The 572106-nt window shown below is 39.6% G+C and overlaps 18 protein-coding genes across 56 annotated transcripts; 10 read left to right on the top strand and 8 right to left on the bottom strand.

Moving 5' to 3' along the window:
• Nucleotides 1-10981: 10981 nt before the first annotated feature.
• klf5a (Kruppel like factor 5a) lies at nucleotides 10982-19705 on the bottom strand. Its single transcript, XM_063491454.1, has 4 exons — nucleotides 19378-19705; nucleotides 17181-18309; nucleotides 15886-15945; nucleotides 10982-13205 (listed from the first exon to the last, which is right to left on the bottom strand). The coding sequence occupies exons 1-4, from the start codon at nucleotides 19540-19542 to the stop codon at nucleotides 13027-13029; spliced, it is 1533 nt and encodes a 510-aa protein (XP_063347524.1). The 5' UTR covers nucleotides 19543-19705; the 3' UTR covers nucleotides 10982-13026.
• Nucleotides 19706-21690: 1985 nt separating this feature from the next.
• On the bottom strand, nucleotides 21691-43753 carry pibf1 (progesterone immunomodulatory binding factor 1). The gene is made up of 18 exons (XM_063491429.1): nucleotides 43294-43753; nucleotides 43032-43132; nucleotides 42137-42335; nucleotides 41922-42041; nucleotides 39113-39246; nucleotides 38420-38528; nucleotides 38197-38316; nucleotides 38045-38106; nucleotides 37671-37796; nucleotides 36874-36972; nucleotides 33327-33492; nucleotides 28941-29091; nucleotides 28528-28618; nucleotides 27909-28011; nucleotides 25393-25523; nucleotides 24022-24106; nucleotides 22159-22341; nucleotides 21691-21890 (listed from the first exon to the last, which is right to left on the bottom strand). Exons 1-18 carry the CDS (start codon nucleotides 43558-43560, stop codon nucleotides 21837-21839), a joined length of 2301 nt encoding a protein of 766 aa, XP_063347499.1. The 5' UTR covers nucleotides 43561-43753; the 3' UTR covers nucleotides 21691-21836.
• Nucleotides 43754-44061: 308 nt separating this feature from the next.
• dis3 (DIS3 exosome endoribonuclease and 3'-5' exoribonuclease) lies at nucleotides 44062-52062 on the top strand. Its single transcript, XM_063491379.1, has 21 exons — nucleotides 44062-44473; nucleotides 45325-45482; nucleotides 45689-45885; nucleotides 46008-46081; nucleotides 46264-46431; nucleotides 46590-46751; nucleotides 46935-47048; nucleotides 47201-47338; nucleotides 47517-47663; nucleotides 47800-47916; nucleotides 48004-48105; nucleotides 49377-49441; nucleotides 49538-49622; nucleotides 49757-49884; nucleotides 49983-50069; nucleotides 50205-50361; nucleotides 50634-50848; nucleotides 50995-51163; nucleotides 51240-51398; nucleotides 51496-51618; nucleotides 51760-52062. Exons 1-21 carry the CDS (start codon nucleotides 44255-44257, stop codon nucleotides 51826-51828), a joined length of 2853 nt encoding a protein of 950 aa, XP_063347449.1. The 5' UTR covers nucleotides 44062-44254; the 3' UTR covers nucleotides 51829-52062.
• A 766-nt stretch (nucleotides 52063-52828) lies between these two features.
• bora (bora aurora kinase A activator) lies at nucleotides 52829-56514 on the bottom strand. Its single transcript, XM_063492027.1, has 11 exons — nucleotides 56365-56514; nucleotides 56162-56268; nucleotides 55963-56008; nucleotides 55788-55866; nucleotides 55615-55659; nucleotides 55447-55503; nucleotides 55075-55343; nucleotides 54477-54639; nucleotides 53436-53998; nucleotides 53227-53361; nucleotides 52829-52918 (listed from the first exon to the last, which is right to left on the bottom strand). The coding sequence occupies exons 1-11, from the start codon at nucleotides 56512-56514 to the stop codon at nucleotides 52898-52900; spliced, it is 1635 nt and encodes a 544-aa protein (XP_063348097.1). The 3' UTR covers nucleotides 52829-52897.
• A 456-nt stretch (nucleotides 56515-56970) lies between these two features.
• mzt1 (mitotic spindle organizing protein 1) lies at nucleotides 56971-61870 on the top strand. Its single transcript, XM_063491436.1, has 3 exons — nucleotides 56971-57238; nucleotides 57370-57515; nucleotides 61382-61870. The coding sequence occupies exons 1-3, from the start codon at nucleotides 57187-57189 to the stop codon at nucleotides 61403-61405; spliced, it is 222 nt and encodes a 73-aa protein (XP_063347506.1). The 5' UTR covers nucleotides 56971-57186; the 3' UTR covers nucleotides 61406-61870.
• Nucleotides 61871-69023: 7153 nt separating this feature from the next.
• Nucleotides 69024-91094, top strand: dachc (dachshund c). 3 transcript variants are annotated; one of them, XM_063491538.1, is made up of 11 exons: nucleotides 69024-69764; nucleotides 76762-76871; nucleotides 79934-80044; nucleotides 83138-83316; nucleotides 83971-84091; nucleotides 84243-84377; nucleotides 87486-87682; nucleotides 88183-88330; nucleotides 89090-89218; nucleotides 89374-89484; nucleotides 90599-91094. In XM_063491538.1, the coding sequence occupies exons 1-11, from the start codon at nucleotides 69181-69183 to the stop codon at nucleotides 90634-90636; spliced, it is 1863 nt and encodes a 620-aa protein (XP_063347608.1). In that variant the 5' UTR covers nucleotides 69024-69180; the 3' UTR covers nucleotides 90637-91094. The 3 variants fall into 3 exon arrangements, with proteins under 3 accessions (XP_063347608.1, XP_063347609.1, XP_063347607.1); XM_063491539.1 differs by having other exon boundaries at nucleotides 88180-88330; nucleotides 89413-89484; XM_063491537.1 differs by having other exon boundaries at nucleotides 88180-88330.
• A 3343-nt stretch (nucleotides 91095-94437) lies between these two features.
• On the top strand, nucleotides 94438-102611 carry ubac2 (UBA domain containing 2). Its single transcript, XM_063491425.1, has 10 exons — nucleotides 94438-94590; nucleotides 94983-95107; nucleotides 96113-96232; nucleotides 96803-96909; nucleotides 97193-97316; nucleotides 97407-97454; nucleotides 99213-99321; nucleotides 100068-100210; nucleotides 100694-100840; nucleotides 100920-102611. The coding sequence occupies exons 1-10, from the start codon at nucleotides 94560-94562 to the stop codon at nucleotides 101025-101027; spliced, it is 1062 nt and encodes a 353-aa protein (XP_063347495.1). The 5' UTR covers nucleotides 94438-94559; the 3' UTR covers nucleotides 101028-102611.
• Nucleotides 102612-128449: 25838 nt separating this feature from the next.
• On the top strand, nucleotides 128450-245821 carry LOC134640385 (ankyrin-3-like). Of its 34 annotated transcripts, XM_063492146.2 has the most exons (48): nucleotides 157560-158071; nucleotides 186412-186513; nucleotides 186784-186882; nucleotides 189061-189159; nucleotides 189790-189888; nucleotides 191330-191515; nucleotides 191938-191961; nucleotides 193320-193418; nucleotides 194689-194787; nucleotides 194967-195065; nucleotides 195646-195843; nucleotides 196371-196469; nucleotides 196645-196743; nucleotides 196826-196924; nucleotides 197023-197220; nucleotides 198447-198545; nucleotides 200223-200321; nucleotides 202165-202362; nucleotides 202612-202710; nucleotides 203340-203438; nucleotides 203564-203662; nucleotides 203774-203869; nucleotides 205522-205594; nucleotides 205732-205788; nucleotides 209506-209629; nucleotides 210927-210938; nucleotides 213229-213316; nucleotides 214118-214168; nucleotides 214708-214817; nucleotides 215675-215707; nucleotides 216584-216808; nucleotides 216944-217098; nucleotides 218737-218948; nucleotides 219142-219349; nucleotides 220394-220490; nucleotides 221491-221719; nucleotides 221838-221963; nucleotides 222267-222389; nucleotides 222925-222951; nucleotides 224127-224208; nucleotides 225480-232721; nucleotides 233535-233609; nucleotides 233992-234123; nucleotides 234551-234694; nucleotides 238380-239832; nucleotides 239918-240080; nucleotides 242050-242141; nucleotides 243748-245821. In XM_063492146.2, the coding sequence occupies exons 1-47, from the start codon at nucleotides 157949-157951 to the stop codon at nucleotides 242119-242121; spliced, it is 13824 nt and encodes a 4607-aa protein (XP_063348216.1). In that variant the 5' UTR covers nucleotides 157560-157948; the 3' UTR covers nucleotides 242122-242141; nucleotides 243748-245821. The 34 variants fall into 34 exon arrangements, with proteins under 34 accessions (XP_063348219.1, XP_063348225.1, XP_063348234.1 ...); XM_063492149.1 differs by lacking the exons at nucleotides 157560-158071; nucleotides 210927-210938 and adding an exon at nucleotides 128450-128667 and having other exon boundaries at nucleotides 213214-213316; XM_063492155.1 differs by lacking the exons at nucleotides 157560-158071; nucleotides 210927-210938 and adding an exon at nucleotides 146825-146950 and having other exon boundaries at nucleotides 213214-213316.
• A 2440-nt stretch (nucleotides 245822-248261) lies between these two features.
• LOC134640284 (coiled-coil domain-containing protein 6-like) lies at nucleotides 248262-265975 on the top strand. Its single transcript, XM_063491965.1, has 9 exons — nucleotides 248262-248598; nucleotides 249705-249854; nucleotides 251739-251867; nucleotides 252441-252544; nucleotides 253686-253846; nucleotides 257070-257226; nucleotides 259398-259498; nucleotides 260823-260944; nucleotides 264310-265975. Exons 1-9 carry the CDS (start codon nucleotides 248344-248346, stop codon nucleotides 264511-264513), a joined length of 1383 nt encoding a protein of 460 aa, XP_063348035.1. The 5' UTR covers nucleotides 248262-248343; the 3' UTR covers nucleotides 264514-265975.
• Nucleotides 265976-269698: 3723 nt separating this feature from the next.
• Nucleotides 269699-276421, top strand: LOC134640228 (monocarboxylate transporter 9-like). 2 transcript variants are annotated; one of them, XM_063491875.1, is made up of 6 exons: nucleotides 269699-269947; nucleotides 270681-270932; nucleotides 272271-272414; nucleotides 273225-273320; nucleotides 273773-274651; nucleotides 274856-276421. In XM_063491875.1, exons 2-6 carry the CDS (start codon nucleotides 270740-270742, stop codon nucleotides 275038-275040), a joined length of 1497 nt encoding a protein of 498 aa, XP_063347945.1. In that variant the 5' UTR covers nucleotides 269699-269947; nucleotides 270681-270739; the 3' UTR covers nucleotides 275041-276421. The 2 variants fall into 2 exon arrangements, with proteins under 2 accessions (XP_063347945.1, XP_063347946.1); XM_063491876.1 differs by lacking the exon at nucleotides 269699-269947 and adding an exon at nucleotides 269973-270553.
• A 386-nt stretch (nucleotides 276422-276807) lies between these two features.
• LOC134639794 (protein FAM13A-like) lies at nucleotides 276808-299844 on the top strand. Its single transcript, XM_063491225.1, has 21 exons — nucleotides 276808-277009; nucleotides 277787-277988; nucleotides 278093-278302; nucleotides 279218-279398; nucleotides 286063-286237; nucleotides 286694-286812; nucleotides 291770-291991; nucleotides 292299-292413; nucleotides 292564-292649; nucleotides 293313-293364; nucleotides 294113-294193; nucleotides 295554-295746; nucleotides 296359-296608; nucleotides 296861-296993; nucleotides 297228-297309; nucleotides 297817-298022; nucleotides 298130-298213; nucleotides 298343-298444; nucleotides 298734-298948; nucleotides 299152-299253; nucleotides 299718-299844. The coding sequence occupies exons 1-21, from the start codon at nucleotides 276980-276982 to the stop codon at nucleotides 299842-299844; spliced, it is 2967 nt and encodes a 988-aa protein (XP_063347295.1). The 5' UTR covers nucleotides 276808-276979.
• Nucleotides 299845-301602: 1758 nt separating this feature from the next.
• phyhiplb (phytanoyl-CoA 2-hydroxylase interacting protein-like b) lies at nucleotides 301603-316075 on the bottom strand. Of its 2 annotated transcripts, none has more exons than XM_063491227.1 (5): nucleotides 315972-316075; nucleotides 307322-307518; nucleotides 305714-305888; nucleotides 303596-303713; nucleotides 301603-302153 (listed from the first exon to the last, which is right to left on the bottom strand). In XM_063491227.1, the coding sequence occupies exons 1-5, from the start codon at nucleotides 316033-316035 to the stop codon at nucleotides 301610-301612; spliced, it is 1098 nt and encodes a 365-aa protein (XP_063347297.1). In that variant the 5' UTR covers nucleotides 316036-316075; the 3' UTR covers nucleotides 301603-301609. The 2 variants fall into 2 exon arrangements, with proteins under 2 accessions (XP_063347297.1, XP_063347296.1); XM_063491226.1 differs by lacking the exon at nucleotides 315972-316075 and adding an exon at nucleotides 315183-315949.
• Nucleotides 316076-322087: 6012 nt separating this feature from the next.
• LOC134639862 (protein bicaudal C homolog 1-like) lies at nucleotides 322088-379678 on the bottom strand. Its single transcript, XM_063491356.1, has 21 exons — nucleotides 379196-379678; nucleotides 363723-363769; nucleotides 354103-354172; nucleotides 350499-350578; nucleotides 349273-349431; nucleotides 347952-348005; nucleotides 343238-343420; nucleotides 339599-339850; nucleotides 337887-338018; nucleotides 334185-334389; nucleotides 332391-332552; nucleotides 331995-332167; nucleotides 331750-331891; nucleotides 329786-329939; nucleotides 328379-328538; nucleotides 328216-328255; nucleotides 327866-328020; nucleotides 327514-327676; nucleotides 326993-327156; nucleotides 326555-326654; nucleotides 322088-325233 (listed from the first exon to the last, which is right to left on the bottom strand). Exons 1-21 carry the CDS (start codon nucleotides 379386-379388, stop codon nucleotides 325106-325108), a joined length of 2916 nt encoding a protein of 971 aa, XP_063347426.1. The 5' UTR covers nucleotides 379389-379678; the 3' UTR covers nucleotides 322088-325105.
• Nucleotides 379679-381166: 1488 nt separating this feature from the next.
• On the bottom strand, nucleotides 381167-386140 carry LOC134639732 (ubiquitin-conjugating enzyme E2 D4-like). Its single transcript, XM_063491107.1, has 7 exons — nucleotides 385981-386140; nucleotides 385357-385420; nucleotides 385219-385250; nucleotides 384407-384484; nucleotides 384070-384175; nucleotides 382199-382292; nucleotides 381167-382119 (listed from the first exon to the last, which is right to left on the bottom strand). Exons 1-7 carry the CDS (start codon nucleotides 386002-386004, stop codon nucleotides 382074-382076), a joined length of 444 nt encoding a protein of 147 aa, XP_063347177.1. The 5' UTR covers nucleotides 386005-386140; the 3' UTR covers nucleotides 381167-382073.
• Nucleotides 386141-389690: 3550 nt separating this feature from the next.
• On the top strand, nucleotides 389691-442635 carry rgs7a (regulator of G protein signaling 7a). Of its 2 annotated transcripts, none has more exons than XM_063491723.1 (18): nucleotides 389691-389914; nucleotides 390826-390944; nucleotides 416311-416407; nucleotides 422348-422398; nucleotides 429236-429342; nucleotides 431147-431198; nucleotides 432540-432604; nucleotides 432933-433009; nucleotides 433253-433334; nucleotides 435366-435440; nucleotides 435596-435694; nucleotides 435922-435983; nucleotides 436366-436476; nucleotides 436578-436703; nucleotides 439774-439960; nucleotides 440270-440359; nucleotides 441513-441549; nucleotides 441798-442635. In XM_063491723.1, the coding sequence occupies exons 2-17, from the start codon at nucleotides 390867-390869 to the stop codon at nucleotides 441531-441533; spliced, it is 1380 nt and encodes a 459-aa protein (XP_063347793.1). In that variant the 5' UTR covers nucleotides 389691-389914; nucleotides 390826-390866; the 3' UTR covers nucleotides 441534-441549; nucleotides 441798-442635. The 2 variants fall into 2 exon arrangements, with proteins under 2 accessions (XP_063347793.1, XP_063347792.1); XM_063491722.1 differs by having other exon boundaries at nucleotides 441793-442635.
• A 976-nt stretch (nucleotides 442636-443611) lies between these two features.
• grem2a (gremlin 2, DAN family BMP antagonist a) lies at nucleotides 443612-451275 on the top strand. Its single transcript, XM_063491235.1, has 2 exons — nucleotides 443612-443923; nucleotides 448943-451275. The coding sequence occupies exon 2, from the start codon at nucleotides 448944-448946 to the stop codon at nucleotides 449520-449522; it is 579 nt and encodes a 192-aa protein (XP_063347305.1). The 5' UTR covers nucleotides 443612-443923; nucleotide 448943; the 3' UTR covers nucleotides 449523-451275.
• fmn2a (formin 2a) lies at nucleotides 450416-490259 on the bottom strand. The gene is made up of 18 exons (XM_063491234.1): nucleotides 490213-490259; nucleotides 485872-488152; nucleotides 483674-483837; nucleotides 480253-480405; nucleotides 478304-479148; nucleotides 477640-477781; nucleotides 472061-472148; nucleotides 467156-467217; nucleotides 462368-462459; nucleotides 462146-462275; nucleotides 461900-462046; nucleotides 461212-461271; nucleotides 460409-460529; nucleotides 457094-457186; nucleotides 453826-453877; nucleotides 452741-452890; nucleotides 451657-451738; nucleotides 450416-451406 (listed from the first exon to the last, which is right to left on the bottom strand). Exons 2-18 carry the CDS (start codon nucleotides 488105-488107, stop codon nucleotides 451380-451382), a joined length of 4644 nt encoding a protein of 1547 aa, XP_063347304.1. The 5' UTR covers nucleotides 488108-488152; nucleotides 490213-490259; the 3' UTR covers nucleotides 450416-451379.
• Nucleotides 490260-492503: 2244 nt separating this feature from the next.
• On the bottom strand, nucleotides 492504-571368 carry chrm3a (cholinergic receptor, muscarinic 3a). Its single transcript, XM_063491370.1, has 3 exons — nucleotides 571083-571368; nucleotides 546308-546422; nucleotides 492504-496385 (listed from the first exon to the last, which is right to left on the bottom strand). The coding sequence occupies exon 3, from the start codon at nucleotides 496364-496366 to the stop codon at nucleotides 494423-494425; it is 1944 nt and encodes a 647-aa protein (XP_063347440.1). The 5' UTR covers nucleotides 496367-496385; nucleotides 546308-546422; nucleotides 571083-571368; the 3' UTR covers nucleotides 492504-494422.
• Nucleotides 571369-572106: the final 738 nt, after the last annotated feature.

Below are 572106 nucleotides of genomic sequence, written 5' to 3'. Positions count from 1 at the left end.
ATGACATTCTCCATCCACCCTCTTTTAATCAAGCTCTTAACCCTGCACACACTCACCCACACCTTTAATGTATGTCATTATGTTGTAATCAGTGCTCTAATGGTTATATTTATGGTTTTCAATTCATATCCTGCCTCGTGAGGTCACCTTCACGTCATGAGGCATCACCTGTCGATGGACGCACCATCGTAGTGCAGCTATTTTTGGATAGAGTAACTGCACGCAGAGACACTGTCATCAGAAAGCTTTTTGTTTTTCTTTTGGTCGGTTGGTTATATAGCTATTTGTCAAAGAAAGAAGCTGATTCTGGGTGATACACAATGATTAACCACACTCTTTTTATACTCCAGCTGCTGCCCTATTGCAACACTCTTACATGTGCCTGGAAGAGAACTGTTTGGTAAATGTCATGGTCTTATTTTGACATGAAAAATGATTTTGCACACACAGCCTTTGGGTTTCAAGGAGCCTGGGTAGATAAGGCTGCTGGTGGACTTTTGACACAGGCAGGGATGATGCGAATTAGGAGTACTTCATAATATTGTGTTCTTCTTTGCACAAAGGTGTGGAGAAACTCTCTGCAAGCTGCATGTATTCTTTTTCCAGAAGGGTGGAGGAGTGTGTGAAAGGGGATCTAACACTTATCTACCATATTTCCTTGTGGTTGCTCCTTCATGAATCACTACTCACTTCGTGAGTTAGGTTTCTACATAACTAGGTAAGATAGATAGATAGATAGATAGATAGATAGATAGATAGATAGATAGATAGATAGATAGATAGATAGATAGATAGATAGATAGATAGATAGATAGATAGATAGATAGATAGATAGATAGATAGATAGATAGATAGATAGATAGATAGATAGATAGAATTCAGACCAACTCTTTTCTCATGGAAACAATGGCTCCCAGCTGTATGTCTCCGAGCTGAGGGAGCCTCTTTTCTCCCACTCAGGTCACAGCTAAACAACAGGACAGGGTCAGGACCATACAGATTAACTGTAACCATTATAATGTTTGTAGTACTCAAGGGTGGAATCATGACCAGCAGTTATGAATACCAGTTTTCATAGAAAATAGTTTAAATGACACACAGCTGCCAAAGAAGAAAGAAGGGAGAAGGAGGGGGTTGAGAGGTAGGGGATGTGTGATTCTATGTGTGTGTGTGCCTAAGCCATGTGTTCGGTGACTGTGTGTAGGTGTTTGGGGATATTTTGGCAGCAGCAGGGGGATTCAGGCATGATAGAGGCCTTCATCGTATAATAGGATAATGTTTTATCTCATCGGAAGACAGGGGGAGGAAAGAGGGGTAATGAGAAGCAGTGGAAGGGGTTGATTATTTTCATACAGCAGATGTCATGGTTGTCCTCCTACGAAACTTTATAACCTGCCTGATGCATCCATCGCTCACGTGCACAAACACACACATTAAGAATATGTGCACGGGGCAGTATCTAGTCAGACAAGTTAGGACAAGTTATAGGAACATCTTTTCATTATGCAACATCTATTCACACAGAATTATGTGCTTATCCTTTAGATACAAGAGTCTGCATGTTTGTGTGCATGTGAGTGTACTTGCTGCCAGTTAGAGAGTTCTTCCCATAGCTTTCTTCCTTTTTAATGGAAACCAGTAAAAAATAGCTTGTTTAACTGTCTTTTTAAATCACTTAGTTGAATATCAATTACCAGTGTATATCAATACAACATCTTACTGGTTGAATGACCTCAGTGGTATACTGGACTCTGCCTCCCACTGCAAATACACCTCCAGGTCAGAGCTAAATATAAGCTAAAATTAAAAGTAGGAGGTTGGTGTGATGGGAATTTATTCGTTTCAGACCTCTTCGTCTATTCACTGGACGAACGTTTTCCTAACATTTCTGGTCACACTGGACTCCCACACTAGCTGTCAAACCAACACAAGATTACTCACAGATTTTAGTCGGTTTGTGACATGTAATATGTCAGTGCTCCATCTATCCATCCATTTTTTGCCACTTATCCAATTCAGAGTCGGGGAGGCTGGAATGGCTGCCATGGGGTGAGAAGCAGGAAACACCCTGGACAGTCTGCCAGTCTGCCGCAGGGCTAACACAAAGAGACATATAATCATTTGCACTATCATTTACACCTATGGGCAATTTAGATTTACCAGTTAATCTAACACCACCCCACCTAACACCTTACAAAAAGACAAATATGGAAAATATTTTAGTTATGAAAGAAATAACGTCACATAATGTGTCATCTTAATTTTCATCATAATTACTGAACATGTGTGGTTTCAGTAAGGTTACCAAACCTCTTTTTATACGGGTTTAAGTATTCTACATCATAGATAAATGAATGAACAAGTGATAATTATTATGAAAATGACTTCATCGGAGTATCAGTACAGTTTCATCTGCATACATGTTCAGCAGCAGGCACTATTTTCAGACAGCTTATCCCAGAGCTTATCCCAGAGCTTATTTAAGCATATAAATGACAGAACCTCCTACAGGTGATGATGTTTCTGTTTCTCATAAACATGCATTTGTTTTTACAGTGGGAGAGAATGCTTCCTGAAATTGGGAGAATGTACCCAAACCTCACATGATTTCTCAGGCTTAACATGATGTCAGCTTTTCTTTTCAATTCTGTGATTTATGCAATTGTAGTAATGCATGACTGAAAAGAGGTTAAACTTTGAATCATAGACCATAAACCAGAGTAACAAGTTAAGTAAACTGAAAAACAACTTAGGTATGTCATTTTCTGTTTAAAGCAATCAATTTTATTAGTCTGTGAGCGAATCAATCACATTACTTTTATATAGCAGCTTTCATGTCAGTTAGTGCAGTTCAAAGTGTTTCAAAGATGACTGACAAACTTAAAATAATACAAAACAAGGAGTAAACAAAAAAACAAATACATTAAAGCTACAATACGCCATTCTTTAGTTTCTTTTATATAAAAAAGATTATTGTAATCATAAATATACATTGTTTACTACATATTACACCTTTCAATAAAGTGATATATCACATAAACGTAGAATTAATTGATTAAAAATACACAGAAGCATGCGCCTGATTGTGGAAGCTGCCATGTTGCCTCACTGGGCATTACCGTTCTGTGTAATCGCATTTTATGCCTGTAGCTAGAGACTGGTCACATATGTAGTACACTAAAGGTGGAGGAGCAGGCATTCATGTGCAATGGGGGTAAATTTTAATTCATGTCTGCACCTTCAGAATCAAGATACAAAGAGTCATACCTCATCTGAAGAGTCCCCTTCACTACAGAAGCCTTAACGCAAAAGAAAGAGACAACACAACAGCATCCTATTAAACAACCATCCTCTTCCTCCTCACCTTAAGCCTCATCTCCTGAACTGAGGTCAAGGCTTTAAAAATGTTTATTTATTCCAATTAACATCGCGATTAATTATTATTAACAGATTAGACATGCAGCCCTCCCATCCTCAGATAGCTGACAACAAGCCAGTTAAACAACAACAGGTACTTAATAGCTAATGTTAGGCTCAGTGCTCTAAAAATCACACTCTTATAAACATTTTGACTTCATTCTCACATTGTATGGAAGTTTATTTTTGCCAACAATGTGCCATGAACTTCAAAGAATGTTTCACTAACACCAGGTAACAGCAGCTAACAGAGCCTAACAGCTCACAAAGGTTAATAGCAGCTAACAGAGGCCAACAACTCACAGAGCCTAACAGCTCACAGAGGTTAATAGCAGCTAACAGAGGCTAACAGCTCACAGAGGCTAACAGCAGCTAACAGAGGCCAACAACTCACAGAGCCTAACAGCTCACAGAGGCTAACAGCAGCTAACAGAGCCTAACAGCTCACAGAGGCTAACAACTCACAGAGCCTAACAGCTCACAGAGGCTAACAGCAGCTAACAGAGGCTAACAGCTCACAGAGGCTAACAACTCACAGAGCCTAACAGCTAACAGAGGCTAACACCATCTTACAGCAGGAAACAATAATGCTTACAGATGGAAAACCTCACACATCCTCAACAACTCACCTCAGTATCAGTCAGTACGTTTCAGTAATTCAGTGATTTTATTAGATGTCCTGGAGGTAAAAATGTATAAAACCACAAAATATATGCACACACATATGTGTTTGTTTATTTTCTTATTTATTGCCAAGTAAATTGAAAAATGTAAATTATCCAACTGTGTTAACAAATGTGTTAGTAGTAGAAACATAACAGCTCGCTGTGGCTGCTATGGGGTATACTCTAGAATTAGAATGTTTTGTGATTTCTCTTGTCTGACTAAAGCATGTTTGTTCCACAGCAGCCACCACACCTGGGACTTTGCATTTGAATAGGGGAATAAGAGAAAAGAATTAGGTTGACTGCAATCTGCAATCTACTGACATTTATCTATGAAATTTTACACACTGTAACTTTATAATTTGTATTCATGCTATAACTAGGATAAAAGTACACCAAATATATATATATATATATATATATATATATATATATATATATATATTTAAAAACAGACGAAATTATGTTAAACAAAAAAATTAAATTAAAAAAATAAGTTGAGGTTGAAAATACAGACAAGGTACTGTAAAAAAAAAAGAAGAAGAAGAATTAAATATGCTATTAAATATGTCATACTAATGGCTCTCAGAATTGTCATACTTTTACACTTTCTAAAAAAATACATTTATTTATGTTGTATATGAAAATGCATTGGATGATTTCAACATTTATTTTATTTTCTTCTCTTTATTTATTTATTTTTTAATCCCTCCTAGAAATTACCTTGGTTTTCTTACTTGTAGGGCTTTGCTTGTAAATAATCTCATTTGCACCCTTCCTGAGCGTATGTTTCAACTAAAACACCAGAAGATATGAATGTTAGGTTGTCTCCTGCTTCACTGGGAGGTCACATTTTGCAATGAGTTTGCCTACCAAAGATGAGTGTTTGCCATTCAAAACAAAAGACTCAACAATGGTACTTTTTTCTTTTTTTAAAGAATCCTGTTTGGGTTTTTTGTGATGACAAGACCTCAGAGTTCCCCAACTGATTCCTCTCAGACAGAATAAATCAATTCCTCAAACAGAAACAGTAACAACAAAAGCACAAAACATTCTTAAGCCACAGGTTCAAGTCATTGTCTACTGTACATTCATATGAAAGGCCACTGACCAACTGCTGCGTATCATTTCCCTCACGCCCTTCCATTTATGGATATTTGAAGCTTTACACGTGTAATTACACGTTTCTGATTAGTCACATGCGAAACTGAAGTTGGTATTGTGTTTCGCAGCCACTCGTGTCAAAAAGTTCGAGATGAGTTTGGCTTTATATCAGACTTACTAACTGGTAACACAATGCAGTGTGCACAGAAGTGGAGATTAATATGTTAAACAATGACTGTGTCCAACATTTTTTATTTATGAGGGGTAGGATTTTTTTTTTTTTTTACTCACTGTTGTGATTGGGAATAATACATTTTCAAGAAGGCATGCAAGAAAATATTGTTTTAAAATAGAAATACATCATAGCTGTTTTGTTTTGATCAGTTTCACAACAAGAAGGGACATATAAGATACTTTAAAGAATGTTGACTATGTGGTATTTTTACAAAATGTTGTAATCCAGTTATTTTAGTCTGTCTGTTGATTGTTTCCATTATAGGAAGAGCCAAAAACAACAAAGTGAAACACATTTACTTCTATTTGTGTCATATATTGCTTTTGTTTGACTGAAGAGTTCACACAAACACCTCAAAAGTGTCAAGAAAATTACATTAATTACATTTACCGAATTTCCCAGAGGAACCCACCCGAGGGATTAATAAAGTTTTATCTAATCTTTTATCTAATCTAATTTAATGAAGCGTAGAAGCATCACAGTGTAGAAAAACTGGGCATTCCAAATTACAATACAGTAAAATATTAGAATCAAGATAACGGTTAAAGTAGTAATTTTAAAAATCTATTTTATATATATTGTATTTTGTTTTATTTTTCATTCTTCATAGTAACTAGGTAAACTCAAAGTAGTAGGATCACTACATAATATTTCCTCTCAAATGTATTGGAGAAGGAGTATAATAAAGCAGCAACTGAAAATACTCAGGTAAAGTGCAGCAAAGCTATATTTAAGTACTGCACTCGTGTAACTGTCTTTAGGTACATTCCACCTCTGCAGCTGACTGACATGTTGGACTGAACCGTGAGGTTCCAGTTATACGAGTAAGACTGTACAAGTAACCAAATGGTGACCACATGTGCTCATCACCTCTAATCTGAACCTATAAAGCGATAAAGATTGCGAGAAAACGTGGAGAAACGATTAGCTGTTTGGTCAGCGAGGCCTTCAGTCCAATCCAACAGCCTATGAGTTTTCAGTAAGCAAACAGCTATGATTAAGAGCACGTATGTGGATGATATATAACCTGTGGAGTGTTTCTTTTAAAAAAAAACATGATAAGAACCACTCAGAGTCACACCTCAAATGTGAAGGGAAAAGGTTTTTGTTGTATCCCCACTTAAAGTGTGACTCTGAGTGGGCCCTGAGTGTTCAGTAGGTGGAAAGATATTTGTCTGATATGCAGGGAAACGTCACAGGTTTAAACTCTGAGCTCATTTTACATTCAATGGAAGCATGAGAATAAAGTTATCTAACCTAAGATGACTCATAGCTGTTGCAACAGATTTCTGACCATCAATTATTACTAGAAAATGCTCCTTCAACAGGAACTATGACTGTTATTTGGGTTTACAATGTCATGTTTTTCTCATTTGTCATTTGTCAAGTCGTATTGAAACTCCTTGACAACCGATTGTTTGAAACACTGCTATGTTTCAGTGAGGCAGTGACAAAAGCGTAAACTTGAAGAATGAAGTCAAAGTAAAAGACAAAATAACACAAGACTTCAACCTTCAGAACAGCGGCTAAAACTTCATAATAGTATTTTTGTGGTCCACTTATTTCATTCTCAGAACGTAAGGTCACTAAATTTCAACAACTATGTGTGTATTTCAGTCATGCTACTGTTTGCCAATCTCTTGTATCTGTTGTTTGATTGTTGAAGGGTTAGAAATTCATTGTTGATCATCAGCCATCCAACAGGATAATGAGCTCCCTCAAAATCAGTCAAAATCAGTCAATATGACTTTCACTGCATTTTCCAGTCCAAAGCTTTTTTTAATTTAAAATTTTAGGGTTGCTATTTTCTCTTAATCAATCAGTAGTTCTGGTGTCAGTCCTGGCAATGTCACCATTTGCTCTCAGTTGTGAGTAGCAGTTTGTGAATTTTTCATCCATGCTTGTCATCCAGTTGTGGCTATTATTTTTTTTTAAACTAGGGACGCAATTGTCACTCAGCATTAGAAGACACTGAATCCCTGAAACTCCCTCAAGATATGTGAAAGGTTGCAACATAGAGGTCCAGTCCTTTCTCATTTGCTATAATGTGTTTCCAGAGAGCACTGTCTGAAAAAATAACAATGAGAACATTTAGTCCAAAAATGTCTGAAGCCTCAGATAAGGTTCATATCTTCGCTGTGAATTTTGTCCTCCCCCATATTGAAAATTTCTTCACTCTTCATTGCCTTGCTGTGACTGTATGTGCTTTAAGCCCATGACTCAAACTTGAATTTCAGTGCAACTGAATGATCACTGCATTATATGCAAGATTGGGAACTGTCTTGCACCTAAGAAATCTCAAACAGCATAATCTCATTTTAATTCAAACATTAACCCATTGCCATTTTTTTTATTATATTTTTTGTTTTTAATCACAGTAGGTAGTAACCAAAGTTATCAACCAAAAGCAGTTGTAATGACTGATCAGTATGCAGTTGCATTTATTTTGAGTAAAATCAAATTTAGACACAAAGGCCCTCTCAAAATTTAGGTAAAAATATAAGAGCCACCTTTGAGGCCTTGTCCTGTTGCTATATTTCTTTTTTTTCTTTTTTCTTTTTTTTTTTGCCTGTCCCGTTTGGCTCTTTTGCCATCAGAATTATTGTCTAAAGGCGAAGAAAGATGCCCAACGGATTTACTTTACCAAATGGACCATCCCAGCCTTGCTGTAATGGTCTATTTGATTCACCTTTTATTGTTTATTTTATTTCATTTTCACTTGATAAATACGGGACAGACTTGACTGGGGAAAAGAAAGGGGAGAAAGAAAGAAGGAAAGAAAAACAGCGGGGAAGAGGGACGGGGATAAAGGGCAAAAAACAAAAACCAACAAAATAAGCAGACAAAAAATACATATATCAGTCACCTGGATCACCTGTTGAGAAAGAAAAAAGAGAAAACAAGCAGAAGAAAAAAAAGAGCAACATAATAAACAACATCACGATGATCTATGGGAATATAACAGTAAATACTAAATATTAAACATTATTGTGCAGCACGTAAGATCGACAGCGCACAGTGTGCTTTGAGGTAGGAGCCAAAAAGGGTGTAGCTTGTGTGTGTGAGCACCCGTGTGTACACCTGTGAGCATGAGCGCGCTTGTATTTAAAAGGTTCCTTCATGTAATGATCTGCTAGAGGGTGTGGGGAGCCACAGCCCAGTCCTCCAGGGCATGAAGCAGGTATGGAGGAGATCAAAACTCCAGACATCCAGAGGCCCTCAGAACACAAGAGACCAAGGAAGACCAACAGAGGGGCAGCCGCGCCACTGTCCCAGAAAGAGCTGAGAAGAGCCCCAGATGAGGGGTCACTCAGCAGCCGCAGAGCAGAAGCCAGGGGGGGTTGCAGTGACATGCCCGTGAGCTCCGCCGGCAGCCAGCTGTGCCAGAGTGACTGAGCCCCAGGCCGAGAGGCTGAGGGCACCCCACCCCCGAAGTGGCCCGAGCGAGCCACAGGCTCCAGGCCCCGACAAGCAGCCACCAAGGAGTGAGCCCATTACCTGTTGGTATATTTCAACCATAAGTGCTGTTTGCTTATCAAGATCATACAAAAACTACCAAAACCAAAAATTCAGGGGAACGGCCAGAGAAAATGCCATTTTCCCCAGTTAATAATTCCTCTTTAGTTGAGGCCAATCTTGGCTTAACTTAAATGCTAAAGCTGTAATAGTGACACAGAGATAAACACTGATTACAGAAATGTGTCACACAAAGTGTCATCTAAACTACCAGGAGCGATTTGGGTCTTGACTCAGGATGAGGAGTGTTCTGGTACTTTTGGAATTTCTTTGGCTTACAGTGCTCGGCTGCACGGCCCACGAAGTCCCCCGTGGCGGTTGTCATATAGAGAACCATCTATCAGCAGGCATGATGAGGCTCTGGTATCCGATTTCAGCCTGCTAATATTTTCTAACTGCTGAGCAGTTCACCTGAGGCAACATTTTTAAAAATGAACGTAACGTCGTGATATGAAAACCTCCTCAATTTCTGATATTATCTTTAACTTTGTGTCAGCGTGTCAGCTGTTGCGGTATCTCTTCAATCTTTGATAACAACGTGTTCTATTCTGAGAATATTGGGAAGGGTTGATTTTGGAGGGAGCTGCATGTGTGTGTGTGTGTGTGTGTGTGTGTGTGTGTGTGTGTGTGTGTGTGTGTGTGCGTAGATGTTTGTGTCTAGCTGGGCTCCCCGTGGTCATTCTATTGGTCTTCTGGGTGGGTGGTCTGTTCCAAGAGAGGAGTACTGGAAACATTATACCAGCGTACACACACGCACACTTTTACACATGCACAAAGGGAAACTGGGAATCACACCAACGCAGCACAGCAGAGGGTGGAGCCGGCAGGAGTCTTCTTCCAGATGTGTGATATTAATTTAGTTGATCCAAAACATGAACCGGTAGCTCCCACTCAGTCATCACCGTTTAGCGCGTGTGTGTGTGTGTGTGTGTGTGTGTGTGCTGCTGCTGCTGGTGTCGCAGCACTCGACTTAATTTTTTAATATTTTCAGACCCATAAAACACCTGTAAGTTTTTATTGGGATAAAGTCTATTAATTTGAACCCTAAGTAAGAGATAGAAATCAAGACTGACTCAAATTCACGAGTTTCAGGTGGAGGAAACTACAGAGCAGAGCGGGCTAAAGAGAGAAGAAGTACATGATTAAAAAAGGGGGAAAGATTAGGAGTGGAGCAGGTTATGAGAACAGCCTCCACTCTGACCTGTGGAGCAGCGCCCCTGGACTTTCATACAATACATTCCACCGGGGAGGAGAGGGGGATACGGTGCATGGAAAGACAAAGAGACAGAAAATGAAATTAAATAGGAAGAGCGGAGGAGGAGAAGGAGACAAGATGTAGGAGGACGGAAGTGGTTGATTGGGTTCCCCCAGAGATTCTTTTGTTTAGATTGTTCTGCATTTCACTTCTTTCACTCTCTCCCCTCCACCTCCCACTTTTTGACATCTGAGGTAGATTACAACAGAGACCCTGGGTCACATTTATGACTTAAACCAAGAACATATGGTGTGTATGCGTGTTTGAACATCCATTTCAGTACAGTGGGATTCCCCTACGGTCCTTGAGTGGTGGTCAGATTTATTTTCTTGTCCATTGTCTCTTGCTGGGATATCAAAGGACTATTGTTTGTTGATCAGCAAGGGTTCCTCAGGTTACTTGCAGGTCTTGGACAAAAGTGCTTTGCCTTTCTTCCACATCTTCCCTTCTTATCTCCTTCTATTTTTACTTTTTAAGTATGCTGGCCCTACCGCAGAAAAGCCAAGAAACAAAGGATCAGCACTTCCACAGAAATGTTGTTAAGATTATAAAAGATTAAGCGTGGTTATGTCTTGTTTGTCTTGTTTGGTCAGGCATGTTTATTGTCCCACAGGTACCTGACTTTCTATTTGTACTGCAACGGATTTGATTTTATACAAAGCTCACAGACAGATTACCAACTCTACCACTGCAGCATGTTGTTAGCAAGAAGAAAGAAGAAATATTCCCATTAACTTCAGCACAACAAGCACATCTGTAAAAGTGTCAGTTGACTTTATTAGCATCAGCTTCACTCAGTTGAAGAAAAACAACTTTTGTCTTTGGAACGTTTAACCATGGAAGAAAAAAAAAGGATCTATAAAATAAGTTGCTGGAAGGACAATATATAAAACAATGGCATCAAAATAGGTTTGACAAGAAAAAAACAAACAAAGAAAAAAGGCTCAAATATTTTTGGATGCGGGGCATTTTTCCTCTGTTTGCCCTGTTGTTTACAAAAAAATAACAAAAGAGGAAAACGAACAAAAAAAAAATGTATTTACAGTGCATATATTTACATTAAGGCATTTTTGCTGGGGGAAAAAAGACGGTTGATCAGATACAACCCCTGCTTCTACACAATCAAATAAATAGTCAGATTTACCATTATACATTACAGTGCTATATTATCGATATGCTACCTGCAGTGAATGAACAAATACAGTTATAAGTGCAGGCTAAATCTCCCCATCAAATGGACATTCAGGCGTACATTAAAGGATAGGTTCACACTTTTTTGTTATGCTTTTTTTGTTTTAAACAATACTCCATATCCATATGTACATTAAAAGAGTTGGTGATTGACGAGATCCCTTTGGGGGGCGATTTTAATGCAAGCAATTGGGCAAATTCAATATTCTGGGGGGGGGGGGGGGGGGGGGGGAACTAAACTTCAACTTTAGAAGCTGAACCAAAGTTTCAACAAGTTAATAATAAATTTTAAAAAACAAAAAAACAAAGTGAACCCGTCCTTTAACAAAACGTGTCCATGAGCCAGAGCATCCCAGGATGTCCGCGAAGTGGCCAGAGCTGTGCTGTTACATTACCACAAGGGTGGCTACCTTATAATTCAAGAGATTTACCTTTTCAAAGCTAAACCTAGAGATTTAACAGATTTAGATTTTCTTTTTCTTAAAAAGCACCATGTTTTTAAAACGATTGACTACACTCATCACAGCTCTGCTACTAGAGAACAAAAACACATAAATGAGAGAAAGAGGCACTTAATAAGGTGTTGACGATGTGTTGAACATGATGCTTTGGTTAAAACAATTAACAGAAGTAAAACGCTGGGTGAGACTGATCTACACTAATAGCATGCTGCATTTTGAAGACACTTCAGTGCACATTCAAGTTTGTGCATCAAATACTGTCGATTCTGTATTAACTGAATGAGTCCTAGAACACGTCTATGGGTTCTGCTTACATTTCTCTGGTTGGAAATCCATCAAAAGACGACCTGAATAATTCATCATCTAATTGCTGCTCTTTAGCATCCATCCACCTCCCTCTGTTTCTCAATCGTCTTCCAATCTCCTCTCTCTAAAATCAAAAATTTCTCCCTCTCGGTCTTTCTCTCCATCTCCATCTCCACCCCCGCACTCTCACTTTTTCCCTGCTCTCTCTTCCCTCTCTCCAGAGTATAAATGCCTTCAATTTTTAATATCTGAACAGCAATGATTTGTGTGGTGCACACAGAGATGTAGTCCAGTAGTGATAATGATCGTTCCAGTGGTGAATGAGATACTTGGGCCAAAAAGGCTGAGGCTTAGATTACCAATTCTAGTGCAAATCTAAGGATTTGGTAAAGAATAAAAACCTGGACATTCCAGTTCTAGAGAGAAACTAACAAATCAATGAGTAAACAAAGATTTGGCTTGACTAGTTTTGCAAACAAAAGCTTCTCTTTTATAAAAGAAAATTAAGCCAGTTCTATGTTACAATAAAGACAAAAAAGATGCTGTTTTAATTCATTCCAGTCACACCCCATCTCATCTTTTCATCTGCCCAAACACATCTATAATATGTGTATCTGGTGGTTAAGGGACCAGAAGATCATCTGGCCACCATCTTCCTACTTTAAAACTTCCAAATTGTTCCACTTGGCGTTAAGAGCAACATGTTTGTTAGGCTATCGAAGTGTTTTAGCCCACGACAGCAGCACCAGGAAGAGCTGTGATGTCACTGAAAGTCACTCTGCATCAGGCAGCTCGTGTAGCTGCGGGACACGGAGTGAATGCTTTATGTTTTGTCAAGATAGTGCTTGTATGTCTGAGCATGTGTGCAAAACGTTGCTAGTTCTGGTGTCTCTTCATGTGCAGGGCAAGGTGATCCGATCGGGAGAAGGAGCGTGAGCAGACGCCACACTGGAAGGGTTTGGCGCCCGTGTGTTTCCTGTAGTGACGCGTCAGCTCATCCGAACGAGCAAAACGCCAGTCGCAGCTGTCCCACGTACACCTGTACGGCTTCTCGCCTGCAGGACAGGAGAAAGAGTTTGAGTGAGTGCAAACCGCCGTGCCGTCTGGTGATCTATTCTGAGCTATCGCTTGTTTACATGATACGAACCAGAGCAGGACTGTCAATATTCAGGTACTAAGAACAACAATTATCATGACACAAGCCAATTCTCTGACTAAAGTGATTCATACAGTTGGGTGGAGGAACTGGGAAAACAGGCTTCACTGAAAACGCCAGTTGTCTAACTAGATATACAGTCATAACACTGTCACTCAAAAGCATTCATCAAGCACTCACACGCCAATGCAGCAACCAGTGCTTCACAATTTTCCCACGGTGCCTGGTCTGTATTGTCAACTTTTCCCTCCAGGTATTTTTCTTTAATGACTGCAGCACGTCTGTCTGTCTGTCAGTCATTCCAGCAAAATTCAGCTGCAGCTCCAGGCACTTTCTGAAAAACCAGTGTGCTCGTTGTCCCTCTGGGAGAGTTTTGTCTTAGGCCCACAAGTTGACCAGTGTATACTCAGGTCTACTAAATGTAAAGAGGTTGAAAAGAATATATATATCCAAGCACTTGCCAAATATTTAGTACGCAAGTATAATTCATTTTTCTGCAACTTAAATTCAACCTGACAAACCTACAGTAAGTACAGTACATGCAAAAGACCAGAACAGAAAACACTTAGAATTATAACTTGTACATGTTGACGCATCTACTGCTTCTTTGTATTTAGTGTGTGTCTGATAACAGTGGATGCTTAAGAAATATGAAAGGATTGGAAGGAACTTGATTTTTGCTTAGCTAGATTCCTCCCTTTTCCTTCTTTTTGTACCCTTTCATCCAGATTTTGAAGGTTAGGTGGAATTGCATCTCATTTCAGCAAACACATTTTTTGGCTTTTTAAGATTCATGAATATGAGCCACTGTGGTGCAAAATCAAATGGAATAAATCAAGCTGTGTGGTTGTTTTTCTTCTTCCACTCCTCGTTGCCTTTAACCTCTATTTACATATCAAAAACAGAGTCCAGAATCAGTGTCCCCATTACTCTAAATAACCCCCCCCCCCAATTCCATTGTAATGAGAAAACAGTGAAAAAATTTTGACCGTGTTCTGTGGCTTATTCAGGCCACCAAGGCTAAAGTTAATAATAATAATAATAGTGGAAAAAAAAAAAACTATTTGAGAATCATTTTTCAAAGCTCTTTGCACTATAAACATAATCCCATTAACTTCCATTAAACTGAAGTGGCAGCATAAATCACAGAGATGGCTTGTTTTATAATCTGGACAAATAAAAACAGAACTATTTCCGCATGATAAACGCCGCTGGGGACACCCAAGAATTTTTTTTCCCCTTTTGTCATTAAGGTGACCAACTCTTTAAACAAGCACATCAAGCTCTGCAGCATTGCTTTAAAAAAACAAAACAAAACGAAAAACAGAGTAAACCTGCTAGAACCACAGTGTCACCAAACTTAACGACACACACCTTAAACCGAACACAAAGAAGCGAGACCATGAGAAGGCGCTGTTTAAGGAAAAAAAATAAATAATCGGAAATGATTGCCAATACAGAAAGAGGATATTTCTCACAATACACCCACCCACACATGCACACACACACAGACACACTAACAATCAGGGTAATGGATGTTGATGGAGATTAGAGTGGGAACTCCCAGTGGGACCCAAACGCATTAGGAATCATCTCATAGAGATTACTGACAGGTGTGTGTGGAAGTGTCCGTGTGTGGGTGTGCACGTGTGTGTACGAGTACATAAGTGTGCATTCAAGCAGCTGAATAAGAGAAGGAGAACGAGTTATAGACAAAGATAGAAGTAAAGGAGGGGGGCAGGGTTGAAGATGAAAGTATGAGGACACAAAAACAGAGGAGAAGAGGATTGGATAGGAAAAAAAAGGGGGGGGGAGAAAATAACTAAGCACGGCCGACAGACGCATAAAGGACATGTAGTTGCTGCTACATAACATTTACGTGTCGAGTTCTCATCTTGCGGTCTGTAATAAGTGCAATCACCACAATCAGCCTGCAGCATGAGTGACGCCAGATATAATTGTCGCGTCATGTTCCTGATACGAAAATGCAAGGCACGCACACCCACAACGATGTTCCGAACAAGTAGTTTAGATCCATAATTAGGACACATTCTGGCTTTTGTGTGTGTATCCAGATGAGCGAGGAATGTGTAGATATCAACAGAAGCTTTGTTTTGTTAGCTGGAGTGAGGTGGGGCCCAACACCTAAGCATTTGTTTATTGACTTTGCTTGTCCAAATCCAAGCTCAAACCTAAACGTGACAGGAAGAAAGGGAATAAAATGAAATGCAAAGAGAACGGAATCAAAGTGGAAAAGTGCGTTAAAGCATTTGAACAATTCCTGAACGGGCATTGGGATTAAAAAAAAAACATGGCACCACACGTCTAGCACTGACCACATAGTCTGAGAGTCATCCCCTGGCAGAAGTGTGTCACTTCCACCTGTTTTGATGGAATAGTATATTGGGCAGAGGATGGGGAATGGGCTAGGATACATTTACACACACATGCCAAGAACACAACACTCTGCCTAGCAACATAGTGCCAGTGCAGATACTGAAACACGAGTCCTGTGGGCAGCGTCATTTTTTTGATGGGTCTCTTTTTAAAAAGCTACATTAATTAGAGGAATCTCTTACCAGTGTGAGTCCTGAGGTGTGCTTTCAAATGGGACGACTTGGTGTAGACCTTCTTGCAGCCTGACGACAGACATGGAGATAAACACAAACAGACGGCTTAATCCAAGTAATTCACACGTGGCAAATATGCATTTACCCAATAAACTGAGCTGTGGAATTCAAAAAATCCAAACTAATGAAGAACAGAAGCCGTTTTGGAATCAAATATAGTAAAGTGTGTTTTGTAGAGTCTCAACTCCTGCTCCATCTCATCTGCTGCTTTCCAAAATGAACAAAATGGGCTCTGTTAAAAGCAGCCCTCATAGCCTCATTTGGTATTAAAAGGCATTTGATTACAAGCCTCGAATCACCAACGATGCTACCTGAAAACCTCTGTTTTCTCCTTCTGCAAACGCTACAGTTTGCTTCTACAATGTCAGAAAGGTCATTAAGGATTTTGAACGATTTAGAAAGATATTTGTCAGATATCTTATGACTTTAAGTTAGGAAACGATAGAATTTCGCGTATTGCTATGATTAAACTGAGCAGCTGCAACAGTGTGACTAATATACGTACACTTGGATGAAGTGTGGCTCTGTGAATATGATGGATCTGCTTCATCTGGCTTTTTAAGAAGTAAGACGTGTGCTAACGTGCTGCGGTAGGCTCTGCTTAAGCCTATTTTACATGCTGCCACAGGCTAGCTGACATTACATGTCCTACAAGTAGCTACATATCATACAGTCTGTATGTGTGTGTGTGTGTGTGTGTGTGTGTGTGTGTGTGCGCGCGCCAGCTAAAGAAAATAAATACTTTAATCTCAGCATGCAATCTCAAGTGTAACAGTATGAAGATATGTGTGTGGGAAAAAAGATCAAATGATTCAAGGAGAACATCTTTTTAATTAACACAGCCCCTACATACACAAACGTGCACTCTCTCTCACACACACACACACACACACACACACACAAAAACAGGTTCATTCCACAATCATACCAGTGATTACTTTAAAGCCACCACACTGTTTGAGAGCTCATAGCTGAAAGTGCCACAGTCATTTGAGGTGTGCTAATATATGCAAAGCAGTGTTTGAACCAGATAGTTGACTGAAAGGTAGTAACAGTCTGGCTGTATTGCCAAAATATTCGGATGCCAGTACAGAGTGTACTCTGCCTTCATGACCCAAAGGCATAGGCAAATCATTCAAAACATGAACAGAAACATTCACTACAATGCAGTGATAAAATAAACACACAACGGTGATTATATTCACAGTGCACATTCAGTGGTGTGCGTGTGTCATTCTTCTAACCTGGGTAATCACAGTGGTGGATCCGTCGTTTCTCTAAGTCGGGGTTGTTCCTTCGGTTGTAGCGGGCAGCCACCGCGTTCTGTGCTGGATTTGGGGTTGGTGTTGTCGCGTGGGCTTGAGGAAGGACTGTGGCTGGGCCTGGGACTGGTGTGGGGCCTGTAGTGAGGGGCAGAGCTAAGCCACCTGGTCCCGGGCCAGGTCCAAGTCCGGGTGTGCTACCTGCAAGCTTGGAGGCAATGGTGGCAGCGTATGACGGAGGAGGTGACATGTTGTGGAGCAGCTCCTTCTGCCTGTCAGGGCTGCCGGGCTCTGAGTTTGGCGGAGAGGGTGGCAGGTAGGGCACCTGCTGCTGGAGGAATTGGGGATGTGCCTGAGAATGAGGATGTGTGTATACCCCACCACCTAGACAGCGGTAGGCAGGCTTGACAGTTTGCTCTTGTTGAGAAGCAGAAGTAGCTACTGGCAAATCATGAAAAGGTGTGTGCATCGTGGTAGTGTGTTGGATCGGTTGCTGCTGCTGCTGATGGTGATGATGATGCTGAGCCTCCATGCCATTGCTATGGCGATGATCCAAGCCAGAGTTTAGGAGCTGAAACAGCGAGCTGCTGTTGTCATGGTGGTGGTGGAGAGCGTGCTGCTCAAACTGTGGTGACATTTCCTGTTTGACATACACTTCTGGCAGTGAATCACCACCGCGGCTGCCTCCCAGCTGATTGAAAACACTGGTGAATTCTGGTAACCCAGTTAATGTCATGTTTGTGGCGGAGTTTTCCATGGCCATACTGCCAGGGCCGTGGCCGGATGTGCTGCAGCTACTTGTGGGCGTAGTGCCGGGGCAGTGGGGCTGCAGGTTAGAGGAAAAACACGAGGAGGGAGATTCTGTTTTAATGTGAGTGAGACTCGGGTGGTTCTGGTGTTGAGGGGACCGCACCTGCTGGCACAAGCCCATCCTCAGGTAGCCGACGTCAGGGAGATAAAGATTCATGTTGAGGGTATAGGGAGCCCCAGCGTCAGTGAAGAACTGATCCACTGCTGACGAGCTGTCTCTGAGTGACTTCTGCTGGTTGTCTGCAGGGTTTGGAAGTGGAAGAGGCTGAGGGGAGAGATACCTGTCCATCTCACACTTTGCCTGAGGATTAAAAGGGAAAACACACATTAAAAAAATTTAAGAAAAAAAAAAAAGCAGTTAACATAAAAAGAAACCTTTTGGTGAATGAAAAGTACCACAGTCTGACTTCACTAAGTTCTTCTCAGTGCTTCTATTCTGAACCACTATTATGAGAAGACAAAAGGTTTGATAGGACAGTCACTGCTAAAGCATTTATCAAGTAGTCATCAAAAGGCAGTTGCCACATTCCCTCGCCGCCTGCAAGGCTGAACTCAGAAACCTGACGGCGGTGAGGCCCACATTTGAGGATTAGACGATGTTATGTCAATAAAGAACCTGATCTAACGCCTCTTATTTGAACATGTGCAGCTATTACAAGCGTAACAGTGCAGCCAATCGCCGGTCAAACTGCCCACCACAGGTGAACGACTTGGCATAAAAAAATGCTTCATTCGTACTGCTCTTTTTGGTCCAGCTCCTGTGGCTCTGGAGGGTCTAACCGGTATAAAAGTTAAAGAAGCAGAGCACCAGAGGATGAAACAGCAACATGAAAGGGAATGGGGAAACACCCATGTCTCCCTGCAGCAGCAGCAGCAGCAGAAACAGCAGCAGCAGTAGTAGTCTGGGGATGGGCTGCTATTTGAGGGTCCTGATCCTACCAGCTGTTATAGATCTCCCTGCTATGTTGCACAAGTTTCTTTCTAACTGGGGACAGAGTTGCCGGGACGTTTCTGTCCGAAGCTGGAGTCAGTTGCTGTCAGCGTGGTATGATGGTGAGAAGGGACGCCAAGGAGAGACCAACAACTGGTGACCAACTGGCTGGCTGGCATAGAAAACATGCGGTGAATGCGTTTTGCAGGCGGAGGTGCTCGACTACGCGTCCAGCTGGTCGCTTATTACCGAAAATAGAGCTGAATAAAGTGACGGTTACGATCGCGTAGAGGGGGACGACTGAAATTTAGACTCAAATAAATAAATAAATAAACAAGCAAACAGAAAAACAAGCTGGATTTAAAGCCAGACTGCCACGCCCATTCAGTGAAATACATCACTAATGTGTAAAGTCGGTTTGATTTCCAACCGGTTTACCTGTGCATAATCATTTTGTCCAGCCTTGTCTGCTTCGGTGATCTTGCAATCCAAGCCGAACAACGCCGAGTCCTCCAAGGGGAACCCAGCGGACAGAGTCGCCTTCTGCAGCGGGTAGAAGGGATCCTCCTGCACGCCGCCGCTCATCGTGAGTGTTGCGGCCATGAAGCTCCGACGCAGCGCCGCAAAAACGATCGCTTGCCGTGTGTTATTATGCAAAGAGGAGGATGCTACAGCGTACCGAGAAAGGAGTGGAGCCGACGAGGTGTAGTGCGTGCGTTAGAGTAATTAATGTGTGCCTGTCGGCTACATCTCCTTCCACTTGTTTCATCCCTCTGCTCCGGCCCACAGACAGTTTTCTATCTGGCGTTCGCAGGGCGGAGCGGCCCCAGTGTAAATACAGACCTCGCACCGCCCACCAAACCTTTAAAAACGCTTTGATCATTCATTCACCGGCCACCGCCCTACGCTTGCCATCCATACACACCGACAACAGCGCCGTAAAAAAGTCCAGGAGACCGGTCAAACCGCATTAAAGTGGTGAAAGTTAAACTCATCGCAGCCACGTTAACCAACAGTTTTTGTAAAGTGTTTTGAGATGATAAAAACAGATAAAACGTGGAAAGGGACAGCGAAATTGGTCAAATAGTGGGTATGATTCACATGACCGCATATGACACACGCGTGTTACTTAATATAGTTACAGCAGGTACAGGTGTGGTTACAGGTGTGGACTCTTGTGTAATGCTGTGTCTATAATCTATAAACTGTTTCGATGTTGCATTAATGGTTAGTCTAGTAAGGAATCGAGGAAGCTATTGGACAGAGCAGAAGAATAAAGTGGAATTCGATGGAAATACTTGAAAGTATTTTAAAACTGTACTTGAGTAAAATGAGACCGTCTGCTACAGGAAATATTCGTGTTAGCATCAAACTATTGAAATATTGTGGGGGTTTTTTTTTTCTTTACTTCTAACTCACCAAATTAGTAAATTACCAAACACAGTCCCAATAATAGAACCTGTCAAAAAGTATTTGGACAGCAACACAACGTTTGTATTTTTGCATTTGGTTCCACCTCAGTAGATTTGAAGTTAAACAATCAAGAATCAGGTGAAGTCCAGGCTTTCATCTGTAATCCAGAGGGCTGAACGCAAAAAATATATGAGCCATCTTTATCTACCCAAGTGTAATTGGACAAATTAGAGGAATAATTATAGAGTATAATGTTCAGTTGTAGTACTTTGTTAAGAAACCTTTACCAAAACAATGACAGTCTGAAATCCATGGATTTAACCAAATGCAGTAAAGCAAATGCTTCACTGCAGCTGTCATCAATTATGGTTTGCTCTTGAGTCTTTCTGCCTTTCGCCTTCAAAAATTGATGCTCAATCAGGGTGAGATTAGAAGATTTACACGGCCACTACTGAATATCCCATTTTTTTTACTCTTTATTCAGAATCACCTGGGCCTTGTGCAACATGCTTTGGCTCCCTCAACATCTGTGCTGTGTAGCAGCTTCCAATCAACAGCTGTATTTAGCTGAATATGAGCAGAAAACCATACACTTCATGATTAATCCAGCTGTTTCTGTTGCGTTATCAATAATCACTACTACCTTAGTGCATTGAGGAGCTATGCCTACCCATGCCATCACTTGTCTCCACTGTGTTTTGAGGATAATGTTGTATTCGCCGGGTTAACATCCAATCCAAACCTTCTCCTTTCATTCTTTCCCCACCCTACCTCACACCCATCAAGGTTGATCTCAAGTTCATCTGGCTGACATTTTCTCTTCCAAAGCTGATTTTCTGATATTTTCTTTGTTGGGTGTATTGTAGCCTTTCCACTCCTGAGGTTTATGAAACCTTTTCCACAGATCTACTACTACTTCTCATGAGAAACTGTCTTAACATCACATGTAGGATAACAAAACTCCTGAAAAGGGGCAAACCAGTTTTGCATTAGCCGCCCGCCCAAATTTAATATGACACCGATAAGAACATGGTCAGAAATAATAAAGGTATGCCTACTATGTCTCTATTTAAGGAACCTCAGCTTGTGCAAATCAAAGGCTAAGGTTCCTGCTGTGTTGTTTGTAGTGAGCAGTATCTGCAAACTTGGAAAAGATGAGAAAATAATGATAGACAGACCTAATAAAACAGGCCACTGCCAAAAAAGAGGAATTTTTGGGCCTTCAGTTAGCTTGGAATGTGTACCCTGTGGAAGGTAATATCTCTGGACCAGCACACAGATAATTTATCCCATGAACAATATTTAACAAAGGATGAGAAAAACAAAACGCTTAGACAGTTCAAACTGTTTGTGCCTTTGTATTTGAAAAGCAATCAAGCAATGAAATGAACTGTAACTTACAAGTTTAACATACAAAAGTCTAGACAAAACCTAAAAGTTAAAAACAAAACAAAAGTCCTGAGCTCCAGTCATGACACAAACGTTCACTTGGATTTCTGCTTCTGCTTTTGGTACCAATCGGGAACTTCTTTATTTGTCTGTAAATGAAAATAAGAGATAGGAATAATTTGAAAAGTGAAAGAGATATGTTAAGATACTCTCATCTATTTGATTTTCTCATGACTCATGGCTACATACTACAACATATTCTCAGTTAGCCAACTTCACTGAAAAACTTCTATTTCACTAAATGATTTTTTAAAAAACTATTCATCCTTTCATTTCTATTCCTTTGTCCTAACATGTGTCTAAGCACGTTCACATGGTGTGACTCATAAAAAGGGTGGTGCTACAACAGTCACTTACAAACACAGTGGGTTTGGGTTTGTTTAGTGATTCTTCTTCTGCTGTCCTGTTGATACGTTTGGACTGCTGTTTTTTCCCCAATCCAGAAGTCCTGATACCAGTTTTATCTGTTTCCAACAGGTTTAGAGCGTCTGCCTGTCTGGACCGCATGCTGATCAGGACCTGCTTCATCATGGCTAACTCCTGGAAAACCGCACAGTTCATAAAAGAAAATAGAGGAAACAAGAGTAAAACAATAAATGAAGGAGTGTATAAGAAATTACTGGGAGTGTAGAGTCCAAAAGGCCACAGATTTCAACTATATAATCATTTGATTTAACAAAAAAAAAATGTAATTCTTCTCTTTTATCTTTATTAATGTTTTGTGAAACATTTGCTTTCAAGAATTCAGGTCGAAGAAACCAAACACAGTCCAGGGACGGATCTGCAGGGATGGCAGCAGCGGCAACAGCAGCAGGGCAGAGAGGGGGACTCTCGGCCATTTCACGGTTCTATTTATCACCTCTGAGGACATGAGCCCTGGCATCTCGCACACACGCACGAGCACACACGCACACACAAGAGCACACACACACGCTAGTGGCATCCCAAATAGCCAAGCTGAGGAACAGCTGTCTATGACAGGGCACATACTTCATACAGCAAACGGCCTGCTTGGGAACATACTCCTGCGTGTACGCGCACACGTGTTTACAATCATTAAGACGCTGCACTAAATTCTCCGGTGTGAAGATCAACATTAAATTAATCTGCAGCTATTACTTATAATTGATTAATACCGTTAACTTTCAGCCAAAAATACCAAACGTTTTGTATTTAGGTGAAAAAAATGTGTGAATCATCTGATTAAATTATAATTAGGTTTGTGTTCATTTATTTATTTATTTAAAGAAGACTTGAGCTCTAGGATATTATAAAGGAAAATTCCTAAATATTTACTAAAGACTGTTGGGGCCATAATTAAAGAGAGATATAAATCTTTATATGTGTTGTTCCACTGAAGCATGGATTAACAGGTACGGTACCCACCTGGAACAAAATACACTCAGACAATACAGTGGATGTCGCAGCTAGCACAGCTGCAAAACCTCATCACCGAAAACTAGATCTGCAATCATTAGTTATTAAATTCATGCAAACTGGGAATCATTATAACAAAAAATAAATAATCTCTTTAGTTTTTAAAATCATACATTGCCAAAAAAACAAAATAAAAAACTCTGTCATGAGTTTGTAGGAGAAAGAAAAAAAAGAAATTGTGTCTTATCCCTGCAGCTGATGATGTAATCAAATTACAGCCTGCTTTACAATCTGGTTTAGCTACAAGTAAACTCTTGTGATTTGAGCTCAGAATTGCCACATTTCTGTCTGCACTTCAGAAGAAAACAACATGCTGAGCTGGAAGAGGTGACTCCTGTTTGAGGGTTTTACTGTTTACGTCAGTTGTGTGATGAAGTTGATCCAACACTTTGAAACCAAGAAACCGACCAAACAGTGTGGTTTCTTTCTTTCTTTTTTTTCCAGGTTTCTCACTTTTCATTTTGTGACCTTACTTTCAGAGGATACTCTGGCTTTTTTATGTTTACAGTGATGTGTTATTGAAATATCACTGTAGCTTGTAATTAAGCCCCCTGGAGTCTATTTGTGTGGGGTTTGAAAAAAAAAAAAGCTCCAACAAAACCTCCATACAACCACTGATAATATAAATAGCAATGTAGCTTTTCGAATAAATGTACCACCCACTCAGTTTACGAATATTTTATATCTTGATATCATCAGAAAGCATTCAGCAAATTGATTGCTAACAATCACATAAACACTAAACAAAACACAACCAGTAACCAACACTGTCCCTTTGTGTACCTCTTGATGGTTGAGAAGTCGCTCCAGATCAGCGGCCATGTTGTTTTTCACCTGTTCCAGAGCGGTCCGCTCTTTCCTCAGAGAACTGAGGTCATATTTAAACACAAACAGAGAGACCAGATCTCTAGTTAATACAAAAAGTACACTTAATATTTATTCAGTAAGTATTCTAGTAAAATATTAACATGTCTTGAACAAAAATATTTAAAGACTGCAGAAACGGTAATATTAATGTCCTTCATGAAGCAGATTTCCACTGCGAATTAGTGCGTTTTAGTTTTTTTTATTGCTCTTTAGCGTCAGGTCAGGAGATGGGACACACAGGATCAGATGTGAAGGTGTGGTATGCATTGTAATTTGAATGTTCATTCATTTGTGTATGCAAAAATAAACAAAAAGCCTGCCATTTGGCCTAAAAAGCCAGAATGTTCTCAGCACTAAGAATACAAACAGGCTAAATAAGATTATCAATGGGCAACAAATTCAAAACAGACAAGCAATGACTTTGAAAAGTATTTCTATCTCGCTACAGTACAGTTCAAATGTTCTTTCCAGAGCCTCCGAGACATACAAGCAGAGGCTTGTAATGGAGGTGGTTTAAGGCAAATCACCATGCAAATCTTCAAATAACAGATAGCGTCCCCACTGTTCACTGAAGACTGGGGGGGAAAAAAATAAAGATTTAAACGTCTCATAAGCAGAGTTCAGCCAATTTCAGGTGGGAGAATTTGGAATATCAGCAAACTGTTAATATTACTAAAAAAAACCTGCACACATTCATACAGATAAAAGCAACAGGACTTCAGTGCATCACGTAAAATTCTCCTGAGCTGTGCATCTGCTGCCAAACAGGTTAACCTTGCAGACACAGAGAAAACGTTAATGTTTCCGACAGGGAAAGTCTGACAGCATTTTTCTTAACCTTTTTTTTTTTTTAAACCCTTCTTGTTCCTGCACCAGGTGAGCACTCCGTGGTAGCGCACAGCAAGAGAAAACCTGCAGTCTGTCAATTTGCATTTTTGCCGGGCTAAAATAGAGAGGGCACAACAGCAATTTAGGTCATTGCCAGGAACCTGTAAATGTACTCATGTGGGGACTTACATGCACGCATGCAGGTTTGCACAGACATAATGGGCTAGGTGTGAAAGGGACAAAAGATGAGACTGGGAGATAATGATAAAGAAGAGATAAACCAAGGGTGGGGAGGTATGGGCTCCCTATTGTATCAAGTGATTTACAAGATACAAAGTTTAACCAAACAAATTAGCAAAGGACGCTTTCCAAGAAGGAGAGAAGGCTGAACAACCTTCAGTTGAAAAGGTCATGAATGACTTTTTTTTTTCTTTTTAATGCAGTATGCAGCATGTGTACCTGACATCGCCCTCAAGTGAGGTGACACGCTCCTTCAGTATGCTGATCTGTGCATCCCTTTGTCTCACCGTCTCAATCAAGTAACTATAAGGTTGCTGCGTCTGCTGTAACAGCTGGTTGGCGGCCAACAACTGTGGAAAAATCAAAGTATGTGTTAACCTGAGCAGTTAGAGAGCAGTTACTTCACCTATGTAATGTTTAGTTTGACTTGTGTAAATATTACACCTGAAACCCAGGTGTAAATTGTTCATGGGTCTGTCAAACTGTTATCTCCGGCATTTTTCAAAGATTCAACTAAAGAAATGAGAAAAATGTGTTTTTCACAACACACGGCTAGTAACAAAGAGCTCAAAGATGCAATTTAAAACAGGTTCTTTGCTAAGTTGTCTGCTATGTGTAGACACAACACTACCTCATTCCTTAAGTTAGGTGCCTTTATTATGCTTGAATGATTCATAGGTCAGTGTTAAGTGGCTTAAACAAAAACATTCCCCTGGAAATGGTCAGGTACGATGACTTGACGGAAAAAGAGTGAAAAAGCAGCCAATTTCCACAAAAATGAAAAAAAAAAAACTTTAAAAGACCTTCAGAAAACTAGTAGTGAAGACCAACTTAAAAAAAAAAGAAAGATATTACAAGAACGTCTGACAGCTTAGAAGCAAAATATAAAGAAATCAGCGGTGGCTCAGTACAGTGCACAGTAACTGATAAACTAATGTCACACCAGTTAAGTAATTCTCTTTAGAAACTGGTTTTACACGCAGTTCATATTATAAAATAATATCAACTAAAATATTGGCAAATATTTCTGAATGATGCAAGATCTACAGTCATGGCATCTCTGATCTCATCAGGAGAAACTTGCATAAGTGAGTTTTTATGAAGACATATCTAAACGTCAAGCTTTTTATGAAAAAAAAAATAAAATAACATAACATATCCATCAGTTGGTATCGTTCTTAAAATCTACTGAACACTAGATAAAGTGTGGGTGTTAAACATTAAACGGCTTTTTACAACTGGCCGGTAGTGAGTAGAACTGGGTGGAGGCTAAGGACAATCGTTAGTTAGTCAGGGCATTTGTGTGGGTGGTTTAGCAGTTAACACCCTGAGCCTTTCTAGTGAAAAGGAAGTATAATTTTTTCTTCTTCTTTTCTTGTATACTCAGTGAATCATGAGTTATTCCACACGAATGCCTGTTGATCACAGCTGACAGTTGAATGGTTGGCTTATTTAAATCCTGCGCATTCTGGCTTGCACAACCTCTCCTCTCATCGTGTTTATAATAATGAGTGAGGAGAAGGAAGAAGAAAAAAGAAGAAAAGAAGGGAAAACACAAGCACATTTGGCTGACAGAGCTATCAGGCTTATAATTACAAATCTTTCTGGATAATATTTCCCATTAGTGCACGAGTGGCAGACACATGACTTTACATACACACTTGTATACAGAGAGAATTCACACACCCAAACTTTAAGCTTCAATGTTGCACACTCATACACATAGTCTGCCAAACGCAACAAAAGCTCAGTGGCTGTCATGGTTTTTGGCAATACTTTCCACTGTATCAACAGAGTTTGACAGGTATTATGATTAACTTCACATTCTTCTCATACAAAGTCTGCAATGCATGCTGTTTGTTTTTAAACAACCTGCCATTTTCGTCATTTGACTTTAAACATGGAATCTGACAGTTTCATTGTTAAATGTTGACAGAAGATTCAGAAAAAAAGCAGGGGACCATCACAATGTGTCCCTAAGTGGGTTGGATGATACTCACTACTGTGCAAAAGTTTGGCCCTGAGGATGATATGAAAAAAAATTATACCACAAATAAAGTCTTACACAACTACGCAGTAGTTAAGAAGAAAATAAAAATAAAATTCGCACTAGTGAAAATCCTCCTAAGCTCACTTGTGCATAATTTTTAAAGACACCTGGCACGCCTTCCAGGAAAACTCGCCACGCCACTTCTGAGGACTTAACCTGTGGCAGGTGCTTCTTTCTCTTTACGCAAATTCAGCACTATTGAGATCAGGATTCACCGTTACGGATATATTTGTGGTCACTGTCATGCTTACCCTAAAACTTTGGCTTAGTACAGCACACACACACACTCTGCTAAAAATCATTTTTTCCATTCTTCAAGATGTGGCCTAATGTCACGGCTCCAATGGCAGCCTTTCAGAGAGAAGTGATTATACCACAGTCATGACAATGTGAGGAGGTAAATAGAGGAGATGAGAGAGGAGCCATCAAGGTTGGGCTTTGTAATGACTTTCTTTTGTTACAAGGGGAAAAATCAGAGGGAATACGTAAATCATTGTGACTTTGACAGAAAAAGTGGAATAAATTTAATCAGAGTCGCTGTAGGAGTTTTGTCAAGGCGGGAAAACAAGTGTTTGCAGGTACTGACTTGAAATGCTTTCAAGTTTGTTTTCCTTAGAAATGAACAAGTACCACTCTCATAGTAATGATGTTCTCCAGGGAATTTGATATTGTTTCAGGTGTTTACCTCTTTGGATATCTGCCCCGTCTGCGACTTGTGACTTTCCAACTCTCTCCTCAGTGATGTATTCTGCCTCTCGAGCTGCAGCACCCTGCGGGCCAAGTGAACGCTGCACAACAGCCACATAAAGTTATGGGAATTTCAATCAACAAGACAAAAATCAACAAGATTACACTAGTGTGTATTTACACAATGCATCTTTTAGAGTCTTATTTAGCCTTTTGGCTGCACATGCTGGAGATAAAAATCAAATAAAAGACTTTAAGTGGAGACATGCCCAGATGTTCTAGCTTGGTATTTCTAAGGAATTACTGTTAAATAAGTGTTTAGTTCACAAGGCAAAAGACACCGTGTGGGCGACCGCCAAAGAAGAAAGCCACAAAGATGCACGATATGTGTCACATTTAAAGCATACACAGCAAATTGTTTACCATTATTGCAACATAAAGGGCAAAATTCAAAATCAAATACAAAGGAAAAGAATATATGACAATATAAATGATGCATTTCTTTAAACACTCAAAATATGTTTTGCAAATCTTATGCAGGATGCAAAACCTTAAAAGACCAACATTTTTGTTGCATCCTTTGCTTGAAATGCAGTCAAGTGCTTCATGTACTATACCTCTGTTTTAGTCTTCTTTTGGCCGTTGTAGGAACATTTGCCCCATAGCCATATGAGAACAAAACCCTCTCTGCCTCTTCTTCATTCTCAACTGGCAAGAGATAATAGTACAACTGGAATTAGACTATGTCTGCGGGGCTTCTAAGATAAACAGGTACAAACATGTGGTTTGTTTTGTTTCCTGCTAAGCTCAGGCATTTATCAATCAAAAGATAAAACTGTATTAAGATTTTGTTGCCATCTTTCTATGTCAATCTCCCATCTTACCCAAATAAGATTATTATGTAATTTGTATTACACACATTTCCCAATGTTAGGTTCCAGTTGAGTGCATTTGTTTGCTTTTGTCTGTCTGATCTCACAGATATGTGTTTAAAGTAGCTGTTTCCACAGAGCTAATGCTATACTCTTACTTTCGGCAGCTTGCATGGTGACCTGGTCCAGCTCTTGCTCGAGCTTTTCATACGTTTCCAGGCGAGACACCTGCTCAGCGTTCTGAGTATGCAGCTCTGCTACCCGCCTCTCTGAGGAAGTTTGTAGCCTGTAAAACTCCTGAGTGAGGAGCTTAGCAGCAGGAGGAGAGAAAGAGAGACAGACAATAATGTTCAAAACTATTGTTCTTAGTTGCACTTTAACACCTTTGTTTCCAAATTATGTCCGCAGAGTTATAGTTTGTCAAGATCAGCTTTTTCCAAAATGATAAAAGTTATCTCACTTCAGTTATGTTTTGCTGTAAAATGAGGTTGTCAAACATGCCAACACTATCAGTAAATCCTGTCATAAACCTGCCACGTATGACCTGTGCAAATGCCACAAGAGTTGACTCGAGTCCCCATGAGTCGTGCTTACTGACAGAGAGTCATTCGCACTGATAGCAACATGTGGGCATTTATGAATCAGACAGCAATTATTTGCAAACCTTTAACATTCTCTTTGAGTGTGATTGCAGTCACTCCATTTCAGTATACAACTGTTTGCAGAAAGGTTGCCAGCTAGGTGACTTGTGATCATATGTGATTGTGAGTATGCAACTCCCTCAAGCTCTGGGCAACCATTTAGTCACTCAAGTAGCAGTCAGTCACAGAATGTGAAAACATTCAATACAATTACCAGGCAGGCTGCTGTCCTATTTTATCTCCTATTTTCACTCGTGTGACTGAGACATCAGCTTGCTCTGGATTAGGAGGTAGCTTTGTCAAGCTATCCCAGTGTGGGATGGTTTTTTGATGGAGGCGATTTAATATAAATTTTAATCTCAGTATTAAAACTCATGATATGAGCCTTCTTGCTTCTAGTATTCCCAGAGTATTTAAAATAATTTAATATAATATTGATATTTGGTCTCTCTGTATAGCTACAAAAATCACCAGGCAAAATATCCCAATGATTTATTTATTTTTCCCCACCACCCCAAATTAACATAGTAGCAAAGAACTATTCGCTACATAAAGATAAAATGGTTAATAAATGTTAAGGTAACCCTGGACACACACAAGGCTTTGAAATCTTTTGATACTGCCAAGTTTATAGAGACTGAAAGAAAATGTAAAATGCTACGCCTCAGCCTCCTAGTAGAGACACCTATCGTATAAATTTGAGGCGATTTTCCAAAAGGTTGACCTCTGATCTTGACCCTGAGTTCAAGTTCATTGAGATGAGAAGTCACCTCGTTTCTAAGTTAACTTGAGTGTCTAAACCGCCCGCCGACAGGTGAGGGGTAAGAATTTCCTGAACTGGATGAGTGCTTTTTTGCTTTTGCTTATTTTGCTTCTTGCCTATGCCGTTTTACCAAACTCAGTTCGATGCTTATACTACCATAAAGTACCATTAGAGCTGTACCATGGGAGTTCACAGACAAATACAGACCAAGGAGAGCATTTGCATTATGTATGCAGCAGAGTCCAATTAACAGTCAAGTGCTGTTAATAAGTAAATTATTAAGTCAAGTGCTAATAAGTACATTTTCACCAATAATCACTATCCTAAGTGTCCTCCACGGAGTTCTAACCATTGTGTATCTTTTGAAATTTGCTGCACAATCGAGCCTATATTTTACTTCATATATGGTTTCATGTATGGCTGCAGGCAGAAATTCATAATGATGACAGGCTTGTAGGGAACAAGTATATTTACATATTTGACACACATGTTTCAGACTATGAAACAAATTTTAGTATCTGAAAAAGACAGCCAGTTTTTAAATGACAATGTCATTTGTTACAGAAAAACAGCCATCCAAACCTAACCTAATAACTGGCTGTGCCTTCCTTGGAAGCAAGAATTGTAGTAACTTGGAAATATCTTACACATTGCTGTGCAGGAATTTTGGCCCACTCTTCTTTCAGAAATTTTAATTCAGCCAAACAGGTGGGTTTTCATGCATGAATGGCCTGCTTAAGGTCATTCCAAGGCATCTCAATTGGATTTAAATGTGGGCTTTTGACTAGGTCACTCCAAAAACCTTCTTTTTGCTTTGTTTTGTAGCCATTCAGAAGTGGTAGAGAGCTTCTTGGTTCCACCAGTTGGCCATCACACTACACCACCACAACCATGTTTGACTGTTTGTATGATGTTCCTTTAATGAAATGCTGTGTTACTTGTGTTATGAGACACAAATCTTCCAGAAAGTTTTCCCTCATAAGTCCATAGAATTTTCCTAAAAGTCTTCATCAACAGATCATCAAGATGTTTTTTTTGGCAAATATGAAATGAGCCTTTGTGTTCTTTTTGGTCGACAGTAGTTTTCTCCTCGGAAGTCTCCCATGGCCATTTTTCCCAGTCTCTTTCTTACTGTTGAATCACGAACGCTGACCCTAACTAAGACACATGAGGTCCGCAGTTCTTTTGTGTCCTCCTGGATGAGTCATTGATGCACTCTTAGAGTATTTGGTAGGACGGCCACTCCTGGGAAGGTTCTCTGTGTGTAATTAATAGATCTCACCATGGTTCACTGAAGTTCCAAAGCCTTGCCTTGGAAATTGGTTTTTAATCTTTTCCAGACTGAAAGATGACAATGACATTGTTTCTCATCTCTTCTTGAGCTTTTTTAGATGGTGGCATGTGATTTCTTGACTCAAGAGGTCTGTCAGTAATCAGGCCTGGGTGTGGCTAGTGAAATTAAAATTAGCTTTCCAAAAAAACTTGTTTAATTTTCTCACAGTTAATTAACAACTTAAAATGGCAGGACAATAATTTTTTCAGATAGGGCCAGGTGGGTTTAACTCTTTTCCCCCGACTAAATAAAATCATAATTTAAAAACTACATTTTGTATTTACTTGGGTTATCTTTGTTTAAAATAAAATTTGTTTGAGGATCTGAAACATGTAACTGTGACAAAGATGCAATGTCCAATGCAAAAAGAGGAAGCTAGGAACTATTTGACGCTTGTCTTTTTAATCACAGTACACTTTTCTGGGAAGTTGTGGAGAAGTACCTAAACATTATTTATATACTGAAGCCACAGGTCAATATTGTTATCGTTCAGATTAAACATAGAGTTCCTGCATTTACATACCCCTCTGAGTGTGCCTCTCCACCATGCCTCAGTTCATGTGCAGATGCATAATGAAACACATGCTCAAATACAGCTTTTAAGATAATGACAAGATAAATAAGATAATGGCTAGATAGTAATTAACTAAAGAGAGAAGACGGCGTAATTACAGCACTGATAAATACCTTAAAGGGATAATGAAAATTTTAAACTGATTTTTCCCATTTGATTTAATCAACGGCGAACTACAAAGCGTTACACGGACTTTTAATCAGAATGAATGTTCCACCATCGTAATCAAATGATGGATAATGGAGTAATATCTTGAGACGTAGGGTATATTTTTGTTCCCATTACATACATGATTACATAAACTTTGTTTTTGGATTAACTTATTAGAAATTGTTTCCTTTTACCATTTTTCCTTTTCACCATTTACTCGAAAAATAGATCAGGAGAAAAGAAAGATCAGACAGAGACAAAAAGCAAGCCTTGCAATCACAGCATTAATTTATATATATATATATATATATATATATATATATATATATATATATATATATATATATATGTATGTATATATATGTATATATATGTATATATATATATATATATATATATATATATATATATGTATATATATATATATATATATATATATATATATATATATATATATATATATATATATATATATATATATTTATTTATTAAGCATTTTTCTCCTTTTATGAACACGTGATGTGATGAGAGGTGCATCCAGACATCAAGGACTAATTGCACTTAGTGTACTTCTTTCATAAGTACGCCTGATTCATTGGACACAAATAAAAATGAAGCCACTGGAGTGATTTATGAAGACGGATAGCCGTGTTAATTTTTAAGTACTATGGACGGACTTGATTTTAGGCTTCAGTTGTTCATATTCGGTTGCAATAATAACATCGTATGTTTGTGGGCAACATTTCTCCGGTTTTTGCCAAACAGATCATTTTTTACTGACTGATAATTAGGAGTAGACTAGAAGCGCCAACTTTGTTATCAAAGAAGTGTTCAAGGTGACAATCAGCCTAAGGTAATCTTGAATTGAATAAGAAGACTGAGAGAATTTTTAAGTTGTGTGCTACTCTCTGTAATGAATGCTCCACAGACCTCAGCAGGATGCACTGAACCTGCTTTTAAAAATTCTAGGAGAAATCTAATTACTTATACGAATAACTTTAAACAACCTGTAACATTAACTCAAGCAGAAAGTAAAACAAACACACTAGTAATCGGGTATCCCATCATTATATGTCTGAGTACCTCTAGCTTCTTCTGCTGTTTCTCACACTCCAGCTGACACTGAGCTAGGGCTTTAGCCGTCTCATCCTTGACCATATTAGCACGCTCAGCTTCAAAAGAGTGCAGCTTGGCCTGGTTGGATAGTTCTGCCACCCGGCTGTCTGTACCCAGCTGGAGCTGACGGAACCTAGAGTAAATAAAGATGGAGATAAAGTCACACACCTCACTAGATATTAAAGATAATTTTTGTATTTTTTTTTTAAATGGTAAAACATGTTTTGGTACAAAGAGACTATGTGGACTAGATAATAAAGGAGCACAGTGTGCTTCTCACACAAAAGGTAAACTCAGCTGTAGGCCGGTGGTTGAGCTCAGGCATGCCCGGTGGTTTTAAACAAATGCTGCAACTTCTTCCGTAACAGGGACTCAATTACATTTTGCGGTAAATGTCTTAAAAGCATGCTCCTTTGGAAACTGGCAAAGAAGCTGTCAGTTGGTATACTTTAATTCCCCATTGTACACTATTGTGAAATGAAGTTCAATTTGCGCCTACACCGCTACACAAAGTCATCAAGCAGGAAGTTCGCTTGTTACAGTGCACCATTTCTTCAGTTGTGCTTGCAGCAGTTTTTGATTTTGTTCCATCTACAGTGATTAAGTTGGCACCAGTAAAAGGTCTTTCCATTTAACCTAACCAATTAGACAAGAACAAAGAGACCGAAAGTGCCCTGCAGTTAATGTCGGATATAGAATATAAAGAGAGAGGTGCTTTTATTTTTATTTTGATCCAATTTTCTATGCATGTAAATGCAAAGACATAACAAACTGGTTGGTTATTTTAATCTCTCCAGTCATTTATCAGGCTGAAACAGCAAATGGATCCTGATGAATTGAGCAGCATGTGTAAGACTGTTAGATGAGTAAGAAAAATAATTTGAAAGATATCACTTCCCACTCGAGAGAAATTATAAACTCAATTTTTTCGTGACTAATTAAAAAAGGGCAACAATTTTTCTGCAGCCTTTAAAGTACAACACAAGCAGACAACAGTTTCAGGCTCACTTCTCCTCCCTAGGCAGTGTTCGAGCATGCACACACAGACCCCATCAAGTCGTGGAGGTTGGTTGGATAATATTAATAACTCTCGATTACAGCTGACCTGATAAGATTTCATCATCCATAGTGCGCAGGCCTGAGCTATGTGCTCACAGTGATAGACGTGTACACATGGTGGACATTTTATGCCTTCTTTTATTCATTGTGGCCGCAATATGGAAGCAAAGAAGTAAAAATTTCTTTGGAAAACAATGCTACCCTTCCGGAAGGCTGTTATTAGCTGCGTTTATTCTTGTGCTTTAAATGGCAAATTTATGACAGTGGCAAATAAGAGTACGTGACACTCAGGCTTCCCAAGGCAGCGTTGTTGCAGCAAAGTCTGTCAGGAAGGTGAAAACGGAAAACTGTGCTCAACACTTTGCCTTTGTTTTGGACAATCGGATCGCTAAGGTTCAAGCTGGCCCTTTAGGCTTAAATTAACTGACGCCATTTCAGGCTTCTCACCCTCATTCTTTGCCCCAAAAATAGGGGCATGCGTGGGGTTAGGGGTTAAGGGCTTGAGGCTAGCATCTGTCATTGCTGGCTTGCGATGTGATGTAGAGAGGGAATGTGATCGCTGTAGAGAGAGTCCAAGGGAGAGTGAAGTGACTTTGTGTGTGTGTGTGTGTGTGTGTATGGAAAGACTAACAGCTGGGGGTTTGGATGTAGAGAAATGCATGGCATGTAGTAGTAACCCAGGACTGGGACACTACTACTACTGCTGCTGCTGCTGCTGTTGTGTAAGTGGCTCTGCTTGTCTGTTGCAGAGACACTTAAAGTGAAAAAAATAAAGATTTATGACATGAGAAATTAGAATTCTTGATGGTGCAGAAAGAAATTTCTCCACGTAAATAATTGTTAGTTTTAAAATGTGGTTTCAAAAGGGAGTCTTGAGAAATCAGGTGCAAAGACACATACTATATGACTAATGACACAAGTATGTACGCAGCAGAAATAAGGCATAACACACTAGGATGACTGAAATGCTACCTCCAATAAAAAAGAAATCTTAGACCTTAAGTATTTATGTGCTGGTGTGTGCATCAGGGCTCACAATATTTCTATAGCATGCAATTTCCATGCAATTTTTAAAACTTCTTACAAGGCTGTGGCCCAGAGGCACCTTTCCAGGCTATACCGAGATGGCCTCTGTGGCCTGGAGCACAGATAGAGACTAGCTGGTCAGACAGTAATCACTCAGAAGGAGGGTGGAAAAGGAAAAAAATAATAGAAAAACAACTTCATTTTTAAAAAAAACCTACGAAATCTGAAAAAACCCACATAGTTTTAACATTAAAAGGCAACAAAACTTGATTACTAAACTCACTTTCTCTTAATAGCAATTTCAAAATCTCATCTTATTTCCTCAGCAAATATCGTCAGTGCCATCAAATAATCGGTGCCTCATTTTGCTTTTTACCTGTGCTGTTTCAGCTTTTACAGGCCAAGACACTGGCTGCTTAGGACCTCTTGTTATAAAGTAAACTGACTTCCGAGCAACCTTTTGATCTCTCAGCTACAGCAAAGCCTTCATGTGATCTTTAGTAAGAGATGGTAAACCACAGCCACCAAAGTCCTGCCGCGCCCACAACATTTGCTAATGACAGGCGGCCAGTGGCTCGCATGTCAGCGTCAAAGCAAGTACAAGCTCACAGCTTTAAAAGAAACAGAAGAAACACGGTGAGAACTTAATCTTTAAAAAAAAAAGCACAGCAATCAAGCTGGCTTTATTAATCAAACTAGTTTGGTTTCTTTGGCTAGTCTTCTACACACATACACACGCAAACACAAACACAAAATACAATGAATTATGCAAATGGATTCCAAACATTTCATGGTTAACAACGACAACAAAGAGTCGTTCCAGATGTCCTCAGTTACCCTCAGGTGGAGTTTCTTAAGTAGCCAACGTTGGAAGCTGTTAACTAACCACGACGCTACCTGTCACATTAACGAATCTTCCTCATGCATTTCCACAGCCGGAAACAAAAACAGATTTTAGTAGTCTAAAGTGTGACCAAACACTTTTTTCCAACTTACAATTGAAAATACCACACATGAAACTAAGAATTTGTACTCATTATATCGCTGCTTGCACGGATAAAAATGTTGATATTTATTCTAAAACTACCAGTTTTCATGTTATTTAAAACCTCCCATTTTGAACCGCATTAAAAATGTAGTTTATACAAAAAAAATAAAAGAAGTTACCCCTAACATGCATTTAACAAGGTGCATAGACAGTCCCATTTTCCCACTTACTTTTTTTTTTTTAGCACTCTCTCTTTGTTTTTTAATCAAATTAAGACTGGGAGAATTTTATTAATAATCAATAAAATAACTCTCACTTATCTTCTTCGCTAGAAATGACCTAAAGGGAGACTTCTGACTTCTGTGCATGACATGGAGTGACAGGAAAAAAAAAAACATGTCAGTGTTGCACTTTAAGCATGTGACAGATGATAAAACTCACTGCTCCAGCAGTTGGTCATATCTGGACTGGGCGTCTCTCTCAGCAGCCACTGCTCGGTCTCTCTCCAGCACCGCGCTGTCTCTGGCCTCGCGCAAGTTCCTGATCAAACACACACACACGCACACAGTTGAAAGACACTCTCATCCCTGTGGAAAGCAATGATTTTAATCATTCGAAGATATGCTGCTATTTTCTTAGTTTTTGAGGTACTGTTACATTGTAACATTGTAACAGCTCTTTCTTCTCTTAAATATCTGTGTAGGCACAAGTAAATACAGTAACAGACATATGTTATGTTATTTTACTGACCTTTTTTGAACATGTAAATATAAAGAAAAGAAAAGAAACATCAAGTTGACACGAATAAGTATATAATCACACAACTTACATGCTCAAAAAGGATCAGGGTGAAGTTAACTGCGAAATTTGCTTTACTCTACATTAGATAAGTGATGAAAAATAAAAAGACCAAGTGTAGTGGGTGAACAATTAATCTACTTTTTGCTGTTCTCTAATTCACCACAAGTAGCTCTACATATTTTAACAATGTAAATTTTTATGTTTGATGCCCTTCTTGTTTCTCCTCCTCCTCCCGGGGATCTTTTGCTTTTTAGGTGAATTTGTAAACCACAACATCATTGAGTCACCAGTCTCTTCCCTAATGCAATGCTTTAATTTGTAATTATAAACCACTCACTGACTCTTAATGAGTAATGAATAATGTTTGACTTTACTTGGTTTAAACAGCACCCCTGATATTCACAGTTTTCAGCAGTTATACTAAAAGACGCTGATACCTGTTTTCCCTCTCATACATCTCCCTGGAGGTTCTCTGCAGGTTGTCTATCTCCTGACTTGTTTTCAGCCTGATGTTCTCCAACTCCTCTCTTAATTTGCTCTCATATTCTGACTTGTAGTGGTCTCTGTAGAGAAAAGAAGATAAAAAAAAAATGTTTTTTTTAAATGAACAGAGCATTATATGCAGAAGCTTCCTTCATGCGGGTGAGGTCATAAGAACTGAGATCAGAATACAGCTGGCAGATACTACGTATCATCATCTAATTTTTATTGACTATTATGATACTTGCACAGCTTACTTCTTCCATATCAAAGCACTAGAATAGTGGCTTCTTATGAGAAGCAAAAAAGAACAAAAACAGCAAAGCCGAACCTGGATGCTACATATTTTTCATAGGCGTCTTCCCTGGCTTTTTTAGTGTCTTCTAATTGTACCTGGACAAAAAAAGAGAAAGAAAAGTGAAAGCAAATTAGATGGGGAATTCTTGTGTTACTATAAGCATTTTGCTGATGAACTGTCTGAACCTGCAATCTCTCCAGGCGGTCTTCTTCATGTGCACAGCGAACACTGAGTTCCACATTCTGCCTGTGCAGGTACTCCTTGTCCTTCTGCAGGAGTGTCACTGATTGTTGCAATGTCGCCACCTGGAGGACACGAAGAAAGAATACATAAAAAAAAAACTATTAACACAGAACCATGAAAGAAAGATTTAGAGGGTATTACGAGGAAAAAATCTGTGTGATGCACCTCTTTGCTGAGTGTGTCCCTTTCTCTGGTCACTGCAGCATGAGACAAGTCTACGGTCTCAGATCTCCTCTTTAACTCCTTCAGCTCTGCTTCAAAGTTGTCGCGCTCTCTATAAAACACAACATCAGGGGTGGACACAAATTTAAAGGTAAGTTTAAATTCATCATCTTCCATTTGTTGTTTTCTGAGGGGAAAAATGGTTTGGAGCTTGCTGTTTCCAGTTTATTAGATAATATCATAGTGAAATGCTGCTCTTTGAAACATTACATAATATTAAAGTAATTAAAATGATAGCAAACAAAAACTGACCCCGGTTTTCCTTTTTTAAATAAAACATAAGGGCTCCTGGCGTCCTACTTTTCCACCACATCTACTACAGACATGCTGTTACGCCAGACAGTCCATTAAGTGTTTCAACGCCAGTATCAAATGTTACAATGTACTGGTTTTCAAAGGGTCTGAGTCACGGTAGTCAAATTTATAATGTGTTTTTTCATTACTATTATAGAAGAAAAAGCAGCGGGCTGCTCTTAAATCTACAATACAGTTCTGCATTTTTTCCCCATGTACTGTTTAAAAATTGTGTTTCTGGGACAAGGACAGAGCCTAAAATATGTACTGTGGCCTTCATAGGAAATATAGAAAGCTCATAAGCTGACCTCTGATTAGCAAATGTCACACAAGCAAACACACCGTTTGATGTTTGGGTAGTTCTCTCTGCGGTAGTCGCCATCTTGGATCTGCTGTTTGGTGTCAGCCAGTTCTAAGGTCAATCTCTGGCTCCTCATCTCCAGCTCTGTACGCAACCGCCGCTCTTCCTCGTAGCTCTTTGAGGACACATGCACAGAAAAGACAATACTGATAATACAAGAAGCACCTTATCTACTACGACTATTATTATTATTATTATTATTATTGTTATTAGCATTATCATCATCATTATTAGCATTAGCATTATTATTATTAGATGCGATAAGACACATTCCTGCATTCAGCACGAGGTGATGCGCAATTTTACAGCCAGACGTCTCCAAATCACAAACCGAAACCTTGCCAAGAAAATAAGGCATCCGAAAAAAATACTAGGAATTCTGCTACTAGTATTCCTTGGACACTGGAAGGAATAATAATGAAAAACTGAAAGATTAGGATTTCAGGAAAAATCCAGACCAGGCACTCAATGTAGGAGCAACTGATAAAAAGGCCTTTGTTTTTAGTGTGCTAGAGGAATTAGAATATGTACACTAACATGTACTGGCTTGTGTGTTCTTCAGGGTGCGGGATGCCTACATTTAAAAAAAAAAAAAAAAAATGAAAATCACCTGTCACACAGCAATGTTTAGATGCCCTGTGGCATTTTCATCTTAAAGCATCTCTTGCCAAGAAGAGAATTAGGACAGGATATTTTCTACAGTTTTCCCATTCTCAAATATTCCAAACACAAGGAAATAGTCTGCTTTTAAGAAATCCACACTACTGTTAGTACTCTGTGTGGGTAATACAAGCATGCTGTTTGGATAGTGCACATGTGGAAGCACACATGATATCCACTCGGTAATGCTGTATAGAAATATTACCTGTGCTATTTACAATCAGTAACAAAGCAACAGCATGCCTACTTTTTACTATGGCACCGTCTGGTTAAATACCAGCATGTCTGGTCCGACTGTGTCAGACATTTGCGTTCTCACATTCACCTCCTTGGGGTGAAAACTGCTTAGCCAACATCCCTCCAGCAGCCCGAGTCTGAATTCATGACATTTTTTTTGGCATATTATAACCCTGCTGTCAGCATGACACAGCATTTTCTCATCATTGTGTCATGCATGCCTACGGGGTGTCTGGTAGTTGTATTGACTGTACTGTTTTTGTTTAACTCACACTAGGGCTGGGCCATATTATACCGTTCACGGTAATACCGGTACAATGTTAGGCAACGATAAGAAAATGAAATATCGCGATAGAAGATGGGTAATGGTGCCACTTCAGTGATGTGGAACTGGTTTGGTGTTTGTCCGTCAGATACACAAAAAGCCAGTTTTTTGTAGAACATGCAAGCCATGTGGGACTAAGGCGCTCGTAAATCTGTGAGTAATCTGGGTCCTAAACTCCGTCGCTTTCCGGTCCCAAAGTAAAACAAACACTGCAGCATCACTGAGAGTTAAATAAACTGTCTAAATTCTTTCATCTTTAATTAAACGATCAGCATTGCTGCTTTACCAGGTGTAACTATGAAGTTTAACATCCAGGCACCCATGAAAACAGAATTTATTACACTTAACGGAGTTAGAAGCTAGCAGGAAGTTAGTGGAAGTTAGCTCGCTAGTTTCGCTAGTTACCTGAGCATGATATAGCATGTTCTGACTGAGAGATTTCTGGAAAAATTCAAACGTACAGCTCTGCTATCACTTCCAACATAAATGAAGACAGGAAACTAAACAGCAGTGACGTTTGTTGGGCTAGCTGGTATTTAATGATGTGCTACGTGATCGCTAGCGACACAGCTATGTTAGCATAACATAAACAGTGAATCTGGAGGAATCAACGCTAACACTTTTCCACTCCATAAAAGTTAACGTGAGGGTTCCTGATGGTTAGAGACAAATGCAATCATGGCAGGATGCTGTAAACGGACCAAACTTCAGTCAGGAGAACAACTGAGATAATCCATCCACAATATGAGGTTAGTCAATAATATGCTGCAACAACACGGGAATAGAGCAGCTGTGATAGAATACAGCATTAATGAATCAATGGTACAGAAGTGGAAGAAGCAAGAAGTATGAGTTTAATAAAGTTGGATTTATCTGACTGCTTTGTTTCGCTTAATGTGCCTTATAATCCCGTGCATCTTATGGTCTGAAAAATACATATTTGACTTTTTTTATTTGGCACACTGTGGTTTCATGTTGTAAAGCACCTCTTTTTAACTTCAGTGGATATTATACATGGTTATGCTCGGGATATGTCAGCCCATTTCTACTGGAAATGCCTTTTGGTTAAACTTTCAGCAAGGAATTTGCATTTGCACTGTTAAATTTTTATATAGCTTTAATGCACATAAAAACAGCTGCTTGTTTAAGTGAAAATACATGAATGGGGGTTTTTTGCGCTAGTAAAGTTGTGGAGTTGTATTTTGTCTCCCGTCAATTATATCGTCAGTTATATCGTTATCGCAAATTTTCAAATATATATCGTGATAAATATTTTTGGCCATATCGCCCTGCTCTAACTCACACCAATATCATTCTCAACACTGCAGTTTTTAACACGACCACTGAAAATTCGCTAGGATTGACGCTTTTAGCACATCTTGACCATCTGCGATCTTTGTTTTTACATTTCCTAAACAAGTGACTTAAAGTCTGAGTGTTTCAAGTATGTTTCTTTAAACATAACAAAAGAAAATAAAGACAAAAAAGAACAAGTGTTTGATATGCTACGCAAACAGTTATGTGAACACTTTGCACAAGTGCTGCTAGGTTGGGTTTGTGTGTTTTACCTCAATCAGTGTCTTCATCTTGGTTCTGTGCATATCCAGCTCTTCTGTCACACTGCTGTTCTTCAGACTAAGCTCAATCAGCTGGGCCCGCAGAGGAGTCACTACCTCATAGAAACGCATCTAGGGACACAGCACAAAGAAAACCTCACCTTGTTTCTTGATTTCTTTATATGTTGTCCTTTCTAATGACCAGTAGAAGGCCACCTCATACTCACAGCTACATATTCCTGTATAGATATTTTGTCCTCAGGAAGACCACGAAGCTCCTGGTATCTGTCCTGGGAGAGGTCCAGATCCCTGAGAGACCTCCTCAGTTCTCCAGCCTTCTCACACAGCTGTCGGTTAGTCTCCTCCAGCTGCTGCTGCCTGAGCAGGATGGCCTCCATCTCCTGCTTACGCAGAGCCTGCTGCTTCCTGGTGATGACAGCCTTTTTTTAACAAAGTTGACATTTGACCTCAGCAGCTAAATGATGGGACGGAGGGTATATGTAGTTTTATTAGTTAAAAATTCCATTACAATGCACTATAGAAGCTCTGCTTATGCATGTTAAAGCACACATAATTGTGTACTTTAACATGCATAACACGCATGTCCTCTTTCACTGCATCCATCAATCTTCTCTGTGGTATTCCTGTTTTCCTCCTGCCTGGCATCTCCATAAGCCCCTGACCTCCAATCCCAGATCCAACAGGATTAGAAATGGTTCAGATTAAGCAGTTTGGATACAAAGTTAGAAAGGCAAGGTTGACATGGTTTTGACACGTGCAGTGCACGGATAACTGATATAATTGTCCGATATATCAATTATCAATCACTGGACATACTGTATCAATTATCCACGCACGGCACATGTCAAAACCATGTCAACCTTGCCTTGTTGGAAATACTGCTCAATAGCCTAAGCTGTATATGCATTTCTTGCTCCCAAACATGACACTGATGCTACGAAGGGCACAGGGCAGACACAACATCCTTGTGTGATGTAATAGAATGAGATATGGGGGCAGGGGCCACGTCTATAAGAGTGCTGCTTTATATGCACACATAAAGACTGTCTCGGAAAATATAACTAGTCATGAAACCCCTGCTCTGGTTGTGTCCTTTCTCACCTGTTCTCCTCCTGAGTAAGTTTCAGCTGGTTGTCCAGTCTTAGGACCAACACTTGTTTCTGATGCAGGGCGTCATTCAGCCTCTCCTCCAACTCCTCAATCTGAAACACCAGATATTTTATTATAGACGCTTGAATTCAATCACAAACCTATTACTGCAACAATGATGCTGCAGTAGCAGGTCGTTTTTCTCCTAACCAGGGGAAAAGTTACACCCAGATATCTACAGAAGCACTGTCCCCATTTCCCACCCCAAGTCTACCTTTGACATATGATCGGCTTTCATGTTGTCTATGATGAGATTCTTCTGAGATAGCTCGATTTTAAGCAGCTGGACGTTGTGCAGCAGCTCCTTCCTCTCGATCAGCTGGCGGGTCACCTTCTGGGAGCCGTTCCGCTGCTCGTCGGACGAGGAGACATCCTCAGTGGTGGGTACGGTCGTCTCCAAGCTGATGTCCTCAGACTCTAGGTCCAAAGAGCTGGAGACGTTGGCTGCAGTCGGCTTGAGATGCTGCTTCTTCGGAGGCATTTTGTATCGTTTTGAATCCTGATTCTGACTCCTCGGTACCTCTCTGGCTAAACCGCTAAACACTGGCAACCAGCGTTAAATAAAGAGGACATGAACTTCATGCTGAATTGCAGTGACACCCGGACTCAAAAAGGGAAGCCACAGAATTGTTTTTTGTTTTCAAGGGTCCCGCTCTGAGCTGCCTGCTAGCCGCCACCGGCTCGACTTCTATGTGGGTTCAGCTACAGCGCCCTCTGTAGTAATAACCGTGAAGTGCAATCGCCACATAGTTCTCTGTACGTGATAACGATACACCGTCGTGCAGTACCCCCTCCTAACACGAGGGTCGCTATAATAATGACAGCGACAAATAATTCAACTGCTTCCTCTAAGAATTTGTTTTCAACAAACAATTAGATGGCCAGCCAAAACTAACTTCTAACATGTATAATATTTTACACAATGCTGAAAAATACTTTTGTGTTTTTCGACATAACATGCTTTTTATTCGACATGATTTCTAAATGCAGAAGATTATAAATGGGAATATAAACGATCAAAAACGCGTAAAGTTAGACGCAGCGTTTTTCTCAAAACCTTTGGAAAGTTTTGTCGGGCCAAAGAGGTAGTTTACACATGGGGACCTGAAGGCTTACCATCAGTTGGTAGCAGAAAACAACTGAATTTTATCTGTTTTCGGTTTTTGATCGTCATTATGTTGAAGTCTAAAACCTTCGTTAAGAAGACCCGGTCGGGTGGGGTGATGAAGGTAGTGCGTGAGCATTATCTGAGGGATGATATTTGGTGCGGGAGTGAAGTTTGCACTGAATGCAAACAGGAGTCCACGGTGCTGCAGAAAGACGCGTGTATGGAGAGCAGTCTCTGCTCCTATCCACATTATCTGGTCCCTGACACCAATGTGGTGCTTCATCAGGTAGTAAAAAGTGACATCAAATTTCTTCAAACAATTGAATATGGTATTCTAAACGTGTAAGCTTTGACTTCTCTTCCCTAGGCACATAGTACAAGTTTGTGACTCAAGTACTGCGATGATGCCCTTAAAAGTACAGTATACTATACAAGAAGCACGAATCATGGCTGTGCTCGAGGTAGTAGATAGTAGAAGATGCGAGTGACCAGAATGGACAGGATTAGAAATGAGTACATCAGTAGGACAGTTCAGGTTAAGCAGTTTGCATACAAAGTTAGAGAGGCGAGGCTGAGGCTACCGAGTTGCTAGGCAGCAACAAAAGAGAATATGCCAGAGAAGTTTAATGGATTGAATTAAGGAAGACTTGCAAAGGATGTAACAGACAGTTTTAGGATAGTGTGAGATGATCTGCTTTGGGGGCCCCTAAAGGGAGTAGTCACAAGAAGAAGAAGAAGAAGACACAAAAAGCACAAACTGGGGCCATTAAACTTATGTTATTGACAAATAACACTTTTTCTGGCCAATGTCAATATTTTCCTTTTTACACACCTATATATCTTTTTCAAAAGTGACCTAACAGAGAGATCTGCAGATATAGTAACAATTACAGATTCAATACAAATATAATAAAAGTTGGGTTTTTTTGTTTTTACTGACTTGAGCTTTCAGTAGTGATCAGTAGTGACTGTTTGCCTATTATTCAGGAAAAAAGACTGACCATATTCAGAAAGAGTTTTTTGGCCAGTTCTTATTAACCAGTTGGAACAGATATCTGACATCAGTTTAGGTGAAAGAGATTCCTTTTAAGCATTGCACCTGATTCCCTAACACTTTGTGTACACTTTGTCCTGCAGATCGATATACTGGAAGATCCTGTGATTTGCAATGTGATTATCCTTCAAACTGTACTGCAGGAGGTGCGCCACCGCAGTGCACCTGTCTACAAACGCCTGAAGGACATTATACACGAGAAAGAAAAACGCTTCTACACTTTTACCAATGAACACCACAGGTAGAGAAACCCTGTTGGCATTTTTAACATCATAATGATATCCTAATTTCACAGTATTGTCAAAAATAAACACACACAAAAGTAATAAGTAGAAAGATCTTTTTCTTCTTCATGGTATCAGATCACTTTAAAAAGCCATGAAACCATATTTTACTTTGAAGCTCGATACCTTATTTTATTCATCCTTATAATTCCTGCTCTTCCAGAGATACATTCATTGAACGTGAACCTGGGGAGAGTGCCAATGACCGAAATGACCGGGCAATTCGTGTGGCAGTCAAATGGTACAGCCAGCACCTGAAGACATTTGAGTCTGACACAGACGGTCTCAAGGTGGTCCTCCTCACCAATGATCAAGGGAACAAGCAGAAAGCACAGGACAACGGCCTGCTGGTGTACAAATGTAATGTATCACATTTTCAGCAAGAAAAGACCTTCTAACTATGTTCTTTTAAATTTAATCTAATTTTAAATGACATCAGCTTAACAGTTTGTCATAAGAATACTTTTTTAATTTTTTTATAGGTGAAGAATATGTCAAGAGTCTGATAGCAAACCCTGAGCTTGTGGATCGCCTGGCCTTGACCAGTGATGACAAGGTAAGCTAAAATTGTTACATACAATGTAACAATTTTAGTATTTGTACCTCGAGGTACAAATACATTTTAGTAAAAGTACTTGTGTCTGTACCTGAACTTGAATCTGTTTCTCCTGTTTACATATCTCATTTTCTTTTTAACCCAACCTCTTTTTTTGGTATTCTTTGTCTCTCCTCCATCAGAATGAAATTACTAGCAGTAAAGTGTTATTTCCAGAGCACCTTCCCCTGTCCAGAATCCAAACAGGAATTAAAAGTGGCTCCTTCCTCCAAGGCACCTTTAGGGCCAGCAGAGACAACTATTTGGAGGCAACTGTGTTTGTCCAGGGAGAGGGAGAAGACAGCACAGAGGTGTGTGTGTTTGTGTGCATGTACATCTGTCTGTGAATATATAGTTCTGCTGATCATATCGTGCAGTCTAAGTTTGTCATTTGCTGTGCAAATAACCTAATTTTCAAAAAAGTGAAAGCATGCTGAAAGCTCTCTACGGTCCTTTTATTCGTTCACAGGTTCTCATCCAGGGTCTTCAGAACCTCAACAGAGCAATGCACCAGGATGTGGTTGCTGTGCAGCTTTTGCCACGAAGTGAGTGGGTGGCACCGTCCTCAGTTGTCCTTCAGGATGAAGGCACCGCAAAGGATGATGAGGATGCTGAAGAAGAGGAGGGGAAAGTAAGTTTTATGGAAGAAGATGGTATTAGATAAATCTGTATATTTACTTATAGTTGAGTTGTTTGCTTTTTTTATTTCTTATAATTTAGTTGGAATATAATTTAAAATAAGTATTGGTGTAGATGTTTGAATGTATAAAGGTGTCTTAGAGTGTTATTAATAATCTCCTTGTTGTTTGAGCAGTTGAAAACAGCAGCAGCCGAGGCAGCAAGGAAGCCCACTGGCAAGGTGGTGGGGATCATAAAAAGGAACTGGAGGCCATTCTGTGGCATGCTGAATGTTTCCCAAATCAAAGAGGTACGTTAAAGCTGCTCAATAATATATGGAACATTCCTCAAAATTGATATGCGCCTTTGACGTAAATTAATACAGCTTAATAGTTACAGATAGTTTTGTGCTTCCTCTTATTGTCAGCACTGACAATCCCTATTCTTTTCCTGTTCTTTCAGTCCACTCGGCATCTTTTCACCCCAGCAGACCGCCGTATCCCACGCATCCGAATTGAAACACGGCAGGCATCCACACTGTCAGGCCAGAGGATCATGGTGGCCATTGATGGCTGGCCCAAAGACTCCAGATATCCAAATGTGAGTTGGAATCTCTTCAGACTGTCAAATAATTGGAACCTGCATATCTACTTACCATTTCTATGTTAAGTTTAATATAAAAATTTAGCACAACATTTACAGGAAAATATAAAATTCAAGGAATACCAATTTGTCCATGGAGACATTCTATTTTATTATTGTTATTTTTGTTATTTAGGGTCATTTTGTACGCAGTTTGGGAGGTGCAGGGGAGAAGGACACAGAAGAGGAGGTGCTGCTACTGGAGCATGATGTCCCTCATCAGGCTTTCTCACAGGCAGTGCTCAGTTTCCTCCCTAAGATGCCGTGGGCCATCACACCAGAGGTAACATTTTTTTCCTTAAGATTAATGGAGCACAGGTATATTATTGTTTAAGTCATCAGTTGGTCCATCAGCCCATAATTTGACAGCATGCAGATATACAATTGTGTATAAATGAATGTAAATGTATGTGGTGCAGGACATGATGAAAAGGGAGGACCTGAGGCCTCTGACAGTTTGCAGTGTGGACCCTCCAGGATGCACAGATATAGACGATGCTCTGCACTGTAGAGAGCTGGAAAATGGAAACCTCGAGGTACAAATACATTTTAGTAAAAGTACTTGTGTCTGTAAAACTGTACATGCGAGTCTTTTGATGTACTATCTATGTTGTTGGCAACAGGTGGGCGTCCACATTGCTGATGTCAGCCACTTCATCAGACCTGGCAACGCTCTAGACAAAGAGGCAGCCAACCGTGGCACCACAGTGTACCTGTGTGGCAAAGTAAGAAAATCCACCTCGCATGTTTGCATCCTTCGTTGAGAAAAAGGAAAGCACTCTGCTGAAAACTATTTTAAGCAAACGGCTCAAAATTTGTATTGAGCTGGCCAGCATGACAGCTCTGTCTATACTACATAATTTTTTGGGGGGGTCTTCACATGATCTATCCTAAGTGCTTTCTGGAAAAGAGAAAGAGAACACTCAAATAGTACAGTAAACTTAAAACAAAGTCTTGAATTGTATCTTAGAAAAAAAGTGGGCTCAACTCAAAGTAGTTTAAAATCATCAAATGACACAGCCAATGGCTTTGTTGATATTTAGAGGTTTTAGTGAGTGGCTTAAGAATTTAAATAGATTCAGCCATCGGTGTATACATGTTCAGAATTGAAAAATCAAATTTCCAAATTCAATTACAATTATAATTAAATGTGGTAATTGAACCCCCCTGGACTGTACCCAGCTCCACACGTCATTCCAAAAGGCTTCTGCTGATACACAATAGAAAAGCAGGTGAGCTAGGCTGATATTAATATTTTCACAGAATACACACGTTCATGTCTAAATTAAATTTCTGCCTTATGTATTCATTAGTCAGGTAAATCCATTTAGGACTTTGAAGTTAACCTCTTTTACTTTGGGAGGAAGTGGAAGTGAAATATACTTTCTCTGTATCACCTTAACCTCTTCAATCACAATTTTTTTTGTCACAAAAGTCAGCTAATGCGATGCAGAGTTTTCTCAGGCAGAAATATTAGTGTGCTGATCTCAAAGGGACTGGGCTGGCTTTTGTCAGTATTTTATAACCTTTAGTAGTGCAATTGGAACTTCTCACAGAACATGCCATAATACATCACCTTTTTTATCCATAAAATCCAGTCCAAATCCCTGCAGACCTCCATTCATCGGTTCCATGTGCACAGATGATTTTTTACCAAGTCGAATGTTGCTCCTGCTCCCTGTCATTCTGCATTTTTGGTCTATTTTTATTGGTCACATAAATGCATGTCACACCGAATGTATGTAATACTGTGCTGATTTCAAAGTTTGATTGTGCGATTGCTCTCCGGTCTTCATGCTTGCACTGCACTGTGCTGCGTTTTCCTGAACACTGCAGGAAACTGTGTGATACAAGCTTATTAGGGCCCTTTCACTTAGAAATGGCTCTAATAGTAGAAGCAAATGAGCAAATTTCTTTTTATTTGTATTATATTGAAATTTGGGATCCTCTGAATATGTTTGATTTTTAACAGTGTGTTTAATTTTGTATCTCACAGAGAATAGACATGGTTCCTGAACTGCTCAGCTCAAATCTTTGTTCTCTGCGGTCCAATGTGGACAGGTAATGACACAAACACACTTTTCCCATTAAATGAATAAAATGAATGTACTTACATTGTTTGTCTCTAATTCTGGTTCTATTATTCGCTTTCACCAGACTCGCCTTTTCGTGTATCTGGGAAATAAACCACAAGGCTGAAATTCTAAAGACTCGATTCACAAAAAGTGTTATTAACTCCAAGGTATCGTCCCAACACACATGCATAGTTAGCATTTTGTTTTTTAAATTTGACCATTTTGTGTTACATGCAAGATTTTTTTTTCTGTATAAGGTTTATTATTACTGTTATTGATGATTTTCTTTGTTTTGGTCCAGGCGTCTTTGACCTATGCTGAGGCCCAGATGAGGATTGATGACACCAACAAGAATGATGATATAACAAAAAGCCTACGGGGTCTGAACAAACTGGCCAAAATCCTCAAGAGGCAGAGGATAGAGAAAGGGTAAAGACCAAAGTGAAAGAATAGTAAAAAACAAAGGCAAAAAGCTGGATATTTAGACTTGTTGTAATTCACATGAATCTCATTTTGATATCATTTAGGGCACTGACACTGTCCTCTTTAGAGGTCCGTTTTCACATGGACAGTGAAACCCACGACCCCATTGATCTTCAGACCAAAGAACTCATGTAGGTAACTTTAAAAAGGAGCACTCTGCAGAATCCATTTCTCTGCAGAAGCCTCTTTTTGTCTTCATATTTTTCAGCGTATGAGTCATGCTGTGTTTTTGATGAGTGTAAATAAAATCATCTCCTGTTCATTAGGGAGACAAACTCAATGGTTGAAGAGTTCATGTTGCTGGCCAATATTTCAGTTGCTCAGAAGATTTACGATGAATTCCCAGAGTGCGCTCTGCTGAGGAAACACCCAGCACCACCTCCGTCTAACTATGACATCCTAATCAAAGCTGCAAAGTCTAAGGTGAGTAAAGGAAAACGGTCATGTGAATTTTTGCTATGAAAGAAGAACATTGTGTCAGGAAAGCAGCTTTAATTCAAGATCCTGACTAAGAGCATTTTTAATTTTAAATAGTTTTGTGGGTTTCTCTCACATTGGAAAGCAACTGCATAAGTCTCTGCTTCTAGTTGGGAATCACAGCAGTACATTAAGTAGAAAAACTAGTAAATATGGTTATGTTTTTAATAGGAAAAATATTTTAAGGTGTCAACAGTTTTGTTTCCAACTCCCATCAGGAGGTCGAGGTCCACACAGATTCAGCAAAGGCACTGGCTGACTCGCTTGATGCAGCCAAAGTGGATGGATTCCCATACTTTAACACGCTGCTGCGCATCCTGGCCACTCGCTGCATGATGCAAGCCGTCTATTTTTGTTCTGGCATGGACAGCGATTTCCATCATTATGGTCTCGCCTCGCCCATTTATACGCACTTCACGTCCCCTATCAGGAGGTATAAAAACAGATGTTCTACACCTCTTGGCAAAATATGTGTACGTCAGGCTTTTCTAACAAAGAGACGTTCACAATTGATTATGGATCAGTTGTTTCTATACTCTTTTGTCATCCAGTCTAATTCTTTTTTTACTTTGTGCTCAGGTACGCTGATATCATTGTGCACCGCCTGCTGGCAGTGGCTATAGGTGCAGACACCACCTACCCAGATTTAATGGACAAGCATAAACAGTCAGCTCTCTGCAATAACCTCAACTACAGACACAAAATGTCTCAGTATGCACAGCGGGCTTCTGTGGCCTTCCACACACAGGTAAACGCATATCAGCATCTGAACTGTGTGAACTGGCTGTCTTTGCTTCATATTAAAACCCCTTTTTTTCCTGCAGTTGTTCTTCAAGAGCCGAGGAATACTTAATGAAGAAGGATTCGTTCTGTTCGTGAGGAAGAACGCAATCATCGTACTCATCCCAAAGTTTGGCTTGGAGGGAACGGTGTTCTTTGACTCAAAAGACAAGGTTTCCCCAAACATTGTGTTTGAGGAAGAGGTATAAACACCTTTCTCTTTTAAATTTAAAAGCAGTCAGCTATGTATAGAAAGTCAGTAAGGTTTAACATGGTTTTTGTTTTTTTGCACATGTGTAGGGTGCCACTCTGTCTGTAGAACAGCACAAGTTCCACATATTCGACAAGGTGAAGGTCACCATCAGCCTAGATGACTCCAATATTCAGCACCAGAAGATCCGCATGGCTTTGATTGAACCAGTGGTAAGAAAGACCAAAACTGAATTTTTAACAGTTAAAAGTATTCAGATTTGATTGAAGACTATTAAGATACAGATTTCAGTCAACCCTGATAAGAAAATGTGCTCATTTTTTCCCTAGAAATAAAAGTTTGTTTTATTTTAGATTCCTGGTGTGAGTGTTCCAGCCCCAGATACCGAAACACCAGCCAAGAAACAAAAACTGGACCGCTGACACAGGAAGGAGCTCTCCGTTTTCACCTAAACCACATGATGTTCCAGTTTGGACTATTTGATGTATTGATAAAGTTCAGTTGTTTTATTTTGCTTTAAAAAAAACAACTCTTTTCTAATGAGTAAAATTTTGCTCTTTTATATGATTTAAAACATTTGTTGGAAGAGTAAGCTATCTTACATATTAAAGGCATTTTAATGACACAGTCATTAAAATTATTTTAATTGTTTCTGATGTACAAAGCTTCTCAGAATTATTTTCAAACATGATTTGAATGGAGTCATAAGCCAAAATATTGGAAGATTTCACCATTTATTTGTTTATTTAAATATTAGAAGTTTACAGTTTTGTTTTACTTTTATTCCTTGGGTTGATTTAAATTATTAGCAAATAAACACCCTGTGCAGAGGTCCGTAAAACAACGTGTCCTGAAGCCAGTCAAAAAAACAAAACAAACTTGAACGCAACTTAATGTGACAATAATCCAGAAACTGAATTTAACTATTAGAAACAGAGCGAAGAAATGGCTCAGTCAGCTTTTAATTCATTCGTGACATTATTCAGTGCATCAGACTGTGATATAAAACAACTCAGTATCAAAACAACACGATTAAAAAAAAGTTTTATAAAACTCATAAATACAGCTCAGATCTGATGTCGCCTGAAAGTCAAGATATATCCAACACCAAATTAAAAGAAAACAAAACCCCCAAACAACAACAAAAATGGTGCTAGGATCAATACAGCTTTCAGGAAGGTTATTGTTGTGCAAGTTGAATGCAGACTTGATAGTTTTATGCTGGTTTCAAAAGTACAACTGTCTGTGGATTAGACTTCCCTTTGATAACCTGTGATTAAAGAAACTCTGCTTCCAGTCAGGTAACTTGTGAAACCCCATGGTTGTATTCATACCTCATTTAACAGTTAACACAATTCAGTCTAACCAAACATATTTACCATAAATGCTTTAGACATAGTGTAAACCTTGTTGTATTTGATTGCAAAATATTAAGCACATGCTTTCACTAGAAGAAGAATCCCTTTCCAGCCCTTTCATCTATCAGTTGGCTCAGTGGTGAGGAAAAAACACCTGAAAGAGAAGAAACTTAGTTTTAATGAAAGAAAAAGAAAGTAAGGATATACAATGTACACACTAGAGCACACTTCAGGGTTTTCTGTTACACTAACATGTGGTCATTGTTTAAAGTGTCTAATATTAAGTTTTTCTTAGTGAAGAGTTGCTTAAATTTTACTAAACAATGGATGAAAGAAGCAATATTTTTTTAAAAAGCATCATAAAACTTAATGCTGATAATAACTAATAGTTTTAGGAACAATTAGATCTAAAGGCACAAACTCATGTATCGACATTCTTGTGATTGTGTGTAAAATCAGTACCTTTACTTTAGTGTGTCGAGTGACTTGGAAGGCGTCTTCTGCCATGTTTGAACTGAAGAATTCTTTGCTGTCACAGTCTTTGTTGGTGCCATCAATAAGACTGACTGCTGAGGTAGTGTTATAACCGCTGTCCACCTGAACACGTGCAAAAAGCAGTCAGAAATATTCTGTTACTTTATCCTTGCCAGGATTAAGCTGTTTTTACGAACCTGCATGCTAGAATCGTAGCGTATGCTGCTTCCCTCTGCCAGGAGAGACACAAACATGTGAGAGTTTTCTGTTGCTGATGCATTAACCATGCGAGAGCTGGTCAGCTGCTCGGAAGGCCCCACACCTTCGTCCTCCTCATACTCGAGCCTCGGTTCAATTTCTGTCTCTTTGCCTTCCTCCATTTTCACAGGTTCCATTGGGTCCACGCTAACCCTCTCAGTGTTGGTGGGGTGAGAGTCTTGTGTCAGGGGTGATGATGAATCTAATTCCATAGAGGGGAAAGAAGAGCGAGTGGCAGAGGGGAGGTGTTCTTCAGCCACCTCATTGTCTGGGAGCTTAGGGTTGAGGATCGGTGAGATGAGGGGAGGGGAAGCCCAGCAGCGGCCTCTAGGTCTGGGCCTGGGTCGAGAAATGCGCTGGGGTTCATTGTGGCAATGGAGCTGGTGTGGGGAGCAGCTACGAATGGGAGAGCAACCCTCAACAAATGGACTCTCACTGCAGGAAGCGACTATGTCCAGGGGGGCACCACGTGGGGTCAAACAGCTCGACTGGTTCCTCTCAGCTAAAGAAAGAACACAGTAACAATTACTTGCCTTTTTACCAACATTTGGTCTTCTCAGTCACATATTCTTTATTGGATCATAACATTCCTGAAGCACAACCCCATTCAAAAAATAACGAAGACACATCTGCCTCAATTACCAGTTGTTAATTCAATGTAAAGACCAAATTATACGTGTTGTTCTTGCTGCAATGCAACTTATTCTGCATTTTATCATAATATCACCAACTAAATACATGGAGGCATCACCACCATACTCAAAGGATTATGTATTATAGAGGAAGATTTAAAACTACTAGCTGGATGAAAACTGTTGTCATAATAAAATATATATATATATATATATATATATATATATATATATATTAAATACAAAACCGTGTCAGTGTGGATGTAGCCTTAGCCAATATTTCTCCAATTTTGATTTGTTTGGATATTAAAATTTTAGTTACAAAGTGTACTAGTTACAACTGTGTACCTGAGCCAACAGGTGTGCGTTCTGCATGTGCAACAATAGGAGAAATTGTGGGGGAGATGAGGCCAGCAGGAGAGGACCTATCACGGAAGAGAGGACTGTCGATGCTGCCAAGGCTACAATCCCGGAAGCGTCCGTGCTGGATGGGACTCGAAGAGAACTGACCCTAAAATAGCAATAGCAATTTTATTTATATAGCACATTTCATTACGTGTAAACTGCTTGACAAAGAAGACAAAAACCTGTGTAGGTTTACAATCCTTTAGGGCAGCAAAAACACAAAAAACAAATCAACAGCAACTATTTAGTGTAAGCCTGGGTGAACAAAAAGGTTCTGAATGTGTGTACAGTTGTAATTGATCTGAGATCACTGGGCAGTTTGTTCCAAAGACCTGGGCTGCACTAACTGAAAGCAACTTCAGCACACTAAATCTGAACAAAAACAAAACAGTGTGTTTTGTGTAAATGTCATTTTCCTGTTATCAAAATTATTCGTTGAGCAAAATATGATCTCCAGATGCATTTTCTCTCTTGAATTTCATGCTTAAAACTAAATTGGGTAGCAGTTGTGTATATGAAATCTCTACACTCCTCTACTCACCGTAGAAGGCGTCGGAGCTGACACACCACAGGCCGAAGGGGAGGAAAAGATAGCCGATACAGCTTCTCCCTCAGAACCTTCAACGCAGTCTCCTCTCTTGAGAGATGGCTTTTCCTGACCGGCATTGCCTCTCTCTGGACTTGGAGGGCTCGAGCTGTCTGAGCCACTATAACTATTTTGGCCATCAAGGAATAGTTTTCGTCGCAAGGAGGAGCTGCTCAGACTCTCCTGCACTGGATCACACACTTCTTCATAACGGTAATATTCCCCTGTGAGGACAAAAAAACAAAAAACAGAAACAGTGACTTGACAGCAGATTGTTCGATTTTCTTTTTCTCACTATGATCCTGTTGGTGTTTAGTCAAGGTTTACCTAGAACTTTCTCCAAATCAAAAGCCAAAGGCAATGTAAGGGTTGTCTGACATCCAACTGTAGATCAAAACACACAAAGTTATATATATATATATATATAAAAAGTAGGTAAAAGAAAAAAAAAGTCAAAACAGGTAAAAAAAAAATTTTTTTAAAAAAGTAACCGACCTGAAATTTTTTCTGGCTCCTCTGCAATCATTGCAGACATTGAACCTTCAACATTAAAAATAAAAGCATTTACAAAACCAGAGTTTAACAGAAATCTATGGATAAAAACAAAATAAATACAAATACAAAACCTACAAGAATTAAGAAGTAACATAAACGATAAGATAACTTACTATTCTTAGAAATCTGAGGGACTTTACGGGTCTCTGGTGCCGCCCAGGGAGAAGGGACAATTATTCCTTTGGTGAAAAACTTTATTGGAGACAGGATAATGACATCAGTACAAAGGGAATCTATAAATTTTGGGTACACTAAATTCTGTATCATTAAAAGATGAGATTTGGTTACCTGCTCAATAGCATTCTGACGTTTTTCCTCAATGTCCGAATCCGTCCTAAAAGAAAGACCACTCACTTTGATAGAGTATTTAATAAGCTCCTCAGGTTTAATACATAGAGGAGGTATTAAAATCACAAAATAAAACAATACAGATCTTCCTCAAAGAATTTCACATTTGTCACAGTGTCAGTCTTATTACATCACTTACCTTGTATGACTGAGGTAAAAAGATTGCCGCTGAATTTCCTCTGGGTCTATGTGCACTGGTAGGAGACTGGCCATTTCATCAATAGACCAGTTAAACTTAGGTGGAGTCTGGGTAAATTAAACAAGTCTAAAATTATTAAGAGACTACATCCACTCATGAGTAAATGAGTTGAGTAGATGATATGAAGTAAATTTAAAACTTACAGCTTTACAAGGTAGGGACTTGAATACAGATGGACTTGGCACCAGCGGTTCGCGAAGATGGTGATAGTCGTTTGGACTTTCAAAGGGGTTTCTAATGGAGGGCCTGCCTGGAGTCTCTGGAGTGATCTGGATCTCAGCATGGTCCCCCATTTTAGCTGACAAGAAATATCCAAGTCGGGATGACGATAAATGACAATCCAAACACAAAAAGACACTAAAATTATTTCGTGATAAGGCGATTTTTTGTTTTGTCTTGTTCTACTCTGGTGCGTTGGCTACATTACTTCCTCTGTTTCTATAGCGTTAACAAACCTTCGAAGGAAGCAGCTTTTAAAAAGAGGATTTAGCTTCACACATTTCACTTCACCCCTAAGTTATTTATACATTTACGCAAGAACTAGATAACGTTTGCCTTACAACTGTTGGTACTTACAATTGTGAATGAGCCGGAACTCTAACAGCAATATTCATCGAAAAGCCAGCAGCAAACAATCAGCAGAGAGACCAGTTCAAACGTTTTTTAATTTCGCCCACAAGGCAGGCTAGCCAATAGAATCGTCGCAGGAAGTTCGCGTAACCAATGAAGAATTTCGTGTCGTCACTTCCTTCAGCACACTTTCGCGAGTAGCGGCAATGAGCGCTGTCAGCTAGCTAGGATCTTATATTGACCTTTACGTGACTGTGCTAGCCTGGTTTTTGCTGATTCAATCTAAATGTATAAGAAACGCCTGAAATCTGGCTGAATTTTTGCGTTGTGTCTCGAAGTCTTAATTTGTCAGCCACTTGCTAGCAAGCGTTGGCTAGCTACAGTCATCCATCACTATGGCCAGTGCAGCAAACGCAAACCTAAACGCAGTACGGGAGACGATGGACGGTAAATATGAAATTACTGCGTGTAGTATTTTGTGTATTTGTGTAATAGTTGTAAATTCATCTTAAAATATATATAGTACGTTTTAGCATGTATGTCATAGCTGTGTCTGTTTTTACCTCCTCCCCCAACAGTGTTGCTGGAGATCTCCAGGTTGCTCAACACTGGCTTGGATATGGAGTCTCTATCCATATGCGTGAGACTGTGTGAGCAGGGAATCAACCCAGAAGCCCTTTCTGCAGTCATCAAAGAACTGCGGAAAGCTTCCGAGTCCCTCAAGGTACAGACACAGCATCCCTAAAAGCTAATCGGCTCACATTGTATATACATGTAGATAATTTACTGAGCCAATAAGGAAGTTATTGTTAAAGCGGCAGAAGGATAAAAATGGTATAATCTGCAGCATTATTAAATGTACCACAGGCTTATACTTGATTTCTTATTAGGAAAGGTAGTGCAACATGAATCCAGTCTGGACCCTTTCTGTATGACGTTTTGCATATTGTCTCCAGGTACTCGCCGTTCCCCCACAGTCCAAAGACATGCATGGGGTTAGGTTAATTTTGGTTCCAATTTGAACACAGGTCTGTCTGCGTTAGTTTTGCATTCTTTATGAATGCAACTGGCATTAAAAAGAACATGTACACTATAAATCTGGAAAATCACAGGAAGAAGGTTTGATACAGAAATATCTCTACCATCTAATCTTGTTTCACCTTTTTTCACCAGTTATATAAAGGAGACTTGTAGAGTTTTATACAGAAAAGTAGGAATGCTTTCCTTTATGGACGCAGAGTCAGCCCTCTGTAGTTTGGAATGGAGTGAGTTAGGTGGGTTGTCCATAATGGTAAGCAGTTTGTTCAGTGACCTCCTGTCCCCCACTGACTTAAATGACTCCAGATTCCAGCCAATGATGGTTCCAAACTTGTGGATTAGTTTGTTGATCCTGCTGGCATCTCTGGCGCTGATGCTGCCTCCCACTGCTCACTGAATCTGAGCTTAATTAGAAAGTCCGGTCTGCTCTTATCCTTCTTGTACATAGCATCACTGTTTATCCTCCAGACCAGTCTTTCATTCAAGTGAACACTCAAGTACCTGTCCACCGTTTTAGCATCCTTACCTATGACAGCTTCGGTGCATTTTTTAAAAAAATTTCCTCTAAAAGTCAAACATCATCTCTTTTTGACATCGAGGAAGAGGTGATTTCTGCGAGACCATTTGTTTGAAATATGTTAAATATGCTTGAAACTATGTGTTTAGAAAAATACTTTACATTTAAGGTTTTTTTGTGTAACTTGAACAATTTTCACATTTTTTTTTAATATCTTAAAGATGGGATGTGCATGAAACTGTTAAAAGCACATCTAACCCTACTTCAGTGAATAAACCAGTGGTATGTCCCACAGTGGCAGTCACTTGTCTGTGGAATCGGTCCAAGTAGTTAAATTCTTTGGAATTGTTAGCCTGCCTGCCTATCAGATTTGCTTATCAGTTCTCATGGCGCTGGAGGAGGAAAATAGTGACACAGTCTACAGCATGGATATAAACAATACTTTAGTTTTAAAAGCCAGTGCGATGGTAAATTGCAAACTGTGTCCAGGACAAAAACAACTGAATTTTGCTGCTAACCTAACTACAGATCTTTACAAGCACCTGCACAGACAACATGCTAACGCTAATCTAGCCAAGAACCCAGAGTGATGTTAAAGCTGAGCGAATGCTGACCCCAGCCCAACATACTTTGTGTTCATACCTAAATACTAAAGAAAAATACTAGAGCAAAGATCATATGTGTGTCTTCAGTAGGATAGGGATTTGTTTCTGTGTGTGGGACTGTATAGGTTTATACTGTTATATAATATGAGATAAAATTCTATAAATATGAAACAATGAGTTTCAGGTCATTTTATGGAGAAAACTTTCTCCTGGGAGTAATTAAGCAAATTAATCCATTATGTTTAAGAAAAGTGTTCTGTGTAATCCCTCAAATATGTAATACCTGTTCTTTTTATCATCACATCAGCCAACCGAGTCTTTCCGGACTTATTCAGATGTTTAATTGATGTCAATACAAAAGCGAACACCAGCAGTGGCAGTGTGATAGGCTGAAAGGTGAACTGCCTGCAGCAGCTGTGTGTGTGAAAGATAGATAACATCTGAAATTTAAGAATGTTTATAAAGATGTGGCCTGGTGTAGGGTGACAGAACCGCTTTTTGCATACCAGTTTTACTGAGATATCCCAACACAAAGTAAGCAAAACACCTGATTTTTAAAGCATTATGGGCATAATATTAGATTTGCACAAATATAAGAACCAGTATCACCAAATCTTAAACACAGATTTCCAACCAAGATTATTTTACTCATATCATCCAGAAAATGAACTGTGGTCATTTAATGCATATCAGGATATGAAGTACCAGATTCACAGAAGGGGTTTATATATAAAGTTCTCTCCTAACCTGCTGCTATTGGCCCCTTTCAGATATGCTCTGCTTGCATCTATAATCTGTTTAAAAAGTCATTACTATAAGTGAGCCTTTGTAACATTTTTTTCTGTTCATATCTTTCAACAGATGTCTTACTGCATGCAGTTGCCTCGACAAATAGAAAATGCCCTAAACAGTCATAGCACATGCAAAAAGCATTTTGTCCCATTCACTCATTTTTAATTTTCGGCATTTGTTGTGTATGTTGCATTTTTTCAATTCCCCAATTCCAAAGAGAGATCTATCTGTCTCTCAAGCTGTGTATGAAAGGATACATACAGCTTTCTTAGAATTACCATCCAGTACTCAAAATCTTTCTCTCACACACACAGATCTTGTTTGGAGAACAAATATAGAAAGCATGAAGAGCAAATGTGGTCAGTGCTCAAACCCACAAGTAAACAAATCTTTGGTATTGATGATAAATATTCTACAAGTGTCCTTCAGTGTCATGAGGCCTACTATGAGTAGGAAGCTGGGAAGAACATTGATCTAAAAGCGACCTACTGTACACTTACTGGCCACTTTATTAGGTACAACTGCTCAAGTCCTCAATAAAGCAAACATCTTAACCCATCACATGTGAGCATCTTGATGTATTTAGGCAGACATGTAGAGATGGTCAAAACCACCTGCTGAAGCTGAAACCAATTATCAGAAAGGTGATTTAGTTGACTTTGAGCGCAGGATAGTTGTTGGTGCCAGACAGGCTGGTCAGAGTATTTTAGAAACTGCTGATCTACTGGGATTTTCCTGCCATGAATCCCCAGACTGCTTTGAGCTGATAGGAAGGCAACAGCAACTAAAAATAACCACTTGTTGCAACAAATGTATGTAGAAGAGCATCTTTGAACATACAATGTGCTGAACATTGAAGCAGATTGCCCACAGCAGCAGAAGACCACACTGAGTGGCATTATTGTCAGCTAAGAACAGGAAACTGAGGCTACGGTTTGCAAAGGCCCTGCCTTTTGTCAAGAATTCAGGACGCTCGTGGTGGTGTAATCGGGTTGGATGTTTTCTTGGCACTCTTTGGGCCCCTTAGTGGAAACCGGACAGTATTGTTGATGAGCTTATCCATCCCTTTAATGACCAAAGTGTGTTATCTTCATTTAACAGAGCTCAAATAATCCAAAACTGGTTATTTCACTGTATTCAGATGGCGCCCAGATTTACCAGATCCCAATCCAGTAGAGCATCACAGGTGTGCAGCTGACAAATCCACAGCAACTGTGTGATGCTGTGATGTTAGTATGGACTGAAATCTCTATCTATGCCATGAAGAGTTGTTGCGGTGCTGAAGGCAAAAGGTGGTCCATCCCGGTTCTAGCAAGGTGTGAGTGTATGTCAGAATGACAGACAGTACAGACTGAGAGGTTTAGTTCTGGTTGGTCTGTTAATTTTGTTGATTTCGCTTACAGTTTTCTGTTTGTGCTAAATTATAAAAAGAACAAAACAACTCTTTGGTTCTCATCGCAGAGACTGAAAAACCATATTAAAGGTAATGTGTGATATTAATTTTGAGGTAGCTTTTGTTTTCCTCATCTTTTCCCACCTATTCATTTTTTGTTTGGCAAAGATATCATATGCTTTTTACTGGTAAAAATATGAGTCATGATGATGACTAACTAGCTTTTTATTTATTTTCTCTTTCAGGCTTCCGAGAACTGTACAAACTGAAGATAAAAACAGATCACTTAAGTTTTTGGACCTTTTAATGGGATTGTGCCTCCTACCTGCAAGTGTACATACATGGGATCGCCAGCCAATCAGATTTGTCTCCATTTTGGCACTGTGTGTCTAATTGGTGACTAATGTGCTTCTCTTTTGTGTTTTTAATGTAGTCTTCTCCTGAAATGAGCTCATACTCAACCATTCTGTCTCAAATATAGACATACTCCATGTGTTTCCTGTTACTTCAGGCTATAATTGACTTTCTGCCTTAATTTGAGTGCAGACTCGATTTCTGATCATTAATTTGTTTTTGTTTTTTAAGATCTATAATATATTGTGAATTGTTTTAGTTTTGCATTTCTGTTTTTTCTCAACTTTTGCCATTTTTGTTTTACATGTAGCAGATGAAGTGTAAATTAAAGTGTTACAGTGAGCGGCCACCAGGTGGTGTTGTCTTTCTTATTACAGTCAGAGGTCTTTATCGCTGTTGGGAAGCTTGTACAGTTGTAATTTATTCCACCAAGTTTTTCCTACTGAATCACCATTTCTGTGATTTAATCAGGTACTTTTTAAAATCACATTTTTCACATTTTATTTCTTTATTTTTGTTTCATGTTGAGCCAGTTTTCCAAATCCATCCTGGTGAATTCATAGTTACACCCCTTCACCTTTTATTGGGAGGTTATCTTTGTGCAGGATTTTACAAAGGAAATTATTTTTCCTGTCAGACTGGGTGAAAAGGAAAAGATACTGGCGGAACATTGCACAGTGTAATACAAAAACAGACCATGCAGGACGCACTTCAAAAACGAAGACTTGAACAAGGGTCATTCTTTACAGCAGGATGCACTGTTGCTCTGAAATCTTTCCTCCTTTACGTCTGCGCTCTATTCTCAAAAATCATTGGAGAATACTGCAAACTTGCCCCTCCCCCCCAAAAAAAGAAAACATCTTTGATCAACAAGGAATAAAGCTCCTAAATCACGTACAAGCACACAGCATTGTTTTGTTTTTGTCCTGTCTTTAAAATAGATCTATTCATCTTCGAGACGAGAGAAAATGCTGAGAGCACAGAACATTCCTCCACAGGCCATATATAGGCTAGAGGAGACCTCTTATTCACACAGGCTTTTATCAGTAGCTTGTCTGTGTCCCCTTATGTGTGAGAGCTTAGGTGTTCATGCAGTGCTGTAGATGTCTACAAATGAGTAGCCCCTAAGCCATCTGACAGTAACACCTCACCGCTCACAGGCACGCCACAGAGAAAGCCAGCGATTGAGCAGGAGAGCATGTGTGTGTGTAAGCATTTCTGTCTTCTTCTGCTTTGTCTCGCCATCTTGACTGACAGCCTCCGAGTCTAAATCTCTGTACTGCTGCTTTGATCTCCTAACACAGTATCTCTCTGTTCTTCTTTACCAACACCGTGTTTAACCAAGAGTGAGAGACGTACAGACTCGATACGGTGGCTCTGCTTGATAGTCCGTAAGCCAAAACAACCCCAGGTCTCGGTGGGGGGTGAGCCGCAGGAGATGCTGATGAAGGAAGACCGAAACCTGGAATCTTTTTCTTTTACAAAAGGAAAATAGTTATGCACGGCTTGATTGGCTACTATGGGCGTGGGATTCGGGATGTATTGCCCTCTGTTTGATGTGTTTGAAGGTTTCTCCTCATCCTAGCAGCTACTTTGATCTCTGTTAAACAAAATATTCCCAAATCCCACAGTCCTAACAGAGATTAGCGTCCATATATGCATGAACATCTAAGAGGTGTTCAACTAGGGCACTGGTCAGGTCACATGACTGTATCAACTTAAGAGGCGAGCGGGTCCTCACGTCAAAACTTCTAAAGGTGTTTATATTTGTATGTCTGATAATTATCCAGGGCGAGGATTATTTTTTTCTGATAAATGAGGCCAGTCTCATTTAAAAGTGAAAGATCTATGTGCAGCAATTACAGTTCAGGTGTGTGCAGTGGATATTAGGAAAATAATTAGACTGGACTGATTAGAAGGTCCCTGAGTAAAGGGAGAGATGGTCTGTTGATGTTTTTCCAAACCTAAATTACAACAATATTGGCGTATGAAAACAACTACAGTGGAGAGACTAATTTAAAGCAGAGTTTAAACAAAAGTCAAAAATCTCTGTGTGTTCAGGTCACTAATTACCTTCAGCAATAAATAGGCTGGGGTGAGGCTTTCCCTACAGAGACGTGGCTTTGTTTGTCCATGAAGGCTAGAATTTGTGGTTTAAAAGAAAACATCATTTTTGACAAGTTATTAAGATTTTGTGGTTGTGGTAAGAATTGAATTTTTTTTGTAGAGTTATAAAAGAAGAGACAAAGTTCACTATTTGAAATATTCTGTCTATGTCTAACAAATGTTTTACCACCACTAAGATACTTGCATTTGCACAATCCACACAGTGATGGGAAGTAATAGAGAAGTATTCAAAGTACTTTTTTTCCAGTAATTTAATATGCGACTTTATACTTCTGCTACAATATTTCAAGGATTAGGTTTAAAACCCATAATATCCACATAGATTGCATTAAAATGTGTGTTACATGAACGCATAAGCAACTGTAATCCACTTAACGCACAGTAATTTTGGCCCCTTTTTTCTGTATATGAATATTTTTAGGTTTCAAGTTCACTTTGCTAGTAAGTATTATCTTTTGCTGTGCAGTGGCCACTATGGTCTCTAGTACAGGATAATGGCACTTAAATTTTTTAAAGATTCTCTCGAGACTATTGCTTTAATGGCATCAACTTGTTTTAGAGCAAGTGGCATGGGACCATAAGCAGAAAGCAACAGTACTTACTTTTCTTTTTTTTTTTTTTAACTCGGTGGTGGGTTTGGTTATTGTTTTAAAAATGTTTATCCATTCCATCTCACAGCTATCACAAACTATTGATCATAACAGTACAGATTGTGCAGTAGCAAATTAGCCTTAATAGCAGCACTCCAGTATTGTTTGAAGTAATATTTGTAGAGCAGACCCTTTACTGGTAATTGGTGTACCTACTTAAGTAAGGATAACTTAAGCAAGAAATTAAAACGGTTCTTCTACCACTGATTAAAAAAAATGTCATTACTAAGCAGTGGAGCATATCCTGGAGGTCTGTATTCTGTATTGAAATGATTGATTGATTAATATTTCTGTAACGGTCTGAGCCTGTTTGGCCCTCATCCTTTCGCAAGGTGAAGCTCCACTGACTGTATTTGCCCCAAGAGGAGTTCTGTGACCTTGTTAGTGATTTCGCCAATACTCCACCGCTGATTAAATACTGGGCACACTTTTAAACCTTAAGATTATACTATTTAGGTTCCAATTCAATTACATAGCAAGGAAATTGGATCATAAACTCTTTAAAGGATCGTTAACAATCATTAGACAAGATAATAGCATGGCAATCAAAATATGTTTTAAAAAAAAAAAAGCAAAAAACTTCCAAAGTCTTTTAGTGACTTTGTTGTTTTTGGACATTTTCCAAGATGATTAATTTGGAAATGATTGATTTACAGTTGTAATTAGCTGTGCTCTGCATAGATGCATAATAATCGTATATCTCCCTGCTTGTTTTAAAGTATTAATTGGTTTCATTAACAAAAGCAGTTAATTGAATAACAATTAACAAAGTTGATGATGGTATCGGCAGCGCATGCAAACTCCCTTGTGTTTTCCCTGTGATGATAATGAAACCACCTTTTTATCAGATTGAAATTTTGTGTGTTGGACTATGTAATGACTAATATGATATTGAGCTTATTAGTTTATTCGAGTGACTCACTGAGGCGTTAAGCTGGTACTGAACACTTTGTGTTTAACAGGTAGGCACCATATGCTGCCTTAATCAGACATTGGAATCACATTTGGTTGTTAAATTGTCTTCTAATAAAAGCAGGTAGTAAAACAACTTGTGCTAATTCAATTTCAGGAGAGTTTTTCTGGAGTGAACAGCTGTTTCTGTTTGCCGGATTGCTTTAACAATCTCCCTCTCCTCTTTCTTATTTGTAAGGTTTAACTCCAACAGCTTGTTTGTTCTTCAACTTTTCTTGTAGAAAATAGAGATGGAGGGTGGACGAGCTGTCCACTCTCCTTAAAAGAAGACAATGCCAGGCATATTGTAGTGACAGCTTGCATTGTGTGTGCGCTTGTGTGTGTGTAAGAGAGAGGGAGAGAAAGGAGTAGGGAGATGGAGAGTATGCGTGTGTGTATATTAGAAAAACAGAAAAATTTAGAGAATGTGTGCACGCGCGTGTGTGTGTGTTTGCATGTGTGTTACAGTGACAGCTTGTATTCTGCGTGATTAATGATGTGCTGTGTGACTTGATAAGTGCTTCGGAGGACCAACGCTTGTTTCAATTAGACCTTGTGAAGGTCGCGACGCCGCGCCGGCCTCTCATTATCATATCCATAATCAATCCACATTATCATAGGGGAATGTGGAATGGATGTGTGATATCTTGGTCATGCACACGCACACGCTCACAGGCACCTAATGACATACCAAAACACAATAACATACTCTCTCACTCACAAGAGCACACGCACACTCTTCACTCCAAGTTGATTTGAATCATGACAGTGGCTGTCGGAACGGATTGTCTGTTCAGATTAAGTGTATGTTTCTGAGAATTAAGCAGCATTGATGGTGGTGGCATTTCAGATCCCCACTGCAGACACAAATGCCAAAACATCATTCTGTCATTCCCCCCCTCCTTCTCTTTCACACAAGCACATATATGACCACACACACACACACTTAACTAGGACCCTGGGGCATTTTTAATAGAGGCGAAGTGATTCGTATGTTTTTACTCCTCTAATGAGAACAGATTGAGTGGTATTTACACTTCATCGGCTGATCTAACCACCTACACATTTCCCTCATGCTTCTGCTGCTCACTGGCCAAAACAGACATGTGGAAAGGACCAGAGCTTGGCTTTCAAACAGCGACACAACATGAACATTATCTTTGTCTCTTTGGCTCATGGTGGCAGCGTGGCAAGATAAATATGAACTGTTAAAAGAAGAAAACTGCAGCCAGAATTGGGATCTTAAAGGAAGCTGCGTGTATTTGATTCAGGCAATAAAACGGCAAGGAAAAAGCATCTTAAACCGGATTTAAATCTCTGGCAAGCTCATTGTTCTGGCGGGGGCAACTCACTTGGGATCTGACTGTTATTTCCTAGGAAATCTTTAATATAATCAATAAGTCCACCGAACACAACAAACATTTAAACAAACTAATAAGGATTATATAATACAATAAAAATAAAGTGAGGGAAATGTTGGAGGTTAAAACTTAAATTATAATACTACTGGTGCAATTAGAGGTCCTGAAGAAGATATTAAACATTAATTAACTCAGTAGGCTAATATTCAGTGAAGGGAGAATCTTCCCAGGCGGTCAAGATAGATAGGCTGAGGAAGAGGAACTTAAAGCACTTCAAAGACTAAGGATACCACTGATTTGGCATTTCACTGCTATGATATTGTCAGATTTACAATTAAAAAATGTGGGGATTTTTTTAAGTAGTTTCTTCCATGCATTTTATTCTAGTGAGTTTAAAAACTATGCTGCTCGCATAACCCAAAAAGATAATTACGTTGGAGAATCAGGTGTGTTGTGCTCATAATGGATAATTTAGACTTCAAAATAAATGAGGACCATGCTGTACTTCTCAAGATCTGCGAGCAAGCTTTGATTAACGTTAGAGTGAAGTATGAATTAGTTTTCCTGTGTGTGCCACACTGTGTTTTTATACTTGAGTGGCTTGAGTATTGGGCTACTTATTGTTTTCTTTTCAGGGGAGTTTAAGCACAATAGCTGCTGTATGAATTAAACCCATGACCTTCCTGTTGCGAGACAAAGTCACTTCCCACCAGTTCATCCTGCAGTGGTATTCTCTGGTAAAATGAAAAATGTAATTAAACTGTAACCTAGCGGTGCAGTTTATAGGTGCGAGGTTTTCCTCTAGGCTGGCATATTACTCATCAGGTCCTTGTTTATACCGTTGTGCAAAGTTGACTGAGTTCATCATATATCAGCAAATCTATAAGCCTATCAGATGATGGCTAAAAACGTGCAAAGCCCTGCCCTGGGAGGTTAGAACCGAACATTTTACTACCTATTAAACACTTAAAGGTGGGAATTTACAACATGAATCAGCTCTCCTCAACACTAATGGCTTTATCGGTGTATTTTCTACAGATGGAGAAAGAGAGTCGTGACATTTCTTTTTGCCAAGGAAAAGGCCATACTCAGCAGGAGTTATCAAAGGCAAAAAGTAAAAAGTTCGAGTTAGCTATCTCTCTCTCTTTCTCTCTCTCTCTCTCTCTCTCCCCCTGGAGATACTCATGTTAAGCATAATTAAGCAGATTTGATTAGCATCAAGCCTGGCTTCCTCTCTTGACTTTTAATGAATGTAAATCTACCATCTACATCCTAAAGATTAATTTCTGCCAATTAAAAAACACAAGAGGGCTTATTCGAGAGAGGTGGGGGGGTTGGGAGGGAAAGAAGTGTTAAAGTCCTTTGAGTTGGAGTACAGTCGGAGTTTTATCCTCTTCCCCCTTGTCTTATGGTGAGATGGTCTCTGGAGATCTGTGTCTCTCTCTCCCTCTCGACCGAGATCATTATCAACACAATGTTCCGTGAAAGCCACTTTGAAAGGACTGCAAGCTCCATATGTAAATGATGGAAGTGTGTGTGTGTGTGTGTGTGTGTGTGTGTGTGTGTGTGTGTGGATAAGGAATCAGTTTGGGGTAAAGGGGTCAATTTGTCAAGCCAAGGTTACTGGCCCCTGTACGAGCTCTTGTACAGCCGCTTTGCATTTATAAAAGAGAGGAGGTGCAACACAAATTACCTTTTAAAAAAGTTATGCCTTTTTTTTTATTGATTTTTAAAATATCTTATGATTTTTTTTTAATCCACCTGTGATAACACTATCAGATTCGACACTGGGGGGGGGGGGGGGGGGGGGGGGGGGGCGTGGTATTTTTTCCAAATATTTAATTTCATTGTCAGATCTACATAAATCTAAAATATGTCTTTTCTCATCAGCGCAATTTAAAAAAAATAGACTGCACATAAAAGTCAAATACTACCACATCTACATCTCTAATATTTGATATATTAGAGTGAGGCGTTCAATACTTTATTTAAAGCACTCTGCTTGTCATAATCAGATTTTTAAAAGTCTCTCTGATATCCATAAAGATTAGTATTTGGGCATAAAACAAACATTTTCTCTCAGAAAAAGAACTGCAGTCATTTACTTCTTTTCCCCCCCGAGGATAAAATAATTATACCCAAATATGTTATAGGAAGATTACCCTAATATGGAGATTTAAATGTTATAAAGCTGGAGATTGCATTGCTACAGACATCAGAGGCGTTAATATTTAGGTGTCGTTTCGTTAGGCGTTCATAAATAGGCTTATCCAAAGTTTATGTAGGCTAATCTTTGCTCTCTCTCCCTCTCCTCTCTCTGATCGCGTCTCTCACTCTCTAAGAATAAGCCCAGGCTCCTCCTCTTTATGTTAATGTGACAGTAGCATCTCCAGCTCTGAGACAAGCCTCCGCTCATTCTGATTCAAGTATGTGATCTGTTTTTCCACACACGGACCCCGTCTACTCTTCTTTCATCCCCCTCTCTCCTCCTCGGCACGCTCCATGCGCAGTTCACACTCTCCAAAGTGTACGCGTGTGTTCGGCCAAGTTACTTTCTTAAATAGTTGACTTTGAAGTTTACTTATTCTCCAGTTCTTGGTCATGACCACTATGGCAACTCCTGCGCCTCCGGCTCTGCTGCCCGCAGCTCCACTCGGGCACCACCCGGCGCCAAGTTCCGTGTCTCCGGCCACAAACTCTCCGCCACCTGCGGCCACCTCCGCCGCTTCCTCCCCGGCTCCTCCGGTGGCTCACCCGGCGCTGCTTCACCAGTTCAGGGCGGACCTCTTACTGCCGAACGGGACCCCGTTAAAGAGCGGAGGAGCTCCGGTGTCCAGCAGCGCTAAGCCCGTGTACGCCACTGCGTCGCCCGTAGAGAGCACGCCGCAGAACAACGAGTGCAAACTGGTGGAGGTGAAAGGTGCCAAACTGGCCTCGTTCACGGTGAAAGACAAGGAGCTCATCTGTTTGCCTCAGGCTTTCGACGTGTTTCTCAAACACCTGGTCGGCGGGCTACACACCGTTTACACCAAGCTGAAACGGCTGGACATTACCCCGGTGGTGTGCAACGTGGAGCAGGTCCGGGTTCTTCGGGGGCTCGGGGCCATCCAGCCCGGGGTGAACCGGTGCAAACTTATCTCCAGGCAGGACTTTGAGACGCTCTACAACGACTGTACCAATGCAAGGTGAGTCGGGGGTCCGGGGAGAGGAGAGGGAAGGGAAGGTGGGGAGGGTGGCAGTGTGATGGAGGGTTACCCAGCTCATTATTGAGGGAGGGGGAGTGCAGCAGGTGGGGTTAGCAGATAGCTACAAATATATCAAATTTGGGGGATCAAACAGTCAGCAGGTCATGAAAAGGGTCACAAAAATCTACATAATAATATAAACTCCATTATTACTAATGACCTTGTGTTATTTTATATCTAATAGGGTATCTCTACAGAGTGTGTCTGTTATGTTTCAGAACTTGCCTACAAATGATTCCACTTATTTAAAAGCAAACTCAGTTTCCTTAAAGCTGCTGCATGAGGGAAAATACATTTTCCATATGTTTATTTATTTATTTTAGCTTTTATTGGAGTTAGTGTTTGATTTGATAATAACTGACTTGGGTCCAGTTAACCCCTTCTCATTTGCCACAGCACTGCTGCTGCTGGAGCTGTTACTAATTACCATTTTTATGGATGATAAACACTGTGATGGTGATTATGGTGTTGGCGATAATGAATTTTAGTAATCCTTATGAGAAAAACACTCTTAAAAGTTTCTCATGTTATCTGGGAGTCTGATCTGTCTCGCTGACATGCACGCACGCACTACTTCCCTTTCTCTCTGACACACTCACACTTGCACACATTGAATGTGACACTGTCATTCTGAGAAATTGATTCTTCACAGAAATTAATTAATTTTCATTTGGCCCCAAGCGGCAGCTTAAATCAGAACAAGCTCACTCACTCACTCACTGATCCCTTTACTCTCTCCCTCCTTCTCTTTGCCTCCCTCGCTCCATCCCTCTCTCGCTCTCTCCCTTCTTAATAACTTGCTGTCTTATCATATCAACACTCTTTAGCCCTGAGCATCAGAACAGAGGAGATGATTAAATGAATTCTCGGTATTTATGATGCGATTATGTAAATTAGCCTGTTTTGCAGAACTCTGATGGTGACCAACTACATGGGTCATCAATCCAGTGTGCAGCAGATATGTTTGGATAAAGGGGCTAAATTGGCTGGGATTTGTGGTTTCCTGGTGCCTCAGTCTGCTGTTGTGCAGACCACATGCTCATAACAGCATGAGTTTGAATCCAGAGCAGTGTGGATTAGTCTTAGTTTGGGGAATTTATATTGTTTGATGGTTAATCCTAGCTCCTTGGAGCATGAATGATCCAATTTACACCTGCCATTAAATGGAGATGGAGAATGCATCTAGATGTGCGCTGATAAATGCCAAAATACCGATTCTGCAATGTTTAAATTACTCCCCCCCCCCCCCCCCCCCCCAGTTCTTTATATTTACTGTTTGTAGGTAAGATCATTCCAGTGTTTTGATATGCCCTCATTTTATTTCATCTTTAAGCCGTTTTTGGTTTTTAATTCAAAGTGTGGGATTTAAGACAAGCTTTGACTTGTTGAGCAAGCCCAGAAAAAAACTCCAAAAAGAAACATACTATTGTGAGAATCAGCTTCCAGCTTTACATGCGTGGATTAACACCTGCGCTTAAGCATTTGCGGCCCTCCAACCAAGACAAAATCCAGATGCATCTTCTGGCTGCTTGGGGATTTCTTCTATGTCTGGTGTTAATGGGAACAATGTTATACAACCCCCGAAAAATACACATCCTCTGCCGTCTCTAATTATCCACACAACACTCAAACAGCCTTTACTTAATGAGATCTTAAAACATCACTCGTCTGAAATCTTCAAACGACTTCTGTGATTCTTTGTCTGAAGGCTTCAAGTGTGCTGCGGTAGCCATTAGTATCAGCTCCCCCTGCATTAGAAGTTTCTAAGTAATCCCCGGCGTGGACGGATCGACATACAATAGCAGGTAAAAAGTGAAACTCAAGATGGCTGTTGTTTAAAGATTTCTGACCAACGCGAAAAGTTTCAAGAACATCTCAGAGATTTTGATGATACAGCTTTCCGACCACGTCAAGGCTGACTGAGGTTCCTGTTACTGATTAAGACAGCCATCACTTATTATTTTCCAGTTCACTACAGTGAGACAGGCTTGAGGAAAAAAAGCAGCCTTGTCTGATAGTTTAACATGACTAACAGAATGCTTTACATGGCTTTCATCCTGCTAGTTATTCTTTGGGCTGTTTGTTTATTCATTGGTTCTTTTTTTAAGATTAAAATGAAGTGGTTTTTTTGAAGCAGTGTCCTCTGTTTACCGTTGTCTTTCCTTCTCCTCTTTGTCTCACTGTTAACTCCTGCTGTGCACTCACACACACACACACTGACCACTGACTCATCAAACCATGAAGAAGGGCCGACTTCACCCTCGCTCAAAGCCTAGTTATAATTCATGCATAGGTGACACACAAACACACTCTCTGTTAACACGCACACACAGAAACTCACATGGTCACGCCTGTGTGTTTGCTGGCTTTGCTGCTAAATGACATTAGTTCCACAGTGAGAACATGGCGTGTAGGAGGCAACCTGATCCTCCATCCTTTTCTTTCTCCCTGACAAAGGAACAGTTTCATTCTCTGTTAGTAACACACATCAAATAGCTCGCTCGGGTCAAAGTGTGTGTGTGCATATAGTTTACAGATGCCCTATAAGTATTCATTATGCAGTGTCCATAAATGCCTACCCTCCTGAATGTTACATAAAAGTAGTGTAACGTGCCAAACTGATTATGTTAATAACAACACACTTGAATAGTAACACAGGATATATATTTATAAGTAATGGTATTAAAGGTTTGCAGCTTATAGTGCATTTTTATATTATTTCTATATATGCATTTTTTTTTAACTTGGCACCTGATTTGGACCATGCAGATAGGTTTGTTTGCCCTCATATTTGCATTAAGATTCTTGCCTCCAACCCAGTAAAATGAGGTAAAAGTAATTGTGCAAAGCATTGAAAAATGTCATTTAAAAAAAAAAAAACTTAATGGCAATTTTTCCAGAAAAAAGTCCATGTTACAGATAACAACTGGACAGATAGCAGTTTTCAGAGGACCTAATTTCTTCCAAAGAAATAGTCCCTATTAAAACTGCTGATAGTGTGTTATTTTTTATGAACCACAGTACCAAGGTCACATTTTCTTGGGAGATACTGCTGAAAGAGGCCCCTTTTTTTTCTAATAGCGTGAGCAAAATTCCATTTACCACAAATATATTTGGGTGGAAACAGAAATCCTTTTTTTGGGTAATTTTCAGCTCGCATTCACGCGCTTTTCTTTGCAGCTCATGCAGCAGGGGCCGTCAACAAAAGCAGAGTCAAATATATGAAGCAGGTGTTAATGTTACTCGAACTTAAATCAAACGACGAATGATGAATGGGACACAGTGGTATGTAGAGTACAACAAAAGCACCCTCTTTGTGTTTCTCGACTTGGCAGTGTCGAGCCAGTGTTGTGTGTGTGTCTGTGTGCATGGGAAGGTGGACTTCTCAGAGCTGAGCCCCACTGCCATGCCATAACTCACTGTCAAAGTCAGCAGTGTTAGGATGAAGGGGAGGAGGGCTGTGTGTATGCTCATGTGTGTTCGAGTGTCTGTGTTAGGCTGGGGCGGTTAGCTCAACTTTAACCTCATCGCTCTTTTGATGTTTTATAGAGACGAGCACGATGAGATAGAGAGGGCCTCCATGTCTTCCACTGTGACAGGTTTTAATGGAGTACACATACTTTTCAAACGCACAGACACACTCAGTCTTGACACAGCTTTGACCCTGGAATGCGGGACAGGAATGTGAAGCGGTATCAGTTTAGGAGATCAGATTTTTTGCCATGATCAAACGTCCTCAAAGTCGAGCCCCACTGTGTGTGTGTGTTGTCCTGCCTGCTTCTTTCATGACATCATCACGCAGGCTTTCCTAATAACAATGGCGCAGAAAGCTTTTTCAGCCCTCGATTTGAGAGGAAGATCACAACATCAATCTTTCCCTGCCTTCTGTAACCACCAACATAAGTCTTCCTGCGTACAGCAGCGACATTATGATTTATCAAACCGGACCGTGACGGCGAATACAAACCCATGTGATAAACACAGATTGAAAGGATGGGAGCATGGGAGCTGTAAAGCGCCTCTAATATATTCAAAACAAAATCTTGTTTGAGCAAGTTCTCTTTTTTTTTTTTCCTCGCTCTCTCCCCACACATTCATATAAACACACACACACACACACACACACACACACACACACACACACACACACACACACACACAGCTGCTACCTATCACCACCTCAGTCCCTCCAAGCTAGTAGCTGTTCCACTGTTCCACTGTTTTGACTGTAACACTTCCTCTTCTTTCATTACTTTTCTCTTTCCCCTCTGTGAGTGTGTGTGTGGGTGTGTGTGTGTGTGTTAGCAAGGATAGAGATCTGTCATCTTTGTTGTGTTTTGTTTCTGTTCCACCTGCACTAAGCTCCAGCTGCCATGTTTGGCGTTTCATGTTTCAGGTAACACACACACACTAAGCTTGGAGGGCAGAACTCAATGTACAGAGTACCTTTATTTAAAAAAAACTGTGTGTGAGTGTGTGTGAGTGTGTGCGTGTGTGGCCAGAGCGTTGGCATGAGGGAGGACGTCTGGGTGAGATTTTAATTAAAGTTTGAGACAAAGAGGTCATAAGCCATACACCCCCTCCTCTGCACATACACACACTCACACACACCTTACACACACACACACACACACACACACACACACAATGAACTGTTTTCTCTCTCCCCCCTCCTCTCTCTCATTCCATCCCCTCAGCTTGATGACTTTTCCATGAAAGGCTTTTTCATTAATCCTACCTCAGGGAACCGGTGCTCTCCAACCACACACACAAACACACACACACACACACACACACACACACACACACACCATGTACACACAAAAAAACACACTTGCATGCACAACACACACATAGACCTCCCTCCATGGGTCACTTTGATGTATCAACGCACTTGCAGACTAAACACAAAATTAGGTTTGAGTTCTTTATGCCCCCTAAAATGCAACATATACAAAGGCACACACACACACACACACAGACGTACACACATACAAAACACACCCACCCATCAACGCAGACACGCAGAGGCCATTAATTAGTGTGTGCAAATAAACAGTAGTAAGGGAAAGGGAAGCGGCTGCAGTAAAAACCAACCACGGTCTTTTGGTCTCTGTGTATTTTATTTCCCCCCACTGATGTTCACTACTGCGTTTGTGTTTGTGTGTGTGTGCATGTGTGTCTGTGTGTGTGTATTCATTTAAGGTGTTTCAACATCAGTTGCGGTGGAACTGTTACTTTACCTTCAAACCTGAGACCTAAAAATACATTTCCTGCTTTTGTTAAGCCCAGTATGCTGCTCTATAAGGACTGCAAAAGAATATTGTTTGTAATTTGAATGCACCCCCCACCTTCACAAAAACTGCACATACTCCCACACAAACACACGTGCATGCGCACATGCGCACACACACACACACACAAAACACATATTTACAACTTTATCCCACTCACACATCCCTGCTGTATGTCTTTCATGTCGTGTGCGTGGGTATGTGAATCTACCTGAGTGTGTCTGCATGCCTGTGTGCGTCTCTCACTGTCTGCGTCCCACGTGTGTGTGTGTGTGTGTGTGTGATAGTGTGAGATATCTGATGTCAGCTGTCACATCCCAGTCGGTCTGGGCCCATAATAAGAGACAATAATAACAACTCATTAAAACCGAGGGCAGGAACTGTGGAGCTCATCGGCTCATCAAATTAACCTTTGAACACTTCATACACACACGCGCGCACTCACACAAACCCATACACGACCCCGCACATGCACACACTCACATTCCGATGTGCACGCACACGCACGCCCACACACACACACTCACAATCTACCTGTTTTTCTCCCACAGTTAGTGACTACACAATCTTTCTCTCTGTCTTTTTGTCTCTCTCCGTCTCCCCCCTTCTCAGCCAGTGGGTGTGTCAACAGGGGATTGGTCCTTTCTGCTGTGTAATTGATGAATTATATGCAATATGCAAATGAGGCGCCATTAATCTCCTGACTGACAGCTTCGTTTATGGGGCCTTAATGACGGCTGGATTAGATTCTAATTAAAATCTGCTCAAAGACACCCCACGCTAGGAAGCTGCTGCTGCTAGTCTATCTCTTCCCCCCCTTTTATTTATTTTTTTACTCTTTCCCACCTTTTCTTACAATTTCAAACTCTCCCTCTTATTCACCTTTTCCTCTCGCTTTACACTCCTTGTCTTGCATCAACTTTTCAACTGTTCTCTCTGTTTCTTCAGCTCTCGGTCACTCCGTCTTCATCTCCTCTTGTTTCCCTCGCTCTGTCTCGCACTTGCCCACAGACTCATGTTATGTCAGGTTGCTATGAAAGGAGATGAGGTACGCTGGTTGTCATTAAGCCTGATGTGGCCCGTGTCATTTCCCCTGTCAGGACATTCACACCGTTTAGTCAGAGCCAAAGTGATGCCTGACAGCTTTTCACATACTTCCTCTAAGATTGATTGAGCATGCCCGGCTCAATCAAACCGCACACCCGCGCACACAAGACAAGAATCCATGTGAATCTGCTTGTAGTCAGTGTTTATTGAGGAAAAATTGTGGCACGGCGGGGAAAGAGGACTGAATGAAGGAAGGATTGAAGGAAAGAGGAGGCGAGCAAACACATTTAATAAGCAAACAAATGAATGAGTAAGCTGAACAGTAATGAGGTGCTTTATTGATGCCATAGGGAAACTCGTTTTTTGCTTGCTCGTATCCACAGGGAGGTCAGATTTGCTGTACAGCAGCCTTCCTGGAACCGGTCGGGTTTCAGTGTTTTGCTTGTTGACACTTCAGCAGGATCAGAGGTTTACAGGCTGAAGGACACTTTCTTTAACCGGGCCACCCATCTCAGTCTCGGCATGAAAAAGTGACTAAGTGGGTAAAGTATTAAACTGCCTAATTATTAATGCGTGCTTGTGTTTTCCGCCTGCAGTTCAAGGCCTGGACGACCGCCCAAGAGGCTGCAGAGTGCGACAGAGGGCGGGACTCACCACATGCTGTCTCACAGTGGTCTGATGCATGCTGGGATTATACCTCCTGCAGGTGACCACCCAGACCTACACACACACACACACACACACACACACACACACACACACACACACACACATCAAGAGCATGTTTTCTTAAGAAACAATATCACAAAAGTGCATGAACACAGTAAACTATTATGACAGTGTGTGTCTTAAATTACCAGTCTGGCATCATGTGCAGTGCAGGGCATGTTCTTAAAAGAGTGTAGGAAAGAAGCAAGTTACACAAATCCTTGACTTTGTTTGAGTTTTTACACATATCACAACAGATTTTTATTAAATTTTTACTTTCATAATGTTTAACTGGCTGTGATAGTTTAATAATCAATATTTTCAGATTCTGGTATTTTGTATTTTCTCAATACTTTTTGTCTACAGTAAGCGACTCACAAACAATCCTGATGTGTGCCCTTAGTCGGCATATTGATATAAAAAAGCTGCTGCACGTAGAAAAAAGATGATTTGTTTAAGCAGGACAATCAGAGGAGGAGTACATATGTAGTGCAGTCAAATAATCGTCAGTGAAGACGAATGAACATTTGGTCCAACCACCTGGTCTTTCAGGAACAGAAATAGAACAGAAATAGAAAGGAATGCACATTTATTAATTAAAAAAAAAGTGAAAAAAATGTAATTACTGACACTTATGAAGTTGCAGTGCAATGTTTAAATGTGGAAAAAAAATTTGAATAAATGAAAATGCACTAATCAAAATAATATTTTATTGCTTTAATGTATATATATTAATTTGATTTTAATGTAAATAATATCTATAATCAGCTTTTTTTTTAAGGTTTGTTCACTTAGTTTCATGTATTTTTAACCACAAGATTAACTATTTAATATGGTGAGAAAATTACTTTAGTATAGCTGTTACTGTTAAAGACATTAATATTTAAGTAAACAAAACTAATATTAAAGTTTAATAATGGAAACATCTGTGATTGTATTCCATATTCAAGAAGAAAGCCTGTGTAATCACCCCTTTACACAATTTTTTCTGATGTCAGGGTTCACCATACAAATCCCTCCTAGTGACACGTTGTTGCTTCAGACAAGAGTAGCGGTCAGCAAAGTTCAAAAACTGTTCTTGCTTCAGCTTTCAGAGAGTGAAAGCAGTGATCTGGCAGCCAGCTGAGTTACCCCATCAGTTTTGAAAAAAAAGAACAGGTTGCTTATGCAGAATGGGGCGGGTTTCACCGCTTTTCCAAGCAGACCCCCGTGATGGCACATTTTACCCCTCATCAATAGTATGAGGAGGTGGGGTTCGGGGAGGTGACCGCTGTGTTGATTAATAAAATTAGCATACACACTGCTGACACATGAGAAACAACTCATAACTTGCAAGCTTGGTCTTTTTTTCTTGAATTATAAGTACAGCGTTCCCTGTTAAGCCCTCTGTTGAACTGGGTTAGAATCATAATCTCTAAAAGCTCTGAAACCTCTTTGAAATTCATTTTATAATTGAAGTGAGGATGTGTTTAGCTTGGTACTGTAAACCTTTAAGTTCTTATTGTGTAAAGGAGACTTTAAATCGTTATTTGCGCTTTTCAGTATGAGTTAGAATTTATGATCATTTTGAAGTGTTTGCACATCTGGCACTTAAAATTTTACAATCTGAAGCTGCATGTTACATTTATATTCTGACTTTCTACGAACAGTCTGCTAAAGGCCATAGCGCTGCTTGTTTTAGTCACAGTTTTGTGTTTGAGTCCCTTTTGTAGTCTGAGTGTGTGTTTGTGTGTGTGTGTATGTGTTGCAAAGAGAAAGGGAGAAAAGTAATTGTTGGCACCTCACCGCTCTCAAAGTTGCCCTTGGCTTTGTGCTCTTCAGTGCAACCTGATCTTTTCATTCCCCGCCTCAAAAGAAGCCATTTTCTATTAGCCTCCGCTTCCTCTCACTGTTCAAAGGTGCTTGAGTGTGTATGTGTATTTGCGCGTGTGTGTGTGCGTTGTGTCTGCGCGAGCGTTCAAGAGCATCTTTCTCAGTGGGAAAAAAGAGTCTTTTTCCACCAAAGGAGAGGGCACGGCGGCAATGTCAGTGCTACTGATTAGAACTGGCCACATGAGAGGGGAGAAGGAGACAGAGAGAGGGAGGACATTTGAGCGTAAAAGGCAGGGGAAAATCTTTGATGTGATCCTCCTTAGTCTCTTTTTCTCGCCCTCGTGTACTCGCGCACACACACATGCAGCACAGTGGCTTATGTCCCGCTGTGATGCTGACATTTGAAAAGGTAACGTAAGGAGAGGGGATGGGAGGAGAGAAGGGGAGAGGGCAGGAGAGAGAAGGAGAGGAGATGAGAAGAAAAAGGAACAATTTTGTTGTGGCTGTCGACGTCTTCAGCTGTTCACCTCAGACACCCGCCGTCTGATGGCAGCGTAGAAAACCACTCAGCAGTTCAGTTTGTTGCAAATGTTTAGACGTATTGAAGACCAGGAAATTAAGACTTATGGTCTGTTTGTGTTTCCTCTGCCGTGTTTGCACAGTTGTGTGGTTTGTCTGAACTTTAATAATTCAACGTGTTTGACTGTATTACTACAAGACACATTTAATTTTCTATTTTACAGGGTGATCTGAGGGTCAAACTACCTTCTGGGGTTCAACACACAAATTAAAACGTGGCTCGCATTTTCTCACTCTCTATTACACATTATCCAAAAGTGCACAACCCCCATTAGAAAGTATCTTCACTTTTTGCCTTGTGCGTCTAATTCGTACCGATAAAGAAGTTCTTTCTGGATGAAAGGTGGAGCTGCTGCTGCCGCCGCTGAGTGTTATCCTGTGCTCTGTGCTGTGGGATGTGATATCCCTGTGTGGGAGAGATGAATGTCTTGGCTTGTTCCTATCACTGCTGATTCCCTGGCAGACTAAATGGCCAGTGCAGCGGTGCAGTCAGAATGAATGGCTGGCCCCTGTCCTCCTATGACAACCTCCTGCCTACCTACTGCTCTAATCCTCCACCGGGGGCCATTGATCTGGCTCTTATTGATTCTTTTTCTTTCTTTCTTTCCCTCTTTTTCTTCATCTCTGTATCTGTCTCTCTCTCTCTCTCTCTCTCTCTCTCTCTCTTAGATCTCTCTGCCCTGGCCAAAAAGATCAAACTGGAGGCCATGGCCGGTTACCACAGCAACCAACAACATGGCGGGCGAAACGGAGAAAACGGCGACCACAACCCCGGACTGGGTGAGTCTCATCCTTTTTTTTGTACGTGCATATGTGAGCGTGTGAGTGTTATGTTAATTACGACCCGCATAACACATTGCACTGTTGAACACATCTGTGATGCCAAGTCAATACAACTTGAGCAGCTGTGTTTATGAACCAGGCTGATTAAAACCAGGATGTGACATCACCTCTGCAGCCTGTATGTTTCCTTTGAGAGACAGTTAGTAGAAAAACAAACAACAGCAGCAAGATCTTGAGATGAAATTCAAAAAAGGATATCTGGGTGAGGTAATCCAAACAAATATATAAACACACACATACACATCTATATAAATCACTGCTTCTGTGGTGTTTTTTTCCCCAACTTGTAATAAATGACTATAAGGCTGAATATTTTCTCCAGCTTGGATTAGTTTGCATATTTGTGGTACTCAATAAGATTCAGGAATCATTTCCTGAAAAACGCAGTTGGTCATCTGCTCTGTGGCCTCAAAACATTGCCGGCAAGTCATTAGTACTTATTAGTCATCCCAACGAGAGAGTGTCGACTCAGACCAGCTTTGTTAGTCACACTTGTTTGCCATAAGGAGAGAAATTAAATCAGGATTTTTCTGGAAAAAGTCTTGCCTTTGAGAGTTGACAAAGGAGTGTGCTCTCATTTACAGTTTGCCCCTGGAAAGCAAAGAATCACCTTCTCATTTTTTTTGATCAAATCCCTGTTGGCTGCTCATTACATGTTCAGATATTCTCCTATTTTAGTCATATGTTAGAAAAACCCGCTCTCTTCACAGTGCCCGTCCCTGGCTTTGCAGCGAGGGAGAGCAGCCAGCAGATCTGGAGCATCGGTGCACGGTAGTAAGCACACGGGGATGATAGAGAGATGAATAAGATGAGAGGCTGAAGCCAAATCAATAGTCTTCTCTCTAATTCACTATCCTGAATGCAAACGACAAACGCTGGACAATCGATGGCGGGACGGGCACAAGCACGCGCGTGTGCGCACACACACAAACCCCCCCACCACACACACACACACTCACACACTGTTATCGACAGGTTAAAGCGACATCAGTGTGTTTAGACAGATGACTGGGCTTATGGAGGTCTGTGTGGAATATGCTATCAGCCAGACACACAAACACACACACACTTAACATGTGGAGCACAGCACAAGGCTTTAGGACAGAAATGTCCTAAAAAATGTCCTTACAGTTAAATCACTGTATGTTTAAACCCATTATTACCTTTTTTTTGCTTTGTGTGTATGGTGCTTGTGTCTGTAAACAATCCCAACATTAAGCATTGTTTACCATTGTATACACTCACTTACAACTGCCAGCATCTGTGCACAGTTAGATGGCATGGTTACCACCAGCCATTATAAACCTGTAAAGCTTAATCACTGTTAATGATAGAGTCAAGTGGAAACACACACTCTCTCTCTCTCTCACACACACACACACAAACAGCACAGGCATACATACACACATAAGCACAATGTGTTTTTTCCATACCGCCACCCACTGCCTTATGGGAAGGATAGGCCCCTACCAGAGCTTTAACCACTACAAAGGCAATCTCAGATTACACACACGCACACACTCACAAATGCTGAGTGTGACACCTTATGGGCTGGGGAAGAGCAGGGAGCAGCCATTTCTGCATTTAACAAGATCTTCTGGGAAATTTACAGTAACTGTGTGTTTACAGTAATGGTTTGTTTGGATAAACATAAGAGAGGCACTTTGACTTTTGATGTTTTTTAATGAAACATAAGAGAAAGTGATGGGAGGGCAGAGAGAGTGGAGAGGGGGGGATAAAACAGAGTTAGGATGAGGGATAGAATGAGAGCGAAAATGAAATTTATGGAGGCAGGTGGGATTGGAGTTGGGGTTGAGGGGGGTGACAAAAGTGGAGCGCTGGTTTCAAACCAAGGCTTAATATTTAGAGTTGGCTCATAGTTGATTGTTGGAGCATCTGGTTATTCAGCTCCATTCAGACAGATCTTTTGTTTGGATTGGTTTCTGCTTTGGGCAAGTGAGAGACTAATCTGCCAAATGCACAAAGCACTGCACATATGTCCAGCGAGCCCAACTCATAAAGTCAACGCCTCGCCCTTTATTTCTTAGTTTGCCTTTTCCCCTTCTTTCATTCTCTCCCTTTTTCTTTCTTCCCTTTTCTCTCTTTATTTGTTCCATTTCATCTCTCTTCTTTGGATAGCCTTTTTTTGTTTCCATGCACTCGTTCTATTATTTGTGACAATTGTGCGGAATAGAGTCCAAGATTTTTTCCTTTGTGTTTATAATTACCCAGCGTGCATTGCTGGCCCAGCACCAGGACTGCCATCAGCTTCTTTTGTTCCACTTCCTCCCTGTGTTTCTTTTGTTTTTGTTTTTCCTTTTATTAAATGATAAATATTTATGTCATTTTCTGCCCCTCCCCCCCTACAGGATTGTTTGCTTCATGAATAGAAGGACTGCAACAACCCACTAGGGTGCTTTGGAGAGGAAGGATTTTCTTTAAAGATAGTGGATGCTTGTCTTAAAGAGAAGAGCGCGAACGACAGATTGGCCGAGATAATAGGAGTTTACTTTCAACTGCTGAAAACGTGTTAATTTATGGTAAAGAACACCGGGGTGCTAACAGAAAAGTTATGTGTTTTTCCCTTGACTCCAGCAGGGCTGAATTTGTAGGTTTCTTAGCGCTCACAAAACATCTTGAGGCCATCAAAGCCTTTGAGAAACAGCCGTGTCTTCCTCTACTCTGTTGCCTTTTCTTCCTTTCGATATTTTTTTCACGCACATTTTCAAATTGTGATTTAGAAGCAGAGCAGTCATCCAGGTAATACAACAAAGAGGAATGACACTGGTTTTCAGATTTATTTCTTGTCATGAGAGATGCTGTGCATTTTCAGTTCAGTAAACGACATTGGGCCGAACAGAGGAAAGCCTTTTAAGATGTGATGGGTAAAAAAATAAAACAAACACAGCTGAAGGTAAAACGAAAGAAGCCCCACATTTATGACGAGCCAGCCTGGTCTGACTTATGAAAACCAACTGACTGACTTACTCCATCTTGTTCTCCTTCTTTTTTTATTCTTTTCTACTCCAGTTCTTGAGCAGTTGCCCTTCATGATGATGTCACATCCTCTGATCCCTGCCAGCCTGGCGCCAGCCTCCGTTTCCATGGCGATGGGCCAGATGAACCGACAGAGCATGCTGGCCAGCATGGCCAACGTGGCGCATCTCCACGCCAACCCCCCTGCCAGGGCTCCCACCTCCGTCATTAAGGTGAACTCAGAGGCCCATCAGCCCGGTGGATCTGACCATGAGCCAGTAATCGCCTGAGTCCGCGTGTTGCTCAGGGAAGAAATCAGAGTTTAAGATTTACATCGAAATGTTGTTTCAAAACAAAACATTTGCTAAAACAAATTTCTCCCAACGTTTAACATCCAAAGAAATAGTTCTTATCTCTCTATCCTTTACGTGCAAAATTAGGAATCAAGTTATGGATCGCTACCAGAATATAATTAGTTGTTTCTTGGCTTCAGGTCAATCCAATATCTATTTATGCATTTTTCAGATGTGCTGCATACCAACAGAAAATGCAATCCTCTTCGCCAAGTTGATGACTTTGCTTAAAAATAAACCGCTGTGTGTAATTAAAGAAATGGAATCTGTTAAAATAAATTAGTTTGAAGAGACACATAAAACACATCAAATTAACAAATCACTCAACACAGTTTTCCCAGTGTCTCATCTCATAATGTTATTAAGTATGGTTTTGATGATTGGTTAGGATGGCTTAAAAGACCTGAAAGTAGATTTCTAGATTCTCGTTTTTGTAAAGTTTGATTTTTGTGAGCTTTGTGTGTCTTTTTATTAGCCATAATTTCACTTGAATTGAGTTGAGTTGTGACCGTGTGCCACTTTGGTGCTTCTTAGGAGCGAATGCATGACAGCCCCTCCCCGTCTCCCTCACTGGAGGAAGCTCAGCTGTCGTCCAATCACAGCAGCAGTGTGTCAAGTTCACCATCTCACACAGAACGTACTGCAGAAACTACACGTATGTACTCACTTGTGTACGCACAGTAGGTGCAGGTTCAATCTGTTCAAAAATACATACATATATATATTATTTATATTTTATTCTCTTAGCTATAACAGGAGCTGTAAGTCCGTTAATAACCTTTTTGCGTTGTATGTTTTCTCTCCAGATCCGCTCCATGACGGCCTGTCGTCAAGTCACAGTGTGTTGGGTCATTCTCCTGGTTTGGTGCAGGGGGGCAGAGATACAGATGTGACTTCAGTGGAATACAACAAGGAGAACAAGAGGAGCCACTCTGACAGAGGTAAGACAGTCAGCGCTTGAAGTTCCAAAATCTTAAAGAGGTGTGTGTGTGTGTTGACCTCACTGCAAAGGTCAATTTATAACTGCTTTCTGAGAATATATTGTATAGTTAGTCATTAATCATTTAATAATGATTACTGATTATTTCTCAGACAGATGAATTGCCTTTGAAACAGGTCTGTCAATGCAGAACAGCAAGCATTCAGTTTCCTTGCAGTTCACCTTCATCCACAGCACATTGTTATTTAAAGGCGATTTAAACACCTCCGTCACCTATCTGAGAGTTTCTCATTAATTATTTATTTTTAAAGAAAGAGGGTTCAACAAGAAAGAAATCAGTATATCAGTAACAGGTCAATGAGCATTCACCGTCTTACCCTTTCTCTCCACTTTCTCTCCTTCTTGCTGTCAGTGGCCCCCAGGCTCCCTGCGGGGAGCAAAGACAAATAATTCTGCAAAACAGGACTCCATTAGACCAGGAAGCGGTGTTACATTAGCGAGCCATTTGCTGGGCCGCGGTCTAACGAGCCAGGCGGCCTCCCGCGCTCTCAGCTGGACCTCATCTGCATAACGACTGCCTCCCTGTCGTTAGGGCCTGCGTTGCCACGGCGCTGCAACGTCAGTTGTTTGGTTCTCTCTGTCAGGGAGGTTTGCATTAGCTTAATGAGGACTGCTCAAGGACAAACAGTCAGCAGAAATCTACTGCGAGAGAAAAAGAGAGAGAGACTGTTTGTATGTGAGTTTGTACTTGTGTGCGTGCATGTAAATGTATTCTAATACGGAATCGCATTATTCAGTAATTGAATCTAAAAATCACAAAGGCCTCCCAGGTATGGTTTCTGATGCTGTCAGGTGTCTGACAGTATTGACAAAGCAGCGAGGGCACCAACAACGTGAACGCCATGCATCACACGTTGCATTTATGTGATTGATTTTCAATTGATTTTCCTGCATGCAAATGAAACCCATGTGCATTTACTGGATTGCAAACTTTTGTGCTTGACCTAGAACATCACAGGATAGGCTTTATCGTGGATTGAGCAGAGTTTCAAAGAGCACTTCAGCGCTGTCATTCTGTCAATCCATTGTATGATAATCTGCGAGTGTGTGTATGCGAGTCCGTTTTTGGCTGTGTGTGCTGTTTTACTGGTCTTTGAACAACGTATCCATGCAGCAAAGATCAGAGGCCATCCCTGACACCTCACTCCCATTAACCAAACATCAGCAAAATTTTATTCTTTCACTGTCTCTCTCTTTCGCTCCCCCCACTCCCCCTTTTTTCCCTCTTCCGCTGACTGGCAGTCTTCACGTGGTGAAGTTCATTAGCCCTGGGGACGGGTGGGAGAAGAGTAAGAGAGACGGGGTGGGGGGGGGATGAAGTTGGGAGAAAAGAGAAAAACAGACAGTGACCTTGGTTAGAGAGATGGGTAAATGATCAAACAAGCTGGCAGCTGTGTCTGTGTGTGTATGTGTATGCCAGACCTGTGTGCGAGTGTGAGGTAAAGTAGGCGTAAAACTGTAACTCAATAAAGGATCAGTCACATCCAAGGAGCCTGGGGAGCCCACGCTGCTGACTGCGCACTTCAGCGGCTTCGAATATGTGTGTGTGTGTGTCTGTATGAGAGCCACAGGAGTGTAGTTGGATGCCCTCCGCTGAGCTCGCCAGCACCTGCTAATTACCTTTCTCTACAGAGCAATGCTTTTAGCAAGAAAGAGGGAGAAAGGGGAGGGGGGGGGGTATTGCTTCTCATCTGTGAAACACCTTGAATGTGACAGTTGCCAAGACGTGAGGCCGAGGCAGAGTGGGGAAGGTGGGTGGATTTGGAGCAGAAGATGCTGTGGTCAGCTAAGTGGAGAAAACACTGTCATTTGTCACAGACAGAGAAAACTGCCAGATATCACATCGCACGTTCACACTCGTCTCTGCTCCAATAACTGCCGAACTCCCAGGACGTCTTCGTCCTCGGCGGCTCTGAAGACAGTAGACGCATAAACTGAGCAACTGCCTGATGCAAGGGGAAAAAAAACATGCAGGAAATGGCTAATCTTCATCTCCCTCTCTGTCACGAATAGGGTACACGCAGTTCTCAGGTTTACAAACAGATGGTCATCCATAATGCAGGTTCTTAGCTGGTTTTATGGGAGATGTCAAGCTGTGGTGCATTATCAATAGGCAGACTGCCATCTAATAAAGGGTAACCACATTTTTAAAACCCCAAACCAGGACGTTTGTGCATGTGTGCACGAACTTGCACGCAGTAATTAGTGTAAACACCTATTTGCTGTTGGGCTTGATGTGTTTACAAGAAATTAAGTAAATTTATTAGTAAGCTAGAAATTTGCACTGTGCTTTGATTACATATTGTCGCAAGAATTAAGATCTTTTTTGCTGATTTTAAACAAACATTAACCAATATATACTATACTAATAGAATCGAAGCATACACTTGTTAAAAGAGATAGTTGTCAGACAAATTACTAACACAGTAAGTATTGTCAAATATGCATACCACTTTTCAAAGGTTTGCTCTTTTGGAAGTAGAATACATGTTAAAAAAACAAAACAAAACAGTGCATAGACCACAAAATACATTTGGAAGTTCAAGAAAATCAAATCGATTTTTATACGTGTACATTGTTTAAATCACTCCTTCTTTGCAGGAGGCTTTCAGCTGAAGTGTTTTGCTTTTATAATCTATATGAAATACGCTTTGTCAACTTGTATTTAAAATTATCAACTATCAAGATCCACTTTCTAGCTTTTTCCAGAGCTCTCTATTGTCTCTTAGTGGATGAAGAATATATTAGAGTAAATGATGTACCAGTTATCATGATAAATATAAATGTGTAAATTGAAAGCCTCATACACTTATTGCCTTATCTTTGTTTTCTCAAAGTGGTATTTACCACGGTCAGTAATTTACTTTTCTTGCTCTAATAATTTTGTTATTGATCCTTACTTCACATAATGAAGTGATGGCACCCCTGTGTGTGATTTCTTAAGAGTCTGTGTGAGGGTGAAAGCCATGGGCTCACTGTGGTAAACTGATTCAGTCAGATGTGCATCAGCCTTACAGACTAGACATCAAACTGTCTCTCTTGCCTCCAGATAACACCTCCTTGGCCGCTCAGACAACCAGGGAGAGCTGTGATAGACAAGTCTACCAGAAACCCCCATCAAGCAGAGAGGGCTGTGAGAGGGTTTCTTACCCGGCAGGACAGAAGCTCCCAGCAGGTCTTCACCACACTCCCTTCATCTTCCCGGAAGGCTTGTCCTCCATAGAGACGCTGCTCACGAACATCCAGGTGAGGCTCTGCCGGGGTTTTATTGTTATTATTATACCCCAAGATGAATAGGAAGAGAGATGAGCCACTCTTTGGGATTTCCTGAAATGGTAAATAGTAGACATTTAGGATATGCAGTAATTCAGATGGGCGTGTGCTGACCTGCTTCTCAGATTTTACATCTTTGTTATAGTATAGTCACAATGAAAGCCCTCTCTGGTTGGGTTTTCACAGGGAGAAAATAAATAACCGATCTGACCCTGAAGTGATGGCAGTTAAAAGACCAGCATTTTTTCCCACTCGGTAATCCTAACCAAATGTTATGACAGAGAAAAATTTGCCCCTAAAAAAGATTAATTGTGATTGTTTTACTTTTAAAATTAGGAGAGTTTTTATGTTAACATTAAATGTTCAGAAACACTGTCTTTTTCAATTTGTATTAGAACAGTTCAGCTGGTAAAGGGTTTACTTTTTTAATGTTGGTGTAACCTGTTGCTGTGTGTCTGTGTGTCTCCAAGCAGGGTCTACTGAGGGTTGCCATAGAGAATGCCAGGGCGCAGGAGAAGCAGGACCAGCTGGAGAGGACAGAGTTGAAGATGGAGCTGGTCCGAGAGCGGGAGCTCAGAGAGACCTTGGAGAGGCAGCTTAGCATGGAACAGAAAAACAGAGGTAGTCTGCTCCACATACAGATGAGTTAGAAACAAATGTCAGTGCTAACTCGAGATTTTGTCTCTGGAAATTATTCTAGTTGGCAAGTGTTGATTGGAGTGTTACATTTCGCCCTCGTGAATTTATTAACTCTGGCACGGTGTGGATTTTACCGTCGAAACACTGACAAAATCGGCCGTGCAGCTAAACAAGAGTGGTCTAATCCACTTGTAAAGCTGACAGGACGTCCATTATCGGGAAAATCAGATAAGGAAGTGAGGACACCTACTGTATATTACCCCTCAAGGCATCTGCAGAGGTGAATTAGACTAAAGTTGGCAGTCTGCTACAAACTAAATCAAGTTTGGCAAGTTTACAAAAGCTGTCGTATACGGCACGGTCAGAGAAAATTCCAATCAAGGACAGTTTGGTTGATGATGACACACCAGGTGGGGAAGCGTGCAACTTGTGGTGGAAAATGACCACAAAACACAAAAACTAAAACAGCCGCGTGATGTTGCTTACCTGTTGCAGGGGTTTTTGAGCAAATGCAGAGTTTGCTATACTTTAATAGCATGTTGACCTCACTTACTAAGGTCAAAGTGCCATCAGGGCTTTTGTTGCAAATATCCACCAAGGTCAGAAAGCATCCAACATGGCATGCAAGTCAAGCATTAAAAAAAAGCACCTAAATATTTTGATTGCAAAGTTTGAACTTTTCTGACATCCTTTCACACTCTTGGCCATCTGCTTGTTCCTTTCTTCCTCTTCTTTTTTAAGTTCTTATCCAGAAGCGCCTGAAGAAGGAAAAGAGGAGTAAAAGGAGACTACAGGAGGCCCTGGAGGAGGAGGTGAAACTCCGTGATCAGGCAGAGCACAGTCTCCTGCACACTGCCAACACACACACAGGTACAGAAACGGTTTTGACTCAGAATTTATCTTCAAGTGACTAAATCCTTCGTAATTCTTCTTTTCATATCTAATATTGCCCAAGCCTTCACTACAGTGTAGCCTTGACTGTTCATTAGCATCTAATTAAGTGTCTTTATTAATTAATGGCCAAGCTACAGGCCATCAATCATCAGCAGCACCTCCCCACACAGAGCCTGTGACCCAGGACTCGGATGGGAACAACCACGATGACAGCAGGGTGGACACTAAGGCAACAGTACAAGGTACAAGTGTCCAGATAACGAAGGCAGCTTTCTCAGTATGTAGAGGTGAAAACAGGCGTCACATTGTGATTAAAAAAACTGTGGTAAAATGCTGCACAAAAGCTGTCACTGCTTTAATGTTCTGCCACCAAAAGACAACTTAAATGTGATTAATACAGGAAATGCAAACAGTCTCTTTTGGTAGAAACGCATTAAACTTAAACGTTTAAACAAGCGGGGACTAATTGATTTAATATTAATGGCTAAAAACTGACGTAATGTTCCCAAAAAATACATATACGTAGTGGCAGGAATTTATTTATCAGCTATCGACCAAGCTGGGGAAGGAGATTTCTTTATTTCACCTACTTACTGCTTTTGATGCTTAACTGACCGGTCTACTGGAAGAGTTTTCAAAGATTTCACAGGGAGACCACTCCTGAGAAATTGAACAAAATGAAATGAAGCATGAGACAGTTTTCTGAGGTTGCCGGTTTAATGGAGACAGGCATTTAATATATTTATTTTGCCACCTTTATTGTCTTCATAGGGATAGATTAATGAGAAAATCCCACATGTAACATCTTAAACAGACAGAAAAAGAAATGGCCATGATCTCTAGCTCGGCCTCATCAAAAGAGTGCATGGTTTCAGCCCACCTCTGCTCCGCGCTGTGCTAAGACCGCCATACCAAACAGCGTGCTTGTTCAAAAGCAATTTTTAATTGAATGTCAGTGAAGCAAGAAGAGAACTGGCCACTAATTAATGGCTGTCTTAATTGTCCTCATGACGAGTTTGTTTGGACATCATTTGCATAATTAACACCCAGTAATAAATCATTTAAAGGGGAATTGTCTGTCAGACAGCAGGGCAGGATGTGCTTCCTTTGTGCCAGGAAGTTTTATCGCCAAAAATGGAGATCAGCGGCAGAAAAACACTTTCAACTGAGCCTTAATAATGTTCTTTTGTTAATGATCTTTGCTCATGGCTCTATAGGACCTTCTCGATATTGAAATGAGTGAATGAATTGGATCCAGCACCGTGCCTTTTACTGTTAGAATAATGCTTGTCTCCCCTGAAATTGACGAATGTTATTGTGCGGAAATTTTATTCATTATCGTTTTTATTGTTTCAGAGGGGAGAGTGTTTCTGCAAACCACTGGGATGTACTGAAGAGGATGGATGGATGGATGGATGGATGGATGGATGGATGGATGGATGGATGGACAGAGTAATGAAATTTCTTCATTCATGAGAAATACAATCGACAGGCATGCTCAGTCGCGCAGTGGCATCTCCACATCCCCAAGAGGACCCCTCCCTACATTTTCAAGAGTGACATTTGAACTTTCCCATTGTTCTCTTGTTTAATTTATTGCATTTATCACCAAATTCTAGTGGGAAAAGTACTGATGTTGTGTTTGACTGTGTTTCTTTCAATCAAGGTTTTTAGATCCTAGATGAAAATGACCATAGTTGTTTTTTTGTCAGTGCTGTTTATCTCGACACAAGTGATGATATAACTTGTAACAGAGTTGTGTACATATATATAGTCATCATTTTTGTTATCGCTATCAGGAAGAGAAAAAAAAACTCATAATGGCATGTTGTACAGTCAGGAAATGACTTGTATTGTGTATGTTATGCAGTAGTGCAGTTTGACAATACAAACAATACAAATCCTTTTTATTAAATTGTGTCACTGTTTCTTTCTTTATTTTACTAGTGTAGTCTCTGACGACATTTTTCATTTTGTTTGTCTTGATTTCTAACATATGGATTTATATTAAACTTTTTATGATAGTAAAATATGTAAAAAGTTGTCTGAGTGGAGGAAGAGATGGTCCATGTGTATTATGCATTGTGAGGGTATGGAGAGGGACGTGGCATTGATTCTTGCTCCATCCTTAAAACCTTCCACGCAAGTATTGATGGCAAAGAGCAGGGTCATAAGTGAGCTGCTGATTAATGACACATGTTGAAAAGACACAATAGTTCTCATTAAGAATGGATCATTTTGAGTCAACAATTAGTAGTTGACACCTTTTTTGTTAAGAACTTGACAACAACTTGTGGAAGAAAATGGTACACTTGTGGCTATTTATGGTCTTAGTATTTATGCAGGAGACAGAACCCTGCATAATCAAACTAATGAATAGGATTTTTTTTTTAATTGAACTCCTGTAAATGTCTTATAAAGTTTAGAATTTCAAAAAAAGTATGTGCCTACTTACAGGTATAAGATATATTTGAAAGACTCATAAAATGAGGTCAGAGCAGTGAAACCAAAGTGTGTGTGTGTGTGTGTGTGGTTTAAGAAGTGTTGTTTTACTGATGCAGATGTTAAAAGCATGGATATATAATATATTAAGAGGCATTACAGATCAAAAGTGCTGGCAGTTTACGGACTTTAGAAGCAGTTGCCTTGAAGACATACTCAGGAACTCGGCTCAGGAGGAATATTAAGTTTTCTAAAATCCCAAACAATACATTTCTCATTGCTCTGAAACCATTTGTTGTGCCAAAAAGAAAAGGAATCTTTGCACTCAGCCAGGCTTTGCTCGTGTAACCTTGTCTAAATGTGCAGTGTGCCATTTCCTGGACACAGGCAGATAAGCTGTGATGCAGGACGAAAACAATACCTCTGTTATAAGCAATTCTTCCTGAATACAGAATGGCTGACAAGTGAATAGCAATGATTCACATAAATGAATGTATGAATGAGTCATCAGCTTTTCAGATGACCACCTCAGAGGCTGTCTTGACTAAAAAGGTTTGTGACTTCATTCAGCAGCGCACTACTCTTTCACACTCCCTTGTATCTCTCTCTGTCTCTCTCACACACACATACACCCACACACACACATCCCTCACAATTCACCGAGTGGCATTGTCCTGCCGAGAGATGTGTAATGGAAAAGATAAATGGAGGATAAAGCTAAGGTGACAGGACCGAGCATGCATGTGTATATGTGTATTTGCATGTGCGTGCGTGCGTGTGTGTGTATGTGTGCCTGCATGTGTGCACTGCACAACAGACCAGCAAACCATCTGCTCATCTCCTCTTAATGAACAAAGCAAACAGCAGGAGTCAAGGCTGTCTCCAAATCTGGAGTCTCTTTATTGGTAAGCACACACAAACACATACATACACACATCTCCGTGCTGTTTAATCTGATTATCTTTGATTGAGAACAGGGGCAAAGCAACCTTTTTAGACCTCACTCCTACATCAGTGACAGAGAAGGTCTGAAACACAATTAGCAAGCTGTTACTGAGCTCTGCTTTGCAGTCACATCTGACCACAGGCAGCCAAATAGACCTAATGGGTGGGAACTAACCAATGGGAACTAACACAACTGCATCTGTTGATGATGGGGAAAGTGCAACACTATTAGACAGCTGTTCGCCATATCTTTTCAAATGCACTAGGCTTTGGATCGACTGGTTCTGGAGCTATCACACCCAGGCAAGAAGCTATACACACATTTTGATGTGACTAAAACTGGCAGCAATTGGACAATAAGACAAAGCAGGGCCTCTGCAAAGGAAGTCTGGACCTTGACAAGATATGACACTGTGTGCGTGACGCCAGATGACCATAAGAAAAAGTCATTAAGCTAGACTTGTGTAGTCACATCCTGCTCAAAGGCCCCAGAATAATTTACATGGGTAGCACTCTTTCAGAAAGCTGAAGTTATAAACATCTGCTGTGCTGCATAAATACTTTTTGCATACCTAACAATGGTCATAGGTGACAAGGTTAAAGATAGGACTTCAGGCCTTGATAATCCCCTTGGATTAGTTTATAAGATAACAGCAAGGGGGCACTGTGTGTAAAAATACCACCTTTCTGAGGGTCATCCAGCTGCAGCATCTGTACTGTTGAAATGCCTGATATTTCAGCATGGATACAAAAACCCAGTTGTTATTACAGTAGCTTTTAACCTGAGGATACAGACCTAATGGTTGTGTTCTCTAAGCTGGCTGATGGAGGTGACCCGGCTCTCAGAGATGGTGTGATATGGGTATATGAGTATCAATATAGTATATGAGTGCCTTAAAATAAATTTGCTCTTTTGAGCAATATGCAGCATTTTCTTATCATAGTAGATGCAAATAAAATTTCCATGTTTACTGTTTTATTTCATTTAAAACTTTTTAATCTATGAAGCACTTGAAGCAACAGAAAACAGTGAGCTGTGGCATGTCTTCAGGAACTGATGGCAAAACGAATCAGAAAATGTTCACAGAAACGAATGAGTGTGAAGCTGCACTTATAAAAAAAAAAAAGGGCATCAGCGACTGTCGTGCATGAGAAGGTTTTCTTGTTTCCAGATTGATAAAACCATGATGGTATTATTTTACTATGCTTTTACTGAATCTGTTTTATCCCTTTCCTTGGTCTCATAGTAATGGATATATATCTGTAAAGAACATAAACTCAGTTAATGAAATTGTTAAATGGTTTGACAGGCTGAACCCAGCATACACCAGATGGTTACAGCAGTTGGTTTGATTTTACTTGATGATTTGCACCGTTTGCATAGTGGGTTTCAATTTCTTCCTACTGGTTGAAGGCTTTTGGTCTCAAAGTGCACAACATCAAATTTTAAAAACAGCTTTCTTCCATCAGCTATCAGTCAGATAGACATATTGTAGCTTTCCTACACAATGCGGATTCTCTAAGCATGTGTTTATCTGTGATCTGTGTATGTATTGAAAATGCACACGTAAGGATGAATGACTCACTACAGCAGACCAAACCTGCCTATGGGTACAAATAAAGTAACCTGAAACTGAACCTGAATCTGAAGTTCATCCATAAAAATGTCTGAGCGGCGAGACTTCTCCCGGGCTCAACACAGAACAACAGCGACCCCCACAGGACGAATTTCTTTTAACATTTGGGGCTTCTGCGAGAGAAACCTTTTAGGTGTTGTCGGGCTTCCGTAGCGGAGTCCTTTGCCCTGCCTTTCCTTCCACGGTTACAGCATGGATCCTGTCTCCAACTTTATTTCGGTGTTTTAGTGTCACTTTGGCGCTATATTTGGATTGACAGCCGTCGCCTGGACACCGTAACGTACCTGGACGTCATGTTCACAACCACCGGTTCTCGTGGCCTTTGTAAGTATCCTGAATTCGCCGTTAAAACCACAGCGAGTCTCAACGGACTCCTAGCTTAGCTACCTGACGTTAGCATTGCGCTGTCATTCATTTACTCAGAACTGTATCTATCAGTTAAGGCTTCGGTTTGTTAATTAGAACCTTATGTTACACGTTTCCAAGTATCCAGTTTGTTCAGCTAAGGCCTCAAAGTTCAAATAAAGTGAATATTATGCTAACTTCGTAGTACTGAGGTGGCTTTGTGTCTATGTGTGCCCCGCCTCTGTATACAAATAAGCCCTTCCATCTTCACAACTCTTGGGCAATATTTAAAGAATATTAGATAAATCGATGAACAAAGCGACGGTGTTACTCTATTGCTGTTAATTATACTGTGTGTGTGTCTTTGACAGACAAGGCTCCTCTGTCGAAAAGCCTTCTTCTGGTTCTAAATGGGCTAACTGTGATGCTCACCCTGCTGCCACAGTACCAAGACCTGTTCGTGTACCACCTGCAGGCTATCACACAGGAGCATCAGGTACGGCCCGGCATCTACAAGTGTGTTTGGGAGTGAAACGTAGAGGGAACGTTAAAACCAGCACCTAGTGCCATCTGATAGTTTACACTAGTGAAACAATAAGGGTCCAGGACTAAAGACCCTGAACAAACACACCTTGTCTCGGAGGACAGACACCAGCTTTGTTGGTCTTTCTGAGGTTTTGCTTATAGACTGTCTGCTGAAGAAATCCATTTTACCTGTTGAACTGCAAAATAAAGCTGTGGAGTAAAATTCCTGTTCCAAGAATTTGCATGTATCCTGGCAATGCAGAAAATACATAAATGTTTTTTATGCTTGTCCTAATTTGTCACCATATTTGTTTTTACACAGCTAATAGAACACAGGTTAAAACAGATTAAGTTTGTAGGTTATTTATCACAAAGAATATTCAGTCAACAAAGTTACTTTCTTACTTTTACTTTCTTAACTGAAAGTTAACAAAGAGATATCCATGCTTCCTTCTTCAGGGGGTGGGACAGTGTTAGACCTGAATATACTGAGTAGCATGTAAGATCCCGAAGCAGAAAGCATGGGTTGACAAAGAAAGGTGATATACACTGTTGTCAAGCCTGCTTACACAAAACCTGGTTATGTTGCTCAATAGTACACCATCAACCATGCAGAAGTGTGTGGTGTGACAGGAATTATCTAATCGTCATATGTAATGACCTGTTATCACGAAACTAAAATTCCCCGTTTAGGTCACATGATTACATCTGAGTCTGAGTTTGGGGAGATGTTATTTGTGCTAAGAAAAGTTGCTAAATGGATTTTGAGTTTTTGTTTTTAATAAAACTTTTGTTGGAATTTATGGTAAAATGTACTAGTATTTGGTTCAGAAATGTGAGATAGTATGTCAAATTTGGGACATATATGTATATAATATATATACATAAAAGACATTATTATACAGGGGTTTATTTGTTCTTCATATGTTTTGGATGCAAGTGTCTGTGTATGACTCTTCTGTCCCTTCTGTTTTAGGTGTGGAGATTATTGTGTGGCAGGCTGGTGTGTCTCGATATCAAGGACTCATTCTGCAGCAGTTTGCTCATTTACAACTTTCGAATCTTTGAAAGGAGGTTTGGCACCAGGAAGTTTGCTGTAAGTATAAAAACTATTGATAGATGAAAACATTTAAGGAAGGAGTGTAACCAGAGATTTAGCTGAACCAGAGTGAAGAGTGGATGGTGCTGTATAAAGCGATTAAAAATTATTCTCCCAAATTAGAATTATTTCATAGGTGTGATCATCAGTCAGAATCAGTATGAGTTTCATCTCAGTTTTGAATTCACCTTTTAGGGAAGAAAATGCATAACTTCCTCATTTAGGTGGCTTTGTGTTTGTGCAAATGTTTGAAGACTCGTGGGCTGTATATAAAAGAATGATTTAATATCTCTGTGTGAACAGTAAAGATAAATTAGAAGTGCCTTAAACCTCTAGTCTTTGTAATGGCCACCAATAAAAAGAAGCCTGATTGTAGAAGTCTGTGGGAAAGTGAAACTTCCCAGCTGTGACTTTAGATAGAGGCCAGGTTTATGGTCTCAGTCACTTTTAACTCATCTTACGTAATACAGTGTGAAGGGTTTGTTTTTTTTACTACTTCTTTTTTTTTTTTTATAGGTATGTACTGCTCTGATAATCTTATATGGTGCTCTTTTCTCCCTTTACCAGTCCTTTCTTTTTGGTACTTGGTGTCTTTCTGCACTGATGGATTTCTTGCTGGCAAAGGCTTTCCAGTTTCTGTTTTACTATGAGGTGGAAGAACTGCCTTCAGGACTGTAAGTAGAATTTATTATAACACACGTGCAGCATCACTAAAATAAAAGTAGACTTTTTCAGTTTTATTTGATTTGATTTTATTTTCATGATCATATTTTGTTTCATGATTCATGATGTATTAGATAATTAGTTTACAATCCACCTCCACAAAAGAGGCAATGGCAGTTTTATTTACATACATGTAAACTTAACATAAAAGATCAAAATGCATAAAAATCAATATAAGTTCACAAGGGAGCCCAAACCTCAATCCTCTTGATTTTTCCCTCTCGCCTCCCACAGGCTTGCACCAGTCTTCTCTCTGTTTGTGCCTTTCTACCTGTCGATCCCCAGGATGCCAGTCACACAGGTACTGGGTCGCATCCACATCACCAACAAGTCCCTGGTCTACATAGTAGGCTTACAGGTAAATCCCTATGGACACGTGGAAGTCTGTTTCGCTTTTAAGTTTGAATTCTTACTGATCTGTTTTATCATCCTGTTCTTTGTGATACAGCTGTTGACTTCCAGTCCTTTTATGTGGCTCCTTGCACTCAGTGGATTGGTGAGTAAATAAATTCTTCTTGTCTTTTGAATGTATATCTAGCATGTGTACCAGCATTTAAAACATAATAAGCTATTCATGACCAGGAGGGATAAATAATGGTGATCATCAAGGACTCCGTGTGCAGTATGAGTCAAAGAAATCAAAATCAAATGATACCAGCATTTCAGTATTAATCAAACAGTTTGATTGATTGATTGATTGATTAAAAAATATATATAGTCATGTAAGAAAGAAAGTCTGCCTACTTTCAGTTCCAAGGTTTTAATGTAAGTCTATTATTTATAAGTAGTAACAGATGCTAATCTAAGTGTGAGCACCTCTATAAAGGCAGAAGGTTTGTCAGTGGAGCATGCAGGTGTCTGTTAATACAATGCCATGGAAGAAGGACATCAGCAATGATCTTAGAATAGAGAATATTGCTGCACATCAATATGGGAAGTCAATTGCAAAACAATTTGAAGTCCATCATTCTCTAATGAAAGATTATTCACAAGTGGAAAACATTTCATACAACAAATTCACCCAAGGTCACATGATACAATGCTCAGAAAAATGACAAAACACCCAAGAGCTAGATCTCAGGGCTTAATTACCATATTAAATGTTAAAGTTTATGACTGTACAGTTTAAAAAACTCGGAAAATATGGCTTCTTTGGAAGAGTTTGCAAGGCAAAGCTGCTTCTATTCTCTGTCTTTAAAAAAAGACATGTTAGCAGAGCTTGTGTTTGCAAAGTTGCATCTAAAACAAAGACTGCTGGAGCAATGTTCTGTGGACAGACAAGAGCAAAGTGGAGATGTTTGGCCATTATGCACAGTTCCACATTAAGCAAGTATCAAACACAGCATACACGTCTCATTCCAACTCTCAAACACAGTGGTAGAGGGGTGATGATTTGTTTTGTTGACAATCAAGTCCTCTGTATACCAAAGTATTCTAGAATCAAATGTGAAGCTATCTGTCCAACTGCTAAAACTTAGCTTAGCTAACTGTGTCATGCAACAAGAGAGTGTTCCCAAAGTACAGCAGCAAATCACCAACAAATTGGCTGAAAAAGAAAAGAATCAAGGGGTTGCAATGGTCCAGTTAAAATCAAGACCTCAACTTAATTGAAATGCTGTGGCAGGATCTTAGAGAGAGCTGTGCTAAAACGAATACCCACAAACCTCGATGGACTGAAGAACCATTTTAAAGAAGAGCGGCCCAGAAATCCTCTACAAGGAAGTGAGAGCCTGATAGTCAAACAGCTATTGAATCATGAGATGGGATTATTTTTTCAGACACTGGTTCTCCATTTTGGCTTAAGTTTTGTTAAATAAATAATGATTAGGTGTAATATGACACGTGTTGTTCATCTGAGGCTGTATTTAGAACTTAGTAAGGACCTTTTTTATTATTATGATTTTCTTTATGCCTAAATCCTTGGAATAAAAAAAAAAGGGGAGGCGACTGTCTTTTTCACATTACAGGGTTTTAAGATTTGGAAAGCTGATTAGGCCAAGCAAAGCTTTTGAAGACATGATCATAGACTTTGACATCTTATCACTAAAGCAACTGAGGAAAATAAACAAAGGATTTATTGGAGAGGAACATTTTTTTTTAATTCCAGCTTTACTTACAGCCCTATACTAGTTTATATCTGTGGAAGCACTTAATATTGTTGCCTTACTTTCTACTGTGTAATTTAATCTGTACTCAGTAAAGATTGCTAATTCTGTATTATGTCCACATGTACTTTTATAAATATGCCTTTCAGATCTCAGGTGGACTGTACCACTCCAGTGTCCTACGGTTACAGAAGATCCTGTTTGTCCCCGCCTGGGTGTCTCGTATTGGACAATATATTCTGGAGCCAGTCTTTTCAAGTGAGTCCATCCTTTCGTAATAACAAACACAAATCCTGTCTAAATCCCTTTTACAAGGACAAGAGTTGCAGAGCCTGACGTGGGGTTGTTGTTTCTTTCTGCCTGACTTAATGATAATAATAATATACATACCTTTTAGGCATTTGACTAGTGCTGTGATGCAGAGTGACTTAAAATGATAAAATGTACCGCTGTCACTGCTGGCTAATCTTTTTAACTGCTGGTTAAAAAGATTTTTACCTCTCAGCTATAAAAGGCTGATGGGATATTGTCGTCAGCTCACCAATCTATGAACTCATAGATTAAGTTTTATTAAATAATGTGTGAACAGATGGAGTTAAACTAAAAATGAGCTTTTTATGTTAATGTGCAGATTACTTTTACCTCTTAAAACATTTCCTCGATAGATTACTTACCTTTTAATGTTCTGTTTTAAGTAGCTCTTCCTCTCTAATCCCTAATGTCCCTCTCACTGATTTTTAAGCCTTTTAGAGTGCTTATCGGCCTCAAAATAGTCAGTGCTTAACAATGTCAAATTCCCTAACTGAACTATTGTTCCCTGACTGAAGTGAAACATGATAATAGTAATCTAGTTTGTTCACCACTATACAGGATATGAGGTCCTGAAACCTTGTAGAAAAACTGAATTTGTGCTAAATGATCCTTCATAGCACTTATCCACTCGTGTACAGATATGTTATGATATTTTTAAGATGAATCTGTTGTTTATATCTGTGTTTGTCAAGGCTCCCAACCTACCAGCGAGACACCTCTGGGGATGGGTGCCACTCTTGACGTTCAGAGGCAGCAGAGGATGGAGCTGCTCGACCAACAGCTGCTACTGGCCGAGTACAACGAGGCCAGGAGGAATGCCAGACATCAGCCACAGGTAGATACACACAAAGACTTAAAACTGAACCTATGCATAGACCACCCAGTTTCTCAGAAATTAATTTTGCTTCTAATGCCACATGACAGTATGCGATACAGCACTGAAAGAAAGAGGGAAGTATGCTTACAGTTACGGTTGTAGTCAGACATTTAACCATGATCATTTAAGTAGGTAGGTGCACAAATTTGAAGTTATCAAAGTTCCTGTGTAGCGTCTGTAGGGTCCAGATATCAACTCATGCTACCAGTAGTGACACTGAACTTAGCCAAATGCAGAGCTAGTGAAAAAGAGTCAGAAAACATGAGAAGAGGAACATTTTTTTAAGTCATTAAGGCTGTATGCTGTACAATCACTGAGCTATCAGAGTATCTGACAGATGTCTAAGATTGGTATTCAATTAGTTCTTGTCTAGATGGAAGTGATTAGTATTACAAGTATTACAAAGTATTACATACTGCTTTTGTCTGTGTATTTGTGCAGAGCGGGTTGCTACAGTGGACAAGGTTATTCCCTTCACTGAGACACAGAGGACAGAACCGCGTCCCAGTGCAGCCCCGTCCTCAGCCTCAAGCCCACCAATCCACACAGCCACCTTTTCTGGACAACTCCCCTGTAGCAGAAGAACAGGTAGACGTTTACTTCAGTGTTCCTGTATGTGTGTGTTTCTGTGCTTAAGTTTGAGCTGATTTTATCTTGTGTCCTACAGGTTGCACGTTTAGTGGAAATGGGCTTTTCCAGGATCGATGCCCTCGAGGCGCTCAGAGCTTCAAATAATGACATTAATATGGCAACAAACTTCCTCTTGCAACACTGAGGGAAGCAGCTCAGTGAGGGGAAAGAGGTGACAGAAAGAGAAAGCAGGAACCAAAGCAGATGAGCGAAAAGCTAAGCAGAAAGCAAATAATTCAGAGTCGAAGAGAATAAATAAAGGAAAGGAGACGACAAAGAAAATTTGTACAGATTATATGAAGGCAGTGTCACTGCTCCCCTGAAGCAGTGTTAGGCTGCCCCAACAGGAGCTGAGCCTGATAGCAGGCTGATGAATGAAGTGTGAAGCACAGAGTGGATGTCATTTGCGTCATTGCTTTCTGATGGCTGTTGTAGTGTGAAACAGACGTCATTGCTCAAGGAAGATGAGTCAGGCCTCTAACTTAACAAGATGCCCGAAAAAAACAAAAAAAAACAAAACACAAAAATCAAACAAGTCAAGAGCTTTTCTAAGAGTACATCTTAAAAATAACATTCTCCAGTCCATTGGTGGAAATAAAAAGTAGGCTACTTCTTTCAAACAGAGTTGACAAATCAGCTGCCATCTCACAGGCCAACATATACAGTAGCTATGTAAAATACAGTTTATATCCCAATGTTTTGTCCTGTGTATCCAGAGTTCTAGATGTTGATAATTGGTTAGACGTGAAAAGGGAAAAAAGTGCAAGATTTTTGTGCACTAAATGATCAGCTGTGCTGCTGTCATTTTATTTTATTTTCATGGTGGCAAAATTAAAATAAATTAGTGGGGACTCTGGAAAAAAAAACTACATGAACAATATAACCTACTAAACAATGATTTAACTACACAGGTTTTACTTTTTTACTTTGGCAGTGTTTCATGGAAGTAACAGATTGCAACCCTTTCCTGCTTGAGATGTTTTAACAAAGCAGTTAGCCTGACTGAGAGATACTTAAAGAGCCAAACTCTTGTGGGGCTGGCTGGTTTCGCCCATTTTAACTCTACAAGTACTGTACAGTGTTGTGGACAGACGGGCTGTTTGCTGGCTACATGGGCTATCTCAGGGTCCCTGAGGTGACTTTTCTGTTAATGACATAATCTCAATCACATGCGAGTGCACCTACACAGATGCACAGAAGGCCTTCAAGGAGGTCATGTTTCATGCTCTTGACCATTTTTGTTTCTTTATTTCATGCTCTTGTATGCACAAACACATTGAAAGGTTATTTATTGTGTCTTAACTGAGTCTTTTTTCTCGCTGCCAGCACATCTAATTCAAACTAAGTCTTAGAAATCGGTTCATATTTATTATGCAATATCATGGCGAGAGGTTTAAGGAGACTATGTGTTGCATAGTCACTAATTTTGTGTATATAAACATACATGCAAGAGAAGTAATACTGCATCAGCAGTGTATCGATTTCAAAGATGGATGCTAGTTTTATATTTTGTGCATAATAATATTGATAATATATGACCACTGAGAAGAGTCATTTGTGTTTGTATTTTTGGAGAGTGATTTAAAAATATATGGATGTGATGACAGAATTGTTGCATGGTCAACTTTTTGATGGACTGTAATGAATCATGTTTGGTCCGTGGAATAAATCAACTTGATGACGGAATTATTTGTTATTGTGATGAGCGTTTACCTTAAAAAATAAAACAAGCCTGTGTTTGAAACGAGTCATAAGTTGACGAAACATTAATCCTAAAATGACATTTAAGTGTTTAGTTTGGTTTGTTGGAGTCAATAAACCATTTTTAACCCATATAACCCACATTATAACAATTTAATCTATGTAACAATTATCGCACCATTCTCTGTAATCCCTAGACATGATTGTGTGGAATGATCCCAGTGGCTCAGTTGTTTCTAAAATAGAGTGAAATTGAAACTGTATGCCACATTCAAAGTCACTCTAATCACCTTTCTTCCCCATTCTGATCCTCAGTTTAAACGTCATCAGGCTTTTTTGAACATGTCTATGTCCTTAAAAGGCCGATTACATATTTCCATCAATGAGTAGCTGAACAGGTGGACAAAGTGGCCAGCAAGCATACATTATGCATTTATTGTGGGCTTAACAGTGGATTGCTATTAGGTAATAATGCTACTTTTTAACACATGATGGCAGCCTTTTGCCAAGATAATACATGGGCTCAGTTATCTGTTGGAAAAAAAAAACAACTCCATATTTATTTTCACTGTTTTGAGTTTGTAATTTCACTTCCTCTCGAGGTATCAGTTTCTTTCTTTTAATAGCACAAAAAGCAAAAGGAACAAAAGAGAATTAAGGGAGGCATGCATGTGTGGTTTGCAAAATATAAGCCATTATATATTACAAGCTAAAGCAGAAATAATGTGATTTATAAAGATCAAAATCCAGGGTTAAGATTTCTATCCTTTTGTGCATATTAGAGCAACTGTGCTGTAACTGTACATAGCTTCTTCTTTTTTTTTTAATGAAGATCAATATATATCACTTAGCTAGATGCTCAATAGGAAACCCCCGAAGTGACTGCAGCAGATATTACAGAAAAGCATTCAACTGCAATCTAACAATACGCGATTCAAAAACCTTTATTTTTTTAAAGGTGGTCATAATTGCTGTTATTGATTTTTTTGTATTTTTTTTTAATGTACCTCCCCATGATAAGCTTCATTTGATCACTAGATGGAGACATCGAGTCAGACCCGTGGTGTTGTTATTGCCAGTTAGTTCTCTGCCACACCCACCCGCTCCCATTAAGTAGACAGCTCCAGCAGACAGGCTCGCTCCAGGGTGACTGAATATCAATGCGGAGAAATTATGCACGTCTTCACACCAAAGAGTTTTAAAATCACACAGTTCATCAACTATTTCCTAAAATAAATAAATAAAAATAAAGGACAGATTATACTTTGGGCCACCTAAATTTCTCACCACACATTTATTGGACTTGAAATCCCATCAGAAATTTTGTAGAGATGCCATTTAAAAAACCATAAAACAAAACAAAAACAAAAACCTGAAAGACCTCCTGAGCTCACAGTGACACAGTTTTATTCAGCCTCAGCTGATATATAAACCAGTCAAGCGGTGCGACTTTTAATGGCTCCTGAATTGAAAAGCTGCTTAAACCTCAGTGACTGAGATCTCTTTGTGCTACTGAGGTTTAATTAAAGACAATGATTAATAAGAAACAAAACTTCACGGACAACCAGCCTCATTATGGAGATCCTTTTGTGAAATGCCCATTTAATGTGCAACATTAATCACGCATTGTTTATAATCTGGAGTTTTGGGAGACTTTTTTTTTTTTTTGCTTTGATCTCATATGTTTATATTAAAAACCATGCTTTTAGCCAGGAAGATCAGCAGCAACAGTAACAGAAAGATGACGTAGATCATAGCTACATTCAGGGGGTTTCTCCTTGTCTGGCAGGAAAACCACTACCATTTATAGTACAGCTGACTGTGACCTTGAAGCATCAGCAGTTGTGTGGGGATATTTGTCATTTCAGTTAAGCTGTCTGTGACTCTGTTAAACAATGCCTACTCTATTGTACATCATGATATATTTTAACTGTATGATAGGCTGTAATAGGAGCAGAGTCAGCTGTGTCCTTGTGTTACTGCACCTGCAGCTGCGAGTTTTAGTTGGTTATTGGTGCAGATTAGCTTTTGAGGTAAATTGCAATAAGCATTAGGATACAGACATAGATAATTAATGCATAGGTCATGCACATTTAGAGTTAAATGCATTGATTGCGTTGTTAGAGTTGGATGATAACATTGATACCACTCTTTACTCTGTTGGATTAGTAGCTAAAACAAAGAAAGACTGAAAGTGCTGCCACCTTCCCTGAGTAAATAAAAACAATGATGTTTGAAGATGACATTGTGACCTAAAATGAGAGTATGGAGCAGGTGGAAGAGACCCTGGAAATGTGGAGGTATGCTCTGGAGAGAAAAGGAATGAAAGTCTGTTGAAGCAAAACAGAATACAGTTATATGTGTGAACGAGAGGGAGAAAGGTGTATCATTGAAGCTGCAAGGGGTAGAGGTAGTGAAGTTAGATGAGTTTAAATACCTGGGGCAAACCATTTAAAGCAATGGGCAGTGTTTGAGAGAGGTGAAAGTCAGGGTGGAGTGGATGGAGATGAGTGCCAGGGGTGATTTGTGACAGAAGGATGGCAGCAAGAATTAAAGCAAAGGTTTACAAGATGGTAGTGAGACCTGCTAGGATGTATGATTTGGAGACGATGGCATTAACAAAGAAACAGGAGGCCATGCTGGAGGTGGCAGAGTTGATTTTCAGTGTGATCAACCAGAATGGACAGGATTAGAAATAAGTATAGAGGGATGGCCAGATTAACTTGTTCAAAAATGAAGTTAGTAAGATTGTTTGGTTTGCAGAGGAAGGATAGTAGATATACTGGGGAAAGGATTTTGACTATGGAGCTGCCAGACAGGAGGAAGAGGAAGACCACAGACAATATTCATGGGTGTAGTGAATGAGGAGAGAGAGGAGGACACTAGGGATAGGGAGGCAGCAGATCTGGTGTGGTGACTCCTAAAGGGAGTCATTGAAAGAAGAGTGATCCAATTTGTGTCACTGCATAGCTTTGGAAACTGTAAAAAGCAAAGATAGAGGGTATATTTTTTCTACATTTTTACATCAGAAAGCATTATGTGGTTACAAGAGATATAAATGGTTGTTCGAACTGATAATATAATTCAATTCAATTTAGGCTCTTCATGACAAAAAGACATTACCCAAAGCCTGCCATACCACACTGAAGCAGGTTGCTTCGGCAAAGCTGTGCTGATGTGTTTCTTTGATTTAGGACAGCAGCATAGTTCTGTAATGACAGACAGACTGAATGTGGAAAACTGAGACATACTTGACTATTTCTTTTTCCTCAAGACACCTCAGGCATTTTATCACGTTGTCTAAATTAATTCAGAATACACTTGTTCTCATTCACACTTGAACAATGAACAATTTGGAGCTACTTAATAATCCAGCAGTTTCACAGGTCAGCCCCACTGGAGATCAGGTTATGTTATATGTGATCCATGACCTAAAATGGGTTTGACACTAACGTAAAAGTAATGCCTAGTTTTAGACCTAATAAATCCTATTTTTGTTAAAAAAATAAAAACAACAACAAACAAACAGTGACCAGGCCTCTGCAGGAAAATAGCTAACGTCACCTTGTAGAAGTGAAAAAATGAATATAAAAAAAACCCCACACACAGTAAAGCTGTGTAGGAGAGCAACCTGACCCATTTTTTTAATTACTGGATTCGTGCAGTTCAAATTAATTTATTTATGGGGAGAAAGGGCATTGTTTACCCACTAACGTAATGTGTTAGCGTTTATGTTTCAGCGTGACTGAATTGCTTGCTGATGGCCCGCGTGTATCACTTCAAACACCCAGAGGCCATCACCAGCTCTACCGATGTCTCCGCTCTGTTGCCATGGTGAGTGCGTGCCGTTTTGTGTGGTTGCCATGGGGACCCCATATTACAGCCCGCTGCCTGCTCTCTTCATGTTTCTGCACGATCATTTGTATGCCTCCTGTAGGCTAATACTTTAACAGACATGCACAGGGAAGTGCCCTGAGGGAGCGCCTTCTGCAGAAACACGCCCAGGTATTCCTGACGTTGTTTAAGAGGAAGCTTAAAAAAAAAAAGGGGGGGGGGGAGGTTGGGGGGTTGGAAGTGTCTCACTGTGACTTTGCATGTCTCATAACTAAAATATGAAATATCAGCTATATGAGTGTAATGTTATACAGAACAATGCTGTCTCTTTTTCTTTCCCACTTGCCAGTCCATCGCTATAGAAGGCAAGAATGCCAAATGTCTCCCACTAATATGGTAATAATATTCAAGCTTGTGCGCTTTGAGATAATGACATCATTTATTTGCTTGTTTCCCTCTAACAAAAAACACTGGCCATGTCTTGTGCACTTGCTGCTTGATGTGTCTTTGCAGCAGTACTGCACGTACTCGTGTATGTCTGCCTGCATGTACGCACTTGAGTGCTCTGCGCACCACATGTGAGATTGTTCTCATCTCATTCCTAGGGCAGAGAGTGAGCGGCAAAGGCCACTGATGTTTTGCTCTAGTCTTTTTTTGGGGGGAAACTTCATAGTTAATGGGGCACAACTGTGTACCTGCCTGCAGGCTATTCAGAGGTTTGGCATTTCACTTTTATTGTGTGCTTGGTCCTGTGTGCCACTTATGGTCTGTTTAGTCTGTGCTTGCTTTGGTTACGTCAAAGAAGAGCAATCTTCTTTAATCATTAGGGCTCGGCTAGGTTCACATTGGAATCTGTGGTTTTGTTCGACCTGTTTTTCATCTTCTAGCCATGATGACAGCTTGTTGATGTGCAACTTTTTTCTTTTGCTTTGGTTTGTTGACATGGCTCAGTACAGCTGCACCTGGACCTGACCAAGCCCAATTATAAGAAAGCCACAACCCCACAAAATCCAGTAATTTGCAACCATGGGATACAAAAAACCCAGCAAAAAACACCATTTACACCATTTACTCCGTCTTCAATCACATGTGACTAGCAGCTTTCACTGAATCAAGCTTATTCTTATTCATGTCTACAAGTTTCGTCCTTCCTCTAGGGCAGATGAACAGCATTTGTGTTTTACCAAAGGCACGATCATCTCCCCTTTTTATAGTGCGACAGGGAGGAGATTTAATTTGAGGTGACACCTAGATGAACATGTGCAGGAAAATTCATATTACAACCATGCGTGTTTTTAAACTGGTGGAGAAAAATACATGCAGGCACAGGGAGAGCATGCAAACCTCGATTACACCACCATTTGGTTAAGTGGTGATTGTATATTGGCCATAGCTGTGAATATAAGTGGTTGTCTGTCTTTATGTTGGCCCTATGATAGACTGGCAGCCTATGCAAGGTGTAAACCAGCTCTCATCCAGTGATTGCTGGGATTCACTCCCCATTACAATAAATTGGATGAGTGGCTACGAGAATAAATGGATGCATCAGAATTAGCTTTTAGGTTTTTTTCCCCCCACCACCTGAAAATGCAACTGTCCTACACAGTGTCGTCTAAAAATTCGGAGCTTTTTCTGTTATTTCTTTTCACTCTATTTTACCCACAATGAATTTCTAATACACCACAGACACGCTCAATAAATCTAACATTTGCTGGATGTTGACCAGCGTGGAAACACTGTGTGGTACTCTCTTGCTTCTTTATAAACTATACCTTGCTCTTTCAGTGCCCCTGCACAGCACTGAATACACTCCCAGGAATCTCTTGGTGTCCTCTGACCTTTAGTTAGGTTCACTTCCTCTGTAATTGTACACACACAAGGTATGGCATGAAGGCATGCTTCCTGCGTGAGTGCATTTATTTTTATGCATCTGTGCATGCGTGCATGCTTGTGTGTACGTGTGCGTGTGTGTCTATAAATATGACGAACACAAAGTTCCCATTCATGCTTGTAGTTAAGGTGAAGGTGTTAAGCTGATGAAAGCTTTCTTTTCCGCTGCTTCTCTCAGTAAACTCATACACAAACACTTTAGCAGATCCATTACATCCGGTCTAAAACCAACTTCACTCAACAGTTCCAACATTGTCCTGACTATGGAAACGTTCAGCTGTCAGTTAATTTATCATGGAAGCTTAGAGCTGATCCTGGTTTCTTTCTGCACAACTAATAAACAGCAGGAAGATGTTCTCTTGACTCAATAGCAATCAGAGAGGCCATTTCAGCAAACCTCTCTCCTTCTACCCTCTCATGTGTTTTCTGCCTACTCATTACTTAAACCTACCTGTGTTTGTGCTCCATCAGTCTTTCTAAGTTGTGCTAATTGGAAATTCATGCTGCCACAATCATGCTTAAGTCAGTGCAGCCTGCAGCAGCTCTACCTTCAGGGCTTAAAAATATTGTTGACCTATGTTACAGGAAATCAGATGATAGAAGTAAATGTTTCAAGCAAAACATGGAAGAGGGTCTGAAATCTCTTGATCAAACTAATTTTAGTCAAGTAATTCACATGAAACCTTATACATCACATTTCAGGATAAAGTGCAGGTGATAACGAAAGTATGCCCTCAGGTCCTTACAAGATCTTAAAATTAGGTCATTCCAACCACAGATGGACAACAACACATGGCATAGCAGTGTGTGGAAAACTGAGTACATCCTCAATCCTTTCACAGTAATTACAAGGGTAAGTAGCAGCCAGGTGCTGCTAATCAAATCCAATTGATTAGGTGATCATCAGCAAATGTAAGCACCTCTATAAAGGTACAAGTTTTGGCAGTTTGCTGGCCTGGAGCATTTAGGTGTGTGTTGATACTGTATCAAGAAGGAAAGACATTAACAGTAATCTTACAGAAGACATTTTTGCTGCCCATCAGTCTGGGAGTTTGCAAACAATTTAAAGTCAATCATTCTAGGATGGCAAAGATTACATAGAGGTGGACCATTACAAGACAATTACCAATCTTTTCAGGAGTGGATGTCCCAGAAAATTCACTCCAAGGTCAGATCAGGTAATTCTCATAGAAACTGAAACTACCACGGAAACAACTGAAAGAGAATCAGTTTTGCATTGTCATAGTCAGTCCAGACCTCAATCAGTGCTATGGTGGGACCTTAAGAGAGCTGTGCATGAATGCCCACAAACCTCAGTGAACCGAAGCAACTGTATTTTGGCCTAGTTTTTCGTTTAATAATGTAATATGTGGTTTTTTTATTAAGTGTAGGAAGCTTAAAATTGAGAGAAGGCGTACTCTATTTTTCACACGACTGTTTGCTGAGCGTCTTGATGCTCTTGTCACAATGAACAAGCACAGTGTGCGCAAAGACTGGACTGTGCTGAACGTGTAGACTCAGACCCTACAGGTGGTGCTGGAAAAATGTGAAACTTATGAAATAGATTGACAAGTACATTACAAAACAAATCAAAACAAATAACATGAAATACACAAATATTCACATAGATGTGTAGCTGAAGTGCAATGAGTTTCATTACTAACTTCAGTTTTCGCTGCTTCAGCAACATATGAAGGGTATTTTGCATATGCATATGCAGTTTGACCAACCCACTGGATGACAATGCAGTTGCTGGAGCCATGCCGCTAGTATAACTGAAAAACAAAGTATAGACTAAATTTTCTTTAATGGGATGCCCATAGTTTTCCCACTTCTTATTACCATTGCAAATTTTAAAATCCAGTCACTGCTTTTATGAGATCTGATCTCTTTGGGCGAGTGAAATAAAGGGATTATTATTTTTAATGTAAAACTGAAATAAACCAAAATGTAAATAGTAATAATATTGTCAAGTCATGGCTGAATGAAACGTAGCTTTAAAAAATTGAAATATTTAATACACTACAAGCATGAAATCTCAAAATTAGACATTTTCTTCAGAGTATTGCTGGTCCCTTTTTCACATCTGTATGCAGGAGTACTCGGACACTTTGATCACGTCACTGTTGGGACTACGATAACACAGAGCTCACAGTGTTCTTTCAGTCATGTTTAAACACAAAGAGACCCCCTCCCCATCTTCCGTTTTTAGTCTGTGCTGATTCACAACGGTCTGGAGCCAGCCAGCTCTGGAAGCTTGTCTCCATGGAGACAAGGGTAGGAAGGAGAGTGATGATGTTGCTGGCAGAACAGCAGTACCGAATCAACCATGTGTTACAATGTGTGTTTGTGTGTGGATGTGTGGGTATACAGGAGACAAACAGATTAGATTTTTGTTTCTTTTCGAAAGAAGGGTAATTTGGTTGTCTAGCACTACGTGCCGGGGTGGCTTTTTTTTCTGTAGCATTTAGAGGATTACGACGCTTCAAATCCGAGCCAAAAGACAAGCAGCTTGTATTGATAAGCAATGCCATGCTCGGATGTGATTGACAGTACAGGTTATGACAAGCAAAGAGTGCAACCAATTTCATCTGACACAGATATTCTCACATTTTCAGATTATAGATAGCAACGCGTAAAAAAGACACACTTACAGACTGGCTCTCAAATGAAATGCCAAGAAAAGAAAAGGTTTGGCCTCATCTTTCATCTCCTTTAAATTGAATATTGGTAGACACACTGATTAAGTTGGGACAGTTAATAATAGTGTTCAGACCAGCCTATAGAAAAGGTGGCATCGAGACTTTGCATGTGGCTAAAGTAATTCCTCATTTGAACTCTAAACCACTAATTATGTAAATATCACATGCCATAAGTTCGCCATTGAACTCAGAGTTGGAGTGATGACAGTGATGATGATGTAGTTGCACAACGTAGTTGGTGAGTCAACATTAAAAGCGGCACAGGCTTTGACACTGAAAACACTGTTTTGGTGACCTACTGTGAACCCATCTAACTAAAATTAAGCTCAAAGCTTAATATGCCATGGTTATAGAGAGATGTTAATGGAAATTTTGTGTGGAGCGGAGGAGGACAGTGAGGGGAAGAGTGGTTAGTCATTGTTTGGTGCATGTTTATGGGACACAAGTGAATGGCTTTCATTTGCAAATGAAAATGGAGAAACTGGTTGATAGCACGAATATCTGTAACATAAATGTTACTTCTGCGTTCCATCGTTTTTGCATTTCACATCTTAAGTTATATATGCACGAAATGCTACATTATGGTGAAGTGCCTTCAGATTTACAGCTTTATTGTTAAAATATGTAAATCTGTTTGCTTTCTGAAAGCACAAGAGAACACTCAGAGTGTGCAACTCTCTCGGAAGGGCAAGGGCTATACAAACTTTGATGTTTTACGATGTTGTTATTACAATATGATGACATCAGTCTGTTATGGCATCATTGTGACGTTGTAACAGTGTGGTTTTCCGAAGTTTTTTTTTTAAGGACACCTAGGTAACCCCCCTGAGACCTAATATATTGTTGTGTAGTTTGAAGACAATCCATTAAAAATTGTGGGTAAGATAAAGTTTTTACAGAGTTTCACATTTGGCGTGACCTTGACCCGATTGTGTTCAGTGTAAATGTGCTTGATTTGAGTTGTTTAGCCAAATGAGCTGATATTGGTATTTGCCATCACACTAAATTTGAAAATGATATTTTGAAAACTGGGGATACTAAACTGCTAACAAACAGACAAACACAAACTGAATTACATAGATACTCAAGTATCTACACCAGTGGTTCTTAACCTTGTTGGAGGTACCAAACCCCACCAGTTTCATATGTGCATTCACTGAACCCCTCTTTAGTGAAAAATAAAATGTGATTTTTTTCAAATTCAGGACATAGATATGTCTTTTACTGGTGCACGAAATGAGCCGTGCATGTCATGGCGGAGGCTCTGCCGAACCCCTAGGGTTCAATCGAACCCAGGTTAAGAACCACTGATCTACACACACACAGTTAAGGTTTCAGAACAGTGGACAGAAGGCAAGACCGCATAAAAGTTTGGCACTGTATTTCACCAAGACATGTTGGATGTGCAGGGCAGGGGGAAAGAGGTCCACCAAAGCAAGTGAGATGGCAGGTAATCCAACTTTTTAAAAACAGGTTTCGTTATTACAATGCACCTGCTCGTCAGATGGCATGTATGTGTGTGTGTATATATGTAAGCGTGTATGTGGAAATATGTGTGTGTACGTATGTACGCATGCATGTATGTGCGTGTGTGTATGCATGCATGGGTGTATCTGTATGTATGCAGGTGTATATATAACTTGTACATATCTTTCTACATTTCTTTGTAAATGTAAATTTGTCTGTGTTATTGTGTAAATACTTATGCTATCGTGTACTTCACACACACACGGAGAGATGCCAAACTGCCTTTCATTGTTTTTGTAACAATGACAGTAAAGAGCTATTCTATTCTATTCTATTAGTGAGCATGCGCACGAGAAAGAACCAGGACTGGCAAAACCATCTGGCACTAAGTGGGAGAAATGACCAGTGTTTTACTGGCATGTCAATGAGTATCAATGAGGAATGAGCTACCGGTGTAGCTTTAGGAAAAGCTTGAGAACCTGAAAACAGCCCCGTCCCCTATGTGATTTATGATTTATTTTTTCTATCAGTGAAAATAGAAAAAGGTGGCAATTTGACAATTTTGACTTTTATTTGACAGAAGTGATGTCAAACATTGTTCAAAGAGAGGCTGAATGACACATGGGAAATTGCCAGGATGAGCTATAAGTAAGCCTTATAATAATTAGCATTAGTCAAAAGTGCAGGGTTGTTTGTGGTCACAGTGTTGGCAGATAACAGGCTAGTCCTGTGAGTGCTAGTGTTTTGTTTCCCTGTTGTTAATCTACTAAAAAACAAAAGCCTTAGTGCTGTAAATTACAGCAGTGTCTCAGTTGTAAATCTATGCTAATGCTAACTCTAGATAATTTGTATTCACTGACTACATTTTCAAAACACTTACAGATAGAATAACTGCTGCCAGCATAAAGTAAATATTAGGCATTTAACTACTACTTTAACAGACTTGAATATTGTATGTGTATGTGTGTGTGTGATTAACAAAAAAAGGGGGAGAAAAAGTTTAATTAGCTCAAAGGCATTACAATCTTTGGGCATTCAAATAGTTGCAGGCATGCAAGAGCAGCCCAGTTTCCATATATTTAGGTTTCTCAATACTAAGATGATGACTTATCTAGGTTTCTGAAATTAAGATATAATGTTTGCATGATAAATAAACCATTTCATACGTGGGATACTCATATCCCACGTATGAAATGGGATATGAAGTCACACATCATTAGTTGTGTTTACATATGTAAACACAGCTAATGATGTGTGACTGCTTAATTTACTCACCTTCAAATTTATTTTGTTCTAACTCAAAAACAATATAATTTGTCAGTTAGTTTAGGATACACACTGTGAGTACTTCTATTAATGAAGCCACTGAGATGCCAAGTTGGGCACTTTACTGAGATTCTGAAATCAACTTTCCTTTGTGAATGCTGATTTTATTAAAGCAAACAGGAATGACAGTAGCCATGAAGCAAGAGTGATGAGGTAGTAAACAGAAAATATTTGAGCCCTACTCACCCTCTCCCCTGCATGCCATGGAGTGACCAGGTAGGTAATGTGAAACCACACTCATTGTGCCCACTACTGGAGACTGATATCACCATAGTGACAAATGATCTCAAAACAATAAGAGGAAAAAAACCTAATACAATACAATCCGTATTTTGATATTGATTTAAATGGTCCTGTGTGTGATGCAAAACGTATGCAGTTGCACCAGTGTTTTTAAAACTAAAATCACGTTTAAAGATTGTTACCGGATACGTTAAGTGAGTTGTTATTACAGAAGCAGTTACTTTGACTCTGTTGAGCCTCTAACTCCCTGTTTGCCAAAGTGAGCATGTGTAGAGTTCTTAGCACAGCAACACAACTTGCCAAAGGGCCGCTGAGCGAGGGAACACAGCAGAATAAATTATGATGATACTAACCAAGAAAACAATGACTGACGTTTCCAGCTGGAGGGGTAACAGACTTCTAGTATAAACAGATTTCTGAACAGCCCAGTTCAATGTGGAACATACTGTTGTAGTGGCCTCAGGGGGAAACAGATTATATTTTAATGTACATTAAAATTCGTGTCTCATGTTTATAAGACCCAAACAGCAGTCATTAGCAAAGATATGGGTTAAAAGTTGTACTTTGGTCTTTATTTTAACCTAGGAGTGACATCTTTTTGTGCGAGGGCTAGCTCACTTTTATCCTCTCATCACCTCACTATAAGTGCTACATTTGTTTTCGCTCTCTGTGCCCTCCTTGGAAATGAGAGCACTTTCCATCCAGTTCTCCATCTCCTGGGAAGGCCATCCAGACATTAATGGACCATTTAAGCAGGTAAATGTAATTTCATGCTGATTCAAACAAAGTTACACTGTCTAAAGCTGTAATGGCATGTAATGCTGCTGCGTGCTGAGTCACAGAAATAAGCGTGCAATGCTCCGATCCTAATGTTGTTTGAGCTTTCCATGACTCAGTTGTTATTATGGTCAAGTAAAACGAACCACAGAGCAGCAGTGATTATCAGCTTTGTTTTCAACCACAACTGATCATTCATGTGACAGCAGATTAAAGCTATAAATCAGCAGATACATCCATCTAATAACAATAAATCTAATAACTATAATTAAGTTGTACCAATTTTGGCCTTGTGGGTTTCTTTTTCATTGCATAGCGATTTTCTGTGAGCTAGGGGTAATTTATTTTTGACAAGAACGTGAGAAATACAAAGAAAAATAATGTTATTAAAGATTTACTGGTGGTTTTTAGATAAATGTTTAGTCTCAGCACTGTAAATCCTCCATTTAATGAGGTGCTTGTGTAGTTTAGTCAGAACTCCAAGCACAGCTTGATCTAAACTTTTGTTTCACTACATAGACAACAAAGATGAACAGCTGAGAAACTGTGTCAAAGAAGAAAGGTCATATGGAACAATGGGAACTTGGCAAAGTAAATCCCTCATCACAACTAAGGCACCTTAATTACTTGATTATTTTTTATTTTCAAGGTACAAAGTGTTACTTTTAGTATTTTTGTGAAACTGAGTAGAGCTGACGTGGAAGATAAACACAATTACAGGCCAAAGAAGAAGAGCGATGACAGTTTGAATTATAGATACTTTCCACGCTAACCTTAATTACATGAATGCAAGACAAAAACATATCAACACTTGAAGTTTAAAGTAAACCTGACTTCTATATCAGCCTCAGTAGTTTTTCTTTTCTTCAGCATTTAACTGAGAGACATCATCAGTCATACTGGAGCGCAGACACGCTATCGCGATCACAGAGGCACTTGTTTTTTTGTCAAAGCCCTCTGGCAGTAGTTAACATTTCAGTGCTCCGTGGCTGTTTTAAGGGGATTCCTGACCTAGAGTACAAGTTTCTTCAGGTTTCATCATACGTCAGAAAGAGCAGAAATGAAAGGAATTTGATTTTTTTTCGCAGTCAAAAACAAAACACAGACAAAAATACATGTTGAACCTCACCTGTAATAATTGCACTTTTATTGCTTTGCTCTGGGAATGGCCACTTTATCACGATTATAGTTCCTGTCATGGCAGAAGAATTCTACCGTCTGCCTGTTTTTGTACTTTAAGTAACTCCCGTCTTTTGCTCTGCTCCTCCATAGCAACCTCAGCACACTGAGACTGGATTGACTGGAGAGATCGGGCAACCTCTGGACATTGCAGTGTCAGCAACAGCGAGGCAAGTGTAGACTCTCAGCATATCTACCATTCACACTGTGCTTGCTAGATATAGGCCAAGATGGATACACAATTTTCTCATAAGCCTTCTCTCTCACTGATACACATAGAGAAAGGGAAGATGAATACAGATATTTGCATTTGCATATGCGGCATATAAATCTATGCAGAGACACGGGGAAAGCCTGTCTCTGCAGCCCGGCTATAAAAGTGCAGGACACCTCAAGAGGAAAATCAAAATGCTAAGATCAATAGCTGTCTCTTTGTCATGTTTGCATTGCAGGCAGCATTAATTTTCACAGAAGGCAGCCACCTGTGATGGGAGTGTTTGGCATAAAAAACACTATAATGAAAAATACAATACAACATCATTGATGGTTTTTCCTTGAATACTGCAAGCTGAAAGCACAATGAGTTTCTGCCAATTAAAAGACGTCATATTTATTTACTCTACAATCATAGGTTTCTATGAGCTCTGCGGTGTTTGCAGACTGGATTAAATGACTATGAGAAGGCAGTTCATTTGAATACACCTCCAACAAGAGAAACTTTCCCAAAATGTTAGAAATAATTATGCTGAGTGTGAATTTCTCCTAAAAATAAATGCATATTTCCAGGTGATAAATATCACTAAAAACTAAAATAATTATAGTTATAATTCTACACTTCTTAAAGCATAAAAGGCAAAAGGTTGGAGTGGATGAATAGGTCAGACGAAAAGGTGTTTTCACTGATGTAATAAAATGGAAAATAAAATAAAACTTACTTTAAAATGTATGTTACTGTAATTTGTAACAATTTTAGGTAGGTTTTTGTCTCTTGAATTCAGAGTGAGCGACTGGCATCATTTGTCCTGCGTGTCTATTTGGGGAGCTCAATCACATAAACCAAACTGAGGATTTTTAGATAGTTTCCGATGTGGACTACTGTCTGTTGTGTGCTACATGTTAAGTAAAATCAACTCTGGACAATGTCTTGATCTGATTCCTCCCACAATGTCTGCAATTCAAGTGTGACAACAGCAAAATGCAATAAGCAAAATTGATAATGAAACAGTGTGTGACCTAAATTTGGTGAAAAAAATGACCAAATTGTTCTCCTTTCCTCTGCTCCCTTCTCATTCTCTTCTCAAATCACAATAAATCCTTATAAATTATAAATAAATAAAAGGTTCACTAAGTTGTAGCCCTGCTAAAGACAATCCAGTTGCTTGCTCTGCTCGCTTGTGTATTTACATTATTTAGTAATGCAATTCACACCACAAACATTATAACCACCAGTAAAAGAGGAGCCCTCAATCCCCACAGCTCTTTATCAGTCAGGGTGCACCTGTCTGGACCTGACCTGATTACTGAGGAAAGTAGGTCTGAATTTAACACTCATTGTTGTCAGACTACCCGAAAGGACAAAAGTAAAAATGAGCCCCTCACTCTTCCGTCTACAGTTTGGATACAGTTTCTGGCTCATATATTCTTGTCTTTGAAAGAGACGGCATGTGGACAGTTTTGTAGATAGGTTGGATATTTGCTTTGTTTAAACTGTAGAACTTGACTGGAGTTATTGTAGGGTGCTTATTCGTTGAAGTAGATGCATGTGTATGTACATCTAGGTGCCCATTAAACACTTTATCCATGTTCGTGTATGTGAGATGTGTTGATGTTAGACAAGTTTGTTATAGACCACAACTAGCTTGCTGGCATTGATTTAGATCATTTATATCTAATTGACTGACTAATTTAAAAATGTAATATCTGGGCTGCTCCTTTCTAGTTCTTAGAATGGTCCTCTGTTACTTTTTTGAGGTAGTTCCCACAAGCACCAGACAAGGAACTAGCTGCCAGAAAGGAAACATAGCCCAGATAATAACATAATAACAATATGCTTCTATGGTGATTAACTGACAAAACAGATTTAAAAATTAGCTTTTAAGGTCTTGGTATTGGTGTTGGTAAGGTCTTGAAAATGATTTTTTGTGCTGCAGGCACAGTTTGCTGCAAAAGGACAAGAGCTTAAAAGTTATCGTCATAATGTTAACCTTAATTCAAGATATTGGTTCCTCATACTGTTGAGATGATATAGACGTTTAAGTGGGGTCATAAATGAATGGATACTAAACATGACGCTATACATTGGAGGGTTGTTTCCATGGACGGAGCAGCAACCAGCAGCAAACGTGATGATTGATTTTTTGTGAAGCATTGCTTAATTTGTATGGAGCTCTTCTCTTTGTGAGCCTGGGATAGGAACCCCCTGTAGAGCTGTCTGTCAGGCCCTATCTGGCCTCTGCATACAGCACATCGATCAGTGACGTTCAATTCAAAGCATGATGGATTTGAGAAGACACTTAAATGCAGTCGCTTGCAGCGTAGTTAAATTTCAGTAGCTTACATGTCTGAATTACTGCTGTGGTCAAGATTATGCCTGAGAGATGCATGGTCAATAACAGAGCCTAAGCCATGTCAGTGGCTCAAGCAATGGTTGGGGAAATGCTGCAATGTTAGCCTGTCGTCCATTCAACCCCTCTGTTCCAACTGAAATATCCCTATAGCTTTTGGGTAGATTGCTATAAATTGTTCATAAGCATTCATGGTCCCCGGAGGATGAATTATGTTCACTGTGGTGAACACCTGACACTACTTGCCACCATTAATTTTCTGTTTTTAAATTTTTATGAAATGTCTTAAAAGCTATTTGATGGAAAGCCAATGCTTCTGGTCAATCATGATGTCTCCGGGGATCTCCATGGATTTATCGCTGTGTACTAAAATTGATGGGATTCCCAAGAGTCTCCAGTATACTTTTTGTTTAATTAAAGTGGGTAAGGGCAATATTTGCTTAGAATCCTGGTCTACTTGTCTTTTTGCAATCACACAGGAAAATTAATTGCAGTAATGTGGTGGCCAAAGAACATAGAAACCCAATAATCTTTTCTCAACTTTAAGGCAAGTGACTAAAGAAACTACCATTGACAGCTCAGGACATGACTGATTGATTGACACATGACAGCATAGTAAGTATATTCTGTTATTACCTTGGCAACTGGAGCCTGGAATTTTAGGTAACAATCAAGCATCAACACAGCTGCCGAAGCGATACGAGAGATTTGTTTTGTGTGTGGACGCAGTTTTAGTGTTTAGATTCTTAAACTTTCCCACAGGGCCACTAGCATAGCTGTAAACTCTATAGATACTAAAGGGACTTCAGACCCAGCCATACACTCAGACAAAAACTGGTTCATCCCAAAGACAAAACTCCCAAACACAAACTTAACAACTGGTTCATCCCAAAGACAAAACTCCCAAACACAAACTTAACAACGTAGTGTATGCTGTACAGTGCAGTGAGGAATGCTCAGACCTCTGCATTGGAGAGATCAAACAGCCACTTCATAAACGCATGGCACAACATAGAAGAGCCACCTCGACGGGACTCAGCAGTCCATCTGCATCTAAAGGACAATGGTCACTCTTTCGAGGATGGCAATGTTCACATTTTGGACAGAGAAGACACATTGTTTGAATGAGGAGTGAAAGAAGCCATCAATGTCCACTGTGAACGACCATCTTTGAACAGAGGCGGTGGCTTATGACACTGTCTGCCATCTATAATCCAGTTTTGAGATCCCTTCCCAGACGCTTTAACACCCACTCACATCCTGAGCCATTTGACCTCAGTAAATCACATGATAGGGTCTGCAGGTTTCTCAGTGGGTTCACCCGAAACCTTGGCTGATTGCGACCCATACCCGTTTTCACACCTTGGCTAGTGTGATCAGGTAGAGGATCAATAGGGGGTCCATGATCCTCTTGGGGACACTCCCACATGGCTTAAAATCTGGGACTCAATTGCTCTTAGATAGGGTGACCATATTTTGATTTCCAAAAAAGAGGACATTTGGCCCAGTCATGAAGAACTTTAATAATACTGATTGCTTAAAGAAAATATTTAAACGATGCCTTCTCTGTGCGGTTAATGAATGGTGAAACAAAAATGTCATATAGACTTTTACAAGTCAACAAGGGCAAAAAAATAACTTAAAAACCTCTGGAATTAAATAATGGTACAGAAATAAGGCCTCATCTGTTCAAGAAAAATTACCAGTACCAGGATGGTACGAGGGAAATTTCTTTTGCAGTTCATCTGAAAGCTGCAGTTGCGCTTTAGCTGGTTTTAAACATCACCAGGCGCACTACTGCGCGCTGTCTGTCCCGTCTGTGAGCGCAGAACAACCACTCACAAAGCCGCAGCTCGGGGATGACGTCACACATATGGGTCCTCTGTAGGAAAACCTGGACATTTTCATCAATCTCGGAAATCCTACTGACACCATTTGCTTAGGTAACCCTTTATTTATATTCTTTGCTGTCATTGGTAGCTGCTTCAGTTGCTCAATGCAAAGTTGAGAAAAGTTTAATTCAAGACCCATGCAGGTATTTTTTTTTCACCCACTGTGTCATCAAGTTCCTAAATGTTGCTGACCCTCTGTAGCAGGAATGGGCACTTCACCTACCCAAGGGGCCAAAATTAGGGTATAACTGTAACATCTGCTCTTTCCAGGAATAGTTTATTAACTGCCCATCCTTCTATGGTCTCTGGGTGCTCTGGGAATCGCTGCCTTTACACCAAGATTCAGTTCCCAAGACTATATGTATTTATATTTTCAGAACTGTTTTGTAGCTTTTGTTTCAGTATTTCTGCATTGCCATGACGTTGAAACATCCTAGTATTTCTGCATCTCTAATTTCTGATGTCTCAAAGCAATAAGAGCAAAATTAGATTTCCTGGCATCACTTCATGTGTTCACTGTATGTGTAAGATCAAAGTCACAGTAATGACAAATCTAACTGCAGCCAAAAGATCACAGTCTGTGACATTGTCTGCACTTTGCCTCAAGGACAGGACACAGATGTGATCGGTAGATTGTTAATTGCTCAGTAAATATTGTTAGAGCCATATTTTTTTTAAAAAGGCTGAAGCATATTGTCTTATAATGCATAAACAAACACTTTTTTTCTCCAAATAACTGTCACATAATCCTTGTTTATTAGTGCAGCTTATGAGATTAGTATGGAATAGTGAAATCTGCTACACCAGTCTCACAGCAAAATATGTATTATTGCTCCACAGGGAAGATATATTCGTACCAGTGTTATTTACATTTTTTTAGACTTAGTTTTGTATTCGGTGTTGCATTTACTGTTTAGGTTTTTGCAGTTGCTGTGTGATAATCGTTGCCTCTTTGTACCATTTTTACACTTCTGTTTTCTGTTTAGTAGATTTAGGCATCAAAACATCTTGTTCTGGTTTATGCATGACATATTTATGCATATATTAATGCAAGACATATATTTGGCTTAGTTTGAAATAAACTCTTTGACAGGATATATTGCAAAACTCCATTTCCCATTTGTCTGCATTGCAAGGGTGAGGATCCATACCCCAAAAATGCAAAAACTAAATTAAAAAATAAGTTTGTAAAACTGCTGAATATTATACTGCACAGTCCTCCATTCCCTAAATATTACTAGTATTATTTTCTATATACTCACTGTTTTCTTCACTTTCTAGTTGCCAGCAGCTCATTAGGGTTTTACAACAACATGGTGACTGTAAACAGTTTAATATGGATTGGTAATCAAGATGACTGTGATTGATAGCCCTAGAGATAACCTACTTACTATAGTAGAGATAATAATAATAATAATAATAATAATAATAATAATAACTTTATTTATAAAGCACCTTCAAGCAAAGTGCTGTACAACTGTTTGAAATTAAAAGGGTTTAAAAGTAATACATAGCAATACAGATAGGAGACACAGTACAAGTTAAGAACAGAAATAAAAAAGAGAAATTAAGAACAAAATAAAAAGAAGAAAACATTTAAAACCTAAAAGCCATAGAGTTAAGACATGTAGGATAAGGTAAACAAGTGTGTCTTCAGCTTAGCTTTAAAAACCTCAACAGAGCATGCCTGCCTAATATCTTGAGGGAGGTTATTCCACAAAAACGGGGCACGAAAAGAAAAAGCACGCTCTCCAATTTTCTTTTTTCTGGCTTTAGGAACTTTTAAAAGACCAGAGTCCTGAGATCGGAGAGCACGGGATGGAATATACCGGTGTAAAAGGTCAGAGAGATACGAAGGTGCTAATCCATTTAAAGCCTTGTAAGTGAGCAACAGGACTTTAAAATCAGCTCGAACTGGACAAGGTAGCCAATGAAGAGAGTATAAAACAGGGCTAATATGTTCGAATTTTCCAGTTCTTGTTAAAATACGAGCAGCTGCGTTTTGCACCATCTGTAGACCTTTAAAACTTTTCTTTGGTAGCCCTGAGAAAAGAGCATTACAGTAATCAATGCGTGAGGACACAAATGCATGAACAAGAATCTCTGCAGTATCGTTTGACAAAACTTGTCTAATTCTAGCTATGTTCCTCAAGTGATAAAAGGCGGTTTTTGTTATTTCTTTTATATGAGACTCAAAAGAGAGCACCGTGTCAAACCACACGCCCAAATTTTTTACTTTGTCTCTACAAGTTATGACCCTATCATCAATTCTCAGGGTAAAATTTTGGGAAGAGTGCTGAAATTTAGGCGGTCCAATGACCATCAACTCTGTTTTATCAGTATTTAAGCACAGGAAATTATCCGATAACCAGCCCTTAATTGCTGATAGACAAGATTCCAAATTAGAGATTTCAGCACAATTTCCAATTTTTAGAGGAACATAGAGCTGGAGGTCGTCAGCATAACAATGAAAGGTTACTTTAAAAGAACGTAAAAGAGCACCAAGAGGCGACAGATACATAGAGAACAGCAGTGGTCCAAGCACAGAGCCCTGAGGGACCCCATGCCTCACCACACAGGTCTCAGAAAGAACATTATTAAAATTAACAGTCTGAGACCTCCCTGACAGGTAAGATCTCAGCCATGATAAAACATTCCCTGTAATTCCAATAAAATGTTCGAGCCTATCCAATAAAATGCCATGATCAACAGTGTCAAATGCGGCACTTAGGTCCAGCAGTAATAAAACTGAAGTGCGATCATTGTCTGCATGTACCAGCAGGTCATTCACCACTTTTAGTAAAGCTGTTTCTGTGGAGTGATTTGGTCTAAAAGCAGACTGAAATGGTTCAAACAAATTGTTTGTTGACAAATGCTCAGTGAGCTGCTTAAAAACCACTTTTTCAAAGACTTTAGACAAGAAAGACAGATGTGAGATGGGTCTATAGTTTGCAACCATGTCAACATCTAGTCCAGGCTTTTTCAAGATTGGTACTACCACAGCTGATTTATAACATTCAGGGAAGACTCCGGTCATCAATGAAATATTTAGAAGAAACAGAATGTAGGGTCCTAATGCTGACCACAGTTCTTTTATAGCCCAGGCTGGTAAAGGATCCAATGAACAGGTTGTACTACGAGCTGCTTTTACAACCTTGGTTAATTCAGACAGAGAAATGACCTTAAAATCAGAGAACAGTTTATCAGCAGCAACAGGCAAGACATCTGAGTAGTCTGACAAACTACCTGAGGAAGGAGTAATCTGATTCCTAAGTGTGTCCGCCCTATCACTGAAAAACACAAGAAAATCATGAGCTATCAAGTTAGAACAGCAGAGAGTTGACTTGCTCTCTGTAAGTTGCGATACTGTGTTAAATAATAGTTTTGAATTATGTTTATGACTCATGATAAGATTTGAGAAGTAATTTGCTTTCGCTGTCGACATCACTGATTGGAAAGAAGTCAGGGAGTCCTTCCAAGCCCGGAGAAATACTTCTAATCTGGAAGATCTCCAGTGACGCTCTGCCTTTCTACAGTTTCTCCTTAGATTCAAGAGCTCCTCGTTTAGCCAAGGCATAGGGTTCTTTTTTTTGACATTTTAGCTTCTTCACGGGAGCAACAGAGTCCAGTAGCTCAAGAAGTGTATTATTTAAGTTCACAGTCAAAGAGTCCACACATAACCCCTGGGTAAAAATGGGGTCCAACACATCAGGTAGATGTAGTTTAACTCCAAGCAGTGCCTCAGGGCTAATAAAACGAGATGATCTGAGGGGCAATTTTCCCCTCTCAAAAGCTGGAGATTTAGGGATTACTTAGTGAGTGTCCTTACAGTGATAACCTGTGTGCGCTTTGACCGTGCACATATTCAGATACACACATCTGACTAGGAGTATATATGGAATAATTGCTCCACAAGGTAACAGAGGTGGATAAATGCAATAAGTGCATGCTAAAACAAATGGTGTTGATTAGTGAACATGGGGAGAAAAGGACAGCCTTCTGTCATCAGCTGGTTATATTACAAGCTGTATCTCTTCCTCTCTTTACTTCTCCTGCCTCTCTTTCCAGACAGTGTACTGGGGATGTTTTGAGACATTTGGGGAGGATGTGACTTATTTAGTTGATTACTGCAAGGAGAGGAATATGTCTTTTGATATGGAAATCACACATCCCCTCCAAACTCGTATAACTCCATGCCTAAAAAGCACAGCAGGAATTGTGCATGTTTAGAAGTTACATCAGCAGTTACAGGCACTAAAGAAGCTGAGCTAAGTCTGTCCTTAAATCAATTTCCAAGATTTGTCAGGCTGACATATGGCAATATATAAGCAAAAAGCTTAAAAAACAAAAATTAAAAACATTATATATATAAGATCTAGGCTTGTCATTTTACTGTGATGTTCTTATATGAATTTATTTTATTGTGAAACTGAGTATTTTTCCAGTGTGGTGTTTATATCCTGCTTTTAAGACAGAGAAAAAGATGTAAATAATTTACCATTTTTGTATGAATTTGTAGTGTTTCCCAGTGCAATTTGTGGAGCTTATAAATCGTAATAAATCCCTTGCTGATGGGGCTGCCTCCTGGCAATCAATAATAACCTCTGCTGGCAGACAGTCAGTGGAACCACACCCTGCAACACACACGCATGCACACAGATCAGCAGACAAATGCTTCTGCTGTAAGCATCCACATGTGCTCACATTCCCATCAGCTTTATTACATATACACATTAAAGTGAGGTTAGAGTGAAGAGAACATACCCGGCTACAGATTAAAGTGTGAAGCGCTGTGTAATCCTTCTCTCCTCTCACTCCGAGGACTGGAAGTTGTACATGGGGGATGCTAGAGTGATAAAAGGATGACAGAGAGGAGGAGGATGGTCTTGACTTGAGGACATCATATGTCACTGGTGAGAAAGCAAATAATCCAGTGTGAGCTCTCTCTGTGGCATTTAGGATATCTTTATTGAAAGTGACTCCTTATTCAAGATTCAGTCCAAATGTTGCAAAGTCTCCAGGAAAAAAAATTCACAGCTCTTTTTGATAAAATTTCATCTGACATTGGCTGCTTTTTCCACTATTTTTTTCACTTGTATCTGGCCACCTTCAGAGGATTTTTTTAAGACACTTGACAACTATGAATCATTCAAGCATAATAAAGGCACCTAACTTAAAGGATGAGTCAGTGTTATGTCTGCAGAAGACAGACAGCTTAGCAAATAACCTATTTTGAGGCTTTTTGCTACTAGCAGCCTGTCGTTAAAACACCTTATTTGGTCCCATTTCTTTAGTTGAATTTATGAAAATTGCCAAGGATAAGACATTTTATTTCGATAGGTATAAAATAGAATTTTGGCAGCAAAAAGGTGATTTTCAGAGAGCTTATATCAGCGTGGTGTACTGTCTGTATGCCAAAGTACGCAAGAACTGGACTGAAAATCAGTGGCATCATATCTTATGGAGTCCAAATTTGAAATTTTTGGCTAAAACCATCATCAGTATGTATGAAGGAGGTCATGAGAGCAGTACAACAGTAAGTCTCTACAGCCATCTGTAAAACATGGTGTAGGCTCTATCATAGTTTGGAGCTGAATTTGACCCAGTGGTGTTGTGGATCTTTTCAAAATTGATGAAATTACAAATGGAGAAAAGTATCATAAGATTTTGATCCATGATGGATAGAAAAGATAGCTAGAAAGAAAAGCTTTGCATGTCCTTCAAGAAGCTTGGAGAACTATTCCTGAAGACTAGTTAAAGAAACTACAAGAATGCTTACAGGTCCTAAGGTTTTCACACCTGCAGCGTTTAGTCCATTTAACTTAAACTGTGGGTCATTTTCCCACTTGGTGTGACTCACTTGGGATGCAAACCAACGCAACCACACCAGAAACCTTTGGTGGGTGATGATCTCAGTCCAGTTCCAAACAAACTCCGGAGTGGTTTGTGACATTACAAGTCTGAGCTAAACACCTTCCCTTAGCCATGTGTGCTCTCCATTCTGGGATGCAGCAGATGGGCAAAGGTCACTACAGGCTAGCAACTAGATGTGAAATGAGAGTCAATTCTCAGTGTTTTCCAATTGTCTAGAACACAGTACCTTCTTCCTGTATTTACTTTTGATGCTTCCACCCCAGACACATCTGGCAAATAAGTGAACTGAACAGTTTGTAGCTTTTTACTGAACACGTATGTTTGTACATGTTTCAGAAATTCACAATCAATATATCAAGACATTTCCACAGTACTAAGTGAGATAATTGATGAATAGCACATTCATTTTCTTTAAATTAGACTGAAATTTAAATAAACTTAAATTAGACTTAATGATATTAATGGCTTAATAATCAGCAACTCAGAGATTGCCCTCTTACTCTGTGATGTTATTATAGCCTGACCTGTATTGAAAAGAATAGCAATTAGGAACAGCTGATCTTTTTCTATGTTGTGTTTGTATATTTAAAATTCAAGATATTTGACTATATATATATATATATATATATATATGTGTGTGTGTGTTTTCAACTGAGTCATGTTTTTACATGGTTTCACTGTTGGTGAACAGCGTGATTGTGCTCATCAGGAACAGGAGAGAGAAAGAGCTGGTTAACAGCAATATACACCCCAGAATAAAGAACCTGTTGTTTAGGGGGGCAATCGTAGCAGTCCCTGCCTCTCTGTGCCTCTGTCGGCTGCTCATTTGTTTTTTCATTTGTTCTTTCATTCTTTCTATGCCTCCTTGGTTTCACTGTTCCTCTGATATCACATTGTTTTTTCACCCTCCCTACCTTAGTCTTCCTCATTTCCCACTGTCAGTTTCTCTCTCCTCTCTGTGTCTCACCCTCCACTCACCCCACCCCTCCTTCTGATCTCTCATTCTGTGACACCCAGGGCTTTTTGTTCCCATTTTCTCCCCTTCTCCGTGATTCACTTTCTCTCCCCCTGCCTCATTAGCTGGATGCTTCATTGGTGGAGTGCTATAGCTTGTTGAAGCCGAAAAAGGCGTGGTCTTCATGTCTTTTTGAAGTCTGTCTATGTCGAGTTGTTACACGGATATTTCAGTGGTTACTGGTTGAATATTCTTTGGATTATGTCAAGCTTGCGTGCATATCTGTATACTTGCTTTTCCTGTCTCGTGCACATATTTTTATGCGCACACCTTAACTCAACCAGTCAGTCTGTCAGACAGTCAGGGCTTGGTGCAGTTCTGTTCTGTTCCAGTTTCCAGTAAGCTGATCCTGTTGGCAAAGGCTAGTGGGGAGACTTCCTTTTCTGGAAGGACCTGATGCATCGTGTTAATGATCCTCTCTCTCTTCCACCCCATTTCTTTCTCCCTCTCTCTCTCTCCGTCTCTCTGCTGGCCTGTTCGAGGAGAGTCTCATTTCATATTACAACGTCTGGGCAGGGAGTGACAGCAGAGATCATCCAGCCGGCAGAGTGAAGTGGATCGCACCCCCTTTTCAACCTATTGCTCTCTCTCTCTTTCTCACACTTTTTTCACTCTCGTCTTTCTCCTACTTTATGTCTTAATCACCGTTTTTTTGTCTTTTCTTTTTCTGTCTCTCTTCCCATGTAGCATTTTCTTTCTGAAAGTGTGCCTCTAGACTCCACGCTCAGGTAGGCAGCACGACACCAAGTCAGGAATACACTCCTTCAGTCTACTTCTCTATCTATCTTTTCTTTCTTTTTGCATCACATATATCAACATCCTCCACCTCTTCATCTTCCTTCTCCATCTCTATTTCTCCACTTTCCTCCTGCCTCCACACCCTGCCTCTGAGCGCGTTGGAGAGAGTCGCCAATTGCGCACAGAGAAGGCAGCAAGTGGGAGTGGACCTCAGTGAGCGTGCTTGCAAGTGTGTGCGAGTATTTGTGAACGTGGAGAGGAAGAGGAGAGAAGAAGAAGAAGAAGGAGGAGGAGGAGGGAGTGAGCATCAGCACAGTCCTCCCAGTCTCTCCTCGCTTCACGCGCACTCCCACTTTGCATGGAACAGTCCTTCTTTCACTGCTTCTAAATGGACATTTCTGTGGCAGCGTTTAAGCAGTGAAGACAGCAGCTGCTGCCACTCTACTCCATGAGCTCCTACATGCTGGATTAAAAAAAGTGAAGAGAGGGGAAGAACAGTGGGAGATCTCTGAATATGAGTGAGGAAGCTAAGGAGAAAGCAGGCGGCGGGAAAGGAGCCCATCGCAAGAAGAAAGGCAAAAAGGTATGAGAGAGGAAGCGGTTTCTTTGTCTTGGTGTGCCTGGCTTGTCACTGGATCATTTGCTTTAGGCTTAGCTAGTGATTTTTCATGTGGAAGTAAAAGGTGGTTGGATGAGGTGAGATTATGGGTGAGGTTCATGAACCAATTGCAAAAGGAAAGTAAAGGTGTGTCTAACCACGTTGTTGAAAACGATCCTTTTTCAAGAGCAGATTTTTTCAGATGTTTAAGTCTGAATATTATGTTAATTCTCCCATGAAGTGCTCACAGATTTATTTATTTTTCCTACTGTCTACGACTCTGTCACGAGAGAGAAATGTTTGTTTAGCCTTACCTGGAATGCTTCCAAAGCCAACTGAAATGCGCCTGTCAGTCAATGGTTATTATAACCCTGACGTTGCAACTGGTCTGCCTGGTTGTTTTGCTGTGGCTGAGGGAACAGTTGTACGTAAAGTGCAGAGAGAATGTGTGTTATGGAAGAAAGGGGATGTCCTCAGGGGTTAGGGTGGGGGCAGTATAATGCACGGATTGCACAGGCATCTGTCGTACAGCCAAACTCTTTCACAGCTGTGTATGTGCGTGTCTTTGTGTTACCGTGTGAATGTGTGTTTATCTGAGAGACATCTACATAGTCATCCTGTTATGATCCTCTGAAGTAGCTATTATGGTTTTTGATTGAAGGTGTTCACCACAGAAACAGGTCGTGACTTATGAAATGTCGGTAAGTTTGTTTGCGCACATGTGTATACTTATCTTTGATTTTCCGCTTGTGGTTGACAGTTAAATATCTTCAGTGTGTCTGTTGGTGGTGGAACCATTATTAAAACACTTCTCTCTTCTTTGCTTCCCATGCTGGTGTGTTAATGTGACTAGCCTTTGATAAATATGTTCTGGCACTGAAAGCAAGTGATCAGTGCAGAATACACACGTCTGACCAAACCCACAAATTGTTTTCCAGATTGTTTGAGCTGCTTCAGAGCTAATACAAGATCTGAGGTAGCCCCCAAGATCAGGGATGTGACAGAGAAGAGCTACAGCAGATTTTAGCTATACGTTTTACACAGTGAGCGTGCCTGTTGTTGAGAAGAAATGTATTCTGTGCTTCTCAATAAATAATTTATAGCTGCTGTAATATGTACCACCCTCAGTGGTAAAGCTGTCAGTCTGGCTACTCATAAATAGCGAGAGACACAATTTTCAAATTGCAGACTTCAGTAAATACAGTAGTGTTGAATGTAGAGAAATGGCATTTATCTATAAAATTGTGTATGGTTTAATGGTTACAAATTTGAATTACATATGGTAATACATCTTCACGAGGGCTAAAATGATAATTCTATTGGTTCTTATGGAAGCAAAACGTTACGTTCTGCTGGGAAAGCTGAGGCCTAGCATTAATGCAGATGTTAATTTGACAGTATCACACGACCACCCGACTCCCCATCCCCCTGCCAATGGCAATGGCATTCCCTGACGGCAGTGGCCTGCCTCAGCAGGAGAGTCTGCCCCACCACACTGCAAAAACTGTTAAGGGTCGGCTAGAGAAACACAACAAGAGCCCAAGGCTTTGACCTGGCCTTCAAACTTCAGATTCCAATCCAATTAAGCATCCACAGGATGTGCTGGAACAAGCCATGTCTATAGAGGCCCCACCAGGACCCAAAGTACCTTCTTCCAGTGTCCTGGGGTCAGACACTACATGTTCGAACATGTTGATGTCCTAGCACATCAAAGCTGCTTTGGTGGCACAAAGAGAAGATACAAAATATTAGGCAAATAGTTAAATGTTGTGGCTCAGTAGTGTACCATAAGGTCTAAGGAAACATTAGTGATTATATTGTCAAACACCCTCCCATGACATTTTCTGGAGGGCAAGAGGATCACTATCATCTGCCATGTTGCAAATGAGGGCTTTGCTTTTAATATCACCAGATACATACAGAATACATCATATATATTATATAGAAACTGTGTCTCAGCTGAATAAGTTCAAGAATATCAGTTATTCAAATGAGCCTCACAAATACATGATGGGCTACACTCTTCTTCTTCACATGGAGAAATCGTGATTTTAAGCAAAATCTTAAATATCAGTTTGGAATATGCAAATGTAAGGAAGAGTCTCCATCTCCAACTCCATTTCACAACGGATTAAGATAAAGCGCGTTTGGTTAAATTCACCAATAGGATTATGAGCGAGGCCTTAAGTTCTCTGTTGACGTATTTTCCCCAACAAGGCTCAGTCCATTATCTCTCTCACACAAGCTCCAGACTGCAGCCATGCAGCTGAAAACTGCACACCAAAAAAAGAATGCATATTAATGCTTTTTACATATGTATGCTGTTTAGTCGTTCTGCGAGCATGTGTGCAAGTGTGTGTTCGTTGGCTGTGCGTTTCTCTGCGTGAGCATACGAACGCCAGATAAATATGCCAGATGTGTTAATGATTGTAGCCATGGCAACCAGTCTCTCTTCTAAGCAAAAGATGTCGAGGGTGAGAGCAGAGGGAGAGGAGCGAGGAGAGTGAGTGAAGAGGGGGTGGACTGGTGAACTTGGTGGCCAGAACAGAATTTATTTTTCATGAGGCAGCTGCTGTGACGGGTGAAGCTCAAGGATACAATCAAACATCTTTTGACTCAAGGTCCCCCGACTTATACTGATTATGACAGGCGTCGTGAATCAACCCCAGATTCAGTGTGGTGTTTAGGGGCTTTTTTCCCCTGATTGTTTTTACTTATCTGGGTATATGTGCGTGTGTGTTTAAGTGTAGCATGTCTGGCGTGTGCGCTGAATATTTGTCAGCATGTTTGTGTAGCACTTTGATGTTCCTCCAAGTGCTCTATGATCTCAGAGAGGCTTAATGATAAGAATTCGATGTAGTGATAGAGATAATGAGGTTTACATAACATAAGCACACACAGTATTAAAAGGAATTCAGTTGCAAACATTTCCAGCACAAGGAAGCTGCTGGGTGTATGCGCCCACGGCGGGCGTGCACATGTGCACGCACACGCTCGTAATTGGACATCTGGTTTGAAGCGTTGTGTTGAGTTACCGTGTAGTTAGTTTAGCTGCTTAAACTACACATAGAATGATTTTCTTACGCAGGAAATAAGGAAGAAAGATTTGCTGTGAGATAAAAAGACCCCAGAGGGCTTATATAGAAGTATGTCCCTTTCAGAATCCTAAAAAACTAAAACTAAACTCAATAAAATTAAAAAAGAAAGAAAGAAAATGATGAAAATACCCTTTTTAATCAGATTTTTTAAGCACTGACTTTGTACAGGTTACTTAATGAACTGGTGTGGTTCGCAGTTAAAATTCAGATGTTTTGCAGTCTATGAATTAAAGCAGGGGTGCTAAGGATATCTGTGCATTTTGCCCACAGCAGTGGCTTCTCCATATAAATCTGCTCAGAAAAGTAACCATAACATTACATAAGAAATGTTCATGCTGAACTGAAGAAGCACCACAGTTTTACTGGGGTTATACCATCCAAAAATAAACTGCCCTTAACTGCAAGATGTACTCTGTGTTTACACTTCCTGATGATTGTGTAAGGAGCCATGGTGTTTCTGTCAGAAAAAACCTAAGGAGAGCTGCTCCTGTCAAAGCTTCTGACAGTCCAACATGCTGACAAGTGGAGACAGCTGAGAAGCACGGTATCACCGAAACACTAAAAATTCTGTCACAAACAAGCCGCTGCTGTTGATCAAATTTCCCCACCGTCAGTATATTCTGCCTCCGCTCCTCGCAGTGTGTTTCATTCTCACAACGCAACCACAAGTGGCAGTAAGAGTTCATTTACTTGTTGCTATATCTTTTTAAAATGAAAGCTTTTAGGGCTGTAGCTGAAGCTTTCATTTTGATATAGAAAAAGTAATGATGACTTTAGCTCAATTTCTACCATCTTTCCACTTTTCACTGGGCTGCAAACATCCCCCTTTTGTCTTGCCTCTGTTGTCTTGTTTCTAATGAGACAGCCAGGCAGCAAAGCTTGGGCAGCTCTGTTCTTTGTCTTGCATGGAAAAACCCTGCCAGAGACAGAGAGCCCCGCGTCTGGAGGACTGGTGAAATAAGCCGTTCTGTGACAGTGCCTTCAAAGAGAAATTGCACATCACATCCCCCAGATAACAGCAGAGCACTGGTGAATGTGCTGATGGAAGATGTGAAGCGTGTGTGTGTGTGTGTGTGTGTGTGTGTGTGTGTGTGTGTGTGTGTGTGTGTGTGTGTGTGTGTGGAGACTAACAGAGAGCAAACAAAGTGCTGCTTTTGTTTTTCAGATTACACTAATGGACTTGGCACAGATAAAATCCTTAAAGAGGTGAAGGTTATGCTTCGTGGGTTTGGGAGAAAGTATGTGGTGAAAATTTAGAGGAAATACAAGTAAATACTGTATAATGCTTCTGTAAATAGAGGTGAGCTGGTTCATTTTTGGATAATGAATTAGTCACTTAAGTCATATCTAAACAAAAAGCCAATGATTCTCCTTTCCCTGCTCTGCACCTATGGGAAGATTTGCTGTTTCTGTTGTGCATAATTAGACCCTAAACTGAATATTTTTGGCTTTTGGATGGCGATGAAAAGAAAAACACTGAAAAGACGTGACACTGGAGTTCATACTAACAGAGATAATTTACTGCCTACTAGAATTTTATTAATAATTATTAGATTAATCACAAAACAGCCAATGCCAAAATGACTTGCATATCAAAAAATATAGCTAAGACTGAATGTTGAATTATATTCAGTTCTGCTGAACTATTATTTTATATTTGTTCCAAAAGGTTTTTCAGTGGCACACACACAGAAAACCCAAGAAAAATCTACTGAACCTGAATATTGATATTGGTATTGGGCCAAAAAACATGAGGTTCTTCATCACTTCACCTCCTTGGCATTCCTTGCTTTTGCCATATATTCTAGGTGCAGCATAGAAATGTGATGACTTATATATAAAACCACACACACACAAACACACGTGCTGTTGGACTGTGGAGGTGTGCGCATGTGTGGTCCCTCGGTAGCTTTATAAATGTATGCATGCATGTGTGTAGGTGGGTGTATTCCTACCATTTCTGTGTGAATGTGTGTTTGGGTAGGTAGGCGTCACAGAGCCCGGGCACAGCTGTGCGCCCTGGGGAAAGGGCAGTGGGATCAGCCTGTCAGAGTTCCATCACTTTCAGATGTGCTGTCTCTGGTCCTCTGTTTCCATTGAGGGAAGAAGAAAAGGATGTGGAGGAAAAGAGAGCAAAACCATGAAAGAGGGCAGCTATTGAGGATAGAGGAGACGGTGAAATAGAAGTGAGAGTGAGGTGTGAGCAGATGGAGTGACAGAGGAAAAGATGGAAAGGAAAGGGATAAGGAAGTACGGAGGAGGCGTGCTCCTCTGTCAGTCCATTGTTCTGGAGCACTCCCTTAATCCCCAAACTGCTTCGCCGGAGGTTTGAAAGGGTATTATGTTATATCAGGAGTAGTTGTCCGATAATCAAGCTTCACAAAGTGTCTACCACCACAGTTTTCCACTGTCTCAAGTAGCTGTGAAAAATATATTCTTAAGCATAAGGACATCAAAACAATCACGCCCACATTACAACGATGGCACAGGTGGGTGAAGGTGAGAATATGCGTTTAAATAGAGATGTTCAGGAAGACTTTTTTCATTACCCCCCTTTTTTAAATGATTTAAGTGTTTGTTGTCATCGCTCTTCCTGTTATAACTTCAGATCTGGCCTATTGGAATCTATCTTTGTCTTTAAACATGATTAACAAGCTGAACAAAGTTTAGCATAGCTTAGCCCTTATGAATCCAGCATAAATATGTGATTTGCTGTTTATTTGGTTGAGTCACTGACTGTTTAAAAGGCTGACCAGTTGTATGACTACAGTTTTAATCACATAATCATAAGTCAGCTTTCTGGACACGAACCTGAAGCAGCTGTCAGCGTCAAAGAAATGTTCAAACTGACCTAAGTACATGCAAAAAAAGCACACAGTCTACGAATACAGATGGAATGGCCTTGGCCAGGTAGCAAGGCTGCTGAACCAGACTCAATTAACAAAAAAGCGACTTACAAGGGCTTGCCACTTTTCACTTTGTGTATCCGTCCCCCACACAAACCTCTCTCATCACCCCTCCTCCATCAACAAAAGCAAGCAATTTGAAAAAATGCCCTCGTTATGTTTTTTTTACGTCTGTCAGCGAGAGTGAATCAATATCAGTGAGTGCTCAGTGCAATTTTAAAAGAGTTTCTCTTCCCACAAGAAATAGCAAGAGCCGGTGTTGTGCTGTAATCTCATATTGGAGCGCTTCTTATTAAACACATGTGAAAACCTGGCTGTAATTATTAAAAAACGACCAGCCCTTAGTCAGAAAATTAAACTTCAGATCTCTGAATATTCTTTGGGGTGTGCTTTTAATCAAAAGACAGCAAAAATAATGACTTGCAGCAAAATCTGAATGTAAAAACACCCAACATTTTGAACCTGGGCTGCTTGGTGACCCAGACTGCAGTTGCTTTCAGACGTAGACAGTGCAATAATACATGTTTTCATATCCACTCTACTGGTATTTTCCTCTGCTGGCAGTCACAGTTCCCTGAACTCCAGAGCCAATTCCGTTCCCCACAGCTCCGTCCGGAAGGCTTTTTACATCTTACTCAGTTGTGCTCCTTCCATTCCTCTTTCCCGTCTTTTCTGTCTCCTTCAAAAGGCTCCACAATACGAGTCAGTCGTGGAAAACAGCAGAGGAAAAAGATGGTTGAATGCAGAGTTTCACTGTCAGATTTAGACACCTCTTTTATCAAGTTCGGGATCCTCCTTAAGCCTCTCCTGGCCCAGTGTTGCCATGGCAACTGTTAAATGCAACAGAGCGGGATAACAAAAGCTTTTGTTCCATACCAAAAGCAATAACAGTGGTTTATGCTCACTTTATTGTCTGCCGACCCTGTAGTGACCGCTTCATTCTCCCACCTTTTTTTCTCAGTTATTTGACATCAGCAGTTTTTACTATGGCCGACTAAGCACTGCATGAAAACAGATTAAAGTCCCACGACTTTATTTTTAGTCCATATTTAAAAGAAGTGAGTCACAGATTCTCTGGTTGTTAATTGTTCTGCACAGAAAAAAAATTGTTGTATGAGTTGTTAATAGGGTTTTGGTCATGATGCAGGGAATAACGACTGACAAAGATCACACTATTCCCACACTAATTCCCACAGTGAAGCAGCAGGGAAAAGTGTCATGTGATGTAAATTCCTGTTTATTATGTTTGATGTGCAGACTGATTGTGTTTATTCGCATAGCAAGCTGTCGTGGGTGCAAACAGATTTCAGTTTCAGATTTCAGAGCGGTGGCCCCACCGTGACCTGAATGGTGCCATTGACAGTTACAGTACAGTGTTTGTAAGTGAAAGGACTTATTAAACACAATTTAATGAAAAAGGAGAAGTAGGGGTCTGCATACCTCTCCGTTCCTTTGGTTCTCAGGTGTTGTTTATTTAAATCCGATGATGTATTCTAGGATCAGGAATACATCCACAGTGGAGGCAAGCCAGATGGCTCACCCCTGCTTCCTCCGTGGGATGGAAAATGACAGCTTGCTGGTGAATAAAATAGGTAAAGGAAATGAAAAGGGAAATGTGAGCAGATAGCTGCAGACTCTCTTAAAACTGTCATGTGCCAGGACCCTTCTGCTGTCTCTCTGCTTGAAGTTGCACTTAACAGCAGGATCTGGCTTCCACTGAAATTCAAAATGTCTGACAGATAGCCACAAAACAGAGGCTGTGTTTTCAAATCTAGAGCAGATTGCCAGTTTAGCACTATTCATGCTAAGCTGTTTGGAAATCCAGGTGAGAGAGACGTCTAGAGACTTTTTTCCGTGTTATTACAGATGATTTTCATGGTGTAGTATTAGTGTTTTTAATAGCATGTTTTAGGCTATTCTGGCTTCTATAAATGTTGCTGGTTGTTTTGTTACTCTTTGATAGATATATAATTGCTGGCTGAATTATGATGCATTTTATTCTAGGAGCAAAGTGCAATGTCCTGTACCGCATCAAAGTTGAAAAGAGGCGGCTGAGAGGGATGGTGAGTGCAGAAAGTGCAACACTTTCCCTCGGGAATCCTCCTGTGCTTATGATTAGGAAGCAAACACACTTTGTTTGAGGTTAAGAAAAGATTTTGGTTTCCTTTAAAGTGAGAATGTGCCTCCACTTCATGTCACTGTTGACTTTCTGAATATTAAGGTTTCTAGGTGACGTGGTTTTTCTGTGTCTGAGAGAAGAGATTTGCTGAAATTAATCAGAATCATAGTGAGATATCATGTTGCCTTGAAAGGTTTAATTTGCTTAAAATAGTGAGCCATTGTTCTGGACTTCTTGTCAAGCACCCATCCTGCTGAGAAACAGGAATTTTCTTTTAAGCGTCAATGAAATGTTGAATAACAGTTGTCATTAAACCTCTTGTGGTAAATTTAGCATGAGCAGTGGGATTTTCATCAGCCTTCAGTGGGGATTCCATAATGCTACAATTCCCTTATTCGTAATTTTATGGTTTTCCCATGCTGTCTGGTGGGCTCTTGGATCGGCATAGGGAGGAGGTGCGGGGGTGGACTGTGGTATGCCAACTGGGGGGGCGGGGGGGGGGAGACCATGTTAAATGCGCCCATTTTTAGATTTCAGGTCAGGATTGACAGCAGCAAAATGTGAGCCCAAAGCAACACCACCTGAGCCAAACGGGTCGATAGCATTGGAAGGCAAGATTAGGCAGACAGCGACAGAGAAGGTGGAAGAATATGTAGAATGAGAGGCAGTAGAGGATCGGGAAAATGACATCTTTAAAAAAAGAGTGAGGCGTAGAGATTCACGACAGGTGAAACCAAAAGGGAATTCTGTGATGTTGAGCAAAGGAAGGAAGCTGTAGGAGAAGTGCACGGGTTTATAAATGTATGTAAGCGGATGTACACATGTACACCTAAAATAAACACCTACAGGCATGTATGAGATATACATTACCAGGGGCTTCAGTGACAGGCTTCAGCCACACAGTTTTCTCTATTACAGTATTATGTAACCCAAGAAATCATCCCCTCTCTTCTGTAGTAAAACTGTGACATTTGTCAGCTTTCAGTGCAGGAACAAAAATGTTAACCTCATCTATTCTCCAACTCTGCCTTCTGCTCTCTGTTTCTCAAACTGCTATAGAGCTGAGGGGCCAGACACATGGAATTGGCTACATATTTTTATTGATAACTCAGTTGTTGATCTGTTGAGGAACAGACCAATCTTATTTTGAGTTGCTGATGTTCTGTGCTTAAGGGATGCAGCAAATGCCTGTTTTTTTTATTAGTCTGGCTCAGCTTTTGACCATTTCTTTTTGGACTTTTCCTTTTGACTTTGGATTTTGTGATCTAATCTTTTGCCGCTGCAAACCGACATTATTAAGTCATTAATAATGAGAAAATTGTCACGCTGACAGCCTTCAGTGTATCTCTTACTGCATCCATCCATTGCATCATAAATTTCCCACATCAGTGACTTTAACGAGAAGCTGGCAATTGTTATATGCGCTTTGTCACATTCCAAAACACTCTCAAAAACACACCTCCTAAGATGTTATTGCCGTTTTTTTACAAACAGCCGTGACGCAAAGGCCCATTACATTAAAAAGCTGCATGCCATTGGGCGTGTCTCATATTTTCTTCCAAGCCATCAAGTCTGTATGACGGCTGAAGGCTATCATCGCCACATTTTTGAAATTACTGTCAGATGATTTGCATGAAACTTTAATAATGAATTGACTGAAGGCGATAATAGCCTCCTGATAACTGCCAAACAACAATTCCTGACATCAAGAACCTTGTCAGAAAGTTGGGTTCAAACTATTGCTGCTATGCACGCTGACAAGTATATCAGAATGTCTTAAAAGCTTCGCTTTCTTTCTCTATTTAATGTGAGGTGTTTTCTTCTCTGGAGGGTATGCTTTAAAGTTCAGTTTTCTCCACTGCAAGGCATCGCTTTAAAATGGATGGTTACCTGGAAGAGAGAGGAAATTATAGATTTTGAAATTGGGCATTGATTATAGCCACAGTGAAAAGTGCCTTCTAGGCACAGTTGTCATTGTTGTATACACATACAGTAGCTGAAATGTGTTTACCTGACTTGCAATAAGCTGAGGCACGAAAAGTAGCATTGCCTAAGGCTTTGATGAAGCACGTGGGAGTCGTACAGTGATAACACGTGATTTTTATACCTTTCAGTATTGCTTTGTGTGTTTGTTGTGGAATGCCCCAGTGGTTGCAGAAGGTTGATGGGTGAGTTGTTTATTGCTAACAGTGACAGGGTTTCTCCTGCCCTGTGGTCAGTGTCAGCACACACACAATGTGACAACCTCCAGCTGTGAGGGTGTGAGTCTGCTAATGAGATACCCTTTCGACCTGCCTGTGTAGATCTTTGTGTGTGTGTGCGTGCGTGAATTTATTTGTTAGTGGAATAACCAGAACAACAACCATCGACATCTTACATGAAGCGCTACAGAGATCATTTTGTCATTTGCTGCCACATCACAATAATAATGATGCACATACATTATTCCTCCTCCAAGGTGAGAGCTGAGGCTGGGGAATATGTGTCAGTGCTGTTTGTCTGCAAGCTCGATAAAACAAAACCCATAAAGATTAATCTCATGAACCTTTGTGGAGCGGTGCCATTGGAAGAATACATTTAATCCTGGTGTGGGTCTTGAGGATTTTTTGAGGTGGCCTTTGTAGAAAAGTTCTCAGTTAGGCTGTGGAAATAAGTTAGCAAAATAAGAACTGTTGTAATAACATAATACAGAAAAAGTCATAATTAAAGCTTAAGAGGAATACTTTTTTATTATTATTGCTGTTATTACAGCATGTGCAAGATATTGGTAGGAAATTTATGTTTTCTTATGAATATTTTTATCCCCAGATGGAAACCATTATTGTATTCAGTAATTAGGAAGCTATCACCAGGAGCTAGCCCTAACTGGGATGGATTTGTACAAATACAAGCAAAGCTGCAGGTGAAACTCAATGAATTTCTGGTAATGTAGAGCATTGATAACTAAATAAGCATAAAATGTCACACTTTTCCTTTAAAGTTATTTCCTACAACTCTTTCTTTCTTTTTGTTTTTCTTTTTTTTTGCAAAATCAGTTTTGAAAAAAAAATTGAACATATATATGTACATATTTTAAATCCATCAGTTTGATGTGATGATCCCTCTCCATATCCATGCACAGGGAGTGAAAATGAATTGCCCCTGTCTCTCATTGATTTAATGTGATTAATTTAAGTAGGTAGTAAATGAAGGGAGGGGAGGAGGAAAGTGGACAGTATGGTGAAGATACAGACTAAGAATGTGAGGATGATGTGAGGGAAAGAGGAAGCTGAGGAAGTAGGGAGGGGAGAGGAGGGCTCCGTCATGAATAAATCACTGCTGAGATCTCCTTGCTGTCTAGCCCAGTGTAGACCAGTATCCTTTCATAGTTATAGCTCATCCCAGATGGCCTAGTTTACCCACAGAGAATAAGCCAAGTCGTAATTTACCAGCTGGGGATTTTTTATGATTGCTTCATCCATCATCAATTACCCAGCTCAAGTGAAGTATGAAAGGAAACAGTGTGGGCATCCCCCACTGTTTAATATTACCTGCATAAACAGAAAAAAAATGTTTGAAGGACAATAGATGTAGAAATTAAAGTCTTGTTTAGAAATTACAATGGATCCATTATGTGTACCTAAATCTTAAAAATGTAGTACCTTTCTAAAAATCACTGCCTTCTTTGATGCAGTCGCAGAGGAGGGTGTTATGTAAAAGCGAGTGGGAAGACGAGATCAGGGCCCAAAAAAACTGAGTCAAAATTACTCAAATGATGAAGTCTTGTCAGCTCAGTACAGTACCGCACACCCATACACAGTAATGGAGTTGTAAGGGAAGAAAAGGAACCATTTCCTGCCTCACTGTCATTAAACAATGGAGACATCCTCCTCGCTGGCCAGGACAGTAAGGGATTGAGTGAGTCTGGAAAGACCTATGTTCCACAATGGCTGTGACTGTGGAGAATCATTATGGATTGTGTGTGTCTGTGTGTTTCTTGTTTACAGGGATGTGTGAAAGACACAACGTGCAAGATAAAATGGTTTTTTTTATTGTAGAGGAAGGAGTTTGTCACTAAAGCCTTTGTCTTTGGTAACTGACACCGTCCTTAACATACACAAATCCAAATTTAACGCAAACATGCAATCCAGGATCATTCACTTAACATTCAACACTATTTTACTTCTGCTTCAAATTCTGGGCTTTATGTAGACACAAATCTCTCTTTCAGGTTTTTTATATATTTTTCATATACTTTCTTTGCCAATGCACCTTTCTTTAAGCTAACTTAACCAGAAGTAGTACTTCACTAAAAATATAACTGGTCCAAGAAGAAACTGAGCTTCAGTGTACAGTAAATCTACTTTGTAACACGTAGGAGGAGAAAGAAGTGGGTTAGGTTTAAGATCAAATAAACAAAGGCATAATTAGGTGGGACTTTCCTTAGTGTACGAAAGCAGTGATGCTTTCATATTTGTAGAAGATGTTACTTTATTTTCTGGTAAAACTGCCCATTCAGTAATGTATATACCTTTACATATTGTACATATATTTATTACTTTTTAGATTAGCCATTTTTATATTTTGCTTGTTTTACATTATTGTATTTTGCACAACTCTGTTGCTTGTGAAGCTCGCACACAAGAATTTCACTCACATGTACTGTACCAGTGTACCTGCACATGTGATGTGACAATAAAAGTGATTTGATTTGATTTGATTTGATCAATGCCGACCATCAAAATGTAGCAGGATGCTAAAAGAGGAATCATTTTGTAGAAAAAGCTGAAATCTTTGGTGGTGGGTCATAGTGCTCTCAGTCTGTATTTTATGCACAGATGGCTGATTTGGAGACAGCCTGCCTTAGAAACCTTAAATCAAAAACCAGTCTACTTATGGCTGTTAAGGCCCAACAATCAAAATGCAGCATGGAAAAGAGAGATTACAATACAGCTAGATACAAAACCAACACTGGGCATCTTTTACATAATTTAAGTACAATAAGGCTACTTGTAATCAACTGTGCTACTAGGGCTGCCACGATTAATGAAGCTTTGTAAGATCCCAAAAGACGCAGGAATAAGTAGTAGGATTTAAGAGTGTAATAACGGACTGAAACAGAAGATGGCAGCACTGCATGTACAAGGATCCCAGCTGCCGTTAAACCCCGAAGAAGAAGAAGCAGTGTCCCAGAATTCATAGCGCGGCCCATCGCGGCCCTGCTCAGTTTCCAACAATGGCGGCAGCTAGTTAGTTTTAAGGTTACTCTTATTATTTTTTCTGGGTCACAAAATAAACATTTAACATATTTTCAGGCGAGAATGTAGCTGTATAAACTTCAAATATCTGCTCAGTTTATCAAGACACCACATATTTTCAAAAGCGCCGCGACGTTTTCGGAGATGTCTGTTACCCACCAGCTCGATAGCTAGCCGGGGTTCAAGGCTCACTAGAGCCGGTGAGAACACCGGACTCCCGGCAAATCGTTTTCAAACCCACCGCCGTCTTTCGCTACTCAGGTTAAACATGATATATAAGTCACTTAGATAACTTAAAAATGTTATTGTTTGGCTTTTTTCAGTATTTTATTTGTTCCTGAGTAAATCGGTTTGCCTGAGATTAAAGTTATAGTTTTCACACAGCTGAATAAACATCAAGCAGACAACTGATTATCAGAAGTGTGAGATGCTCGAGAATATACTCCGGCGTCCTGTTATATTTTAGATAGCAACGAGCAGACGGCTGAGTTTATTAAACTTCACCGAAATAATCTGCAAATTTCATTAAAATTTAATAAACTGTCATCTTGTCTTTATTTTTTAGTTAGCACATACCTTAACCACTTAAAGCTGTAAGCTAATGATAGTTATATAAGAGCAAATGCATGCTGGTGCAATAAGCTGTACGTTCTTCGTCCAATGGATGCATGATCTGATTAGTCGACTAATCACAAAAATAATCGTTTGAGGCAGCCCTATGTGCTACATAAATAAAATTGCCATTCCCATTTTTCATTACCCCATTTTGGGGTCTTCTTCCTCGTTTGATCATTTTGGAAATATAGAAGTATCATCACTGTGACCAAAGCTTAATTATTTTCTAAGTTTTCAAAGGTCAAAGAGATGCAAATCTATGATGTTAGTTAACACATCTCTCCTTTATATTTACATCATGCTGTGTGATTTACTATGCATTAATTGCACCATCTGGTATGTCTGACACAGACTGAAATCAAGATTTTATTCGGACTCTCCTCCACAGTGTGACATGCCATGTAGGTTGGTTGTTCTCGCACCTGCCATCTATAAGCTCTTTTGCTTGACTCATTCATCAGCTAGTCAGGAACTTGACTTACAGTGCTGGATTACATCCCTGTATGTAAAACATGAAGCTTGACGCATCCTCTTAAGCAACTGACATCTGAAGCGAGTCTCCAGGGTTCCCTGTGCGCCCTACTTCATTCGTCCAGATGGCAAAAATTTTTAAAAATGTATTACTTACCCAAAAAGTGTGGCCAAAGAGGCATTTTAAGCTGCGGATTTTAATTATCAACATATCACCCAACAGCTGATCCTCTGTATTACCGTATGCAACGAGAATACGCTGCAGGAAGTCTTTTTAAAATCCCAAAATGTCAATATCCAAATGATTAGCACCGCTGTAATTCTCCAGTATGAGACCATCTACAGAGGGTGTTCTAAAACGTCCAATACATTTCAGAGAAAATATCATTTCCTAACTGAATATGACAGCTAATTGTCTTCTTTACCAGCAGAGTCACAGTTAGAATAGTATAAAGACAGCATTAGCATTGATTCTACGTAAGCCTGTGACTGGGAAGTGCTGCAGAAATGTGGCGGCCAGTGCTGTAGACAGGACCAGATAAAGTTAACGTGACTTCTGCTCCACTTTGAAAATCAGCACTAGGAAATAAATGATAAATCACAAAAAAAAAAAGAAAAAGAAAATTTAGACCAAGACAGAGAAATGTCCTTCTTGTGGCTCTTTTGGATATATTATGGCCTTTTAGGGATGTTTTATCTAGCTTGCAGGGATTTTCTCTAATTTCATCTGGGATAAGACAGGAGAAGGTGAAGGATCTGTGTTCATCAGTGATACTTTACCTTACAATAGCGGCTAATTGGAGCTGTCAAGATGCTGATAATCTGTATTCGAGTATGCCATTCAAAAAGGAACTGCACAAACTCAACATTTCTAAGAGAGATGATTAAAGGATGAGTGTGTGTGTGTGTGTGTGTGTGTGTGTGTGTGTGTGTGTGTGTGTGTGTGTGTGTGTGTGTGTGTGTGTGTGTGTGTGTGTGTGTGTGTGTGTGTGTTAGTACAACTGGCAGAGAGAATGAAAAGAATTATGCAGCTAGCGAGTGAAAAGGGCAAACCCAGTAGTGGTTTGTCTGACAGAAAATGTAATGAAATTGATTGGTAATTCGAGAATTCTCCTGGGCTCTTTTGACTTGTCTTTGAACAGTTTGGGAAGCTTTAGTTTTTCTGCTAAAGAAAAGGCTAAGATTTTTGATTAAACCTTGCAGATCCAAGGAGCAGACTATGACATTTTATTGTGATATCTTCAAGCAGAAGAAGCTTAAGTGACCAAATTTTAACAGTAAGTTCTGTATAGCACTTTTAATCAGTTCATTTATCATCTTGCCTGCTTTAATCAATATTCATCTGCCCGTTCACCCACCCATCCATGATTTGTCATCTCTCAGATCAAAGGAGAACCTTCAACCTTGATGCATTTTCTGACTCTGACTGCTATAAAACATTATAAGCTGTCTGACCTCCTTTTCTTCTCACACTTTCAACCTCCTGTTGTACCTGTTTCCTCACTCTCCCCTCTTCAGTTTCCTCCATTTCTGTCAGTGTGCTTGTTTATTGCAGCTGGTTCATAGGGGCTGGAATGAACTGTGAAAACCGGAAGCAAGGTAGAAATTTTGACTAAGAACTCAAATAACACACAGACAGACGCACTGTCTTGGCATCTAAGCTCCTGTCACTCTCTGCCAGCTCATAAGCCACGTCTCTGGGCAGGCCAGGATAGCAAGGCAGAGGCAGAAGATGAGGTGAGAGAACATAAGGTTGGAGAAAAAATGTGAATCAGACAGATCAGTGGTAACAGGCAGACAGATAGGTCCATCACTGTGGACCTATCTGTCTGTCTGAGCTTGAAAATGGTGTCACAGAAATGTGACCACACTTTAACAAGGACCCCTGTGTGACTGTGTGTGTATACCCCAACTTAAGCATCAGCCACTCCTTGCAGGACAAGGTGCCCAAGTTGTTGATATGGTGTCCAGAGCCTGGTCTGTATAGATCCTGAACCACATCACCAAAGATTCACAGAATCAGCTGCAAATGTTCCCATGCCAGATACCACAGAGTATGCACTCATAAGTCCTGTATCCACACCACAAAGGATCACAGCTCTTCTGGAACAAAGAACGATGGTTTTAATGTATGTGCTTGTTACCGAATGTGTCTTATAGTGAAAATCCATCTCGATTTCAGTAGGCTCAAGCATGTAATACTACAGCTTCTAATGTTGCATTGCTAAACGCTAAGAAATAACATTAACAACAAGGGTGCAGTTCAGATTAAAAGGCTGGTGTTTCCTGCTGTTGCTGAGGAAAGAGCTCTTTCTGGCTCTCTGTGTCGCTGTCTCGTTCGCTCACCTCCACTGTCTGGGTCAGTCGCTGATACTTTATCATCTGCAGAGCATTCATCTCCATGTGTCCCTATAACAGCAGCATGTGGCTACATGAAAAAAAGCACAAAATGGATTCAAATTCACTAATATTTGAACTAAAATGTGTGGTTTATATATATGGCCTGTCATTTCCTTGCTTACAAAATTTTTTTTAATGAACGTCACAGTACAGCCACTGTTTGCATTTGCTTGACAGCAAGCCATTTCTCGCTTTTGTGGCTGCAAAGTTTAATAAACACTGTCTTTGTGTGTTTATAGCAGTTTACAGACGCTCTTTGTCGAAGTATAACAGTTTCTTTATGGGAGCTATAACAGTCATGAGGACAGCCTATGTGTAATTAAGGCCAAAATGTATTTAAGTGGGTTATAATGTGAAGCATCCTTCTAAAACAAATTTCTGTAGGCTTAAAACGTGATTATAATGGCAGGCGGCACAGCCCCAAAGTAGATAAATATGCCAGATGCTGTTACATCTGACATATTTTCTTATCCAGGCAAAAGCCCGAGTTCTCTATGTTTGCTTTTAAGGCATAATTACAGACAAACAGGAACAGCAGGAGGCACCAGGTGTACACTGAGATGTTCTACTCAGAATTTGTAGCGTATAAATAGCGCTTTGATTTTGGTGGGTGTGAAAATCTCTGAAATTCCAGTAGCATGCTCCAGACGCATGTTTTTCTCCTTGTGACAGTCTCTCGCAGCTCCCTTGTGTCTGAACGTTTCGGTCCTTGTTTCCATGGAGACCAAAAGAGGTGTGGAGAATCCTGAAACCCTTCTGTGGTCTCTGGCTTTGTCATACGTGCTGCCAGCCACTACCTATCACCTTTAATAGCCCTTCGTGCGCAGCTTCTTTGCAAAGGCATGATTACTAGACGATGCTTGTTAGAAAGAACGGGTGATTGTTTCGGTTAACCCCCATATTTAGTGGCCACAGTGATATTTTTTAGGATTTAAAACATCTAAACTAGCAAATATTATACTGTTAAGTCACAATTTGTCATGTTCAGACTTTAAATAGGATTCTCTGAGACAAAGATGCTGCTTGAACAATTAATCCAATGAAAATTCCCACTGCTCAGTGATCCTGCTGCACACTCGACCCTCATTTTCATCTGAATTATGACGATAACACCCACTTTCTATCCTTTCTGTTCTCTTGCACAATGGCATTGACCTGTTCTATTGTCTGTGGGCTTGTGTCCTCCTTTTCAGCACTGAGGAGCTCATTTGTTGATCTCTTAACTAGATTAGCATTTGTCTGATTAACTGCCTGTAACCCCTGCTGCCGCTTGTCGCTCAAGTGAGTTGGACAAGGCTTCGCGCTGTTACTGTCCGCTCTCTGGTCGTTTTGTAGCCTCCCATTTGCTTTCCCCTCTTTCGCACCTGGTGAACTTGCAATGTCAGGCAGAGGGATTAACTGAAGATGCACAGAGCTGGAAGGGTGAGTTTAATAACAGTCACATGGGCTTGTGTGTTTATCTACATGTCAGTAATTATCTTTATGAAGGCCGGCCTACTTACCATACAAACAAACAACAGCGTGTCTAACACCAGAGCTGACAGAGCTGTTGATTAACTAATTGAAGTACAGTGCTTACCAATTTATCCGCTAGTTGGATGACTCAGTTTGGATCTTGCCCACAGCCTAGTAAAAATGCATTGTCATAGTCTCCCTTTACTTTTATTTGTCCTTTATTTTTGTCCAGCATTATGTTGGGATTATTAGTTTGCATACTTCTGAAAGTCTAAGCTAAAACATCGCATCAGTTGGAGTGCTGTGAAGTCTCCTGTGCCAACGGGAGCTTGACATTTTCAGCTTTATTGTTGTTCTTAATTAAACAACACACAGTCGGTTTTCAGAAGTATTTATACTGAACACAGCTTCCTATTGTAGTATATTATTAACCTTTAAGATACAGATTGATAGAGGATCCATTTTCCCCTTTGACCTATCACCTTTTCATTCTGGACCCACACTGAGCTACTATGACAGGTTGGACTCTTGGAACCAGAAGGTGAGGACAAAATATAAAGGGGGTTGGGGGAAGCGAGTCACAGTGGGGGTTTTGAGACAGAAAGATACACGCATGGCCAGACAAATTTGGCTTCCAAGCCATGAAGTTGAGGTGACAGCCATCGTGTGGGGACTGGGGACAATGGGCTGAGGGAGAATTGTATCTCTGTGTATGGTTTTTGCAGCAACACTCCCCACACTGTGCAATCACTCAGACCATCTACTGAAGTGACAGTTCAGGAAATTTCCACTGATGTGGCACTGGGGCCCCAGCTGTCGTGTCGGAGCAGCGAGGACGGGTTGGGTGGGGCGAAATGAGTAGGGGAGAGAGCGGAGTTGGATGTTGCTTATCAGACTTGGCAAGATTTTGCAGCTTTATGGCTTATGGGGGAGAACGTTGATACGTTTCTGTCGTCCTTTCTTTCTCCGTCTTTGTGCATTATTGCTTTCAGTGATAGAGCGAATGATAGCCTCTCTTTTGTGTTGGCAGCATAAGACTCATCTCGCAGAATGACACTGGTTTTGTGTTCAGCTACCTAAGATGAGATAAATGATGCTTGCTTTCAGATCCACATGAATGAAACCACATTGAAACCTGGCGCTCTGGTTGATTGGTTAGAAGTTGAAGTAGTATATGGGATGGAAATGTGGAGTAATACTGCTGAACTTTGTAATATGCTTTGTGAAAGGACGTGACATTTACACTGCCTCTGTCTTGTCCCGTCCTTAGGATCCCAACCATCCAGGGAGTGCTTGCGTGTGTTTATGCATCGTGATCATTGCTAAAGTGTGAGAAAGATGAGGTGATTGGATGTAGACTTTGTTTGTGTTGTATGTACTGCTAAGTATGCTTGCACATGTAACGCGCTGAGTTTGCTGCTCGGCTTTCACTTCGCAAACACAATTAGCTGATTTACATCCAATTAAAACTTCAATAAGCTCTGTCCATAACCTTTCCATGCTGTCTAATTTCCAGATACAATATCAGACAGCGTGTCGACCTTTTGGCATCACTAATACAAGGAGTGTAGGGGAGCTATATTTCCATTACTGTCTGGATAGCAAACATCTCTGGCTTAGAGTTAGCCTCTTCTTTCCAGTGACTGAAAATGAAGCCTGCAAGTGATAAAATGCCTTAGCTGTTACTAGGCCAGAGGTTACTACTGGAAAGCCTGGGCATACTTCCAGCTTGTTCCAGTAGACTTTATTCCTCTTTTCACCCTACATGTGTATATTTTGATAAGAAACATGTCCAGAAAGTAGCTCTAATTAAATAAAACAGTGACAGTGAAAACGGTGGCTCTGTCTGATAGCCTTGAAGAGTATATACTACCTATCGAAAAGCTGCATTGATGTTGCAGTTTCATTATCACTGCAAAGCCGTCGTCGTCGTCGTCGCAAGATTCACTTGGATTCATTTCTGGTTTATTTTATTATTATGTATATAATTTATTATTGGGACACTAGTAATTTGCAGTAAATATATCAAAGGTGGAAAAATACAGTAACGTAAGGCTGTAAATATTCAAGTTGTAGTTGACCTTTCTTTTGAAAAGACAAGCAACAGGACCAGAGTGTGCAAATGTATTTGTCTGTGCTTGGCCCTGAGTGCACTCACACAGCAAGACAAGACTTTGGGGTTTGCTAGGTCCGCCAGTTCTTTCCAGGTGGTTGCTTTGTGTGTTTGTGTGTGTATGTGTGGTGATACTTTGATATGGGTTTGGCGTACTGCGTGAGAGTGAGCGAGGCTCCCCAGGCGCAGCGCTTCTCGGGACATCTCTATGATCCCATCATGACAGGGAAACTCGACACTGGGGAGGATATTCCACTGCCTAGCAGCTCGGGGAGTTACAAGGCAGCACAAACACACTCCTGCAGTTCCAGTAACAGGGTCTGGTGAGGTTACGCCTGCACAAACACGCAGGGCTTAACACACTCCTGATCTTTGCCACTTCAGCACAGAATCCTGCGTATAGAAGTATCCAAAACTGCACGTACATACCATGCAAACGATATTTAGACATGCCCTGTACATGTGTATGTGCGTGCATGTGCGTATAGGTACATTTGCAGAGTTGTGCACACACCCTCGCCCTAGGATTGCACTAATGAACACACCCATTGCTGAGCAGACAGTGAGATGATTGGCACAGAGAAGGCATTACACCAGCACTTTCAGGCATATGGCATGTAGACCCACTGATGGGCACACACATATGGTGCTGGTGGCTTCTGCCGCTTCACATGAGAGGAAGGCACTGTGCTCGCCTTTGATCAGACTCCAAATAACAGAGAACAGCACATAAAGTACAGCTCCAAAAAAAAAATCTATGTTTGGGTTGCATCATTTTACCTCGTTATTTAAAAGTATATATATAATAATGCCTTCTTCCCTTCTCCCTTTATTTTCTTTATGAGTTCACAACCCCAGGTTATATCAAGAAAATTTCAAATGTTTTCATGGTATTGTATTAAATACTGTCTTCCTGTATAATTTGTAGTTCTTTTACAAACTTGTCAAATTGCACAAAAAGCACAGATGTCTCATAGAAAAGTTAATTGTGTGTAAACCTATACACTAAAACTAAAGATGTGTTCCACATTTTGTTAATTTGTAACAATCTTTTTTAATTTTAGGGATATATTTGTTATTGTTTCACCTGATAGTGTAATATCATTGTAATACATATTTTTATCTCTTTATGTTGTTGATGAGAAGTGTGTCTGCAGTTGTAATTTTGTATTCTGGACCAAAAACATCCGATCCACATATAGCACACTGGCAGCAGCTGTAGCTCAGGGGGTATTGCTGGTTGGCTTCCATTCGAAAGGTTGATGGTTTGATCCCTGGCTCCTCCCTGCATGCCTAAGTGTCCTTAGGCAAGACCCTATATTGCTCCCTATGCATCTATCTGTATGAATGTGTGTGAATGAGGCTTGTTGTAAAAAGTATTTTCAATGCTCAGTTAGATTAGAAAAACACTTTAAGTACCAGCCTGTTTACTATTTATATCTGAGCATTACAATAACAGTCATATAAAGGCTGAAATTCAGAGTCATAATTGCACTACACAGTGAGAGAAAACAACACATCCTCTCAAAAATCTATTCTGCCTAGAATACTTTTGTATAAACCATATTTGCATTCACTACAACATTAGCTGTTACATTTTTAAAGGAAAATGTTTCATTCTTTAATATCCTCCTAGTTCTCGTCAGCAACGTCAACCTCCAGTTACCATGGCAGCTTTTGTTTTTTAGATGTTTCTTTTGTGTGTGAAGCCCCTGGAATATCCCACCACTTCGCCCACCAGAGACTTCCTGAGGATTTCTGACTATAACTGTTCAAGGACTAGAAGCTATTTCCCCTAATCTTATATGTGATCAACTGGAGAAACAAGGTCATGACCCACTGGACCATTTTCCTCTATATCCAGCCATCAAGAGGTTGCCATCGGTGGATACATTTAAAATCTCATTTAAATTAACACAGAGAATACAGCTTTGCAGCATAAATGATTAGCTGTTCTTTATCAGTACTCATTTTTTGCATTTGACCCATTCTGAAAATCAGAAGCAGTGGAGAACAATGACCCTCTTATTAAAAGGCCAGTGCTAACCACTGAGCCATCATTTTGCCTACATAAACATTTAATGTGTGTTAAAATGTTTATGCAGCCTGCGTGGTGGCGTGTGTCAAATTGCGCATAAATCTTTGGGAGTATAAAATGAAGTATCAATAAAGTTTGAAATCTTTACTCACATGTGATGCATTTTGCTTGAGTTCAACACTAAAGTGGTAAAGAACTCTAAACTCAATCCTGCTTTGATTTGCACTTGACTGGCTTCTCCTGAGTGGCAACAGCTTATGAGGCCCATGGGTGTTGTAGCATTTAAAGCTGTCTGCCATGCCAAAAGGGTCAGTCCTTTGTTGCTCCATTAAAAATAATGGCAAAAATGAAAAAAAGGGGTTTACAGAAGAAAGAAAAGCTTTCCTCTAAACCAGCAGGCCCTCTAACTTTGTAACTGTTTTCACCTGCTTCTCTTTGTCAGAGTAATTCAGGGGAAAGAAACTGTCAGCAAATAACACCTTCATTTTTGTTGCCTTTCCTTTTTTCCATTGTTCTTCCGTTATGTTCAGGATATGAAAATAAAAGCTGGACAATATATCGCTAATGCTTACAATTAAAAACCACTCAGGTTGGATTATAATGGCTGCCAACAGGAAATGGTGTTTTATTAATGCCCTAATTGAAATTTCTGCGTAACCACAAACATAATCATTCTGCCCACAACAGATTTCCAGGACAACGAAATACAGTGAGGCTTACTGTAAATATGCAATAAAGCTTTTAGAATTAATGGAATAGAAACACGTGCTGGGAAAAATGTTACTTTCTTTCTTTCTTTTTTTTTTAGAAATATCATGACTTTTAAATCAGTGCCTTGCAGAGTTTATATTACTGTCAGTGCAAAGGCAACCAGTTCAGTTCACGTTGCATACGATTAAAAAGCTGCCCGATGGCATTGTGCCTTGGTGAAATTGCATATTGTCGTACAATATGCTGATGAAAACGCTGCCTTTGAATAAGAATACACTGAACGTGATTGTGCAAGTGTATTACTCTTCCCAGCAGACCGTGAAATTGTTTATTCTTCTGCTGCCATTCCTGTGTAAAACAGAGAGGGGTTCACTTCCCCCTGCTGCACTGTCACAGTCAGACCACCACTTGTTTCAGCCAAGAAATTAACTCCCCATTGATTGACGGAAATTCCTAATCAAACAGTCAACTGTGTTTGCTCGTCTTTTTATTTACATACCCGTCTAAAAATTATTGCAATAGCCTGGAGCTTGAGAAAGAAAAACTATTGAAATGACTTATTCATTTTTCTCCCTTCTCCTCATACTGACATGTGTTTACTCCACAGCACTTCCTTCATGGTGGAATGTAGATTAAGTAGCATGGATGTGAGCCGTTTTTCCAGTATTTTCACATTGTTCTCGGGTAGCTGCTTTGGTTTTCAAATGCTTTGCTGCTCTACAGAGTCATGTGTAATCTGGAGACCTATAAGTGATGGGCTTTGAATGCACACTGCTGCCGCTGGTGTAATAGAAACATAAATGCACTCACTTTTGTTTGTGTGAAATTTCCACTTCCCCAAGTGGTTTATCCTGGGGTGACATGATGTTCCACATCACCTCCTTTCATCTTTTTTTGTGCTGGAGAAGCAAAGAGCGTGTGTAATCCAGTGGACAGCAGATACACTGCCGACCCTGCATGAATCCTCATTTTAAAAAAAAACATTTGTGTGAGGATCTACTTTTGCATTGTGAGCATAATATCAGTGTTTTTTTGTTGATTCATTTGTAATGTGACTGTAACCTGTTAACATGACTGACATTATCTGCATTTGTAAATTAATTTAGTGCACAGCTCCCTTGTTTCTTGTCTTTCTACCTGTCACTGAATATGAATCAAAAAATTCCACAGTTTGAAAGACATACCTCCCTCCTTTTAACGTAATTTAACGATTTAAGACCCCCACCTCAAAGCCTCTGTGTGTGTGCAAACACAGTGTGTGTTAGCATGCCTATCACCTCCGCTCTGAATGTCTGTCTGCCCCTCAGTGGGGAAACCATGCAAGAACATTTTGGTCTGGTTTGAAGGGGACTGCTTGGTCGTGACACACATTTAGGTAGGTTATTGGTAGCTAACTGGGTTAAAGCGCATGTCTCATGGCACATTTGCTTATCCGGAGGGGAGACATTAGAATAATTTAGATGACAGAATAGCGGAACTAGAAAGGTATTAAAGGGAGGGAGAAAAATAGATGGTATGCAAAAAAGCTTGTGCATATGTGTGTGTGTGAGTAAAACCTAGTTTTGTGTTGACATGCAAATGATGAGGGTTAAAAAAATAAAAAAATAAAACTCACCAAAACAACTACAAATCACCTTCAGCTATGGCCGTAAATACACCCACTTAAGTATGACTGCAATACCGCTGGATATAAAGTGAGACTTGAGTAATTTGTTTTGATCTTTTACGTTCTACATATCCCGAAGGAATTGATGATTTTTCCTTTGGTTGTACTTGTTTCCATCCCTGCATTTTGGTGGTTTTTCACATCTCTGTTCTTGTAGACTGTTACTTCATCCATTATTTTTCCTTTATTTCTGTTCTGTGGTTTTATGTCATGGCGTTTTAAAACACAATACCTTCTTTTCAATCCCCACCACCTCTACTCAGCACTTCCCCCCCATGTTAGCCTTCAGGCCAAGTGTAGGTGGTATTTCTCTGTGTGGGTAGATCTATTTCTCGTCAGTCTGTGCCACTTGCCATTTGACCTTGCATTCTTTTCCTCTGCCCTTTTTCTTATTCCTGGAGGCATTTCCAGACCAACAAACAATGATTTCTTCCCAGCTGGAGCACAACACAGGGAAGAGGATTTTGTACAGCTGGATGTTATGGTCTTATATGAGCTATATGATTTTATGATCTTATATGAGCTGAATAAGGTTCTGTTATTTTATATTTAAAAGCCTTAAACACAGAGGCAAAATCTTAAATCTTTAATGACTGCGGTGGATTGAGAGAACAGGTGAAATTTGTTCATGTGTTGTAAATAGTAGGCAGCTATAGTGATTTCTTTATATATCCCTGAATATGTGGGTGCTTTTCAATCTTATCAAATTTTTATGATGTCAAATTTGCATTGCCTATGTTTTCTAAACAAAAACTCATTTTTAAAATGTCCTGCACTGCCTGATGAACTGTTAATGCAGTTGACCACTAGATGGCAGCAGAGTACAATGTATGTGTGCAGTCTGACTGGTCAAAATAAGCTTATACATTTTTTTTCTTTTTTCCAAAACCTCCAAACAGATGCAGATCATACATCACGTGCGAATTGGTTTAGTCAATCTGACGAATATATATGAAAAATAGCGTGTAAAATAAGTATAAAATCACCAGCGCAAAGAAACACTTAATTTATATTTGGGTCACAAGTAATTACCTATTACACAGCCTGGTTAAAAGGGGCAGTAAAACCATTCATGTGGCTGCAGAAAGCATCACCTTCTTCCCTTTTTTATTGCGTCGGTGTAATTATCTATTCTGTAACCTCAATGTGACTTCTCCAGCTGAGATACTCTGGATCCTGTCTGGGCTTTTGCCTGTTTTTGTTTATGTGTTAGTGGGTGCACTGTTGTCACTGGAGAGATCAAAGAGGCCACTGGGAGTCACGCTGTGATTGGACAAGCTGTATTCAGCTTGGGAGCTGCATCGGTAGGATACAGAGGCTCAGGACAAGGCAGCCTACCACGGATGTAACAACCTGCTTTCAGGAATATCTGAAGAATACCGGTTACTATTGCTGCTTGTAGAGTAATACTACAATAATGCGAAGAATAATGTTAATTAAGAATGATATTTATTCCAAAGTACTCCTTCACAAAGAACTTTGTCAATCAACAGCACAGACACAAATAAATTTGCTTTATTCTGATAAAAGACTTAGATGAGCACAAAATATTAACATTTCTCTCTGAAACTGACTTAGACCATTAGCTCATTTTCAGGAATGTTTAAGTACTGTGTCTCCATTGCAGCTCTCCTAATAGCCACCAATTTAAAATTACCACCATAATAATGGACTAATTTAACGTTTATGTCCTTTGTAACATGCTTAAACATTTTGTATGCAGTGTATTCTTCATTTTGTGTGTGATTTATCACTCTAGTAGTCTTTTTTTTATTTGGCCTGGCTTTATGTTTATGGCATATTGCCTGAAGAACAGTGGAAAACGTCCAATAACCGTCCACTTCTAGAGTTCACCGGCCACCAGCCAACTCCACTCTATTGTAGTAGTTGTTATTTCCCTTTGCCTGCAAAATGCTGGTGTCTGAAATATAGGACACCTTGGCAGTGGCTTTTACTACAAGTACAACTGTGGGAGAGTACACTCTTCTCTTGGCTATTAAAGTGCGATTAGGGTATTATTGATGAATGAATTGTGGAAAAAAAGGGCTTTAGAACTGGCAGGTACTAAATGTATTTTTTTACACAGTTAATTTTTTTTAATTTTACATTTCTCTTTGGACAAAGGATTTTCTTTTCTTTCCACTTGGGTGATTTGTATATCATGTGCACATATGCCTCCATACATACACATGCACACATGTACCCACCCGCTTGCTCCCTCCCTTTCTAATCCCTCGTCTTACCTCTCCACGCTCCTTATCCATCCATCCTGTCCTCCCCTGAGCCATCCCATTGGCCCTCACCTAGCAACCGCATGATAATTTGGCATAATGTGACACCCCCTGATGCATTATGGGGGCTGTAAGTCAGCTTCAGCCCCCCTTTTTGCTGTTGGCTGGCGTTTGTGGTTGAAAAGAAAGAAAAATGAAGTGGGGAGGATGAATAGATTTCTGCGGGAAAGAAAAGGGAATTTCACGCTCATATCGTTACATGACTGGTGTCCACCAGCTAAACCCGCTGTGTCTCCCAGGAGGGTTGTTCTCCTCTTTCACTAACAGCGGCACCCTATCATCTCCTTTCCTATCCCCCACTTTTCCCCATATGGTTCCATGTTCAGTCCATACAGTTAGAGCTGTGAATGAACACAGAATTTGTTGAAAGCAGACAGGCATGTGATAAGGCAGCCTCTTGGTGTCGACAGGACCCAACCAGACTCATGAGTGCCTCTGACACGCAGGCAGGAAGGGAAAGAAATACAAAGATGGCCGCCGCGTGCTCCATCTGCTTCCACGATGCCATGTGTGACGTGAGCGTGGTGATTGTGAAGGACATTCTAAACAAGACGCTTTTTCCCCATTCTTCAGTCACCAAAATCAAACAGTCTTTTTTTTCTTTTTCTATGTAGATCTTCTTTACTGTCGCTCTGTCCTCCTATTCCTCCTCCTCCTCTCTGTTTTCAACAAAGACCCGAGAGATTTGGTGAAACAAAAGCTCCCCTGGTCCTGTTTGACCTCTCCATCATGATGTCAATGATCCCAGATGGGTTGACCACACAGAAGTTAGGGAAGCACAGGATTGAGGACTCATAAATCTTGGAAGCAGGCACTTACTTGTTAGATTTTGGATGTGTGCATTTATTAAATTATTCATTCATTCATTTACTAAATCATTTATAATTCTGTGCAGATTAGTTAATTTACTTAATGGATGACTGGATTATTATTTCATTCAATTTTGTATCAGTCAAGAACATTGTTACAGTCTTCCTTGTGCATACATGTGTATGGTTGTGTGGTTGCATGAGCGTGGGGGTTGAAGTATGTGAGCATCAGTCATTTACTCTCTCCTCCCTCCTGCATTGGCTCTACGTGTGTCCTCTGCATGTTCTACCATCCCCGTCCCATTACTTGATCACCTCCAACTGGTAATGCGTGTATATGTGTGTGATAGTAGATAAATGCTGTTTAAACACACACACACACACACACACACACACACACACACACACACACACACACACACACATACATACATACATATATATATATATATATATATATATATATATATATATATATATATATATATATATATATATATAATACACACTCACCCATTCTGCTGTTGCTTCCTGCCACCATTTCCTTTCCTCTCCTTTCCTAGCCAATGTCTTTACTTCATTCATGCACTCGTATCTGCTCACACACAGTTTATCTCTGTTGCGCACACACAGACACACACACAAGCGCCCTGTGGTGGAGCACCAGTAGAGGTACTGTACAACAGCAGGAACCAGAGCACAGAGACAAAGAAAGAAAGTGAAAGAAAAAGGGACAGAAAAAGAAAGAAAGATTTAAGAGAAACCATTGAAAAAAAGAGTGTGGTTACCATGGTAACCCCCCCCCCCACACACACACACACACACCCTCCCTCCACTTCCATTCTCTCTCTCGCTCTCTCTCTCTCCTTTCTCCTCCCTCCCTCCACCTCTGTGCTGGTGATGCTCGTGTCTCTTTTCTCTCCATCCGGTTCGTCCTCACCTCTCCTGGACGTGCTCCTCTCACACTGCCAACGGATGACACACGAGGAGGAGGAGGAAGAGGTGACGAGGAGAAGCTGCTGTCTCTTTTCTCCCAGCTTTCCATCACTTTAAAAAAAAAGAAAGAAAGAGAGACCAGACCAGAGCAACAACCAAAAGAAAGGACACACAGGATATATATACATACATACAAAAGAAAAAGAAACCCTACTCTTCTCCATTCTCCTTTTCAAGGAGGGCATTTTTCTTCCCTTTCCCCCCCTTTCCTTTTCTACCCCGATTTTTTCCTCTGAGATCCTGGTTTTGTCAAATTATAGCCCCTGAACTTCTCTGGGATTTCAGGTGAGGCACGCGTGTGTAGTGTGTGGTGCTTCTTCGTTTTTTTTTAATTACCTATCATGGCTCACGCGGCCTCCCAATTGAAGAAGAATCGGGGGGAAGTGGATGTGAATGCAATAGAGGACGAGAAGGAGAAGCGGAGGAAGAGCAGGAGAACAGCATCCCGGGAACAAAAGAGAAAGGTAAAAGAGACGAGGGCTGGCTTGGCTGGCTGGTGGCTTCATCTGCTTTGCTCCACTAGCGTCGTTGGACCGTGACTCTGTGTGTATGAGCAAGTAGATGTGGACGTTTACCTCAGCTTGACTGCTTAAATGAGCTTGGAGGTCTCACATTCATTCATTCATTCATTCACGTGTTCATATAAATCCAGATGTGGAGATTCTCTTGCTGTATCCCTTTACTCTGGTCGTGCTGTCCAATTCAAACAGCATCTGTAACTCTGTACTTTAAATGCATGTGTGATGGAGTCAGTGTTTATTGCATCTATGCATTCTAAAGTGTATCTGAGTATGTGGGCATACATGACAGCTGAAAGTCAAAGATAATTACACCTGCTTGTGATGATGATCTTAGCTACCTGCCTCTGAATGAGGTAAACTCACCATGGACTTGTGCGTTTTGTTTTCTTATCCCATTCCAACTCTTTATGAGTCATATTGTCTGTCTTTAGTAAAACTACACCACACAAGTCTTCTTTAAACAATTCCGTATCCATCCTTCCTCGTTTTAGTGAAGAACGGGCATTATGCAGAGTCAGGTTGTTGAGACTTTTTTATTTCTATCAAATGAAGTTTCAAGGAGCGTGAGGTGATGATTGCATGTTTTTAAAAGAAAAAATATGCTATTAAATGGAGCAAACCCAGGCCAAGGTGCAAGCCTCTCACATACATGCACTTGACCACAGTATTGTAAATATAAATGATTTCTTTAGTGAGTTTTTTAGGTTCTTGCATGTGCATGTCTGTGTTTGTGCTTGGATGCACAGACAGCCATGTATAATGCATACATATCTGATTTATTGATGACAAAGCTTTTCATTTGAGAGAGGAGGAACAGAAATGCACGTGGGGTCTCCCTCCTCTTCCTCCTCTCGTACATGTTAAGTTCTTTACTTTGGACAAACCAGAGAGAGACACTCATGCAAAAATAAGGAGAACATAAGGAACTTATGAGCTGCTTCTGTTGAGAAAAAACACAAAATCAACAATGAATTCGCCGTCTGTCTGACCGGAACAGAGTTTAGAGAAAGCATTTATTTTCATTCTGCGTATTAATGCCAGGAGATTTGACCGTGAGAGATCAATTCAATAACAGTGACATTTACTGTACTTTGCGCCCATGGGTGCCTGGTTTTGAATTATGCTGCTGGCAACGTTATTTGACCTTAGCATAAACAAGAAGCGAGCTATCATGGCCCAATCTTCTCTAAACAAACAACAAAACAAAGATTCTTGAGGTCAAGTGGGTTGGTGGAGTTCTTTGGAGCCAAATATGTTTTAAGCCTGTGCTCATGCCTGTTGGAGCGCTTTTTTTACTTTCTCCTGTGTTTGTGTGGCAAACTTGTGTGTGTCTGCAATGCTGATCTGTATTGGAGGTTTTATGGTCCTTATGAAGGGTCATGTTTCTTAGAAGAGAACAAGAGACAGAGATGGAGAGGAGAGAAGAGGAGAGGGTTGTATTGATTGGATTGTGCACAGCACCATCCATGAGAGTAATCAGCTTTTTCTTCTCGGCCTGCCCTGCGTCCTTCTCTCTGTCCTCACACCGATCTACTCTTCATTTCTCTGTCTGTCACTTTGTGTTCCTTTGTGGGGCTTTTTTTTTGCGTGTTTGTCTTTTGTCTTCTCCCTTTTTGGCTTGGTCTCTCTGATTCACATCGTCCTGTCCATTCACGTATGGCTCTCTGACTTTTTTATTATTTGTTGTTTGGCTCACGCTGCTAGCTTTTAATAATACTCTGTGACAAAACAAAGTCAAACACTAAAGTTAATTTGTTTGTCAGATGGTGAACTGTGGGCCGCTGCTGTCAGTCGCTCCCTCTCCCACACTTTACACAGTAGCATTTCAAAATACACACACCGGGTGCTCTTATGTTTTCATTCCTATGGCTTTACTCCATGGCTGCCCTTGCTTGTGCACTGGTTAGTCTTGTTGGTGGCCTTCCAACTCTCACTGTGTCCCATAATATAGACCAGGAGTTATCAGAGTCACAGACAGACATAACAAAAGAGTGACACATTCAGAAAAATGTGATAAAAGAGCATTACAGTTAGAGACAAAAATGAGAAAGAATAACAGAGAAGAAAATTAAAACCGTGATAACTTGCGCACAATGTATTTGAATTTTTTCCATCCCTTTAATGTTGTAATGAACTTTTTTAGAAGCCATGGAGCCCAACTCAAGAAATCTCGCATACTTTCAAAGTTAGGTTGTTATTTTCTCTTTATTATTCTGCCTGAAAACCCTTTATTTCTGTCTGCATCATATTATAGTAAACGCATATGTGCTTGCTTTGGCGCAAATTGTGCAACAGAGTGTTTTGAGTCACTCCTTCCACAGCCCTACCAATGCTATATTTAGATAGCAGAGCAAGTACAAAACACTTTTAAATGCAGAGTGGATGCTTCTCTTTTTTTGCATTAGTCACCAAGCAGGTGGATGACTGTATGTGTCATGAAATGCAGCAGAATGTTTTGAAATTCATACTTAATTTATGTTGCATCGATATTTATTAACTTTTCAAGTTGCATGCTCATACCACTTACTGTGATTGCTGGGGTTTCCTGTCTTGTTTGAAGTAATGTTGTATTATAACCCAGTGTGAAGTTCATTCAAGCATAGGCTGTGCCCTTAACCACTTCTTTGTTCATTTGATCACTACTTCCTAAATGCACCCAGTAAACTAAGCTTTTGACATGTATTAATTATTCATTTGTGTTGATTTGAGCTAAGTAATTCTCATTTCGTCACCTGCAAAATGCAACTGGATTGTTGCGGAAAGGTCATTGTTGCGTATGCCTTACCACTTAAGCCATCTTAACTTGTGTTAGTTATGTAAATCGCCAGGAAAGCATCATAGGAGGATGGAGGAGATGGAGTTTCTAGTGAGATGTTACGTGTGTGTTTGCATAAAAGCTTAATTTTCATGTGTTGTGTGACAGTTTTAGTGAAATCAGTGAAAACGTAGTCGCTGCAGTGGTCATTTTAATGGGAAACCCCCATTACGGTGTTACAGAAATGCTTCAAGCTGCTTTACTTCTAATGACATTATCTAGAGCCAGGAGCCCCCAGTGGATTCCCAGAGAGAGAGAGAAAGAGAGAGAGGGAGAGAGCTAAGCAAAGCATGGGTTTCTTACTGTCCCAGTTTTGCACACCATTCCAGTACCCAGAATATGCATTGGTATGGTACTTGTTATTCTTCTTCTAAGGTTTATTTGGGCCATTTGGTCCTGTTTCGATAATGCTTCACCTTCAGTTGAAGTGTTGTGCCTATTTGATAGTTTTGTGCCTTTGTGCTTTGACTGTGTGTCGTTGAAGTCTCGTACTGCACCATTGTGTCTGTTACATTGAGAATGCTTTTACTCTTTGATCCACTTAAGTCTGTCCTCCACATCAGAGGTAAAGTTTGTGATTCATCACTATCATCACTGTTCATTAGGAGGTATAAATCTCAATAATAAGAGTGATGAATCTAAATCAAGACTATGGGATGAGAGCCTGAGGGTAAGTTGGAGTGCTGAAATTGGATTCCAGCCCTGTGCTTCAGTGCAAGCTCATGGCAACAGTGGCAAGGCATGATTCTGTCCAGCCCTTGGAGCAAAAATAAACAACGGCGTAAAAAAATCCTCAGGGGAACGTAATATTGGTGGAAATTAAGACAAATTTATCTCTTCATTTTCTCTATTTTTTCTTTCCTACTTTATTGTATAACGTCCCTGCCATCGCTTTGGGTGAAACAAAGCCGACACGCGTATTGCTCGCCTCCTCCTTCCCCTCCTCCTCTCCCCACCATCCCCTGAAAGATGGAGGTTAATGAATTCAGCGTCCATGCATGCCTCAGCTAATTGCACTGGCATTGGGAACTCCTCCCAGTATTACAAAATGTTTTCACCATCAAGATGGCCATCGGCTGGACAATTGACAGACCTGGATTTAGGAAAGGCTGCCAAACTTCAGTAATATAATGTATTATGTGTAACTGTGTTTATCACGAAATCAGTTATTTTCCAGTTTGTAGTATAAGTACTACACTGTTTGCAGGACACATTGCATGAGTGTTTGTGCTGGTCTTAGGGAGGCAGTGGTCACCTGGTCTTAATGTCCAATATTCATATTGAACGAAACATCACGCTCTTGACTGTACACGCACATATATATATATGCACTAACACTCTGAAAGGGACAGACATAGTTCAGTGAGACTTTCACTAAAGACCTTGAAATTTTGTAAAAGCTGTGATTTTTGATATGAGATTCCTATGTTGTCTCTGCTGGCATGAAAATAAGACAAACCATAAAAGATACTTTTAAAAAACTAGAAAATCTGTTTGCTGGGACTGTATTTAGCTTTTTTAAAATATTTATTTAGTACCTCTTTGTATAGTTGATTTAGCTGGAGGTAGGTGAGTTGAATTCCTGTGCTGGTTTCTGATTGTTCACGGAAAAGTTGCACTAACGCTGTCTGATATTCACTGCAGTTTTATCAATAAGCATACCAACAATTTAGCTACTTCTACCAGCTGTCTACTTCTTTGATAAATACAGTTTGCAGTAGGGCATACTCTGGTCCGCTTAACCAGTCTGATGTCTTTCTACATCAAATCAAATTTCATTCAGATGTGAGAAGGAACAACATTTCCTGAATCTTGACTGTGTGGCTGTGTGATGTTATGCATTCACATGTAGACCCTAGTATAGTAGCATAGAGTTCCATCAGTCCACTGTAATCCTCACTCCTGCGTTTCACATGTCCGGAAACGTGATGGATTCCTCCAGCATTCAACGCGGCGTTCTTACTCTACTGTATCCTGCTATTGTTCTACATTAGCTTGAGTCTCTAAGGGAAAATGAGAGCATGTAATAAGGATTGTTCTAATTATTGATCCACCACTCTGAGGGTCCTCACTGAAAACAGCTGCTGGGGGATGGGGTGTGTGTGCGTGATTGTGTGTCCACATGTAAGAGAGAGAGTGGTGGTGAAGGGGTTTGTTAGGGAGCGCTTGTAATGGGAAACCAGTGTATGTGGGGATTTGTTTGTCCTGCCAACAGGGGAGAAAAAAATCATGTTTGCTAGTTGTGTCTGTGTATAACTCCTAACTGTCTTTTTGTTTTATGTGCAGCAGGTGATTTGGTTTTTATGGAAGATCAAAAATGATGACATGCTTGTAAAAGCCAGGTGGATGCTGACCATGGTGTGTGTGTGTGTGTGTGTGTGTGTGTGTGTGTGTGTGTGTGTGTGTGTGTGTAGAAGAAGAGTGTTTGTCTATGAAGAATCATAGAGGAAAAAGTCACCAGCAGGGGTTACAGAGGTAGAAGAAGAGTGGTAGAGATAAGGACTAATAGATCAAATGAGAGTAAGCGGGTGTGATGGAAAGGAGAGCAAGAGATAAGGAGAAATGGAGAGAATTAGAGAGGCAAGGAGTGAGAAATGATAGAGAGGGAGCGTGACCATAAGCCTAAAGGTCATTTGAAGGTGAGTGTTGTCTTTTTTGCCACTCTTCCACTCCATGTATGTGAAAATCTCATAATACGGAGGCTTGTGGGTTCCCCAAAAGAGAACTGCTTATGTTATATCGTGCAATATATGGTTTTAGAGAATAAGAAAGTGGTTAATTGTATTTAGAAATGAAAGAAATTTCTGCGTTAAGGACAATTTTTGTTGTTTTTTTTATGCATCAGTTGGTCACAATATTAAAAAAAACCTATTTAATATTGTGCAGGTCACCCTAGTGCAGTCAGAACAGTTCTGTTCTATTGGGGCACGGACTCTGCATTACAGTGGTCCCTCGCTAAAATGCGATTCACTTTTCGCGGCCTCGCTGGTTCGCGGATTTTTTTTGGAGCAATTTTTCATGCTGTTTTTTTTTTTTTTTTACAGCGCATTGTGTTCTGCATCCTGATTGGCTGTAGACCACTGTCAATCAATCTCGTGCCGTGTCTCCTATACAGTACAGAATGCGTTCAGCTTGTCAAATTTACATAAATCTTCGAAAGCTAGCAGTGTGACTCTGAAGTGCTGTACTGTATGTTTGTAAGTTTTCTCCCCGACAAACACAACAATGTCGACGAAACATTTTGCAACGTCTAAAGGGAACCACGGGAGCCTTTGGTTTCATTCTATAATACTGGACTTTTTTTTCTACTAAGTTTTTAACTTTGAGAGTGTTTAAACAAGAGAGAAGTGTGAAAATGTGCATGCCTGTCTGAGATCAGATTTGCTGGTTGGACAGGGTTGGACATGATTAGCAACAATAAACAGACAGGCTATGCTGTTTAAACGATTCTCAGTTGGTGCAAAGGGGTCCAAAGTGTGCCTTGAAACTATCCCCCACACCACCAGCTAAAAAGTATTGATACTAAGCAGGATATATCTATGCCAAATTCTGACCCTACCTTCTGGATGTCATAGAATTTGAGACTCTGATGTTAAAAAAGAGGTGCACCCAGTGTGCTTTTCTGTTGCTGTAGCCCATCTGCTTCCAGGATTGACATTCAGTTTGACATCCAGAGATGCTCGTCTGTATACTTATGCTTGTAACAGGTGATTATTTGAGTTTCTGAGTCATGTAAAACACCTTTCTTCAGCAGGTCATCTTGACCATATCTAAATGTCTAAATGCATTGAGTTGCTGCCTTGTGATTGGCTGATTAGATATTTGTTTTAACAAGCAATCGAACAGATATGCTTGACAAAGTGGCTGGCGATTGTAGTTACAGTGCTGAATGGTATGTAAAGGGAGGAGGGGTAAAGAGAAAAGAAAAGAGAGCAGAGGCTTGATAACGTAAGGACAGAGAGCGACAAAAAGAGAGGGGGAGCAGGTGTTTGTGGCGATAAAGAGAGAAAAGAGAGAAGGGGGCAACCTGAAGCTGGCTATAAGAGAAAAAAGAACAGGGATAAGTGGATGAATTAGAGTTGGTGTTTGAAAGGGAGGAGAGAACTCAAACAGTGTGCACACATAATCTGACAGTGACTGATTAGATCTCCTTGTCTTTCACCTACTGATAGTGTATTGCTTTTAAAAAGCATGATGCTACCTGCAGGCTCTAGCTCTTTTTTCATCCATTTGATGTATATGTTTGTCTCGGGGTCACTTGCAGCTTACTGTTCACTGAAGCACTATTGTGCATGAGTGTGTGTGAGTCGAAGAGGGGGAAGAGGGAAAGAAATGACGCCCCCACTCTTACAACATCACACTTATTAAACCCCTGCTGTGCGTCAGTGCCAGACCTCCTCCATCAGCTCTTAAATGCGCCAAATGGTGTGTCATGTGTACGTTTGTGCATTTATGCATGTATAGCAGGTGCTCCTCATACATTCGCTGATAAAGCTTACCCGTAGTGCTGTCTAGATTTCCTACATGTCTTGCAAACACCCACACACACACACACACACACACGCACACTCACACAAACGCTATTCACCCTTGGGACTCACGCCTGTATGGCTTGATAATTACTTTCATTTGCTCGCCCCCACCTGCACCACCATCCTGTTCCCCTGTCCTCCACTTAACCACCTGCCACTCCACCATAACATCCAGAGATAACTGGAATCATGCGACCATCACTTTTGTTGTCTGGGTTGATTTTATGAGTCAAGCCAAGCTCAGCGGAGATAATACTGAGACCCCCCCCCCCCCCCCCGCAAAAAAAGGCTACCCTAATTAATACCCTAATCTCATATCTTATCAATAGTCCTGGATGCGTCACCCAGTCTTTTTACATTTTCTACCCCTAAAAACATCTGCACCTGGCCAAGGACAGAAGCATGTGGTCCTGGCTGGAGGAAATGGGCTGTGTTAGGACAGATCGATGGTAATCACACCTCCACACAGTTAGCTCTCTCACATGGCCAGGAGTAGGGAGAGAGGGAGAAAAAGAGAAAAGGGGGTAGGGGTAAAAAGGGAAAGCAGGAGGTTAGGGGTGTATCAAGGGTCCCTTTGGGAACAGAAAAACGCCTTGATTCATGATTAGTGAAAAAATATCCACCCCACCCCTATCCCCTCCACCCATTCCAACTCCCAAACATGCATGCAGCCTACTTTCTGAACAAGCTCCAACCTCACTGATTGAATTGTTTTAGCAAGCTGATTTTGCTGTACATACCTAAGCTGCTCTGGTGGTGGTGTGCTGTATTTCTTCTTTGAAATGTGTAATATTACCCTCTGAAGAACAGTAAAACAGTCCTGCGATGTCTAACTAAGAGACTCAACTACAACACTGGCTCTTAAAACCACTTTGTCACAGTATAGACACGGCACTTGTGTACTTTTAGCCCTGAGGGAAAGACTCCATTCCACCTTAAATCAGGTAATTTAGTGTGAAAAGGTTGCAGTGTGATCTTAGCATGGGGATTCTGAATTTACACACAGTGTATGTGGTCTCGAGTGTAATGTGCAGTATAGTGAGATATAAAAGAAGCAGTTAAATGATCGCTTTTGTCATCTCTTGGTTAGTAGTGTATCTTTTTAAAACAACCTTGTGCAAATTGCTGTAATCCAGCATAATGACAGCTGATGGGAAAAGGTTCATTGTAGCTCCAAGGTGGGATTGGTATTCTTTTACTGGTTATGTGCCAGATCACTGGAAAAACAGACCTTTAGACAGGGAGCATTACACATAAACACACACAGAAGTCTTTGGCTGCATGTTTTTATTAACAGTTGTGTGGCACAGCCAGGATAGAAGCAAAGCATTCTGTCTACTTAATGTTTAATAGTGAATTATTCACAGGCAGCTTTGCCAAACATGTTTGCACTCTGTTATCAGTGAAGACTCCCAGCATATTGCAGATTGGATATGTGATTTATCATCCCCACGAAGACTATCTGCTCTGAAAGATGACTAAGGCAGCACAAATTCTAACTAATAAAAGCACTGGATTTTGCCATAGAATACCTAAACGACAGCTTTAGAACGGTCAGAGAAGGTTACACAGAATCCAAGTTGTACCCAGTTGTACTATGTCTGAAATTCAAGGATGTGGCTGGAACAGACCACAAAAAGAGTGGATTCATATCATGCCTATATTTGTGCTCGCCCTCCCCCCAAATGTCCTCAATTTCAAGCCCAGAGTCTACTGATTTTTTCCCCCTTTCTTTCATATTTTTTCTCTGTCCTCCTGTCCTCCCTTCTCGTCCTTTCCCTGGTTGTTCCTGTAGGTAACCAGAGAAGGGAATCAATGCCTGGGTGGCAGTTGTAAGCAAAAAAGTCTGGCTCTGTTATGACCTCCTATCTGAGCTAACATATTGGTCAACATTGCGGGACTATATTCTTATAAATTATGTGTTTAAGTCATTCATGAATGTTTAAAAAATTATTTTGGGCCAGACTTTCAATATTTACAACAGGATTTGCTTTGGACTTATCTTTTAAGGTGTAGTACATTATAGTTATGGAGCAGGAGGGCATATTCTAGTTTATTGCTTTTATTAAAGTGGGCTTACATTTAAGATCAACTTGAGCATCACAAAAGTCCTTTATTTAAAATTATTATATGGATTTACACATCCCTGTTTTTAAAGGCCCTTTGAAAGAATTAGTATGCTGCCTTAAATGGTGTTTTACTAGGATAGTTAAAAAATTGTTGCTCCAAGGGGGCATTGTCTGTACATGTAGATTTACTTGTGCACATAACAAGTCTCCAGGACTGATGCTGTGCTCCGTCTCTGTGTGTCTTTCAAATCCATCAGCCCTACTACAGATCTATCGCTAACACTGTAGAGCCAGGGCTAAAACACAGGAAATGAGAAGAGTAGAACATTGAAACAAGAGCAGTAATAAAGTATTAAACTATAAAAAAGAATCCATAGATTCACAAATGTCAGTATTTATGGGTGATTTAATTCCCTTTTTCTTAAACCAAATTGTGTTTAGGACAAGTGGTCCCCCATGTCTGTCATCTTATACAGTTTATCAAGTTATCAAGAAAATATTCCATAAGTGTTGTAGTAATGAAAATAACTCAGCTCCAACCTGAAAGAGATGTTAAACCTAAAGCAGTAATGAAGACTGTTATTGAACTGATGATGATGATGGAACTTCATCTCTGTTGTATCACCTTTCACCTCATGCAATCATTTCGTTACCAACACGTGAGCCGCCCTATTCCAGACATAACTGAGTCACTGCAGTGTCTCCAATTCTCCATGTTTGAAATCAGTTTGCTTTGCAATCTCTGATTGCACAGCTAGCATGTTATTTTAACTCTCACCCTCTTCTTCCTCCTCTGCTGGTGGTCCTTTCTCCTTCGTTTCACTACAGCTCCTTTCACAAACACCCTGCGTGTTGAAAATAGATCAGCCCTACAGCAACTTCTAGCAATCTCCCTTGATGATGTGTATTGCCGCGTTGACAGTCTCACATCAGATATTTTTGGTTGTGTTTCTGGTTGTTATTTCAAATGCAGCTTGAGTCACAACAACCCAAGTTCTGTAGTGTGTGTCATCTGTGAGCCCACCCAGTAGTTTCCTACCTGAAGGACAGTGAAAAGCATTACCCAGAACTGCAATGTTGCCTGTAGTTTGTCACATTGTTACTGTTTTAGAACAAATTGGACTCCTATAGATTGAATTTGGACATCTGAACATAAATTCACAGTATTCAATTTTGCATGACGTACTGGGGCATTTATATTTAGAACTTTTTGTATTTATTAGAAATATTTTGTTATATTTTATAACTTTTTAATATACTGTATTATTCAATTTCATTTAGTTAGTTACTATGACAATATAATTTCATCTGGGATTAATAAAGTACCCTTACTGTTATTCTGAAAGTACAACTTTAACAGTGAACTTTCATCATCCTGCCATCACTGTTGTGCTAAACCAGTAAGTTAAGCAGAAAGGTCAGATATTTGCTGTCAGATTGTATATGCTGTACTTTGGTGGCTCAAGCTTGTTTGTAAGGTTTCCTTTTGCTTCAGTTGGTCACATTCACATTGGACTTTTGAAGTAACTTGATTTGCAGCTGCTGCATGCCACACTTTTTTTTCTTGATTTCCACTTTCGTTTTTTTAGGTGAGGGAGATGAAGCACTAGAAGAGACTCTAGAGGGGCCTTTTCTAAATTTATTTAGGGCTCCTAGAGGAACCATTTTAAGGCGGGAGGTGTTCTGCCCCTCTGCAACACTTCTTGCAGTGGCAGTGTGAAGCTCCTTTTTGTGTTGTCTGGGCTTAAAGGCTACACCCGATGAGGTGCAATTAAAGTCATAACTTAGGTCAGCATGGAGGAGCATGATCATTCTTCTGGTGATTTATATATCAAGAATGATTGTTCAGTTCATCAAAACCTAATCAACAGATTAATCAACTATAAAAATATCCACAGGTTATTTTAAGGAATCATATATTGCAGAATTTGAAAAAAGGAAGTGCTAAATCATTGTCCTGTTTATATAATTGCAGTTTGCTATCTGACAGACTGAAGGCTTGATCTGATACACTGAGACGGAGCAGTACGCGTCAGGTTGCTGTTAGTGGTGCTGCTGACTAGGTTGCTGTCACCCTGTGCATTTGTGTGTGTGTGTGTGTGTGTGTGTGTGTGTGTTGCTGACTGGGATGCTGTCAGCTGTGTGTCAGCCATCTCGACACCTACAGTGCACTTTTAACTTTTTTTTGGGACCTTCCCTCTTGATGGCCAAATGTCCGCCTCAGCTGAAGAAGGGCACGCACACATTCACACACATTCACACACAAGTTGCTGAAGTGACCAATTATAAGAAGTGTTGGAACTAAGCAGGAATGACACAGTCTAGAGAACAACAGGAAAAAAGCTGTGCTTGTTCTTCCTCTTAAAGGGTCAGCCTGTGAAACGTGTAATTTTTAAGCCCAATGTGATTATATCCTGCAACGTGTTGATTTAAATTTGATTTAAAGCTCTTTTAGTTGTTATTGATTAGTCTGTTGACAGTAAACTAGTAAAGAGTAAAACAGCTGCCCAGAGTCTGTCATCACATTACGTTTTGGCAGAATTAAGATTAAACACTTTAATTCAATCTCACCGTGACTCTAATAATGTTATGAGTCAGGCGCAGGCCATTTTACAATTGGTGCAGCGGGAAGCTGTCCCGCAAATGGATGATTGAATTGGTGAAGAGTAGAGAAGCATGTTTATGCATCTCAGTTTTTAAAAATATGGATTTTTTTGTGTGTATTCTATTTTTTTTCCATGTGTATATGTATGTGGGTCAGTTTAGAGAATTAGCAATACCTTCTGTTTGTTTGAGAACTGCTGATTGATGTTACAAAGAGGAGACACTTCATAGTGAGCTGAGTTATGGGTGGAAACTGCTCAGTTGCATTCTCCTCATTGGAGCACATACGACACTTAACCTAGTGAACATCAATTTGTCTGCTACGACTCTAAGAATGGATTAAGGAGTCCAAACAGTCAACCAACATGTAGGAAGTTGCAAACATATCCTTAACTGGAATAACTTCAGTTACTTATGTAAACGCTCACAAATGGAAGTTTAGTATTTCAGCTTGTTTGAAACGCCTCAAATTTGTTTGTGTTTCTGTTTGTAACTCAGCCCAGATATCCAACATCCTCAGCTGCTTCTCCACTGCTGATGTTGAAACTGGTGTTTTTTTCGGTACCATTTGTAATCAAGCTGCCAGATAGGCACCTATGAGGTGTCTGTTTCTCTAACTAAAGACTTTGATGTACTTTACCTGCTGCTTAGTTTTGCACACCAACGTCTCTCTCTAGTTAGAGCCAGTTTGTGATGTTCTGTCAGGGTAGTAGTACTTGCAGTTGTGTGAAATCTTAAGGGTTTTTTTAGTTGCTTTGTTTGTTTTGTGTTGTTTCCTGACATGGAATGGTTTTGTTTTTGTAGATTAAGAACAATGTGGAAAGTTGAGCTTTTTTAAGACTTGAATCAAATCCACAGATACTGATGCTCTGGACACTTTCAGAGTTATTAAACTTTTTTTTTTCTGGACAAGAACAGGAAATCTCTGCTAGCCTGAGTTAACAGATTATAAAACAGAAACAGTACAAAAGGAGAGATAAGACAAGGGTGCTGAAAAAAATGAAGTAAAATTAAGCATAGCAGATCTGAATCCACCAGGGACGGAACGATGCTGCAGAGAGCAGGAGGACTCTCGACTCACTGTGTGTGTGTGTGTGTGTGTGTGTGTGTGTGTGTGTGTGTGTGTGTGTGTGTGTGTGTGTGTGTGTGTGTGTGTGTGTGTGTGTGTGTGTGTGTGTGTGTGTTGTAGAGAGAGTAAGAGTGAACGTGTATACTGCTCTGTTGGCTGCTACAGCAATGCTGACTGTCCCTATCAGTCAAGGTTATGTCTTATTATAGGTCATTAGTCTCTCTGCTCAGCTGTGACCTTGGCGGTACCTGCAGGAGCATGTATATGCACCATAGTAGGCAAAAAGGTGTGTGTGTGTGTCTCTAAGTGTTGTTTATGTATGTGTACCTAGGCTGCAGCCTTGATGAGCACTGAGTTCTGGCTATCCGTGTGATAGATGAGTGGACACACGGGGTCACAGAGGGTCAGCTAACACACCCATATGCAGGGAGCAGGGAATGGATGTCACTCACAGATTTAGTGCTACAGGACTAATGCTGGTCTAAAGTAAAAGTGCTGCCACCCACAATAAAAAAAATGTCTGCTGTGCAGGACAATAGCTTGTGTTCTAACTGCCAACAGCCATTTACTGGTTGCTTTTCTTTTACCCATTCTGACAGTTACACTGAGACATGCAGACCACAACTGGCTATGTCATCAAATTCTAACACAGCTATTAGACTCATTTTTGCGGATTTAAAGAAATAATTCAGGATTTTATGCACCATAAAATAGTCTGGCACATACACTCCCACAAAACCACAACACTTTTACACTTTTTTATTTATGTCGTTCTTGTGTATTTGGTATTCTAATATCTGAAAAAAATGCAAAGCTTGGCAGTACTTAGTACGTAGTATAATCCATGTGTCTAACCACATATAATGGAAATATACAACATTATATTACTCATCAGAATTACAATTTTCACACATATTTTAATCCTCTGAGGGCCCAAGATCAGTGTGGTAGTTTAGTTCAGAGCTTGTTCCAATATCGATGCTGTGCCGGTTGATTAGATATTTAATTTAGTATAATTTACCACTGTTCCACTTCTAGCTTGCTCTGACAGTGAACTGTGTTTTGGATGTTGTATAGAATCAGATTGGACATAACTGATCTAAAGCCAGTCTTATTTAATAGACTGAATAAATGTGAGTTTAGGAACTCTGAGATGCTGAAATGCATCGAAAGTCCTGTGCTAAACAGCACAGTTGTTAGAGACTCTGCTCATAAGCATAGCCAGCATTAAATAGCAGACAGCATCAGAGGGAGAGATTTTACATTTTGGGTTTTTTTGAAGGTCACATGATATGTCTTTACATGGCATTGTTTGTGTGCACTGACATCTGCTGGTGTTATTAATTTAAATCAGTTGCTCTATGCAGAGACGCTTGGATTGCTATTCCAGCGCTCAGTCCACTTGTCAAAGCCTTTACAGTCTTTTGGTTTCCAGGATTAGCCTTTACTATTATTGTGATGAGTTTTAAATAAAACTAAATATAATTTAAAGTGTGCAGATTGTTTAAAATGCTTTTTGCTGTTAAAGAAATCAAGACGTTTCTGTGTATTAGTGTGTCCTTTGAGAAATGGACCACTTCAGGGTAACAAAACACAGGTGAATTTCTCTACACAACACACTCACATTGCCTGTCTTGTTGCCATGTTCAGGGAGCACTGCTATTAAAGATTTGGGCCTTACCATTCAACAGCCTATTACTTTGTGTTGCCTGAGGGGCAGCTGGCTGTTTCAGCACCTAATAGCCTTCTGTTTGCCAGAAAGAAATGCCAGGATATTACTCCAGTGTAAGAAACAGTATGTGTTACAGCTTCTGTATTTGCAGAAAAGAGTAGATATTTAAAAGGTATAAATGAAGGATAATCAGTTGTATTGGTGAGCAGGATGATGGACAAATCCAGTGTAAATCCATGTTCACGCTCATATTTTCTCCAAGATTTTTTCACATCACTTTGTTTCTTTCCTCTTCTCCTCTGTCAGAAATCCTTGGCCTCGTGTCAAAGGGGCGATCATGGAGAATTAGATTATAGTCCCGTAATTTTGACAATTTCTACTGAGCAATTCATGCTCGTGTATGTGTTCAGTTTAAGTGCTTGTTTGCACATGTGCGACTGTCTAACTGCATGCTTGTTTGTGTGCGCACTGTGTGGAGACTGGGGGGGCTCAGAGAGGACAGATGGCTCATGGTCTGTTCTCGTCTGGTGCTCTCTGTCTGCCAAAGATCAGGCAAAAACAGGTACACCACTCTGTTTTTTTCAGCCCTGCACCGACAGGGGAAAAAGCAGGACTTTTTATTCTTCCTGTTTTATAGATAGCTTTATGAGCTCTCATAATGTTACGGTCAAAACTACAGAAATGACATTTACAGCAGATTTTGTTGTACCTCAGTGTCAGGCAATGAACGCATGCTTTTCTTCTGTGGCTCTTTGTTGTGGTAAATGTTCAGCTGGAGGACTGCAGCATACTTTTTGACTGGCACGTGTTTGTATTTCATCTTCCAGACTCTAAGACTTTAATAATTTATCAGGGGGATTTCTGAATTTGCTCTGCCGAGTTTTCTTAGTTCAAAGACATCTTGACTAAGTGTGTCCTGCATCAGATCGTACCCCCCTTTTTTACACGCTGTATTATTTGACTTTGAAATAACAGCTGTTTGCCACAGTGCAAACAAGAAAGTAAGAATGAAAAGATTTTTAAATGATAAAAGTTATGCAAAAGGTTTACCATGCAAATGAGTACACGTTAACATACCAGCTGTGCATTTTGCTCAGTGATGGACAATTCACATCTTATTGATCTTTCTCAGCCATGATAGCCATTTGTGATAATGGGGATGGGGAGTTTTTATACTTGGCTTTTCCTCTTTTCCTATTTAAAGCCTTGGAAAGACCCTCTTGGTCTTATCCACGGGCCTTGGAGACGTATAACATAAATACATCTTATACAGAGACACACCGGCTGCACACTGAATTTTTGCAAAATTCTTACACGAAAACATAAAGATGTTTTTCATATTTACCTATAGTACTTCAGTTTGTTAACAAGATCAGCTAGTTCCAATTTTTTTGAACATTATAACCCATGAAGACTGAGACAAAGAAACATTAAAGGCCTAAAGCGTTTTCTAAAAAGTCAGAAGCTTTAAACAAACAGGATGTTGGAAAGATAAATAGACAAATCATACTACCTTAAAACTTGATTACATAACTCTGAATGTCATCTTGACTTCAGTTTCACCGTGTCCTGTTAAATTTAGGACTAGATGCCAGATGGGCATTTAGTGTCTGACTCTATCCAGAGTACTTTCAATAATTGTAGCAGAGCTGTGGTGCTGGGCTAGTTGAACTAATGTGGAGTTTACAAGGTGCATATATGCTAAAGTTAACTTGCGGCTTACATACTAAGGCTAGGATTGTAAACCAAAGAAGCTCATTCCCTTTTTGACCTCAAGAATGAATTTGAGGAAGCTCAGTGAAGCAAGGGAGTAAAGATTTTCACTAATGATGCGTGCAGTTGATGAAGTGGTTTCATCATGAGCCTCTGTTCATCTTCCTTTTCCTCCAGATCATTGCTAATAGACACTCTATAGCTTAAACAGGCCTTATAAACTGACACAGAGGAAAAAAAACCAATTCTCTACTCAGACTAATCATGTCAGTTCAGGCTGCTCAATTTTATATATGCATGTTTCCCATTTACATTTTCTCCTCAGATCTTTCTTTTTGAGCGTTTTGTGAGTCATCACATTTGGGACTGTAAGCTTTTGTCTTTTTCAGGTCTTTTTAACAGCCTAGCTTCTTTCATGTGTTACCCCCACACACACTTTCAAATGTATATATTTATAAGTCACATGTACCTCTTTCTCTAGTCCATGTAGAGAGAGAGAGACACACACACACACACTATAAAACTTATTGCAGTTTCAGCTCCCACAGCTCATTACCTGCTGTTCAGCCAGGACTAGGTCTTACACTCATTACAGTCCATCTACCGGTTAGTCATTTGCATTTTTATGTCACATTTTTATGTCACAAAGAAAGGAAATTCACTCACATGAAAATGTGACTGTAGAGGACTGCCCCTTTTTAAACACAAAAGGTCTGTTAAAGTGGTTATGGGTTTATTGTTTCTTATAAATTGCTTCACTTCTCACCAAGTGCACATGATAGGTTATTGAAATTAACATGTTGATAACATGTGAGTATGCTTGGTGAAAACACGCTGAATAATTACTGGACTTTTTTTATTTGAGAATTCACAGTCCACTGTATTGTAGCTTAATATATGCTTACAACCACCTGTACAAGTAGCAGTGATGAGTCCAAAAATCATTAGTTTTTGTCAGCATCAAAATCACTCAGTGGTTAGTAGAAGCCTTACCTCACACTAAGAGGGTCTTGGGTTTAAATCTGGGCAGTGCTGCAAAGCTGAGACTTCTAATTCCTGGTTAAAAACATTTCTCAATGCCAGAGTAGTGTAGCAGTGGGGAAGCATGTTATCTAACTGAACAACACAAACAAGGAATCTAAATGAATTTACAAATGCATTTCTACATTATAACTTGTCTTTCTTCTGGATGTGTATTTTATCCACCAAAACGCTGTTGGTGTTGATGATGCTTGGCTAATTCCACAGTGAGGTTTGTGATTCTTTGCACAGTTGTCATGCAGGAGACTGCCCACCAGAGTCCAGTGTTTGACTGCTCAGCAGAGTCTTCTGCAGGTCAAACTGAGGTTAGAGATGGTGAGCTGAGGGGAAAAGAGGAGTTGTCTCTGAATTAAAGCCAGACTCTGATATGTTGTTTAATTTTCTTCGCCCTTTTAGCCCAGAGCCCTATCCTTCTCTCCCTGCTTTGTGACTTTTTATCTGCCCAAAGGTCTGTTTTCTCTTCGTGCCATTGCGCAACACCGTGTGACCATCGATCTTCTGGAGCCTGTTTTAGGATGACTTTTTGGCGCGACAGCTATCGATCGAGTATGGTGCACTTGTGTGTAGATTCAGCTATACAGGTGAAATCCAATGCGACATTATGATGTCACCCATGTCAGTGTCAGCGTTACTGGCTCTAGACAGCAGGGAGACAGGACATTTCATGTCATGTGCAACAGTAGTACTAACAGTAACATGATAATAGGTAATAGAAATTTTTTAATTACCTCCACACACCTGCAGCAGAATCAAAGGAAATACTGAAACTTGATTATAAAATTTATTAAGTCAGATATTAAATGTATTAATCAGATATTTTTAAGATAATTTACTCCGGTCTGTACTAGTTTAAAAGCTAGATTATATTGGCCACGCTGCATAGTTGTAGTTGAAGCTTGCTTATTGAGTGGTTCACCTACTTTCCATGTTCTCCTTTCCTTCTCCTACTCTCCTTTCTCCCCCTCCTTGCTGCCTTCCCAGCTTTCTCCCTCACTTCCCCTCCTAACCTCCCTCCCTAATGGTTTCATGTCCCAGGTGACACAGGGGAGCTGTGCCCTTGAGCACGCTTCACGCAGCAGGAGCATTAAATATCTGTGTATGTGTGCATGTGTGTGCTTGTGGGGGTGTGTGAGATGTAAATTTTCAAAAGATTTTTAAGCATACACCCTGGAATAATGAAAGTGTGATATTTTATAGCCTCTGTGAGGTAGCTTAGTTCTCGTAAGTGTTTGTAAACTGGAAAAGAAAGCTGGGAAACAATTTGCAAAGACATTTATTTTCTAGTACGACAAAAACCTCCAAGAACTGTTTGAGTACAGTGCGCTGAGCTGTGTATCATGCTGGTAATTTTATTTGAAAATAGTTTGTCAATTGGACTTCCAGAAAATGCACTGCCATGTTATTACTGCAGGGTGGCAGAATATTTTTCCTCCCAAAACTTTTATCTCTGAATAAAGTAACGTGTTTACGTCCGGTTTAGATTTTAAGTAAGTAAAAGAAAGGTTGAAAAATTTACAGATTAACAATACTGTGAATTTAAAATAAAATAAAGCAAATAAAATAAATTCTGTTCATCCTTTCTTTGCTGTGACGTGTGGTTCTGCACTATACAAGGAAAAACCCTGATGTCACTATGTGTGTATGTGAAGGTGAATAAATGGTGGAAGACATATACATATTGGCTCTCTGTTTCTTGCAATTCATTTATTTTATTTTTGCTAAATATAAAAGTGCTCAAAGCCTCAAAGACGATACGATTTTAAATAACACACACTAAAATACCACACAAACGCCACCAGAATATTAAAAATATAGATAGATAGAAAAATAGATAGATAGATAGATTTTTTCCAAGTAAAATACTAAACCAGGACTAAACCAGTGGCTGTGATTGCTGGCAGCCGCTACCAGTCGTGAGTGCCAGAAAAGATAATTTTCCATAAGTAGGCCCGACTCTCTTCCCCTTCTGTTGTGACCTCCCCCGTAACCATGGTAACCATGCCTTGTCCAAGGAAGGCTGCTCATTGCAGCGTTACTGTGAAGGGACCTGTGATCCACCAATCACATGTTCAGCTCGCCATTTCTGGTCCAGAGCATCTGTCACTCCCTCTGCCACTTCTCACGTGCACTAGTCTCCCTCTCTCTCTGCATTTAAATTTCTCTGACTCCCGCTGATTGTCCCTAACTCTCTTTATCTGTCGTCTGGCAGTTTATAGAGCTGGAAAATACCCAGAATGCAGTGGTGTTATTCATCCAGAATAGTAACAGAATGCACTGGCCTTTGCTGAGAGATGGAGTGCATGTGACTGACTATTCTGTCTGTATATACATCAGTGTCTGTGATACTCTCTGCTGCCAGGAGATTCCCCAGTAAGAAAATAACAAGCATTGGTGTTGCACTGATAAACTATGCTTATTATTTATTGTCAAAATATTACATGCAACGTATTAGGGATTTTCCATATGCTGGCATTTAACCACAGTATTTATTTAGATAATCTTTGGATTAGATTATCTTCCACTGAAAATAGTATTAGTAATATGTATTTTGGGGTTTTTTTATGCTCATGCTGGATTTTCTAAAAGCATAAAAATGTTATTTTGTTTTACTTTTGAGCTTCAGTTCAGATGTGTTTATTTTACTTTTATAGCATCTTTTAACAACAGCACTGATCTCAAAGCACTTTAAATTTCTATAACCATGGTCCTTTCGCCTTTCGTTTCCTGTGTAGTTAACCGGTTGTGTATCTCATTTTCCCCATGCTATGGCCCTGCATTCCCACTTTAATTTTTTTTTACTTGATGATTTTCTTTCTTTACTATGTACTTCTTTTTTTTTCTTAAATAATGGTTTTTAAATAAGAATATATACAAATCTGGTATACTATATATTTATATATATATATGTTTTCATGGATGAACTCCCTTCTTTTTCTTGTAATACACAAAAGAAGCTTCATTCTCATTAAAGGAAATACTCTATTTTATCTATATGAGGGATGACACAAGATGCCCACTCACTCACTGTGAATTTCCTGGACATTTACCTGCGTTATTCCCACATGGGTGCAGTTGGATTTTATATCAAGGAGCTGGCAGAGTGAAGTTAGTTTAATGTCCAATCTGACTGATCTAGACATTTGCATTTTCACGTACAGCTCTATCAGGTAGTGTCAGGGAGAGGTTCAGTGCTACAGTGCACAGTGTAGCACAGGAAATGGGACAAAAGGGCTAAGAAGAAAAAGAGAGAGAGAGAGAGAGAGATAAAAACCACCTAATCAATGGTGTTTTGGAGTCTTTTCATGCTGTTTGTTGACATTAAAAAGATACATGTTGATATGTAGTGTTATAATGGCTATTATCACATTGTCTTTCTGCTTTATCGACTGCAAATGTGTAGTTGGAGCGATGGACCAATCTTTTAGCTTTATAAACATGCAACTGAAAGCTTTGTGAAAGCATAACAGTAGCGGGTGGTCTTGGAAGATGAATGATCAGATTGCATGCCACCCACAGGTGCAATAATGCAGGATAAAATATACACCTCACTAGTTATGCTGGATGTTATGCTTAACTTGCTCATACAGATAGTGATCAGATCCAGCTCTTCATGTAGAGCAGTGAGTTTACTTGGTTGCTGTCTTACTGTGTGGGGGGATTATCCAGCAGAATCTGCGAGGAGAAGTGGGGCGTGCCTGCTGAGGGGTGAGAGGTGGAGAGACAGAGGGTGTCCCTAATACTGACGGAAAAGCCCCTAATCCTCTGTTAAAATATCCCCATTGACCGTTGGGGGTGCCCCTCGGATCCACCTGCCCCTAGGATAGTGTGTGGTGTTATTGTTGTTGTTGTCTGTTGTTATTGGAATTATAAACCCCATAAACCACCCCCAGTAGGCACGCAAAGTCTCACTGCTGCTAGCTCCCATGTTCTCAGATCCCCCTGGCTCATTTTACACAACTAGGTAGAGCCGCCCCAGCCGGGACATTAACTCACAACACTCAAACTGGTCTTTTGTTAGGGGAAAATAGCTGATAAGCAGGATGACAATAAAAAGCCGTGTGCTGGCAGACCCTGTGTGAGGCAGGGAGAGTGAACCAGAGAGAATGAGTGGGAGGGAAAGAGGGCAAGTGGGTGGGATAACAAGAGGGGTTGAGGGGGGGTGGCATTTTAGCGAAAGTATTTGTTTCAGCTGCTATTTTCAGTTTGGCCCCTGTCCGTCATTGCCTACCCAACCTTGGATATCAAGATAACGGTGGCAACCCCCACCTACCTACCCTGAGAGTAAATGAAGGTGAGAAAGAAAAGGAAGGAGGCAGAGAGGGAGGGAGAAGCCTCAGCTATTATGGTAAGTCAGGTTGCTCTTCCTGCACACTCCCTGATTTGAAGGTGCTTTCTGGGGCAGGGGCCAGCTTCTGTGAGGCAGCAGGGATTTACTCTTGTTGACATATTTGATAAAAAAGACACAGAGAGGGGACAGGGAGGGAGAGAGGCAGCAGAGGGGATTTGGCGTGTGTCCTTTCTGCAGCGTGAAAGACTACGAGATGTTCAGTGCTTTGTTTACTCGCTACAGCAGTGCTGTGTAGACCTCCTCTCTAGTTTTTCCTCCTGACATCAATTTCCTTTACCCTCTGCAATACTTCTTCAGCTTCCCTCCATCCCTTTGTCTGGTGTGTGGGGCATCAACCAGACAGAAGAAGGTGCTGCCTCCAATTACTCCTATGCTAGCACTTCTTAGTTTAAAAAAAAAATCCTTTGTTAACTGAACAAGTTGCACCTTGCTCTTTCCTCTGAGTGGATAGGATGGATGTTCAGGAGGCTGAGATAAGGGCAGGACTAACTAACGGACTGACTTAGCAAATGACTGCTTGGCTGGCTGGCCACTCTGAGCTCAGGTTTCACTGCTTGTCATTCTGAGGAGAGAGAGAAAGAGGGAAATAAAGTGATCATGGCGGTGGAAGAGGGTGCTGTCTTCCTAACCCAAGTGAGTAGTGCAAGAATTTCTGCCTGGATTAACTTGATTTATTTTGCAGTTTTATTTATTGACTCTCTCAGAGGTTGATTTTGTGAATTTAGAACCATTTTGTGAACCATTAGAATGGTACTGGTCACATGTCATTCATTTGGACTAGGCTGTGGCTGCGTATGAACATGGAAAGTCAGCTGATCTTATGCAGATGAACGGCGCTTGAAGTGACTGTGTGATTGTTTGATCCTGCATGGCAATACCAGAGCATGTTTTTTGACTGGACTGATATTTGCTCATGCAATAGCACATCCAAATTGTACTCTGTGCATTCATATATTCACCTATAGTTTCAGTTATTTTCACACTTTGTTTGCACACATTCAAGTTAGCTTAGAGTGAAGACAGGAAACAGCTATCCTGGCCCTAACCTGAAAATTAACTCTAAGATGCAAAAAAGCCAATTTCCACTTTCTGGATTTCATTGCCAATATTTTTACCTCTTAATACTCTGAAACATGTCGTTTTTATTAGAAAAAGTGATGGGTGTAGGTAAGTAAATATGTGAGTTCAGCTGAAGCTTTTGTTGAATTACTGTAGTGTGATAATATTCTCAGTAAAGCTGTTTCATTGTTGAATGCTCTGGATGAATGAATTTTTTCCAAAGTGATTTACTTTAGTTACTTGCTCATTCATTCATTCTTTTGCTTTCTAAGTCACACAGTGTCTCACTGCCGCTTAGCCTAAAAGCTTTATTAGAACCACTTGTCTGCTTAATATTTACAGCCATGTGCTGGTGGCTGATGGTACATGCAACTCTTACATTTAAAATCAGAGAAGATTAAAAAAAATGTCACATCTCTTCATATAGATATCATGTTATCACTTAACATCCATGTCTCTAAAAGGTTTAATTAAGATTTTCTGGTGTGAGCTTGTTGACAGTGAAATGATGGATTAATCAGCAGCAACTTTTCTGTATTTTGCATGGAGAAAAAGAAAGAAGTCAAGTTTCCATTGGGAAATAAGCAAGGCAGGGGATTTGGGAAGTTTGACTATTTAGAGCTGAGAGGAATGGATGTTGTGGTTGCTGAGATGAGGTTCTTTGGCACTCATAGAAGATGTGGCCTGTTACTCAATGCCCCTGGCTCTGTGCTTGTAGAGTTGTGGACCTCTGTGAGTTTTGTGTTGTCAGGAGAGCAGGGGATAAAATCAAACAATACAGCTGCTGCTGGTCTGGCTCTCCTCTTCTAAGCTCCCTCAGTTCACACAGCGCCTACAGTGATGACATCAACGCGTGTGTGTCTACATTGTTTTTATCTGTGGTGCAGCGGATAGTTCTGTCACCTCATGCTATGAAAGGTCCTGATTTGAAGCACAGCTTGGGGTCCTGCTTTGTGGAGTTTGCACATGCCCACTTGGGTTTGTTTCAGTTACATGCATGTTTTTTGGACTCCACAGTCCAAAAACATGCATGTTAGGCTCATTAGTGATTCTAAATTGACTTTGGATGACTGGTATTTAAAGTGTATATAACAAAGCGCTATATGAATGTGTGGTTAAATGTGGCTTGTAGTCTAAAGTGCTTTGGATGGTCAGTAAGATTAGAAAAGTGCTATATAAATGCTGTTCCACTCAGTGTGCGAGCTTCTGCTTTGTTGTGAGCTTGGTATATAGTGCCAAGCTGACATCATTGTAGTCTGGAAAGACAGGATATCAGTTCTTTATACTAAGTACCTTCTATCCAGATAGACTATCACTGCGTTGATGTCATGAAGAGAAAAGGTGCCAATTACAGATTCAGCAAAAATGAAAACAAACACCATGCAGCAGCAACGGGTCATGAAATTCACATTCAAGAAGTGAATGATGTGATTCACTTCTTGAATTGACATTTTTCTTTATTCAAAAATGTTGCTGTGAGTAGATTCTCATTTTCCAAGTTTATTGTGGGAGAGTAGCATTTGTTGACACCACATTGTTACCAGCCTACAGTATATATCATGTCAGCAAAAACAGGGATTGTTTACTAGATATTTGAAATCTGTACTATCAAAATTTCAGTTCCTGTGCTTCCCTTTTTTGAAGAGGCAGATTGAACCTTTAAGGGTTTGTTCTTCTTCAAAGAGCGTATCCACTCTATGAAACAGGTGCTGTAGTGTTATCAAACACGTGCATTTTGGTTCATCAAATGCCAGCACAAAGGCCTAGCTGCTTTTTATTCACATTTCTTTTTCTTCATTTTAAAGAGCATCTGCAGGCAGTGGCAACAGGGCTCTATTAATTTTTAACCCATATGGTTAATTCTCATTTTTATAGCATCTTACCTGAAAGTTAGCTCAATTTTTGACTCTTTAAGATGTTAATTTGGAATGATGGTATAATTTCCAGCTTTTTGCATTAGCACTTGTGTGCCAGATTTCGCTCTCGTCCTCTACTTTCTATCTAACATGAGATTAATGCTTTCCTTCAGGCTTAACCTAGTCTTTAATGGCCCCATTTTCTTTGAACCTCTGATCTGTGGAGGCTTAATGATATTTCTCTTACTAATCTCATACCCAGTCCTGTGTAATACTTCATTCACAAAGACTCCAAGATCCCTCGTGTTAGACATAGATGGGGATGGCTGTGGGGCTGGACATTTTGGTCACTGTATTAAGGGATAAACTGAAATCAGTAATAATGTAGATATGGATGTGGACTACTTAAACTGTTGCGAGAAGCAAAGAGCACCATGTGATGTTTAAAAGACTATGCAAGTTGTCATAGAAACATGTAAAAGCTCTTAATAATGTAACTTTTCTGTAATGAAGTTTATATATTTTTCTCATCTGCTGCCAACCAGTCATCCCTCATTTAATATCTGTATTAAATGACTAAAGGCTGCATTAGATATCATGTTCGACCTAGGTAATATTTGATGGTGTAAATCAAGCAGCAGTATTGGTGCATGCTGCCTTTCCACAGCAGTGTGACCTTTGCATTTCCATGTCAGGGGGTTTCAGAGCGGTCACGCATTTGGTTGCACTCAAGAGCTCATACGTGGATCAGACATTGCAGAGCATGCTTCACAGTGAGGACACATGGCAGTTAGTAGGAAACATCTTAGTTGGTGGGATGTATATCGGTGATTTGGACATGCACAGAAACACAAACATATGCTGCACAGATATTATAGTATGTGGAGAGACTTCAGTGAGTGAAGCATGAAGTCAACAAAGAGGCAATACCCATTTAAGTTTTGGCAAAGAAACATTTTATATGTTTCCTTCCCATCTTCGATATTGTTCAGAACCGCTATAGTTAAAATGAGATTATTTCCATATGCAGTAATTTCCACTTTGTGATGTGACATGCCACCCTTTAAGTGTATAGTGATAATAGACATGACGCTGATTAAGACGGAAACAGCATGAAAGGGGGAGTTGGGTTGGAAGTGAGTTGCAAAGAGCAGCTTTAAAGCATCTTAGATAGTATGAACTCTATGAGAACTGCCCATAGGAAAAGAGTGTCTGATGAGCAAGTTGATGTAATCTGGAACTGAAGTCAGATGATCTACAGGATTGTGGAATGTGCTCGACTTCAAGGCCTGCCTGAATTAATGCTGTGTTTAATTCTGCGGCGGAAAAATGTGTATGAAGTTTTTTGGAGGGGAAATGACATCATGGTGTTGCTTTTTTATTTTTACAGCCCCCCTTTAATATTTAATATCAATATTTTCTCACCATTCCTGCATAGCCAGCACTTCTCACTGTAAAGAAGGTTGAAAACAAATGAAACGTAGACCTGACAGAAGACAGAAAATAAAAATGATGACAAGAAAGAGGGTGGCTGCTGACTGTGGCTGGGCCACATGGTTATCATAAAAGACCTACTCATTGTATTATGCTGAATTTTAAGTAAAGGTTATGCTTAATTTTAAGTTAATTGCTGTGGAGATTGTTTACATTGCATCACGTTGTTTATAAAGCTATTTGGAGGTATTTCTCTGAAGAAGATCCAGAGCATAGCACTGGATGTTTAAAGGCTTTCAGTATCACAGCCCTATTTCCCGGTACAATTCAGCAGTGCTAATGCTAAGTAATGCTAAGATAATCACAGCCACACACACTGATAGAGCATCAATCTTAAGAAAGAATCTCAAGCTTTTACTATGCCTCTTTAGACCTTTGAGACATTTATAATATTACCTCTGCACATGCATTTGATAAAGTTAAGAGCTGAATTTTTTCTTTAATTGTTCTCAGTGCATGGCTCATTTTTGCTGTTTACTTATCATGCTTGTTCGGTACCACGCATGACTTTTTCTCAAGGCCACAAGAGCAGAAATATCATTAGTGATTCAGTGCTATCACACATTCCTCAGAGGGTTGGGGCTATGGAAAAAGGAAGGAGAAATCTCTAGATGTGGCTGCAGATATATAAGTTTTAGCTTAATGGTTTCTTGTAATCTTGTAATCAGGAAATGACTCGGGTTCCAGTTAACACTGCCTCATTTGCCATTAATTTGTTTGTCCATACATGTGTACAAGAGCACAAACAGAAATATTTTCCTCTCAAACTTTTATACAGACTAGTGGAACAATCTAATACTGGTGTCTTGTTCCCTCACATTTTGGCAAAGGGTCAGATCCCTCTATGCTCGTCAGAGTTATTTCTGGACAAGCACAGTGGAGAGGGAGGCAGAGAATACAACATTGGATAACCGCTTGTACCATTGCCCTGCTGCGTTTATCTACATGTCTCTGGATGCAAGCTAAATTTAGCAAGTCTGGGCTTTTGATAAATCAGGGGAATTTGGTTTTGTGCCCCTGTTATGAAGCAGCATATCACAGCATCTCTCCCTCCTGCTCTCAGCAGCACCAGTGCTGAGTTTTACAAAATGCTCTTTGCAAGGCTGCTGCGAAGAAGGGAGACAAAATGTGCAGAGTTTGCTGTGTGTCATTTTATGTCAGACCTAATGTCCTCTGAGGTAACATGAACACAGAAAAGAAACTACCTTCATCTCTTCTTTTCTCTTTATTTTTTTAGCTTTCTCCTTCTCTTTTTCTTTCTTCTCTCTTCCTCCTTTCCATCTCGCTCCCTCCCTTTCTTTTCTTCTCCACACGCACATGCTCACCACATTTGTTATGGGGCAAAAAAAAAAAAAAATGCTTGCCTCATCATTATATTTTGGTGTGCAAAGCCCTATTTCTGTAGTGAAATAAAGGACAGCTGAGCAGAACAGCGGATGCTCTGCTTCCCATAGCACAGCAACGTAGAGTCATAACTGCTTTGCTGGTGGACAGAAAACATCTCAGAGGAAAAGAGGAGGTCTCTGTGGCAGCTGTAACGACCACCCGGTCACTGAACTTCTTTCACTGGGGAATCATGGACATTTGGATTTAACAAAGCTGCAATAACATTCCGGTGGGATCTGATGGATGATGAAGGATGATGTGAATTGTCGGGAAGATATGCTTGGGCTCTCTTGGCTTTCTCATGGATTTACTTCTTGAAATGTTTGTGTTTTCTCGCTTTGAAGCACAAGTAGACTTTTTTTGTTTCCAGTGTAAAAATGGACACATTGCATCTGTGGATATTAGCTTTGTTTTTTTGCCAAGATAAGATGTTTTTGGATGTCTGAGAAATTATGACAGAGTTCTACCTGGTACAGTAATGCACGTGCTTTGTTCTACTGTGGGCTTAAAGATGTGTACTGTTTAAATCAAGACAGTGCTTAATTCATCTCTCTTTGTTCTTGCTCTCTCTCTCATCTGCCTCTCGTGCTCTCTTTCGCTCTCTTTGTTTCCTCCTCCTCTTAAGTCTGATAGCAATGCCAGTTACCTACGAGCTGCCCGGGCAGGGAACCTCGAAAAAGTCCTTGACTACCTCAAGTCTGGGGTTGAGATTAACATTTGCAATCAAGTAAGTTTTTACCTATTAAATTGTCATGTCCTTATGCGTGCTCATTGATTTTAGAATTAAAGAAGTATGTTAGGTTACACATTAAACTGCACTGCTTCCCAAGCTAAATTTAAGAGAACTACAAGATTCATGTATAACTTAATAAACACTATCTTACCATAAATAAAACATAGATGATTTTAGCCAACGTATCATGCACAATCAAACGTGATCTCATATTATCTCATCATGCATAAGACCTGCTAACTCCTATAAACATTTCCTTCCTAGAATGGTCTAAATGCTCTTCATCTGGCCTCCAAGGAGGGACATGTAGAGGTTGTTGCTGAGCTGCTGAAGCTCGGAGCCACTGTGGACGCAGCCACAAAGGTAAGACCAACTCCATCAGGTATAATGGAAGACTATATTTGGACTGAGCGCAGATCATGGCATCTCTGTAGGATTAAACAGTATGCAGAATCAGTACGACGAAGTGTGCAGCCTTTGTTAGTGTTTGATACTGGATCAATATTTAATGATGTCTATGGGGACTACTGCTGGAAGCAGACAAGGTAATTAGCCATACAAAAATAATAGAATGTGTGCTAGAATGAAGCAAAAGAGTGTGTTGCAAGAATTGTATGTATTAAACATCTAGATAAGTAAAACCAGTTGTAATGTTATTTTATGTATTGTAAAAACATGCATATATTGTAATAAGACAGGTTTTTGCTATGGACGCATCTCAATTCTGATCTAAAAGGAGTTCAGAGGAAGAGCCACTGAAAATGTTTTCCATATTTCTCCCCTGAAGCCTTTTACTGCCATTTAGTGGTCTGGCTCAGCCTCTGGGCCCCAGGCCACACGCCTAGTGCTGACATAAACATAAGACACAATAAAATATTCAAGATCAAGGAAAAAATCTTCCCAATTAAAATATTTCTGTATTGTGACCTGGAGGATGCTCGAGGATTAGTTTGATATGCCTGTGTCTGCTTGCATCCTAATGCCGATCAGTTTCCTCTTTAAGCAGCCAGAGGAGGCAACGCTATCGAGGATTCTTAGCAATACGACAGCGTCTCTGTTTGATTCTAGTTATTGTTCATTAGCCCCTCCAACAGTGCTGCTCTCACTGTGGGAGAGTTAAACAAGAAGTCCTGTGTTCATTAATAGTCAGTGATACAATAACTGATCTTTTGAGCTGTAGTGGCATCGCTGCACTGGATTACATGTGTCTTTAAAATGGTATTCATAGTGTTTGTTTAGCCAAAAATGAAGGAATTTAAGGAGTATTTTTCTAATCATTTTTTTAATAAGGCCAAGATCTTCACCTGCCTTTATCTGTGTGTTTTCAGTGCTCAAATGTAACACTGTGAAAACATTAGCACATTTTTTCAAGCACAGGAGTTGGTATTTTTGCGAAACTAAATAATGTAACTTGCCAGTTAGCTGCAAATAGTGGAGCCAGCACTTCTTTAACACTGCTGTTTAAGTGTTACCGCTCATAAAGGCTACAATAGATCTGAATGAACACGATTCCAAACAAAAGCTGAAACGTTTGGCCTCAAACATGTAGTATTGTACTAATGTTGTGTCTCGTTAGACACATTAAACTATATAAATATCTCTTCTCCCTATATATAAATATATCTCTATATATGAGGATTTGTGCAACTTTTTTGTCATTTACAATTCTGATGGATATAGCTATGACATTTCTATATCTAGTGCGTAGAAAGAAGATTTTCAATTTCTTTTACTGCATTTCTTGTGATTAATTTTGTTACTATGGCCTAATTACTTATATTTTGATGTATAGCAAGTTGAAATGCTCCAAAAAAGGCCATTACAGCATGTAAAAAAGGTAATAAAGGTATAAACATACAGTACAATTAGCCTGTCAACAATAATAAGGTGACTAAATTAATATTAAAATAAAGTGACAGCATATCAAAACACAGATATTTTATAAATCTGTCAAAAAAACTACAAATCATAGTGAAATAGAAGAAATCAGAGTTTCAACCATTAAACTAATTTTTATATTCAGCAATGCTTGTAAATAACTGTAATTTGGCATCTTTGGCAGCTTTGAGTGGTGGTTTAATAAACAAAAAGAAACTTGTCTGTTTGTTAGGAGCCATGGCTATCAGATTTCCCTGCTACTGTATACGCTATACGTGTCTGATCGCTATTGTGCAAAAGAACCTTGTGACCAACTAGCATCAGGATCATGTGGCCATGAATCAGGCTGAGGGTCGACTCTGCCCTCACAAGGAACTGCACAGGTTCATAAAAAGTCTCCACTAGTTTTATTTACCGGCAGGATAGGAAGTGACACATTGTTGGCACTGTACGCAGGGGGATGCCAGAGCTGGAATGCCAGCAGTACAAGCATGTGATCTGTGTAAGGGGATTCACGGGTGCACATAGATACTGACGTGGATGTATGAAGAGTATAGTGGCAATCAGTCACATTCACACACGCACACATACACACAAGCAAAACAGTGGGACAGGTGGGCCAGAGCTTAACACGCATTCCTTTGGTTGTTCCGTGTAATCCAGAAAGGAAACACTGCTCTGCACATAGCGTCGCTGGCTGGCCAAACAGAAGTCGTCAAAGAGCTGGTCACTAATGGAGCCAATGTCAACGCACAATCTCAGGTGGGATATACTCAAAATGCCTGCAAGTCGATGTCAAAATGACAGCAAGGTCTTGGTGGTCTGGCTTTAGGGTAGTTATAATTACACTGCTGTTGAGATGATCTATATCAGATAGTCACTGACATACAGGGAGAGATCCTCACTGACAGAAACTGGCATAATGCCAACTAGGCCTCTGCCTCTTCAGGAAACTGCTTGTCCTTGCATTTCACATTTAACTCTATTAGATCGAAGCGAGAGAAAATATTCAGCCAGCTTCTTTCTCTCTGATAATGTCCAAAATAAAAAAGCAAGCAGAGGAAAAACTCTTTACCTTCAGACCACTGGAACATGTTTTGTTAAGATATACTCAGTGTGTATATGTCACTTTAAAGGTGATCAGTTGCTATAATAGTCATCATTTATGACATGTTAGGAGATGTCACATGAAACTTGGGCGATTATTTGCAAAGCAAAGGAATATCTCTGACCTTGCTCTGATAATGAAAAACACTCAGACCAAGTTTAAAACGGCTAAATACAAGGAAACATGGAATCATTTCTTGTGTAAGCAGCAGTAAAGATTAATGTATTTGTTGTTGTGTAATGTTTGAAAAAGATTGTGTGTCTTTTGGTTCATGTTGTGTGCAGAATGGCTTCACTCCTCTGTACATGGCAGCCCAGGAGAATCACCTGGAGGTGGTGCGGTTCCTTCTGGAGAACAGCGCCAGCCAGAGTATCGCCACTGAGGTACTGTACGTGTGTGTGTGTGTGTGTGTGTGTGTGTGTGTGTGTGTGTGTGTGTGTGTGTGTGTGTGTGTGTGTCCATCTCCATCTCCTCTCCTCCTTTGTTTCCTTCCCTTCCTCCCTTTTTCCTCCAACCCCCCCCCCCCCCCCCCCCCCCCCCCCCCCCATTTTGCCTCCATCTCCATTGGTGTCTTCATCTCTTTGTTTTTTCTTTTTCACTTTCCTGTTTCTGTCTATTTCTCATCTTTTTTTTTGTCTCAAATGATCCCTCTCTTATCTTTCCCCTATTCTGCTCTGCCTGCCCCACCTCCTCTCCTCCCTCCTTATCTCTTTATGAGGGACTAGGCAGAACTTCATTGATTGGTAGTGTATGGTAGCGGAGGTAGAGTGACCTTGAGCGGGTCACTGATGAGGTCTGCTCTGCTCCCTGCCTCCTCTCTACAGCTGCTGTTACTGCTCTGATTAACGTCGCTTAGTCTGTGGAACTCGTACACACGTACACTTTCCAGTCACAGCACGTTCACACAAACACACGTGCACATACACAGATGATACAATACCCAGTGTACCCTGTCGTCTGCAAGTTTACATTTATGGGCACGCATGCACACACACACCATTCTGCACAGAAATCCAGTATCTACTCAAACATGATATATGGTAATATACAGGCTGGTGACAAATTAAAGGAAGTGCCTTAGCACTTCCCCCAGGAGGGTTCAAACCCAATTTTTCCAATTAAATAGTCCCTCATGTAGTATTTTGATGATGGCGATGGAGAGCACTGCACTGTCAGTCTATAATCTCCCATCAGTGTTCAGCTGGGCTGAGTCATCTTGAAAGAGGCTTATCAGGACAGGAAAAAAATGTATATATATGTGTGTGTGTGTGTGTGTGTGTGTGTGTGTGTGTGTGTGTGTGTGTGTGTGTGTGTGTGTGTGTGTGTGTGTGTGTGTGTGTGTGTGCACTTCTGCCCACACATACTGAGACATGCAGTATCAAAAACACAGTAAAATAAAATGGCAGAGCTTTTGGCTGAATTATGTATCATAAGGGCAATGTGAGTGGGAAATACCGAAGATGTGAGCTGTCTTCTCTACATCCTCTTATTATGTAACGTACATTTGTGTCCTACACAGAGATGTGGCTTGGAAATGTACAGTAACTTCTACATTATATGAAGTTATAATTAATTCTAAATGCTCCTCTAGGTGAGGCTGCCTCTGTTTTTTTATGAAAACACATCACTGTTATTGACATAGTTAACCTAGTTGTCACACTAAGATAATAATTGATATCTTCAAACAATGTGAGCAGCCTAGATTCATCATTGCCTGTAAAACTATTTTAAAAAATCATTTTGCTTTTTACAAGCTGCTTTTAATTTGCTCTCATCATCCACGCCATCCAGCATTGGTTACTCATTTCTTCCCGTCTTTCGCAGGATGGCTTTACCCCTCTGGCAGTGGCCCTCCAGCAGGGCCATGACCAGGTGGTCTCCCTGCTATTGGAGAACGATACAAAGGGCAAGGTGCGCCTGCCTGCCCTGCACATCGCTGCACGCAAGGACGACACCAAGGCCGCGGCCCTGCTCCTGCAGAACGACCACAACGCAGACGTCGAGTCCAAGGTGAGCAAAAACGCTGATGCAGCCCATCTTTGGTGGTGAATGATCAGTTGGTTGCTTTCTTTTTGTCTATTTGATTATTTGTTTTTAACACTGATTTCTTTGGTTTTCTTTATTCTCTTTATTGTTTGAATTTGTTGTTGATGCTCTTTCTTTCGGAAAAGAAGCAGAAGTACATTCCTGTTTGTTTTGTGGCCAGTTTTATCTCTGAAAAGATTTTAGTTTGAGAATATCCTTCTCATTCTCAAAATCAAACTTCAAGTAAGAGCGCAGTCTGCACACCGAAACTTTTCTGCCATAGATTATTTTTCACTGAGCTGCCTCTCCCTCTTCTGCTCCTCCACTTCATGTGAGTGAAGGCCCTTTTTAATTTGTTTTTTTTCTCACTAATTGCCCGTTCTCTCCTCTCTTGGCTGACTCTGTAGATGATGGTGAATAGAACAACAGAGGTACACCTCTACTCTGTACATTATGTAGTGTTCATCCTATTCATAAAAACTCTGAAAACAACAACGACAATCACTTCAGTGCCCCTGACTTGATGCAGTAGTGTTTCTGCAGCCCTCTGTCACTCCCCCTTTTCCATTTTAGCTCAGTACTGCCTTCTTCCTCTTCATTGCTTCATCAATCTAGTGGATATATCTGGTCATTGAGAAAATCAGAGCTAAAGCGCATGCTTCACAAATACTGATTTAATAAATCTGAGGCTAAAGGCTTGGGTATCAAGGTTTTCCTTGATTCTAATGGTTTCATGGTGTCCAAAGCTGAAGTGTCTTATTTTTGGAAATCCCTTGTCACTGTTTAAAATATGTTGTCTTAATGTGTCCTGACTAAGTCCCTCCATGAAACTGATTAGCATGATAACCAGTGTACGCATGAAAAATGGTTATCATTCATTTGAAACCAGCAGTTTGTCCATAACCTGCATGGCAGTCTAATTCCCTTTACACTCTAAAGAACCCCTGCATTCTAGCATTAGTCAGGCTCTCTAATTTGTTTACCGGTGTATCCTTTATCGAGCTCTAGTACGTTCAATATTTAACACTAGCACCTAAAGCATTTTGCATGGGACCAAAGTAACAAGCTAGTGTGACACTGCGTCTGTGGTAACATTGGCCCCTTTTGTCAAACCAAAGCCAGGTGGCCACCTTCTGTGCGTGCCTGTTTTGGTTGGCATTGTTTGTGGTTTTGGCAGGCTCTGATATGATTCATCCAAAAATGGCTTCGATTTCAGACTTATGCAGTGTGTTAAACAAATGTGTACTCAGATAGAAGAAAGACACTGTAGTCTGTTTTATATGAATAGTGTGTTTTTTCAAGGAAGATATGAATCATTTTAATTTTGGTGAACTTTGTGGTACGATTTGAAACTTCTCAGTTGAGGATATCAGTGGGGACACGTGTCTGAATTACTGATTGCTAAAAATATCAGAATGCTGTAAATAGAATTAAACAGATTTACACCAATTAGCTCTAAATTGTTTCTTTCAAATTAAGTTGTATATTACACTCAGATCTTTGTAATTAGTTTTTTTTTTGTTTTTTGTCAGTTAATGTAAAATTGTTATATTTTAGTTGGGCCCATGTTTGATTCTAACAGTTTTAGAAAAAATAGACTTTTTCTACAACTGTTAGAAAAATCAGGTGTCAGTGTAACAGTGTGCAATGCGGTGTGTCCTTGTTTGATGTAGTGGGACTTTGTAAAGCCAAATGTTTGATCTTGTGTGGATGTTGCTCCACTTTTTTTTAACATGGTGTGTCTATTTGTCTGTCTGCACGTGTGTTGTTGCATTTCTTCAATCCTCAGAGTGGTTTCACCCCCCTCCACATCGCAGCGCATTATGGCAACATTAATGTGGCCACGCTTTTGCTGAACCGTGGGGCTGCTGTGGACTTCATGGCTCGGGTGAGTTTCTACTGCCCTCTGCTGGTTGGGAAAGGTGTAACCATTACACACAATAAATATGAATACGGTATACGGGTATATTTAATGGATTTAAAAAAAAACCTATTAAACTGTAAAACAAAGGTATAGCTTAGCTTTTGTGACAGAGGAAAATCACTTTGATTTCCCAAACATCTGTCACATTTATGCTCCTTGAAAGCAAAAGCAAAGAATAAACTTACATTTTGCATGTAAACCCTTCAGCAAAATAGGATAGACTGAAAATAATGGAATTTTTTTTTTTTTTTTTTACATGAATTCTGTTTGTGGACTTTTCATTGGTAGAAGAATGCAAATTTGTTTACTCAAGGGAAAAAAACAACAGTGAAACCCAAACCACCCACACACAAACTTTAATGTCAAGTCAAGTCAAGTAGAGTTTTATTGTCAACCCAACAATATACACTCAAGTATACAGTGGGATGAAATATCGTCCTCTTGGATCAAAGGTGCAAACTGTAAAAATCAAAATGAAAAAAATTCAAATATACATTTATACAACTATACAGAAATAAGATAAACTACGAATAAATACAACAGTACTGGACTTGAATAGAAAAGAATAAAGGAATAGAAAATAATGAGAATGAGTATAAATAAATACAATAGTACACATACAGAGTAGTGCAAGTATTGGAAGTAATGTCGGTACGATGAAGCCTAATGTATTTGTGTTCACTCCCATAAATATATAGGTATTCAGTGGTAAAGAGAAAGAGATTCCTGGATTAATAAAGACCCTCATGAAATGGGAGATTTTTGAGAACAATGGGACATTTTGTTATATATGTATCTGTTATGTTATTCTCAGACTGAATTTATATTTTTTTGAGATATGATTAAATATAAAGACCTGGAAGAGATTTTATGTGACATTTACAGAGTAATCTCAGTGATGTTGTCTTAGAAAATGGGTTTCCATATTAGATGGTTACTAATCAGAGTGATCAGTGGCCTATAATTGAATCAGCTAGTGTGTGAAGCAGTGTTTATGTTTGTGCTGCTTTTAGACTGATTACAGGTAAGGTCCAGAAAATTATCCACCAGCAGTAGTGGATGGGTTAGCTGGCTTACAGCTGTTTGCTTGATAGCAACAAAGCATTACAGTCTGTTGCAAACTAGTCAATTTCATGACGAGTTTCTAATGAATGAATTCTGTCTAATTGTAGATATCTTTAAATGCATAATGTGAGAGCAGAACCGTCTAAGAGTTTTCCACTTTTTCACTTAGAATGACATCACACCGCTTCATGTGGCCGCAAAAAGGGGCAACAGCAATATGGTGAAGTTGCTGCTGGACAGAGGGGCTAAAATTGATGCAAAGACCAAGGTAAGACTTTTTTCTCAATTAGAAAGGCACTTGAGGCTGAATTATATGTTTTTTAGACTTACAGACGTTTTTGTCTGTAGCAGTATTTGATTTTGCACAAACTGAAGTTTATTAAAATTATTTTACAGTAAAATGCAAATTTAAAAAAGTGTTTCATTTTGTTATTTTGTTTTTTTAAGGACGGTCTGACACCTCTTCACTGTGGGGCACGGAGCGGACACGAGCAGGTGGTAGAAATTCTTCTGGACAGAGGAGCTCCTATACTGTCCAAGACCAAGGTAGTTACTAGGATGATCAATTCAGGAGATGCTGCTAAGCTCAGAATAGGGAAGAAAAGAAAGTTCACAAACACATGACATCTTTTTCATTAAGTTAAATATAAAACAGACCAGAATAGATCACTATACACGATGTTAATAACACTGGAATACCTTTGTTTTCAAAATCAGCTCTCCTAACCACTCGGAGCTATTTAAAAAATTGTCATCCACTCACATAGCAGGTCTGTTGTTGTTGCTGTAGTGTTGTCGCATTGTCTCCATAACATCTGTGCGACCTCTCCAGAACAGCCTGTCTCCGCTGCCTTCGCAGCCCTACAGTTTGACCGCGCAGGACGACCAGTGTAACAAAATAGACATTGTTGTAATGGCCTCGTTATAACAATGCTTCTGTAACCTTCTCAGCAACTTCCTTCGCAGTCTTTCTGTGCAGCGCATGGCCACGTCCTAACTTACTGTGTCTGTCTGTCCATCTGTCTATGTGTCCGTCTGCGTGTGTGTTTGTCGCTCTCTTTCTTTGTCTGGCTCTCTCTTTCTCTCCCCTTTTCTCTCTTTCTTTCCCTGTCTCGGCCCTCTATAGAACGGCCTATCGCCTCTCCACATGGCCACTCAGGGGGACCACCTGAACTGCGTCCAGCTCCTGCTCCAGCACGACGTGCCCGTGGATGACGTCACCAATGACTACCTTACGGCGCTGCACGTTGCTGCCCACTGCGGTCACTACAAGGTGGCCAAGCTCATTGTGGACAAGAAGGCCAACCCAAACGCCAAGGCTCTGGTAGGGATAAAGCCGTACAAGGGGTGTTAAGAATGGGGGTGCAAAACAGAAAAGTCACATGATCATGACAAAAAAATCACATTCAAGAAATACTGAAATGTTGATGTTGGTAGGTGTCACCAAAAGACACTTTTGCTTTTATGATTAATATTATACTCATAGAAAAAATAAATGGTTTGGTTTGGGTAGCTTTACAGTGCAGAAGACTTAGCACTATAATATAAAGTTTTACTGTGTCTGTCTATTTTCTGATAGTTTTGTCTGTGTTGGATTTTTTGTTGTTGTTGTTGTTGTTTTTTAATGCTATAGACTATTTTTGTGTGAAATAAATAGATATGTGCTGATATGAATGTTTAAAACAGGACTGAAAACAGGTTTATTCCTCATATTTACATTTTCTTTACCACACATTTACATCCTGGCACATCTCAGCATTCACACATTTGCACACGTTTAGAGGCTATGGGGAGTTTCTCAGTGATCGTACTGGAATACCAGCCTTAGGTTTACACTTTCTCTTCATGCAGAATGGCTTCACTCCGCTTCATATCGCCTGCAAGAAGAACAGAGTCAAGGTGATGGAGCTGTTGCTTAAACATGGAGCGTCTATCCAGGCTGTCACAGAGGTAATAGAGCAGACTGGAACACCTACTTTTCTGAGCTGTACTATTTAATACATAATAATTACTTGGAATTGATATCATTGTTGTTTGGTTTTGATGTTCAGGGTAAAACTTGGTTGCTGATTTGGTCTTTAGTGTTTTAATGTTTCATGCTGATCGTCGTATCTGTTATCTGCAGTCCGGCTTGACGCCCATTCATGTGGCAGCCTTTATGGGCCATGAAAACATTGTCCATGCGCTGACGCACCACGGAGCTTCGCCCAACACCACTAATGTGGTAAGTAGACTAATTTTAATGTACTACATGTAGATACAGATTAGAAAATCTCCCTTTTGCCAACAACCTTTGTATCTTCCAGCGAGGAGAGACAGCTCTCCACATGGCAGCCAGGGCAGGCCAGGCAGACGTAGTCCGATACCTGCTAAAGAACGGAGCCAAGGTGGAGACCAAGTCCAAGGTTAGAACACAGAGCGTCATTATCAATCACTGTGTCAAGGAGAAAACAAAAAAGGGATACAGAACTGGGCCAAAAAGTCACTTCCCCTCTCTTTGCAGGATGACCAGACAGCGCTGCACATATCCAGTCGGCTGGGGAAGGTCGACATTGTCCAGCAGCTGCTGCATTGCGGTGCGTCTGCCAATGCTGCCACCACCTCAGGCTACACCCCCCTTCACCTGGCTGCCCGCGAAGGACACCATGATGTTGCTGCCATGCTCCTGGACAATGGTGCCTCACTCTCATCTGCAACAAAGGTATGTCTTGTGGAAGATTAAGCATTATATTGCAATGTAGATAATGTCCCCATTTTCCAGTATCTCCACTAGTGGGCATCGTTTTCTGTTTCGAGTGGCCTCCAAGGTTCTTGTCTTGTCATATGAAATAAATGCCTAAATATGTCCTTCTCCCAGCAAAAGAATTTATAGTCTAAGCATACTAAACTGACTAAACTGACACACAGATCTGACTAATTGCATACAAGTGCATTGCTCGAAGTATAAAATGGGTGTGGAAGATGTGAGTGTGATATGTTTCTGTGGACTGTCTTTGAAGGTGACTTCTGTTAGCAGAGCAGATTAATGAAGGGTAAACCCCATGGTGGGCTCTTACTTCCTCACACACACACACATAGCATCTTTTGGGACTTTACCTTAGTCGGCTTTTCAAGCAAATTATATCATATCTGTGCAGAAACAGAAAATTTGTGCCATCGAGCAGATTAATTGACCCCTTTTAGGTGTTTATAAACCAGATTAAATGAATAAAAATTTTAAAACTGGCACGATTACTGACTATCACACAAATGAGGTCAAGTGTTTCAGAGAAAATGGGAATCTGTGGAGTCCCACATTCCTCTGGAAAATATGATCTAATGTCTTTAAATATCTTTGCATACACACAGGAAGGAAGCCAAGTGATCACGCTGGCAAATCAAACCCAGCATCACAGCAAAACGTGTAATAGACATGCATTTGCCTCAAGAGATAGTAAAGACCTTTGCCTTACTTTCTCAGTATAATGAACCCCTATGTTTTTTGTGTGTTATATGCTAAGAGAAAATTGCTCATGCACAGACAATACTCATTTGTAAGTTATTTTGCATTTGAGTGTTGTTAATAAAGTGAATCCATCCTAATTTAAATATGGCTAAAATATAACTTTACTGAAAATGTTTTCACAATGTTGAACTTTTTAACCTATTTTGACTGTAATGTTCGGTGTCCTGTGTCTTATGAAGGAAAGAGATGTCACTCTTAAGACCAAACTTTCTGTTTTGTTCAGTCTGAATAACACAAAATCTTTGCTGCTGCTGTTTTGTTTTCATTTGTGACTTGAGCACTGAAAGACACAGTGAGAAACTATGTTGCTTATGGAAAAGCTCGATCCCACACCAGCCAAGTGGGACCTAAAATAATGCAAATATTCACTTCCTGTTTAAATACCCTCACTACTCCCTACTCTCCTTTTTTTGGCCCAACAGAAAGGATTCAGTCCCCTCCATGTGGCAGCAAAGTACGGCAAGATGGAGGTAGCCAGTTTGCTCCTACAGAAGGGAGCTGCACCTGATGCTGCTGGAAAGGTGAGATGTCTGAAAAGGTGGAGAGTTTCTGGCATAAATTTAAGAAACAGAAAAAGATGACCTGTTTAAGACGAGCAGGCAGGTTCAGCAAGGAAATGACAGACAGCAAAAGTGCAGTATAAACTTGAAATTCCAAATTTCATGTTCTCATCTCTAAGATAGTCAGCAGGGCTGTGTTGTGTTTTCTGAGCTGCAGCTGAACTCAGAGATGCTGGGAGGTAGTAGTGTGGTGGAGTGGCAAGCTGAGGTCTGATCACAGTGCGACACAGCAAACAGATGCTTGTCCTGTTGTAAAAACCTTGTAGGCAGATTTCTTTTATTCCACTGATATAGACTTACTTAGCTGAGACCTGCTGGCACTAGTCGTATGTGCGTCTTTGCCACCATCTGAAAGCGTTTAACATAAAGACTGTCAGATATGATAATGAAACTTCCACAGTGTCTGGTGGTGTCACGCTTAAATCTGCTTCAGTGTCAGATACACAAAGAAGAAAATCAGGTCGTTATTATAATACATTTTCTGTCAAGATGAAAATAAAGACTTTAAGATATTATATGGGTTTTTTTCATATTTTGGTAGAAATAATGAGTATGTCACAGCATATCCCAGATTTTAGTTCACTCACATGCCGCCCTGTTTGATCTCTCTGTGTGTGCGTTTTGATGAGAAAACATTGTAAAACACCTTTAGAGCCTAAGATTATAAGGTACTCCATATTTACAGACCATTATTTACATAATGCCTCCATCATCTAACTCTTATAGAAAGTATTAAGACAAAGACATGACCTTGAAACTCTCTTTATGGAAGGTTGTTGTTAGTGAGCCATACTGTGTGGAGGCCTGGTTGGGCATTCACCTGCTGTGGGACACTTCCTATGATAGAGTAATTTCGAGCACAATTTTGTGGTTTAACATGCGCGATGCAGACCCTTTAATCTCCCACTTGTGTCGATGGATACACTGAGAAATCTTGTGTCAAAATATATAATTTGAACTAGTGGCAAATAAGCACATGCTTTTGGTTAAAAAAAATATTAGATTCAGTTTTCTGATCACATTTTTTTATGTTGTAAGCATAAACCCTAAACATTTAAGTTAAAATAATAACTAGACTTTGCTGCTTCTGCTGTTGGTAAACTAATACTAATCCTTCTTCTGCTGCTATAAAATAATGCTTTAGTCACATCTTTGCTGGCCAGTGAAAAGTGTGTATCTTCAATTTTGGTGCTTTTGCACACTTGAGATGGCTTTAGCATGTTTTGACATGGCTATTGAATTCCAAATGAAAATACTGTAGCCGTTGTAGGTAAGTGCTGCAAAGTCAACATTTTGAAGATACATTGAAATCTATCAGCAGGCCAGCAGGAAAATTCTCTCACTCAGTTTCCTAATAATGCCATCGTCCTCTAGCGTCTTCTTGGTTTTTTTGGCATGAAGTTAGAGCTCTAACCGTCTCCTATACTTTGTATCTTTCATCGGTTCGATGCCCATCTCTAAAAATTTCTTAACACAGTTTTAATTTGGCTCTTTCATTTTACTTATCAGCGTGTCTGTGCTTGGGTGTGGTCGGTGATCTTCTAATCCGGTGTTGTGTTGCATGCCTGTGTGTTTGTGTTCCTGTGTGTGTGTGGATGTGTCTCTGCATTTGTACGTGTGTGTGTGTGGGTGTTTTAGAGTGGGCTAACTCCTCTGCATGTAGCTGCTCACTACGATAATCAGAGAGTGGCACTGCTGCTGCTGGATCAGGGAGCTTCCCCACACGCTGCCGCCAAGGTATCCGCACAGACACATATGAACACACGTGTTAAGAGGGACTCACCTGGCTTATCACTTACGTAACATCCCATTAATAATTATTTATGTGTAATATTCATCCGTGTGAATGTGGATCTAATGCTCGCCCATTTCCTCCATCCGTTTCATCGTTTATCAGTGAAAGTGTGGGTTTTATTTTGTGCTCAGTCAAGTCTTACAAACCACCTGACCAGCCTGAAATGAGGTCATGCTGTCAGCAGATTTGGGTTGCTGGTTTGCTACATATTGCAAGCAATATACTGTGTTTCTCCTAAAAACAAGAAATGTAATTACTCCAGAGTCAGTAATAGTGCCAAACCGCTAACCTTTCCTTTTTTTTTTTTTGTCTGTTCAAGAGTTGAGAAAATTATGTATTCCCAATAAAAACCTAAAAAAGCTGTTAAGTTAGACAGACAAACATAAGTGGTCAAGTCATGGTTTGTCTCCTGTCAGGCTTTGAGAGTCTGTCGAAACCGCAGAACGAGTGTGAGCAAAAAGCCAGAACCAACCAAAAATGTGGCAGGAAATGCCTGTTTTGCCTGGACTGTCAAGTGACATGCCACAAAAGGAGACCAAAGCTTGTAAAGCCACTTTGGTCCATCCTAGCTCTCTTTCTCTCCCTTAATCTGCGTCTGTCTAAATTTATTCCTTTGCCTTTCTTGTCGCCTTCCCACACTCATTCTGTCCTGCCTTCTTCCTTTCTCTCTTTCTTTCTCAAATTGTTTTTCATTTGGCTGGGTTCTAAAGTTAGTGTGCTTGATCTAATTTAAGTGCTTTTGGAAACAAATCAATCAGTGTGTACAAGAGGAGTTGTATAGAGGCTCTAACACAGAGACACGAGTAGGGTTACTATTGCAGTTATTGCTGCAATAGTTCCCTGCAGTACCATAATCTGTGTGTGATGTTTTTCTACTTAGTGATGGAGAAAGGAAAAAATGGATTTTGACTTGAACTATAAGTCTTGCTTTACACAGTGTAGTAAATTAAATCAAAGAAGGAATCCAAGTTAGGCTCTGTAAACAGAGGCTCTTCCCTCTTCCAAACTCACCTTATCCTTTTACTCACTCTCATTTGAGCTAGAATTACCTCCTCCCTTGCAGACCTCAAGGCTACCCAGAGGTTTGAATGTAGCCCTCCTGCTACTTTGTAATGTTTTCTCTCAGGTCCTCTCCTCCACAGTAGCAAAAAGGAGGACGCCAGGGTAGTGACTGTTCACGTTTAAGTTGCACTCCTGTTTGTACACTTTGTCTCTAGCACTTTCACTGTTGTGAATGTGTGTAACAGCTGAGGTCAACCTTCTGTCTGAGGTTTTCCCATCAGTTGTACCTGTGATACGTGAGGCTGGCCACACTAGTCTCATGACTGTCTATAAACTGAAAGATCCTTGTGCTGTAAATTTGTTTTCATGACAAACTGGATTATACGTCCTGATGCAAAATTACAACATTTTTAGTCAAAGCTGTATCCTGATTTTCAGCTGCATCTATCATGTAATAGATCTTTAGGAGTTGAATATAAGTGCTTTCTGCCATTTTATTTGCATTCATCATATCTGTTTTGTAGATAAAATGAAAATTACTTTTAGACACACCCTTCAGCCCTGCCCATAGTTTAATCTATAATGTATGAAATTAATTCCATTTCGATTGAGAATGGACTGCAGTACATTATAGATGAAAACTGCATTATCCAACACTGACCCTTACTTCAATTAGCAACTTCTCTGTTACAGTAAAATAGATATAAAGATGTACCAGCCATTACAACCATAGAAGAGCTCGGTCCAGCCTCCTAACCTCTACACCTCTCTTGCGGACCTTAGAACGGCTACATGCCCCTTCATATCGCTGCCAAGAAGAACCAAATGGAAATTGGGACCACACTGCTGGAGTACGGTGCAGACACCAATGCAGTGACACGGCAAGGCATCAGCCCAATTCACCTTGCAGCACAGGAGGGCAACGTGGATCTGGTGTCACTGCTACTGACCAAGAACGCTAATGTCAACATGTGCAACAAGGTAGAATCTGTCCCATAGCTATAGTATTTATACAGGAACTACTACAAATGTAATTAAGATTACACATGTATATGGCCCACAATCCTTTTTACCCAGTAGACAAACACTTGTCATGATTTTTGCCATAACACATTAGACTTCTCAAACAATTTTTCTGAAAAACACCCTACTTTTCATTCTTCTTCTGCATACCCACCCTAATAAATGTAATTGTGGATTTGCATGTTTTTCCCCTTTTTTCATATACAGAGCGGACTAACACCACTCCACTTAGCAGCGCAGGAGGACAAGGTCAATGTTGCTGAAGTCCTTCTCAATCACGGGGCTGATGTCAACCCACAAACAAAGGTACAGCTTTCTCAGATGACTTCTTGCACACATGGGAAAACTGTAAATACTTGAGTAGGCAGGTTTGCTGCATATTTATACTTTAACTTTAACTTCCATCAGTTAATTTGCTTTATGTGCTTATCCTGATTTTCCTCTTTAGCTTAACCCGCTCATACGCTCACTTGTCTGCCAACATCTCAGTTGCTGCATAAATAAAGGATTGTTACCTGAGTAGAAGGTGATCATGTTGTTATGGATGCAGCAAACACATTCATGCACATAACCACGTTCACTAAGAGCTGCAGTAGCTAAAGGTTAGGCTAACACAAGGTTATTTGTGGTGTGTTTGTGCTGACAGGACAGTTGTTTACAGCAAAGAGGTTATTCACCCACTGATCTCCGTGATACACAAATACATAATTCATAGAGCAGATGAAATACGATGCAGTTTTAATTTATGATTTTAAAAAGTCCCATTATGTGAGAGGATTTATATATTTAAAATATAAACTTTCCAAAATTCAGGCCAGGTCTCTAGTAAACTGTGATGTAACAAATTATAGTCTGCAGTTGGCACATGTGAGTAATTTTCCGTCCTCTTTTAATTGAATTGTCTGTGCCTCTTCCGCCATCATTTGTCATTCCAGATGGGTTACACTCCACTGCATGTAGCTTGCCACTATGGAAATGCAAAGATGGCAAACTTCCTGCTGCACAACCATGCAAGAGTCAATGGCAAAACCAAGGTAGACACACAAAATCACACACATACAGTCTTGTATCACTGTATTGCTGAAGACCTTCCTGCAATCCTGCAGTGTATTTGCATCTTTCCTGGACAAACTGATTGTGTTTGTGTGGCTGTGCTTAGAACGGGTACACTCCTCTACACCAAGCTGCTCAGCAGGGCCACACCCACATCATCAACCTGCTGCTTCAGAACGGGGCCTCGGCCAACGAACTCACTGTGGTTAGTACACAAACACACGGGCTAGACAGCAGAGCTGAAGTTTGAGGAAATACTGAATGCTTTTTTCCTTTCTGTGTGTAACTTCCTCTGCGTGTCTTTGTTGCTGGTAAGAACGGGAACACTGCCCTATCCATTGCCCGCCGTCTTGGTTACATCTCTGTGGTTGACACTCTGAGGCCTGTGACTGATGAAAACTTGGCCACTATGGTAAGACACTGACTTTTTGTCAATGCCATCTCATATGCTTTAAGACATACAACACACATGCTTTAAAACATACAATCTTAAGACATATAATTACATCATACATCAACTGATGGATATTTTGTGTAACTTGACAGCTGGGCAAAGATTCTGTGCTTCTTATTGAAAAGTTTTAATGTATGTTTTCTTTTTTTGGGTGTGTGAGACTGTGTGATTTTTATTGATGATTCAGCTTCATTAGTTTAAATAATAAACTCACAGCTATCATGTTTTAGCAAATTAACATAAGCAAATCTCATTTTCCAGACACTGAAGGGTAAACTTTTATGTTTTATTTTCTTGGCAGCCATTTATTTATATTTAGGTATTAACTATGTGGAAATCAGCTTTGTCACTCTGTGATACTTTACATTTTCACGCAGTTTCCGGTTCTGGTTAAAACCAGAAACTGCATTTTCATGCAGTTTCTGGTTTTAATTGTTGGTGCATTAAAGGATTTTCTGATATGTAAGATTTCAGAGTTGATTGCAATGCTTTTTGGGCTCTGACATTAGGAGAAACAAGAATATCGGAACTAAAAGTTGTACAGTGCATTAGAAATAGTATCACTTTGGTTGTTTGTTGGATTAGGAAGGTTGTTGTTTGCTTAAAAGTGAACATTAGAAATAATGTTTTTTATTTGTCTGTGAAACTACTAGTGTTTTCTTACCGAGCAGCTAGCTCATTGCCAAAAATAAACCGTGGCCGTGGACAGCCAGCAGCACACTGTAAGTGGAGTTAAGGTGTGAATACTGCAAATGAGCTTGCAAGTCAGTCTGTCACGCTGTGTCACATGTGTGAAGTTGTCCTGCTTAAGAGAAAGGGACGGCTCAGATTGGAGCTTAAGGATTCCCCTCGTATAGCCAACGTTACTAACAGCAATACTAACAGCTGACCCTGATGAGCAGATGAGTGAGGTACAGAAAGACAGGCAGTGATGAAGAAGTGACAAGCGTGTGAGGGGAACAGTGAGAGAAGAGCCAGGAAAAGAGGTCACTGAGGATCCAGCACAATCAGCAGGAAAGTGTATTCGTCATAAATGCTTCAAACCACAGGAGTGTGAATAAAAGATCAAGGTCATCTCCTCACACCTCAGTGTGACTGATCTATTATTCACCGTACACAGACCTCTGCTGTTGTTTTATGTTGCTCTTAAGCCTACATCTGCAGCCTTTGGAACATTTGCTGATCGCTTATCTGGGTCAAGATGGCCTTCAGAAATACAGTATGACTACTTCTTGCTATGACAGGGCCTGGAGCCCAGTCTAAGGCCCAAATAAGGAAATATATGTGAAGCTTTCACTTTATTTGCAACTTATATCCTGAAGTTGACACCAGCTGACTACATTTATCTGAGCTTCAGCTGATAAAATATTTAAAGAGTGGGTAATAATCAAGATCGTCTTTTCTTATGTTCCCTTTGCTGTCACGCATAAACTGACTTTCAAAATATCAACAACAATGTCACTATCAGTACTTTCTTTTAATATGTAGCAATGTGAAAGGCAGTGATTTCAAGTGATTATGTGACATATCATAATACAAGAAAATCCATTTGTAACTGCTTAAAAAAACAGGTGAGGAATATATAATATATGTATTTTTTGAATTTCCAGAGTGCATCCGAAAAGCATAAAATCAATGTCCCTGAGACCATGAATGAATTCCTCGATATGTCAGATGATGAAGGTATGTAAAAAAATGTTTTTAAATTTTATCACTGAGCCCTAAAATCAATGAAAGTGCATAATTCCCATGTACTGTGTGCTATGTGATGTCATTCTCAATAACGTGCATGTTTCACTGTATGTGTATCCAAAACACAGTCCAGGCCAATGTGCCAGAAACTCTCAGTGAGGAGTCTTTGTCAGATGTTGATGAAGGTATCGGTTTGAATCCTCTCTTCTATTTTTTGCTTCTTTTCCTTTAATACAACAGAGCTGCCTTGCCTAGAACTAACAGTGTCGCCTTTGCTGTACTGCTGTTCTGCTTTGCTGTTCATGGTAATGGGAACGTTTTCAAATGAACTTACTCACTGACCAGAATACACACTGTCCACTCAAACTAAATGCTGTGGTTATTCTTTAGTTATTATGTTGTTAAGGCTCCATCGGTTGTGCATATATAGTATTTTATTGTATTTATTATCTTTCCTTAGTCTTTAATCATGCAGACAAACAATAAAGTCCAGCTGTAGCCATTTTATTTGACACAAAATTGTGTAGCTGTGAAAAAAATGAAAGCACAATCAATGTGACACACATCAAAATTCAGAGTTGGAATATGAAGAGGCCGGCATACATCGTGTCAAATCATTTTTCAATGTATGTAAAATTCAAGTTTCATAGTTAGCAGCAGAGTAGCTGCTTCAGGACTGCAAAGTTTATGGTACAGAGGACCGTCCACTCAGTCCTCTGTCCTTTGTTTTGGAACTACACAGTCAAGATTCTTGCAAAATTGATGAGTTTGTTCACCGGCTGTTGCTCGGGGGATGTTGGTCAAGGGGTGTGGAGTTTCTGTGTGAGGTGATACAGCTAGACTCAACAAGTATACACACATATCAGGTTTTAGGAGATGAGTTTGTTCTGAAGATCTTCACATAGGAAATATAGTGCCCATGACTTAATGTCCCCCACATAAACGGTTTATACCATGCATGTATTTCATCAGTGTTGTACTTCTGTGGCCTTGATAATCACTTTGCCCAATAGCACCACCAGACTGGCTTCAGACAGCAGTTGTATTCAGGTCTGCACTCCTTCATTTTCTATAGGATGCTGTTGTTTTGCTCTATGTGGGTGTGTATTAAAGAAGTAGCAGGAGTAAGTGAAGAGTTTCTTCAACTTGTTTTAATCCTTCATGAGGGAAGCCAATCCTATTAAGCTGCAGGTTGGAGTGACTCTAACAGTTCCCCGTGGTTGCTGTTGTGTGTGTGTGTGTATGTTTTCTTGTGTGTTATTGTGACCTGCCTTATGACTTCTATACATGACTACAGCCACTAATCTATAGAGAATAACTTAAATCTTTAATTTTCTTTGTTAGCGTCATAGTATAGATTTCTATAATTCCTATGGCATTGGCCTGAAATAGTTTCATTACTGCAGTTAACCGTTGCTGCTTTGCTTGCATTCTCTTACTCTTGTGCAAGTTGTAGTCACTGTGTGCAACACAGAGACAGAAGAGATAGACAGAGAAATGTTGCTCAAGAGATTAAAAATTGCAAAATTATGTGGTTATTTCGTCATTATTTTAGCCCCACTCCCACTTTGACACACAGCCAAACTCCCTCTAGGACTTCCATCACAGAGGAAGAATAAAACCTCAGTGAAAGTTTTCAAATGCTGACGTTCCCAGGCATTTGCTCAAACGACCTGTCAGCTGACTGTGCTCTCCACAGAGCGGTAAACACTTCCACCGCGGCCCCTGTTGACACTCTTCAACTGGAGTTTGTTGTGGATGCTGCTGAGCCAGAGACGCACTGTCTCTCTCTCGCTTTAAATCCAATGAGATGAGCTTTTTTTTGAGCCGCCTGCAAGAGATTTAACCCCGGTGTGGCCACCGATGTCAGGTGGCTTAGACTTAGGCTGTTTCTATGTTGCCTCGTGTCCTTTTTGTGCAACAAGGAGACGCAAAACTTGGAGAGGTTCTAATCTAAATTATTTCCGCAACGAAAGCAGCAGGGATGTGCGCACGGGCAAGAAACACGCAAGTTGGTTGGAGTGGAGTTAAGTGTTTGAGGTGACGAGAGGGCAGCTTTTTCCACCAGCACCAGAAGCATTGAATGGACTTCTTGATAGTCTTAAACTTTCTTCGGATGCAGTTTTTACACCGTGGGCGTTTTGTGGCGTTTTAGAGAAACAGAAATTACCGCCGAAACACGAACAGAGCTGTAATCGATATGGCTGCGCTGGACAAAGGTAAGTCGCTCGGGGGGTTTAAAAGAAGTTTCAATAGCCGGTGCAATTACTAAGCCACAGAGGATTGATCGAGAGACAGAAAGTAAGAAAGTGAGAGTTACTCGAGCGCCAATGTGAAATTGTCACTATAACATGTGGTTATTATTTTTTCCGTTTTTACTGATTTTACGTAGTTTTTATTGTGTGAACTATAATCAACATCCTTTTTATATTTGTGGACAGTTTTTGTTTTTTCTTCTTCTTAGAGAGACGGAAAAGACAGGCTTTGTTTTTTTGTTTGTTTTTTGGGCGGGGGGATTCAGAATATGCTTTAAAATATAGGCTAGAACAGGAGGGTGTTTGTGTGTGTGTGTGTGTCAGTGTAGGGGTGTAAGTGGTGGAATAACTGAGCTTGAATGGGACTGCCACACTTTATTCTAACAGCGAGCAGCCGATCCCTTTCCAGGTCTGTGAAGTCAGACAGAAATATCTGTGAAACGCAGGAAGTTGGATTATCCGCTCTCCCACAACAATAAAAGATATCGTTATGCGTTCAATAATACTTCATATGCTACATCCAAACCATAAGATATGCATATTTCGCTTTCATTTTTATTGAGCTTTGGAAACAGACAGGAAGCGATATTATAATGGATATTTCTCTGTCCCAGTGTTTTAAAATTAAGGTGCACAAGACTTCAAAATTATACTAAATACACAGAGATTATTTATTAGTTAAAAATATTTCTTTAGTATAATTAAAATATTGAGAATGTCTTCGAAAATCTTGCATCTTTTATCAATTTCCTTGCTTAACTTGAGAGAACATGTTCGTAGTATTCTTTGTAAGAGTTGCTGATGAACATTATAATTGTAATTTATGAAGTGTAAACATAGGGAGTAAACAGGTTTAATTTTTTTCTTTGTCTTTAGTTTTGACTAAAGATAATTAATTTCATTTATAACCCTTCCACCACTGGTTTTATTTTGAAATCTGACACCGGAAACGCTGCCATCCCTTGTCCTCTTGCTTGACACTGGTGGTGGTGTGTGATCGGAGTGCGGCAGTATTGAAGGTAGGGGGAGGGGCTGCGGTGAAGGAGCAGAGTGTTGCAGGCAGGACAGAGCCGGACATGAGGGAGAAGGGGAAACACTGTAGCCGCCCCGGCGGCTTCATTGACCGGCGTGTCATCGTCCACCGATCCGCCGATCGAGGTGCGGTGCGGTTCTGCACTTTCTCCTTATTCTTTGCTTATTGTGCTGAGGCTTTGGTAGCTATAAAACCTTCTGCTTTGAGTCTTCTGAAACGAGCTGCGTTTGATTTTACAGGAGAGCTCTAGATATACCGCAAAGTGTCTTTGCTGCTGCCTCTTTCTCTTTTAATATTACAGTCTCACCTCTAAAGTCCAGCATAGGCGCTGCTGAGTGTTCCAGCTTCATGTTGTTGGTGTGCCACAAATGAAAAGAATAGACTGAAAGAAAGAAAAGTTGCAGTGGGCTTTGTAGTTGCAGTGAGGTAGTCTGGGTTGATTTAACGGCAGAGGGGTGCTGATAATTAGCCAAGGCCCTCTCTAAGTAGTCTAATCAAATAAAAGAGAGGCTGGTGTCGGCTTGTTTTTCTTTGCTGGGTGCCGCATCGTCTCTCTTGCCCTGATTAGCTTTTGAAGTTAACAGGAGGGTTTTCTGATTTCGTCCCTTCACTAGGTGAGGATGCAATGACTGGGGATACAGACAAATACCTGCGGCCTCAGGACCTCAAAGAGTTGGGGGATGACTCTCTCCCTCATGAGGGGTACATGGGTTTCAGCATAGGAGCCCGCTCAGCCAGGTAGGCACCTGCCATTTTTATATATATGCACATTAAAACTATTGATGTACTTCACAGTGTGACATCATCTTTGCGATATTTGCAGTGGTCACCCTAAATCCACAGATTTATAATGCCATAGTTGATATGACATATATTGTTCTTGTTGCTCTTGAATAGTTAGTATAATGCACAACCCCCTCCACTGAGCACACACACATGCATACATATGCAACATAAACACATATAGGCTCACACACAATAACACAGCATAATGGAAGTCACCAGAAAGCGCAGCTGGGAAGTTGCCATCTAATGATTCAACCTAACTAAATGATTCAGCGTTTTGCGTGACCCTGTTTGAAACTCGGGCAAAAAAAAAAAAAATGTACAAAGAGCTAGCAAGCTTTGATACCTTTGATGCTCTGGGCGAACAGCTGCGTGTCGGTGTAGCTACACTTTCACATAGTGGACAAAGGATGTCGTGGAAAAATGGCAGGCGCCAATGAAAACACTCCGGTGGTGTGTTGTGCAGCCCCACAGTGTGTATTGTAACCGCACTGACAGATGGCAGATGGCACTGTGATGGCTGGATTGATAAAAACAACGACACGCTGACTGTGACAGGAAGCTGCTAACATCAGCAGGGCAAGGCAAACAAGGGAAACACTGGAGTGATTCCACGTGAGCGACTTTGTTTTGATGGGCTGATCCTGGAAAAAGTTTTGACAGAGAGATAATACGTTGAATTACGCAAAATGTTAGTTTGAAAGAACTATTTTGTACAATGATACAGTGAGGAGCACATGCAAGCTTAAAAGCTGTGCACCCCTTTCTATTTCAGAGTTTTATTACATTATTATTACACTGACTTCTCCTTACAAATGATTAAGTCCTTCCATAGTTTCCATAGAACGTTCTTCCTCTGCAAACTACAGATACATATACTAAAATCTGCATATACATATACATACATTGCATATACACTTTGTTAAGCGGACTGTTTTTGCAGGAGTGCGGAAATGTATAAAATAATGTATTGATCAGTGAATGTGTGATGCTGAGCAAGTTCTTTTCTTTCCCTTACCTTTTCATTTATGACATTGACATTGCATGGTCTGCTTTTTGAGTGGGCTGGATTCACGCAAACACCTTCTAATGTAAAACGGGAAAAATTTGCTCGACCTTGTCGTAGCGTGCCACCAAAAGCACAGCATCAATGTCACATCACGCTTGAACGTCTTCAAAATGCTTTGCTTTTCACTCTGCTATTTTGTTCTTTTTTTCTTGTTTTCTTGCATCCTGTCTCTCATTCTAGCCCTAGAATCAGGTAAGAAAAGAGTAGTAGTTGTGGTACCAGTAGTAGTAGGTAAAAGATCTGTGAATGGTGTCTCTTCCCTGTGACCCTTTGAACTACTTTTTAACCCCAATCCAACACCCATAAGACCTCTAACTCAAACCACCAGTCATTCATTGGACATTGGTGTCATCCAGTGTTGCTGTTTCTCTGTTCGTGGTAGCGTATTTGACCCATTGTTGCTGTTACGTGTTGTATTTTTAGATCATCATCATCATCATCATCATCCCTCCACTTTTTAACTCATACCTCTTAGTGAAATCTGTGTCTATTGTTTTGATGTAGGTGTGCAAAAGAGACAGTTGTGCTGGACATAAGAAAATATAAGCAGCTGTTTTGTGGAGCCGTCTTTCAGTTTGAGTTGTGTGGAGTAATCTAATGTTTTGATGTGGCTTCTTCTTATGTGGCACCTTATATTTTTTTGGAGTGTCTCTGAGTGTAACTTCCAGGGATCGGACACATCATTGGATTAATAATCTGGTGACATAATTGGAGGTGTCCCACAAGTATTCGGCATGATTCCTGCTGTTCAATTCTGGTTTGCAGAGATGGAAACTTTGCATTCGAACACAGCAGCACTCACATGGATATACTATGACGCAGTTGCCTACAGTTGCCTCTCTGAGTCCACAAAAATCCCTTCGACACAGTGCTTAACTGGTTCATACTTTGACATGCTAGATTGAAAATTTGAAGTAGATTTTATGAGTGACCACCCGTAAAAATGAATGGAGTGGAAAGAGGAAAGGAGGTGTTAGAGCAGGGTCTGATTGATTAGAGGAAAGCAGTGGGATAGAGGCAAAGTTGAAAAAGTCTTTAGTTGAGTGGATGAACTGATAAACTTCACAGTATTGTTAAAGCATCGTGACTCAGGAAATGAGAAAGCAGAGAGAGAAGGAGATCATTATGGAGAAGGATGACACGCAGAAATGAAAAGCTGACTACAGGGAGGACATAAAAGGGAATGAGCAAGAATGAAAACACAGAAGGAAAAGAAGAAGCGCTGATGTTTTTAGGGGGAGTAGGGTGGGCAGAATGAGAAAGAGGAGGAAGCTGTAAAAAACAAACATGGTCGGGGTGAGAACAGAGTAGACTGGGGGATAGTGCGGCGCTGCCATGCCAGCGAGTCCATTCAGCCCGTACAGAGTTGCTTGGTAACTTCGATGCCGGGGTAGGCAGGCTCTGCTGAATAAAGGGCTTCTCTCTGTGCTGAATAGCGTGCCCACTCAAACACGCTGAGCTCTGCATTTTCTCCCCCTCACTCACCCACTCTCCCCCTTTTGCACTCACGCACGGCGCATCAATACACACATACAGTATACCCTCTGAGAAACGAAGGCAGAGTTTTCAGCTTTGTTCACAGTTGAAGCTGCGTATCCTACACAAACAAAACAACAACAACAACGCACCTTTCACGTAGGATATTTAAGTGCTTCTTCGCACACACACAAAAATATATATTTTAGGTAAGCGTTTAGTCACTGTACATCAAATGAATATTTCACATCTTCTGCAATGATCAAATCGCTGTAAAAGGAGCACAAGAAAGAAGCCCGAAATGAATCTGCGGCACTGCACTGAGCCGAAGAGGCAGCAAAAATAGGCACACATCACCACACACAGCCATAAAGCAGACTGCAGCAAGATAGATAGAAAAGACCTGCTTCCCTTCTTGTATTTTGCTCCTTTGAAACAGGTCTAGGTCAGCTAATCTTAGAATAAAGGAAGGTGAGCTTTTGAGCTTGAGTCGGATTTAACAGTTGAAATATCTTTGAGTGAATCTTGTTCCTTTTCCTGTCATTGACGACGTCTGCACAGAATTGAACACTTTAAGCTCTTATCTGCCAGCCAGGTGCATATAAGTACAGTCTGCTATTCTGTCATACGTCATCATTCAGGCAGACATAGTTACACTAGTGTTCATGACAGACGTATAGACAGAGCTGTCTTTTTTCCTTTCAGGCCGCCTACTTCTCCTCTTCCTCTTTCCCTCTATCTCTTAATGCAAAAAACTGACCTCACTCTCATTTCCATCTCTGAATAACGTGCTGCAATATCTTATCCCTGTTCAAATGCAGACTCTTCTGCTTCTCTATTTTCCCCATATTACTTTTGGACTCTCTGTCCAGTAAGTGAAACCCCTGGAGGTTACATGTAGTAATGGATTCCTTGCTTTTTGTTTTATGCCGTGTCCCCCTGCCCGTCACTTGTTGTTGCCCGCGGCACTGGGTTGCATGGTAACATGTAGCCTCCGCTCCTTCAGTTCGGATAGGTCTAACACGCTCAACCGGAGCTCCTTTGCACGAGACAGTATGATGATTGAAGAGATTCTGGCTCCTACAAAAGACACGGTAAGTTTCATTTCTTTTGACACTATTTCCTAGCCTTCTGTCACCTTCTATCCACATTTTCTTCTATGGTTTTTGTTGTAATTGTTGTCTTGCCTGATTAAAACACAAAGCGGATAGATTAAAGGCAGAATCAGGGGAGCTTCATTCATCTTGCACAAGGGTCATAACAGAGGAAGTGTTAATGCCATGCCTGCTTTTGCCAAAGTGCTGAGAGTGAGCATATAGCACCTTGATGAAAGCTTTATTCAAACCCAAGAGCTTTGAGCCCCCCACCCCCAGCTTCCTGAGGGAAAACTGCAGTGCTCTGCAGCGCTCATCTGTCATTACGTTGTTTATGTTGGTCTGTAGCAATAAAAGAACCTGTAACTCTTTTCCTGAAATTGTTGTTAATATTTGTTTCAGCATCACCCAAGATCCCAAACAAAACTTAACGATATTTTGTAGTTGTCTTGAATTATAAAAGCAGATGTTTTGGAAATCATTTGACTATTTAACAACACTACTTTACTCTTTTTTATGTCAGAGAGCTTCCTGGTAAATTGGTGCTGTATTAACCTGTAAATATTATGTATATGAGATTATGTTTGCTTTGAATTATCTGCCTTTTGATGAGTGAAGTTTCAGTTACAGTCACCTATTGAATGTAGATGATAAAATCAAAATCAAGGTATTCAAGGGGCTAAAATCGTTTTCCTCAGTGGAGCACAAATCCTGCAGTGAAGCATGGTACCATAAATTAATTTGTGTGGGCCATCTAGTACCTATAATGCGACTGCTGAACTGTTTTTCTTCTTCCCTAAGCTTCAGAGTGTCTGTAAAGACATTTCCTACTTGGTTGACCCACTCAATAAGGTATAAATGTCGTTGGATGTCTGACTCATTCGTCGGTTTTGTTATTTTTCATTCGCAGTGGTTCAGCTTCCATTTCTCTCAGGTTTTGCTTTTCTGTATATTTGTTTGTTTTGGGTCTTTGCCATAAGTCATTCCCATGCTCCTTTCAGTGTACGAGAGTTCCAAGATTCAGTGTTCACATCCTTCTTCTTTTATTAAAGCTGATCTTTAGTTTCAGGTTTCTCAGTCATCATAATTATATAGTATCATCTTTTATTTATGCGCCTCAAGTGCCTTTTTTGTCCTGGCTGTTGTAAGACCATGGGCAGTGATGGAAAACATTGGTGAAATAGAAGCTGTAAATGTAATCAGCCCATATCTATCATTGCAGTGAATGATAATTTGTTCACTTTTTGTCATCTTGCACCTTGTTCCTTTTGTCTGGATCCATTAGTCAGTTTTGCAAATCTGCTGTCAGTTTTCTTTGTCATCCTTTTTCTTCTTAACCCATTCTTTACTTTCTGTGCTCTTCACCATGTCTTTGGATCTTCCTCAACCAGCACCTTGCTGTGACCAGAGATTACAGTTCGGAGTGTATGAGACGCTACAGCTGGACTCCTGACACTATGGATCACAGCCACAACACTGTGTCTAGCCCAATTCACTCTGGGTAAGAACAGCTGCACTCTCATCCAGCCTGGGAAGATGTTTCCCAGCATGCATACACTTACAGTACATGTGAAACGACACACATACTGCATGTGCATTCATATAACTATTTGCAGAAATCACACATTTTATATGCTTACTGCACGCAAATGTTTTACTGTCTTTTGCTCTCCCCCAAAGAGTCAATATTCAGCAAACTCTGCAGCACTGATGCAGACAAGGTGCAGGGCTGTGGGATTTCTGCAGTGCTGCTACTGTACACATTACATTAAAGCAACAAGACACACTTCACCCTCTAAAACTCTCGCGTCATACCATAAAACCAGAGACATGGCCGATGAGTTCCCCCACGTTCACTGCCATCATTCTATTTTTATCATTAGGGAAACAAACCGCATACTTTGTGAGCTCATGGTACAGTGGCTCATGTGTTTCACTTAGATAAACCGATGCGTCTTTTACATACTTTGAATATATGACATCATAAAGTGTTAAGATCTGCTCAGAATGGAGCGTGCTGTCTTTGCACAGAACTTACATAACTGAAAATATCTTTGGTGTTACTGAGAATTTAAATAGTGGGATCTATCATTTTAAGTTTTGGTTCTTTCTTTCTATTTATGACACATTATTTTACCTTGTAAGTCTGCCTGTTTATTTAAATATTACTGTGTTCATTGTCATTTTGTCCTCATTTTTTTGTCCTTATTTTTACTAGATTCCTTGTTTTTTCACCTTTTTAGTCTTCTTTCATCTCGAGTAGTCATTAGAGATCCCACCAGTGATTATGGAACTGCTACTAAAACTAGGTTCTGGGGGTTTGCCTCCTGCATTGTCTCCCATGTGTTTATTTTGCAGCTTCTCCTCCCCGCTCCCTCAGTATGACTCCAGGTGATGACTGAGTTTGCTGCTCTCACCCATGATGGCGCAGTGATGTCACTCGCTCCTCCACCTCTGTCTCCCTCTCATCTCGTCACTGTCTCTTCCCTCTCCCGTCTGTGCCTTTGTCATCTGTGTGGTCTGGTGTTTCATTTGCACTGCTTAGATCTTAGAAGTTTGTAGTCGACATGTTTGGGACTCCTTCTTTATTGTGCTATTCCTTACTCTCTCATTACACATAAAAAATAACAACTCAGTCTTCTGCCAAAATATACAGGGATTCTACTGTTTGCAACATGCTTAGCAAGCAACACTTATGTGGAGAAAATTCAATGTGTGGCTTTAAATTAAAGCCGCACAGGCAGGTTTGTATGCCTACCCAAAACTTACTCCGTCTTCTTATTTGTGTAATTTGGTGTATTCGTGGGACGCCACAACGTGCTCTTGATTTGAAGAATACCGATCGTATCGACCCAAGTTGAAACATTAGTGCTGGTGTTTAATATTTGACCACTTAATGCTGCTTTACAGGGGCTGAATCTTTGGCACATGCTCACTTACAGCCTCAGTCCTGGAAACTAAACTTTCTACAACTTCATTAGCATCCAGTTTAGTTTCACACAGTGTTTAATTCCCTAAACTGAGGCAGGTGAAGGTGAGAACAGCCAAGTTTCAGAACTCAAAGCATCGTTTTTCTCCTCTCTATCGTCCTGTCTCTTCCTCTTTCTCTGTTTTTGTTACTTTCTGTCTTTTCCTTCACTTTATTTTGGTGTACGGTGATCACAGCATGGGAATCGTCCTCCCCACTTGTGTCCGTAGCTTTAGTCTATCTTTCTCTTTTGTCGCTGTTTTGTTTCCTACTCTGAAATGTTCTTCTTCATCTGGCAGGTTCTTGGTCAGTTTCATGGTGGATGCCCGTGGTGGTTCCATGAGGGGCAGCCGCCACAATGGCATGCGCATCATCATCCCTCCCAGGAAATGCACGGCACCCACACGTATTACTTGTCGCCTGGCTAAAAGACACAAACTGGCCTATCCTCCACCCATGGTAGAGGGTGAGGGGCTGGTCAGCCGACTGGTGGAGGTCGGACCTGCTGGGGCTCAGTTCCTTGGGTAAGTTTTTTCTTTTGTAGTAGGCTAGGAGGCAAATCAATTGTTTTGTTTTTTTAATATCTACTTACAAATCAGAAAGTGGTTTTAGATTGTGCACCCATTTAACGAAGATTATTATGCTCTGTTTCCTCAAAGTCCTGTGATTGTGGAGATCCCTCATTTTGGTTCAATGCGGGGGAAAGAGAGGGAGTTGATCGTGTTGAGGAGTGATAATGGTGACACGTGGAAGGAGCACCAGTCTGACACTAGACCAGAAGACCTCACAGAGCTGCTTTCTGGAATGGATGAAGGTAACAGGAAGGTTATTTAGTGTGGTCCACATTTTATCAACCATCTTTGGTAATTTTGTGTGGAGTTTGTTGTTCCCATGTTCTGCATGGGTTCTCTCTGGGTACTCAGGCTTCCTCCTGGAGTCTCAAGAGATGCAGTTAGTGGGGTTAGGTTAATTGGTGATTCTAAATTGGATGTAGGCATGAATGTGAGTGTGAATGGCTTTCTGTCTGTCTGTGTTAGCCTGTCCTGGGTCTTCCCTGCCTCTCGACCTATGACAGAACCCAGAATTGGATGAGCAGAAGATGGATAGATATTTATTAGAAAAGCAAATTGCTTTTGGATGCATTGAGTTCCATGTACAGTGAACAGCTATCATCTGATTACTACAGCATAAAACTTTCTGCCTTCCTGTCTTTGTTTGCAAATGGAGATTAATTGAAAGAGCTCATAAAAATCTAATGATCATTAGACAATTTGGTGCATTTCAGCCCAGTCCTGTTTTTGCTTTTTTATGGGCTGATTACCTGCAAGCTGACAAAGCCTGCAGAAATACCATTGATCAACTCAAACTACAAATGGAAATTACACAAACAGATATACTGCATATCTGTTGCAAATATCTGTTTATGAGTGCATAAGTACACATACACAAACACATATATAAATATATGTGTATGTAGGGCTGGGCCATATCATACCGTTCACGGTAATACCGGTATAATGTTGGGCAACGATAAGAAAATGAAATATCGCGATAGAATATGGGTAAAACGCGCATGTGCAGTGCCTTTGTTTTCATACGCACATGGCGGAAAAAGCATGACGGCGACGGAGAATAAGAAGGGCGAAAGCAGATCATTGAATGAAACGGATGAACCAGAATTGGTTTGTAAAAATGCTGCAACTTCAGTGGTGTGGAACTGGTTTAGCTTTCATCCGTCAGATACACAACAAAGCACTATTTTTGGTAGAGCATGCTAGCGGGCCATCGTTATTACCATGTTTATTGGAAAATACGGCACTTAAAATCAATCCTTTGATTTTTCTGAAAATCGACAGTGCCCCTTATAATCCCGTGTGCCTTATGTATGAATTCTGGTTGTGTTTACTGACCTTGAAACGATTTTATGTGGTACACGGCGCTCGAAAATCTGTCAAATGTTTTAGTACGACTTTGCTAAGCTACGAACCCGCACAGCTTGATGGATTGTCGGAGCATTACGGCTATCGTAGGCAGGAGCCTCGCGGAGTGATACGTACTGTGCTTCAACATAATATTACCGTATTGTGTGTGTGTATAACCTCTTTTTAAGTTTTGTGGATATTATACATGGTTATGCTGAGGATATGTCGGCCAATTTCCACTGGAAATGCCTTTTGGTTAAACTGTCAGCAAGGAATTTGCATTTGCACTGTTAAATTTTTATACAACTTTAATGCACACAGCTGCTTGTTTAAGTGAAAATACATTGATGGGGTTTTTTTTTGCACTAATAAAGTTGTGGAGTTGTAAAGTATTTTGTCTAGTGTCAATTATATCGTCAGTTATATCGTTATCACAAATTTTCAAATGTATATTGTGATAAATATTTTTGGTCATATCGCCCTGCTCTATGTGTATGCGTGTGTGTGAAATTCTTCTTCTCATCTCACAGAGATGGATAGTCCTGCCGAGTTGGAGAAGAAGCGTATTTGCCGCATCGTCACTGGAGATTTTCCACAGTATTTTGCTGTGGTGTCACGGATTAAGCAGGAATCTAATCATATGGGTCCTGATGGAGGAGTACTTTCTAGCAGTACTGTTCCCATGGTCCAGGCCTCATTCCCCCCAGGAGCTCTCACCAAGAAGATCCGTGTTGGCCTGCAGGTACAGTAGGACTCCTAATGCCCACTTAAGTTTGGTCTGTATGATTACTGTGCACTGATTTGTTTCTTACCATTCCTTTTAACTGCTTAGATCCCTTAATTTGTTAGAATATTTTAAAATTGCCTGATTTGGCAGTAATCTGAGTTTAATGGCCAAATATTTTTTCTGTACATCTTCCTGGCCTTCTGTTTAGGCCCAGCCTGTGCCAGATGACATGGTGAGGGCAGTCCTTGGCAACAGAGCCACCTTCAGCCCCATTGTCACTGTAGAGCCGAGGAGAAGAAAATTCCACAAGCCGATCACTATGACGATCCCTGTCCCACCTAGATCGGCAGAAGGCCATCCCATCGGCCATCGAGGCGAATCAGCACCCTGCCTGCGTCTCCTCTGCAGCATCACAGGTAAGTCGACCTGTGGATTAGTAGAGCATGACAATACTCTTGTGGTACCTCTATGCAAACAGCTTTTGCAGAATTAACATTTATTTCCAAGTATCCTTAAAAGATATCTTGACAGTCATTACATTACTTATATTTGTTTTAAAATGTTTTTACTATTATATAGCACTGTGCAAAAGTCTTGAGCCACCCATCATTAATTCTGTTTTGCTTCCAAAAAACAGGCTTTTTTTAAAGTGTCTTGAGCAACAATTCTCAATTTTGAAGGGTTTTTTTTTTTTGGAAATTGGCTATATTTTAATTAATTTTCAGTCCAGTCCTTTTACCTTGGCATTTTCTGAGGAAACTTTTTTGTGTTTGTTAAGCCACTTAACACTGCCCTAAATATGAATCATTTAAGTAGAGAAAAGGCACTTGGCAGGCCTAAAAAATGTCAAGCACTCACTCACAGCACTCAATATGTAAAGACAAAATCAGGAGAGAGATTCAACAGTGAGTGTTTATGGCTATTTGTAAAACCTGGTGGAGGCTTTGTCATGGTTTGGGGGATTGTTGAAGCAGTGTGTGATTATTGGAACAAAAAGCAGCCAGCATCCAACGAAAAGCTTTGAATGTCCTTCAAGAATCCTGGAGAACTTTTCCTGAAAGCTAATTAAAGAATATAAATGAAAGCTTGCTCAAGAGAGTTCAGGGTGTGTTGAAGAATAAAGGTGGTCATAACAAATACTGACTTTCAAGCTTATTAGAATTGTGAAAACTCTGCTTTTGCCTTATCTACTTTGTTTCCATTTATGTTTTCACATGTCAGTACACCTATTTTCCATTTTTCGAGGAATATATACAAAATGAAATAATAAATATAAGGAGTAGCTTAAGACTTTTGCACAGCACTGTACAAATCATTATGAGTCGAATAGTCTCATCAGGTCTACTTTGATAGTAAAAAATGCAGAGCTAAGAAGATAAAAGAACAGCGATTACGTAAGCTAAAAACTGCCCATGCTAAAAGGGCAGTGAGCTAAATTTTTGTCCCTGTTTTTAATGCAGGAGGAACCTCCCCTGCGCAGTGGGAGGACATCACAGGAACCACACCACTGTCCTTTGTAACTGACTGCGTTTCCTTCACCACAAATGTTTCGGCCAGGTGAGACACACTCGTATGTTATACATACGGCAAATCAGAACTGGACCACTGCATATATAAATGTCAGTCAATCGTCATGAAATGATCTTGCTGACAAACAGACAGACAAACAAATGGCACCCATGTTATACCTCTGACTTGAATGATCAGATTATTTTGGATGGCAAAGTATTAAGAAAATTACTAAATTTTGATTAATTGGACTAATTATGGAGTGAAACTGTTACATTTGTGGAGGGAGAGTATAGTACATTGAGCCCTAGAAACAGGTGTAACTTTCTTTATTAATAATAAATAATAATGACTAGATGTATCAATAATAAAGGTAGTAGGTTAAAGTATGGTTGATTCAGTGTATATTTATCAATATCAAATATCAGTGTATATTTGATATTTTCTGGAGACCTTGATAATAAAAGCAGTTAGTTGCAGGTCTAGTCTCACCTCAGTGGAAGTCCCAACAAGTAACCCAAGAGAGTTTAATTCTCTTCCAGAAAACATTATTGTGAGCTTCAAAATATTGAAAGTGTATTTGCAGAAGTTGGCAGTAAATGCCCAAATATACCACGAGATAAAAGCTCAAAAATGCAACCAGTTAGTTGACAGAATCCCGAGTTCCCCTCTGATAGAGTTACACTCAGTTACACATTTAACTGTGTGGTGCAAAGTCAGTAAACAGATTGTTGAGGTTTGCTGTTAAACTGACCTCAGCAAGTGAACCTTTCAGTTACATTACGCAAAGTCATGATTTTCCATCCTAACTTGATTTAAATCATGTGGTGAGTGTGTAACCTGATACTAACAGAGCAGCCTTTGGTACTCTATAATTAGATTACTGCACAAATGTCATGTGTCTTTTTGCATCCTTCAGAGAAATAGCCAAGTTTGTTTGATCACTTAGATTATTACTTAGAATGACTGTTATACACCTGTGAGAAGATTCATACAAAATTGCTTTATTTATTTACTTTTTGTGTTGCCTCGGATCTTTCCCCCTCAGGTTTTGGCTCGCAGACTGTCACCAGATTCCTGAGACGGTGAGTCTAGCGTCTCAGTTATACCGGGAGCTGATCTGCGTGCCGTACCTGGCCAAATTTGTGGTGTTCGCCAAGATGAATGATGCTGTTGAGGCTCGGCTGCGCTGCTTCTGCATGACGGACGACAAAGTGGACAAGACCCTCGAGCAGCAGGAGAACTTTGAGGAGGTGGCCCGCAGCAAAGATATTGAGGTGGGATGGGCATGCAAACAAATGTTCTGCAGTAAGAGAGTCTAATAAAAACTGCACTGACAGATAAAATAAAACAATGTGCTGTGATTCTATATTTTTGGATAATGGATTTCTGTAGGTTCTTGAGGGCAAACCGATCTACATGGATTGTTATGGCAATCTTTCCCCTCTTGCCAAAAGCGGGCAGCAGCTGGTATTTAACTTCTTCTCCTTCAAGGAAAACAGGCTTCCTTTCAACGTAAAGGTATAGGATGTGTTCTTCCTGTCACTCTCTCTTAGCATTTGCTGTAGCCTCCTTTATACAGGTGCATTTAAGAAACAACTCTCTTTCCTTGAGTCTGCATTAATTATCTCATGTTCTGTACATGCTGATGTACATGTGCATGCTTATAAATGGATTATATTTTTCCCTGTTATATCTTTACTTGTATATAAAAACACTGCAATAGGTTGAGGTGCAATGAAATTTACTCCTAGAATTAAGAAGAAATGCATTTTTTTTAGTGACATTAGGTTTCGTTGAACAAGTGTTTACTGTCTTTTGCAGATCAGAGACATGGGCCAAGAACCATGTGGGCGCCTCTCCTTCCTGAGAGAGCCAAAAACCACAAAAGGCCTTCCACAGACTGCCATATGCAATTTGAATATCACACTGCCAACCCACAAGAAGGTACGATTTCCATGATTAAACTGTTGATTCTTTTAGGCCACATCATATCATCTACATGTAAATGAACCAGTTGAAGAACAACAAACTGTCCTCCCGAGACCAAGAGAAATCTTTGAAGCTCACCTGGTTTAGAAGTGACTGCCTGCTCCTTGTGTCTTTTATTAATGTTAAAGCCTGTGCCAGTCATAAGACCCCACAATGTACACATTGCAGCCACACATGCACATCATGCTTTGCTCTAGTGCCTGGCTCTTTGTGGGTACATAAAAATTATGCCAAAAAACAACAAAACAATACTTTGTTTGTTTGTTTGTTGTGGTGTTGATTGATCACAAACTGTATTTACTTTGCTTTTGCTTTTGTTTATTTTGCTGTTCGTTTTTATTAATCCCATAGATTTTTGATGCTTTTTGTTGTTTTTGCTGCTCCATTTTCATCCCCTGAGTTTTATTTTCACCTCCCGCTCACTATAACTTCCCTGCTCTCCATTGTGTCATCTCTCTCCTCTCCTGAAATGCATCTTGGAATACCACAGGATATGGAGTCTGATCCTGATGATGAGGTAAACAAATTCTTCATCATCACACGAAGCCGCTTCTTCTTTGTCGTCCTTTCTGTTGGCTTTACTGCAGAGAACATTGTAAATATGCGTTTTGCAAATACCTTACCTCAGTTCTGTACCTAAATGTGGAAGATGCTTCTGAGCGCACGCTTTTACACAGCCGTGTCAATCCTGACCCTGCAGTGCATGAGTGGAAATGGCAATTGTTTTAATCTGCAAGGATTTATTTATCGTTGTCTCCATCCCAAGTCCAGTGGAGCCAGTTGCTGTATCACATCTCGGCTTGTTTTTCATCACTATCTTATTTTCCATACATGTTAAACAGGACTTTGTCATTACTATAAACATATAGAGACTTTGGTATATTTTGTCAGCCGGACGTGTAACCCTAACTTTTATTATTTATCCACTCAGTCGTTGTTTTTTTGTATTGGGGTTTCTCGTATTTTTTGTCTTTTTCCTTGGCTTTTCTGTAACAATAGTACTAACTCTCTCCACTGCATGGCAAAACATTTATGGAAGAGTATTCCAACAATAAACGTTTATTTCAACAACATTGTGATATTGGAATAGTTAAGGTTCGGCAAACAAGTTCATTAGGATTTGCAAAAAGCTGTAGTCATAGTTTCAAAAACTTAGGCTGTTTGTCTGCAAAGAATAAACACACTGCACTCATTTTTTTTTGAGTTACCCAACTCTTTGCAAAAGCTACATTTCACACTGGTAATTGCTTTTACACTAAAAATTGGCATCAGATTAGATTTTAAATCATGAAATGCACATTTGTGAAATATGAACATTTGGAGAACCTATTGATACCAACACTGACACAGTTATTATTATTGACGTTTTAAGATTTACCATGACGTGAAGATGAGAAGAAATTTATTAAATATACCATACTTAACTGTAAGTTGCACCAAGTACTAGTGCAGGGATTACATGCAAATCATATATCATTTACAGTTTTTTGAAGACACATAACTGTAGTGCCTCCCTGTGCAAGTACTAACAGCATGCACTGCTAGACTAAAAAAGCAGGTTTATTTCCTTGCACTATAACTTCTAAATTAACAAGTTAACAAAAATATTTAGACTTATTTCTGTTAGTTTCAAGCACATTTTACTTCATTTTTATGTTGAAGCATCTTTTGTTCTTTTTTTGTTTGTTTCAGACTGAAAAGCCAGAGCGACGTCATACCTTTGCCTCCTTAGCTTTGCGTAAGCGCTACAGCTATTTGACCGACCCAGCAGCGAGTGAGTTTCCTATTTTTACCTACGTGAAATCTTTAATTGGTTTCAGATATTTATGTTATTTTAATCAGTTTTAGTGTCTGAAAGGTCCCATGATATAGTTTACATATTTCTACCTCTCATTTACATATAATATAGAACCCTGACAAAACATGTCCATCGAGCATTTATTCCTACCACCCAACACATACTCTTTTATCATCTTTCATTCCGCAAACATTTGCATGGTTTCCTGTGTGTCATGCTTTGCTTACCCACCCCATGTTGACAAAATGTCTCCCTGTTTTGACTGTTATGTTATTGTCACTGGTGTTATTGTCACTGTCTGTTCGTGTATCATTTGAACAGAAATGTTTTAATTCATGTTGAATAAAAATATTATTTTGAATTGTTCTCATTCTTTCAGCAGCCATTTCACTCTTTTATTGGCTTTATGATTGCGTGCGGCTGTGTATATTAACATGAAATAGGTTGCACTTTACATGAACTTTCTTCCCCCCACAGTGACTCTTTTAGAGCACAAGATTTGATTTAAAAACTTTTTTTTTTTTTGCCTTTAATGAAATCTTGGAATACCTTTTCTCACAGATATTATGTTTTAGGGCCGGAGCTCTTTCTTCTCGATCTACCATCTTTGCTTTATTTTAATATGTCTAAACTTGTCTTTCTGACAATTTTGTGAAAAGAGTTAGGATTATTTAATAATATACTTAGCTAGAGATAAAATTGTGACCATTTAAATAAATCTTCATTGCAGGTCACATTTTTTTGTAAAGTGCAACCTCATATTTTATTTTAAGTTGTGACCAAAATATTAAGGTGATATTTTTTTATTAATAATATACACTTGTGGGGTCACCTGGCATTGAAAATGTACTAAATGAAAAGAGAAAGACTTTTTAATCAAACGTACACAGTAAAAGGCACTGTTGTTAGGAGCAAATAGATTAAGCACATCAAAAGTCAATGGAATTGCATATTTTTGGTTATCATGACCTTTTTGTCACATATCATATCAAGCATTTTTGTTTTTTGTTTGTTTTGTTTATTTTTTCCAAGATCCATTCTGTTTTGAGTGTATTTATTCTCATTGCTCATCATCAATTGTAATATGGGCCTTTTACATTTCAAGTGTAAAATTATGCCTTTGAGAGTAATGCCCTTTCTGACTGACTCAAATTTCTCTTTCTGGTTTTTATGTTTTATTTCAAATTATTTTATGTTGGATTTTATTTTTACTTCCTTATTGCTTTTGGTTTAAATTATTGTTGAAGAAACAACTGATCGAAGCTCGCCGAGAACACAGCCTTCTAGCTACCCTCACAAACCTGTCTTTTCAACGAGACCTTATCAGGCGTGGTCGCCTGTTCCTGTCGCCGTCCCTGGCCAAGCCAAGTCTGGGTTTGGCTCCCTCTCCAGTTCGTCATCCAACACGCCCTCTGCCTCTCCATTAAAGTCTGTCTGGTCCATCAACTCTGCCTCCCCCATCAAGACAAACATCCCTGGATCACCTGCCTCTTCTGTAAAGTCAGTTAGTGACATAGCCTCTCCCATCCGATCTTACAGAACCATCTCCTCTCCTATAAAAACGGTAGTCCAGCAAGCTCAGTACCCCGTCCAGGTCAGCCCCAGTCCCCTTTCTTCACCGGGCAAAAGTGCCCCAGATCCTCTGTCTATGAAAGGATTGGCAGCATTGTCTGCTAGAACCTCCCCTTTAACTGTCCCTGAAAGAGGGAGCACTCTTCTTGAAAGATCATCTATGGGCATGACCCCGCCAAGCTCTCCCAAATCTTCTCTGAGTATGTTCAGTTCACCCCTGCCATATAAGACCGTTATGGGAGGATCTAGTGGCACTGCATCGTCCTCATCACCTATAAAAACTGTACCTGGTCTCTCTTCTGTGCGTTCCTTTGCCTCTGATGTCACAAGCCCTGCAAGAAACCTGTTTTCGTCCCTTTCATCACCACTGAAATCCAACTCCTCCCCAAGTGCTGCAGCTTTGATCAATGGAAGTGTCTCGCCCACAAAGTACCGTTCTTCATCCCCAACATCTCTTCTCTCCAGCAGTCTGCAAGAGAGGATACAAGCAACCACCAATGCTGCAACCACAAGTGTCAATGCAGCATTTGATGAAGTTGAAAAAACATTCAATTCTTGCTCTGCAGGCTATGGCACTCTGAAGTCCATGTCTTCTTCTGCGTCTTCCTCATATCAGTCCATTAGATCCTCAGCTTCTAATTCCCTGTATCCCTCACTAAGATCCCCCACTAATGTTACCACTGCTGTAACGTCCAGTACAATGACTGTTCCAGTGTATTCTGTTATTAATGTGCTGCCAGACAACCAGTTTAAAAAGTTACCCGAGGTGTCAAAGTCAGCTGCTGCTCTTCTATCCCCAAGGAAGACTGTGCCAGTTGAGGTAAATGCTCAGTTGCAGTCTTCCTTTGCCAAAACACTTTCCCCTATCAAAGCTCCCTTTTCTGCTGGCCTCAAGTCAAATACCACATCACCACTGTCATCTAGCCAAGAGATTCTGAAGGATGTAGCTGAAATGAAGGAGGACTTGATTCGAATGTCAGCCATTTTGCAGACAGACCCAAATTCCACAGCAAATAAAGGATTTCAGTCTGATTCTCCCAGAGAGGCTAAGATAGAAGATGAGGAGCCATATCGGATTGTGGAGAAAGTAAAGCAAGACTTGGTAAAAGTCAGTGAAATCCTCACTAAAGATGGTGTGAAGGATGGTAGGGTTTCCCTGGCCAGGGATTCATTGGATGACATACATTTCTCGAAAGTACAAGTTGAACAACCGCCAAGCAACTGGAGCTATCCCCCAAGATATGAGACAGTGGTCCCTCAAGCCAAGAAAACAATTCCTGATCGAGATTTCAATCTGTCCAAAGTGGTTGACTACCTGGCCACTGATGTGGGCAGCAGCTCTTTCACCAAACTGTATGATACAAAGCATAAAGCAGATGAGAGCAAAAGAGAAGAAGATGGGAAAGAGAAGCAGAAACGTGTTTTAAAACCCACCATAGCAGTTCAGGAACATAAGCTCAAAATGCCTCCAACAAACATGAGGTCTTCTTCTTCTGACAAGGAGATCAGTAAAATAGCTGATACGCTTTTTGGAGCAGATACTGTGCTAGAATCCCCTGATGATATCTCACATGAACAAGATAAAAGCCCTCTCTCAGACAGTGGCTTTGAGACCAGAAGTGAAAGAACACCCTCTGCCCCTCAAAGTGCAGAAGGCATGGGCCCCAAAGCCCTTTTTCAGGATATCCCAGTTCCACCAGTGATCACTGAGACTAGAACTGAGGTTGTCCATGTCATCAGGAGTTATGAGTCTCCAGAGGACAACAAACAACCTGCAATGGAGGATGCTCACCCAGTAAGATATATTGATTCAGATCCTAAAGGGCATCAAAATCAAACTACGTCAACTGCAGACCAGAATAAATGCTATTCAATTAAAGTCAGCCCTGACGAAGATCCCATGGGGAAAGGGATGAGGGTAAAGGAGGAAACTCACATCACTACCACCACCAGGATGGTGTACCACAAACCACCTGGCAAAGAATCAGCATCTGAGAGGTGTGAGGAGACGATGTCTGTGCATGACATAATGAAGGCATTTCAGTCAGGCAAAGACCCTTCTAGAGAGCTGGCTGGACTGTTTGAACACAAGTCAAACAATGAGGAAACATCTCAGAGAGTCCTCGAGGATCTCAACTCCAAGCCTAAAGTTGAAAGAATAATTGAGGTTCATATTGAAAAGGGCAATAAAACAGAACCAACAGAAGTCATCATCAGAGAGACAAAAAACCATGCAGAGAAGGAAATGTACTACTATCCAGGGAATAGACAAGATGAGGAAGAGACCGAGGAGTCTCTCCCAGTGTACCTTGACTCCCCAAGAGTGAACACACCCATGTCCCAGGAGGAAGACAGTCGCCCTAATTCAGCCCAGCTCATGACAGATGACTCTTACAAAACTCTAAAGCTACTTAGCCAACAGTCTGTTGAGTACAATGAGGATGAGTCATCAGAGCTTAGAGGGGAGTCTTACAATTTTGCAGAGAAAATGCTACTCTCTGAGAAATTTGACCAATCTCATTCTGACACAGAAGAATATTTGAGAGATAGGTCTCGCTTCTGCTCACCAGATAGAAGCAGTCACAGTGAGGGTAGATCAGTTGGGCCAAGGACAGAGTATGTCTTTAGGTCAACAAGAAACGTCTTTGATAAATCTGGACGAATGGCCAATGTTGATGACAACTTTGACAAACTGACACTTTTGCAATATTCATCTGAGCCTGGTAGCCCGAAGCAGTCTGTTTGGATGCGTGTGTCAGATGACACACAGAATAAAGACAGAGAACAGCTTATATATGAGGACAGGGTGGACAGAACTGTAAAAGAGGCAGAGGAAAAACTAAGTGAGGTGTCTCAGTTCTTCCGTGATAAAACAGAACAGCTCAATGATGAGTTGTCATCTCCAGAGAAGAAATCTCGTAGACCAGACTTCAGAGAATCACGGTCAGGGCCCAGCTCTACACACAGCAGTCCAGAAAGATCAGCTTATAGGAGTAGTGGGGAAGAGTGGAGCAGGGAAAGGCTTCGAGACAGGTTCACCTCCAGTGACAGGAAATGTGCCAGTTTACCAAGCAGTCCAGAAAGGAGAGTATTGTTACAGTATTGTGATTCAGACTCAAGAAGACAAGGTGATGGTAAATCACAGGTAACTACAGGTGAAAACCCTAAACCTTTTCAGATGTCTTCCTCCAAAGTCAGTGCAGTGAGGCTAAAGTTTGAGCAAGAGGCTCAAAGGCAAGATAGGAGTCCTCAGGGTGTCCAAAGTTCAAATCCCCCTATCAGAAAGCTCCAGGAAAGTAAGCTTCCTGTTTACCAGGTATTTGCTGGTTCAGGTGTCCCAAAAACCGGAGATGGTGTGGGAAATCAGAGGAGTTGTCAAGAGAGTGAAACAAATAAGTTCTCACCCAAGCATGAGACTAGTGGAAAAGATCAAGAAGAGAGCAAGTTATTCAGAACATGGGAGAACCAGGGGTATGGAAACTATAAACCTCAATCTCCCAAACTACCTAATTCATTAATCCATGATTCTATGAAAGGCAGCAATAATAGTGATTCCCAAAGACAAGAAACAACAAAAAAAATAATCTACACAGAATTTGTTGTCCGAGAAAGTCCAACCAGCAACGATAGTCTAAAAAAAAACTCGGAATCACAAATTCCTGTAAGAAAGCCATCTAATTTCTCAGAAAATCAGAAATCTTCCCCTTTAAAATCTGATACCCCTATTGAACCATTTGAGAGGGCAGGGTCTCATAGTTCAGCTCGAAATCGGGTGCACAGTAGCTCTGACTCCAACAAGTCTACCCGTGGATCATCATTAGGAAAATCCACAGATTCATCAGAGGGTAGCCAGTCAAATGTAGTGTGTAATGGTATTGATAGTGACCAAGTAGAATATTTGGATCAAGTAACTCCTGTAGTTGTAACTGAGGGTTTTAAAGATATTAAGCCCTTGCCTGTTTATGTCAGCATCCAAGTAGGAAAGCAGTATGAGAAAGAGACAGCTTCAGGTCAGCTGGGAACATACAAAAAGATAGTAAGCCATGAGAGTAGGACAGTGCATGAAACTAGGGGTGCATTTTACTCTGTCAAACAAAAGCAGTCGCCATCGCCTCAAGGAAGTCCAGAAGATGACACTCTAGAACAAGTGACTTTCATGGAAAGCTCTGGGAAAAGTCCTGTTACCCCTGAGACCCCCAGCTCAGAGGAAATGAGCCTGACCTCCAGAACGCCAGACTCTGTGATAGGCTTCATGCCTGGTATGCCAAGTCCTATCCCAGAGGAGTCTGAGGAGGAAGAAGGAAAGACCTTCGTCTACAAAGAGCCCTCAAAGGAAAAACCTAAGCCAGCTTCCCCAGAGAATAAAAAGCAGGATGGAGAGAGACAAAGGTCAAAGGACAAAAGAGTGGCTTATATAGAGTTTCCACCACCTCCTCCTATAGAAGCAGAACAGTCCAATCCAGAGAAAAGGGGTTCGTGTGCTTCTTCCTCAGAGACAGAGATGATGGAGGTTAACCTGCAAGAGGAACATGATAGACACCTCTTAGCTGAGCCAGTCATCAGGGTCCAGCCTCCATCCCCTATTCCCCCTGGAGCTGATAACAGTGACTCTAGTGATGATGAGTCCGTCTTTCATCCCATCCCACTCAAAAAGTATACATTTAAAATGAAGGAAGAAGGAGAGAAACGTCCAAAACCCAAAAAATCAGAGAAAAATGGAAATAAGGACTCTGGGATTAATGGTGTAGTAAAGGGAGAGGAGGCTGATTTTGAGCAAAATTGCAATGATCAGTCAATCACTGACTGCTCAATAGCGACCACTGCTGAGTTCTCTCATGACACAGATGCAACTGAAATTGACTCTTTAGATGGGTATGACCTTCAGGATGAGGATGATGGACTGAGTGAAGATCCAAAAACATCAAGTCTGTCTAATGATGGAAAAACAGCGGGTGCATTTAGCCAGTCCAAGCTTGAAGTGATAGAGGAAGAGAAATGTGAGGAAGGGGGAGATGGAAAGACTAAAATCAGTGCATCTTCTCTGCAAAGTAGTGGGGATGAAAAAGATTACACCCTTGAAGGAAGACATCCAGATAGACAGGGCTTTGGAGAAAACTACTTTGGCTATCAACTTGAAGAGGAGCTGAATTCACCCTTTAAAACAGTGGCTACCAAAGGTCTGGACTTTGACCCCTGGTCCACAAAAGGGGTTGATAATGAAGGGGTTTTTGAGTCCAAATCAAAAGATGATGACCCAAAACCCTACGGCTTATCAGTGGAGGACTCACAGGCTACAACTCCTGACACAACCCCTGCTCGAACACCAACTGATGAGAGCACACCGACTAGTGAGCCTAACCCTTTCCCTTTCCACGAAGGGAAGATGTTTGAGATGACCCGCAGTGGTGCTATTGACATGAGCAAGCGGGACTTTGTTGAAGAGAGGCTTCAGTTTTTCCAGATTGGTGAGCATTCCTCTGACCCTAAAACAGGGGAAAAGGGGCGAGGGGGCAAGATCCTGGGGGTACTTTCCTCTCAATCAAAAACAGGGGAGAGGGCCACTGTAGATGGAAAGGTGAAGGTTATAGATACTACCACAGACAGCAGCACTACACCAACAACACCAGCAGCAACTACAGCAAAATGCAGTCCTGCACAGCCTCGCAGTGACACTAGCTATGCTGGTACTGATGCCCCCATCTGTGAAGCCATAGCTGAAACTGCCTCGTCATGCACAATCACAGCCTCTAAAGTTGATTCAAAATTACGTACTCCTATTAAGATGGGCATAGCTGCCTCTATAACTGTGAAAAAAGACTCAGGGGATCTCACTGATTGTAAAGCTGAGTTATCTGAGGGCCAGCTGGTGCCAGAATACATTAGTATAGAGGGGCAGTCTACAGACAGCAAGTCTAGCAGCCACACTTCGCCCAGATTAGAAAGAAGAGATTACCCCTCTGAAAACTGCAACAACAATAATAACCTTGAGTCCTCCAGTGTACAGGCCAACTACATACAGTGTGGCAGTGTGGTGTTTAATTTGCAGTCCTCTTCTGAACCCACCCTCCAAAAAGCTAGTAGGATAGAAACGCTTTGCTGTAGGGAATTAGAAGAAAGAGTGGAAGTGCACAGCAGTAGTCAGGTGCAGGAGGAGAAAAATGAAACAGTTAAAGAAAATGAAGTGAAGCAGCCCAAGTCAAGACTTCCAGTTAAAGCATCAGGGTGGTCATTTCACACACAGGGAACAGCCATAGGTAAACAGAAGCCGAAACAAGCAGTGAAAGTTGAGGTTAAAAAAAGAGGTGAGCCAGCCATAGCCAAAGTAGAGCCCAGGTCTAGGATACCAATAAAGGATGTTAAAAAGAGCAGCCCTGCTACTTCAGCTAGCTCAGTTGTTTCAGTTCGGGTTACCTCACAGCCAATGAGGGCACTGGCCACAGAGAGAGCAGCCATACAGTTGCCCTCAAGGCTTCCACTGAAGGACAGGCATCAGATCAGCAGTGTCGCAATTGAGGGAGTATGTAGACCAGACAGACAGGAAAACCCTAGTGAGCTTTGTAAGCGCACCATCGAATACTTTAAAGACATTAGCGGGGAGACGCTAAAGTTGGTGGACCGCCTGTCAGACGAGGAGAAAAAGACGCAGACAGAGCAGTCGGAGGAAGACAGCACCTCCCGGAGCACCTCTCTGTCGGACGCCTCCCAGCCTTCCCAGCCCTCCCAGCCCTCCCGCTCATCCAGGTCTGGTAGAGGTTCGAGGGCTGAGGCCGGGGCCGCGTCCATAAGGGCAAAGGTGGCGACGACGGACAGGGCCTCCGGCAGTGAGAGGAGCAGGAGGAGTAGGCGGACTGGTGGGAAGGAGGGCAGTCAGGGACTCACAGGGTCTCGAACGCCTCCCATCGCGGAGATCAAGCCTAGTTTGTAAAATTTTCACACTATGTTTAAAATACATCTATATATTTCTATATTTCACTTGTAGTTGCATGACATCGTTGTGATTGTTTAATGGATTGACTGGAATGCCTGTGGCGTGTTTACATATTCCCTTCAGAATAGTAGCTGTCATTTAAATTTTTTTTTCATTGATGTACTGTGTACTGTATTGTCCGTGTCGCAATATTCTCTTTCTTCTGTTCTCCTCTTTTGATCCTGTTTACCTTCCATAGTTAAAGTCAGCATGCCAGTAGTAGTGACTGGTCACTGGCACAACCAGTCACTTGTTTTACAAATCCTGGTCTGTCTGTGTCTGTCTGTCTGTGCAGGGTTGTTACTGAGTTATTGTGGTAGTTTGTTTTTACAGACTATTTCATGCAGCTGTCATTTAAACTAACTAGTGTTGGCAAAGAACACACAAAAGCGTCTTCGCATGTTAACATTTTAGATTCTAACATAGACCTTTCCACTGTAGATTTTTATAAGTCTGTTGTTGAGAGTCATGTTATGCTTTGTTTTGTCACAGAGAACCACTTACTATATAGACACATTTATGTTCCCCATAGCGTCTCTAGTATGAAATATCCTTTCCTTGCCATCTTGTGGAAATGATTCCAGTAATATGGTAGCCATAGTAATCAAAATATTTTTATCACAGCTGTAACTAATGCTGATAATCATGACTAATAAGTGGCCAGGAAAGGAAAATTATACACATGTATTTTTCTTTTATATTAGCGTATAAGTGTAGAAAAATGTTATTGGTATTAATGAATCAATGTCTTCTATCTTGCCAGGTCCCCAAAGTCCTTGTGAGCGAACGGACTTGCGCATGGCTATAGTTGCAGATCACTTGGGACTCAGTTGGACAGGTTATAACCACTGCTTTATTTATTTCTCAAGCCTCCGAGCCTTGTTATTTACTGCCATCTTCAGGCTGACTGTCACCCAGAGCCTCTGATACTGTACACTGTTATAATGTAGCGTTAAGATACCAAGTTTAAAAGCCTTAAAAAAGGAGAGGAAATAAAGAAAGGCACCTAATTTTAAATAAAGTGATGGATCAGTTAATGCTAAAAACTTTTTTTTTTTTTTTTTTAAAAACAACAGGATTTTTTTTATCATTTTTATTTTGTATTTGTATTTATGTTTGCACTGTACATAAAATGATGGACAATTTGTTTATGGATAGTGCAAAAGAAAAACGCTGAAGTTAGAGTATTCATGTTAGACTTGGTTTTTGTGTCTCAACAGAGCTGGCTCGGGAGATGAACTTCACAGTGGATGAGATCAATCACATTAGACTAGAGAACCCGAACTCTCTGACAGCACAGAGCTTCATGCTTCTTAAGAAATGGGTCAGTCGAGAAGGGAAAAACGCCACAAGTAAGATTATTTTTTATGTCTATACATCTTTCTTTTTACTTACTCTTTTTTTTGTTTCCATTCTTTTTTCAGTCATTCTGCTGTTGATTTACTCCTGAAAGTTCATTTCAATTTTTCAATTCAATTCACTTCAATTCAGTTTTATTTACATAGCACCAAATCACAACAACAGTTGCCTCAGGGTACTTTATATTGTATGGTAAAGACCCTACAAAAGTCATATATTCTCATTCCTTATTATCGCCCCTCACTGTGGTTTTCTGCTTTCTTTTTTGTTATTCTTTTCTCTTCTCTTTTGAAAAATCATCCAGATGCTCTAAAATATATTTGCTTAAAAAATTGGTTTTGCTATGACTAATCCAAACGTCTACATAATTACATTTGCTCAAATTCCTGTTTTACTGTTTTTATCTCTCTTCTTCCTCAGCGGATGCCTTAACTGCAGTGCTGACCAAAGTCAATCGGATGGATATTGTGACTTTGCTGGAGGGGCCAATATTTGACTATGGTAACATTTCAGGCACAAGATGTTTTGCCGATGATAACGCTGTTTTCCGGGATCAGGCTGATGGTAAAGTTTAGCTTTGTCTAGCTGACCTCTTACCTCTCCCTGCTACCTTCTTTTTCTTGTGGCAATGCATGGATCACATATGTATCATACTAGTGAAACCAAAATCACAAGTGGTGATTTACACTTTAGAATTTGTGTGAACAGCTGGGTCTTACCATTCCTCAAAGACGTTGCTTTTGATTCTACAGTATATTTGACACTGAAATTTCTGCTTTACATTTCAATCTCATTTTAATATTTAGTTTAAATTAAAACTTTTTTATATAGCACTTTATTACTTGCACTGATTTATTTAATTGGCTCCTGTTAAATTAACTCTCATTAAAATTAGATTACGCTCAGGGTAAATACTCTGCAAATCACTGCTGTATCCAGTTGTCACAGAAGATTAATATACATTGTTAATTTCCACTTCAAGTGCATGCTGCATGCTAACTATTGCTTTAAATGTTTTTCAGTGTGTGACTTATGCAGAAATAATATAACCCTGTAGTTTGCTTTTCTCTGCTGACTTAGTTTAGCTCTCCTAGTTCTCCTCCAGTTCCTCAGAGCCTTCCTTGGATAGATGAGAGAATGTCTTCCTCTGTGAAACCAGACTGCCTCTTCCTCCTCCTTCTGTTCCTCCTGCCTCCCATCAACTCCCACCAGCAGTATCCACTGCTGATAACAGCACATAACTGCTCTTAACAAATTAAGAGTCATGTGTTGGCCAAATCCTCATATGCCTGCTCCTTATCCACCCATATTATTCACTCGTTGTCCTGTTGTGCAAGCATGTTTCACTGGATTTAATGTAGTTTTTGTTTCTTTTTATCTCTCTTATTTTGTATCTTACCTTATTCCTTTCCCATAGTTTGCATAATTATCCCCTTAACTTCCGGAGGCCCTGAAGCAGCTTTTATCCTGCAAACACCCGGTCCTTTCTTTCCAACACCAACCCCAACACCTCCACCCACTCCCCTTACACCTTCAGCAGCGCTTTACTGTCACCCCTTCCCTCCACGCCGCTCGCCAAGTTATGAGTCGTCCATTTTGCTCAAAGACTTGGCACCTTCAGCTCCATTTCAGCCAGCAGACTTTGATGTTTTCACCTCTCCCCATGCATGTCCCATCCCTCAGTGTCCCAATACTGACCCTCGTCAATCCCCGGGCTTTCCTTTCTCTCCCCTTGCTTCTTCCCCAATCCCTCTTATTACCTCACCTTTACCTTCTTCACCTGCTCCTCATTCACCATCACCCTTTCTTTCTTCTGCTCTATCTGTCCCAACATCTCCCACATCTGCTCCAGCTTCCCCCAGACTCAGCATACCTACTCTGGACCTTTTGCAAGCACTATCAGTCACTTGTCAAACTGGTGATACCTTCAAACCTACAACAACTCCAACCAACCTCACCCTTGCACCCTGCTCTATGTCTCCTAGCCAATCTCAACCTATCACCATACCTGTGTCAGCCATCCACTCTACAGCCCCAGGCACAGTCCCACCTTCTGTCACTGCCTCCTCAAGCAAAGAGTCCCTAGTGACCCAGCTGGCCTCCTCTTCCCGCCCAGTGTCCCCACTTTCCATGTCTACCCTCCCTCCCATCTCTCCTTCAGGATCACGTTGTCCTAGCCCAAGTCCTTCTTCCCCGCCTCTCCGCTCATTGTCTCCCTGTCCTGTTTGTCAGTGTACTTGTGCACCCTCAGTCAATCCACCTCCCACTCAAACCCGCATCGATCCTTCTAATATGGAAATATACCTTTAGCATTTGCTATCCTTTATCTTGTTCTCCTTCCACTCCATGCTTCTTCCTACTAAAAACTCTCATCTGTCATCTATCCCATGTGAGCATGTAACAGAACACCTTGGTAAATATTAGTCACATCACACAGTATAAGGCCTCATGTCAGTAATAGTTCCCACTTTTAATATCTTACCTCACTGACAAAATCTTTAAAATAAGAGCAACTTCGACCAGCATTTGTGATTGCTACTTATAAAATACTTCTTTATATATAGTAGGTTTAATATTAAACTAATCAGCCATAACATCAAAACCACCTGACTAATATTGTGGAGGTCCCAGTATTACAATCAGACAGCTCTAAACCATCAGGAGATCAACATGAAACCTGTCTTAGTGTCCTGTTCTGTCCAGATTGGACTTTTTCCAGGGCATCTCACGACATCTCTCGTTTAATGGTTTCTCATTATTTTTGCTAGTTCCTACATTGTAGATACATACTGAAGACAAATATATGAAGCAATATATATGAAATTATGTAACAAAGAAGAAATTGATAATTAAGCCTAAATATGTCTTATATTTTAGATTCCTCAAAGTAGCCACCCTTTGCTTTGTTGACAGCGCTGCAAACCCTTGGCCTTCTCTGAGTGAGCTTCATGATGTAGTCACCTGAAATGGTTTTCACTTCACAAGTCTGCCTTGTTAGGTTTCATTTGTGGGATTTCTTATCTTCTTAATGGGTTTGGGAACATCAGTTTTGTTATGCAGAAGTCAGGTTGGTACACCTGACAGCCCTATTTGACACCTGTTAGAAATCATATTAGGGAAAGAACCAATTAGCTAAGTAAAGAGAAACAACAGTTCATCATTACTTTAAGAACTGAAGGTCAGTCAGTCTGAAAAATTGCTAAAACGTATCTGTCCCCAAGTCCAGTCGCAAAAACCATCAAGTGCTACTGCAAAAGTGGCTCACATGAGGACTGCCCCAGGAAAGGAAGACCAAGAGTCACCTCTGCTGCTGAGGATAAATTCATCCGTGTCACCAACCTCAGAAATTGGAAGTTAACAGCACCTCAGATTAGAGCTCAGATATATAGCACACAGAGTTCCTGTAGCAGACACATCTGTAGCGTACATCAACTGTTCAGAGGAGACTGCGTGAATCAGGCCTTTATGGTCAAATAGCTGCTAAGAAACCACTACTAAAGAAAAGCAACAGCAGAAGAGATTTGTTTGGGCCAAGAAACACAAGGAATGGACATTAGACTAGTGGAAATCTGTGCTTTGGTCTGATGAGTCCAGATTTGAAATCTTTGGTTCTATGTGCTGTGTCTTGGTGCGGCACAGAAAAGGTGAACGGATGGTCTCTGCATGCATGGTTCCAACAGTGAAGCATGGAGAAGGAGGTGTAATGGTGTGGGGGTGCTTTGCTGGTGACACTGTTCAAGACTGTTTAAAAACCATTTCAGCTGACTACCTCATGAAGCTCATCGAGAGAATGCCAAGCGCGTGCAAAGCAGTAATCTGAGCAAAGGGTGGCTATTTTGAAGAATCTAAAATATAAAACATGTTTTGAGTTATTTCACACTTTTTGTTTACTGCATAAGTCCATGTGTGTTCATTCATAGTTTTGATGCCTTCAGTGAGAATCTATAATTTTAATAGTTATGAAAATAAAGAAAAAACACGAACCGTCTGACAATTTTTAAATTGTTAGAAGGTTCAATAAATGCTCCATTTAAAAACAATTCTGGCAATTAGTTCATGCTTCAGGTTTTAAAGGGTTAAATGTATCCTTATATAATCATCCTAGGTTGTCTGGATACATGCTTTACATTTCATTCTCTGTGCCATCGTCCATGTCATGTGGTGTTATGGTGTGTTTTCGGGTGTTAAATTGTTTGTGTTATGCTTTTGTGTGTGTATGTCTGTACATTTTTCATCCTGTCACCTACAGATTATCAGAGCATTCTAGTGGAGCTGCAGTCCCCCGCCACACTACACTCTGATCCCTACTTCCTGGAGTCTGACCTCCCTGTCACTCCCAATCCTTCCCTTGTACACCACCAACAACAGCACCATTACCCAGAACCAGACACACCTTTGCTTGCTGACACCCAGCCTCAGCCCTTGCCTTGGAGTCCAGAGTTAGAGCCCAGTAACAGAGAGCCAGAAAGCCCCCCTAGGAGCCCCCCTAGACCCTGTGAGCTCACCCTATCTGTTCCAGTATTTGAACTTCCTGATCCTGTTCCCTATAAGCCCAGAAAGCCCCACATTGCCCTGAATGATCAGCTGCTATTGAGCGAGGAGGAGGACCGATCTTTTCAAGAAATGGAGCCGATCCACAGGCCCAGGTCACGGTCCTTTCCCACGATGTGTGAATTAGACGTTGATATGGCATACTCCACATCTTCCCCTTCATTATCATCAATTTCATCGATAACCCCTTCATCACCAGAGAGAGCACAAATTGGAGATGGAAGAGTGCAGCTGGATCCCTTTAATGGGGTAAAACAGGATGTTTGTTTGAAAAGAGGTGAAAAGGAAGTGACAGAAGAATTAGGGATGGTTGTTGAAGTGGCTGCAGCAGAGTTGGAAGAGGGAAGTGCATTAGTGGAAAAGTGGGTAGAGCGAGACTTAATTGAAAATGTGGAAAGAAAATGTGAGATGATAACAAAAGATAGGTCTAAACTAACAGAGGAAAATACCATTTTGGTGGAACAGAAAGAGGGGTTTGAAGAGGAAGAGAAGGATTTAGTGAGTAACCAGCAGGATCATATTCATGACGGGAATAAGGGGACAGCCTATGTCATGGAAGAGGTGAGAAATGTACAGCTGTCAAACGAGCAGTATGACCTGCCAGGAAATGAGCATGAAATGGAAAAGGCTTGTGCCACATTTGAAGCAGATAGCAGAAAAGTTGATGGAGACACTGAGAAAGTTTTCTGTGAGGGTGATAGAATAGATGATACACATGAAGATATGCAGTTTAAGGATTCAACATTGTGTGGCAGTGAAAAGGATATTTGCAGTACATCACAACAGGACGTTGAGGACCAGACTGTAGTCCGCCTCTCCCCTCAGGCCTGGGATGAAGCACTTGAGGAACTTCAGCCCAGTGAGTCTGGCTCCAATGAAGAAGATGAGGAGGAGGAGGAGGATAAAGAGATCAAAGAAGAAGCATTAGGGTCTTTGTTGGAGGAGGTGAAGAACAAAGGTGGCTCAGAGGAAAAGGAGGAGAACGAAGAGATGACCAAGTCCAGGATTCAGGAGATTTGTGATCACGTTGAACATGCAGAACAAGACCTTTGTTCACTTTCAGGTTGGCACAGCGATTCATCCAGTGTCAATGTGGAACCACCAACGCCAGGACGCAGTGTCAGCTCAGACTTGCTCGACAGACGAGAAAGGTAAAATAATTTTAAAATAGAATCACAAAATAACAATCTCTCAGACCACTTATTTGGTGTGTTGTTTTGTTTGTTTTTCCAACAGCCAAGAGAACTCTAGTGACTCCATCACCTCCTCATCTAGAGGAGAATCAGGGAGGTCCCGACAGAACGGCGACAACTCAAAGCACTCACCTCAGGACGGCTCATCTGAATCATCAAATGGCAGAAAAGAGGAGGGAACACTAGTGTCAGAGAAAAAAGTCCAGGTAATACTAAAGACTGTTGTACCTGTAACAATGAGGGATGAAATCTTTGTTTATTTTCTGTACTAAAGTTCTATACTGCCTTCTATTTCTACAGGAGAAATACATAGCACATCTTACGCTAAAGAAAACTAAACTTCTCTGTTATTCTAAAGTTGTCTTTCCGGATTCAGCCAACTATGGAGTTGAGGTGCATAAAGGACAACAACAAAAATGTTTCAACCTGTAACTGTCCTACACATGTGCTTCTTTTTTCCACTTGACTCCCTCTGTTGTGTAACGTTTGTATAAAACCTCCCTCCACAGCGAGTTAGTGTAGATTCCGGTTCAGAGGAAGAACAGACAGTAACCACCAGAATCTTCAGACGCCGTCTAATTTTAAAGGTACACTGAAAGCCTGAAGCAGGTGCTGAGCTGGGTCGTGGTTTGGTTTGGTTTGGTTTAGACTGGTCAGTCTGCTGTGATACGTAATAGTCTTGCTTGGTATAATGGTGGTTTATTCTATTTGTGTGTATGTGTGTGTCTAGATATGACTGTGCATATGTTTGTTTACAAGCTCTACTGACCCTGTCACAGTTCATAAATGAAAACTAATCCATCCTCTTTCTGTCAGGGTTATTTTTCTCACTGGTGTTTTGTTTCAGTGTGGTGATGGTGAAGGATTATTTTTAATCGTGTGTGAAGTGCTCAGGAAGTTGGCAAGCTTTTATTCACATGCTAACCACAAATACCTACAGGGAGAAGAAGCAAAGAATATCCCAGGTGAGACCATGACAGAGGAACACTATATGGACCAAGATGGTAACCTCATCAGTAGAAAAGTAATGTATACCTTAATTCCCATTTCCTATCCAGCTCTGAAATAATACCCATCATAGGGATGGTGTTTTTATAAAATCAGGCACCATCAGATCTTTTCTTCTGCCTTGAGCAGGTCATAAGGAAGGTTATTCGCCGGGTGTCTACTCCCACACCAGAAAACCAAGGAGGTGACAGGTGGCACAAAGACCTTCACCACAGTCCCATTCTGCAAGAAGATGCATCAGAGGTTGCATGAAGATCCAATTAATCTACCATCCAGATGGGATTCCTTTGATATGCTGTTATTCTCCTGTCACAAGACATCAGTAGTTCTGAGAACTACTTGGGTGGGAGGTTAACAGCAAATACAATTTTTAGGCTTAAAGCTGCATATGACAGTGAATCACAGTGGGTCTGAAACAAAAGAAAATAACATTATAACTCATCTAAATAAGAAATTTGCAGTCACGGGCCACAATTCTGAGTCTCACTTTGAAAATTAAAGGCTCTTCTGAACCTTAAAGATTATTTAAGTGAAGTGTTAAGAGCGAAATTGAGATTAAGAAAGTAACACGTGGTAAAAGGTGCAGCTTTAAGTCAAAGAGGGAGGGAGTCAATTAGATTTAATCATCTTTTCCTCCAGTGAATTCAGTGAAGTTAATTCTTGTTAACACTGGATTAACTGGTTTGAGATGACTATTATCGCCATAGTGGGCAAATATATACAAATATCATATGAACTGCAACCTTGCATGTTGTGTTTTAACAGTGTGTGGTGTCTGTTTTGTTTGCATAACAAAGAAGATGCTGACTGCAGTTCTCCTGACTGTGTGGTGCTAATGGTCTTTTATAATGGTCTTTTAAAGCATTTAGCCAATTAGTCAAGAGTATGACTAATGAGTGCTAAGGAAACTCAATCAGCTCCTTTTGTTTCCAGCTCTGTCCATAATGACATAATTATTCTTTTTCCAGGTGTCTACTTGGTGTGTGGTTTAGGTCCTAATTATAACTCTTGCAGTGATGCTATTACTAACGTTTGAGTTTTGCTTCTTCTTTCTCTTATTTTGATGTTTCAGGTGTGTTTTTGGTTGCAGTGGGGTTTTTTTGTGTCTTTTTCTATCAGAAGATAAGAATACCATGTCTTATGTATACTTCTATGTGTGTTTTCCAGCATGGAGAGGGGTCAAGGAATAGCAGGCGGAAAGATGATAGAAGATCAGGGGATAAAAAGCACCACTCATAGGGATGGTTACTCTCTTCCAGGTACCGTAGTTTACTTACTTACTTACTTTCTCACCTTAACACTTCCCACTAACTGAAGTCAGGTGCATTGAATAGCACCTAATACCACCTAATGCCTTCACTTTTGTATTAGTGTATTCTGTGTTTTTATTTCTAGGCTTTACAGATTTTAAACTTTGAACAGAGCAAACTCTATCATTTTAGGCACCAAAAGTAACCTACCTGTCAATTAACCTATACCTTTTATTTATTAATAAATGTAGTACAAAGTAATCAGTCGTGTTCAGTGTAACCACGTTTTACTATTAAGCTAGTTCTTTTTAGAAGTAAATAGCAGATTTTATTTGTTTCTTTTTTTTAATAGTTAAATATAAAGATGTATTGTCGAGAGCTACAGTCCTGTGAAAAACAAAGTACACCTGTACTGCTTTTGAAAGAAGGAAGAAGGTAAATAACAGCCAGTTGCTGCTAATCAAATGCAGTTGATCAACTGATCATAAGTAAGTTGGATGTGCCATTAAGAGAAAGCCTCTCTTGTCTAAACAGAACACGACACCACAGTTTAGGTTTGCAGAGTTGTATCTGAAGAAACCAGAAAGACTTAATGTGCAATGTCCTTTGGACAGTCAAGACCAAAGTGGAGATGTTTGGCTGTATTGCACAGACCCATATTTGGCAAAAATCAAAAGCAGCACATCATTACTAACGCTTGATACCAGCTGTCAAAGCGGAAGGGGGGTGATTTGGATTTGTTTTGCAGGCACAGGACCTGGGCACCTTACAGTCATTGGGTTGACCATGAACTCTGTATACCAGAGTACCCTAGAGTCAAAAGCTTGGCTCAAATCATGCAAAAGGAGAATGATCCTGAAGAAAACTAGCAATTTTTTTTTACATACTCTCAATAAATACTATACTTTACATACTCTACAGCATCACATTTGGGAACCTCTGAAGCTGCTCAAACGTTTGCACAGTGCTGCACATGAGATGCCTGTATCCACAGTATTAAAGTAAATGAAATCATCAATTTAGTCAGATAGTTCAAACTCAAAGCAAAGAAGAAACTGGCATGAGCTTGGTTATCCCCTGGCAGATTTTCTGTCCTCTGCGTTCCCTCAGTGTGAATGAATAGAAAACATTTACAAAGGGAACAGGGTTGAGGGTCACTACACACCTCAGCATTATATTGCCCCGCTAAAACCCTCCACGCCTTTTCTTTGTCCACTAAATCCCCAACTCACAACAGCTTTGTCCCATCCAAAAAGAGTTTGTTATCCCACTGGCCAGACTGTTAATCCCTACTGCTGCTCACCCGTATGTTTGCGGTGAATCATTCCATCTGCGCAGAAATGGGATGGCACTGCCATGAAGTCTGCCAAAGAGTTTCTATGGTAACAGAGGTCACCATAACAACCCATGTACCATCAGGTCTTGTTAATGTGTTATCATTTTGTTATACAAAGGAATGAAACACTTAAGAAAAACATTGTACACGTTACACCCTTTGAATTCAGTTTAATACTCAATATTAGGCAATGCACTGTCAGTTGTAATGTATTGTATGAGCTTCAAGAGGGTGACAGTAAATGTGCTGCAATATGCGACGTACTGTTTTGTCTTCCAGATACAGAGGAACCAAGTTCAACGTTTCCTGGGAACAAGTGTTCAGAGGGCTAAGACTTCAGGTTCGAGGACTTAAAGCAAAGGTCCAGTGTGCCACTATCTGCTCTAAATAAATGGCTTTCACATGAAAGGAGTCAACCCTTCTGACTTGCGCATGAGCATGAAAAACTCACTCCCTGTCAATTAAAGGACCAGGAAGTTCTCACTTTCTGACTGTGGTGGACCAGTGGACAATGATCCTGCTTCCTGTTTTGTGTGAAACAATACGTGCCATCGGTCCACTGGTGTTGTGAGAGCTTTTTGGAGGAGCGTCGTTTGTTGCGAAAAACGACAGAGACTCCATTACTGACAACCACACAGGTGCAACTGTGACCAAAGATGGCACAAGAGCTCAATGCACATGGTGGGTGAAAAGAATGAGGTAGACACAATAACACACACAAAAAAAACCGAATGGACACTTCTGATCCAACTTCAACACTCGCCTTATAGTTTTTTCTTGAACCCATTGTTGTCAGGATGTAAATTGTTTGGGGTTTTTTTTCCTTCCTTTTTAAAACTTAAACACAACTAACACAAAAGCTTTTTTTTCCTGTATATAAAATTATAATGTGTATAATTCTTTTAAATCAAATGGACAAGTTGCTGGTTGCGAACGCACTGAGGAGAGTGACCTTTTCAAGTGCTTTCAAAATTTACTGAAACGATTTCACTTTTAAAGATTTGAGTGTAACTTCACGGGTTCTTGTATAATTAATTACTAGAACAGGTATAATGTTTGTACATGAAAAAGCTGGTTTGATTTTAACAGAAGAAATTTCCAGAAAAAAATCTAATTTCTGTAATTCCCAAAGTGGGAATGGATCTAATCCTGCAAAAAAAGGAGCCTTTCAGAGTACTCATATTTTCATGCATGCTGTTCACATTATTTTAATTACAATTTTTACAGGTTTGCAAAACACTGTATTCAAATGAATCCCTTTATCACTATACACATATAGCCCTGACGTTTGTCACCGATTTTATATTTCAAATTGAAAAAGGATACCATTAAAGCATTTATCATGTTGGGGTGAGGATGAAAAAAAATCTCTAGCTTCTTGAGGATGTGATGTCTTGTCTGTCTGTGTAAAACTGGAGGGCAGCTTCTGCTACAGGAACGAAGTAATCAGAATGTAAATGCTAGTAGGCTGGCTCGCTGTAAAATTATACTTGTATTGTGCATATTGGCTATAAGGTTTAGGAGTCTCTGTACACTGTAAGACTGTTTGTAAACATTTAGCAGTGTTTCAGTTTGGTTTTCTAATGGCTGCTGTGGTATTAAAGGAAAACTGGGGCATTTCACTTTGGATTCTTTGGTGAAGTATTTCCTTAATTTAAAACTTACTCACATTAAGGACACATAAAGACATTATTTGATTGTAGCTCCAAATAGCATATTGTATGACAAAACACTGGATGGTCAGAACCAGTTATTTAAGCATTAAATAAATTGTGTTTTAACTCTGAAACTGTGTGATCTCTTTAGGCTTGAGAGTCTGTATATGCAGTGTCGAATAGAATTGTTTTCACTAGCTCACTGACAAAATTTTACTTTACACACTTTACATGACATTAGGAATTTATGTATCAGTTTTCATTAGATGCCCATGTAGTTCAAGTGTGGTGTTCTACTGCTGCGATGGCTCAGTATGCTGATGTCTATGCTGTGGACATGAAAACTATGTAACTTTTTTTTCATTTTTTTGGGTGGGAGTATTAAAGGAAGTCAGATAGGGTGCTGTACCACATCCCCTTATACTACTATGTCAATCAGGGGGTAGAGGATACTTTGATATGGTTGAAGTATCAATTTTGTTAATTTTCTTTGATATGTGTTTTCACCTGAGCAGATTTTTTGATGTACAATTCTTACTAACAGAGTGAAGCCATTGAAATATAACTATTCTAGCACTTTGGTTATTCAAGGTCTTTTAGAGGCTATAACAGCAATGATGCCATCACAAATGTTTCAAACGTCTTTAAAAAAAATCAACCTAAAAACTACAAAAAAAATACAATAAAATGCAGTGATTTTGCAGTACAGTTGTTTCTCTTCTTATCTTTGTGTCCTTGAATGTTTTTTCTTTAATTATTATTATTATGTAAGTTGAACGATGGCAGTGATGAGTAGTGATGTCGTGGGAGTTACTGCCCTTCAACCAAAATTATGTGTTTCTCCTCACCTAAGTGTCCTTGGGCGCCAGGCAGCAACACTTTCTCCTTCCAGCTGATGGAAAAAATGTAAACTATACCGTAGACATTTCATAGCAACATCTCTCATGCCTTAGCCTTATGATTTTTTAACATAATAAAGCTCAAGTTCAATATTGGATGCCAAAGATGGTAAGATAATGCAGTAGCAATAACATTAACACTTGTTAGTTCCTACATTAAAACACAATAAAGGTAAAATGAGTAACACTGATGATTTTCTTACAGTGCAATTCATATGGATCTTACTTTGTAACAATATTTAGTTTGATGTACCACCCGTCTAAATGCTGTTGAAGACCGGGCACATCCCAGTCCCTGAAGGTAATGGCCACAGCAAAAAACCTGTAAGCCCAGAGGTTCTTTGTCAGTACCCTGTTTGGACAGACCTGTTTTGGCATGTGAGGAAGCCACACATTCGTAGGCAGATGGTTTTAATGTTGTTGCTAAAAGACATAAATGCCAGTGAGTTTGTCCAGTAAGCATGATCATCTTTAATACGAGGTGGAACACAAAAGAAAAACACTGTGCCGCCTACTGATTCATTAGAGTGTTTAAAGCAGTTCTTCCCACATCATCCTGTGACCATGACTACAGTGGCAAGATTATCCCAAGAAAACACACAACCTGCTAGACCTACTTTATGCTTCTTTGATTTAAAGATGAGCATTGTTTAAAATAATCCACAGATTACATTAGACACCACTGCTGTGGAGCAAGCTGAAAAATCAACCCCCTCTTTGTAATGAAATGTAACACAGAACCTGGAGCTTTCATGCATCTGGGAGGAGATTCACCATTTTTTTTTGGGGGGGGGGCTTTATAAAAACCTGTTTGGGTACAATTAGGTCTCTTGTCCACTGCATACTGGCTAATTCTTCTCTGGATCTTCAGGGATGGATCCACAATGGAGGATTTCCATTGCGGAATATAGCAAATTCTCTCATTGGAAAAAATGACCTTCACCTTACATGTAAATTTTTGAATTTTTGTTCACTATCTGAGTTGACTAACTCTCACCATGGACTTATTGTGTGAGGGCATTTTGGCTGGTGGGAGGACGTGGGTCTCCGCTTTGCTGTGTGTATCTGTAGAATGGGCATAACAGGTTCGTTTTAGTTTGTAGTGTTGGCTTGGCAATTTTCCCTTAAAAAAAAACATGAGCAACACTGACAATGTAAGGCATGATTGGTCTATATGGACCATTTTTCTGAAAGCCTGAAAATAAAAAGATGTATACGGTGCTGTGAAAAAGTCTTTGCCCCATTCCTGAATTCTTATCTTTTTGCACATTCCTCACACTTAAGTGTTTCAGAAAATCAAACAGATTTTAATGTTAAAAAGATAACCTGAGTGAACACAAAATGCAGTTATTAAACGATGATTTCATTTATTAAGGAGCTGCAGAAACTCAGAGACACAGGCGAAACAAAGTCATTGCCATCTATCAGTCTGGAAATGTTCACAATGCCATTTCTAAGGTTTGGGACTCCATTGAACCACAGTGAGAGCCGACATCCACAGATGGAGAAAACTTGGGACAGTAGTGCATCTTCCCAGGAATTGGGCAAATTACCAGAATTCGCCGAATCGATGACTCAACCATGTCATCATAAAAGAAGCCAGAACAACACCTAAGGAACTTCTGGAAGGTCTGTATCTCATTACAACTCTGCCAGAAAATCCAGAAGGAGAATGTCTGGCCATCAGTCCATGCACTTGCACATGCACTTGGGTTATACAGAAGAACAATGATCCAGAATACACCAGCAAGTCCACCTCCTAATGGCTCCAAAAAACACAATGAGAGTTTTGGAGCAGCCTAGTCAAAATCTGGAATTAAATCTGATCGAGATACTTTGGCACTACTCTGGTTATCTTTGTCAAATATTAAAGCATATTTGATGATCTGAAACATGTAAGAGTGGAAAAATATACAAAAAGAAAGAAATCCAGAAGGCTGGGAAATACTTTTTCACAGTATTGTATAAAATGAGCATAATGTCATATTGTCAACACAACAGCTGACAAGTAAACACTGTATAAGTAGGGTTATACAGTGTTTACTTTAAGGATGTTGTCGTGTTAGGCATAAAACGTCGTTTAGGGTGTGGTGTTGTGTGTTAAATTTCCCATTTTGCTGGCAATCCTGTCTCGGATTGGGTTTCCAAAGATGCATTTCATGTTATGGGTGTATTAGGTAGTACTGGAGACATCCCATTGGGGGTGCTATACCGTTAGGCGGGAGCAAGGTCACGCAGTGTACCATTCTGCTGTCTGCGCTCCTCAAACGCTGCAGCTGCCGTCGTCTTCTCTTCTCCACCACACACACCGTCGCACAGCCATGGCGGACAGCGCAAGCGAGAGCGACACCGATGGAGCGGGGAGCAGCTCCGCCACCCCGATGTCGTCCTCCGCTTCAAATTCGGGGAAACCGAGCATAGTCATTTCACAGTTTCGTTTGGAGGAACTGACCAACCGACTGGCCTCGTTACAGCAGGAGAATAAAGTTCTTAAAATTGAGCTGGAAACATTTAAACTCAAGTGCAAAGCCCTGCAGGAGGAGAATCGGGACCTCCGCAAAGCTAGCGTCACCATTGTGAGTAATGTTAGCTAGCTAACTAGCGAGATGCTATCCCCACCCCGTTTGCTGTTTTGCATTTGACAGTAAGTTAGCGCTAGCGAGTGTTGTTTGATAAAAGCTGAATGAGTGCTACGTGGAAATGTTACCTGAATTCGGCCCTAATTCTTTGCTGTTATGTTAGCCCTACTAACATTAGCTACCTGCTAATTTAGCCAGCGGGACAACGTCTGCTAGGTGGTCGAGCTGCGATATCCTGCTACTTTGCTTTGTGTTATTTTGTGTTGCTAATCGTGGCTAACGTTAGATGAATTGCTAACGTCAACCAGAAAAAAACGTCAAAAAAATTGGGTGGGCACCTCACGATGCGAGTTAACAGATTGATTGTAGATGTGTGGTCAGCTGATTACTCACTGCTCGGCATTGTCACCACGCTATGGCCAACATGGATATGGTAACTCAGTGAAAATAAATAGCCCACCAGAAGCCTTGGCACCGACTGATGCGTCATATTTCTTCATGCTCGGTTAATCAGTCCTAGCTTCATAAAAATGTGTAACCGATCTGCTGGATAGATGGGAAATATGTAGGCCAAACTTAGCGTGCTAGCTAAATGCCACGCTCTAAACGTCTGCAAACCCAACCACACTTTCACACTGTCCACCCTCTGTGTAAATTTGTGAAGCTTAACTAGCTGTTTGGCTTTTATAATCCGCTCTGTTTTTCATAACGGCCTGCGAAGCAGAATTTATTTTTGAGGTCAGGAGAGAATAAGGGATGGGTGAATTTGAGAGTGGCAAGGACGCATGTATCACAAGCAGTGTAATGCTAGCTGTTCTAGCTGTCCTAACACATTTCTTTATCCGCCCCCCCCAGCCCATGTTTCTCTCAGTCACCCATTGCTGCAATATCTCTTGAGTCATTTGAAAGAATTATGCTTCCTCTTTGGCTGGCAAGCATCACTGCAGCAGTCTTTAGTTGATTGGTGCATGTTTCCCCTCACTGTCAGTAAGTTATAGTTTAATCAGGATAAAGGTAAAAACAGTGTGATGTGCCAGAAGCAAGAGTTTATGTCACTGATATCTCTTCTGTCGCTGTGTCTTTTTGTGTTTTCTGTCCCACAGCAAGCGAGAGCAGAGCAGGAGGAAGAATTTATCAGTAACACCTTGTTCAAGAAAATCCAGGCTCTTCAGAAGGAGAAGGAAACCTTGGCAGTCAACTATGAGAAGGAGGAAGAATTCCTCACCAATGAACTGTCAAGGAAACTCATGCAAGTGAGTGATAGAAACAAGATTGGATGGGGAGATGCACACTTTTAACGCACATTTTGGAGTTCTTTACGCCACACAGAGTGGAGAGTAGTGTAACATTAGTTTAAAGTTTTTTACCCTGTTATCTTACTGATCACAAACGTCAGTGTGGTATATCGTTTCTTCATGCTGTGTTATGCAAATTTCTTAAGTATTGTTGCTCTTGTTCATGATGTGCGGGGTGCTTGTCTATGCACACAGCAGCTAGTGCATTATCATCAACTGCAATTCTACTTGCCTGAAGCCTGGAAAAGCTCAAGATGACTTCACTGCAGCTGCTAGCACGTCTAAATGACTCTCAAATTACTCTCCTCCTGTTGTCAGTTATTTGGTTCAGTCTGTTTTCCACATCGTTTTTTCCCAACTACAGAGCATATAGCACTTGCTCTCACATTTTGAATAGATAGCTGTAGGGTGACTAATGGTTTGTTGATATCTAAAGAAGTAGGGGTGTGAAAGAGATGCATGCAAATGTCTTAGCAAAACCTGCTTAAGGTCATACAGATGTACTTATTTGGGCTTTTTTTTTATATTCTTATCTTAGAATTTAACATGCAACAGACTTGTATCTGCCTATGTCAGTAGATTAGTTGCTTAAAAATTGGGGTGACAGATGGTAAAATCAACTGAATATCAAAATTTATAATACAGGGCATGCAAATGACTCTATGCAGAAGCATTTTTGGGACAAATTTGTTTTATTTGGGTTTTCCCAGCCATTACTTTTGCTGGACTTTTTAGCTGCATTGTCTGTATTTAAATAGCCTAACAACACAAGCACCCCAGCCCTGATTTTAAACTTGTGCCTTGTATTTTAAACATTCACATGACCATAGGCTGTGCTGAATATTATCTATTATCTTGTAAATAAACCAAAAAACATCCCTGATAACGTAAAATTGAGACCATAAAGGTGTACTGGGCTGCATTACATATTCCTAATATCCCGCCCTCTTCATTTTTGTTGATGGTACTGAAAACAACAGTACCTATTTTAAAGGAAGCCGATGAAACTCTCTATTTTCCTCTAATACTTATTATTAGTGCACATGATACTAAACAGAGTCCCATCCAACATTGCCTTTGTTCTGGTGCCAGTCAGAAAGAGCCTCTGCTTACAGAAGAGCCTAGTAGAATATAATCTCTCTCCAAGGACTTCATAGTCTGGCATTTATTCTTGAGTCTGTTTATAATGTTCACACAGTATAAAGAGTTGGATTGCTTTAATAAAATAGTTTCTAGTGTTAACTGAAGCAAGGCACCTTATTAAAACAAAATGGTTAGTTTTAATTAGGAAAAAATGCCTGGACTTTGGGTGGGGCACAACTTGGTAACGTGGTTTTGCATCCAGGATACTGCAGAGCACTCGACTCTCCATGAATGGAATCATTGTAAGTTTAAACAGACTGATGTTTTGAGGTTTTCTAGTTATTTTTCTCAACAGCATGATGGAAATGGTTATATTTCCTTCTCCATTTTTTTCCTTTAAGTGAATTTGCATCTCTTTCCCCATAATGAGTAATCATTTATATAATCCATCACAGAGCTGTCCCATTTTGAATCAGCACTGAGCCGCACCCTTTTTCATGCTGGTGAACTGCCAGAAGTGATTACTTGGGTTGCCAAAACATTATTTTATACTGTCTGTTCTTCTGGGAAGTTTACCCTGAAACCAGTGGAATTGTCTAATGACGCTGTCTTTTATCATTATTTCATTGTATAAGCTGTGGTCATCAAACAGCTTTTGCATGTCTCATTGTGAGTTTGTTGTTTTTCTCCTCTCCCTTTTTACTCATCTGTTTCTTCTCTTCATCTGTCAATGCACTGCTCTCTCCTTTTAAATTTTAGCTCCAGCATGAGAAGGCTGAGTTGGAGCAGCATTTGGAGCAGGAGCAGGAGTTCCAGGTTAACAAGCTCATGAAAAAGATCAAGAAAATGGAGAACGAAACCATTTCAAAGCAGCTAACCCTGGAACAGGTATGCTTATTATGGTAAAATGGGAAAGATTTGCTCATCCAGTGCAGTTAATTCCTTAAACTTCCATTTGTTCAGTCGCCATGGTAGAGTGAGATGCAAAAAATCTCAACGTCGTTTTTCTTCCCACTGAATTTTAAGTGGAAAGAACATTTTGGTCTGTGGCTGGGTCAAACCTGCTGAAGCCACTGCATAATGTCTCCATGCCCTGACAGGAGATGTGCAGGCATTCGTTGTTGGTGCTCGCTTATTAACGTGTCAGATTGATGCAGTGCGATGCCACTGTGCATCTTGGCCAGATACAAATAGAACCAGAGGTTATTTCACCTAAAAATCTGTCTCAGCTTCTTAAAGACACCAATCTTAGCAATAAAATACAAATATTTACGTTCTTAAACTACTTTAAAAAATCATTATGACATGTCATATGCCTCTAACTTTTAGAATACAAACTCTGAACTGAGATCTTGGATTTGTGATACAGTGTTTTTGTGCACAATCCTGAACGCTTGTGAATGCATTTCAACTTCAAGGTTTCTCTTTCTGCCACACTCTGCTTTATCTTTCATTTTTCAGTTGAGGCGGGAGAAGATCGACCTTGAGAACACATTAGAGCAGGAACAAGAAGCTCTGGTCAACCGACTGTGGAAGCGAATGGACAAACTGGAGGCTGAGAAAAGGTGATGAGACATACTGTGCTTCTTTTTCTGTGGTCATATACATAATGATTAGATTAATTGTGGCCAAAGTTCAAAACGATGAGGTAAACATTTTAAAACAGACTCAGCTGAATACTTCCAAAAGAAGCTTCCAAAGTTTTTCATCTTTTATGACAAGCTAACATTGGCTTATCTTGGATTTCTTTATATGGTCTTCTGTTCAGTGGGCAGATGAGTTTCCTTTGCTCTTTCCCGACAGTAGATGAATGCTTCAGTTTACTTTATTGTTGCCAACTTTGTTGCAACTCTTTTCCAAAAAGTCACTTTTCTTTTTTTAAAAGCACACAGCTCTTCTCACCGGACTGCTGTTGGTGAGAGGAGAGTGTCAAGAGAGAGAGTGACACAAGCAAGTTTATTTTCCATTTCCAGCATGAAGAGAAACAAATGTAGAATCATGAGAAATGTTGTTTACATACAACGATGATTGAGTTAACCGACCAGTGAGCATAAACGTGTGGGTGAAATGTCACTAAGTCATAACAATTGCGTGTTTCTTTTTCCGATTGTTTTTAAAAACTTCAAGACTTTTCTTTGGGAAAAAGTGGCAAAATGGTAAAGTACGCTAAATATGCCATGAACCTGATGGTTTTAGCCCAATATCTTTAAAAAGAAAAAGCCAACTACAAACTCAAATAGTAGTATTAAATGGGGGGAAAAAGACTTTTACTTATCATTTTTGACGAAATTAATTTATACATTTACTAATGGGTTAAGTACTTGTTATATGAAAGAAATATGTTTGTTTGCATTGTTTTATTTTATAGTTAGTATAAAAATGTGCCAGTGTATCTTTTATATTCATTGCATGTCTGTGTAAAACAAAAAAGTAATTAGTTTATTAATTTTAACTTAAACATTAAAATCAAATAAACAGCAATGAGTAACTTTTCTTTTAAATTGCAGTTTTATGACAAATAAATAACAGTAAGCTGAACTATTAATTATCTGTTTATATATGTAATTGGGCATTTATGCAAAATTAACTTAAAGGTTATACATCTAATTAGTATTTTTTTTTTTAAATACAAATAATAATAAATAGAACATTTTGAATAATAATAATAATAATCCTGTGTTTTATTTTTCCAATTTTCCAAACTAGAATCCTTCAGGAGAAGCTGGACCAGCCTGTGTCGGCTCCACCATCTCCAAGAGATGTTTCCATGGAAATCGACTCACCAGAGAACATGATGCGGCATATCCGCTTCCTGAAAAATGAGGTGGAGAGGCTTAAGAAGAGCTTGCGCACCACTGAGCTGCAGCGTAAGTGGCCACTCAACTTGTCACATGATCAGAAGGAAAGTCAGTCTGAAGGGAGAGATGCCCTCAAGTGTTGATTAAGGAAGTGGTTGGTAAAATTGATTCTCGGATAAGTGCCTGTGCGTGTCCACTTGGAAAAAACAGGATCCTCTCTAGCCTGGTGCCTCCATACTCATATTTCTGTAGATATGTTCTAATGCAATATACAGTCATGTTACATTATTATTTACTGGTCATATTACACTGGGTGGAAAGGAGAAAAAGAAAGGAATGGAGCTGCACACTGTTAAAAAACAAGACACTAAGAAAGGTTGTAATCCGTAATCGATTCCTTCTTTTGAAATGGTTAACCTGAACTCTGTTCTTAATCTAGTTGATTCTCGTTATTTTGCCCCAAAAGGAAGCAGTGTTACAAGTGCTTACATGTGCCCTTCCTTTTATTAAAAGAAAAAGAAAAGATTGTCCATATTGGTGACTGATAACCTATCAGAATATTACCATGAACACGTTTAATGGATGGATGTTGCCACTGTAACATCCCCCTTTGGTTTTTAGATGCCACATTTTGAAGCCGTAGAGTTAGTGTTCTGGTCACACTAGGGCTGCTCAATTAATCGAATTTTAATCGTGATTACGATCTTGGCTTTCAACGATCATTAAAAATGACTGAGCCGATTATTAGCTCCTCCTCTCGCGCTGCTCCGTGTGGCAAATCGAGCGCACCTCTCTGCGTTTCGAACACGCGTCACAACAATTAAGAGGACCCGAGGGAAGCTCGGAAAGCTAGGAAAGCTAAGCGGAAGTTATTTGGTGAGGAGAGGATAATGACTGCTGAAGAAAGAATGCCATTGGTTGAAAAGAGAGGTAAAACGACTTAAGTGGTGTGGAAACATTATGGGTTCGCGGAGTCAGACGTGGATCAAGTAGACATAGTGTGGAAACTTTGCTACGGTGTCGTAGCTGCACCACAGAGCAACACTACAAATTTATTCAACCATTTGAAGACCTCTCACAAAGTGACATACGATCAAACAATGAAGGAACATAGAGAAAAAACTCTTGACAACACCTGCTTCATCCTCACAGACTTCCATTCACGCTAGCTCCCAGAGACACAAGGAGATAACAAACGCGGTAACGTTTTCCTCGCCAAAGACCACTGCTCAATTAACACAGTGAACAACCAGTATTATGCAGTATTTTGAAGTTCACTAAACATAGATGTTTACATTTTTCATTTATTTTTTATATTGCAAACATTTGCACTGTTATCAGTATTTGCACACTATTTTATATTATTTTTTGACATCTTTAAAGCCATTATTCAATACATTGTTATTGTCAAATAAATATCGTCAAATAATCGAGATCTCAATTTCAGTGAAAATAATCATGATTATCATTTTTCCCATAATCGAGCAGCCCTAGGTCACACCCATGTTGTTTTGCTCAGCTATTGCTTAAGGCTAGCTATCTTGTTTAGATAGCTAGCGTTCATAAACTATACAGGTGCAACACACAGACACACCTGTCTCCTAAATAGTCCAAAGTAGCAAATTAATAAATTACTAGAACTTGACACTAAATGTCAAAGTGGGTACATCTCAAACTTTAGGCCTAACAAGTATCCAAATGGACAAGATATTAAAAAAAAACAACAACAAAAAAAAACAACAAAAAAACCAAAACAAAACACTGTATAGTTGTAAAGGAGGGGAAACTATACTACTACTTCAAAAAAAATATATGATATTGAATTAGGCTTTTTAACTAGTAGTCTTTGGGGATTCACTGCAGTTTTGGCACTGTGTTCTTCGCCTGCCTTCTCTCGCTCTCTCTGTGCCCTAGAAACGCGACACTGATAAATGCTAAGAATTAAGATTTAAGTAGCATCCGGCAAAGAAAATGGCACACACATTCCTTACAATTTGGTTCAATTCAATTAAAGTCCGGGGGGGGGGTGCTCACTGGATTACTTGGTTATGGGTTACGGTGATCTGATCCAGCCTTCACAGAAAGCTTTATCAAAGAGGAAGGTTTTGCATCTCGCCCAAATTTAGAGAGGGTTTTTGTCTGTATGTATACTGTGAAAAGTATTGGTCCCATCACAGAGTCCTGTAGAATTCCATGACTAGCTGCTATCAGGTGATATCGTCATTATCACTTAGTTTATAATTATAGGGAGCAGTAGGAAAACTGTGAGCAGTTAATCTCAATCCAAATGATGCATGTAAAATGCAACCAGACTTCGGATCTTGTCTCACACAAAATGATCTTGTGCATTGTTATTTTCTTCTTTATACATAACTGCTTGTGGCTGGAGTGATCTGGTGGTTTAATAGAGGCAGCCTTGGGCATTAGAGCATTTGATTCTTTTTTTTCCTAGGATGTGGAGTAATATTAGAGCACTGCATTTGGTTGCAGACATTGATAACAGAGCTTGTTTTACGGCTTATTTAAAAAGTACCAACACTACATGGACGAAATACTGGGTCGCCTACAGATTACACCTACAGGAGCTCCTCGGCCATGGAAATGCATGCCATGCAGGTCCTGATGTGCAGTTTTTGTCTTGGTTAATGCCAGAGGAGGTTTGGACCTCTGCTGTTGAGTCAGCAGAGCTTTGGGAGCCTTTAGGCTCTGTGTGCTTCAGTATTTGGTGACATTGTACAACTTTACTTGGTCTGCCGCTTTGAGCCCGAGTCGCTGTGGTTCTTAAACACTTCCACTTTATTATAACACCACTTACAGTTAGGCTTTTGATTTCTATACACCTGTAGCAATGAGACTCAAAGCCCAGGTTTTCCATATTTTTTTTGTTTTTCAGAAAGCAAGAAGTGATAAAGATTGGTGGATTTTAGAGACATTGATCATAATGCTCAACTCGGATTGTCATTCGGCATCATTGTGGCTATGGTTTGATTTCGCCACTAGGTGGGGATGTCAGACCAGCCTTAAACACGTTCTCCCAAAGCTAAGCCAAGTGACAAGACACCAGAAATACTGAAACTTGTTGCTTGCATTACTCTTAGTTGAGATTGTTTTGGACCTACTTTCACTTTTTTCCTAAAATGACAACAATGTATTACACAAGCAAACTGAGTTACGCTCACAGCTCTTAAAGAGAGGGTATTATGTTGTGCTAGGAGTAGTGCAGGTGTAATTTGTGTTATTGTATAGTAATAGTGCGATTCTGTCAAGTTTAAATCACAATGTTCACTTTCAGATACAGAGAAACGTGCCCAGTATATAGAGGAGGAGCGACACATGAGGGAGGAGAACATCCGGCTGCAGAGAAAGCTTCAGAGAGAAATGGAGCGCAGGGAGGCCCTGTGTAGACAACTATCGGAGAGTGAATCCAGTCTGGAGATGGATGATGAGAGGTAGGTGCAACAAACATAGAAAGATGATCAAAAAGTTCACAATAATACACAAAGTCATACATACCAGCAAATAAAGAGAAAATGGAAAAGAGTTAAATGGATTGAACTATACATTGGAGCTCGATCTTTCTTAGAGGCATTTGGCTTCACTGGGCATTTATACTGCTGACATAGCCAGCTGGATAAAGGGACCTGTGAGAATGAAAAGATGAGGGCACAAAAGTAGGGCAAATGCAAATGACAAAAGGCGTGTTTGCCACAACAGCACACAACGATTGGTCTTCCAGTAGGCAGTCATTGTTGCTGTTAAAAAGGCTTACTTTGTGATAAAGCAAGGTGACAACATGGTGTCTGTTAACTTTTTGGCTGGCTGTCAGACACAAAAAACACCAAGCTTAAATCAGTTCCGCATTCCTTGGTGTTTCATCTTAATTGTAAAAACAACTTCTTCTTTCTTTTTTTTTTTTTTTTAATGAATGTTTAACATTGACCTGCAGATTCAGGTCATGCCATCACCACCACGTTTACTTCTGATACATGTAGAAGCGTCAAAATAATTAGCATTAGCTTTGTTTGGTTTTGAAAGACCTGCGCTTTCTTGATGAAACTTAAAAGAAACCAAATTTTGGCTTAAATGGTCCTTACAGACTTCCTTCTGTTTGTGAGTGAATGGTCCATTTGAACTTAGTGCAATCCTTTCTACTCCTGGGACCAATTAACCCTCAGACACAAGTTGTACCAGATGGTCCTTCTTTTTATTCAGAAGTCAAAACAAGACCAAGTAGTTTGGGGTGGCTTCAAGGTTTATGTTTACTAAAACAAAACAAACACTGTTGCACTTCACTGAGTATGGGGTCATCCACCAGATTTTTGTTTTTTAAACATACCAACTCTTCCTACTATTGCTGATCAAATTGGCTCATTGTGTATGATTAAACATAACCAAATAAGGATTTCACTGGTTTAATGCTTTGAGTCAAATCAGTTTAGTAGCATGTTGAAAGACAAAGTTGTTTACAACATTAAATCAACTTTCTGCGTGTTGTCTCCTTCCACAGTGGCAAGAGGGTGTAAAACAAACCCCCCACTATTTTCCCTGAACTAGAAATTGTTATGGTTAAGAAAAACAAATGTATGTTAAACACTATCCAGTTCAAGTTTCTTTATTGTTGTGTACCTGGTTCAGGCCTCTGTATCAGATGCATGGGTGTCACTCATCTTTCAAGTCAGAGTGCAAGGATCACACAGCTAACTTTTTTTTAAAGTTAGTTACACTTTAGTGTTATTAAAGTTAACTAAAAACAAAAAATATTTTGAGAAAATAATCACAACTTGAAAAATATTTATACAGCAAATATCCTTGTACTGTTTTTTAAGTCATTACAGCTTACCTAATGAGGCTTTAATGGGCACGTTTACTGTGATTTTTGCACTTATAGAAAACTGTGAGTCAGCTGCTTTCAAAAAAGCTCTCTTTTTCCAACATATGCCCTACATGAGGTAATACTTTACAAGATTCAAACTCACTCTGAAACCAATAAAAACTAAACATTTTCAAAAAATTAAAAGCTTAACTGAAATGAGCAAACCTTCTAGAGAAACTAAACCAAATTAAAAACAAAGGTCAGAACAAAATAAAAATAAAATCTAATCTGAAAACACAAAGCTGTAATAGCTGATGTGCTTCCAATACCTCTGACTGTTAGTTGTTGCATACAAAAGCTGAGGAGGAAGAAGAAAACAAGGCTTGTACCATGCTGGGCTCTAAATAGCTTTAGTATATGGCTATTTCAAAGAAGCAGCATATGGCAGTAAAATCTGTTTATATTAATTCCTCCTGATTATCAGTAAAAACTTTTGTTAATTTTAGGCAAAAGCTTTAAAAAAAAAAAAGGTTTTCTGCATGCACAGGATACTCCTTTGATCACACTCAGACGTCGACACCAGTATCTTCTCCTTAGGAACTTGAAAGTGTATCGTGTTTTTCTCCCATACAAAATAAGCCAAATTGAGCACTTTTAGAAGCCCACTTTGAGTAGCCATACAGAAGCTTTTCACATTGCATCTCAAGGAGTAACTGTCATCATTGATGTAGCACTTTTTGCCTGTTTAACACCATTACAATATGCTTGGATTGCTTTTTGCATTACAAAAATATGTCGTACTTTTAGGTACTTCAACGAGATGTCTGCACAGGGTCTGCGAGCCAGGACCGTGTCCAGCCCCATCCCTTACACTCCCTCTCCCAGCTCCAGCCGACCGATATCACCAGGTAGGTAAAAACACAACAATAAATGGCCTTTGATAGCGGTTAATAAAACTTTTTGCCAGACAGCAAGCTTTATCTTTGTTCCAGCTTTTATCTTAAAATCTTGTAGGTACTCTGTCAAATCAAGACCACACATTTACAGCTTAATTGTCACACCGCATTTTATATAAGCTTCGTGCTCGGGGAGAACTTTGCTGCTCACTGTGAGCGTGACAGGCCATGATGTGGGGTTTACACTGAATACCATCTAGAAGTCCGCAGAGCTTTCGTTCCACAGTTGTCGTTTTATAATTTTTTTTTATCATAAACTCTAGGTTCTCTGCTTAAAGTGTCGTGAACCCAGCACCCCTCAAAGACCAAAACAAAAGACGTACATAAATATCTAAATTTTGTATGTGGATACCAGTGTTAATGTTGTTGGCCAGTAATTTTTGATGATAAATAAAGACTAAAATCATAATGACATGTATTGAAACCTTGGAAATGAAAATATTCTGGAGAGACGAGATCCAAGCAGAACTAAGTGGTCTAGAAAGTCAGACGAGCACATTTGCCCTGCCCTGGGAAAGGGTACAGCTTTTTTTGTTTGTTTTTGTTTTGAAAATGTGACAAAATGTCAATGTTTGGGAGAAAGAAAAGAGCAAGACATATAGACACATTTCACATTTGATGTCAATGAAAATAAGACTCTTAGTGAACATGTGGAGCAGCTAAAAACACGACAAACTTTCCCACCCTACACTTTATTTTATTAAACTTAATCAAATTTAGATTTTGTCTACTACAATCCTATATTTTGTCGACTAAAATGAGACTTAAACTAAATGTCAGAAAACTGAAAGAAGTCTAAATTTTCTCTCAAATTTAAAACCGGTGGATACACTCCTAGCTTACTGATCTTGGCACTATAGGTAATTTAGTAAAGATTATTATTGAATGAATGACCATTTGTAAAAGTATAGGAAAGAAGAAAGAAGAATAAAATAATAATTGTTAGTATAATAAAAGGGAGAGCACCATCATATTTCAGTCACCCTTACTCTCTTTAGGCACAGACCTAATGCTAAAAATAGTGCAGAAAAAAATTAACATCCATTTCTGGTCTGCGTACTAGTTTATGATACAGTAAGGTATGATATCAAAGTAAATATTTGGTCAATGATAAAACAGTCATCCTGTGCCAGAACACTGCCAGCCACAAAGAACTTCCCTCTTATATCGACGTAATCTTGGAGTAAGTATTGAGGAGGAAAATGAAAGTGTTTAGAATTGATGTTAACTTTTAATAAAATGTCTTTCTCCCTCTGGCTGTCCCATTTGCTTATAGGTCTCTCATATGGCACCCACACAGTTGGCTTCACTCCTCCAGCTACACTGTCCAGAGCTGCCATTTCCCACTACAACACCCCCGCCCTGCACGTCCACGGAGGCTCCTCTCATGCCGTAGCAGTAAGTGACACCACCCACATCATCTTTTAGAAAATTATTGAGAATTCACACATTTTTGTTTTATTTTATATATATTTTTTTTTTTTACCAGATTTCCGGTAAGTTTCTCGATTAATCATCAAACAAAATTTCTGACCAATAAACTCAAAACTCAAAAATAGTTGCTCTGTAAACGAGTAAATAATTGACAGTAAAAATAATAGGTGTATAACCTTTTGTATTATAAAATTGTTTCAGTTTTATTGGGGGTATAAAGATGTTTTCCAGTTCAAGTACATAGAAATGATAAACAAGTTTAATGATTAAAAGTTGTGTTAATTGTGACTTCATAAGAGCAGCAGTTTGCTCTGAGTCAGCATGATCTTTGAACTATATTTAATCAGTGAACTGCGTCCATTAAATGAACCTTAAATGAGGACACCCACGTGGAGACATGTACTGCCTGTTGTTTTGTTAAATTTACTGCCCTGTCTATATTTTTTAATGTCAAGGCTAGCTCTATTGATAATACAGTACACTTCAGCATGGTGGATCTTTAATGCAACAACGACTATGACGTTAACTGTCACCTTTCAGTGGTTATTTAAAGGTCTAACCTGTTTACATTCCCATGTCATGACTTTCAGATATTACAGTCCTTAAAATGAATATAAGTAGCTGTGTGTCCACCAGTATTCACTCAGTATAGGAGTCAAGATTTTGACTCCCAAAGAATACTGGCTTCTGCAAATATTGTTTGTATTGTTGGCGTCAATACTAGAACTTACTTACCATAACTCATAAATGTCCTAAGCTCCAATTAGCTGTGTCTCCATCTCTTCAGCACACTGATAACTAAAGCAACACTGCCTTATATATGTATATTTATTAATAAGATACAGATATGTTATAGTAATATTTTACACCAGGGTCATGGTCTGAACCTGTTCCTATAAACAACCAGTTTCTATTATGCCTCCTATCCAAAAGAGCATCATAAAGTCATAAAATATATAAATATCTCACCAGTGTTTCCCCTGACATTACCTGGGCAAGGCTGGTTTTAATGAAAATATCATTAACTATAATACTGCTGTAGTAGTTATACTGTGGAAGTTTTATTTAAAGCAGAATTATTTCATAATTTAAAAGTGAAAGTAAGAACAAATGTGGATTTGGTTTGGGGTAATAATGTGTGGTGCACAGTGCTGTTCTGATAGTAGTAATGTGTATATATAGAGCTATGTTACATAAACAAACGGATGTCATAATCCTTATCAACTAAAGTGGGAAATGAGCTGGGGTGTGTAAATTGTGACAGACTGCTCACAAAGTGAATGATTACGGTTAAGTTTGTATGTCTGTTTACAAAAATAGTACTCGAATTAAGTTCAGCCACCCTTTTGATTCAGTAGTGATATTTGACCTCAAGAGAACACCGTGATGATACAAAATTGCCATCAACAATCCCCTCGATGATTGTAAACGTTGTCTGCCGTACACACACTATGTACCAGTTGTATTAAGTATGGAGTTAGCATTGTGCATGTTTGTGTGGTTTATTTTTAGGACTTAAGCTAATGATGGTACATTGTACTCTACCTCACACAAGAGGAGATGTGAGGGAGAGTAGTCTCGAGCAATGGCACACAACAGGTCTACCCTTCCTACCTTAGGCTGGGCATTCCCAGTCGAAGCCCCCGTTTAATACAGGCAGTCTGCCAGTCTCACCATCAAGAGACTGGGATGCAGTACGCCGAGCTTATTTGACTACAGAAAACTGCTGGCAGACAGTGGAGACATAGTTTGGTGTCGTGGACACTGAACCACATGCTGGCGCCAGATGAAATTCACAGCTGGGACCAGTTGATTCCCAGGCTGCCCTGCTCCCAGAAAGAATATCCAGGCTATTTGCAAATATGCTTCTTCCAGACTGGCCTTAATTAGTAACACAGACCACTACATCACATCTGGGCAGATCTGCTGTCCAGGCATGCTCCATTACAAAGATTGGGCTATTATGGAGTAGATGCGGATCACTTAAAGAGAAAAGGCATCTTCAGTCATTCATGCACTGTTTGCCCCAGGGCATGTCAGAGTTCATGCTTGCCCATTGTATTGATGGTATTTTCTCCACTGGCTTCTTCTTCATCTGAAGAACAGCAGCAGCACATGTTGCATCCTGTTTTTGCTTGACAAATTTATGCAGAACTAAGAGTTTATGGAGAAGTGATCAACTTTTCATTTTCTGGGCTACATTATTACAAACCTACAGCTCTCACACTGGATTATGAAGGCATTTGGTTTATCCTGTCCAGGTCAGGGTCTGTGTTTGCCAGTGGACCTGCAAGCTCATTCCACATGGGGTCTGTCACTCAGGTCTGAAGTAGATTTCAATCAAGGAAATCCACGCACTTGCAGGCTTATCCTCTGCCCTTCACATTTGTCCTGTTTTATAAACCGAATGGGATAAAAACTGGAAGGCAGCTCAGGTAATACTCAGTTCTTGGTCTTCGCTTGAACTTTTTAAGTGCTCTTGATTGTTGGAGATAAGCTCTTTTGGCAATATGGGAGCCTCCATATTTCAAAGTGAGAAGTGAAATGCTAGGAATGATAGTTTTGGGTTACTTGCGTAACCCTGGTCCTCAGAATAGCATGCCTGAGATGTCTCCCCAGACTGTCTGAGTGTTGCAATCAGCGGGCATTAAAGTTTGGCATAATGAGATGGTTTAGACATAAGTCCTTCTGAGGAATAGGCAGGGAGGCATAAAACTGAGTGAGACTGCTCTGAGAAGGGCTCTGCCATGCTGGTACAGTTTTATAGTTACTACCTGGATTAAAAATGTATGTAGGGGGCATCTTTTTTTTTATTAAACTTTCCTCCCGATTGTTGGATCTCATTTATACCTCTCTCCTAGCATTCTCCCTGTTTCATAACCTAAATGAATTTACTTTCTGTTCTTCTATGTGGATGTTACAGACCACTGTCACCACTTAGCCCATACAAGAATTTGTAGGGAAATGACTGGCTGGGAAATCAGAACCTCGAAAAGATTACTTTTTTTCATTTATTCCATTTGTCAGGCTAGAATTGCTGTTATCAGGTCATGATGAACAGCTCAGGAGGGGAAACATGACTGAGACATGTAATCTTGGCACAGTCCCACAAAAAGAGTTGATATTTTCACAATTACCCTCCTTGGCTATGTCTGGGGAAAAATTAAACGCATAAACTTTTTAAAAATGTATTGATCAAACGAAATTTCTCTGAATGTCTGTTTGCCATAAACTCTGTTTTCTGCATGAAATTTTTTAGAATTCTGTCATCTGGTTGTGATTTACAAGAAATCTGTGTTTATTCGTTTCTTTCTCCTTTTGTCAAACAGCGGCCTTCCCCAAGAAGAAGCACCAGCCCTGACAAATTCAAACGTCCAACACCCCCACCCTCCCCCAACACACACTCAGGGGCCCAACAGGCTCAGCCTCCGCTACCCCCGCCAGCTCAACCCATGGTCCAATCCATGTCCTCCCCGGCAGCCATGTCACAGCACGCATCAACAGCGCAGCAGCAGCCTCCCTCCCAGCCTTAAAGCCACACACACAGTCTCTGTCTTTGCGCGTGAGTGCGCCCACTGAATGCCACGATGCTAATGCAGCAGCTTCCATCATTACCAGCTCTGGAAGTGAAGTTTCTTACTCTGTACCAACTCAACAAAAGACGCAGCTTCAAAAGTTTTGGAGGGAAAAGAAACAAGATAGCTACTCACCTTCAGTGAGGCTATCTGCCTGCCAAATCTTCATGTGGCGTTACTTAACTTCTCTTAAAAGGAATGGATAATTGAAAAATAATCGCTTCTGGGATTTGTAGGATAATTATCTGTTCCACCTTTTGTCTTGTACATGTTTTTTTTTTTTTTTTTTTTCTTTGTTTGGGACTTTAGCTGGTTGGAATTGTTGTTGTGGCGCTTCTAAGATAGCACAAACAGCACATACAGTATGTTTCATGGTTATGTTTTACGATAGGTTGGATGTTTGGATCAATCGATCGATGGATGGATGTATGGCTAGAGATTTGGATGGCTAAATAGATGGATGTGGTCAATTATTTTCATGCCTATAATATGACACTTGATTGCAGTAATGTCCTCCACTCCAGATCACCCTCTGTCATTAAAGCAGTGTAAAACAGTTCACCACAACCCCAAGTTTAACGTGGCTTTGATTAGGTCAACAAAACGGTGTCATAGAAGAGTGCTTGGAGTTTCTCCATTATAATAGGGCATTGATCAAACGGTGCTTGCAGCACAGGTATTTTAGTTTGTGTAAGCATTCAAAGATCTGCTGCTCCTATGTTAAAATGAAAAGGAAAAAAAGCATCAACGAGGATGGACACATAAACCACAGATAAATGTCGCCTTTTGAGGTGTTTGAAAATATAGTCTGAGGTGTTACAACTTAGTCATGTACTCAGTCTCTTCTCTGATCTTCTCTCTGGTGTATTTCTGAAAGCTTCTGTCATCCTTATGGATATTCCCATCAGAAAAAAGAAAAAACAATGCTCTTTACACTAAATATACATACTGCGAAAACATTCTAAATGAATGGTACTGTTGAACTAAATTTCTATGTATGATTAAAGCTCTTGAGATGACAACTTCTGTTTTAATTGTGAATTTTATGAATATCGTTTGATATTCAGTTGTAATGTAATGACTGTGGGTGTAACACTGATAAGCAAACCTGGAAGACAATCTTTTTTTCTTTTTTTTTCACTTTCACGCCTGCGATTTGATGCACTTGCTTAATTTAACAGAACATTTCAACAGGCTCAAAAATGCATCTTTTTGTGTATTTAGCTTCACTGGAATGTTTCACTGTGGTAGTTATGAGTCTGACAAACCTCTGAAGTAGTTGATGAAAAATGTTTGTGCCTTAAATAAACTGCACCAACAAAGCTCACAACCTGGAACAGTAGAAAAATTTTTATATTTTTTTATATTCAACCTTTAACATTATAGGGCAGTATGCGTTTATGAGCACAGGTAGGTACACTTCAACACAGGTAAGACTGCCAAGGGTTAATGTCTTACCAAAATGGCTCAGTGAATATGATAGATTGCTGTAAAAGCTTGCAAAGGTTCCTTAAGGGTAATTCTAAGTGACTTTTTTTTTTCCCTCTACAGACACCAGCAGGTCAGCTGCCACTTACTCAGTCTCCCATAGTGGATTTACGGTACACTTATAGTTCCTAGAGGATAAAATGACTGGTGATTCCCCGACTTCCTCTAAAGTGTGTCACCATGAGGGTGACTCTTGAAATGTCCCCAGAGAAATGCGTGGATAAACATGGCTATTTATGTTTAACAGCAGAATAATAAATCCTAAAGACTGTTGTGGTCGTCTGACAACTTCGCTATTCTGCTAAAACGACGCTCCCTCTGATGTGATGCTCTTAAACTCTGTGCCTATCTGGATTATTTATAGTGATCTTTAGAGGACTGAACTTGTGAACATGATATCAAATTGATAAAAAATGAACTTCTAAATCTACCTGTTAAATATGTTCAAATTTTAACTGCTATTTCAGTCTGATATTAAAATGGTAGGTAGATCAGCAATTTGCGTTGCCAGCCATGCTGCTAACTACAAATTGAAATAAATATCTTCTATCCTAAGATGTTAATCTGTTGCAACAACCACATCATGTGATGTCCTCTTGTATAGATCCGCTGACGCTCGACTTGACTGTGCCAGTGTCTGATATTCATTTCCTACTACACATGGTTCTAACCGGTTTCAACTGGATGGAGACCGGAGGAGTGGTTTCCATAAATCAGTCATTCCAGGATCATTTAACACGGTAAACCTTTGTAATGTGGGTGCAATAACCTGTGGTGGAAAGAGAACAGGACAAGGATGACAGCCTACAAAACACATTAGACTTCCATTAGGTCTCCGCACGTAACTGTTCCTGTTCGCACATACACTCAGCTTAATCTCACCAAAATCAAAATATACATCTCATCCTAAGAGTGACATAAGTATATCTTTGTTTGAAGGCTTGCTGAGAGTTCTGGCACAACTAAAGTGGATCCTGTGTCTTTCTACTGTGGTGCGGTGTTCTCACTTACTGTTAAAGCCAGCAACCTGAACTAATCCAAGCACGAATCCGTACTGGAAGCTCAGGGTGGCAATGCTGGGTGTTAAAGTGGCCTTTAACCTCTGCAGCTTTATGGAGCTAGGATGGCCAAACCACCCAAGATTTATCTAGACTGCGGGGTGGCGCTGTGTGCGTACACCTGCCAAGCCTCTTACGGAAAGGCACAGTGGGCCACTGAATCTCGGGTGTCATAAAAGTGTTAGATAAAAAGACAAGATATTAAACTGTCATAAGGTCAGCACACATAAATCTCACGGGAACGTGTGAGTATACTAAATGAGCTTTGGGTGAGTAATACATTTCTTTATATTTGAATATGGGATATACATTACAAGACAAATTCGTAAATTTAGTTGGTGAAGAAATTTTATTTTACCATGTGGAGCAACAATTATGGATGCAAAAAGCACAACTGTTTATTTTAGGCTTACATAGGTTTGATTTTGCAATGCTGGTTGAGGCATTTAAGTTCTACCAGCAAGTTATAAGTCAAAACACACATGGAGCTTATCAAACATAATGATCAGCAGTGTGAAATACCTTGGATTACAGACGAGGAAAATAGGCAAGGTCAACCGTATTGACACATTTAGTTACCTCCAAACTGAGGAATTACTAAGCACCTGGGCATAGATGCAGGTGATTTTCTCTAGTAGTTTTTACAAATGAATTTATATGCTCTGTGATCTCAGGTTGGCTGAACTGTTATCGTTGATGTTGTACATGAAGTTGCAAGAGGAAACATGTTTGCAAAGCTTCAAGCATATAATAATCATGTGAAGATTTCTGCAAATTCCACTCTCATTATTACTGCGGCATCAAACAAGTATTGAAAACCAAACTTACTTTACTGCTATATTAAGTTTGCAAAACATAAAGCTTAAAATTTAAGATCGGTGGATCTTAGATGGATTCTAACCCAGTGGAATTAATAGTCCATATATGGAACCTGGGAATGTTTGAATGCATCAACATCAATTCTAGTTTCAGTCAGTAGTGCTTAAAGTGTGTCATAGCCACTCTGTAATCCACTCCCCAAACAACCTCAAATTCCTAGCTCTGTCTGTGGCATGCACTACATCTAGTTGAAACTGGTTTGGAGCAACATGTCAGTGTAATGTGACTGTAAAGTACAATTAATTCTGTCTCCCTTTTTCTTTTTTCCACTTAATTTTTCAGGCAGAAGGGGATTATGGAGCCTAAATCTTTTCAGTAAGACCCCTTTTGGCAGCAGACCTCAGCTCTGGGAAAAGCATCAAAGATCCTCAAGAATTTTGAGTTCATTCAGTGTGCAAACCTGTTTTACCTCTCCTTTCTTCCTCTCCTCTCCCATTCTACTCTGCTTCCCACCATCACACCCACTTTTCGTTGGTGACTTCACAATGTTACTGACCTGAGGTTATGAGAATGGGGACAAACAACATGGATGATATAACTTCATGGTGCTACAACAGAATGATTATAGCAGTTAATTTCCCTGCTGTCATTCTATGTATGTATGTAATGTATGGATTAAAAAAATTTTTTTTTTAAAAAGTAAAGATTTCCTCGGACACCCTGTTTAAAAATTTGTCCAATGCTGTTTTTTGTTGTTGTTGTTTTGTTTTTTGGGGCTAGAACAAGATTTTGTGGAGATAAAGCCTATATAAGCTCTTATTTTGTATACACGCACTTTTTTATATAAAGTGAAATTTTTTTTCAAGTAAATCCCAAACTCTGATATTGTGTGCCTTCTCTTTATAAATCAGTGGAAATGCTGTTAATATTCGTTGTTCCCTTGATTACCATTAACAAAATGACTGTCACAAAAATCTCATGCATATTTTGTGGTTTGTGGTTCATACATGTATGTTTTTCTCCGGCTTCGTTTAAACTGAATAAAGAGATTCTCTTTAGTGTGTTGGCTACCATGTTACCTGCATGGTAGCCGTTTCCATGTTGCAGCTTGTTTTTACTCATTCGTTATGATTTTAAACAGACTCCAGTTATTTCCAGTGATGTGGTGACAGATTATGATTTGACTCTAGTTTTGTACATGCATTCCTTTAACCTGCGCTCACCGGGAAGACTACTGCACTCAGTGCGCCCTGCTGATGCAGTGTGGTGCTATAACTATCCATCAACCGGTTCGGACTGGACTGATGGAAATATTAATTATGACACCAGAAGGAAAGAACCCATACTCTCAGACCGATTCGTTAGTACGAGAACCCCAAACTTTCGGCTTGATCAGTCAGATAAAAGCAGTATATTTCTTTCTACGTGTTTATATTGTTATTTTATAGCTGCTGTTAGTTGTCGTCATTATTACTCTTTCTATTTGCTTCAAAGAACAGCTTTACAAAAACTGATCCTTCATTTGTCCCGTGTGACCGGGAGAGCGTCCAGGTAAACAGGTTTGTGCGTGTGCGCATCCACCCCCATCCCCCATTTGCGCTTTTGAATACTTCCTAGTTTTACACGAAACACGAGAAAAACACATGTCTAAACCACATCCGTCGCATCTTTAAGAGTCGTTCTGTCTCTGTCTCCTGGGCTCCAGGCGCGCAAGCGAAAGCAGCACTTTTTCTGGTGTAGATGCGTTCACGCTGCCGCTGGACCAGCAAGAACAGCTTTGAACCGGTTTGGTCGCCGGCTGCAAATCAGGATGCACAATGAAACACTGTTGATGCTGTGCGTTTTCTGGTGAAGGAACACCTATAGTCCAGCTCGAAAAACAGAAAAGAGCGTGTGATGCCTTCATTTTTATTTGCTTTGTAGCGATAAGAGGTGTTTTTTTTAACAAGGAAAACATCCTAACATGGAAAGTTCCCGCAGAGCGCGCAGTTAGTCAGGCGTCTGCAGCTGTATTTGTATATGCTGAGGTGAGTGCCGCATGTATTTTTTTAAACAACATTAAAAAAAAACGCGTGTCTGTTTGTAGTGAATCAAAGGAATATGGCTGCAAAACATCATCACTTTTTTTGTTTACAAGTGTTTTTGACTGGGAGTGTTAGCGTATGGCTATATCCATGTAAGCAGCTTTTTTGGTTCCTATTTGCTTTACATTTAAATTAAAGATGCCTTCTTTGGCTGAATTGTATTTACTGTAAACATGTAAATACATGCTTTGTAAACAAACAGATCTGACATATATGGAGCTTCGCACTAACTTTACCTCTTAGTGAAGCCAAAACAAAGTGCGGTAGTTATGATCAGCGGTCTTAAAATCTTGGGTAAAAACAGAAGAGAAGCCTCTTCTATACCCATCTGAGCTGAATCGTGGAAGGGGCTGGTTGAAGGTGAAATGCTTTTTTTTTTTTTTTTTCAAACTTTCTCCTCCTTCGAGGTGTGGTTAGAGAGAAAGGCTCAAAAGGGGCAGTTGACTATGAGTAAGTTGCAGTCAGTCTGTGTTTAAGACCTCACACAGGCGGCCTACCTGTTTGGCCAGGCCAGGTGCCGCAACAGCCTTCCCCGGATTAAGGCTTGAAGTAAGTGGATTTTGTAGGTCAGGTCTAAAAATATCATCCAGGGATGAGCACTCTTTTTTTTTTTTCAATTTTGCTGTAAAAATTCAATTGCGATTGTTGCAATTGTTTGTTTTTATGTTCTTACCAGGAACACCACCTCCATCGAAGCCATAACAGATCCCAGATCGCAGCAACAACATCAACATCATGACTTCAAAAGTGCTCGATGGAGGCTGGGGATGGGCGATTGTTGCGGCTTCTTTCATGGCCCAGTTACTTGCTTATGGATCACCCCAGTCTATGGGTGTACTCTACCCTGAGTGGCTCCATACCTACCAGCAAGGCAAGGGCTTGACTGCCTGGGTGGGCTCCCTTGTGTCCGGAGTGGGACTAATAGCCAGTGAGTAACACATAGTGTAATAGCATACTATACTTCAATATACTTTAATATACTTCATATTGGGGTAGAAGAGCTAAACTTAATAGTAGAGATTTTTCAGTCCAAGGTTGATTTTCACTATCTGATGATTTTTTGGTAAGCAGTAAATTGATGTTACCATAACATTTTGATATTTTTACTTGCTCTTAACAGTATTTTAACCTCTTTGAGTTAGAGAGGGTTAAGGTATCATATGTGATTTGTGGCAAATGTAAAACACTAAATCCTCACCTTTACACCTGTCTTCCTACCACTTCCTTCCCAGTTATATACCGTAAGATGTCCTTGATAAGAAATCATACATAACACTTGCTCAAAGTCTGAAGGCTGACTTCCATGTAAAGGGACAATTGAACTAAAGTAAGAATGGGGTATACTGGATGTGCCAGTTTTTAATATAAAAACTTATTTATTTGAAGAATTAAGCCAGTAGCCAAATCCAGTATTCTTGTTACTTTGTAAGTTGTTGTAATTATTTCCTTTTTTCTTGCCCCCCCCCCCCCCCCTTTTAAGACTTATTATAACAAATTGTAATATTCTTTATAGAAATTAATGTAATTTGTTAAAAAATAAGAAAAAACATTTCAGCTCACTAAATATTCACTTTTACTTGGAGCAGATTTGATGTGATATTCTAGCCTTTCAGTCAATTCTGGAAGATATCATGTATACAGTATAAAGTATGCTCCATAGCAGCTAAGCAGAAAAATCAGTGATATAGGCCTTTGTTGACATTGTTGTTTAAACCAAAGCTTACCTTCCAGCCTTGCTTCTTGCTGTCTTTTTCTAAGGGATGAGGTGAAAATCATGCCTGGATCTACCCTAAAGGGTAGCCAATCTCTGGACACGTCCCAGCTGTCAGCGTGTTTCAGTGCTGCAGCACTGCAGTTTCTGCTATAGAATGGTCGGGGCTTCCTCCTGCTTATAGCAGAAGGAATCAGCAAATTGTACATAAGTAAAGCAGTCTGAATGGGTATGCCAGACTGAAAAAAATCACTGTGTCCTAAATTTCAGAATTGCTCTCAGTATAGTATATACATTTTGTTGGTCTATTTATAAAAGCTGATTAAAAATGCATGTGACACTGTTAAATATTAGCCAGATAAAATGGCAGTTGGAATTAAATAAAACTGGAACTAAACCAACTGATGAACTTTGTGAGAGATGTGAGAATGCTTCAGGCAGGTTGCCAGTTTAAACCTAATGTGATGTGTCAGTGTCATGCTTTGTGAGTGAGATTAGATTTCTGACCATCACTTTTTTCTGCCTCTGTGTCTCTTTCTATCATTGCTCCTTCAGGTCCTATCTGCAGCGCCTGCGTGGACAACTTTGGAGCTCGCCCTGTGACCATCTTCAGTGGTGTAATGGTGGCTGGCGGCCTGATGCTCAGTGCCTTTGCTCCAAATGTCGAGTTCCTTATCTTTTCCTATGGGATTGTGGTCGGTAAGGAAACACTTTATAATCACACTGAATGACATCCTCTTGTGTGTTTTATACCATACTTGGCAGTGCTTCAAGGACACCTGAGATTTATTCACCTGACCATCATTAAGACAGTCGGCTATGGAGTTCGACCTTTCAGTGCGCAAAACGTTTTTGAAGTTTCTTTGATTATTGGTGTAGACTAAGCTTGTTTTTTCTAACAAATGAAAATCCTGTAACACATTATATAATCATTTTGAGCAAGCAGGGGCACATGGCCTTGTTGAACTGTTTCGCACCATTAAATGCTGATGATCAGTTGGGTGTTAATGATTACCACTGGCACTGGGAATTAGTGGACAAGACATATCGTGTTGTAATGTAAGAGTTGTTTGATATAGCATGTTGCCAGAAAAACAACATTATAGGGTTAGCCACATGACCTTTTATTGCCTTTGTGGCCTCATCAGTATGCACTTGTGCCCAACACCACCTGTTATTGTACCTCAAGTGACAGCCGCACCATACTTAATCCTGCATATCCATCACCATCCATAATTCCTTTTGCAAGTCAGCGCCAGAGGTCAGAGGCCATGCATATTTGAAAGTAGTCATTTATTTTTAGAGTGGTCATTAGAATGCTGACTGTAGCTGTAAAAGCAGTTTACTTTGTTTACCGCTCACTGCATCCTTTGTTTTGCTAAGGATATCTGATGCACAGTGTCCTCTGAACTTATAGCTTCATACTACTTGTATAAAGCAGTAAGTTCGAGTTTACAGCAATATTGTTTAACTAAAATAATTTGCGTTTTCTTCTTTCTCTTACCATAGGCCTGGGTTGTGGTCTGGTCTTTGCAGCCACCTTGACAATCACCTGTCAGTATTTTGACAAGAGACGCGGCCTCGCCCTTGGCATTGTCACGACAGGTACTGCTGCCTTCCTCTGACCTGAGGGCTATGGGTGCAAACCAGGTCTCCAAGCTCACTTTCATGTTTGCGCTGCTGGGAACCTTAGGAAGCTGAGGTAAACATCAGTAGAGTAGCAAAGTTAGAGTGGTCTGTGGGGTAGGGAAGAGGACTGATGACGAGCAACCAGATGTGGTTTGGCAATCGAAACTTCAATGGTAAATAGTTGAACAAAATGTTGTGAAACTTTACTTGACATAGTTACATTTTAAAGATTATTAGTAACATCCAAGTCTTATTTTTAAAGTCAGTCTAGCAATGATTTAGAACTACAGAGCCATCTCAACGCAGAGCCATCGTTCTGGTTTTCAGTTACACTTTAAAGTTAGTTGATGATAAGGCGCAATGGCTTTAAGTTGTATTGATTGATGATTTATTGTATTACTCATTCCATTTCTCCTTTGCTCACCCAGGCACAAGCGTTGGAGCATTCATCTACGCTACTGCTCAGAATGAGCTCATCGTGTTGTATGGCTTGCATGGTTGCCTCCTTATCATTGGAGCTTTAGCACTAAACCTCATGGCCTGTGCTGGCTTCATGAGGCCCCTTAATATGCCTGGGTACTACCTCAAACAGAAGGCCGCCCTCGAGCGCAACACAGAAGAGCAGATTTTTGAAAAGCCCCAACTGGAAGACCTGAAGATAACCGCAGGTTCTACTACAGCTACTCCAGAGAACACACTGAGTGTGAAGGAATTGCTCATTACCATTGATGCCAAGGACTTGGCCATTCAGACTACGAAGAAAAAAGGCAGCTTCTTTTCTGGGTTCGATATCATAAAAGTCATCAAAGAGAAACGGCAGGCTTACTCCAAGTACATCCACTCCACTTGTGAGATCCTGCAGGACCAAGCGATGGTGGCTTTCTGCATCGGTGTCTTCATGTTTAGTTTAGGCGCATTCCCACCTGTGCTCTTCATTGAGGATGTGGCACAGAGTCAAGGACTCATTGAAGAAGTTAGTCTAATTCCTTTGGTATCAATAGGGGCCATTGCAACTTGCGTAGGTAAACTAGGGCTAGGTATCCTGGTGGACATCAGGTGGATCAACAGCATCTATCTCTATGCCTTCACCATGTTTGCAGGAGGTGTGGCACTGCTCATTATTCCTCTCACTAACAGTTATGTAGGACTGCAGATCCTGTCTGCCATTGTGGGTTTCGCCAATGGAAACTGGTCTCTCACCTCCTACATTACCACTAAGATTGTTGGCTTGGAAAAGCTGACACAAGCCCACGGCATCGTCATGTTCTTTGGAGGATTTGGGATCATGCTTGGGCCCCCTGTTGTAGGTAAGTTGTAGGTAATTTCTAACAGTTGTAATTATTCTAATTTGTGCTAATATAAATACCTGGCGTAGCTTTTAGAGACTTTTCAAAAATCAAAATCTTACAGGGAATTGAAAAAGGCCTGTTAACTTCAGGAAATAACTCGCTGCTGTGTCTGCAAGGAATCCCTCTCTGCTCACAGTTTCTGTTTTTCTCATCACTTTCTAGGGTGGTTCTTTGACTGGACACAGTCATATGACCTGGCGTTCTACTTTAGTGGGAGCTTTGTGTTGCTGGGAGCATTCCTTCTCACTCTGCTCACCCTTCCCTGCTGTAACGGGAAGCACCCCGAGAATGACAAACCGGAGGTCCTTTATAGCAGCAGCTGTGACAAAGTTGCTTCAGTAGCCTGAGTCTGAACACCTTTCATAAGATTTCAGATATTATTCAGCAACTGTCTTTGAACTCCTAGAAGAATATTTTTGTTTTGACTGTACAGGGGTCACCCACTTATTTCTGGTGCCAGATTTTAATACGCCAAAATTATTAAATAGAGGCCATTTCTCTGTGCTTGGCCCAGTTTCTCAGGTTAAACCACACACTGCAGATCTCTTTTGAAGATTTGACTCTGATGCCTGTGTTGACTTTTATTACTGCCTCATTTTACGAGGTAAAATGAACAACATTGTTCAGATTTGAAACACTGCTATTCACTTTATTGTTAGTCTGAAAAAAAAAGACAAGGTGCCATTCATAACGCTGGTAAAACAAATCTTTTTGTTCTGTGTTAATTTAGCGTGATGACAAACACACACACATAGATATCTATCTATCTATCTATCTATATATATATATATATCTATATATATATATATATATATATCTATATATATATATATATATATATATATATATATATATATATATATATATTTCATGATTACTTAACTATAATACTGTTATATCTTACCAAAGCATCTGTAATAGTCAATACCTGCCAGCACATAATGCCTGTTGGAACAATGATAAAGCCTTTGTTTTACATTATTTTCAAAGTGCATTCACTTAATTTATACACATACCTCTTTTTTCTGAATCAAACAGAAGCAGACGAAGTCATTCTGATTCAAAAATATGTAAGCACACCAAGGAGATCCCATTGTTTTTCCAACAATAGCAGCATGTTGATTCTCTTTCTGGTGTGATTATTATGAACTCTGCTGGCATATTAGCCTGACCAGGCTGGTCCTTTTCATTTTCATGTTTTGTCTGTCTATGTTTATGTGTACATTCTGTCTGTCAGTGTTGACACAGGCATGTTTGTACATGAACACAGGTTGAGTGTTTGTATTATTTGACCTTGTTCTTTTTTTTGTATTACAGCAGGTTTGTCCTTTGTGCGTGTGCCATTTATATGCACAAATCAGCCATAGAGCTGTAACAAATGTTTTTGCTTGATTTGATTAATGTCATCATAATTGTAATGAATACATTGCAATAGGCTTTTTTGGTCACATGAATGTTGGTGAATAGACCACTACAAATGTCCTTGATGTTTCGTAACAGTAAGTCTGGCACTAGCGTTTGCTTTATTTGCTTTTTATATTTGTAGAGGGTACTCATAGAGCATGGGTTAGGTCCTGTTTATATAGATGAGACTGTAAGATTTGGCCACTATTATTATTATTTTTTATTCCATTATTATACTATTTATGTTGTTTGTTTATGTCTTTACTTCTGTTCATTTAAACAGAATTTTTAATTTAAAAGTGCCAATAAAAATATTCAGATTAATGGTATTGAGTCTTTACATTTTTGTCGAAATAACCTTAATCCCCAGTACAAAGTAAACATATCCTTGGTCATGTTTTTCTGCATTTGCCTGGAACACTTAAGGTAAAAATAAATAATAACATAACAAAACATCTTGATATATATATTTCCACTTAAGCTCTTCTACGAATAAAAGTGGCAATTTGGAATACAATTCCGACACCGAGCATTTAACCTACAGTAAAGTAAGCTACAGCATCCTGGTCCCGAAGGGCTCGGCTTCTCCTTACCACACGTCACCATGGTTACACTTGTGTCACGTGACTAGCAACCTAAACAATATTTTCCAGGGGGGAGCTAACGTAACGGTAAGAAGAAGTACGCTAACTACTCCATTTTAACAACAGCATTCCCCAGTCGTTGTACATCTCGCACACTGGGATGTGAGGGCCATGGCAGTAATTAGTCTTCGTACGTCGGGCTTTCAGATAGTTTCAGAGAGCGGATCATCATGTCGAGAATGGAAAAACCTGTCTACATTTCAAAAAAGGAGAACTGCCCCGGTTCGCTGAGCTGAAAATGGGAGCGAGTGCTTCATTATCGCTCTGTGTAAGTTTCGCCTGAGGTCTTATTCCAGTTTTCGGTGTTCTCGACATTTTCATTGTTAGTCCGAGAAACACTCGAATTTCTATATATGTACCTCCACACAAAACTTCTTATAACCTGGAAACGTTTAGTTAATGGGGACCGATATATCTAAGTTAACGTTTATTCCTGGAGGTCTCGTTATATCGAGGAAAAATGGCATTTTCTCCCGAGAGAGTGTGCAGTTTTAATGCTAAACAGCTAGCGTTTTCACAACATCACGGATAACGAGTCCTAATCAAACAACTCACAGGTAATGAAGCAGAGATGGGGAAGTTTTCAGGATGTCCGCAGGACCTGGCTAGTCTTAACCCTTTAAAGCCCAGCGTGTCGTATTTGATACATGTGTTTTTGTGAGTTTTTGAGACTTCTACATCATCAGCGTGACTTATTTTTTTTAACCCTCAAAAAATGATATAAATTGCATGACACATTTTTAATGACTAAATTGCAAAAATATGGCTTATGTATCAAATGTGATACAAATTAAAACTCACACACACACACACACACACATATGCAGATTACAGTTTGATATATTTTTATATATTTTGTCTAAAGGGTCAACAAACACTCCATTATCAAAAAATGAAAGATTCTGGCAGTTATTTTATGGTTCAGGTTTTAAAGGGTCAAAAGAGAAAAGAAAATACAGAGAGAAAAACCCCATCTGTGGTTATTGACTATAACAAAAAAAGCTTTGACTGAGTCAGCTGCATCGTGTCTCCTCTTGTCATGCAGAGCGATGTGTCTTCAGTGAGAATCGTGAGGCCCAGCGCCAAGATCAGTCCAGAGCCCTTCATTCCCACCCTGGTTACGGAGCCTGAAGAGGCACCCAGGTGTGTGTTTGGTGTTGCTTTGGAAACACTGAGAGAGGAAGGGCAGATGGCCTGCGGAATACCCCTTGTGCTAAGAGACATGGTGGATTACCTGGATAAGAATGGTAATTGCTCTACCCCCCACCTTGTTCCTCATTTCTTCCTTCCTTTTTCTTGCAACATCACCTGAATGTGCACTTAACTAACTAACTCTCTTTCCTCATTGCAGGAATGCAGCACAGAGGTCTGTTCCGCCTGTGTGGGTCAGTGGTGCGAACCAGGCAGCTGAGGCAGCGGTGGGACAGTGGTGAGAGGGTTGACCTGGACCATGAGGCAGATGTCCCTACTGTAGCATCTCTATTAAAACTCTTCCTTCGGGAGCTCCCTGTTCCTGTCATTCCTGAGCCTCAGCGCAAACAGCTGGTTCTGTGCATAACAGGTACTAGGCAATTAGGTGGCATCACACTTTATTAACTCTCTAAGGTAAAATATGGTTGCATTGAAATTAGTAGTATTATTGTTAGTCCTGATGCAAGCAAGGCTGAGCTCAGTCAATATGTTAATGTACATCTTGATCCCATTTTAACACATCAAGCTTTCTTTAAAAAGCTGGAAAGGAAATTTGGCGTGGCTGAGAAGCTGCCTGCTGCTATTAAGCCTCACTGAAGTATCCTTTTAAAATATTCTACAAAAAATGTTTCAATTTCACACAAAATTGGAGTATGACATACAAGGAAAGCATGTCCTATAAGTTTTTTTTTTCTTTAGATTTTGTACCGTGACCTAAATTATACTGAAGCATGATAACAAATCCAAATATACAGCAGAGTAACTAGCGATGGAACTAATGTACCTGTACCAGATCAGTGGCCTGCTCTTAAAAGTCAGCCTGAGGACATGTGAAAAAACAGAAGCAGCTATGATGCCTTTAAATCCAGAGAAAACAGTTGCAAAAACCTCACCATTAAGTACTTAAATCCAGAGAAAACAGTTGCAAAAACCTCACCACTAAGTACCAAAAAATGTACATGCAAATGCACTTTTGAAACTTTATCTATAAACTGCTAGGTAAAACTAACTTAATCTATCTTATATTTATGTAGATTCATTCATTCTTGTATCAGCACTTCAAGCTATTGGTGGCTATTGTACTCTAAGTAAGAAATTAATTATTTACTCGGTAAAATGAAACCCTTGTTAACAGTGCCTATGTCAAAGAACTAGAGATATAAGTGATGTTTAAAAAAACTATTCAGTGTGAATTCTCATGCAAATTTATATATATTTATAAGATATAAACTCTTTAAGTCTGAAATGTACATGTTATTGTATTTTGTGTTTTTCTTGTTTTTAGGATACACAGATGAGGAGGAGATGAACCAAAGTCTGAGAGAAAAACTATCCCAAATCCCTGATGACAACCTCAATATTTTGTCTTACCTCATCTGCTTTCTATCCAGAGTGGCCACTCACAGCCAGTCAAACCACATGCCTGTGGAAAATCTGGCAACCATCTTTGGACCTTGTATGTTTCAGTAAGTTGCAGTTATTAATGCCACATTCAAATCCTCACCAAAGCTACAGCGTGACATGTACACTTAAGCAGAGAGTTTAGTGACTCATAATTGTATGTTCTGCCATGCCTAAAAGTTTTGGTTTTAACATTTAGTTTTGAAGAGGTTTGTGGTTCTAGTTTCTCTTCATTTTCAAAAAACACTGGCTTTTTGTCATGATGGCAACCTACAACGTGTCAGGAGCAGTTTAGAAGTCTCAGTAGCTTTATGTGTATTTTGCATGGAGCTGGGTTGGTCCCTTTAAGGAAATGGGTGTGAACTGGGGTTAATAATGCAGAGTATGTCACATAAAGATACAGACAGGGGTCATCAGGATTTTACCGGTTGTTTCTCCCTTCCTGTTTACAGAAGTCAGCCATCACTGTAAACAAGCACAAACTCTAGGGAGCAAAAGTGTAAAGTTAGACTTTTCTTGCTTGAGTTTTCATCGCAATTATAATTGGTCAGCATCTTTTAAACAGTTCCTCCATCCTTTAAACTCTCAGTTTTGCCTTTTTTCCGCTCCCATTTTTTGTAACAGTTAACGTCATGTCAGTGGAATGTGGTGTTAGTCATAAAGTTCTGGATTTGTGGGGAAAATATCTGGTGATTATAGGCAGAGTACAAAGAGTTGGTTAGGGGGTGTGGAGTTGGCAGCAGTGGTTTGGAAAAAAATACGGAGGCGGGTTTGAAATGGTTGGTAGTTCTGGAGAGCTGCAAAATGTTCGGTGCTATTTTGCTTCTGACCTGAGATCTGAGAGGAGTGGATTGAATGAAAAACATTAGGGGATGAAAGACTGCAAAAAGATGTTCAAGATGTTCAAAAGTGATTACTTTGTTAAAAAAAGTAGCTTCTTGTTTTTAAATTCTGTCTTTTTGATTGTTCCTTGGTTTTGACTGACATGCATTATTATGAGCGCCTGCCACTTTAACTTTTATATATGTCATTTAAACCTGTTCCTTTCCTTGGAGGTGTCAGTTATGTAATGTGCCTGACACAGTTTTCCATGCTGACCTATCAGCCATCGAGTCAAGTCAAAGTTTATATATATAGCACATTTAAAAGACTAGTGTTTTAAAAGCTAAGTTAAACAAGTGTGTTTTTAAACAGGATTTGAACGATTGAATTGATTCCGAAGTATGGGTTTCGACCGGGAGATTATTCCAGAGTCTAGGGGCAGCGATGGCAAATGCACGGTCACCTCTGGTTTTTAAATGAGACCTTGGTTGCATTAGGAGCAGTTGGCTGGAGGATCTTAGTGCTCTCTTTGGGTTGTACGGCTCAAGGAGATCAGTTAAGTAGCTAGGGGCCAGGTTATTTAGAATTTTAAAAGTGAGCAGAAGGATTTTGAAATCAATTCGATATTTGACGGGAAGCCAGTGTAGGTTAGCAAGGACAGGGGTGATGTGCTCATGCCTTCTAGTGCCGGTTAAGAGGCGTGCTGCCGCATTTTGGACTAATTGTAGGCGCTGAAGGAGGGAGAGTTGGAGGCCCTGGTAAAGAGAGTTGCAATAGTCCAATCTAGAAGTGATGAAGACATGGATAAGTTTTTTGAGTTCTTTATAATAATAATAATAATACATTTTATTTGAGGGCGCCTTTCAGAAACCCAAGGTCACCTTACAAAAAACACAATTAATAAAAGGAACAGTAGTCATAAAATACATAAAATAAGTTAAAATGACAAAACAGCGTGACAACAGATAAAATCAGCATTAAAGCGAATAAGCCAGTTTAAACAGATGTGTTTTGAGCTGTGTCTTAAATACGGAGAGGGAGTCAATATTTCTTAGTGCAGGAGGAAGAGAGTTCCAGAGCCAGGGAGCAGAGCGACTGAAAGCTCTGTTCCCCATAGTAATAAGGTGTGAGGACGGAACAGTAAGTTGAATAGCAGATGATAATCTGAGAGGGCGGGAAACAGTGGTGATATGGAGCAGGTCACACAAATATGAAGGAGCAGATTTATGGATACACTTGTATGTAAGAAGTAAGATTTTAAAATTTATCCTGGCTTCTATGGGCAACCAGTGAAGCTGCTGAAGAACTGGGGTAATATGAGCACTTAACGGAGTACGGGTTATGACCCGAGCTGCAGAATTTTGAAGAAGTTGGAGTTTATGGAGGGACCGTTTAGGGAGACCAAATAGGAGGGAATTACAGTAATCAATACGGGATGTAATAAGACTATGGACAAGGATGGCAGCAGCATGGGGGGTAAGGAAGGGACGGAGTCGGTTAATATTACGTAAATGGAAGTAAGCAGACCGGGTTATGTAATTAATGTGAGACTGGAATGAAAGAGTATTATCAAGTATGACACCCAGACACTTAACCTGAGGGGAGGGAAGGGTGGGAGAATTTTCAATGTTAATGGAAAAACTGTGGGATTTGGTTAAGATAGATGGTGTACCAACAAGTAAAACTTCAGTTTTATTACTGTTAAGTTTGAGAAAATTGGAGGAGAACCAGGATCTAATCTCAATAAGACAGTCTGAGAGTGAGGTAGGTGGGAGGGATGAATTGGGTTTAGAAGAAAGGTAGAGCTGGGTGTCATCGGCATAACAGTGAAAATTTATATTATATTTTCGGAATATATAACCAAGAGGGAGCATATAAATAATGAATAGAAGAGGCCCTAATACTGAACCCTGGGGCACACCAGCAGAAACAGGAAAGAGAGTAGAAGAATGGGATTTAAATTGGATAAACTGAGTGCGGTCTGAGAGATAGGAGGTAAACCAGGCAAAGGGGGTATGACTAATACCAATGGAAGCTAACCGGTTCAGGAGAATATTGTGAGAAATGGTATCAAACACCGCACTAAGATCAAGAAGGATGAGAATGGATAGGAGACCAGAATCGGCTGCCATCAGAAGGTCATTGGTAATTCTTAACAGAGCAGTTTCTGTGCTATGATTGGGGCGGAAACCAGATTGAAATTGTTCATAGAGATTATGGTCATTGAGATGTAAATGAAGCTGGGCGGCGACAACTTTCTCAAGAATTTTTGAAATAAAGGGGAGATTTGATATAGGGCGAAGATTATCAAAAAGCCTGCACCAGGCTTTTTGAGAATTGGGATAACAGAAGCCTTTTTCAGTGCTTCAGGAACAATTCCAGTGTTCAGGGAGGAATGAATAATATTGGTTATGAGAGGTGCTAACGAGGGAAGACAGGCTTTAACTAACACAGTAGGGAGAGGGTCAAGTTGACAGGTGGATGACTTAGATTTTTTAATGAGATTAGATACGTCAGTTATGGAGGGAAGAGTAAAGCTTGAAAATAACTGACAGGAAGACAGTGGGCGAACCAGGAAGTCTTCTTCAGAGTCAGGAGCTCCTAAAGAGTTAAGTTGACGGTGAATGTCTGAGATTTTACAAGTGAAAAAAGAGATAAGAGAATTGCAAAAATCAACAGAATACATGTGGGAGGGGAATGTGTCTGGAGGTGTTGTAATTTTACTGAACAATGAATAGAGGGACCTGGAGTTACCTTCATTAGAACTAATTAAACCAGAGTAGTAAGCAGATTTGGCTGAGGCAATGCAGTCCTTATAAAACAAAACGTGATCATTGTGCATTTCTTTATGTACAGTAAGTCCGGTTTTCTTGAATAGCCCTATTTATGTGGTAAATAGGGCTTAGCTTTGGAAATTTGGCGTAATTGATAAAAGCTGGTTTTTAGCACAGTAGATACTTGCTTGTTTAATTTAAAAGAACTATCCATAAGCACTCCGAGGTTTCTGGCAGAATGAAAAAGGTAATTGGCGAAAGACCCCATTGTATCAGTTAGCTGGCCCAGGGGAACGTGGCTATCAAAACAATAATTTCTGTTTTGCTTTCATTTAAGATAAGAGAATTCTGGGATAGCCAGTCTTTAACCTCCCGCAGACATTCGAGCAAAGGCGAGAGTGGGGACGGGTCATCCAAATTTAGAGGAAAGTAAATTTGGATATTATCTGCATAGTAGTGATAGGAGATGTTATTTTTTTAAAGATGAGTCCCAAGGGCAGCATGTACAAGGAGAACAGCGTAGGGCCTAATACGGACCCCTGAGGCACACCACAATTAACAGGGGCAGAAGAGGAAGAGTATTTCTCCATGGAGACAGAGAAGGATCTGTCTGATAGATACGATTTGAACCATGAAAGAACGTTACCTTTAAGGCCAACTACATGTTCTAGCCTTGTTAGGAGAATATTATGGTCTACCGTATCGAAAGCAGAAGTTAGATCTAATAAGACTGGAGCCACAGGGCGCCCAGAATCAGCAGTTAGGAGGAGATCATTAAAAACTCTCAATAAGGCTGTCTCGGTACTATGACGGGGTTTGAATCCAGATTGAAATTTGTCACTGACACCACATGTCTCTAAGAAGGACTGAAGTTGCTGGTGAACTATTTTTTCTAAAATTGTAGACATGAAAGGAAGTTTAGAGATCGGCCTGTAGTTTGAAGGAGTGTTGGGGTCAGCGTTGCTTTTCTTGATTACAGGTTGTACGGCTGCGTGTTTGAAGGCAGTCGGAACACAGCCTAATGACAGTGAAGGGTTCATTAGAAGTAAGATAGAGGGAATGATAGTAGTAAGAGCTTCCTTAATAATGCGGGAAGGAAGAATGTCATGCAGCATATTAGAGCTTCTCATATGATCAATTATTTCTTTCAGAGTCGAAAAAGATACACGCTCAAACTGTTGAAAAACCATAGAGCATTCAGAAACTGGGGTTTGGTTAACTGCCGGTAGATATGATGCCCTTAGTGCTGAAGTTTTATCTATAAAGTAATGTAAGAATTTTTCACAGAGAGCCGGGGAGGCATCCCTCTGAGTGGTAGAGCAGGGATTAATAACTAAATTAAAGATTTTAAACAGAACTTGGGGCTTGTGACTGTTGTTAGTAATAAGTTCTGTCAGGAAGGAAGCTTTTGCAGTTTTGATAGTCTTCTGATATTTTGATCGGCAGTTATGGAGGATTTCCAGGGACACCTGAAGTTTGTCTTTTATCCATTTCCTCTCGGCTTGGCAACATTCACGGCTTAGCGCGCGAGTGGATTCATTCAGCCATGGTTGGTAAGTGGGCTTGAAGCGTTTAGCCCTTAATGGAGCCACAGTGTTTAAAATCGAGGAGCATGTTGAAATAAAGGAGTTAGAAAATTCATCAAACGATATAGCTGAATTACAGTTGGTATCATAAAAAGGAGAGTTAGTAAAGGCCACAGAGAAGCTGGTGATAGTCTCAGGATTAATCATGTGAAATCAGCAAATTCACAATTAAAGTCTTTAGTGAATTTCGGCGGTCGGTACACCACAGCACAGATAATAGAGGGAGCACAGATCAACTCCATTAGCTGTAATTCAAAGCTAGAGTACATGGCAGGAGGCAATTGCTGTACTTGAAATTTGTTTTTAAAGACCGAGGCTAGCCCTCTACCTCTACCCGAGGTCCTGGGAGAGCTCAGAAAGGCACAGTTTGGGGGAAGAAGTTCCGAAAAGGACAAGGACTCACCTTGACGAAGAAATCTCGCCTTGACGAGAGAAAAAAGTCATTTAGGATCAAGGACTTGTTCATTAATGACCTGGTGTTGAGCAGTGCCAGCCGGATCGTAGTCACGTTATCACTTCTAGGAGCGCGTCTCAACAGGCGTAGATTGCTGTGCTTCACGCCACCTCTGGAGGTCCACATCCAACACCGAGCAGGTAGACACTCAGCTGGTAAGTCCGAGTGGGCATGCTGGCCAACATGGCGGGTCCATCGATGGTGAATCAGCCTAAAGGTAGACCAGTCCTGGAAGGATGGGGAGGAACGTAAAATATCCAAGATAACATAGTGGTTAATCACTTTAGGTAGGCCTTGATGCGTACACGGATACCGCTCCGTTTACCCCGTCTCCTAGGTCGTTTTTTCTGTAGGGGGGAAAAAGACAGGCGGCGTACGAGGGGAAGAATATCCGTCGGAAGTGGGGGGAAAGTTCCTGGTTCCCAGTGTACGTCCGGCGTTTGATGGTTCAATGGTCGAAGATTCAAAAGAGTTTGACGATCATAGGCAATTAGTGCAAAAACATCTGGGAAGCATACATAAAGTAAAACGGCGAGCAGTAGACAGAGCTTGGGGAGACGAAGCAATGTATGTATTGCATTGTGATCTTGTTCCCATGTAAGCCATGTGGACTTACGTCTTTTATTACATAGCCAAATTTTCACACTCACTTTATATGGGATGAACTTTTTGCTGTTGTGTATACTGAAGAAAAACTGAAATGTAGCTGTCAACAATAACACTGAAAAGCAATTGCAGCGTAATGTAAACATGTCAAGACCTTCTATTTTATTCTAAAGTGGGGTTTCCACACTGTACAGGATTATCTGAAATGTAATTTAAGTAGATGTTTCCAATGCCAAAGTGAAAAAACCATAGTTGTTTACTGATGTTGTTTTTGTCACTGGTCAATGTCAATGCTGGGTGCATAGAGCCCCCTTATGCACTCAATTTATCTCAGTTTACTGATGTATAAGCCTCTGTCCACTAGATGGGGCCCATTTCCAATATGTTTACAACATATAATGGAAGACATTTATAATTCACAGTGCATCATACAATATGTATGTATTGCATTGTGATCTTGTTCCCTTTTCTCTTTTTTGTTTTCCAGTGTCGCAGAAGGACCCAGGATGCTGGAGGAGCAAAGTGTATGTAATGCCCTGTTGCTCCATCTCCTCAGGCATGCAAAGGCTCTCCTTCCAGCCCCAGCCGAGGACTCAGTGGGCTCCTCAATTGCCTCAACCCCACCTCCTCCTCCTGTCCTCTCTGCTCTTTCACACTTTGAGGTGAATCCAGTTTTTTTTAAATTAGATGTATGCATCTATTTTGAATTAATGTTACAGCTCTTTCCATCAAATATAGCAGTTTTACATGGTAGTGTTAGTTATTACCAGCCTTTTAGCTCATGATATTCAGTGTGTGTCACGTTATGAATAGTCTGTCTGTTTCTTCAGAAGACGTTCTTTAATTTTACAGATATTTTTAATACATTTTGTGGGCCATAGGCAGTAACATTATTCATCCGTTTTTATCATATATTATTTATTGTATGTTATGCATTAAACTGAAAGTGGGATTTATTGCCGCTCTATTACAGTAAAACCTTTGTTGTGACGTTTCAGCTGACTTGGAAGCAGTTAAAACTGCAGAATCTTGTGTAGTAAATGCAGAACATTCCTTCAATGGTTTGATGTCTGTCTCTAGTGGTGTGTTTGTGTGTTTACTGTTGATGTCCTTGCTAGGTCCGACCCAGCAGCTGTTACTCAGACCACAGCAGCGTCCCCAGGTTTGGGGTGGAGAATGCCGTGTCATCAACCAGTCCTGCTAACCAGACAGTACGGCTGCAGACTCACCTCAAAAGGTACTGTCACCTAGCACTAATGTATTTGGCATTTGATAGATAGATAGATAGATTGATAGATAGATTGATTGATTGATTGATTGATTTCCCTTTAGGTCTTTTTAAGGCAAGAAACCTGTGGGCTTCAGAGCAGCACCTTCTTACAGTAACTTTGTCAACCAATATTTGTGTTCTGTTACTTGTACAGCTTGATCCATTTGACCTTTCAGTCTAATGGACAGTAAAAATAGTACCAAATTAATTTTCTCCCAGAGAGACTCTACGTATTTCTTTTTCAGTTGTGAATGTTTGTTGCTGCAAGCTTGTAAATGGAAGTTCTGTTTGAAGCACATTTTGTTCTTGCCATTTTAGGCATAAATGGTAGTAGCTGTTTACTCTGTGATGAAGCAACGATGTTATCAGATGACATCAGGCTCATGAAGACTAAAGGAAAAATTCAATATTACATCAAGATCACAGCCATATATCAAAGTGATCAGATTGTTCTTACATTACCAACTTGTGTCAATTTAAAAAGCAGGCATCAGTAGCTGGGCAGCTACAGTACGAGGCATGAAATGTACACTATGTACGTGTCATTTTCAGGTTGGATGGAGAGGAGTTGGTAGCAAAGACCTCAGTCCATTTCCTCAACTCATGTTGATGCACAAAAGTCATGCCTGTCTAGCTGTCGATATGTTTTATTAAGATTTGTTTTATTTACCTTAAGACAGAATAAGCTGAACTTGTCTGAGATATTGGTCCATGCATTCATTTCAAGCAGATTAGACTCTACTCTGTTTGCTAAATTATTCAAATTATCACTAGGGCACCTTTATCACTAGGGCTTGTTCAGAATGCAGCAGCCTCACTACTGCTAATTCACTTTATTGACTCACAGTTCAACACAGAATTAACTTTAAAATCGTTCTGTTAGTTCATAAAGGTCTCAGTGGTTTAGCCCCACCACTAAATTGCTGACTTGCTGGGTGCCTATAACCCAGTTAGACCTCTCAAATCATCAGGTATAGATCTTTTAACTGTTTCCAGAATTAGATCTAAGGGTTCTGAGGGTTTTAGTTACTGTGGCCAAGGTCTTCAAAACAAGCTGCCTGTTGACCTGAGGTCGGTTACAAATATGCCTGCTTTCAAAATCAGACTCAAAACCTTTTTATTCTCACAGGTTACATGTAATAACTGTGTTGTTTTTTTTGCCTTAAGACATTGTAGGGATACATAGTTTTGTTTATGTTTTTATCTTTTATGATAAGCACATGCAGTGAAATGTGCTACATAAATAAAATTGACACCGACATTGTATATAGAATGTAGATTTAATGTGGCGTTCTTATCGAAGAATTAACCACCCTGTGTTTATTTGTTATCTCATAATTTTATATAATCATCTACTGATTCAGAGCTGTAAGATCTGTCACCAACAAGCTTCGAGAAGATTGTCAAAGCTTCCAAGCCAGTTTTATGTGTTCTCGCTGCATCTGAGTGTTTGTTTAGCTCTAATAGGGCAAACAAATATCAATAATTTTTCATCAACAGCTTCCCACTCTCATCTGTTCTTCAGGCAGAAGATGTTGAATCATTCCAACTGTCTTTCTAGTTTAAATATATTGAAATCAAAGGTACACAGCATTATCTTTTTATTACTTTCATTTCTGTAGGTAAATAGGAGTCGGGTTAAATATCTACAATACGGTAACAAGAAGTGAAACTGTGTTTAGCTCATTTATTTGTTTCCTAACTTAAGAGTAGCAGCACATTGTCTCCTCCATTTCTCCTCAGAAATGCCTCAGAAATGCCTAATTTTTGTTTTGCATACATAAACAAGAAGGGATCATATTTATTTTTTGCATCTGCACATGCCAGACTGGTATTTGTCACTGGGAGAGAGGCCTGGCATTTGCATGCTGTGCTGTCTTGCCATGTCTTGACCTCTGCGCAGTCCTGCTCTAATTATATCTCCAAAGGGTTTAATTTCAAAACAGGTGTCCATTCTGACTTTTTCCAATTACATAAGATGATATTATAAATATACTGAATGATTCTAAGAAAAAGTATCGTGTCTTTAAGTCAGCGCATTGCGGTCATATTTTCCAGTCTTTCTTTAGTATCCATCCATCCATTTTCTTCCACTTATCCGAGGCCCAGTTGCAGGGGAAGCAGCCTAAGGAGAGAAGCCCACAGCTCACTGTCCCTGGCCACCTCCAGCTTGTCCGGGGGAGCACAAAGGGGTTCCCAGGCCAGCCGAGAGATATAATCTCTCCAGTGTGTCCTGGGTCTGCCCCTGGGCCTCCTTCCCGTGGGACATGCCCAGAACAACTCATCCAGTAGGCACCCAGGAGATGTCAGATGCCTGAACCTCTTCATCTGGCTCCTTTCGATGTGGAGGTGTAGCGGCTCTATTCCAAACCACTCCTGGATGGCCGAACTCCTCACCCTATCTCTAAGGGAGAGGCCAGCCACCCTTCTGAGAAAGCTAATTTCCACCGCTTGTATCCACGATCTTGTTCTTTCGGTCACTACTCTAGCTTGTGACCATAGGTGAGGGTAGGGATGTAGACTGACTGGTAAATTGAGCACTTTGCTTTTACACTTAGCTCTCTCTTCACCACGATGGACCAGTACAGAATTCGCATCACTTCAGCCGCAGCACCAATTCATCTCTCGATCTCCTGCTCCCCTCTCCCCTTTATTCGTGAACAAGGCTCCGAGATACTTAAACTCTTCCACTTGGGGTAGTAACTCATCCCTGACCTGGAGGTGACACTCCATCCTTTTCCAGCTGAAGAACATGGCCTAGTTGGAGCACACCCTCTGGTCCCCCTTCTTAAAGATGGAAACCATCTTAATGTATCGACATCCCTGTATTTGAACATGGTGTGGATAAACTGTGGTTTGCACAGAAGTTCAATAACAGAATACCGCTTGGGTTTAGATCTGGTAGGCCATTCCTCCCAATAATGACCCCTCCGGGTTTCAATGTCATTGCACACATGACCATTTAAGTCTCCTAGTGTGGCGATGGAGTCCCCAGGTGGGGCATGCTCAAGCGTCCCACCCAGGGACTCCAAGAAGGCCAGGTATTCTAAACTGTCATTCAGCACATAAGATAGCATCCACCAAACAGACCATCTCAAAGCACACAGGGGGAGCTGCCAGAGGCCCGACCTGACGGCACAGGGGAAAAACCCTCTCATCTACTGGGAAAAACTCCAACGTACAGGCAGCAAACTGAGGGGAAAATAAAATTCCCACCCGACCAGGTCCTTGCAGGTCACCCATGACATAGATAAGGAACTCATAAAATTCTCATAAAATTCTCATTTTCAGGTTCAAGTTTTTCAGGTTTCAAGGTTTTTGTTGGCCAATGAATTATCTTCCTTATTGAGTCATGTTTTTTTTGGTTTTTGTTAAATATTTATTGTGTAATTGATGTGTTTAGGCATGATTTTAAGTACCCCCCATTTGCGACCTTGTATCTATTTTTGTTAGTTTGTGTCGCCTTTCGGCTCTTTGCGTCTCTGGCCTACTTCCACCCACTGCTGTGCCAGAACTGGCACTGCTGACCCTGAATATGACCAAGTGTTTCTGTCTGGGAGCTCAAATTTCTGTCTGTGCACAGCTGAATACTGAAGTGTGTTTGTGTGCATGCATTCTTGTTTGTGTGTATGAGCCGGGGTACCCATAATGGGTCAGTTCTCTGGCTCTGGGCGCTACTTTTTTATCATTTAGCACCCATCATCTGTGCTCTCTTTTCTTTATGTCTTTGACTTTCTCCATCCACCCAAAGCAGCAAACTGTTTACTGTCATAGGTAAACTGCATAATGTTGTAAGTTAATCGGCTTTGGCAGAATATGTTTTCTTGTCTCATCTGCTTCAGCATCAGGGACAACAACCATGGATCTACAGTCTTCTGCAAGTGAGTGAGTTCATGCAAGGTAGCTTTAGACCCAGTGGACAGATGTATTTGCTTTGCAGCAGCGATCATTCATCCATAAAAAGGTTATGAGGCTGCTGGTATCACTCAAAACAGAAGTCTAGTCACAGATAACCTGACTAATTTGTGTGTTTTAGGGTTTTGTTAACATTATTTGGTGATTTGGTGTTGTCTGCGGTTTTCTGATAGCTGTTGTTGCTGCTGTTCACTAGCTTCTGTTAATATAGTGGATGTTTAAAAAAGGGAAACTTGAAGCATAATTCATTTGGGTAAATCAGTTGTGCTTGTTTTTGCTGAGGGCAGCTCATCAGAGTTTTATGAGACATGTCGTGGCGTAACATTAGATCAGGCACTGCTGATTCAGACCTCCTGGATGTTTTCCTGCAGAGATGAGCAATTTTAACTCCTCTTAGCCCTGTGATAATGCACTTACAAGTTTGCTTTTGCGATTTTACTCCCGTGGATGTAAAATGATATACTTTAGTTTATTTTTCCCTGATTTAACTATGTGTTTTATTTTATTTAGTACCCTACTGATTTATTTAAAATTTTTATTTGTTCTTTTCTGTCTGTAAGTGTATTAAAGAGTCCCTGAATTTTAATGTGCTGCACTGAAAATTGTCACATTGTTAATATATCTTTTACTATTGCCTAGATAAGAAATGAACCATGAGGAAAATTATTAAAAGTTGCCTTCCTGTAAAAATGCCTGCTATCAATTTAGTTATTCCTTCTCTACGGGAACATTTGCATTGTGTTTTTTTTAGCTAGACCATTTGTTCTTCTACAGTGGATTGTTCTGTTTGCACCATTTTAGATGAAAATGTTCACCAAGCCTTTGGTAAAAAATTCAGTATTTTAACTTCATCAAGGATTCTAGCTCCAAAATATCTGCTCTCGTTGCTTCTTCATGAAATCGTTACTTAAAATGTATTAACACTTTAAATAGGGTGCCTCATTAGAAAGTGTTTTCTGTCTCGCCTCATCTCCTCTTCGTGTGCACTCTTCTCTCTGTCTCTTCATAGTACTGACACACCGGTGCAGGGCTGTGAAAACAGCTTTGACGTCAGCACTGACATTCAGAAGCTGATTGCAGACCAGGAGGTTCTGGAGGAGAACAGTGAAAGTGTGGAGGCAGGCGGTGTGCTCGCCTGCCCCACTGACCCAGGGCCAGGGCAACATCCACCGAACAGACCATCTCAAAGCACACAGGGGGAGCTGCCAGAGATGGAGTGTACCACCCTGGGGTGAGTATATTTCCTACATGTCTACCCATTTTCTACCCAGAGATTATGGTGCTTATATAGCACTCTTCTACTCTAACTTTAACAGAGGATTCAAAGCGCTTTTTACAGGCCACATTTATTCATTCAGAGCCACAACAAAGTGCACTCTGATTAATGTATCAAGGGCAATTTGGGGTTCAGTATCTTGCCTGAGGACTATTTGACAAGGTCACATCAACATTATGCCTGGTCATATTATCACAAGAAGATAAAAAAAGATATTTAGTTTCTACCATCAGCCTTCTCAACCATTTTTCTTTATCAACAGAACCTTATCACAGATGGAGGTGTCCTCCATAGCGAAGAAAGAAGACATGTATGAAGTAGACATGGTCAAAGATGGAAAGGTCCTTTCCTCATCTCTCAGTGATGACTGTTCTGCGGTGTGTATTGGGTTTTTTTCACATTTTATCATAAGTTTGCTTTATTTCTCCTTTTTATTGATTTCTACTGTTTAGTAACAGCATTATAAAAATATAGCAGATCACTAGGTGTCTATAACGTTGCATGACTTGGACTAAACTGCATTTCAGGCTTCTGCAGACACAGGACACCTGTCATCTATTTCAGAGAATGAAACACAGAGCAATGCCCAAACACCGAAACAGCCCACAGAGAGGTGAGAGGAAGGTTTCTTCATGCAGATAACACAAGATGATTTTGTTCCAGCTGTGCTATTCATTTATTTATTTATTTGCTTTGTATGCTTTATAGCTCTGTTTGTTTATGGTTCATGGCAGATAGCAAAAACATTTAAGTCAAAGTGAAACTGCAAATTTCAGACTCCTCCCATTAATGTTACCTGATTCATATAGATTCTATAATAGTTTTTTCCCCTTTGTACTGCTGCTTGGTTCATCTTAGTTCAGCTCATCTCCAAGCCCTGCAGTCAGTTTAGAAATGGGTTATGGGAACAGTGTCCTGCTCACAGTCATGGTTTTGATATGATTCCAGTCTAAATAACACTGACACGCCACAGGGGCTCACGTGGAACAGACCGTCTAGCTGGATGTGACTGACCTACTATAGTGGCAAGCTGAATTTTTGTTTACAGATAGGTCATTGCTGTTATGTCCCACTGATGTCAGACATGAATAAGCCATGGCCCTAATGGCATTGCCAGCTAACCCTCTGGCCACAGAGCAGCAGTCCTATTTGTGAGCAGATCTGTATTGATTATAACAGACAAAGCATTAAATTCTAGTCGTCGGTGGCCATGTATTTATTTCATGTATTTATTTCAGTTGTATTTGCCTTTTGTTGACAGAATTTTCTTTTGCAGCGTCTCTTTCACCTTCAAGACAGAAGACAAAACCACAGTGTCTGAATGGAAGGTAAATATGGCTCTTTAAACATTATAGCTACCCTCTCCAAATAATTTCCACATTCTCCTTTAAACTCTTTTTTTACACCAGCACGACTGTTCTGTGACAGCTAGGCCAGTTTGCACAAAAGTGAATATATTTAGTAATGCACATTTAGAACATCCAGAGTGTTTTACAAAGCTAGAAAAAGGGAAGCCCTGGGCTGAAGGCTAGCTTAATGTAGTGCACTAAAAAAACGAGAGAGAGAGAGAGAGAGAGAGAGAGAGACAGAGAAAGAAAGAAGAATGAATGAGAGAAAGCCTTGAAGTTCAGGTGGCTTGTAGATCAAAATCAAACTGTAAAAGTGATCTCTCATACAAGATAAATATGAAGGGAAGCACCCAAAGTAGTTAACGTAGTCATCTGAGCAGTAGCTAAATACTGAATACCCTCACAATGCCCCTTTTTAGATTTGGAGGTCACACAGCTGAATGATGGTGATGACAGTGTTGCAATTGCTATCTGTTAAAATCTGTTAAGATTTTTGATTACAAAGTCATCTTAACTTTTTTCAAAGAAACTATTCAAACTATGAATGAAATAAGTCTGTGTGGTGATCAAAAATAACAGGAGAGCTATTTTTTATGTCTCTATTATGTATCATTATAATTGAAAATTTTCCACATCGGTAAGTGTGTGGTTGCCCACATTGATATGTGTCAGTAAGTAGGCTTTGGGAAGGGGATATTAACATTGGTTAAGCTCTTTGTTCCTTCAGAGGGGAAAAGGAGGAGGAGGAGGATGTAATGGTTCTCCTGACAGGCATCATGATTGCAGAGGGAGAAACACAAGAAATGACGTAAGTTCTCCTCCCTCATGGTCTTTATAGATACATAAGTCAACACTATTTATGTCACCAGGATGAGTGATGCTGCAATCGATTGTGCTTGTGTGTATGTATGTGGAAGAAGATGGATGGATTATGAGGCTGCTGGTATCACTCAATGGATATATATATATATATATATATATATATATATATACATAGGAGCGAGGTTTCGTGACTGTGGGTTCTCTGGTTTAGTAATGATAGCCTCACTCCCCCCCGCCCTTACATCCTTCCACCTCCTCTGTGACGCACAAAGCCTTGTATTTTATTTTTTTTAAATTTTGTTTTATGAATGAACAACCAAGGAGGTGTAGAAATAAGAAGCCAATCCTGTATCTGCTGCTGTTAATGATATTGATGATGGGGGTGTTTTTTGTTTTGGCGCAGTTACAAATCTATTATTTTTTTTCACTCTGCATATCAGCATCAGAATTCACTGCGTATGCACCCACTTGCACACACTCACCGAGGCAAACGGCTTCGTGACTCCCCGCAGCTCCATTAAACAGACTCCTTGCTTCGGCTTGACGTTGCTGTGGAAACACCTCGTCATATATTGAACCTCTCTCTTTTCTTGCACACACGCCCCCACATCGCACGCAATGACTGAAGAGGTATTCCTGCCGCCCCTATTCTTCCGTGCATGATGAGTAATCCATGTGGAGGCAGATCAGCAGCAGAAGTGTTGGGAATGCCGGTTTGAAGGAAAACCATGTGGATTTAGGGATGTGATATCTCTTCTGGGGGCTTGCCATATTATCATACACTGCCCACAAACAGGCGGATCAGGTGATCTGGGAATCACGGTGACACAGTTAATGGAATTACTGTGTATTGCTCATCAGAGATCCCACGCTATATGCTGGTGCATATTAGGAATCTGACTCAGTGACTGACAAAAGGATTCGTATCTTGCGGGTTGACTGCTGACCAGCTTGTAGTTGCTCACAGAGCTGAGGGGGGTGACCACAGTGGGAATTCGATTTTTTTTTTCTTCTCTTAAATGTGTTGCTTGTAGCGATCATTTGCAGTAACCTTTCATAACTGCAAGGAAATCTAAAGACTTGTGTTCTATTCCTCGTACGTCAAACAAGCAGCCTGCTTATAAAGCTGTATTCTGCTTTTTGACTCATACCTTTTTCAGGAGGACGACAAAACCACTCTTCTCACCTCATCTTGCAGATCTTTACCGAGCCACACTCTGGACCAGAAGAGAGTGAAGAGATTTTGAAAGGACTGCTCAAGATTCCTGAGCATGATGTGAAACGCTTCTGTCTCTCTATCCTGTCCTACCTGCATCCTTGAAGCTATGTTTTGCTTCTGCTTCCAGAGCCCCTCTCTAAAGCTGCAAGCCCTGGAGGCTGACTTGGGACCTCCCTTAGCATCAGGAGACCCCGAACCTCAGGATAACTCACCTGCTCAGCAACAGCCTCTGTCTAATGAATCGCAAAGGCTGAATTTGACCCACAGCCTGCCATTAGCACCTCCTCAGGAACAGCAGACAGTCGACTCATCACCGCCTGGTAAGACAAGAACAATGACGATGCTGTTACAATGAAATAGTAATAATGATTTTTTTAGCTTCCAGTATAAACACTGCACTGGCACTGAAGAGCAAATATGACATGATTTGTAAACATTAAAAAACCTTTAAAGTTTCAGCTTTGTGAGAAAATGGGTTTTATTTTATATGTACTAAACTTGCAGCTCTACCTATGGTATATAATTCAGTCTCAGTTTTCTTTCATTTATTTTGCTCATTAAGGCTGTTGTAATGTTGCTGTCAATAATTGTTGGCCACAAAGTATGAGCTTGATTATTTAGAGCTCGGTGTATCTTTCCTTGGTAAGCTAGGTAACTAAGGTAATATTGTTGCATCACTCTACAGCTGCTGGTGTCCGTGGTTTTTTATTTCTATTATTTTCATCCTTTTGTTCGGGCTAAACATTGTTAAAAACATGTATTTATTTTCTTTTCGCATAAAGATTATAACAGCTACATGAATAATCTTGTTTTACTGATTTGTCACAAACAGATAAATTAAAATTTTGCAAATTAAGATCGGATTTTAGCCTAGCTTTAATTTTAATAAATATAAAATTATCATTTTACTTCACTCTTGCTCTCTCCTACAGCACACACCCCGTCCCCACAGCTGTCAGATTCCAGTCCTGTCCATTCCACTTCCGCTTATTTAGAGGAACTTTCTGGAGAGGATACACTACCGAGCCCATCAGGCCCTCACGCCAGCCCACTCCTTTCCCGTTTTACGATGACTGACTGTCCAGTTCCCTCGCCACGTTGTCCCAACCTCAGCCACAGCCAACGCTACAATCTAGACCCCGACACAGCTCCATCTCCACCCTACTCACAGCACATACGCATGTAAGGCACCTTCTTTGCCACTGAAATCTGTAGCTCATAAATGGAATCCTCTCATGTTATGCTCTTGCTGTAGGTTAAAAATGAAATGCAATTTGAAAATGTTTTTTATTATTCATAATTAATGCTAATACCTTACAAAATCATAGCGGCTGTTATATTTTGTGATATTTAACTACACCCTTTGAGTCCTTATTGCATGGACCAATGTGCAGATGTAGAGTTAAATTGGGCATATGTTCTTCTTCTCTCAAGGGCTCGCTGCAGCGTCCATACAGAGCGAGACGAGGGCACCGTGTCCATCTCAGCTCTCAACAGGCACATCCACACGCTGAGGAAGAGGATCAGGCATTTTGAGGAGTGTTTTGAACAGGAGAAGCATTATAAGGTTAGGCAGTGAATCAGACTTGCTTCATCAGGGTGCTGTAAAGATATTTAAGTTCTAAACTGTTGCTGCTAAGGATGAATTACTCCCTCTGCTGGAACATTGGTAGCATAATGGTTTGTTAGACAATGAGGAATAAGCTGGTGATAATGATTACTTTGAAAAAACACTTACTTGGTATCCAGTGCAACAGACTGGCCACTGATATGTGAGATATCTTTTTCTGTTTTTTTCCAGCCAGCACACAATGACAAGACAGCACATCCAGAGGTGGCCAGACTGATGAAGGAGCTCATCAGGTGTCGCAAGCAGCTTAAAGGTCAGTTATATAACCAAAAACATTCTCAAGTAAATTATTTAAAAAACTGCAGCGGGGAAAGAAGTTTTGTAAGTGGTTCGATTATCGGAGCTACATTGAAGCCTGAGTTGAAAGTATGTACCTGTAAGCTAAAAAACTAATTTTGAAACGTTGACTTAAATGTTACATATACCATGAATGTAAATGTCAGTAATGTAGGAGATAACCTGTATGTAATAATTAATTAACTGAAATGAAAAGAGAGATATTTATAGAAATTAGTAGGCTGAAATGTCATTTTAAAATGCTCCTGCTCCTTTTTGAACATGAAAGTTATGTGTAGTTGTGGTTGCTCGTTTTCCTTTTGTTTTGCTTTGTTTATTTGTCTCTTTTTAATTCTATGTTGTTGTAATTTTTCAACATGTTCAAAATAAAGATTCAATCAATCAAAATGGTAGCAGAGAAATTATCTTTAAAGTATTTTTCTGTCATTTTACATTCCTCTGAAACTCCTGCTCTTTCATGTAGAACTGAAGCTAAGACAGTCAGAAGAACCTAAAGCTGAAACATGCAGGGGCAATACAGACCAACAGGAGGTAGTACCGACAGGAACTGAGCTCCAGCAGCTGAACAACAACAGCAACACCAAGCCAAACGTAGAGGAAACAGTGAACATTATAACAAACAGGCTGAAGGAAAGACGGCAAGAGCTGGGCCTGCCCGACAGCATTAAGGTTGATTTTGCAGAATTGTTTGTACCATTAACACAAATATAGCAACACAAGTTTGGACGTTAGATGTTCTAAGAGTTTATTAGTTTTCACTCCTCCCGTATGTACAGGAGATGTCCCCTTTCCAGATGAGTATGGAGAAGACCAGCATGCAGAAGTGTTTGTTGTACTTCGAGAGTCTTCACGGACGGCCGGTAAGACAAGCTTGGATGAATGCTTTGTTTTGATTCTTTTGAGAAGTAGTTTTATTTATTTTTATAAATATTTTTCTAGTCTGGAGAAAATCTATTTTAACGTTTTTCTTTCTTCATCTCTGTTGTCAGAGCACCAAGCAGGAGCGAACTTTGATGAAACCTTTCTACGATCGCTACCGTCTTCTCAAACAGCTGATTTCTTCCTCAGCCACAGCAAACATTACAACCATTGTGAGTCAACATTCAGTTGATTTTTTTTGAAAGAGAGATATTACCAATGATGCTAAATTTTTAAGAAGAAAGGTTAAACTCAGACTACATCTGGCTGAATAGAACTGCTGCACAAAAATATTATGAAACTTCTGTTTATAATATTAAGAGATATAAACAATAATAATGATTTATGGAAAGTCAGCTGGTTTTATCTATCCATCTCTTAACTTTCAGAACTGGAGCATTGAAAATCGTTGGATTTACTCTTTACCTTACCATGATTTCTCTTTCTTCTTTATCTGCACAGGAGGAAGAGGAGGGCTCTGATGAAGAGCATCCCAAACATAGAAGCCCCAGGCAGCAGCCGCTGTGGTTAAAACCCTCCATGTGTGTGTCCTTAGAGGAGTTGCAGTGTCCGCCCTCCCTAGAAATGTCTGAATCACCTCTGGTATCTCCGCTGGAAGAGGTGAAGGTTCTCCACCCGCAGATTATCACTATGGCAACACTACATGAAGCTTCCAGGTACATCGTGTGAGAGCGTGTGTTTCTGTGTGTACGACGTCACAACCAGAAAAAAAATGATTTGCTCAGTCATGTTTTAAAGAAAGATAAAGATGGTTCGCATTTGTTTTTCTTTGATCAGCTTGTCTTCAGTTGTGGTTTATTTATTTACACACAATCCAGATGATATAAAAACTTGATGAGTTGGTTCTTTCTTAATGCAGACCAGAATTACTCGATCACCTCAGGCTGACTCGATCAGAAAAGCGGAGGGTTCACCAAGCGCTTCGAGAGTTTGAGGACCAATTCTATGCACAGACTGGCAGGTAACACACCATGAAGCACATACGTACGTAACACATCAAGAGTACTTGGCTTTTGAATTTTATTTTGTCTTTTACTAAACTTGGAACATTTGGTTTTCAACAATGCCTTGTGAAAAAAAAAAGAAAGAAAGAAAGAAAAACATCCACAAAAGAAATTCCATTGTTATGGTACGACAGTGTAATGCACACTCATGTAACATTAATCCAGCACACAGAGCTCATGAAAGAAAGATGTTTGCTCTGAATTGTACACAGTACTGTACATGTTAGTCCTCCAAAGTTACTGCAGTAAGTCTTTTTTTTTTTTTTTTTTTTAAATTACAATACACACTGTACAAAGCTATCTGAGTAAGGCAACATAGGGACCATCAACCAGTTATGGAAGCTGCTGCAAGTTGTTTGGAAACTATAAACTAAAGTTTGCTTTTCATTTGCATCTTCCATCCTCCGTATATCGTTAACAGGGCATGTCAGAAGGAGGACCGTGGACCAATGGCGGAGGAGTACTGCCAGTATAAGAACCTTAAAGCGAAGCTCCGTCTACTGGAGGCCCTGCTTAGTAAACAACAGAACTCAACCAAGACAAGTTGAGTTACTCACAGTGGGACCTTTTTCTCTAACTTAACAGGACTCGATAATTTCTGAAATAAATCAGGTCGTGAAGCCGGTGGTTCTGGTCTTGTTTCATGCCATGCTCATTATGTAGATGCACTTTACATGAAGGAAAAAGTGATGGAAATTGTTAAGAATTCTGAAATGCGGGGTCACTGCAGTCCCAAGAAGACATCCCTTATTATTCATGACCCATCTTATTATAAACCTGATGTAGCAAGCTTATGTTATGTAGCACAAATCTATGTCAAGAATGAAGCGCTGTAATAACTTGATGTTAGTTACACTGGAGTCATTTTAAGATTATGTATTATATGGCACTTTTTGTTATTCACTTTTCTCCCTTGCCCAAACACTATTGGACACCTGTGTCCAGGGTTAATGTGGAAAATGCATTTAAAAGTGCTGTGTTGGCAGAAACGTGTAAGCTTAAATGCAGTCAATGAGACAATCCTGCAGTGTTTGTGCATGTCCGTTTTTTAGTCCTACATTGTGCTATGATATGTATTAAGAATTACATAGTTGAGCTATATTGTAACTTTTGAATTTGCATGTTCACCTTGGAAAAATGTGAATTTTGGTGAACTTCATAGTGCAAGTTATACAGTACCTGCTGTCGAATTTGTGTTTACCCCCATTTTTGCCTATATGAAGTTTATCTCCCCTAAATGCCGTTGTTGACAATGATCAGAGCTTTTAACATTGTGCACTTCTGGTTTATATAGTTTTCTATATATCTATATATAATATATGAATGTATCAATAAAAATAAATATTTTTTCACATTTATTCTAATAAACACAGTTTAAGGTTCTACTTTCTTTCTTTGCACTAACTACAACAAAATAAGAATGACTGTTGCAGAAAAGGTTGCTATGACAGAGGTACTGACAGCTTTCAAACTCATGCTGCACAGAACTGCATCATGCTTCTTCTTTTTTTTTTAAACAAATAGTTCACTCTTGGTCATCAAAGACTCGGTGAATACACATTTCAGAGGCTGTTGCATTAGTACGGTTAAGATTCCACAGCGGTTTTATGTCTGCTTTTTAATACCTTTGGTATAAATCAAGATGACTATCGATGCTGCAGCCCTAGAAAATTGTAGTACCAGTCCATGCCACTAGGAGGAGGTAAAAACAATTTGTCAACTGTTCAATGACAATCAAACATCGTAAAAAATGACAATAAAATAAGACAATGTAATCAGAAAAAAAAGTTGTTGTCCACACACACAGTGGGCAGTTAACAGTATATCTATAAGAGCAAGGCATAGGCCAATAAAGTATGGGACAACTGATTTGAGAAACAACAGGAAATTGAAATGAAGCAGCCCATGTTTGTTAGTACAGTTAAAGGGTTTTGTAAGTGTGACTTGCCAGATGGGTAGATGAATCTGTGTCGTTGGTGTCCCAGGTTTACATATTTCAGTCTGCTGACTCCTAAGATATCATTATGTGTTTCTGTTTTCAACATTAGGATAACCCACCCTCAGATGAGTAGACAATGGTGCAGGTGTCAGAGTGGTGTACCTTCATCTTTTTCTCCACTCTTCTTTGGGAATGATGGTCTTTTGAGAGTACAGAGCAGTGTCAGAGATATGTTGGTGTTAGCCTACTAAATCTGCTTCATGCATGTGTTGGTCTGCTTCATCAGTACATGTGGACTTCCTTTGTGTGAGTAGAGGTCAGTTACTTCCCCCCCTCCTACCCTCTTTTTCCTTTTAAACATTCTGCTGTTTCCCCTAGCGTCCCACGCTGATGTTGCAGGTCTTGCAGCTGGGATCCTTCTTGGCATTTACTGTGGAGAGACTCATCAGCTGGTGCCCACTGATCTCTGCCACTGTGCCCAAGGATAGGTCTACAGGCTCTGTGTAGATCACCTCCAAGATGACATCTTGGGCGTGGTAAAACACCAAACCACCACCACCCTCTTCAACCTGCTTGCAGGTAAGGAAACGGTTGTTGCTGATGTCGAGCAAAGGAAGCCTCTGCTTACAAAACTCATCACCCCTTGAGCCTTTCGGTGCTAGGACCAGAATCACATAGTGGTAGGCTGTATACATACAGTAGAAGTCTCCAAAGTACAGGTTGGTGTCAGTGTTGAAGAGCGCATCAGCCCGCACCTCAAAGCGATGGCGACCATACGGGGAATCCTGCGGCGGCTTGCCGGTGTTGAACTCTGTGTTGCAGCTGAAAAAGATGCCCTCCAGCTTACCACTGATGGGAGAGCCATGGCTGCCACTGTTGTCTTTAATAGAGGGCAGCATCCGGTTTTCTTGCACCTCCCTGAAGTTTGCAAACAAAGGAATGAAATCAGTTTTATTCTGTTTTTGCATTTCTCTGGCAATCAAAGTAGTTTTTGTAAATACTGGAGAGAGTGGCACCAGGTTTTAATTTGGAAATGAAAGAGCACTTTTCTGGAATTTGTAACACATGGGAAATAAACTGAATGCGTAAGATGCAAAACATCTTGAATACTGAGCCTCATAATACAAAAAGTTTTATAGTAATCACATTTAGCTTAGTCCACTTTGTCTCATTGAAATCCCAGGGGTGAAAATATTCCAATGAGCTATTTGTTTTTTTCATTATGACAAACTGCTATAAAACAAAAGCAGCTTTCAGATTAACAACTGAACATTCAAAGCATCTGTGGCAGCTGCATATAGTTTCTTCTCCACAGAGGGAATCTGAGCAGCAAAGTCCCAATAATGGAACTGTAATTATTACGGCAATTCATACAGCTATCACTCCAGAGGTTCTTATTATATCCATATTTCAAGCTTTGTCGTGGGCTTTATGGACTATTCAGCTCCAACCACAAGTGTTAAGAGCCTCATTTGAGCGGTACTGTCAGTACTCTTACTCGCCACATGATGGCGCAGTTTAACAGGCGCACGGTACACTGTAGCAGCTACAACTCAGCAAAAGGGAGATGACTATCCAGATGACATCATGCTGTATAGCGCCAACAAAAGACTGCCCACAAGCTGTGGCTTTAGTACAGAGACTGTGTGCTTTGTTAAGCTGTGAGCATTACCTTTGAGGGACAGGGTGATAGGAGAGAAAACAGTCACACCGTTAAGAGGAGAAAGGAGGCCAAAAGTGGAAGAAAATTCACTCACATGAAACGAGATAAAAATCAGTATTCACTCTAGCTGCACAATGCTTCAGTAAACAGTAGTACACCACTCCAGAGATATCCCTTCTTTTCCTGTCATACTCGTGTTATTTTTGTTTTTCTTTTGACCGCATTCCCAAACAACTGCCAGCTATTGTCTGTCAGTTACACGGAGCTTTCAAACAAATCACAATGTAGAAAAAAGACCTGGCTTTTCGTTTGTGTGTGTATGCGTAGCATTGTTTACTGGGGGAAAAATGGCTGGCTGCTTGGGTACTTATTTCTGCAAATTCATGAAAGCAATGCAGCTGAATCTGGTTTTGTTTTGCTTTAGCAGCTGAAGAGCAACACATTTTTCTGATACCATGTTACCCACATGCTTGTAAACTGTATTGTATAAAACATGACCAGAAAGGAGTGAGCCGGAGAAGTTTGCTAGAAATGTGTGTTGCAGTGAGCCATGCATGTTGGCAGATGTGTTAACCCAAGACTCATAAATAACAGCCAACTCTTTAGATACAGAATGACATGGAAGCTCAGTTAGGTCCAGGCTTTAACTTCTTTCTTTTTAATGTAATAAAGAAGAAAATCATAAAGTTATCCCCACCTGGCATGATCAAAGTACTCTTTATTCTGGTTTCTGTAGAAGACAGAGAAAGGCAGCATCCGCCCAGCAATGACCTCCGCCTTCTCCAGCAGCTGGTTTAGATGCACTGTGGAGTAATCTGGAGAAAGAAACATTTTTGTAAAAATGATTTCTACATAAGCAGATTAGAAATCTGTATACATGCTATCAGCATTTTGTCATTTATTCCATTAATATTAGTAAATGTAAACATATTAAAAAAACCAAAACAAGACCTACAAGAAGCACTGGCTAGGATGAAATATGAACCATGCATTAAGGATCCTGGCATTCTTCCATCTTTAACTTTTCCATTTAGATATGACTCAGCATTAAGCCCAAAAACATTTTCGATAAATGGATGTACTCAACGGGGAGTGGACTTTCTCCAAAGCATATAAAAAAATCATGAATGCATTTTCCCCATGGCTATTTTCCCACAGGCACCAAACACATCACCACAGGTAACCGGTTAAAATTCTGAGTACCTTGAATGAAAATGAAAGAAGACATCCGCTTTATCCTGACACTGTAAATGTTTAATGTCAAAAAGGCTGACTTTTATATAGATTGATGGAGCACAAATCAGGAATGGAAAGCCGCAGCTTTCTACGTGCAGAGGAAAAGTGCATTTGACATCGAACTTGTCAAAACATATGTTCTACTGGTTTTGGTGACAGGGCGGGCATCTCGTGCCAGGCTGTTAGGATCAACAGCTTAATTTAGCATTCTCCTTCTTCAGCTTCTTACTGTGACACAGCTCACACTCTTCACTTGCCTGTCATTCTTCTTCAGATTTAAAGTGCCTCTCCTCATCTATTTTACTTTATTGTATAGCTGTTCTACAGGCACTGATAGTCCACCTGTTTGGTCCAGACTGAAATATTTCAACTGTTAGATAGATTGTCCTAAAATAATGTCTTGATATTACAGTTGCCAGAAGATAAAGCTAACTAATTTTAGTAATTCTATTAATTTTTTAAGATTAGCTTTTTGATGGACTTTACAGAATGTCATGTTTTATATTTTACTATCATCAGGTCATAATATCTCTTTGTCCAATACTTTGATTACATATACTAAACTGGTTATGGACAAATCAAGTGTGTGATCATGTATAGGTTGTATAGTTTTAATGTTTTATTTGGGAATAGAATGGTGTGTATGTGTGAGTTTGGTGGTGGAGTTTTTATTATGAATGAATTATGATTTTTTTTTAATGAATTATTATGTCTCTTTTTTTATGTTTTATGGACAACAGATGGAAATTAGCCCTTGGCTATAATCTGGTATGTTTACATTCATGTAATTTTTTTTTACATGTATGTTCATTAACATGCACTGTCCTAAATAAAATAAAAAAAATAAAAATAAACTAAAACTACACTAAGAATGAAAACTAGAAGTGAAAAAATATTTTAGTTAAATAAAAACTAAAAACTAGAAAAAACTAAAAACTTTTGAAAAAAATGTAAACTAACAATTTTGTGAACTTTGACAACTAATTAAAGTAAAATAAAAATGCAGAGGAAATTACGTCTAGTGCCCTACTTTTTTAGTAAGTATTAGTTTAGTATGGATTAAAAACAAAAAGTCACAATGAGATAAAAATAAAGACTAATTAGAAAAAAAAAAAAAAAAACCTATAATAAATAACTCTGCTCTGCTATCATGGGTGTTGATGCTCAAGTTTATTGGCAGTTCAAAGTGTAGACAAAGCGAGATGCAACAATCACCCTAAACTGGAATTGGACATCATCATTAACCCCAGTGATGTCCCTCCTCATCCACCCATGCCATACCTCCCTTCCCCCATCCTGGTCCACAGACAATGACGTTGAACTCCGAGACCTCTGCATCAGGAGATAAACAGCACAGCTCCTCTCAGCCCTTCTTTGTTATAATCCTTTCCTTCCACTCAGTATATTAGCTTCCCTCTTACCTTCTCCCTCATTAATGCTCTAGCCTTTACTCCATTGTATTCTTCTCTCTTCCATTATCGTTCTCTATAATTAACTCGGGCTCACCCAAAATTAAAGCCAAGACTGATGTCACATATCCTAGAAGTGCATGCATTCATTAAAGCACCATATTCCTCACCAGCAGTGCAGAATTCAATAATTTCGCTCCACTCAGACACGGCGTAGTCCCCATCAGCCTGTTTTGATGCAGTCTGGACAGCCACTGTGTACTCTGTGCGTGGGCTCAGGAACCAGTGGCCCCGGACCGTCATGGGCAGGGGTACTGCCTTGGCCACCAGTTTGGTAGGAACATCCTGGAGGGATGGAAGGAGTAAAAGAGGACAGAGTGGAATGGAAAAAGTGAGTGAGTGTTGGCAGGAAGGAATTAGTCAGAAAGAAACTCCTTATAAAGACACTTGTAGCCACTTGCTTGTAACCACACACATGGATATATTACCCTATGTTACTGGCTGCAGGTAGCAGCCACGGCTTCTCATTTGTGTAAATGTAAACTGTACAGTTCACCCCCAACAACAACCCCCCACAACCCAAAAATCAGTGGGCCATAGCAGCTCATTGATTGGACCAAGAGCCCCTGCCTAGCAACAGAGTCAGCCCATCAACCCACCGACACTGCTCCTGCGCCAAAATCAAAACATTAGTATGGGGTCGCCTGCTACTCCAGAGCAGGAAAGAGGAGAAACACTCAGTGACACAGCACCAGCAGTGTGAGGAGGCTGATGAAACAAGTCGGTAAGATTACCAAACCAGACTCTTGACTGCGTCGCGAACGAGCTGGCAGAGAAGGCTGTGAGAGCGGTACTAGCCTTTCAGAGCTCAAAGTGACAGCTAACCGTGGATTCTTTGAACAAAACCACCTTGAAATGAGTTCATCTTGCCTCAAGCATGAAAAGGTAAGGTCGTCTTGAGGTAAAACAGCGTCAACACTAATCATTTCTGTTTACAAAGATCAATAATTAGCATTACACTAGATGTTTAGAGCACGGCAACATCTATCTAAAGGACTAATGACAGTAGTTATGATATTTAAGGTGAAAAGCTCATTCAACACCACTTCTGTCAGAAGTAGAAGAAATGTAGAATTAACTGAAGTTTCATCAAAAACATCAAATTGAGCAGAGTTTTTTTTTCTAAGCCACAGGTTTCTCAGAAAATTTGAATGTAATACTATAATTTAATTAACTGTTCATAAAATATGAATACATGCATGTTTATGGCAGATTATAGAGTATAATTATTAAACAAGAATAATAATGGCAATGTACAACAGTGGTTTAATATCTTTTAATAGCTGTTGTGCAAAGTATTGCCTGTATTCATGCAGAACTATACAGCTGTTGCTTTCCTTTGTGCTGGCAAAAAATATGAATATACTGCTCTTGTGCAACATGTGTAACAGCTGTCTTATATTGCTCATAGTTACTGTTGCACACCTCTGGCCCGCAGACCTGCTTTTAAAAAAGGATTCAGCCAAAAGGAAACGATTAGCTGGTTAAATAATAAAATATAAAATTGCTTTTTTAAATCATTTGGTTAAAGATACTCTCTTTGCTCTCTTCTCTTTCCCCCTCATCCCTCAGCCGGTCGTAGCAGATGGCTGTGCTGTGCCCCCCCGAGCCTGGAGTTTTTCCCTTTCTGCTGAAATTCAATATTTGCTGCCTTTGCTATAACAATAGCACTGAAATCTTCAAATGGTATTTATGCGCCTCCCTTACTAGAGCATTACCTTGTGTTTGAACTTGTTTGAGTTTTTGTTCTCCTTCTTGTTCAGGTCAATGAAATAGTGTGTGATGCGCTCCTTGGTGCGTGCCTCCATGTCCCAGCAGATCTTGAAAGAGTCACAGGTGATGTTGCTAATCTTGATGTTCTGAGGAACAGGGAGCTCCTCCATCTCAGAGATGCTGCCGTCCTGGGATTTACTTCCTGCACAGTCCAGGAGAGGAAAAAGAAGACACCATAATGAAACGATATGGTTCAAATTCAGTCTAGAAATCCTCTGAATAAACATCAGGTTCTGGTTTACATTTAATACAATAATAGTTGTGTCTCCTAGTACTTAAATTATTTGATGATCTATGTCTGAAGACACATTGACCAGTGACAAATCATCATTATAACCGCATCAAGTCATCAGTGCACCTTTAAACCTAACTTACTCCTGCTATACCTAAACATATAGCAGGAATTATTCCACTGGCAGCACACTGGGTAATATAGCCACCATGTCACAGTCACACACAAAAACCTGCTGCGTTACCGACTGCCATATACAGTGTGTTTCCATGGCAACACATCAGTCCCTCTACACATGTACACCTATCAGCTCTCCAGAACATATGCACCATTAAATATTTTAAATGCTTGAATCCCCTCTCGTCTTGGCAGAGATTGGTCTGTTTCTAATCAGTTTTAAGGATAAAACACAGCTGTCACAGTGCAGGCCCTGCACATAAGCCTGGAACCATAACATTTAAAATGCCAGTGAATGTCACAGAGGAGCTTTTTTTCTTTCTTCCTTCTTCTTTAAAGGAGGCCCATTATGTTAATTTCCAAATCTATGTTTGTTATCTTGTGCACTATTAGACTCACTTTATATGACTAAAAGCTAAAAGCGATCCTTAAATATCTTATTTATCCATCTTTGTTTTTCTGACTGGCTGCCCCTTTGGAAACAAAAGATTCCAGCAGGTGGGCGGGGCTTCTGTGCTCTGGGAAATAAGGAAAATGCAATTTTGGTTTAAGCTTCGTAAATGCTACATTTTCATACATTTTCATACCCAGTACCTAGTGTATTTGGCTAAGACAAAAAGCTTCCATTGCTCTCATTCAAAGAAATGAATAAATCTCAATTTTATCTGAGCTGCATAGATGTCACGCACTATAGGTCACTGTAACATGTAGCAAAGGCTTTCAACCCAAAGTGCACAGAGAGGCTAATGAAATGTCAAAACCGGGCTGAATAAGAGCTTTGTAAGATTAGGATGAATATAGACTTTGCGTCACACTATGGGACGCCCACTTGGCATGGCAACAATGTGTTTTCTGTGTGTGCTCTGGGGTCTAAACAAGAGTGAGTAAAATTCAAGAATGCGGTGTTTGGGAGTGATTCGAAACATGGTTGGATTCAATAGAGTGTCAACAATGGCAGAACCAGTGGAGCATAAAAAACTATCTCTGTTCATCAAATGAGAGGGAGCGAGATAAAAGACTAATCCCATAATTGGGAGTGTGGACACTCCTGCCTCACCTCCATACAACACTAGCAGTAGAGCATCGGTAGACTGATTCATTTTAAGAACCTTTTTTACCTTCTAAAATCATGACTTCTGACCAATTTAGAAAAAAAAAATCCATTAGAGGCAAATTTATGTCCTTCATCACCACATCAAATCACACCAGACCAGACCCCCTACTTACTTTTGTCCTAATCACTAGTTTCTAGCTGATTACCATCATCTTCAATTTAAAAAGACCTCCTGTTACACACTTGGGCAAAACCGTTGCTCATTTTAATTAAAACGTAACACATGTTGTGGACTTTAGTGCAAGGACCTTTGCAAGACTAAGTTATTGCATTTGGACATAACATTTATTATCTCTACCAACATGTCATGACCCAGACTTTTTGGGGAACTATGGGAAAAGAATCCTGCATATGTAAATATGTAAAGATACCAGCAGTTAAATCATGACCCGATCCAGCATGACTGACTGCACGATCATGCTAGGCCCTACTGCGCTTCTTTGATTTGGGAAACCACCTCATCCTATTGCTTTTAAAGTCCATCTCATTATACTTAAACACACTGAGCTGATAGGTTTGGCTCAGACCAGACAGAGAGTGAACAGAAGACGTGACGATGCGGACCTTTGACAGAAAACGCTCCACCGAGTCAGCACAGAGCAGACAGTGATGTAAGCACATAAAGCTTACATAAAGTCCCACCTGAGACTTTGTTTGCTGACCTTTAACAGATTCAAGAAAACTACCAGGCCTGTTGTCATTCTCTGGCATTCATGTCAGCAAAAGATGAAATGAAGGAAAGGAAGTGAAACAATGGCAAGGATTTCTTATAGATTTTCAAATCTAAAATGAAGCCTGCTTATAAAAATACTGTGCAGATAAACAATTCTCTAAATTCTGGCTACCTTCAGTATACAACTGTAAACATTAACCGACATCAAACATCAAAGATGAAAAACCTGCTAGCTCACTCGCTGTGTTGTGCGGAGTAGGTTGCTTGTCCTCTGCTCCCTAAATTGTTAATGTCAACATTGATGTTTTCACTAAAAACTAGACCCCATGCAGGTCTTTGCCCTCCCATCTCTCTGCAACTCCACAATACTGATTTACCTCGTTTACTCTAATGCTCTCCTAATTAACCTGCAGATGAAGAGCATTACACTGAGGTAGTGAAGCTTTCCAAATGCAGTCAGAAATTACCTACAGAACACTATTAAGGCAACTCAGTCACAGTAAAGGCTGTGCTATTAGGGAAAACAAAAGGCTGAAGGGAAAAGGAAATGGTACTAACATGTGAAGAGCTATAGACATATATACAGACAATTGACAGGTTAAAAGGAGAAAAAGGTGAGGTTTGGCTTTGAATTGGTTAGGTTGAAGAGTGACGTGTGCAAAATATGCAAAAACAAAAAAAACCCCAAAAGAGGCTAAAATGAATAAATGATAACTAACTGATACCAGCTAATCTAGCCTCTTGTGTTCACCAGCTTGTGTTAAGCTCAGGTCTGAATCCTCTGGGACTGCAAGAGCACAAGACCAATGATGAAGAACGCCAAACGGGATGAAGGTCAAGCGGTAAGGGAGAAAGCAGAACCTTTCATGGCTTTGCTCAGGAAGACTAAAACCTCCTTCCTTTTTAAATTAATGTGCTATGTTTGATGCCAGTGTTCATTTTGCTGAGTCATAATTTTTAAACACAATATATTGTAATAAGCTGCTGTTATTTTCTGTCGATTTACTCCATTTCATTATGCTGTTTATTAGGAGGGGGTGAGGTGGGGGAAATTTTGCTTGATCTTTATCAAGCAAGACAAGAGTCTGTTTTGGAGCAAATGCTTGAGAGCTTATGAGCACAGATTACTCATGCTGTGCACATATGCACAGGGAGTTCAAAATAACATGCAAGATCTGTAGATGCACAGCAGAGCACCAAAGAGCAGGCCACGAAAATATCAGCCCTATAGAAAAAACAAAAACCATCTTAAAAGATGAAAAGCCTCAGAGGAGTTTAAGAAATGGACCTTATTGGTTATTGCCCTTTTACTGTGCAAACAGTCTAATGCCACAGGGAAAAGCAATAGTGCAGAAGGATCAATATAAATCTTGTTAACATGCATACATGGAGCCATTCTAATGGCTCTTTATGGTGGGATTTGTTCCAGTCACACCTGCCTCCAAATTATAAATTACTTGTTGGCGCTCTTTACCAGCAAGAGGAAAGTGATTTGATTTCCATTTAGGCCATTTAAGCAATGTAAATGAACTCTCTTGGTGGTTGGAGTTTCCATGATGTGAGACTACATTATGCTTCCATTTGAAACTTCTTGAATTCAAAACAAATAAACTTTCAATCAAGTTTAATGATCAAAAAACACATTTCTGAGCACTGTATGTTGGATTATTGTTTCTGACTGCACAAGTAGGTACTCAGACAGACAAGCCTCCTACATTTTAAGTTGCAGCGCTCGATGTAAAATTGAGCTGCAGACATGAGCAACACAATAGACACTAGGCATAGATGCTTGCAGTACTTTAAAAAAAAAAAATCACGCCTTTGTTCTTCTCAATGCACAGGCTAGACCGAGACAGAGATCATGCTGGGAGTGAGAGAAGCCGCCAACGGAAAAACATCTTTCTCTCAGAGTGAGATAAACAATGCCCTGTTCATCAGGTTACGCAGTCAATGTTCCACCTTTTAGACATCAGTAAGCCCCCGAACACCAAACAAAGATGAGTAACGATAATTTAATAATGCAGTCTCTAGTTAAGTAGGTTCAAAATCAACAAAATCAATACAGAGGGGGATTTTTAAGACTTTTCAGAGACCAGAATGAATCATCAGTGCTCATTTGCACAGAATATGAATCTCCAAATCTCAGACTTGTGTTTTTTTTTACATTTCATGTTTTGAGTTTCTGCAGTGAGGGATTTTTGTATACCAGCAGTGAAAAAAGAAAGCAGAAGAAAAATAAGCATGAATGTTTGCAGTGGCTTTTCAAGGTCAGACGCCACTGTTATCAATGATGCTTTGAAGCATTTCGTAGAGCGTTCAAGTGCAAGTGAATATGTTATACGGTCAATAAGTGACTGCATAATATGTACCTCCAACTCTTGCCAGCACAGTCATGAGACACAACTGCTCACAGTGAACACAGCCAAACTAAAATGCCAGCTTACTCAGATGACGCTGTATGACATAAGGAAGACCTGCTGTTGTATCATGTTGATACATACTGGATACGCTTTTCCGTGTATCCACAGAGTATTTTTTAAATCACAGGAGTCTATAGCCATTCTCGCAGATGTGAAAGACTGGAGCCACACACCAAAATTAATTTAAATGGATGGCTGCACTGTTCGAGTGAGTGTGTGTAGGAGAAAAGGCCACAGAGAAATGGCTCTGCAGAAGTGTTTTGGCTAGAAATTTTTAGTGGATGTAGCTTTGATTCCAAGAATATGTCTGTATGACCGCAAGGAGCATCACTACTTTCACTCATTGGCTCCAGCCCTGCTCAATTGTGACACAGCAATGTTTGAGCTAATAAAAAATGAACATAATGAAACTTTATATCTTTGTTCCTATTTTTAATTTATCATTTTAGTATTCTGAAATTTACTGTTAGCAGTAAACACAAGACTGGTGGTAATGTCAGTAATTTCAAAAGGGGTTTTGTCAGATGTTGGAATAAGAAAAAAAAATTATTCAGATGATTGAGCTTGAAAAAAAAAGAAGAAATTGCTTGATTTAGGAGGGCAATAGCTATCTTTATAAAGACTTTCAGTCCTTCACTGCCAGCTTGATCTCAGAACAATTTTCATGATGTTCTCAGGTCCACTGTCAAGGGATTAAAAATGCATCCATGTATCAACTTATCAGTCCACCTGTCCATTCTGGAAATGCGCATGCTAGTATGTTACCGCTGTTTCAGAGAGATTTCAAAGAGCACAGTCACACTGCTTGGTTGCATTAATAGCAGCCATCCATCATGGCAACTTCATCACATCAGCGGGTACGGCACAAAGGCCATGTGAGACATGCAGCGTGTATTTGATTACGTTCTGCAAATGCGTATTAACTGTGGATATAAAATCAAAATGGTGGTCCTTGTCAGCCTTACAGGGGTTGGTGACAAATTTATCCAGCACAGCATCGTGGGAGCGATCCGTAGACTATGGAGAACACCAGCAGACAAACTCTGCTCACATGAGCTGATGCCGTGACTTGTACTACTCTTCATTATCAGCAAAACTTGCCCCACACCCATCTACTCATGTCACAGCCCCATCACTAAACTGAACCATTAACACCCCGTCTAAAACTGGACACACAAACGACTTGTGTCCGACCATTCCTTTTGTGCACTGAAATTCCCAAACAGTCTTCACTGTGTTGGAGAGTGCCCTTTCCCACAGACAGTAAGCCTACTGAAGCTATATGCATCCATCTGCTGGGTCAGCATAGGCATAGAAGCCTCTCATCTGATAATTAAATATTAATGATTTGGAAGATAAATTTAGAATGAAATGAATGCGGACCTTGAGAAAAATGTACGCATTGATCGGATAAGATAACAATCCATTTCCAGGAAAGGTAAAAGTGAGTGATCCAGTCTTTTAGAAAGGGTGTGGCTGGGACAGTGCAAACTATATAATATAATATAATATAATATAATATAATATAATATAATATGAGGCTCAGGTGACAAAATTCAGAGACTGGTCAAAATCTACAAACTATTCTTAAAGAAAGACAGAAAGAAAGAAAGAAAGTTAACCAAACAAGCTGAAATCTGTATTTTTACAGATGTGCTCCACTTTAATGTGGCAACACTAAATATTTATGGGAGAATGAAGATAATCTGCACAAACACCCATACATAAATTGTTTTTTTCTAATCTCTTCATGAAGTTCAAGTTTTGTCCACAGTACTCGGGGTGTTTGTTCCTATCAGACACATTACAAACAGTTTCAACTAACCCATAGACAATACTTGTACAAGAACAACTACTTGTCCTGAAGAATTTGCACAGAAGGTGGACATTGTCACTGTGTTGCTTCATAAACAGAGAGTATGTGGGTGTCTCAAGGACACACACAGATAATATTTACACTGAGTAGCCTGCTTGGAAACTAAGAAAGTGGCTGTTTTGGCTCAGTAGTAAACCTGCAGCTAGCACAGTGATCATTTGAAAAGGGCAGCACCGGCCTATATTCCGTTTAGAATCAGAGCTAAGGGGTATACACTCTGGCAGCTAAAAGATTTTACAGTGACCGAGGAGACTTAATAAAGATACACCACTGACACCTTGGATGCCCTAACCAGCCTGTATACACATACAAATCAATCTGGCATAGCTGCGAAGAAACAAAATGAACCCAATTACACAATGAAAAGGTGTGATCATATTTCATGTGAATTAATTTCCAATCTTAATTAAGAGGCACCTCTGTGATCAGGAGTCTTGACGCAGATGTGGAATTAGCGCTGTGTAATTGCACTGATGGGTGTGTAGGGCTGCACCGCCTGAGAACACATGTGGGTGCAGCCATGTTTCTGCCTCTCATTCTCTCCTGATGATGACTTGCCTTTTTTCTTTCCCCACCATTAAATTCGCGTCGGGGTTAAGCCTCTTCGTGCAGCTACTTGTCAATTTTCGCATTACAAGCCTGGTTTATGAAGCCTCGTTTTCTATGATGGGATTCGTTTCAGGTCTTCGTTTAATGATAAATATTCGGAAAACTTTTGATTCGAAGAAGTGAGCCACAGACAACACACAGCACGGGCGCAGCTGGAAGATTTGATGAATTATAAACGTGAGCGCAGGGGAGACTTTTATGGGAACTGGGGGTGGGATAGCAACTAAAGAGCGTCTCGTTTGTAATTATAAAATTTGCAGGATGACATGCAGTAAGTGAGCATACATGGAAAAAGGCAGCTCCTTTGGAAGATGGAAGAGAATTAGCGATTAAAGGCGGGGTGGCAGCCGGCCTCTGTCCATGTCTGTGGTGCTGAAATAAAGACACTCATCATTTAGACTAAGATTCCTGCTTCCAAGTTAAGCAGTACACATTCATTTTGAGCCAAGACCTTATTGCCACTGTAAAGACGCTCAGCTATTCCGAGCACGCACAAGCGCACCATCCATTCATCCATCCGAGGAACCAGCGGAGCCAGCTGCCCCTATTACTTCCACACAATAAGGGTACAGCACGCAGTGACAAACACTGACAAACTGACTGCATGCCTGCAGCAACTCCGAAACTAACAAAGCGGCCTAATGCACTGGCGTTATGCGGAGATGTGTCAGCACCCCAGTGAGAAGCAGACAATCCTCCCCTTACCATCTCGTTCGCATAACTGTATGGCGTCCAAGCTTAGGTCCTTGATCATCCCCTCGCAGGGACTTAATGGACTGCTGATGTTGTGCGCCAAACCTGGTACCTCCATCTCTGCAGAAGAGCCTGGATGATGTTAGTAGTTTAAATTTCGTCCACGGGTTTTGCACAGCAGAAGGCGTCCGTCCGCGGTCGTTAAGGGGTAGGAAACGAAAGAGAAAGAGAGACTGGTGTCCAGTCAGTCGCTCGCAGCTCTCCTCTGTCTCTCTGGGGTGGTGCGGCTATTGGCGCGTCAGCGAAATCGTCACGGGCGCGAGCAGCACACGCCGCCAGTTGCAAAATGAGGCATGGCAGCTTTTGCGGGATCCGTGAACGTATATCACTGTATGTATTTATCTTGTTTCACACGCTGCCAAAAGCAGAAGAAGCTTCTGAGCCTTCAGAGCCACAAGTGCGCGCGCGCCCGTCCTGTATGTTACGCCGCCGCGGGACAGTTGAGCATGAATAGTTCAGCAGATTAGCGCAGAGACGTTCTGGAAATACAATGGCTTCTTATGTAACCAGATTAGCTCGGCGTTCCTTCTCCGCTTTAGGTCCCTCATCTAAACGGTCCACGCGCTCCCGTTCTTCCCCATTTCACGTTTAACGTCATCCCCAACGAGGCTCTCACATGTCCTTATTTGGTGAGGTGTAGTCCCCTTTTTGTGCAGGAGCGCAGGTGCAAGTGGTCCACGCGGTAATGAGCAGTGGGACGACTCTGACATGCTGCAGGACATAACGAATGACGAGGCTTACCTCTGCTTTTCCATCTAGGTGACGAATCCTCTCGCTCTTTAGACATGTTGGCGCATAATAACATGCAAAGCACTGTGAGTTCATAGCCAGAAAACCACACTTTATACTGGGTGTGGGTGTGTAATTATCTCCATTAGACCTCTACACCCTTTTTTATCAGTGCCTCCCAGGAACAGGACGGCCAAGGCTTGAAAGGTCAAGTGCAGGCGTAGACCACACTGTGGCTAAGCAAGGCTTCAGGCTGCCTTTAATAACAGCATTTGATTATACAGAAGTTGTGGCTCATCATCATGGAGTCATTCTCATTCTTATATCTCCTAAAGCAGTCTTCCCTCGTCTCCATGCTCCACATGGGAGCATCAGACTGAGGAGGTGTCACTTTCTATTTGTTTTTTGTTCAAGTGTTATACAAGGCGCCCGGAGGAGAGGCCAGAGTGCTTATCTATTCAGCGGACAACGGATTCTGCAGCTGCGTCTATTCCCCCTCCTGAGTCATGGTGCTCAAAACCACAAAAAGAGGGAGGGGGTGCAGTGAACCGTATAGAGGAGAGTCACCCTAACTCTTCTGGGGAAACACACTGTCACAGCATCATCATCATCTCTGAAGTTGAGACAGACAAGAAAAATTGTAGATTAACAAAACTAAAAAGGGGGGGAAAGAAAAGAAAAAGCCGACTGTTTTCATGTTGCAGTTTAAAATGTTTGATTTGCCTGCAGGAAAATAATTGGCTTGTGTTTTCATGCAGCTTGAAGGATTAAAAAATGGGGTTATGGCGGGCAGGCAAATTAAAGTCCTGATAAGCTCATAATCACTGTGGCATTCAGATTCAGTAGGAAACATATAAGGCGCACCACTAAAGCCTTGAACATATTCCACGTTTGGATTCCACTAAGGCTCACATTTCCTGCCAGGGATACACAGTGCATTTAAGGTAAAGGTCAGCATCCTGATCACTCCCTGCAAACTCACTGCGGTGTTCTGGGTAGAAGATGCTGCCACATTCACCTTAAAAATTTAAATTGGAGTTATTTTTAGTATGCCTTTAAGTGGATGAAAGCCATGCGTAACATTATATATTTGCTATATGACATGACTTGACAGTTGCCCCCCAGCTGTGTAAAGAGCATTACAGTGACATCCATGGATTAACACTGCATTTGTTTAAATGCCCCCCACTGGTTTCAGAAACCAGATCATTGAAAGTCCATGTGCAGTGACTAAATCATAAACAAAAACAAGTAGAGCACACCTAATAGCCCTAAATGCACAAGCTTCAAAAAGCCTAATTGCTATATGTCATCATCAATTTCCCTTTGTTGCCCTGTCTCCCTCCCCCCACCCCTCTTATGTCCCTCCACTGCCTGCTGTGCTGATCTGCTTTGAGAGAGGAGGAGCAGGATGGGGAGGGGGAGGGATGAGGCTGACCAGTTCTGGAGGATTCCTTCTCATTCTACCTCCATCCATCCTTTCCGCCACGCCATCTCTCCACCCACCGATATCCCCTCCAGGGTGAGTCGTCCTGTATTAGCATCAGTGTTTCCAGTAGAGCTGCAGGAGGATGAAGGAAGGCAGCGTAAGACACACACACACACACACACACACACACACACACACACACACACACACACACACACACACACACACACACACACACACACACACACACACACACACACACTGTCAAATCTTTTCCCCTTTCTTGTTCTTTTATTAACATTCTTCCTTTAATATTTTTGCCTCTTCAGTTCTACTTTGTCAATTGTCTACCATTTTTTCCCTCTCATTTGTTTTCTCATTTTTCTGCTCCACTCCAAATCTTGCAGTGCCATTCAGTGTATGGTGTGTGCACACTATACACTATAGGCCACAGTGTACACTGTATTGGCAGTCCACTCTCATTTGCTCCCTCTGCTGTGTTTAGAGGCCAAGTGAACACACAGTGGCAGATGGAGAAATAGCGGGGAGAAAGGTGCAGTGAGAAAACAGATCAAATAGGTGTGAAGATTTTGAAGTGACAAAGAAGGCGGAGCGATCCATATGCAGACGTCTCTATAATTATATTTAATGCCTCTGCATCTTTCGTCATCTCTTACACAGCCACATACACACAGTTTCAGAGGTCCGTTAAGAGGCAGAATATGGAGTACATGGGCAGAGCATTTTACATTTGCAGAAAACAATACCAAGTCACCACTGTGTGTGTGTGTGTGTGTCACATCATACCACAAAGACATTTATCTGGCGTTTCAGGGCAGCAAATGAAGCATGTCATTGATTTACAGTGTGAAGTCTGGCCTCGGTGTAGCTGCAGCTTGATTGATAATGGATCTGTGCTTATGTGTGTGTCTCTGGGGCCCCAGTTCATTTCCGCTTTATCTAAGATTATATGAAATTCAAATGAAGTTCATTTATACACCAAAAGGCCACAATGAAATCAGGGGAGACCAATTAAAAGCCAGGTCCAAATGTTATTTATAAAATGAATTAATTGGGTGTGCAATGCAGGATAAGCATGAAGGAAAATAAGCTTATTTGTTTTGCTGAAGAGCTTCGCATGAGGAGGATAAACATGTATAGCTGCAGAGCTAGAGGCTCATTAACTATAGCTTAACACAAAGACTGGAAACAGGGAAGAGCAGCTTTCCTCCCTCTGACTGAAGAAAGAAAAACCCACCTATCATCGTCTATAATGCTCACAAATGCAGTCATATTATTTTGTTAATTTAACCAACAATCCCCATTTTTTAAGGCATGCCTGTTTTCTGACTTGCACATTATTATGCGAAAGTTTCAGCTTGTTAGTTGGCCAGGAAATTGTGGAGGTACAGTTTAACCGCCCCATGAAACTATAATGTCTTTTTATTTCTGCTTGTATGGAATAAAGAATAAACAAATGAGCATAAACCTGAGGTGCTGCCAGGTGGGTTTGTTGTGCTTTGTTGTCATTGCTTTCCAGGAATGACTGTTTACAACCTTTAAGCTAACCAAACTAAAATAAAATAACAGAAATGTTATTTGTATAGGACCTTTCAAGACTAATATAACAAAATCCTTTACAACAAAATACTAAAAACCTAAAATGTTTAAAAATAGATTTTTTTTAAAATTGGTGAAAAAACAGCCAGTTTCTGAAAGGAAAACTTTGACGGACCTTCAAAACACCTGGAGACCTATTGCTTAAGACCACTTCAAAAATACAATTTAGTCTGGCTCCTTAAAGCAAAGTAGAAAGAAATGGTCTTGTGACAGTTTTCAACAGCGGTGATGCAGATGCTCTGACATACGGGTCACTTTATATGATGGAGAATGAGCTCACAGAAAAAGAGCTAGACTTATCAGGCACCGTGAGCATAATGTCCACTGGATAAGAGCCAGGTATGGTGAGGTAGCAACCGAGTCACAGCTACTCTAATTTACACCTTTCCTGCAGAGGCAAGCTGCCCATGAGAACAATATGTGAAGCTGTGGACTCTGTTGGTCTTTTGACGGGGATGCTGCCAGGATGCTGAATAAATGCAGGGTTGGTTAGTGATAAAAGAAAAAAAAATACTTCTTTCTCTGCAATTTAGCTGTCCCTCTCTCACCCTGTCTCTCACAATAGCACATGAAATTGAAATTAGTCACGCTGGGCAAAGGGAATGATTGCCGACTGTGCTGCACACACAACTACCCATAGTGCGATTGAATAGACTCTGATATTTTACAACTAATAGCTTTTCTCTAGAGCTCTAATATCCTTTATGAGATTAAATGTAGGTGAATTTGTTTCTGCCAAATCCAGACACATTCGCTTCATGATGGGACCATTTTCTTAGATAAGACCTAGATTTAATTATAGGTGTGATCCGTTTGTCATGTCAGCAATTGGCAGCAGACAGCAAAATGAATGTTTTCATAACATCCTTCCTACACATTACCCCGTGAGTTTCTCACTTGTACATACCAGTATTTACATCCCATTCAATATTGTGATGTTATAGAAACCTGAAGGCGTCTGTGCTTTGTAAAGCACCTGTGGAAATTGATGACAGAGGAGGAGAAAGTGAACGAGTCACAAGCTGCCACAGACCATAGTTCAGTGGCACCAACTGTTGTTAAAGGGCTCATTTGAGATGGATGAGTGACTCCCTCTGTCTATGTGGCGAACAGCTGAACATTAATTTGCTGCCATAATCAGAAGAGAGGCCTGGAGATGTTTTTTTTTTGGAGCAATAAAATAAAAACGACTGAAAACTGAATCACTTTCCATATGTCAGGTAAAATACAGCACTTTGGGAATATGCAAACAGCCACAGGCAAACACATCATTTTCTCTGAAGTTTGAACATTTCCCAAACTAACTTCAAAATTACAGCTATGATATGTATTAGAGGTGGCGAATGACAATGTGCTGTGCTGCAAAGAGTCTCTCACGAATAAAATGCTATTTTTATAATTTCTTTACATTTTATAATCTGTTGCTGAGTAACCATTTTCCACGCTTTACTTGGGAAATGTCATTTTCAGTGACAATACTGCCCCCTTGAGGTTTACTCTCTGCAAAGCAAAAACAGCTTTTCTAATCTTCTCATATTAACCAAGAAGCATCATCACTGCTGAATTTGTGACTGAGATCTCACAAAAACCCATATTTTATTTCTCGGATGTGAACAGTTTTCTGGCAGTTAGTCGTGCAGAAATGTCTTATTTGCAGTACTTTCATGCAAAACAAAGAAAATAAATTCTGTTCACATACTACAGTAGCCTGTTTATAAGGAGAGAAGACAACTTTAAATTTCTTCTCAAGTGTGTGTTGTATTGCAAATCCTCACTGGTTATAGATTCATTTTGTTGGATTAAGCAGATGCTGTGCAGGTTAGACATTACGTAAGCATATTACCCTCAAACTGCAATATGCAAATGTGTTTTTGAATGTGTCCTTAAACAGACACACCAAGTGATTGCAGAATAGTGCTGAAGGATTACCTTCAATTCAATTTATATAGCTCCAAATCACAACAACAGTCACTTCAGTGAAAGCACTTGGTGACAGTGTGAAGGAAAAACTCCCTTTTAACAGGAAAAATAACTTGAGCAGAACCAGGCTCAGGGAGGGGCAGCCATCTGTCATGCTGGGTGTGAGGAGTGGGAGAGCGTGTGGAAGAGAGCCAGAGAATAACTAATGATGCAATCCAAAGTGGTGGATAAACAGAGTGAAATGAGCTGATCAAAGAAGAAAGACTTGATACACAATGGGAAGCCACAATGGGCCTAGGCTAATGCAGCATAACCTAATTGAGGGTTCAGCGTCACCTAAACCAGGCCTAACTATTTTAAAACTTTTTTTTAGCCTAATCTTAACTAACTTCTGCTGGTCAAAATTACAAATAAAGTATGTATCCAAGGCAGCTAATACAGGTAAAGGAACGATCAAGTCCCATTTATAAGCTTTATTAGCACTAGAACAGGGACGTCAGACTCATACCACTTTGATCTGAAAGTGGGTCGGATGAGTAAAACTCCTTTTTGTCAACATAAATCTCTTAATACAAGATAAAGAAGTGCAGTTTCTTTATCTTTCTTTATAAGGAAGAAAGATAAAGAAACTGCATGTAGAAAATGTAGAAAACCTTTATCTCAGGTTTTCTACAGGACTGTATAAAATACAGAAAAAGGTTCTGGTAGCTCACTGTCCATTTTTATGAAATGTTTTTTTTAAATTTACAGAATTTTTTTTTTTTTAACTCAAACATCTATAGTTGATTAAAAAAAAACAAACAGGAATTTTTCTGTAATTTAATTGTTTATCTATTGGTTAATTACTTTGGTTTAGTATGAATGGCTGTGAGGAGCTCTCCATCAGCAGGAAAAGTGTTACAATTTATCAAAATACAGTTAAAAGTCTACATTCTTTTCCCAAAGCCTTCCAGTGTGCTGGACTGGAGTCTTTGGTTGATTCTGGCCCTCGGGCTGCCTGTTTAACAGCCCTTTTCTAGAAATACTGCACTGATACTGTGCGCCTGGACAGCCTGGTAGCTTCAGACTTTACTTGAGAAAGTTTCAAAACTCGACATTTCTGTGTTATGTGGGAAACAAAACCAAAAGGAGCTTTTGTTTGCATACATTTATTACCTTCATAATATCATTTGAATGTTCGAACAAACATTTTTTGCCTGCTTGACAGATTCTCTGAAAAGTTTATATCTGTACTACAATACAGTTAGAATAACAACAGCATCAACAGATGCCACAGTGAACAGAGCGTTGACCACATGGCAATGTTTATGCACAAATCCATGTCAGGAATATGGTGCAGAATTGTACGTTTCTCACGCAAAAACAATGACTGTAAAAATGAAAAGTTGTACAAAAGTTATGTTATACATCATTTCCTTAGTGGTTTACATTTACATTATAAATGTACCATTTGATTGCAGTACAAAGATTCCTTCAAATAAATCCCTTTGGGAACATTAATATGACTAATACAACAAATCAAAGACATAATTGTGAAACTATTCAATCAAGGGCAAAGACTAGGCAAGCTAGCAGTAAACCTTTTGACTTGGTGAGTCCCTTTACTGATCTGTGATCAAGCTGCAATAACATGCATCATCAAGGCAATATATATAAATTTGAAACATTCACTTGATGAGACAAGAACCTCTATTGCCCTCCGAGCAAACACATCCAAAAAAAAAAAAAAAGGAAAAAAAGTGAAGGATGAAAACAAATGTCTGCTAGGCAGGAACACGAGTCACAGCACTGGGAGAATCAGTGCTCAACATTATTTATCTATTTTTTTTTAATGTAGTACCATGTGGAGCAAAACCAGCTCCGGGTTTCCTTGTAGAATAAAGAATCCCTTTCTACATTAGCTTTAGCCTTCTTCATCTTCTTTAAGACTTCAAAAAACAATAAAAAACAAAACAAAAACAAGAATTTACCTGGTTTGCATAAGCAACCATGTCAGAATATCACTTGGTGTAGTGTTACTAACTTGACAACCACATTGAAAATGGCTCAAGTCAGATAGGATAGGATGCGAGATAGGACGGAAAAGTGGTTAAAAATGAGGGTGTTAAATCGCTGTAAATTAAAACAAAAAAAAGAGGTGATAAATGATCAACTACTTTGAAACGATACTAGGATTGCTGCTACTGTCATAATTAAATTTGCTGAGATAAACATTTACGCACTTGCAATGATCATTTTTCAGAAGTGTCTTGTACATACCTTAAGAGTTTATACAGGTCTTGCTCATTTAAACTAAGAATATTACTCAGTCTTAGCTTTTAAACCTACTGTACTGCAAATATAAACAAAAAGGAAAAATGACTTCACAAAGAGGCTTTGAATTGCACTTGAAAAACGCTCACCATTGGAAGATGGATGTTCTTGTAGTTTAAATGCTCAGACATATTTTAAGAACATTACACAAAAAACATTTGGGTTATCCAAAGTTAATGAACTGCTGGAAAAAAGGATGTTTTCCTTTTCAAAAAACACATGACTGAACATAATCCAGGGCTACAGAGCAAACACAAGCTCTGGTGATAAACACTGCCGCTGCATGCATAATTCTGTTACTTTATTAAACACTGCTTAACCAGGTTTTGGGGATATTAGATTACATGACTGATAGTAGAAAATACCAGATTTTTATTTGTTTTCATCTTAGATCTCGCAGTCCTTCTGGTGACTTTAGTTCTCTATTTGTGTCTCGCAGAACTATTCATATGAGACCATGTTGGCTGTGGGAAAACTGGTTCTTTGTGTGATGGCACTTCCTATCTGGAAAGTAAGGTCAGAACAAAATATTAGTGTTCTTAACGAAATTTCTTCCTGCTGAAAAAACGAGTTATGGATATTGGCACGTTTCACTATTAAAGGCAAGGCCTTGTTCTGTTAACAGGCCTCCTCTCCTTGCTCTAGCTGAAACTCTAAGTTAACAGAAAGATAAAAAAAAAGTTTCAGATACACAGTAGACCAGATTGGGAGATTTAAGGCACACGGAAGGGGCCACAGAGAGGCCATGACTGGCAAAAAAGATAAAACAAAAGACCAAGTACTATAAACAGAGAAGAAAAACCACAGAAAATTGCCTGTTGACACAATCAAAGAGGCCTACAAAGCTTTGCCTAACTGTCTCACATCTCTGCTGCTGTCTAATGGCACAGCCATGCTATGGCTCCAGAGACTAAAGGGTAGGAAATAAAACTAAAACTTACAAGCAAACTAATTACAAAAAACAAAACAAAACAAAAAAAATCATAGAAACTCATTCATGAAAATATAAAAAAATACATATGTAAACCGATTACCAATAAACATTCCACTCATTTGCCTAAGATGGTAATAAAAACTAAAAAATAAAATCATAATGCAAAATGAATACAAAATACTTATTTTTGTCTCGTCTAGAAAGAGAAACTGATGCTCAACACAAACACTGATCTCGGAGGAATGTCCACCAATCGAAACACTGAAGGAGTCAAAGGTCACAATGAGATTTACTTTGGTTTATGTGTTAAAGTTGATCAAGTCACCGCTTAGGTGCGCTGACCTATTATTACTTCATTTGGTGCTGTGCTAATGTCACTGGTTAAGTGCTTACTTTTGGCTTGGTAGAAAATGCATCTGTGCTTTAAGTCAATAAAAAAATGCATAGTTTCATTTCAATCTAAGGAATAAGGCTCTCACAGGCAAAAATCTAGTATTATTAAAGTGCATGTCACTGATACAAGAGCATAATACAAATGCAGGTAGTACCAATGTGTAAAATGATGTACTAATCATTCTGCCTGTTCCCTTGAACAAAAAGTGGACAGAAATACTGGACAGAACCAAAACCACACCCTTCATATATAAATGCTCAACAAGAGACTAGTGGATTTATAAGGCAATAACACTGAACTTCATGTATCTGAGAAATCCCTTTTTTGTTGTTGTTGGCACTTTAGGTAAAACTATGGCTTTAAAAAAAAAATGTATTTATATATGCGCTATATGGCAATGCAACTTTGTGAACAGTCTCAATTCAGCTGAAGCTGAAAAAGGGTAAACAACCACTGAAACCTAGACGCCACTCTAAGATGCTGGACTCTGGTCTTCTTTATGGACGGTTCTCCGATGACTGGAGCTCTGGAGGCGCCTACCATCGCCCACTGACGCTGGCCATCTCAGCGTGAAACTGGCGGGAGAGGCGGCCGCTTGCCCCCCCTTCCAGGAAGGAGGACCTGATGGGTGGCTCAAATAGTTTCCTCCGGTTCTTGTTTAGTTCTGTGGGCAGGAAAAAAAAGATAACCGCAAAACATCAGGAGCAGCAAAGGTGATACAAACATAGTGTTTAATGTGGGGTAACTTCCATTGTTGCGATGGGAATTGCAGCAAATCAAAGTAAAAATAAATATAACCGTGGAGAATGTTGCCATGTCTCTGCAGCCTTCACTGATCTACAGTGACAAGAAAATTGGATTCAAAGCACTACAGAATTGCTCAGATCAACAAAACCCCTCTTTGTGTCCATCTGGTTTTACACAGCAGTTTGGACAAAATGATTTCATAAAAATGTCTCAAGAACACCCTGGCATCTCTCAGTTATTCATATGATAGCCGCAGTCTGTCGGTGCCAGCATAAACCTTCAGTATGATTACTGGAGACAGACAGCTCGCTCCAGCAGCTCTTTTTACTGGCACACCAGCAGGAAGTTAAAACCTGGATTGACTTGACTGGTATTCTATCTTTTTATGAGAAGCAAAAACACAGAAAGACAGACAGAGATGCGCAATATGCAGTTTTCAAGCTCTAGAGTCGGTCAGCGGAGATGAAAGTTGACCTCGACTTGGCTGAGGCGACAGGCAGCAAAACCGATCCTGGCCTTGGATCCCTCTGCTTCCTTAATAATCATAGTGCTGACCTCGACATTTCCCCTCATTGCCCTCGCTGTCAACCCTGACTCTGGTCAGACGTTTGTGAACTGAACATTTAAACAATAACCATGACAGGAAGTTCATGATCCCAACACAGACATGATTAACTCGTGCAGGCTATTATAATGTCCAAAAAACATGAGGTCAGTAATGAAGTGTGACACCCACCACATTCACATTAGATCAAGTGTAACAACAGGGAAGAGCCTGCATCAGCATGAGACAGGCAGCTGGAGCAGCTGGGAAAATGCCGAAACACTCATCAGAGAAGAATTTGCTTGAATCCCATTTATTGCTGCTTCTGCAAATTACTGCAGCATGTCCTCTCAGAAATTTGACCAGTTTAACTTCTATTCTGGCTTGCTGACAACAAGAACCACCTATGAACTTATTATTTATCTTTTGGACTGCTGGGATCCACTCAGACAAAACAATAAACATAAAAAAAAACATTAATGAAACTGCCTTCGGCAAAGGTGAGCTGGCAGAATGAAGCTCGTGCTGGTACGAGTGATTATCGGCACAGGAAAAGACCGACGTGGCTATCTCTGCGCTGTGTCCGTTGTTATGCAAATGTTTTATTTGCAGTGTCATGCAGCTGACAGCACAGAGGCAATGAAAGATAAAATACAACAAGAGAATGCTCTTTTTGAATTTTGTTTTTCCATACCCGAGATAGCGAGCAGCATTTTCCTACGCGCACCAAAGGTGGTGATTCCCAGTTCCTTCAGGTCCTGGTCTGTGAGTGTCAGGAATGTCTGGAGGTCAATCTAGAAGCAGCAACGAGCCAGTTTAACAACCTTAATCTAGAAAAGATCTTCAAACATAAATGTCAAGACTAATGGTCATGTACATAATACCCTCCCTGCCATGCAAGCAGCAATATTTGATGTACGAATGCAATTCCACAGCTTGTTAAGGAAAAATTAATTAAAGGGGGAGCTATGAATGTAACATAGCAACAACAAATAATGACAGAGATATTTCACTTTGGACAGAAGTAATGGTCTGGCACACCCACACTTCCACCCCTACAGTTAAACCACCTTCACTAATGAAAGAGGATGAAAGCTTGTGCGATAAAAAGTTGGTTCAGAATCGGGATTACCTCTTGTTGCTGGAAGACGTCCGTGTACTTCCCCAAGCCCAGTTTGCTGAAAAGCTCGGGCAGGTCTGAGCCTTTCAGAGACGAATTCAGGCTGCAGCCGTTTGTGCCCGTTACTGATGAAATAGAGTCCATGTAGTTGCTGCTGCTGAGGAAATGTTCTGCAGCTACACGATAGTTTAAAAAGAGACATTTCTTTCATTCAGTCAGTCAGGTAATGAAACAATGTTTAGTTTAAAGAGATGAAAATTGGGACCATTTTGACTGAGACCATCTGTTCTGCAGATTAACTAGACTGGCAGCTTCACTAGACTTTATCTAACGTGCCAACCCTGAGTGCTATATTGAGTAGGTAACTGATTACTCTTACAAGCAAAACCATCAAATTCAGAGGCAAGAGTGCTCACAATGACATTTTAAATGTGGTTTGTATCTTTATCTTGTTCTCTTCCATTTCATTGTTAATCAGCATCATTATTTGAAGAGTTGGTGTAATGAATATGCCACAGCAAAAATTTACTGACCAGATTTGTTCTGTTTCCTCTTTGGGCTGCTGACAGCTGAGGCAAACTCTGTGTGGCTTGCTAGGCCGTTGCTGGTGCCGTTCCTCTCACGCCAGTTGTCAGAGTCACTCCCGTTCCCCACGCCTTCCCGGCTGCTGGATCGAGACAAGGGCAGTGGGGAACCCTGAGGGCCAAAAAGAAACAAGTTTAGACTGAATTCTGTACATCCCAATACAGAGCACAAACGTCTGTCTACTAAAACAACAGTCAGACAAATAATGTTTCTTATAATATACACAATATCAGTAAATGCTAAGATATTGAACATATTGATCATGATAATGAAAGTTAAACACTTTCATTCATGTCTGACCTCGTATGTCGTGCTCATGCTGGGTTTGTATGAGACGTGATTGGCTCTCCTTAGCTCCTTGATAGTCTCAGCTGGCATGGACTTTGAGAAGCCCAGACCACTCCAGGTGTTGGTTGGAGTGCGCACCTCAGTCACTACTGGCTTCTTCAACATAGCTGTGCGAATACAGAAAACCAGTGATGCAAATATGTTTCTATAAAAGAATTATTGGGACACCAATAATATTTAGTGTAAAGATGTTTTTGTGGCTAAAGAAATAAATTAAGATTTTTTTTCAGGGGACTAAATTATAGGTCATACTCCTAATGACACTGATTGCACTATTTGATGGCACAAAAATGTCAACTCACCTTTAGTTGCCAGTAGCTTTTTCTGTTCATAGTCAAAAGCCTGTAAAATTCAACAGATGGTTAAAGCCAATAAAACCATGGCCTCTCTTTCCATGTTAGCTCTCTCTGTGTGTGTGTGTGTGTGTGTGTGTGTGTGTGTGTGTGTGTGTGTGTGTGTGTGTACCTGCATGTTGGCAAAGGAGGTCTGAGGTGCCAATCGGATTCTCTCCCTCTCGTTCTGTTGTGCTGCCCTTTCAGCCGCCCGCTCACTCCCCGGTGCCCTCTTATCTGCCACAGGACTGTCTGATGAGCTGGACTCCGTGTCCGAGAGGAGACAGTCAGAACTGTTGGAATTAAAACAGGCACTGTATCAGTGAATAACCTTTCTTTAGCTCATCCTTTGCTGACGTGATCACTCAGGCTGTTAAAGAGGCCCTTTAGTAACTAGCATCTCCATTATCCCTTTTCCACTAGTATCTACTCAGCTCGACTTGCCTCGGTTTTAAGGATTTTCCATTTTTGGCACCAGGTACTTTTTTAGTACTTACTCGGCCGGGGTTCTAAGTGATCCGAGGCGAATTTTGAAACTCGACAATGAGGGAAATGGCTATACAAAAAAAACAAACAAAAAAACCCCCCCAACACAGTGGTCTAACAAAAAGCCACAGGCTGAGCTTCAACGGCCTCCATTATTCTATTACGTTTGTGTCGCATACAAATGACATCATGTGACTTTGCTATTACAACCTCAGGCATATAAGGTGCCTGACTCCATTCTAATGGAAAACGACTGAAACCGAGTAAAGCTGAGTCGTGTCTAGCAGCTACTTGTGGAAAAGTGCTCGCTCTCATGAATGCTGATGTATATTCGAATTTTTTGTAGCAGCAGAGTACAGTTTTTGGACTCGAGTAATTTTGCATGAATCAGAATTCAACACACAATGCTCCCTTTCAGGCAACTTTCTTCTGACTGGCTGTCCCTCTCAAACAAAAAATATGAAGATCAGTTGGGTGGGGTTTCTGTGCTCACATAGCCAGAGCTGCGTACTTGAGATAACCATGTTAAAGATATCTCTTCTGACTGACATCAAACAGAGCCAAAACGCTAAACAGCTAAGCAGATAAAACAGTCTGAAGCCTGAGTTTTCAGCTCAAAGGGGATTACTTGCACATTTGCTGACCTCATTATTTCAAACTTTGGCCATGTTTGATATTAACATCACAACTGTCAGAGCATCTATATGGAAAAAAACAAGGGAAAGTTGATGGATCCCACTGCACTATTTCAAAAACAGCTGATGTACTGGGATTATTATAAACAGAGTTAGCCATTAAAATAACAATGCTTTCCAGTATAATGTGTATAATGTACCACAGCTGGTAGCCATTGCTCCAGTTTGGGATAGTCTGTGACTTTATGCATTATTATTGTTTAAAAATAAAAATTATCCCATTGTTTCTGGGCTTATCTTAATATCTGTAAAGATCAATATTTAAAGAATACTATCAAACTGTAGGAGCATGATCTGTAAAAGATTTTGGAAGAGATGCTAAAAAGTAACAACAGAAGTCATAAATGATTCAGACATACTGTAGATGGGAGTTCTTGGTGCCCTGCAGGAGCTCCACAGCCTGTCGTTTTCCTGATGAGGTCTTACATGACGCCAGCATCTGTTTCAACTCACTTCCATTAGCGGAGTGCGAGGGGCTTCTGGGCATGCCCACTTCTACAAATGTGTCAGAGCCTGAAGGAATAAACACGGACAAATTGTGGATATTCTCTTTTTTCTGTGCAGACAAAATACACATAATGACAACAATAGCTGTAATACTTTAGGTTTCATCAATTTCAATTTACACCATAACACAGCCTGCACTCAGAAGTGTCTGGGTCATTCAGTATGAATGAGTATGTTTAGCTTGTGAGCATATGTACTGCATGTGTGCATGCATTCAAGTGTGACAGGTCTCACTTGAATTCTAGATTAATTAAAAACACACCAGCTGTGATTATAGTGGTTTTTCATCCGCTTCTCTGCTTTTAACCCAACAAGGACCTGCTCTGTGCAACAGGATGTGCACGTGTGAGTATACATGGGTCGCATACTGTAAAATAATATGATGTCAGCCACTTAAACGAAGTTCTCTGGGGTTTAATGTTTGAACAATATCCCCAGACACCTTCAACTGACACAGCGGAGTTAAGCTGTACGAGGTAAGCCAGCACAAACACATTCTGGGACACAGGAGGTGGTAAGGGAGGGAGAGGAAAACTTAACAGGACACACCGCGTCGGGGGAGGACAAACCTTAAAAACAGCGGGGAAAAACGAGACGCGTGAGAGTGAAGGTTTGAGGGGAAAACCGCGAGTGTAAGACACAGAGGAAACGAGGGCCTTTCTGAACCGCGAGGAGACCAGCAGTTAATCTGTCTCCGCTCCGAATGTAGTCAGAAAGCGTATGAGGTTAGGAGGACAGTATAGAGAAGTAAAACGTGGGTACAATAAAGGTATTTTCCTCAAAGTGGGTTTAAGGGTTACATAAATCTCAAGTGGAAAATCCTGATTTGGACATTTATGTTAAGTCTGCAAAGCTAAGGTCCAACAAACCTGAGCTGAAATTTTTAACAGCTCAAACGTTCTGTCAGTCCAAGGCTATAACAACACATAAATCATAAGACTTTGTTTATTATAAATGACTCACCACAAAAAGTGAGCAGTTGTGAATAAGTGCACACTTTCAAAATGACTTTTTAGCCAAGTTAAATGTTTTAATTAAAAACGGTGAAGATACGAATGAAAAATGTTCATAAAAATCTGTACATAATGTAAAGGCCTGGAGGAAACGTTAAGAAAACCCCAAAACCCAGATGGCCACCTTTGAGCAAACACTTAGTGACAGTGGGAAGGAAAAACTCCCCTTTAACAGGAAGAAACCTCTGGAAGAACCAGGCTCAGGGAGGGGTTGGGGGAGAGGGGCGTTAACTTGGGACAAACCAAACCAATCACATGACCCCCTTGGCAGAGAGAATTAATCTTATATTGTTCTCAATAGCCATTTTATATAGTACACAGTCATACGCCACTTTGTTAGGTACACCTCTTCAGCTGCTTGTTACTTGTATCACATAACAGCAACTCGATGCATTTAGGTACACATGGTCAAAAGGACCTTGTGAAGTTCAAACTGTTTAAACAATGGTGAAGAAATGTGACTCTAATGACGTGTTACTTACTCCATCTCAAGTGTTTATTGAGAATAGTCTGAGAGAGAGACAGAGGAAATAAACAATAAGCAGCAGATCACTGGGTGAAAATGTCTTAATGATGCCAGAGGAAAATGGCCAGGAGTGCTTGGATCTGATCCGAAACCAACAGTAACACCAAAATTGGACAATATGTAATTGGAAGAACTTCGCCTGCTCTGATGAGACTCAATATCTGCTGCAGTATTAAGACGGTAATGTCTGAATTAGGTGTAAATGTGAAAGCATGGATCCAGCCACAAATCGCATGTGTTCAGTGACAAGGACACTCTGCAATGATTTGAGGAATACCTTCGTCCGGGCTGGACTTGCTTGACCGTGGTTCTGATGGACTGTGGCCACTGGCTTCCTGGACTGAGTCACATGGAGCTGGACTCAAGACATTTTCTGCAATTGACGCCGTTGTTATCCTCCCATACACTGAGCCAGAGTGCTATACATGTGCATGCCCACACAAAAAATAAAGAATAATTATTATCACAGTCATTCAAAATGTAGAGCGAGGTGATACAATATAAAGTTGGTGGGGGCCCAACCTTGACATGTCCATTCAGGGTGCACTCAGGGACCCCATTGGGCTGCTTGTCTATGGGGGCGAGGCCAGGCGGAGGAGATGGTGTGTTCGGTGTATAACCTGGCACACCGGACAGCAGGATGCTGCTCAGGGTGGCCTGAGTGGCAGGATGCAGCATCAGCTGAGATGAGAAGCCTTAAGTTTCCAAAATATCAAAGTAATAAGAAAAATGTTATAGGGCTTTTTGTCATGTTATACATTACCCGAATTACCAAAAATTAAAATAAAGATTGAGACATTTGTAAGGATTTTACTCTTTCACGTCAAGCATGCATCAAGACACATAATTTGTGAATAAAAAATAAATTAATTAAATACAGATTTACCATAAGAGCTACTGGCAATACTATATACAAACCTTGGGTGCTGGTGAGTGAACTTGGCCAGAGGGAGGGGGAAGGAGTGGGGTTACTGGGGCTTGGGGTCTGCAGAGGGCTCATGGAGGAGTTTAAGCTGTTCAGCACAGCGTTTGGGGCAGCAGAATTGGGGAGAGAGTGTGATGCTGTTGCACCCAGGAAACCTAAAGGGTAACCAAAAGAAATTAGGAAAGAAAGGAGAAGACAGTATATGAATAGATCAGTGGTGGTCCTGTCAAAGTGCATTTTTCAAGCTAATCATAAGTTGCACTAAGAAAAAAAAAATTTTGGTCTTCCAGCTATTTAACTGGAATTCCATCAAACTGCCATCAACCCAACAGCAAATGAGAGGAAGAATTTCTTAAATTTCTACAAGGTCATGGATGCATAAGTACACGTCTAGTGTGTCCTCATACCCAATAAAACTATGGTATCGAGAACACCAACAATGTGGTGCTTGGTGTCTTAACCCAAACGCAGTGTATGAAAACAGAAAGAAGCAGGTCTGTGGCTTTAACAAGGGGCTACTTTGGCTCCAGGAATAAGGCCAGGGATTCTTCTGGCACACTGGTCTGTAATCTGAAGAAGAAAAGCATGTAGCAATTACTAAAGGCCAGGATGTGGCCGTCCACAGCTTCACTCGGGGCCCCTGGGTTTAAATGAAACAGCAAAAAAAGATTTCTACTGTACGGGCACTCTCCTGGCACACTGAGCTTTTTTGCAGCCAATCTTTAATCTCATTTTCTGGGGGGGACAATCCAATCATAAACTGAACACATGCTCATCAAAACTAACAGAAGATATGCTAAAACATTTGTGCTAGGTTTTCTAAAATTATAACAAAAATAAACCCATTATCGCAGAAAATTCTCAGCACAAATACATACTCAACATCTTGACTATCACATATGGTCCAAGTCAGTGGTAGGAGAAAATAAACACATTCCAGTAATGTAATGCAGATTTGCTGTGGTTACCATTTGATGACATACTGCATTTATATTTAAATTTCTAACAGATAAATTGCAACAGATCTACTGCCAGCTAGTGCTTACAGGAATGAGCCACTTCCTGTCAGCTTATCCTATCTGCCTTTTCGACTGCCTCTGATATATAAATCATGTCCTAAATTCCATGGTTTTTTTTGTTTGTTTTTTGTTTTTTTAAACAGACTGAATCTCCAAAATTTTTATCAGAAGAATGCAAAAATCTGATAACTGTGACTAAAGATTTGTTATACTCTGCACGCACTCTTACAAACAATTGAAAGTCATCCATGGAAACAAAAATGTCCCCTAATCTCAACAGTTCTGGACTCTGTTGGGCTCAGATGTTGAGGTCAGCGCTGCAGACAAACTCCTACGCGATAAGAACCGTTCATCATCCTGTGATTCATAAACTCATAAATCATTCAAAGTGCAGCAACTAGATCTGTACCGAGGTTATTTTCTGATGGTTGACTGATCAAAGATGTGCAGATTTGGACTTGCGTCCACACAGCTCCTGCTGTAAAGGTCATACAGAGATGCAGTGAGTCACCAGCTGTGATTTATGTAAAGGGGGATTGTGTTTTTCAATTCAGTAAACCAATGAAAATTATTCTAAAAGAGAATACTTTGTGTTACACGCTTGGGAATGACACTGATTCATGAAGATATTAGTTCTTCTATCATGATACAATTTAATCTGTTGCATTTTGTGCAAGAAATAAAAGGTAACATCTTATTCCCCCTCCCCCAATCATGGAGAAAGCATTATTTAGCATTATTTCTTAGCAAGTTAAACATTGTCATTACCCAGATTACTCAGCCCCAGGCCAGCTGAGGCCAGGATGTCCAGGCCAACAGGGCAGATGAGAGATGGGGATGGACCATTAGTGCCGGCATTCAGTGCCACAGGGGGTGAGGAAGACACCACTCCATTGCTCTCGAGACCCAAGAGGAATTTTCGGGCTTCGTACATGTTGACTGCATTCCTCTCCACACTCTTGACTATCACAGACTGGGAGAGATTGAGAGAGAAGGAAGAGGCGATGAGAAACCGGTGAAAACGGGAACAAGTGGGATGGACATGGAAATAAACAGGAAACTAGGAGGCAGAAGAAAAAAGCAAGAGGAGGAGCAAGGGAGAGATAGGGTAGGGAATGTTGGTACCATAAATAGGGAGTGAAAGGGAGGCTGAGGGAGAAGACAAACATAAAATGTGAGGAAGGAAGAGGGAATTAAGGGTAGATTAGAAGGATAAACATTGAAGCGGTGTGCGAGAGAGAAGGAGACAGGGGAGGAAAGACAGTGAGAGAGACAGTGTTTCTTGATCAACATATCTCTGTCTGATATGAGAGAAGAAAATATGAGACTGTAAAAGAACAGAAAAACACAAAATTCACAATCAGATTTTGAATCACTGAAAGAAATGACTGGAAACCTTGCTTTATTCAATCTTACCAAACATCAAATATAAATCAAAGTGCTGGCTTTTTGCATTTTGCCAAAATTGAGCTTCTGAATTTTTTTTTTTTTTCAATCAGTGGTGAGTATCCCTGACACACATGCACACCCTCCTCTACAGGACTGCCAAAGTGATTGAAGCAGACAGGCTGTGGCACCCATTTGGACTGGCCTTTTGGATTATTGCTGTCACCTCATTAAAATGTTTAAGTGAAGGGTTCTTAAGAGGATCTGGGCTGGGTCGGTGTTTATACTGGCACTTCCACACCGGTCCCTGCAGGCCCGTCTGGTTTGGGCATTGAGCCCTGACTCAGGGTGGGGACGTAGGCACCTTGATGAGCAGGTCAGGTTGAGGCCAAACAGTGAAATATGACTAGGAATACTACGTGTACAACAGCAGACTATTATAAACATTAGATCAATTGTATATACAAAAAAGGCGTGCCAAAGGTTGAGTAACAGATTTCACTAATAGAAGCTACATTTAATTAAAGGTCATTGAGCTTAACTCCAAATTTCTACCTAATTTACCAAGAATGAAGCCACTTACTTTTTGTTATGCTTCAGCTTTTCCTACTAAAAAAAAAAACAGAGTGGCCCTGTCCAGCAGATGAAACATGCATGGCAGGCTGTGCAGAGGAGAGACTGCGATTCCCCACTGTGGCAGATGCTGACTTGCCAAAACCCTTCACTGTGTTGGTACAGGGATCCAGTTTTTCCCTTTCTAAGTTTTAGCAGTGATGAAATATGACAAGGCAATCCATAATTTACTTCAATGTCATGCTGTCATTTGATGGAAAGTAACTGAAATGGAACAGTGGCTTATTTGTTTCTCTAGCAGTCGTTTTTTTCCCTTCTCTGACGCTGCATTTGAACAAGTAGGACAGCAGCTGTCTTTTTCTATGGGAGAAAAAGCTAAGGACACATTTTCATCTAAACTTTAATGTTTACTGGAGGTTTAGCTTTTTTTAATGTAGTCTATTATACATGTTGTGACTTCTTAAGATAAGACACTGTGGAAACTGAGTGTAGTATATGCCAGTTCCTTGAATCAATTATGAGACTGGCTGAAGGTTAAGGCATTCATCCACTTTGTTACTCGTTTAATTAGTTCAGGTTTGCAGTGGGTGGGTGGGGGTGTAGAGTGCACTGAAGCTGCCACAGGGCAAGGCATGAGTTACACCCTGTACAGGTGGCCAGTCCATCACAGGATAACCCCACACACACTCACACGAATACCTACGGCCACCTTAGAAAAACAAGTTAATTTAACAAGCGTGTCTTTGGACTGTGCACGGAGACCAGAGCACCTGGAGGAAACCTACGCAGGCACTGCGAGAACACGCAAACTCCACACAAAGAGTCCAACAAACCAGGAGATCTAAACTCAGAACCTTCTTGCTGTGAAGCAACAGTGCTAAAAAAATAAAAGTTTATATTTGGTGGATTTTTATGCTATAATTTTTTTTATCGTTGCTGTAACATGCTGGCACTGTGTGACATTTATTCATGTAAGCAAGTGGTTCTTTTCTGTGTGCTTCATCTTCAGAATCTACATCTACTCTGTGTGCAACTATATGAGCAGCAAACAGCTGTGATGGAATATTTCCTCTCTTTAGTTAAGTAAATACATTACTCTTATTTGGTTATTTTGCCTGGTAGGAGCTCTGTAACGGTCAATACAGAGTGCCCAGCTAGTGTTACAGAGGGGGACACTCAACACTGTGTCTGTACACTGCCTCCTAAAGTAATCGTTACTCTGTCAAGTACAGATTACAGTCCCAAGTGTAAAATGCATAAAGAAGAAAATTTTGCTCCAAACAAAAACTTTTTACCTAATTTTTCTTTGAGAAGAAGAAAATTGAGAAGTATAAAACCTGGTAACTAAAAGTTGACAGCAGAATAAACACACTGTAATAACATGGGGCACTTTCTTTAGTCTAAGATGTTCATAATATTATAGAAATTAGTGCTTTGACACACATTCTGACTAACAGACATTTGGTCCAGTTTCCTATGGGTGCCTGCCTTAGTCCTCAAAAAATGAGCTAATTTTTCCACAGAGTGCATTTCTTGTACTTTATCCAGCCACTGATCACTTTTTAGTCAGTGTCTTGTTGTGCTCTTTTTACATGCAACAGTCAAAACTTTGAAGGGATATATTTAAGGAGCTGCTGTGGTTCAGTTCATCTCCTAATTGGAAGGTTGCTCCTGATGCAGCCGTCAGAGTGTGAATGTGATAGAAAGCACTTAGGCATAGAATAACTTGCTTGTATGAATGTGTGTATAAATATATCCTCTAGAAATATGATTTTTAATGCCACTGGAAATGTTAAAGCATGATCCTGGATACACAATCTTTCCTAGTTAAAAAAAGAAACAAATAACTATTTAATTTAAACAACACTAGGAGCCTATCATTTAAGCTTATAATAAAAATGATGTGTTTGCATGCAAACATTTGCTAACTGCCACTAAATTCAAAGTAAATCTGATGCTAATAACAATATTCTTGATTTTGATGTGGGTCTTTGTTTATTTTGAAAGCACATCTATAAAAGTGGACTGTGAGCTAAATGGATTAAAGCCAGCTTAATAAGCCATAGATGATGCAGCATTTGGAACTGTTTCTATGTTCTTTATGGTGCCATAACACTATACTGTTAATATGACTATCGAGGATACAAAGAGTCTTCCCCCCCCCCAAAAAAAAACAAACAAAAATGGCTCATCGCGATCACTTTAAAAACACAATGTAGACACAATATGCATCCTCTAAAGCTGGAAACGGTTTTAAACCCATTCTTTGGATTTGCTGCCATGAAACCACAGAGATTAACCACATGATGATGCTCAAGGCAAGATCAGGGGTTTACTAAAGTCATTAGGTTTCAGCACTTTGTGACAATCCACTGAAACAGTTAAAATATTTTGGTTTGGACAGAAGTAGCTGTAGCTTAAAGACTAAATTGCCTTTCTCAAAGCCATGTCAGTACCAGTGCCTGAAATCCCAACTTTCCGTGCCGTGTGAGTGTGGGCTTGAAGTCATACCTTGCTGGGCTGTTTTGGCTTTGGTTTGATACTGATGAAGACATCCAGCTGCTCCATTAGCGCTGTGATACACTGGGGCTCCACCTCAATATCCTCTTTAATGTCAAACATTAATACCAGAGGCAAACAGCCCTGTGGAGCAAAGACAAAATAAATACATATTTGTAATAAATGTTCATTTTCTTATGTCAGCTGCACACCAATCTCTTTGAAAAGCTTGCAAGTTTGCATTGGTGCTCCAGTAATATAAGCCGTTTCTCAGTAGTAGTACACCATTTGTAGAGCAAGTTGGTCATACCAATAAATACAAGATTCAGTGCTGGATTCATCCCACACTGAGTTTGGGAAATTCCGCCAACAGCAATCTGTTTTGCATGATCACCACCACAAGCACCACAGACATCTATATTTTGGGCTGAGAGCTGGACAGTGCTCCTATTGTGAGTGGGTGTAATTAGCAGCAGAGAGCAGAGCCAGACTGGCTCTGACGGGGCTTGAGATTGGAGCTATAATCTATAGTCTGGCTATGAGAAGCCAAATCACACAGTGCACTACCGCGAGAAGGAGGCCTCTCCCACTCCTGTTTGCCTATTCTGCATCTAGTTTACAGCACCTCACCTAGCCCTTTTTATGCCCTTTGTTCATTTCTACGATCCTCTCCCACTCATTGCTTTCTGTTTCTCCTCTCTTCTCCATCTCATCTCTTATTAATCTTTTTTTTTTTAATTCTTTACTCTTCCCCAGTGTAAGACAGTTAAGAAGCTCCTTCTTGTGTGTCCCATTTCAATTCCAAAAGAAAGTCATGTTTGGTCACTGAAACAACTCTGGCATTTGCTAAATGTCTTTGGGGCCAACTGGGAGACCGCAGACAAAGAGAAGGCAGCTCTTGCAGAATTACTGCCCCACATTATGGATGTCCAAACAGAAAGCCAAAGCTGTTTACAGCTTAGATGTCATATACACACCAGCTCAGCCGAAGCCTGAAGCCAACAGTAATTAAACAGCCATCACTTTTACACATATCTGAAACAGACCTCTGATTATACTCCTAAGTAATTTAAGATTCGGGTAGCCTCAGCGGTCATGGGAAACAAGACAAGAATGACCGCTGAGCATTTTAACCAAGTGAAATTTAAATATGAGGTGCTATCTTTGGTCCAAACTTTAACGTAATCTTTGAATTACAGTCAGGTTGATATCCAGCCCACTAGAATCTACCACACAAGCAGGTCAACCCATTATCATGAGGATCTTCTTCTTTTTTTTTTTTTTTTTTAAGGCATAGAAAGGACATAAAGAAGTCAAGCCAAACTAATTGTGTCCATCTTACATGCAGGTATGTAACAGCTATGAACCATGTGTGCTAACCTTGAGTCGGTTACAGATTCTTGTTTATCTGACAGACATTTCAGCAGCTCGACTAGAGCCAAGCAAATCTCTCCCAAGGCTATTCAAAACCCTCAAGGCGATCGTGGTTTACTTCCTAACTCGCATCTGAAAACCCATGCATCATTCACACATACCATGATGATACTGATGAAACAGTGACATCCATTCTAGCTACCACACAGTATGTGGAATCTGTACATGTAAGAATATAACGCAAATGCCATCTCTTAACCACAAAAACAAAGTTGGAAGGGGCTGGCTTAGCAGTTTAACATTCTTTTTTTCAGTTGTCAATAAATTAAACACACACTGAAGATGAATACCATGAGGTACTGCCGTGCCAAGCACACAGATTCGATGGTGCCCTGAATGTAGACTGTGGATTTCTTCTGGGGGCTGTTGGGATCAGGGAAGTGGATCTGGGCTCCCGTCCTTTGGGTGATGTGCTTGATGTTGCTGCCATTGCGTCCCTTCATGAAGAGGTGGTGCTGCGGTGCGATGTCCAGGTGGGTGGTCACTGAGATAGTGCTAGCCAGGCTACCGGCCAGGTGCTCCAGTAGCAGAGCTGTACCTCTCTGAACAGGGATGACAAAAGAAAACATACATACATATATTTTAGCACACAGGATAATCACCAATTACAGATTTAAAAGTAATATAACCAAAAAAAACAAAACCAGTTTTCACAGGATTCTCTGCAGTCGTGTGCAAAAATAAGCAAATCCCATGATTCAAGAAACTCAAGGATGCTTTACACAATAATAATGAGTTTTGCCCCACTCTTCTTTACAGTGCTTTTTCAGTTCACAGCTTGCAGATATTCTTTAACTCACAGCCATCCTAAAGGTCCTGCCACAGCATTTCAGACATTCTGATATAGATTTTTTGGTGTGCTTGGAATCACTGCTCTGTTGCATGACCCAATTTCAGCCAAGTTTTAGCCGTCAGACAGATGGCCTCACATTTGACCCTAGAATACTCTGCAGTACCGGGGAATTCATGGTCGACTCAGTGACTGCAAGGTGCTCAGTTCCTGTAGCAAAACCAGTCCAAATCGTCACCCCTCTACCACAATGCTTGACAGATGGTATGGGGTGTTTGTGTTGACCAGCCGGTTTTGATCAAATGTGGAGCTGTGCATTTTAGTCAGACACGTCCACTTTGGAGATCACGTCTCATCTGTCCAAAGAACATTCTTCCAGAAGTCTTGTTGTTTGTTCAGATAAAATTCTGCAAACCTAAGCTGCACTGCCATGTTTTCTTTAAAGAGAAAAGGCTTTCTCTTGGCAAGCCTCCCAAATAAGCCATACTTGTTCAGCGTTTTTCCTAATTGGACTGTCATGAACTTTAACATTTAACATGCTAACTGAGGCACGTCGACTCAGATGTAGCTCTTGGGTATTTTGCAATTTCTTTGAGCATTGTACAGGACAGCATCCTGTGAAAACTCTTCGCATCACTGCTGAGGCAACTGAAAAGCAGCAAAATGTTCCCTGTTGTAAATTGTTATGCATGATAGCCATCTGATCATTCTTTGAGATTTAGCTCTTTTAATGGATTTCATCTTAGTCTTCCTATGAATGGCTCCTCTTTCTACTTGAGTCCTCCTGAAATTGCACCCAAAATGCTGTCTTGACTTTCCTTTATAATTGCCAATCCAGCCCTCCCTATTTCTCATGCAGGAAAGGTGTGGACCACACACACGCACGCATGCGCACACGCACGCACGCGCACACGCACGCATGCGCACACGCACACAAAGAAAGACTTGCTGGTGGCATCATTGGAACATCTGTGTTTAAAGAAATATGGTAGTTACAAATTAAGGACACGGAGTCACATAAGATTTAGATCAGAGACAACCTGTGAAATTATACAAAGCAATTCATAGGTTATACTAATACTTCAATAATGTACCTTTCATAGTGTTGGCATTCACAGTCTCAATGAACCAAGCAGCTAACTTCAGCATGTGTTAATGTGTTGATGTTAAGCAGATGTGTTTGTCAAGATCACCACTTGGATTTTGAATGTGTCTTGGTGCTATTAGCTTATGTACAAAAACATTTGTGTATATTCAGTGCAGTCATTACAAAAAAAAAAAAATCTATCCTGTGTATGATAGCAAGTTATCAAATTACTGTTTAGTATTCAATCCATAATACAAAGACACTTAGAGAAGCCGTGAATCCTCTCATGAGGAACCACCAATAAATGTAAACTGTGGCCTTTGATAACTTCTAAATAAACGCAAATCCATTCATCGATTTAACTTTTCTGGCAGGAATATTAAATAATGCATCTCATTTTGGATGCATACTCGTTGCAAGAGAACAATATTTTTGCCAAGAATACAAGACTATAACTAGCAATTTGCATTTTTTAATATGAATATAAAACAGTGCGTATTAAATAAAGATGTGATGAATTGTTAGTCTTGAAAAGAAAAAAGATAAGTGAACCAGAGGCTAAAACAACATTTCATTTTAAGCAGTATCCAGGCCAGATTACAAAGTAATTGTTTAACAGAGCAGTAAAGCAAAGCTGCTTAAATTCTCAGAGAAAGCACCATTGTTTTCTATATAACCAATGAAAATTATTGCATTTTTTTTTTAAACTGTGCTGGCCATCTTAACAGTCTCATTCTTGGCTTGCCGTCTCTGCAAGCCATCACTTGGCCTTGTAAAGTATGTCATTTCCCCTCTTCTACAGGAATCTGCACACTGTGGCCAACATAAGACAACAATCCATAGAGCACCTTTAAGAATTGCCAAAACCACTAAGGGTCTCACGCCACCACACAACATAGCATACATATTCGATCCCTCAGCTTTCATCTGGCACGCTTCCCAGTCCTGACTGACCCCTCAGACCTACCGCAAACTCAGGGGCAACGTTTCTGCATATGAACACATGTGCTGTACATAGGAACACACAAATGCACACGAGCATACAAATCCAAATAAAAGTGCACTGGCACTCATGAATAAATGAACGCAGAAATGCACATATGCAAAACGCAACTGTTGGCAGACTAAAATTAACTCCATGTTGTTAACTAAAGCTTGGTAGTGGGGTGGGGGAATGGTGGCTATGATTTGTTTGGCAGAGATTTATGAGAAACCTCCCTGGCACTATCCTAAGCCAGATGCCTGCTGAGGAAATACATCTCTGTATGTTTATATATAGGAAACATACAGTATGATTACGAACATACACAAGCAGCAGAAAAAAACTGCAAGAAACTCAGACTAATTTAAAGTACAGTTTCATTCGAGGGGAGCTTGTGGACTTGCTGATACAGTAGTGGGATACAGTCTCCCCTGCAGTGGAGAGCTAAACTAGCAGCCGTCCAGTTTGAGTGACCAAAAATCTCTCAGCACTCTCTTGCCCCTGTGGTGCCGAATGTAATGAAGCGGTTTATATGAGAAAAGTGAGGTATGCCGAAAGTGTTGGTGGGCCTTAACGCGTGGCTCAGGAAACCCTTTTTTAGGCGTGTGGTTCAACATGTAAATGGGTGGGGATTCACTAAAATATTACAGAACTGAAATGACTGAGAAGGAGTACAGAGGTCAGAGTTCAAGCATATTTTACAGGACACACAAGGGCTGTTTGGCCTTTCCATAATTTTGCCACAAAGTAAAAAGGTGACGTTACAGAGTTTAAATTATGAATACAGCTGGTGCAGTATTAGGAAATGCTTAAAACAGACTAATGAGTCACCAGCCAAATATTCACTGGTTCCTGGCTATAAAATATAAGCATTTGCTGGTTTCATGCATTTCATGTGTTTTAAAATGTCGTACTTTTTTATCGCTTTAGTCTCCGGGAAGTTGTAATGTGCATTTTTCCCTCCACAATTTTCTTAATAATAAGTAACAAAAAGTCTTGACCATCTGTTTCACACAACCCTCAAATGCCACAGACCATTAGTCACTTCCAAACCGTGAGATCCTTCTTACCTTGACTGCGTTGGCATTATTCTGTGAGCCGCGAACAACACCTGTGGCTCTATAGAGACGTGTCGGGGGCTTGAAGGAGACTGTGAGGTTGTAGGTCTGCGAGATGTGCTGCACAGTGGGCGAGCTGGGGTCAGACTGCATGATGGCAGGGAGCTCGAAAGACAGCACAAGAGGTAGCAGCTCCTGTAACGTGAAGGGACAGGTGGAAGGAGGAGGAGGACAGAGAAAGGGAAGGTATTAACAGGAAGCGACAACCATCGTCTACGAACATGTGGAAGCATAGTGATGGCGGCTGAAATGCTGCAGAGTGTTAGAGCTTATTATTAAACTGTTATGGCTTCTGTAGGAAAAAATATAAAACATGTGGAACCAGATTTTTTCCCCCTCTTCAAAAAAAATTATGACAGAGAGAGCATAGCAGCCTGTGTCAAAACATTAGTGACTTACACCGATTAAGTAAAAACGCATAAGGAAAAGGGGGATTTCTTCACATACTGAAGACTTATGTGAATTGACACACAGCCATAACAACCCTTCATTTAACAGAAGGTGGCAACACTTGGTATGTAAATCTGTCAGGCCAAATAAATAAATCTGGGGAAGGTAGTCAAAATGAAGTGGAGTAGCACCGGCAGCAAAAAAAAGAAAAAAAAGAATAGAAAAAAAGGACAAAGTCTGCAAGCAGCAAAATGCTACAGGGTAAAAAAAAGTTTAAAAAAAAAGAAGAAAAAAAAAGAATAAATAAAATTCTTCATCATTTTATCATTATGGCTACACAAAAACGTCCAACTATGGTTTAAAATTTAAAACATTAGTGGTCCATGGCCTGTTCACTCTCATACATTAAGTCACCGAATTAAACCACAGGACCAGCAACAGATATCAGTTCCTGTCATTTGTGTCACAGCCTTCATTCAAAGAAAATAGATGCTGACAAGAAGACTTTACTTTATGCAAACACATGCTTATATATACAAGAGAGATAAATCACACAGGCACACCCTTATACAGAGAAACTGAAGGGAATGCACATGTACACACTCATAAAGACAATGAACACACACACACACACACACACACACACACTTATCCAAACACTGACTCTTGGGCAGAGCGCCACTATGGTTTTGGCTGCCAGTGAAGGGCAAGCAGCATGAATTGCTCTGACCAAAGAAATGCATCCCTGATCAGTCCCATATGCGCTTGGCCTTACATTTATATCACGTTTCAGCACTCGCTCTCCGAGGGCTCGAGAAATTTAGGTCAGCACTGAGGGAAATGCAAGGGAGGACAAGCAGACCAGCAGGAGTCGAGAACTGAATGAAGAATAGTCTGATTTTCACGGCGGAGCTGAGTTCAGCTTTTTTCAAAAAGGACAGCTTGGCAAATATGGGTTTCACATGTATTCAAACAGAAAGTGCTGTTCAAAGGCCTCACTTGTCCTGACATAAGGGTGAGGGATGAAGAAAAATGAAAATATCTTTGAAGTAACGCAACTAGCTAAACCTTTCATCACCTACCTGCCAGCTCCATCTCCGAAAGCCACATTAAATCCCCCAAGAATCCATCACCTCAACAACTGGCTTGTTACAGAGTCAAACAGATCTCCACCCAAGAAGGCATCAGAAGTACAGCAGACCTTGTAGGTCCACTGCGGTGTGTCTGAATGATTAAGGGACATGATTCTCCCTTAGCTGCATTGCTAATGCAGGAACAAACCAGCCACTTCTGGTTTTAGAAGACGACTGGGGAGGATGTGGTCTAATGCCCACCCAGAAGATAGTACTCTGTCTAACTAGCAACCATAACTGTAGGAGTTATGTAGGAGGACAAGAAACTGAGGTAAACTCTCTAACCTCATGCATGTTACTGTGGAATTTACTTTAAAAAAAAAAAAAAAAGACTCGAAAGAACTGTCGAGTCCACTTTTTTTCCCCCTCCCTCAAGATCGATGCCACTTGGCATGCACAGGATGATGAGGGTGAGCCCAGAAATGCATCTTAGGTTATCTTAACAATTAACTTTTAAGAAATTAGACAAGCTCTGGCACTTAGTGGGCTTTAGAAAACGTGGAGGATGGTTTTCCTTTATATTTTAAAAGAGCCAGGGTGATGAATTATCTGCTGACTTCACACCGAATGTAGGGAAAAAAAAAAAAAAAAAGATTAGCCTTTCAATAATCAGTCTGAGTGTGCTTACACACCTGGCTTGTTTTGTCTGGACCTTCTGACTTTTGAGTTTAATCCAAACCAGAATTACTGATGTGAAACTGAAAAGATAAACACTGGCACAACAAAAATACTTGATACCAGAAAAACTTAATCATGGTTCATTTTTTCCCCCTTTTTTCTCCCCCCTCTCTACTGTGAATTTTTTTTTAATATTGATCCAACTTTCTGACCAAGTAAAAGAAGTATAGAAGACTGTCAGAGCTGGAAATGGAAAAATGAGCCACAGGAGCACTGGGGAGAGGAGATTATGAAAATATAAACAATATAAAAAGTCAAATGGCTAAAACTAAATTCAAATGTAGACACTTCGAGATATTTTCAGAGGGGATAAGAGAGGCGGGACAGGGCGAGGTGTTGAGAGGGGAAAAACTCCATCTCAAGATAAAGTAACTACAGTAGCAGTTTAACACATTATAAAAGATGTCAACAAAACTAAATCAAGCCATTGATTTGTCTCCAGGAAAACAGGGATACAGCTTCTGATGGCACGTGCAAGGCTTTGTATAAATATTCTGTTTGGTGAGATGCAATCCAAGTCGGTGATGACTACAGGACGCAGGTATACCACGTAAACATCTTAAGTACGTTGACATTTTCAGTGTGAAGCTAACGCTGACCAGATGAAATGTATACAATGTTCAGGCTTTCAGTTGTGAAAGCTTCCAGCTGCAAAGGTTTACACACACTAGGCGATCTGTACTGTGCCCGTCTGTTTGAGTAGCGTGACTGCTCTGTGCCACGGTGCGGTAAGGCGAACCGTGTCCTAATCTGCTTTAAGAAGTGGGCGCATGTAGTCTGATCGCTAGCCATGCCCAAGCACAAACTATAACACTTCTTCATCGACAGCTGCCTTTAACTGAATGTCAAATTTACAACACTGTTGACAGCACATACAATATGTTCGGCTATTCCAGGACTAGGTAAGTATCAAGGTTTCCACTGAAAGAAATCAAGCTGACAGACAGGAGAGGAAACTCTTATTATTCAGCTCACTTGTCCGCTGACTGCGTCTTCTCTCGAGGACACAAAAATCTTTGTGGTTCTTTGCAGCTTATAAACTTCTTTGTACAACACTGGTATGGTTCGGTTTGATTATTCTTTTCCCCTCATCCATAGCAAAGAAAGCAGATGATCTGGGATTTGATTTGTTGCTTATGAAAACACCCATTAAACATGGAGAGATATGGGTACATGCATGCAGACATTTGCCAATACGCACTGCAACAACATCCAGCGTGACCTTGTCTTCCTGTCTTTTCCCTCCAGCACACACTCACTCCGTCTTTCTCAAAAGCACACATCGCCATGTTAGTTTTGGTCAGTTCATAGCGGAGGAATGTGCTCACTTTAGACAACTGCTGTGGTGTTGAAATACAGTAAAAGTCTAAAGATGTAGTAGGTCACACAAGCACACGAGGTCTTTTTGCTCTCAGAGATGAAGCTGAATGTTGGGCTTCCCGTCAGAATGAAACTGAAGATGGAAAAAATGCTAGAAAATGGGTTTGAGATAGACTTGCCAGAGGGAGTGTTGCTCATGCTTTTATTTTACAATTGTTCTTGGGAAGAGGACTGGGAATAAGTCGGGAATGGTGCTTGTGGCTTAGACGAAGTGTCGAAACTATGCCTGGGCCACATATTTACCTACTGTAAAGGTTGGAGCTTTTCCACTGAAGGATTAGGTGAGCAACTTGACCCGACTGTCCTAATTTTGACATTTTCTTGAGCATGGTCATGATTTTCACATTTTCAAATGTTCTTTAGAATATTCTTAAAAAAATCTAGTTTATGTGACTATTTCTTGTCTTAAACTTTTGTCCTTAATTGTTTTAACTTCATGTCAAGTAATTATTGAATAGTACTGGACATACTGGTGCTGGTAAGCACAGTATTTCAGATGACACAAGCTGGAGAGACCAAGTTGACCAGAGGAACAAGACATGGACACTTGGATATTGCAGTCCAGCTGAAATTTTGCCAGGTCAAATGTACTCAGGTGGAGCGGCCAAAGGCAAAGAGAAAACATGAAATGGCATAGGTGGAGGTAAATTTAGGGCAATACTCTTATTATTTGTTATACATCATTTCAAACACACACTCGTACTTGCAGTTTCTGTTACTTAGTACAGCTGAGCAAAATCCTTCATTCTCACCATTTTTTTACATCATGAGAAATCAACATTTCCCAATCAACAACTCAATCCTACCATCAAGTGGGATGGATTAGGTAGCCTTGTGATTTACTGTTAAAAACAGTCCAATCTGGCTGAACTCTGCACTACAAAATAACACTGAAATCTATTCTTAAAGAAACTGGTCAGCACTAAAATCAGCGGCAACTTTCAGAAATGTAAACTGAGCACAGTCGGTCTGCTCCACGGAGGTTAAAAGTGCAAATTTAACAGTCTGCAGGGAATGTGCCTTTGATACTCAAAATTATGGGTGGAGTATCCCTCAAAGACAAACGTGGCTGAATTCCAACTTACCCTTATTTTTACTCGAGCTGCCTCCACCCCGCCTGGCTGCCCTGCGATGGACACCTGTTCATAATAAAAAGTAAATGATGTAAATCAGTCATCCAGTTCCCCCGCACTCCAAGATAAATACAAGACTCAGGTACTTTGCATACGGTTTCATGTAATTGTGACATCTTTGCAGGCAATGTTTTGAACCGTGTCATGAATCTGCTCGACTCAATGATGCAATTCACTGTGAATGTAAAAACAACCCTGCAAATTTAACCAAGTAATTTTTAAGCATAACCACCAAAAAGAGAGGCCAGATTAACTTAACTTAAAGGCTAATGAAAAAGGGTGATAAATGATCTCATTAGCTTTTTCCGTTCTGATCCTCGTTCCTCACTCTAAAGACGACTCAGCAGCGCTATCCATGAAAGACCTTAAGCACGGTACAGAGCTACTGTGCCAAAACAAATATAAAGTTTAAGTTCATTAAATCAACACAAAGCAGGTCAATCTAATTCACCTCTGCTACATGAAGAAAATCTTCAAATATACACTTGCACTGTAGATTTTAACATAAAAAAAAAGCTTAGCTTAAGTGTGATTCAACAATATCCTGAACCTCATCAGCTTTACTGAGAATCAAAAGTAGCCCCTTCATTGAGTTTCACAGTAATATACTGTGTGCTCATCAATAAAACTGTACTGTTAATATGCCTGCCCTCTCAAAGTTTTGCTGCAGACTGAAAGCTTTTGAAACCGGAGAACAGACACAGCTTAAAGGGCCTAAAAGGAGAGTGTTGCTGCTTATCAGCCCATACTTGCATCATCAGACTGGAGGGGATTGAGCAATGCACAAGATACAGAGTTCTGAGGGGAGTAGCTTAACCATCTACATCTGCAATAAGTGCAAACTGTTTTATGCAAAGCCCACAGAGAAACCGTAAGAGTAAGGTGAGTAGACCTTTGAAAATAAAGAACTTGTCAGTTCTTTCATACACAGGTGTAGAGCAGATATCTAATGCTTGGACCTCTCCTCAACTCCTCTTACTTTAATGGTAATTACAGCAGGATCCTAGTGCTATTCTAGTGAGGCCAGCCAAAACATGCTGGCTTCCTCTGAGCTGGCCAATCAAAACACCCGAGTGAACCAACTCTCTGCAACCTGTCCAGACTGAGACCCCGTGACAGCTAGTAAATGGATTGGAGGGCTGCATACACGGATCAAAGAGTTATTTAGAACCTGAAACCTAAGAAAATCAGTTTTTAAGGGATGATGGTAGGAAACACTCTGGGCAGCAGAATGCAGTGCAGTGATCCAAGACATTAAAGAAAAGGTTCAAACCTGGTTGCTTTTCTCTGCCTGGTTGTTCCTGTTAGAGTCTGGGAAATGGATGTGACACCCCGTCTCCTCCATCACCCTCTTGATGTTGTTGCCTCCTTTGCCAATAACGTGTGAATGCTCTGTGTGGGAAACATCCATCTTCAGAGTCACCCTGTTACTCTAATGAGAAGAAAGAGCGATAGGGGTTGAGAAGATGACCGATAACCCTTGAAAAATATCAGTGAGGTGAGAAAAGTACAGAACATTGTACATAAACTAAAGGAAAAAAGCAAAACAAAACTGCATTTACAGCATTGCACTAATAAAGATATTTCTAGTAAATACACCCATCCGGCCCATGGGTAAAGCAACCATCTGGTACATACTGTGGAGTTTATAATCTCCCCGAGGTACAACTGTGTGTTCAACAAAAAAAACAAAACCCCAAGCTAATAGACCTCTCACTTTTTTGGTGATGTTTTAATTTCTTTTAGTTGTATTTATAGATTGCCAATTACCAGCAATATTCTAGGCATTTTAAGACACTGTAAAGTAAATACCTTACAATATTAAACAACAAAGAGGTCCAAGATTCCCTGATTCCCCTGTTATTTCTCTGATTGTAAATCCTGGTTCACTGAAAGGCCTGTTGAACATGTGTCACCCTTTACGCCATCTAAACAGTCAAAAAATCATTATTTTTACAATTTTCAACTCTTTAAAAAACACACTCACATGCTGCACTCATTTAGAACAGAATCAAAGCAACAAAATATGCTGTTTATTACAAAAATGAATAAAACAAATAAAAATTATGAAATAATTCTGTGTATTCCAGGGGGAAAGAAAAAGGCCTTTTCGTGACAAAACCATATAAAATGCTATAAACAATGCCAGTTGGGTGCAGCTCTTCCATGTGTGCTGCTGTACAAAGTGCACAAGCGACTTCTTGCCCCTAGGGTGTGCTAGAGCCCAGTCACCCAACTATGTGAATTCTTGTGCTGTCATGGCAACGAAGCCTGCATGCAAACACTGCAAAACTGAGAAACTCAAGACTTGAGTGTTGGGATTGATTAGTGAAAAGTTGATTGCTGTCACTTGGTCAGTGGGAGAGTTCAGGTGAAATAAACCTGATAACAGATGAGTGAGAAACACCTTCAGCAGGAAACAGAAGACTGGGACAGAGCTGCCTGTTTACACACAAAGGAAGTGTTTTTTAATCACTGTGATAAAGGTGTTTTCTTTACCTTTGTATCGAGGACAGACATTATTCGGTCTTTGGCTTCCCTTACATTCTCCCTCTTCCCGCACACCTTGATGTGTGGATCTGGCAAGGAAAGAAGAGACGGGCAGACGTTAAAAACGAGGCGGACGGCATGTGTTTAACGTCTGTAGAAGTATGCTATGTGCGTGCGTGACTTGGTACTGACAAAGAGCAGAGGCAGAATGCGACAAGTTCAATCCAAATATGACACAAAAAGTCTCCACTTGTCAACAAATTACAGTGCGTCGGACAAAAGCTGTGTGACAGTAATTGCCGCTTTTATATCTGCCGAGTCTCATTTTTATTGGCAAGCAAATGTCATGTGGTGATTGGGGAAGAGGAGCACCTCAGGCAATCTCAAGAAACTATGAGCTGTTAAAAAACAAAAAAACAAAATCTTGAGCTGCAATTTTGTCTAAATAGAAGACAGACACCCTCACCTTCTCTTTTCTGAACCTCATTCTGTCATCCTCCTTCAACTTCTTTCTCAAATACTGTTAAACACAGATCACTGACTGTATTCTGGTGTTTATTAGCAGTCACTCCAAGACCCAGTGGTGTTTACCCAAATGCAAACTAGTGATAAACGCACCACTTTGAAGCATTTAAAATTTCTGAGTAAATACACTCAGCAACCACAAAAAGATCGTGCAAGAAATGTCCAAGCAGTGAATAAACTGTGCCTCCTCAGCTTCTCAGCACAAACACTGCATAGCTAAACTTTTCACAGCTAATGGTTTTGTCTGTGTAGCATTGGGTAAGAATACATCTGGCACTGCTGCATGCAGGACCCCTGGAGAATGCAAACGCAAAAACACAAATATGTGCGAGTGTGTTCACGTGCACACATTCATGTACTACACGTCCACGGTCCATCGCCCACGTGTTAACTGTACCGAGCAGCAGGAAGTCCACAAAGCCCCCTTCCAGGAACACTCCTAACCATGTACACACAAACACAGGATCACAGATGTACAGTGTAGTCCTCAGACAGGACTCGTTGAAGCAGATTTATTGTTACAAAGTCACCGGGACATTAGAGAAACTCGTGCTAGCGTGTTTAGTCTTCCAAGGAGCTTAGGAGTGAAAAGTCCTGCATGGGTCAGATATGAGAAGCATAGAAATGAAAACAGTCACGGTAGTTTCTTTTTTGTATTTACAAAGGAAGCAAATGTTATTAGTTTGATATGCATCAACAAACAAGCACAGATCTTGTTAAGAGTGCCAAAAGGGTTGGACAACCTCAAGACTCCAAAAGATGCTGCATCACAGGAGGGAGGAACAACAGCTCACAGACTGTTTGAGGGTTAAGAACTCACAAAAAAAGAAAAAGAAAAAAAAAGCTGAAGTCAGGCAGGAAAACAAAACAGAGAAAAAAAAACGAGCACAAAGAGTGGTCAGAGATCTATCACAACCTCAGCACCGTTCCAGGGAATTTTCCCATCATTCAGCTGTTGTGAACAACAGAAATCACTCAACTACCTCCTGTAACCATTAGAGGGAGTATGGTCCTTTCAGTGTCCCCACTCCAACCTGCACAGCACATCTGGCAAACATTAGCCAGCCTAAATGAGTGCCGCAGTCGTGATGCAGAACACCCCCGCATTTTTGAAGTGGTGTGTGCTCTGTGCTTTTGCTCCATCCCCCCCCCCTCCATTTTTTATTTGATGAATGATTGTTGAATATATATATATATAAAAAAAGAACACCTTATGTCCTAATTTGGCACGCACAACACCTATGAAAACAAACAAAAACAAGAGTAGACCTGTAGCTGCGCAAGGTGAGTGTTTTCAGTCACACAGATTGTAACAGAGTTCCACTTGACAGAGAAGAAACCTTTTGACCCAGAGCTCTGGCCTGGCAAAGCTGAAGCATTTTTCCAGCGAAGGACTGCATTAGAAAATACCACACAAATGAAGAGAATTAAAATCCTGTTGGCTTAGCGTTCCTCATTCAAAACATCTGCGGAAACAGTGAAACACAACTGGCAACTGGGAGTAGCATTAAAATAATTATCTATAATGAAAAAAAACAAACAAATGAGACTTTTTGAGACGCCAATAAACCAACACTGACCAATCCGGTGTCCTTAAATTGCTACACGTACATGTCTTGTGCATGAGCGATATGGCTCCTCATTATGATAAACTGCAGGCTAGGTGCTGATGACGGCTTGTCCCAGAGGCTACCAACTTGCCTTATCGCACCTATGCAGGCGGTAGAGATGGCTAGCTGCAGGTGATGAATGAAACAGCGGAGCTGGCATTTTGATGAAGTGCGGCTCGGCATACGCAGAGGTTACAAAACATACAGATCCCCTCACATCTGCTGCTATCCCACCGAGTGTAATCAATTCCAGACTGCACATGAAAATTCCAGGGAAACAAGGAAAGCTAATGCTATTAAAGAGTGTGATTTTAGATAAAAATAACGGAACATAATCTGCTCTGTCATCTTCTGTCAAGAGCAGAGTAGGTGAGTTTTGTGTTGGACTAATTTTGTGTTCAATGGAAGGTGGATAAACATCTGTGTTTTCCTTGTTTCCTGAAGTTTACAGAATGGCTGATGTGGTAGGTGAAATGAATTCTATTTTGCTATGTTGTCCTTTCCTCTCCCCTCAATTCCAGGATCCAGGTGGTTAAAGCAGATGGGCAGTTTCAACCCCCCCCCAAAAAATGCATAAGATAACCAAGTGATTATATAACACTCTTCCCCTCTGCTGCTTTCAGTTTACGCAACACTGGGGGAAAATCTAACATCATCCGCCAAAAACTTAAAAATTTTTTGTACACATCATCATTCCCAGGTGCCGTCAAAGGCAGGTTTTCTGAATGAACTAATACTTGGGGTGAATGGATGGTTGTGTGCGAATGAACTGCGTAGAACCTACAGCTGATTAAACAGCCAGAGGGAAAAGTGTTTAATATTCTGATGTGTTTGCATCAACTTTTTATCCGTAAAGAATGACTGAGGAAGTTACATAATGTCACTGGATTGCACATCTGGCTTGAAGATGCACATTGTTTTCCTCAGGAGAACTGCCAAAGTGGGCATCGCTACACCAACTCCTCGCCCTCCCCTCTCCTCAATCCTGGCCTCACTCCCTCCCGGAAGAGCTTTAAATAACCGTGATAATGTTTTATTGGTAACAGAGCGCTGGAACAACTTCGGCAATAAATGCGTGGGCAACCAACTCCCACCTCTGCAGCAAAAATCTGAAAAAAATTCCTCCATGAAGATGAGGTTACTGCCTTGCGAGGGACAGAAAACATGCGATGCTTTCATCTTTTCAATTAAATTTTTAATAACCAATGCTAGTGCAATCTTGAAATACTCCCCTTTTTGCCCATCCGACCCCACCGAGTTTGCAAAGAACATTTTTCTGGTTACAACAAACTGACTCATAACCATTAACCTTTTTTTTTGGGGTTTGTTTTTTTCAGATGGAAAACCAAAACAAAGTTAACATATAGAGCTCGTCATATCCATACATCCTATAGGCTCAACATTAAGCCCCCCAAAAGTAAGTTACACACAAGCAACAGTACAGGAAGAGTTTGGTATAAAAAGCAGGGAAACCTCACCTTTTTTCGACTTTGCTCCAATTTTCAGTTTAGAAGGCCAAGCAATCTGCGTTTGGGTCTCATCCATGATCTAAAACAGAATGAAGGAGAGCTGGCATTAGATTTTCACAGATATCAGTACTGGTTGTGTATTAGCAGACAAAAAAAACCTACTAAATTAGAACTTTGAGACTTCTGCCTTGGCAGTAATTACAATAGTTTTACAGCAACATACTGAACTAAACTTCTAAGTTTGTACATGTGATTTATTTCTAATTATACTATTATATAGATCACTGTGAGACACTATGTGGATTTTTGGAGATTTTAATTAGATCAGCTGTATTAGCAAGCACTAATTTGGGTGACTTTTGAAAACACAAGGAGTTGCGACTCAGTTCAATTAAAAACTGCTCAGATTCTGATCAACGCCCAACTCCTCCCACCCCAACACACACACACAAAAAGGATTAAACTTATAGGTCACTTGGCTTTGCACTGCAATAACATGCCCCTTGACAAATCTGTATACAGAACTGGTCAGCTATAACAAGAAAAACACTCACGTGAAAGGGAATAACAGTAATATTTTTGTTACAACGGAATACTAGCAATCGTTTGGTCCTGACATTCAAATGAATGCTACTTTGACATGCACCTAGTAGACAAATAGACAATGTATAAGCAGGCTAATGCATCCTACGACTCCATAAAAACTCCTTAGGAACATGCCAATAAAGCAAAAAAATTCCTCTGCTAATGTTGTGGTGGCAGACAGCACTAGGATACCCTCAAAAGTCCATGATTATGTCCATGGATCAATGGATGAAGACTGTTTTGGCAGCAAGCGTGGAAAATAGGCAATATCAATGTATGATGATCGATTTATATATATCACTGGAGAAGGGGGGACAGCAGGTAGCAAAAGAAAGTACAATGAGCTGTCAAGAGGCTGCCAACATTCACTCCTAATGTTTTCTCCACCAGGAGGAAGTTACCTTGCTTGGCCTCCTGCCTACAAATCTATAACGGCTGCCTTTTGAACTGCCAGTTGTGAGAAGTACTTGATATTAATGGAGGGGGAAATTTTTTTTAAAAAAGAAAGAAAATCAGATGTGCTCTCTCTGTCTCTTAATGGCTTTGTCCTCAATGTGCTCCATCCTTGTTTTCAGAAATGTCCCGTGGTCTTATGTTTGTTTTAATAGTTTCCAGGGGTTTGTGTTTTCGGGATGGAGAAGATATGAAATTCTCTGTTTCAGCTACGTGATCAAGCACCAGAGGCCCGCTTCAACACATTACATGAGCAGGGGCTGCCACTTAATATTCCTTAGTGGTCCAGTGCATTAAGCCATAAGCCACATATTGTAATTCAAATGGGAGAAAGGGTGCATTAAGATCCATCAGTGCTCCCTAGTCAAATTAGATGTTAGGCTTATTAGTACTGCTACAACTATTCACAGCTTTCATTGTCCCCTCAAAGATTATTAAATTATATCTGCCAGTTCTTTTTTTAAAGACAAAAGTACAGCTTGTATTGCTAACTGAGGCACAAATCAGAAAGGGAAGCTCATAAACTCCTCCATCTGCTTTTCTACATGTTGGAGGGTTTTTCTTGAAATCATCAACAACATAGTTTGACAGCTTATCCACAGCCAGTCACACACACCTGTAAAACAGAGAGCCAGCTTCCAAACGCCTGATGTGTGTTTCGCTTTACGCTACAGCTGAGCTGTATATTCTAAGCTGATGAGGGTTGACGGCCCCTTTCAGGCCTCACTGATTTCCTACACCTTCACACATAAAAATGTGAAAACCTAGTACCCTGAAGTCAGAATTTTAACTTTTATTAAGCAATGGCATCTATGGGTTTATTTTATAGGCTCCTTTTAAAGGTAAGTAAAGTTTCCTCTCACAAGTGTCTGCATTCCTCAAGAAAAACAAAACAAAAAGAAAAACTCAATAAAAACTTACTGATGTATTGTTATATTCTTCCCTCCCTCTTAAACTCTTGACCCAAGTTGCATATCTTTTTAGAATTATCATCATCTAAGGGTAAAAAAATTAAGCTTTCAGTCCTCCTTGTGATTTATCCTTCTCGTGGTTCTGCGATTACTTGCAGTGTCTACTGAGTGCAATGTACATGTTGTGCAATGAAAATAAAGGCAAATTCTTTTCAGATAATCTTGCTCAACTATTTCTGTAAGGAATTTATTCTGGTATCATTAAAGGGACTAAGCTGGAAACAGATCCGGCCTTTAGCATGCTGCTAATGATCACCCATTACTGTCTTACTGGAGACCTCCCCATTCCTCTTTGATGCAGTATTTTTTACAAGTGCTGTAACAACATTATCCATGTATTCACTCAAAATGGTTTTACACAGAGTGTAAGTCAAGCCTGAAACCAAAATCTGAAAAGTTTTATGTTAGTGAGTTTCAAACTAGCCTCGGGCACAAGCAGCTAATTTACAACATGACACCCACCCACTGACGTCTGGTATATGTGAGAAAGGACAATAAATCACAAACACCCCTGTAGCTGAATGCAAACTTTTCTTCGCAGTCTGAAGTCACATGCTCACACCAGCTGGATGCATCACAAGCAGCATTAAAGGACATTCTGTTCGCCGGCGATAAAGAGAAATTCTCCCTTAACTTTTTCCTTTAATTTTAAAAGTTTTATTTTTGTAACTTTTGCTCTTACAAATCACTCTCCTGTGGCAATGACATGCGTGTCTGGATTTGTCATGAAGGCGTTTAATTTAAAAGCACATATGAAAGAAACATAAGACTGCAGCAAGCTCCCAGAGGTAACAGAAACTGCAGTGGCAATAGTGGAACTAAAGCCAGATGACTGATAGCGAGTAAAATGACACTGTAAATGGAAATGTACTTTTCACTCTCTTAAAGCTACACAGAAACTACAATGGAGCACAGAAAATAAGGAAAGTAGAAGGCTTATGATTTAAAAAAAAAAAAAGAAAAGAAGACATTATGGCTTATACCCTAACTTTTTCTGTAAAAAGGGCTTTGTTCAGAGAAACCTGTTTCCTGTCCAGCGTTGCTGTTCTTGGCAGGGTCCAGCAGATGGGACTGATTTCTGGCAGACCACACACCATTTTAAAGGGTGGATGGTGTTTATTTATGAAGGGGCTAGCAAATGCCTCTCAAATGGGTCAAGATATTTGCACAAATTTAAGTAACCTATATATTTACCATTCCAGCCACTCTATTCTGCCTTTCTGAAATGAATACAAAAATGACTGTGGCTCCAACAACATTTCATGGCACGACCTTGACATGATCAGCTCTTGGTGGTTTGCAGCTGTACGTGCAGATGTGTGCGTAACATAACACAGGATATCATTAAGTAAATGTCCTCAAAGATGGCACATCCATTTAAAACACGTGACTGCGTTAGTATGTATTGCACAGCAGCAGTCGACATTGTAGAGGCATGTTTCCTGGATCTCGCTGCAATGGTGCAGCTGTTGATTCAGCTGGAATATGTGCGATTGAGTGTGTGTGTTTGCAGGGATGACAGAGGGTTTCTGGGGGGAGGTGTCAGAGTTACGAGACTGAGAAAACAGCAGAACTTGAAGATGACAGCACTGACTGAACCGTTCCCGTGAGGCTCAACAGTCATAGCTGAGTTCATGTTAACAGAGTGCTAAGTTGCAGCACCGTTACTCCTCTGGGCAACACATACACATACACACTTTAATGGATGACGCATGATAATTCAAACTGCTTGACTGAACACAAACATTTGTTTATGTATGTTTTGATGCCACTCATACTGACCTAGTTATTTCAACGTCTCACAGACGTATGCCAACCAAATATTTCACCCTGACAGTCTTAATTTTTCATGTTTTTTCCTTGTCAGCGCAGCGGAATGCAAAATGCGTCAGTGTAAATGAAATCTGGCATCAGATGTAGAGAACACTGGCACTTAAATATCCTGCTTGGCATTATTTAGAGAACCACAACCTCTGGGATGGAGACAGAAGCAGGACTGGGGAGGAACTGGATAGAGGTTCAAAAGGCTTCTCCCAACTCAAATCCACTCAAAGCTCTTCTGTGGTGCGTAGTGTTATCGTCTTTGGTTGCCCCACGACTCAACCTCTACACACCTCTCCATAGAGCTTAGAGTGATGCAACACTCCCAACAGTTTACAGCGCAAAATTTTTACTGCATAACAATATGATGAACTGTTCACTGACGCATGCTTTCTGTTAAACAATCAAGAACATTATTTGGAGAGAAATCCCCTGCTTACACCAGAATGATAACAAGGAAACATTAATGGATTAATAGAGTGCAAAGACCTAATAACATTGGAACAACAGCAGGGAAGAGGCAGAAAGAGATGTGCGAGAGGGGAAAAACATGAGTGAGTGATGCCAAAAACAGGGTGAAAAGAGAAAAGGGACATAGCTGGTAAGATTCCCTCACAGGAGCTGCAGGGAACTTTACACGGCTAACTTCACGACTGGTGCAACCCTCCTGTTGTCCAACTTTGTCTGCCATCTTCTCCACTATTTTATTGACAACATGAAGAGGGTGGGCTGTTTTGGACTCTATGACAAAAAGTTGCACTGAGCTCAAAGGAAGTCCAGCAGACAGTGAGTAAGAGGGTTTGATCAACTGCAGCAGGCAGGCCTGGGAAGAAAGTGCGGGGGTGGATCATTTTGTGCTGCTCTTGCCAGAGACTGAACTCTAAAAATCTCAACTGCTGAGGCAACTACAAAATCTAATTCCCAACACTCAGAGTGTAAGAATCCGTGCGTCAAAAATGACTATATGCTTTCTTATGTGTGGGAGAGACTTTCTTCGCATGTGCCTTATTAGTCCCACTGAGTGTGTGCGGTTCATGGGTGTGTTGGAAGGGCAGGAAGCGGTCCAACTAAGAGTTTCCATTTTCATCAACTTCAAGGTATTTCACACACCTCATCCATTTTCTTTCAACAATCCACAGTTACACAGTGTGTTTATTTTCCCGACTCAAATTGGGCATGTATGGTGATCACGCTATCAGAGGGGAAACTATACAGAGCTGTCCAAATGGAAATTCTACAATAAAAACATGACTTTAGCACTTTACTGCTTCTTACCAGACTGCCAACTCAAACAGCTGCACACTAATTTTTAATTGTCAATTTAACCTCTAGTAACCACTGTTTCTTTGAACAAGCTGTGACAATATTCAAGTCAAGAACTTTTAAAGCCATGGCTGGCAAAGTCAATACACCACCAGGCGTATTTTGCCAGACCTGCTTTGAGGTAGATATCTAGACTGCATATCCTAAACACTGCCGTTCTATCCAAGCCCAAAGAAGTGAAGGAAGAGCTAGAGTGCATTATATCGAGAGTCCTTGTTAAAATTCCGACGAGGGAAATCTTAAGGCGCCTGGTTTGCATTACTTGGTTTTTGAAAACTGCTTCAGGGACAGTTAAATTGCCTCCTTCTTTGACATTTAACTCGGATTCCTAACCTCCAAAACCAAAAACGGAAAATAGACAAAGGAGGAATGCTAAAGCAAACCGCTGTCCATCATTTATTTCATTACAGCCCATTAACATAGTATAGAGGGAGATTTAATATAATGAGGAAGCTGAGTTTTAAACAAAAATCAATCCACTTGAAATAAATTAAGGAAACCACAATATACTACTGAGACACTTTGTAAGATCTGACATGGAAATTCAATTTGGGTCAACTGTTAAGTCTCACTGTTGTCAGTGTGATTAGACTGTATGCAATGAGCAATCTCGATTACGTTTAAGACAGTTTCATTTATGATACGAAACACTACACAAATCCACATACCACTCCATTAATCATAGTTATGTACAGCATTTGTTTTTGTTTTGTTTTTTAACACCAGCTGACTATAACACACAGTAATGATACAGTGTGTTGCAGAAGCCTCACTATTCATTTCATGCAATGCGCCTAATAACTGAGAGGCCAAGTGCGACCTCTCTGCATCTGCAGATGATGCTTCAGGTTTTAACTTTGACTGTATTAAAACTCACTTTACAGTGTCTTGGTTAATTATTTTCTTCCCAACTTGCCTGCATAAAACGTCATTGTGTAATTTAATGTTTAAAGCTTATATAGGTAGTTTTACACAAAGAACTCAGTCTTGCACTTCAAGTTGCTAAAATACCCCTTTGGAAAAGTCGCATTCACTTCAAGGCCAAAGGCACCACTCTGCCAAGACCTTAGGAACATCAGATCTTTACATGCAAGACTGTTGATCTGCTGCTTTTAGAACTGAAGCACAGACGGAAAAGACATAACCACCCCAACATTTTTTTTTTTTTTTAGAAAAATAAAAAGCTATAAATGCTTTGTCGCAATGACTAATGTTATAGGGTCTGATGACAGACAATTTTTACTCCCAAAACATGAGTTGAAACATAGCTTTGCCCGACACACAATGTTGTGATCTTAGTCAGCATCTGCACCGTCTTTTCTCTTGTGACATATGCATGCAGACAGGTTATAGAAAATCTATAAATTTAAGCCGTAAGCTGAATTTTTAGTATTGTGAATTGTTGATCAATAGAATTTTGTTTTATTTTAATTACTTTTAATATCATTTTACATCATTCTTAACATGAGGAGGACAAAGAGTAAATCATGCATATAAACAACTGACTTAGAAGGGACAGTTATTGCAATTATTGGTGCAATTGTAATAAGCTTTAAAGTCAATATTGGGTATGATCGCCTTTGGTTTAGGTAAGCTTTCTTATAATTTATGCAAAGAGTCTTAACAAAAAGTTTTCTGGGCTTATTAAAGGACGTTCAAAGCTCTTTTGTTGGATGTTGGCTGCCTTTTCCCCCCCAATCCCTGTCAGCATAATCCTACACTGCTTCTTTAATGTTCTAGGATAATGTGGCATATAGCAGCCTTATCACCATTTCTCTTCCTTTTTGACAACCACCCATTTGTTGACACATTTCTGATAGGGCTTCAACAAATATTAGATTTATCTACTGAAGGTCCACATGCATCCATCAGGTCCTCTATCATGTCTCTTTAGATTTTTCCTAGCCACTTCTTTTGTCCTTCACTTGTCCAGTTCCCTCATCTTTAATTAACAATACAGTACAGAGATATGCCAAGCTTTTGGATGATTGCTTGTTGGGAATCACCTTATCTTTAGCATTTTTCATAGATTCAGCTAAAGAAGTGGGAACAATTTACATGTTTTTGTGAGAGGCTGCTAGTAACAAAATGCCCAAAAATGCAATTTAAAATGGGTTCTTTGCTAAGTTGCTTGTTATATGTTAGTGTCCCCAGTCTTTGTTGTGGTCTTTCATTTTTTTGGAAGCAAACACATGTGTCCCTCACGTTTTTCTGTCTTTGTACATTCCCTCACATCCATTCCAATAGTTTGGGCAATCTCCCTCCAGGACTTAGCTGACATCTGTGAGTCCTTATATTGAGGCTATGATTATTACTCTCTCACTGATAATCAAAAACTGCAGGACAAAAAGCAGCAGTGACAATAATTGTGGGCTGTGTCAACGCCCAATCTAGTTAATTTTCCAGGGAGTTTACAGTTACATCATAGGTTATGGTGTAGAGTTTCGTACGGGTTTATGGTTAGAACGTAGCCACTGTGTAGATTTAACATCCATACAGCCATTCTCTTCTGCTTATCCTTGTCAGGGTCGCTGTAGCCTATCCCAGCTACCATAGGTCGAGAGCTGGGTACACCCTGGACAGATCGCTGTTAGATACCTAACCCAACTAACTGCATGTCTTTGGACTGTGGGAGAAAGCTGGGGTACCCGGAGAGAACGGGGAGACCAGAGAATCATAAATCCCCTGTAAAGCCTGAACAAAAGAAGATTCCACTATAAATTCTCAGGTTCAAATACTGGACTGAAAATGAGTGAAAAAGCAGCCAACGTCAAAAAACAAACAAACAAAAGGCTCAGGCCTTCAGAAAGCCAAGACCAGACTCCCTAAAACCACCGCAAAGAGGAATGTTGACCACGTCCTGAAACAACAACAGCAATGGCAATGTCATTTCTTGAAGATGTTATGCTACTAAAATTAGATAAATTAGTTGAAAATTAAGTAAGATCTGACTGTAAAAAGATTTAAGAGATTTTGTTGGTTTTATAAATGGCAAGTGTTGGTGTGATTTGTTGATGCGTGAACACATTATCAACAGTTAACAGTGAAAGTTTAACATCTCATCCACAACTGCCTCTAATCACTGAAACTGCAGCCTCTCATCCAGTGTCCTCACTGCTCTGCCTCAGTCTGTAGATATTCACCTCCGCAGCTCCAAAACTTTTCTGCTCTTGATTTCACTCTTTATTTGCACAATTTGTTCCCCACACTCTGGACTCTCTGCTCAGTTCAGCTGCAGTTCCCCTGCTGCTCTATAAAACCAACAACTTGCCCGGTTCTCCACACGTTCGGTCACACACTCCGTGCTCTGAGTGGCTCTGCTTCAGCTCAAAATCCCATACATGACACATTTGGCCCTGCAGTAACTACTACTCTTTTATCTGACTATAGTCCCCTATACATTTATTGATTAATTACATCTCGCTAGATTTAAGTTATAGCAGGCTTCATATCAAAAAGTGTATAAACAGTAAATGTTGCTAGGCAACCTGGCATGTACAATATTGTTTTACATTAATTTCTATTGGGTCTAAATTACCTCCTCATTTGTTCTAGGTATAAACGGTTATGTTTATTTATTTATTATTTTTTCATTTTTATTTTTAACACATCCTAAAATTCACTATTTGTTATATATTAACCAATTTCCATATATATATTTTTTTAAATGCCATGGAGTGAAAATGACCCCCTTTGTGGTTCTACTGCTAACAGAGTGCAAGAAAGTCTGAAATTAGGGGTGGCTCAAAACTTTTGCACCATATTGTATCTCAGTAACTCAACCAACTCAGTCTACTTTGATTAGTCTTTTGTTAATTCTTCATGGTGATTAAGTTTACATTGCCAAGCCCTTGTCAGGATAGGTTGCAGAAATAAAACCAGGAGAAAGTCACATTACTGAATAGTCAGAAATGGTTTCACTTGAGAGTTTGCAATTAATAAACAATTGTACTGGTATGAAAGAGCATTAATTAATAAAGAACTAAGCTATACAGCCACAGTGTCACACTTGACTGTTCCCCAAGTACCAGTACGAGAATGTGAGCAAGTTGTCACCCATTCAGGAATATTTAAACTCACTGAGGCAAATCCTCATTTCATTGAACGTAGTGAAGCTTGAGGACATTTCATTAAATTGCTCACACAGAAAAGTCAGTGATGCACTGCTTGGCCGGATTAGGGTTTTTAAACTTTAGATAAGCTGGTATATTATGGTACATTATGTAACTGAGAACACCCCCCCCTCCACCACCACCCACCCACCGTTGTGTCAGCTGTGTTATAGTGTCAGAGCCCTGGAGTGGTTTAACGTCAGTGTAGTTCCATTGTTTTTATTTGGTTACATTTGTAATTAGGACTGACTGAAGGAGCACCTGAGCATCTGCTCCATTGCCAACGAGTGAAGTGCTGCTCAGTGGGCTTGAAAACAACCCAGAGACAAAGCAAACATTATCCAAGTGCAGACTACACACTCACCTTCTGAAAGAAATCCTCCCCGCCGTTGACTCTCCCCTCAGAGGCAGCTAGAATGAGACAGAGAAAAGAGAAAAATAAATTTATCAAAACCACACAGAGTCACTCAGTTTTTAAACGTACAATCCAACCTAACGCAGCCAAATCACACACAGATTATCCAGTCCTCAAAATGTTACCGTATCTGCACTAAGTGAAGTGTTTATGGTGGATCTCCATTTCTTTGCATATTGTGTTTGGCATGCATAGCGATACTGCTGATTTGCAAGAATGGTATAAAAATGTTCCAAGCAATTTTCTATAATCCTGGAGATTGGACACAGCTTCCGTGTAACAAATTGATGGATATAGTGAAAATATTTGGGCATTTTACAGTAGCCATTAATGGAGCATTTCATACCACACCTGGATTGACTGATGTTGGTTTTGCACTTCTTAAAATAACATTCACACTTACGACTTTTGTCTGTCAGCATACTGTAAATGCCCGGCCTTGGAAATGGTACATGAAAACTTTAAAAATCCCAAACATTGGGTGTAAACAGACTAAGGACTTAGAAAAGCAGTGGTGTTTGAGTTAAAGTAAATTTCCAAGCAGGTGAAAATGCCAAGAAACTCCCTCAGCTGATACAGTAAGCAGGAGAGAAGCGCAGAGCCAACCACCAGAGCAAGTCAGGCCTGAAGTCTCTCCAGCACATCTGCAAGTCCTCCAAGCTGTGGCAGTTCTGTTAATGCAAAATACATATCTCCTATCCAAGGAGAATTCTCATGTTCCTCTGTCATTTGGGAATACAGGGAAGGTTTAATGATGCATTTCGGCCAACGTTCTCAAGATGGATCTGCTGCAGTCTGTGTAAATCTGGGTCAGAAACATCTGCAGCGGTAGAGTCGCCGTGACTTATAGTTCAGTCAAAAACGCTGACCTCGGTGCAATGACGACAAAAAAGTGTCCGAAACATTTCAACATTTATTTCTGAATGGACAGCTGAAGTATAATGTATTCAAAAAGTGACTTTGCAGTTTTGAACATTAGAACCAAATTCAATAACTAAAAAAAATGAATGGTAAACTTATCGCACAGTAAATATCGCTGTCTGGACAGTTGGGCTTTAGAAAACCATAATGGTAATCATTTATGATAAGTTATAATGAATCAAGAACGTAACTGCAACTAAATGGAGGTCTAAACCCATTACGTCAAAAAAAAGCAACCATATGGTGAATGCCCTCTGAGCCCTGTTGAGTTTTATGTAAAATTTCCTCAAACCTATAAAAGCTGGTCCATTTGAAAAAAGAAGAAAAAAGCCCATTACAGATTGTACACGGTGCAAACAGTATTATACGATGATAACCCCACTGTGAAATTAGGGTGTGGAAAGCATTGTTGAAGCTTTCCTATCCACACCACATTTTAAAAGACAGACAGATAATTAAAATTCACTAAGCACTGCATCCTTTTCACCACCCCAGTACACTGATAACATGAATATTAGCTCATCATTCCATCCAAAAGCAAAAAACCCCCCCAAAAAACAGGGATTAGAAACTTGTGAGTCTGAATCTGGAGAGCCTGATTTAAGCAAGCTTATATCCACGACCATTCTTCCTGCTTTGGAAACCGATCGGAAAAAAATTCCAGCTGTTAACACTCTTATGCAACAACAACATTAACAACTGTCACGAAAGGGAAAATAAGCATCTTGTTGAATCAATGCTGGATGTCTCTTCAGCTGCTTTAAGAGCCTCTGATAGAGGATGCTCATAATGACAGCGTTAGCATTCTGCTGTGCTTAATCTGATAACAGACGAGACTAATAAGGGTGACCAGGATGGCGGGGGCCTGTGACAAGCTGTAAACACTGGTATGGACTAAAAGCTGTTTTGCATTGATGTAATTTTTCTTGTAATTTGTATTAATTTTGGAAATGCAAATATTTTACAAATCAGTATTTGATTCTTTAGATAAGGTATTTGCCAGGTAAAACACACAAAATATTTGGCCGCTGCTTCCCAAATGCAAACTTTTTTTTGCTTTACTTTATCTCACGTCATATACTTTATTTTTGTGACTGTCATGTATGCCAGGCGGGAATTTTAAGACGGGCACTGTGGTGGTATAGTGATTAGCATTGTTCCTCACACAAAGAAAGTCCTGGGTTTAAATCCTGCCAGCCAGTTGTTTTTTTCCTGTGTGGTTAGCTCTCAAAGGCATGCATGGGTTAGGTTAATTGGCAATTCTAAATTGAGATGTAAATGGTTGGTGTTTTTCCCCCTCTGTGTTATCCCTGCGATAAACCAGTGACCTACCCAGGGTATACCCCATAGGATTTTCCCCCCATGACAAACAACTGATAAAGCATAAAATGTCATGAGTGTCAATTTGAGCTACAGTTACGACTATTCACAGAACTCCCAGCATATTTAGTTTATCTCAGTGAATGTAGGTTTAAGTGTTTTCATCCAGTATTTGCTTTAGTATAGAACTGCGCCGACTTGAAAGCTCAGTTTCTAGGTGGTCTGAAGTTCCAAGATTATGAAAGACCCTGCTACCGTGTCACTTCCTGTAAGAACTAAGACAAACCAAAAGGAAAGCAGCAGCGTCGGTTTTCCCCATGTCTACTGAAAAAAAAAAAAAAAGCAAACTGTCTAGCAGAGCAGACCAGCTGTTCTTTTATCATCTCACCTCCTCTTATCTTGCCTATATGTGGCAAAATAGTGACACAAGTACAGGTTAAGCCAACCAAAAGGTAACTTACAATATTATTCTACTTGGTAATAATTTTCTATGTTGGAATCTTTGTTGTAATCCAACTGGAGTCAAGGAGATGATGTGATTATATTTGGCTCCATATAGCCAAATAAGGTGGTAAAGTTGCAAAAAATGCTTGAAGAAGCAGGAAAACATCAAATACCTATCCACTCACTGATTTTAAACAAGTCAAACTCTTGGTCAGCTGTATGACATTTTCACATATTAAAGTATTCAAATAAGACATGCATTTTCAAATGAATGAACCAAATGGGAAAGAATGTGAAGAAGTCGTCGTAGTGCCTTGAAGCCACTTATGAATTAGCAGTACACAAACTAAACTGAAGTGAGTAAAATTAAATTTGTTTCACTGATAACTCGCAAAAGAAAAAAAGTAATACAAAGACTCCAACTCCATCTTTGGCATAAATGTGGAGGAGCTAAATGGAATTTGGTATGGGACAAGATTGAAAATATGAGCCATGTGCAAAAAGCAAAACATCCTGTTGCCATATGTGTAAACTGGCCGTGGGAGAACCCAGGGCAGAGACAGACTGTTTGATGAGTTCCAGTGTATATCATTTTTTATAACTCATTTGAGAGAGAGAGAGAAAAAAAAAAAGTGGTTGTAGCAGCTTTGGAGGTGGGATTCGGGAAAAGGGTGCCTTGGGTCTTGAGAGCTCTTTGAAAATGTAAAGCAAATTAGATCACAGGATCTGCAGGTAACGTCTTGATGCATGCTCAATCATCCAGGTAAGCAAATCCCCAAAAGTTGGTTCTATTATTCTGTTAATCTGGACGTATTGTTTTCCATTGGGAGCTGACTGCAGGTTTCCCCAATCTTATAAACAGTACATTTGCATAATGACTGAAACTAGCAACACTGAAGGAACAATGGGCTGGGAGATCATTAATATGCAAATTCTCATGACCATTGTTCAACAGCTACTGATCAAAGCTGAAAAATGCTACATCCAGATGAACAGAATCAACTTTTGGGGATCTGCAGGTAAAACTTAAACTTGTGGTGTGTGTTTGTGTGTCTACAAACAGATGGCACAACTTTGACCTGAATGGGATGTGTGACAGGAAAAAAGAATATGCAGTCCAAAAGTCCAAAAAGAACAATAAAGCAAAATTCTTTTTTGTCAGTGACCACAAAAGCAAAAGCCACAGCTTTTTGGAGTGATGGGCTCTACACAGAAGAATCAAAGAGTTGCTTGGCTACAATAACATTACATGTGTTTTTGTTGTTTTGCCTTAAGGCACAGTAGACCTACATAGATTTTTATGTTTTTATCTTTTATGTTAAGGAAATAGAGCTAATGTGCAATTTAATGTGCCATCTAAATAAAACGGCAACAGCCATATGTTTGGTGAACATCAAAGAAGGCTTTTCATACCAACTGTGAATCACGGAAGTCTAAATGTTATGGCTTAGGTTGCCTTGCAGCCTCGTAGATAGAGGGCTGCTTGCAGTCCCTGAGTCAACTTTGAATTCATATAAAACATCACTTGAAGATAAATGTGAAGACATCTGTTTGAAGCCGAACATGCAGCGGAAATATCAATGGGGTAATAATCCTTAGCTCAGGAGTAAATCCAACAAGGATGTGCTTAAAAAAGAAGAAGAAACACAGGGTGGCCTAGTTAAAGAATCCCAGTGAAGTATTGTTTTTTGGAAGAACATTACATGCATCAATGTTTTTGTTGTTATCTTTAGGTACTGCATCAAAGATGGTCAAAAGGGATGTACTTTTTTTTTTTTTTTTTTTTTTAAATCAATCACTACTGATTAGAATAAAATACCAGCCTCATCAAAAAGAAAACTGCTCACATGAACATAGAGTTAAGTGACTGAAAGGCTGCCTCTCTACTGCCCTATGAAAGACCAGGATTATTTTCTATGTTTTAATGCAGTGAATGGAATTTGCACCCATTATTGTTGAGTTTGAGACTTAAAATTCAGAAAACCAATAAATTCACCCTCTCTGCTTCAAAACATTCATGTGATGATTTGCCAATAACATAAAATTAGAAGGGAAAATGATGACCAGAGAGATCCTTTGGATTTAGCTTTGCCCTGTTTTTCAAAGAACTGACAGGCCTTTCACCACACGCACACACAAAACAAAACTGCACAACTCATGCCTCTGTACTTAGATAACCAAGAAGCCTATTATTTTCACCAACAGAGAAAACCAATTTAAATTATCAGCTTTCCTTCGGACAAATCAAATGAATATTTGCATGAGAGCTGAAAAACAGAATATATCCAGACTTTAAAATACATTTTACCAGTATATACAATTCCAGACTCATACCAAAGAGACTTCCATTTCTCAAATGCATTAGATAGTTTTGTTCCTACCCAGGTTACACAAGGACAATGTGATGCTCCTCCCTTCCAGCAATGTGTACTGTAAAGCCATCACAGCTGAGAAATGAGCCAAAGGCCCTGAGCACAGTTCACATTTTGCAATGGATTATGTTGTCTGGTGTATTTTTGAAAATATGGTACAAATAATGTGACACTAACTTAAAGCAACAGACTTGATTGTATTAATTTGAGAAAATAGACATAATAGTTGTAGTTAATCAGATCCACACCCTCCAACGCTTTCTGTATAATTATTTAATATAACTAATCACTGTCATTGCACCCCCCCCCCCAAAAAAAAAAAATGCATTGCAAACTATACAGGCCTAATCGCTGGCAGATGGAGTCAGGTCTGGTATCCATTATTTTGTGGAAAGAGCAACTTTCTGGGAGATTCCGCTGTTTTGACGTTGAAGGAATGTAAACAGCGTTGATTTCTACAGTTATGGCTTCATTCCACACACAACAATCAAGCAAACAATAGAGACATAGGGCCTAATAAATCAAATAAAAAGATATTTTTGACATTAATATTTTCACCCTTGGACAGTTTCAGTTTTACGCGACCCTGGTTTAACGGAAAATCTGAGACATGAGCTTAAGTTCTTTTTTTGTGTTTCTTGTTAAAGCCAAGTCACAACTCTCCCAATAACTAGAGTACAAACATTTCATGGCAAAGATTAAAGTAATTATCCATTTAGGCTGAATTTGTCAAAATCAATTATTTAATACTAACTAAATAACAAAGCAGGAGTTTGTACACCTGGGGCTCGCTATCTAAACAATTTGTATGGATAAAAACTATTTGTTTACATTTTCCCCCAACACATAAACTAAATGTGATGTAAGAATGTGTGGACTGCATGTGTTCTTTGGACCACGTGTACACATTTTCTTAAGAATGTCAAGCTTGATAAGATGCAGATGAAAAATTAGCTGAGACATATTATAAGTCTTCTTATTATGCCCAGGCTTTTGTTTGTATGTTGATAGGTGGTTGCTAGGCAACATGATCTCATAATATATGCATACTTCAGGTTTTGTGGGAATACACTGCAAATTACTAATGTGAAATTAAAATCATACAGTGCTTTTATAAGATGATGTTGGTGCAAAAACAGTGCTACCGCCACTACTACTCTTTAATGTGGTTTCATTTGCCATAAATAGGAGTGAAAATTTCTCAAACTAAGTACAAGATCACTGGGATTTATAAAGAGGATCATGCATATACATGCTTTTCTAAAATCTGACAAGTGCACATTTGCTTTTCTGCTTTCATGGTTGTCTGACTAAAACACACAGTTTTAGTCATGAAACTACACACGGCACTTTGCCTCTGGTCTCTGGTATTTGCGCTGTGCAAGATTTAGCAATCAAAGGCCTTAATGTGAAAGGATTTCTTTGAAGACAAAATCTTTTTAAATTACAAAAATCAAAGAGAGGCACCACCTAAATCTCTAAACTGCAGGGCTGCTTAGAAACCTCTGTAGGTATTGTACTGGCAGTAACCACAGAGGACTTAAGGTGAAACTTGGAACATTTGCAGAAAAGTCTACGCTAGCATTAAGCTAAGAAAAGACATGTAGAACTTCATAACAACAAGCCAAACCTAGGAAAGGTTTGATATCTTAGCATACCAAAACTAAAGACAGAGATTAATATGAAAGCCAGATTTATAAACCGTTCCATGCTCGCAGGAAAACAACACGCTTGCAAAAACTACAATTCCCACATTTTATGAAAACAAGAGGATGTTTTTACAGCAGCTTTCTAATGTCCCTCCCCACAGTCAGAGCGGCAGCTCTCAGCTGATTTAACATGGAGCTAATGAGAGGGCCTGAGGAAGCTATTGCAAACCACAAATGCACGTGCAATGCTTGTTAACACATGAACACATGTATTTTTTAAGTATTATAGAGAATTTCTTCAGGCCTGGCTAGGACGGGATGGTTTAAAAACTTACCACCAATACCACTTCATAGAATATCTTAGTCGTTAATACTTAGACTTAAGAAGGTGACATTTTAATTATATCATATTTAAAAATAATGCAAATTACATGAGAAAGTCTGTGATATGTATGAGTTGATCTTGGGTTGTGAGCTGACCTGTGATTTGATCTTCCATGAACTCCTTTAGCCCCAAATGTTGACTTTGTTTTTTCCCCTTTTCTTAAAGGTGAAAATATTAATTTCATGTAAATGGACACAAGTCAGTACAGATGAGACCACACTGATGATAAGCCATGCTCAGAGACGCGACTCATCAATCTACACTGTGATCATTTCACAAACTGATGCGAGACTCTGTTACACACTATATTTTAAATCCCCTCCAAATTAGTTAAATGATAAAATAAATAACACAATCAATAATGTTGAGTGAGGTTGTCTTTCAGTAATTAGGGCTGCTCACAACCAGCAAGTCTGAATATCTTTCATGAAAGCCAGTTCCTACAAGTGTAACACCACACAGCTGACAAGTACCTGGCAGTAAAAGGTTGAGAGATTTAAATGAAAACAGACAAAACCCAACACTCGAGTCTCCCTGTAAACTGCTCTGGAATATTTTTGGCAAGATGGCATCTACATAGCACCTGAGACTCATTTCATCTGTTTCTCCAAGGCAACAACAGTATCTGATTACCATTTTAGGATTAGGAAACTGTAAGACTACAACAGAGCCAAGTGTTTTGTTTTATGTGAGTTTTTCTAAACTGACAGAGAAGCAGTCTCAGCTTTCAACATTGACATTTGTAAAATAAAAAATACAATAAAAAAAAAAAAACCCTGGAAGACAGAATCCGTTTAGTTAGAGAAAATTATGCTTCCTACTGCAATCCTCCTTTTGGAACGAATCAGTTTTGCCATTTACTGATCATACGAGGATAACTTTTAACCTAACAGAGACTTTTTGAGAATTTAGTTCACATTTGTTAGGGCTACTTGGAAATCAACTTGGGATTCCATCTGCTAAACACTGCCAATTTTGCCACTGGGGGCAACAACCAGCATTTTGGGGCATCCGGTGTAGCCAAGACAGTCTATCAGATATCGGGTTCAAGACTGTTCTGGTGCAGGCCATTGCTTACAAAAGCAGCTGAAATGAGAAAATTGTTCCCACTTGTGTTCCACACACAGTTTACCTGCATACAACCAAAACCTGCTCAAACATGATGGAAACAATAATGTGTCCAATGCTCAAAATATTGTCGTTTGCATACAAATATTACACATTTGTGTGTGGATATTCATTTAGGGATTACTTGGGAAGTGGCCTGTGAAAACAGCGGTCAACTGAGATTTCATGCTCTGTCATCTAAAGTCTAACATTAACAACGCTTTGAGCACAAAACAATCAACACTATAGATTTCCCTTGATTTGGGTTGAGGATTGCATAATGCTAGGTATTGTGATAACAATAACAAAGCAGTTTGAAATCACCACTGGCAGCTATATGTGCCACTAAATCAACCATTACTCAAAATCAAAAGTCTGTCTTGATGCTTTTATAGCGCTGTTACATTTATAGCTTTGAAAAAACACCATCAATATCCACAAAGCTGAACACCTGTTATTGTATTTCTACGGTGAGAAGTCGTCACTCTCAGTCTCTCAAAACAGCTCAACTCCTACTGGGTTGCCAAGCAACTATGCTATCAAATACACCCGCTAAGTGCCAGATGTCGCTGTCTGACAATGATAAAAGCCTATCGGAGAAAGACTACTCACTGACCCCAGGGGCACAAGAATGGGCAGCACAGAAATTTTTCAGAACAGCCTTAAAGCACCTTTAAAACAATAAATACAATTAAAAATATATCCATCCATAAACACCTAGACTATTTCTACATCATATTAACAGCAAGATTTATTTACACTCAAGCATCCTGGGTAGTAGGGTCAACCAGTCCAGTATCAAGCTGTTCTCGATAACATGTCTGCGTTATGATCTCTCTTGTGTGAATACTGCCAAGTGATTACACAATGCTGTACATTCCTGGTGCCTGGTATCTACTGTGTTAGATCCCCCATGGAGCATAGGGAGTTATTCTCATTTAACAGGCTGAGAGCTCCTCTGTAAACATTACACTGGACTGTTAAGAAATCGCTTGACATGTCCTGTTCATCAGCATTGCAACCGTAGAACAGCACATTTTTTCCTTGTATAGACGCAGAAAATCCTTAGATGCATGCATGCAACAATTCTTCACATTTTCTGTGTTATCTAGGCTAAAGCAACCAATCAGAATAGTGTGTGCATTATTAAACAGTTCAAAGAAAAACATAATGAAATCAATGACATTGGCTAACCTTAAAATAAAGGGGGAAGGACTGCCCCACCCCAGCTATTCTCTTTTGTTCATGCAATGATTATTCTGGCAAAGGGAAGAACCAGATCGAAAAGGTGCCCTTATTAAAATTTTTAAAAAAAAAGGTTTTCCCCCCAATCAAGGCAAGTGGAGAAAAGGCAGACTGTACTGGATGTTGAATGAGGAGAGAGAACAACAAGCCAAAACCCAAGGTTCTCCATAGATAAACAATGAAAGCTCTAGGGGGAGTGGTTAAGGGTTGGGTGGTGTGCGCGTGCGTGCACATTTATGCGAGTGTGGTGAGCGCACATGAGCGCAGGATAAGTCGGGGGTGCCCCACATGAAACATTTCTAAAATAGCAACCGCAAACCAGACAAAATGTAAATCTGCACTTTGAAAAGGGTTGAAGAAAGAGAGGTTTGAGGGACGAAGAAAAACAGGTATTCATTTCAGCCCATTTACAGTTCCAGGAGCATAGAATTGGGTCACAGCACTCCAGCTCCACTCGGACTGTTGAAATAAGACTCCTGGTTTTATTTTCTTGAGTAATGAATTACAGGTTTTTCCACCGACTGAAGCTCAATTATATTACAGCTCCTGAAAGCCTCATCATGCCCAGGATGAAGGAATTCAACGCGTAAGCAAAGTCGAATAGAATTGTTTAATTGTATCAGCATGTTTCAGTAAAATCTGCAAAAACCAGGAGAAAACGGGAGAGAGGAAATGTGGCAAACTGCAACCAGGCAATATCCAGTAAAGAGTAAAACCAGCAGGCAAATGAACTGAATCATTTATACTGCTGAACTGTATTTGCTGATGCGTGTTTGAATACAATAAATGATTCAGTGATTAAAGTGCTCTAAAAATGCAATGTACACATATTCTTTCAGTGCACGTCTCCTTTTTAATAAGTCAGGCAATTTTTGCTGCACAGAACATATCGTGTAGTGTTTAGTGGTGCATTTTCAGACATGAAACATACAGTATTGCCTGTATACTCCTCTCCATATCTGGCAATTTACATTTTTAGTCTCATGAATTCTTCTTAAAAAAGTATTTTTGATCATTTCTTACAATCTTTACATTTATAGCCTAAAAATTCTCCAACTTCTTAGAAAATGCAAAGAAGAAAACTCATGAAAGTATTTAATAATTATAAACTGCTCAATGTAGCATTGCCTGCCAGCTTACTTGATAATTCTTTTCTGGTTGAAAATCATCATTAATTGCCCTATTTCTTTTAACAAACTGTTGTTGGGACAACAGCCAGCACCCACCCCTCCTTCTCCATTATTTTTGCAGTGTGACAGTACATAAAAAGTATTTATATGAACAAAAACGGTCATCCCAGTTCTTCCATCAATTGATCACTGGGGATTTAAACTCTCATAAGTCAAACTTCAATCATACTGAACTCTTTTTAAAGTCTAATAAGGCAAAACCGATTCCAATGGAGAGAAGAGTACATCTATTTTGCTGGCACATTTACAACTATAACACATTTTTATTGAATTACATTCAAAATCTGTTTTAAAGATCACAATATCTCTGAGTAACAGATGACTAACTCATCAGAGCAAAAAAAAAGAAGGATTTTTTACATTCAGACATATGGGATTTTCCTTCTCTTGCGCTGGCCCTGCACATATTTTCCATTCATGACTGAAAATTTTTCAAAAGTTGGACTGTGTAAGGCTTCTCCATCTTTACTTTCACTTTAGACTACGTAAATATTGTGGTGCTTAATAGCTAGCAATTTAGTCCCTGGCTCCTCCACATCGTGAGACGCCCTTAGCAAGATGCTGAACTGAAGTTGCTCCCGACAGCAGGTGAGATCTTTGGACGCCACCGCTGTGCAATTTTGGGTGGACGAGTGAGGCAAAGTGTTGCAAACAGCTAATGTCATGCCCTACATTATCACAGTTCAGTTATTTTAAATGAATCATGAAGCTAAACTATAGAGTTTCTGATGTGTGATTTGCCTGCGTTTGGTTGGGTTTGAAGGTTAAAGTGAGGATCGTGTCTTAGTATGAGATAAAGACTTGGGGAAAGTCCAACAACTCTACAGTGAATGTGATGGAAGCTGCAACAACAGAGCACTGTTTGAATACTCAAGAGGGAGAAATAAAAGGGGAGAACAAGAGAAAGCCTGCAGCACATTCCCCAAAAGACACTCACTTCCTGCCTGTGAGTCTTACCCAGCATCCAGGAGGAAGAGGAGGTTAAGCGCCCGCCCACGCACACACACAGACACACAAACCTACACCTCATCATATAGGTATAGAGACCAGCCACTAAATGTCTATTCTACCATTTAGAATTTCTACACTGCTTAAAAATAAAATATTTTCATTCTGTCCCACAAATTCAAAAATTCTGAATTAGTATCAGTATCTTCAGATGTCCTAGTATCTAAAATAACTTCATTATAATGCTGAAAATAATTGAAAATTCTCTCAGTGTCATATGCAGCGGTTTTTCCATTTAGAAATAAACCTAACCAATAGTGTGTGGTTTAGAAGCAGGAAAACAAATTAGTTCAGTGAAGAAAATGATTCACTTAGTCTAATTGTAGGCTGCTGTCGCAGTTACTCAGCAAACATGTTGTTAGGATGTGTATACACAGTGGCCCACCAGGAGCCGAAATTCACTCACAAACACAGCTAAACTCTAATCATTAGTAGTCTGCGCAAAATGATCCCGAGCCAGAGCTCTTGCAGTTGAGCCATGCATATTAGAGCACATAGGTAATACATGTGTGAAAACTCACGGAAAATCATGTTGCACTTACAGATGCACTCAATTTTGATAATTGGAGTTGGAAACAAATGTTACCTCTTTCCCACACTTGCCCCCAGTTTCTTAGTTTCATGAGTTTGAATAGCAATGTAATAGGCACAAAAGTTCTCTTACACTGTTCCCTGCCCACACAAGACCATCCCTCTGTTAATGTCTCCAAGCCATTAACTTGGGAGTTCTATTTGTGGGTGCCAAGAGTACAACAGTAAATCCAGATAGCTGTCAGGGTGAGATTTTGTTGTCACTTTACACTCTATTTACTGATCTAAGCCCAGGAACCTGTGTCCCTGCCAATGCGAGAGACAGTAAATTTGTAATTGAAAAGCAGTTAATAATTTCCATTTTCTCCTGAAGCAAACTGTGCCAGAACAGGGGGATAGTAAAATGTGGCTGATTCAAACAGCAGGTTAATTGTGGATCATGGGATTCTGTTTCAGTGCAAAGTCGTGGAGACATGCTGGTGACTCACCAACATCTTTTAATGGGCATAGAGGGCTACTGGGTCACTTTTATTCACCAGAATTTATGCAACCCCTGACTAAAGGGCTCTCAGTAGGTTGATGTCCTTCTCTGACCCCTTACCTGTATGTTCTGAATAAAGCTAGGTTTCTTACTGAGAAATCATTTGGAAGCCAATAAAAGCAAATGCACTTATAACATAAAGCTACAGAGGGTCATATCCCATACCGGTGAATAAAATGCTTAGAGTTGAAACAATAGATTAAATGTACCGTATGAAAGCTTACTATATATATACACACACACACACACACACACACACACACACACACACACACACACACACACATACATATATAATTCATTGCTATTTCAGATTGGAATCTTTGAATTAAACATGATGAATATTTAACCACATGGTACACACGCAAGTGGTCATCTCTCATCTGCCTCAGGTCCTCCCATCAGTTTCCCTGAAGATTAGTTGTGAATGCAGTTTCCAAGCATTACTGTAAAAGTTTTCCATGTCTTTAAAGAAATAAAATAAAATGTATGCCTGCTGCTTACATATAATCTGTATTTTAACAAAGCAAAAATGCAAACAGTGCAGGAACATTACCTGAACCTGGCAAAACAAAAAAACAAACAAACAAACAAACAAAAAAAAAAAGCTATAGCTGTTTTAGGAATTGGTCATTGCATGATTTGTCCCACAGCTCTTTCTCTGGGGTCAAAAACACTTCATTTTCCAAGAAAGAGAAGCCAGAGATACCTCACAGACAATAAAACACTGGGTAAAAATACACTGGAGCTCCCATAAAATGATTTCACTATGCTCCAAAACTCTGGCCTTCAGAACATGATGTACCACATCAAAATCTACAGTCTATCCAATCAAAACACAGCCAGATGTTAGAATGCTCTGACCAAACGGGATGACGATAAAGTGGATGTGAATTTACACCTACCGAGCAAATAAATAAATAATAATAATTTTTAAAAAATGAGAATATATGATCATGTAGGCTTAAACAAACTTTTGAACTTTTTCTATCCTAATGAATCATCTGCAATGTTCTGCACAAGCTTGGATTGCAAAATGTTTACTGCAAGATAACCAAGGTAGCCATGAGGAGACCTCAGATCTTGGCTTCAGATCAAAACCAGTGAAAATAACTGTTAAAGCACTGTGGTATTTAAACCTGCACCTACAGATGACTATAAAGATCAAGAGTGGATCCCAACAGCCTTTCCTACTCTGCATCCTAGCTGCAATGTCAACATGTGCAGCGTCAGCCATGATGTCATAAAAGAGCAACTGGGAAACAAGAGGTTGGCAAAGATAAAAACAACAATCTGACAAACTGTGCAGATTACATATGGCATACGCACACGCAGACACACACAGACACACTGCATGACGTGGCGTGCGGTATGTCCGGGACACTCGGATTTAGGGCCAGCCTCTAGCAAAGTTATTTTCCTGGAAGAGTTGGGGATGACATGGAGCTTTGAGGAATGTACAGAGCAGTTAGGCAGCAACAAGGACTTTCTCAAGAGGGAACTACGTGTGTGCATGTGTATGTCTGTGTTTTTAGTATAAGGAATGGACTTACTTCAAAACCTGCTGCTTTTCAGAGCCTAGTTACAGTTAGGACAGCTCAGACTAAACCGATGAACCGCATTCCCCAAGTTAAAGTCTTAAAAAAATATTAAGCAATAGTCATTACTGCTGTCAACACACACGATATAGTGTCCTTGATAGCATTTCAACATGATTATGACTGATAATATTCCTCCTAAAGTCTTGTTTGGCTGCTCATCAGATCCAAGTCACTGCCTTCCTGTGGAAATGATAAAGAATCCAGCCCACTTATGTAATGCTCTAATATTCCACACTCCAGAGTTTTGAAATCTGTGATAAATTACATCAACCTTTTGAGCTTCCAGGGACCTCTTAACTGAGTCTGACTGGGCCTCTCTTTACAAGCCTGTCATCGCTTGTTTAAGTGTTCACTGTCACTTGCACGTCATTAGGAGAGATCCCACTCTGAATAAATTTTATCACCAAAAAGAAAATGGGCAGTAATGTAAACCATTCTGGGAAAGTCCACATGAGAGATGGAGTTTGTAACTTTTCATCAGGATTCTGTTGTACTGAAGACAGAATGGATCACACAGTGTGATGCAATTACAGCTGTTGCTACTGGATTTGTTTAACGGCTTGTGGTAACTAATCAACTTCCAGTTCATTATTTTCTAAAAGTCAAGCAAAGGTTTTGCATCATGCAGACTATTTTGCAAAGAGCCAGACGCTCAGTTTACTCTACAAACAAATGCAGACTGCAGTAGTTGCTGCAGCGACAGCCTGTGGCTGGAGCACGCAACTACCCAAAAAAGTACCTTCAATGATGGTTAACCGACTACTTCGACCATCTGTTTGTTAAAGTGCAAAAATTAAGAAATGTGGACGTCCATTTTTCCAGGGCTGCTCACAGCTTCTGAGTGGTTAGCTATTACGCTGTTTTCTTATGTTCACGCCATTAATTGGAAGTCAATAGCTAATTGGCTCGGCCCATTAGACTTAATTGATTTTTCTCGGATTAAGCAAATGACACGCTCAAATTCCCCGAATAAGAGGCCTGAAATTTAAACAACTTCGAAAAAGTTTGATTATAAACAGAGGGCCGGGCGAGAGCTGCTTCGGGATGCAAGGCATTGTTCGTTTAAATGTTTAAACTATCTAACTTTGCACACGGCTAATTTTATTACCTAATAACATGACTTCCAGCTTTTTACGGTCCACCCGAAACCTCTCCTCAGTCCACTCCGGGTCTGGCAGCGAGTGAGGGCCGCTGAGATCCTCCTCTGAGCCCGGCAGAGGAGAGTCTGTGCTGCGCTCGCTGTTGGAGCCCTGGTCCGACTGCTGCAAGTATCCGCTTAAAGCGTCGCACTGGGCAGCCATTGTGCTGCACGGAAACTTCTCCAGCGGCCACTGCGTTTAACTCAAAGTTAGGTCGAGTAGAAGGAAAGCGCCGTTACTTCTGCTACTTTTTATTCCGTCAATTCGAGTCGTTGTGGAAGCTCATCTCAACGCAGTTGTGACCTTCCTCTGCAGTTTTCTTCAAGCCCCTTCGTTTCCCCCCATTAGGCAGGCTTCTAAAAATAGGCAGGCGCACACGGAACCACTCGCTATAGGTTGTCTGGCGAGTTAACGGAGGGCCACAGTACACGCACCAAACATACCAAGCAGCTCCTCAGGAAAGTTTCACGTGTCATCGTGCAAAAAAACCGGGACTCCTCCCAGAAACTTTTCTCGAGGATCTATACCTCCCCCTGGGTTCCTGAGAAGTTCCCCAAACTTGAATGTGTGAGAGTTACTGGTTTTGATTTGTGTTTATGCTCGTAAGGGCACAACTTTTATGTCTTATTTATGGGAAACTGTTGAGGGATTATATTGCCATTTATAGCCACGGAAATCATAGTTATTATGAGTCCAAAATTACACTAAATTACCAGCAGACGTGACAATCAAGTCACTATAAATAATTAGACACAAAGACAGCTTTGACGTGTGTATAAACCAATTTTGCTGTGACTTTTTTTTCCCTCTAAACAGCCCTAGGCAAACTATCTATTGGTTTATAGAGGAAACACTAGAGTGGGAAAGGGAAGTAATACAGGAAAGAGAAAACAAAACAAAAGGGAGTGTAGAGGTCACTCAGTAATGCCAGCTATGGACATCCAGAGTTATTCATATTCACTGATCTCAGAGATTTGTCCTCTACAACAGGAACAGCATTGCTAATCTTTATTTTGATTTAAATGTAAGGTGCCACTTAACGCTGTGCTTGCCATCCAATTCAGACATAAAAAAACCTCCATGTTAACAACCTTAATGTGGCAGATGGAGCTTTTATCACACTGCAAACTAATCATGTAGCCGCAGTACCACAGTTCTTGGCCTAATTCTTTTTCCAACTTCTTCCCGAGATCTGGGATTAAAAGTGGTAATTATTAAGTACCTGACAATTTAATTTTAGTCTTATGAGAGAAGTTTTAACTGCATTTCTAAAAATGCAAATGAGCTTTGACATCTGTTCCCTTGAGCTAAACTTTCAAAAAATTCTGTCAAGGGTAAAGCAACCACCTGAATGTCCTACATGCTTATTTTAATCATCAGGAAAAAACTAGGATGCTTGTTTTTTGGCAGGCTGTAAGAGTTATTAAGACCAAGACAATCCAGTTCAGGGTTGTGGAGGGTTGAATGTGGGTGGGGGGCTGGAGCCTATCACAGCTGCCATAGGGTAAGATGCAGGGTATACCCAGGGCAGGCCACTAGTTTGCCAAGGGCTAGCACAAAGAGACAGACAACCATTCACACCTACAGCGTTTCACTGGATTCAAGCCCAGGACGTTGTTACTCTGAGACAACAGTATGAGTAGTCCTCTTTAGACTATTAGTAAATCCAATAGTCTGAAAAAGTCACATCAAATATTGCTGGAACTTATCAGCTTACTGTGCAACTATTAGAAGGTTTTCTTAAAAACAACCTTTAACATCCAGAACAAAACAAAATGAGTAAACAAAGTCGGAATTATTTTTCATTGGAGGAATGTTGTATTTACTGCCCACTAAAAGCAGACTACATCATCCATGCAGAATACGTTTATGGTAAATAAAGTAAAAATGCACAAAGAAAGCCATTTATATCATTATAATTACTGACATGCAAAAACTGTGCTTTTCTCTCTTGATCCATTGGCAAAAATTGCTTTATTTTAAAATGCAGCAAGATTTAAATCACTGACAGAGATGCTCACACTTTATGATTAAACTTCTAAGTGGTTTGCAAACTGAAGCCATTTTGTGAAAGCAGTGGTTATAAAATACTGTAATAACAGCTGGGCAAACATGCTTGAGTTCGATTTTAAACAGGAAGTGCTCCACTTATATGGAGACACGAGCTTCATCAGCACAAAGCAAGGAGCAGAGGTGATGGTAATGGGTGGTCTGATTTCAATTGACAGAACAGGCCTCCTCATTTTCAGTTCATAGCCAGAGCAACACTCCATAACAGCCACTATCCACACAATTAACCATTTAGCAAATGGGCCTGAATTAAATGTAACACAAACATGAATATTAAATTATCCACCAGAAAAGTTTGGCAAGTAAAAAGTAAAGACTGCCACCTAGTGGTCAGGTTTATGACACGAAGACGGTAGTAGAAATGAAGAGTTGTCACTGAACCATTTTCAGTTTAGTTGTGAGTACTCCTGAGAAACAATTATAAATTCACTTTTTGCATAATATTTTAATGCAAAAATCATGAAAAATAAATTCAGAATCATTTCATACAGCAAAAATGTAAAAGAACCTCCCCAAACTTCCATCTCATATCTAATAATAATAATAATAATAATAATAATAATAATAACAACAATAACAATAATAATAATAATAATGCCAATTTAAGAGAATAAAATAAAATAAACACTAAAAGCAGTTAAGTCAAGTAAGGTCTGGGTAGAGAAAGTGCTTCAAGCATGTCAAACACCTCAATTAGAACCAGTGAGGATAAAGCAATTAAACAGTCATATTCTGAGGTGTTGAGGGATGCGTCTTTGCAGCTGGAACATCAGTCCGTCACATTGCATACCTTTGGGTCCATTCCCTGGCAATTTTGTTGTACCTAAAGAGAAAGAAAATCATATTAAGAGAATTGTGTACTTGTGTAATTGTGTTTTCTTAACAATTGGCTTCGCACTTACTTTTGTCTGTCTGATTTATAAATATGTGCGATGTCAGGGACTAGGGGATCATCTGGATTTGGGTCACAAAGCAGTGAGCATATGGATAATAAAACTGTTGAAACAAAGACACATAAGAAAATAAATGGATTAATTTAATTTAATTAAATCACCGTGGTCACTTTAAGAAAGTTGTTTTTTTTTTTCCAAGCTCCTCATATACACAAGAATAACTCTAAATTTGAAATACAAATAGATGAGCTTTGATTTGATGCACATTGACATCAAAATCCTGTTAGTGTAGGTCTTTAGTAAGTGTATTTAAACATAAAACATGCATTTGATATTTTTCTGACAGAAGTGCACAGAGTGCAGAGGTCACATTTCTGGATAATCAACCCTAAAAAATCCTATTATCCATTTTTCTAAGGGCTAGAAATCATTCCCTTGGAAGACTCCAGACTTAGTGACAAGACAGCGGATTGCTTCACCAAAGGGTCTTTCATTGCCTTATTATAATGCACACATTATAACGCATTATCCTCATCTTTGAAATTCTCACCTCATGTTATGTTTTACCCAGCATCTCAATTAGCTGTTAATTACATTGATTTATTTAAAAAGATTCATTTTCTGTGACTTCAAAATAAAATGGATACAAAACAGATACAGATCTGACATGGTACTGCTGTAATTTATCCATCCACACTGATACATTTACATTTTCAAATAACACTGCTGCAAACTCGTTACCTTTGCTTGTATCTGATAAGGCGCATTTGTATGGAGACAGCAGTAGCATGAAAAAAATCCTATATTTAATTGCACAACATTTACTAGCATAGACAACAAGATCAATACTAACTATGATTAGTTATCCATGCTAACTACTAGTAATCAATAGACGTCTTTGTTTCCTTCTATAGACTGAATAAGAGTCAGGACCACCATGAAGTCATCGACAGGTTAATCGAGTTCCTTTGTGAAGCTACAAGATGAGTGTTTTTGTTGTTGCAGAAAGGTGGATCTGACTGAGTAACTACATGCCAATGAGAAAACCCTGGTTTATCCTCCTTTATAAATCTTTATATTTACCAAAATTTTAAAAATAACTTTTATGTTTTATATAGTATAACCTGAAAACTGCAAAGTAGTGTTTTTAACAAAGCATGGGAACTGAGGGCTGTTTTTTGTGGATTAAAAGTGCCTTAAATGCAAGTTTAAGGCACTTTGCAGTTGTTCAGTTTTTAGAACTGGAAACTGCATCCATCTTTTACACCATTTTTTTCATGCGAAGGAGGATGATGAATTAGGGCAGGACAGGTAGTAAGTAGCTGCTGTCCTTACTTCAGCTGGAGCACAAGGTCGCAGGTAGTGATGAGTGGCTAGGGAGGAGCATGTGTTTTAAACGGCCAAGAAAACCTTGGCATACAGGAGGACATCTCTCTTAAAAAAGCATGTAAGTGTCAGAATGATTAAGATTTATACTGTCATTGCTCGTATCAAACAGGTAGACCATCTTTAAATAATTTAAACATGGCATTGTTGCTTGGCATCAGGAATTGCCTTGCTGAATTTGTATTAGTCATATGGTAAAGGTAGGCGTATACCCATTTTGACTGAATCCCATGTATGTGCTGAGATGCTGTTAAGTAACGTGCAGACTCCAGCTACTGGGTGTAATATAAGCACAAGTGAAGATAATAATGCTGTAATCCAGTTATAAGAGCAAGAGCAGATATCCTGAGTGCACATGAATTTTTAAACTAAAACTGCTTGTCCATGCTAAAACACTCTCAGTTTTAGGGGTCCTTAAAAACCAGAGTACAAGTAAATATATCAAATACAACGAATCATAAAGCAAAAATGAATGTGGACATGGATTTGGTTACCTTTTGATACTGTAAGTGCAGGTGACCACTGTGACCTCAAGATGTCAAGGCAAATGCTACCATTGCTATTTATGTTTGGGTGATAGATTTTCGTAGTAAAGGCAACCTGTAAAAAAAAGCAAAGCACAAATGTGCAAAATTAGCTATAGTTTAAAAAAAAAATACTGTAATAACAGTAATTTTTATTTAAAAGATACCATTCATTTTCTGAATACAACTGGATCTAATAACAATATTCATTAATCATTTACTCTATACAATGACAAAAAATAGTGTTATTAGTATAGTATAGTGTAGTACTTCTGAGACAATTAGTCTCAAGAACAAATACACTTACCTTTGGTGGTTTAAAGGGATAGTCAGTGGGGAAATGCACAGAAAGGAAGAAAACTCCTCCATGATATGGGCTGTCATTCTGAAATAAAGTAGAAAACTGGTTTAAAGTCATACCCAACACTTCTTTCTTAATTACAGGGGTATAGTCACCGGTGATACTATCACTATATCTTACCACAATATCACAGTAATGTCACAATATTTGATGAACAAACAATTATAAGAGTAAAAAGCAGGCACTGTGTATATATCGGTAAAACTAGTTGGAGCAGACTAGTGTCAGGGGGTTCCCCTGCCTCTCGTCCTATGATAGCGGGGATAGGCTCCATTCCCATGTGATCCTGATAAGGATAATTGGAAGAGAATGGATTGATAAAACTGGTAAGCCCTCAATTTTCTATCCCTGTTTACTGATTTATGCCCCCAGAGAGTTTTGTCACAAGAAGCTATTCAACTTTTGCTTCCTTCACCCTCGGTATTTTAAAAAGTCTCTCCATTAAAAAACCATGAAATAGTGACTCTATCGACTCAAACTCACATGAGGATACACTTTAAAGTGACTACATGTTTCAAAAAAAATATCGACACTTGCCATCAGTGTATCGATAATGTGTTGCAAGAGAGATACAATATATGGCCTCAATAATGACCTGGCCTTCAGTGAATAGCATCAGGATAGAGTGTGCCAGTCTGTGCTGGCCATAAAGAACAGAAAGGGCTGTAAACTCCACATAAAACACTATTGTCTAGAGATCCAGAAGCAGCTTGGTTTAAAAAGAAAATGTCCAGGAATCATATCCGGAAAAAACTCACCGGTCCTGTGATGGTAGCTTGCCAGTGAAACACTAAAGAAAACAATGATAAAGAAACAGCATGTGAGCATACAACACAGTCCCAAAAGACACAACTAAACTTCGAGACATGACTAAAAAGACCAAAAGTCACACTTACTGTCTTCCCCAACAGGTCCAGCAGAACATGAAGCTGGAGGGTCCCTCTGTAGGTCATTTAACTCCTGAAAAAATCAACAGTTTTAGAGTTTGTCAGCTTGTGCACTGATTAAGAAGCAACACAAGCGTTACATTTTGTTAGACTGTATATTAATGTGGGCAAACTACCCTCTAAATCTAACAAAACCACGACTACAACCGGCAGCGGGTTTGGATTTAGGCTAATAAACCTGCAAAAATGCACAACGTGTCACACGATAAAGCCCCGGCCCTTTCTCCCATACTTGTTCCTGAAGAGGTTTATCAGTCTCTTCAACACAGCGACAGGCATACACCCAACAATAGCATAACTTAAATATCACAAAAGAAAAGCCTGGCTGAAAAAAACAGAAGGATTGTTATTCCATTTCTGTACCTGTATTGGCTCAAATGACTTGCAGACGGTAACAAAGAAATACTGACAATTGTTCATTGCGAATTTAGAAACATATACAAAACACTGATAACGCTAGCAAATATGCTGTAAGACGACTGACTCGCTACCGTTAAAGCGATGTTTCCGCATCGCTCCGACCTGTACCCCGTACATTAAACAAATTATGTAAAAAAACGATTATTTTTTTACCTTTTGTATTCTCTTCAGAGCCATGGCTAGTCTTTCAGATCGTTTGACAGACGATAGATATTAACTTTGACAGCTGTCAGCATCAACTACGCTCACTTTCTGCCGACTCGGTGTTATCTGTTTTGACAAACTGATTGCCTCTATTGTTTCCGCGTTTTTGTTGAAGAACAGACCGGTGCATTGTGGGGGCTGGAGTCTTTAGTCAAGCCACTTAAAGGGACCGTTCACCGAGGAACAGATCATCCTTTAAAATGGACTCTTCCAAGAATTTAGTAAACAATAAACTTAGCAAAGTTACTACTACACCTTATGTATTCTTTCTTTACTGATATTATGCAGCGGTTTATAACAACTGATTACGTATTTTAATACAGTTTAAAAAAATAAAACTTTACATGCTTACATATTTTTTCATAACCTTACATAATTTCAGATGAGATTAATAAAGTTTTCTGATGGTGTCTAACTTGACAAATAAACAGCTTGCTAGTTTGTTGTTAAAGGATATGTTTGATATGAAGGTGCTTAAGTATGAAATTTACTGCAAGTGGGCTTCTTTCTTTTTGAAAATTACCTTGATATTATAACTTAATGTCTGATTTTTGGGGAACATGTTTGAAACTGAACACACACAAGCCTATTTGGAGCTAGTCAGAACTCACTATGATGTAAGTTTCAATGAACACTTAAGGATATCTTGGGACTCTGTTGATTACAACCAAACAATAAAGCATTGGAGTGTTGATCAGGGAAATAAATTATATAATCAGTAGCATGACATATTGTTCTATTAAAACTTTGCACATCAAGATATTTGTATTGTCTTTTTACGAATTAGATAGTATTAAATCATAGAATATTAAAACATAAAACTTATTTGTGTAATATAGAATAGAAAAGTAATACAAAAGCAGAAAATATTATCAAACAATCACGATGTGGTTGCAAAGTGCAGACTTTCAGCTTTACTTCAAAAGATTTTATAAAAAATATTTTTACAAATACAACCATTTTTATACATAGTAATCTATATAGGATGTATAGATAGTTTACATAGTACAGAGATTAAAAATAAATTAGACAAACTAACATAATTTTCAATATGCTGTTTTTTTTAAAAGCCCATTGCTGTTACTGTTTGCACTCTGAGGCACTGTCCAATCAGTTTTGCAACATTTGGCTGAATCTGAGCAGAAAGTATAGCACTGTACACTTTACAATACATCCTGCTTCTTCTATTATCAGTCACATCATAAATAAACACTAGTGACCTGTTCAGCTGACACATGCCATAACAGTGAAAGTCTGCACTTCAATCACATCTTATTATCTTATTATTATGAGCTGTTACGGGAATAACTTGATCTATAAATGTGCTCATCAAACTTATGCCACTGAAATCTCTCCAGATTACTTAAGCAAAATGAAAAAAAGAAAACTTTATATAATGGTGGCACTTAAAGACACAGTGTACACAGCCAGTTTTGGTGTGAATGTGTAATAAAAATAAAGATTCCTATTCATTAGAATGGAAAAAACTGTAAAGATGAAAAGAACTGGTGTCTTTAGCAAATCTGAAAGACAAGATTATTATTCAAAGTAAACAGTTATAATTTCTGACCTTGTCTCTGTGTATTTAACTGGTTAACTCACATTTAATAAATACAAGTATGACTTTACTTGAAAATTGTGATATTTTTTTGTTGTTGTTCAAATATTTGTAAGTGATTGGTGTTTTCAAAATATACACTAACATGTATTTCAAAGATGCAATTTTTTCTCTTAGCATTTAATGATTTATAAAAATAACATTAGCAGTTTAATACCTCTTCTGAACCCACTGGAAACCAGTTTAAAGATTTGAGAATGTTTACTGCAGCAGCACCCTGAATGGGTCTGCACGGGATGTAGAGATCTGGTGGGGAAACTAAACAAGGGAATGTTGCTGAGATTAAGGCAGGAATGACTTTCTCTAAATATTCTGAGGTCATTAAAATTTTAATTATTTCAGATGATAAAACAAAACAAAAAAAGATGTAATTATCAGCTTATTATGACACCAACATTTCTAACTCTTACTGTAGTCCTGGGGTTTAAGGTTTAGTGACATTTTTTTTCTTAAATCACTAATAAGATGAAAGTGATTTGTAACTTAAAGTACTTTAACTGGTCAGTAAGACTAAAAAAGTGCAAAATAAATGCCATTTCATCCCAAAGTTACATTGTAGCATTATCAAAGGGCCACTAAGGGCAAGTCGGAGCCAAAATTGTAACCGAATCCCCAATCAACCCAGGAAAAAAAATTATATATATAAATCTAGGGTCCATGAAATATTATAAAGAAGCAATTAAAGAAACGCAAAGCCATGAGAAAATATGACATCACTTACCTCATTATCACCCAATACTTTAATATCCATTGGTGTTGGCTTTGAAAACCTGTTATTCAATTCAATTTTAGATTCAGTTTTACTTACATAGCATCCAATTCACAGCAACAGTCACCTGGAGGCGCCTGTTATCTCTACAAAGTTGCTATAGCAGCATACCAATGACTGTAGCACATTTTTCACAAATCTGCAGCTCACAGGAAAACAGGGAATGGACTGGATGTTTGGCCAACCTTGTAGAGTGGTTGATTCCTACGAGAGCAAAGAAGGAAGGACTATAGAGAGATAAGCATACAGTTACATACACTAGGAGAAAGGGCACATCTGTCATCTTTCACGCCTGGACTGTTGCATACCACAAAGCCACAGAGTGCATTTATTTATTCATTATCACTGCAGCACTGGACATGCCCAGTCATATAAATTTATTGCCGGTATATCCCAGTTCTTACACTTGCAGTGTTATAAAATACAAATGGTGAATTTGACTGAAACGCCATATCTTATTATCGTTTAAAGCCGTACTGCATATCCTCAGCTATTCGTTTTGGTGAGAGAAATACTCATCCGCTTCTTTGGGCAGAACAGACAGATTTGCAAAGGTATTGTAAAAATGAATGGTGGCCTAAAATTAAGCTGACCTCGACGTTTGCGTATACATCATTCTCCCCAAACAAGCACAAGATTTGTTCAAGATTTGTTTGACTTTTCGCCAGCTCGTCTTTCAGTTTATTTTTATACTGTATGAACTTTAAAATGTCAACAAAAACGTATGCGTTAACTAAAGACTTAAAATGTTCTTTAGTAGTCCAAGTTTATTGTTTAATGCGAGTAAAAGTGACAGTATAAAGAGAAAATAGGTAGACTATTTATTTGGTATTGGAATATAAATAGTGAGACTTTAATATAAATGTAACGTAATTCAGGATGGTTTCATTTACCTCACAACAACGCTTCATGGTACACTTGTGATGTATCATAAGGCATATTACTACTTCAGCGCTGTATAATTCTTGTGTTTACTGCAGGGCTAAATGGTATTTGTTCAGTTGGGACAACAGCTAAACGAGTTTCTTCTTATAGCACAGAAAATTGTAGTGTCCTCTCATGACCTTTGCTATAGATTGCGGTTGTAACAATATTAATAAGCTGTCGGTTTAGGATGCCTTGTTCTGGTTTTCGCAATGAGCATTTCGCTGCAGTGCATAGCAGTACAATCTTAGCTTGAAAAAAAAATTGCTGTATGTCTCCAAAACGGGTTGTAATTTATTCCTCACACGCGATTGGTCATAGATCGATGCGCGCTCTCGACGCTCCGGGGTGGCGCGCCCGTGATTCTGAGCACCGCTTGGAAAAGAGGAGATGAGAGACTGAGACAGAGAGCTGTACCACACCAAGTGTCCGCCGAATGTCTGCCTCCTCACGTTGCCAATGAATACCCCTCGCATTCCTATGTCTGCCAGTTGACATACTGAAAGCAAAGGACAAGGCTTCCATCCCTGCAAGGATTCAGGAGTCCTACAGCGGGCTGCGTGTTTTTTCAGGTAAGCGCCCCCCTTCTCCTCCCGTGACCGACGTCGCTGTGTTTTCTGTGTATTTAAGCGGCGTCCAAGAAGATAAGGGACGCGGGCGTTCAGCGGTAGCTGTCCAAGGTGCTTAAACGGGCAGTGCCTTGTGGTAAGAAAAGCCCGATATAGTAGAGCCAACGGCCTCACGTTAAGAGCGGGTTACATGACTTCGCTGTTCGTGTTGCAGTCTAAACCTCCCAAGGATGTCGTGTGGGTGTCGTAAAGGGAAGAAAGAATGATGAAGCTGTAATGTGCATACCATATCCATTACATTTGCAGTCTTGCACATTTTGACTATGGCTACTACATCCGAATGCACGTATCCAGGCTGCATTGTAGAGTAGCCTGCCTCCTCCAGGGACCGTGTGTTGTTTTACTGCATTTACCACTGTCAAGGTCTATAATTCACCTTATCTTGCTATTGCAACCTTAGGATGCATCCGTAGTATGTGCCATGTAGGGCGTGAGAGAACTCTCCGATGTAAACAAACGGTCAAAGGTGATTGCCGTTTTAGACTGTGCTGCACAGCGAATTCATCTGAGGCAAGAGTGATAGTAGGCTAGTCCTTCCATTTACCTATCATTGCTTTTCAAGTTGAACTTTTGTCCCATTCAGTAGGAATGTGTACTGTACCAGTAGCCACACTTTGTGTTAAAGCAACCACCTTTTTCTTAAAAATGTCCTTGTCAAGACCTTGTGAAATGTCAAAACACATAGCCAAACTGGAGCAATGAACATCTGTTCCCTTTTGAAGTATCAAATACACTGAAACATGATGCAGACCACAGGCGTGTAAATTGCTCTCTTTTGGCAAAGGTAATTACAAGTCACGTTTAGGCTTCGTTGTTCTTCTGATGTGCCAAAATATCCATTCTGTCCACAACAGGAGCACCTGACATTTCCTCTGGCAGATTTACTAGCTGGATCATGGCACAGACCAACAGCAGTGGGCAGGGGACCAATGGGGTAGCAGATGAGTCCCCCAACATGATAGTGTACAGAAAGGTAAGGCAGCTGCTATTTTTAGTCTGCATGTGTGAGGGAGATCGTAAGCGTGTGTGTCTCTCTTGCATCAATTTACTCAACGATGAGCCATGCAGTGGCAGTTGCTAGCACTAATGGCAAGGCAATGTTTTTGTGGTATGGCTGGTTTAGGATTGAGATGTTACAAATGCTTAATGAGAACACTGAGAGTACATTCAATTATTCTCTCACAACATACATGAAATCAAGTGTAGAATAATGTTATTGCATACACATTGGAGCTTTTTTTTTTAAACTTACATTCATCAAAAAAAGAAAAAGAAAAAAGGAAGCCCAGGCTTTTAATCCGCTGCACTGGTGTATTTCCCTACTCATTGTGCTACTACAGTCAACACTTGGGAGAGGGTTTGGAGTGAACTGTCACACTGTTGAGACATCTTGATCCAGCACTGCTTAGCCATTAAACAGTTACATGAAATAATAATAATCTGCAGGCAAGGTAACATGTTTGTTTTGAGAATTGAGTTACAGTTTCTTAGAGAAACTCTGACACTTATATTATATTGCAATACACAAATATGAAAGGTTATGCACACTGCTCCTTGGGTGCACTGATTTAGATACAATGTTTCCTTTGCTTTGAACAAAAACAGTAAGGCTAGATATAAGATTAACCTACAAATAAGCCATTTAGAAAATTGCTTTTGCTACCACCAGGAGAGGATTCTGTTCCCTGGTGGCACTGCCATTGCCTAATAGCTGGATTTTTCTGATGTTTTTCTGCTAAACATTGCTGTATATGTAAGCAAAATCCAATGCTTAATATGTAAGTGCTGCTGGATTTTAACTCACAGTGACCTGCAAATTGATTAAACATATACAACAACAGTGGCTTGTTTCACTTTGCTCTCTCAGATGCACCAGTGAAGTGATAATTTTCTCATCTTACTTGTGGATGACTCAACCATGGAGTGAATGTCTTCATTTCATTCTATTCACCCATCAGCAAATGCTGTTCTATCTGCAATAGCCTCTGCACACCATGGAAAGGATACGCTTAGCATGGTGTCATGGATTGACGGTCTTTTATAGCACTCACAGCGTGCAAGGCAATATTACTGCCAGTGTGGGTGAAGACTTGCTGGATGTGGTGCGATGTTTGCAGCAGGAAGGAGCGCTTTGTTATTTAGGAACTTCCCAAAGTAAGATGACAGACTCAGAAGCTCGATTGTTCATTAAACAGGCCAAATATTGAGGGTAATTGAGATGGATGGGTGCATGCGTCTAGTTTTGTCAGTTCAGTCTGTGGAGACAGGGGAAGAAGTCTGTCATTAAATTTCATTTCAGCATGGCAGAGTATCACAATATGCCAATGCATGGAAAACTAGCCACATCCTGATTTGTGCATCAAATATTGATTTGAGGTCTTTCCATCTATTTAGTTCCATGTGATGTTGTTTCAGTTTTCTTGATATTGATCTGTTTCTTTGATTATACTCTGATGTTTCTGTGACATAAGCAACCTTAGTGTGTGTCTTCACTTGGGAGCTTTTACTATACATTCAGCAGCTAAACTTTGTGTTTTTTAGATTATCTCTTTTTTTTTTCAACATAATGAGGGAAGACTAATTTCAGACCACTCTGTTTTATTTATTTATTTATTTTGGCCAGACTGATATCTTAGTCATAAAGCTTCTTCACTTCACACCACTTGAGCACACATGGTCACAGTTTGCTTTTGTACATCAACTGACCTAGATACTCTGCAGAACGAAAGACTGTGGTGAAGGCAGGAAGGACGAAGTCCTGTTTCTAGAGTGGGTTTAACACAAACTGGAACTGGAGGAGCACTGTCTGTATAGACATGCGGATAATGCCAGGATGAACAGGCGCCCTAAATGCTTTTCAGATGGAGATGACTTGGCAGAGGTGTTGCTACCCACACTGAGAGGGCAACACTGAGATGAGCTAAATTCTCAAGTGGAAAACATTCTTTTATTCTCCATTTTCCTCCGCAGACCTCTTCTACATCCATCTCATAAATACATAATAAAAACTCTTAATAAAATCTTGATAGTGAGCAACTGGCCACGTCTGCTTGACAGTTGCTAGTAGTGTATGGATGTGGAAGGATTATGTAATTGAGCAGAGGGAGTTTTATGCTTGATGACAGGAGATAGTGGTTTGATAGTCAGTCCACAGGGAGCATAACTATATCCTTTTTATTCTCTCAATCTTTCTCTCTGGCACATCCGCCCCTCCACTCCTGTCATTAGCGTCTAATGAAAATGGATGGTTGAGCCGAGGTGTTGACCTGCTCATTGTGGAGATGTGTGCAGAGATGCCTGTTTTCTTCAAGGACACATGCACTTAAACACCTTGCTTAGATGCATGCATGGATGTGCTGAAAATTGAAAAACATGCACACAGAAATACTTGCAGAAATACAAGCACAAACACGTGCAGCTGGCTTTTTGATAAACTGATTTATTGGCAACAGCAACCCCGAAATTTTACACAACCACTGCTTGCATGTAAAGCTAACACTAATAAGTAAAATGTCCCCAGTTTATCAGAAATACCAATGAAATGTTTAATCAATAGAGTCAATAAATAATAAATAAATGCTATGTGTGGGACCTTGCGTATAATAGCCCTTTTAATGTCTTGCTGCTCAAACATAAAACGATTGAGGCCAATATCATGAAGTGTTCTTGGGTTTTCTCAAAATGTGTATTTTCATTTCTGCTCACATGTGTACGACATAAATGTGTGTGTGTGAGCATGTGTGTATTCTTTATGTAGGGCGAATGTTGCTAAGAGAGAGTTCTGAATTTTTTATGCGAGCCTAAAACAGCTCTGGTTCACAGCCACTCGGTATGAGGAGGGAACATTATCTCTCATCAGCTCGAGCTTTGTGTGTGTTTGTGTCTTCGTATGTGTGTGTGACTATGTATGTGAAATCTCTAATTAAGGGAGCGGTACGCAAGAAATCAGAAAACAGTATAGTTTATTGTGAATGTGCGATCTATCTATCTATCTATCTATCTATCTATCTATCTATCTATCTATCTATCTATCTATCTATCTATCTATCTATCTATCTATCTATCTATCTATCTATCTATAATGAATGAATGATGAGTCATTCGTTATTTAAACTAAGGGTGAAATGAAATAAATGGTTAATATTACATAAGTTTTGCAGTATACTGAAGCCTGATCTTGTCTCTGTTGTGCTGTATCTGACAGCTGAGGCACCAGCTCACTCTTATTTACATCTAAGCTGCCGATGGGTATCCAGTAATTGTTCTTCCAGCAGCCAGTTTGGCTTCTATTGCTGTGCAGAGCCGCCAAGTCTCTACTGTATTTTTCTGTCTTTTTTCTAACATTAAGCACATGCAGCTCTCACTTTTTTAACCTTTAGCCGATACATTTTATACTCAGCTGCCTGTGTCTCTGCCTATGTTAAGACTGTGTCACTTAAAAAGTAATTAGCATTTAGTAAAACGTGGTGGTTTTTGCAAGGTTACTGCTACACAGTAACGGGACTTATATATTGGGCTCCTTTAAAAAAATACAAGAACATCCGTCGGATGCTTATCTGCGCTCTGTTTTATGTACAGTTCAGATCATCACACAACAGAGTCATACCACCGGTTTCATATCACATGACCAAATACTACATGATGTGTCACGGTTATAATTTTGATCAACATTTATGTAGCAAATACCAAACTATGCTTTTCTGTTTTAATAGACCACTTCCAAAATAGCTTTAGCCTATAACAGATGATAAAATTGCTTTTCTTGTCAAATAATAGTTACATCAAAAATTATTGTGAATATTTCTTTACAAGTGTATTTATGCACTTTCTCTGTTTTATGCTTCAGAGATTTCTGTCATTTACACTTTGTGATAGCGCGTTGATGCCGCACTGCACTTAGTGAGCCTTGGTGATGAAGTAAAGAACAAACAGAAATGACAAATAGGGCAAAGATATTAGTGCGTGCTATTGATTTGTCAATTGATTAAGTGCTTGTATACGAGAGATCATTTTGCAAGAACAAGACAATCCTTCTGTTCTGCATCACAGCACCACAATAGTAATAGAGCAGTGTTACATGATGCAGAACTGCATCCATTATTAACCCTCTCGAGGTGTTGGCCACTGTTTTTATGTTACTGGTGTCTCAGATGTGTCGAACAGGAACAAAATCAGGAGCATAATATCCATCAAAGTGACTGATGAGTATGTGTGATGCTTTGGATAATTTCAAATACTACATGTAAAACGCATTTAGAATTTTTTTTCAATAATAGGTGTGTTTGATCAGGTCTATCTGATTTCTTCAAAATTATAACCCAGAGTGCTAGGTAACAAACAAAGGCATACATATTAAAATTTGGTTTAGATGGCTGAAAATTCATTTCCTCCCTGGAACGCATTTTTCAATTTCATTCTAAGCTGCATGTGTTAAACCTGCCCTATATCAGCATGGCCTGTTATCAATACAATTTCCCAACCATCCTACATTGTTCATGAGTCATAAAGCAGAGGGAACTGAATACATTTTCAGCATTTTCTCACTTAAGAGCTAGATTGAAGGGTTCTTATACTGCCTGTCTCTCTCAGGCTGCAATCAGAAGATCACTAAGACCGGGGAACGAGCGAAGGGGTGGGGGGGGGGGGGGGGGTGAGGTGGGATGATCTATAATTGCCAGATCAGAGAGAAATCTTTGTGTGTGAAGTAGGGCTCTTCGTATGTCAGCTTGCCAACCAGGCAATTTCTCTTCCTGTGTTTGAAAACACACGTTCTTTTTTCCACACATTGTTGAGGAAACGTGTGGGTGTTTGGCCCCCACTTTAGGGTGGAAAATTGACATTTATGGCTTTGTATATCAAACTAATCAATTCTCCTGTATTTGCTGAAGTCTGTAAATAAAAGGTAATTACAGGTGCTGGCATTAGAGACATATGCTACAGTTGGTGGTAGAGTAGTTTTGTTATCTTATTGTCCAACAGGAAGCTAATCCACAAGCCCTGCTGTGGATGGTGAAAACTCCTACTGTACATTCAACAAACACCAGAAGTAACTGGTGGATTATGTGAATAGTTCATTCTCCCTAAACAAACTTTTGTTCGTTAAGGAGATGTGTAATAAATAATCACAAAGGCGCACAGAGGATATATATCCATAGTAGGTGGCAATATCACAGCTTGTATTTTGTCTCTTATGCCATAGGAGTTCTCATAAAAGTTCTTTGCAACTGGTCAACATTTTTAGTTATTAAACTGGTCCCTATAATAATGTTGATAATATTGAAAAACCCTGAAAAGGCTTGAAAAGAACAAATGGCAGAGAGGAATAGGAAAGAATTGAGGAAGGATGGATAGATTTGTGAGGCAGAAGCTGTTTGATAACATCCCCGGGCTCAAACAGAGAGTGACACAGAATCACATAGGCACCTCTACAACAGAGGACTCTCGAGGTGCTGGACTTTCCCACCCTCCAGAATCCCCTGAAGCAGACATTAATCTGGTAGAGACCATGATGGTCCCAAGCCTTATGAGTTCAAGCTGTTGGCTCCAGCCCCAGTATTGCCCACAACCAGAGCTCAGAGGCAATGTAAGTGTAAGAGAGAGGCCAAATGAGCTGAAGGACCATTGTACCATTTGGAACCATTGCTGAGCCAAATTATACAAGGCTCTGGAGGAAAAGATTTAAGTTCAGTGGTGCTTCCATAGCTGTTGTTAGCACAAATTCACACCATTGTGGCAAAATTGAAAAATAAGCAATGTAAACTCATGAAGAGTTTCCATTTTCAGGCTGGTGCCTAATTGTGATTAGTGGACATGGAGATTTTTTTTCATATAAATATTTAATGTAAATGTAATGAAATATTTGACTCTGTGTCAGCAGTGGCTTTGTGAGGCTCATAATGAGTCATTTCAAAGCATGAAATGATGATATTTATGAATTGTATCAATGTCATATCATTTAGAGTTAAAAAGTAGCGTGTGATGCCTCTTGAACGACATACTTTGTTTTAGTCAAAGCTACAAACTAAGGCTTTTTTGAAACCATGAAATTGCTTTGCAATATAAAGTTATACTGGGTTTAAGCTTTGTACTTGCCTGTTCTAATAAACAAAACACCAAAGGCACAAAAATGTCAGTAAAAAAAAATGACACTGGATACACTGTGTGAAATACACAAAATCACTTTTCTGGCAGGATTTAGAGTGAGGATGTTAGATTTTTACAATCTTTACAATCTCAGCTAAAGAAAGCCAGTCTTTTCCAGAAAATCAATCTTCTCATTTTACTTTGGCAACAAAGAAACTTTTGCTTTTGTTGTAGGTGACCTGGCTGAGGGGACAGAATGTTCCTGGGTGTCCAATATCAAAGGTCTATATTTCTTACACCCTTAAACCATCCAAATCAGACTTTTTGGCACTGTAGAGAAAGGCTGCTAGCATGAATAGCTATCACATATGAACTAAAAAAGATATTATTGCAATCACAAAGCTGTATTTGCTACCTAACATTTAATTTGATGCAAGGTGATGGTTTTTAAAGCGCTGCAAAGATCAGTGAGCAGAAACTTAGGCCCATCTTGCTCTAAGCGGTCCTCTCTGTATACGTCTGCCACAGCTGGAGTCTTTAGGCCTGTCTGTTAGGGTTATATAATGGTCCAAGGAAGCCTGGGCATTAAGATAGAGGTTGACTCAGGCAGTGCTTCTGTCTCGTCATTTAATTCCAGCTCAACATTTAGATACAGATTACAGGAGTGCCCCAGAGTTGTAAATTAATTCACAGCCATCTCTGGTGTGATGGGTTTAATGGGGCCAGAGAGAAAATAAAAACAGAGGGCTAAAATGTAGGACAAAACAATGAAGCTGACTTCTGAATTCTTTGATTTCTCTACAGTCACAGTGTGTCTGTCTGTCCATCTGAAACCTCTGCATGTCCGTCCTTTCTTCTTGTTTGTATCTGTGCCCCTCCTCTCTCGACCCTCCATCGCTACAAACACCATCTGTAAACGGTTTCCATGCAGTCTCTACTTCTAACGCACTCACCGGTTGTTTCTGCTGAAGGCTCACTCCTTCCCACTCACCGTCTACTATGTATAAATTCCCACATTGCATCTCTGATGTATAAAAGCTGGTTATATATTTTGCTCTAAAATCTCTTAACTGCAAGATGCATTTAGTGTACAATACTTGATGATTCATTATCAACCGATTAAGGGCAGGGCTACAGCATTTTCTTTATTTCCTGTTGTTTTATACGACAGATAACACAGAGTGGTTATTTTATAATATGCTAGTTTATTTTTTGTGATTTGGATATAGTTTTGGGACTTTATCATTTTTCTGGACATCATATTTATTATGTGATACTTGAACCAGAACACCATCAACTAATTACTCTTAGCTGCTTTTTTTGTAAATGTCATTGTGTCCCAAATCACCCACTAAAGTATTCAGCAGAAACACAATAAAATCATGTGAGGAATGCTATTTTCAAACAGTATATATATAATAGCAGCCTCGAATCATTGCCAAAGCAAAAATCATATTTGCTCATCAAGAGAGTTAAAAAGTAAACAGAAGTAAGAACATATTTTCTGTATTACCTTACTTCTCTACTGTGTATTTTGGCAGCTTGAAGTAAAAGTGAAGGCGGTCTTCAAAAATATTCTTGCACTTTCTCTGTCTTCTCTGTCTGTGTAAACTTGTGAAAACATTTCTCTCAGTCCCAACTTTTTTTTTTTTTTATCCCAGTTTCCATCACTGTCTCTGGCTCTGGTGTTCACACTTTGCCCTCTCATTTCTGTTTCTTTCATTCCCATCTCCCCCTTCTGTCTCCCCTCCCACTCTCATGCCCTCTTTTGTTCAGATTCAGGTCTTTGATGTTTCTCATATACTCCACCATTTCAAACTAAGTTTCTATCTTTGTCTTTCTCATACGGTCCCTGACACACATGTGCACTCTCACCCCTTGTCCACCGACAGCACCGCACGTAAAACATCCCTCCACCTCTGCCTCTCTGTCCCCTTCTCTTACATCCCTCGCCTCTCTTTGAAGTCATCTGAACCCTAGTCAGAGCCCAAGCCAATCCAGTCAGCTTTTATCCTCACAAAGAGAAAAAGAGAGAAATGTATTTAGATCCTGGTGGAGCACAGTCATCGCTCCTCCTGTGTGAAGTGATTCACTCGTGACTCATAGCTTTATTGGGAACTCTCTCTAAACAAACAACCATTGGATGTGGCATTTTCATCCAAATTGACTGGAACTGTAACTGAGAGTGCCGGTCTGATTGTCCCCCTGCAGCTTGGTGCCCCTCTCAACAATAAGGAGTCGTTCTCCCAGAAGCGGTCATGTCTCAGTGATTAGCTTGCTATGACTGAGTGCCAGTGCGCAAATCCAATAATAAAAGTCAAGCAGCAATTGTTCCAAAGGGTACATTGTCATATATTTGAGACATACATTTTAATTCGCCTAACAGACAAAAACACACCTTAGTTTAAAGCTGCGCACATCTGAGCTCATCAGATACACACACTCCCTAAGCTCGCAGGTTGTTGCACGCTGAGAAGCTTCCACCTGCAACCTAGTGAGGCTCCCAGCGCCACACCATTAGTTCAGCTTAGCAGGCACAGTTATCCACAGCACAGCCTAGTCTACAAAGCTCCGGCGCCATCTTGACTCAAGCTGCTGCTGTTTTTTTGGGTTTTTTTACATTTCTGTAAAAAGAAGCCAACTAATGATTTGCATCTGTGGTGTGGATTTTAAACTTTTACCTTATAGCCAACATATCATAACTGCCATCATGTGACACACCAATACTTTGCTCAGTCCTCAGCTTTCCCAGCATTATGTAGTTCAAGCAAATATATGTGGGGTTTAATAAACTTAGCTTACTGGCCATACATTCTGACATATTTCATCAAATTCTAAGACTTGTAGGTGCACTTCAAGTAATTATCCAACTACAAAATATTAGGCGGTAAATTACAATCTACATGCAAGAAAATTGCCCCTATTAATTTTGTAATAACAACATATTTTCTAATAACAGTAATGTAAACAATAATAATCTAAGAAATTCTAAGAGTGCTGGCGATTGAAATGCATATGAATGTGCACATTTCAATTTACCTTTTATTTTAGCTATTTTAGCCAAGCAGAATGAATTTCTGGTTGTCAGTGGTGGTCTGAAGATCTACCACGTACTCAGTGAAATTTCTTAATAACTATTTAATGGATGACATTTAATTTTGAGCAAAAAATAATGATGTTTTCATTAAATTCAGGTTTACCCTCACTGATCTACCTGTGTTTAGTTGTCAAATAGTGCCTGCTACTGTGCTGATAGCGTCTGGGTTAAAGCACAGGTTCACACCGCTTCTAAAACAATGCTACACTTTGTTCTTTCCACACATTATATGACCAACACCCAATTTCTTCCATTAGGCATTCCTATCTGGATCATCATCATTTTAATAATTTGATTCTTAGACACTGACCCCTAACAGTGTCTCATCTGCTAATTGAGATGACATTCCTGGACAATGCTCTGGGAATTGATGTGCTTTCTCCTGCCCTCTGTTTTGTTTCTGCTGTGGTAGCTAGTGGCTGTTCAGATCAGATCCCCATGACAACCACACCAGCAGTCTGTCAAATGCTATTATCTCGAGCACTTCAACAATGTGTCCAGCGCAAAGTGACAGGACATGAGTTTGTATGTGTGTGTATGTTTGCTTTTCGGTGCCTTTGCCAGTCCACGTGTACGGGCAAAACATTCATACACTTTTAGAGTCCTGCTCAGTCCATGAAAGCCTGCAGTGCTGTTTGTGTATCAGCTGCATTTTTCACCAAAATCCTTTCCTTTTGTGAGTACATGAATAAAAGGGGGACAATAGAAGCAACTGAGTACATTTTTTTCAGGAGCATGACTAGCATACTTTTATTTTCAGTTTCATTTTAGTTAAAACTCTGCTACATTTCTGTAGTAAATATTATAACTTGTGTTTTACTGGATTACATTTAGCTGAAAATCAGTCCATACAGTTATGTAATTGTAAAGTTCATGGCAGCTAAGGGCCATACAATGCACCTAAATATAACAGCAATTCAGCTCAATTCACGCTGTTTTTCTTTTTAACATATATTCAGAAATCAGTGTTTTTATAAAGAAATCCTGCTGACTGCCTGCACATGGAGCAAGGCGATTGCCATGTAATTTAGTAGCTTATTTGATTTTTCTTTAAAAGAAGACAGTGCATTTAATGTTTTTCATTCAGCTTTTTTATGTGCGTCAGCTTTTATTTTATGCATCTCTGCATGTCATCTTTCAGTCTTTAGGTTAAACGTGTAATTTTATATGCACCATGTGGTAACAAACTAATTTACATGTTAAGCAAACAATTTACTAGCTACACAAAAGCAGTTAAGTCAATATAAGTGAAGATTATTTACACTTAACAACAATAACTATTCACCAAAGCCCTGTCATAATCTTATGATGCAGAACTGTTATTTGCCCCCAACAGAAGTGAGTGATTTCATAACAAATTGACGTCTCACAATAACATGGATTTCTGTTCACCCACTAATAACTTGAAAGTAATAATAGATGCATTATGCTTATTTTGTACATATGCATTGACTAATGGCAATATATTTTGCAAACCTCTAGAATATTAGCTCCAGATCTTTTCAGGTCCCCACTTGAGACCACGGTTGTAAAGGAATTAGATTTAGATGTGTATGGTTATTATGTCACAGCTAATAACCAGTCAGATTGCTTGATTCAATTAATGATTTGGACTGGCCTTTATCTCAGGCTTTCTCTCGCTCTCCTTCACACTCACCACACATTGGACCACGTTATCATGTACATGTTGATGACAAGCCGTGAATAAGGCAATGGAAGAGTTTGAAATTGATACCATAAGAACAGCTACTAAAAAACTCTAACTCGTTTGAATCCTAGTGACCTTAATCTCAAGGTCAAGGTCAGAGGTCACATTTTCTAAAAATCTTGTGAATGTGATAACTCAAGAAGGAAGTCATCTAGGATTTTCAAATTCACACCATAGATGAATTTACTAAAATCGTGAATGAATTTGAATCTCAGTGACCTTGATGTTAAGGTCAGAGGTTAAGTTTTCTGAAAATCTTGTGAATGTGATAACTTGAAAACAAGACGATGTAGGACTTTTTAACTGATACCATAGGTGTGATTACTAGGAGGCTGGTAGGTAGCACTGGCGGTCACATGTATTTTAAAAAGATCTATTTTATGCTGTTATTGCTACTTTTTCTTGATAAAAGCAGCAATAACAGCATCTTTTCTCCTTTACTGATAACAGAACACAGTTTATATCATATTTTCTCTTTTTCACACAGTCTGTAAATCAGTGTTTGGATATTGACATAACAATGTCTGTGCTGGACAAAAGAGAATTTTTTTTAATTATAACTGTAAGCAGAAGGAAAAAAGACAAGGTCAGATTTAACAATGCATTTGGATATCAAGGGAACTGTTCCTTGCACTGGACTGACTTGATTTGTTGATTTTTAGCTTGCCTTAGCCTGTGCCAATGGAGCCTAGTGTGTACATGAATAAGCTGGTATTGGAACAAGTGAGAGGATATGTCAGGGTGTGGGTGACAAGGTTTGGCATTAAGGCAGCTGTCCTACATGAATGTATCAACTGAGGTATTTTTTTCTGTGTTCTTGTTTGCAGCATCCCTTTTCGTGCACTTATCTGAAAACCTGACTACATCAACGCCAATTCTCATACATTACCTAGCAGTGGTAAAGTTTTAATGGTACCTCATTTTGATTCTTTGATTTCTTTGGATTCTTTTAGGTCGCATAGCTTATATCTTTCTGCCTGTCACCACACTAATGGTTTGTACCTGATGACAGTTTGAAATACTCCACAAATTTCTGTCTTCAGTTTGAAATCCTCAACAAAGCCTATCATCTACAATCTTCATTGCTTAATAGTTCAAGTGTCGCTTGCGTCAAACAGTCTGCCCTTATTGGTTTATTGCCTATCCTGACTGGTGTGTCCTCTGAAGTGTGGATGTGTGTGTCCTGTCAGACACCCAGCCCTTGTCTTGTCTCTGTTCTGCAGACAGGAGAAGGCAGAAGAATGTCAGCCTGCCAGTATCCAGCTGCTTCTCTCTTATTGGTATTCGAGGCACATAGAGCCGTCCTGAGTGTCTGTTGCACGTGCCAAGGAGGAATGTGGGAAATGAGGGGATAGAGGGAGAGGGGGTGATGCCTCTTCTCTCTCATGTTATCTAGACCTAAAAATAGAAAGCATCCTCCCTTCTTTTCTATTCCCAGCGCAGTTCTGTTTCCATACCCAGCCTCCCTTCCTGTTTCCCTTTCTCTGTTTTTCTCTCATCCCTTTCCTCTTTTTTTCCCCTTGTCCTTCTGTTTAGTCTAAACATGATCCCTGGAGCTCAGACTCCTTAAGTGGACCCTGTTAATGGCTTTCCTTGATGAAGAAGGGGTGATTTTATTTAACTCTACCAAATTCTCATGGCCAGACTGTCCTGTTTAATCGTCAAAATTGAAAGCAAGATTTTTTAATGCACCTAAGTATGAATTTTCTTATTGCCAAGAATTGCTAATTTCTTACCACAAAGAAGTGCTGGAATCACAGCAACGTCTAGTAAAACCTATTGTAAACCAATTTAAAAGCTATTGTTATTATTTTACCAAAACATAGCTTTGCATATGTAATTGTGTTAGGCTGATCAGTAATGCTTTAGTCTTGGAAAACTTTTGCACAGTCCATCTGAAAGTAATGCAGTTTTCTTCTTCATTTATCTGCTAATTTATGATAGCACACAGTTGCTGTTTAAGTGATGAAATCATGGTAGGTGGGCAGGAGGGATATTGGGTTTCAGTGGATTATGTTCTAGCACATGCCTAACCTTGGCTTAGTCATCGCGCCCACTGCCCGCCCACTAAGAAGATGAGAGTGAGAGAGAGACAGTAAGAGTGCGAGTTAGAGAGAGAGAGCGAGGCCTTGCCCCGAACACTATCCCACCACCATCCAGGAACACCGTGTTGTAGTAGATTCAGAGACAAACAGAAAGAAAACTGAGTCAACTGAATAGTACAGAAAAGTAAAGATGGTTGAGCTAATAACTCAAAAGCAACGCATAACAGTGATGAGATTAAGGAAAACCTTAACTACAGTAAAAACTGAAGTAATACTGCACTGGTGTGTAACCCTGGGGTCAATTCTACTGGAAAAATGCTGAAGCTTAAGTTTGTCGCTTATGAGCAAATAAAAGTGCAAGCTGTTTTATAGTAAGGTCGCCACTTACTGACCGAGATGTTACGCCAGCTTACAACAAAATCAATACTACCACTAATGCTAAAATTAGCATGTTGCTATAATTACTACGGTGGCTGCCAGTGTAACTTTATTCACTACTACAGCAAAAAACAAGATACAGGGAATCACTTTGTAGCTTTTTATTGCATTAAATGTTATTTTAATGGACAATTAGTGAAAGTACTGTAGCATAACTTCCCAACTTTCTCAGTTTAGAAGTATACTGATGTCTAAATGAAGGATATTAGCCAAAAACAGCAAATTTGCAGGTAGTAATGCTAAAACACTGAGCTGCACAGCTGATAATCGTCTGATGTTTATACTGATTTGAACTCCTTTAATATAAATATGTTTATTTAACTGTGACAGATAAGTAGGGACAGTTATAATAATAACACATCATTAGAAATATTGGTAAAGTTCCTTGTATGGTTTTATGCTTAGATACTGTAATAACTTCTGAATTATTTGATTTTAAGCTAACAACCTTAAAATCAACAACAGTCACATCCTTCAAGCATCAGTTACAGCAATGGTAAAATTAAAAATGTATATTTCATTTTGAAAAAGTCATGATGTAGAACTTTAGTGTGCCCTGAAACCTAAGTATATATTGTGGTCTTTCTGGAATTTTACCTTATTCTAAACATGTGCTCTGGTTGCATAAAGCATAAGATGGCAGAAACCCTGCTGGCGGCCAAAGGACTGCATTAAGTGTAGCAATGTCAAAGGAAGAAAGGCATCACTGGCTGCTTGTCTCTTATCCGTCATTCAATGTGCATCTCTTTGTCTCTAGTAGATGGTCGTCCCTTCGGGAGGGAGATGTTGAGGAGTCAAGGAAAATACTAAAGATCTTTCTATAGCCATATGCAAGAGACAATTTTTGGGAAGGAAAGAGGCCATGACTTGTAAACAAGTAAATGAAAATACTTTGCAGAAGGGAATTATGAATGCAAGTATCAGCTGGCAACCATCTGGAAAGCATTCAAAATTAAATCTTGATAATACCATCTGTCCATCAAACCAGATGACAAAACAGAAACGGGTGCTTCTGTTGCTGTATAGGAATGCTTTGGCTATGAGTTTTACACTTCCAGTAAGGAAGGAAAGAGTGGAGAAGTAGTACATTAAATAGATTTGATGATATAGACGGTGTACTGCAAATGGTCATGCTTTTATTAAAAACAAAATGCCTGTGCTACTTTAGTTTCATGGAATGGTAACTTTAACAGGTAAACCAAATTTCTTAACCTTCCATAATTATTCATATTATTACTTTTTAAAATTATCCATACTTTTACTTTGCTCAGTGTGGACTGGCAAGGTCATGGATAGATTAACTTGACAAATGTCAAAAAGGGTATAGCCTACTCCATGCGATTCGCAATTCTCTCTTTCACTCAAAGACCTCCTGCACCTGATTAGAGGAAAGCACCACTTACTGTGATGTTATTTAAACCTGGGAATATCTACTGAAGTTGGTTTCTGAGTATCCTACAGTGTTTCCCTTGGGTCGAGTGCTTTGGGACGTGGGTTCTTGGCGGTGGCATTTTCTTCCTGTGCCTGCATGAGTTCTCTCCAGTTGCTCCAGTTTCCTCCCACACTTCAAAGACGTGTTAGGTTAATTGGTGATTCTAAATTAGCTGTAGGTGTGGATGTCAGCATGAGTGTTTGTTTGTCTCTGTGTGTGAGCCTGACTTTGGACTGGCAGCCTGTCCTGGGAGTACCCCTACCTGTCATCTAATGCTGAGATGTGCTCCAGCCGCCTGCCACCCTAGGTGGATAAGCAAATGGATGCATGATGTAAGCAACACTTGTTCATTTTGTGAGTAAAAAGAATGAAATGACACCCCAAAAGCACCTTTTATTGGAGTTTTGGAAGCCAACTATAAGAAAAAGGCTCTACTAAAATTGAATTGTAGTACACCCTTCACATGTTAAGCATTGTGTATAGATGTCATGATGATGGCAAGACATATAAATAATAATGGCTTGATTGCTTAAGTTGTGGGTGTGAGACTAAAGTGGTCTCAAAACATGCTATTTTCTTTTTGCATGTCTTCCAGTCTTGTCAAGAAAAAAGTGATTTAAGCTATTTTAAAACAAACTCGAAGGTTTGGTGAGAAGCTGTTTGTCATTTAGAACATGAAATGAATCATACAAAGTGGACTTGCAGTCACTCCTTGAACGGATTAAAGCAGGATTTATGCACTGTCTGATGCATGTCAAATGGCTGGATCGTGCCAGAACGCCCCCTCCCTTCGCTCACCTCCCTGTGTCGCATAGTGGGTGTCTGTGTCACCCATTATCTGTAAACTTCTGTAATTGACAATTCAATTCACTCCCACTTCATGGCATAATTCAACACTTGGGTGGTTGTGAGGAAAAAAAAAAAGAAAATCAGAAAATACCTTTTATCCTAGCTTTCATTTTTCATTTATTTTAAACTGTTGGCTTTTCTTTTTTCACTTTTCATTACCCAAAGCAACATTATCAGTGTAAATGAAATTCTTCACAGTTATTTTTAATTGATACGCAAATATAACATTAGAGAGAAACATTAGAAAAGTTGACTCTGCATTAAAGTTTCTTTAGTTTTGACCTTTTCTGTTACTGCGTATTCAAATGTGCTTCTGCGAACAGGGACGTCCTGCCTGTGGTTTCACATGCTTATGCTGATGTGCAGGTGGTGGTAACATACTTGCATACAACAATGCACCTGCAAAGACACAGAAGAGGAAGGCAGCTAGCTAGTAACCTTGTAAACAATAGTAAAAAAAACAAACAAAACCTATATAGTAAATATGGACCTGCAGAGTTCAACACACTTATTAAACTTTAAGTACCCAAACACATGCACACATTTTGGTGGGCAACACTTTCATGCAAACCTTTTGTTTATTTACAAGATCACTCTGCAGGGCACATTTAAGCATGGCACAATGCAGAATTCAAGTGATTTGATTTAGTTCAATCCACTGAGTCTTAATGAATTATTCACAGTGTTATCCTTTTAAACAAAATTTGGCTTACTACTAGTGCTCAGAACAGAAAAAGGTACTATATTTAAGCACACAGAAGCCATCACAACACGCCACTCAGGTAGCCTTAAGTCGATAACACCACATAGGGAATCAAAGATCTGCTTGTTTGCTTGCAAACAACAGTCTCACTTTCATCCATTAGCAAATCAAACTAAATCAGATCAAGCCGTTAAAAGGCTCTCTGTCACACCCCAAGGAGCATTTCAATACTCAGGTGAAATCTTTGTGTACAACAACCATTTGTAAACACGGAAACAAATCAAAGTATGTTTTAAGAAAGCTGTCTGTGCGTCACTGTCGACCAGGGCTTGCTCATGGTCAGTGTTGGGGAGTAACGGAATACATGTACCGCCGTTACGTATTTAGAATACAAAATATGAGTAACTGTATTCCGTTACAGTTACCGTTTAAAAAGGTGGTATTTAGAATACAGTTACTTTGTTGAAATAAATGGATTACACGGCGGTACTTTCCTGTTTCATATTGTCGCGGGTCAGGACTGTTTGGGTTTGTTTGACAGCTACGCTCTGTTGTTCCAGGCGGCAGCGTTACGGTTGCCATGGTTACAGGGTGACGCTCTCTCTCTCTCTCTGCGTGTTTCCTGGGTGAGAGAGCGCTTTTTTGTTGTTGTTGTTGTGCTAAGCTAATAGGCAGAATGCTACAGGCATGGCCCTAAAGAATGTAGCCTCATGGGCAGTGTAGTCCGTGCTGCAGCGAGAATGGACTGCCATACACGTTATGTGTCTGTGAGCGAGGGAGGGAGAGAAAGGAAAAGTCCGAGCTGTCACGGAGCAAAAACGGGAGCTGGAAGCATGTAAATATAATAATAACCACTGCAGCCAAGAAGAGTACCTGACGAGCCCAGTTGTAAGTACGCTATTAATACTCGACTGTACACTGTGTTCGTGTTTTCCTCCGAAACAATAAGTTCCGTTGGAGCAGCCTTTTAACGTCTCTCTCTGTCTCTCGCAAGCAAAGTTGACCCAGACAACAAAGTAAAGCTAGTTTTAGCTACGAGCCCGACAAGGAACCCGCCGTATTAGTCAGAGGTCCCTTTACTACGGTTCGGAGCCGCGGACCTTCAGTAACAGTAATAAATCACAGCAATAGTACATTCACGTAGTTGTAAACAGCATGATAATATATTAAGTAATCCAAAGTATTCAGAATACGTTACTCTCATTGAGTAATGTAACGGAATACGTTACAGAATACATTTTGGGGCATGTATTCGGTATTCTGTAATGGAATACATTTTAAAAGTAACCTTCCCAACACTGCTCATGATAATACTGCCGCTGTAAAGACGAGCTTTCACAATGGCCCGAGGTTTTTCTTATCACGGTTCTCATAATGGAAAAAAATGGACAAAGCTGTACACCACCAAATGGCACATTTTGATACACATTAATATTAGAAGTGACAACAGAAACCGAGCAGGAATAATTCTCATTTCATCTCATAAACACTGCAACAGCAAATGGCAATGAATTTTGCTCTGAACTTTGCATCCTCCACTTCTCTGCATTGTGTGTTCTGCTGATTTTATTGCCGATAATACACAGCGAAGAATAAAGAAGGCAGAGGAAACAAATGTTCAGCACTAGAAAACATTCGAAAGTGGGAAGGAGTGAAGGGACATTTGAGGAAACAGATGCTCACATATGACTGATGGCTCAATGGAGCCTGATTGTGTACACAGAGACAGAGCTGTATTGATGAATGCAACCGAAAGCAAAGCTTATCAAGCACCAAACTCCAGATGTTGTTAAATGACTAATCAGTGATTTGCAGAATCTGCCTTACAGAGAACAGAAATATACCTTCAGCTCAGATTAATTGCCTTCACTCCAGGCAGTGTTCTCACCTGGGCATCTGTTCCTCATGCTATGTGATCTTGGCCTGCTGTGAAACAGACTGTTGTTCATGCTCCATGTGAAATCTCCCATCAACACGCCTATGAAAATTGAAGGGATGACTGAATAAAGAAAGATAGGCAAGGGAAAATAAAAATGTAAAATAGGCATTAGAAAGAAACCTAAGACAAGGGCTGAGAAAATATTTAAAACTGAATGAAATTCAAATCAGGCTGCTTTATGCAAGATTAGAGTGAGCAAAGCAAACCCAACATGACCATCTGTTACCAGTGCAGAGAATTTAGTTTTGTTGGGGTGTCTCCCTGTTTTTCTTGGATTACATATTAGGGCTTTTCCACTTTATAACCCTAAGTGTTTGATGATCGATGTGATCTTTTTCTCTGTGGGTGGCACATAGTGCTAGAATAATTACTCCATTTAGACAGTTAGCGAAAAAAATATCAATCATTTCTGTGGTCTCTTTTCTTAAGCATAATTATTCATTGATGATGTGTAGTAACACTGCAATGCTAGTGAACAAATATTGAATTCTGCATATTAGCGAGACAATTCCCGAGCCTTTCTGCTTTGATAAATACAAAAATGTTAAATTGCCTATGTGCACCGAATAAATAAAATCTATTATTTTGGACATATTTTTATTGATCATGCTTTTACTGAACTGTCCACACATTATTATGAGTGAATAGTGGGTATCAATGCAATGGCTGTTCTTTTGTATTGCATTTTAGGCAGTCCTTTGCAGTGTTTTTATTGTACATGTTCATAACACAGTGATGAGTAAACCACAATGACGATTTTTTGCTTTCTCTATTTTAAGGCAGTATAAGCTGTTTTGTTTTGTTGGTCAAAAAATGAAATAAAAACAAAAACTCAGTGGTTGCCACCATATTACTCAACAGCTCTGCCGGTAAGTGGGCAAACATTTACCTTGAATGAATAACTGAGAACGTTGTGTATAAGTTTATAATGACATTAACAGTTTTGTAAGCAATAATGAAACAACAATTTACCATACCGCCAAAAAGTTGTGGAATTACAAATAACAACAAAGACATAACTGCAATGTTTCATGCAAAGTGCATTCGCCTTTGTCCACCACATGCACTCTTCCCCCATCCTCTGTCTTTCTTTCTCTCTGAATGAGTGGTGGCAGTGCGCCAAAGTTGTCTTTGTGATAGCGGTCCCAGACTGTGTTGCTGTGGTAACTCATATGGTAACCTCAGAGAGACTTAAGATTCATTGCATCTATTCAGCAACCTTGGCAGCACCAGCTCAATAACTTTCCTCACCTATCTGCAGGGTCATTTTATTTTGAATGCCCAAATGGTGTGCTGCTGCTGCTGCAGTGTAAAGCTTTTTACTAACTTTGTTTGCATTGAACCACAACGATGTTTTGTCCTTGTTAGTTGATGCTTCCCATTGCTATTTTTTGTAATCTTAAAAAAGTTTCACTTGTCTTTGAGAAACTGTTTACAGCACACTGCCTGTATGTTCTTATCCTCCACATGGGATTTGTACATTCATTCAGTGTATAAATGCATCAACCTGTCCAGGAGAGTTGATCCGTTTCTGTTGACAACTTTGAGAGGTTTTTTTTTGTGTAATAGTGAGCTCATTTAAAAAAAATCTAAATAAATAAATAAAAGGAAAGAAAATGTGAATGTGAGCGTTTTGGTTCCAAGTGATAAAATCATTAAAATGATGCCTTTTGACCTTGGACCTATTGTATTGTTACATGTTGGAGTTTTTGTAAACTACTGCTGCTTGTGGAGGGAAAAAATAGAACTGTTATCTCTGAGCCTCCACCACAGGTTCTGCCTCATTCATGGATCCAAGGACTTCAGTTCAGAAGGAAATGAGATCAACCAACTGCAGAGATTGTTTTATCTAGTAGACCTGTCATGCTATATAGCCACAGGTTCATTTCAGTCTGCTCTCCTGCCGCCTTAGGCAGCCAGACTCTGACTGGGTAATCCACCTGTTTTGATGCTGCGCTTAAAATAAAATAATCCCCAACTTCTGTGTTCATAAGCTTTAATAATGTCTGTTGTGCATATCTCTGAATTCTCTGTGAGCATATGGTCTTGCAATATGATTGATAATTGTTGTGTGCGCTGTGTGACATGTAATGATGAGAATGCCTGTGCAGTGTGTACGAATGCAACCTCTCATGATGTGAAAGTGATGTACTTCAGAGAAATCGTTCCTTGTCCTCAGATAACACTGTCAAGATAATACTATTCACCTCGTGCATCTGGTGCAGCAAGAGTCACCGATCACAACAGGGACAGCAAGACCAAGAGGAGAAAAAGAAGAATATAAGTGGTTTTAATGTCCTCAGCAGCACAGCTAGGAAGCTAGTAATTTTATTGTTTAATGTAAAGTTTACGTAGGTAATAATGTTCCCATTAAGAATGTCTCAAAAATAAGTTCATTGAGTGCAGAGGTTTAAATCTAGGTCAACCTCTAGATGAATAGCAATCATGTGTTAAAGTGTGAAACCACTTTCTGCAGCCTATAGGTTGTACAATAATCCAAAAATGAGTGAACTGTGACTCATATTTGGAAAATTTGCTTCGAATGTTAAGATGATAGTTGCTGACAGCAATTTTCAAGCCATGTTTGTTAATTCCCACAGGGGTACCTCATCACTCCAAAATGCATCCAGTCACTGAACTGTAAAACGGTTCAAAACACCTAGACCAAACTGTTTTACAGTTACATGTAGGTAAGAATTCCAAGGTTCACTTAATAAACCTTGTTGTAAAAGACCGAATCACAGTTGCTGTTTCTATAAATGAACGGTGAACATTCCCCATCACGACAGCAAAACAGCTTTTTAAAAATTTCTTAAGACATTCAATAACATAGCTTAATGGACACCTTGCTGATGTGCTTACTATATAACCTTTTTAATCAATGATTCTTTTATTTACTTGCTATTCTTAGGAATAGCCCATCTCATAAGTGGGCTTGCTGCATTTAAGAGTGGCTAAAAGAAATCTAAGAGGGCAGCATTGATTTACAAACCCAGTTTGAAATATTTTTTGCTGAAAATGGTGCTTCAAAACATTCTGATTGCACCCTGAGTACCCTCCGTGATAGTCTTTGAAGTGCTTGAAGCCCTGTGCTGAAGCTCAGTATGTGCTTATATCCGGAGCTTTTGTTAGTCACTTCATACGTACTGAGTCCTGTGCCATCATTATTCAATGATTCACACTGTGCAGCCAAAACACTCACTCTTATCTGTTAAGAGGCTGCAGAGACACAGTCAGACAGCTCTGGGTGGGTGGATGGGTGGGGGACAGAGAAAGAGAGAGATAGAGAGGCTCTTGCTCCCTCTCCTTCCCTCTTGTGGAAACGACTTTCGTCTCTTCCTCGCAACATGAAGCCTGAGAGCATCCCGACTCCAAGAGCTTTAGATCCTGAATATTCACGCTGGTGGCATTTTACCATGTGTAGGCGGTTTGCAGAGATAGGAGGGAGAGTGTGTGAAGTATTGATCAATGTTGCTGTTGTCCTTGTTTGCTCTGTGGCTCACAGTACCATCCAACTCTCAGAGAAAGGTAGACTGAGACAGGTTGCCACTGTAAAGTACAATTGTTCCAAAGGGATGAACTAAATGCATTTTGGATTAATTTAGAAAGATTTTCCAAATCAAGCCTGAACGTTGTACCAAATCTACTTAAAATCTACTTAAAAGCACAGAGAACGACATTGAGCATTTTGTTATTCTACAGTCCCACTAGACATGACCAAAATTATTGCAACCATGTGCAATATACTTGCAATCTTCTTGCCTTTGAAATGGTTGCTTTGGAGACAGGGAGCAAGTCTGTAACCACTCGCAGTCAGTTGCTGTCTTCAAAGCGAATTTGTTGCATCAAGGCGGCGACATCTCGATGTAACATGGAGTCAGTCCGCTATTAGTTTATGACCGAATGGGGTCAAGATAGCAGTTACATGAAATATATTTGTCATAATAAAAAATGAACTGTTTATAAATTTATTGATAAAATTGTGAAAATTGTAAATCTATCGCAGTTTGTTTGCATTCATAGTCCAGCCACAAGCTCCTAGATTTGACAGAAATACTGACATAGTTGCTATTGTGTAATTACTACACAAATAGTGATGTAGTGACAAGTAGTGACGTAGTTGCTGTTTCCAGAGGAAACCCTGTAATTGCCTGGCGATTGAAAGTGGTCACCAAGAGGCTGTAGGTGTTCTGACTGTTCTAGTCTCTGAATGTTAAAAATAAATTCAATAAAGTCTCCAATTTTTCTTAGCCACAAGGAGGTTGCTGTTTTACTTACATGAAAGAGGAATACAAGTAGTGAAAGTTACTGATTGCAGCATTGACCATTAAAATAAAATATTATATCTCAGATTAGATTGTGGGTTATTGGACTGTGGACTCCTTTAGGGGAGAAGATCGGCATGCAATTGGTGTAACATTGCTATTTATACAAACTCGTCTGGTGTCCCAGACATTATTCACATGTGAGAATAAATAAAATCCAACGACAAACAACAGAAATTCAAGGAGGATTGCCAGAAGCAGTTTAGGTAGAGCTTTTTTTTTAAGCTAAGATCTTGTTAATGTGTGAGAGATGAAAGATGTGTTTAGAACTGTATTTTAGTGCTACAGGTAATTCACATAGTACTGTGGGAGCAAGAGATTAACAAAACAGACAGAAATATGCATTTCACTCCCGTTTTTATTTTTATTTCCATTTCTAGGTGTCTAGGTCCAGACTAATCTGTCAGCTCTTTAATATTTGCATGTGCTCTATCATTCTCAGTTCGCTTGTAATCAGTAATTTTGATCATTTTCATCTTCAGAATTTTAGCAATGGGTCTTTATCATATAATTATACATTCACAGCTGGCTCATGAACTGTCAAACAAAAAGTCGTTAACATTGTACATAATCAAAACAGTTTCTTTCTTACTGATATGGCCATGAAATTCATTTTCACCTAAACAAAACCCACATCTATACGAAATGCAGTTGGATTTATTCATATTGTGTTGACTTTCCCTCTTGAGCTGAGCTGATAAGTCATACTGTATGTGTGTTATATAAAAGATGGAGAGGAAATTAAATTGAAGGAGATGAGCGATGAAGTCAGACCCGCAAGAACAACACAACCCTTCAGTGTAGCACACAGTTATTGTCATGTCAAAACACCAAACACAAAGTTAGATTTGCTTGAATACAAAAAAACCCACTGAAAATAAAATTACCGTGAAACACCTGTACGAAACATAGCACTTTGGAGCTTTCACTTGCAGCATAGTTTTTGGGAAAAAGACAATAGCAGCAAAATATATTTAACTTAAGGTACTCCTTCATATCCACTGAGAAGGACAACTTCATCTTATAGGATATGCATAAACAACTGGTGTTTTCACTACCTGTGCCTGTGTGGGCGGGTAAGTTAGAAGCAAAAAAGACAAAGGTAAGAATTACAGCAGTATAAAACATGCATTTAACAGTAGCGTTTTAGCTTTTTTGATGCCTCCATGCAGATTTTTGTTTTTTGGAGCCAGAAGTGAACCATATTCATAAACCAAAAAGGGGTGCTTTTGCAAAGACACACTTATTGGCCAGTTAGTGCTAACTACTGGGCTAAGATGATACTAGAATTTAATTCTAGTTTAATTGTTTAATTCTAAACAAACATCTTGGACAGCCTGTACAACAAAACAAGCCATAATATTAATCAGATAATCCACTAAATTAGACACATAGAGCACACACATATTGAAGAGGTGCAATTTAATGACTAATGAATTTCATGACCTATAAATGTGAAAGCATTTTTTTTAACATGCTGAAATCATGCATTTTGATCCTGTAAAGTTGGATATTTTAACAGGAGTCTATGACTATTGGCTCAATGACTAGAAAATCAGCAGTTTTTGGTGCTTCTGGCTTCAATGTTCAGCTTGGAAGTCTGCTGCTTGATTAAAATAAACTTTTTATAAAAAATTAAGTCCATCATTTATTAAAATGCTACATTCTTAATTAAAATCTAAAACATTATCGGTAAAAAACGTGCAAGTCATGTACGCTGCATATCTTCCTGTATGCAGTATTACTGCGATATAGTTACAATATAGGTTTGCAGTCATCCATGTCATGCTAGTCTAGAGAGGTTGAAAAAAGTGGCAGCTTTTTAATGCAATCACACTATTCATACATTTTACAAATAATGCCATTATTAAATAGTAGAGTTATGTCTATGTTAAAGTGGACAAACCTTGAGAGAATCACTACAACTGAGGTTTGTGTGGTGTGTGGACCAAATAAAATGTGTTGATTTCTACGTACATATTTTCCATGTGTATATTTTTACACTGAGGGAAGTGTTTAGGGAGGTAGCTTGGCATCCGATTGTGGTGACGTGTCAGCACTATGCTCTGCTCTGCTTTGCTCCCTTCTGGGTGTTCTTGGAAACATGTCTGCCTTGTGTTGCCCTGCCAGGCCCTCGAGACAACTCCCAGTGCATTTCGATCTTTGCCATGTGTGCAAATGTTTGTGTGTTTGCATGTGTGCCAGTATGTGGCTGTATACCTGTTTTTGTCATTTCTTAGTACGGGTTTTGGGTCTGATTTTAACTTAATGTTAATGCCGAAGACAATACAATGTATTTTACAGTACTGATACTATTTCTAATGTTTGTCTCTGTTCTGCCAAGTTCATGTATGTGGTGGTTTGAGTACATAAATATAATGCAATGGATAATAATGACAAAAATTCACTGCTAGAACTCCAAAATTCAATAGAGACTGCAGAATCCAATAAGTGAAGCTTACTGGTGCTTTTATGTGACAAATGACACACATCAGAGAGATTTGTCAAAGGAGAGGCAGAAATCTGACAGCTGTGATGGTTAGTCACTAACTTTCTCGCCTCACTCTCTGTCCCCTGGAGACGTGGCTGAACCACACAGAAACATGTTTGTATCTGTTGTACCTCTTTCTCTCTTGCACACACACAACCTCCACTTACTAATACAAGTTCACGGAAAGTACTCACTCTCCCTTCTCTTCCACTGTCCCTGTCTTGTGCAGATGGAGGAAGTAATAGCACGCATGCAGGATGAGAAAAATGGCATCCCCATCAGAACAGTGAAAAGTTTTCTAACCAAGATTCCCAGTGTTTTTTCAGGTGAGTTTTCTCTTCTCTTCTCTTCTCTTCTCTTCTCTTCTCTTCTCTTCTCTTCTCTTCTCTTCTCCCATTTATTGACTCAGACTCTCTTCGGGCAAAGAGTGCAACTTTGCAAAGGTTGAAACATATTCTGAATGGCAGAAGAGGAATAGTGTGTATAAGGAGTGGTCAATGACAGGTAAAAATGTGGAGGAAGAGCATGACTGACAGTAATTTCAGAGTTGGGAGGGTAAAGTGGTGAGAGATCTTGTGGTGGTGATGTGGTAGATCTTGTGGTAGGCATATTGGGTACAGTATTACTATAATATAACTTTTGCTTAAAAATGTTTTCATTAACACTGGCTGTTTTTGTGATCTGAATGCACTGTTTGGTTTTGCTAGAAGTCTCAGAGGCTTTGTGCATACAACCAACAGTGACATGTGAAGAGATCTAAAAAATGTTTTAACAGTGAGCAGAAATAAATGAACACAGGCACATAAATTTAAATCGCTAACTTAAACAAGAAACATCTGAAATATCAATAGATATTTCGGGCTTTAAAAAAAGGACTAGCAGTCATCACATGACATGTCTTCCATACAGAGTATGCAGCTGTATTGATTAATTTTAGATCTGGCCTATATAATTGCATAATTCTGTATAAAATATGCAAACAGCACAGCTAGCACGCAGCTTTACCAGTTACATCTGCAGGAATGGAACAGAACTGCAACATATGGTGACAAGTTCTGTTGCTCTGCATGATTGCATACAACCTGATTTTTAATAAATTTGGGATAATGTGTGTGACAGGATAAAGGACCCACGCACACAGTGTTGCATGTTGTTAGGTATTTATTTACAGTGTATCCCACATATCTGTGCAGCTTTCCAGCTGCGTCCCTGTGCTCTGCAAACCACACACAGCTCCCCTGTCAGGTCCTGGCGTCCTACTCAGATAGGGAAGGCATGATTAGACAATGGTCATCAGCTGTTCTGGTCAGCCTCCTCTGATACCACACTTTGCAAGTGAGAGAGGAAGTCAGCCATGACTACGGACCACCTTGAACAAAAGGCTGGAGAGCCAGATACCACCGGGTGATCTAGACGTTGGCATCCTTCATGCAATGGAGCCACTGTAGCCGGGCGTGATCCGAACAGAGGCTGAAATGGCGGTCCAGGAGGTAATAGCGAAGAGAGTCAACAGCTCACTCTTTTTCCACTGTACTGTACCTGGCCTCCCGCTCTGACAAATCTTGCTGATGTATAGAACAGGGCGGTCAATCCCCCCTTATCTCCTGGGACAAAGCTGCCCCCAGCCCCAGCCCAGGGAGGGAAAAGTTAGGAGTGTAGAGCAAGAATTCTTTACCTGCAAGAATGCTGCCTGGCGCTGCTCCAAATCTGGAACACCCTTTTGGGTGAGATCAGTCAAGGGGCTGGTCAGGTCTGTGAAGCTGGACACAAAACCGGGCGTGGTAAAGTAGATAAACCGGCCCCAAGAACCGCCTCACCTGTTTTTTGGTCTTGAGATGCAGGCAGGATGCGATACGAGTCGTTTTATCCATATGTTGATACACCTGCCCGCCTCCCAAATGGTACCCCAGATACTGTACCTCCCTCTGTCCAACCACACACTCCTTCTGGTTTGGCGTGAACCCCGCCTGCCTCACGGACTCCAGTACCATGGCAACACGCTGCACATGCTCCGCCTAGGTGTCACTGTGGATGATGACATCATCCAAGTAGGAGCAGCATATGCACCGTGTGGATGCAGCACCCGGTCCATGAGGCGCTGGAAGGTGGGTGGGGCTCAGAACAAATCGAGCAGAAGTGTCTCATATTGGTACAAACCATATGGAGTGGAGAAGGCCGTTTTTTTCCTTCGACTCTGCAAACAAGGGAATCTGCCAGTAGCCCTTGGTTAAATCCAGTGTTGTGAAAAAAATGAGCATTGTCTAACTGGTCCAGGAGCTTGTCAACCTGTGGGATTGGGTAGGTATCAAACACTTCATTCACCTTGCGGTATCAACAGAGAACTGTATAGAACCACCTTTCTTCACCACAAGAACTATGGGGCTACTCCACGCACTCTGTCTTCTATTACTCCCAGTTATACCATTTCAGCAAATTCCCCCTGAACAATTTGCCTCTTATGTGCAGGTAACCTCCAGGGCTGTGAATGCACCGTCATGCCAGAGTGCATTTCAAAATGGTGCTCTGTGAGAATGGTATGACTGGGCAGGGGAGAGAAAACATCTTCAAACCACTGTTGCAATGCAGCAACATCTGCTCTCTGGGCCTGTGTGAAATGGTTATCACAATCGGGTAGGCAGGAATGGTGGAATTTGGCCGCTCAGTCCTCATCTCTGTATTTAACCAGGCTCACCAGAGAAGTGGTTTCTTGGGCTTGGGGCATATTCTCTTGTGATAACCTCCCCAATGTGTATAGCTCAGCCCTTAGGTCTAGAGCGTATTGAATCTTAGCTGAGCTTGGACATTCATGCCAGTTTTCTTTAATCAGGTTTTAAAGTCTTATTCAGCCATTTCCTCCACCAGCCTGTCAGTCTGAGGGTTGTAGGCGCTGGTCCAAACAGATTTAATGTCCAGTAATTCATATGGCTCTTTTAGTGTGCGAGACATGAACGAATGCATAGGTGAAAGGTTGGACTTCTGGTGATAATCCCCAGGTGGGAGGCCCAGTGGTTGACTACCACCTGGCAGACATCTTTGAAGCTGTTTCTCGCTGCTGCAGTCAAGCTGAGAACTGCTGCTGGGGTTTTGCAAGAAAGCACCTGGAGCAACCTCATCACCCACACCTCCTTTAGCCAGAAACATGCCTCTGCCATGGCCTGAAAGACCTTGTCGAAGGTCTGTGGGTCATCTCCCTCCCCCATGCTGTGAAAGGACCTCACTGGGGCCGGTGCTGGTGAGGAACCAGCTCAGGCAACCAGACTCTCCAACACTTTTGTCTGGTGCCCAGACTGGTTCTGCAGCTGTTCCAGTCGACGGTGATGCACCGCTGCCTGCTCCCGATGCATTGCCAGCAGCTCTTGCCATCTAGGCCAGTGCCTCAACTGGCTGGTTCGATCGTGATTCAGAAATGCCACTTCCTAGGTCGCACACACAGGGCGTTGCACATTGAAAGGTGTTTAATATGTTTTCTCTGCGCAGCTTTCCAGCTGCTTCCACCGGCTCTGCACACACTGCTCCCCCGTTAGATCCTGCTGTACTACTTAAATAAGGAAGGCATGATTAGATGGTGGTCATCAGCTGTTGTGGTCAGCCTCCCCTGACACCACACCCTAAACCCACTGCTCTCCTGCAGATGAGCCACAAACCACACCCCAGCACAATGTGTAAAATGTAAACAAAAACAGGATTAAATTATTTCTAAGTCAATAAAACAAAAAATTATATTATTTTGTCAATGATATGGCAGCAAAAATAATATGATAATAACATTATGAATATTGAAGCTAAGAAATTTTTATACTCAGTTTTAATGCTGAACAGGGGCAGATTTATCACCGTATCCCCTGATTCTTTTATCCATATCCTACAAGTGTCTCCACTGAAGACTACAGACTGTAGTTTTTATAGTTACTGCTAGAGTTTTTAATGCATTGATGCCTGAGGATCAGAAGATCAAAGCAATTCACTACTGTTTTTTGGCCTTGTCCCTTACAGGGATGTCTGTGGATTTTCTGATTGTTGTGATTGGATAATAAAATGAAATCCTCAAAGTGTTTCTTTATGTTGAAAAATGCTGTCCTTGTGTTGTTGAACTATTTGCCCATGCAGGCTTTCATAGAAGGGTGAAAAGGTAAATCGACTGCATTTTTATAGCATCACAGACAATTCAAAGTGTTTTATACCGCAAGCCAAAAATTCACCCCTTGATGTATACATCCACACAGCACTTTTTCTATCAAACACTTACACAACAATGATACATAAAGAAAGTTTTCAGGACCTAAAAATAAATTTTTTCTGTTTTTACTGGCATTTTTTCCCCATTTTTTCTGTGTTGTGCATGATACCTACTCCAATAGATTGCGCCACTATTTCATATCAAGATACTTGATATGTCTGTGATACAAGATGTCTGTGTAGGTGTGTGTGTGTTTGTGTTTCCAGTGTGTTTTTGCTGTATTCTCTGTAAGGTGGTGTTGCGTTTATATCTTTAAGTGAGCAACAGAGCCATGGCTTACAAAATGTTGCTGGTGAAAATATTTCTATAGATGCTCAGAAATATATCACAGAGGTCAACAAACACTTCATATTTCTGTTTTTTTTCCAAAGTGATGTTATGGCATGAACCATTTACAGTTCATTCAAAAGCCTGAGTATAATTGTTGCCCTTTATTTATCCTTAATTGTTATTATTATTAATATTATTGTTATTATTATTGTTTATCCTTTATTTAATGATCAGCTTTATATTGATTTTATGATTTTTATTTTGTGTAGAAGATATTTGCCTTTAGATTACAGTGTAAAATTATTTTTACAGCTTTTAATAATAATAATAATAATAATAATAATAATACAATAATACAGTTTCATACTGTATATAAATTAATATACATTTTCTTTCTATTATGTATAAGCATTAATGGTCAGCTGTTAATGCAACTGTGTGGTGTAGTATTTAAACAATACTTCATATATAATTTATTTTAAGAATAACATGGTGATTGATAGACAACTTTAGTTTTTGCTGGTTTTTCATGTTATTGTCTTATTCTGAGGCATGCATACATTTGTACCCACACACACACACACACACACACACACACACACACACACACACACACACACACACACACACACACACACACACACACACACAGAAGAGCACAGACCAATCTATGGTCATGATATTAATTAATTCAGAGAACAGCCTTGTCAGAGGATTATCTTACACATCTCATTTAAGCTCTCTCTTTGAAAGTGGGTCAGATTTGGTAGTGTGAAAATGAGGTTGTATTAATGATGTTAATCCATGGAAAATCTCATCTGGTTATGGGGCTCCAAAAAGCGAAGGGGTGCAAGACAAAATGAAGACAGACTGAAAGGGAGCTTGATGGACAGAGAGACAGCCACGGGGCTCGACTGTCTCCCTGCATGAATTCCCTCGTGTCTCCATTTCACACCTTTTTTTCCTGCCGTCTGTGGCTTTCGTCTGCACACACACACCTTCACCTGTCAGTATGACAGACAGTAATAATAGCTTGCAAAATATATATTTAGCCAAAGTGCCAAAGTCACATGGTGCACTGTGGTGTGAAAATGCCTGGGGACGGAGGATGCTGTTCTAGGATTTGAATGTGATTCATTTTCAGGTGGAGAAGAGGCTAAATAGCATCCATCATGTAAAATGTTTGTTCATTCCAGAAAAATGGCAAAAGGAATACACAAATCATCTGCAAACCACGAGCATTACTCAGATGTTTCAGTTGTTGATGATAGTCTGTTTAAAATAGGGCCACAGCATCTTCCTCCTAATTCTTCTCAGGTTTTTGCTTTTGTGCTCTCGTTTATACCCTCTTTCTCTGTTTAGACAATATTCTGATCTGTTCTCATTTTAGATCCTGCCACACATGTCACAATCTGTATAAGACGCTTCAAGTCAGATAGATTATTTTAATATACTACAAAATATAGGCGTCATTATCCAATTGTGTCTCTCTGGTCATTTATATTTATGGACGTCACACAAAAAGAGCCAGCTTGGAGAGGTACACAGAAACAAAATGGTAATGGATCACCTTTTACCCACCTACATGGTGCAAGGTGAGAGGAATTGGTATGCACTGTGATAATGAGGAGGGTTGACTAGGGTTAAGAGTTTCATTGTTTTCCCTTTCATTTGCATCTCCTGCAAAATGTGTTCCAGCACAGCGTGAGCATATTAGATATGTAAGTGAGTCATATGTATATGCTTTTCTCTATTTTAGGTTCTGATATTGTACAGTGGATGATGAAGAATCTGGACATTGAAGATCAAGGTAAAAGCCAAACACTGAAATGCTTATTATTGGTGTATGCGTTCTGAAACAGAGGTGGCACCAAAGTTGCCCTTTTGACATCAGGGTCAGCAAATAGATCGGCAGTAGTGGACAGCTTGTGAAAGCAATTTATCACATGCTTTCCACAATTTGTGCCAATATTAAAGTTGACCTATTGTGCTTTATATATAGACACTGTAACATTGTATTATTGGAAAACATTGCATGTATGTAACCTCAAGTAACCCCAATAATCCAGCGTTCAGTTTCGCAAAGCTGTTTCTGCTCTTTGCTCTGTATGATATCCCTAATGTGAACACACACAGACGTGCTGTTCATATATTTTCTTTGTAAAGCAGAGCCAATCAGAAGAAAGCAAGCTTAAAGAAAGAAAGAAAGGACTGAAAGGACACTGGATTAACTGAGAGGTTTTGCAAATGCACTGAACTAAAAGAACAAGATTAAAACATTGTTACTAACAAAATTGTGGCATATTTTTACTGGAGCCACTTTACTGAAATCTAAATAAATACAGCCACTAATGCACTTCCATTTTCATTTCCCAAACATCAGTTTTCTCAAATGGCCCAATTAATACTAAAAATACGAAATTTCAGGATGACATCATTACAACTGTTTATACCATTCCTCGTGTTTGCTGGTGGCATAAATGAGAGGACAAGTGCTGGTTAGATACTGAATAACTTGAATCCAGATGTGTTGTCACTTAGCTCTAAAATAAGGAGCAACACTTCACTTACTTGCCGTTTTGAAACCTATGTACCATATCATATTACAGTAAGTAAAAGCCAGTTTGTTTTCTTTTTTAATCTAGTCTTTTTGTGTCCTTCAGCTCGTTTGATTACTCAGATTTTAGCGCAGTATGAAAATGTAGAACTGGACTGCCTTGAGAGAGCTGCCGAATCATTAGTTGAGCCTCTCATTGCACATAATATGACTCAAAAGTGGGCAGGGTGAACTGTGACAAATATGGGAAGTTAAAACCAAGTGTTTCTTTTGAGAGTTTCTTGTGTATCTGATCGTGTCTGTGCAATGTAGGTGTTTTTACTTGGATATTGGACTGGTTATGTGCGTGGGTGTACATTTCAGTCTACTCTAGTGGTTGCCTCAGTATTGTACAATCAGTTCATACAGTAATTGTGACTCATCAACTCACAGCTCCTCTGTGTGTACGTAAGGATCTACCTGTTTTATGAGCTGTGCATGTTGATATCATAAAGGTTGTTATGCATGTATTTAAACTGGTGTGTGGGTGGTGGGGCGACAGTTGAAACAGCATATTTATGATTTCATGTGCATAATGTTAACGGTGGTGAAAAGCTAGATTGCAGAGTTTTGAGACAAGTGGACAGATTGTCCTTGTGTGATTTTTTTTTCATTTCCATTTTCGTTTTAATTATGCTGAGGAAAATACCAGTCTCTGAATTTTGATATTTGCTCAAAAAAGATTACGACTGCATTATTATTTCTGCATCTGCATCTAAGGCATCTGTAATATGCTGAAGAATGCTTAATGCGATGCATTGGAACAAATATCCACTTCTGTTGGATTGTCACAAAAATCTGGCAATAGATTTTATGTCATTACATCTACAATACCCAAAATACTTTGTTGTGAGATTCATTTTGATGAAATTTATCCGGAACTGAGTTTTTATTTATTTATTTATTTATTTATTTAACAAGGAAGAGTCTAAAAACATGTGTCGACAGATGTTTTTTGTCCTCTCGGACTACTTTTTTTTAATCTACCCATTTTGCTTTTTGCAGCACAGGTGCTGTTATTTGCCCTGTGGTAAACACAGTGTTGTGTATAACTAAATGACTTTAGCACAGAGCAACTCCTTGTGGGGCTGACAAACAGCAAAGTGAAATGCAATTAATTTGGCTCACAGCATGATAGCAGCAAGTTTATTATGTAAAAGCAGAAGAGCTTGTATCAAAGTTGACTGAGGCTGTAGAGCTCTTTTGCTAAATGAACGCCACAGATAATATACTGCTGCAGCCCAGAAGAACTCATTATCATCCTATTTGGCCGTGTCTATAGTCTCCAGTCTTATTTTGATTCAATTTGGCATTGGATTAGATAAGAGAAATCCTTGCCTCAGAAGTTCTTGACAAAAGTTTTTGATGTCTTTGCATATTTTAGCATAAGGTATGTCACCAGAAGCTCATGACACTAGCACAGTAATTATACTTTGCATCATCATTCGCTGATTTTTAGAAAACTATTGATTTGTTTAGCATATGAACTGCTGGCAGTAATTGCTTACCACGTTTGTCATATTCTGCAGTTCTGCTCATGAAGGGGACTGGACGCATAAGGAAAAAAATGTGAACGAGGCGCCACTGGCTGACATGATCAGCAACCTTAACATTTTGTAGGTCAATCATTTTCTGAAAGCAGACTAAAGGCAGAAAGATCGTAGAGCAAGCACCAGCTAAACATGGTTATAGTCCCCGGAGAGGATACAAAACATCTGCTGATGCCTATGGGTCAAAAGACTTGAGGCAGTGCTTGACTGCAATGGATTTTCCACACTATATTAAATTTATAGCAAAGGGTTTTTAATGCTTTGACCCACTTTGATTACAGGTTCAAAAGTAATCCACTTGCTTGCTGGCTGTACATCTGTGGTAAAAGAGAAAACACAAACAGCCAGCAGCAAATTCAGTATAAGTGAAATTCACTAAAATGTCATTTAAAATGTCCAATATTGCTGCCAAAACACCTCTGAAACAGACCTGGGCAGGCAGGGCCTCCTTGAATCCCACTTGTTCATGATAAGGGTCTGGTCAGGGAGGGTGGAGGTGGTTTCACACTTTGGGCTCTTTGTTGCTATAAAGTGGGTATGCAACAATGCTTCCATGGATTGTGCATATTAAAGTAACAACATGTAAATACCAGGGCCCAATGTTTTTCAGCAGAACTTTGTACTGGAATGAAATGATCAGTGCTACACATGTCACCTGTCAGTGGTTTCAGTATTGTGGCTGATCAGTGCACGGTTTTAAAAATTAGGTTTTGTTATAGCCTACAGCTCACGGAGATGAAACCAACATTGTTTGTTTTGTTCAAAATTGCCCACAGCATAATGGGAACCCTGCTGGGAAAATCTCAAAATAAATTCATCCCAAAGGGGGGAAGAAAATCAAGTGAGAGTATTTATGAAACTACATATTCTCTGTTGGTACTATTGATACACTCTGTGCTATGACTTAACTTTGCTATATTATCCTTTTGATTAGGTCATAAGGGTCGCAAAAATATAATCAGCTCCAGTGAGTGTGGTCTGCTGCTCTTCTGACCTCTGACCTGCTTATGAATGAATCACTAATGTCATTAAACAGGCCTCGAGTGTGGTCAAATAAAATAGACTTGTGTTGTAGCTGAAATGAATTCTATGACTCTATAAAGCTTTTAAATATACATAAGGTCTATAAACTGTAGATTAATTATCCAAAACATTAAAATAAAAATAAAAAACACATAAAAATACAATGACAAACAATTGATCACAATATACACTGTATAAATTAATCTTGTTTAGTAGGTCACTGTGGGGATAATCTAACCATATAACCATATAAATACACAAATCACAGTCACCAGACCACAACAGAGCATCAAGACAAATCAGTCAAGTTGTCAGGGAGTGTGCTCCTGCGTGTTATTAAAGGTGTGAATTACATATGAAGGAGCGTCTAATCTGCTCAGTGGAACAGGGAACAGTAAAGTGACCTCTGAGGGAGGACATGTGGCTCATCAGAACAGCAGGAAGAGGGTGCCTAAGGTTCTGATTAAAGATTTTAGTCTTCTCTGTCAACCTTCTTCAAATCTCCTTCTCATCAGACTCAAGAGTCACTCCTGCAGTAGAGCACTAGAGACAAGTTTTTCAGCCAACTGAAATCACCTATTTGCACACTTCTGTGCTGACATGCACATGAATACAGTTTATACCTCCATTGTTTGTGGGACAGTGTTATTTTACTAATCCTTGTATTAGTTCAGTTGTGCATGAATCCATTGAGTGCTCCTCCTTGAATGATTAAAAGTGTGTATTTAATTGACTTAAAATACATATTTACTTTACTTGAAATTGACTTTATGTAAAAGCACTTTGGTGTGCTAGTCTTTTAGTTCACTGCTTTTGGGGCTGAGCCTCCTGACACTATGTATTTAAGCACATTTGAGTAACTTAGATTAAAAAGAAATTCTTTATTCAGATCTTAGACTTTTATAATCTTTGTTTTTCCTATGAAATATTAAATAGTTTAACTCTTTAAATGAAGCCATATAAGAGCCTTTTCTGAGAATTATTTACTTTCCTTCCACAATTTCTAAGAGAGACACTGTTTTACTTCAGCAGCTCATACTGTATAGTACAAACCGTAATAATCAAACTTAAGCCACAAATACAAAATCTCTCTGTTTGTCTTTAGATAAAGCTCAGGTGGAAAAGTACTCCCACACTCCACATGGCAGGGCTCCAAACTAGTGGGGTTTTGGCACATAACTGGTAATATGATGAAATCAAAGGGTGTTTTCTCTCTGGACTGTAAGGCTGGCCTTTTTTTGACAGTTTGACTAATTCTAATCCAAGGTTTAGTCACCTATAAAGCTTATGTTATGTTAAAAGAAAGCCAGAAGCTCCCTTGCTGCCAGGACTTAACTTTATACAGTAGAATCTTTTCAGAAAAACTAGAAATAAATAAGATTGGTTATGTTTTAATGCATGAAAAACCTTCATTTGACTGAACTGACATTTTCAGATTTATTCTTTTTTCCTAATAACACTGCGCACTGTTTGCAAAAGCTTAAATGAAATAAATCTATGCACTGCACACATATTTTGTGTGCATTTTCAAATTTGTGTGGATTTTTCAACAGATTCAAATGAGAACAAATTACCTCAGTTGCTGAAATATAAGAGACATTAGGCTCTAATTGCATGTCCACGAGGTCATTTTTCATGCTGTGCTGACCTTATTGCCATCTGACATTCATCCCGTCTTAGATAAATACCCAAACAAACATTCTGTATAAAGGTTAAGTAAAGAAATTCAAGAATAACTTGATTTTTCCATGTAGTAAATGTTAATTCCGCTATTATGTTAAATATATCACTTTCTCCTTTAGAGTTTATATATAGCCGATACAGAGGGAGGGATTTGTTTATAAGTAAACAGGTTTAAATAACTTATGAGTCATAATTTATTAATAAATGGAGCCCAGTCGCACACAAACAAATGCATACACATAAACATCCTGACCTCTGAAAGCGGTGACAGCCACCTCAGTGACAAAGAAAAAGCCAATCTATATTTATCACTCACTCACAAACACCCAGTGTGTGTGTTAGAGTGAGAAAGCAGACATGTGCATATTTTATGGACGCATAGAGTAAGCTCCTGCTGTAGCGTTCGTAGCTCTGGCAATTTAGACAATGTTAAACATTTCTATCTTTTCATCTCTCACTTTATTCGTGTGTTAGGACAGCTTACTTGGCAGAAACAGTCAAGGGCAACACTGTATGAAAAAACTATTCATAATGAACTAAATACGGCAGTATCAAAAGAAAGCCATCAGCCCAAAACACAAACTGTGACTGATAGATGTCGACACCGCGAAGGACTTACAGGTTTAGAACAGCAGGGAGGAACTGATGGCAGACGATACACACTTGATGTTGATTACATGTTTTCATTATCTGATGGCTTTAAATCAGGGACAGTCAGCCATGTGCTGTGGAGTGCCAGAGGTAAGCAGGTTTTCGCTCCAGCTAAGCACAACATTGATTTGACTGATGAGTTACACTTCTCAAGCTTAAGGTGGGCTAATCAGTGAGACCTCCTGCAGAGCTGTTTGGATGCAATGGAGGTCTTTCTATCCCTGTGTGATAGCAGTGCAGAGTGTATTAAAGCAACTGCTCCTAGTTTAGCTCTTTATGTTCATTTTAGCAATATTGTGAAGGATGAATTTGCACCTTGGGATGAATGGTGAGTAAAGTTAATTAGCTGGGGATACAAAGAAAAAGAAAAACACATGCTGGGCCAATATCTGTGATGAGGAGGTATCGATTGCAGAGTAATCAGAGAATCTTCTTTTTAATGAAAAACTGAGATCTCCAAGCAGGTTTACCTTTAATGCCTCTGTGTAATTAAATAACACAAATAAATTAGAATTTAAATTAAAGCAAGCGTTTGACATTTTTAAAAACGTGTTTTTCTAGCATGTATTTAAAACTTAAATGGAGGGCTAAAACCAGCAGCTGGATAGCTTAGTTTAGTGTGAGACCCACTAAATAGAGACACAGCTTGTCCATCCTTATCCAATGTTAAGCTCAACCAGCAGTGTATTTAAAACTCACACAGTACATTTACTATCATGCATTAGTCTGATATATCTTTGCACAAAATGTGCAAACAATGTGTATGTTAATTTTTTATGATTTGAACAATCAAAAAAAACATCAAGCTGTTTTTTATTTCACGCTACTATTTGGCTGTTGTGTGACTGTCATCATATCATCTACCCAAAGGAAAGAATATGATATCTTGTTTCCTTCACAGAAATAAAATCTTAACAGTCATCTCAACAGTGTTGCGAAGCTTGCTATGATGCTCTTTGTTTAGAAACACAATCTCATTACTGCAACAGTTTCTTGGCAAAAACATGCTGCTACAAGTGTGAATGTTTTATGTGCATGAAAGCACATTAACATGTGCTGGTATCTGGTACTACTGGGAAAAAAAAACTGGAAAAAAGGAGCGCATCAAGCTGTAAATAGTCTTTTTATCTGTGTTTTCTCCCAGTGGAGGCTCTTCATCTGGGAACTCTGATGGCTGCACATGGTTACTTCTTCCCCATCTCTGACCACGTCCTCACTCTCAAAGACGATGGCACTTTCTATAGGTTTCAGGTAAGAATGTTAATGTTTAATTCCTCATTATATTGAATGATTTTATTTTTATTATACATCTGTCTGACTCTGTCAGCATTGCTTAAGCAAGGGAATTTTTAATCCTATATTTTAAATATTTAATATTTTAAGTTTGCTAGATTCAAGGACTTATAGAGTCAATAGATTATTCTGTTCTTTCTTTTCATCCACTTTTTGATTAGGGCCATCAAATACTGTGAACATAAGGTGTTGCAATTCATTAATTAATTAAAAATGAGGAAACTGGACAAAAGAACTGGCAAAGTGAAGAAATGTTCACTGCAGATGAAAAGTATTTGAAAGTAATCATGTTCGTCTTTAAGAAATAGGGAAAAAAAATCCAACAAAGACCGGACACAGAACCTGAGAGATGCATGTGACCCATCAGCTGAAATGGCTCCAGTGGAAGTGTGGCTGTCAAGAAGCAATTTTAAGAGAGAGACAGAGAAAAAGATGGATGCATGCAAAATTACACAAGAACTGAAAATCACTGGCAACATGTCTCATAGAGCGATGAATCCAAATTTGCATTTCAGAGAGTGGTATTGGAGATCTTGTCGAAATTGATGGAATTATGAACGCAGAAAAGTACTTTCAGATTTTATCCGTCTGGAAAGTGTCTAACAAGCTTTGACTTTGACTTTGTTATTTAGCATGACAGTGATCCTAAATACACAGTCCCAATAGAGTAAAAGCATATCTGGATAAAAAACACACAGTGGAACACTATCAGTCATGGATTGGCCTCTTCATAGCCTGGACCGCAACATTAGTGAAGCAGTGTGGGATCATCTTCACAGAGAACATAACAAAAGGAAGCCAATATCCAAAGAGCGTTGAATATCCTTCGAGAAGTCTGGAAACCTATTCCTGTAGACGACTCAAATAAATTACAAGAGTGCTTGCCTATAAGAGTTCAAGCTGTTTTAAAGAATAAATGTGGCCATACCAAATACTGAATTTAAGCTCATTAGAACTGTATAAAAATATTTTTTCTTGCTATATTGTATTTCCATGTATGTTTTCTCATTTTGCTAAACCACTGCACTCGTTTTCCTAGAAGAATATAAAGAAATGAGGGGTGGCTAAGATCCTTGCACAGTGCTATACGCAGATCGTTTGAATAAAAAGTCATGTTAAATGATAACACTTATGCAGGATGGCAGCAAAAGAACAAAAAATGGACAAAATTATTTCAAATGATATTTCAAATCATTTATTAGAGTTGAAATAAAATGTACATTCCAATATGAAGTATGAAGTAAACCAGGAGGTCCTGAACACAATTCATACTAGTTCATGAATGGGGAGGGGAGCACTCCATTCATGAACTAGTACTCCAAACATCAATACACAGACTGACAGTTTTAGTGATTTTCCACCAAGTGAGTTCCCCCAAGTGTGCTGCACAGCAACTAACAAGAGTAAATCAATGCCTAAGGCTGTTTGTATTAGTACCCTTTACTTTGCCTTTTGTATGTAATCACTTTTCATCTGGTGCCAGTCCATACAATGCTGCCCAAGGAGGGCGAGCTCTCATGCTGGTGTCTGCTCTAAGCACTCTCTGAAAGAAGCTTATGTGCTTTAGACATTATGCCAAACCCATTATACAACAAAATATTTTATTGTGACAGATGCAGGGCTGGGACCACATGCCCACCCAAAGTAACATAGCAGTACACTTTGATTTCAAAACACCATGTGGTTAGTTGTACATTATCAAAGATGTAAGGTCTTTTTTTTTTTAAAGTTTTGTTTCTTAATGACTCATTTTCCCCTTCAGACTCCGTACTTTTGGCCATCAAACTGCTGGGAACCAGAAAACACAGACTATGGTGAGAGCCGTTCTGTTGTAGTCATATTTGAACTTCCACTGTGCATGTGCGTGTTTGTGTGTGTATAGAGAAGACTAATGAGACAGGCTGTTTGTATATCGCATAAACTGTAGCTGACATGTTATTAATGCTGATTTTTACAGAGGTTAAAAAGATGAAACGCAAGTGATGCAACTGTGTCTCCAAGTTAGATATGATAACAAGGATCAGATTTAGTTTTTACTCAAACGCTTGGCCAACAGTTAGAATCAGGTATAATGTAATGCTTTCTATTTTACACATTTATTTTTTTCAGTGTTTTCCAACTAAAGTTAATTGTGTCTATCTCAGTCATACTCTGACTGAGGCAGTCTGATTACTGTGAAGGAAAACAGGAATGCCTTGATATGCATGCACCTGTTGTGCACAGTTGGCTGAGCATTTTAATGGTGATACAGGGATGAGCTTTTCATTGTTACAGCCAAGCAGAGTGGAGATAAAGCTTTCATAATGCCAAAAATGGGTTGCTGAATAGCTGCATCCTTGCAGGTCTTTCATTTGTTGTTTGAATTGTAGAAGGGGAAAGGGGCTAATGCTCACAGTGGGAATAATCCTGGGAGTGTTAGAGGAAGTTAGTGTCTCAGATGCAGCAACTGATTCACTTGAATGATGCCCCTTAATGAAAACACTCTAATGGCATAATGAAGCTTGCACATTATGGTCAGTTAACAAAGAGATGAAGGGATGATGATAGTACAGGAAGACATCAAAAGTCAGGCGTGCATACACCTTCAAACACACAAGCGCCAGCAGTTGCAGACAGACACACACACACACACACACACACACACACACACACACACACACACACACACACACACACATGTCTGGTTTGCTATCCTCGTGGGGACATCCCATTGACATAATGCTTTCCCTAGCCCCTTACCCTAACCCTAACCATTAAAAATGAATGCCTAACCCTAACCCTTACCCTAAACCTAACCATAACCTAATTGTAACCCTGACAGTAAAACCGCATTTTGAGTGTGAAAATTGCTTTCAACCCCGAGGGGACCTGGATTTTGGTCCCCACGGTGCAGAAAGTCCCCACCAGGATAGTAAAAGTCAGATTTTGGTCCCCACCAGGATAGTACGAACCCGTACACACACACACACACACACACACACACACACACACACACACACACACATCATACACAGTAAATGACCTTTGTGATTTGCAGTCCAGTCTAAATGTGCAGTTGAGAGGATTAACTGAATCAACGCAGGGCCACTTAAGGCTGTTAAAACGAAGCTGAGATCCTGTTCTCCCTTTATTACCATTCTCTTTGTCTCTCTCAGCTGTTTACCTCTGCAAAAGAACAATGCAAAATAAAGCACGTCTGGAGCTTGCAGACTATGAAGCGGTAAGTGAAGAAGGTCTTTTAGTGTCAGCACTCCTTTCTATCTGTGCTCTTCCTGTATTAGCACCGCTTTCTTACCTTTTGGTTCGTACTGACAGTAACAACATTTGTTTTTCCATGTGTCATTGTATAATTTGCAACTCTCTTTCAACAAAGCTATTAAATGAATCACTGGTTTAGTCATTATCTGCGTCTTTTTCTTTTATATCAGAGCAGGAGTCATTAAAGATTGTATCCAGTTGTGCACTGTACACAGCATGCGCGATAAACATAATCAGCCTGGATTCCTACAAAGCTTAGTTTTCCTGCTTCTTCTTTGTTTTACTTACAGGAGAGCTTAGCAAGGCTACAGAGAGCTTTCGCCAGGAAATGGGAGTTCATTTTTATGCAAGCAGAAGCACAAGCAAAGTAGGTTTCTATAAGAACCACACACGCATTGAGCCATTATAAGTGAGTTCTCTTACAGCCTCGTTATGTCATGATTAAACGTCCCTGAAATTACCAGCGAACAACTTGACAGATGGATTGCACATTAAACATGTGATGGAGTAAATGGCTCATAAATGTTTTAGAATAATCTACACAACCTGTCGGAACTGTTCCCTGAATTCTATCTCTCTCTCTCTCTCTCTCTCCCCCCCCCCCCCCCAGAGTGGACAAGAAAAGAGACAAAATTGAGAGAAAAATTCTCGACAGTCAGGAAAGAGCATTCTGGGACGTGCACAGACCAGTGGTGAGTAAAATTATGATGGTACTGTCATAATCACCTCTGCTGTTACTAATAGCATTGTTTTGCTGACTTTACTAGCATCATCCTACTAGTTCTCGTAAAAGTGAATAATGCTGAAATAATTATTTCACACTGACCACACTCTAAAAGAACAATTACCCAGAATGGTACATTTAGTTTTTGTGAGTTATGTATTGCCTTTTTTATAGATATCACATAACACTGTGATTAATAACTTGTTTTATAAATGTTATGCAATTATAAGCTTTAAGCACTTAATAGATGACAGAATTTATATATGAGCTTTACATGGTTCCTGTAACATTTAAAGAGTGTAAATAGCTGAACGCTCTGCAAATACCCCGGCGTGTATTTGCCTTGGCCATACACACGAAATGCCACATCAATAACTGTCACAACACATCAGCTTCACCGCTGCTCTTTACCTTGTTCCTACACACTTGCTTAGCATTAGCATTTAGTTTCCCCTTGAGGTTTAAGGGTCTCCTCTGCTGTATTCCTGAAAGCCACTGCTGCACGGTTAATTGGGAAATAACAAGTTCAATTTATGCGTCCTCGGAGCAACATAATCAATATTAATTCAAATTTCACAGTGACACCATCAAGCTCTGTTCTTCTGGAAGAGACCTAGATTAGACCACTTGCTCAATCAGCCAATATTTGCACTCTAAGATTCTAATTTCCTGCTGGTTTCCATGTTTTCCTAGAATTGGCACATTCCATGTTTAATTAACCAGCATCTGACACATTGTCCTGGAGACTTCCAGCAAATCCAGCTCATTCTCACTTCCAACTTGTCACATACTGATGCTTGGTCAGGACCCGCAGGCATCACATTTTAACACACATAGTGTCCTTTAGCATCATTTTCAAAGTGTGGGGTACTTGGTGAGATTTTAAGATGCCCCTGTCTGAGTTAGATGACATGAGACTGCAGGCAAATGTCCTCTGTTGGTGTTGTCTCTATTGTGGACTATGTAACCTTGGCAAAGAAAATAAGCTTGCTGCAGATGTGAAAGATTTGTAATGGGAACTGGGGAGAATTTGTTGGCTAAGCGTATTTGAAAAATGACACAGTACTGAGCAAAAGTTTTAGGCAGGTGAGAAAAAATGCTGTAAACAAAGAATGCTTTCAAAAATGGAAGTGTTGATCATTTATTTTAATCATCATGAACAAAAGAGAAAGGTAAATCAAATCAATATTTGGTGTGGCCACCCTTTGCCTTCAAAACAGTTCTTCACACAGTTTTCGAAAGAACTCGGCTGGCAGGTTGTTCCAAAACTTTCGGAGAACTAACCACAGATTTTCTGTGGAGGCTTCCTCACATCCTTCTGTCTCTTCATGTAATCCCAGACACACTTGATGATGTTGAGATCAGGGCTCTGTGGGGGCCATACCATCACTTCCACCACTTCTTTTTCTTCTTGAAGATAGTTGGCTGTAGTTTGGGGTCGTTGTCCTGCTGCAGGACACATTTGGGGCCAATAAACAATCATTTATATTTCTGAAAGCATTCTTTGTTTCACACCTGCCTAAAACCTTTGCACAGTACCGACACCTTTACTAATTGTGGCATCTTGCTAGAGTACACTATGGTATAGAGCAGCGGTCCCCAACCTTTTTTGCGCCACGGACTGGTTTGTGCCCGACAATATTTTCACGGACCGGCTTTTAAGGTGTTAAATATAACAAAATAAAACTAGTACCGGTACTGAAAAAACTGAAGATTTACCCAGGAAAACCGAGTTAACGAAAAAAACGATAACAAAATAACGCTAAAAACCGATAAAAACCCTGAAAACCATACATTTCACACCCGATTCTCACTCTCGCGGCCCGGTACCAAATGACTCACGGACCGGTACCGGGCCGTGGCCCGGGGGTTGGGGACCGCTGGTATAGAGTACATAACTGTGTTCTAAGAGTCTAAGCTCAAGGAGGAGTATAATCAGCTAAAATTGTAATCACAAGCTCGATTTCTCATGATTTTCTGATTTTCATTTTTTTCACAGCCTGGATGTGTCAATACAACAGAAGTTGACATAAAGAAGTCCTCAAGAATGAAAAATCCCCACAAAACTAGAAAGGTACTTAAGAGCTTTCTACTCTTACATGATTATTATGTTACTTATTTGTATGTATATATTACAAGTATGAATGCAAACAGTTTCATATTGCCATGCTTTGCTTGTTTGCAGCATTAAGGCTACTTATATTGATGCTTACGTTTTTATTTTATTAGTCTGTGTATGGGCTGCAGAATGATATCCGTACCCACAGCCCAACCCACACCCCAGCTCCAGAGGCCAAGCAGCCTACAGAAGAAGAACTGCAGGAACAGGTTAGACCTACAGGTGGCAGTAGAGGATTTGTGATTTTTGTCAATGATAGTACTTCAATTGGACTTGGTATTTTACTACAGCTGTCTTATTTCTGTATCCAGTTAATTGCACCGAGCACCTTTTGAATATAAAGCATAACTTGAAATGTCATATCAGTATGACTGAAAATGAATGAATGAATTCATGGAGACTGCTGTCTGCTCATTGTTCCCCGCTGTGGTTTCAGATCACCTTTTGGCAATTGCAATTAGACAGGCATCGACTGAAAATGTCCAAAGTGGCAGAGAGGTGAGCGATGTTCTTTGTGTCTTTATTCAGTTTAGCCATCGATCTGTTTATTGAGCCTTTAAACAGCCTAACACAGCTGGGAATTAAGAACTGAGATGACCTTGAGCAGTGTTTAAGCCCAGACAATGCCTTCAGCTGTCATCAGAGTACAGAGATCCAGATACCTGATCCTGTACAAAGTGTCTGTTTGTCATTCCTTTCTAAAAAGAGAGATGTGTTCAGGAAAGACTTCTAAATCCTTGTGTCCAAGTAGTGAGCCAATCCCTCTTGTCAAACTCTACATTTCATTTAATTTATAGTATTTGCTCCCAAGGGAATTTACCTTCTCTTTCTGTCAGGTAAAGCTAACAAATAAACCACCCATTCTTGTTTTAAAAAACAGTTTGTTGGGCTATACGGAGCAGTATCTTGAATACGACCCCTTCCTCACGCCACCAGACCCATCTAACCCTTGGATCTCAGATGACACCACACTCTGGGAGCTTGAAGCCAGGTGGGTACAGAAAACCACAAATGCTAAACGTTATTCCCAAGTGTTTCTATAGCACATATTGATCTGTGAAATCGTGTTGTACTTTTTGTGTCCTCCTCCAGTAAGGAGCCAGGCCAGCAGAGGGTAAAGAGGTGGGCTTTTGGCATTGACGAGGTTCTCAAAGATCCTGTTGGGAGAGAGCAGTTCCTAAAGTTCCTGGAGTCTGAGTTCAGCTCAGAGAATCTCAGGTACATCATAAAAAAGTTCTTTCTATAGAGCAGCATGCCCATATACAGTACATACATTATACCAGTATTGCACTGTCTACCATAATACATTAGAAATGTCCTCATCTTAGCTGAAATATTAATATAAATATAAAATATATTAACATGTTTGACTGGATGTTAAAGCAGTTTGTATCACAGCCAACCATGAGTAAAAAATATTAAACAGCTGCTTTACCACTGTTGCTCTGCATTCAATGAAACATTTATAGCATCTGTCTATAACTATCCAAAATTTAGATATGGTTGTCATCCAAAGGCAGCTACTTTACTTAAAGATCAACAGTTGTGGAAGGAGTACTAAGAAGATACAAAAAGATAATAATGCATCAGCAGTTCAGTGTAGCTGGTTGAGATAGATTTTATTTTAACAATGATAAAAATATATCATTTGGAATTTAATCAAAGTTTGTTATAATTTATAAAATGAACCGGTGCTTGATATTGAGTACATAAATCTCCAAAGCAACCAGAAATTACTTCTGTGAAAAGAAATGATTTGACTCTGCAGTGTAGCCTAGTATAAAAATAATATTACCTCAAAAACACACTCGCTGGCTACTTTAGTAGGTATAACCTAATCGCTTAAGCGCTCATAAACTCAAACATGTGATGAGCCATTCACAAGACAACAACTTAAGGTATGTACACACTGAGGATTGGAATTCAGAAAAAATGTGATTTAAGTGCCTTTGAACGTGGCGTGGTTGTTGGGACCAGACAGGCTGGTCTGAGTATTTCACAAAGTGTTGATTTTCCTGCACAGCCATCTTTCAGGTTTACAAAGAGTGGCCTGAAAAAGAAAAAAAATCCAGTGAGCCAAAGGTTAAGATTTCTTTGTTGATGCCACAGGTCTGGGGAGAATGGCCAGACCGCTTCCACAGAAAAAAAAAGGAACAGTAACTCAAATACCCACTTGTTATAACCAAATTACGCAGCAAATGGGCAGCAACATCAGAGGACCACACCGGCTGCCCTTCCTGTCAGCTAAGAACAGGAAACTGAGATTACATATCAAACAGGCTGACCAAAATTGCACAGTAGAAGATTGGAAAAATATTCTCTGGTTTGATAAGAATAAGGTGTAAACAATATGAAAGTGTGAATTCATCCTGCCTTGTAGGATGAATTCACTGCACACTGTGGTGTGGGAGTATTTTCTTGGCACACTTTGGCCCCCTTAGTATCAATTGATCATTGTTTAAAACTACAGCTGATCTGACTGTCATGGCCATCCCTTTATGACCACAGCACACCCATCTTCTGATGGCTGCTGCCAGCAGGAGAACGCACCATGTGACAAAACTAAAATGACCCCAAAGTGGTTTCTTGAGCTCAGTCAGCCTCCTCAGTCACCAGGTCACAATCCAACAGAGCACCTTTGGGATGTGATTGAATGGGAGATTCATGTCATGGATGTGCAGCCGACAAATCTGTAGGAATGTTTTGATGCTATCATTTCAATATAGACCAAAATCTCTGAGATATGTTGTCAGCACTGTGTTGAATCTGTACTACAAAAAGTTAAGCCAGTTCTAAAGGTAAAACATGTAGGTTGGACCTGGTCTGAACTCATGATCCCACATGGGTCCATACAATGGGAATATATGAATAAATTTGCTGCCATGACAGCAATCACATATAAGAGTGACTTTTGAGAATGCACTCCTTCTCTAGCTACACATACATTAAAAGCAATATGAAACACAGGAATCACAAAGTACATGTCAATATGATTATCCTGGGATTAATCTTTCTTTGATGGTAGACATGATCAATAACGACTTGAGTGGCTTTTTACTAGGTGTACAAATGACTCATAATAATAGGTGCATTTTCATATCAGCAGCAACATGTTGTTACTGTGATTGCTATTACTGGAGTCAATACTTCTTCCCCTGTGTAAGGCATTTTGGAGAGTAATTATAAAATGTGTATAGTAATGGTAATGTTTTCAAAGCAGGGATAGCTGGTGGGTGCATCACTTAAAATATGCACACTGTCACAGTGGGCAGAATATCAGAGCCACATACAAGCAGCTAAATGTAGTGTAATCGTGTGCAGAGTGGCTCCTCTGCTCCCTACATGCTTGATTTGTTGCTGCCCAAAGTTAATAATTAGGTCAGTTTAATTAAACTCTCAGTTTTTACTCTCCTGGAAATTAACACGTCCACCACTAGCAAGCACGCAAGCACTGTCATTCATAAATATTTTAACCTCTATCCACCTGAAGTTTTTAAATTAAAATGGTTTCCTGCTAATATAATTTCCACTTTTACAATCTGTCTCTGTTGAAGTCTCCCCAGAAAGTTCAGAAATCCATTATAGTCCAGTCACATTCCTTAACACGTGTTACATTTTCTTTCTTTTGTGTGATGACAGAATGATGGAGCAAATTCATTAATATAAAAGGTAAAAACTGGAAAAGGGGTGCCCTCAAAGGAATTACCAACTTATTACTGAAGATGATTTTTTTAAACTAATGCCTAGATACCAAAAGCTGCAGATGTCATGGTTTTAATCATCTGACAACCTAGTGCACATTACGCCAAATTAGGGTCTCGAGTTAAAATACCATTTGACTCCACATGAGCATTTGGTCAGCTGAGTTGCATACTCATCTGCTTCTATTGCAAACAATGACTTTCTGAGACGGTCCAATGACACATTTTTAAATTACCCCAAGGATTATTTTTTGCCTTGTATTTCTTAATTTATAACTCAGTAATACTTTTTTTAAAAAAGCAAACAAATAAGTAAAAAATTATCACTGCATATCTGACGAAATACACACTGATACAAACTGATCTATCACAAGCTAATGTCTGCCAATAGTACAATAAAAAAAAAATTAGTTGACCAGGCTCAGTAGTCCGCTGTCACAACGGACAGCATGCAAAATTAGTCCATTGTGGAATTGATGTGGACTACAAGTAATTATCCCTTCATTGGTTTGAAATAGTTTCCTGTCAGCTGTGTCACCCCAAAGTACAGGCAGCAGTCATGCTGATACTTTAACTTTGGTTTGCAGGTTCTGGCTAGCAGTCCAGGAACTAAAGAAGCGTCCAATTAGAGAAGTTCCAACTCGAGTCCAGGAGATCTGGCAAGAGTTTTTGGCCCCAGGGGCACCCAGTGCCATCAATGTGGATTCAAAGAGCTATGACAAAACCACCCAGAATGTCAAAGATCCTGGACGCTACGCCTTCGAGGATGCACAGGTGAATGGTTGCCCAAAAGGAAATGATGAAGAGATATTAAATAATAGCCACAGTTGTTTAGTTTGTGTTGCACAATGTAGAGAGGAATAGGAACATTCAGCCTGTCACTGGGACTTGGACAGTTATCAAACTAGTGCTGAGTGTAGCTGACAGACCAATGAGATATTTACTCTTAGCAGTTTACAAACCACAGTCTTGGGGATCAGTGAAAGATTTTTTTTGATTTGGTTTTAGTACAAGTGTTATTCGTGTCTGACTTCATACTCGTGCTTTTGTTCATCATTCTCACATTGTGTGTTTCTTCACCAGGAACACATCTACAAGTTGATGAAGAGTGATTCTTACAGCCGTTTCATCCGTTCCAGTGCCTACCAGGAATTACTACAGGCCAAGAAGAAGGTAACAAAATCAAATAAACCACAAAGCCTGGCTAAAAACATTTGATAAATTAGTGAGAAAATAAGACGAGAGAAGTACATGTAGATGACATTACGTGACACCCTATTTGGATGTGAACTGACTCTGCAGTCTTGCTGATGCTGAAATAAGCCCTTCTACCAACCAAAGTCACACCTTTTCAAAGTCTGTTAAATTACATTTTATCCCATTCCCAGTAATCCCCTTGCATAAAAACAAGTCTGCAACTTGCTTTTACACTTACCTGTAGTATCATACAGTGTATTCTGCTACAGGAGTAATGTTGATATTTATTTGTTCACTAAGGGACAAAAATCAAGATATTGACAATTATATTGTTATTGACTTATCACAGTAAAGTTAACTCAGCAGCAGACAGATTTGGAACAATACAGGAATCACAGTGGATTTGGGTTTCCCATGCCTTATTGCTTTAGCAGCCTGGTGCATTTCAGACTCCAAGTAGCTTCTTGAAATTACATATTTGTTTTTAGACAAAATATGCTGTTAAATTCAGTTGTTAAGTCTATGTCTCCCAAACTAAAGTGCAAAGTTCAAACCAAAAAAAGTTGCAAATAAAATCGGACCGCTGCAAACAATAACAGGCAAAGCGGATTTGTACAATATATTAATGGAGTCTCTTTCAGGTGTATTTGATGGAGGAGCTTTCTACAAGCCTTGTCAGGCTTGTAGAAACTCTTATGAATACAGAAAATTGGGATGTCATACCATGCAGAATATTTCAGCATTACACAAGCGCATCCACGTGGTTAAAAACCTACCCTGTCTCACACCTCCTACTCTTTATCAGCCCATCTATCTGGCAAATAAAATTTCAGTATTGTATTAATGTTTTTTTTGGTTTTTTAAAGAAAAAAACTGTTAAACCTACATCAATTTTGGGGCGTATGTTGTGTTAGTTCTTCTTTTTGATTGAATATGATGTGAAAGTAGTACATCGTTTTACAATGATGGCAGAATATTCTTTTTTATGCCAGCTAAAATTAAACGAAGCCTGCATATTTTGTTGATCTAGCTCATGGATTCTTACATATGTGTAATTTGTTTAGTGACCTATGAATCTACAAACTAAAGTCACCTCAAATATGTGTTGTTGTTTTTTTTGTCTCAACAGAAAAGTAAGAACTTATTCTGAAGGGTCTTACTCCCAGGTAATGTCCAATGATACCATATCATCTTCATGTACTACATTTGGTTGTTGTCATTTAATTGTTGTCAGCATGTTGTGATTGCTACTTTACTTAAATGTTGTGCTAAATTTTACCATTGAATGCAATACAAAATGTGCAATTCCAGCACCAAGTGTGTTGTTAAAATACTGTGTATTTCTTCTTCCCTTCTTCCACCTTATTCCCTATTTTCATTCTTTTCTGTCTTCTTATCTCTTCTCCCAGCGCAGGGGAAACCACTGGCATCCAAGAGGTTGACCAGTTGTGTGCCATCATGCTAAAATCAATGCCAACTCTCTCTCTCTCGGACATGGAGAGGGGAACCATTTCATCTCTTCATCATCATTGTCTGTCATCTGCTCTTGGCCCAGCCGGATGATGAGCCAAGCCTTCTGTTCATCTGTTGTCCACAGGATGTTGCATGTCCATGGAGGGGATGTTCCTTCTTCTCTCTCCACTTTCAATACCTGATATATTTCCAGTATTCTCAGAAAGGAGGCACTGCTGGACTTTAGGGGACACTGACAGACAGTCAAGATGAAAAAATAAAAAATGACACTGAAGAAAGTTATACCCAGTGTTCCAGTTCTTTCCATCATAAATGCTGGATCGGAACCTCCCTCCTGTCTCTCACTTCCAGCTGAAACAAATGATGTCAGAGAGAAAAAAAAAACAAAAAACAAAAGAAAAAAATGTAGAAAAATATAAAATGACAGCTTAAACTGATAAATCTAACCAACGTCATTGCTTTACATGATCTGAGATCACAGATACTTTGTCACGCTATGGGAAGTGTTGTGCAGAATGAATATACAATATATATATACATATATATATTATGATTAATATTATTATTTATGGTGCATTTATTTTTGCTTTGCATTATTTTATTGCACTACAAATAACTAGCACATATGATTTTCATTGCTCCTGTAAAGTCACATTCAGATTTACATAAAAAAAAATGCTGTCTCCTGTCTTGCGTAGAACATAATTCTTTGTTATTCTCTCCTGCATTTATTTTTATACCATATTTAAAGACACTTTTACTTACTTGTATTATTAAAGTTGGCCCTCTATCTGTTAATATGGCCTGGGTCTGATTTTTTCTTTTCCTGTATACACACAATTTTAGAATTAAATATTCATTCGTTCAAATATTCATCAGTTTTAATATAATCCAACGGGTTATGTACGCTTAAACCATGCACTTTTGCTTTCTGCCACTAGATGGGGTTAAACTATTTCCCATCGGTTAAAAAAAACAACAGTTTTCAACACAGATCAGCAAAATGAGCTACGGTACTCTGCAGACAAATGGAGTTTTGTCATGCAAAAGTGTCATCATCCTCCGGTTTGCTGAAAGGGTTATTGTTCAAACTCTACCCATCTGAGGTTTTGCACGGTCTGTTGATGTTTCAGCTCTTTGATGGCAGAAGTGACAGTCAGAGTTTTCAGTCTTTGTGCCCAGTGGTCAGCATAGCCAGAGCCGCAAAAGAGACAAACATCATTGTCTCAGTTGCATCAAGGAATTTGAACCGTGGCATTTTTTTCAAAGCATGCTGTTAGTGCATGCACAGAATGATTTATGGATTGGAGGTTACGGGTTTCGTTTTGATGTGGTGCTGTGCCAATAAGAAAGGATAATTTAGGGGGTTTTAGGCAACCATTGTTTCTCTTATCCACTTTCCAAATCTCATCCACTTCCTTAAAAGTAAAGTACCATTAACTGTCAAATTCAAGGTGTGGAAATGAAAACTTACGATGGAAAAATAAGATAAGGGAAAATCTGTCATCTTAGATTTACCTATTATGGATGAGTAGGGATTCATATATAAATATATATATATTCAGAGAATTAAAGGGCAGACAGAAATAGACAGCCTGTCTCTCCTAGATTTAAGTGAAAGAAATGAAGCTTGATTTGATTCACACAATAGCCAGGACCAATAGGAAAAACCCTCCCATTCTTGAGGAGGGAAAGGGGTGGTGGGGATTCAAACTAAGGCAGGCTTTACAGTGACTCAAACACGCTCAAAGACAGACTGCAGACAGTCTCCACGACACTAAGATATGGGCTTACTGTGACTGCAGTCTGGAGCTTATTTTCTTAATCTAAAAGCCAAAAAGAGAACATTAGACTCAGAGAGAAAGACGTTGCCCAAGAGGATGGGAAACTGAGCACGTCCCAAACTTTAAGAAGGGAACAAGAGGAGCAAGGACAAGCCTGAGGATACCGCAGATTATGTTGCCATGGAAACCGAAACTTGGAAGCGGACGCAAGGACCACTGAAGGTGGACGATCTCCCTTGAATGCATCGTCGACACATCACTGTCCCGCTGCACACATAAAAAGGTATACGAACCATACATTACATTTCGATAGCACTGACTTTATACCATATTGAATGCCTCAAGACTCAAAAAAGCGCTTCAGCAGATGATTTTACATATAAACTTTCATAACGCATGGCTTGCACTAATTTCAAATTATTAACATTAAGTTCAAGAAAGTTTTCGATATTAGATAATACACACGGGCTGGTATGGTATCCCATTGTAATGTCCTATTTACACGGAAATATAATGATACGTTATTTAAAAGCGCACAGATTTGCAGCACATAAGAGGAAATGTGACCGTGTACGTGAACGCGCCATGTAGTCTAGCGTTTGGATTTCCCAGAGAGAAGAGAAATTGGCTGAGTGCTGGTTCATCATATCCCACGTGAGTTTCTGACTGACTGACTCAGTGCGTCTCTGAGTGACTAAGCGCAGAACCATGTAATTGGAACGGCGGTAGTTGTACAGCTATTTAGTATAATGTCCCAGCACTGATGGTTTGATTCCCACTGGGGCCACCCATTGTAAAAATATACACCTTCAAGGCGTTGAAAGGTGTTCTGGATAAAAGTGTCTGCTAAATTACTATAATTAGTGGCTGGAGGTTCCAAGTAATTAGTGTTGTGAGTGAGAGAATTAGTGAGTGATGACAGCCTGTTGTACTTTTCTTCTTAGTGAGCTTAAGAGGCAGTTTAGCCTTTCCAGTGAATATGAGACTGAGACATAATGATCTTAATGAACACTATGTGTAGTAAGATCATTTATGTTACTACAATAGCCTGTGGGTGCTGAATAATCTCTACTCTTTTCTTTTCCTCCCTGTTCAGTTGCACAGGTTTATATTCCCTTATGTGTTCTCTTTGTGTTGTGTGCGCTGATGCCTCTCCAAGTTGGTTTGAGAACATATGTGTGCATGTGTGTGCGTGTCCCTACAGTATGCGTGCGGGGAATGGTGGGGAGTTTGCCTTCTGATCCTGCTTACAGCTCTGGTGACTGCACCACCTTGTACAATCTGCTCTGATGTCAAAGAGGCTTTAGCACACAGACACATTGTAATTTCTTAAGCAACAGAAACCGCGTCATTGTGAGCCTCTGGAGATAGTAGCACTGGCATTTGATAGCAAACTTTAGTAACACGGTTAACGTGTCAAGTTTGCACTTATTATACGTAAACGGGAACTTCCCGCTAATGCTGAGGAACGTGAATTAAAACTGTGGAGTAAAACTGCAGTTTGGCCTGTTGTGACACATTTTTCAGTTGAAAGCAAACTTTGATATGCCAACAAATCATGAGAGTCTTCAAGAGTAACCATCCTATTACACAGTGGCCTTCTGGTGTAGCAGGCCACAGTAACTCACCAAACATTGCTCAAAGTCAGAGAACTTACATCCTAGTGAAGATCCTAAAGTGGTGCTCGTTAGATAAAGAATACTTTTATTTCATATATCATAAAAATATAATAAAGTTTTCAGCTTGAAATACCTTAAACAAGCTGACACAGATTATAAATGTAAGACTGTGAAACAAAGCTATTAAAGAGGAAACAAAAGGAGAAAAACATTTTGTTTAGGTGCAAATGGAAGGTGGTGTTAATCGCTGTAGCTTATAATGTCTGCAGTGACAACTAGTGTACTATCACAGGATTTCTAATTGGCCTTCATCCCCACTAAAGCACTTTATGTTGCTGAGGCGAAGAAGTTGTCTTACATTCTTGCCAGTACTTAGCTTGGAAAGCATTATATCTGGGCTGCTAGTCATTATCAAGACGGATTGTGGTGAAAAATGGCTACCCGAACTGCCTAAAGCGGCCTCCTGGCGATGTTGGCATTAGACACATTTACACAGCAAAGCCCCTAAAAAGAGCCCCCCAACCCCCAGCTGTTAATGAACCAAGCGTAGTTTGGGAAAATGCAATCCGCAAATGCAGATAATGACATGGTTCCTCTTTGTGTAATTGGCTCCGAGTGAAAACATTTAATTTACCTCTCTTTCCCTTTTTCTCTCTCTCTTTGTATCCTGTGTATGTGCGTTTGACTCTGTATGTGTGTTGGTGTGTGTGTGATTACACACACATGTGTGGCCACACATGGGTGCATGCGCGTGTGCGTGTGTGGCTACCCGTGTGTGTTTGAGGTTTGAGCTGCACGGTGAATTAAATGCAGTTCTACTGTAATTAACTGCACTTACCAGTCTATGTATGAGACTTTCTGACGCACCAATAATTGAGGCATCAGGTTTTGTTTGTTTTAACCTGCCTTTGAAGACGTGCTGGGAAGATGTTTCGCATGGTTTAGTGGAAGTACATCTGTGTGTACAAATTTGAAAGCCTTGGAAAGGATGCTCCTTTCTTTATTCAATTATTTAACAACTGGATATTTGAAATCTTCAGATATTTAGCTGCTAGGCTGGCGATTTTCATGAATAATTTTGTTTTTCATTTGACTTCAAGATTTGAAAAAAAAAAGGCCCATTGTTATCCAGACAGAAAACATTACCATGGTATTATCATGCCATTCTGAAAAACAAAACATAACAAGTTCCCACTGATGATAATAGCTGTTTTCCAAAAAGCTTGTGTCTAGCTCAGCAGTCTCTCTGGTATTTGTGTCTGGCATTTGTAATTTCATTAGAGGTTTGAATTTTGGAACCAAGGTCTGCCACAGTTCAGTGAAGCATATTCAAAGTATTTGTGGTTCTGGTAAAACATAAAGCTGTGTTTGTGGACAATATTAGTGTTTAGCAGACACAAAGGTTGTGCTCAGTTCTGTCCCAACATTAACACTCAAAACCACAGTCGCCTCCTGTCTCTAGGACTGTGTGATGATCGGTGCTGTGTGTCCAAGAATAAAAATCACAAGAGTGACAAAAAAAGAAAGAAAAAGCTCACAAGGAGGGATGAAGTTATATTTTTCATGAACCCCAAGTAGTGTTGGTTTTGTTTCCCAGTGGGTCATGAGTCCAGAAAACCCAACGAGTCTGCAACCCCCTCTTTTTCCCCTATCTTCTATCCCCAACCACTAACCATCTACCTCAGACTCCCCCAAAAGCCCCTGAATCGTTACCCCAAAACCACAATTTGTCTTGCGAGAGAGATTGATGGGTATAGCTCAGCAGGGCCACTACTCTAACACCAGCTGAGTTTGGGGGTGGAGAGGAAGCACAGTTGCTGACTGTATAGGTCATTTGTCATGCCCTGTGTACACAGTCAGTCAGGTCATCCCTCCCCAGCCCCAAGAGCTATCCAGACTGTAGATCACCGGAGTCACACGGTGCTACATAAGAGACTGATAGAGGGAAAATGGGGAAACAAGAGCCTGTACACAAAAGCAGAGCATGTGACCCTGATCAGGGGTTTGTGCACTTAAACCCTGAGTCAGCAGGAATAAGATGGAGCAGGTAAAGACAAATGAGACTGTCCTTAAGTGGAAGGTAGTTCACTGAAAGATGAAGTGGGGTCAATATTCTCTGATACAGCAGGTGGGGGAAAGACAGTGGGATTGTTTACTTTAGTTATTCTAACCTTATGGTGGGTGAGTGTAGGGGAGTATATGTGGTCTGTATGTGTGCAAAAATGTATATCTCTAGAAGAACCACAGACATTATTTGGATGTCCAGTTCCCGATTCCTGATTCGGATATGATTTACGTGCCAAAATCATAATTTCCTGTGTAAGAACTGGCTTAAATGTGTGTCATCTGGACACACATTGTTACTTCAGCCATATAATTGATCTAGTTCCTTAGCAGACTGTACACAGATGTCTTAAGAAAAAAGCAAAGCAAAACCAAACTATAACAAAAAAAACCCCTTTAAAAAATTCATCAGATTAGATTTGAATAAGAAAAAAATTAACAGTACACTCCATTTTCTGTGCTTAAGTAACTGCAATGTATGGCTTTATTAATTTATTTTTTTAAAAGATTAAAATTCATACTATATATCTGGTAGATGGACTAACAGCTGCTGTCTAGCTTATGGCAAGTGCTGCTGGGACAGTGATATACAGACTCGAGTGCTCATGCTGCTCAGACAGAGCTGCCATGACCTCAGGGTCAAGGGCAGAAAAAAACGAGGCAAAAAACAAAGTGGATTATGATAAAGTAATTTGTTCCATGTCAGAGTGAGTTGCAGGTTCAGGAAAGGAACAAAGAGAACATACGAGCACAGCAAAGAAGAGTCTGTGAATAGTAGCAGCCAATGGCCTTGAGGCCGTTTGGTTCTCTGTCAGAAATTCTAAGTTGGTGTCATGCAATGCTTGTCAAGAGCAACATCTGCTGAAAAGATGCTTGAGTGATGGTCAAAAATGTGCTGGCGCAAATACTGACAGCTTGCACACGGGCGCGTACTCCGTTTTGACTCAAGAAGGAATCATTTCTCCAGATCATACTATCTCTATGGTGCTGGCATCGTACAAAAGGCACTGGTGATTATGGACAATATAGGTCCATAATCACTCTCACTTTAGTTTTCTTCACGTATATCACCAAAGAGTAGATGAGTGAACTGTACGGCTCTCCGACTCTTTCCCTAATAACATGCAGATGGGCCTCTCTAATGCCTGTTTACATATCTGCGGCATAGTTCATGACTAAAGTAAGCAAAGCCCTAATTATTTTACCCAGCGACGGGACCAATAAAATCAACTTCCCCTTCTCGTTATGGGTGTTTAAGTGTATCCTTTGATGGCAGGGCTTTATTTATTTTTGGAAGAGTTGCGTAGCCGAGAGGAAAGCAAATAGAAGTAATGACACAGAGATGCTGACAAATGGGGGCCCTGGTGATGGATTCATTTCCTCAATGATGCCTGGAAGGCTAAACTGCAAAGGTGGCTCAACAGGAATGAACATTCTCACAGTTGCAAGCATAATTGGCAACATTAGTATCATGTAAGCAATTGTGTGACTGTCATGTTTCATCTCATACTACCTAAATGTGTTACACCAGCTTTAGTGTAAATGTCCAGATTCTATTTGTGCAGATGTCTTACTCCGTCTATTCGCTACATTGTATAGTAATGTATCTCTCTTTGCAGAATGCTGTGGAGAATAACTATCCCTGTCATACTGGCTGGGGTGCTCTGCATCACTGCAGAGACCAAAAAGTCCCGTCCTCAGGGAGCCATCCCATCTCCATACAAGTCCAAAGGGAACCTGTCTGCAGACCGTCACCACCGATTGCTTCAGCAGAAACCTGAGGTGCTATCCTCTAGCCGGGAAGCCTTGGTTGTCACAGAGCGCCGTTACCTTCGCAGAGACTGGTGCAAGACCCAACCTCTTCGTCAGACAATCAGTGAGGAGGGCTGCCGCAGCCGCACTGTGGTCAACCGTTTTTGCTATGGCCAGTGTAACTCCTTCTACATACCACGGCATATGGGTCCCAGCTCGAGTCAGGGACAGAGTCGAGGCCAAACCTCAGGCTCGGGAAGAAAAAACCACAACAAAGCCCAGGAGCCATTTCAGTCCTGCTCCTTCTGTAGGCCACATCGCATCACACAGCTCACAGTGCAGCTAGACTGCCCAGACCTGCAGCCCCCTTTCAGACACCGCAAGGTGCAGAGAGTCAAACAGTGTCGCTGCATGTCTGTGGATGTGAGCGGCCATGGGAAACTGTGAAGGGGGACTTAAAGGTCTTTTAAATTTGGAATGACATCATTTATGTGCTGTCAGAGGCAGAAATTCACAAACTTAGCCAAACAAGGACTGGCTTCAAGAGGAACTGTTCTGCATCGTGTTGTACAAAGAATGGCTTGTCTTGCAACAAAATGAAACATGGAACTAGAAATACACAAAAGCTCAACAATGATTTAATTAGAGAGTAGCAGCCATGTTGACATGCCAGTGCGGTTAAAAAAAAAGAAAAGAATTAAAAAGAATAAATCAAGTGGCTGTGTAGAGACAGTGATAATAAAGCTGCTGGTGTTTAACAATGGACATTTTTTTAGTTTTAGCATTTCAAAAACATCACATCTACCTAAAGAAGTCAAGAAAGTACCTCTTAAAAATGACAGAACATTATGGACACTGAGGATGGCCAAGCAAAAGGAAGTGCATTAAAGTAATGTCCAACTGTATAATTAGTGCAACCAATGAAAACAGTCTTTGTAAAATGTGTATCTATAGGTGGTTCTACAATCTTAGACAGCTTGTCAGTATCTTTTTGCCGTGTTTCACAAGTATTCTGTTACCCTTTTTGTTTTGTCTTAACATGATGATGTCAAAGAAAAGATGAAGCAATTCACATCATCCACCTGCTTGGATACAAGCCTGATTGTATACTGTACATTTTCCACAAATATACTAGCCAGGAGAAAAAAAATAAAGAAAAAAACTGCAGCATGTGTAATGGAGTTGCAATGCAATGTATACAATATATACACGTGTGTTTTAAGTATGTAAAAATATATTAAATCTATTTCATATAAAACAAAGTGATGTGTAGTTTATCATATAACAAATTATATGCAAACAGAAATTGATCACCAATAACGGAATTTTTATCACAAAAATCAGGGTAATGTCTTTTATTCAATAAATATATATTCATATTATTTTTAATGGTCAGATGTATTCAGTCAAAACACAGTGCTGGTATTGTACATGAAAATCACATCACATGATTCTACTGCTGATTTAGCCTATGGATATTCACACTCTTTCACATAACACAAAAGGTAAAACTATCTGCATAGGAATTTGCTTGAAAGAAAGCATATTTACATTATTGTTGAAAAGAACAATAGTGGGGATTTATCAGATCACATGACCTAGAAAGACATGATCTTTTAAATGAAAAGCACTAATAGAAGAGGTGCTGTATGTAAAACACGTAAAATTCGCAGTTGATTCTGAAACACACCAGATGAAAATATTGAAAGGAGTAACTTTGTTATTTTTCAGGCCATGTAAACAGACTTTTCTTCCCTGTTGGTATCATTGAATCACAATTGATGCATCTCAAAAATAAGCTTTGTTCAACTCATTTAAAGTCTCCACTATGCAATAAGGCACCATATAGAAATATTATAAAATCCTGTGCTTTTCACCATCAAGGGAGATGTGAAGACAACGTGTTAATGGTTTTTCTAGAAACTGAGGGTTGGAAACGGCAATAAAAAATGGCTACATATTATGTATACTGATAAAGCTTGAACGTAGTGTCACCAAAAAAAACAGAAAAGGAACACCAAGTATTTATAGCAAATTTTCATGCAACTTGAGTTCAGTAATCAGCTTAGGGACCTTTTTATAACACAGACTCGTTTCATTTTGTGAAATGGTGGGTAAGGACATTAGCTTTAATCCCAAGTTTAAACGATACACTTTGAACCAGCTCACACTCGACAGCCCTAAACCAATTGAAAACAAATACTGGGAGCAAATAAACGCTAAAAATGACTGATGACTCGTGTCAGATTGTACAAACACAGCTTGTGCAATAGGCTAGGTGATGATAATTTTCCATTGTCTGCTTCAGATCTTCTTACCCAACTTTGCTTTCTGTGGAAAAAAAAAAAAAAGACAAGAAAAAAGTGTGAGTTATTTACAGCTGGAAGCACTGGCGCTCCGCTCTAAAATGTTACTATAAGAGCCAGGATTGTTGTTTCTTAAAACACTGACAAGCATTTGCGAGCAATTGGGTCTGTTAGGTGAAATAAAGAAAAAGGCAGGTACTGCTAGAATTACAGTAAATAAATAGAAAACAGATGACTCCATACAGTAATAAGAAAAAGTAAAATGTTATGCATACTATTCCAGTTGCATGTTTGGGTGTCACATTGTAGGAAGCCTTCTGCCTGGCCTGTTTAAAAGACTCCTCTGCCATTTTGACCCTACAAAAGGAGAAATAAACGCAAATCATGTGATAAAGATGTTAAGAGCAATTAATTAGCTGCATAGAGCTACACAGATTCACTAAAATTCACCATTACACCATCAAAAAAGAAAAATGTAGTATAGTGCTAAAGATTTCAGGTTTATACCATCCAACTTGTGGTCATGGAGCATTTAAACACAAGGATTTTGGTTTGACAGAAGGCCAGACCTTCTACTCTGAAATGATTCACTCTAGTTTACTATAGCAAGGAGAGGGCCAGAAATGTCACTACTCATTTGCTCTTTAAAAAGAAAAATGATTAACATGCTGGCATTGAGTGAGTAGAGCAGTTTATACTAGCAGACTCGCCTGTTGTCTCTACCCATTACATGTTCAATGCATGGTAGTGCTGCATCTTTGCATGCCCATACAGGCAGAAGTGAGGATTACCATCTACTGTTCCACATATGGTAAAGGACAAAGAGTTAATGCTTTCAAATTAGTTTTTATTCTTTCCTACTGAACAAGCAAAGACTATGACATTGGACCTCTCTTACAAATACTATCACAAGTCAATCTTCATTGGAAATAATGGACCAATTTGCTTTTTGTTGACATATGCAGCTCTATCTTCATATTTATCAAACCACTGGAAGCTAACTGGATGATGCATGTGCTTTTTTCGTTGCTGGGGTAAGGACAAAGATTTGGGTCATTTGCCCTCTTTCCCTTCATGAATTTGAATGAATCTGATAGGATCTTCAGTGAACATGAGATGTACTGCATGTTATTAATGGTTTGGAAACTCAAGCTTGGGGAAAATTTAAAATGAAGGAGCACTGGGCACATCTGTTATCACATTTTAAGGCTCCCAACCAGAGAAAATAAGAGAAAAAAATGGACTGATATCTCAGCAATACTTCATTTTTAGTCAAAAGTTTTAAGCGTCCTATCAGAGGGATTTATCCGTATCATGGAAAATGTCACATTGTGAAACAGGAATCTTCATATGGCTCACCGCTCTTGTAAGATCAGCTTATTCTGCTTCTTCCACTGGTCTTTAAAATCTGTGGAAAACTCATGCCAAATGGAGAAGAATGTGTGTGGAGAGACTTCTTTCTCTCCTGCCTTCGGTTTGACTGAGAAGGATACACTCAACTCCAAGAAACTGAGGAGAAGAAAAACATTACTTCAAGACCAAAACATTACAACACAAGATTACAGAAAACTATACCAATTATTGTGAAACTTGGCAGTCCTACGCAGATATGCAAAATATGATAGCTAATCTTGGAATAATGTGCTTTTTGGAGATTTAATAGTAGAGTAACTAAAAAAAAGAAGAATAAAAACAATAATGACTGTGCATTTCAACGAACAAAAAAAACGCTATTAGTGCTGCAAAAGCAAGAAAATCTGACTTAACCAAAATGATGAATTTTGCTGTATCACTCCTTTTCCTTATCCATATGAACCTCTTTTGTATGTTTGTGTATACATACATGCACATACTCTACTGGTGTGTAAGCATGAGTGATGAAAGACAAAGGAGCCAAAGACAGATCTTGCAAAAAGAAAGTGTGCATAGAGCAGCGGATGACATACATTAAGGTGTTAAATGTGGCAGCAATTTTGAGTGGATTAATATCGTGGACAGGTTGGGGTCTCTTTGTTTGGAGTGTGCTATAGGAACACATTCCAAGCCAGCAGTAACAGAAGCCTGGAGCCATGGCTGTCTACTCTCGCTCCACTTAGATAAACAACATAGACACTGCATAGGGGGCCTCCCGTCTACTGAAGGCCTGGCATGACGGCCTGCACCTTCCATGTAATTGAAGGAACCAGGAGTCATAAATATTGACAAAGCTGCAAGATTATATTTCTTCACTGCAGCGAGAGTATATCACTTCAAACTGTGTTGGATTGCATTATACCTTACTTTCAAATTCACAACTACAATCACTGCTTTGAAACTTAAAAGACGACCAAATGTAAATCCGTGAAATAAAATGGAAAGTAACATTTATTTTTTAAGCAAAGATGCTGCAGGAAAAGGTTTTTAAACACACACACACACACACACACACACACACCCCTTCTTACATCTTCTGAGTTTCTGCTAGCTGGTTCTCCTGCGTTTCCAGTTCAGTTTTGGCTGCGAAAGAGTAAGAAAAAACAATTATGCATTCGCAAATAGACGGATTTTGCATTTCCCTTAAAAGACAGCTCTTTCATTTATAGTGTGACTTCTATATACAAGGAGATTCAAGATGCCACCATTACTTAACTCAAAAGTCCTGCTCAGGGTCAACATCGAGCCATGAGATTATTGAGTGTTGGATTGTATGCTGTTGCACAACTGACAAATGAGTAGTGGATTTTGCAGAACAAGTGCTTTTTGTGTAATATTACTTCAAATGGAGACAGATGACTGTGTTCACGTTTGTGTGAGGTGTGAGGGAGTAGTTGGACATCATGGTGCACATTAGCAAGCAGTTCCAGCAGACCACAACACTTATCTCGGGGTGCCATCAGGATCATTTTGACTGTGTTATAAATTATGATATGAACGAAAAGCAGTCAAATGTGACAGCCTTGGTTAGACAAGCAGTGCAGGTTAGTACTCATCAAATTTCAGATCCAAGGGCTGATTTTTCATCTCATTTTTTCAATATATCAGCAGCTGTAGAGTCTATCCAGCTGTGTTTTGTTGGTCTATATCTTCACTATGGTGCTGTATAACTGTCAAAAGGCTAGACATTAAATTCTTGCCCAGATAACATCTCTTTTCCCTCAAGGTCAGTAATGTGTAACCTGCTGTCTTAAACTGTCAAATGATCAGAAATGACCTATGGCCTGCAAATAGCTTTCTGAGACAGATGACAGTAGATGGGACAGAGAATCTTTCCTGGCACAAACCTGTGTGCTGCTTTTACCCAGTTGAATATCTGGTTGCTTTGTGTAATTGAAGCCAGAGCCACATCTAAAGATCTCAGACAAACCCGCTGAGAGGAGCACTATGCGCTATCATTCCAAAGTGCTAAATCACTCTGCAGCCTACAATCTTGCCTGTCTCTGCAGATTGTCCATCAAAAATGATAACAAATTGATGAGAAATATGAAGTTATGCGACAACATTTAAAAAAAAAATTAATTTAAAATATAATATAAAATAGACTGTTAAATAACCTTTATCGTGTTGAATGATTCAGTATCAAGTCTATTAGAAAAGAGCAAACTATATAATCTTATTGTGATGTTGTTAAGATATTGTGGTATTATGGGAGAGAATCAAACAAAAGAGGAAAACTTAAAAAAAAAAGGTTATTTAAAGATATAAAACATCAACATTGTTGCACAACATCAACATGTCTATCTAAAGTCATTTTTTTTTTCCATAATGTGCTATGCATTCATGTTTATTTAACATTCTTGGCTTATTTGCTTTGATTTCTTAGGTTGCAGTTAGTAGAAAATGTAGCAAGAGTATGCCATCAGTCATACTAGTAATCTTTACATTCATCAGAAACAGATTATCACATGGCCGGTGCTCTCTTGCTAGTCATATTGACTCCATCAAAGGCCTGCATGCATGAGAATTTGTGAAGTGAGTGGAGAAAATGGAGCTAGACCAAACAGCCAAGCTCCAACAAGTCCGCTCCCACTGTTATTCTGTGGTTAGTTGCATGGTCAGAAAATAAACAAAAGCGGTTTAAACTGTGGAGCCAGAAACGGTTTAACCCCAGGCCTTTTGGAAATTACAGAAATAACAAAAATAAGACATTTGGCTGTTGTTTCTTTTTTCACCGCTGCAGTGGAAGAACCTCAAGAATCCCGTCTGGAGCCTTGTGAGTCACATGTCCATGTTACAGTGCTTACATTCTGGTCTCAGAGGGAAAAACCTCATCATTTGCATCAAAGAGAGAGCCCCCATATTTCTCTCAAACGCACAGAGAGAGAGGAAAGGAGATGGGGAGAGGTGGAAATGGGAGAGATGCTTTCATCTGCAGACTTCCTTTAAAATGGACAGTGAGCATTACTGCTGAAGAACATATGCTATGTATTAGACTCTCATTTGAATACAAAAGCAGTTGGAAAGAGGCCTGCAAGTTGGGTCCTTCAGGAAGATTGGTCACAGTCAACTGAATGTACCCAGGGTCAAAGCCAGTGCTACATAAATAATGACTATTGGTTTGTTTTGCTAAAACAAGTGTTTAAAAAAAAAAAAACCCAGTAAGTCTTACACATTTGAAGTAGACTGCAATAATCTAATATTGCTGCATGCAGATGTTAGATTACAGATAAAAGCTCGACTTCATGACATCTGGTGAATATGACAAATAAACACGATTATATTTTGAGTAGATTTTGACATGATATTTAAACAAAAATGCAGTAGCTGTTTCCTGTTGACTGAAAATTTGCTGCTCACAAATTTTATTATCATAGCCACGGTACTCAGAGGCCGAACCCTTTGTTGTTTTCATCCAAATGCCTCTAGGGCAAAGTATCATTATTCCAGTCAAATTCCTCTACATCTGAGTGCACAAATAAAGACCAAGTAATATTCAAAGCATACTTAATGAAAAAGATAATTTTCCAAAGAAGTCTGTTTTACGCCACATTATACAATTCTCCTCTTGGCAGTCAATTTACAGCAAGAAGCTACATGACAAGTTCAAATTTAGACATTTTTTTTCCTTTGAGTCAGAGCAAGAGTGCTTCATTTTATTAGGCAGAGATCACGATTTAAAAAAAAAAAAAAACAACTAAACTGACTCCAAGTGCAGTCATGATCTTTCAAAACAGATAGGCAAACTTGAAACAACATCAGTGAATTATTCAATACACCCTGAAATAAACAGAGGTCCCTATGGAAACTACACTGACTGAGTCTTTGTGTGTGTATAGCAACTGTAAAACGGTATGAAACAGATCTTAAATGTGTTTGCAGGCATGGACAACTTGCATCATTCTGACTGATGAGCTGCGTCACATAGGCTCACACAAATCTTTAAATTAAATTAAAGCATGCACTCTTAAAGTAGTAAATTATTTCTATGAAAAGGTCTGATACTTAACATGCAAATTCAGCTGCAGATCTGGCAAGGATTTTCAGCAGAAGAACAGTGTTTATGGAACTCCAAATACACTACAGTGACTATGTTTAAAGTAATGAAGGAACATATTAGTGCAGTGGTGTGGATTGTCAGTAATAGACAGCTATGGTACAGATACAAGGATACATCAAGCTTTTCATACAAAGATCCAAACATTGCAGTTCATTGTTGAGTTTAATATTTAAATGGAATTCACTGACAGTCGAGTCAAGTAGACTGTAGACAAAAATCATATTCAGTTGTTTTCTCACCTCGATTGAGAAATTCATCCATCTTGTCCTTGAATGGTTGCAGGTTCTCTTCAGAGGACAATTTGCAAACTTTCTCTGTTTCAGTGGAGCATGCTGAAATAACAAAAGATTAGAAGATAAGGGGGGTGGGGGAGTCTTCCAGAACAGAAATATTTTATCCACCATTGGCGCTCTAATTATCTGCAGTGCTCTTTAACCTAGCTGAGCTTGCTTTAATAAATCTCTACTGAAATTTTGCTGAATAAGTGTCTGCAAAGACATAATAACCCATAATGACTAATAAGTTAGCCCTAGCAACCAGGAAGGCCTGCGGTCTGATCCCAGGAGAAACTTATTGTTACGCTCGATCTGCAAGCATAACAGATACACAAGCTCAGCTCAAGGCCTTAGAGGTGAAGAGGCCATGAGACGCTTAAGGGAACAACGAGGTCGGGACTGGGCAAGTGGTAATTCATCGACCATATGGTGCCTCAGCCAAAAAGGCAAAGCAAGCTCTCTCTCCACTGCATTACTTGCTGATGTCCTTTGGGCCAGCCAAGGCCATTTCTACGCCGCCTACCTATCGGAACCCCCCTCTGGGAACTGTCATCGAAGCCCATGTCTGCTAGAGCACTCAGCTACCTCTGCTAGGTAATGAAGAGGTCTGCAGGTATAGCATGTGATGATGTATTTATGTATGGCCAGTATGTGCCACAGCCACTGGGGTCGAAAGTCAGTTTCCCCTGTGAGCAACTCCATCTTTATGAATTGCAAATAATGAACAGCCTAAAGAATCATTACAGCAGAGAAAAAACAATATTTGGCAATACGGTTTAGGCGTCTGATTGGTTTAGCAGCAAAAACACATAAAACATGATAGAGAACAGACCAGGTTTAGGGAATAGTCGATCAGGCTGCAAGTACACACTCACATGCATCATTTTGATCAAAGATACACTTAAAAAAAAAAAAACCCCAAAAAACAAACAAAAAAAAAAAAAATCACCTCTAGAGCAATAATAGTGAAAATGAGCATTTTCTAAATGCTGCATAAATTAAGATGCTTTTCACTCAGCCAGTGAGTTTGGCTTGTCATTATCCAATATCCAAACCTTTTCCTGTGATCTTAATGTGTAGTGACATAAGATTAATACAGTTCTCCATTATCCTATTTTACTTTGTGTTTTTGCTTTCCCACTTAAGAGTTATTGTTACACAAACTCCATGGTTTGTGGAATTATCACATAACCCCCTTTTTCTTGATTCAAGTTCATGCTGAGCTGACTTTTTAAATTCTAAAGATAAAAAACAAAACTAAAGGACAAGATCCAGAGCTGGAAAATGAAGCAAAGGCAAAGTGGAAAAAAAAAAAAACAGTGACTCTTTACAGCACTAAAAAGCATATTCTAGACCAGTTTTGCCCCTGATAACAACATGAAATAGGGTGATTTTTTTTCTTCCACCTCAACTTCTTAATTAGGGGCATGACCTTTTTGACTGACAGGCCTCTCAGACACAAACAGCTGGAGATTAAGCTGGACTTCTTCACTGTGTGTATCTGGTGCATGTGGAGCATTTTTAATGTATTATCTAAACACTAAGGCTTGGGTGAGTGAAATTCTGGTGTTTTTTTCACTTTACTTAGCACTAATTAGCCAATGTGGTTGCACCTATGCAGTTTATGAATGCAGCTTGCTAACAAAGATAGCTAGCCTTAGCTGATAAATTAGCATTCCAACTCTTAGCAACTTCTTGGTCTAATAATAATAATAATAATGATAATAATTTGTGTCACCAAAACACTATTGTTGAGGATTAAATGCTTACTCTGTGTGAAAAACATGGTTAATAAAGGTCATTACTAACCATGTTACATGTAGTTTCCCCAGTTGCATCTAGACTCTTTTACTATTGTAATGCATGCAGAATGTGGTATTTGGGTATTTGATTGCTGAAACAAGTAAGTTCTTTCCTGAAAAATGGGTCATCTTGATGGTTAATGTTTCTCCTAATACTGTATATATTAATCAGCCTTAATTGAATCTTCGCAGATCAGAGAGGTATCCATACCATGTTCACTAATGCACCCCCATAGCATCACAAAAGCTTGCTTTTGAACTATGCACTGAGACGAAGCTAGGCAGTCCCCTGACACTTGAGTCCAGAAGACCAGCATCTATAATTTTGAGTTGATTATGAGTCACAGGACAGTTTTCCACATTGCCTGAGTCCATTTTAAAATGTTTGGGTAAAGAGTTGGCACCAGTGATTCATCATCATGTTTAAAAATGTTTTTTCCTTGTATGGTGGTTTTAGTTAACTGTGTTTATTGACAATATATTTTGTAAGTGTTTTTGAGCTGGTGTGCTGATTTCCACTATAGAATTGAGGCTGTATTTAATCCAGTGAAGGCAGAGTATCTGACTTTTTTCAATACTTGTTTTCAGTCTTACTGTTCTTTTTAAGTTAAGAAATTTAATTCCTAAACGGCTTAACTATTTATCCATGCAGTGTATCACAGAGTAATAATCCCTTTATGTCTTTGCATCTGAAAACCTTACTAGTATGTCTTTTATATAGCCAGCTATGTTATTACTCTAATTAACAGTGGGTTCTTCAACTAGTTGTCCAACAACCCACACCACCCCATCTCTTAAAACATGTCACGAGTAACAAATTTAAAATGAGCATATATTCCTAAAATAACATTTGTCTTTCTGTTGTTTTCAGTTTAACGCAGGATTTAAATGACTTGCACATCATTTCATTGTGTTTTTATTTTATGTTTTACACAGTAGTCCAACCTTTTTGGAAACATGATTATGAATTCTGCAGTTATCTTCTGAATAGTCTCATATTTGTATTTTTGAGTTCCAGGACAATAAGGAGAGCCCAAACAGACTCTCTCAGTAGTAGAAGTTCCTTGACCTTTCCCTGTCTATATTTCTCTTTCTCGTTCATGACGACAATAAAGGTAGGCCAGGTCCAACATGAGTCTACATCTGACAAGTAACATCTGCTTCCAGTTAGCTTGTCTGTACAACAAACAGATGCTATCTCAATGTTGACTGGCCTGTGCAATCCACACATGACCATAGCTGGTCAGGTCTGGAAAATTATTTTGCATTATGCAAGCAACACTTAAATGAATTCATACATTTTTTTAAATCATATAATGTTGCACAAATATCAATGCAGTGTCATTTTAAACGTGCTATAAGACTTGCAGTAATTACAGAACAGCCAAGTTTACAACCTTGTAAGCATTTTGTAAATACAGTGTTTAGGATGTGCCCACAAGAAGGAAAACTATGGAATGTAAGTTTATCACTGTACCATTGAGGTCTTTCCTCAACTTGCGGAGATCTCTTTGAAAGTCCTCAAACTTCATCTGGGAGGCCTGGAAAAGGTCCAGGGGCTCAGGCAGAGGGTAGACGCATGTCTCTTTGCCAGCATCCTGGTTAAAGACAACACACATACATGTGCAAAAACACACACACTGCAATGTCAAAATCAATCTTTCTCAAATGGAAGAGGGCCTCTCTATACTTCACACACAAGGCAAGATTTAAATGAATGTCTTGAGGGACCGACATGTACTTATCAGCAGTTCAGACATGCCAGAGAAGATGTCTAAAACTACAGCAGATAATGACCATTAAGCTGGGGTCAGAAAGCACATGTCAATTCTCCTCATCAGCATTAGTGACAGGCCATAATGAGTGCTACAGCCATGTCATGCAGGTTGATTTTGGCAAGCTGCACTACTGAGTTCATCTCATCTGGAGAACCTAATTATTTACACTAGCGCTGCTTTGGATGCTGTGCCAATGAACAGACTGCAGGTTTGAACGAAGCCAGACCAAAGCAGAGTAGGAGCGGGAGATGAAGAGTGAAAGACAGAAAGAAGTATAAGAGAGAGCCCGGGAAAGCGAGAGAGGGAGGGAGGGAGAGGTGGAGAGGTAGAGAGAGATTTGTTTCTGCTGTAAATGAGGAAAGGGAAAATAAATAATTTGATAAAGGATAAGCCATGGTATCCTCTGGCAAGAGAGGAGATGAAAAGAGAGCTCTGGAAGGATTTCTAAGCAAATCAGACTAAAACAGAAAAGTGATTCGAATAAACAGGAACCAAAACATACCTCATCAAAGTGCCTTAAATAGTAAGCAACAATGTAGGACAAAAGACTCTGGGAGTTATCCTGAAAGAAAGAGAAAGATCCAAATAAATAAACCAAGATCCCTTTATTTATTAATTTAATCATTTTGGAGCAGGACGTTTTAATTTGTGCAGGGCAAACAAGAATGGAGACAGCAGCCTTAGAAGTTAGGAATAAATCATGACATTGGAAGAGTACTACAACAAAACACAACTGTGCTTGGCTGGCCGTCATAACTTAAGAGTTGGTGGAAAGTTTGATGTTCTTTATGGATACCTTACTCTGTCCGCCACTACAAAAACACAAACCATTGCGTCCTTATATGGCAGTGCCAAGGGCACTCAGAGCCCGCTGTGATACTGAATCAGAACAAACACGATTGCTTCTCCTCAAAATCTGCCCAGCTATGGTCATAAGGCTTGACCCCCTAGAGAGAATACCTTTGAAACCCTGTGTCTCATTTTAAAACTAGAAGTCAGATATTAAAGAATTGCAGTTATTTTCCCCATTTATATTTTACTGCATAATGTGAATTAAACAAAGCTAGACAGACCTCTCGTCTATACATTTTTTTCTTCCCCACTTCTAATCCAGTCCTTTCCAGGTTTCTTGTGAATTACACATCTGCTATTGCAAAGTAAGTGATGTTTGCTTTTACTCCAGTACTCACACTGCTTTTAACGTCCTTCAGTTTTGGCAGAATGTCCAAGGTGAAGCCGTCAGCCTGCCCTCGAGACCGATTTCCTCCGTTCATAAAATTGCCAAAAGCCAGCACCAGGCCGAGCACCTGCAATACGGCCTTACTACTCTGGAGAGTCTGAGGTGAACACACCACACAGACACGCAAGATGAAGTTATGAAGGCTAAACCAAGTGACATGAAATAAAACAAACTGAGAAGAAGGCCAGTGGCTCACCTTGCACACTTTCTGAAGGATTTCAATTTTGCGGAGGATTGAAGTGATACATTCATGGAAGGTTGACTGAAAAAGGATGCAGAACACCCTTTCTGAGAAATTGGAGATTTGTGATAGCTGGAACAGAAACCTGACGAAGGGACAAGACCAGTCAACTTAAACCATATATTTAATAGCAAGACATTGAACAGACTTAGTTTTGAGGGTGTATTTGGTTCTTACTGTTCTGGCTTGTCTAGTGGTTTGGCATCTTCCTTGCCTTTGGCAGATTTAATGTGCTTTTTAATGCTGTCCATCTCATCATCTTGAGCTCTCTGTCAAAAGAAAGTACACATTAAGTTGAACTCGAAATTGGTTACAGTTATGATGCTGACAAAAGGTTATTTTATTTTACTTAAACCTAAACTAAGCTAGCCAAAACACAAAATGCCTCTACAAAAGCCTTGAGTTATCACTCATTTCTTTATACTGTGACAGGAAAATGCACTGGCACCATCTTTAGGATCATTGTCATTGCTGAAAATTGAAGCTGTTGCCAATCAGATGCTTTCCAGATGGCATTGTATGATGGATCAAAATCTGAGGGTAATTATCAGTGTTCATAATTTCATAAATTTTGACAAGATCTTCAACAGTGCTAGCTGTAATGCAGCCCTAAACCATGACAGCACCATGTTTTCTTCAGTGTTTTACTCTCCTGACCTTATTCAAACATTTTGATGATTTTAACCAAAATTCTCAATTTTAATTCATCACTCCATGAGACCTGTTGCCAGTTCTTGTGCAGTTTGGCATACCTCAGCCTTTTCTCCCCATTTCTCTTTCCTAAGAATGGCTTCTTGACAACCACCCTTCCACTGAGACCATTTCTGATGAGGCTTCAGAAAAGTAGATGCATCAACTGAAGTTCCAGATCAGTTTCTCAGATCCTGTGTCAAGTCTTTGGTGAATATTTATTTTGACTATTTCTTAATTAGATGACTTTCAGATGAAGTTTATCTGCTCTAGAGTTTTTTTCAGGCCTGTTTCTTTAGACCTGCCACTTTTGTGTCCTGAACTTTTAAATTTGTAAGCTAATACTACTTTGTGAATCACCTTGTTGGTAGAAAAATTTTAGAAATGCTGTTTTCAAACTGTGTTAACATTGGCATTACTGTAGATTCAACTAAAGAAGTGAGAACAAATTATGAGTTTTTGTCTAAGCCGTTAGTTAGTTTTTTGTTTTTTGTTTTTTTAAAGTGGCTCATTGGAAGGAAAATATAAACAAATGAGGGTTGACTCAAGACTTTTGCACAGCTTGATTACAAGAGAACATGCATGGATATTGCTGAAACATATCTGTGTATGTATTTCCTTTATTTTGGTAAGGATCCAGGGTAGCAGTGTCATAGTCAGGAAACCAAAATTTAAAGAAAAATACTAAAGAAGAAAATCAGTGAAAAACCACATCTGTAAGAGAAATAGTTGGGACACTGACAGCACAGGAAACAGTATTAAGTGCCTTATAAAAGAATTTGTTTGGATATTACTTGAATCACTTTTATCCTCTGAGTCACACCCAGCACTCCAAAGTGGTGAAAACATACATTCAAATTAAAGTCCATCCCTTAGAAATACTGAGCCTAGTTGTAATAGCTGAAAAAATACACATTAGAAGGAGTTATACTTGGACATGTTCCCAAAACAGCATTTGAATGTTGAATGATTTTTGAACAAAAATATCAATAGATGCTTCTTAGACGCATAGTGTAGAATTTTGCAAAAATAATTGTACTGGTGTTTTTTCATTCCCCCCCCATTTGTCTCTGATATCAGCTCACTGAAACTTTTGAATGCTCATCCATGCAAAAATGTGTTGCAAGGTGTTTAGACGTTTTCTTGCACTTCGAACGCTGCAACATTTCAGTTGGATTGAAGTCTTTATTTGCGTGTCTTAGGCCATTCACAACCCCCTACCCTCCCTAATTTTCTTCCCTTTTGATGTCTGGAAGCTTTATCTCAAGTGTAAAAGAATTCTCAAATTATGTTTTGTACATAAACTCAACCATATGCCAGCCTATACAGTATAGGTTTCACAAATGCTAAAAGTATTGCCTTCAGCCAGACTACATTCCTGACTATTATCCTGCTGCCAGGCTCTGGACCACAGTTTTATACAAGGTGGTTTAAAAAAAAAAAAGCAAGTCAAAAATGCCCCTTCGTTTCACAAGAGGCAAAGACAATAGATCTTAATGTGTCTGACGCAGAGGGGCAAAACAATAAAACCATCTCCAGGAAGAAAATGTAAACTCTCTCTTAGTCCCTCCAGAGCCCTTAGACCCCCAAAGTCTGAGTCTCAGCAATCTGGCCTCACCCTCTGTTTCTCTCCATCCTACTCTGGGGTTTGGCCCCGGCATGGATCCTTGGAAAACATCAAACACCAGCATCAAACGCACGGAGGGCCAGATTAGTATTCTGCACACCGCTGCCTTCTGTCGGTGAGGGCAAGCTCTCCTTCGCCTTCTCTCGAGATGTTTTCAAGTGTAAATATATTTAACACAAAGCAGATCCTTTTCAAAGGGCAGCAGTGGAGCCCAGCAGTGTTTGGTGTAATTGGGGACAAGTAGGCATTAGCGTGTGATCTTTGAATTGCTAGGGCATGTTGTGGTGGTTGTTAGCATGAGAAATACAGTCCCATGTGGAATATCAAATGCAAAGTACAGTAGGATGATATTTGTGATGCCAGAATACTAGAGGTAACCAAATGGTATTCATTACGCAAGTTTCTAGTACAGGGCTAAACAGAGCCAGACAGGCCTTAATCACTATTTATGTCACTCAGTTTTCAATGAAACTACATTTATGAGATACTTTGTAACCTTGAGCTGCCAAATAATCGACCCCAAATGACAAGTTACATTGTGTAATGATAATGTAAACTATATCTAGTCTTTTTTCAGAGCAATACCATGCAAAATGGGGTTTGAGGTGATCATATCTTGTTTAAAAGTTTAGGAGAGTCTGACTCACTGACCTCTCTGACCGTTATCTACTACCAGCTGAAAGAAGTCTGAACTTGAGACAACTAGTCTGGGGCCAGATTATGGCTTGATATTAGAAGGTAGGGAGCAGTGTCCCGCTATCACTGTGACCCCTTTAATGACACTGGCTTTTTGTTCAAAGAACAGGAGTGGCTATAATCTGGAGCTCATAGACTAAGTGACTCTGTGTGCATCTGTCTTTATCCTCATACTGTACACTACGTGCAAATTTGTGTGGGTCAACATGTTTGTTTGTGAGCATGTTTGTGTGGGTGAGAGAAACAGAGAGTGAGGCAGAGAAGACTGTGATCTAGCTCCTAGCACAGTGAGTGAGGGTGTAACCATTAGAAGCCCCTCACATTCCTAAAGACAGGCTGACTGTGCTGCCAACTGTGGTTTAGGGGGCTGGAGACCCACAGACAGGATGGAGTCTCGCAATACAAAAGAGAAACAATTTGGCTCCGCGACTCAATAACATAGCCTTAGGCCATAAGGGGGAGAAGCAGAGGGAGAGGGCTTGAAGTCTTGGGGTGACTGGAGAGGTTAGAAGACTTTTGATCCTGAGTTATGACACATTGGTTCATAACTACAGCTTGTCTCAAGCCACAGTCTCATTCCCATGATCAACATTATTAATATGCCTCTGGCAGCCAAAGGTCTAGGCCTCTCCTGTGTAGTTGTGCCAAAAAGTAATTCACAGGAATTTCACAGCATCTTAAAAATGTATCACAGTTGAAATGTGGAAAACATACTCATTTTCATGTTCTATTATTTACTGACCCGACTTCGAATGGTCCCTGAACCATTTCTACTGGGGCTGGGGAAATTTCCTATCAGACGAGCTTGATGAATATGTATTTACTCTATAAATGGAAGTCTTCACAGCCAAAATGGAGACATATTGGGAAGTACTGATGACAGTTCTGTAATTCTTTGCTAATATTATATGATTTACCTTGGCAAAGCTCACTGTAGTCGGCTCTTTTTTAAAACCACATCGAAGCTCTGACACAAATCCTGGAGTTTCTCAACTATCATTTCCTTTGCACATGGGCATTACAAAAGTTGAGTCAATCAGATCCAGAGTGTAGAAAACATGTTTACTACGTAAAAGCTTTGGTTCCCTTCCAGGGCAGCAGACAGACCTACACATGACTGACGCTGTCGCCAAACAGCACACATACCAGTACAGTTTGTGGCTTGCCTGTTTGTTTTAGTATCTAATGCACATTTCCTCAGTTCACCCCTTTCAAGTGGAACATGGAATAAGACTTAGATAGAGAAATATGTTCGCAGTAAAGTGGCATCTCTGAAATGTTGCTACACAATAATGTAATTACAGTAAGATTTTTTTCACCCCTACAATTTAAACAAAAGTTCAGCCTTTGATAATGTTGGAAAGATATATTTTGATGAATGACATTTGGTGTTTTGTGGTTTACCCTCAGTCAAGTGAAAAATAAAACAACACTAACATGTGATGATTTCTTTTTTGCCATTTTGTTGATATCACTGCTTTTTGAGTCTTCTTGGGTTTCATTCTATAATGGAATGATTGCTTGTTATTGATATATGGCATGAAATGTGCAACAATAAATCATTCTATTTGTCACTAGCAAGCTGTTCCAAACTCATACTTTTACTGCAAACCACACAGGAAAAGAAAAAAGACCAAGGTTTTCCCTGTGCGAATGCTGCCATCAACATCAGCCTGAGCTGTCCGTGGAGTTGCTTTGTATAATTTTCCTGGGCTGGTTGCTCAACATTGTGTATTTATGCGATTCTGGATTGGCAGGAAAGTTCCCAAATGTATTTCAGCTTGGGAAATTGCCTTTTCACTGGTCTATTGACTCATTGAAAACCACTGTCTGCATGATCCTTTATCATCCTTCCTTTAAAGTAAAAAAATTTGCAAAGAAAAATGTTATTATATTATTTCTGTGACCATATAAAATAGCTTTGATTCCAAAGTCTTTGTTGTTATACTCACATTTTCATAGAGGGCTTGCAGAGTCTCCAGATCAACAACAGTATTGTCCATATTTAGAACGGCTGTGGATGGAAAGAGAGGGTGACATGGTTAATGTTAATGTTAACACTAAAGCATGTCATGACATTCTTTTACCTTGAATGAACACCATTAACAAGTCAGAAATCAAACCAACACAAACAGACCGACAATTTCATAATCTCTAGATTATACAGTGGTTCTTTTTCTGAAACAACAACTACAAACAAAGGTAGAATACCATTTCCTGCTGGGGCTGAAGGTGCCATGAAACAAGGACAAAAATGATCCTATGCCCACAAAAAGTGACATGTCGTATGCTTTAAGCTGCACAGTTATCAGTTCTCATGACGATAGCATACAAGGAGTCATAAACTAAAACATAAATATGGAGGTCTTAGAAACCTGTCAAAGGTACAAAGATCTGTGTTTGAACTCCTGTGTTTGAATTCCTGGTGTCGCCTTTTTGTCTCGGCGCGAGGACCTGGCGCCCTCGAGCATTAATCCTTTGAAAGTAAATGTTTAAAGACAAACAGAGCCCGGGGGTCTGTGGTGTTGAGGCTGAGGTGTTGCTGTACACACAATCACCCAGTGAAGTGCTTGACACCTATATGTGTATTTCACCATGCTGTAGGGGCCCAAAATCACTCACAATATTTTGATCTGTTGATTGCTGCTGAGGTACAGGGGTGAAGGCTAGGGTCACAGAGGCTAAAGCAACTTTGAATAAGAGAGTTTGCTTGGATAATGAATACAGAAGGACTTTTTAAGGCTTTTACAGCACAGCTGAAAAATAAGATCAAAGAAAATGACAGCAAATATAAACCTAAAGGATGGTCAAGCATGTGGAAATAGTCTGATATCACTTTCTCTCTCTCTGTAGGCAGTTCTGTTGCCTTTTTAATCTCTTCACTCTTCTTCTACAAGTGCAAATCGACGACTCCTTTTTTTTTAGTTCTTCGCTGTCACTTCCTGACCTCTTCACACACTCCTTTCTTCCAAACCCGCCACAAAAAAACTGCCCTTTTCTGTTTCTCCCACTCATTTCTTTTAACCATTTGGTTTTCATTACTATCCAAACCAGTCTGGCTGGCTTATTTGACTGGAGACCGTTTTTTTCTTTTTTCTTTTTTTTCTTTTTTTTTAGGAGAAAACCATATCATCACGGTGACACAGGACCTCTTCTAACTGAAATCCAGACCCATCTGCCCAGGTCTATCCTGACTATCACATTTGACCCAAACACGGTGCCGGTAACCGCCATCTCTGACGGAGGCTGGTGGTCTAAAACTTCGCAGGAACGCCGACAGTGCACGGAAGTGTCCTATGAAACATGCAGAGTGTCGGCCAAGTCTGAGAGCAAACAACAACAGCTGTGAGGAAAAAACAAAAAAATGTCTCGACTTCTCACTGAGCAATTGCGCCGTCATAAAACTGACACAATCTAAATCAATGACTCAGAAGTTGTTTTTCTTCATGTCAGAGATCTCGGATTTACAAAGACTTTGCTAGTCATTGACCAAATCACGAAACCAACAGGAAACGAAACTAATTCACTACACTGACAGGAACAATTACAAAGTTTGGGCAAATTAATCTCTCTCTTTGGTAAACAAATCGTCCTTTGATTCTTTAATCATCTTAAACCTCTAATAGCACAAGGGAACATTAGATCATGTCTGGAATTGGAAAACATTAGCATAGTTATTATACAGACTTTGGGGGTTTGTTATTTATGGGAAATTGAGTATTTTAAGGCTATAATTATTATAATTATTCAGACCTAAAAATTAGTCAAACACATTGTATAACACAGCACATATATACGCTCAAAAACACATTCAGGATTATTTTCTTTCTGCACAGAAGATGGCCCACTGTTATGTCAGAACAAGTAGATAATATTTGAAAGTAGTCCACCAAATCACTGAGATGTCCTTTCTCTGATCTCTTAGTGACATACCGAAGTTTCCAATCAGTGCTAATTATGTAGTAGTGCAAAACTGTCCTAACATAGGAGATAAATACCAGTACTGATGAGCGTGGCCCTCTCTTGCCCTTCCAATCCGACCTAAAATGGATGCACCAAAGACTGACATTAAGACCAGAAATGCAGAACAACATTTAGTCCCACCAGATTCTTTGAAGATGCTGCAAAACGCTCCCAGAGAGCAACTGTTTATTGCTACATTGCTGGTTTGTGTGGCACACATTTATTTTGATGTAACCTAACCATAAGTCTTGTGCGTGAGGAGTTAAGGTTTGAAGCTAACGTAAATGCTTTACTGAGAGAAGATTGAATAGGATGGGGGAGATGACGAGAAGTGTTTAGACACAGATGAGCAAAGACTGGAGAGCAATCAGAGAGTAACTAAAACAGGAAGACCATCTGTAGCCATCATCATCTCCAAAATGACTTCACTTTAACAAAGCCGCTTAGACAAGATGGTGACAACTCATCAGACAGAGTGTCTCTGTGAAACACGATGTGGATGTTAGATGGGGAGAGAATATGCAAAATGAAAGAGAAAAGAAACAGATGAGATGAGAGGAACTAAAGAAGAAAGCATTTGAGACGCCTTTCAGCAGTATAACTTGTGATAACACCAAACACTGGAATAGCTTTGGTAAAAACAAATCCAATGATATTCTAACTTCACGGCAGACTAAAAAAGATAAAAGATGTATACAATGGGGTTTGCTGATGTTCAGTGTGCAGAATTATTTCTTTTTTAGAGATGATATGGTTTCAAAATGCCGCTTTTGTACTCGTTTGATAGAAATTCACTGTTGTTTGGAAGTTAGCATCTTCCCAACACACCTGGGGATGACTGTGTACTACCTTCAAACAGAGGAAGGAACCATCCTTGTGGCACTTAAATAAAAGCATCTCTGGCTGCTCTCAGGCACAGTGGTGTTTTAAGCTCAAAGCCAATATCAGCAAGCAGTATTCACAACACTACAAACACAGTAATGTTCAGCAGGTGAAAAGTTTACCACATTTCTTATTATTTTGACTTTGATTTTATTACTTTTATTTGACTGTGCAGTCTGTTTATCTTTTTAATCTTGTTTCTTTAAACAATTTCTTAACAGGTGTTTATCCCCCACAGTAGTTTTTAATGTAAGAACAAAACATATATGCTATGCAGTGTTTTACTTTCATTCATTAATCTGTTTTCACTAGAAATTACATGGGGCACGCTCCTGTTGTTTTTTTAATGTGCTGTATAATAAAAACAGAGACAAATAGCATGTTGACTAGAGCCTTACCATACTAACATTTGCCAATTAACACAAAGACACAACCTGATGAATTATAAAAGTATCTGGTCATGATCAGAAGTAGTGGATGTTTTATAATTCTGGTTTGATGTTGTCAGAAGAATGAGGTTCAAAAAATGTTTCACTCACTGGCAACTTTTACAACTGCTCGTTAATGTAGTTGTCTAATGAGCCAAACACATGGCAGCAACTCATGTGCATTTATACATGTAGGCGTGGTCAAGATAGCTTGCTGAAGTACAAATCACGCATCAGAATTGGGAAGAAAGGTGACTTAATATGGCATCATTGTTGGTACCAGATGGAGTGGTCTTAGCATTTCAGAAATTGCTGATATACTGGGATTTTACACATACAACCATCTGTAAAATTACAGGGAATTATGAAGTTGTGTCAAGTCTCAGTTACCTAGAAGACACTAGTATGCTAGATATTAGTATCAGAAGGCAAAAGGATCTCTACATTCTGACCATGCTGAACCTTGAAGCAGATGGACTACAGAACCAGAAACCACACCGGGTACCATTCAGCTAAGAACAGGAAACTGAACCTACACTTTGCATAGGCTCACCAAAATTGGGCAAAAAAGATAGTCTCGTGATGAGTATGGTCAAAATTTGTCATAAAAAAACGTGAAAACATGGATCCATCCTGCCTTGTGTTAACAGTTCAGCTTGTTATTGGTGGTGTAATGCTCTGGAGGATGTTTTCTTCAGACACATGGGGCCTCTTAGTACCCAGTGCACATGATTTAAATGCTACAACCTACCTTGTTGCTAAGCATGTCCACTCCTTTATGACCATAGTGTACCCATCTTCTCATGGTTACTTTCATCAAGATAATGTGCTCTAAAGCTCAAATCACCTAAAAATGGCTTCTTGAACATAAAAGCGATCTCACTGTACTTAAATAGCATCCTGAGTAACCAGCTTTGAATCCAATAGAGTACTTCTGGGATGTTGTGGAACGAGAGAGTCACATCATGTGTAGTGCCATCTTATCAAAATGGACCAAAATCTCTAAGGAGTGTTTCCAGCACCTAGTTGAATCTATGCCACAAAGAATTAAGGCAGTCCTGAAAGCAAAAGAGTGTCTGACCCAGTACTTACTGTGTAGTGAATGTATCAAATTTAATAAAAGTTGTTTAGCCATGTCACCCAAAATCACAGACGTTAAAAATAGAACTACAGCAAAAGTCAAGACATCACCAAAATCTTTTTAAATTAACCCGCACAAGATACCAGTTAATTTAAAAAGTGTCAGCTAAAATTAAGTTGTGAATTAAATGACTGAATGACAGGCAAATGACTGAGATTTCCCATCCCTGGAGTAAAACAGACCATGGCTATTAAAAAGATCAATAGCATGCCTTCATTTGCACAAAACAGCGGCACACCAAATGTGCAACTGTGTATGTTTTGGAAAATGTTAGTAATGTTAGCAGTACCACCTTTTCAGAAACGGCTTCATATTCTTCATTGTTGAGACACAATAAATTGCTTTCACAGTTTTGCCATCTGAAGAAACTTTGTGACAGATGATAACAAAAGTGCTACACCTCTATACCAGCTAAAGCACTATGAACATGTGACAAGACTTACCATTCTCTATGTCCTTCATATCAAGATGAATGCTAGACATGAGGATACCTACAGCCTGTGAACGCTTGTTGCTTAAGAGCTTCACCACCTAGAAGATAATGACATGAAGAGAAAAAAAAAATCTTATCATACAGGCTCATTAAACATAAACTTCATCACAGACAGAACACAACATAACGGTGGTTTCTGTTTGACAGGTGAGGTGAAGAGAAAGATCCTCCTGCAATGTAATATGTAGATTTTAATTTAACCATAGGGGTCAATTTGAAATGAGTTAAACGCCATAATTAGGCTTGAAGATGATTAACGACCTTTCAAAAACACTAGCAGTAGAAGGTAAATCTTGCTGTCTATAATATTAACATGTCAACCTGAGGGACAGTGAGAGACGCACACAGTTCATGTACATTGTATAAATATATATATATTTTTTTTTAAACTATATACTAATAAAGGGCTTTTGAATTACAAAGACAATATTTGAATAGAAATAATCTGTTCTCTATCATTTTCCTTCTGTGGGAGGAAAACGTCATCATTATTGATCAGCACACACTGGGAAAATTATAGCTATGGAGTTATATTGTGTTGACAGATTTTTTTCAAGTCTCCACATACACCATCATTCAGTTACATGATCAAAACCTCACAGCTCAGTAAAAACACAAAAGGCTTATTGCTCTGACTCAAGTAGTGCAACTGATGAAACAGAAAACTGACTTTTTGTTTAAATTACACATTTTTTAAGGGGGCTAAAAGGTAAAGTTTAGAAAGTATTATCTGCACAATGCCATGGAGATTAAAACTGCTCAAAAAGCTGCAAACGTTAACAGTTTAATAATAGTCTGCCTCCGACAAACAGTCAGGAGTTAAATATCAAGCCAGTGTTGTTATTACGCATAAAAACTGCATCCAAGGGGATCATTATAAGCCACAGCTCTCCTGAGTAAGCAGAAGTGTGCACTGGGTTGCAAAGTGGTGAAGGGACAGGACAGGAAACCCGTAGCCTACTGTGATCCAGACAGAATGCTTCCATCTAAACCAGATCACACAGACCACAGACCTCTTAAACACACAGGAAGTTATATCACCAAGCCCCAACTGTGTTCCCCAGCCCAACCACAGCTTTGAGAAACATGCCGATCGAGATATGATGCTGAGTGACTTTCACAGTAAGTCTGTGATATTTTAGTGTAAGGTAACAGCATCATTGCAGTGAATAAGTCATCAGTAAAGCCTTATATGCTGAAATATGCAACAGAGCCTCAGGTATATTTGGTATATTAGATATACTTAATACAAATTTTCAAAGAGCATATAACGGCACTATTTTATACTTAAACATAGCTGTGCTCTAAAACATTATAGAAACATTTTCGTGACAAAAAGGGTGCACAAAAAAACAAATAATCAGATATGATGCTTTCAACATCTAATCAGAGCCATGTGTCTAAAGTTTTTGGCTTAAAGAAATTCATTAAGTCGCACATTTGTGGATGTCGTGATCTGCAGAGTTGCAGAGTTAGCCAATATGAAGCCTGATCATCCCACACAGCTCTTTATGTGTGGGATGATCATCTTTCCTTGAGGTACAACTTGTCATCTGATAAGCAAAAAAGGGAGCCACAAATATGCACTGTACAGGTCACTATTAACTGTTTTCTCTGTTACTCAACTCTACAATGAAAATCAGTTCATCCTCTAATACTGAGATTTAATTTGCTTTTAATGCTTTGTTTGTTCTCCATTATTTAAGATTACAGACTCAGTCCTCAGACTCAGATACGATTAATAACCCATGTAAGAAGCAATCACCTGTAGATGATATCAAGAGCATTGTGGCAGCTCTGATTAGTGTTGCACCTGTGTTTTGACCGACATTAATTTGCTCGCTGATCTTCTGCTAACCTACTCCATCTTACAACTTGAACTCCTCTGGCAATTCTTTTCCACATGGACTATTGATGCAAGTATGCAGATGCACACATCCCAAGTATACCAAATAAAGAAAGCTCTGGTGTTCTGTCGTTTTATCATCATTTTCATGCAATAAACCCAATTGGAATTCATAGGCGTACCCAGTTTTGTTTCTGTGATCAAAGATTAAATTCATGTAAAAAGAATGTACCATTTAATTAACTTTTCATACAACAGTTTGCTGGAACAGACTCTTGTATTCTAAATATGCCCATCGACCTACTTTTAACTAGTCACGGTGTGCTTAGAGCTGAAAATGTGTTATGAATAAAGCTCTCAAGTTTGGTACTTTTAATGAAAAATAATAAAGGAAACACCACAATTTCTATTGCTAAAATAAGGAAAGCAATGATGTGTGAAGTAAACAAGACAGATGAATGCTAGTGTTATTTGTTTGGCTACTGATTTAGCAGCTCAAACAATACAGTCAGATAAAAGAGCTATGATGGTGCTATTAGTGTGTCTACATCACCATTTTTTTTTTATATTTCTTTTTTTTATTAGAAGGGAAATTGGTGACCACATCCTCTGCCATTGGCAATTTCCTATCTTACAATTATTATATTAAATAAAAAAGTAATCTTGATACTCAAAGCTCAAGATTTTCTGGTGACCAACAAATAAAATAAAATAAAATAAATATTTATTTATCCATTTATTTTTTTTTAAGATCAGCACTGAGAACATAACTCCAGCCCAATTCTTTCCTCAAAGAAATAATGGAAAATGTTGCTTTTAAACTTCTCGTCGTTCTCAAATATAAATGATAATAATAATAACAATAATATCAACTTTGTATAGTCCCTTTCAAGAAACCCAAGGATACAAATAAGCAAAAGTATAAAAATAAACAAAAGGCTACAGGTTGAGGGCTTTGTTAAAGAAGTGAGTCTTGATAAATTCTTAAAAGACTCTAGTGATGGGGCATTGTGAAGCTCAGATTGGAGAAAGTTCCAGAGGATGAGGGCTGCCAAAGTGAAGCCTCTTTTCCCAAAGGTACCTAGGTTGATGTGGGGGACAGAAAGCGGACCCGTGGCTGAGGACCGTAGCATCCGAGACCGTGTGTATTTTTGCAGCAGGCCAGACAGGTACTGAGGGGCCAGAGCATTGAGGGATTTGTAAGTGAGAAGATGGATCTTATAAGTAATGCGTGACTTGACCAGGAGCCAGTGGAGATTTATGAGCGTGAAGTGTGTGTGTGTGTGTGTGTGTGTGTGTGTGTGTGTGTGTGTGTGTAGGGTCCCAGAGCTTAGTGTGTGAGAAATGAGAAAAGATGCCCATAGAAGTATCTATGATAGTGACCAAAATAGAGGTCGGGGTAGGGTCACATACCAGTTGTTTGGAAGGTAATGCTGCTCTAAAAGTTAACTTACAAAAGCATAAACTCCTCAATGTGTATCATAATGTTTAAATAAAGCTAGGTTTCAATTTTATAAATAAAAAAAATGCTTGGAGTTGATCTTTCATTAACAAAAAATAGTTTTTGGTTGTTAAATGTTAATAAGATAAACACTTTCTTTTCAGAAATGTCAAATATCAATAATTTATATATATTTTTATTTTCTCTACCTAGACTTCAAATCTCTTAAGATGAAAAACAGAGCATTGGAAACATGCAGTTCATCATCTTCAGTCTTAAACAGATGTAAACCACATACTATAATTCATATTCATAACTTTCACTCCATATCTCTAGTACATCATATAAAAAGGTCAGAAGCAAGGCTGCTCCCTCTGAAACCTCTCTGCAGATACAAAGGTTAACAGTTGACACTGTGTAATAGCAGTAAATCTTCCCATCTACTGTAATACTTATGCCAGCAGAGGAGTACTGACGTCAAAGCTGCTCTCTAGTGGTAGTCCTGAGGAGGATGCTTGTCCCCTCTCATCAGCAAAATAGTTGCACTCACAGCACACAAGGGGATGCAAATAGCTGAACCAGTAGGAGATGTAATATGTCGAAGGTTAACTTCAATTTTGGTTCAGTCACAGTTCTATGTTTTTGCTGTTGCTGAATCACCATGGCTGTGTTGGAGATCATCCACAGAGATGACTGGGGGAATTCGACACACACCTAAGTAAGTTTGTTTCCCGTCACAATTAGGGGGGGGAAAAAAAAAAAAAAACCACAGGGAGACATTTCATAATGTGGTAATAAACATATCCAGAGCTGTGTCAATTAGAGCATCATAGTAATGCTACAGTAACAGTAATACTACATCTAGCAATGACTTCATGGACTTCTTTATAACTAAAATTTTAACTATTCAAGGAAAAAATATTAACAGGTGTCCTACAGAAGTATCATTACACACAACACCTGTAATAACTGCTCTTTCCAAGTTAGATCCTATTCATACAAGGCTGTCAAAGAAGTCTCACCATTAATCAGTGCTCCCAAAAGGTTGATCCTGTTCATCTGCACATAGCGTTTTGAGTGAGAGAAACGAAGAAGTCATCCAACTGACTTCTTCAGTTGCGAGACTGTTGCTCTGCTGGATCTAAGCTACACCATACAGTACTTTAGCGTGAAAGTTCACATTTATTCTTCTACAGCAACATTCATGACTACTTCTGTGAGACAGACACACTTTTGATGTAAATATAAAGTCTATAGCTGTGTAATTATGGAGTACTCTACAGTTAGATAGTACTTCCTATGAACTTTGAAGATTCAAATTTGAAATGATGAAAACCAAATAGGGAAATATAAGTCGTAGAAGAAGTAGAAGAAGAAGCTTTTTGTTAAGAGTAAAGCTGTTCGACATTTGTTCTAGTTGTACTTTCAATCAACTAGAAACCTTTTGGAAGAAAGTTTTAGATTTTGGTATCAAATTCCAATTGATCCCTTCCCATAACTTAAGAATATTTCCCGCCAGTGTCTATGCTTGGGACCAACATATCATTTCAGCAGAAACTGCCTGGTGATTCTACAGGGTCTCAATTAGAGGGGTGAAACTTCCGTCCCTTGTGCAACATTATTTGTGTTTTAGATACATAATTTAGCTGAATAGTACATTATCATAAAACTCTTAACCAAAAGAGCCTTAAATTGTAGATCAAATGTTTGCCTTGCTGATTGATGGAGTGACATAAAGGACACTTGGGAGGGAAACAGTCTGACTATTAAACTCAGTCATACAGAAAGCACAATGGGAGGAACCACATCATGAAATACAACTCCCACGCTTCTCACTCCCTCCCGTTTTCCCCTCTCCCCTTCCCACTCCCTCTCTCTCCGAGCAGTCATCACCGTCGTGAGGTTTCCTCACCGCACGCGAGACATTGGCTTGATGCCACTGGATGGTCACAAGGGGAGTCGGGTGGGAGCCAGAGCTCACACCACATAATAACTGTCTGGCTGTAGCATTTCCTTCTGTCACTCAAAGTAAATGGGAGACAACAGTGATGAGAAATGGAAAGGAACAGCCATCACTGGAGTAAAAGTGCGGACAGGAAAACCCTGAAGAAAGCCAAACGTAGTGACCCCAAGGGGGAGAAGCAAAAATATGCATGCATAAATATACAAATACACACACACTTGCCTAAGCAAATATATCAGTATATATGCAAACACATGAGCGTAACATAACATATCATACCTGCTTGGCCTTCGACTTGCTGATTGTGTCTGAAATTGGCTTCTTCTTCTCCTTGACAGTGCTTTTGGAAAATAGCTCCACAAATTCTTCAAAATCCACAGTTGGTTCCTCAATTTTCTCCCACACCAGTGAGCCAGTATGTCTAAAGATGAAGGGGGAGGAATTATTTACAGTGTAAGTAGGAGAGCCATTTTTTTTGATTGACAGCAAATTAGAACTTTATAGTGTAATTTGTGTTTTTTTTTTAAAAGGCATGTTTTTGCCCTGTGCAGTTCTACAAGTACTAATTTGTTATTTTTTGGAGAATAAAAATCCAAAATCAGTTACTGCCAAATTCATTAGCCACCAAATGGCATTTATAATTCTGGGTTGAGTTCCTCACTTGCTCGTAAAGCAAGCTCTCCGTTTCTAGAGGTTTGTTCCACCACAGTTTTCCAAGCCTTAATAAGGAAAGAAAACCTGGTTCAAGTCATTTCTCTGCTGACCACAATGCCTGGCTTGCATCACTTTCATTTTCCACAAAGCTAGCATGTCTATTGCAGTCACAGCATGTGGTCGATCTTTATCTTAAGTGGACAAGCTTCCTCTCAAATCTCTACTGTTCAGAGAATACCTTTGTGCAAATGATCCATATCTATCTTCACTTTCTACAGCATATCCTTACTTTTTAGCATGCAGCTGTATGCGGGTCCAGTAGAGTGGCTTCATTGGCTTGGGGGGTTCTATCATAGCCTTGGCAGGGTCAGCTTCCTGGATCATCATGGAAGGCATGGGGCCTGGTGGTGGCGGGGGCCCAAAGCCAGGAGGTGGGGGTGGAGGAGGGGGGCCCATTCCTGGAGGAGGGGGTGGTGGGGGAGGGCCCATGCCCGGTGGTGGAGGAGGTGGTGGGGGTGGAGGTCCGAAACCAGGCAGGGGTGGAGGAGGTGGAGGAGGTGGCGGAGCTCCGGTACCTGATGGAAGTGGTGGTGGTGGTGGGAAACAAGGTCCAAGCCCGGGTAAGGGTGGGGGTGGTGGTGGAGGTGGAGGTGCAGCGGAACCCCCTGGTAAAGGTGGTGGTGGTGGAGGAGGAGGTGGTGGTGGTTGGGACATAACCCCAGAGACTGTAGGGGGAGGAAGACCTGACTGGATGCTGCTCTGCTGCCTCTGCTGGCACGTGCAGGCAAAGCCTTCTGAAGATTTGACGATGGAGGGTGAAATGGAGGACGGCGTGCTGCTAGACCGTCCATTCAAAGGCACATCAAACTTAAATCCCTCTTCCACAGGCGAGGTCTGGATAGACACCTCCTGGCTCATCTTCCCCAATCGTCCTCCTTTTATCTGTGAGGCCTTGTGGTGACCGTTGCCCAGAGCTCCCATATTATCCCTGATGCCCTTTGCCAGGGAGGCCTGCTGGCCTTGCAACACAGCTATCTTAATCCGCAGGTCATCAATGGTCCTCTCCAGCAGTGGGATGAGACTGCTTTCATCCTCAGAGGATGACTGACCTGACTTCAACTTGCTGCATTCTGTCTGTCAGTGAACCAAATAAACACATACATAAATAAATTGTATAAATATAATATATTATTGTAGGAGAACATAAAATTTGATGTTAAATCTTAGGCACATTATCATTCAATTACATAAACAGTGGGGAAAAAAAGTGTCACAACTCAGGCAGCTTAGTGACAGAACTATGAGCTTAAGAAGGGTCAACCAAGTCCATCATGTCTAGACTCTGTCAGACCTCTGGCTCCACATTGGTTAGAATAGGGATGAGGGGATACCAGAGATTTGACCCCAGAGACAGTGAGTCTCAGTAGGCCTCACATGAGGAGGGTTTTGTCTGCTAGTACACATTCTCCAGTTGTAGTCGCCTTGTTGAATTGCAAGGAGAATATTTAGACAGTATGGTCCTCTATTTATTTATTTATTTTTTACTTTTCTAGGAAACGGGGAGGATTCGTGTGATTGTTTCACAGTACTTTCAACACAAGTCTGACCTCTGGTGGCCAAGGAAAAACTCACAGCTAAATTCATGTGGGTAATAATATTACAGATTTAAAATACAGGTCAAATATATATGTATCAGATACAAAGTTCAGTAATTATATCTTTCCATGTTTGTCAGTCCTGCATAGACTAAATGGGTTTCTATCCCTCGGTATTCATTTCTTTGCTGTTTTGCACACTGAAATTCAAATTTTCCATTGTTCATTTTTAAAGCAGTTTCACAACATCCTGTATATTTTTTTGTACCAAAGGTGTTAAATACAGAAAATAGAAATTTAAGAAGGAACAGCAAAATATTATAATCAAGCTTAGTCTCTTCTAGACTTTTACTCAACTGTGTGCACCATTTTCAAGTCTTTTTTTGTGTGCGTTTGGTTTATAATCATGAATTATATTACAATGGTAATTTTTAAAAAGGTTATATTGGGTAAATGTTACCTTTCAGACACACGCATATGCAGTGAATATATCAGTCAGCAAGAAACACACTTTGACTTTGTAAAGAGAAGACATTTGAATTTAATCTAATAAAGCTGTTAAGTTTATACACTTTCCTTTCTCTGCAGGCAGGACAAAAAACAGCTGTCAGATATTTAACACTAAAGAGAAGACTTAACCAACCTGAACTTGTGGAGCACCTGGTGTTTTGGCTGATGATTGATGGAAAGAGGATCTCAAGCTCTGTACCCTGCCTGTGGTTGCTCCCCCATAGAGTTCCCAAAGGTAAGGAGACACTGGCAAGCCTACAGATGCCCAGGTGTACAGCTGCTCTTCCTGAACACAAGTTATAAAACCAGAAAGTTTATAATATCAGACACAAGGTCAGTAAGTCAAAAGATAAAAGGTCAGTAAACACAGAAGTATTAAAAGCACTACAACGTTGAACATCTAAGAAACATGTTTCTTAATATTCCTGTTAAATGTCAAAAAAGCTCTCAGTCTAATCACAGCTGCCAGTAGTCTGTCAGTCTCCATGGCAAATAAAAACGCTAAGCTACAATTGACTCTCTTACTGTTCCAATATTCCAATATGGTTTCTGGTCATGGTGAAAAACGCTTAATCTCCTAAATGTACAACAAGGCATGCTCCATAAATATATTTAATCACTTTAGACAAAGAGCAGCTGGAGGCTACTGAAATTAAATACATTTGTATTTATATTATTTAACAGTATTTATTTCAATGACTCTTAAGTCAACACCCAACACAATGATGGCTACCCTAAAACAACTCTTAAAGAGGCTCAGATTAAAAGTACTCAATGTGAGGGTAAATATGTGTCAAGTGCTTGCTTTGTTTTGCAAAGATGGAGTTGTACAAATTATTCCGCTTTTTCTTTTCTTTTTTAAATTTTGATATTTCAGAGCATTCAGGTGCTTTCCATTTTCTCATTCCAAGTATGTATCATTACAAAACCTACCACAACTCTTTTTTTGATACTAGTATAAGTGAAATAGCAAGGCTATGAACAGATAGATCGCACTCTACTTATTTTTGCCAATCTTATGAGAGCATAAATGGCAACTCTTTTCAGAAGTGCCCCTATACTGCAGTATATTAATATTGTACGTCAGCATTAGCTGGTCACTGTGGTAACCTGACCTGCAGAGCGAGATCGATGTAAACTCTTGCAACGGCAACAGAAATTTATCAACTAAGCAATGTTTTGCCAAGCACAAAGGACAGCATATGTTCAGAGTTCTTAGACACTCATTATTATCAAGCCCCATTTTTGTGATGAATGAGGCTGATTGGAGTATATAATTCAGGGCATATGCTGAACAAGAAACACGCAAGTGATACATTTGCTGTCTCCACCAAATTGGATGCAATGCCATATTTAGGTAGAACAGTGGAGGGCAAACAGGAGATGAAAGAAAGAAGTAAAAGGAAAGAGGTGTAAAAAGGAAGAAAAAAAAAACAGTCGGTGCAGTAAATAACTGATTTCAAGATGAAGAGCAACTTTAAAAGGGAAAGAGCATAATGGTCTGATATATTAAGGGGCTTAAGTGAAAAGGTTCCAGAACAGCAAAGACAGACTGATGATTTAATTTCAAAAGGAGATTAGCTTTAAGATAGAAAGCCCTAAAAAATGAAATCTGCACTCTGAATGACAACAACAAAGGTTATTCATGGTCAAGCTGAATAATACATGACTCCAGGCCAAGCCTCAGACTGAAGAAGTATGCAGAGCAGGGACAATTCTGTCCAATCCTGACATGGTGAGCTTTTTGCTCAGGAAGAGCAGCCTGAGCCCAAGGCACGTGGAGTTCTTACATAACACGGTCAGCAGATGGTCTACACAAGCACAAATGTATGTGTGCGTGCATTTATGTGCATTTGTGGGACTGAATGAATGTCAGAGGGAATAATAATCCAGCTATGCAAGGAAAAGCCTCAGCATGGATGTCTCATGCTGTCCTTTTGTATGTGTCCACAAGTGTCTTTAACATGCTGATGCAACAGTGAATTGTTTGAAGATAAAAAAAAAAGAAAAGGTCTGTTTGTTTGTGGCCTACTTTGACCATGCAGCATGCAAACAGATGACGGTTTGTATTCCAGAGATTTACATTTATGTTAATAAATCAGCTTAAGAGCTTGCACTGTCAGGCGAGTAATCTTGCTTTTGCCTTTATGTGCGTATGAGTAAATACAACATATGTCCACACATGTGCATCAGCAGGAGATGTTCCAATGCGCAAAATCCAAAGCTAATCTGACCTGACTGTTTGTTTTTAGACAGATAAAAAAAAGACCAAGAATTTACATCAACTATATTTGCTTTGTTATTATGTGCTCATACAGCAGTGCTTTGAGCTGAAAATATAAATTAGCTTGGCAACATGCTCACAATGACAAGACAGCTCCATACAGTTAATGTTTAGTGGGAAAGTTAGAGAATCACTAAAATTTACGAGGTACCATTAATTTTAAAAAAAATTAAAATTAAAAATGGTCTAGCTATGTCATAGATGATAAGATGTTACACTGGAAGTGAAAAACCTGGATAGAAATAGTCAGGAGAATTAACACCATTAAAATTAATCTTCTCGGGTGAATGTATGTAGAAAATTTAACAGCAATCCATCCACTGGTTGTTGGGAAATGTCACTGAAAGAGCCAACCTCATGGCGTCACTAGAGGCTCAGCAAAGCCAGTGGGGTTCATTCTCTGCCATGACATAAGACTGAGGCATAAATGTCTGTATACATTATGCTGAACAACTCAATGTGATAACCATGAAGCGGCACAGCTAGTGAGGTTTAAAAAAATCTTTTTCTTTTTAAGTCATCCGAGTGTTTATCAGTGGATGACTTGATGACTTATTTTATGATTGTCATTTTGTAGCAACATAAAGACACTGAACAGGCCTATATTTTCAAAGAGCTGATGTGTTGATAAATATGTTGCAGTTTAAATTGTACATCAAGTTACACATATTTTACAGCTTAATTTGCATGCTCAGCTGCAAGGAGTCATGACAGAAATGGCTCCAGCAGTAGCTGTGATAAAATCTGCAGGCATGTGCATGTGCAATTAGGTCTGAGCAAAGCTTTACTGGAGTGGAAAATAAAAGATTCATGAAATCAACTTCCACATAGTCACCCTCTCTACATACACCACTGCTCTTCAGGTAATGAAATCTCTCAGATGAATCATAGTCAGACAATGAATACAGAAACACACACTCTGCATTCATTCTCTCTACTGCACATAAGAGTTACTTAGTGATTTATCTCATTAACACATTCTTTTTATATGCATCCCAGCCCATGTTATACTATCTTTAGACAGTGGTTTGTTATGAAAGTAGAAAAGATAGAAATATGAAACACAGCTGCCCAGCTTTAAGGGTTATTTCCATCCCCACAAAAACCCTAAGTCCAATTATTTTAGCGCTATTGTAATGTGGATCGAGCATTTTAAAGTGTAAAGTGTTTTAAAGCTAAACTATATATTTGTTTAAAAATGAACCTACCCCTGAATATGTGGTCAGTTTTTAGAATAAGTGCTAAGTGAAAGTGAAGAGAAAGGTCTTACATTAAAAACTGGTGACACAGTACTGTCACCAAGGAGCTCTGCACGCCCGTTGCTGAAGGGGTGCAGGAGACCCTGGACAAGCATTCGTTGACACAGTTCTTTCACATCCTCTTCGGAGGACCCATCTCCTTGATGCATACACAGCCTGTCCAAAAGAGCGCGACCTGAGAAAAGAAAAGACAGACACTGCAAGAATAGAGGGATACAGAGCTCCATTTTCAAGGCTAGAGGAGGATACTCAGATGAATTTGAACAGACACATTTTTAAAATTTATTTTTAGATATATATTTGGTAAGATGAGAAAAATTGTGTAGTTAGACACCTCATGTCAGTCTGACCAAAGAATGTAAAAGACATTTTTCATTTTAGGATGTGATAATTAAACACCTACACTTGTAAACTCTATTCACACCATTTACACGTGGGTGAAAAGAGAGGTGGTGCTGATTGTGAAGTGCAAAGAACTATCAAATGGCAGAAAAAAAAAAGTTTTGGAATAGCTTGAAAAAAACTAAAAGGTGGGCTAAAGCTGACAGCATGGTTACAGAATGTATAAATTCTACTTCTTGAATAAAATACAGAAAATAAAGTAGGCTGTCCGCATGTTTGTAAAGTACGTTTGAGCTGTGAGAAATGTAGTAATGTATCAAAATCTCTATACTTCATAAGGAATGACATATTTTCTTGAAAATGAAATTAATGTCAGGAATTATATGGAGTTTGAAGGGTGGTGGGGGATATCAACAATGTGACAGCAGAGGACTGTTGAGCCCAAAACAACACACAGCTACAGCAGGAAGACCAATTCTAAAACAGGATGATTTCTTTTAACCATGTGATACAGGGGACAGTGTCGAATCAATTAAAAGCCATGACATGACTCATGCTCCTGTAGATTTTGTTTTATCCGTCAGTGGGAATTTGTCGTCACTTGTTCAAACATTAAGCTGGAGTTTTCTATGGTTTCCCATCTTTCTTCTCATTCCTTCCACTCCTTAAGGGTACATGTGACCTGTAAACCTCACTGCACTGATTGGTATCACATGCAATGGTAAACTAGTTAGAGACTGAGTCTTTGTGAGCATAAACGGGACAAAATATGTCTCGCAAATATGAAGTGCCACACAGGCACAAAAATGTTCATTTTAATATGGATTCAGATCATTATGTACCTCTGTTGTTTGGAGCGAGTTCACCTGATGCAAACAGAAATTGATTTAACATCATGATTTATTTTTGTCTTGCAGAAAAACTGTCACATGAGTTTAACATCCACTGTGTTTGTGTATGTGTGTGCTTCTTATCTAAGCCAGTGGAATCAGAGGATGACATAGCCGTGGGTGGGTGGCAGCATTGTCATTCGGTCCTCTGATTTATGAGCACAGGCAAAGACAGGAGACAACAGCTAAGCTCTTGAAAGGCTCCACAATAGTAAGGAGGACAGAGTGGCATTTTTTTATTAAAGTGAGACAACGCATCTCAAAGACACCCCATGGTTTTATTATGGTTTTCATTAAGTATTGTATTTTAAAATAATAACCTTAGTATTTCTAGTGTACTTACTTATATAAAGTGCAATTTGTAAGTAATTAAACTTACTAGGCAATTACTATAATCATTGGTTGTGTAATGGCCTAATCTTAAATAGGGTAGGAGCCAAACAAATAGGAGTGACATCCAATCCATTAAGACTTCTCCAGCAGGAATAAATTATGAAATAACTAAAATATTTAATTGAAATGCTTCATTATTTTCTTCCTGATACTTTAGTGCCAATGTGATAGCAGAATAATCACAAAACGAATATAATTAAAAAGTCAAGCTATTGATATTCTGTGTTTTTCTCTATGTTTTTCTCTACTTTTTCTTTGTATTGCAAAACATGTAGGTCATCCCTTTGTGGCATTGATTTCGATTGTAGTAAGATACAAACAAAAAAAAACTGACGTTAATCAAAATATCTTCAGTAGGGACAAATTGTCTTGTAGCTCACTTTCACACAGGTCTCTCGGAGAAATGCCATTCAGAATGAGTGCAGTGAGGCTAATAGATTATGGGGCATTTAAAAGACAAGACAGCTACACTAAATTGGCACCTATGTTTTGGGAGGAAGGTTAATATTCTCTCTTTACCTTCTTTTAAAGTTTTTTGAAACCTGTTTTGATTGCTCACTTCAGTTGTTTAATATATCACTCACCAGAGAAGACATCCAGGTAGGGTACTGGAGCAGCAGACGTCTGCTTTCCATAGTGTGCTCTCCTAGAGCCCAGCGTCCAGTAAGTCCCACCTGTGTAACTCTTCTCTGTGGTCTCCTGATCTGGAAATTTGGCCCCATCATCATGTCTTCCACTAAGCTCATCAACCTCAGCAGACCAGTCTGCAGACACACTGTGCGGCCCAGCTATGGAGCAGGACCTCTGCTTGCGTCTCCTAAACCCTTGGACCTTGTTGGATTCCAGTGATCCACTGATGGGATCTGTTTTCCGAGGCACATGGGGACTGGTAATGGGGGAGCCAACTGGAGAGGTGAGCTGCCTGGTGGTGGTCTTAATATAGGAAGGGTGGACTGGTGGGTAGAATTTGACAGTGGAGGGGGAGTTTGATGATCTTCGTCTAGGCTGAAAAACAGGGGGACTGTCTGTTATCAGGTGGCTGATAGACAGACTATTCTTTCTCCTTTCCAGAGACAGAAAATCCCGCCCACCACTTTCTTCATCCTCCCTCTCAACAGACAGGTCCATGCTGCTTGCACTTTTTTGAGTACCAGTTGGCCCTGTCCCTACCATTATGGAATCTAAGTGGTCACATGATGTGTTTTTGCCAAGTACAGCCTGACTACTTTGACCCTGATGTGGAGTCAAAAACAGGCTCTCCAGTTCATCCTGGGGCTCCTCAGCACTTTCATATGAGGTGGTGGTGGCTGTAGTGTCTTGAAAGCTGTAAGTGCTGTTAGTTTTTGGAAAAAGGCTGCCACTGCTTCTCTCTGTGTCTGGAGCAGAAGATGAAGGACCACTCTCACTCAGAGACCCTGGACCAGATGAAATTCTTGATATAGATATGTCACTCCTTTCATTCTCCAGTTTCTTATACTTATCATTCAGTTCTTGAGGTACACTTTCACTAACAAGAAGTGGGGAGAAACAGTCTTCATCCAGATTAAATAGTTGGTGAGATATTCCAGTCTCGGGAACTTTGCTCCCCTCCAAAGTCGACATATTGTTACATATTGTTGACATATTGTTACCAGACACTTCAGATAAGTGTCTGGTAACAATTTCACTGGCAACACCTTGGTCTCTCATGGCCTGCTGGATATCAGAGAGCAGGTCTTCACTTTCAGTCGCTGAGTGAAAACTGTAGAGTTCAGCATCTGACCCTGAACTTGTCTTCCGGCCAGTCTCATCGCCCATAGATTGGTGGCTGTCTGCAGTCAAATGGGTTAGATCCCCCTCGACATCTGACAGCATGCCCATCTCATCAGCTGACAGGCTCTTCTCTGCACCAGACTCGACCCCTGCTTTGCCAACATGTGCTGATCTCCCATCTTCCAACATATCATCCTTAGACAACCCTTTCACCTTGGATAAACTCTTCCTGATCTTCATTCCAGAAAACACAGAACCCTTTGACTCAGACTTTGATTTCTTCTTACCACCATGTTCTCCTGCTCCTTTATTTGTTTTATTGTAGGACTTTTTGGATTTTTTGTCCACTTCTCGCTCCTCTGTCTCACCATCACAAGAAACATCCCCTGTTGGTCCACCACTGGCTCCTCCTTTCTTCTGCTTTGCTTCCTGGTTCCCCATGTTCCTGAGTAGACGAACACCTTTGGCTAATAGGCCATGATGCTGGGGTCGAGATTGGGCATGCTCGGCTTCCTCATGAGCTACTGCTGCCGCCGGTCCTCTGTTGGTCAGAGCCCTTTCAGAGCCAGCTAATCCCTGCTGTCTGCCCACCACAGTTAACGGCAGCTGTGAGGATGATGCTGGCTCCCCCAGCACTGCTGATGCTGATGATGAAAGGAGGAGGAGACTGGCAGTGACAGCCACGGGCTCACTACCACTCACTGCTCCCTCTCCCCCCCTTTCCAGCTCAGCCTCTCTCGCATTCTGAGCCTTTCTCTCTTTTTGCTCCTCCTTTCTATCCCCATCTGCATTCTCAGCTGCCTTGCATAACGGGCTGCTGGTTGAGCGAGCAAGTCGCTGATGCTGGGGGGTTTGCTGCCCCGGTCCATTTTCAACTGGAGGAGAATGAAAGAGCTTAGGACTGTGTGGCTGATGCTCTAAAATGCACTGCTGTTGATTAAGAAGAGAGTGCTGTTGTTTACGGAGGATATTGGTAACACTGCTCTTCCGCCGGCCTTTGAACGTGGTAGTGAAGAAACTCTCTTTTAGAAAGGGAACTTGGGTCTCCACCGTCTTTATGGTTTGCATCCTGCTCGCTTTGGTTTCATCCAAGAGAACACCTGTCTACAAAGGCTGAAGTAAAGGGAGAAGAACAAGTTCACACTGATTTACTGTATATTTAAGCTTAGCTTAAAAATAGCAAAGGGAAGGCAATATGCTCTGAGATGAGTCATAATGCCTGATTGGCAACAGCTTAATTTTTCAGCATGAAAATTATGCCAAACACACCACCAATGCAGTAAAGGCCTGCCTAGATTAAAAAAAACAAACAAAACAAACAAAACAAGTAAACATAAAAAAACAAACAAACAAACAAAAAAAACAGTGGAATATTACCAGTCATGGACTGACCTCCCTAGATCCTGAACCTCAACATGATTGAAGCATCACTGGGTCATTTTGACTGAACAAATCAAAGGGCAGTGAACATCCAAGTTGAACAGATACAACTTAAGTCTATTGTTTCCATGAAATGCTTACAATTTTGTATATAATAACCTCAATTATTTTCTCTAATTTTCATTTCAAGGTACAGCTATGATAATCTAAGGAGCTTGGGGGAAAAAAAAGCGACTAGAATTCGTTAAGTTTCTTGAAGATGTTTCACCTCTCGTCCGAGGAGCTTCTTCAGTTCTAAGACCAATCGGTGGAGTCCCAGATTTGTCATCTTCAAGAAACGTAAAGAAGCCTAGTCTTTTTTTCTTTCCAGGCTCCTTAGATCACCATGATCTGGATGACTGAGAACTGTCACGGACATACAGCTACAATACTGTGCAAAAGTCTTGAACCACAACTCATTTCTTTTGATTTTGCTTTCAATGAACCAGACTCTCTTAGAATTTTTCAAAGTGTTCTTGAGCAACAGTTCTTAAGGCTTTCTGGAGGTCTTTCAAAGTTTTTCATAGGGTATTGGTTGCTTGTTTTCAGTCCAGTAATTTTACCTGACTATTTTAAGATGAATGTGTTTTTACTCTGTTAACCCTCTCAAGGCAGGCGTTGCCGATTTGCAACAGTTAAAAACTCACAACCTGATTACCCCACATACATATTTTATGAGTTTTTTTTACTCAGAAGTACCACTGCAGGACTTGGTTGTGCATTAGCAACAAAAACTTAATTTGAGCCTGAGAGGGTTAAGCCACTTTACAACAACTTATCAATCATTCAAACGCACCTAACTTGGATCAATTAAAAGAAGGCTTGCCTAAGAAAGCTCAGACTTCATTGAAGAATAAAAATCATACCATATATTCATTTTCAAGCTTGTTAGAATTGTACAGTCTCTGGTTTTTGACTTATCTACTTTCAATTGCTGCATGAATTTATCTTCTTCCTAGCAAAACATAGAGAAATGTGGGCTCTCAAGACTTTTGCACAGTATTGTAGATCAGACAGGTCATTCGAGATCTCCAATTTTCACTCTGCATTTTTCCCCACACACAGATATACTGTATCACAAACAGCTAAATACTCATGTCATACTGCGCATGCCAGCGGAAGTAGTTAATCAAAGAGTCAGTTTAATGTGGCTGCCGAGTTATGGGAAATTATCTAAAACATGTTGGAGAATATCTGGTGAAAAGACTATGATTTTAGGTTTCTCAAATCCAAATATTTACTGTTTAACTGAATGCATTGGTGTTGGATTTTTCTTGTCACTTTTTGGCAGTGTATGGCTAAAAAAAACAAAAAAAACCCCACATCTACCGATCAAGAAAATAAATTAAAAAAAATCAGACACTTATTATGGATTAAGCCAAAGTGTAGGTATATGGTGGTTTGTCCACAACTTACAGGTTTACGATTGACTGGTGACAAATATTTCCTGTGCAGTTACAAGTTATTGTGTCCACATTTTTATTTCCAAATGGATTCTTCTTGTGTGTTCATCAGCTTGTATCGACACATGCCTGAAGAATGATTAAAGTCTATGTGTAGTAAATTTAACATTTATCCTTCTAGCACCAATTATAAAGATCACTTTTCTATCCATAAAAGACAAAAACTAGAACAAGGTTTCAACTTACAACATTCCGTTTAGGAAAAATGAAACAGTGTAAAATTAAAAAAACAAGATAAATGCTATGACTTCTTTTATAAAGATTTTCAAATATGAAAGATGTCATACTTGCCTGACTGGTGGATTCTCCTCGGTGGTTTAATACTGACTGAAGAAAACAACACAAATGGGTGTTTGTCTTCTTCTATGAGCCGCTCCTTAGCCATGGGTCACATGAAGTCTGTATTTTCCTCATCACATGTCTAGTCACTGTGGCCATCTCTCATTAGCTCTGTGGAGACTCTCCTTACTAACTTCATCAGGACTCATGATGGGAACTCACACAGCTATGTAACAGTTAAATAACACTATTATATTAAAATAAATTTCTATCTGAAGTTAGACACTCAATGCTAATCTCAACTTCATTTCAGACAGCAATACAAGACTCAATTTTAATGGCAAATTAGAACAAAAACACACAGTTCAGTTGAGTCGATCAGTAGCTGTTAGTCTTGCCTGATGCACTGTGGTGCCACTTTTAAGTCCATGCCCTCATTTAGCAAATGAGCTTCAGCTGTTTTCTCCCTACATAAGCTGTTACCAGACAGGTCAGTGACCTCAATCCTAACTGAGACAACATGTTTCCTATGATAACAAATAATTAATATTATAATTGAGTTTTAAAAAAAAACTGGAAGATTAGAGCTAAATACAGAATAATATAAATACATTTTCTAGGGTTGGTAGAGCAATAAAACTCTCAAAATCAATGTGTATAAATCTGCCTCAAAAGATAAAAGAACACACATATTCCACTTTTGCATCAGATCCACAGAAAGCCAAAAATGTGCCAGATAGTTCCTACAAAAGTTAACTCAGTGCCATGTCTGTAGGGATGTGCAGCTGTCAAAATGTTACTTCTAAAAAAGAAAAGAAATTATTGATTTGATGCAGTTTTACTTACAAGTTGGAGCAAAAAAAAAAAAAAGGTTATATAACAGTATTTCTTCATTCTATGCTACAAACTTTTTGCAGGGTTCAAGAGTAATACCAGGAATTTTCACAGACTCTCTAAACCCTGTCTGCTTCTTTGAACTTTCTCTTTTGGTCATACTTGTTGGGATTAGTAACCAAACTTTTCTGAGCAGCGCCACTTTAGCTTGACTACATATCCAAGGAGGTATTCACATTCCATCTTGCTTGTCGTTTAAGTTCCTTCCTCCACTAAACAGGCAGCCGAGGGTTATGCCATCCACTTTCTCATTGAGAGAAGCTGTTTTATTCAGTTTTCTGGATATTTTTAAGTATTGAGTAATACTACAAAACATTTTATTAAAGTCATCTAAAGTTTAAAATAGCAAGGAATAAACCTAATCAACCTAAACAAATAACAGTGGCCATATAAAAAGAAAATGTTTAAATACTTAGACATGATATCATATAGTTTGTAGCAACATTTGTTGGGAAAAATACAACAAAATGACTGTTCATTGGGAAGGCAGTGCTCTACAACTTGTGGAAATTTTGGACTAATCCAAAATCTGGCCAGGTCATCCAAATGTTGCAACAGCAATCGAGGCTCATCAGACCAGGTGACATTTTTACAATATTCTATTTTGGCTAATTTTGGTGAGGCCTTACAAATTGTAGCGTCAGTTTCCTGTTCTTAGTTGAGAGGAGTTGTCTTTTGCAGCAGTGGCTCATCTTTTTCAAAGTTTGATGTGCATTCAGATATTCTTTTCTGCATACCTTGGTTCTAATGAGAGGTGATTTGAGTTTCTGTTGCCTTCCTGTCAGCTATAAGTATTCCGGGCATTCTTCTCTTACCTCTGACAAAAATAAGTTATTTTCACTTAGAGAACTGCTGATCACTGGATGTCTTTGTTTTTTGGACCATTCACCTCCAACTCCAACAGATGCTTGTGTGTGAAAATCCCTGGATCAAACCTGGATCTGAATCAAATACTCAAACCCACCAATCTGGCACCAGCAACCATGATGTCCCTTCGGTTACCTTTCTTCCCAATTCTGTTGCTCAGTTTGAGCTTTAGCGGGTCATCTTCTACATCTTTAAATGCACAGAGTTGGCTGACTTGATCTTTGCATTACTAAGCAGATGTCCCTAATGTAGTGGCTAGTGATTGTAGTATTATTGGCTTGTAACTGTATTTTTTTTTTTTTTTTAGCTCTGATTACAGAATATCATGGATAAATTCATGCAACCCATATTATCTATTGCTTTAAACTGATCTGGTTGGATGTTAAAAAGCTGCATTATTGAACATGTGTTAAATATGAACGTGAGGCAGAGCAACACTCAAAAAATGATTCATTTTAAGTGAAACTATTCTATGTAAAAAAGGTGAAACACCCTAAATTACACAGTGGCAAAAAGACAAAAAATCAAAACAAATAAAGTAATTATAGACAAAAGGTTTTTTATTTTTTATTGGCTTAAAATATGAGTATGATTGGCATACTTAAAATGTAACAAACTGTTGTGTTCACAATGTTGGCAGTTTACATTCCCAATACAGTACAAAAAATCCCTCATTTATCGATGAAGAATGTATTCTGACACTGTACCGTGGCTCCATACTGTAGTGGTTTACACATTCGCCTAATAAGCGAAAGATCCCCAGTTTGTTTCTGGGAGAAGATACAAATTCCTCAGGGGCTGCATCAGGAAGGGCATTCAGCATAAAAATCTGCCAGATCAAATACAAAGAGCCACCCCTTGTGGTGACCCCTTGTGAATAAGGGAGCAGCCAAAAGTAGCTTTCTGTATTATAGCATTGTGCTGAAAACTAATGAAATATTCACCGATGGCAGGTACAGGATTTTTTTTTAAACATTTCTTTGCACACAGCAAATAAGCCAAAGTCATGTCATCATTTCCAATATAATACGATCTAGCCATTAATTTGTATGCTAGTTGTTGTAGCACATTTTTTTTGCCGACCATAATAAAATTATTTTATGATGATTATTTGTATTCAGAACAACTTTATACTGCTCTGCATTGAACCTTCCCTCTAAAGTACAAGTGAATCTAAACACTTCAGTGTAGTTTTTCTTGAATTTGTCACCTGTTTTCATTTAAAATTTAGATAAAAATTTTAGATTGAATTAAAATCAATCTATATCTGTATCGCTATATTTCAGATTTTGATACTGCAGTGTGGAAGTTAAACTGTTAACAGCCTGAGCAACAGATCTTTTTGTACAGCACTAGAGGCCGCCATTGTTCCACTATATCAAAGATTGCCATCCTTTTACAAAAGAGTTGTTAGATGTGAAATTTTGTGGAAATTCAAAAGATAACGTAAGATCAAAACACACTTTTTTAAACAAATGGACATATTTGTGTGTGAGTGTGTCTGTGTGTGTGCAATCTTTGTGTATCATATTCAGAAATATCCAAATGTACACAAACGGAATATAATTACTGTATAATCATTACTTGACAGAAAATTGCAAGTACATAAAACACAACCATTGTACTTATTATCTCCACCATACAAACCACAACAATCACATTGAACACAACAGCAGTTCACTGACTGTGGTGCCACACAAAATATTCACAACTCAGTTCATCAAAAGGATCATTTTCAGACTGGCTCAAAATCTCTAGAAAACCAAAACCAAAAATCACAAAAATAACAGTTTTCTGTCGACTGTATGGACAAAATTTAAGAACTTTTTATATTTCATTAAAGACACTGACAAAGGAGCACATGTAGAAACGCAATGTGCCGAACTTTTAATAAAACTGTGGCAAAAAGATGGCTGGGCAAATTAATAAAATGTAGAAGCCTGTGAACATTTTTTTAATATATATATATATAGTTTTAATTAAAATGCAAAACCACTCTGAATGTTACAGAGCCAACTACCCACAGAGAGAAATGATCAGAAAAGTGTAATCCCCAACTCTGTGACAACATCCTCTCTATTTGCATCAATTGCACTTCAGTATTTCTCCTGCAATGTGTTTTTTAAGCCCTTTTCGAGTATTGTCCACTCACTTCACTTTCTTGCTGCTGTACTTGCATGAAATGATAAAAAGTTCTTCAAGGACAGTCACAACCTTCATGTCTGAACCTCACCTTACGCAAACCTTCACACACATATACGGCTTTGCTTAATGGATGCACCAACACAAACACATACTGCAAAACCACCACATCGGGTTGCTGTGTTTGACATAGCAGAATAAAACATTAAAGATCTCTAGATAAAGAAACTCCACAGAAACAATTAAATGGATGTTTCTTTCTTTTCTTTCTGTGTTAAATTTTTCAGTTCTGTTACAAGCAACCTTAACTTTCCGTCCTTTACGTAGACTCCCTGGGAATTCTCCTGTGAAAGACCACTGAAGAATGCCTTTGCTGAAACTGCTGCTTCCTCCTTTTTTTCTGGTCCCAGCGGCACAACAGTATCATCTTAAATGTTGTACGAAAAGTCTTGTTGCACAGGGCGTAACACATGGGGTTGACTGTGCTGTTGACGTAGCATAGCCAGTAACCTACTGCCCACAGAGTTTCTGGGATGCAGGTTTTACAGAAAGCATTGATGAGCACCATGATGTTGTAAGGTGTCCATGTGATGATGAATGCAAAGAGGATGGCACTGAGAGTTTGAGCTGCCTTCTTCTCTTTTACCAAGGACATCCGCTTCCTTTTGGTGATCTGAGTCCGGGCTCGGGCAGCGAAACGCTTTGCCAGAGCTGCCTCTTTGAAGGACATTGGACCTGAGGGGGACTTGGTGGTTGTGCTGGTAGTAGTACTGTCAGAGGCAGTGGTAGTGGTTACTGGGGTACCATCCAGAGACCTATGGTTAGAAGTAGCCTGGATGGAAGACAATGATTGAATCTTGCGTGAGCAGAAGCGTTGGTGGTAGCTATTTTCTGAACTGTTTTGCCCTTCCGGAGTAACAGTGGCCATTGTGTTTGGAGCTACTGATGAAAGACTGTCTCGATTATACTCCGCTGCTCTAAGGGGATCCTCCTCTGAGGCGCCATCCAGATCCTCACATGAGGTTAGCTGGGAGTTAACAGCAGCTTTTATGCCAGGAAGGCTAAGAACAATGGAGAAAATAGCATGACTTTGTGGAATCATATCTCTACCTCCACAGTCCTCATCTTCTGAAGACCCAGACTGGTCCAAAGAGACTGCAGCATCATTGTTGTTCCAGCTGTCACTGCTACTCTGATCTGGATCACCATCTCCCTGTCGCATACTACCAGGTCTCCAAGAGCGAACACCAGGCCAGCAGTGGAAGCGACCTACCAGTTCCCGACATGTGCTCTTTCTCCTAGAGAGCCTGGTCAACTCATAGCTGCTGCAGCTTCTAGAACTTCCTGTCTGATGGACAAAACGGGCTCTTTCACCCCCACCGTTGACACCTCTTGCTCCTATTCCACCCGAGCCTTGCAACCCAGCTAGCTCTTTTGAACGATTCTGGGTCTCCTTGTAAATGCGCCAGTAGAGAACACTCATTATTGTCACAGGTAGGTAGAATGCCGCCATGGCTGTGCAGAAGGTTATAATAGGCTGTGAGAGGAACTGAATGTAGCATTCCCCTGAGGGCACTGTCCTTTTACCCTCAAGAAACTGCCATAGCAGGATGGCTGGAGCCCACAGGACAAGAGAAACAAACCAGGCTAAGCCTATCATGATCCCAGCTCGCCTTGTGGTCCGTTTGGCCCGGTAGGTCAAAGGCCTAGTAATTGAAAAGTAGCGGTCAAAGCTGATGACCAGTAGGTTCATAACAGATGCATTGCTTGCCACGTAGTCTATAGCCAGCCACAAGTCGCATGCCCAGTTGCCCATGGCCCAGTAGCCCATCACAAGATAAGCTGTGTAGAGGTTCATGGAGATGACCCCTATGATGAGGTCAGCCACAGCTAAGCTCAACAGGAAATAGTTGTTGACTGTCTTTAGTTGGCGATTAACCTTGAAGGATACTACTACCAGGATGTTCCCAATGACCGTGACCAGTGACAGCATGCCAGTCAATAAGACAATGAGGACAACCTGCCACACAGCGTGGCCACCCAAGGGATCAGGGGCTGCTGTTGCAGTCCCATTTTGGGGTTCTAATGTGGAGTTTAAGAGCTTGCTGATAGAAGAGGAATTATCATCCATAGCATGATAAACCACGGGCGTTCCTCCAGTTCCTCCTTGATAGGGTGCATTGGACTGTGAGTAGGCTGCAGCCAATGGTGGTGGAGTGCTGGCAGTCAGGAAGAGACCAGGATCTGTGCTGTTGGAGCTCATTGTTATGTTCTGGCATATTCTAAAGAGAAAGATAGTAAAGGGAGGTAGGAAGGGACACAGAGAGGAGGGAAAAGGGGCACAAAAGGGAAAATAGACAAGTGTAAAAGAAAAGAGTGGCAGAAAGAATAAAATTTGAGAAGGTAGCTGATATTCTTATTCATATCCACTAGGTGAGGCTATAAACCCATTCTACGAAACTGGGTGTTTGGCTAGGCAAAGATGTTTGGATGTTTCCTTTAAAACAGTCACCCTTAATTTTATTTGCGCACAATCTTTGTGTACACTTTAAATGCTACAAGCAATACATATCAAATTATACCTTGATGCTGAATTAACATAGGTAGATGGTCAACAATGATAGTAAGAGTGCAATCAGAGCTGTTTCTTATGAGACCCAATAAAATTGCAGATATATTTAACTTAAACACAGGTAATGCATTTTCACATTGTTGCCTAGTCTATAAGGATGCCTGTGTTAAAACTAAACACTACATCACATTAGACCCTTGTACCTGATGGTTTTCTGCTTACAGACCATAAATGGAGTTAGCACAGTGGTTACATTCAAAATTTAACACTCGTATATGTCGCTAGTCTACAAAGTGAAACAGTTTTGTGATAATGGCAATTTTATATTTATTGTGTCAAAGACTGGTAAAAGTTAGAACAAGTAGGGGTTTGAATAAAGCAGGAGGAATGAACTTTAGGAGATATTCTGGCACTTTTTTCCCTGTCTGAGCAGCGATTTATTTTTCCTGCTCGCTAATTAGACATCAGCATTGATCTGGTCTTCCAAAAGCCCTCTAAGAAAGAAAAGATAGATCCTAGACGGATAAAGCTATCAACAGACAAAACCTAATGGTGAAACATGGAGAAAAGAGCACCAGAAGAGCTAATACCGCCGTAGTCACAAAGAATATGTGAATATGCACTGTTTTTAGTTCAATTCAAGATGACTTTGCAATAAAAGGGCAAACATTAAATGAAAGATCCTGCTGTTTTTGTCAAAGCAGTTACTGATAATTGGATAACGAGATGAAGACCTCCAATTTCTAAACCAGCATGTTCTATTCTCTTCGAGTTTCGCTGAGCAATAACGCACAACTGCTGGGGTGAATGGATTTAGATGCATGCTTTTTAAATTACTGGCAAATCAGTTTGGACTTACAGCTAGGGATTCACATAGTTTACACACGTGTCTGATGATACAAACATCAAATAGCACATATGAAAACTGCAGCTTTTTGTTGCCTGACAAGTGTAGTAATCAATACTCAGTACACAGCTGTGATTATACAGAGTGGCGCACATTACCCCCTGCTTGCTTTTTATTGTGAAAGCCATGGGAGTAGTGTTCTTCTACTGACATTTACAACAATGTTTCAACAAGGAAAAACATATTACCCCTTACCACCAAATCCACATGCCTACAGATACTATGTACACAAATATATAAGCATGAATATAGCAGTTGTATAATGTTTAAAGTGACAATCGTGCACACAGTATTCATCCTACAGGGAAAGGTATTTGAAGCCGAGTGCTGTACCTGTGCCTACACAGAATCTCAGACCTCCCACAGAGCTGTTAAAGAACCCCAGTAGCCAACAGCGTCTCATAGCCATTTGTGACACTGAGAGCCGCACACTGCTACTACTATTATCAGAAAGCTCCCTGCTGTCTTTGCTGTGGACACGCATCACTTCATCCATGCTCATCCATGGATAGAATGCCTTCATGTTTCACTCATATACGCTTTACGTGACAGTGCAGAGCATACAATGTCACCGAAAGGCATCGTGTGCACCATATTTGCATAGAAATTTGCAGTATGCACAGATTCACACATTAAATTTAGCAATGTAATAAATTACAGCAGGCTATATGAAAACCAAAAGCAGCCAAATACAAAAACAACAATGCCTTTGAGGGGAAAAAAAACTTTCTAAGAGTTGGCAAACTTTTAACATTTTACAAATTAAATTGTACTGGGCATGTATGCAATGTGTTACTAATGAAAAACAAATAACATTTAACTTTACTTACCAGTGTAAAATGTGTTTGTTTGGCGATCACAGCAATATATTGTCTAAATTTCTATGTCATTATATATACACATTGTTCACTTTCTTTTTAAAAAATATTAATATCTGAACACAGTACTTAAACAAAATCAGCATTATTACTCTAATAAATAAATAGTATGCTGTTTGGTGTAATGCAGACATAGGAAGAGAGAAAAGGCTGGATCCTATGGGAACAGGCCAAATGTCAGAATTGCTATACCTGTCTCTGTTTCTTTTTGAGAGTTACACAATAAATCAGTGTTGGGACTGATGGGTCTGCAAGTCCCTCGTCACACTGACACAACAGTGTACAAAATCCTTCAATGACACTAATAGGAGAAATTTATGGTTATCTAATTGGATATGCATTCAATTATACAGCATAGATGTGTACAGTATATATATATATCGGAGAGAGAGAGAGAGAGAGAGTATTGTGTGTTTATTAATAATCAGCTTTCCTGTGCAACAATAAGCCAATGTTCAGATGATAATTCTGTCTGATATCAGGCAATTGTCTTACACAACAAACATAATTATGAACGGAACAATTATGTTTTGTTGTTGCCTCCGATTGCATTAGTTATTTACCACAAATTTACATCTGCATTCTGCTGGGAGCAAAATAAGTGAGAGTGGTTTTTATGTTTGTTTTCCTCTCAAAAAAATATAATCACCCCTTTTCAAATGAAAAATGTATCAGCCAGACGACAGTATCCTTTTCCAACATAGGTGGGCTAAAACTCTGCCAACAGCTGCCATTACAGAGAAGCCATTATACTGTATTTGTCTTGTTTTCTCCAAGTCAACATTAAGCCCTATATCTTAAGTTTGACTCCAGGGCACGTAGGTGCGATAGTTTCAGTTACAAAGCAAGATCGATACTCGTTTACTGAGTTGCAACACAACTTGTTCCCTGACATTTTCAGGCATTTGTCCCAGCAGGGTTGGACAGCGGAATCCAAGTTGGGTCCAAGAATCCATCTAAATGATTGGATGACTAATATATGGCCATTTCAGCTTACTATTTTTAGCATAGTAGTGATATGGCCAAAAACTATTTCCACCAAGGATGAGTCACACTGACAAGCACTTTTAATGAAGGTTAAAGCTGCTGTAATTTGAATTTTGGTCACTCTGGCCCCAGAAGTGCCTAGATTTTTAACTTTAATAACTTGAACACACACACAAAAATGCAAATAAAATACTGTCAAACAAAGCAGAACTAGACACAACCTCTTCTTTAAAATAAAAGAGACACTGGCAAAGAAAACCAAGATTACTCAAGCTGTCACGCATTTCAATTTTAACAGAGCCACTACAGTCAAAATGCATACATATTCAGCCAGCCCGACAGCTGTAACCAATGGTTTTGTGATTACAATCACTGGCTGGGCAGCACTGCATTGTCATATAGTATGCAGATTTCTGCCTTGTGGCAAGAAGGCAGACATCAAGAGCGACTCAGAACTTCAAACACAGATACAGTATTCATCAATTATCTTAACCACTTGTCCAAATTCATGGCTGTAGGGAGGCTCTCACTGGAGATGAGAAAGGGTATACCCTGGACTGGCTGCCAGTCTATCACAGGACAAGCACAGAGAGACAGACAACCACACACACACACACACATTTGAACCTATAGGCAATTTGGATCACAAGGTAACCTAACACACATGTGTTTGGACTAAGTGTGTGAGTGTTGGGAGTGGGGGTACCTGGAGGGACCTGACACAGGCACAAGGACAACATGAAAAGTCCACACAGAAAGGCAGCAGCAAGCCAGCAGGTTCAAACCCAAAACCTTGTTGCTGTGAGACATCACCGCTACCACTGCAGAGACACATTAACCATGTACTAAAAGCCACAATGGCTTCAATTAAATCTCATGAGGCTGTTTCATTTTAAGAACAATTCCTAAATCATTAAAAAAATTGTGCTGTCCCACAAAGTGGGATTGTGAGATGTTACATAACGAGAACATGATGGTAAGTAGTGTCCAAAAACTAACTGCTCTGTGAATTTTAACTATTGTATATGGTGCAGTAAAGTTGTGAATAAAGACTAGAATATTGTGACCCAAATATAGTATTTTACACTTGATATTGCTTCACCTAACAATAACAAGCTACAGCTCGATTTGCTAAAATTAGAATTAATAGAAAGGAGCATCTTAAACATATGCCAAAATTATAAATGTTTTGGCATTGACAAAAAAAAAAATGTTAGCTCTACTATGCAGTCTGTAGTTACTATGGTCTACAGTTTGCTCTACTGTGCATGTGTAGACCAAATCTCAGCTTGATGAGTCACACTGAGATGCTCACAGTCACTACCACATATGGGAAACATGTAATGGTCTTACATACCTATAGAGATCAATAGGTTTCCTTGGAGATATTGTGAACAACATATACAGTATGAGTCATACAACCCACAAAAGGCTCTGACTTTTGGTAACCCAAGTAGTAATCAGATAACTTGGGAATACGCTCACCTCTGCAAGGATATTGTGCCATTCAGCACAATTAAATACGAGTGCTCCATATATCTCTAAAAGTGAACCTGAAGCATTTTTTTCCACACATAAAGTTACTTTAGCTGTATACAAAGCACAAGTCTGTTATTCTTCACCACCTCAGATATGGTGAAACATCAGAGGCACTCTGATATAAACACCCAATTTTCCAACGACATTATAGGGGAAGCATTTACTTTCTTAGTTTTTAAGAAAGACTGTCATCTATTAATTATAATTTCAAACAAAGCTCAATAGCACAGTTGTTCATGAAAAGTATTAAGCCAAGGCTTGATGTAAAAAACTTAATTTAATACATTCAGACATAACAGACACTAATAAATCACACAGAATGTTTTTGTGATAGTAAATGGCATGTTTCCTGTTAAATTGAGTAACTGTACTAAGCTAAATAGAAAATAACAATATGATTGTATTATTTTATTTATATATAATTGTTTTTTGGCGTGGAACAACAGTGGAAACTGGCCTTGTTCCTCCTGAAAAGGGATGTTGTGGTGGCACAGGATGAGCTAAAGCCATCACAAGCTGGTGAGCAGGGGGTTGCTGCCAGAAGATGGTGGCTAGGGTTGAGAAACAGCGCAAGGCCATCTGTCAGGTACTCACTGCTGACAAAAAGAAGCATTTAGTGCCTCCTTGGCAACAAACAGACTTGCTGGGAGTCCATGAGCAATACTCTCAAGTCAGCTCTGAAGTTCACAGATTTTTTTAGCAAATGTTTAATATGCTAAATAGCTTCGAACTGTATGTACCTGTGGACAGGTACAGTTTCAGCAACAAATTACATGTCCTCCTCCACAGGTTCTGGTCTACCTGATTTTAATTGGGCATGGTTTTTCCTTCACCATGACACACCACCTTCACCTCTTGATAACTTGGAGCTGTAGTCTGGAGACTTCTCACAATACTCTCACCTAAAAAAAAATATTTACTTTAAGTGCTTTAAATCTGTACATCTCAGTGAATCTGTTGACAAGGATTTAGTGACAAAAGAAAATGCAGTTACCTCTTATTGACCTCAGCATCAGCGAATATTTCCTACTGCTTCTGTGTGCTTTGTTTGTTAAGATATATGAAACTGCTGACTGACAAAGCCTCCCAGCTTCTAGGCTGCTAATATCTTTTGAGTATCTCAGACATGTTGATCCCTACAGCTGTTTTTTAAAGCAAATGTGTGTTTCTGGATTTGATAATATTATGCACATTATTTACTATGAGAGTGTCAGACACTGCCAGCGCTGTGTGCCTTTTCTCAGGAGCTGTGAGTCAGATAAGGACACGCTCGATTTCACAAATGTTTCTGTAATTTATTGGAGGCACGTGAAAAGAAACACTGTTTATACTGTAAATCTTTTACGACAAGAAATATCCCTCTCATAAGCAGCCAGCCATTCATTCCTTATCACATGTGAGAGATTCCTTGCACCCGAGTAGCAAACATTAGAGAATGTGCAGGGGAGATAAGATAAATTAAAAAGGATGAAAATGAATGTAGAGTTTATTGCAGTGGATTACCAGACCCTTTCAATAGTATCAGTTACTTAGGTTACATGTGCTACATTTTACTTTGGGAGATATATCTGGACATGATATCGTGGGCATGCATGGGCTCAGTGAAGCTTCTAAAAATCCCAGTTTGTGAAAACACTTCATTAGTTTAATAAATGCAGGTTCAACCTCTACCATGTAAGGAAAAATACACAAAGAATCTTTCTCTGAGCTCAGGCTCATTTAAGATAGATCGAAAAAAGGTGAAATACTGCCAAGTGGTCTGACAATGTTAAATTTTGTATAGACCCTTTTTAAATTTATAGATGTTGTGTACATTTACATTTTGGAGCAAATACCTATTTTGCAGGAAAAGCATCATATTTTTCAGTAACATAATGCCAAACCGTGTATGCATAAAAAAGCATGTTTTCATGCTTTCTTTGACTAACAGGTATCTAAGATAAAGTAAGCAACATTTTGCCCTAAAACTACAACTGTGCTATCAAAAGAAGAGTTAACAGCTCTCTGCTTCAAGTTTTTTTTAAACGTTTTCCATCAAATTATTTCACCTTTGGATGTATTGTCTTTATATTTTTATGTGTTTAAAAAAAATCATATAATATTTGTAAAATGTCTTTGTGCAGCCATTTGCACAAAGACATTTGTAGAAACTTTAATGGCAAACTACTTAATGGTGATATATATTTCAGTCTGGACCAAAGTGTCAGCGCACCAGACAAGCATTTCCATGCGTAGGACCACTTTGTTATCCTAAAACTCCTGATCGTAGCTAAAAAGCACCAGAGTACATCAGGTTCTAGCTGAGCAAAGCACTCTTGAGTTTAGTTATATTGCACATTTTCCAGCATGTAGGCCAGCCCATAGAAGGAAGAGAATTTTTAATTGAATAATTGTTTGTACATTAGCAGAAGTCTAAGCATTTTAGTCATTAAGTGCAAATCTTGCTATTCAAGTGAAAAATGTAAATGCTAATGTTATCAGTGTAAACTCCTGACTGCATAACAGAAAACCAGGAGTGTCTGTACAACTGAAGAAATCCTGTCAGTTTCCTAACACCAGGAAGCAGCTCAGCATAATTGTTCTGCCCTAACCTTGTTTATTCTCCTTTATGACTGTGGGCAGCCAGGAGATCTGCTTTTATTGAGGTGTTTTTTATGTTGTTGTTGTTTGGTTTTTTTGCAGAAATCCAGATTACTGCACAACAGTGTCTGAGTTCTGCTTACACTGGCACCACAAGCCATAAACAGATTGCAGTTTGACAGGAGCTTATCCTGATAAAATAACAACGTGAGGAAGTGAAATAATCGTGTGAGTGGTTATGCATAGTGCCATTATAGCAGGATATTCAATTCAATCTTATTTATATAGTGTCAAATCACAACAACAACTGCCTCAAGATGGTTTATATTTTAAAGTAAAGACCCAACAAAAACCCCTGGGAAACCCCTAAAAATCAGATGATGCTGTATGAGCAAGCACTTTAGCGACAGTGGAAAGGAAAAACTCCCTTTTAACAGAAAGAAACCTCTGACACAACCAGGTTCACAGAGGTGTGGCCATCAGCAGTGACCAGTTGGGGACCAGTTGGGGCTGGTTGAAAAATCAATCACTCAGTGTTAAACATGGCTTAGAAAGTCTGACTGATAAGAAGATCCGTGGGCTACTTGTTCCTTGTGAAACCAGTGAGAACCTGTGGGTGGTGTCAATCAAAAAAGACAGGCTACATACAGTATGTTCTTGATGCTTTACATTTTATATTGTGCAAATATGCAGAAGTAATAAGGACACTGTCTCAATACGAACTTCACTAGAAATTATAATATTTCCCTTATCTGACCCGTCATTTTTCTGATCAAACCAACCAAACCTGAACTAAAGCCGGTTTAAAAAAGAGTGATTTCTTTTACTGATTTGTAAGATTCAGAGGGCACTAATTAGTGAAAATATCCTTTTGACAGAGACAGGATTAGAAAGTACTGAAAATAAAGGTGTCGTTCTAGATAGCAACCGCACAGTCGATTTTGTCCTTTTAAGAAACTAATGGTTACAAAATTGTAAAAGCCAAAACTGTTTGGATATGCAGTCTTACTGAATGCATTAAATGAATGAAGGAAGTCATTTTTGTTGTTATATTCCTCGGCTGTTGTATGAGAGTATCTGTGTGAGGAGAAAAATCTCCACGTGGAAAGAGAGGCTGGATGTTGTTATGCTCCTGACCTGTGCTACAGGCTCATGGGATTTCACACACATCCTCACCTCAGCGGTGGGTCTCTGTTGCTTTTTGACAGCCTCTGTAACAAGCTGCTGGAACTCTTTAGACATGGCACTCTTAGACACTTGGACATGCTTGCATAGTATGTGTGTATGTGAAAGCAAGAGGCAGGAAAAAAGTAGAAAGGCAAACTACAGACAGTAAAAGAACGGCTCAGGAATATGTCAAACCAAAGGGCTTCAGGATGACTGCAGGGGGAATGCTGTAAGTTAACCTTTCTTTCATTGTTGTCATAAATCTAAAACTGGATGAGAGCCAAAGCATACCTTTTGTGTGTTTTAAAAACAAAAGTAAAGTTACCGTCACTGAAATTAGGGTGAGTTTTATGGAAGATTTTGGAGTGGGACACTGGAAAAAAATTGCTTGTGCATTAAATTTGCCACAGTGACAGCTAGCTCCTAACAATTCCCGCAATCTAAACTATGAAGTACCTCGCTTTGTTTTTTTGCAAGGCTAATACCAAGCCTGACCCACTGCCTCACACCTCAAGCCTGCACTTCAGTGCAACCCTACACAGATGCTATACACATGTAACTAATAGGCTATTGCGAACACTCCTTAAAAGGAAGTGCAACCATCTGCCTATTGAACAGGCACTTGAAAGAGACAGAGAGGGAGAAAAAGCACACACTCTCCTCTATGTAAACATGCTTTAGCAGGAGGAGAGGGGTCTTTAAATGCTGAAGGCAGAAATTTTGGGTTGTGCAGGGGTACAAGAAGGGGAGGAAGGGAGGTGAAAGGGCCTTGCAATGTGCAAGGAGATGTTAAGTAGTCACACCTCCTAGCGAGTGCAAGTTGGAAAGAAGTGGGATATTATGCGGCAGAGGCAGAACAAAAGACAGCTCCCAATCCAGGGTGGATGGATGTCAGATGATAGAGACCCATCACCTTTTTCAGTTTAAAAAACAACAACATGGGATTAAATAATTATGTCTGTTAAGTATATGGCTTAAAGGAGGAAGTAGTGCAAGTGCTGTTACAGACACATGAAAGCCTTTGGAGGGAGGGTGCACTGCATGCATCTTGTTACGCCACACAAAACTCACGGATCTGCACTCTTTCTTTGCAGACATGCGTGCATGACAGAAGCACACCCAAAGAACCGTTGACTCTATCACTCACTGTGTTTCACTTTCACCAAATTACTTATAGGCATACAAACACAAGCATTGTCAGTTGGCAATGCTCAAACACTTGAGGGGCCACTGAGTCAACAAGGTGATTACAAGGATATCTTGAAAATGATCCAAGTACTGTATCGGCACAAAGAGGTGTGCTGCTGACAGGACTGGTTATAATACAGTACAAACACTTCTGCTGGCGGATGTAGACAGGCTTACACAGACAGTTAACAAAGCACTAAACGTATTACAAACATGAACACTCACAGGGATGTGGACACACACACACATACATACACGCACACACGCACACAATCTCATGTCTCTGTTGCTCCTCTGCCTCATTCACTTCAACATCGCAGACCCAGCCTCCTCACCCCTTCCCGCCCTCTCTGCCTGTTTCTTTCCACACACTTGACAGTGGGTGTATCCTATTTCATTCAATAATATCAACCCAGGTGACATGACTGTACCTGGCACTGGTGCCTGAAATAGCTTTTAAATTTGATTCCTTAAATTCTCTAGGGAAGTCACAGTGGTCTCAGCTGTCTCTCAGTATCAAAAGCCCATTTCTTTGTTAACCACTTGCAGATGAAACCAAACCCGATGTGTATATCTGGAGAGACAGACTTGATTAAAAAAAAACAAAAAACAAACACAAAAAACCCTCAAATAAATACACACAAGCATCATGGGTAGTTTTGTACATTTGGTTGTTTTTTTTCCCCTACAATTTACAGATGCCCCTAAACGTGTCTCATGCAATCAAGAAATCCATTGTTGAGATTGTATTTACATACCATAGCTTGGTGTCAAGGTTAACATTAAGGTTTAGGTAAGGTTTAAGGTTAAGCACTTAGTTTACATAGTTAAGGTTTAGCTATGGATGGAATGGACTGTGTCAATAAATGCCCTCGCAAAGATAGCGCTGCAAATGAAAAGTGTTTTGTTTTTTTGGTTGTTGTTGTTGTTGCTTCTCTGCTTCACTGTATCTGTTAGTCATTCTTCCCCACACTCACAAAATGGAGAACAGCAGTCAAATAGGAGAAAAACTCAAAAGACTGGGAAGAGAAAACAACCTCTATCCAAAATATGAGAACAACACAATTTGCTTTCAGGACATTGGATGAACACTTATCGATATATGCAAAGGACAAACACACAAAAAGAGATTCCTTGATCAGTTAAAGAAATTAATTGGCAGTCATTTGAATGTGAGAATCTGAAGATCTGTGGTTCAATCCCTATTCAATCTCCAAGGTGGGCAAGATGATGAACCCCAAGTTGGCCCAATAGCAGCCATGTGTAAGGAAAGGACTTACACATGGAAACGACAAAATACACTTAATAAAGAAACTATGTGTCTGTGTCTATCATATGTCTTTCGAACAGTCAGTATAAATGCAGTCCATTTACTTTTCAGCATACTGTAACTAACCTTCCACTTCCACAATCAGAAGTTTGATCACCTCCTTCGGCCCACATACTGACATGTGCTTTGACCGCAGAAATAGCCCCTGATTTCTCATCATTGTGTGAATGTGCATTGACAGGGTTATATGAATGTGTGCTTGAATGTGTGAATATGGTGGGTTGTCTAAAGCTCTTTTGAGTGTCTGATAAGAAGAAACAAAAGTATTACGTAAATTCATTACTTAATGTCAAAGAAAAAAAATAAATAGGTGAGATGAATGTATATGTGAATATGAAATGAAAAATAAAGTTTTAGACAGTGGAGGATTCTATACAAAGTCCCTCTTAAGTTGTGAGTGCACATGAAACAAGTGCAAATTCACTCTAGCTAGTGTAAAAAAGCATTAGAGACATATCCATGTAAATTATAAATAATTGAAATGTGGAGCTGTAAGACACACATTCATAAACAAGCAAGGAAATTTAAAAGTAGCGGCCTGGAAGCTGATCGCAGAAAAAGCTGGAGTCCTTGGTAAGTTCTGCAAAGCAGTCAGCCTAAGATGTCACAGGAGACACAAGAGAAGTAGTAGATGGCTGCATGGGCCAGATAAGCACAGACTGCAACTGTGCAGTAAAGCAAAAAAAAAAAAAGAAACAAAAACTGAACATGAAATCACCATAAAGAAATAAACAAGAGTGCTTCTGTTGCAACGCCAGTCCTAAGCCACATATCTATTATAGACGCACTAGTCAATGTTATAAAACTGTACTATATTTAGATAAAAAAGTATGCGGCCCTGTGCAATCTCTAGTCAGAAAAGGGAAAGGAAGACAAAAAAGACAATACAGCACCATACAAGGTTTACAGTTGTTCCATAATATGATAAACTCACATACTGAGGACAGAGACACCTTGAGAGCTTTAACTCTGAAACATCCTCACTGCGTGCTATTGGCCGAGTGTCACAACAAAGATTATAGCCTACAATTATGCTTTATATTGAGTGCTTGCTGGCTAATGAACCATGAATGCTAATAGCGACAGACGAGAGATGGACCGGCCACAGAGACAGCTGTCTTTTGCTACTGAGGCTTCCTATTATTGGTCTGTCAGAAAACATCCAACAACAAGAGGGAGACACGTGAAATAGTGTATTCAAAAGTTTTATGTGGCAAGTTTAACAATAGGGTTGGTTTAAAAAGAAGCCAGAGATCGAACAGTGATGGACTAGCAAATATATTCGAGTCGGATAATCAATTTAACAAGGGCTTCTTGTCTTCTCGGATTCTCAGAACCAACTACATAGCACATGAGACACATTCTGAAATTAGCATAATGAGGCAAACCACTGTGCTAATGCACAAATGGACTAATATCTTGAACAATAAAACTGCTAGCATTTATGGGGGCCCCTGCATCTAGTGAATGATGATCTGTGGGATGTAATAGTTCCCATCCGGCATACTGACAGGAACATTATGAGGATGGAGAGTGATGAGATCCTCATAAGCTTCCAGTACTGTATGGAGCCATGCTGAGAGGAAAAAGACTCTCTTTGACTCCTTTTGCACTTACAACACAGCTAATATGAGTGGGAGCCCTCACTGTGAGACACAAGACAGACCACAACACAATATTATGTAAGTGGCTGAGCCATAAAAATCATACTCAGGCTATAATAAAATGATATCTGAGAAGATATTTTCCTGATCTCGTTTTGCTTCTTCGGGTGTCTTCATGTGTTTTATAATACTGTCTAGAAACCCAGATCTTAAGGCTTAGATAAGATACTGTGTATAAAATCACTTATACTGTGCACGCAATGACATAACAAATCATCCTTTTTCCGAACAGCAACCCTCTGGTATGTTTCAAAAAATTAGGCATGACTTGAGGAGTGTCATTTGTCATAATGACATTACACCTGCAGTGTTGCAGTGAAATTCCAAATACTCATTGCCAGAGTGCTTGCTGTGTAAATCACAATGTTTATTGATACTCTGCTGCTGGACTCATCAGAATACGCACTAAAAACAGCGAAACATCAGTAACTATGCTGACGTTCTGCAGAAAACCTTGCTGAACAATGGGGGTTTTAAATTTCTGTTAAATTAGTTTATTACCCCTGTGAAAGAAGTCACATTTTTTTCCCAGTACATGTTCTGATATTTGCAGCCATACAATAATATTAGGTCAACTCTTCCTTGCTGCAATAGCAATAATGAAGTTTGCTGGGTCTTCTCTTTTGAACTGCCTCTTTTTTAATCAAATGGACCATTTTTCTCAACCGTTAGGCTCTTGTGTGTCTCTTTGCAGATGTCAACCCCAAAGAATGAGGCTCAGAGGCCCTTAAACTTATTTAAACAGTGCTGAGAGCGAGTATATTACTCAGTGCTCTGGTTAGTGGCAGAAGATAAACACCATAACCACTCCAGTGTCTTGGTAATTCCTGAGAACTATGATACAAAGGTTGTAGCCAATTTTTTAGCCTTAAACTTTAATATATATACTCATACCAATCAGAAGAGCCCCACTGGTGTACATTCCCTCTCATTATCTAATCCTCTGTACAGAATTTCTTCCTGTAGGCTAACAACTTTATCTCCTGCATTTCAATTATAAGTGTTTAGAGTGAGAAAACTAGAAAGACAGAAGGGCTCAGAGAGAAGGAGTTAGACATATAAAAAGCAGGAGCTCAGAAAGATACAGCAGGAAGGAAAATCCCACAGTGGCCTGGATTCGACTGATATAATTCACTATATCTCTTTCTGTTTTTCTGTTATGTTATCTTGTAGTTGAGCTTCACAAGCTGTGACGGAAGCCCCACCAGTGGGCCACAGAGCTGCTGCAGGTGGGGCATAGACAACCTTAGACAACCGTATCAAACTTTATAACGTTCAACTCACATCCTTATACAGTGTTAATGATCGAATTGTTGGATCTGGGGCATGAATGTTTCCCATTTCTAGAATGAGGCGCGCTAGAAAAAGTTTGTACTCTGCAAAAAAAAAAGTCTGACTTGATGGTTATCCATAAACAGCAACATGTATCTAATGGATTTTAGATTTAAGGGTCATCTACAACATGTATTTCCTACAGGCATTTCTAAATAATTTAGTATATGGCTATGATTCTTCTACATATGAAAGGACAAAACTGTAATAAAGTCTTGGTTTGCTGAAGATGCAGGTCAATGAATGAATGTGGGAAAACACTGGCAAAACACCTACATTAAACATCAACTTGTTGACACACAGGAGCTGAGATGAATCCATCATACGTAGTCTTCTCAGTAAACTGACGTCAAACTTGCTGCATGGCTTTGAGTCAGAATCTTTTGAATAATTAGTCAAATAGAAACGCCAGATAACTACTGTGATATTCAAACATTTAAGGTAATAATAGTTAAAGCAATTATATAAATAATATTAATAAATAATATAATTAATAATTAAGTTAAAGTAAGAAATTGCAAAACTGAATCAGTGAATGAATAATTTGTGAATGAGCGGCTGACAGTCACCTTTGTTTGAACCAATGAACGTCATTAGCATTGTTCATTGGATCAGCTGACGATCAGCTGCTGGGTGCACATGAGTTGGAGTACACGTCCTGCCTGAACAAACACTACGCTTCACTGACTTACTTCATCTATTCTTCTTTCATGTCCCAAAATGGCCAGAATCATTCACTCACACTGAAAACTCACAGTGAACTGCTACACGTGCATGCAAAAACCTCAAATAAGAAGACTTTTATCTCTTTCACGCACGCAAAAAAATTGGGAGGGTCAAAGTGTGATTTTTTGGAGAATAACTTGGGTAGAATAAAGTTTGAGTGAGGTTGATTTTAAACTGTTCAAACTTGAAACAGGTTCCTTCATGCTGATTAATTATTCTGCTCCTGTGTGACTGAATTGCTGTACAGCAACATCAATAAAAGCTTTGGTATTAGAAAACAGTACACTTTATTGCTTGGTTGTTATGGACACAGAGACGTTAAACCAGGAATCGCAATTTAAATCCACATCCGGGACCTGTCATTGTAATGGATGCATATTGACCCACTGACTTGTTTATCTACGTGACACAATGCTACTCTTTTCATGCCTCGTTTATCGAGGGCAACACTGTGTAAACGCGGCTCAAACTTATGATACAATATACCTCGCAAATAAATGGTGCTTTTTTTTCTCACCTACAAACTCTTCTGCTCTGTTGTGCAGTAATCCGTGCCTTTATTTCATCATGCACGAATTATTGCTGCTCACTTTTTTCGCTGCTCAAGCTCCGCCAGCCCAAAGGCAATACCACATAAAATAAGACAAGCTTCCCTGCAACAGCTTCCCCTGAAATTTCAAATTGATTTTAAGATCTAACAGTTTTGTAAAGCTAAATGAGGCCTGTGCTGAGCTTACATCACTGACCATTTGACCTCCTACTCACTTGAGCAGTAAATTTGTTTCAAGATTCATCCTGTAACCTAAAAGCAAGCACACTTTCACTGTAAGAGCTGCCAGAGAACATGCAGGTCCAGGTCAACATTCAAGTCTTTGCTTTAAAAAAATGAGTTTTATTATCTTTGCCTCGCCTTCTACCCATAGACAAACTTTATCCTTGGCCAAACAAAAATTTGCATAAATTGAGAAAGTTTTCAACCACAGAATAGTGGTTCTATTTAAGACAGAAGTTAAAAAAGAGCAAGTTGGATGTTTGCATGCGTTTCTTTATTCATTATTTCAGTGAGAATGATTCATAGTGTGTCATGACTTTCCACTAATGAGAAGGTCTACTATGTTTCAACTGTGCTATTTAGTTTTTTTTCTTTGCCATTAAACAAATTGGCAGATTCACTTTTCACTGTTATGGTGGGTTTAAATTTAGAGCCTAACCAAAAATACCATATTTGGCTCTTTATGTCTGTCAGCTTTGTGGACATTTAATGAATACTTTTAAGGAAGAACTCTCTCTTTCTGTCTCTGTGGGTGGACAGAATGAGGGTATTTCAATATTGCTGGCTGACGCATGCTGCATCCACATTGAAAGTAAAGCTCTGATTTGCCACCTGTATGCATGCAGTCTATTCTGAACCCAAGAGGTTTTTATTCAGTAGCGGCTTTTTTGAGCCCAACCGTATCATTAAGCCATGTGTATGTGTGCAGTTAATAGATGCTGCAAAATACATACTTATAACTGTCTGTGCTGATATGCAAGCACTCTACATACAACTCAACTATTAGTTAAGGCGATACTTTTGTGGCTTACATGCACAATAAGACAAACAACTTGCTGTAGTTATTTGACGGTGTGTTCTGTATCGCTTTATATTGCCAAGTTATAAAACTGGCATTTTGGAGATTAAACATTAAACTTTATACCACTATAATACAACGACAATGCTGGTGTGGAGATATGACCAAAGACACTGGCATTTAATTTTAGTAAGCAAACAAACTGGCAGGATTTCAAGAGTGCAAGGAACACAATGTATCTTCTACTGTGGCTTCATTTTATGTGGACAAGAGAGAGTATTTGAAGTCAAAATCTGCATTTGGCATCCTTAAGTTTTAATGTATCAGCACCATTTTCTTAATTAATTTGTCAAACAGTAATGCAGCAGAAAAAGCTCCCTAGACTGCGTGGAATCAAAAGGGGAACGATGACAGCTTGCCTTAGTGGACAACAAAAGAGACGTAGGCTGGTGTGAAATGACAATACTGCCGTTATTTACACTTTCTCACATCTCTCCCTCACTTAGGCATGCATATAATAATTAGACTTAAGATAAGTGCCTTTTTTTCGTTCAAATTGTTGGGAATTTTGACATGTAACATCTGAAATATGTAATTATCACTCAGGAGGGAATTTGTTTCTCAAAAGTAACCTTTTTTGGGTATTATTCAGATGGTGCTAAGCATGCTCAGGCAGCAGCATGACCCAAGTATGTGCTAACTTACTGAGAAATAACCACAAAACCAATCAGAATGCCTTTTTCTAAACGAAATCCCTGTATTTCTGCATGTTTTGAGCATACAGTAATACATTCTCAGAAACTGCCTTCAGAGAGGCACACTTAGTACACGAACGCCTGAGACAGTTAACCACCACCTCTGGTGTTTCTCTGTTTTATGTGTGAATCCGTCACCTCTAAATACACCACTGACTGGCAAGGATACAAGTCACAGTCTGCGAGTTTACAGTTAACTTTCCTTGTGAATGTCTTTTTTAAAAATTGCTGCGTGATAACTGCTTTCATGTTATGCACCGAAGTTATGCCGTCATGCCTGGTGCCCGCATCATTTTAAACATTCATTTCATTAACTGCAATCAGAAAAACAACAAAAACTGTCAAGTTTATGCACGAATCGTAAACAGTATTAGTGACATATCGGTGGAAAGATGTGCAATGCAGTGAAAGTTAGGTATAAATGTGACAAACTTTGAAGTATTATTAATCTTCTAGTGTGAGTGTCGACGTGTGCTTTAACTCACAACTTTTTTGGGGGGGCCTCGGAGATGAAGCATCACTTCTCATTTGATCCATCTAACTTAAATTCATTACATTAATGGCGAGAGATACATTTATGATGCTGCTCTTCAATCTGCTATATAATTTTTTTCCACATACAGAAGCCTGCTCCAAAGAACTGTAATGCAGAGATCAGGCATTTTGTAGTGTAGCTTGGACTATTTCCAGAATATTGTGGTACTATAAAAGACTCTCTTGTTCCCAGAGGATGAAGACTCATCCATCATACAGGCATTATATTAGCCCATGAGCAAGATGCATTACAGCTGATGTGGAAGTTACCACTGAAATATGAACACACTAAGGGGTTGATGGAACCCACAGTAGACTTGTAGGATTTTATGTAATTAGAGGTCGAACTACTTCACCCTTTAGGTGGTCATCTGCTATAGTCTTTGTCACAAAAATAGAAAACTTAAACTAGAAGTTTAAATTATGTTTTGCGTGTTGTCGAGCATGACCTAACCTGATGTCAGTGTACACTTAAACTAACACTGGATGAGTACGTGTATATATAACATACTGTACTGTTGAACCACAAGTTAAAGTCAATGGGGAATTTTTTTTATCTCCTTACTCGTTTTCTACCTGAGAGTGAGCAAGCTGATCATAATCGATACTATTATTTCATGTTTTTAAACTTACCTTTTCCCCAAGTACATATAGTACAAGACTTTGTTGATATGGATTCTGAAAGCACAGATTTCTACCAAGGACAAGAGTCCAATAATCTGACAAAGTGCAGGTTGAATATATCAAAGTCTTGCTGAGATATGACTCCACTTCTGTGTATCAGCTTTGCCATCGATTTTAATTGGCTGTCAGAAATGAACATCTTTAAAAGCTCAAATTCTCTAACAGTAAGTCAGAAAAAGGATCTGTACCAATTTCGACAGGCAAAAATGCAATTTGATGTCCCTGAGTTCTCAGATAAATCCTGCAGTACCTCATTTGGGGAAAATTGATGGAAATTGCAATAATATTAACAAAACATATTTCACAAATTATTATCCCAATGGAACAGCAAAGCCTGCAAAATTTGATGGAGGAGTCAGACTGCATGTATTCAGAGTTTCTTTAATAATGGACTAAATATTTATCCAACTAAAAATAAATACTATAAATTCAAATAGTTGTGATTTAATATATTATGTCAATCACATACTACTTGACATAAATAATGACCACTAACAATTCTTAACAAATTAAACTGATCTATTGTTTAATTAGCACAGCATTCCTGAAGTACTGCACATCAGCTATTCGCTTGCCATCCTAAATTTCATGCCTGCTTAGAGGGTTACCATGCAACAGTTCAGTGCTTAGAGAAAATTGACTTCAACAGTGTTGAAGCTATCATATCTTCCAGTACTAATGAAAAGATGGCAAGTAGTTATTTTTTTCCAAGGCTTTCACTTCCTCTTTACTTTTGTTTAGATCCTGCGCTGCACAGTATATATAGTCCACGGCTTGAACAAACATGTCAGTCACACTGGAAATGTAGTAAAACATGTCAAATAAAACATTCATATTGACTTACTAAGCTGTGGCTGGAAAATTGTCTGTTATTATAGTACAATATTTTCATGCTTCTACTGAGACGTTGGCTCAGCTTACAAAGTAAAATATGAAAAAGTCCTTTAACTATCATCAATGATAAAAACAAATAATGAATAATCCCAGTGACTTTGATTCTTTCCGTTTTTTCTTACAGTTCTCCTTCTAAGTTTAGTCATCCTCTGTGCTCTGCTTCTTTTAAAGGAAATCCAGTTGGTAACACCATAGTTCAGTAGAAAATGCACACCTCTCGCACATATTCATTGTACACTTTCTTCAGTCCCCTTAAAGCTTTACTCTAGCTCATCCTTCAATCACCCTTTTCCTGTCTCCTTGTGCTCCTCAGACTCTGACACTCCATTTCTTTGTTGCCTTCAGTAGTTTAGGGATTTGTTGCACAGATATCACTGGGCTACTCGGAGGCTTAAATGACAAAGGGACCAGGCTGGATGAGATTTCATTGATCAGACACAGGCTACTATAGTGGATTCTTGTGATTGGGTTCGCGGTTTGGCTGTGGGCAGCATCAAGCCGTCTAATATTGCATATCACATTCTTAAAGACTCTCCCTCACCTCGTCCATTATCACAAGCCGTCTGCACAGTGTTTGGGTTACGAGCTGAGACTCAGTCAGAAAAGAATGATCTTAAATGCCATTTGCGCAGACACTGAACACTATTCAACACCTCAAAAATGCATTAATGTGCACATAAATGACACTTTATTTATGTGCACTTTAATGCATTTGAAGTTTAAAAAGTATATCTGCACAAAGCCACACCAATTTGTTCACCAGGGTAAGTGATGGTGACATTGTGAGTTTGAATCCCCAGTGTAATGAATGATAAACAGTAAATAAATATAGTGGTATTGGGATAGTGGTGAACTGCCTTCTAGGCAGCTGAGCCAGGTTTGATTCCCTGCCATCACAGAGCATAAAGATATCCAAGGCATGAGATGCAAGAGGTCTTTCTAGCACATCCTGTATTTACAGTATTCTGTAAATGGCAATGTTTGTTCCTTGTTTTTGCATCTGAAGGTTTAGCTGCTCAGCAATTTCATTATAGATTGTATAATGGAAAAAAGGCTACTAATTCTAATTCCGTGGGACGGTGATGAAATCATCTTAACAGAATTCATTCCTTTAAGACAAAAATTATATGATAAAAACAAAGTAAGACAAATGCTCGGTAGACCACAGTTCCAGGGCTGTTCAGCACACTTTACCTTTGACTGACCTCAGCTCTACTCATCACCCATAACTTAGTGAAAGAGAAGACAGTGCTAATCAAGCAGATTTCTATGGAAGCATAAGTCAAAATCTTGGGCTATTATCTCAGAATTCTGACTTACTAATTTAACTTACTAACAGGAAATTGAGAAAATAACTTGAAATTTTGAGTTAGTAAGTCAAAATTCTGCGATAACAATCAAAATAATGTTGTTGTTTTTTTCAATATTGAAAATTATCTTCCACAGCTCTCTTCTAGAAGCTAATTCAAAATGACTTTAGCACTAAATCAAGATACTTTAAGGCCAGTTTGTGAAAAAAAATGCACAACAAGTTCTATACTGTATGTTACACATTCATTTCAGCAGATGGTGATCCAAAGGTTGTAATCCAGTGACCAGTGACCTCGACCGAATGAGTTTGGCCAGTTATCCTAACTGGGCGTTCATAAAGTCAGCAAAGATGCACAGAAAAGAAGATCAGACACCAGCGAGCGAGGATAAGAAAGACAGACGCAACAATGTTGTCATCCCCTATGTAGCCGGTGTATCAGAGAAACTCAGGAGAGTTTTCTCCAAACACGACATCCCAGTGTACTTCAGACCCAGCAACACACTCAGACACAAACTGGTTCACCCGAAAGACAAAACTCCAAAACACAGACTTAACAACGTGGTGTATGCTGTACAGTGCAGCGAGGAATGCCCAGACCTCTACATTGGAGAGACCAAACAGCCACTTCACAAGCGCATGGCACAACATAGAAGAGCCACCTCCACAGGACAAGACTCAGCAGTCCATCTGCATCTTAAGGATAAAGGACATTCTTTCGAGGATGCCAATGTTCACATTTTGGACAGAGAGGACAGATGGTTTGAAAGAGGAGTGAAAGAAGCCATCTATGTCCACTGTGAGCGACCATCTTTGAACAGAGGCGGTCGTTTACGACACCAACTGTCTGCCATCTATAATCCAGTTTTGAGTTCCCTCCCCAGACGCCTTAATGCCCACTCACATCCTGGGCCATCTGACCTCAGGAATTCACACGACAAGGTGGGGCCAGGTTTCACAATGAGCACACCCGAAACCCTGGCTGATTAGGTCCCACACCCACTTTCACACCTTGGCTCATGTGATTAGAGGATCACCAGGGGGTCCTTTGTCCCTCTTTGGGGGGATACTCCCACTGGGTTTAAATCTGGGACTCTCGGCCATTTGACCTTAGAACTGAAGAAGCTTCTCGGATGAGAGGTGAAACGTCTTCAAGCAACTTTAAGAAGTCCAGACGCTTTTCTTTGCTAACTCCTTTGACTACGATGACCTGGATGACTGAGAACCTTCACAGACATTTTGGCTAGATAAACACAGGAAAATGTTTGTCTGTGTGTTTGCCCCAGTTCATGATTTGTAAGTATTGTCATAGCGTTGCTCTTCCGACTGACATGGAAAGAACATCACATACAATTCTGATATCTCCTTTGCTTATCAAAAAAAAGTACAAATGGCAACATAACATTTTACAAACTGTAAAAGAACATTTCAATATGTGCACAGAAAGCTGCTTGAAGATTATTTAATAGTTAAATACTAATGTCAGCATCCCATGATGCTGATGCAGGTAAACTGTGTTCTATAGCCACTGTGATAGTTCAGTATGTACTATTTGCTGATTGGTCCAAAACAAAAAGTAAAGCTGAGGTTTACAGGAATGTCATTAGCTCAGCAGGTATTTGAAGCATGTAATGATTCTAGATTTCATCTCAGTCCACCAGTGGTACAGGTAGAGAGACAAATTGACCAAACGTCCTAATCTTCCACAGTTACCACAGTTTATGCATGAGATAAAAAAAAAATCTTTATATTATTCACTAAAGGAAAATGACTTCCTTAAATAATGACCATTTTTTGAAACATACACTAACTAACATATGATTCTGTGCCTTTTCTAGAAGAAACAGTTTGAGTACTCCCACTTAGGACACTCTGTTCACCTCTTCTGTATTATTTTGGATAACTGAACTACAGGTTAATGCACGTTTCTTAGAAAGATTACCAGACTGTGTGCACTCTGGAAACAAATCCAGTTATTTATTTATTGTTTTTGGATGGTTACATTTTGCAAATTTACTGTTTTATTTCAAGAGATTTAGCATTACATGTGGGCATAAGTCATTAACCCTCACATGTGGTGCAAAGTCCATTAATAGCCACTTGATGACAGCTATGTTCTTGTCCTTTAGGAGAAACACATTACTGTGATGGCTGTAGACTTCATGTGGTGAGAGCAAATGTTGTTTACTTAATATTTTCTGTTTGGGAGGAACAGATAAATAATTGTTGTTGTTTTTTTCCTCTACCTGAAATTGGACTTTGAAATTCTTTTTCTAGTGTACTTTGCTGAGACGCTAAGTGCTCTATATTAGCATTTAATCTCCTGGAAAACTTCAAATATCCCTTAATTGAGGATAATGCATGTTGGCTTGTTACTGAATGAAAGCAGCAAGGCCTGTCTCTTTTAATAATAAGTGAATGCTAATAGTGGGTGTGAAAACTGAACAGTAGAAGTAGGATTAAAGGATAAGTTAGCAAAAACTAATTTGATGATGCCTTCAAGATGATGCAAGCTGGATGCAATTTATAAGAGGTTTTAGCAAACTACATGGGGGTAACTGGAGTCAAATTAAGGCAGAGAGGAAAGTATTCATGATTGTCATTAGCTGAGAGTGTCATACATGAAAAAGAATCTCAGTTAAGTAGGTCTTATTAAATAACTGCATTAGATTGTGCAGACAAGCAACAGGAAAAATATAGGTATTCTCTGTTTCTCTTTCCAGAGTTTCACAGTAGGGTGTTTTCTTTTTAACCAAATGGCAAAATCAGCACAGTAATTTCTAGTCAGATAATAAATCACCACTACCCTAGAGACATATGCAACACAGAATCCATGATGGATAGCCATGCTGTTAAAATGTGAAAAGGCACAGTTTGGAAGGAGACAATTCAGCGCCATAGTGTTTGCCAGAAGGCATTTTGCCCATATGAAAGTGCCCATTATCATGAAAAATAATCTTTAGGGAAATAGGTGATTTAAAACTATGTTGCCCAGGGTGATGACAATGATAACACAGAGAGTGAAAAAAAAACAAAATCACAGAGCACAGTGTGTGACACAAACATATAATACACAAACTATGTGTAAACAGAATCTGTTTAACCAAACGTAGAGGGAAGAGATAAACAGACAAAAAAAGCAAAAGTGCAAACAGGTTGCAGCAGCTGAAGACAGAAATATTAGGAAATAGAGGATGCCAGTGAAAATACAAGCAGATAACGAGGTGTGACATTAGGATGTGAGAGGCAAAAAAAGGGAGGTCAAGGTAAGAGGAAAAATATCAGTACATAAAAACTAGTTATGACCTATAATAGACTGAGGTGATTATGTGGTTTTAACATTTGACAAGGCAGGTGGAGTTGTGGGAGCTGAAGTGCAGGATAGTGTGTTAAGGTGGAAAAGGCAGGCAATGTATCGTCTCTTCTGGGGTAAATTGTGTGTGACTGCTTTGCGTGTCCATCATTTCTCTCTATGGTCTAATTACAGCCGGTTCCACCTGGCTACACCATTCTGTCCTCTTCAGAGCAGAGTGATGGTAAGCTATAACCAAGATTCAGAGATAAGAATATATATATATGGCGCTATATAAACAAAACTGAACTGAAATTACCTAAATCTAAAAGGCAGAAGCAGAAGTACACCACATAATTCAGTAATGTGCAGAACCACCTTTAGCAGCGATATGTTAAAGTTTTCATTTTCTGGATGACTTTATAAGCCACTCTTCTTTACAAAATTGCCTCCGCTCATTGAGGTTTGCAGGCTTTCATTTATCCAGAGCGTTTTTAGGATCGAGTGCATGTCAGTCGAGTTAAGGTCTGGTGTTTGACTGGGTCAGTGCAAAACCTTTTTTTGTTTTTTCCTCTGCTGTGTTTGGCATTATTGTCCCGTTGCAAGTTCCAGTTTTGGCTGTCAGACAGATAGCCTCACATTTGACACAAGAATAATTTAGTATACAGAGGAGTTCATATTTAACTCACTGACTGTAATGTGCCCAAATCTTTGGTTACAAAACAAGCCCAAATCACTAATCACTAATTTCCTTCGGGATTAATAAAGTATTCTGATTCTGATTCAAATCACTGCACTTGACAGTTGCTATGAGGTCTTTGTGCTGAGATGCTGAGTTTGGTTTTTGTTTGCTACGTCTGTATTCTGATCAAATATCTCCACTTTGGTCCCATCTGTCCAAAGGACATTGTCCCAGGAGTCTTGTCAGTCAAGCCTTTCCTGTCTTAATAAGGACTGACTTTACTCTAGTGCACACATAGAACTGTGAAGGTCACTTTAATTGCTGTAGCTTTAGTTCACTCCTGGGACGATTGGCGACTGTCTTCCCCCTTTTTTCCAGTTGTGAATTATCTTTCTTACTGTAGGTTGACAGACTTCCCAGATTGAGGGGCAGCAACAACTGCTACCCTAAGATCATTGCTTTTCCTGTCATTTGTTTAACAATATATGTATTACCTTCTTTGGATTTACAGCTCAAAATAGCACATCCTCTGTGTAGCAGCTCTATCCTGCTCTTTAGGCAATTTGGGAAAGTTTACAATACAGTGATTCCTGCTAACACAGTTATCCAAAACATTTTTATATTTGGCACACATACAGATTAGTCCTCATCCTCAAAGCCTTTGAAACGTCTACGAGTTTTAAGAAGAACAACGGTGTGTAATAATAGAATAAATGATCTTGAAATGATCATGGACGGACTAACTGACCCTGTGCTGCAATACAGTGGCTTGCAAAAATATTCGGCCCCCTTGAACTTTCCCACATTTTGTCACATTACAGCCACAAACATGAATCAATTTTATTGGAATTCCACGTGAAAGACCAATACAAAGTGGTATACACGTGAGAAGTGGAACAAAAATCATACATGATTCCAAACATTTTTTACAAATAAATAACTGCAAAGTGGGGTGTGCGTAATTATTCAGCCCCCTTTGGTCTGAGTGCAGTCAGTTGCCCATAGACATTGCCTGATGAGTGCTAATGACTAAATAGAGTGCATCTGTGTGTAATCTAATGTCAGTACAAATACAGCTGCTCTGTGATGGCCTCAGAGAATATTGGGAGCAACAACACCATGAAGTCCAAAGAACACACCAGACAGGTCAGGGATAAAGTTATTGAGAAATTTAAAGCAGGCTTAGGCTGCAAAAAGATTTCCTAAGCCTTGAACATCCCACGGAGCACTGTTCAAGCGATCATTCAGAAATGGAAGGAGTATGGCAGAACTGTAAACCACCAAGACAAGGCCGTCCACCTAAACTCACAGGCCGAACAAGGAGAGCGCTGATCAGAAATGCAGCCAAGAGGCCCATGGTGACTCTGGACGAGCTGCAGAGATCTACAGCTCAGGTGGGGGAATCTGTCCATAGGACAACTATTAGTCGTGCACTGCACAAAGTTGGCCTTTATGGAAGAGTGGCAAGAAGAAAGCCATTGTTAACAGAAAACCATAAGAAGTCCCGTTTGCAGTTTGCCACAAGCCATGTGGGGACACAGCAAACATGTGGAAGAAGGTGCTCTGGTCAGATGAGACCAAAATGGGACTTTTTGGCCAAAATGCAAAACGCTATGTGTGGCGGAAAACTCACACTGCACATCACTCTGAACACACCATCCCCACTGTCAAATATGGTGGTGGCAGCACCACCACCCTGCTGTCCCTTCTCTTCAGCAGGGACAAGGAAGCTGGTCAGAGCTGATGGGAAGATGGATGGAGCCAAATACAGGGCAATCTTGGAAGAAAACCTCTTGGAGTCTGCAAAAGACTTGAGACTGGGGCGGAGGTTCACCTTCCAGCAGGACAACGACCCTAAACATAAAGCCAGGGCAACAATGGAATGGTTTAAAACAAAACATATCCATGTGTTAGAATGGCCCAGTCAAAGTCCAGATCTAAACCCAATCGAGAATCTGTGGCAAGATCTGAAAACTGCTGTTCACAAACGCTGTCCATCTAATCTGACTGAAGAATGGGCAAGGATTTCAGTCTCTAGATGTGCAAAGCTGGTAGAGACAAACCCTTAAAGACTGGCAGCTGTAATTGCAGCAAAAGGTGGTTCTATAAAGTATTGACTCAGGGGGCTGAATAATTACGCACACCCCACTTTTCAGTTATTTATTTGTAAAAAATGTTTGGAATCATGTATGATTCATGTTTGTGGCTGTAATGTGACAAAATGTGGAAAAGTTCAAGGGGGCCGAATACTTTTGCAAGCCACTGTACATCTGCGATCAACTACTCCTGCAGGGCAGGCTTATTTAGGGTTGCATTTATTTTCAGCCCATTTTAAGCCCACAATGACCAAGAAGCACAACAGGAAATCTCAGCTCTGATGTCAGTTATCCATTATCTGCTGAATGTAATGGAAATCCTGAAACATTGGCCATTGACACTAAGTCAATATTACATGGGTTTTCATGATGTCATACTGTTGACTACTTGGGGGCTGTCTAACAATAAATATCTTGTCAGTACTGCAATTGGCCTTAGCAAGCTGTCACTTCAATAAACCTCCCACCACTATAACGCGATCCGGTAATTTCTTTCACTGAAAATCATTATCTATCAGTTTGTGAGCATAAGCATGTTCTGATAGCCGACCCTTTGTCAAACATCAGCAGTTTCCTTTAAAATATCCTTGAGATGTAGCAGAACAGCTCCTAAGATGTGTCATAATGAATGTCCCTGACTTCTGGATTTATTAAAAGGAATGCTCTTTTCTTTTTCGTTCAAAATAATGAAGGAGACAGAACCTGAATAATAGAACTGTGAGTCTCACGTCTTCAAGCAACAGAGTTTTGCCTTCAACTTTTACTTCATCATTATCCCTGAAACTCATTTTAAACCTGTCATTCAGAGTCATTCAAAATATCTTTAGAAAAAGAAAATCATTAGAAGAGAAAGAAAAGTCGTCTCCATTGGTGTAAAGAGGTGATGTCTTTGAAGTGCTGAGGATAAAGAAAAACAGCAGTGACAAAAAAAAAAAAAAAATCACCAGCTCTGTCGTCATGTTTATGCTCAAAAACAGATTCAGAAAGGTTGAACTGAGAAAATACAGAGTCCACAGAGCCAACCAGCCAGTAAGTGAGAAATTGTGGCACACATTTGCACATACAAATATGGTGAAAAATAATTAGTCATTACAATAGCTTATTATTTTCAGACTTTAAGCCTAATTGCACAACAGGGGACGATACCCAGAATTACCCTGTCTTTTGTGGGCTCATTAGCAAGAGAAGGTGTTCATTTCAGTAGTCTATAAACCCCTGCCACCTGAAGTGAATGACAAGTGATCCACATCAAAATGCATGGCGAAGATTTGCGTGACATTACAGAGGCTTTGGCAAGCACTTCAAAATAAAAATCACTTATTATAAATCTTGACAGTTATGACTGAGTATACTGATTAAAACAGTGACAGCTGACAGCCTTTTAAAATGTAGCAAAAGCTCTAATTTAATGAGACAAGTACATGTATATGGCATACTTCATAATCTGTCTAAATCGCTTTGTCAGTTACAATTTACAGCATAAAGTATATGCATCAAGCGAGCCTCGTTCTGTAATCCTCTGAGAATAAACCACAACAGGCAGAAGAGACAATATAAATGAAAAATGACAGGCATGAAGCTTTCCAACTGTAGCTACCACTGGCATCTATCAGAGGAGGCATATGCCAATAAACCTAAGAGCATCCTTTCCGAACACAGGGAGCTGTTTAATCAGGAGACACACTTACAAGCAGCGCAGTGATACAACCGTCTACCTGCAGACACTTCTGTGACAGAAAACTTTTTAACTGTCTTCAAGACTTGGGCATGCAGGGTACCTTCCTGGGAGTGACAGCTAAGTAGTGAACACCACAACACTATGCGTCACGTTTCAGCACTCCCAGTCACTCAGCTAGAACAAGGCAGGACTTCCCTAAAAGTGAGCCAGCCTTCACAGTATGCTATAACTTCAAATTCAGACTGAGACCTTTCTAAAGCACTAGACAGAAGCTACTTTTATGAAAGAGAAAATCCATTAAGACAGCTAGACTTCCTTTGAGAACTCAGCAGTCATCCCAGGCAGAGCTACAGAGAGTCAGTAGACTCCATGCCTTGTATTTAGGAGAATACAACTTAAGACCATTATACAGGTTATATTATGACTCTTTCATGCTGACTATCAGAGGCTATCACCGTTTGTCAGCTGGTGGTTGCTATGTAAGGCTTTTTGCACATTTAGTATAATAAAATCAGTGTGAGGTGAACATGTATTTAAGGTGTCGAGGACAGGCTTAGATAACGTTTCATACGAGGGATGAAATAGAGTTCTGGCTGTGGGAGGTGAGACAACAGAATCAAGTAAGCATTTTATAACCCAAGCACCTCGACTAATGAAATACTCCCAAGTGACACATTTATTGCTGCAAACCTTAAATTATCCATGGAGCCATTTGGAAGTCAGATTTCCGGCCGGCCTGGGAGAATAAGGGCATATTTTATAGCCTTCTCCTCCTCTTGCCCACTTTGGAATTGAATTCGGTGATATTACACAGCACATGCGATCTGTATTAAGTTTGCTAACAAACAAATGGCAAGCTATTTTTGGCTACTAGGTCAGGTATCGGTTACACTGGTGTCCTGGTGTTGTGATTGTGTTAGCACACTGAGTGACTTTGCTATGTAAAGGATCAGAGCGTGTGCACACAACAGAGCCATTTACTGCTCGTAGCAAACCTCAGTTTGCTGTGAAAGATGTCTTCTTGGCTTACTCATATCTGAACTATGCCAAGCTCTGACCACCCAGACAGAGTAAAAATGTGGCTTCTGTTGCATTCCTGTGAGAGTGATAAAATAATAAACAGTAAAAATCAAAATCTATGTTGCTAAACACTGTGAAAAATGCTTATTAAAGATTGCAAAAGACCAATCCACCGCTGTTTGCTTAAACAATCAGATCAAGATCAAATACTTAAACAATCACAAGACACAAGGTAAGCCAACAACAAGCTAACAGGTCAGATTTGTTGATGTTTGAATCCCATTTGAATTTTGGTAGTAATACAGTTTTACAGGCTGTGTAAGATATAGAGGATCAACCCTCAAGAAGGGGGGAGAGAAAGAAGCGAGGCTGTTACTGTGTAACTGAAACAGGCACGTCAAACTATCGAGCTGCAACTATCTGCTCGAGTCCAATTAATTCTGTCAGAACCGCAGTTGCTAAATAGAATTCCATTTTTAGTGTCATTGTTCACCCACCATGTCTCAGTGCTTTTGTCACAAAATGACAATAACTCAAAGACAGATGGCTGTAGATTTTATTAACTATGCATACTTTATCAATTAGTCTGTCTCTGCAACAGTCACTTGGACAGAGGACAGCTGCATCTCTTCCAGCAATACCACGTTCTCATTTTCCCCCCTCTTAGCTGTCTTCCAATGAACCCACACTTCCTTTATATACTCTTCCGTTTTCGCTTTCAGTGTCTCTTTCTTTTACCGTCACCAATCTCAATCTCTCATCCTCAGTTCTCTCTTGATCTGCCCCCCTGCTTTTCCACCAACCAACCCCATTCTGTCTGTGCCTGTTACTCTTCCATTTCTGCAGAGACTAGTGAAATATCACAGCTTTTAATGACTTTTTTGTTTTGTATGTTTGTACTTCTCTGTAGTTACTCTGACAGTTTAAGTGTGGTCCATCACAGTAGAACAAAAGACGTACCTATATTGGGAGCATGTTAGGATAAGTGCATCTGATTTCAGACATTTTGATATGATAATAATGTAAAAGTTAGTTTGCACTTCTGGGGAAAACTTTTTAGTACTTGTGACTCTCCTATCACTGTAAATTAATCTGGGTTTCATTAGAGAAATATCATATGCTGTACATATGAATTACTATTAAGTAAATCAGCACAGCCTGAGTGTTAAATACTGAGAAGTATTCATGCCTATCTCTGTGTTTTCCTAAACACAAATTTGTAAGCATGGTTCAGTGGGCGCTCTAAGGCACTGCCCTTTGCATTACGTTGTCCTAGTCAAGTCATTAACATCATGTCACTAGGAGGTGTCTGTGACAATGGCTACACACAGACCTATCAGAATTCACATCAGATCAAAGCTCATTGTCTCTGCTTTTGTGTCGGCGGAGGTGCAGCTGCAGCATCAGCTACGCGCTATTCACCGCTGCAGATCTTGCTGAAAAGGAGTTTTTCAGGCTTATTGTGTTCAATTTTGTGGAGTGACACATTGCAGGGAAAGCAGGGTAAATGCACAGCAAACCAGTGCAACCAAGAAATCATGACAGAAATCCATTAGGCTGTTAGCTGTGCAGGTTGTTTCACTGATAATAAGTTAGACTGATTGCATTTTGCCAGGGAATTTACTTTTGATATTGCAGGCTTCACTAAAGTGAACATATCATTGTAAGGCAAAGTCTTCTGCTGAGCTATAATGAATTCTTTTTAAAGTACGTACCAGCAAGGAAGGACTTTTCACTTTCACTTACACTTGAAAAGACCAACACGCTATTTATCACTGCAGATAAAAAGTGCAAAAGGTCAACAAATTAAGCTTAAGGAAATTAAGGAAAACTCTGACCTGTTTTGCAAAGAAGATCACATTATCAACAAGGTTTTCATTTCCTAAAGGGCCAAAAAAAACAGGGAAACTCAGCAGATGAGCGGTCCAGCAAGTTTCTGAGCTGTGAGAAGTGACTCATCAGTCTCAGTTACAAATCTAATTTTCATCCTTCCTCGACAGACTAGGCTTCTATTTTTTCTGAAACTGTCTTTAGAAAATAAAATACAATTTGTCTATTTATTTTTACTCAAGTTTCATAACTATTATTTTTTTTATATACATAACATAAAAAAAGCAATAATACAATGTCTTCTAATATTTCTTTCAGAGATGTGCTTAAGGGGAAGCATAACGTAGCATATTTTCAGTGTGGTGGAACACTGTTACTACACTGATAATACGGTCAAATTTTATGAAAAACAAATCACCAGTGTGGAAAATAGCATCAGCTGTAACATGCAAAATCTTTTTTCCTTTACATTTTATAGCTCCATGAGACCTGTGCAATCATATCCTCTCACAGTATGCATAGAAGGACTAATCATAAAGGTCACAGGGGTGAAGAAAATCTATTTAGGGTTCATTCAGGGTAAATCTCTCATACTCCAGCCAATGATTTTGGTAACTTAGCAACTTTATAGATGAACTGCATGCTACTCAACAGTCTCCACTGGATCTCCACTTTATCAGCTTGCATCCATTTGAGGACTCTTTCCTCTCAACAGCCTCCACATCAGCATTAAACTGCAGGATTCCATGTCCTTATTGGATGCTGAGCAAAAGCACACTTCCTAGGCCTATAATGCTGATGGAAGGCTTTCTGTGCCATCTGCCAGCCATGTGAATTTGTGAGTGTTGATGCACGTGCATCCTTAGGGTTATTTCTGACTAAACAGGGTGTGCCGTACGCTCTGTATAGGCAGGAAGGAGGAAAAAAACAGAGAGGAAACAGTAATGAGCTCAGATAGAGAGAGAGAGAGTGACACCAAGAGCTGGTGAAGCATGATGATAATTGGAGGAAATATCTTGAGGTTAGAATGAGAAGTAATCCATACTACTGTTTACATCTTAGATTTCAAATCAAATCATATTAAATTAGCAGAATTCTGGCAGTATAAGGGTTTTGTTCTTCTTCTCTTTTTTTTTCATCGCAACAGTACTTTAAACTGATCATGAATATTCAGACCCCATCCAGCTTGAACTGACCTCAGTCTCACTGGGTGAGAAGTGAAATGCTGAAAAGCAGATGTGTTTGACTGGGCATAAAAATCCACTTTAACACAACGTTAGCTTTTGCAAATAAAGCGGGGAAGCACTTGCCGACAATTCTAATGCTGAGTAGACTCTTGATTTGAGGTCTGTTAAGGTTAATATATTGGTGGAGCTCTGTTAGCTATGTCCCCAGAGAAAATTTTAAACTAAAAGAATTAAGCTAAAGAAATCTGTGACTAACATAGGACCCTCAGGAAAGAGAGAGATTTTTTTTCTTTTTTACTGCCTATGGGGAATGGGTTGAATCAACGAAGTGTCATTAATTCCATGACAGGGTGGTATTCTTGGCTCCAATAATTCGCAAGGGAAATGGCTGTGAGCATTACTGCACCGCACAAATCACACTGGCAGTTATCTCAGCTGATAGACAAGGAGCAGCCGTGCCTGAATGTTCCTAAGAACTGAACAAGAGACTGTACATAGGGAGTGAAGGTCAATTAAAGTCACACTGTTTAAAGCTGGTCAAAAAGCTGGCAAGTGCCCTTGTCCCGCACCCACCTTCTGTCGTTCACATAAACAAAGTCAGAATGATGACAGCACAATGCGACTGAAACTATTAAAGCATTAAAGAGATTATTGGCCAACAAACATAAGGAGAAAAGACGTGCTTAGTTTTCACAACTGGTTGTTGACATAACAATTATAGCAATTATTGTTATTACTGACTATGTTGATTAGTTTCTGGATTATTATGTGGACTGTTTAATTATAACCAACCACAAATTTATTATGGCATAAGATAAAGAAAATCGAACCTTTATAAGAGTAACAAACAATAAATCCTATCAGACAACCTATTTTCAAAAGATATGAAACAATCATGGACAGGGGCTGGCGACATTTAGCATGAAAAGAGCCAGTTGAGCTATTTTTGACCTGAAAAATGTGTATGGAGCTGTAATGAACCCATTAACATCACTAATAGATCTAAATAAAAAGGAAGAAATATGTACAGCTATACTTGAGCCGTGTGTTTTTGCAAATAAATATTCCAAGTAGATGATTTTCATGAATAATTAAGCATTTAAAAAGCCAGTTTCTAGTCTAGCCACAGATCAAGCATACCAGTAACCCAGCAGTGATGGCGATGACAGCAAATCTATTCAGGCGCTTTTAAAGTTTCCATTTTCCTCTGCTAATTCATTTATTGTGTTGTGATTAACAATAACATAAAAAAAAGGTTTATAAGCAACATATTTTTATAATTGGCAAATGTAAAGCATCACTTTCAGCAAAGACAAATATAAAATCATATATAAAAAAACATATTGATGATTTCTATCTTAATATTAATCTCGTTTTTTTTCTTGACAAAGCCACAGGGAGTTGCTGCAAGTGGGGAAAAGAGTCCCATGTGGCTGCAGGGTTCCAGGTTCGGGACCCCATTTGTGGAATTTATTTGTCAGGATCAGCACAGAGAATCCTTGTAGATCCTAATTTAATAATTTTTTAACAAAATAACAATAAAAACAAGGAAAAAACATACAAATACAGCAGGATAAAATACGTTGCATACTGCAGAACCCAGCCCATCCGTCTTCACTAACTCAAGTTTATTTTCTCTCTCGCACTGTCAAATTACTGGAATTCCAATTACTTACAAAATTCTTTGCAAATGAAAAGTGAAAATTGGACATGCATTATAGTTTATTTATTTATTTAGCTTCAGGCAAAATAGAGAAATTCTCCCTCTGTTGCTTTATCAATGTTTGGAGACATGGGGAGAGACACAGCGTGTGCAATCGCTTGTGCACCCACACACTAGCGGGTGCCTCATAAACCAAGGCAGCTTAAGAGCCTATGGGAGCTCAGGCATAACACTTTCCATGCATACAGTTTGGAGAGAGAGGTAATGAGTTGAATTACTTTACTAAATGGAGGGGCCTGGTGCTCTGGTGTATAAAACTGTGGAGAGGTGACCTCATGGGCCCCAGCATTTTACTCTTTTGACTCGCCCTGATGATGGAGAAAATTTAACTGGGATTTTATCAACAAGTTTAAAGAGACACCATTTTTTTAAAAATACTAACCTGAATATGCAAGCTATTGAGTTACGCTGAATCTGTAAATAAGCCAATATTTATATTCATTAAATACAAATCCAAATTAGATTTTCTCGAGTTAAAGATGAATGTGTGGTGTTAAAAAATGTATAGATTTTTTTTAATGTCACACACAATTACCCAGAAAATTTAGAGCATTTTATCCACTTCAGAAATGATGGATAACTGCCTGGCAGGGGAATGGATAGCTGGAAGCATTAACTTTGTAAGGTACATATTCATGCAAGGGACGGGAGTAATGCAACCACTGTGTTTCTGTAAAATCAAAGCTTTGCAAGTCACTTTAAAGAGTTGCATTAAGGTTTTAAACACAGCTTGACAAGATGGATGGAAAGTTAAACATGCAAGTTAATTGCTGTGAGCCAGAAAGACAGATGATTCATCAACATAGATGTAGATAACATGACACAGTGGGCAGTAGACTAATTTACCAAGATCAATCACCCTGAGTCTCAAGCATGTAGCAAATTTCAGATTAAATTGTGTGTGCGAGAGACAGAGGGAAAAACTGTGGAACTTAATCATGTCCCTCACGAAAGCTAAATAATGAGTAATGGCAAATTACTTAAAACATTAAGCCTAATAGGTCGTACATGAGAAAAACTCTAGGGGTGATTATGTTAATGAGAGCAGATTTCCTTTCTCAGCTGCTTCAAAGTGAAGCCAACACAGGTGGATTGATATTCCTGCTCAGAGCCAGTCAAAACAAAGGGGGCTGGAGGGTTAGTGTGAGGCCAGTTGCACTCAGTGTGTATGTGCGTAAGTGCCTGTGCTCGTGTGTTTATCTGAACGTTTCTCTGTCTGTGTGTGCATTTTTCATCAGGGTGAGATCCAAGTGCCTGCAGATGCTGGTGCCATTTGCTCCCCTGACAATCAAAGGCCACTGCAGAATGGCAGTTCCTCAGAGACCTGATTTACAGGCAGTTTACCTGTATGCCACTGTTACTGGAATGTGCAATATGCTCTACCCCTGTGGCAGAAAATTGACATGAAGGGAATTTTTTTTCCACAAGGAGGCAAGGACAGAAAAATACTATAAGCAGCTATTCTGTTTGGTCTTGAAATATGTCACGGGACATTGCATTGCTTGTGAGCATAGACATTGTTGTTGATCACTGTTTTCCACATTTTACCTACTATAAACATGTACCCTTTCCTGTGCAAGTGATTGGTATTTGAATACAGTTTAGAAATGTCAAACTGCATCAGTGACATTATGAACTAGAATACAGTACAGAGCAGTAACTGTTAAGTTTATATATACTGCTCAAGTGAGAAGATACAAGCCAAAACTAGTACTGAAGAAGGGCTTGATATGAAGACAGGATTACACAGTGATGTGAAAAAAGAAAGTTTTTGCAGTCAAAAATCCAGTACACCTTAGGTACTAGTAGGATAACTAGTAGACAGGTCCTGTAAATCAAATGCAATTGATTAACTGTCTTTCAGCAAGTGTGACAACCTCAATAAAACCAAAAGGTTTTGGCAGTTTTCTGGTCTGGAGCATTCGGATGTATGTGAAAACAATGCCATAACCTTCCCATGAGTAGAGATTGCAGAAAATTCACCTCAAGGTTAGAACGTGCAATGGTCAGAGAAAATGCAAAAACTCCAAAAGCTACATTTTAGACTCTACAGGCCTCAGTTAGCAAGGCAAACATTACACTTCACAACAGTACACTTAGAAAAAGACTCAATAAGTATGAGTTGCTTGGAAGAGTTGCCAGGAGAAAGCTTCTTCTATCTAAAATCAATATAGCAGCACAACTTAGGTTTGCCAATTTACATCTGAATGAGTCCCAAGACTTTTAGAACAATGTCCTTAGGAAAGTTCAAAGAGGAAATGTTTGGCCACAATGTGGCTCACATTTGTCAAAATCTAAACACAGCACAATCATCTCACCTCACACCAACTGTCAAGCACAGTGGTGGAGGGATGATGGTGTGGGCTTGCTTTGCACCTGGATAGAACTTGATAGTCCTGATCACAGTCCTGCTTCATGTCATGCAACAGGACAATGATCCCAAGCACACCACAACAGAATGGCTAATGAAAGATTTAGAATAGCTCAGCCAAACTCCAGACTGTAATGTTGTGGTGGGACCTTAAGAGAGCTTTACATAAATGAATGACTGTAACTTTGAAATGATTAGTACAAATAATTTAAAATGAAAATGAAAAAAACAGACAGTGATATTGCAGATAAATGCTATCAAATCTTTCCAGATACTGTTTTCTCCAAGTATGTATTCAAAAATAGATATAGCATTATACATTTATCATTATAGAGGTCAATTGAGACTCTGCAGGGATAATGGCTTTTTTAAAGGGCAGACATTTTGTTAAATTAAGTGACCGCAGGTAAGGCACCTCTAACATACAAGGTTAATGGAAAAAACATCAGCACAACGAAGCAGCTACTGGAGTTAGTGTTATCTGTACTTTTTCACACCAGTGAACCTCCTTTTCCAATAAGAAGGTTGAGATACTGACACAATCTTTGACATTTACACTCATCAACTTGTTGCCCAATGGATCACAGCAAAGGCCACATTTCAGCACATATGACATATAGGCCAAACAGTATTTTCTTTTTCATTCGGCTTATTACAAATTAAATCTTATCAGCAGATATGCCCCTTGACTGAAGGCATTTGCCAGTATCCATCCCTCTCAAGGAGCTTTTTTTTTTTTTTTTTTGCTCTGTTATATTTCAAAGCATTGACTCAAAACCAGCAATAAATAAAAAAGAGAAACTAAGAGAATGAGAGCAGTACAATAAATGGCCTAAATGTACGTCATGGAGAAATGCATCCGTCCCAATTGCATTGCTGATTCTGGCACAGATTAGCATAGCCTGTAAAGAATTGCTGATATCACTAAAACAGGCTATACTAATTAAAGCCAGAATCATCAATTCAGATCTTCAGACACCTTGACCCCTAAAAATGGAAGAGAGGTTTGGTTCCAAGTGAGGCTGAAGTTGGAAACAAATCAAACGTTAGCATCAGAAAGTGAATAGATAAATGGAGGATAAAAGAAAAGCACACAAGGAATTGGATGTTTTAGTGGTATAAAAACATAGAGAATAACAACTTTAAAGTTAAAGGTGACAATGTGCCCTCATCACATAAAATAAAAAGATTCTTAGCTTCTGTCCTGTCAAGGAAAAAGGGGAATTAAACGTTTTTTTAATGTGCTTTTGTCCCTGTGAGTTTTCAACAGATGGTAAATTTCAGCTTAGAGCAGCACAGAGGTGTTCTATAGGCAGATCATTATCAAACAGAAGTCATAATTTGGTGCGGCAGCAATTCCGATACTGAGAATTATACCGCACAAAATGCATAAAACAGAAATAGATTGTTAATGATACCCTTTATAAAATGGATGGCCTGGCAAAACAGAAATAAAGAGAGTGTAAGGGGAACAGAAACAGAAAAATTCAATCCAAGGAAAAAGTTAGGAAGTTCCAAATGAAAACAGTGCTGGGTTTTTTAGATTTGCAGAATATGCATTTTATTTTCTGACCTCTGCTCAACTCAAAAATACCAAGAGCAAACTAAGCAAAATCAAAGCTGAATTTCCTTAACAGCTGAACAGAACAATGAACAGGCTGGTATGGCACCTTCAAATGATGAAGGTGCTATATCGGCTTTGACTCTGAGACTTAAATGACAAACAGATGGCACTCCTTGTGTTTGGTTTGGATTTCTCTTTGAAACCTTTGACAATAGCAGTGCTATGTTCTGCCAGCTAGTCAACCTCCCCTTCTGTTCCTCAGTTATGACATTTAATAATGGTCAGACAATGTTCCTGCAGAATATTATGTCACAATAAAGTTGACCTTTGACCTTGTCACTTCATAAAAATTATGAAGTGACAAATTTTTTGTGAGGCAGTAGTGACCATGACCTCTGACCCCTAAAATCAGATTATTTCTTTATTTAAGTGACTTTTTTTTAAAACATTGGGAAATATGAACTTCCAGACATACCATGGCTGTCACACACGTAATAAAAATGTGTGGGAGACATAATAAAAATTGGCACTCAAAATATTTTGCTCAGAAGTTTCACCTTTTTCCATCTATCGGTGGCTTAGATAATGTGGAAGATGAAATAATTCCTCATCATAATGATACAAAGCCGGGAAGGAAACAGGGTAAGGTTTACTGATTCATCACCATGGCGCTACAATGCATACCTAGATTTCTATCACTGATGAGAAGAGGAAACATTCCTAAGGGGTTGTGTAAACCAAATAACTAAACTCCTAAGACACAAGTTCAAAAGAGAAAAAGTGCTCATTTTGACAATTCTATTTATCTTTAATTAGTAATTTCAGAGATGCTTGAAGTTCATATTTGGACAGATAAGAAACATTGCTGTTTGAAACCTGCTCAGTTTTTTCCTTCTGTTTTTGCCAAAAAAGTTATGAAGATAAGTGGATTACAAAGAAATATAAACTCAAGCACAAATATAAGTTATGGATCCTACTTTTTTAATTTATGTGAAGCTCACACACAGCAGCCCATTTCCATTCACATTCAGTCAAACACTGTTGTTATCAAAGTTGCTGGTGCCTGGTTTAAGGCAACAGGGAGTTTCACTCCAAAACTGTCACAAAGAGATCTTGGCAAAAGACTCCTTTGCATCCCATTTAAAAAGCTGCATTTTTGCACTTTTAATGATCCGAAGTCCCATATTTGTAGATTTTACTGCCTAGACAGCCTAGTGAGAAACATAAAGCTCAAAAACACGGCATGAACCACAAGTGTCCTAGATGACAAACCTGTGACTTACTTCACTGCCGCTGCTACAGCCTCCTAATTTGGACTTGCTCGCTCGAAGATGATCATTATCCTTGGCGTCTTACATTGCCAGTGTTTCAAGGCACCAACACAAATGGACACCATGTGCATATCTCTCTGATACCAGCAGCATATGACAAAATAGCAGTATTTGTCACCCTGGGATGAGAACATGCTGGGAGATGAAAAATATCTGGACTGACATGGTTGAATAACCAACCAAAAGGTCAGGTTGTTGAAGTAGGTGTGATTCCATGCTGTTGTGTTGCTGGTAATAATACTTATGCTTACTTGGCAGTTGTACTGATCTAGCAGCAGAAATCTAAGACATGATCAAACATACATCGCCAGGTCACATACGGTACACAGCACAGCAGGCACAGCATCTGTAAAGACCATCACTATAATTAGGGAATCAGGAGAGAAAGTGTAATGCATAATATTGTCAAGTGAGTTAATCTCTCTTATGTTGCAGTCTGGTGTTGCTTCCAGCTGACGTCACGGAGAAGCTTACTCAGTACTAAGAAAATAATGTCATCCCACAGCTGGGCTTATACGATACCATCAACACATCCTTTATTTTATTTTCATCACTGTGGTGTGTTCATGCTGCAGATGCCAATAAAATTGTGGTAATGGAATTTTAGAACATCTAGTTCAGGGTTCTGCGTAGCATCTGTAAATTACAATTGCCAGGTAATGTTTCAAATGTTTCAAACAGCTTAACACTAAACACAAATGGTTTCTGTGCAGTTTACAAGATAGAAATGCAGCCTGTGTACCAATGACAAGTGTGACAAGTTCACTCACAAAGACAGAAAGAAAAATATGAAAGACAAAAGAGGAAGATGAGAGATTATTTTCAAAGGTATTGACAGCTAACTTACATTTGGTAACCGGGAAATTTAAAGCTTAGGTAAGGTTAATATTTTCTGCACGCTGCACTGCTACATTGGATTGGATTCACCTATCTGTCAGATCCCACTTTGACCTCTGATATTAATGAAGCTAAACACTTGGTTAGAAAAAATAATCCAAATTGATTAAGAAGGAAAATCTCATTGAAACCCAGAAACTCACCTTTTTCGTCTCCCAAATACATTTCGGCAGTGTGCATCAACAAACTGTATTGCCCTGTTCCACTCAGTAGTTTTTACTGTTAAAACAACACTTCCAATGTGAATGAAGTAATTCTCACCCAGTACAAGTGCCCGTTTCTTCCCTTTAAACTGCTTTTAAAATGGTTGCTTTGTGTGTATTTCAGAACTGGGACTACAAAAAGAATTTTAAAATGACAACTTACAATAAAATTAAACTATGTTTTTATGTAAGCAAGCTAAACAATATACCAGGTATCTTAGAGCCAACTGCAAGGTAACCTGCAACCTGTAAAAAGTTCATACTAAAAGAAGTTTGAAGTTGGTTTTTGTTTTTTTTGTTTTTTGTTTCTTTGGGGTTTTTTTTAATATGTTCAAGCTATACAGACACTATAGCTTACAAAAGGCCAGTATGTAGAAGGTATCTATTAAAATTCCTGGAGTGTCTACTGAAAGGTTACAGTGTACAGGGTCTATTAAATATTTCAAATGTGTGTTAAAGCATTGGTACTGTCAATGCATTCACTGCCTACAGAATGACTTGTTGACTGAAGAACGGCACAACTCAAAAACCCAGCATAAAAATATACTTATGCCACAGGAGAAATGATAGAGAGATACATCTGGACACTGTCTCCAGTAGGTACGGGAGTCTGTGTTCTCTGGCAACTGAAATAGGAAGAATAATAAAGGCTTTAAGCTTTGTGTAAAGAGAACAAGGGAAAAAAGGAGTTTCTGAAAAAGAAATCACCATATAAAAAATTTCTCGAGTTTCATTCAGTTTGATATTACTTGTACTGTTTCCCCTTTAATTTTAACTTGGACAGAATGGGCAGAAAAAAGAGTGGGTGGATATGGCAAAAGAAAAGAGGACAGCTGTGCTGCTGTCAATTAACCAAAACTTATATACCTCACAAAAAGGTATTTAAATACTGCTGAAAACCTTCTCAAAACTGACCCTCAGACTTTTTAATATATTATATCCATTATTTTATTACAAACTAAATGTGCTGCAGTAACAAATAACTACAGCTGACTAAATACTAGGAGCATGCAAGGGACATTTTTTCCACACTAAAGTTCAAGATTGTTAAGATAAAAGTGTCGTTTTGGTATGTTTCCTTTTCTAGTCTAGTCAGCAGTACAGGAGATAAGAAACATTTTTCAAAAAGTTAAAGACGCACATAAAATAGCTCAGTCTTTCACAGAAAGCTGGTGGGTATTGCAAAGGAAAACTGTGAGGACAGCTGTGACACTTTGTATTAAACTTCATACTTCTTGAAGGACACTCTTCTTTGGATGTTGGCTGCCCTTTTTTCCTTTCTCAGTCAAAATTATCCTTAAATTTCCTAGATAATGTTTAGGTCCAGGCTCTTGGGAGGCCAGTCCATGACAGATAGTGTTTGATTGTGTGTGTTTTTTTATCCAGTCTTGATTTACTGCAATGACAGTGTGTTTAGTATCATTGTCAAGCTGATAAATGAAGCTGTTGCCAGTCAGATGCTTTCCAGATGGTATTGCCCGTTGGTTTAAAATATGACTGTATTTTTCTGTGTTAATCATTCCTGGTATCTTGAAATGATTCCCAACACCACTGGCTGAAATTCAGCCAAAACCATTACAGAGCTTCCACTGTGTTTTACAGATGGCTGTAGACACTCACTGTTGTATCTCTCTCCTCACCTCCACTGTACAAAGGTTTGAACAAAAATTTCTAAGTTGGATTCATTACTCCATAAGATCCATTGCCACTGATTTCCAGTCCACTTCTTGTGTCAATTGGCCCTCCTTGGAATTTTCTCTCAGTTTCCCTTTCTGAAGAATGAGTTCTTGACAGTCATCCTTGCACTGAGACCATTTCCTTGGAGGCTTTGGCTAACAGTTGATCGATCAATGGAGGGCTCAGATTGATCTCTTAGGTCCTGTGGCAGGTCTTTTGTATTTTTTTTATGAAGGACATAACTTTCAAATACTGTTCACCTGCTACAGAAAGTTCTAGTTTCTAGGCCCGGTCCTTCTTTTGTTCTCCACTTGCCAATATACACCATGCTGAAATATGCCAATTTCATCTTTGAGAATGCTCTTTGTATTTTAGAACACATTTTATACTCTCAGTAAAAAATGCTGCATGTTACGTGCAGACTCACCACTGGTCCATATCTTGAGTTATGTGTCTTTTTTTTATACTCGAATGGACGGTGTTGTGTGTTCTTAATGACCACTGAGAAGTGGCTCAACAAAAACAGTTAAAAACAGCATTCTTCTGAAAAAGGTCAGGTACAAGAACTGAATAGAAATTAACTGAAAAAGCACCCGATGTCTAAAGAAAAACTTTGAAAGACAACACAAGAATATCTGGCTATTTGGAAGCCAGAAGGCAAAGAAATAAGAGGTGGCTCGAGACTTTTTGCACACTACTGTACCTCCATCAAATGTACTGAGCGAGAGTATAGCTGCAAGGCAAGTAATATAAGGCTTAGGGTAACAAGAAGGTGATAATGAAATATTTTTATCTAATGGAAAAAGTGCCTGAAAAGCATAATAACTAGCCAAACAACTTCTAAACAGGTTTATAAGATTAGTGAAGGCATAAGACTTGAGATCTTTTTGAAATAGAAAAAAACACTACACTGAAAACACAAATCTCTGTGGGGCAAACATATTGACAGAAAGAGGCAGTAATTGGAGCCAAAGCTGCCTTTGGACAAAGCAATCAGTGAATGAAGTGGTAAAGTGCAGGAATGGGACTTGGCTAAAGGGTTATGCAATATGGCTGGAAACCAAAAAGGACTCATTACGTGCATCATGCTAGGTGCCATAATTGACTAAAACCTCAGTGGATGAGTTACTGGGTTAGGGTTAGGAAATAAACACAATAGGAGATAAAAAAAAAAAAACATCACATGCATCCAAAAAAAAGCCAATCACTCTGCTGTAGTACACTTAACTGGGAATGATACACTCAGTCTGAACATGCACCTCTAAGCCTTTGCTTATGTACCATGCCAGCTTCTTTAATCTGTCCCCTGGGGCTTCACCTCATACCAGCAGGGACACTCCATCTCAGTGTCCTCTAAAGCAGACAACACATATAACCCAAATATGTGTTGGGATTTATTTGTTTGCTTTTTTGTTTTTACTATATTGTGGTCTGGTTTAATACGTTCTGATTAACTAATAATAACATCTTTTTCAGTCACCTTTCTCACTCACTATGCGTTAATAGACCTCTCTCTGGCTCTTCCTTCGCTCTCCGCTACCAGTCGCTGCAGATGGCTGCCCCTCCCAGAGCCTGGTTCTGCCGGAGGTTTCTTCCTGTTAAAAGGGAGTTTTTCCTTCCCACTGTTGCCAAAGTGCTTGCTCATAGGGGGTCATATGATTGTTGGGTTTTTCTCTGTATGTATTATTGTAGGGTCTACCTTACAATATAAAGCGCCTTGAGGCGACTGTTGTTGTGATTTGGCCCTGTATAAATACAACTGAAATTTGAATTGAACATAAAAATGCAGAGTAAGTATTCCAGTGCATATATACAAAGTGACAGGTAAATAGTAGAAATTTAAAAAGTAGTTTCCATGCTTCTGTTGCAACATGATTTAGCAGAGTTATTGTACTTCTCAAGTGATGTGATTGGTATTTGACTTTCAGTGTTGGGGACAAAAATGCTGGCGGTCCTTTCCAAGCTGTCCGGTCCCAAGAGAGCCAATTTCAAAAACAGCGCTTTGAAATGTATCGGATCATTATTTAAATTGAATTCCATCCACTTGGATGGCATCATTTGCATTTATATACACAGATACACTGTTAATGAAAAATGGGCATCCCATTTGCCAGAGATAAAGAGTTTTTAAGCAAAGTGAAAACAACAATCAGTACAGTGTTTCAAAATGCCCTAATCCTACTGTCGCCAAGTATCATCAAATCTTTGTGTGGACAGAGCTTAGCACAAGTGTGTGTGTGTGTGTGTGTGTGTGTGTGTGTGTGTGTGTGTGTGTGTGTGTGTGTGTGTGTGAGAGAGAGAGAGAGAGTGTGTGTGTGTGTGTGTATTTATTAGAGATTTCCTAACTCTTAACTTAGTGAGAGATTATTCTTTAATTGCGAATACGAGCCCCTGAGAACTGCAGCTGAATACCAAATAGGTTTTTATAATGTTTGAAGTATTATAGTACAGAGCCCACTAGCTAATGAAGTCCCAATGGAATGGTTTCCCTAACTATAATTCACCTTTTGTTCTCACAAATGCTTCATCAGTTCCCCAGATCAAGTTAGGATATGCAACAACACATGGTGGATAGATTACGCCAGAAACTAAATAAATATATATAGTGTGGCTTCAAAAATGGAATCAATGGTACATTTTCGTACAGATAATTGACATATGTTATACAACAAACAGAAATAACCAAATAATTAATTTATTATGAATTAATTATTTAATATGTTTTGTCATTTATCTTAAGGATTTCTTGTAGAGCATATATTGGTGAAGCAATAATTACTGCTCAGGTCTTATGACAAAGGACATTGAGTGCAAATAAAATTTAAAAAAAAATGAAGAAATCCAACTTTTGTAAATTCTTTTTCTAGAAAACTGATTTTGTCAGGTGACCAGTTAGTATAGGGTACATATCTGAAGCTTTCTTGAATTTCAATGAAGCTGTGTTTTTTTTTTTTTAAATCCCCAGTGACCTTTTAAATTATTAGTTTTGGATAAACAAAACTCAAAGCACTTTAAACCATAGTGATTACAATCTGCCACCAAAGATTGTGCATGTCCAATAAAATGTAACAAAGAGACAAATGGCTGAGATGGATGAAATGAAACAAACTGAGACAAACACATTACTGTAGACAGGTAATGATATTCTAAGAAATGAGGTGACAGAAATGGTTTATCTGTGCCTTCCTACACATTCACAAATGTGTTTGTCCATATCTCTTGTATAACCACGTCCATGCCTCCTGTTACTCCAAACCCAAATTAAATGCACGCTGACTGAATCCTATCCAGTGCTTGAGTGCTTTTAACCACATTTGCTGTTGGAACCACCCTCACAGATGTGCTGCTTGGTGACAAACCCACTGTAAACCCACTGAACTCTTCATAGCATTTACACTGCATGCATGCACCATTTCATTAGTGATAAATGAGCCTTGCCTTTGGCCAATTAATGACTTTTTTTTTTAATGTTTGCTTGATTTTAATGTTTTTTGGGGTGTTTTTTGTGTGTGTTTATTTCACTTATAGCGATTGCATGGATTATAGCCTGAGGTATCTACTGTCAAATGAATGCAAGTCTGATATCAATCATTGGTTCAGTGAGAGACCAGATTTCCATTAAGAGTCAACCTCACCCAAGGCTACATCATTTGATGCAAACTTTTCAGGAGAAGCTGAGGTTATATTTTATCAGAAAAAGTTCTGCAGCACTATGCACCAAATAGATAATATTATCACAACCTATCATCCCTATGTAATTTATACTCAGGGGTTGGACTTCAATACTTTTATAGTTTTTTTTATCATAGTTTTTTTTTTTTAATTTATTGTCTTTATTTACAAAACAACAAGACTTACTCAAGCTCTTTTCTAATGTCAGGTCACAAGCTACTGTAATTCAAAGGTTTTATCACCAGTTTGAATTCAGTGAATAGATAAAGCAGCACATACATAGTTAAAATAATACACTGATGATAAAGGAACTGGTACTTATATAGCATTTTTTTTACTCTGAGCAATAGGCTTTCGACTACAACCCCTGTTTACACTTTTATACAGCACTTTTTATTGTGACACACACACACACCAGGAGCAACTTGGGGATCAATATCTCGCACTACTGATACTTCAACATGCAGACCGAACGAGCTGATTATTATACGACCTACCTAAAATGCTACTTCCTTAGCATTTTTTTTGCAGAAGTTTTTGCTATTAGCAAAGAATAAATAACAGAAATAATTATCATTAATGTAACTTGAGACCACACAACCGAAATACCAGCCTCTCCACTTATGAATCCAACACAAATACTCATTTCGTTTGTCAAGTGACAGCCTGTCGCCCTCTTTGTGACACTTGTACTTTGCCTTTAACAACATTTTTGAGGTTCTTTTTTTAAAAGCAAATCTTGATCCAATTAAATCACACGCATACTGCTTGTCCCAAGCAATACTGCCTATTCACATTACACATTATTAAGCATCACATTTATTATTGTACATCTAAGTATTGGTAGCAGCATTTGTGTTTTTGCATTGTGGTTGTTGTCATCTGCCAAATGTCATTATTATTACAGCTGATTATTTTTTACTGTCTTGTGTGTGCTGATATTTTGTTTTTGCAGATAATAACTTACAGATGTTGAGCAACTGCCACTGAGGACTGCTACCCTACATGGGCCTTCACAAAAGCAAAGTGCCTTGATTGTGCATCTAAATTAAGATCAAGCGCACCTCACCATCATTTTTACACGGGTAGTTTAAATTTAGTGGTCTACAGAGATTTCAACGATTAGATATATTTTTTCAAATTTGGATAAATATTTTGAATAATCATCTTGTCATAGTCGTTATAATAGCCCATAAAAATGCCAAAACCAAAAATATATTGATCCTATTAACAAGCACCAACTGTGTTTTAATCAGCAGCTGAAAACATTTAGCAACAAAGCTGGTAAGTTTAAATGTTTTAATGAATTGCATGATTGTTAGTAACTGGTTGGTAATATAATTTGGTGTTACTAGGATTTAAAAATGTCACGGACCCAGCTCCAGGGATTTGGGGTCCGTGAGCAGTGTGGACCTCTAGTATTATTATTATTATTATTATTATTATTGTTGTTATTGTATTGGATGTATGTTTTCTGCACTGTGCTCTGGTGTTCCATGCTGGTGGGTGTATGTGTGCGGGTGTGTCTGCGGGTGTGGCTGGAGGACGAAGGACAGCCACCTGCAGGCCTGATGGGTGTGGCCCTGCCAGCTGCCGGTCACGCCCAGGTTCTCACACACCTGCTTCTGATCAGGCTAGTCGGGGGAGCTACATAACAGAGCGATGGGGCTTCCTCCGGCGCAGGATCGTTGAGTTAGACTTCATGTCAGTGTTTAAAGAGCTGTTTAGTGTATGCCTGCTGGAGTTGGTGCCATAACGGCTGCATCTGTTGTTTTTCCTCAGGAGGAGAGCGGAACACAGGACTGCAGGACGCACGGGGTGTGCGTAGGCACAGGGGCAGAGAGCACAGGATATCAGCACTTAGGGGAAGACACGTCACGGGAGTCAAGGGAGCACTCTGGAGAATTATTGTGTGGTGTACATTTACCCCCACTGTAAATAAATGCACTGCTCATTCCACTAAGTCCAGCGTTTGGGTCCTATCTCCATCATTCCCCACGGTCTGCCTGCCAGACCGTGACAAAAAATTCATTATGACCTTATATTGTATTGCAATGGAGTTGGTCTGAGAAAGAACATGGGATCTGCTTTCAGGTTTTAGAAGGTCTAGGTTGTGACAGGAGACTTCAGCCAATCACAGGTCTTTTCAGATTGAATTAGCTGAGTGCATGAATAATAATTTACTCAGGAAAGACTCAGTTTTTGTAGTTCTGCCTTTGTACGCCACAACAGTTGACTTTAAATCGCACAATCCAGATGTGATCGAAGTGACGACTTTCAGCTTTTATTCAAGAGGTTTTAACTGCATTTTTATTAACTGTTGAGGAATTAAAGTCAGTTTTATCCATGGCTGTTAGACTCATATTAATGTAGCTCCTCAGGCAGGACTAATCAGAGCCTTCCCAGGCAGGCTTGTAGGATAATACCGGATCATGCTGTTTTAATCGACTGGAAGAAAGAGTTCTGCTACCACTTCATTATACCCCTTTACCTCATGAGAAGTCATCTGCACACATGATTTCTTTTAACTAAAATCTACAAGAGGTGACACTTTTGATAAACTAGAAAATAAGAACTCAAGTAGCAGCTGTGGGGGGCTGTACTTTGTGGAAATGATGCTTCGAACTAAATTCTACCATCAGCATGGTACTGTAACTGTATTCTCATAGTTGGCTATGAGCCTCTGTACACCACCACACATGGGTTTTAAATCAAACGACTGAGATGTGATTGAAGTGCAACCTTCCAGCTTTAATTCAAGAGGTTTTACAAAACTTCTGCAGCTGTTTAGGAATTGGAAAAAAATGTATACATAGTGGCCCATTTTCAGAATTGCCTTTTATATTTTATCACTACAATTTTAAATATGAGCCCCAAGTAGATGTTGGTGCAAGTGAGGAAGGCCTTCATTAGGCTGAAAGAAAAAAAACAACAACAAATTTAAACAAATCAGATAAATACCAAAAATTTTAGGCATAGCCAAATCAATAACTTGGTAAATTCTTAAAAAGAATGAACGCACTGGCCAACTCTGCAATACCAAAAAGCCCAAAAAACCAAAGAAGGCAACTATAGTAGAAAATAACAGAATTATTTTTATGGTTAAGTAAAACAAATTTACAACATCTAATTAAGTCAAAGGGAAGGGGAACTCCAGGGGAAGTAGGAATGTCCTTGTCAGAGTGAGCAATAAAGAGGCACCTTCCTGAATGTAAATACAGAGTTTACAACAAGGAGCAAACCACTGGTTATACTCAAGAACAAGAAAGCCATTTCTGAAAAGAAATCTCTGGGCAGATTAACTTGTACCAGAATGAAGGGAAGAGATCGAGGAAGACACAAACTGCTTGTGATCCAAAGTTACCACCACAATACCAATACCACAATATCTGTCAAACATAATCGAGGCAATGTTATGGCATGGGCATGTATGGCTGCCAGTGGAAGCGGGTCACTAGTGTTTATTGATGCTGTTACTATTGATAGAAGCAGCAGGATGAATCTTGGAGTGTAGAGGGCTATACTCTCTCCTCAGATTCAGACAAATGTTGCAAAACTGATCCGACAGCACTTCACAGTGCAAATAGTGATAATGACCCAAAGCATAGTGACAGTTAGTTTTGTGTGTGTTAGTTAGTTTTGAGCCTCTAAAAACAGGAGACTATGCATAAAGTGGCTCTAATGAATAAACAGTGAATGCAGGTCTTTTTTGTAAAACCCCCTGAATTAAAGCTAACAGCTAAACACTAGTGTACAGAGGCAAAACTACAAAAATTCTGTCTCTGTTCAACAAATTATAGACCTAACTGTATAATAAGTTCACACAGGAAGTGAGACCACTGGTGAAATGGGTTGAGTAGAGGGCTGCCAAAAGAATAAGTATAAGCCATATGGCTATGCTCATTTGCTCAGAAGGGCTTAAAACAGTCAGGGGGAGAAAAGAGCTGCAGGAGGAGTGCTCACACACACTAATACAACCTGCATTGTGTCTCTTTTTCTAAATGATACTAAAAGAAAAAACAGATTTAGTCATAAAAGAAAAATATACAATTTTAATTGGGAAATGACTTTTTTTTGCACTTAAACCTTTTTTGCAGACCAAAAGGAACAATTTTAAGCATAGCTCATTCAATCAGCGCTTTATGGTGCTAGAAAAAAATCAACAAAAAACCCCATAAATCCATGCTGAGCTTTTTTCCTAAAAAGGTAGTAAATATGAAACTGTACAATTTTTTTATGTCTTCTGTTTTAGAGGACTTCATTTAAATGTCTAAAACAAACTTTTGCGTTAAGCAGCAGGTCAGCTAACACGGGGGGAAGATGGTGTCATGGGCCAACAGGAGATTCTCTCACTTTTAACTCACCAAATAATTTGTGGAGGTGAAATTCCTGGAGGTCACCTTTCAGCAGAGTGCCTTTTGGTGTCCATGCTGTGTACTGGGGGTGCACGATTATCCTCCTCCAGCCGGATCATGGCGTCTGGAAGGCAGACAGGGAGCAGGGGGCAGAAATAAGGACAGGAAACAAGATAATGTGTTAAAAACACACGTGTCCAAATTAGGAAGTGAAACACGTATAGCACGTCTTGTAGCATTTCATCTGAAGGTCAATCATTAACAGGTGGATAGTCTGTAATATTAATTTCAGTTCGGTCAAAAATGACCAGTATTTCTCTCCGGAAATTAAACATTTCAGCTTTAAAAATAAAGCCAAATGTCTTTATTCTGTAGCTAAACATATAACGCAGCCAAATAGCTCATATTGCCCTCCAAAATAGCTTGACATCCCCTGCAATGCTAAAATATTTCTTTATGTTTTATTTATGCAATATGTTACAATCAAGGATCTACTCAAATCGTGTGGCTACCATTCCCCACTGGATAATATCTGTCAAAGGGAAGAATGGCATGTCTTCATGTCTAGGGAAGTGTTCATGCCTTATATAGTCTTGGTCTAGTAGAGTTGCTTGCTGTACATAACTGGATCTAGCCAGAGGCTAAGGAAGCAGACCTTCTGAGAGCTCATTAAAACAGTCTTCAAGTGAATGTACTATAAAAGAATGAGCTTGCCATTAAAAATAATCAGAAGTAATGGAGCGGTTCCCACACTGAAAAACATTTATTAAAAACGGAAGTCATAGCTGGCTTGGATGAGTAAATGAAAAAGGGTTACGGAGAGGAAGAAGGCCAAGGCACGGGCTTGATACTAATATTCAAACAATTCACAAACACCTCCAGCATTGTGAAATAAATGAGCATGCCGGTCTCATTTTCGTGTTACATACAAATTACACCTCAAAGGTCAATCGAGGAAATATTTCCTTTCTAATGGGAAGTTGCATGACATTTCTAAGCAAGGACGACTCTCTACAGTGACATCTTTTTTTAGTAACACTGACATTTTCAGTGGCTGCATGAGCACTAAAGTGAAAACAGGCAAAATTTAAATAAAAATGAACAACTGTTTTGTAGCATTTAAAATGAGACATTTTAACAACGTGGAGTATTTCATCCTAATACCAACGACCCTGCTTGGCCTATCTGCTTCACAGTTTAGCAGAGTCTGCAGAGGCGTTCTCAAGTGAGACCGAACAAGACAATTACCATTTTCAAGTTTCCACTTTAAATCTGTAACAAGACTTGATCTGAGTCTCAGTTTATAAGAAATACCCAATGAATGAGGGGGCTTTTCCCACAATAATGTGAAATGGTAATTATCCAGATATGAGAATGTCGACATACAATAGCTCATTAGTACTCTGTTACAGAGATGTTTTATACGGTACATGTGAAGGGCACTGCTTTAAAGTAACAGATAAAAGGTCAAGTAATTATATAAGTTTTAGTTCATAGTTTGAATTAAAACTGTTCTGAAGGAGGAAACTGAATCGTTCATGTTCCAAATGCAACTGTGGGCCTTTTGAAAAGAAACTCATGTTTAATTAGCAGACCTTTGTTAAATTGGAGATTGAGCATTCATACACCAGGCGCAGGCATTAATCGCCAAATAGAATAAAAAAAACTGACAACATTTTTCCTGATCTCTGCTCTCTGGTCTTGTTGTGTTGCTCCAGCTGGTTAAAAAAATTGTAACCAACTTAGCATTAGTTCACGATTCAAACACGAGAAATATATGAGCTTGAAAATACAAAGTTGACGTGCATTTCGTTAAACAGTTGCAAGAAAACATCTGCAAGCAGTCAGCAATCAAAAGTTCACCGCATATTGTCCAAAAAATTATGTGAGAAAACGTAATTACAAACCCAGACATGCCAATTCATTTTTATCTCCATGTATTAGAGTACTATAGTATCAGTACTATATGCCCATGCTACAGTATCAGAGCTGTGATTTTAGCCAGCAGATAAGTGTTTGGGGCAGTGTTTAACACTGTTGCCTCGCAGCAAGAAAGTCCTGAATTTCGCTCAACTCCACCATTCTTTTCAGTTACTTCCTCCCACAGTACAAAGACATGCAATAGTTGGGTTAGGTTAATACCTATAGTAGCAGCCCCCCCCCCCTCCCCCACCCGCGACCTTGATAAGGATAAGCATAAAAGAATTCATGGGTGGATAATAGGTCTGTGACATTATAATCATTAATGAATTCATGTATGATGACATAATGCTTTTCTAAAATGCTACAAATGGATCATTTTAGCCCATTTGTAGGTGGCTGCTAGCATAAATAATATCCCAATATTGAGATAGATAAGAACCTTCAGGGGCTAAGATTTACCTTTGTACCAGTATTGGTTTCTCAACTACTGATCTTGTAAACGGTGCTTGCAAACAGTATCAGATTTCCCTAAAAAATTAATTAAATACTCTAACATAAGAACTAATCTTACATAATGACTTGTTTGCATGTTGCAACCCACTTTTAGAGTGAATCTCTATTTAGAATAGTTCTTTGTAAGTTGGAATTTACAATGGGCAGATGTACCTCTGGATGCATTCTAAAATATTAAAAGTTGATGGTGCCAGAAAGAAACTCTCTGGGCATCTGACATCTATTAAAGAAGACACATACAGTGCAGGTCTAACGGGTTTTGAGAACAGAAAGGACTGAGAGAATGTGGTAAAGCTGCAGTGGCAACAACTAAAACACGAATGTAAACCAGTGCAAATCTCATAAATCTATCACTTAAAGTCTCATATCTCTCTTTCTCCAAAACTGAGCCCCTTATCTCACCCAGCTTTGGTCCAATATAAATCTACAAGCAGCCCTCTTCAATTTTATTGGCCAAAAATCCATTCATATCACTTTTCACTGAATGTTTATCCTAAACTGTGAGAGCAGAAAAGTGAGAACAACTGCACAGGCCCTAGAAAAACTGCCCTTGATTAATGTGTTTTAGGATTTATATTATACAAGTCAAATAGTCAGTGTCGGGTTAATTTAAGAGCCTCAAGTTTTGCTGGGGCATGATAAAAAATAGGGTTCAAACTTCACTAAAGAAAAAAAAATGTTTACTCTACTGCGATAAATGCTACAAATGACTCAGTTTCTGCATGCAAGGGTCTGCAAGAGCCTCAGTGAGCGTGTTATAAATGTATGGAGGAGTATATATTGTCTTCAGCTGTAACACTGCATATGGGAATGTGTAGGAGCAAAGCAGTTTGTATGAATGTGCCTGTGAGAGTGGCAGAAACATAGACATCCACAGAAAGACAGAAAGAAACAGTCTGTTTCTTATGGTTGAACTGCAGTTGAGATTCAGCCAAGGTCATCCTCTTACTTATGACATACATGGAGCCAGACTGAGCCTCTCACTTGGACGCTCTCCATCTGCTCCCACTGATAAGACTGGCTACTTCATGAGCAGCAGACAGACACTACAGCTCTGTATTGTGTATTATATACAGCGGTAATGCGATTAAACTACATTAAGGCTGTCTTAGCTTGCCATAAAGATGATAGACAACATACACATGGTATATACTGTGTGCTACATACAGTATAAGCATAGTATAGATGTTTATCTTCCTAAAAAGTGCATTTTATAATATTCAAAATGCACTGGGATTTAAATGTGGGGTAGATGAGCTACTGCAAGGACAATACTCCTAAGTTAAAAGAGCTGTCATGCCACAAAGGTGGACACGGATCATCTGTTAATTGGTTTATGCATATGAACTGGAAAACTCATTTGTAGGCTATCAAAGATGGCTGAAAACGGCTTAACCAAAATAATAAGACCTTAACTGGACTATGCAGACTGCACACATTCCACACACTTTTCCTCAGTGTCTTCTGAAACTCATGTAAAACGGTAAAGGTTAATATGTGTGCAGCTGGCTGGCCAGCAGAGCTACTCTGCCTTATCCCGATCGACACTCAGTCACCACTTTGTGAGCTAAAGCTTGCTTTAAAATTTATGAGAGGGGAAGAAAAAGAAAATCTTTCTGGCATATCAGTGAGGACAATGAGGATTTTTTTGTAAGCCTTCTGTTTTCTGTGCTCAGAGAAACACACAAATTCCAGATTGGCTTTGTGAAGGACAGCAGCAGCTCTAACAGTAATACTGTATGGGTGAGACATTAATGCCTAAAGAGATTAGAGAGGCGCCGTTGTGGCAGTCTTTAAAAAAATGCATGATAGTGATAATAGATATCCGTGTTTAAGAAAGCTGCAATGAACTAATAGGGAGTCAAATTCACAGCACTGTGAGGAAGTTTTGTTTTACACACGCTGAACATAAATATGATTGGCAGTCTTCTGTCAGTTGTCTTTCCATGACACATCAAACAAATAACGGATTGTTAAATCGGGCTACCAAGAAAAAAGGTTCCTATGTCAAACCACAGAAACCTTGAAAGCAGCCTGACCACAGGCACAATGTTTTCTTCATTAAAATTTCACGCTGTTAAAATGAGTGAAATTGTGAACCATCTGCTTAAACACTGTCATGTCCTCACACGAACACATACAGTGGTCTTGTAAAGGGATACATTCAAAACTTCAAACAAATGGCTAAAATCCAGGCAAGCTTCCCTGACGGCAAAAGGTTCACAGGCTGATCACCATAACTACAGCTGATGATCTCAACATGCGATGCTTCCTGTTAAATGAGCCTTAGCCCATGGAGGTGGACCAATTGGCAGGAAATGAGAACAAATTGATTGGGAAACAGATGGAAGAGAAGCAGCCACTATAAAGCCCATGAGGCTTTAAAGGAAGGAAAGAGTTTAGGGTTGGAAATGAAAATGAGGCAGAGAGACTGAGAACTGAGAGCAAACAGCATGAAATAAAGGGCAGATAAAATGAACTACGGGACATAACTTTTAAAAGCTTGGAAGAGAGTAAAGAGATTCCACGTTCAAATCAGAGAACTTAAACCTGAGATCTAAATTGGTTTCACTTCATTCACTGAGAGCAAAAAGTAAAACTTTCAACTGTGGCGTTTGCTTTTCTGTCAGTGACACATTTTGAACACATTGCATGTGATCTGCTTCGTGAAGTTAAAAATATTGCAAATTGTCTGCATGATAGATATTTGCTGTGTATTGCTTCCAGGAAACAAGACATTGAACAAGGCCTTGAAAATTTGCCAAGGCATTCTCACTCTCGCACATTTGTTAAGTCTTCTCTCTGAAGTGGTCCACACCGAGACAATATCTACACCGTCAGAGCCAATTTTTAGACAGATTTAAGAGTCATTCAATTTTTGTTTTCAGATTAATCAGCAGTGATGGCAGAACAGGTCTTTGCGACCTTCCAGAAAACTGCATGAATGTGAGACAGTTAAGCTCTTTAGAGGCACAATCTGTGATCCAAATATAAACTCAAAGGTCAGTACCACGAAATCTCAAAAGGGAAGCTGCCACACACTCTCATGTCAAAAGACAACAAGACTTAAGCATTTGTGATGTTTGGACTGGCACATTCATGCTTTAAGAATAATAAAAAGTAATGTAAAAACACACACTGGGAATTTCACCACTATTAGGATAATTTGTTTACTTGAGTCATGCACACTTATGGACACACAGGCTCCTGCACTCTTTCTAGAGACTGATAAGTGGGCCAGTATTAACTATATGTCAATACATTGGGATCAGCATAATAGATATTAGCTATTTGCGTAATGCATATCAGGTAATGCTACATGTACAAACACAACAACCAGCATGAAGGGGTAATCTACGACTTGCCGTGACTTACTGTTACGACCGATAAAGGATTTTTATTATCAATGCCGATATTTTGATATATCTGCCAATAATTGTTTCTGTCAGTCCCAAACAACACAAACAGATTTCCTTAAGAAACTGTCGAAAAATATTGCGGATTATTTGTTTATATATGAGCTGGTTGTTGTGTTTGTAGCGTTCCAAACTCATATTGCCAACAGTGAAGTTGGAGAGTGCCCTCTAGTGGACAAATTATCCAACATCAACACTCATAACACAGTTGAAGGGTGTTTCTCCTGTCTCTACTTTTTAAATTATAATTTGTGGGCTTTTATAAATGCCGATACTGATATAGCAGCAAATAGCTAATATCGGCCAACATATTGGGCTCTATTGACAATAAAACAAAAATATGCTAGGAAAGTCTGTTTATGTTTTGTGTGTCTGAAAGAAGAAAAAGAATCAGCTGATAGATCTCATTTTTAAAATCACCAGATCTCGAGCAGGCCCTCCTTGTTTTTACAGGCTTAGTACTGGCTTGTGGTCGTAGCAAGCAAAAGAGACATACACCGAATTTGTGTTTGTGTTTAAAATGCACAAACAATCAGCTCTGCAGTGGCGATAGTGAATACACAAACAAAAGTTTTGATGAATAACAATGTATGTTTGTTTACTCCACAGGGTACTTGGAATTTTCTTTAGCCTTTGCATTTGAGACAAGTATTTCAGCAAAGTTACATATACTGAAACCATAGCTGATTTCACATGCAGTAAATAGGTTTTGAAATGCCCTGAAATACCTGCTGGGCTGATAAAGCTTCTATGCTGAATGGCAAGTCAAATACAAAAAAAAAAAAAAGCTTTTGCAAACTCAGCAAATGACTCATGGGCACATTAATGACTATCCTTTTGAACTGATACTAACAAATACACAGAGAAACCTGCACTTTCAAGTGTTTATTTAGATGAATTCTATCATTCAGGGTCAGTGGATTAAAACCTCTGGCTCTCTATATAAGTTATAAAGCAGCATACTGAAGAAAACCCAAGTACGAGTTATACCAAGTAAAGAAAAATCCTACTACATTAAGAGATTTAGATCTGATAAAAAGGAGGAAAAAAATAAAATTATTTCAGGAATGTGCCACTTCACTGTGAATTACCTCTAACTTGAACTAAGCCTCTGTACTAGAGGATAATTCATGCCATTATGCCATGAATTTAGATGTGCTCCTATTAACAGCCTATTGATCCTGGTGATGTAGACAGTGTCAGATAATGACAGGTCTAACCCAAGCCAAGTCAAGTTACAGTCAAATGTATTCATATTAAGCACTTTAAATAAACAGGCTGTTTGCAAAGTGCATGAGTCATCAGTGGAAGGATGGGACTCGCATGGGTTGAGGGTATTTATCTGCCCAGAGTGTGAATTAAAAAATCCAATCCCGGTCTCCACATCATTAACCCTTAGTAGCTGCTATGACCTTAGATGTTCATTTGATCTTAACATGTTTTGGTGAGTGTCGGAGTGGAATGGGATGAGGCTGTGTGTCTATGTGATGGGGAGTGGGGGGGTGACCCTTTGATGTTGTAATGCAAAATTTCTTTTATCTCTCGTGGAGCGTTTGAGACCGGGCAGGCTGTCCAAAAACTCAATTAGAGATACTGTGAATGTGTGCTGACAGCATAAGAGGAGGCGTGAGGCACAGAGGTGTGAAGGATACAAGGAAAAAATAAATTTAACTATTAGTCCAAATGGGACCACTAACTGAGCAACATAGACCTGAAAAGTAGATTTTTTAAATATAAAATCTGGTCAATTTAACTACAGAGAAGGAAAAAAGAAAATCCTAGAGTTTGGTAGCAAAATGTCCAAAGAACAAACCAATCTTCTGTTTATGACTGACTCAGAATGTATAGCATCCAGCTGGTGTACAAGTAAACTTTTCACCGACATTCAAGTTAATGGATACCATTGCCTTTGATGGATAGCGGAATGCAGCTTGCTTGACAAATGATGGGTATCCTTGCTGTACAGAGTGAAATTCTTAAACCCATTCATCCAGCCACCATCCAGGGCTTCATCATCACAAATACCACAAAGTAGCATAAAAGAATTCAGAATCCCAAAAGCTCAAAGCCCTTAGCATGCTCAATCAGCCAAAACTGTGTGGGTTGTTGGTACTTCCCTGATGAAGTACACGACCATAACTTAGAAAGAAGGTGGGAAAAAAGAGGGAATGGAAATAAGGATGAGGATGGAATGAATGGCAGGGAGAAGAAGAGGCGGAATATGTGGCTCCATGTTTTCCCCATCTATTTGCTGTGTATATGAACAGGACTGGCAGCCCCATCTGCATTCTTTTATGACACTGAAAAGATGCACTGCAGCTTAGGTGAGAAGGGAGGAAAGCAGAGAGTAGAGGAGAGAAGCAGAGGCACGGCTTTTTACATTAGGCTTTTCATCTCTCTTCTGCCATCGGTCATCAGAAATGGGAGAACACCGACTCCCAAACACTGTGCTTCATTCCAATTCCATTTAGCTCACAACTGTTTGAGAAAGAGGGCTATATTACAATGTCCCAAAAGGCACAAAAAGAATTATTCATGCACAAAGGAATTTAACTGCATTGTTCCATCGCCAGTACCAACAAAAGGATATTCTAGGATTTCAAATGAAGATGGTCATCCATCAGACAAAGGCTATTTCTAATATTCATCTTTCTGTACCGGTGATAGTCATGAAATACTTCCTGTAGAGTGTCATGAAATAAATAAATAAATACCTAAATAAAGGAAAGAGGTGAAAAATGTGGTTAAGAGGCCGGTGCCGCAACATCAGGAGAAACACACTGTTAAATCTGGCCCCCTTGATCTCTTTAATCAGAGCGCACTCAGTGTCTCCCACAAGCACACACACAGAAAAAATATACTCTGTTCTCATACATCTGTGAGACTTACTGGGTGATTTTTTAATATGTTATGGCCATAATTAAGTATGTATAATGCCGAGAAGTGTTTGTGTGTGCAAGAAGTCGCTTCAGAGAGAATGATATGTTTACCTTGCATTTAGAAATCATGGGAAAAAAGCATCTTTAGGCCATTTGTTTGTTTTTTCACAAGTTATTTGTCCAGTTTGACCTTTTAATGCTGCACAAACAGTAAGTCATAAACAGTAATGGGGACCCCCAAGAACTTTATACTGAAATTGAGCTCTAACAGAAAAGAGATCTGAGCTTTATTTTCGGAGCGTTTAAAGTGAAGATGCAATAAAATGCTGTGCAGAGCGAGAAAGAGAGGACTTAAAATAAAATAAGAAACGGTATAAAAAAGGTAATAAAAATGTAATAAACTGTAAAACACCTTTTTATAATAATCCTGAATAGTAAAAGGCATGGCATAATTTTCTAGTATGTTTATGACATCACCAGATAGCAGGACAACAACTTCTTCCTCTTTTTCTTGACTGCTCATAACGAGGCTCCTACTGAGGCTGTTGGCTTGTGGCTGCACCTGCACCACTGAAAGGGACCGGCTCATAACGAGACATACGTGAGCATGATCGGCTGACCAGTGCGTCTCTAGTTATGACAGCCAAAACTTCTCCATAGATGGACAGGTAATGATTTTGCTCCAGTGCTCCAGTCAGGCAGTCTCAAAGGAAGAATTATCACATTATTTCGATAAAGACATTTTTTTTTGATCCAGTGGCATTTGATTAACAGCTAATCTGGATATTTCTGTCTTTGATGTGCAGTTTGTACAAATCTGGATTTATTCTTTACGCAGTTGGTTTGGCAAAACCATAGACTGTATAAAGCTAACGTGACATTACCAGTCCGATTTTAAAGGCCGGACGATAAAAACTTGGCTTCTGTAATGTTGGATTTTTGGAGCTAAAAGTGACCATATATGGATGAGAGGGTAGAGCTCTACCCGCTCAAGTTATCAACTAATATGGTTAACAAACTACACACTGACCATATGAGTGCATCACACTGGGCAAATATAACTCCTAAATGGTGCTATGTAACATACTAATTAAATACTAGAATGTCACTAATAAAAGCTGTTGCGCAAATGCAATACAATACAATTAACGACAGGCAGGAGCAATTATTTGCCAGATAACTGCATTAGAAATTTTCCAGAAAGCACCAACACCACAGAGAAGTCTATTTCAGTGACTTGAATTAGCTAAGCCAAAGCACGAGACACAGCTGCAGGCTACAACCACCCATGCTGGCATCCATCTGTCAGTCAAAGTGACCACATCTCTAACCCTTCAAAGCTAAATGTATTATAGTTAATATATGGCCAGTACCATGACTTCTACCCCCACCCCTCCACCAAAAAAAAAAAAAAAAAAAAACCTAAATAAAGTGCACAAAGCATTTTAAATTATTTCATGGTTCAGGCTTTAAAATGCTAATATCAAAAACTGGAGGCCTTAATAAATTTGAATGGGCAAGTCATTAAACATATCCCCCACTGTACAGTTTATTAAAGAGGAGAAATTAGCTATAGAAACTAACATTGTACCAGGCTGTGAACATGATGGCTTACATCGGAGTCTTGACTTGTTTTTGGAGTCAGCTGCAGATTTTTGCCATTCTACATTTTTCACCTCTGCTTATCCTGCTTTAGCAAAAGCTAAGTATTTTAGCCATTTATCAATTACTTTCAGCTATTTGAATTATAGATTCATTTCTTTTAACTAATTGTTCACACATTTCTGCATTCTTTGTCTTAGTTGCAAAAATAGTATTCAAATCTTGATTTTCTTTTTACTTAGCTGAGGTACAAAAACCCTCTTACCCCCAAACACAAATAGAAGTAATCTCTTAGATACAAATATCTGTGTGGTAGCTGCTCTATAACATGTAGGGTGTTCGGTGTTTTAGGGAATGCTTTGTTTAAAAAATAGGTAAATAAAAATGAAGCACTATCACCCACTAGGAGAGAGAATCGTTTGTTGTTCAAAGTCTGAAAATACCTGCAGCACAGATAAATACAAGGTTGTAGAATAATGAGAGGCAATAAAATTACAAAAATGCAAAATATAATCAAAACAAAACGCATTAGAGAGAACAGCGTAACAACCTTATTAACGCAACACAAACTGATTCACAGTTTGCTGTTTAGAATGACAGCGGCGTTTGTTCCTTCCTCGCTCTGCTGGATCAAGAGTTAATTTTGCTTAGAGTGACTGTGAGCGGCAAGTGACAGCGGCGAATTAATGGTTCGTTATACTCAGTGTAAGCAAATGGCGAGCCAGTGATGGAGCAAAATGGATTTGCGCACACATCCGATGCCAACCATGACATCTCTTCAAGTATTCCAAAACAGTCAGACACTCATGAAGAAGAATTTAAAAGCAGCACTGGTTTATGAAACCACGGGACTTTTTCAAAGCACATGCGGAAAGCTACTTCTGAAGAAATTTGAAACCTAAAGAAAAACTCAAACACTCATAATCATTCATCATAAATGTGATACGTTGCTCACTCAAACTTGAGCTAAATGAATTTTCCACATTCTTTTCATTCAGGGCAGTCGCTTGAATCAGCATGACACCTTCCACTTGCCGTATGTTCAGAGGTGCAAGATTAAGCAAAAAAAAAAAAAAAGAGTTAAGACGCTGTTGGCACTGTGGGATGGCTGGTTTTGGAAAGGGTGTCATTAAATTTTGATAAACCATGTCAAAAATATTTTGCTAGCTTGGGATTAATAAAAAGAAAACTGCACAATTGCAGAACGTGTTGTACATGCAAATTCCATTAAGAGACACGCTGCTGGTTTTACTGATGTGTTTTGGGATCAGTTTGTTTATTAGCTATTTTCTCTGGTTTGGAAGTCACACGATAATAATACAGCTCTTTTTAGGTTCACACACATGAGACTACAAAACTCTTAATCTCCCGTGTCCACGGATCACCTCGGGGGGAGATTCAGCCAGGCATCACAGATTAGAGTCCATCTATTCTAGTTGCTACTTCAAGGAGAGTGCTCTTCAAGTTCACAAATATTATATCTTCTATTACTTGTACCTTCTACTTACTGTCTATCTCTGCCATGATCCAAAAAAGAGCATGTGTGAGTTATCAAATGGGAAAATGTAAATCTCCAACACACCATACCATCCTTTTTTTCCTTATGTATTCTAAATAGCTTAATATAAGGGGTGGCACATGACGGTAGCTCTTTCAATCACAACTCCAGGGGCAAAAAGTTTAAAAATACACAGCCACATTCAGGCAAGACTTATGACCAGGAGCCACTGATGTGTAGAGGTCTTATGGATGTACACCAGGCTATTTGCATATGTCATTCTGATGGATGAAGCACAAGCAGAGATCAAATGACCCTGCTGCTCAGACAAGTGTTGTGTTAAGTTGGGCCATATCCTGTCCCTTCCACTGTTGCTTTCATTGAGTGTGAACACGCTCATACCATTACAGCAACGAGACCTACTAATGGTGGTGAGGGATGGTGCCTTTGCACAGAGGAACTGGGAAGAGTGGGGATCAATGTGAAGTGTGCATGAAAGATAAGAACAAGAAGTACATGCTGTAAGTCTGTGAACCAGAAAAAATAAGCTACGAAAAGGATGCCCCCAGTAGCACTCTAGGAGTAAATAAATTCAGTGATTATTAAGAGATGAGGGGTTTTTTATTCCACTCCCTAAATTCCTCTGAATTATGCAACTATGAAAAAAATACTGTGACATGAAGATCTCCAAAGACTAAAGATAGCACAACAGAGGTAAATAAAATAACGAACAGCTAAGCAAGAGATTTATTAAAAACAGCCCCAAAAATCTCCTAATAAGTGCACACTCTCAAAGCAGTGACTCAGCAACGCTACGACACGATAAAACTTTCTTTTCTGACTCGCCGGACACTTACTACTTTTATCACCCGTGGCATATTGTTAGCTCAAAAGCAGAGACAGAAACATAGTAATTATTTCTTTTGAGGTATTACATTGTTGCCATTCCAGTGGCGGGGAAGTAATGATAACAAACTTACATAACTTAACAGAAAATGTTTATGCTTTGGCAGCAGTCATGTTTTCAAATTTGTTCTGCAAAACAAAGAAAAGTGACTGCAGCTCCAGGGGAAGAATGTCTTGCCTTGGATGCAAACATCTGCCCCATGAATTGTCATTTCATTTTTTCCATGGCTCTTTGAACCATTTCATAAGGACACAAAGGGAATTCTTCTTGAAGCTCTCACTCTCTCCTACACCCAAATAAAGTAAGATTCAATGAATTTGTTTGGTTAGGCCATTTTAGTCCCGTCAAGTACTTGCACTGTATTCTGCAGACATGAATTAATAAAAGTACACACTACAGCCTTGTGCAGGAGAGTCGAGAAGTTGATACACAGTCTACTGTGTGTTGTAGAATCTGTGTGACAGATCTCTACAAGATCCATTAAAGTTTAATACTGCTTGAATCAGCACATGCTCTCAAAAGTTGCAGGGCTGCACATTTTCCTGTACTAAGATAATTATTCTGTAAACCGGAGCATCCAAAACATCTGCCCGGACAATCTGTTTCACATAAATAACCTGATTAGAACACAACTTTGTTTTAAGCATTTTGACAGATTTCGCATTTCACCCTTCGGCTGCTCTTAGACACATTCAGCGGTGAGACAAATAAATCTTGCTTTAGACACCTGGTGCTGCAAAGACTGAAAGAGTCAAAACAGATGAGGAATTTCAACTGTCTACAGAGTCTCAAGCTCTCAGTATTCTTGCATTGTTAATGTTACTGTTCACTAACAAAGCATTACAGCACAGGCCAAGTGGTTTAAATCCCAATTGTACCCAGCCACTAGCAATTAAAACACATAGGTCTGGCAGTAATGTGATTAACTTTCTTCACATTAGCACAGGATAGTTCTTGGAAGTGAAACTCGGAATTAAGAAGGAGCCCAAACACTGGATTGTGAACAATGTAAATAACCTCTGCCACATCCTGATTATGATATATGGAAAGCAAAGCACTCTGCTCAAACTCCTGTCCAAAGCTGAGACACAATAAACGGGGTCATTACCAAACCAGGGAAATTACTCAGACTGTGTTTCACTTGCGCTCCAAAGAACGGTCGATCATTGTTAACTTATTATATCACCTCAGATCCTGATAGCCAAAGTACAAATAATAAACAGAGAGACAGCAAAGAGGTCACAGGGGTATCCATCTCCCCTGGTGGCTCTCACCAGCTAAGGATTAAGTAGGATGCGACTGATGTAACGACAGGAGCTTTAGGAAAATGAGGAAGATGACTGCAAACTCTTAACTGCCCCTTCGTGCCTCAGTTGAAAATGAGATTTAATGAGATTATTTTAAAGAGCTTTAGTGAGACTAATCTGGATAAAAAAGAGCTGTTAAGTAAACATGAACAGCAAGAAAGAACAAAAAGGTGGCTCCGCCTGGAAGAAAACTTCAGGAGTGCTCGGGGTCATCGGCAATATGTCGCCGTTTTAATGAAATATGTGAACTCTCGAAAGAAGAACTGCAACAACTCACCCTACCAGCAGAATGCCTTCTGTTATCGCGCTTCCAATAGTTTATTATTTTATTATTATTCAAAGCTACGTGCACAATTATATTGTAATTATAGTATTTAATAAATTGCTGTATGGCAGAATAATTTATTTGCAGAAAAAATAAACAGTGCCAGTGTAAACATAATTGTTTAAGTCAGTAGATCTCAGTAAGCGCACAGAGCAACTCCTACTCCTATAGTTGTCTGTATCTGCCAAAGTAACACTTGCTACAATAAAGTCTGCTGCATTTCTTCCAAAATATAAATATGAATTAAACGATCATACAAGTCCTGAATTTTTTGCATTAATCACAACAAACAAACACACATTCACAGTGTTATGATCGCAATCAGTAGCAGGACAGCATCTCGTCCACTCCACTGGTAGTGTGTAAACAGAAAACAGAAGGGGGCAAACCAATGAAACCAACTTCAAATGAAGGAAGATGTGAGCCAACATTTTTTGGACTGACTTTTAAACGTGCTGTTTGATAGCTTGCTAACTAATCCAAAGGTAACGTTGCCTGCCGTTCGTGTTTTCGACCAGCTTCAGTCATGCAGTTGAGACGGAGGCAGCATGATACATGTGAAGATATGTGCAATTTGTTTTGAATGTGAGAAAAGTTCATCTATATGAGAGCAAATATTTGACAGTAATACAGAATGCCTGAGACGCAATGTCATGCCAAAAAGGCAACGGCAAATCTGCACTGTGCCTCCTAATCTATATGAACACAACATCAGCTGTGCTCCTTCATCCTGCTCAGCGCAAACAGGTTTGTTTGAAGCAGCAAAATTCCCAAACTAAAACTAAAGATGGCGCCTTCCTTTGTGCTTTTGCCAGCCCCGCTACACCGCGACAACACAAGCCCATAGTGTCCTTTGTCTTCTCTGTTGCCTCTTTCATTTGAAGAGATTTAAACTGAACTCGTGCCAGGAATCCAGATGTATAAATCAACCATGATTCAACCATTGAATTTTCATGTTTACACCATATTTTTAGCTGACAGAATATTGATAAATAATCAGCTCCTGCAAGTCCACTGTGTTGCCTCTGTATGCAATAAATATGTTCGCCCTAGGTTATGATTACATTTCATAGAAACACAGAGGGTACCAAGCCAATAAACAGTTTCCTTTTTTAATACCAACATTACCCTGCCAAAAAACTTGTATGGAGACTCGCTCTGCAGTTCCATCAATCCTCTGTTGTTCCTGGCCTGCTCATCATCCTAAAGACACCACTAAATTTAATGTACTATGGCTGTCTGGCGCTCCCTCACATCACTTCATTTCTGTAAGACCTCTAGAATCAGTGGAACTTTTTCTACACTGACTTGAAATTAGATCCAAGGCTACACAAATAATGTTCCAACTCTTCTGTGGCAAAAATGTTTGATAAGGTGTGTGCCCAGTGTTTGCTATTGCCAAGGGTTTCCACAGCTGATAAAGGCGCACAAAAACAGATGACTGCTCCTAAAGCCTTGTCCAGTGATTCATGTCATTGCACTTCTCCAACAAAGCTTTCATGCCATGCCAAGTTACACACATTCCTGCAATGGCCTTGAGATTATTATCACTTTGCTAAGTGGAAGTAACCCCCAGGTAGATGTTAAAGAGTTATACTGCACCATCCACAAAAGGTAGAGGAGTGAAAATACCAGCAAGGGTAAGTAGGCTTTCCCTGATCCACACTAAATCAGTACTGTTGCTCTGTATTACCTTCTGAAGAAAAAAAAACACAAAGGTAAAGCTTACATTTTTATTTTTTCACTAAACATTAGTGGCTGTGCATTAAAAAATCTGTTGGGGCTACTGAAATTGATGCAATGCAATGACTTATGGTACTAAAAGAAAATGTATTGCTTTTCCTTTTTTTTTTTTTTTTTTTAAATCAGCGTCACCCTGGAGTAACCCTTGAAGCTCTAATCTGACAAGGTTTGCATCAGAAGTTTTTTCTTTTGCCATTCTAATAGTCAAACCATGTCTTTATAGATAAATATTGAGGTATCAAAACTTGTCATTAATGGGGGGAAAGTTTAGAAAAAACATCTCCAATATAAATGAATCACCGAAAAGTTAAACCAATACTTCCTACCCTATTGCACTTTTAGTCTGCTTTGCTTTCGTCCTTTCCAGCTCATAGCCAGCAGGATGGGGTTGAACGCCCACAGACTATGTTGGTGTTTGATCATTTAAACTCACCACAAGTCTTTTCTTCCAAAGCTTTGGGTCGTTATCTTGCTGCTGGATGAATCCACGTCTTTCTACTTTTGAAACATGCTTTTTTCTTACCATTCTGAAAGCAATATATAGTACTACTTTCAGTGCCGTATTATCCTAATATTGCAGACAAAGGGCGCAGTAGCACAGTTTGTTCCAACACTGACTCTGTAATCAACTAAAGTGGAAGCACCTGTAGGAATCATTTGCATTAACTTTTAGGCTCATTTGACTTCCCTCGCTTCAGGAAAGTATGTGCGCTACTTTCCATTAAGGAGAACATGAAATCCCCATAAAACATTGCACATCTGTGTCCCTCTTCTCTAATTCCAGCTTCAGCTTTCAACTTGTCCAATAAGAATAACTCACCATGGAGTACAAAATAATAAAGTATCGAACCAAACACTTCTTAAGCAGTTCGCTGACAGTAAAACAAATTGGCGAAAGTCTAAGGAAACAAATACAAATACACTTTTGTTGCTTTGGAGTCAAATGTCAAAATGCCTGGAGGCTGAGGGCCTTGTTGGCTTGAATTAATTCCCCTCTACAGAGTTTAGCCCAAGGGCACGCTCTACATCTTGCCCTAGCCTCGAACAAGTTCTGCAACTGACTGTTTCTTACTTAAATGCCAATCAACCAGACGAAAAAGGTAGATTCAAAGACAGGCACTGGATCAAGCGCCCTTCAAAAACGGCATAAATTGCCACTCTTAGACCTGCTTCAGGGGAAACATAAAGAAGTGTCATGAAGAGTGTTTCATTTGACTTTACTTTGAGCACGACATTTTCAACTTTAACGTTTGGTGCAAACTCCAAGGAATGATAATACTGACACGGGCATAAAGCTACACCAGAGGCAACAGATAATCATCAGTTGAAGTGCAGTTAAAAATAAGCGAATTAGTAGTAACAAAAACTGGTGTGTAACACTATGTAATAACCGTAACACAATATTTGATCCATAAAGCATGACTGCAGCATCTGCTCAGATTCTTGATAGATGTTGAAGAACAGATGATTTCATGACAAGCTTCACAAACAGAACTAAGTTCAACATTCAGTTTGAGGAAAACTATTAACACATTCTTCTTCTTCTTCTTCTTTTAGAAAATGGTATAATAGCCCATAGTATCATATCTATGCAATCAAAACTATATAAAAATCAACCAGGGTAGAATGTCTATGCAAATTGACAATACTCTTAAAAATCACAACATCAAGATGAACACAGGTGCAGGATTTTAAGAAATGCTGTTGATCACCTGGTGACCTTTTATTGCCACTGTCTGTCTTATGCCACATGCTGCTCCTTGAGTAGTTTTTTATGAGTTCAACTTTGGTGGAAGATCATCCGCTCTGTTTTAATTGCGCAACAGGTGTTAAATGAAAGAGAGTAAAAAAAAAAGAACCAAGGTACTTCATAGGTGTAAAGCAGTTTAAGACACATTCTGATGGATGAACAGACAGGATGAATGTAGATGAAACACATCTGAGCTACAACCCCAATTCTAAAAAAGTTCTGACACTGTGTAATATGTAAATCAAAACATAATTCAATGATTTGCAAATCCCATAAACCCATATATTTTGCACAATAGAACATGGAAAACATATCAAGTGTTTAAAATGTTCCATTTTCAGAAAGAACAAAGGTAATTTTGAATTTGATGACAGAAAAAGTTTTGACAGGGCCATATTTACCACTGTGTAGCATCCCTTCTTCATTTAACAACCATCTGTAAATATCTGGGAACTGAGGAGACCAGTTGGTGGTTGTTTCTGATAAGGGCTTAATGGCCTTGTGTCTTTCTTGTAGTATGTTTTGTTTTATGATGTGCCAAATGTTTTCAGTTTATGAAAGATATGGACTGAATGGACCAGTATATGGACCAGTTCAGCACCTCTTCTACTACAAAGCCACATGGTGTAGTAGATGCAGTATATAGTTTAGCATTGTCTTGCTGAAATATGCAAGGTCTTCCCTGAAAAAGACATTGTTTGGATGGGAATAAATGTTGCTTTAAAATTTGCATTGCATTTATCTTTCAGTGTTAATACTGCCTTTCCAATTTTACATTGAGAAACATTTTTTCTGAAACTATGCATTTTTTTGCAGACTGGTGAATTCTGTTTACTTCTGAGAAACTCTGCTTCTCTGTGGTGCTCTTTTTATATCCAATCATGTTGTTAACCTGTTGCCAATTAACCTAATTTGTTACGAAATTTGCCTCTAGCTGTTTCTTTATTAGTAACCCTTTTTTGGTCCTTTTGTTGCACAACAAATCGGAACTGATGTTGTACTTGCGATTTCGCAAAACAGCAGAATCTGTCATGAAAAATGTACATTTTTATCACTTGCTAAAACCCATGGGGCACTAAAAAAACAACAGAGAAGTCACACATCTAAAATAATTTATGTTAGAAATTATTCACCTTACACCAACCTCTGACATGATTTGGAGATGAACCATTGCAAAACGCCAAAAAATGTGATTTTGTCAGGATATGCAATCAAGCTGAGTGCCTGGCAAACAATTTGATTCACTTAATATGAGCCTCATGAGCTGGATTACAAAAGCAAGATAGAGACTGACGGAGACAAACAACTGGATAAAACACAAAAGAAAAAGTGCAGCAGGCATTTTTCAGTTGTAATGTGCTAAAACAAAAATCCTAAAAAGAACTTACTGATAAATTCTGACAAACTCATCTTGACAGGAACCAAATCACAAAGCATCGTCTAATCTAACTTTGTGTTGGAATGATTAGACTTCAAACACTCTCTATCAACGTTTAAATTAGGAGATCCATGTTGTGACATTAGTGAAATAGGCTTTCTCTGCCATCATCTCTGATAATGAAAAGGCATTATTACAATTTCCAGAAATACGAGTGCCTGAGCATATTACGTGATATATAAGACTAGAAGAATTAATAAGGCATTTTTTGTTGTACCACATGTTTCTCTTTACTTACATCTCTCACAAAACAAATATTCACACTGAATTATATAGCTTAGCCTTATTACATAAGTGTTTTAATAGCATGTATAAATCGTCCGCTTATTATTATGTATAATAGCATTACTTCAACCCCGGCATGCCATTAGTAGCTTATCATTGTCGTGGGGGGGTGGTCTTAAGGCAACGATAGGGGAATGATAGAAGAAGTGGTCGTGTTGGTGCATTCAAATGCACTTGTTTCATTCCAGCCCAGCATGAGTCTCTACTGCAGTTTTACTTTTTCACAGCAGACATTTGGACTTGTCACAGTAGGAAAAGCACAGGTGACTCGGTTCCATTATCTGTCTCAGTAAGTGATGGGACAGGTAAAGCAGTAATTCACCTGTGTTTTCTCTAGTGTGACAAGTCAAAATGTCTGCTGTTAAAAAAAAAGAGTCAATTTTAATCTAATTTTTTTTTTCATGTGTTGTGCTACAACTGTGTGCTTGTGTCTTTTGCACTGTGTTTGTGCATGTGTGTGGTGCAGAAGGGCGGAGCAGACAGATAAGTGCAGAGCAACTTGATGTTACTGTACTATAAGTGCAGTAAAAACTGCTGAGGGACGGGAAGCTAGAACTGCCCGGTCCATTAGCAGATGACCCTTTTGGCTCTACAGGACAAATATTTGTACGTTTATGAGAAAGGAGATAAAAGTGTCCAACTTCCTACAGTCTTTTGCCTCTGAGAGCACAGTCAAACTCCGTTTTTATCTGTAAAGAACAACAAAATAAAAGCAATTGCAATTAAAGTAGGAAAAGCACTGGATTGTGACACAGTGAGTGGTATTCCCGCAATCTGAAAAATTGTATAAAATACCCTGCTGACAGAAATCATTGTCACTTTGTAATCATACCCCATAACAGCAAGCTGTGTAGTACATTGCGCCGCCTTAATGATGAGAAGTAGCATTCTTCGGCATGTCAGACAATATGTTTGATAAGCCTGAACATTTAAGGTGGTAATTTTGACAATTTACACCATTATACGTAGGTGTTCTATATCTTTTGGTAAAAAATAGACAGTGAGTGCTGCATTGTCTGGAAAACGCGAGAGGGCGTGGTCTTTGAAAAATCCAGCAGTGTGGGGAACAAAAGAGAAACGATCAAAGAAAGCTACCTTTAAAACATCCAGGCACTCTTTTCTGTAATAGAAAAATGCACTGTCTCTTAAGATTATTGAATACACTATCTCTGAGTTTTGTTGTGTTCCTCAAAGTTTAAGCATTTCACATTTTTTCCTTTCATTCTTCTTACTTACACGTACTCCTCATACATCACAGCATTTCACCCAAAATCACACGTATCACGAATCTGCTCTCTAAATGAGTCTTGCATTTGTTTATTTCAGAGTTATTAGCTGTTGAGTATTATGAAACTGAAGCTAAAACAAATGTGTAAACAGAGGATAATTGCCATCTTATTAACACTTGAAAATGGAAATACCAATCCCCACATAAAATTTTATTAGTTGGCAAACCAGACTTTAATAGGATGACTAACCATTCGGCTCACATCAGCTCAAATGAGTATAAGGAGCATATTGTTGGTTCGGTCTGCATATACTTCAATGTTCACGAGCTACTGTGAATGCAAAACCGTTCTGCAGTGAGGAAACGAAAGACCCCTGTATGTTAGAGTTTCATTTACAAAGCAATCTTTACTGTAATCAATACCATGTGAAAGCATATTAACTCAGAATAATAAACAAGCCCTCAATGGCAACAACATTAATTGGAACAAAGGAACATGTGATGAGAGTCTAAGTCCGTGTGAATTCAAACATCCGTCATCGTCACAATTTCTCCTTTTCTGTACCAGTCACAACTCTCCAACATTTGAACTGGGCCACTTGTTGTTTGTAGCTTTGACTCACAGCGTACACATCGCTCTGGCACTCTATTACTGGCTGTTGTCGTGTTCCTGATCTATTTTTCTCACTCCCTATGCGTACAGTAAAGCGATCCTTTCCCTTGAATGTATCCCGCAGGACCTCCCCTGAAAATGATGGAGGATAACTAGTTATTGACTTATCTGACAGGAACTGGCAGAAAGCAGACCTAAGAGAGCAATCATATATTAGACATGAATATGAATTCCCTCAAGTGAGGTTTTGCTTTGTGAAGAGAGTCAGAGGGTATAAAAGATGCAGTGACATATTACAGAGGAAGTAAAAGAAAAATTCAAAGAAAAGTTGAGTGCATCATAGCACGTTTGACATTTGCAAACATGTACGAAAACACTCTACTGTACTGCACAACTGCCAAGTGACTCTCAGAGCAATATTTACAGCTGACACATTCACCTGTAAACCTAAAGACAACACAAACTATCTGCACTCTAGCTCTATAAACCACTCTTCTTTTACTGGTTAATGCCCGACCCTTGAACTATTCCTCACCTGCGTTATCCTGAGTTAGGTGTGTATAGTTGTGTGCTGAACATGCACAATATCCTAAGGTAAACATACAGCAGCATTTTTGCCAGGCCTTAAGTGAGGCACTTTATTGCCACCAACTATAAAGAGCTGCCCCCAGTCAAATAAATGCTAGGTTAAAAATATGCTCTTTGCATTAGGTGCCAATATAACTGCAGCACAGCCCTAAAATAAATGAAAATATATATATATTTCTGCTTTAAATGTCAAAGATGTCAAGCTGCAGATTAGGTATCTGAAGCCAGTGTCTTCCCAGCATTGAGTCTCTGAAGCAAAACAGGCGCTATGAACCTGGGACAACAACAGTAGCTGCCCAGAGAGAGCAGAGACAAAGACAAACAGGCAAAGCACTCACCTCATAAGGCTTTACCGTAATCACACCCTGCAGCAGCCCATCTACTCACAGGAGGAACAAGGGGGGGATGCAAGAAGGAGTGCAAAGCTGTTTATCCATTAGATAACTGAGCATGCACTGATTGACACCCTTCTATCTGAAGCTGAAAACACCGGTCCCATCGGTTTTAGTGATTACCAGAAGCACACAGTTTTGCCCAGGGAACCTCTCAAATGGAGACATTTAAAGGCCAGCTACAAGGAATTTGTGTTATTGTTTTAATAATTGAACTGAGATGGAAAAGTTTCTGCCCATGTGCTGTCTAAAGATAGACACTGTTCTTTGCTCTGTTGTGGTCTGTGTGGCTGTGAAAGTGGATTAAACAGGCTTTAACATCAAGACGAGCTCTAATGAAACCCAATGGGGGAGTTAGCCAGTCTGTTTGGCCAGCTGACTCCTGTAAAATACTCATCACTGTCTCCTATTTTCTGCTCTAAAAGTAGCCTGGTGGTGCCAGTCAAAGTACACTGCAGCCTCAGGGTTTTACTCTTGTACTGGTGCCTTTGTCTGAATCATAAATTATTTATTTCATCTAATATTCTGCATTCTTGTGTTTGTTTTTCATGCAGCCTGTCATTTTTTAATACATATGCACCACTGCCTGTGCCAGTCATTGCTTAAAACATCTGGCACACTTTAACGAAAAACTTAAATGGATAAGATGGGGATTTGTGTAGAAATTTGCCACTTTTGTTGTATGGATTTGTACAGCCTATTTACAGTATTGTTACAGGAAGTCGCAGCCTGGGTTACTGTTTCCAGTGTTGATTCTACACTTGAGGTATTGCCAAACAGGCATAAAAGAAGCATTGATTTTATCATTAAACTCTCAAAAAGTAAATCCAAGCCACTCCTTCTAATGATCAAACTGAGTGGAGGGAAACACTTTGACTTTTGCTTACCAACGATAGAAGACTATCACCTCACATCAGTCCTATAAATACTTGTAATACCTCACATCTTATTTTTTATATCAGTGGATATCAACAAGTTTGGAACCTACAGTATGAGCAGAACAACAGGTGTAGAAGATAAAAGCAAAGACATTTTCATGTTCCTTAGAGCCATCTAGACCTGTCGCCAGGATCAGTAGTACTATCCTCCACCCACAGCCTATTTGGAAAAGTCATAATGATGATCAATACAACAGTAACACCGTCCACAACAAAACCATCGATCAAGAGAGGAAAGCCTGAAAAAAATATTAGTCAACCAATATTGACCGGGGCGCAAACAATACATCACACAATGAAAGCTCTATTGCTGTTCACCTTCTCTCTCATGTGTCTTTTTTCTCTTTTGTGAATGTCCTCGCTGCATTTCTCAACAAAGGAGGCAATGGAAAGTCATAATCATCGCAACACATTCCTGTTCACCCTTTAACAGACTTGTCACAGACCCAGCATTCAGCACGATACGGAACCTGACGCACTGTTCCCTAACAATGGTTTTGTTGATATATAGATATATAAAACATGCTGGTAGTGTTGATATGTGCAACGTATTAAAACTATCGAGGTTTACAGAAACTGTAAAGGAATCACAGAGTGTATAGGAGTCTGTCATTTCTTTACAGCTACTGTGTTGTCAAACTCACACTCTGGTTTGTGTGATGAATAACTGCTGCAGTGGACTAAAAGAAAAATATTTGCACTATGGCACAGATGCCATTGCCTCTGTTCTTACTCATTATCCAGTGCAAAGTCAAATGTTCCCTCACTGAGAGGGAACATTCCTTCACATTGCCATCTATGGACATCATAAATAAACAGTCATCCGAGTTAATAAATGCCTTCCAATTGCCATGTAATAATGCTATTAATTTGCTTCCCGGTCCACAGCAATACAGAAACAAATTCTTTATATCAGGAAAGCAAATAATGATGCATGTGCCACAAGACGAAGAACACGCTGCGAATTAAGGACGACCTCTTTTGGTGAAAATGTGTTTCTTTTTGGAGATTTTTGTCGAACTTCTGGTAATTCAAGATTTTGCTCATGATACGAATTCATGACTTTCAACTTTACTAAAGGATAACGCTTCAGAAGCCACGTCGTCTTTTTACAGGACAGACATGTGAAGAGCGCGAAGGGTTGGGCATGGATGCTGAGCCGGCGGACGGCAGTGGCACTTGTTTTCTCAAACTTGCATCTAAACAAAAGCAGATCTCAATCGAACCTGGATTGCTATCCTGTATATAATGTGTTCGCTTTGGAAACAAGTGCATATAATAATTTTATTCAGATTTTTCCGGAACTTCAAAGTGAAGCGTTGTGGGACGAAAAACGCGGCACAATAAAGCAACTGTAAATCGTTTGTGGGAGTGTAAAAATATACTTTTCTTGACCAAGTATTTCCCAAACTTTCGCTTTTTGTCTTATGCACACCTACCTCACATCGTTTGCGGATGCGCGCGCGGTCAAAAGCGGCAGAAGTAGATGAGGAAAAGACAATCCAGGGAAACTTGTCACGCGTCCATGTTTGGCACATCAGCCGTACGGCAGTCCAATCTAATCACATCTGAAGCGCTAACGGTACTAAGCTAATGGGGCTCGGCACCTTCTACTGTCACCGAGACGTGGATTGGGCGGCGATGTCAGGAGCACCGCGGGATCTCCAAGGGCGCACGTAGAGTCACTGCGGCGGGATTGGTCAGAGGAGCCGTGACGCACCGGCAGGTGGCACACCCGTGGAATAAAAGAAGTCCATATTCATTCATAGACAATAGCTCTGGGAACCGGAGGGAGTCATCGCACACAGCGGCAGATTAGACTGACAGAAATCTGTAAAAGTCATACCAGATTCCACACAGTCAGGTTCCTCACTGCTTCAGCTATGTTTGCCCAACTGCAGACGGTGTGATGGCCAAAGCTTCAAGTTTTTGAGTTTCACACAAAATATTTCATATTTCGTAAATTACGAGCAATGATATACATTATTTTTGTTTTTATTTTTATAAATAAAATATACAAATAAAAAATATCTTCAGGTTGTTTATTGTAGCCTTCCATCGATCCTTACACATAAAAACAGAGAGAAAACCTTTGGATGTGTTCAATAAGAGCTGAAATGTTCACTCACTTGTTTATTATTTCACCCAATGTGAGGAAAAAAAAACAAGGCAAGTGGAAACAGTGTCTGTTTTGACACTGAGCGTAATTAAGGGAGCCAAAGCAAATGTTTTAATTTTTTTTTATATAAACACAAATAAGAAGTGAGTGGTAATCCTTGGAGGAATGTGGAAGCCAATTACGCCTGGCTGCAGGGACCTGTGGAATGAAACCTCAGAGCTTCCTGCTCAGACTCACTGCAGACCCTCGGCCCACATTTCCTGTTCCCAGTGCGCGGGCAATATTTCTATGAAAATATAGAATGGGTAGAGAGATGAATAGGATATTGTGCTGAATACCTCCAA

The sequence above is a fragment of the Pelmatolapia mariae genome, linkage group LG13 (assembly GCF_036321145.2).
Source record: "Pelmatolapia mariae isolate MD_Pm_ZW linkage group LG13, Pm_UMD_F_2, whole genome shotgun sequence".
NCBI lineage: Eukaryota > Metazoa > Chordata > Actinopteri > Cichliformes > Cichlidae > Pelmatolapia > Pelmatolapia mariae.
This window is presented reverse-complemented; position numbering and strand designations above follow the sequence as displayed.

Bases quoted from the DNA above. Each gene is read 5' to 3' on its own strand.
- klf5a (XM_063491454.1), bottom strand. From the start codon at position 19,542: ATGGCCGCAACACTCACGATGAGCGGCGGCGTGCAGGAGGATCCCTTC. The intron at 18,310-19,377 runs GTAAACCGGTTG...TTTAATCCTCAG, and splicing joins GACAAAATGATTATGCACAG to GCAAAGTGTGAGATGGACAG. The intron at 13,206-15,885 runs GTAAGAGATTCC...CCTGTCCTGCAG, and splicing joins ACACCTCAGGACTCACACTG to GCGAGAAGCCGTACAGGTGT.
- pibf1 (XM_063491429.1), bottom strand. From the start codon at position 43,560: ATGCCTCCGAAGAAGCAGCATCTCAAGCCGACTGCAGCCAACGTCTCC. The intron at 39,247-41,921 runs GTAAAACACACA...GTGTCCTCAAAG, and splicing joins AGATGAAGACACTGATTGAG to AGCTACGAGGAAGAGCGGCG. The intron at 38,107-38,196 runs GTTCAGACAGTT...TTTTTTGTCCAG, and splicing joins ACCGCCTGGAGAGATTGCAG to GTACAATTAGAAGACACTAA.
- dis3 (XM_063491379.1), top strand. From the start codon at position 44,255: ATGTTGAAGTCTAAAACCTTCGTTAAGAAGACCCGGTCGGGTGGGGTG. The intron at 45,886-46,007 runs GTAATGTATCAC...ATTTTTTTATAG, and splicing joins CGGCCTGCTGGTGTACAAAT to GTGAAGAATATGTCAAGAGT. The intron at 46,082-46,263 runs GTAAGCTAAAAT...CTCCTCCATCAG, and splicing joins CCTTGACCAGTGATGACAAG to AATGAAATTACTAGCAGTAA.
- bora (XM_063492027.1), bottom strand. From the start codon at position 56,514: ATGGGGGACCATGCTGAGATCCAGATCACTCCAGAGACTCCAGGCAGG. The intron at 54,640-55,074 runs GTGAGTAGAGGA...TTGCTATTTTAG, and splicing joins CAGCTCCGACGCCTTCTACG to GGTCAGTTCTCTTCGAGTCC. The intron at 52,919-53,226 runs GTACTGATTTTA...CTTCTCTTTCAG, and splicing joins CTCGACACACTAAAGTAAAG to GTGTTTTTTCCTCACCACTG.
- mzt1 (XM_063491436.1), top strand. From the start codon at position 57,187: ATGGCCAGTGCAGCAAACGCAAACCTAAACGCAGTACGGGAGACGATG. The intron at 57,239-57,369 runs GTAAATATGAAA...CTCCCCCAACAG, and splicing joins AGTACGGGAGACGATGGACG to TGTTGCTGGAGATCTCCAGG. The intron at 57,516-61,381 runs GTACAGACACAG...TTTCTCTTTCAG, and splicing joins AAGCTTCCGAGTCCCTCAAG to GCTTCCGAGAACTGTACAAA.
- dachc (XM_063491537.1), top strand. From the start codon at position 69,181: ATGACCACTATGGCAACTCCTGCGCCTCCGGCTCTGCTGCCCGCAGCT. The intron at 84,092-84,242 runs GTATGTACTCAC...TTTTCTCTCCAG, and splicing joins ACGTACTGCAGAAACTACAC to ATCCGCTCCATGACGGCCTG. The intron at 87,683-88,179 runs GTGAGGCTCTGC...TGTGTCTCCAAG, and splicing joins CGCTGCTCACGAACATCCAG to CAGGGTCTACTGAGGGTTGC.
- ubac2 (XM_063491425.1), top strand. From the start codon at position 94,560: ATGTTCACAACCACCGGTTCTCGTGGCCTTT. The intron at 94,591-94,982 runs GTAAGTATCCTG...TGTCTTTGACAG, and splicing joins CACCGGTTCTCGTGGCCTTT to ACAAGGCTCCTCTGTCGAAA. The intron at 99,322-100,067 runs GTGAGTCCATCC...GTGTTTGTCAAG, and splicing joins TCTGGAGCCAGTCTTTTCAA to GCTCCCAACCTACCAGCGAG.
- LOC134640385 (XM_063492144.1), top strand. From the start codon at position 157,949: ATGGCTCACGCGGCCTCCCAATTGAAGAAGAATCGGGGGGAAGTGGAT. The intron at 158,072-186,411 runs GTAAAAGAGACG...CCTCCTCTTAAG, and splicing joins CCCGGGAACAAAAGAGAAAG to TCTGATAGCAATGCCAGTTA. The intron at 200,322-202,164 runs GTATCCGCACAG...TGCGGACCTTAG, and splicing joins CCCCACACGCTGCCGCCAAG to AACGGCTACATGCCCCTTCA.
- LOC134640284 (XM_063491965.1), top strand. From the start codon at position 248,344: ATGGCGGACAGCGCAAGCGAGAGCGACACCGATGGAGCGGGGAGCAGC. The intron at 248,599-249,704 runs GTGAGTAATGTT...TCTGTCCCACAG, and splicing joins GCAAAGCTAGCGTCACCATT to CAAGCGAGAGCAGAGCAGGA. The intron at 252,545-253,685 runs GTGATGAGACAT...TTTCCAAACTAG, and splicing joins AAACTGGAGGCTGAGAAAAG to AATCCTTCAGGAGAAGCTGG.
- LOC134640228 (XM_063491875.1), top strand. From the start codon at position 270,740: ATGACTTCAAAAGTGCTCGATGGAGGCTGGGGATGGGCGATTGTTGCG. The intron at 270,933-272,270 runs GTGAGTAACACA...TTGCTCCTTCAG, and splicing joins CGGAGTGGGACTAATAGCCA to GTCCTATCTGCAGCGCCTGC. The intron at 274,652-274,855 runs GTAAGTTGTAGG...ATCACTTTCTAG, and splicing joins GCTTGGGCCCCCTGTTGTAG to GGTGGTTCTTTGACTGGACA.
- LOC134639794 (XM_063491225.1), top strand. From the start codon at position 276,980: ATGGGAGCGAGTGCTTCATTATCGCTCTGT. The intron at 277,989-278,092 runs GTAATTGCTCTA...TCCTCATTGCAG, and splicing joins GGATTACCTGGATAAGAATG to GAATGCAGCACAGAGGTCTG. The intron at 279,399-286,062 runs GTAAGTTGCAGT...TTTGTTTTCCAG, and splicing joins TTTGGACCTTGTATGTTTCA to TGTCGCAGAAGGACCCAGGA.
- phyhiplb (XM_063491226.1), bottom strand. From the start codon at position 315,288: ATGGAGGTACCAGGTTTGGCGCACAACATCAGCAGTCCATTAAGTCCC. The intron at 305,889-307,321 runs GTAATGCTCTAG...CCATCCCTCCAG, and splicing joins CAAACAAGTTCAAACACAAG to GATGTTCCTACCAAACTGGT. The intron at 303,714-305,713 runs GTGAGGAATATG...TTCTTTCTCCAG, and splicing joins TATTGAATTCTGCACTGCTG to ATTACTCCACAGTGCATCTA.
- LOC134639862 (XM_063491356.1), bottom strand. From the start codon at position 379,388: ATGGCTGCCCAGTGCGACGCTTTAAGCGGATACTTGCAGCAGTCGGAC. The intron at 343,421-347,951 runs GTAAGTTGGAAT...TTCACGTTACAG, and splicing joins CAGCTCGAGTAAAAATAAGG to GAGCTGCTACCTCTTGTGCT. The intron at 328,539-329,785 runs GTATGTCTGAAT...TAATTCCAACAG, and splicing joins ACCAAGAACTCCCATCTACA to TTCTGACTGTCTCCTCTCGG.
- LOC134639732 (XM_063491107.1), bottom strand. From the start codon at position 386,004: ATGGCTCTGAAGAGAATACAAAAG. The intron at 385,421-385,980 runs GTAAAAAAATAA...TGATTTTTTCAG, and splicing joins CTCTGAAGAGAATACAAAAG to GAGTTAAATGACCTACAGAG. The intron at 385,251-385,356 runs GTAAGTGTGACT...TGTTTTCTTTAG, and splicing joins TGGACCTGTTGGGGAAGACA to TGTTTCACTGGCAAGCTACC.
- rgs7a (XM_063491723.1), top strand. From the start codon at position 390,867: ATGGCACAGACCAACAGCAGTGGGCAGGGGACCAATGGGGTAGCAGAT. The intron at 416,408-422,347 runs GTGAGTTTTCTC...TCTCTATTTTAG, and splicing joins GATTCCCAGTGTTTTTTCAG to GTTCTGATATTGTACAGTGG. The intron at 440,360-441,512 runs GTAACAAAATCA...TTGTCTCAACAG, and splicing joins TACTACAGGCCAAGAAGAAG to AAAAGTAAGAACTTATTCTG.
- grem2a (XM_063491235.1), top strand. From the start codon at position 448,944: ATGCTGTGGAGAATAACTATCCCTGTCATACTGGCTGGGGTGCTCTGC.
- fmn2a (XM_063491234.1), bottom strand. From the start codon at position 488,107: ATGCAAACCATAAAGACGGTGGAGACCCAAGTTCCCTTTCTAAAAGAG. The intron at 461,272-461,899 runs GTGAGTACTGGA...TCTTTCTTTCAG, and splicing joins TGAAGGACGTTAAAAGCAGT to GATAACTCCCAGAGTCTTTT. The intron at 451,407-451,656 runs GTATGCATAACA...TTTTTTCCACAG, and splicing joins CCAAACATGCAACTGGAATA to AAAGCAAAGTTGGGTAAGAA.
- chrm3a (XM_063491370.1), bottom strand. From the start codon at position 496,366: ATGAGCTCCAACAGCACAGATCCTGGTCTCTTCCTGACTGCCAGCACT.